Source organism: Camelus ferus, chromosome 3 (assembly GCF_009834535.1).
Source record: "Camelus ferus isolate YT-003-E chromosome 3, BCGSAC_Cfer_1.0, whole genome shotgun sequence".
NCBI classification, from domain to species: domain Eukaryota; kingdom Metazoa; phylum Chordata; class Mammalia; order Artiodactyla; family Camelidae; genus Camelus; species Camelus ferus.
This window is the reverse complement of record NC_045698.1, coordinates 81,978,066-82,430,581: the sequence shown is the minus strand read 5'-3', so window position 1 is coordinate 82,430,581 and position 452,516 is coordinate 81,978,066. Positions and strand designations below refer to the sequence as shown.

General features: G+C 36.7%; 3 protein-coding genes, 1 long non-coding RNA gene and 1 other non-coding gene across 21 annotated transcripts; 2 read left to right on the top strand and 3 right to left on the bottom strand.

Annotated features, from left to right (window-relative positions):
- Positions 1-8,760: 8,760 nt before the first annotated feature.
- TNFAIP8 (TNF alpha induced protein 8) lies at positions 8,761-129,241 on the bottom strand. Of its 5 annotated transcripts, XM_014551768.2 has the most exons (3): positions 46,123-46,138; positions 17,096-17,173; positions 8,761-10,500 (listed from the first exon to the last, which is right to left on the bottom strand). In XM_014551768.2, exon 3 carries the CDS (start codon positions 10,433-10,435, stop codon positions 9,935-9,937), a length of 501 nt encoding a protein of 166 aa, XP_014407254.1. In that variant the 5' UTR covers positions 10,436-10,500; positions 17,096-17,173; positions 46,123-46,138; the 3' UTR covers positions 8,761-9,934. The 5 variants fall into 5 exon arrangements, with proteins under 5 accessions (XP_014407254.1, XP_032332459.1, XP_032332458.1 ...); XM_032476568.1 differs by lacking the exons at positions 17,096-17,173; positions 46,123-46,138 and adding an exon at positions 129,103-129,241; XM_032476567.1 differs by lacking the exons at positions 17,096-17,173; positions 46,123-46,138 and adding an exon at positions 70,977-71,379.
- Positions 129,242-129,484: 243 nt separating this feature from the next.
- LOC116662674 lies at positions 129,485-130,137 on the top strand. Its single transcript, XR_004318659.1, has 2 exons — positions 129,485-129,622; positions 129,758-130,137. It is a non-coding gene; the product is annotated as an uncharacterized LOC116662674 (long non-coding RNA).
- Positions 130,138-136,392: 6,255 nt separating this feature from the next.
- On the bottom strand, positions 136,393-251,128 carry DMXL1 (Dmx like 1). 9 transcript variants are annotated; one of them, XM_032476559.1, is made up of 46 exons: positions 250,992-251,128; positions 236,020-236,145; positions 233,293-233,364; positions 230,172-230,250; positions 225,636-225,768; positions 221,813-221,879; positions 220,528-220,703; positions 216,336-216,525; positions 214,962-215,130; positions 211,335-211,547; positions 209,189-209,418; positions 208,402-209,086; positions 208,158-208,279; positions 205,634-205,723; positions 205,451-205,553; positions 203,084-203,203; positions 202,607-202,822; positions 199,689-201,374; positions 198,329-198,436; positions 196,165-196,334; positions 195,547-195,644; positions 194,386-194,551; positions 193,315-193,576; positions 189,898-190,988; positions 189,227-189,418; positions 186,674-186,750; positions 184,384-184,511; positions 183,625-183,873; positions 183,168-183,281; positions 178,297-178,475; positions 173,686-173,816; positions 171,399-171,484; positions 170,060-170,261; positions 168,915-169,032; positions 165,683-165,745; positions 160,173-160,259; positions 158,435-158,556; positions 157,923-158,064; positions 154,438-154,488; positions 154,120-154,180; positions 151,266-151,393; positions 147,433-147,525; positions 146,596-146,687; positions 145,322-145,374; positions 141,360-141,577; positions 136,393-139,646 (listed from the first exon to the last, which is right to left on the bottom strand). In XM_032476559.1, the coding sequence occupies exons 1-46, from the start codon at positions 251,076-251,078 to the stop codon at positions 139,422-139,424; spliced, it is 9,270 nt and encodes a 3,089-aa protein (XP_032332450.1). In that variant the 5' UTR covers positions 251,079-251,128; the 3' UTR covers positions 136,393-139,421. The 9 variants fall into 9 exon arrangements, with proteins under 9 accessions (XP_032332450.1, XP_032332451.1, XP_032332452.1 ...); XM_032476560.1 differs by lacking the exon at positions 154,438-154,488; XM_032476561.1 differs by lacking the exon at positions 165,683-165,745.
- Positions 231,746-231,852, bottom strand: LOC116662884. The gene has a single exon (XR_004318966.1). It is a non-coding gene; the product is annotated as a U6 spliceosomal RNA (small nuclear RNA).
- A 640-nt stretch (positions 251,129-251,768) lies between the features above and the next one.
- DTWD2 (DTW domain containing 2) lies at positions 251,769-402,073 on the top strand. 5 transcript variants are annotated; one of them, XM_032476556.1, is made up of 8 exons: positions 311,302-312,271; positions 331,941-332,031; positions 335,090-335,184; positions 337,393-337,585; positions 386,938-386,978; positions 387,338-387,414; positions 392,630-392,733; positions 395,705-395,833. In XM_032476556.1, the coding sequence occupies exons 1-7, from the start codon at positions 312,054-312,056 to the stop codon at positions 392,719-392,721; spliced, it is 807 nt and encodes a 268-aa protein (XP_032332447.1). In that variant the 5' UTR covers positions 311,302-312,053; the 3' UTR covers positions 392,722-392,733; positions 395,705-395,833. The 5 variants fall into 5 exon arrangements, 4 of the variants coding, with proteins under 4 accessions (XP_032332448.1, XP_032332447.1, XP_032332449.1 ...); XR_004318658.1 differs by lacking the exon at positions 392,630-392,733 and adding an exon at positions 401,330-401,466 and having other exon boundaries at positions 311,305-312,271; XM_032476558.1 differs by lacking the exons at positions 386,938-386,978; positions 387,338-387,414 and adding an exon at positions 365,014-365,047 and having other exon boundaries at positions 311,305-312,271.
- The last annotated feature ends 50,443 nt before the right edge of the window (positions 402,074-452,516 follow it).

The window sequence follows — 452,516 nt, the reverse complement described above, 5'->3', positions numbered from 1 at the left end:
ACCCCACAGTGGTCTTGCATCCTCATGTTTAACTCCACGACATACCTTGGAGAGTACCCTCATGGTAGTTGCTGCCTAAAATTGGCAGGCAGTCACTCTTAGAAATTGTTCAAGAGAATATTTGATGAACGTTAGGAGTAAGAGAAGCCAGACACCAAAGAGGATATACTGAGTGATTTCATTTATGTGAGGTTCAGAAATAGAGGAAGCTGGTTTCTAGTTCTAGAAGTCAAAATGTTGGATGCCTTGGGTGCTTGGGTGGGAAAACTGGGTGATAGAATTTTTTTTTTTTTTTAACCAGAGTGCTGGTTAACTAGTGTGTTCACCTTGTAGGAAATTTCTAGAAACTGATACTCCAACAATTTTATTGAGAAGAGGAGGAGGAAGTAAAGGAAAAGAGGAGAGAAAGGAATAAAATTAAAAACAAAGAGAAATAAAAATTTAAAACAAAAAAAGTGAACACAATATTAAGAACCTGAAAATATGGTCAATGTCATTAATTAAAATCACAAAGAGCTATCACTACATACCTATTAGATCAACTAACATTAAAAATGGTGATAATACCAAATGCTGATGAGGATGTGGAGAAACTTGGTTCCGTACATTGCTGGCGTGAATGCAAAATGGCATTGCCACTCAGGAAAATGATTTTTGCAGTGTTTATCATATGATTCAAAAATCACACACTTGGGCATTTATCCCAGAGACAGAAAAACCAATTTCATGCAGAAAGCTGTGCACAACTATTCATAGAAGCTCTAGACATAGTAGGAAACATTGCAAACAACCCAAATGTCATTCAATGCGAAAATGGTTGAACAAATTTTAGTATATCCTAGAACGAAATACTATTCAGTAATAAAAAGGAACACGCCCATGGATCTCAAGGACATTTGCTTAGCGAAAAAAAGTCAGTCTCAAATGTCACATACTATATGTTTCTGTTTACGTAACATTCTCAAAATGATAAAACTATAGAGATGGAGAACAGATGACTGTTGCTAGGGATTCGAGCAGGATGGAGTAGGAAGGGGTGTGGGTATAGAGAGGCAAGTAGCAGGAGGGGGTTTCTCTGTGGTGATGGCACAGTTCTGTATCCTGATTATGATCTTGGTGGTTTCACGAGTATGCACAGCGGGTAAAATTACATAGAATGCTACACACACACACACACACACACACATGCACACACACATACAAATGTGGGCAAGAAAAAAATGAACCTCACTTAGTGAAAACTAAACAAGGTCATCATCTAGCACCAATGTTGACTCCCGGCTTTAGAAGTGTACTACACCTATGTAACAGGTCGCCAATGGACCGAACTGGATGAAGGATATAAAGGTCTCTCTGCAGTATTTTTACAACATATTATGAGTCTACAATTATTTTAAAATGAAAACTTTAAAATAAAAAAAAGAGAAGAATCTTCAACCCCATCCAGTTGAGATTAGTCACATACATGCTGGAAAATGCTGCTCCCCTCAGGCAGGGTTGTTACCCTAAAATTCCTATCTTAGTGTCAAGCACTGTCAGGTGAAAACACACAATCCTTGCATGGAAGTACACCTACAAAAATGTTCTCCAATGGAGAGGGAAAAGAGCAACCAAACTACAATTCTTAGACTCACTGGTTTCTCTCTCTTGCATGATTTGTGTAGCAGCTTTCACATTGACTTAGAATTTCAGGTTCTTCTAAAACTGTGATCTTCATACATGTGTAGAAAGATTTTCTTAAATATTATGAGAACCAAACAGAAGAACTGAAGTCAAGCTACTTAGGGAAAACATCTGAATTGAAATCAGTATTGGAAAAAGACTGAAAAGCTTAGGTTGTCTCAAATTCCAAACAGCTTTTATTGACAGTGGCCAGGAAGTCAGAGGTGCTCACCAAGATTTCCTTCTCCCTAAGCTACAAGGAACGGGAGCCAATGTCTTCCCAGGGGGATTGCTTCTTTCTGGGAGAAGAGAGTGTGGAAAATACAACTTTAATCCAGAATAGAGAAGCCATCTTCCTTCTTAGCCTGCTAATTAATAAAAGTCGAACTTTAAGAACATAGTTCAAAACATAGGATAGGTTTCTAAGCCATCACTCATATTTATGTATTATTTACTCTTGGTTGAAATTGCATGGTTAGTCAAGTGATAGATAAACTAACCCTAAAACTTCAAAAGCCTTTTTTTCCCCCTGTAATCAGGAGGAATTTAAAAATCCTGTCATGTTAGCAAGTATCAGCAAGTGTTGTGATTTGTCTAAACAGGACTTTGGACACCAACTCGCTGAATATAATCCGAAGAAAAGGGAAAAATCTTGTCTAGAACCACCGGAAAAGCCACTGGGGCTGAAACAGTCAGGGTGTGAACTTCACACGGGGCTTCATCCTCAGACTGTATTCCTGGGCCAGTTCCATTCCTTTGCCACCAAGAGCACATGCTGTTTGTTAATGTTTCTTCTCCAAGATTCAGGGATTCAGGGTAATGATTAGTGACAAGTGAGCAGACAGAACCAAATGGTGGGCAGGACCCACTGAGAGCTAGGTCAGGGGTGTGGCTAGAAAAAAATGTGGAAGGGCCATCCTCACTGTGCCAGTTCAATCATGTGTTTCCGTGTCTTGGCCTGAGGCCCAGGGGACACAGATATGCCCTGCTGAGATCAAGGATGTGAAACCAGAGTTTATCCAGCTTCACAAACTGGGCAGTAATCTATTTTTGAAAAAATGATATAAAAATTCTTTCCTGTTGCTATTTCTCAGATACTCTCATGACTTAAAGTATTAATTAAACATTAATTACAATGTTACTTAGTTTTCACTTAGATTCTCTCACTAAGTATAGTTTGCAATCTACGTTTTGCTATGGACGCATTTATAATCATTTTTATTTTGAATGAAAAAAAAATATGGCCTGTAAACACTTTTCTTTTACACACACACATGCACACGCCTACTTACCACTGATTTTGAAAAAGAAATCTCCCACTACTTTGAGCTTACTGCTTTTAAACCATGCATTTAACACTCAAAAGACTGAAAATTTTAAAGCCAGAAAGCCTATGTGGGGCTAACAAAGCCTTTCTTATACTCCTCCTCATCCTGGGAATCCCAGTTTAGTAACTTACCTGTGCACTGTCAGTGTCCCCACCAGTCAGTAAACTCCTCAGGTACAGGAGCCAGGTGTTACTGAGTAGTTCCAAGGCGCAGCCCAGGGCTGGGCACGTAGTAGGTATTCAATCACCATTTCATAGATGGAATACGTTAATTTATTAGGTATAGATGGGACTATCATCTTCACTGGACAAGAGTGTTGCTATTAATAGGTTAGCCCACTACTATTTCATTATCTGTATATATACATATAAATGTATATAATATGTATAAATATAAATGTATACCTGTATATATATGTATACACACATATATTTTTTTTTCAGTTTTCAGTTAAAACAAACTGTTCCGTGAAGAACTCCAGACTTCCTAAATGCTTTGTTGTCTCTCTTGGGGTTTTGAGGGGAAAATAATAACGTGGCACCAAATCTCCAAAAACCATGCACCCTAGAATTCGTGCCCTTGGGTAATCCTTCCTATATTAAATCGGAGTTGGGCCTATATGCAATAAAGGAATAACTCTGCAGGCTTGGGATGGTCAAACTTTGTACTTTCCAAAGAAAGGACTGACCCTTGACTAGCTCCTGGGATATAATCTGTAAGACTTGGTATATTCTGTCTGATAAGAGTGCCTTTGTACCTCTAGGGCCTTAAGCCACAACCAGATAATTTATGCTAACTATGTGATTTATGGTAAACACCTGTTTTTATTCACCTGGGACTCTGGACCATGCTGTATCACTTTGACTTCAGGAGGGGACGGAGACTGAGTAACTAAGGTCAGCTACGTGGGCAGCCCATGCTTATGTGACTGCCCTTTAAAAAAACCCTGGACAACAAGGCTCAGGTGAGCCTCCCTGGTTGGCCACACTTTGTACATGTTATCACACATCACTGCCGGGACAATTACGTGTTATCTGTAAAACTCCACTGCAAGAGGACAGCGGGAAGCTTGCACCTGGTTTCTCTTGGACTCTGCTCTATGCTCCTGTTTCCTTTGCTGATTTTAATCTGTATCCTTTCACTGTAGCGAAAATTCACTGTGAGTCTAATAGCTTTTCTGAGTTTTCTCCTTCCAGAGAAGCTTCAAACCCGAAGGCAGTCTGGAGGATCTTGCACACAGCCTATAATTTGCTGTAACCAGTCGAACCAGGAGAAAGTGATGCTGTGCCTCTTCTGGGCATGTGCCTTAAGGAGGCCTGGAAGCTTCTGCTCCTGTGCTTTTGGATACCCTGAGTAAACAGTAAGTAGAGACCGCGGGAAGGTCTAGCCATCCCAAGGGCATAGCTGAATTTCTAGAAGACAACAGTTCCAGCCATCATCTGACTTCAGGACTCCAACAGAGACAACTGCCCAGTTAAGCCCAGTCAACGCACAGAATCATAAGCAATAACCAAATAGTTGTTGATTTAAACCACTACATTTTGGGATGGCTTGTTAGGTAGCAATAGATAACTAAAACCAGCAGGAATGATAAAATAACTGAAGAGATTCAGAATGTAATTGGCTAAGAGATCAGACATAAGGAACTGTCAGACACAGTTACTTGAGCAACGCAACCCAAAACATTATTCTTAAATTGAAAGCAAGAAACATTATTTTTTAAGAGGACTGGGATTTAGTAAAATTCTCTCAGGCTGCAGAAATCTATTATTTTATTTAAGGTTCCAGCCTTATTTTCATAGCTTAGGTAAAGACTACCTCATGTAAGAATAGTCTTCAGGAGGCTTCAAAGCTTTTCATGATTTATTTAATTTTACTCTGAAAATGAGACTATGAGGTCATTGAATTTATCCAAATTTTAGCGATACGGAAGGGAGCTCCCTAGTAGACAAGGAGCTGGAAACACTGGTTTCAGCTGCTCCAGCACACGCCCTCTGTACACTGCTGGGTTCTACCTGGCCATCCTCCAATGAGTCCTCAGGAGGAGAAGATACCAAGCTCTTGACACAGTGTTTGAAAATACTATGGAAAGTTCCCCTTGTGGATTTCACTGCATGTTTCCCAGTGAATATTTCAGCAAGCTAAAAATGTGACTTGTCAGTCATGAGAAGACCAAGTCCGTATGATCAAGGAACAGCAATAATGCTGGAATTTTATCTAATCATCAGCAAGTGCTCTTCGAGGACATTAAATGTCTCATACAAATTTGTAATTTGCTTGGCAAGTATTTATCTGTTAATGAAATGTAACCTTTTAGAAGAGAGCTGACAAGTCGCTTAGGATGGGGTAAGTAGTGGCTCCTGCCGGGCTAAGTAAAGCCACCTTCCAGGAAAACGGAACCCGGATTTCTTATAAAATCCCAGTCATCCCAGATAATGGCGACAATCTAGGTAGGTGAACTCAGAGTTTTCACTTCCATGTCTTGTGTTTATATGTCCCATCAGGCACTTTTAAATGACTTAATCCATCTGGAAGCTTTCAAATGGAATAAAACAAAGTACAGAGAAGCATATTGTTTTGGATCATTCTGTGAATCGAAACACATACTTTAAAAAATCAAATATTCTTTCCTTGTGTTAAGAACAAACCCCAAGTGCCTTATCAGCCACCTTATTTCCAAGAGGCAGAAATACAGTTCTGCGGCTGTTAGCGGAGAAGGCAGAGAATTTCCTCAGCCACCCATGAAGGAAGATGAGAGGTCTTATCCACTGGCTGGCTGCTCTTACAGAGACTGCATGGAAACTTGGTGGACACAGAGCACAATGCTCTAAACTAAGGAACATATCCCAAAGCACAGATGTTTTTCTCTTAACTGTGAACGCTGGCTGACTTGTTCATACCCTTTTTCAGTGCTCAGCAGACAGGACGTCTTTGGAGTGAACTGTCCCCTAGAACTTGGGGCTGATATTCACTGCTAGATGGAAAACACATCGTTGGCTAGACAGACGTGAATCAATATTACACAAAAATGTTTCCATTTTGGGAAATTCCCTGAGATAAAAGTGTCTTTCTGGCTCTGGGCACACGTAAGTAACCATCAGGACACCTAAGTAAAAGAGAAAATGTATTTTCAATGGTTTGCCGTCATAGTGATATGTGCTTATAAACTCCTAATATTTTCCTACTGTTCCATTTTGGAAGTAGAAAGTTAACTCATTTTTCTGTTTAGTGCCTCAGTGACATCATTAGGTGGTTTCTATAAAGACTTTAATTGATTCACAGCAAGGAAAATTATTCCAGAGCTAAGATACAATTTTATCTATCATAAACAGCACAGAGTACTAAAACATGCTTTGAGTTTAACAAATTATATAGAAGCTTTATGCCCACGAATGCAATAGATCAAGTAAAACAGTGATTTTTCAAACACTGCAAAGTTCAGCTAATTTAGATAATGCAAGTTTGGGAATGCAAGATTGGTCTAAAATGTAAAAATGTTATAAATACTATTAACATGCTAATTTTGTTTTCTTAGGATATTTTAATTTCCTAGCAATTAAATAACTTAATTTTTTTACCACAAATATTTCATCATATGGACAGACACTCATCTTTTATTTATTATCTGACAAGGTCGGTATGCTAAATTATAAATTAGCTTAGGTGCTCTCATCCAGTATCTCAAGGATAAATTAAAATTCTCAGTAAAAATCCAGTTGATATGTACAGACCACCAAAAATTCTATTTTAATCCTTTAGTGGGGATGAATCCATCAGAAAATTTAAGCTTTCTGTTTTTTTTTTATTAGCATGGTGAGAGAAAAAGAACTTCCCAGATAATTGGGCATGAAAGATACTTACTGATATGTAAGACTAAAAAAGCATTATTTCTGTACCATTAAAGCTCCTAACACCTGATCTTCTTTTAAACTAATTCTGAGTAGTATATGAAAGGTCTAATAATCAGAAAAGCACCAGACTATTTTTAAACTTACTGGCTCAGAAATTTCCAGCCTCTAAACCTGGAAAATGGAAAGTTTTAAATCGATGCCATACCTTTTATGGGGAACACATGGTGAACTGCTGCTTCTGTCCTGGTTTCGTGCACGTAGAGCATCTTGTGCATCCACGGAAAGACCACGGGGGTGGGGCAGGGGCGCACTGTACCGCAGGGGTCAGCGTTCAAAGTCATCGTTAATTGAGAACACCTTGAATTGAAGTTCCAGGAGGGATAGAAATTTGAGCCATGAGATACTCCCCAATGAGGAGCCATGTTGAAAACTTCCTAAAATGTCTTTGTATAAAACCATATCCAGATCTTTAGAGAATAGGTCAGACCTGTATCATTTAAATAACTTCTCAAATGCCCCTATGTGATAAACCATTTCAGAAACACCCTGCCCACTCTTCTCTGAACCAATGACATTTCTAGATTTGCCTTTATCTATACCACCTTTAAATGAAAATAAAGTTTTATTGATATCCTGGTCTTGACACTTAACAGCTATGTGACCTCAGACAAATTCCTTAATTTCTCTTACCTTAGTTTCCTCATCTGTAAAATGGTGCAGGTTGTGGCAGGGATTAAATGAGTTACTGTGCCTGGCACATAATGTCCACTCTGTGATGTCAGTTGTTAACCTAGTATTACCACTCACCTATCATATATTAACTTATAATGTTTGCAGGGAGGCCATCAGCACAAAATTTTAAAAAAAAATCAATTATAACACGATTCATGATTTTTTCCCCCAAAATGTAAAGACTCAAAATTTTAAAGATTGTTCATAAGACTCCAAAGTGACTATGAACTTGGCTCAGAATTATCTGTCCTAAGCACATTTGGATTTTTTTCCAGCTTTCCACCCCAAATAAATTCATGCACAAGGAGAGTCAGAAATGAACTTGCTAATTAAGACTTTCTTGCTGATCTTTCTGAAGCATCCCTTCCAGGCACAGGGTTGGTAAAGAGATGAATTCCCTCCAGAAGATGATTCTGAGAGATGGCAGCAGACAGACTTCCCTCCTTTGGGAAACTCCTCACTGCCTTCCTGAAATTAAGGGCTGGCTGCTCTCTCTCTCTCCCATGCACATTGACTGCTACCCTGAAGATGCAACTCTATGATCCCAAAGTACCCAGACTGATCTAAATTTACCCCTAGGTCCCTCTCTCTGCTTGGTCCTGTCTACAGCTAGAGATGAGCAAGAAGCACTCACCAACTGCCCAGGCGCCCTGTTTTCTACCCTCCCTCTGTTGAGAGAGATCTGATAAGAGAACAGGATGCAGCCAGTAGCGCCCACAGAACACACTCTCAGGTTTCCCAAGCAAGGGAAGCAGAGATGGTCAAGAAAGGCTGCTAAACTAAATGTACAAGCTATTCAGTAGGCTCTGAAGCTAGAGGAGTCAATTCTGCAGTCACTAGGGTATCGCTGTAACATACAGTTATCGCCTGTTGGCCCTGAAAAGTGAGAACAGTCATGGAGATGGGTTAAAGAACTCAACCCCTGGAAGTTTTAGTTGGAGGACCTTTCCTGGTGAGCTACTATTTTAATGTCATTACTCTGGGAGGCAGGCAATTTCATGGCAAAAGAATACACTAAATCATAGACACAGTGACAATGTAGTATTCGGTGCTGATGGCCAAGGCTGTGATTTCCTAGGTGACAGAGTTGGCCAGCAGGTTTCTATTTCTTCTTTACAAAATAAGCAAATGCTTACTTTATCATTCACACACCAAAAATTATGTTTTAGAAACAACACACAAACTGCTTGGAATGCAAACATTCTTTGGTTTACTCATCAAAGTAGCAATTAACAAAATAGCAAAAGCCTTAGCAGTTAAATAAAAAAGTGACAATCTTTATTTATCTATCAAACCTTATAAAACATTGAAATGCATTAATTTTCATTCTCATGTCCTGTAGCAATATCCTTTCTTCCTTTTGCCCCTCAGCCCCCTAAATTAAGTTATTCTGATGGGCTCATCCCTAAAAAAAAAAAAAAAAAAGGTTTTATCATTCTTAATATCACTTACTTTTTATTGTCCCAACATGGAGAATAAGCTAGATTTCCTCTTTGTCTGTTGCATTTCAAATGGATATGAGAAAATGGAGATTCTATCAGCACATTTTCAAGATAACAGGAAAGTTAAGCCCTCAGCAAGGATTTCAAGGCAATGGTATGCCATTGTCATGTTTTGGCAAGTGATCACGCTTTGAGAAGTATTACTGTTGGTACTGAAAAAGAGGACTCCGTTCCAGAAGCACAGGCTTATATTAGACATGATTCATAATGGCAAATACAGTTGGTTTCTATAAGATTGATTTCAGAGAAGTAGTTTTCTATTTTTCTGAGGGTTCTATATGACTGCCTTAATTCTTGAATGTCTTAATTCTTAATTAAGACAGAATTCTTGAATGTCAATGACAAAATCTTTAACAAAAGAATCCTTAACAAAAGGTAGCTTTGAAAATGGGATTGTTTCAAAAGGAGAAATGACAGTTAAGAGAGAGTTCTTGGCTTTTTAGAAAAGGTACAACATATATATAGTAAGGAGTAAAGGTGAATTCAAACACATAATCCTGTACACGTTAGAAACACCCAATGTGTCGCCAAAACAACTGCCCTAAAAAGATGTCTCAAGGTTTGGAGCCACACGTGTTTTTCTTTATATAACTCAATATTTGCATCATGCAACTATACAAGTTTCCTGTGATCTGTTAACCGTGAGGAAGCTTTTTACCAGAATTTTTGGCAATATGCTCTTCTTCGAATAAAACAAGCCTCACAAAACATTATCATTAATGTCTGACAACTGAATTGGGCAAAGTCTTTCTGAAAGATGGGTAATCTTTAAAAAAGAATTATTCTTTTTTTCCTTCATACATCAGCAGTGCTCCATCTTCAAACAAATCACGAGCAGTCACAATCTCAGCCCACATGCTCATATGTTCTCTTCATCCAACATTTTGTTGATACCATCACACAGTTTTTGTAAGTGGGGTTTGAAATTTCCAAAGGGATTATACAAGGCAGCCAAGAAATCACAATCTGAAAAGTGATCAAAGACGTTATTAACCCGTCCGTGTGACTTGGCAGTGAGGTGACGCTGGATGATCTGGTGCAGCATGTCTCGGCACTCATTTAGCAGCCTGGACAACACGTTCCGGTCAAAGGTGAAATCCACCTGATGGAAACTGACTGCGGTCATAGCAAGTTGGTGCACTTTCTTCTTAAATTTCTCCATGAGTGCGAGCTCGTCTTGGTTAAACTGATTATTCCTGTAAAGAATGGCCAGCTTGATGACTGTTTTGATGAGGTTTTTGATGATCTTCTCTGCCTCCTTCTTGTTTTGGGTGTACTCCTTGGTCACCCGGTAGAGCTCATCCAACACTTCGCTGCTGGTGTCATCGATTAAGGTGGTAGCGATGGATTTGGACACCATTTTACCCAAGATCTTCTTTTGTGCCTGAACAGCCAGGTTTTTGGAATTAAAGACATCTGTGGCCACTAAAAACAAAGGGGAGGGGGAGGATAAAAGATCAGTCAACATCAGCAAGAGAAGCAAATTAAAAATCTGAAATCTGAAGGAGTATTTTCCTTCACATTTTCCCACCATTTAGTTTGCCTCCTACCTGCTGACGTGAGTTTATGTTCTGAAAGGAACTGAAATAATTTTCCTACGTTTTGGGGGATTAAGTTCTCATTTGTGAAATGAACAGGTTGTTGTGAATAATCTTTAAGGTTTTTGGCAATTCAGGTGTTTTATACCTTCTGTTTTGTAGTCAGTGCTTTGTTTAGATGTTAAAGAGTTCTGATTATCAAGATAGTATGTCTCACAAGGTGACAAGTTTTTATGCAATTTTCCCTAGCTTTAATTTTATAAGAAATACATAAGAAATATAAAAACTCCACAACTGTTCTTTGAGCAACAGTAACCAATAACAATTTAAAGAAACACATTTAAATGTAAGAGTGATAAATGACAAAGCCATGATATTGAGTGGAAGAGCCCTGCTTCATAGTTCAGCTGCAAAAAGTCTAATTTCCCAACACATTGGCTAGCACCTACCAGTCTGATCATCCTAACCACTTTGAATTTCAATTCTCCAAGTTGAGTGTTGGAAAGAAATATTCCTTGGAGAGCTTACTGTCACTTGTTATTTCTAATGAATGGCCATTGTGCCCTTTAAATTTTTATACAATATTTGGAGAATTATGTTATTTATAATTTTTATTGAAGTATAATTGGTTAACAGTGTTGTGTTAATTTCTAATGTATAGCATAATGTTTTAGTTATACACATATATATATTCCTTTTCATATTCTTTTTCATTATAGGTGATTACGACATATTGAATATAGTTCCCCGTGCTATACAGGAAAAACCCTGTTGCTGATTTGAGGAAATAGCCCTACGGTATGAACTAATGAAATGTGCTGCATGAACAACATACTTTGAAAAAGCTGATGCTTAGAGTTTAATTTTGGAATCATCATAACTTAATTGGACAGAGGTTTAAGGGACATATAATAAGAGCTGTATGCATTAAATACTAATGAGACATTGTGATGTTCCTAGCTTACAGCCAGTCAGTGCAGATGCTCAGTAAATGTTTATTTCCCAAACCAAGTTTAGCTTTTCTCCAAAATTTTCGCCCACTCTGTGCATGCTGCTCCACCACAACTGTGCTTTCTCCTTCTTCTCCAAGATCCTCAGAGATGTAGATCTCGTGGTCTCTATTTCACCTTTGGGTCCAGGAGCAGCTGTTTTGTCTACATGTGCCAGTGTGTTAGCCTAGGCCTGGGTGTTGGAAAGCATTCAGTAGTGAAAGATGAAAGCTTAAAAATGCAGATATGTAGGAATGAATCATGGCATCAGTGATATTATTAGAAATACTTAGAAAATTATTTCTAGTTTGGACAGGCTAGCTACATTAGAAAACAAAAAGGTAGCCCCTCCCAAATCCAGGCTGGGAGGATATATAAGAAGAGTTCCTCAGTGTGGAACTACCATGCTAGACTTGAAATTTGGAACAAAGTAGCTCATGGTATATATAGTATAGGTAGCTGCCAAGTGGTTCCTAATGACTAGGACACCGTTTACACACAGATGTAAACCCTGAAAGAACACCATGACTGAACTAGAAATAGTGCCTTCACCAATGTCGGTATTTAAACTAGTGAAACATGAACTGAAACTGCAGAAGAAGAACTGAAATATATTTTGAGAAAGAAAAGGAAAGTGAAAAAGCACAAGAAATAGCCAAAAGTGTACAGCTTAATTTGCACTAAAGAATTTATGTCAAAATGAATGGCACACAAGTAGTTAATATTACATATTAAGACCAGGGACCATCTTCCATTACTGAACTTCAGATACAGATCTCTACAAATAATAAACCTAACTTATATAGGAAGGGACACCTGCAAATTTTCAGATACACAGTATATAACAAGGATTTCAGGAATTTATTTTGTATAGAGTTGAAAGGTTATTCTGTTTTACATCTATTAGAATGTGGCAGGGTCTACAAACATCTCATCTGTGATTTACTGCGATGCCTGTTAGATGGCAATATTGTACCTTGTGAAATAACTGAAATCAAAGGGAGAGGGGTTTGAAAGATTCCTCTGTGCTCCTTTTTCCAACGATGGACTTCCAAGTTCATCCTCTTTTAAGCTACTTTTCTTATTAAAACTAAATGTCCCATTTAATTGCAAACATAAGGACAAAATAACTCTGCAGGGCAGTCCTTTAACTTCATGCAAGAGAAAGCCTGCTGTTAACTAAGCAAGATTGTTTTCTGAACCAATTCTGAACCAGGATAGAGAAGCTGATCTCTGAGGCTTTCACATTTGTTTCAGAGGAACTTCAAACCCTGCTCTAGAAACACAGCAGCAGCAGCTTCATACTCTGATTTTATCCTTTGGATTATATCAGCACAGTCATCTTTGGAAACGAGGATGAAGCTCTTTTCTCCCTCTCCACAGGAAAGACATGCTTACAGGAGATTTCTTTCCGAGCAGTAGTGAAGGCTTTTTTCAGAGCCAACTCGGGGATGTGGCTGAGCGTTGCTGGCCAGGACTGTGTGGTCTGTGATCATGAAATATGACAATTTTTTTTGCAAATTAACTGCCTTTAGCCATTCCTGCTCAGACTCATTTGTCAGTTCCACATCCTTCATTAGATGACTTAAAGGCCTGGTGTAGCTCAGAGCTAGTCCTGGACCAAGTTTTTCTCCTTCACTCTATCCTCACCTCTGTGTGATCTCATCCATTCCCATGGCTTCAGATATCACCCATGTGCCTACAGTCCTCCTACAGTCAAAATTTAGCCCTGACCTCCTTTCCAGGCTCATTTTGCAAATACACTCAAGGTTTTTCTTTTCCTTGGCTGTTTTGCAGGCATCTCAAATGTACCATATCCAAAACTGAATCCTTGATTCCCTCCCTCCCCCAAAGCGCTCCTTCTCAAGTCTTTACTATCTTAATTAATAGCATCCTTCCATGCATGTGCCCAAGACAGAGACCGGGGAGTCATCCCACCTCATCCCCTCCATTCTCCAGTCCATCATCTAGTTCTTTCCACTCCACCCTCCAATTCTCTAACATCTATCCACTTCCCTCCATCTCCATGGACAACAGCTTAGTCCACACACCTTTCCAATCACTTTCCACACAGAAGCCAGGGCTTTTAAAAGTGGAAATTAGAAAGTGATGCTTCACTTAAATTCTTCACTAACCGTCACACTTCCCTGTTCCTGAAATCCTCATCATTTGCCTCCATTTTTATTGTCTGTGTTTCCTTAATAGAATCTAAGCACTTTGAGAGCAGTTGTCCATCTGATTCCCCGTGTCGTCCCCTGGGCCTATGAGGGTGCCTGGTACATGGCACGTCTGACAGAAGCAGAAGTCAATTTCCCCCTCTCTTCACTATACTTAAATACTTCTCTGTGAAAACAAGCTGGCCTGCAAAATAAGAGTTCTAAATACCTATGTGGGTGTTTTGTTTGTTTTAAAAGCTACAGAAACACATATTTGTTTTACCTAGTTAAATATGTGGTTTTCTTCCTTTTAAGTGCACCCCAGAGTGTGGCTTCTCTGTCATCAATCAGTTCTTTTACAAAGGAAAGATTTATTATGCACAATGAGAAAACATCAAAGGACAATAATACAAATATTCAGCGTAAAAGCAGGGAACAATGGTTCCGACTTGAGCTACGGTGGAAGATTAAACATAGGCCCACCTCCCCCTCTGCCTGGATCTTTGATGAAACATGTAACCAGAGTTACGCCGGGAAGCAACTAAGATGTATGAATAGGAGACATTCTCAAAGGAGGAAGTCCTGAAACTATTGGCTCACTTGTGTTTGAAAATATGCATGTATGTGTTGACTAATGGACAATGATACCTTATATCAAGCACACACAAAAGTTAGGGAGGGTATAGCTCAGTGGTGGAGTGTGCGCTTACCATCCACAAGGTCCTAGGTTCAATCTCCAGTACCTCCATTTAAAAAAAAATTAAATAAATCTAATTACTCCTTCTCAGCCCCCCAAAAAAGCTTTAAAAAAAGAATGAAATAAAAGTTTAAAAAAATACAAAAAAAAAGGATTACCAGTATGTTAAAACTATTTAAGACTGTTTATAGAAATAGATGTGAATGTTATTTTTCACCTACTTATCTTGCTGCCCCTCCTCTATGTCTAGCTCATTTCTTGACGTAATCAAATAGTCCATTTCAGCAGTGTTTGCTGGAAGGCAAACTGCTATTGAGGGAATCTTGGTTTAAGTATCACCAATTATAAATTTGGAGATAAACACTAAAGTTAAAGATATAATGATCCCTGTATACAACAAAAAAAGGCTTAGAAGTGGGGGGGGGGGACCCAAAATCTTTGCATGACATTAATTAATGAAAAACTATGGTTTTCTGGAGTTAACAAAAATGACCCATAACATTGCTCCAAGAAATTGCTAATATTAGTGAAGTCCCCAAGTTACTTTCTTTACAAACTCACCAGCAAAGACATTAATTTCTTTACCCATCAAATTTGTTATACTTGGAACCTTTAAACAGTGACTATAGGTGCACATATATGTCATTGCTAATTCTTGCCTAGTTACAATTGGATCCAGAGGGCCCAGTGTTAGGAAGGATGGAAAAGAAAACAATTTGGAGAGCACGTCTGGCTGTTGGGGTCTGTTCGTGAAAGTTCATTATACAAATATATAAAACCTTAGCTCTCTTGCAGTTTGAATTACTCCAAATCTAAATGGGGCTTAGCAAAAATACATCTTTGAGGATAAGAAAGCGCCCATAACCAGCTGTCAACATGATCACAAGAAGTCAAATGGCTTAGAGTTGACCTCCCTACCTGGGAATTTGGTAGGGCTCCAGGAGAAAAGCAAAGAATTATTGGGACGGCTGGTGATGTATCTGTGACGCCAGCCTCCACACTCAAAAATCCCAAAGTGGGAAATTCAACAGGATAGGGAAGAAACAACAAACAAAAATAGAGCAAGAAAAAGGGAATGAGAGGAAGGGAGAGGGCCACGGCCAGCAGAGATTCAGATATGAGCGGGGCTGACCCTGGAAGTGTCGGAAGCAATGACGGTGACAGCAAGCTTAAGGCAACTTTACCCCCAGAGAAAAGCCAAGAGCAGGAACCTTAGCCCCCAATCACCCTCAGGTCACACAGATGGAGTCCCCAGCACCAGGAAACAGTCTTGAGAGAATCAGTACATCTGGGGGCCTTAACCTGATACTAAATGCAAATTGTGGTGTGCATGCATTTCTCTGACCCCTGGTGGTTAAAATCCAATGCCATGTCTCAACACAGGGACAAGCTAAGTCATTCATTCCACCCCCGCAGAAGTACATGCTCATCTGAAAAGGCAACATAATAAAGAAGACAAATGTGAGGGAAGATGGTGACTTTGAAAGGAGTGAAGAAAAAAAAAATCACTGGGTGGTTTTCAGTGGAGTTCTAGGAATTGTAAAGCACCCCCTTTGCAGATTTCTCTTATTGTTCTTCACGTAGCTATTTGACAATCTGCAAGTAAATCTGATAGTATTGCAAAAGGCTCTTGTCCATACAGATACAAATACATTTTGCCTAGTGGAGGTACAGCTGCTTCCTCACTTTCTTGTTTGCCTGTGTTGCACTTGAGATTTTCCTTTAAAATAAGAGCTCTTACTGATTCTGCCTTAATTAATGAGTTAAATCAAATCTTTGGCGTGCCCATTTTGTATTTTTATGAGAGACATGAGTTTACCTTCTTTATAAGGTACCCTTGAACACATATTTGATTTTTTTCATCAAAATCATATAAAGTGAAAAAAAAATTGCAGCACATATAACCCTTTGGGGAGAATGAGTACACATTTCCTGCGGCAACCAATTCCCCCAGGGTTCTGGAAAGAAAGTCTTTATTTTGTAGCTAATGGTTTCATGAACTGCTGTACTGCTCGGGGATAACACCAAGACTCAGTTTCCCTGCCTACAAGATGAGAATAAGGATCCTCACCTCTTGGAGTTGTTGCAAAGACAAATGGACATTAGCCATAGAGAAGATTCTCACCCAATGCCTGGCCCAGAACAGCTTTATCCACAGGTTTGTCTAAAGAACTTAACAAACTACACTTCAAATATTTTCTGATGCTCTTGAGTACTGAGCAACATCGGTCAAAATCAATCCACTCCTTCTGGAAGTAATACACAGCCGAGATATGCGAAATGCCAGATGGTTGTGTGAAAACAGACACCTCACATAGTTCAGTTAATGAGTTATAGATCCTTTTCCATGAAGACGTTAGAAAAATACATATTAAAACTTTCTTTATCAGGGAATTTCTCTCTCTTTTTTTTTTAAAGGTGTTGAATCTGTTGTTAGCAAATAGATTCACTACCACAAGGATTCTGACAGGTAGCATAAGTGTACTTTGCCTAGAGAAAACTAACCCATGGAGAACAGAATTGAACAAGAGGACAAACAGTATCAACGTCCACACAAAGCTGTGCAACAGGCAAAAAATGTAAAGGAAAGGGATCAAAAATAAAGCCAAAGTGAAAACCCACCTTGGCCAACAAGATTACCTGATAAAGTCACAGCTTCTCACCCAGAGTTTCCAAAGCTTCCCAGAGAACCAGAGACTCTAAGGCAGGGACTCCTTCCTAGTAGGAACAGCATGGATGGAAACAGAAGTTCAAAGTCAAGAGTCCTGAGTTGGAGACTTGGGTGGTGTTTAACTCCTTCAAACCTGTTTTCTCATCTGCTAAGAGGGATATCATTTCAAGGTGGCATGGCTTTAGTGAGAGTTAATGTGTTACAAATCGGAAAACACCCAGCCACGTGCTGGGCTCGTGACAGACCACAAATGCACGCTGAGTTTTGCTCCCTTATTTAACACACTTGAGATGGAGAAGCAGGGGTTCAAATCCAATATTTGCACACACTGTGTTCTTTCTACCTGTTTCTTCTTATATCTTCCATTTTCCAAATTTGTGGACAAGGGAAATTATGTCCTAAAGAAAACACCATGAAGTCATTCCCTGTGCGATCTCAGGCTGTTTCTGTTGCTTTAATTCTGGAATCTTTTCACCATGATTTTGGGTTCCACTGTCTGTCTTTTAATTCCCATGGCTTAGTTTTGTGATGATTTGGAAGTTGAAAATGAAAATTCCTAAGTTTAAATACCTTTAACTTCATATTAGATTCTATCTCTGCCCCCCGCCCCGCCACCCCCCCATCGTCACCCCCCACCCCGTTTAATTTGCTCTAGGAATCATGTGATGTCTTGATTGCTTCCTGCAAGGCACAAACTCTGACAAGATATCCTTGTGGCCTCTAGGTCCACTAATACCAGGATTGGAAGAAAGCTGGATGGTATTTATATGAAGTGGTATGGTTGGAGCCCACGGAATGTCAGTCTTATAAATATTAGGACAGAGGTTATAGGAATAGAAATGAATTTTGTGGTTACCCAAAGTCAGAGTGAGAGGTTTACAGTTATGAGAATCTACTGGCAGCCACCATATTTTGAACTTTACTATATTATCCCCAGAACTGCGCAGAATATGCATTATCTTATGGAAGCTTCACAACAACTCCAAGAGGGAGGTTATTATTATCCTCATTTACAGACAAGGGAACTGAGGCCCAGAGACATTAAGTCACTTTTCAAGGCCATACCGTCAGTAAGCGGAAGAGATGAGCTTGAACCCAGGTATGTCCAATTTCAAGCTATTCTCTTAAGAATTATGTTAACCGACACAAGCTTAAGAAAAAAAAAGTTCCCTCTTGAAGGTATGGGAAGACATAAAAATATTTAACTAAGTGAAGTGAAATAAGAGAGAAAAAATAGAGATCAGGTCTCCCTGGGGGAAGGAAATGGATTCCATAAGGCAGATCAATCCAGGCAGGCTTGAAAGAGCCTGTATTTCCAGGGAAAACCCTAAGTAGTTTTAAAACATTTTAAAACCATAATTAAAAAAAAAAATGCTTGCATTACTCAAAAGCCCGGATGTAAATACATAAAGTGAAAAGTTTCTCTCAGCTTTGGAGAGAAGGCAGCAAGTGTGAAATAGAAGTCTTTATTTAATTAGGGAGGGAGGTTCTGATTAGAGCAGTCGTATAGAGTTTATCATCCAAATGGGATCCCTTTGAAAAGGGTACTACTAGTAATTACACTATATCAACAAATCCATGACTGTCCCAGCAGGTAAATGTAAGTGGTCACTAAAGACTACTTACGTGCTCAAGACTAAAGAAGAAAGGGTCAAAAGTAGAGTTACCCAAATATTTGGGACCTGAGAAGTTTCTTAGGAACCCCACAAGAGCACTAGCCAGCTTTTATTCCAAATTATGTTAAAAACAAAAACCAAAAACTGAATTCTTCAAGAAATTATATTTAAATAAGTTCAGGAAACGGTGTATATGAAGGTCCCATTTGAGTTGCAAAAAATGTACTAATAATATTAAAGGTCTTGGGCATTAGTGCAGTAAAGGAACCAACTTTAGTTACCAAAGTTTTCCAAACTAACTTCACAGAGGACCCATTAACAAATTCGTAGGATAAGGTCAGTGAAAATAAGTGGCTAACAAATTGACCTGGGTTCTTGCCATCCTTCTGGAGCGGATTCACAGTCGTCTTGTGCAAATAGGAGAGGGCAAGACAGGCAGTCAGGGAAAGCCAGGCAACGTGGTGACTGTGAGTATGAGGTCTAAAGGCACACTGTCTGGGTCAGAAGCCTGGTTCTTCTACCAAGTGCTCGTGTCCCTCAGGCAAATCACCTAACCTCTCTATGCCTCAGTTTCTCCATGCGCAAATGGGGATCCCTGAGGTTTTTATAAGGATTGAATGAGAATAATCCATATTAAGTGCTTAGGTCAGTGCCAGATAGAAAATAACTGGGTCAGTTAATGTGAACTCTTATTACTGTTCTCATTGATATTGTCATCCTTATTACTAAGGTAGATATTGCTGAAGTTCTGCTGGGAAGGGATGATACAGTCTTGTGATCATGACTCGTGAAATAGGAGTGAGGGGTGAAGACAGAACGTTAACCCAAAGATATGAATCATTCAACAAAATTTCTGAGTGCTGGGCACAGAAAACAAACTGTGGTTAGCAGGGGGGAAAGGGAGGGAGGGATAGATTAGGAGTTTGGGACTAACAGGTACACGTTTCTGTGTATAAAATAGGTAAGCAACAAGGATCTCCTGTATAGCACAGGGGACTGTATTTATAATTTCTTGTAATGAGACGGAAAAGAATCTGAATATATATAACTGAATCACTTTACTGTACACCTGAGGCTAACATTCTAAATTGACTACTCTTCAGTAAAAAAAACAAAAAAACAAAAAAAACTTTTGAGTGTTTATAATGTACCAGATACTGTGGTTTCAAAGATAAGTATACTTTCTCTCCAGGAACTTAGTCTAACATGGGGTAGGGGTGAAGGGGAGATGGGGACATGGCTAGGCAGACTGCAAAAAGCAATGGTAGCAAAGAGAGGAAACAATAATTTGGCTGGAAGGGGTGATGAAGGGAAGCTAGGTTTGAGGAAAGGTTTCACAAAAGGAGATTGACCTAAGAGACTGACTTGGAAGTAAAAAAGATTCTGCCTTGCAGAAATAAATGTGACTGCATTCCAGAGCTGACCTATAGAATTCCTACTGGCGAGTTAGGGATTAAGATTCTGCCCAGCAGTGTATCTTTATGTCAGAAACCCCAGGATGCATGGAGGTCCCATGGATTTCAGAAAACCTTTAAACACAAACTATGTATGCAACTTGTTGTCAAGGCCCAGGAACATTCACTACAAAGGGACTCCGTTTCTGAGAAGGAAGGGGCAGGGAGAGGACTGATACAGCGGGTATTTATTTGGGCAGCATCCTCCGTGGCATGGGCCATCTGCATCTGAAGAGTCTGGAGCCTTTGCAGAAATACAGATTGCCAGGCCTACAGAATCAGAATCCTCGGACTGCAGTCTAAGAAGCTGCATTTGTAAGAAGCACCCTGACGGATGGTCCTAAAAGAGACGGAAGCCGGAGCCCCTTTTCTGAGGTGTCCTTCTACAGTGCTGTACTGCACAATTTTCAAGTAGACATACTTTGGCCATGAAGACATGCTGCAAGTAGCCAATGAACAGATGTAACTCCCCCTCCAATGTTGTTTTTCACCAAAAACTAGGTGTGATCTTATGCACAGAATCCAGAGAAAATGTTTACAAAATAGAATTTATTATATTAAAACCTCAAAGAGAATGAAAAGTTAGTCTCTTTAAATGATATGTCATCCAAAATTTTTAACAGGGACTTATCTAGGTCTCATATGGGTTTGAAATTAAATAAAAATGTCCTACGAGGGTTGATACCAAACTGACTTTAGAGAACTATACTTTTTTTTTAATTTTGTTTTTTATTGAAGTGTAGTTGATTTACAATGTTAGTTTCAGGTGTACAGCAAAGCTATTCAGTTATACGTATACATACATACATATTTTTTTCCAGATTCTTTTCCATTATAGGTTATTACAAGAAATTGAATATAGCTCCCTCTGCTATACAGTAAGTCCTTGTTGTTTATCTATTTTATATATTCTTTTTCTTTTTAAATTAAATAAACCCTTCCTTATTTATTATGTTGGATTAGGGTAACTTATGTTTTTTAAAAAGACTTTTCAATTAAGCTGGGTTTATTTCCATATTTTCTTGAGGACATGAAGCCTTTCCACTGTTTATATAATCCAAGCTTCCACCAGTCTGTAGAGGCATATCCTCCAAACAAGTTTCATGATTTTTTACACTTTTCCACCCCCATAATTCTCCCATCTGGCCAGAGGCCCTGGCTCCTGATGAATATTTATATTCACACAGTGCCTAGAAAACCAGTAACAGACTTGAAAATCCAACACACTAGACAGCAGTTTAGTTACTGAATCAGCCCCCAAAACTGGCATCAATGGTCAACACACCCTTTCTGGCCTCCTCAGGCTGCTCCTGGCTGTATAGTAAAATCAGACAACAAAATCACAGTTGACATGTGTGTGGCGCTCTGTTGTTTGCAAAATATTTTCCCTCTAACACTTTCGTATGTTTATGAAAGTTTGTTCTGGTTTGGTTCTCTCATTATTACTTAACCTTGAGGGAACCAGATCCTAGAAGTCGAGGGACTTGTCCAAGGATATTTAATGAGTGGCAGACCTCAGGTACATTGCTGTCAACTACGGTGCATGGCTGCTCTGTAAGAGAAGTGACATTAATAAGAGTGTGTGTGCTATGTGTGAATTTTCTATCAAATGCCATGATGTTGCTAAGCCGGCTGCCTAATCCCACTTCTTACAGTTTATCTGCTCCCGAAGATAAAGCAACTCCTTGAACCAAAAAAGCAGGAGGATGTGGGGAAGGTATAGCTCAAGTGGTAGAGAGCATGCTTAGCATGCACAAGGTCCTGGGTTCAATCCCCAGTACCTCCTCCAAAAAATAAATAACTAAACCTAATTACCTTCTCTACAGAAATTTTTTTTTAAAAAATTAAAAAAAAAAAAAAAGCAGGAGGACAAGTCTTACACATTAGAGGAAAAAAAAAAGCTGAAGAAAAACTATGTGTCTACCGTGCTCCCTTCCTGAAAAAATTCTGCTCAGTCTTTAAGGCTCAGTTTGAATGCCACCTTTTCCAAGAAGTTCTTCCAAATCCAGTGGCAAAGGAATCTCTCCATAGCCAAAGGAGAGAATAAAGCGTTCCTTCTAATGGATTTTCTGCCTTGTGGGAGAGTTAAATTCCTATCTTATCTTACTTGATCATGATCCTTGACAATGGAGGTCCCACTCTACTCATCTCTCTGTTCCTCAAAGTGCAGAACATGTGCCCTCCAGCTACCATGGAGAGAACTCACTCCACTGCTCTCATCTGCTTCAGTGGAACCTATCACTCTCCTATAGCGATTCATGAAGATGTGTCAGGAAATCAATCAGTTTTATGTATTTAGAGCTTAACCAGTGAGTTTACTTGTACTCCATGAACAAAAATATAGTCCTTCCTATGGGATGTAAAATTCTTCATTTTAAAGGAGAGGAATCTATATAAAAGATATGCATTTTTCTTTTTTTGTCTATTATTGCTCTTCTCCCCTGTCCTTTGCCAAAACATACAGAATAACCAGCCACTTTTGTTTGATGAAGTGACCATATTTAGCTAACTCAATCCCTACAGCAAATCTGGAATCTTCCATGCAAATATCCCAAACCCATCTGATTGAGTATTTTCGGAGCAGTAACCTCTTGGCCTTGGCTTGGGCATCTCTCAAATATGCATCTTGGCACAGCCTCCCAACATTCTTGCGAAAACCTCTCCCCAATAACTGTATTAAAAGGTTAAGCTAGTCAAGCTTTTTATAGCCATGTCAAGTCCTCAGAGACTAGATCTTGTTAAAGGTATGCAAATGGTGAGAGGAGATTTGCTGGGCCTTTAAGTGAACTGTCTCCTTCTAAGTATCAAGATACACTGAAGCAAAGAAATCCCAGGATAAAACTCTGAAAAACCCCCAGAGGTTTACAGAAGCTGTGTGCTTACTGCCTACTTTCAGCAGAGCACTTAGATTCTCTGTCAAGTACTTTCTGCTCCTCTTACTGATCTTTTCCCCCTGCTCCAGTGCTCAGGTATCCCACTCTGTTCTACTTAGATCAGGATGCCTTGCAGAGGCCATGACCTGGACACCCCATTGTTGGGCCTCTAGAGTGATGTATTGTTCCAAGAATTAGTGGTCCTTGTTTTTAAAAATTGAAAAAATGTAACCTCAAAATCTGTTTGATTTTGTTTTTCTTTTGAATAATCATAAGATCTGACCAAAATGGGCCCACCTTCCCACACAGCAACAGTGGTCCTGAGGTAAATTGTGGCTGCCACCTTCAGAAGGAGAATACCCTTTCCGGTTTACCACAGGCCCTCCCTGGCCATCTTCACACACTCATGCACAGTGCCCAGGCTCTATAGTCATGTGTGTGGATGGCCCCTTTCTTACAGAAATAAAAGTGACTACATTTTAGAGCCAACCTACAGAACTCCTGCTCTTTAGAAATCAGAAATTCTGCCCAGCAGTGTACCTGTATGTCAGAAACCAAAGGATGTGTGTGAGTCACAGAGATTTTACAAATAATTTAAACCTAAATTATGTGTAGTCAGTGATTGTCTAAGGGTTTGCTGGGGGAAGAGGTAGGAATGTTAAGAAGAATAATAATTTAAGGGGGGAGGGTATAGCTCAAGTGGTAGAGCGCATGCTTAGCATGCACAGGGTCCTGGGGTCAATCCCCAGTACTGCCTCTAAAAACAAACAAACAAACAAACAAACAAATCTAGTTATCCTCCACCCCAAAAAAACAATTTGTGTCCATGACACTTGTTATTTAGTCCCAGGCTTCAGGAAGCTACTTTTGGGCACCAAAATCTCCCCCTTACTTCTACAGAATGTGTTAACTGGGTCACAGAGAGGTGGTGAGTTTGCCAAATTTATAATTTCCAGAGAGAAAGTGGAACTTGGATTTTCCACACGAATTTGGAGCTTGACACAGTAAACAGACTTTCAGCAGAAAAGCCTCCTCCCAGTCAGTCACTCATTCATTCACTCAACACATTTTTTAATGAGCACCTACTGTGTGCCAGGGAAAGTACCTGCTCTCCAGAAGCACAGACGCTAGTAGAGGGAGACCTAAGACACAAACAAACAAACATGCACAAAAAATGTCAAGTTGTGGGGTGGGTAAAGCTTGGTGGTAGAGGCTATGCTTAACATCCTGGATTCAATCCCCAGTACCTCCATTAAGGAAAAAAAAAAAAAGGTCAAGTAGTGGTAGGGGCTAGGGAACACTAGAGGGCATGTTTGTGTTGGGGAGGCGAATGGGGGTGAGAGGAGGTTGTGCTACTTTATTCCGGGCAATTGGGAAAGGCCTTTCTGAACAGGGGATATCTGAGCAGAGATGTGAAGGAAGCAAGGGGGGAACAACTTAGGTGAAATCTTACTCCCCCATAATCCTTCCCAAAGAGCATCTCCTCCTGGAAGTCTTTATCGACTAACCCAGTCAGAAATGTCCTGTCCCATCTTTCACTCTTGTTTCAAACTGCTTTATATCATAACTGTTTGCCTCTATTTTCCTTGAAAGGAAAATCTTTGAGATTGGTTATGATTTATTATTTATTCCTTACCATGATAAATGCTCGATTAACCTTTAAAATGTATCTGCTGGATTAAAAAAAATTTCCAGGTTGTTCTGGGGGGACAGGAAGCCAGGGGAGGAGTGGGAAAGGCATACTGATTTTTTATAAGACATAAGAAGCTATAAATGATTTATATTACTTTAATTAGGTACCACATCTCAAATACGTTACTTAAGTACCATATCTCAAATTTACCTAAGAAATGAATATTGCAATATAATCCTTTGGAAAAAGTTAATTCTAAATGAGCCAATTAGTAACTAAACACAGGCATCAAAAGAAAAAAAAATCATCTCTTGGTAACAGTTGTAACTGGTAAGAACTACTGAATAACCCACACTTTGCACAGATAATTCTGATTTTAGGATAGATGTTGATTTTTTAAGACTAAAAAAGGCATATTTTTTAAGGATAAATTCTTAAGAAACTGGAAATTTAAAAAGGCATACACTACCTTTCTTTGCTAGCTTGTTCAGAAAGAAAAAGTTGAAAATTAAATTAGGATTATAATGTAAAAAATCTTAAATTTCCTATTTCAGTCCTTATTGAAATTGGCTAGCTTAAAATTATATTTAGAATTAAAAATAATAAAGCCCCTAAAATCATAAAGACGAATAGTTTTGTTAAAATAATCATAATCCTTTGATGTTGAGTCATACCTGGTATATTAAACTCATTTTTCAGTTAAAGAAAATAACTAAAAAAGGCCATTATAGTTGATCTCTTTTAAGAACTAAAAAACATTTCCCTAAATACATTAACTTGCTGTCTTGGAGATGGATTACTTCCCTAATGGTAGATATTTGGGTAAAATAAACTTTGGCAAATAAAGTAACTGATCAATTTTACCACTAGTTGCCAAATAACAACAAAATAAATCACTTCTCTAAAACATTTGGCAGGTCCCACCTTTTTGTAGCTTTGTCTTTCCACCCACTCACGCAGTGCTCCAGAATTAAGGTTACCATCCCACCTCCCCACATTTCTATCACCAGTCCTACTTTTAGAGATGGAAGAAGCCATGGAGACCACAGGCGGAAAAAGAGGCCCAGAGGTTAACGCAGGGTCACAATGCAACCTCCATTAACTCCTGGCCACTGGCCACCTGTGGAAAGGTGATTTATGTTGGAATTATCAAAAGTAGCAAAGAGTAATCCTCTGTTTAAAACAGACTTTACAAACTTATGGCTCATAACATGTTTTGGTTGGGCCCCCATAATTTTTTCTCTCTTTGAAATTGGGGTAAAATTCATATCATATAAAAATCACCATCATCACCATTTAAAACGTGTACAACTCGATGACTTTCATTATATTCACCATGGGCAACAGTCACCATTATCTGATTCCAGAACACTTTCATTAACCCCAAAATGGGCCCTCATAATGTTTTATATATTTTTTGAATTAGTAAAAAATTTGTGAAAGTCGGGAGCGTTAACATAAAAAAAAATCACATTTCCTGCTTCTTAAGAAAAATCTGATCTTTTGGTAATATCTGGGGACAGGGGATGCGAGGGGTAAGAAACAGGCCCTGTCTAATTTCCCACCTGGCCACAAGCCACAGGGGCCAGGAAATCTGCCAAGGCATGTGAGTTGGCCACTCCTGCTTTAAAGGAGCAGGGACTCAGAGCCTTCTGAATCACTTAGCAGACTTGGGTGTGACTCCAGCAGTGATTCCAAAGGGCTTGGGTCCTTTGATCCCTTAGCTGGCAATCAAGTTGAGCAAAAAGGTTTCCTGGTTCTCACCTGTGGGCACATCTTTGGGCTTCTGCCACCTTCTAGACTCCTCTTTCCCTCAAAATGCCTTGTATGTTCCACCCCAGGATATTTGCTGAAATCTCTCTTCACCTAAAACGCCATCCTGTATTTACCTGAGCCATAATCTAAACCTTCATCCTTTAAGCACCATTGTCATGACTTGCCCTTGTTTTCTACTTACAATCTGTATTTTATTTCCCTCCGGTTACTTGATGTATTATTAGCAAAAGAGGGGAAGGTATAGTTCAGTGGTAGAGCACATGCTTAGCATGCACAAGATCCTAGGGTTCAATCCTCAGTACCTCCATTAAAAAAACGTAAATAAATAAACCTAGTTACGTACCCCCAACCCCCCCAAAATTTAAAAAATTTAAAAAATAATGAATTTATTTTAAAAGGGAACCATATACACTATGTGAATGAAAGTTGGTACTCCTCCTTGAAATATATCATAATCATAAAAATGATTTAAAAAATTTAAATCATAAACATTATTTCAATGAGAAAAAATACCTAATAGTTTCTAGCCAGATATTGCTGCCTGCCCAAGGCCATGAGGGCCATGTCTACCTACACGATACAAAAGGAGTGAGTCAGTGTGAGTAAGGGGGCAAAGGTCACATAGCCCCAAATACAGGCATTCTCTGAGGATGATACAAAAGATTCCAAGGGAGCTGAAAGGGACTAATCGTCTTGTAAAGTTACTGAAGATGATCTAACCCTGTGCCTGAGGCCTCTTCTAGCCACTTAATGTACCACCACCAATGGTACACGCACCACACTATGGTAAATTCCATCTAGAGCTGCCTGCCAATGCTACTCATCTCAGCAGTGGTGCTTCAGATTTCTCTGCCAGAAGAGCCCTTCCTGAACCTCTCTAGCCCGATGTGACATTCCCCTCTCATGTACTTTCTTATGCACATGTCTGGTTATCTTCCTCCAGACCGAAACCCACCTCCTCAAGCACAGAGACAGGTCTTCCACACCACATATCCCTCTCTGGTGAAAGCTACTGGCACTGACCTACACCTGGTCAGATTCCTGGTGTGTGCCTGTCTTCACATTCCGGGTGAGGAGAGTTTTGAAGCGACTTTCAAAAAAACCTGGTATATGTACAACTGAAACATTAGGCTGCACACCAGAAATTGACACAACATTGTAAACTGACTATACTTCAATTAAAAAAAATTGCAAACCAGCTTATTTTTTTCTTTTGAGAATAAAAAAGGAGTTTATTAGGTTACGCTCCCATAGACAACAGTGGACCACACAGACAAGAGGTGCCTGTGCGAGCCCCAAGGGTTGGTTGTTGGGGTCTTTTATAAGGTCGGGCCATGAGGTACCTGATGGGCTTGTGTACAAGTCTCTCACAAACCAGCTTCTAAATGAACTAAAACATGTTCTAATAGATAAGGTGTCCAATATGGTGAAAGACATAGGGATAAATAACTGCATATCTTTGTTCTTTCTTAAATATGAGGATATTACAAAGCATTGGATACAATTACTACTGGTGTGCTAAGTAAGAGCTATCCTATGTAGGTCAGTGTTTATTTTAAAGAGAAGTAAGTGCACCTAGCAGGCTGGGAAGCGGGGGAAGGTATGGTATATAGGCTTCATATCTGGGGCGGACAAAGGGGCTGAGCACCTTCTGTGATGATTCCCTGTGTCATGTGTGCCCAGGAGGGACCACTTCATACTACCTGGGTCAACTTGGTAAAAAGACAGAGGACAAAGACAGTCCACAAGCAATTAAAAGCAGTATTTACTAATCTCACATTAAATTATCTGTTTTAGGAGACAATTTAAGATGGTCAATTTGTCCTTTTATGGTATCCAGATTAATTTTATTTAAAAAATGGAGGCCTTATAAGATCTGTAGACATGATCCAATGACACTCATTTTTTAAGGCTGGAAATATAATGTTACTGAGTCAAATGATTAGTAAGGTTTATAAACATATCCTTGTTCTTGGGAAATATTCCTGATCATATCTAGTGGTTATTTTATATTGATGAATAACAGAACCTTCAATTAAAACATTGCTTGGATGGAGAAAGACAACCTACATTTTTTTGCAATTTTCTTCAGATGATTTCTAATGTCCTCATTGCTGCAAAAGTAGAAGATATCTTAAGAAATAATGTTGAATTTATCTCTAAGGTGCAAGACAATGTATATTATAAAGATTAAATGCTTAGGAAAAAGATGAATCAAGTCTTTAGAATGTATGATTTGAATTGGTTTCTAAACCTGAAAATTAAATCTACCCTAACTGAACAGTTTCCCCCTTGAACTAATCTCCTGTTAATTGTCAATTCATGTCATTCAGTCCACTCCTGCTTTGGAAAGGATGGTGAGGGGAGATAACAAATTTGCCAGAAAGAAGGGCTTTTCCTCTTACGTTTTCAGCATCCATCTTTGATGCCCTTTGTTGATCTTAGAATGAAGGAAACAGATGCTACTGTGGGACATGAAATGTCATCTCATACAGTATTTTTCAGCTGTCAGCTGTACAGTTAGTCTTTATATAGGCAACAGACAAGTGCTTCTCTGTATCTTTATTTCCCTGAAACATATAAATATACAAATGCCAGAACTCCATCCACATTCCAATGCAGGGCACATTCTATAGCAAATACCCCAAATGACTTCTGCCACATTTTCACCACTGATGAATCAAAGTGAAATCTTGTTTGACGATATCTTACAGCACAAAATAAAACCGCATACCATACTGCCCCCATCGAAATTTAGAAACTATGTTTAAAGGAAAGTTAAGAGACTAGCTATCAAAAGGAATTTAATTCTTAAATAACAAGTATCTGGCACCTATAAGTATTTTTCTTTCATCAAATTGGTATTATCGCAAAACAGAGCAACCTTCAATATAGGCAAAAAAAGAGGAAGTTTCAGAATTCTTGGATTAAGATTCTAGGTTCCAAATGTAGGCCTCAGTGACCTTCCAAGTCTCCAAGGATTTAATGGCATCAAATAAAGCAATGAGGGGGTCAGGAGTTGGGTCATCTTTTTTTGAGCTGACTTGTGGCTCACAACACTGTGATGGAAGATAAAGAATCTGAAATATTTTACTACAGTATTTTTTTTCATCAGTAGGGGTAGCTGAGAAGATGCCTGGAATACTGGCTGGAGGCTGGTATTGGGTCAGTAGAGGTCTTAGTAACAGCTATTCCCTTTGTCTTTGGGCTGAAGGCAAGGTAGTGGCCCCAGCCTAGAAAGGGCCAGCACACAGGCTCTTCTCGTCTTGGAGGTAAGACTTTCTTTTCAGTCACAATTCAGATCATTTTGATCAGTAGCTTGCCTTTATCACTTATTATTTGATAGAAATTCTGAGCATGTATACATATGGTTAAAGAGGGTTGAGGCCTTTCATTTGCGGTCAAAGTCTGATAAAGTCCATTTCTCATCTTTTTGGTCTAAACTTACAAATGAAAGCTGAGACTTTAGTTCTTAAAAGACTTTCCTTGGCCCCAAAGAGTTTTACATCTGGATACACCCACTGTTCCTCTGTCCCCCTATCAAGTAACATCCTCTTCTCTCATCTTTCTCCTAAAATTGCTTTTTATTTTAAACTAGATTTAACTATTGGTAGGCTACTCTGGGCTGAGCCATGTCCCAATGGCTGGAACTCAGGAAGAACTCCACAGATGCACAAGTCCAAAGAACTGAAATGGAGAGATGCTTCTGTGGCAAAACAAACAACAACAAAAACTAGCAGGAAAAAAAAAAGCAGCATTTCAAACACAAGGGTTGCCTAAAACTCTCCCTTTTCCATTGCCCCACAAGATGTGTCAGAAGGGTTCTGATAATAAAGCCTGTCTGACCCAAATTTGAGGACAACTCTTAAGTTTCCATCACTTTTTGACAGAGTAAGAAATCAGTCTCTAACCAAGACATTGAAGCAACAGATGAATGGATAAAAAGATGTGTGTGTGTGTGTGTGTGTGTGTGTGTGTGTATACACATACAATGATATATTACTCAGCCATAAGGAATGAAATAATGTCATTTGCAACAACATGGATGGATCTAGAGATTATCACACTAAGTGAAGTAAGTCAGACAGAGAAAGACAAATATCGTATGATATTGCTTATATGTGGAATCTAAAAAAAAAAAAAAAGTGACACAAATGAATTTATCTACAAAACAGAAAGAGACTCACAGACATAGAAAACAAACTTACGGTTACCAGAGGGGAAAGAAGGGAGGGAGGGATAAATTGGGAGTTCGAGATTGGCTGATACAAACTACTATGTACAGAATAGATAAATAACAAAGTCTGGTTGTGTAACACAGTGAACTATAATCAATGGCTTGTAGTAACTGGTAATGAAAAAGAATATGTATATGTGTGTGTGTGTGTGTGTGTGTGTGTGTTTGTGTGTGTGTGTATATGTATATATATATACACAACTGAATTGCTATGCTGTACACTGGAAACCAATACAACATTGTAAATCAGCTATACTTCAATTTTTTAAACGTTAAAAAAAAACAAAGGGTAGCCTGTTACAGCCTCCATCAGCCTAGACAGGTGTGGTCTGGTTAAAGCCCTCCTGCCGGTCTGTGCCGAGCTTAGGCCTGACCACTGTGATTCAAAACACTGACTAGGAGACTGATTATTACCCCCGTGGCCTCAAAGGAACCAGCAAAAAGAAGGTCCTAACAGGTCTTCTTAAATGCCCCTGGTGTGCACAATACATTCTGAATGTCCATCTTGGTTTAAGCTGACTGCTGGCACCACTGGACAGTACAACCACCTACCCAGCACAATGTCTTCCTGTATCTAAAAAACAGACACCAAGGTCAGATGAAGGATCTTCATGTTGAAACGATCCTTGAATCTCAGGGAAAAATGAGACATTTCAATTCTGCAAGATATTTTACCCTCTGGACCATATGTCTATCCTCACACTTCACTGGTTATCAAGCATTTTCTGTTTGCCTACCATGTGCCCATCAACATGAAAACTAGAAGAGTCTTGCCACAACAAGATTACAAAGGTAGAGAAGGAGTCTTCACAAAAAAAGGAGGGGAGATTAACATTTTAGATCAGGGAATCATTTTATTCAATGAAAGTCTGGCTTGCATAAACAGTTCCCCTTTTCCCCTGAAAACATCTTACTGGAACAGGTATAGGTTATTTGGAACACAGGATTTCTGTATTTTCAAAAGGCTTGATTTTTTAGCAAGTTTTAATCTAAGGCACAGCAGGGACTACTCTACTCTTTCCTGCCTCGGTCTTGAAAACAGAGGAGATAATAAAGGAGACCATCAGGAGGTGCACAGGAGAAGAAACATCGGTTCAGATTCACAGCCACGTTTGGCTCAAGTTGAGTAACCATAACCTTGTTCTTTATAAGTTTATGATTTATTTCTAAATTTGGCAAATGAAGCCCAATTCTCCCAAAGAACCATGACTGACCTCCCCTTAACACAAACTAAAAACATTTGCATGGATTTTGTATTTTATATCATCATACCCTGGCACAGTTTCTTATCTGAAGAATAAATAGAAGCTCAGAGACAAACACTTGTACAGAGTTAAGAGAAATACTTTTGTTGTTGTTGTTGAGCCACTCTCATCTAATAAATGTTGTATCTAATTTAGTATTTCCACAAAAAAAGTATTAAGATTTCTTAAATTCCCAAGACAAAAAAAAAATACTGTTTAGAATAAGAAAGAAAGGAAAGGAAAATTTTTTTAAAGGGAGGGAAATTGACATTACTGAAGGAGACAGCAAGACAACATAACATATGAAGTTATCTTCAAAGTCCTGAAACAACAGTTGTAGGCAGCAAGGTGCCAAAAAACTTTTCAGTATCTGTCAAAATAGTATAAATTCATCCTGAGTTGCTAAGGGATTATCTGACAAAAGAAATCTAAGAATCGCCACAATGATTATAAGTAACTTTTGGGGAAAAAAAAAATGCTGCTTCAAGTTGGCCTTAGATTCAAGAAGACAAGTCACACAGTATATGCAGCTGTCCGGGCACGTCTTTGTGGCTTTCAGTTTGAGCTGCTACACAGGCAGGTGAAGATTATTTCCCCATTACCTACCTCCGAAGGGTGATGATTTAAAGAGAGCTAAAAATAAAAGAGGCAACAAGGAGAGAACACTGGCTCGAATTGATTCTCACGATTATTCAAGTATCCTCTTATTTCATTAAAAACACAAAAAACAAACCACCGACACGATAAAGTAAGTTTCAATCTGTATAACAGAAAATGTCAGGTGAAGTGATGGCCTGGAAAAAGTGAGAAAGCTAAGTGGCTGCTGCGAGTGTCACACTTCTCAGGCGTGTTGAAGTGAGTGACAAAGACCCGTTCTGTCCAGAAATCCCCCACTTTATTTTTAAGCCTGGAAACTGGTTACTCATATCTATACTGAACACTTCCTGTCCAGGGGCAGGATGATGGCAACAAACTGCCAAGTTCAGGAGCTGCCTACGTTCTGTCAATTGAGTCATTCATGGACTAAAGAACGGCATTAAACATTTAAAAAAAAAAAACCTGGCTAACTGACGCTTTAGATGATATACAATGAAAACAGGTTTGACTGTTTCACAGACTGGGGGTAGATGGTGCCAGGAAAACAAAAGACAGGAAACAACAGACAATGTTACTCAATGGTACGGTTTTATGTGATATTCCAGCATGACTACCAAATAGAACAGTTTCTCCACTCCCAGCCCCTGGATGAAATGGTCCAACTGACATTCCACATCTTCACCTACAAAAAGGCCTGAAGATGCAGAAGGTCTCGCTCCAGTAACTAAGCAACAACAGAATCAATTTATTCCTTTTTGCTTTCCATTTGATCTAATTACATTTTAAAAGAAGGGTCGCCTGAGAATTTTAAAGCAACAACAATGCAGAGGACTGAAATGCAGACCAGAAATGTCTTTAGCTACTGGGCTAACACCATCAGGTTACACTGAAAACCCATCTTTGGGAAAGAGAGGAAAACAATTAAGGTCTGTAAGGGTGACCCTTTCTCTGGCAACCCTGAGCGCTATGTCAGGCTTCAGCTAGGCTGCCTCTCCCAGCAGCAATTATAATTCACCTGGTTAACCCTTACACGTTGAAACAGGCCAGCTGCAGGTCCCCTGCGAAGCCGCAGAGGAGCCCCTCCCCGCCCCCGGCCCCGCCCCCGGCCCCGCCCTAAGCACGGGCACTGGCGGGGGGGGGGGGCAGCCCCAGAGCATGCTGGGATGGATGGCAAGGTCGGGGAAGTCGAGTAACCACTTCTGCACCTGTAGGGTTATTGGCTTGAGCATCAACTCAGAGCAACGGTCGAGTGAGCCAAATAATTTATACCAGCTCTGCCCATAAAAACCCTCAGCCTGAAATTCCTCAGTGAGCCTGTTTACCATCAGACTCATTAATGAGTGAACCTCCCAGAAATTTGGTGCCGCTTTGCCTGGGATGGGGGTGACGGCTCTCTACTCCCCCAACAGCCACTCACTAAAAGTCCCACTGGCCTTCCATCAAATGGACGGCACAGTACAGCCGACAGCGTTGAGATGACTCCCAGAGGCTGGCATTCCAGCTTCTCTAATTCATCATCTGCCACTGGCAAGCTTTTTGGGGAAATCATTTTTATAACCCAGTAAGAAAGTCACTTGGAATCCAAGCCAACATAACACAGCCCCTGCTTCAGACTGGCCCCAATTTAGCAGTTGGAAAGGCAGCAGCATTCCTCAACGTCACGTCCTTTTGATGGGCCCCTGCATTCATCCTGCCTGAGAAGAACTGGGGCGCTTCTGTGTTCTCCAGACGCCACTATTTCATGGGCTCCAAGGCTGTATCGTACTTTGGGAGTCCAGCACCCCTTTGTACCTCCTGTTAACTGCAAAATCAAACCAAATACTTGAACTGCCAAAATTTCTTACCCCAGTCACCGTGGTCTCTTGCCTGTTAGTTAGACTGCTGCTCACCTCTCTAGCTTAGCATAAATTACCTTTTTTTTTTTTTTTTCCATTTTAGAGTTATTTCTTTACTCCTCCCTTCCTCTCTCTCCACCAGCCTCCTCCCCTTGGAGGCTCTGCAGCGGGCCTGGAACCCACTCCGGGCCTCCCACCTCCTACTTCTTCCTCATTGTTCCCTTGAAATTTCAAAACCTGCCAAATGGCCACTCCCTCAACTTCCTTCACTAGTTCCCCAGCAGTTCCTCTCCTTCCCCTTCCTTGGCGCTACTGGCCCCTGAATTCCACCTCCTTGGCAACTCTCTGGAGACTCCTTCATTAGAATCTCCTTTCCCTCAAGAACTTGAGTCCAGCCTTCAGACTTGGGATATTGGGAAGGGGTGCGTTTTCATTCCAGCAGCTTCATCACTGACTTAACTCTAATTTTAACCTTCAAAAGGTGAAATGGCTTTACAAGTGCTTTATAATCAAGAGAAAAGTCAGTGCACTGACATTTCATTTTTATCGGATAACTTTATAGAAGGAAAATGTTTCTTGGAGCAGGACCATGCTTTCTGGCTTTTTAGAGGATGGGAAATGAGCACTTCTTAACCAGGTAAATATTGTCGTCAGGCCATGGGCAGGTTCTGTCTTTGTGATTTTGTTTTATTTAACCAGCACCTCCTGGGTGAAACTGTTCAATCACTGACACAAGCAGCATCTCACTGGTTCTCACCTCAGGAGAAATGAAAAATTCCTCAGAATGGCTAAATTACTAGTGTGGCAAATCCTATTTAATATGTATAAGACTAAAGCCCTCAGTTTCCAATTACATATCAAATCTAGGGTATCCCTGGCAGAAGCATCAGTGGTTTTCCAAGACATGTTTCCTGTCACAGCAAAGAAAGGACATAGGAAGACAGGAAGTGAAGGAGGAAGGGAACGGAGAAAAATTCCCTATTTCTCAGACCAGCCAAAGCTTTTCCCCAGTATGAAGAGCTGGATTAAATTTCCTACCTATCTTCACTTCTTACCCTCATGCACAAGGGCTGATTTTCTGCAATGCCACAGGGAGAGGTCAGAGGTGAGGGGGGTGGAGATCAGGAAGGAATCTGCTGGCAACTAGGACTTGGGAGATGTGGGCAAATGGGGATGATGGAAGTCTCCATTCCTCGGGACATTGGACTTGCTCATCCCCTGGGCCCCACATGCCTTCCCCCATCCCCTCAGTTACCCACTAAATACTGATTGAACACTCGTGAGGTGTTCTTAGCAGATGAGCTCTTCAAACTCAGGATCCTAGCTTTTGCTGAGGCCCACAGAGAAGATGGTAAAGCCACCTTCTACAGCACCTCTCCTTAGGCATGGCTGATCACCGCTCCATGGGCTCTCGTCCTCCTGTTCTTGCCTTGGTTTCCTCCTAACCTCTTGAGCGTCTCCATTTCTGTTTTCTTTATTGGTTGCGTCTACCTTTTTCCCTTCTAAAAGAGGGTATTCTCAGAGGCTAAGTCACAGCCCAGACCTCTCCTGTCTCGTCAGTTTTTCCCTCAGAGATCACATAAGGGGAAGCAATTCTCCTCTTCTGGCTGGATATTTACACACTTTTCCACCCAGCTCCTTTACCCAGGCTCAGCTGGTCCTTCAGACCAACCCAGGGCTCTTGTCAGCTCTGTATTCTTAAACCACCACTTTGCCTCTGCCCTATTCCAGCTCAAAACCCCTCAGTTCCTTATAATTGTGTTTCCCCCCTAAATGGTTCTTGGGCATGCCTAAGTGTAATTTCAATGCTTGCATTTTTCTAATGAGGAAACTGAAGTTCAGAGAGACCAAGCAGCAACTGAAGGTTGCACAGACAAACTAGGGGCAAAGTCACGAGTAGAACTGGTCTCTTGATTCCCAGTATCCTCTCTGTTACCCACAGTGTCCCTCTGGGCAGCTTGGCTTCTAGGCTGGCCCCACGTGCTGCTGCAATATGGCCCACCAATGCCCTCCACCCCACAATGCTCCTCTCCTCCTGCCTAAAGGGCCTAGCTGAAGTCCCAGCTAACTCCTCTGCGAAGGCACTCTGCCCATAAAGATTTTGGTGAACATTCTCTCCTCTAGATTCTCAAAGTGTCTGCTGCCTCATCCTCTGAGCTGTACTCATCCTGAGTTCCCCATCAGGTGTTTCGTCCTATGGACGCATACGTGCTGTGTGTGATGCCCTGAACCAGAAGTTCTTGGAGGGCAGGGCCTTCTACACACACCATCTGTTCCCCAGGCCCCACAGAGGAAGTACTAGCTCAGTCAACACTTGCTGCTATGAGTATGCTGGGCCAAGGGAGGGTGGCAGTGACTGAGGGAGAGAGGCTGTGCCTGGAAACAGGAGTCTCCTAGACAGTACATGGCAGGCACAACACCTCAGGTCCCCAGCTCTTCAGCTGAGCTGAGGGGGCCACATGAGAACATATACCTGGGCTAGGTAAGCTGGCATCCAGGATATACGGCATGTCAAACTGGGTATCTGTCAATCAACCCTTACTTGGTACCTGAGGTCTTCAGGCTTCAGGCCTAAAGCGGTCATGATCACTTAGGGCATTCTGCTTAGTGGCCACTTTGCTTCAGGATTTCCTTGGGAGACACTTTGCCCCTAGTTATTTATAAAATTAAATCTCATTTGTCACAACGAAGCTAGAGAGTATATTCCCATGTAAGTCCAAAGACGATGTTCTATACAGAAACACAAAGCTCCACACATCTTTAAACCATGAATACCCTAAAGTACCAGCCTAATAACACAGGATTTGCAGTCTTTTTACAGATACCCAGAGTGGCACTCCCTTAGCCACTGATGGCCCAGCCAGTGGTCACTCAGCAGGCAGTACAGCTCTATGCCTAACTCCTCTTCAAGATTCTTCACCCGTGAGAACAAGATTTAAGATACAGCATGTTCTTTTTCATTATAGGCTATTACCAGGTATTGAATATGGTTCCCTGTGCTATACAGTAGGACATTGTTGTTTATCTATTATTATATATGGTAGTTAGTATCTGCAAATCCTGAACTCCCAATTTATCCTTTCCCACCCCTCTTCACACCCTGGTAACCATAAGTTTGTTTTCTACGTCTGTGAGTCTGTCTCTGCTCTGTAAATACATTCATTTGTGTCCTTTTTGTAGATTCCACATATAAGTGATATCATTTGCTATTTTTCTTTCCTTTCTGGCTTAATTCACTTAGTATGATGATCTCCAGTTCCATCCATGTTGCTGCAAATGGCATTATTTTATTCTTTTTTATGGCTGAGTACTATTCTGTTGTGTATGTGTGTGTGTATAGCAACTTCTTCATCCAGGCATCTGTATATGGACAATTAGTTTGCATATATGTGTGTGTGTGTGTGTGTGTGTGTATGTATAACTGAATCACTATGCTGTACACCAGAAATTAATACAACATTGTAAATCAACTATATTTCAATTTAAAAAAAAAGATACATGATAAATATAATTGACACTACTATATGTTATATATGAGAGTAATGTTAAGAGCATAAAACCTAAGAGCTCTCATCACACACACATTTTTTTCTATTTCTTTAATTTTGTATCTATAAGAGATGATGGATGTTTGCTAAACTTATACACATCACCAAATGGTCATCATGTCAAATCATCATGCTGTACACCTTTAACTTACACGGTGTTGTATGCCAATTATAAAACTGGACGAAAAAAGATTTAAGTGATTGCTCTTTTAGGTATCTTGATCAACAGCGGGATGGGGGTCAGTGGGCTGCAGCCCCTCAGCCACTCCCCGAGAAAGAACGTGTTCTGACTCCCAGCATGCACCAGGCCTGCGGTGCTCCAGGGAAAACCAGGCTGTGGGACAACCATCTATTCCTGCAACTGCATGTCTGGTGTCAGAATGCCACTCCCTTCCCACCCACACACACGCACACCTTCTCCCAAGGAAGAGGGCCCCTGCTCAACCAGCTATTGCACTAATTTTCCTGAATGATGTTCTCAAAGGAATGAAAACAAATGAGCTCACTGTTAAACTGCCTCTCCCTCGGTCTACCACTTTGAAAACCAGGGATCTAAAAGGATCTATTTGCAGAGCTAAATTTTATTTCTTACTCTCCTGACGTACATGTAAGAGAAAGTGAAGTAGGAAATCTCCATGTGTTCAGTCATTCCATTAAGACTTCGTAAATTCCCCAAAAGTGAATGACATCTACATAAACACATGGGATTTTCGGGTTTCCAGGAGATCTGACACCAAAATCCAGGATGCTAAAACCTATGCTTGCAAAATTTCCTGCTGGCAAATAGGCACAAGGCAGGTAGAAAGGGCCTACACATCACCTCCCTGGGCCTGAGTTCCTGATCTCTAAAACGAAGGGGTTAGAGGAAGGGATGTGCCAAGTTGCTTTTAACTCTAAACAATGCTGATTCTACTTGAATTTGTGGAATCATTTTAATTACAAAAGGCTTCTCACTGCAGATCTTTCTTAAATATTACAGATACATATAATGATTTGATTTTTTTTATTTTTAAAAAATTCAGCTTACACCATCTTTTTACCACCATCTACTGAATGAAGAGATGTATACAGCCATGTTCAGCTCATTGTTTCCCAAGTGGTTAGCATCTTTCTTATATGGATGGAAATGTTGACAAATATACGGTTTGTGGCAAATCCAGCCACTGCGTTATTCTGAAATGAAATCACTGGGTCCCGAGACTTTCTCTCACCCCACTGCATTCTCTCTTACCCGCCCACTTTTCGGCTACTTCCTGGATTACCAACAGCCAGAAGCTGGGATTTTAATCATCCATGTGATCCCGGTTGTTCCACGGCATCATAATTCCGGGACAAGAAAGGTGTGATGCTAATTCAGTCTGATGAAAATTTCAGAAGTGAAGAAGAAAAGGCCCCAAGATAATGAAAGCTTACAGAGCTGGGGTGTCAGGTGATGCCAGGTTACCAGTGATGTCCACTGTGGAGGAGACAGAATGGCACAGATCTTGAAATGGATTTTCCAGTTCAGTCCTTGTCAGCACACTGTACTCCAAGGCTAATAACTCCACGAAAGGAAACATCATCACATCAAAGTCTGGTGTTTTACAGCCTAAGCTGCACCTTCTACATTGTGGATGACATCACAGTCAGCCACACAAAGTGCCATGCATTTCCTCAGATCCGAACTACTGCTTCACCTCCTTTCCTCTTCATCCTCTGGGCAAAGCAAGGGCTGGGGAAGGGAGGGAGAGGGGGAGAACACTGGTATGGTAATGCTTAGCAATGAATGCTACTATATAAGCTGTCACAGCACGTGAGGTTAAAACAGTGAGGACACCACCTGGTGTGCAGCTTATACGATACCAGTGGACTTTTCGATGACAGAAATGGATATTAATGTCACCACTATGGAACAACTGAACTTTTCTATGATCAGTACTCTGACAGATACTTATCACACTTTTTCTAGTGTTAGTCTCTACTTTTTGTTTCCCTGAAGAATTACAATTCCTAGGAGGTAGGGTGATGCTGACCACGAAGGTCCCTAGAAGGTTCTACAGGGCTGCCCGCTGGCACAATGTGCTTAGGGGGGCAGTGCTCAGGTACCCCTCTGTCCTGGCAAGTCACTGACCTTAGTCACTTAATTGGCAAGCTGACTGATCAAGATGGGCTTCGGGAACCCCACCAGGAACTGGGGACCCCAACTCTGCTGACTATGTTGAGATGGACTCAACCTGGAGCACAGAGAAACCACTGTGGAAGCACTGAGGAACAGGTCAGACACCTATTAAATGATACTTAAGCCAAGGACGGCTACAACTGAGAGTCCAAATGCCCGTACATATGCCCAGCAAATTAACATATTATCAGGAGATATAGGGACAAATTGAGTGGAACACAGCTGTGCTGAGAATCACTCACATGTGTATAGACACCTGTTAGACTTTAAAGAAACCTGAAACTCAGTGGTCACTACAAAGTCACCCAGTTGTGATAACGTAAGACACATGTAATGGAACCCTGCTTCACATCAGTGACCTGGGGAGTCCACGCTCTCGGTTGCAAGCTGGCCACTGCCTCAGAAAGTGAGGTCCCTCTCCTGTCCCACAGGTACGATGGTCTCCCTTGCTGCAGTGAGCTCCAGGCACCTCCCACTCAGCCCTGCCAGGCTCCTAGATCTCCTGCATCAGGGGTAGAAGGATGCACTCAGGACTCCCTGCCTGTGTGCCTGGGCTCTTCTCTTCCTCCTCGGAGATGCCTGCCTCTTACTCCTGGCTTCTCAAACTGGGGTACAAGTGCCACGGGACCACAGAGGGCATCCTCCTGAATGCCCAGATTACTTGAGAATGGACATTCCAGGAAGTACCACATCAGGGCTGAAAGCACAGGTTCTACAGATAGTCAGCCTCCATTCAAATCTTGATTCTGTCTTTTCTAGTTCTTTGGTTTGAGGCATGGTTTTTAACTTCCCTGAACCTCAGTTTTCCTAATTGCTATGTGGAATTAACACCAAGTGTTACTAGACAAGTATTAAATGAGATAATATACATAATCAGATGCTTAGCACTGTGCCTGGCACAGGGAAGCACTCAATGCATTTCAGTTTCAAAATTGTTTCTTTGATTTTCAAGGCCAAATCATCTGAGATGCTGGCAAGCCACGTCAGGACTTGATCCCAGTGATCAAAGACAAATGCTTGTTTTGCCTCTACCATTACAGTACTTCAGTGGAGAATTTAAGAAATACTAAATAGGTTTGTCCTCCAGGTTTGGAAGGCACTATTTTCTGGAAAAGTGAAGGCTAGAGAATTTCTAAACAGTGCTCTAAAAAGTTTCATCATATCATGTCAACAAACAAACAAACAAACACCTCATAATGAAGTGGAGGCAAAGGAAAGAAAACTAATAGCTGTCATGCATAGAAACATGGTACAACTAAGGGAAGTACACGGTGTCTTGGGAACACAGTGAAAGATCATCCACTCTAAAGTGGGTCCAGTTGGAGATATTACCCACCTGAGGAGGGACAAGAGAGTAATCCCAACAAAGGAAATGACATCTGTTGAGGGAATAAGGAAGTAAATAAACAGGGCAACACTAGGGTTGGATGGACCATTCCGGTGGTGTGGTAGATGTCTGTTGGTGATCCACGTCAGAGGCCCTTTCCTATTTCTCAAGAAACGTTTATTTTGCACGTGGCTGTAGGAGTCAGACCCCTATCTCCCACTCCCAAAGCTAGAACCGGAAGTTCCCTCTCCCATGTGCAGCAGGGGCCAGGTACGCAATCTAGCCCTGACCAATCAGCCTGCTTATTGCCAAGATTTTTGAATGTTGAGGATGATCAAATATTCAGCCACACATGGAGTCTAAGCAGTGACAGAACTGAAAAATACAGAAGAAGCAAAGGCCATGGTGAGGTCCTAACCAGGCAATACTTGGCTGCATTTCCTGATGCATTTTCAGATGCTAATTCTTCCTGTGGCTGTATGAACTACCCCTTATACATTCAGTAAATTTTTCTGCTTATGATAGCAGGAATCAATTCCCATTTCTTGCAGCCAACAACCCTGATGAGAGAGGTGGTTACTGTCATCAGCAGGGTACAAATGCTGAGGGCTTGAACCACAGCAGGGGCAAGGGAGATGCAAAGAAGGAGAAGCCTTCAACAGGTAACAAGGAGGATGAAGGGCCAGGGGTCAGGAGGGGAAGAGGAGCTGAAGATAAAGGAGAGGGCAGGGTCAAGGCCACCTTTTGGATCTGAAGTCTGGAAGCCAAGAAGAGCATAATGATATTCAGTGAGGATACAAAAGGAGGAATAGATTAGTTAAGAGTAGGACATGACAGGCTCAGTGTAGGTGTGTTGAATTTGAGATACCTATATGACCTTCGAGCATGGTGTTTGCCAGGCAGCTGGCTGTACAGGTGACTCTTAGAAAAGCCCAGGCTGGAGGTCTAGGAGATTAGAAAAAAACACTTAGAAAAAGGAAGGGGATATCAGGAGAGTGTAGAGTCATAGGAACTATGGAAGGAGTATAGGATTGCAGGGACACTGGTCTTTCTAGTGTCAAATGCTGCAAAAAAAAAAAAAAAAAAGGAGGGGGTCAAGTAAGTCATGGCATAAATATGAAGGCTAGGTCACTGGTGATTTTAGCACATGGGAAATCACTGATGACTTGGGCAGTTTCAGAGGAGTAGTGGAGATAAAGGCAGACTTCAGTAGGTGAGGGATGATGAAGAATGAGAAAGGAGGAACCATGCAAAACTTAAAAAACAAAACAAAACAGGCTCATTTTAAAGGAGAGATAAATCCCTAAAACTGAGCCAAGTATTGAGGGTTACCACCCCCCAAATGGAGATCATCCATTCGTTTTATAAATATTGAATGATCACCCTTTCTGTGTAGGTCTTGGAGACACAGTGGGGCATAAAACAGATGCAGTCTTGCCCTAAAGAGCTTGTGGTCTGGAGAAGGATGCTAAATAGTGATGAGTCCCAGTGAGGAAAAGATCAGGTGCTCTGAGAGAGGGCAGTAAGGGATCTTAATTTAGGTTGGAGGTTCAGAAAAAGCCTCTCCAAAGAGCTGAGCAGGGAAAAGGGGGTCAGGTGGGGAGAAGGACATTTCAGGTGGGAAGTGCCAACACCCCAAAGTAGGAAGCCTGAGCACAGCTATACAAAGAAGGGAGGGAAAGACGGGGGGCTAAGTGGTGCGGTGAGGCGCACATGGTGGAAAGAGGAACGATGTCTGTTTCACCAGGAGGGTGAGTGTGGGTGAAGGTGAGTCTGTCAGTCTGGAAGCAGGAAGTTGAGGGAGTTGTCTAATGGCTACTATTTCCTTTGTGAAATAGCAGGCTGGGTGAAGCAAGAGAGAACTGGGAGAGGTGGTGGCGGGAAGGGCTATTATGAGCAAGAGAGGAGGAGCTGCGCTCACTCGCAGCTCAACTCTTCCTCGTTTCCAAGTCCTCACAAAGCAAACCCTCCTTAATGATGGCTTCCTCGCTGTCTGGTAGCAAAGCTTCAATAACCAGGACAGAGGAGCCCTGATCCCTTAACGCTTAACACTAGAAAGATCTTCAGACATCTTAAGTGCCATTCATTTTTTTCCTACTTCATAACTAAGTAATTTACTCAACAGGAATCAATTCGATGCCAAAAATATGGCCATCAACCTATCTCCTCAGGAAGCCCCCATCCACTGGAAACTGCTGATGTCTTCCTCTCAATGGCCTTCCCTACTTTCCCTTGCTTTCCTAGCCATGCTACGCCTCGAGAACTTAAATTCATTCAGCTTTTAATAGTGAGGTCTGGGTTCTTTTTCTCTGTTTAATATTCAAGCACAATCACCTATTCATTTGAAAGTAGGCGAAATCACATCGATTCTTTAGGAGGTGGCCAGTGACCGAGGATGGAGGTTCAGCACTCCTGGCACAGAGTCAAGTCCATCCTTAGCTGTGATGGCTTAACAATATCCCCAGTCATTTGCTTCTGCATTCACTCACATACACAAATATGTTGGCCTCCAAGGACTTCTGAATCTGACTTGATATTTTTTTCAGATTCAGCCCCAAACAAAGTATACTAGTCTCTCACTGTGGTTCAGAATAATGACTTAAAAGTATCTTCCCATCACAGCAAATCGGGCATGAAGCACCCGAAGGCAATTTTTCTTGCAATGCAGGCATTGTAAAGAGTTTGTGGTGACCTATCACTAAACGGGATACTTAAGTCCATAAAGAGAGAGAGAGAGAAATCCAAGGAGATGGGATAGGATTAGTAAGGACAGAGAATTAAGATAACTCAATTAGTTAAACAGCATTGCTCTTTTCATAGACATCTGAGTAGCTAAACAGAGGGTTCTAGATCACAGCCAATAACCAGTCTTCCAAGAACTGCCTGGGACACACACACACACATACAAACAGACCCTTGCCCTTTATTTCCTGGCAGAAGCCACCATGATTCCGTTTGTTAATAAAGTATTTATTTATTCTCCCTTAAGAGTTATTCCATATCCTACCCTAACTGCCATCAATTTAAAACTCTAGCATCTCATGTTATTTTAAAAGAAACATTCTGGGCTTTCTGTAAAAAGCACAGGGGCCAGATAATTTGCTGCAGATCTGTAGAACGTAAATGACGGAGGTAAGGTAAGGAATAAGCAGATAATTAATGGGCCTCTTCACACTCCAGTTTTCAGGCTTACCATGGGTGAGCCAGACAAGAGGGAAGCATGTGGGTGCTGCTAGAGAAATGTATCATATGCTTGGGGATACTGTTCTTCCACTTTCTCCCCACTCTCTTTTTTTCAAAAGAAAAAATAAAACCTGCCTGGGAGAAAAATACCAATGTAAGTGCTACTTGTAATTCATACAAAAGTTTACCAGTGGGTTCTCTTAGCCCATTTTCTATTCACCTTTGACCAATTTTGACTCACTGTAAACTGCTGTTTCAAAGGTAGAAAAGAAAAGCCTCCGACAGCACAAAGCCCCATCAGGACCCAGGCTGCAGCAGCAAGGAAACATTAATCCCCCAAGCTCCCCGTCAAGCTCAGAAACAATGCTCCTGGCTGTCATCTTTCATTCACACCCGCCCCATATTTCTATTAAACAAGCCTCTTTTTCATTGACTGCTTCCCTCACACAGCATAAAGTAATCGTCAGCCCACAGAGACTACATTTTGAAACACGTAGTTTTACTTTGGGAGGGAAATCAGTAAAAGAAGAGGACAAGTTTCAAGAGCTCTCCCTGACTGGTATTCACCAAATGGAGAACCAATGGGGCTCCTCTCTGCCCCTCAGGCTCCCAGAACTGCTGTGATTCACTAAAAGTTACCAGTTTCCCCGAGAGGCTCCTTTGAAAAGAAATTTCACAATCTTGAACAGTTTCCTCTCTTACTCTCTAATTTCCCCCAACTATCCCCTCTCCTACCTCAACTTACAAGAGGACTTTTGTATACATAAAGTTTCAGGAAACAAAGCATACAAACACTCACACACAAATAAACTCGAACTAACACGAGCGTATAATTGTGTTTTGGTTGGAGCTTTTCCAGCCCTGTCACTCGTTCTCTGTTAGGAGTAAAAGAAACCCTTTGCTTTGGCAAAGTTAGAAACAGACAAACTCTCCTCAGTTTCAAGCTGCACAAGGCCTCCCTCATATCTCTCAGCCCCCGTAAAGCCCCCAACAAAATGAATTTACTGCTGAAAAGCCAGCAAGAGGAAAAAAAAAACATTCTATTCCCGAAATAAACATCTTTCACTTCTCCCCTTCACTCAGCTTCCCCTTTTAGCCGGAAACACAGGGCATTTCCAATTTCTGAAACCCTTTTCAGAGGACCCTCAACTCTTTAGGATCCCCCAGGGGATCCGGCTTTCGGCTGTCCTGATGTAGGCAGGCAGCGCTCGTCCAAGCACATTTTGCCTTCTTAAGGGTCAAGACTGGGGCCTTTTCGTTTTCAGAGAAATCTAAAAAGCAGCTTCTAGTAGGCTGGCTGAGCTAGGTCTGACTCTTACCTCCCTTCCCTTTGAAGGGCCGCGGGGTGAGAGGGTACAGGGTTCGCACATTCGGCTCTGAGCTGCGAAGGCGCAGGGAAAGCAGACAAAGTACCCAGCGCTCACTTTTAAACTCGCATCTGCTCCCTACTCTGCCCTTCCACCGCCTTCCTCCGCCGAACTTGGCGGGGGCTCCCCGGCAAAATCAAAAGCATACCTTCCTTGGATTCTTCTGCTTCGGAGTGCATTGTGTCAGGGTGACCGGCTGCCGGGGCGACTGCCGCTGACATGTACCCGGGCGAGCTGCAAATTCGCTCAGCAGCCAAAACCCGAACACGATGGAAAATAAAAGGAAGGAAAGCCACTAAAATCAAAACCTCCCCCGGGCGGGAGGGCTGGTTCTGGTGCAGGGATTTTTCAGGGGGAAAGTTCTGCAAGAGTGACGAATCGCGTCTCAGCTGGGCGGCGGGAGTCCGCCCCCCGGGCCGCGCGCCCCAGCCCGTCGCAGGCGAGCTGGCGACCTGGCGACCTGGCGGCGGGGCGCACGCAGGTGGGGCCAACTCCCGGAGGGGCCGGGACGAGGGGCGCGGCGGCCGGGACCCCGACAGGCTACGCCGGGGAAGCAAGTGTGCAGGAAAGAAAGTCCCATCTCAGCGCGCGCTGCTGCTTTACAGAAATCACAAATGCACACGCAGTAGAAGAAATGTTTCTCAATCTTTAGGTTACAGTTTCCGACGCCCATTCAACTTTCCGTGTCTTGGGGTCTTTTACGCCAAACAAACAAACGGATTTTAAAGCGGCTTGGCTGTGTACGTTATTTTCACAGTCAAGTTACGTGGTTATTGGTCCATGTGGCTGGAAGGATCGTCTTCACAAGCCCAAGGGGTGGGGGGCTTTTGAAGAAAGTGGGGAGTGGCCTCGACTCCTTATCTTTGCACGGGAAAAGCAGACAAGGCGGCTTACTCACTAGCACCCGGGCGAGTACTCTTACTCAGAGTCAAACCCTAGCCTGGGAGCACTAACTCCTCTGCAGTTACCCCAAAGGGCCATCCTCAGACAGAGGGGGTGATTCTCTCCTGGGCTACTAGCAACTGCCGGGGATAAATTCCTGCCAAAAAGCCAAAGGAGGGGTCGGGTGGGGAGGTATTCAGGCTTTTGAAACGCGGATAGAATAGAGAGGCTGGGGAGCTTTGAGAACAGTTCTCAATTCTGCCCCCTGGTTGGGTCCGCAGGTTTCTACAACCCGCTGAGAGCAAGACGTCTTAGCTTTGTAAGGCCTTAGTGTTTCTTTCCGAGAAAGGGGAACAAGAGCTGTCACTGATATACCTGCTCATTGAGGTATTTTGCAGAGCGTTAGTTTTATTACCAATGTAAGGCAACAGGTCCTCAAATAACACACCTGAAAGATCCATTAGGAAATTGTGAGAAAAGTTACATTCTTTTAATAAATATATTTTCCAGCTGCTTTCTTTCCCTTCATTTCCCATTTTTATATAGAAAAAGAAGACAGGCTTTATAATAAATTTAGTGAAAAGAATATACAAAGGGTATAGATTTAAAGAGTCTGAATTAAAATTCTGTTCTGCTATTTATTATTTATATGACCTTGAGCAGATTATTTAACTTCTCTGGGCCTCCCTTTCCTCATCTGGAAAATGAGGCTAAAAAAAGTACTATTTACTTCCCAGATTTATGTTTGGTACTAAATAAGGTAATATAAGCAAAAAGTGATTTGAAAACCATAAAGTCCTACACAGATTATCACAAACTATTGCATCATTTAAAAGTAAATTTTTGTAAAAGATACTCTTGGGTTTTATTTCAATGTAGGGTTTGAACAGAAAGAAGTGCTTATGCTATCACAGGCAGTGAAGGTGATGATAAATACTAATATAAGGCCTGGATGTTAAACCACCTCCTACTGCTGAGTGATTCTAACATGCCTAAGACACCAAGCAGAATTTTATCTCAATTTTACTGAAAGGGCAGGATGATAAGAAGAAGATACAGACGGTCAGAGAAGGGAGAAGAGGAGAGACCTCTGGAAAATAGCAGCATTGTGGAGCCTTCCGGGAAACTGACCTCATCACCAAAAGGGTAACAGGCTACACTGTTCTGAAAGTTGCAGTTAACTGTATGGTTCCCTTTGCCACACGTTCTGGGTCGGGTGCTGCTAAGATAAGCATCTTCCCTCTGTAACTTCAGACTTCCCAAGGAGACATGCAGATCATTCTGAACCCAAAGAAATGCTCCCTCACCAGCCAGAAGTGACCTTTCCTGTCTTGTGCAAGGAATCATTCTGGGAGCCCCCATCCCCCACCCCACCACACATAAGCCATCTGTTCCCTGCCCTCCCTCAGGGCAGCCCAGATTTCCACAGATGTCCACCAGGAGTCTGGCAGGATCTCACCAGGGCTGTGAATGACACAAAGATAGCTCCCATTCATCTATAATTGGAGCAAGATGCAACACCTTGTCAAGGTGATGATTATGCAAATTTACACAACCCTAAGTCCCGGCCCCACCAGCCACAGAGAGGACTCACTTTCACCCTCTCTCTTCAGAAAGGGCTCCCACGAGTGATTTATTAAATGTCCTTTTGCAAGTCCAATTTTGTACAAACCACATAAGGTGTGTTAAAATACATGTCCTCAATGTCCGATGTGTTTCCACTCTGGGTTCACAAAAAGGCCTTCAGCCCTGCTCAGGTCAGACAAGGAGAACAACTGCTGAATGAACAGTCCCAGTGCTGCTGTGTCAGCCTCCTAATTCAGTTGAGAGGCATTTTAGCAGCTGGGTTGATCTTTGAACTTTCACTGTGATCCTCATGAAACCTGGCGAGAAACATCTTTTGTATTTAAATGCAGCCCAGCGGTCACCTTGGGGAAGAACATTCTGATTTACCTCTAGAGCAAGGAATGCTCAGTTTATTTTAAAAGACTGTATCACGGCCTCTCTCCATCTTGTCCTACCCTCCCCCTTAAACCACTCTTCTTTAGGATCCAAATTTCCAGGTATTCTACGACCTCTCCATATAAAATGTCTATGTCCTTCTTGGTAGTTCTCCCAACCTGTGTTTTACTGCTTGGAAGCATTTATTTCTTTGTTTTGCGGTTAACTGTTAAATTTATCTAGATCTCCTTAACCACCTAAAAGGAGAAACCAGCTTACTGTGATAGTAAAATAAGGGATTCGTTCAGCATCTGCCTCTAGCTCTTCTGACTTATCAGTTCACTCCTCTGAATTACAACTGTATAATATGTAACATGAGGACATCAGTTAAAATGGTGTATGTATTTTTATGTATTCTATGAAATCATTAGAAAAACTGCCCAGGGCTTGCTTTATTTTTTCTTCATCACTCTGTATAGTAGCCTAAAAAGAGTAGATATTCAATAAATATTCTTGAATAAGAAGGAAAAAAACTTTTATGTGGATAAGGACACTTCTCAGTCACCTGAGTATAACCTCAAAGCCACCTGCCCCAGGAAACTACACTGCCCCATGTCCCCCCTATACCCCTGCAGGATGGTGACAAAGGGCAGCTGATTCTCTGGGGCTTCCCTGGTCTTCTTAACTCCTAGACATATACTAGGTCAGTCACTTCACCTTGATTTTGCTCTGCTTTTGCTCAACAGGGAATTACTTTTTAGCCCAGTAAATATGCTCCAGTACATTATAATGATTTGTTCTCTCCTGTAGGTAGAGCCTGGTCACTTTTTTGTGTTTAAGAAACACTCCAGGGGGGTGGGTATAGCTCAGTGGTAGAGCGCATGCTTAGCATGCATGAGGTCTTGGGTTTGATCCCCAGCACCCACATTAAAAACAAAACAAAACAAAACAAAATACCCCAACACTGCCTGGCTTGGAACATGCTTGGAAGTCACACTGATAATCGCTTATAAACTACCTAATACAAAGTAACAACCAAGTTAGCAACACTTCTCATTTACCAAACTGCATTTAAATACTACGTTGAACGCCTACCCATGTCTAACAGCTGATCTCCCACCTTCTGTGTCAAGATGGGAGGGTTAAAATGCTGGCTAAGATTCTGAAGGTCTGATTCTTTTTCATTCAGTCAGCCATGATCAAATATTTACATGTGTCACATATAAAAGGGTACTGCTCACCTGGAGCTTACTGTCATAATTTTGGTAATTTTGATCACAGACCTAAAGAGTTCAACCTTCCAAGTGACCGTGGTTCTCAGGAAGGTTTATTAATACTGCCTCACGAATGAACTCCATCAGAGAGCAGCAGAAAAATCTTCTCTTAAACTATACCTCAATAAAACTGTTAAAAACAAAAAACCAAAAAACCCCTGGGCTTTGGACCCTTTGTTTACAGTTGTCCAGATGTCTGTTAAGAACAGGGGAGGGTAATAGCTCAGTGGTAGAGTCCATGCTCAGTGTGCATGAAGTCCTGGGTTTAATCCCCAGTACCTCCATTCAAGAGAAGGTGCCATTTATTTAGGAGGTTAAGGTCTCTTCAGTGAAAAAGGTTAAGCATGTCTGTCAATTTGTTACATTATAGACCTACAGCTTCTAGGTCATAAGAACCCATGTCAATGGCCATTTCATAGATATTTTTATTTCTACTCTGCAGACAAGAGGTTATGACATCTTACATATTACATCTATGTACATGTTATTACAATGTACATAGAACATTTTAGGTCAGAAAAAAAAAGTTGTTTACTTGATATACAAAGTGGTTTTCTCAGACTCACAGGCATAGAAAACAAATTTATGGTTACCGGGGGAAAAGGGGTAGGGAGGAATAAATAAAGGGGGTAGGGAGTTCAAGATTTGCAGATACTAACTACTATATGTAAAACATATAAACAACAAGTTTCTACTGCATAGCACAGGGAATTACAGTCAATATCTTGTGGTAATCTATAATGAAAAGAATATGAAAATGAATATATGCATGTATATGTATGACTGAAACACTATGCTGTACATCAGAAATTGACGCAACATGGTAAACTGACTACACTTCAATTATTTTTTTAAGTTTAAAAACAAAAGATACCTGCACACACAAAAAGGAGGCTTTCTTCTATTTGGCTTTGAGGATTTCCTCACCTCTTCCTGTGTTATGACAGCCTTGACAGTCTTTAAAGGCTTCCATGATCTATACGTTAAGTTGGCTTTCAATCCCTCTCCTCACAGGAGGATCTGCGTTCTTGGTCTCACCTTGGTCTCAGGTTTCACATCCTTCTTACCCTCCTCAGACACTCTCTTGCAGAGGTGTGGGGCTAAATGGATGTCTGGCCACAGCCCTTGCCCTGCCCAGGTGAGCTCGCTCTCCTTGCCTTAAGAAAGTTTTATTTAGCAGAAGTGGAGAAAGGACCACTCAGATGACAGTGGAGAACACTTATGTGCCTTCTCAGGATGCCAAGCCCTGTGCCTCAAGTGGCTTTATGCTTATGCATTGCTGGTACTGGGATGAGGTGGGGGGAGTTTTGGGGAGGTAGGGGTTGGAGAATGCTGAGGAGGAGTATGGAGATGGAGGAGGGGAACACTGCCTCCCTGGGCCCTGCCTGGGAATCTGAAGTTTGTTCTGGGTAAATACTCTCCTCAGACTTTTCCCTATGACATTTTCAGTATATCCTACAGGCTTATGAATGCTCTGGGCGTGAGGGGATAATTCCAAGGAAATAGGCAGAAGTGCTGACATCTGGGGTGAGCACACACACGGAGACAACAATACATCTAGGAGACACCTGCTTTCTAGGCTATCGTTGTTTGTTTTTATTTCTCTCCTAAGAAATCTTCCTTGCTAAAAACTTTTAGCAGATGATTGAACACACACACACACACACACACACACACACACACACACAAACACACACACTCAAAATCAGATCTGAAACATAGATAACAAACTTATGGTTACCAAAGGAGAAGGGGAGGGGAAGGGATAAATTGGGAGTTTGGGATTAGCAGATACAGACTACTATATCTAAAATAGATAAACAACAAGGTCCTACTGTATAGCACAGGGAACTATATTCAGTATTTTATAATAACCTGTAATGGAAAATAATCTGAAAAAAATATACATATGTAAACTTGAATCACTATGCTGTATACCAGAAACTAACACAAAATTGTAAATCAACTAGATTTCAATAAAAAAATAATTTTTAAAAAATCAGGTCTGAAAATATTATCTGAAGAATTTATGACCCAGGGTCTTTCTTTTATAATATTTAGCTATGATGCCTAGCATTTATATAGGTTTTGTTCAGACTTCCCAATTAGGTCCCTTGGGTCATCATACTCATTTTACAGGCATGTAATTAAAGAAAGGGAGGTTATACAATTTGCTCAAGGTCACAAAACTAAGGAATAATGTTCTTTAGACTACAGTAAATGCAGACGAGGCCTCCTGCCTCCTATATCCAGACTCTCACTCTATTAAACTACTCATGTAAAATTCAACCCCTTTATTTTGCAGAGGAATAATTTAAAGATTGCTGTACTGGGAGATTCCCAGAGAGTCTGTGCTGGACATCATTCTAGCATAGATCACTCACATTGTTCTGTTCAAATGCTCATATCACAGCCCCAAATTAAAGTTATTCCATTCCTCAGGGGGAGGGTAATAAATAGCTCAGGGGTAGAGTGTATGCTTAGCATGCATGAGGTCCTGGGTTCAATCCCCAGTACCTCATTTAAAAAAAGTGATTCCATTCCTGATATTCAATGCTTTAAACAGTCATAAGTTTCATGCTTATCCATTTATTCAGCTACATGAAACTACAGATCTTTTTTTTTTTTTTCTTAATTAAAAGCCCTGTCAGGACCCTGGCTAAACCACCTTGGATGTGAGGCTGCCAGGAGCCGGGAAAGGAATACCAGACTCAATTTGGGGGACCTGGGACTGATTACCATAAACTGAAGGCACTGCCACATTTACATAAGGATACTTATTTTTCTACTCATTCTTCTCTCATGTTTCTTCTAAAAATGGGCGAGACATTTAGCCTCTCTGAGCATCTGTTTGTTCATCTGTAAAATGGAGATAATGCCACTTATTTCACAAGGTACTAACAATAATGAAATGAGTTGAGAATGTGATGAAGCACTGAAAATTATGAAGTCCCACTCATCATTTTTCTGAATACTTTCACAAATAAGGTAGATTATTTTAGGTTGTGGAACATTTATTTGGAACCCTTAAATGCTGGCCCTATGGATATTCCAGACAGGTGTGGCAATTTAGTGTCTGTGGTCCTATTCTGATGGCCAGCAGGCACATGAGGCACATGAAAAGATGCTCAACATCACTAATTATTAAAGAAATGCAAATCAAAACTACAATGAGGTGTCACCTCATACTAGTTAGAATGGCCATTATTAAAAAGTCTGCAGATAACAAATGCTGGAGAGGCTGTGGAGAAAAGGGAACCCTCCTACACTCCTTGTGGGAATGTAAATTTGTGCAGCCACTATGGAGGACAGTATGGAGGTCCCTTTAAAAACTAAAAATGGACTTATCATATGATCCAGCAATCCCATTCCTGGGCATTTAGCCAGAAAAAAACCTCTGATTTGAAAAGACACATGTACCCCACTGTTCATAGCAGCACTATGTACAATAGCCAAGACATGGAAGCAACCTAAATGTCCATTGACTGATGACTGGATAAAGAAGATGTGGTGTATATATATACAATGGAATACTACTCAGCCATAAAAAAGAATGAAATCATACCATTTGCAACAACATGGATGGACCTAGAGATTATCATATTAAGTGAAGTAAGTCAGACAGAGAAAGAGAAATATATGATATCACTTATATGTGGAATCTAAAATTTTATTTATAAACCAGAAACATTCATGGACACAGATAACTATGGTTACCAAAGGGGAAATGGTTGGGGAGGGATAAATGAGGAGTTTGATATTAACTGATACACACTACCATGTATAAAATAGATCAACAATAAGATCCTACTGTGCAGCACAGGGAACTATATTCAATTTCTTGCAATAAGCTCTAATGGAAAAGAGTCTGAAAATATATATGTATGTATGTATATATATATGTTATATATGTTATATATATATATAACTAATTTAATTGGTCTGCTGTACACCTGAAACTAACATCGTAAATCAACTACATTTCAATAAAAAATAAAAATTTTTTAAAAGTGTGTGGTTCAGTGGTGGAAAGTGAAAATAAAGGGGCTGAACCTCACTGTGCCTAGGATATTGGGATCACCATGGGATAACCTGAGAGAGGGCACAGAGGGGATTCAACAGGAAGAAGAGAGGCAGGGCTGAGAGAGGGCCCAGAAGGCAGTGCCACACCTGACCTGTGCATCCCTGGCTCACCTTCACAAAAGCAGCAAGTGGAAAAAGTGATCAATAATTATAGTCACAGAAACTCAGGCTTGGAGTTAACCTTAGAGGCTGTTTGCTCTAATCCTCTGCTTGGCTGTGAATCCATCTCCTAGACATCACAGGCAGCAAGCATTCATCTGGGATCTCCTTGGTTACCTCTGTTAACAGAGACTCACTCCTTTAAGAGACAGCCCCAATTCCTCTCTAATCATTAGAAAGTTCCTCCTCATAATGAACTGAAATTCAAGTTTAAGGACAGTAGTATTCAAACCATTTCCACTCCAACCACTGACTTTACTCCTTACAGCAAGGAAATAATTTGGGGAAGAGATAAACAGATTTTTAAACTGAATTCTCTTTTTCAACCTAGTGGAGACCCCCTCATATTGGCTTAGCAATTGCAGTTGAATGCAATGTGAGACAGTTATGCAATTTTCAGGGCCAGCCAGACATCTGCTATTGATTATCATGAAGAATTCAGAAGCAAGCAGCTTGGCTTGAGGCAGCAGCAGCAACAATCTCTTTCTCTTCCATGTATTCACTCTAAGGGGGGAGAAAACGATGCCAAGACAGGTGGGGTAATGGTCCTACTTGGTGGCATCTGAGCAGTTAAGAGCTTCATTCGAGTTTCTGAACAAAATTTGAAATCCACAAGAAAAGAGAAGCAGTGCTCCGTAGGTGGAATTTGGACCACAGACTCCTGGTCAGAGATCTATTTGAAAGTCTAACCCACTCCAAGCTGTCATAATTGGATTTTAACACTAGGTTTCTGACATGGGTAGAATCTCTATTAAGTTAATATCTGTGCCAACTAGTCACTGTTTAAGAGGCAGAAAAGGCTGGGGGCGGAGGGGCAAAGCTACAGGGCTAGACAGACTTTCCTCGGCTGAAGGCAGCCAAGGCTGAAACTCAGCCGACAAACTCAGCAGGTGGTGAAAATGTGAACCAAAGCAGAACTTATCCAAACAGGATTGCAGGGGGGAAGAGAAGGTAGTTTTGCAGGTAGAACTGAACGGCACAGAGAAGAAGTTTTTCCACTTGAACAGGTCAGGTTACAAAACTTAAGTTATTCAACTTCTCCTTAAATAGAAACTAGAGAAATATGTAATAGTTATGATGCACCAAGTTGTAAACATCACCAAAATGAAAGTATTTTCTGGGAAACTGGTAATATGAACAATAAGCCTGCCTACCTACCTAAAAAAAAGGTCATATTAAGTCCATTCATTTCCTAGTAGAAACAGAAGAAAGCTAAAAATCACTAACATTCTTAATCTGAAAACTATTTCAACAGAATTTCTACAACTGAATTCAGCAAAGTCCCATTATATGCCATTTAAGTTTCTCAATTTCAGTTATGCACCATCAGCCCACAACAGACAGAGAGAAATAACCTAAATGGTGCTCAGCCACCATGAAAGGATTTTATGCTGTGAACAGGAGACAGAGCTGGGACTTTGCTGGTCCCTCCCTGACTCTTGTCTCTGCCCTGCCCCTCACACTGAGCATCTTGTGCACTGATGGCGAGTGTTGTGGTTAAGGTTATGCATTTTTTCATATAAAAGTGCCTCTAAAAACAAGGCAACTATTCCATCTGGTCACAAAGAAACAGGAGCCTACTCCAGTGCTAGAGGAAAACACACAGTAAGTCCTATCCTTACTGGAAGATGGTCTGTTATTCTTCAGTCTGGTAACTTCCTAAAAGATTCTCAAAAATAACATTGACACCATATAATTTTTACTTTACACATGACTCTTCTGTACTCTTAACCAAATCAGTACCATAGATTCTCATATGATAGAGTGATGTGGCCAGAGTTGCTGAAAGAGACTCACGATTTTAGCCCTGAGATCCCTTAATTTCGTGCCATGGTGACTGACAGCATTACAGCAAACTCACAAGGGTGTTGCAGGATATTTTAAATTTTTAAAGAAGACATAGCATTTTTCAACATCTCTCAGACACTGCTTGAACCACTAGTTCAAGCTAGTTCACAGTGTAACATGAGATTGTGCTAGATTTCTTTTGGTTACATCATTTCTTTGCAAAGCTAGGTTGCTGGCAGTTGCTGTACTAAAAAGCAAATATTATGTGAAAAGTAATATGAAACAGGAAATTAGGGTAGTGGGATCCAATCTGACTTCAGGGCTTAAGAAGTTGTGAGGTGGCCACTGATCAATTTATTACCTCACAGCTTCAAATTCACCCTTCATTACCTGCTCTGAAAAAATAAAGAAGGGACTTTGCTTATTTTTACTTCTGCTCGCTGGTACAATTCTAAGCTTTGTCAGTGGAGTGCCATGGAGAGACATTATAGGATGAAGAACTTCTGCTTCCTGGTTCTGGGGTGCTCTTGCTGCAAACTGCTGCAGGCATACGTGGCTTCTCCAGCCTCCAGCTCCTGCAACGCAGGCACCTTCTTCAGCAACTGGCTCCTGCTGTACGTGTTGGTACAGCCACCAGCACCTTCTGCTGGCCTCCCCCTGCAGCAGTTTTGTATCAGAGAGCTTCCAGTGAGAAGCCTCCCCACGAACAGATTTCCTCAGCATCCTAGAGGGTGAGTTTCCAGCGAGTTCTACCAGCAGAGCACCACTGTGACTTCTCTGCCATCCCAGGAGCCATGGCCAGCCATTCCCTCTCCAACAAAGTCTGGAGTAGAAGAGAGGAGGGAAGCTTGCATTTGGTGGCCTCTCTCAAACCCAGGGAGAGTAGCTGTTCTTTATATTTGCCATTCCTCTGTTCTTTAGAATTCTCATTACTTCCTAACAGGCAGCCGTCATCAAAGCTAATATTTCTTTTAAAATATTTTTTCTTTCTAGTACTATTTTTAATTATGGTAAAATGCACATCACATAAAATTTACCATCTTAATCATTTTTAAGTATACAATTTAGTAGTTTTAAATACACAAACACTCGTGTGCAACCCTCACCACCATCCATCTTCAGAACACTTTTCATCAGAACTAACAAACTGAAACTCTATACTCATTAAACACTACCTTCCCATTTTCCCCTCCCCTTGGCCCCTGGCAACCACCATTCAACATTTGTCTCTAAATTTGACTACTCTAGGTACCTCGTGTACATGGAATTACACAGCATTTGCCTTTTTTGTGACTGGTTTACTTCACTTAGCATAATGTCCTCAAGGTTCACCCATGTTGGAGCGTGTCAGAATTTCTTTCCTTTTTAAAGCTGAGTGATATTCCATCGCATGTACAGACCACATTTTGTTTGCCCATTCATCCATCAATGGATGCTTTAGTTGCTTCTACCTTTTGGCTATTGTGAATAATTCTGCTATTAAACCTGGGTATACAAATATATGTTCAAGTCCCTGCTTTCAATTCTTTTGGGTAGGTACCCAGAAGTGGATCACTAGGTCAGATGGTGATTCTATTTTTAAGCTTTTAGGAGCTGCCATACAGTTTTGCCAGATGACACTTCTTTATATTAAACTTTCCCATTCATATAATCCTGGGGTTCGTCTCCTGCCTGAGACATGCAGGGCCCAAAAGATGTACACATTCCATTGGTAAGTAACGGGTGAAGGATGAAATAAAAATGTTATTCTTTAACCTTTCAGTTTATGTGTCTTATTTTTTCACATGGCTACTAAGTTATTAGTACATAAATACTTAGACCTAAGCTCTTAATAAAGGAAATTGTTATGTATTTCCTGTTTCCTAGATATGACATGAAAAATTATTGAGACCCAGTTTGGGGAGGTATAGCTCAGTGGTAGAGTGTACGCCTAGCATGCATGCAGTCCTGGGTTCAATCCCCAGTACATCCGTTAAAACAAACAAACAAACAAACAAACAAACAAACAAACAAACTTAATTACCTCCCCCCCGCCCCCCAAAACAACACACACACACAAAATTTTTTAAATTACTGAGACACTAAGGGCTCCATAAGTGAAGATGTCAGGAACCTTTGCTCCAGCCCACGTTCCCAGCTGCCATTAGGAACTGTCTCCTTGGATGGTTCCTCAGTCTCATCTTGTCTAGGAGTAAGTCCCACAGACAAAATGTTTCCTGGGTAGGCCTTTTTTCCCTCCATCCCCACAGCTGTTAGTCAAACTATCATTTGTAGCTGGATTCTCTAATAGATTTAAGCTGATTTCCCTTAAAGGAGAGCATGGGTTGAAAATTCAAATGCTCACTGAGGCTAGAAATACGATAATTCATACCTGTCACAACTACTGGCTGTCTCAGTCCCTGCACCCACAAAGATGGCAGAGATGAGCAGGCTGGGGGCCAGGTGCACAGGACGCAGCTGGACCACTGACGTCTCTCTCCCAAAGAAAGCATCGGCAAAGCAAATGAGTGTGAATGACGCTGCTAGTGGAAAAATCATGTCCCCGCCCCCAACACACACACAAGTGGATATGAATGATTTGAAAAGTAAATAATCATTCAGAAATGCTGACACTTGTTTTCATTAACTGGAAATTACTGGAAATAGATCTTATGACACATCATAATATCTTGTGCAGTCACACTGTGGGAGCAGGGCTGCAAGTCTTTTTTTTTTTTTTCTGCTATGTTACCTCCTTTTTTTTTTTTAACCCCAAAGCTTAGCTTGGGTCTCAACTCCTCCCTAAAGCCTACCAAAGCCCACAGTGAACTAAACATCCACTGTGAATTTCTACCATACTTAATTAAAGTTGTTACTCTTGATGTTAGCTGTCTTCTGCGGCAAATTTGTAAACTATTTGAAATGCAAGATTGTATCTTGTATTTTTTTCCTCCTTTCTAGACAGGGGAACACACTGTATGCTTTGAAGGCAGTATATAACTAATAAAATAATCATCCAATCATTTCATAATATTGAATTATGACACATATACAAGGATAATCTTAATTTCCCCTTACCCAAAAAGTACATTACAAGAAACTCTGTACAAAAATTATCTGTTATCTTCAAAGACAGAAAACAAGAAAAGAAAATTTGCATTGCATTTGGAGAGCTGAGGCTGGTAATCTGCAACAATCCAAAACTCTATCAGATAAAGAACGGAGAAGAAAATAATTCTGACAGCTGCAAACCTTCTGTTTAACAACAAGCAGAGAATGGATGCACTTCCTTCTAACATCCTCATAAACAGAGTGCTGAGCAAATGCAAACAGCCCCAGAAGAAGTCACTGGAGTCTTGGCTTCAACTAATGGACTGTACTTATCTTTACAGCGGCAACCTCACCAACCCCCTACCAAACCCACCACAGTTGTCCTAGGTGCCCTTAATAAGATGGATTGAACAAAATTCCATTTCAGATGGTGGAATTCCCAGGGCCAGCAAGGTACCAGCAGCAGCTGCCCACTTGATTTTTATTTTTTGGGTGGGGGAGCTAATTAGGTTTATTTATTTTATTTTTTAATGGAGGTCCTGGGGATTGAACCCAGGACCTCATGCATGCTAAGCATGCACACTGCCCTTGAGCTATACCCACCCCCCAGCAGCTGCACACTTTAAAAAAGCAGCAGCCTCACCTCTTTCAGAGTGGGAATGTTGTTTCCTTTCAGTTAAGAACTAGCATCCGGTACTGGGCCACCTGAATATATATACTAATAAATCCCAGATGAGAATTCCAGACACCTCTTTACTCAAGGCATGAACTTCTCTCAGGAGATAAACATTCTATTAAGCAAATCTCCTAGGAGCCAGCTTTCCCTCAGAGGCTGTTTGCGTTTACAATAGGCTGCATTTTCTAAGGCCAATTTGGGATCCATCGTTGTACAATATGTAATTAATTTTGTCATCTGTTTTCTTAATGGATGAAATTAACAGGTGAATGTAAAAAGGTAGCATCCTAGTTGTACCAAATACCCTGTTATCTGGACCAGAGGATGGAAGAGGTATCCCACTTGGCCATAGTACCAAATTCTGAACCAGCCACCCAGTTTAGAAACAAACAATTTATATGTTTAAATGAAGCTATGCTTAACATCACCAGCAGTAATAAGTATAATTTGTCCAGCACCTACTATGTGCTAGGTATTCTGCTCTGCACATGACAGAACATCTCTCACCTCTTACTATGCGTCAGCAAGCTGGTATTGTCTAGCTCTTGAAGTGCTTCTGCATACACTGCCACTGACCCTCAGAATAAGCCTGTAAGGAAAAGATCTTACTGGCTCCCTTTGCTTCTGATGAGGACACAGATCCTCTGAGAAATTAAGTGGCTGGCCCAATGTCACTTAGCTAGGACTGAATGTGAACTGAGACCAGAATGCGGGTCCTCTGACATCATTCTGTGCTACTTCTCTCTTGGCTGTGGTGTGTCTGAACGAGCAGAGCACAGATAATTTTACTGCAACGCAAACAGGCCACATGCTGCAAAAGAAGAGGGACAGGGAGCAGCCAGAACGGCCAGACAGCAAAGCTGACCTGGAGGCTCGAGCCTGGCTGACTTGGAAGAAGAGGGAGCCAGACATGAACAGAAAAGGGGAAGTCTGGCGGAGGAACAGGTGTGGCAAGGGGGGAGGTGGGTCTGCCTCACACGTCTGAGTCTGAAGTCTGAGGGAGACCACCACTGTGGGGATGTGCTCGAGCTGCTTCTGCTCCTACAGACCTCACAGGCTTTGATGAAAATATTTCCAACAGATTGCATTTCTCTTCACCAAACAAAAGGGGCACACGTTTTTGTTTTTGTTTTTGTTTTTTTTAACAAAGTAGACTACTGCTGTTGATCACATTATTCTGTAATATAGATAGGAACCTACATTTGCTCACTAAACCCTGCCTGATAAAGTTGTCCTTTTTCATTGTCTTTACATCTAGTCAACAATTCCTACCCAATTTCTTTTTCTTAAGACTGATTTATTTATTCGTTTTCACATCCTTCATATACTTTTTTTGTTTGCTTGTTCTGGAGCTTTTTTGGGGGCGGTAATTAGGTTTATTTATTTATTTTAACAGAGGTGCTGGGGATTGAACTCAGGACCTCGTGCATGCTAAGCATGTGTTCTACCACTGAGATATACCGTCCCCTATTTCTAACCAATTTCAAGAGACAAGAAGAAGCATGTGATCGACATACCACATTCTTCTTCATGGCTCTAGGAAGCCTGCCCAATACACAGATCTATAGAACAGATGTACTGCTCTTAATACACGGCAGTAATGTTTTCAAAAGGGAGAGGAGAGACAATGGGTTCTGAAATCAGTAAAGTGAAATTGCATATAGTTAAAATTATCTTGAAAATTTCTTAACTTGCCTGGAAAGTACTGTACCGTCTACACAATACTTATTAGTTCCTCTAACTCTTAGTCTATGTTTGTCTGCATTTGCCAATCAGATATTCAGTTCCTCCTCCATGATGATGACAGAATAGTCTCCTGAATGATGTGCATCCCATTCTGCTGGTGGTCAGAACCCTTAAAACTCACGCATTCCACTGTTTCCATCAACATGTGGCCACTACTTGTTCAACGTAAGCAATGCAGAGGGTTACTGCCCGGTCATGAGTGGCTGAATGGGAATGGTCAGGATTTCCTGACACCTGTCTTCTTCTTCAGGGTCAGATGTTACTATTTATTGACAGCCTGTAACAATCCCTCTACATCTCTACTTGGAGGTACAAGGGACCCAGGGAGAACCAAAGGTTGAAGGAGGAAGTCAGAGGCTCATCCTCTGCTCCAGAGGAAGCTGTAGAAGTCACTGTTCAGATGTCAACTTCATCTATGTAGTTCTTCATTTTGCAAACATTTCCTGAGTATCTATCATGTACAAGTGTAAGGCAAATGGTGTAGATCAAACAGTCATGGTACCTGCTCTCATAGAGCTATAGTACAGGCGGGAGGGGGAAGGACACTAGTGAAAATATAGTATGATAAGTGCAATAGCACAAAAGTGTGGGGTTCTGTGAAGGCCCCAAGGGTAAATATCTAAACCAGACCTGGGGGAGAGAGTTATCAAGGAAGGCTTCCTGAAAGAAGTGCTGCCTAAGCTAAGACTTGAGGGTCAAGGGATTAGTCAAGGAAGGGCAGGTGAGAGAGAAAAGAAGGAAGAATTGTTCCAAGTAGAGTTAGCACCATGTGTAATGGTCCAGAGGGGAAGAATAACTGGTGAGAAAGGAAGGCTAAAGAAGAAGCCAATGGATATGATAATGAGCTGGCCATGAGGGATCTTTGAGAAAGATGATTCAGTAACAGGACTAGACACAGGAGCCCAATTGCAAGGGGTTGCAGAATAAGCTGGTGTTACAGTAGTAGAGAAAGGACTGGTGGACTATTCACTTATGCAAGCGCGCTGAAAGGAATAAATTGGGAGAGTACTCTGAGGAGAAAGCATGATCAAAAGAACACATTTTTAGCACAGCAGGATTGAGTGGCTTGGCTGAAGGAATATTTAAATTCCCACAGCTCTCTCACTGGTCAACACAAAACACAGGGAAACTGGGTGCCATCTATCACACACAAAAACACATTTGCAAGAATTCTGTATGTTCTTTGACACAAGTTTCAGTCATGCAAATGAAAAAGAATGAAGTTAACACCCCCTCCAAGCTTCATGGCTGGTGCTGGTCTGGCAGGTCTTACCTGAAGCAAAGCAACACAAGGTGTTATCTGTGAGGCGCCTGGGAGGCTCCCAAGCCTGAAATTATCCTCTTAGCACTACAGGAAATGCTCTCATTAGAGAGACAGTACTTTCAGCTAAACATTGCCTTATTTTCTGTTCTACCATCAGATTCTTTTCAAAATACAAGCGTCCCTTGGAGGAAAGGCCTATGGATGACTAAGATCTAAGAGTAGATGAATTCACTGATTTCTTGTTGCTTCCTAGGGCATCCCAGGTGGAAGCAGGAATGCAGAAGTTAAGAGTATGGGAGGGTGGAGGGCTGGAGGGGTGGGGAAGGAGTAAACGCCAGTTTATCCCACTCCCAATCCACCCTGCTCACTGACCCCAAGCCTGCCCAGCACCAGGAAAAGCCAAAGAAGAGTAAATAAACCCAGCAGACAGCTTGCCAGGCAGGTGTGTGAGTCTCAAATGCTTGGGGTTCTTTATCTTCAGTGATGTAAATTCTTCTAATGATGTAAAATACTCAGTACTGTATAGAATGAGATTTCCATCTTCGTTTCTCTAAGTGGATCAGCCTCCAAAGGACACGGAACCAAAGAAATAATTTTTTTTTAATTGAAGCATAGTTGATTTACAATGTTGTGTTAGATTCTGATATACAGCATAGTTATTCAGTTATAATACATACATACGTTCTTTTTCATTATAGGTTATTACAAGTTATTGAATATAGTTCCCTGTGCCATACAGTAGGACCTTATTGTTTATTCCATGTATAATAGTGTGTATCTGCTAATCCCAAATTCCCAATTTATCCCTCCCCAACTCCTTCCCCTTTGGTAACCATAAATTTGTTTTCTATGCCTGTTTTGTACTTAAGCTCATTTGTGTCATTTTTTTTGGTTCCACATATAAGTGATATCATATGATATTTGTCTTTCTCTGTCTGACTTACTTCATTTAATCTGATAATCTCTAGATCCATCCATGTTGCTACAAATGGCATTATTTCATTCTTTTTGTGGCTGAGCAGCATTCCATTGTGTGTGTGTGAGTGTGTGTGTGTGTGTACCACCACTTTATCCATTCAACTGTCAGTGGACATAGGTTGCTTCTATGTCTTGGCTATTGTAAATAATGGGGCTAGGAACATTGGGGTTTATGTATCTTCACATATTGGAGGTTTCTCCAGATATATGCCCAGGAGTGGGACTGCCAGATCATATGGTAACTCTATTTTTAGTTTTTTAAGGACTCTCCATACTGTTTTCCATACTGGCTGCACCAAATTATAAGTCCACCAAGAGTGTAGGAGGGTTCCCTTTTCTCCACAGCCTCTCCAGCATTTATCATTTGTAGATTTTTGAATGATGGCCATTCTTACTGGTGTGAGGAGATACCTCATTGTAGTTTTGATTTGCATTTCTCTGATAATTAGTGACATTGAGCATCTTTTCATGTGCCTGTTGGTCATCTGTATGTCTTCATCAAAGAAAAGTCTGTTTAGGTCTCAAAAAATTCATTTTCTTTGAGGACATAATGTCTTTTGAAGTATTTGCAATTTGCAGATAAAGATTTTGGTGGCCCACTTCTACCAATGGCAGCCAGTCCTCTAATCTAAGGTAAAAAGCTAAAATCCATTATAAAAACAAAAATACAGAAGGCTCACATCCAAAAAAGCTGGCATCTCTGAAGCTAAGCAAACATACCAATGATAGCTGAAGTTAGCTGGCTTATAGCCCAAGAATCACAAACTGGCAGCCTTAGGACTGAATCTAGCTCAGAGTCTTCTTGGGCCAGAGAATTTTTATTTTTTCACCTGAACTTCAAACCCTTTAGATGGGAACTAGATGCAAGTTTGCCACAGGCCTCAAGACTTCCAACTGCTCATATAAAGCACTATTTACACATTCATCTTTCTTGCCTGGTTCCTGTAGACATTTGCGCTTAGGACCACTGGTTTATACAGTCTGTTGTTAAAAACAAACAACCTCTCCTACAAGGTAGAGCTCCAGCACTAATGTTTCAGAGCAGAGCACGTGAGGGTTACAGGGTGGTAGGATCACTGAAAACACAATAAACCACAAGGTACAACACAACTTGCAGTCAGAAGCTTAACAAAATGGGAGACCAAAAACACTGGTGGAGCTTGCTGTTCCAGGATAAGCCACGTGATCATGGCTTTGAAACCACTGTTTAACAGGGGCATCTGCCACGAATCACCATTTGATCTCACTGCTCCCACAAGATCCCTGACATCTGGATGTCACAGAACACAAGTCTGGCAGCCAAAATCCAAGCCTGGCTTGGCAAAGGAAGCAACCCCTCTGTTCAGCCGTGCTCATACCGCAGTATCTGTGGTATCCAACTGACAACACTCAGCTTGGAGCAGTTCACACCCGGCGCTCCACCAGTCCAGCCACTTGATGGCTATTTAAGACATTTATCGCACACGATACAGAAACTGGGTCATCACCTGTCTGCCCGTAAGTGTTGGCAAAGAGGCTTTAAGTCCCCACCCCAACCATATCTCAGTTCCATGTGACACTTCCTATCACACTATGCATAGAAGCTAAGAATCAGAAAGCTGGTACTCAAAGGAAGCTTTTGAGGTCCTCTGAATCTCCTCATTCCTCACACTTGTTCACAAATGAGAAGTTAGGTCCAGTAAGCTGTTATAACAAGTCCAAAGTCTCATCACACAAGTGTCTTAAGAGGGACGAGAATGCAGATCTCTGAGATCTCCACTGTGGAGACGTCCTCTCTGCGAGCAGCCCCTTGGGACAGCCTCCGTGTCCTTCTGCAGCCTAGCCCAGTGTTCCTGGATTTGATTTCTGTGACCCACATGGGCAGCCTAGTTCACTCGAGGTCATCACTAAGGTTTAGGTCAACACCCACTGACAACACAGGGATTCCTCCACTGTGCATATATTCCCTCGGGGATGTGGCAGGGAATACTGGCTGGTTGGGAACAAGGCTCAGGAATCTGGAATCCTATACCCCAGCCACAGATTTCATCTACAAAAATAAACTAGCATCTCTTCTAGTCTAATGTACTTATCACAAAGGGGTGTTTTCTTTGTATTACCCTGCCTTTCACTCCACCAAAAGCCCTCTGAATGCCCCAGCCCCTTCCCCTGCCCTAGACAGCCATTCTCCTGGAGGTCCTATCTATAGTAAACTAAACAAAATTCCTTAAGATCAACTGCCCTATTTTGTTTATTTATGTGCAGCTTCAAAGTCTTCACATTCCAGCACAGGCTGGAAGCCCCCTCTCCCACAGGGCCAAGTCTTGTCTGTCTGTCTGATGACAGTGGTAGCTGAGATTAACCCCCTGGGGTTGGGGGGGGATGCTGAGAAACCTTAGAGACACAGACAGGGAGGAAAGCCTGAGAGGTAGGACCCGGTCTCTGAGCGTGCTCCTACACTCCCAGCGTGCTGCTGCCCCACCATCCCTGATGGCCTACATGATGGACTTTCTGTGAGGCCATCCTTGCCCCAGAGGGGTGGGCTGTTGTCTTGATGGGGACTGAAAGGGCAAGACTTGTAAGGAGGAACAAGGAGCAGGGATGGTGTGTGTATAAAAGCTCCAGATCTTAATTTGGAAGCAGGAGCCAGGAGCCAGGTCTGGCCTGCCCCAGGATATCTCCCAGGAACCAAAGGTGTGGTGAGAAGCTCAGGGACACATTCACTGAGGGGTAAGAAGGTGTTAAGTTAGCGGAGAAGGGGCAGATCAACAATGGAAAGCACAGACCTATTCAGGTCAGGCCAGAATTTTGCCTTGGGATGTGCTCAAAGTCCACTTGGGGCTGCTTGTTAAAAACACACAGCACACAGCTAATCGCATTTCTCTACTTCCATGGCAGTCTTAGAGGTGAAACACTGAATTCCAACAGAAGGACCTTCTGAAAGCTGGAGAAATCAGCTAGGTATTTTTTTTTGTTCGTTTTTAAAGATATTTAAATGCTTAAAAATTTTTTTTATAGAGGTGGTGGGGATTGAACCCAGGACTCTACCACTGAGTTATACCTCCACCCACGCTTAGCTACATTTTTAATCAGGCTGTTTTTGGAGGTCTTTAAAGGAGCACTCTCATTCTCTGTCACCCACATGCAGCAAATAGCTGTTCTTAGCTAGAAATGTTTCTTGCCAAGTTTTGTTAAGGCCTGCTTATTGCTCCTAGCAGCACCCACAAAAACACCTGCATCACTGCATTTGCTTTGTTATCTTGAGTTTTCATAATGGAATTTCCTCCAGCAAGTACTCCTTCTCAGGTTCTCACCAAAGCCAGCTCCAAAGAGCTCCCCCAGGAACACACTTACTCTCGTAAAGACCAAGAACCAAAGGACCACAGGGGTCTGTGCCTTCAGGCTCCCAGGGAGACAAAGAACTTCACTGAAAGGATTCCAAAGAATGCAACCCCAATGGTAGTGGGATTTCAGAGCTCATTTACAGACAGACCACACAAATGAACATACGAAACTACCTTGTTTGGCAGAAAAAAGAGAGAGAGAGTGAGAGCGAGTGACAAAGTACTATGCAAACAAATGTAAACGGAAAATAAGGCGATGATGTGAATTTCTCATTACCTATGGTGGCAGCTCTGCTTTAGGAGGAAAGGAAAGAAGGGGCAAGAGAGTCAGGGATGAGTTAGTTTCCCCCACAAGATGGGACGACCTTGTACAAAGACCTCATGTTCTTTTCTCCTCAAGATACAGGCCACGGGTGATTAAAGGAGATGGCTGATGCAGGCACAGTCACTCTCCTCTCTCCTTAGCACTGGTCTCACCCTCATCAGAAAGTGAGATCCCAGGATTTGGCCTGTGTCCAGAGGACAACTGTCATAAGAGCTAAAGGAGATGGAAGGGGAAAAAAGCTGGAACTGGCTCATGGTAAAGCAAGAAGACAAAAAACGTAGGACCAACACTGTCCAAGTTAAGCTGTCTTGGATAATAACCAATTGCTCTCTCCTCACCAGGTAATCCTGTTTTCAAACTCATTTTAAGTAATATGAAATATTCAACCTTACAACTTTCATGGTGAGGTATGGTACTGAGAGCTGTGATCAAACACTTGGGGCTACAGAAATCATTTAACTATATTCCAATTAGCTTAGAAATGAATGTAGGGTAGCTTTACGAGATGGCAGGCTCTTGGGTTTAACCACTGGCAAAACCCAAAGGATCTGTTGCCATACTCAAACAGAGGAAGGCATTTTTGGCAGAAGACTCCTCTGAGACAAGAAGTCTGATCCTTTCTTGCCATGAGGCCTCTCTGGGTGGGGAGGACACACTCGGGAAACAACCAAGATGAACCCTGCTGAAACCGCTGCTGGAGGAGCCCACAGCACATGGCTTCCTCTTGGACCACTGCACTTGGACGTCTGGGCCAGTGTGTGGTTTGCATCCCAGCTGGGCAGGAAGGGGGTGGGCGAGGTGTTAGGAGGCAGATTCCCATCCAGGCTCTGGCACTGAGATGCTGAATAACCATGGACACCTGACTTGATTTCTCTGTCCTAAATTTCATCTGTAAAATGAGATGATTAGACTAGATCAAACAGCTTCTCATCTTGTGCCCCGTGAAAGCCAGATTCATTATAACTGTCCAAAACCTATCCCCTAATCGGACCTCTCACCAAGTCTCCAGCTCATCCTCCATCCTCTTTCTCATCAGCACTGTGGCTGTTTCTGGAACACCATGCCCACTCCCACCTCAGGACCTTGACATCTGCTTGCCCTCTGCCTGGAATGTTCTGACCCAGGACACTCACAGGTGTGGCTTCCTCACATCTTTCAAGTGAGTCTAATATCACATTCTCTGTGAAGATACACATTGCAGATCCCCTCACACACACATACACACACACACAATTTTTATCCTCCTATTCAACTTAAAACAGTTTTTTTTTCCTACTTAGCACTCAATAGTATCACCTGCTGTATATTTTACTTATTTCTTTATTGTCTGTCTCCCCCAGGAGAATGCTCTCCATGGGCAGGGAGTTCTCTCTGCTTTATTCACTGGCATATCCTTGTACCTGGGGGGGTCCCTGACACAGAGGAGGAGTTCAGTAAGTTGTGCGAAATGGATGCATACACTAATGAGTGAAAGGGAGGGCAGGAGTACAGCTCTCTCCCATGTCTTCCAGCTCTGAGGTCTGTGGGCTGCATTGTCTACGGCTGGAGGGCTCCCCTCTGCCACCTCTGTACAGGATGAACTCTATAACCACATGGAACAAGCCCGCCCCGAGACATCTGTGGTGTGCTTTCACTCTGCCGCAGATCCTCTCAGGGCTGCTTCCTTATGCTCCACGCTCTGAGCTGAAGGGCCACATACACCCTACACTCTCAGAAAGATCACAGCCTCCAAATGTGGTCTATGGGGAAATTCTTTATATTGGTACTCAGCTCCATTTTCTAGAGTCAAAATTAATACCATTTGAGGGAGCATCATTACATCCATCTCCTTTCTCTAACATTTCATCTGAAATCCCCAAGGGAAAGAGAAGCGAGCTCTACTGCCAAGAGACCACACTGTTCATCTCACCTGCAGTGAGAAGAGGCGGTGATGCTCCCGGTGCATTTCAGCCGGTTCCGCTAGGTGGCAACGTGGTCTGGGTATGCTCATATCCAAGGCTGAAGTTTACCAGCAGCACAGAGAACAGACGCCCCCCAGCCCCCGCCGCAGCACCCCTCCCATTGCCTGCTACACTTATCGCCTTGACCTCTCTTCACTTCCAGCCTGGCTATTTTCAACTAATAATTTACAGTTTGCTCTTGAATGGTTTATGCCTACTCATGAATACATTTAACTTAATCTCTCCAGCCTTGGAAGCTTGATGTATGCTTCTTTCTGCCAAAGCACATTATTTACACCCACCTCCCCGTAGAACTCTACCCCAAACTCACTTCTCCCACAAAACTCCCACAACCAAGCCTGGCTCTGATCCCAACTGTATATACACCATGATACACAGTCACAGACACGTAGCCATTTTTATATATCATACAGACTGTGCCTATATACAAACAGAAAGAAAGTTGACAGAGAATCACATGCACAGCTCTGGTCATCTGGTAGGCAAATGTACGTTTTATATAAATGATGTGCAGGTAACCACATACCATACAACAGAGGCCGTCACAGTGCTACAAAACAGCACTGGCTGCCAGGGGTTCAACCCATGGGCCAAGAAACTACATATATTAACACTCACCTATGTTTTCTAATTTCAAGTTCCTTTCTAGCATTCCATTTAAGGTCCCAAAAGTCTTGTCAGCATAAAAATTTTAGATAAACCTCAACAAATACTATCTACAGACTTGAGCAAAAGTGTTAAATACAAATATAACTTTATGGGCTATTTATTGTTTTTTAATTTTGGGGGGAGATAACTAGGTTTGTTTGTTTATTTAATCGAGGTACTGGGGATTGAACCCACGACCTTGGGCATGCTAAGTGGGCACTCTACCACTGAGCTACACCCTCCCCTCCTTTAAAGGCTATTTTAAATGCTTTCTTTATTTCAATCCTTGAAAACTTTTCCATTTTACCTTAAAAATAAAATTGTCTACTTGTAGAAGCATTAAGTAAGGCTGAAAACAAGCCTAAGGTGTATTTTAAAAGCACAAAAGCCCTTAAGTATGGGGTCAAATTGCTTACTGGCTGTTACGAGAAATGGTAGAGGCGATGTTCTGACAAGCATTTACGTGATGGGAGAATAGAAATAAACACCCTGGCTTTGCAAGTCTCCACGAGGTGTTACCGCCATTACCAGACCACTGGGAACCAGAGATGTCTGAGAGTTAATGAGCACAAAGAAATTCTAAGAAGGAAAAAGCAAGCAAAAAAGTTATCAATCATTTCAGAGCCCCCTTTCTGAAACATCTCAATCCTTCGTTTACTAATGAAACTGTTTACACGCAACCTTCAGATGCCATTTTTTTCCACCCACAGTACTCCAACCTCTCTCAGCTGAACACGCGTTCTCCACACTGAGAGTCACAGCAAAGGAAAAGCAGTGATTTATGGAACACAACCACTTTAAAGCCGTGACCAACGGTTATTTCCCTGTAGACAGTGACACCATGGTGCTTAGTCATCTCAACATTCCACCAGATTCCGACAAAGCTGTTACAACCAAGTGAGTCTCAGGGTAATTTTAACTCACCTAGTTTCAGCATTTTCCCCCGTGTCAATCAGTTTCACCGTCTTGGAAGAGTCACACGGACCAGAGGAACATACACAGCCTCCCTGTTGATGTTGTATCCTATGTCATCCACATCGCCGCCAGGGAGAGTCAGCCCTCCCCGAGAATAATTCAAAAGAATCTGTGCCGTCCTTTCGAAAAATCAGCCATAAGCTCACCAAACAAACGCACAGACGACACTGGTCAACAGCAGTCACTTTAAAAGTTGTCTTGCTTGTTATTCTGGGAGCTGGGTTTCGTCACCTATAGTGGAACGCATTATGTAGCCTTTAATTGTGAATCCAGAGAGGTCTCCACGTCCACAGTGGGGACGGACTGGTTGCTGCCTGCACTTGAACTACAGCCGCACAGAAACACAGGGATTACCTGTGATAGGTGAACAGGAGGTATTTTCAAAATCAAACAGAAACAGGAAGTCTAATGTTTCAACATGCTAGAAAAGAGTAACAGATACTTCAAAAAAAAAAAAAAAAAAAAGGGAGCAGCCCTAATCACAGATGCCTGAATAAAATTAAAAAAAAAATTTACACACACATAACTCATTCCTACCTGGCCAGTATAAACATGAATGTCTATTAATAGTAAGTATTGCTTAAAGGTGTTCTTGTTCTCAGGAGAATAAGAGAACAAAGTTTGGGCAACATTGCTACTTAAAATCATTATTCTTTTGCTTTTGAAGAGAATGTAAGGTTTTTATAGAGAATGGACACGTGACTACATCCAGGCACACTCAATACACACGTGTACATACATAGAGATACATGCATACATCCACTCTCAGTCTTTTTAGAAGCTTATTTATTTGCCTGGGGATTTGACAGTTGTCACCACCCACAAATCTTTCCCTTATCCATCTCCACCAGGCAAGGTTCTGCCAGTCCCACAGAGCCCACTGTAAGTGCACCACCTCAGTGAATCCTCTTCCAGAGGATCCCAATCAGGTGTTGGCATCTCAGCCTCTTCTTTTAACCCCCACAGCAAATGATTGAGCCTCCTTGGTAGCACTTTCTGAGTACCTGTCACAGTTGTCCTTATGTTATCTTTGGTGGCCTATCTAGCTTATCCCCGACTATGTGGTAAGTTTCTCGACTTCATTTTTATCTTCTGTAACAGTAACACTGCATTGCGCCTACTAGGTACTCAGCAAAAAAGATACCACGTGGAATGCAATGGACAAATGCTCTGGAATCTGCTAGTCCTGATTCAAATTCAGGCCACGCTGCCAGAATTTTGTAGACTTGGTTTTGTAGACTTTGCTTTGTAGACTTGCAAGTTACTTCACCTCTCTGAACAATTCTGTTCTATCAGAGGAGAAGAGCATCACCTACCTTATAGAAATGCCATCAAGATGTAGAGAACCATGGGAAGCAAATAACATACTGCCTGATGCCTAGCAAGCACTTGAATAGCAATAAGTATTGTTGACCTGAATTAAAATCAAATGCTTACTACTAATTTAGGTAAGTGGCTGAAAGAAATACCAAATAAATACCAACTGACAAATATATCACACATTTCTTATTTTCTTTAGTCTACATGATCATGCGAGTAACTCAGAGAGGTTTCATGTCTATACCTTAGCAACCATCCTTTTGTGTTCCATTGTGTTATCTCCTCAAATTCTTTTTTTCAAAACATTTTTTATTTATTTATAATCATTTTACAATGTTGTGTCAAATTCCAGTGTAGAGCAGAATTTTTCAGTTACACATGAACATATATATATTCATTGTCACATTTTTTTCTCTGTGAGCTACTGTAAGATCTTCTATATATTTCCCTGCGCTATACAGTATAATCTTGTTTATCTATTCTACAGTTTTGAAATTCCACTCTATCCCTTCCCACCCTCCGTCCCCTTGGCAACCACAAGTTTGTATTCTATGTCTATGAGTCTATTTCTGTTTTGTATTTATGCTTTGTTTGTGTTTTTTTTTTTTTAGATTCCACGTGTAAGCGATCTCATATGGTATTTTTCTTTCTCTTTCTGGCTTACTTCACTTAGAATGACTTCTCCAGGAGCATCCGTGTTGCTGCAAATGGCATTGTTGTTGGTTTTTATGGCTGAGTAGTATTCCCTTGTATAAATATACCACATCTTCTTTATCCAGTCACCTGTTGATGGACATTTAGGCTGTTTCCACGTCTTGGCTATTGTAAATAGTGCTGCTATGAACATTGGGGTGCAGGTGTCATCCTGAAGTAGGGTTCCTTCTGGATATATGCCCAGGAGCAGGATTCCTGGGTCATGTGGTAAGTCTATTCCTAGTCTTTTGAGGAATCTCCACACTGTTTTCCACAGTGGCTGCAACCAAACTGCTCTCCTCAAATTCTGACTGACCTCTTGATGCTATGACAACTTCATCAGGGACTAACAGTCAACGAAAATGCCAAGAGAAAACTCCTCCCAGAAGTGCAGGATTCGAAATCATACAGATTTCCCAAACCCTGATGCAGTGGCAATTCCAAGGAGAAGTAATAAAATGTAAAGAGCAGAAATGCTCAGAGATAGAGTCACAGACATAGAAAACAAGCTTGTTTACCAGGGGGGAAAGGAGGAGATGGGGAGGGAAAAATTGGGAGTTCAGGACTTGCAGATACTACCATATATAAAATAGGAAAACAACAAGGTCCAACTATATAGCATAGGGACCTATATTCAAAACCACGTAATGGCCTATAATGAAGAAAATATGAAAAGGAATATATATATGAAATATATATATGAAAAGGAATTGTATATTCCTTTAAACATATAGTATACACATTATGTATGTATATAGTGTATACACGAATATATGTGAATATATTATACATATATATGTATAAATGAATCACTATGCTGTACACCAGAAATTAACACATTATAAATCAACTATACATCAATAAAAAAATTTTTTTTAAAGAGCAGAAATGCTATATCTCAACAGAGGAACTGGTCTCTCACATTTTATTAAAATGTGGCCTTGGGGGCAGCTGCATGGGTAGGTGGCCACCAGTAACCACTCTGTTCACTCCTGCAGAGAGAGGATGAAGCAGCAAAGGGAAGCTGTGGGAAGGGAAGGCAGGAGGAAGAGTTTACAGCACCACATAAAAACACCTGCCAGCGTGGCAGCACAGCCCTCACACGTGCTCCAGGCATAATCAGGGAGGCAGCGATCCGGCCCTGACACCAGGCAAGGGCAGTGAAGGCTGCAAGTGTTAAAGACTCATGTATCAGCTGGGCACCTCCACACCCAGGAGGACCAATCCTGATTCTGGAGAGGGCACTCCACCAACGGGAGAATAAAGAGGAACATGTCCGGATGGGCTACAAATCAGGCAGGAGGTCATTTCCTCAGACATTCCCCCCCCCTTACTTGAGATAAGAATGCCCAGGTCTTACGTGGTCAGAACTCTCCAAAGTTTGCCATTTAAAGCAGTCCCTGCAGCTGTCATTTTAAATTCTGCTCATCTTGAACTTCATTTGGGAAGAAGGAAGAATCACAGACAGAGGCTAAAGATTCGGGAGAGTGGGGAGCAGTCAAAATTAACAGTAGAGCCTTACATAACAATGTATCTAACTTGTTTTAGTTCCTTTTATAAATAGGAATACAGCTCTCTCATGCTTCCCTAGGATTCGCAATTAGGACATTCTCAGCAGATTTATGGATCAACACTTCTGACGGCTGCCCAGTGCAGATGCATCACCCGTGCTTTGAAGCAGGGAGAGAGGAGGCAGCTGGGATTTCTAGTCCTGGAAACCCCATGTGATGGCCCAGTGGTCGAGGAATATGTCCAGAGCTCACTTTATTAAGGCGACTGGTGCTCAGGACTGCACATAGCTCTCTCTCTGGTGAGCTCAGCTCTGCAGCTGAAGCAAGATACCGTTCAGCATGCCAGCACCCCCGGCCCCCTGCCCCTGGGAGTGCAACTGGCACTGCTGGTGACGGAGGCACTTGGAGCTTCATGGTGACACTAAATAAGCCATCGTTAGGAAAGTCGGGGTGCATCTTATCTGGTATTTCCTCTCCATCTCTCTGTCCCCACATGACGGCGGCTCTTAGAAAACCAGAGCCTCCTCCTGAGCATACATGCTTTCCACGTTTATCTACGCATCTCAAGCCAGGCACTATCACATCAGTCATTTCACTGTCCCCACACCCAGGGAGAGTGGGTGGCAATTTCCGAAGAAGTTAAGGAGCATATTCAACAGGGCCCGGCAAGACAGGGCAGGGCTGAGAAGAGAAGCCGCGAGATCGAAGCCATGGGGCCCAGGACAAACTCCAGAACACGTGCTCTCCCTCTGGCCTAGTTTCATTGACTGCTTATTACATCCCCCAAGAAAAACGAAATTTCCTCTACAGCCTCCCACAGCCTTATCTGCAGCACATTTAACAAAACCACCAAAAGGATAACGCAATTCACGACTGCATGAAAATGTGTGCCTTCATTTGTTTATTTCAACTAACTCTACAGGCTGGGGACAGAACAGGAAATGTCTGCAGAGCACCTCGATCTTTGCTCTTTGGCCTTCTCAAGGTGCTCCCGAGTCTCTAGGGCATGAGTCAGGGCTGCCAAGAGCAGTGCTGCTTTCTTTCTGCTTAATCTTCCCGTCCCCTCATCAGCCACCTCCAGATCCTCCTCTTTGGCCTTCTCCCAGCCACCTCAATGCTTTCAGTGGCCTCCCTAAAACCAGAGCCCCAAACAAAGCCTCCTTCTTGATTCAACTTGCTTCTCTCTGTCCTTCAGCTCTTCTTCATGGAGGAGGGAGTGATTGGCAAAACACAAAGAAAGGCAGACTAAGGGGGATTATTCTAGGAGACTCAGTGCCTGAGGTTAGTAAGTTGCCCCAGAAGCATCTCCCAGGTGGAATCAGAGAGACAGCGACAGTCAGACTCGCCCTCTCTCCACAAGAGACCCTGTGCCAGCAGAGGAGCGCGTGGTTCATGTCTGGGCGAGGGTGGGGATATCCCACAGGCTGAGTACCCGCTAGAAGCCGAGCAGGGTGCGTGATGACTTCCCTAAGTTCACTCAGTCCTCATCGAAACTCTGGGAGGTGGGCACCATCATCCCCAGGTGGCAGGCGAGGAAACCGAGCTCTGTAAGTTTAACACACCTGCTCAGTGTAGTGCCAAAATATGAAGGTATCTCTTATTCCAAACCTGTTGGCTTTTATCTCTCTCTTTTAAAAAAATTTTTATTTTATTTTATTAATGGAGGTACGGGGGGATTGGACCCAGGACCTTGTGCATGCTAAGCACGTGCTCCACCATTGAGCTCTACCCTCCTCTCTGGCTTTTTTCCCCTTCATATCCTATCACAAAAGTGTCCTTGGTTCACCAGACAGTAAGCACAAACAGGGGAATGTCTGGAAAATAAAAAGAACACCTGGCCACCCACCTTTCAAGGTCAGGCAGAGCAGGGAGTTCAGCTCAGTGAACAGGAGCTGCTGGGGGCTGAGGGGAGAGAGCTCAAGTCCATCAGTCACGCTGACTGCCATTCACAGCCTCCCGCTAGGTGGGCTGCATAAAAGCAGGAAGGACAGACTTTTCTATCACATAGTGTTTCTATTTTTGAAGTATACATTTTATAACATGTTACTCAGAAGCAAATAAACAAAAAAATGAATAACTAACTAAATAACCGGGAGCTGGTTAGCAGCACAGCTGTGGCAAGTGCCAGAGGCTAGGACTCCAGAATGAGCATTTATGTCTGTCTTCCTATGATGCAGGCTCAAATCTCTCCTCACGCTTGCACCACCACTGAAAACACTAAATCAGCCTTAACAAAGCAAAGAAACACTGAGCGCTTATTGCAACAAATACGCTGGCACTTGAAGGTGGTTTCACGTTCTGCAGAGCTGAATATAAACAGAAGTCCTGACATTTTATAGCATTCTTCCATCGCAAACTTTCGTGTAAAACTGAACATGATCCCTTGTAATAAAATACTAACCTGATTAAACTCTAAATTTGCCAAGAAAAACGCTCCAATTGTAGAGTAAATTTCTCTATAAATCTCTAGAATTTCTAGTTAATGCGCAACATATGACATTTCCCAAGTCAAATTCCTCATCCTGCCTCCGTTGCCAAACCTGATCATTTTCCTCTCTGTTGTAACCTCTCTGGATCCGATCATCACCCTGTTACCCGGTCATCACTGATTCCTCTCTTGGTTTGGATGGTCTCTCATTCACCAAGGTCTGCTGTCTTTCCATCTGTGCCTCTCCCATTCTCATTTGGATTTAATTTGATTAAACCCTTCACTCTCAAGGTAACAGCAGGTGTTTCCCTGAGAAGACAACTTTCAGAGAAGGACATGAAAGCCTGCCCTCCATTCCCCTTTAGGGTACAGAGAGCTGTCATTATGTAGTTATATCCATGTGGCTATTTTGAAACTTAAATAAAAAAAAAGGGTTTCAGAAACATTTTAATTTAGAGAGCTATCAGAAATTACAGCATGTACTGAGTAAAGTTGCTCTTTGACTTTTGCCCCCAGGAAACACTGACATCAGTTTTGACCACTTGCAGGGGAAGGATAATGTGTCACCAAGTCATATGTGGACCCAGAGCCCCCACACTCAGGCACCCAACAATCAGCATTTGTCTTCTGCTCCATCCTCCTCAGTCTAACAACTGAACAAATTTACTGAATGACAAGCTGACATCAGACAAGTTTCTCCCACTTGGTGACCGAGGAGCAGATGTTGCCAGCAAACCTACCTCTCATCCCCTGGAGAGATGTCCGAGCCCCATTTTCCCTTCCCACTAAGCAGTCCTGCTCCTAAAGACGATGAGGGGCCCCAGGAGCCCGGAGTGTCATATTCTGTGGTATATTTCTATCTTCCCTCCTCCATCCTCTTGTCACCCAAAGCCTTTCAGGATGAAGGAGGGCATGTGAGCAAGTTTAATCTAGAAAATGCTCACAAGTACATCACAGGGATGGGCTGAAACTAAACTCCTATGCTCCCTTACCCACAACAGCTTCTTTTCTTGGGCTCCATATCTCACCTTCCCCTCAGCCATTCAGACTTGAACATCAGTGTCCTTCTGGACCTCATTTGCCCTGCCAGCCGCCGGCTCTCACGTTTCCCCACCTCCGGGCGCGTCTGCCACCTTGCCCTCATCCCAGCCCCTTTGCCCAGCCTACGTCAGGCGTGTCTGCAGGCCTGAACGTCCTGCTCCTTTCACTCAGTTGCCCTCATGGCACATCTTCCTAAAGCACAGCTCCATCGCCATCACATCACCATCTGTGCCTAGAACAGAGTTTAACAAGTGCTTCCACATCCCGGCTTTAGCATGCCACTCTCCAACGAGGAAGGCATGATGCATCCCAGCTGCTAGTGGACCAGAGTCCGTGCTGTCAGCACAGGACTTAGGGTGGTCCTCGCCATGCTTAGCACTGGGCTACTTCTGGGCCTCTGCTCACCCGCATTCCTTGGACTCCAGGGTCCTTTCCACCATCATCAGCTACAAAATACAAGCAGTCTCCCAAGGCTCTGCTCCCATGAGGCCTGTCATGACGCCTGCAGCCAGATGCCAGCTCCTACTCCATCTTCCTCTGCAACTTGGAAGCTTCCTTACAACACTGAGTCTGTTTTGCTCCAAGGGATGGCTAATGCTAAATGCATCTCATCATCCCATTACACGGCACCTTCCTAGGTAACAGGGAGATTTCTTCATTCATTCAACAAAGGCAGCCTGCACTTATCTAGTACCTACTGCATGCCAGGTGCTGACTGAGGCGTTGGGTACGTGATGGGAAATGATACACAAGTGGACTGATACTCAGTGGGAGAAAGATATGGCAGCCGATTAAACACCTGAGTAGCTAAGGACAGGCTGTGAGAGGTGCTGGGATGGGAATGAGCAGGGCCTTGTGATGAGACTGCTCTGGCAGAGAGGGCATCGGAGGTGTATGCCAAAAGCCAGAAAAAGAGCGGAATGAGCAACGGGAAGAGCGGGTGTTCCAGCCTGAGACAGGACAAGTAGGGCCGCCCCAGGGAGAGGAGCGGAAAGGGGGCTGGTGTGGCCGCAGAGCAGGGAGCCCAGGGAAAAGCAGCTGGGAGGCAGGCGAAGGGCAGAATAGGTAGGGCCACACAGGGCTCAGTGATAAGCTTACATGCTGGGAATGGAAAACAGGACCAGTGGCTGGAAGGCAAAGTAGCAATAAAGATCAAAACCTTAAAACTCCTCATACCCTTTGAACCACTTCCAGTAACACATCCAATGAAACAGAGACAAGTGTGGACAGCTGCTAAGTGCAAGGGAGTCGTGCGGCGTCATGACAATGGTGAAGTCCGGAAACAGCTCAACTACCCAAATGGGGGATTTGTTAAGCGAATTACAACACATCTATAAAATGACATGTAATATCGTCTTTAAAAACGATTTTGTAGAGTAATTAATAACATGAGAACTCTTCACAAAGGCTACAAAGCAGTATGTAAAAGTAAAAAATCATATTAAGTACTACATAATTTTTGTAAAGAAAAACTTACAGGCATTCAGAAAAATGTTTTTCCTTTTTTTTAAATTAATTAATTATTTTAAAAAATTGATGTATAGTGAATTTTTAATGTTGTGTTAATTTCTGGTGTACAGCACAGTGATTCAGTTATATATATATATAAAGAATAAAATATATATATATAAAAGAATATATATATATTCTTTTCACATTCTTTTTCATTATAGGCTATTACAAGGTATTGAATATAGTTCCCTGTGCTGTACAGTAGGACCTTGTTGTTTATTTTATACATAGTAGTCAGTATCTGTAAATCCCAAAATCCCAATTTATCCCGCCCCACAAAATGTTTTTTTCTGAGTGCTGAAATTAAGGAGTAACTTTTGTTTTTTTCATCTTTTACTTTTCTGTTAAATTGTAGTTGATCAATATACTACAGCACCGTGTGATGCTTTCATAAAGGGGAAAACAAGGTTTTTAAAAAGCTGTGAGTAACAAGAAGGTACAGCAGGGGAGACAGCCTGCGAGATCACAGAAATAAAAGAGGCTGCTGATGGGGAGCTGGCCAGGGCAGTCTTCTATCTTTTTAGAAACTTCAGAGCAAACAGAAAAACAAACCAAAAAACTCCCTAGAACTCCCGGGCAGGAAGTGTGTCACTCCTTTCTTGTTGATCCCTCTGACTCAGCACTGACTGTCAGGCCCCTCGGATCCTCCTTGTGGAGAAGTGAGAGGTAGGAGTTCTGAGCGGATGGAGACTTAGAGACCTCACCCAGGAGCTCCCAGCCCTGGGGCTGAAGTTTGAGAAGCCAACCTGGATCTTCCAAAGAAGAAGCTTTTCATCATTCCTCTTTAGATTCATTACAACTGAGACACAACACTCTCACTCCTATTATTACAGGTTAAACATGATTACATTTTTGTCTGTTTCTCTTAAACAAGATTTACTGTGCAAGATCCAAACACACTGTGGTGTGCGAGCCTTCTTCCCAAACAGGTTTGAAAATTTAATAAACAGTTCAGACAAGTCGCAACAAGTCCCGGTATTCTGATCTTGGCTTATGCATACCCAAGTTGAAAAGGTGAAAAAGTTCCAAGGCCCATTCAGCCAGCGTGCCTCCTCACTGGCCACTGGGTCACCCAAGTGGTTTGGTTCCTACGTCCTATTTGGCAGCCTCGTAGGCTCAGCACTCAAGGGCCACTCGGAGAACACAGACAGAAAGTGATTTGCTAGAAGAATCTCACTTCTTTTCTTTCTATTTTTAATAATCCCCTGGAAGTAACAGAGCTGAGGGAAACATATATGTAGGGCTATACAAGAAAACAGAATTTTTTGACTCTGGAAGAACCTTAAAAATTTTAAGACAAATTAAATCAGAATTTGAGGACCTTGACAATGACAATCCTGGGCTTCTGCCTTCCCACATTCATTCAACAGATATTTACTGAAGCCTTACTGTGCCCCAGGGGAGCCCCTAGAGTAAATAATAAACAAGGGGGCCACAAGGCATGGAGGATGTACTGGGGAGGTGGGATGGGGTGTGGAGGGAAGGGAGGCAGATACTTCCAAGATATTCTAACAGGGACACAGCCAATTTGAGAACAGATTATTAAGGATCTTAACAAGCCCTGTTAAAAATTTAGACTTCATCAAAAACTCTAATAAGGCATCTTAAGCAGATGATGACATATTAAGGTGGATATTTTACAAAGACCAACAGCAGCACAGGACGCCAGACTGGTATGGAGGTAGGAGCAGGCATGTCACCTGACCTTGAAAGAATTCAGGTAAGAGATGATGGTGGTGACCTGGTCTTAGTGGGTGGCAGTAGGCTATGACAAGGAGAGTACAGATTCTACAGCTATCTAATGGGACAACTGACAATATCAGCAATTGACTGAGATATCAGAAGATGCCTTCTGGGTTTCTGGATGGTCAATTGGATCATTTATTAGGGGGAAAACTTGAAGAGAAGGTAAATTCAGCTTACTTCACATTGAGTTTGAGTTGCCTGTGAGATATCCAAGTACTGATGAAAACACTTCAGAGCTGTACATACAAGTCTCAGTTAGGCTTGAAATACAAATATGGAAGTTGTTACCATGCAGAGAATCTGAAAAGCCCTAGGAATGGATGCGGTCACCAACAGAGAGGGCAGAACAGGAAGAGCAGAGAACCCAGACAACACCCTCAGAAATACCAGCATTTAAGGGATGGACAAAGAGGAAGGAGCCTGCAGAGGAGACGGAGCAGGGACAGAGAGAGAAGGAAGAAGGAAATCCGGAGGGTAGATTGTCAAGGAAAAGCCTGCATAGAGAAAACTGGAGCTGTAGGGACTTGTGCTGAGCAGTCAAGGAGAGGACTGAATGGTGGCTGTCCACCCACCATTAAAATGCCAGGCGCTGCTCTACCTCTTCCCCACCCGTCGATATTTTTAGAATCATCTTGAGCAGGCAGGGGCCAAATGGGAGGCAGCAGAAGAGAGAAGGTTCTGAGATAAACCTGGCAGTAGATCCTGGCCATAGCCAGCACGGTCTGCTCAGGGGCTGGAAAATGGGCCAAGGGCAACAGAAGTGACCAAATACAAGGTTACACAAGTGGCACTCCGTTGTTCAGTCCCAAGTATTTATTGGTCATCTACTGGGTATGGGCACTGTTTACAGTGCTGAGGGCAGAGCATTGACAGAAGTTCTGGTAAAACAGCCAGAAAAACAGGATGTCAAGCAGAGATAAATGCTGTGGAAAGAAAATAATCAACCAGAAGAAAGATATAGAGTGATGGAGAGAGAGCAGCATTTTGGGTGGGCCTTCTCCTGGGGTGAGAGCTGAGCAAAACCTGAGAAGGGTGAGGGAGAGAGCCAAGGAACAAGCTGAGGGGAAGGGCCTTCCAGGCAGAGGGAAGGGTGGGTGCAAAGGCTCTGAGGTCGGATCAAGCTCGGAAAGTTTGAGGAACCAGCAAGGCAGTGTGGTCCAATGTGAAGTTGGAGAGTTGGGCCAGGGCCTCGTCAAGGGAGCATTGTAGCTCATGGTAAGAAGTGTAGACTTGATCGATTATGACAGGAAGGCACAGAAGGGATGAGAGCAAGGGAATGACATGGTCTGATGGGTTTTCTAAGACCACCCTGATGACATGAGAAGTGGCTGAGTGGGACAGGCAAGGGCTCAGTGGGAGTTAGGAGGCTACTGAGGCCACTGAGATGAGACATGGTGGTAGGCGGAGAAGTGGTGAGATGGGGGATATACATATTTGGAAGAGAAATAGATAGGACTTGCTGTTGGATTAGCTGTGGGATGCTGCAGGGCTATGCTTTTAGCCTGAGAGCTAAGTATACAAATGTGTTGACAGAGAAGGACAAACCCAGGGGAGGAGTTGGTTTGGGGAGAGGAGAGAGGGGTGGAATCAAGATGTCTATTCCTAGAGGAACTTTAATGAAAGAGGCAAGAGAATAATCAAGTCTGGAATTCAGAAGAGATGTGTGACAGACTTGACTTTGGGAGTCATTAGCTAGTTTTTGGAATCTATTCTGTGGGACTAAATGAAATCACCTGGATTCTCCATCCTGGCCACGTGATAGTGCAGGTAACAGGAACAAAGACAAACAAGCAAAACCAAAATTTAAAATCTGATGCCCAGGAGTCCTCCCCACCCGGAGACTGAATTAATCAGACTTGAGTGAGACCAGCCCCTCCCCCACTTTTCCCAGCAGCCCAAGCCAGGTAAAGAACCACTGTCCAGAGGGTGTGGAGAATGCAGAGGCCCTTGGAAGGAGGCATTAAGGTGGAAGGAGGAAAGGTGGGCGTGATGCCCTGGAAGCCAAGTCAATAAAGTGTTTTAGGAGGAGGGAGGGATAAACGATGCGGAATCCTGCTGATGCTGATGGGATGAGGATGGAGAAGTGGTCATGAGGTTCGTAAAAATAGAAGTCTCTGGTGACCCTGACAGGAACGGTTTTGGAGGAGTGGAGGGGTGAGGAGGGCTAAGAGAAAGGGAGATCGCATGCAGAGATTCCTCCTTGGGAAAGTTCCACCGGAACTGAGAACAAAGGAGTAGGGTGAGAGCTGGAAGACTACATTGGATTGAGGAATTTTTTTTCCACTTGTTTTTTTTTTTTTTTCCCTCTGAGTCTCAACGTGCTGACATTTTTGGCACGAGTGCATTCTTCTTTGCATTATTTGCTTTCATTTGCTTTTTAGGATGGGTGATTAAAAAGCATGAGTGATGAGGATGTCCCCACACAGAGAAAGAAAATGATGTCGTAGAAGAGGGGGTATAGTTGCAGGAGGATTTGCAGAAGTTGGAGAGACAAAGCCATCACGGACCCTGAACTAATGAAGATGAAATTCCCCTTCAAATGACAGGGGTCCTCCTTTCTCATTACTCAAAGGCGGTAATGTGTCCTAAAAAGATCACAGGATGGCTAGACTGGAATGGAACTTAAAGAACATCTAGTCCAATGTCCACTCTAAGTCCCCTGCTAGAATCCCGTGTCCCATCCCATTCATGGTCCTGACAACCTCCGATAGAAGGAAATCTCGACACCTCTTCGCTCCATTCATTCCTCCTCCTCTCCTCTTCACTACTCCATGGTTCAAGATCTCTTTAGACACCCCTTGAACGAAGCCAGAGTCTGTTTTCCTGTATTTCAATCCACCAGCCCTGGCTCCCTGCTGTCAGAATACACAGAACATGCATAATCCCTCTTTTATGTCTTTCAAACATTCGAAAACTATTAACTCTTGCCCCATCCTGTTACTCCCCTACTCCCCAAACTAAATCAGTTCTTTTTACATGTCTTGACAAACAGTTCCCCATTCCCGGAAATATCTAGACAGGGGCCACCAACCAACCCAGTTGTTCTTTAATGTAGGTGTAGACAAACAATGCAATAAAAGTTACACCAATACGTATACAAATAGCCACAATAACCCTGGTTTCCAAGAACTAGAATAGCTCAGGGCAATTTCTACTTCAAGGTTTGGGCTTGATCTATTTCAATCCCCTAAGCACTAATTTACTTCTTCTCCTCCCCATCCGTCCCCCAACCCCAGCAGAGAATAGCCCCCACTCTCCCCAACACACACACCGACCATGTATGCACACTCAGACTCATTTACTATTTTAAAAATTTAATTTTATTTTAGAATTTATTTATTTATTTAAATTAAAGAGTCTGCAATGTTGTGTTAATTTCTGGTGTACAGCATAGTGATTCAGTTATATATATATATAAAGAATAAAATATATATATATTTATATATTCTTTTCACATTCTTTTTCATTATAGGCTATTACAAGGTATTGAATATAGTTCCCTGTGCTATACAGTAGGACTTTGCTGTTTATCTATTTTATATATAGTAGCTAGCATCTGCAAATTCCAAACTCCCAATTTATCCCTCCACCCCTCCCCCATTTCCCCTAACCTCATAACCACAAATTTGTTTTCTATGTCTGTGAGTCTGTTTCTGTTTTGTAAATAAGTTCATTTGTCTCATTTTTTAGATTGCACATATAAGTGATATCATATGGTATTTTTCTTTCTCCTGGCTTACTTCACTTAGCATGATGATCTCAGCTATGTACTATTAAGAACACCTGTTATTAAGCATACCTTGTAATGGTTCTTATGGCAATCAGGTTTTTAGTAAATTCTACACCATAAATTTGGATTGATTTTCTGCAAACTTCATTTAACAAAACTCCAAAGTCAAAAGAAAAACCTAAATGGTTATATATCCGAAGGAAACTTTAAAAAATGCAATTGTACATCACTTTAAAAGCACAGCTATGAAGAAAACAGGCTTAGATTAAAATTAAAGTATCCTGTGGATTATGGAGTCACCGCCACAACCTGATGAAGAAACAGGATATGTTATTCCAACACAGAAGTTTGGAGATTCACGCCAAATATTACATGAGCTGTTATTTTTCTAAGTCTTAATTTAAAACATTCCAACCACTAGGTGTAAAAGGGACTCAGCACACAAGAGTGTTGGCATAGTACCTCAAATCACACTAAACTAGACTCAAACAGTTTTAAAGCCATTACAGTAATTAATGCAAAATGCACATAGTAGGCCCTGAAATATTTACTGAATGAATAAACTGCATTACATTGGAGCCAAAGGGTTCCCGCCATCCCCCCAAAAAGGAAAGAGAAAACTGAAACACTGTTATAGACATAACCCCAGATTCATATACATGAATTTAATTCTAGTACAAAAGGTTGATGTAGAGCATTATAGGTACTGCTTAAAATCTCCTGAAATCTCTTTAAAGGGAGAAATTTTTTTTAAAAGTTGGCATTCAACCACTTGCATAAGGATCAATGAATTCAGAGCAACTTCAAGAGCTTTAACTATCCACTTTACAGGTTTTTGGAAACACCAACAGTTTTGAATATTTTCAATATAGTATTATTTATATCTAACATTAAAATTCACCACCTCAACCAAACACTTTAAATTTGACAAGTGTAACCAGAAAACTTATTTGTGGCAAGTATCTTTTATGTATGTCACACTCTGGAAAACTGGGTGTCTGCAGAGGGGGATAAAGTTCATAAGATTGATTATACAGTATAATAAATAGAGGTTAAAGAACGTGCTATAAAAGTGTTCTTGAATGTCTCAACATTAAAGAAAACTAAACTGCCCTAAAATGAAAAATGCCTTTCCTGGACTCCTCTTATCCAATCAAAAGGAAAGAAGAGAAAGAAACGCTATAGCACATTAAATCAGATTTCTTCTAGCCCATGAAAAATCACTTTCACATGGTTCACTCCCTAATTAAAAAAAAACTTTACATAAAAAAAAAAACTTAAAAACTTACTTACTAATCATTTATCTTGGCTAATTTCTATGGGTTTAATTTTCCTAACTTTGGTCTTCTTCCAAGCCATTCAAATGTAATAAACTTAGGGAACCACAGGAAGAAAGCCTGTGCAAAAATCAGAAACAGCTACAAGCGCAGGCCAGGACCACATCATTAGACCCCCCACAACGGCAGGCATGGAAGACTCAAGGGGCAGAGGCGTTTGCTAAACCACTTCCCTCCCCTCCTCTTGCTAGGAGGCCAAAAATACAAACTTCCACACGCTATGATTTCCTCACCATGGGCAGGTATTGCTCTGGTATTTCATTTCTTAAGCCTGATCATTCTAGGGCACCGTGTCTCAGCCTCAGTGCTACTGACATTTTGAGCCTGGTGATTGTACTTTATGGTGGAGTTGTCCTGTGCATAGGAGGTTGCTCAGCTGCATCTCCGGTTTCTACCTAGTACATGTCAGTAGCGCACTCCTCCCCTAATTGTGACAACCAAAAGTGTCTCCAGACATTGCCAAATGTCCCCTGGTTGGGGGGACAGGGGGCAAAATTGCTCCTGGTTAAGCCATTGTTCTAGAGCACTGGTTCTTGGCTACACATGAGAAGCACCTGAGGAATTCTGAAAAATACTGATTCTAAGTCTCATCTCTTAGAGATTCTGATTTAATCCGTTTGGGCTAGGTGCTGGGCATCTGGATTTTTAGAAGCCATGAGATTGTAAAATATATAGCCAAGTGTGAGAATCTCTGCCCTAGAGTGTATCAATGATAGCAAGGAAGTCACTGAACCAATTTAAAGGAACACAAAAATGCACCATATTCCCCCAAATGAGAGTATTCTTATCTTGGTATTAGAATCTACATTTTTACAGTAAACAGAAAAAAGTAGAGGAAACGGAAAAAGGTTAACTGTAGTTCTGATCTGCAAACTTCTTTTTCCCTTTCGGTTGGACAGAAACTAGAGCATATTGATTTGAATCTTAACATTGCATCTTAAAATACTCCACAGTGTGGGTAATTTAGAAACCAAGCTTCACAGAGAGCAAAAACAGAACTATGTCCTCACAGGGTGAAAATGCCCACTTTACAATGAAGAAAACGTTGGAGCTGCCATCTCTCTAATGGGCGCCACTAAACTGGCCTTGGATGCTGAGTTCATTAAAAATAATAAACAAACAAGCCAACAATCTGTGGGCTGGAAAGGCACCCAAAGAACCCACATGGGAACTGAAGTCAAGCTCTTTCTGCGGGTTCATCCTTGCAGTAGGTGACACTACCAGGGACCTACCTGGAGCTGACAGCGAAGTCTGGTTCCTGTACAAAAGCTCCATGGCCACAAACAGCCCAAATTCTTCCCTCCTCCCCTTACACCTCAGCGTCCTCTACCAGCCTCAGTGTGTTCAACAACTCTGGGATTAGTTCCAATTTGTGCAGAGAATGACATGGCACCACCCCCGAGGGCACTGCTCCCCTAAGTGCTTGGTCTCTGGCTGTGGCTTTCCTATCAACCATGTGCCAACCTATGGGTTGTAACAGATTGATGGCTGTTCTTGAATTAGGAAAGAAGCAAGTAGACACATGCATACAGACATGACAGTGATTCCTCTCCCAGTTTGGGAAGAATCTAATGGGCAACTTGCTTTACAACGTGTACATTACTTTGCTACCAGCTGTACGTGTATTATCTCCCTGGCTCCTGACAGGACTGTAAAGGACATGCTATTACTGTCCCCATTTGGTAGACAAGGGTTTTTGAAGCTTATGCAGTTTAAGAAACTTATCCAAGGCAAAGCCAGGACTTGGACTCATTTCTCTCTGGCACCAAAGCCCTTGCTCTTAACCACCAAAAAATGCTGCCTCCCCTGATTCTCCAAAAAGAACCCAAACTTGAACTCTACCTACTACAAATGTTTCAAGTTTTCATTGATTTGGGTTAGAAATGCTGGGTTAGGAGAAAATTTCCCAGATACAGAGAAGATGTGTGATATTCAGTTTTGTTCCAGACTCCATCGACAGAACCACAAGGCACTGTGCATGTCTTTGAACTTGCCTTAAGTTAATCCTGGCATTCAGCTTTGACTTCTGACACTCACCATGCTTTACTGATTCTTCTTTCAAGTCTCTCCCTAGCACTTCTATTGTCCTGGTTAAGGCTCTTTCATTTCTCATTCTTGGATTTGCAAGTGCCTCTGAGCTGGCTCAGTCCAGCTCACATAACTGCAAACCACCTTGCTTACAGATGTCAAATCTTCTTTCAATGTCACTTTCAAATTGTCCCTCTTCTGGTAAAAATTCTGCAATAGTTCCTCTTTCTGATGGCCCCAACTCTCCTGCACAGCTCTTAAGGCTCCTACCATCCAGTATTCTCCTTACTATTTTCCACTATGAATCTCAGAGCTCTAGTCTGACCAGCTTCCACTCTCTCCCAGAAATACTCTCTTCTCTGCTCACAGCAACCTCTGTGACCTGGCACTGAGAGTCCCATCCTCCATGTTTGAATTGAGTTCCTCACTTTGAATCCTTAATTGCATTCATTTATTCATTTATATATGTTAAATATATGTATATGTAAAATTATGTTATATACATGTTAAAAATAAGTCTAAGCAAAACTACCCTACTGAGACACTCTCATCTTTGGATCTGGGGTGCTCTCCTCCTCCACCCCAAATTTACTAAGCAGTGCCAGGCATTGTTTTAGGTGCTAGAGATAGACCAGTGAATACAAAAGATAAAGTTTCCTGTATTCCTGGCAGTCTTTCTTCTTCAGATTTCCACAGGTTTTTTTTTTTTAAATTGAGAACATTTAATAAAGATATTTTTAAAGAATCAACACAATGTAGTAATTCAGTCATAAAGGACAGTCAATGTGCTTACACATATTCAAGAAATCAATCATCTAAGTTACAAATTATCATAGTTCATTTGTGTTCTTCTTCTTAGATTCCACATAAAAGCAATATCATATAGCATTTTTATTTCTCTTTCTGGCCTACTTCACTTAGAATGATATTTACATGCAAAAAAAAATGAAACTGGACCCCTTTCTGACACCACTCATAAAAATGAACTCAAAAGACTTAAATGAAAGACTTGAAACTTTAAAACTCCTAGGGGAAAAAAAAATGTGGAGAAAAAGCTACTTGACACTTGTCTTGGTAATGACTTCATGGATACGATACTGAAAGTGCAAGCAACAAAAGTAAAAATAAACAAGTGGGACTACATCAAACTAGAAAGCTTCTGCACAGCAAAAGAAATGATCAACAAAATGAAAAGGCAATCTATGGAACAGGAGAAAATATTTGCAAGCCACATATCTGATAAGGGGTTGATATCCCAATATATATAAAAGAAACTCACACAACTTAATAGAAAAAATTGCCTTATTAAAAAGTGGTCAAAGGACCTGAATAGACATATTTCCAAAGAAGATATTTAAATGGCCAACAGGTACATGAAAAGGCGTTCAACATCACCAATCATCAGGAAACTGCAAATCAAACCACAATGAGAGATCACCTCATAACTGTCAGAATGGCTGTTATCAAAAGGACAACGATGTGGAGAAAAGGGAAGTGTTGCACACTGCTGATGGAAATGTAAATTGGTGCAGCCACTATAGAAAACAGTATAAACGTTCCTCAAAAAATTAAAAATAGAACTACCATATGATGCAGCAATTCCACTTCTGGGTTATATCCAAAGGAAATGAAATTATCTTGAAGAGATATTTGCACCCCCATGGTCATTGTAGCATTATCTCCAATAGTCAACCCAAGTGTCCCACGATGAACAAATGGATAAAGAAAATATGATATATATATCCTTCCTTCCCTCCACCACAGAGAGTTTTCCTGGAATCCTTATTACATATACATAAGAATATCATTCAGCTGTAAAAAAAAAGAAGGAAATCCTGTCATGTAGGACAATGTGGATGGAACTTGAGGATATTAAGCTAATAAAATAAGTCAGAGAAAGACAAATATCGTATGATGTCACTTATGCACAGAATCAAAAAACCTCAAACTCAGAAACAGCTGATTGGTGGTTGCCAGAGATTGGGGGAGGAGGGAATAGGTGAAAGTAGTCAAGGGTATAAATCCCCAGTTATAAGAAGAATAAATCATGGGGATGTAATATATAGCATGGTGACTAAATTTAACAATATTGTATTGCGTACGTCAGAGTAGCTAAGAGAGTAGGTCTCAAAATTTCTCACCACATGAAAAAAATTGTAACTATGTGAGGTGATAGATGTGTTAACTAAGCTTATTGGGGCAATCATTTTGCAATATATACACATGTAAAGTCACTTCAAGGATTCAAGCCATAGAATCCTTCCCAATCTTTCCCCAGTTAGAATCACTGATAACATTTGTTCTTTCCTTCCCAAGGTTTTTTTCCAGCTTTATTGATATATAATTGATATATACCACTGAATTAGGTAGAGATGTACAACATAGCGATTTTATATCTGTGTAGACTAATAAATGATTACCACAATAAGGTTATTTAAAACATCCATCACCACACATAGGTTTTTTTTTTTTTTTTTTTACAGTGGGAACTTCTTAAATCTACTCTCTTAGCAACTGTCAAACATACAATACAGGATTGTTAACTACAGTTATCACGTTGTACTTTACATCCCCAGAACTATTCATCTTACTAGTGGAGTTTCCTTTGACTACCTTCACCCACTTCCCCCACCTCCCTCTTCTAAAATTTAAATGCCAAATAAGTATGCCTACTCCTTGTCCCACCGACTTCTGTCTTACCTAAACAAGATCATATTACATATATATATATATCTATATCTATATCTATATCTATATATATATAAAACACACACATTAGTTTGGAATTTAATAATATATTGTGAGCATCCTTCAAAGTCAACATATAGCTTTTTTTCTTTCTGTCATGGCTCAATACTCGTCCACCACGTGGTAGTACCACAACTAAGTTAACCTGAGTTAAACTAGGTTTGCTTAAATTTGATGATCATTTAGGCTGTTTCCAACTCTCTTCTGCTACATATAATATTGCAGCAGCTATCCTAAGAATACATCTGAGCCTAACACATTTGTGCATGTGTCCAATTATTACCTAAGAATGAATTTCTAGAAGTGAAACCGCAGGGTGAGAGGTATATGTGTTTTAAATTTTGATGCTTATGGCCAGACTGCTCCCTAGAAAGTCACCAAGTTGCAATCTTATCAATAGTGTTTGAGATTGAGAATGCCCCTGTTTGCCCACTTTCCCTCCCACCCTAGGCCTTATCAGACTGCCTATCAGAGAAGTGAGAAGTAACATCCGAAAGCACACAGATCGAGTACTGCTCTGCATAACCCAGCATTTCTCTCTTGATAAACATAATGTGCGGGTTCCCACTGAAAATGTTCTAGATAAGAATTCCATTCACACTGATTCTGAGTTACAATTACAAGGTTATCAGCTAATGCTATTTTCAGTAGTCCAGATTATGACGCTAAATACTATTCTGCAAAAGCACAACAAAAAGAGCCCAGAAAGAAAAGAAAGAAAGAAAGAAATACAAAGGATGCAGAATAAAGAATTCAAAGAGGGGAAGGAGTGGTCTTTTAAAGATAAGATGGAAACTGGATGAAGAAATACTTTGCAAGGTGGAAGCCAGTTCTGAACTTTGCAATCACCCTGAGGAAATAACAGATGTAACACTCTGCTGAACCTCAAAGGGACCACAGGTCTGTAAATACTTTTATGCCTTGCTTAAAACCCAAACTCCACAAATCTGAGCTTTGTTCTTCCTTCCTCAGTAAACGCTCACAAGGTCCCTTCAGCAGCATTTCTTACTAATTTTACTCCATTTTTGCTGATCACCTTATTTTCCAATCTATTGCTACAAAAGGGTTCATGCATTAGGCTCATGTTCATTTTACCTTTCAGAATTCATGTTGCCATTTCCCCCTTTTGTTCTCTATAAAATGAACACCAAACAAAGCTAGGAATATTTAAGTATTTGGAGTATGATGTTTTTGGATCTTGGAGAAAAGAAACGGGGAAGGAAAATGAGAAGGAAGGGAAAGGTGAACCCCTGCTGTCAGAACATTTTCAAATCAGCTTTAAGACTAGGCTTTGCCCAGACCTGATTTGGTTCTCTGCCCTCTCCAAGCTTTCTAAGATCTTCCTTCCCTCTGCCTTAGAGAGTTCTCCAGGAATCCTATAGGGGGCGCTGCCTTGGCCTACAGTCTTGGGCCTTTCTCAGTAGAGCATCCTCAGCTGGGGCTACCGTCCTGGGGAAGGTTCCATTTCTGGGAGTGAGCACCGGGCTCCCTCCCGTCTGGGCCCTCCCAGGACAGCCCCACTGCCTTTTCCGTCTTCGCCCAGTGCCCACCAGAGACAGTGCCAGCTCCAGTGCCCGCGACGGCATCTTGGAGAGGGGGCACAGAGGAGTGACGTCTATTTCCCAACCTCCGCAAAAGCATCTGAGTTCTGACAGATACACGTAGCCTCCGTGCAGTTAGTGATTTCTGTTCCTCTGAAATCCATCTCCTTGGGGAAGAAAACCTCTCTCCCCAAAAGAAACCAGAGATGGAGGGAGAAAAGGAAAAGAACTTGCTGAAAACCTATTATGTGCTAGATGTTTGATTCAGGTCATCCCAGTTACACCTCACACCATCCTGTGTACCTGGTTTTACTTCCTCCCACTTTCTGGGGGAAAACAGTAACTTAAAAGAAGTGAAGTAGTGGGGTAGTAGTGTATGGCTCAGAGGCAGAGTGTGTGCTTAGCATGCACGAGGTCCGAGGTTCAACCCTCAGTACCTCCATAAAAAATAAATAAATAAACCTAATTACCTCCCTGCTCAAAAAAAAAAAAAAAAAAAAGTGAAGTAACTTGACTGGCCAGGCCTCATACCCGGGAAGCCTTAGAGCTGAAATTCAGGTAATGGTCTACCCAAGGTTTCTTGGGCCCACACAGAACTCTCCAGTCAAGCCTGAGAACAGAACTGTCCAAGCTGAGGCCCACATCCTCTGACTGGGCTTGGGGGCACTGTGTCTTTTGCGGGAGGTTCACTTCAAATGCCCCAACTTGGTCTCCTTTGCTCCTCCCACAGTCTGAACACTGACGCTTCAATCTGGTGTAGAACTACCCACCCTTGCTCTTGCCCTATTTCCTCTACTGTTATCCCTTCATTAGTCTGAGAAGCCATCTTGTTAAACTGTTATTTAGACACCTGTTGAAAGGGAATCACTTTTGGAGAGCGTGCTGGAGCGACCCACGGCTGTCCTGTCACCAAGCCCCCCCTCTAAAGCTTTCATCAGATGCTCAGAGGGACCCATAACCAAAAAAAAAAAAAAAAAAAAAGGTTGAAAACTAGTGAGAAGCACCTCCACAAAGTCTTTCCTCCTGGAAGAAATAAAAACAAAATGTGCGTCTAAATAGACCTCTAAGGGTGTCGCAAGAATGTCCATTCAGTGATACAGGGTCACCCACAGAGAAGCGGCCACACTTCATCTTGGTTCAATGAAATTATTATTTGCCACCCAGGGTGAGAAAGTAGAATACTAATGCATATTACAGAGGCTTTGAATACAGAGGAAGGAAGCTGTGGTTTAAGTACAGGAAGAAACTGCAGAAGAGGTCTTTGATCTCTGTATTTCACAAAAAGCAACTGAAAATGTAAGTAACTGTCTCCTACAATATCAGTTGACAGTTACCAAGAAACGGTTTTAACAATTCTATTACACACATGCACAACTGCTTTTGCTTTTTAACCAGGTGAAGGATAGATAGCTGGTAAGAAAAAAAGTCAACTTCTATGGGACATGGGCACACCAACTCAGATACCCCGCCAGTGCACAATGGGAGCAGTCTTAGGGAGGACCCAAAACGCAAAGTCAGCCAAGAATATTTATTAAGTGCCAACTGTTTAAGACATACTCCCAAGGCCACCCCTGATATAATGGAAGACTTTCGGTGCCGAGACAGGAGAGTGCAGCCTGTGTGATGTATTGCACACCAGCTGGGAAACTAAAAAATTAAGGCGGAGGAAGAGTGGTGGGGAGAAAAATACAGATTTCAAACCTAATTAAACAGAAAGTGAGAAACAGGTGTGAGGGGCCAGTCTTGGCAACGCCAGGCCCCTGGGAAATGACGCAGATTACCCTAGAAGAGTTCGCAGGTAGAAGATTGCGGGAAGTCACCAGGGCAGGAGGGAGTACCGTCCTTGGCACCAAAGCTAACACTTCATGACTCAAGTGTGCTTTGGAGCTTGGTGATATTCACTTAATAATATTCTTTTACTATCAATTATCAATTCGGCAAGATGCACAAAACACCACATGTTGAGTCAGAAGGTTCCTCCTCTGTAAGTTAAGGAGTTTGGAATCAGCTTCTAAATACTGTACTTCTAAGTGAAATAGCATTAGTATTTCTCAAGGTGCTGCTTGTGACTTGATTTTCCTTGAAAAGGGGCTCTTTTGTAAATGAAAGTTTATTTTTAAATTACATGTGCAGACTGCAAAGGAGAGCAGTAACTGCTGATAAACACAGTGCAGCGGTAAAGTTCTGCCTTGTTCCAAGACTGACTCAGTGGCAAAATAATTACAACTGTATTTTCATAATTAAATCAGAATAAGAATCATTGACAAATACGTCTTGAAGAGCATCTACGTACAGACACATACACTTACTAGAATACACCGTATTTTGATTCCATGGATTGTCAGGCACACAATTTAGTAGCAGGAGTTTTAGGGGAAGGACTACATTACAATGCATCCCCAATTAGAACTGTTAAAAACTGAAAAACAGGCATCTCAGAATCCAAAGACTATGGTATGAATGGATAAATATGGATGCTTCACTAGATGTGTCTATTTATCTTTCCAGAAATTTTCTCAACAAGAGACCCTGAGCAGAAGCTACTCATTTGTGTGTGTAACTCCTCCCTAACACTGAAAACACAGAAGCTAGTAAAAGAATTTTATGAAAGTTGCATGAAAAAAATGTATTTTGGGCATACCTTTTGACCCAACAATTCTACTTCTTCTAGGAAAATACCTTATAAATATAATTGTTTGAATACAGTGACATATAAACAAGGATATTTACTATAGAATTAACTGAAATACAAAAACCTATATCCCACTGTATGATACCACTTAAATATGGAATCTAAAAAACTACAACAAACTAGTGAATTAAAAAAAGAAAAAAGCAGCAGACTCACAGATATAGAGAACAAGCTAGTGGTTACCAGCAAGGAGAGGGAGGGGAGAAGGGTGATATAGAGGCAGGGAGAAAAAGGATTATTATGGGATTATATGAAATCATGTGTTTGAAACTTTTGAAAACTATAAAACACTACAGAATTTAAAGAATCTTTCATTCACCTAAAAAACAAATCGATAAAAAATAACAAAAAATCTATATTCCTATAAAAACCTATAAAACCATGAATGTTCAACAATAAGGGAATTCTTAAATCATGTTATATTCATGGATTTGGAATATGGAATACATATTTGAATATAGATTTGGAATGTGGAACACCATGAACTAAAAAGAACGAAGTAGATCTCTCTGCTAATATGGACTGATGTTTGAGATACTAAATATGTGTGAGAGAAAGAAAACAAAAAAGATCTAATTTCTAAGAGTAACATTCTATATTTCATTGACTGTAAAATGCACATTTCTTCATATCTTAACATCTGGGAAATTAGTGTACAATCAGTGGCATCTCAGAGTCCATGAAATACAGTAGTATGATCCTATTTGTGTTTACGTATAATATATATGCTTGAATAGGCACAGAAATTTTCTGGAAAGTTACTTCTAATTGTAACATAGGGGAAGGAAAAGATGCTTTAAAATGTTTTATTTTACTTTGTCCTATATTCTTTAAGGGTTGAGGTGTTTCCCTGAACACATATTACTTTCAAATAAAAACAAAACAAGCCGCATGTAAGTCGTTCCAGGTTCCTAAAATGTACTGGCTTGGACAAACAATAGGACAGACCACCCCTTTTGGGAAAACAACCCCCATGAGATTTTTTTATTTTACAGACAAAAAACAAGCAAGGATGAAAGAAGGGGGAAGATTGCTGATGGATCTTGAGCACCTGGCAGTGTCTGCTTCCTTTCTGTTTCCTGATCATTCAGGAAAGTCTTGCCGAAAGCTGTAGCTTGGTCTTCATGCTAGGGGTGGAGGGGGTGGGAATTCAGAGGAAGTTCTGTCCTCCGGGAAGACGGAGCAGCAAAGCAGAGCAAGTGTTCTTCTCTGAGGGAGAAAGGGGGAGGTGGGAGACGGTGTCTGGCCAAGGCCAACCACACCAGCAGAGGATGGCCGCCTCAAGGACAAGGGCCAGGTCCTTAGCACAAGTAAGCTGGGGCCCAGAAGATGAAGCTTCAGGGCAGTGTTTCTCACCTGGTGGTCCTCCACCCTTGGAATTAGCGGGGTGGGGGTCTGGGTGGGGAAGGTGTGTTGTTAAAATGCAGATCCCCTGGCCTACCCAGGTCTAAGGCAAAGGAATTTCCAGCAGCAGTGGCCTGAGCTATCATGATTTGACTATTTGCATCTGTCGCATAAGGTGGGTAACCGTTATAATATGTAAAAACAGAGGTAACAAGGGGAAGGAAGGTGGGAAGGGATAGACTGGGAGTTCAAAATTTGTAGATGACTATAACTCAATAAAAAAAAGTTAAAAAAAAAAAACCAGAGGTAACAGAGTTCAACAAATTTTTCCCAAATGACTTTCAAAATTAGAATTGTTACTACTCCTCAAACAGGAAGGACCTAAATCTTCTGAGATTAAGACCTTTATATTTTAATAGTTGTAAACTGAAGCAAATGCTTGGAAATTTCATCTCCTCCTTGAGAGAAAGTATACCCCTCCCTCAATGTATTTAATTAAGAAAATGGCCTCTGGAAAAATAAGTTTATTTTTGAGGGGAGGAACTCCTAAAATGACTAGCAAGAAGGTGTTTTAAACACCGTATATTTTTCCAGCTCTTCCATTTTTTCTGCAAATCAGCTGATTTAAGTTCTGCTCATAGGGTGAGCCTACACCTGGGAGCTCACAGCACCAAAATTTACACTTCAAATGCCTCTTCCTCTGCTGTTTCAGTTTGGAGTTTAAAGATTTCAGTTTACCTCACTTCTCTCTCTAAGCAATGTGGCATTATTTTCCTCTTTATGTCATGATAGAAGGCACAGTACATTGACTTACTTATAAATGATTTAATTATATGTCCTCTTTCTTTTTTTTAATTGAAGTATAGTTGGTTTACAATGTTGTGTTAATTTCTGGTGTATAGCATAGTGATTCAGTTTTATCTATCTATCTGTATTCCTTTTCATATTCTTTTTCATTATAGGTGATTACAATGTATTGAATGCAGTTCCCTATGCTATACAGTAAGGCCTTGCTGTTTATCTATTTTATATGTAGTAGTGTGGATCTGCAAATCTCAAACTCCCAAGTTATCCCTCTAACCCTCCCCTTTCCCCCCTGGTAACCACAATTTTGTTCTCTATGTCCATGAATCTGTTTCTGTTTTGTAAATAAGTTCATCTGTGTCTTTTTTTAGATTCCACATTAAAGTGATATCATATGTTAATTGTCTTTTTCTTTCTGGCTTACTTCACTTAGAATAACAATCTCTAGGTTCATCCATGTTGCTGCAAACAGCATTATTTTATTCTTTTTTATGACTGAGTAGTATTCTATTATACATATATGTGTGTGTATGTATATATACCCCACAATATATTAGACCATTATATATATTTTTTGTGTGTGTATGTGTGTGTGTGTATGTATGTATACACTTTATGCAGTCATCTGTAGATGGTCTTTGTCTTCTTTCAAAGATAATTTTCATTCACTGCTCCTTTGGGACTTTTCTGTTCTGGTGCAGTGCAGCTTCAAACACAGGGTTAGAACTTTGGAAAATGTATCACTTAAATCAATTTGTATTAAACAAAGATGTACTGATTTGCTTCCTCATGCATCCAAAAGGGAAACCTGTGCTATAAGATTTACACAGAAGATAATTGAAAATAATTTCTAAAAGGATACTATTAGTTTACTGAAAGGAAGTTATTCCCTGAAAAAAAAAAACAGGGGTAGTTACGCTACTATCATCTGACAGAAGTGAGTTCATGTAATCACGGTCTTTGATTTTACAACATCTCCAATAAGATCATAAGGGCGATGACTGTGCATCATATTCAGATAAGGGTTCTGAGGTGCAGGTCTGTGGATGCACCATGAATCATCACAGTAGGGAAAGGGTTCAGGTCCCCTATGGGTCATGGAGGGCCACAAGTTTCCAAAAAGCCATCACTGTCTTCAGCAGCAGTCACCACTCTGCCCTCTCCCCACAAGCTCTTTTCCCTAGGCAACTCCATCTGTGTTTAAATGAGAAGACAATGAGGATTCTCCTTCCTCGTCAAGGTGATTAGTAGGAATCACATCAACAACGGACAACCAACGGTGTGGAAGTAGTCAAGTTAAACAGAAGATGTTTAAATGCCAATCTGGTGTATTTCTTGTTTCAGATCAACTGGCCTCTGTAAGCTCCCGGGGCATCACTGCATTCACTATTCATCCATTCCCCTAAACACAGCATGCCCACTGTGTTCCCTAACTAGGGAGCCAGTCCCTATAGACAGGCAAGGGTACAGTGGTTCAGCCTGTGGTGCCAGCGTACCTGGGATCAAATCCTAATTCTACCAACAGAAGCAGCAAGACCTTGGGTGAGTGGTACAATGTCCTGTGACTCAGTTTACTCATCCTTAAAATAATAGCATCTACTGTAAAGTATTGCTATGAGGATTAAATGAGTCAATACAAATTAAACCCTCAGAAAAGTGCTGAGTATTTAGTAACTGCTCAATAAATGCTATTATAATTATTGTTGTGGGGGAGGCAGGCCAATAGACCCACGACTACGGTACAGTGTAGCCAATTCTGTGATGGAGGCCCTGGGGGAATCCGGAAGGGCAGCATCTAATTTATATGGGGGCAACAGGGGTGTAGAGGGGAGAAGGGCACACGTGGGAACATCTCAAAGCAGGAGTCCAGAGCAATCAGGCGGTTAGGCAATCAAAGCAGAAGGAACAATATGCGTAATAGTTTAGATCAACTCACTGTAAGAAACGGTTCAGAACGGCTGAAGTAGAGAGTGCCTTTGGAAAAGCGGAAGGAAATGAGGCCAGAAAGTTGGACTAGAACCAGATAATGAGGCCTTTAATATGTCAAGTGAAGGAGTTTGAACTCAGCCTGAAAGCAGGGGGAGCAATTTTGAGAATTTGAAGCTTGGGACCAACAGGGTGGGATTCTTGTCTTAGAAACAGCCTTTGGGGACTGGTTGGGCATAGCTCAGTGGTAGAGCACATGCTTAGCATGCATGAGGTCCTGGGTTCAATCCCCAGCACCTCTGTTTAAAAAAAAAGAAAGAAAGAGCCCTTATGAGGAAGACCCATGGAACACAGTGTCTCCATTTATACTCAGAGAACAAAGGGCAGAAAGGGTGAGAAAATTTCCAATCAGACTGGTTGAAATGTTGACAGCTGGAAACCACTTACCTGGTAAATTTACTTAAGTGAATTATTTCACCCCTGAACAATGGTGGGAAACTATTGCACAAGGTGATAGAAACTAACTGTTGTTTTATACTTACTTCTTACCACGGGGTTCACTTACACAATGGGACAGGTGAGAACTCAGGGGAAGGTGACCATCTCATGAGTGCAGGTGCCACTGCTGGGGAGAGGCCTGCCTTTCCTCGCATCGGTTCCTGTTCTGCCCTTGGTTACTCTTTGTCCTGCCTGGAACTTCTACTTCAATTCAACCTATTTTTCCTTTCTGTTTTATTTGCTGAAGCAAGCATTCACCCCTCCTGTTTTCTAGGCCACTATACATCTGCTTGGATTTACTTCTCCTACTCTCACCCACGGATGGCGGGAGAGAAAGCCCTGTCTTCCACCCTCTGAGATTCAAGTCAAGACAAATGGTTGTACTGACCTTCAAGAGGCACAGGTCCATCTACCTGGGCCCATCCCAGAGCACACAGTGTTGCTCACCCTGTACAGGGCAGCAGAGAGCAGAAGGAGAAGGAAGGAGAAGTATGTTCGGCGTAACACGTTGTCAGTAGCAAAACATTAACTGGGACCCAATCCTCTGGCTTTCGAACCCTGAGTATTTTCTACCAGGCAACACACACTTTAAACAAAACACAAGGCTCATTAAAGTGAGCATACTCTTTATGACCTCATTGGCGTGGGTAATGGAAAACCAAGAAGTTATCTCTAAATGAATTGGAATGTTTATTCTGGCTGCAAAGCTATTCCCCTCAAGGAATCCACCCGGAAACCAGGCCCCAGTTCCCCAATTTCTCCAATTTTTGTGGTTTCTTCTCTGGAGGGCTGGAGGGCACAGGAGTCTTTCTAGAAGAGAAGCAGAATAGGATACAGCAGGCATGACAGGTGGGTCTTCCCAAGCAAAAGTTTTAAAACATAATACAACCAAATGAATGAAGGTAAAAATTATCATTTTAATGGCTCAAAGTATAACAACTTACAGTATCAAATCTCTAACTAAAGTGGGAAATCCCAAGCAGGAAGTCTCTCTCCTTCCATGCTGATGCGAAATCAGGGCAGGGAGAAAGGCCAGGGGTATTTCACTTTTCTCCTTTTGTCCTCAGCACATGATGGGAAAGTTACTTTGCTTTGCTGTTTTAAGTTTTCATTTGTTTTTGCAGGTGAACCCTCTTAGATCATACGCTTCAAGTGTTAATTAAGAATGGAAATTACTGCACTGATCCAGCCAGCCCTGATGAAAAGATGATGGTCAGGTGAGCAACACCCTCCATATGAGCTCATAAAATGTCCACTAAAAGACGATGAGAAAAGGGAGGGGCGACACCATGGAAAACCAGATGCTCTCCCTCTCAATACAGGTGAATAGTTTGACAGTTCTGCAGAACCAATTCTCAAGAGAAATATAAGTTATTTTCAGCCCACCCTTCTGAAAGAAAGATGAATTTTTATTTTTAATACAGCAACTAGCAAGAAACATACTAGAAGCAGAGTAGAAAAAAAAACTATTCAAGGTTCTTTAGAAATTATTTTCTCTCATAAAATAATGCTCATGTTTCTAGACTATCTCCCTTGGAATATAACCATTTTGAGGTTATCACTCGTGAAAGTTCAGGGATCTACCAGCCCATAAAATACCAGTAAGCAGTTAGAGGAAAGCTATAGCTTAGAACCAAGTGACCTGAACATACAACAGGTGGTTTGAAGGTCAAGCTCAATGTTCTGGCCAGTCTGACCCCAAATAGGCCACCACATTTGGTCCTATCATTCAAAATGTCTAGTGAGTGAAAAACCCTTCCTTTCTCTTATTTGCTAAAAGATGGGGACTAAAAAGCAACTAAAAATATTTCAGAGCTTGATGGGACCTCAGAAATTATGTGACCTAAGTGGTCTTTTTTCCTGAAGATAAACTGAAAAATTCCTAGGAACATCCATCTCACTCCTCTCCAGTTCCTGGACTCTCATTTCCCCACACCTTCCCCAACCCAAAACAGTCGGATGAGACGTCAGAGTGGGGAAGAGGGCACAGTGGGAATATTCCTAGGATCCTGGCTGACACTTGGATTATTTTACCCTAAGGGATAGGGCTGTACTTCTGGTACATTATGAATATGTGTCTTGATACTTCCAGGCCAGTTCCCATTTCTTTTCCCCATAAAGATGATTTGTTTAAAATCCTTAAAAAGTGTAAATTAGATTTCTGTGGAAAAGTTAGTTCTACCAACATTCCCCCAGTACCAGACACAGAAGTGGGTGATAAGACCCAAAGATGGGACTACATGGTCTCCATCCTGAAGGAGCTGGGGTACACGAATAACTGACAAAAATCACATTCAATTGTGGAAAGTGTCATGAAGAGCCAAAGAAGGGAGCGGCTGCTGCTGCTGAGGGAGGATCAGAGAAGGCATCCCATAGGAGACGACGTTTCAGTGGGGCTCTGAAAGCTGAAAGATCTCCCAGCAGAGAAGGGGGGCCCGGGAATGACAGACCAGTCCACGGAGGGGTATGAACTGTGACATATTCCAGCTGGCACGAGCATAGCGTGCCCCAATGGGGAATGGTGGGAGGGAGGAGAGAAAGAGGATGACACAAGACACGGGATCTCTGAACACCAAAAGAAGGAGTCCAGACACTAATCTGCAGGCAGTGTGGCGCCACTGATGGTTTTTATGCCTGGAAGTAACACAACTGGGTGACAAGTCCAAGAATGGACTGGAAGCTGGGAGACAGGTGAGAAGACATACTAATCACGCTAAGAAATGGGGATCTGAATTCTGAATTCTAGACGACTGTCTCCACCTTCAGATCAAAGCTTGGGGCCCATCTGTAATGCTTTTAGCATTAGCAGCCCCAAACCTGCCTTGCAGATGGTCACTGTCGTAAATGGCATCCACACCTAGGGTTCCTCTCCCTGGAAGAATGCCTGCCCCTTTCCATCTACCTCATGTGGATTCCATAAAGGGAGTACATCACATAAGTTAATCTGAGGTTTGTGGAAGAAAGGCCTCAGACAGAAAATATGTTCCAATACAACCAGGAGAGTGCAGTTGATAAGAACACAGCCCAGCATGGTCCCAGCACTAACATTTACCAGCTGCTTGACCTCAGGCAAATTACTCAGCCTCTCTGGCCTCAACTTCCTTATGATAAAATAGTTAAAAAAAAAAAAAAAGCCAAAAAAACTACCTTCTTTGGAATGGTGGTATGAGGTTTGAGTACAAGTATACAGTAAGCAAGGAAAATAATACTCGTTCTTTTTTTGTTTGTTTTGCGGGGAGGTAATCAGGTTTATTGATCAATTGTTATTTTTTTATTTAACTGGAGGTACTGGGGATGGAACCCAAGACCTCGTGCATGCTAAGCATACATTCTACCACTGAGCTAAACCCTTCCCCCAATACTCATTCTTATACCCACTTTTGACAATACACAGCATCTAAAATGGAATATTGTCTCTATGTTTCAAGCATAAAAAAATCTAGCTATTCACAACTATTACAAATGACATGGTTTTAGATGGTCTGCTTTCTAAGTCTGAGGGTTCCCGATAAAGCTGTAAAGCTTACTTTAACTCTCTCCTCTTTAAAATATATAACATTTGCTTGAACAGAATATGCTGATCAAAATTGAACCCTCTTTCTGATGCTATGATCACTGATTTTTTCCCAAGTACCTGATGAAGTAGAAGGATGAGCTAACTGCACTAAAGGTGACTTAATATACTGTGGATTTACTGTCAGTGGGGGTTAAATTATATCCCAAGAGTATCTAGAATGTTTCCCACTATAACACATAAAATATATGTTGCAAGTGTTATCTGACATCCACACAATAAAAGGTTTGTGATTGCGTTTTTTCTTTATCCTTTTAAACTTTTTTATGACGTAAAATTTCAAACACACAGAAGTAGAAAGAAGAATGTAATGAGCCCTCACTGTCCATCACCCACCTTCAACAATAATCGACCTATTGTCAATCTTGTTTCACTTACACCTCTCCATCCCTTACCCCTTGGTGGTTACCTCTTGTTTTTTACAGCTTTATTGGGGGTACAATTTATAATTGTAATTATACAATGCAGTGATTTTGGGTAAATTTAGAGTTCTACAACCATTATTATAAGTCAATTTTAGAACATTTCACCCTCCCACAAAAAGTATCTATTTGCCTTTAATCCCCATTCTCACTTCAGCTTCAGGCAACCATTAATTTACTTTCTGTCTTTACACATGTGCCTTTCCTGGACACTGCATATAAAGAGAATTTTGCATCTGGTTTCTTGCTCTTAGCAAAGTGTTTTTAAGGTTCATCCATGTTATAGCAGATATAGTACCTTCTTTTATTGCTGAATAGTATTCCGTTGTATAAATATATCACATTTTGTTATCCATTCACCAACTAATGGATATTGAAGCTGTTTCCAGTTTGGGGCTCTTATGCATAGTGCTTTTATGAAGATTATAATAGAAATATTCATGTGAGCATGTATTCTCATGTCTCTTCAGCAGACACCTAGAGGTGGAGTTGCTGGGGTTTTATTGCCTTCTACTGAACAGAATCACAAAATATTAGAGTCTGAATGGACCTTAAACCTCATATGTGCCAACGTTTTATTTAACAAAAGAGGAAATAACTGATTTGTTTATATTCACAGTTCACTGGTGACAGAGACAGGATTTAAACTCAGAACTTCCCATCCTTTCTTTTTTTTTTTCTTTTTTAGTGAGTTTCATTATTCCCGTGAGAAATACCCCTCCTGGAGCCCTCTTCCCTCTGCCCGCTTCTGGCCTGGTTTTTCTCTCTGTTCCAGAGCTGCAATTGAGGAATTTCTCTCCTGAATCAACGTAGGACACTCTTTCACCTCTTGTCGACTTGCACATCCCCCCTCCCATCCCAAGGCCCTCAACCTCACCTCCAGGGAACCTGGGAACTCATTTCTGAGCCCTCCTGGGATTCTGTGAGCACATCAGTTGCTTCTGGTCCTCTCCCCTCACCCTCCTGCAGGCATTTTACTCTTGACCCTTTCTCTCTGCAAACTCATTTGCCATCACTTCATCTGCTTTTTCTCTTCAAGTCCTGTGTGGTTTAGGGTTAGAGACTTCTCCAAGGTTTCTGAGAATATAATGTGCAAAGAATATGCTTGATCTTTTGCCTTTTGAGTTGTTTGGGGGATTTTCAGGAGAAGAAAGCAAAATTGTCTTTGGTAGCTTGAAACCAGAAGTCTCCAACTTTCACGAGATGATGGTGAAATACTTGATAAATGAACAATGGGGACAAGGGAAATTTCCTTCAAACTAAGAAATGGAGAAGGAGATAAAACCTTGCCTGAAACTCCAAACAAGAGTTTTATTCCATCTATATCTTAAATGTGCACAAAAAAGGCTGCCCTTCACTATTAAAAGATGCAAGCAGCCCTGACTTCACTCTGTGGCTGGTCATTACTCCATTTGCCTAATTTAGGCAAAATAAGAACTCTGTTTGAAGCTGAAAATAATCCACGGGCTTTTAAAAATAAAATTATTACCACAAGTTTCCTATAAATATGTCGGAATGCCAAATGTCAAGCACACAGAACTGACTTTGAACACTTTTTTTAAACTGACATAAGTCAGATCAACTACAGTTGCTCTCTTTTTTATGCAGGTCAGGCCGGAAACAGTGGCTGTACTGTCATATTGTAATAATTGGCTGCTATTATCCAATCGGTCAGCAAATATTTATTAGGCACCCAGGGCAGTACGCACAGCAGGGGAAATGGATATGGATAAAGATACAGCCATTATGATGCTTGCAATCTACTTGTGATAGGACAAAAACATGCAAAGTTAAACAGTATAAAATACTATGTGATCAAGGGCAAGGGCAGAATTTTAGAAATGAGAGAGTTGAATAAGACCGAGGGAAAAAGAAAGGGAGGTAAGGACACCAAAACCCTAAGGCTGAACTATGCCAATGATCATGTCACTCACCTGCTCAAAAACGTCCAGTGGGCTCATCAGTAAGAAACAAAGAACAACCAAACTTACCAGTCTGGCCTTCAAGACCTCATCGGCCCTGCCCCTTTCACCTTGCCGAGTTCTGCTCCAGCCAAATGTTCCTCGAACACAGCAGGACCTGTCGCTGTCCAACCCCGGCTCCTGACGCCCCATCCTTCAACACCCCCTCCCTCAATCTCAGCCCCTGAAAATCCATCAGTTGTACATTCCACCTCCTTCCTGGAGGCACCCCAATACTGCTTTCTCATTACTACACAAGATCTTTGCCTCTTGAGGTAGCCAGTCTCCACAGTGCCCCCCTGTGATTCTCACTTTCTGGCATTCACAGTCTCTGCCCACACTGAATATGACGACCTGTATAACCAATAGGATATTGTGGAAGTGATGCTGTGTGACTTCCAAGGCTTGATCATAATAGACGTTCGAGGCTTCCACTTTGTGCCTTCTTGGATCATTCACTCTAGGGCAAGTCGTCCACCCTGGTCTCAAGGACACTTCTATAAATCTACAGGGGGGTGGGGTGGGGGTTATGGCTCAGTGGTAGAGCATGCACTTGGTATGCACCAGGTCCTGGGTTTAATCCCCAGTACTTCTGTTAAGGGGGAAAAATAATATATATATTTTAAAAACCTACAGAGAGGACTACATAGTGAGGAACTGAAGCCTCCTGCTCAGAACCAGCATCCATTTGCCAGTTATGTAAGTGAACCATTTTGGAATAGGATCCTCAGAAAAAATCCAGAAGAAGCCCCAGAAAAACCTCCAGATATTTGCAACTTCCTGTCTTTAACTTCAGGACAGAACTCAAGTCACCTAGATAAGCTTCTCCCAAATTCCTGACACAGAAATTATGTGTAATAATACATGCTTCTTATTGTTTTTAGCTGCTAAGTTTTAGGGCAATTGTTAAGCAGCAGTAGATAACTAATACACCTCTCTGATGTAGTACGCATTGCATTCCAATTATTTGTAGCCTAACCTTAGAACTTTTCCTTAGAATTAGACTAACATTTCCCAGAGGGAAGGGACCTTCTTTGTCATTTTTCAGTTATCTGTATGCTTTAGTAAGACATTTAGCAATCATTAGTTGATTGAATGATAAAAGAACAGAGAAATCAAACGAAGAAACTGTTGATGAAGTTGTGCCTTGGGCTGACTTCATACTGGTTTTGGATGATTCTGTCTTTTTTTTTTTGTACTTTAAGGACTTGGTAGTGTGAAAGTAGTAACAGCTGGTGGTCTAGATTCTGAACCAGCCCTGGCTTTTAGGAAACACAGCCAGAAATACAGACAGACCTTGTCTCACCTCTACCTGAGGACTTGTCTTGCACCGTGACATTCCTAACTTTTCCCAGAGCAAGGCCAGCTTCCCAGTGTCACAGGAGATACAAAGGCAGTGGGGTGTGGCAGGGCAGGAGTCAGGGACGAGGATGGGGGAGGAGACCGGCAATAATAAATAGCAACCACGTAACAGGTTTGCTGTTGGTCAGCCATGTCCAAACAGCCTAAACCTGGTAGAAGCCCCAGTGACTGGAGGTATTTTATAGGTGTCTGATTGAGAAGATTTCTTCTGAATTCTCTAATATTTTAGAGAGTGTTTCAGTCCAGTGCAGGTCCTCTCCAGAGTTCAGACTAAGCTATGGTCTAACAGAGTCCTCATAGGTCTTCTTAGGATTCACTGTAGCTGGTTTGGCGACTAGGAAGACTGAATACCTCTCTTTAAGCCATAAATGAAAGCAGAGGAAAAAAATACCAGAATTAATCTTTTGTGGGTTCTTTTATAGACCAAACCATAGATAGATACCACACAAGGATGCAGTCACCCCTTTGGGAAACACAAAGAAATTCAAGCATCATCCCCCAGGCTAAATTACAGGAGGTGATACACAATAAGTAGAGTGAAGCAAGATACACATCTTCCTTGACTTACGATGGGGTTACAGTCCTGATAAACCCATCATAAGTTGAAAATATCGTAAGTCGAAAATGCATTTAATAATCAACGTGTGGAACATCATAGCTTAGCCTAGCCTGCCTTAAACGTGCTCAGAACTCTTATGTTAGCCTACAGTTGGACAAAATCATCTAACATAAAGCCTTCTGTATAACTAAGTATTGAATATCTCATGTAATTTATGGAGTACTGTACTGAAAGTGAAAAGCAGAATGGCTGTGTGGATACAGCATGGTTTTAAGTGCTTCGGTAGTTCCCTTTGTGACTGTGGCTGCCTCGGAGCTGCAGCTCACTGCCCATCATTACAAGAGAGTGTGCACCATTGGTCACTAGCCCAGAAAAAAGAGCAAAATTCAAAATTCGAACTACAGTTTCTACAGAATGTACATTGTTTTCTCACCATTGGAGAGTCAAAAAACCATTAAGTCAAGCCATCGTAAATCAGGGGCCATCTGTAATTATAAAATACACTAATTCCTACCAGGTGAGCTGGCCCAGAAGGTAAATTTACCTTAAATTGACATTTATATTAATGACTCTGACAGATGACAGAAACAGCAAAATAATTAAGAACCTCTATGTAGGAGAGCTACAAAATCACATTAGAAGACAGTTGGTTCCCATTGTAAAAAGGACTGAATGTGGCTTTAAATCAACAAAGGGAGTACAAATCTAGTCAATTTAGCCTAGGGCCAAAGCAAGATTAGTTCCAAGAATGAGTATACAGTGCTGGTTAGAATTCTGGGCAGTTTAATTTTAAATGCTTCTCTCTCAATTTGGAGACTATATCCACAGACCTCAAAGAGATTCTGGTATTTAGCCTAATGATTTCCATATGTTAAACACACCTCACTGCCTATAGGCACCAGTCAGATTACTTTCTTCTGAAAAAGGAGGCTAGACTTTGATTCTTCTCTGTCAAATTATTGCCTTCTATTAGCATGGGAGACCTGAACTTCTTTAGCAAACAACTTGAGGCTAGTTGTACAAACCCGCTGATAAGGGAAGGCTGATTTCCAGCTGTTCCCAACACGCCTTTGTAAATAAAGAGCCAGCAAAACTCTGTCTAATCTCGTAAAGATGTATATTTAAGAAAACACTTTAAAGTGGCTCATGATCTTAATCTCATTTCCCATGCTGCAAACCTAAATCAAATCATTCCTTAAAATTTTTGCTCCATACATCTCAGCAGTCTCAGGATAAGATCATGTCTTTTAAAAACAGACAATGCAGACATTCCCTCAGGCTACATCTTTGCTTTCTAGTCTCCATTTCTTGCTCAAGAAAGGCATCGTCTTCACTCTAATTGTTTCATTGAGAAATAGAATCAAAATGTCCATAAAAACATAGGAAAGTCTGTGGGAAGTAATGTTAAGAGAAAAGCAGAATATTAAACCGTGTATATGCTCTAGTCACAGCTACAATATATAACTATGGATAAGAAGGGAAAGAAATATGAAAAATGAAACAAGCTGTTTTCTCACGTATCTAAAATATTACTATTTTTTTTTCTTTCTGATTTCTTTTTCTTCTGCTGGGAGCTCTTAATAGTGGGCATAGTTTGTTTGCTTCTTTAAATTATCAGGATAAGATCTCACCTTGACAGACAAGATTTTAGGAGCCAGCTACTCACATCAAGGGTGGTGACTGCCTGGACCACCCTAAAGAGATGACTGCCTAACTCTTCCTGAACATTCTTCAGGGATAGCAATTCCACAATTCCAAGTTTAATCCCTGCGAGGGGAGAGAAGCTCTGTCTAACCTGCTAATAGTAGTGGATTTCAAGAAATGTCCTCGTTTTTAGTTTCAAACTAAAATAATCCTTTAAATGTAAGTAAAAATAATATATGGGTGAATCATAAAAATGAAGCCATTTTTTCCTACATATTTGCTGAGAACACAGGCACACAGATGAGTTCTACAGATGCACAAAACTTGGGTACTGCTCTCAGAAAGGTTATCTAGTGGGGCACACGCAGCTGCAAACTCAGGGGCAGTGGCAGAAGTGACAATGTAATCAATAGACAGGGAGACCAGAATGAGCTACTCAGATTCTTAAGAGGAAGAGATTACTTTTGGACTTTTTTTTTCCTGGTAAAGAACAGAACTAGGAAAAATTGCATGGAGGAAGCACATTAGAGCTGGATCCTGAAGGGCAGTCTAATTCCGTCCAGGAAAGAGAAGCCACGGGCATGGAGGGAAGGGAGACATAGTGCTAAAGGCAAAAGCCCGGAAGAGTGGGTTGCGTTCCGGAACTATGCACAGTTTAGGAATGGGAACCAAAGGAAATATGCAAAAGAGTACAGAGTATCAGACCTGGCCCGGAACATGGAGAGGAGGGCGAGGCAAGTGAGCAAATATTGTCCTTTGGGGCCTGGGCAAGGGGCCTTGCACTTGCTGTTCTATTTAATCCCCACCGTTGTTTTATAAGTGAGAAGACTGACACTCCGAGAAGTCACACAGTTTCCAAAACACACGCCCTTTGCTGGCACAACCCTGCACTAGCACGGCGCCCGGTGCCCAGCTGGTCCTCCACAAACGCTGCCGGATGCACGTGTAACCCACCTGCAGGCCTCCCCGTGGCAGTGCCACCATATGGCTCTTCTGCACTGGGTTTTGATAGCCATTGGGAGCAACTGAAAATTGGGAGTTAGAGGATGCAGTTACCTGAGAGCCATGTGTTAAGATGAGGACAGTAGAGGCTGGGGAGGTGACGGGGAAACTACAGTGTTTACAGGCAGCATCTTGCTCTGCTCAGTGTGCGCTATATATACAGATTTTTCTAAGGAAGTATTAGAATGCCTCAAAGGCTCAACTGAAATCTAAATTCTCTCCTTTATCAAACGTATTTTTATTATGAAATTTAAGCACAATAGAAGATAAAAATGAAAAGTTAAACTCCTTTCCCTGCTTCAAACCGAGAGTTCCACTATTAATAGTATATTGTTCATTCTTCTTAAGAAAAAAAAGCTTATGCACTCATAAACATATAATATGCCTTTTTTCTAAACATAATGAGATCGTTATTTTGCTTTTTGACTTAATCTGTCTTGGAGATCTTTCCCTATCAGTGCACACAGACCAACCTTGTTCTAAAGATGCATAATGTTTCATGTCACGGAAGTATCGTAATATATATGTAAGCTGCGGATGCATAATCAGGTTGTTTAGAGTTTTCATTGTGTTTATTCTTAAAAACAACACTGTAATGCAATCTTTTTGTCCCAAACTGAATTCACTTATGGTCACTCGTATCAGCTTCTTGGATAGTCACAGATGCACTTTCTGGTGTAAGACATAATTTAGCAAATTTCCTTGTGTGTTAGTATAGTTAGCAGTCACTTATCTTAGCAATGAAGGGGAACACAAAGATAACCTAAAAATAAATTTACTCACAGGAATATCTCACTCTGTAGCCCTGGAGCCTCCTGGAAAGACTCAGGGTCAGTGTTCTGGCTTCCCACCCTGGGCTCCTCGTATAGAATTCCTCATTCCACACTGGGGCAGGATGGCATTCCTTCCAGAGGAATCCAGGGCTCTGCCCTTCTTGCTCTACCACTGGCTTCAGCCTCCCTTGGTTTCCATGCTTAAAATGTCAATAAAAGTGCAGACTGTAACAATCAGAATCGTAGAATTTCTGAACTGAAAGGGATTAGAGATTATCTAGTCTACACTTTACATTTCTTAGAGGTAGCAGTTATGACCCAGAGGGCTGAATATCTCCACAAAGTCACCCAGCCTGTTGCTGTTCAGCACCCCCTCTGCATATCTATTCCAGAGCTTTTTCCATTACATGGTACCAAGCAACATCTGTATCCTTTGCTTAATTATTTCAGAAAGATCATGTAAGCAAAATATGTCTATAATATCCCCTGGTCGGAAATCATGATACAAAAACCAAAAAACAAAAAAAAAGACCATTCTGAGAGGATATGTAGAGATAGCATAGGTAGTAAGAAATTTTTTAAAACCTTACTTTAGATCATTTTAACTTCTTTTTTTAATTGAAGTCTAGTCAGTTTACAATGTTATGTCAATTTCTGGTGTAAAGCATGATGTTTCAGTCATACATGTGCATACATATATTCTTTTTCATTGTAGGTTACTACAAGATATTGAATATAGTTCCCTGTGCTATACATAAGAAGCTTGTTGTTTATCTAGTTTAGATACAGTAGTTAGTATCTGCAAATCTCAAACTCCCAATTTATCCCTTCCCTCCCACTTCATCCCTAGTAACCAAAAGTTTGATTTCAATGTCTGTGAGTCTGTTTCTGTTTTGTAAGTTCATTTGTGTCATTTTAACTTATTTCTCCACCAAATTCACTACCAGAATGTCTAGCAAGTGTTAAAACTGACATATTTACACTTCACCTCCCTTTTCCTGTCCCTTGTGGAGGTGTTAACAAGTGAGTGCTGGTAACCCTGCTGACTTGTTATTAGCAAGACACGCAGCTCGCAAGTTGTCTGCAGTCCAAACCTGGGACTACTCCAGGCGGTGAGACTCCGGAGCCATATTTCTGTTACTCCCCGCTCTTCCTCCTATTCATGCTGCTTAGTCTAAATCAGGAATCTTGAAGAGCTCTCAGAAAAGTCTGCTCAAGATCTAAACATAAACATCACAGGGTTGCCAGTTGCACCCCCCAGATCCTGGAGGCCAGCTCTGTTACTGACCCTCAGGAAGACCTGCAAACTGCCTCTGAAGCCCATGTTTCTGCAGGAGGAAGTACTGCAATATGTTTAAGAACCAAAGGGTGTGAATATCAGCTTTGCTTCTGACCAGGGGTAAGTACTTCAACTCTCATGGTCTCAGTTTCCTCATCTTTAAGATGGGAACAGTAACGAGAGAACCTAGGATCCAGCGATGTCTATGAAGAGCCAGTACAATGCCTGGAACACAGTAAGTGCTCAATAAATACTGAACTTCTACCACCACACCTGGCTTACACAGGAGCCAACCAGGGGCAAAAGGCAAAAACACAGACAGCTGGGAGTAGGAAAAGAAGAAAAAGTCTTCAGTATGATTTCTGCAGAGTTAACAAAAGCAGAATAGAAAATGGTTACATTTTTACACGAGTCCATATTTGTCTATGGAGAGTCCTAGGAGCAAGTAAGTATTCCCAGGGCTGTTTCAACTGAAACTTGAGACGTGACACCTAGGCTGGGACAGCCACTATGGAAAACAGTATAGAAGCTCCTCAAATAATTAAATATAGAATTACCATGGGATCCAGTAATTCCACTTCTGGGTATTTATCTGCAGAAAATGAAAACACTAATTAAAAAAGATATGTGCACCTGTATGTTCAATGTGGCGTTATTTACAATAGCCAAGGCACATCCATCGATGGATGAATGGATAAAGAAGATGTGGGGTGTGTATGTGCGTGTATATATATATTATAATTAATGTTATGTATAATATTAATATACGTTACATATGTAAAATATATATGTAGTATTATACAAATATAATGGAATACTACTCAGTCATTAAAAGAATGCAGTCTTGCCATTTGTGACAACATGAATGGACCTTGAGGGCATTATGCTAAGTGAAATAAGTCAGACAAAGAAAGACAAATACTATATGATTTTACTCATATGCGGAATCTAAAAAACAAAACAAATGAACAAACAAAACTAAATTAAACTCATAGATACCCAGAACAGAATGGCCATTGCCAGAGGGAAGGAAGGTTGCGGGGTGTGTAAAACGGATAAAGAGGGGTAGAGGGTCAAGAGGTACAAACTTCCAGCTGTAAAATAAGTAAGTCACAGGGATGTAATGTACAGCATATAGTCAATAATATTATAGTATATATTTGAAAGTTGCCAAGAGGTAAATCTTAACATTACTCATCATAAGAAAAAAAATTTTTTATAACTTTGTATGGTGACAGCTGGTAACTAGACCTATTGTAGGGATAATTTTGCAGTGTATACAAATATCAAATCATTATGTTGTACACCTGAAACTAATACACTGGTATGAGCCAAATGTACCTCCAAAAAACCCAACCCAAACCAAAACCAAAACACTAGATCTTGGAAAAAACTCACTAGGGTGGGTCAGGCTGAGGAGTTCCCTCTTAGGGGCCCAGGCCCAGGAGTAGAAAGCCAGGCTACACAGTTCCTCACATCAGGGGCCTGACCAAGAACAGAAAACTCGGGCAACCAGAGCAATTTCTCATGTTGAGGGTGGCTTTTCTATATCAGTGAGTCTCTGTTACCAGCAACATTTGCCCGGTGAGGTCAAGGCTGTGGGGTTTCACTTTCCTTCATACCTGAAATAAGAGATTACCTCAGAATTCACATCCATTGGGGAAGAGCCACTATCCCATCACTTCTGTATTACTTTCATCATCGCTTTTGCGGGTGAACTTCTGTAAAAGTCAGGTATCACGATGGTTTTTCGTTTTTTAATTATATGGCAATGATATACTCAAGAAGAAGAAAGAAAAAAAAGATCTGCACCGCCCAGAGGCCAGGACCTAAAAAGGACAGTCAGGGCAGGGACATCACAGGACTATAGAGCAGGCCAGGCCTAAAATCAGGCAGCCCAAGGTCATGTCCATATGACCATTACTCTAAGAAGTATGGTATCAGAGGTCAAAGGTCACAAACTCAATTGATAAATGAAATATGTGACTGACTGGATAACACAGCAGCAAGTAGCAGAGGCTTTGGCCAAACTGGCATGCATAACCAACCAACTGGCATTTAAATTTTGAAAACTAAATACAGTGTGTATGTTGAGCAAATTACACCAGGGATCAGACCTGAGTGAGGGCTCCCATTCTGATGTCCTGCTGTGGGTTCTGGTGGCCAAGAAGTGAGCAGCGAAAAAGTCAGCCAAGAAAGGGCAGGCGGCAGCGCCAGCACCCTCAGAGAAGGGAGGGTCTGGGCCCACCATGCCAGGGGCCTGGGCCATTACACCCACAATGAGAAGGCAAAGGACCCACCTCCGGGAGGGCAAGCAGGCACCGGGACCACGGGAGCATTCGCTGTGGAGCCGACACTCAGTGAGCCGGGGGTTCCTAGTGCGCTCGTCTTGGAAAAGCAGCATCACGAGAACATGGTCTGACAACCAGACGCCGTGAGTACAGGCACAGGCCAGGACCCACGGGGGCCACCCACACACCTCCTGCTCAGGGCAGAGCCTCCCCACCCAGCCCGCCAAGTCTGAGGCGAAGCCGCACCTGATAGGAGGAAAAGAGTCAAAGGGGAGGGGCAGCTCCTAACAGGCTAAAGGAAAGGGAAAAACCACATCCTTTCACTGCATCTGTTGCATAAACAAGTATGTATTTAGTGCTAACTGTGCACCTTCCAAGGTACAGCTGAGGTTACAAAGATTTAAAAAACTATAGTTACTGAGAGCAGGTGGCTTACTCTAGGTTAACAGGAGGGAGAGACTATTTGGCACCGGGGTTAGCCAAGTTTCAAACTTGGATTTGGTAACATACCATCTCACTAATCATTTTACTGGAATGCTAGGTAGACAGTATATTGAAGGAAAAAGATGTAGAGTTGATGCTCTCAAAAGTGACCTAGAAAGGGAAAGAAAATGAGGTCATCATCATCATCAGACTTTTGACAACACACTTTGTCAGAAGAAAATGAAGTAATATATTTAAGATTCTTGAGGAAAGAAAATGTGAGCCAAGTGTGTTATATCCAGCAAAACTGACCTTTAATATAAAGGTCACAGTGTTTTATCAAGAAATTAGGGGAAAAAAAAGAAATTGGGGAATACTATTCCCAAGAGCACTTCCTAAGGAATCCACGAGACAAATGGCTTCAGTCAAAATGTGTAGGGACAATAAGCATGACATACATAGTTGCCTGCAGAAATCAGACTAGATGAATATGAAAAGGGAGGTATTTTAGTATATAATGGCTACATGATCTGACAATGCAGATACAGAACAACCAGAAGAAAAAAAAGTGGGGAATAATGAGTATGGCATAAGCCAAAGAAAGTATTTTTACTGTTTTCATTAATCAGAGCTGATTACTGGAAGACTGCTTATGTGTAACACAGGACAATCAAATAGGTAACTAAAAGATATTCTATCTCCCTTGTGGCTAAAAAGCCAAGATCCTAAGCATGGAAGGAAGGAAATACAAATGTAATATAGAAGAGGTTAAACAAAAACCCCGTACCCTTGAACTTCACTTGGAAGTATCAATATGATCTTACAAAGTGTTGTATCTTTGTATGTGTATATATGTTTGTATGTGTGTGTGCGTGTATTTTCTCAGCTCTTACCAATGAAAAGGCCTAGAAACAACAACCATTCCACTGAATGAGCATCCCTAGTGCTGGATTATGGTCCTGAAATATCATTCTTACTAAAAGGAACGAGGGATTCTTGAGGAATGGCTGATTCCAGGTCTAGGCAGAAAATGTACAAGAAAAGCCTGGATCACCATGACACACCAGATAACACGGAAGCTAAGGTCATGGCAGAAGGACCCAGGAGCCAGCTTGAAGAAGCCCCCACTGGTCAAAGATGGGACAATCCGAGTCTTATTAAATATATTGAATTCCATCATAACAATAAAGAAAACGTCCTAAGTGGTCCCCTTTTGAGAATGACAGGAAACCATTTCTCAAAAACTGGGTAAGTCAAAGGAAAGAACTGAGCATTCATCTTGTTTTTCCTACGTGACCTATACCACTGTGTAATCAAATAACAGAAGGAAGGGAAGTCTATCTTTATCAAACTATTCCAGCTAATAAGTAAAAGCAAAATGGTAGAATTAGAATATCACTATTCTGCAATCCCCAATGAATTAATACATCTAGACATTGAGGGTCAACATCTTCTAAAGGCAAAAAAAGAGTAGAAAAAACAGATGTTGTGTGCCTCTCAGTGAAAGAATATAACAGCACTGTAATCTTGCCAGAGGGATCAAACCTGAGTCTGATCAAGGCTCTGGACCTAGACACAGGAAATAGAGTGCAAGAGAATAAGCTGAAGTGCACGATGAGGGTGCATCTCTCTTGTCATCAAGACTGTGGGAAACTCTGCAGATCAAACTGCTCAAATCCTCCAACAACAGAAACATCATTCTTTTAAATAAGAGAGGATGTTAAGGAAATATGTAGATTAAAAGAGACAAGTTTTTTTTGTTTTGTTTTGTTTTTTAATTGGCAACAGTAAACTACAGTGTGTCAGGCTGCTCAGCTGGGTGATAAAACCATAAAGAGATGTAAGGAAGTTATTACTATAAAAGGTAGGATGGCATTTACTTTTGGAAGGACAAAGGAGAAAGTGAATAGGACAGGGAGGGTAGCTGGTAAAGTTCTATTTCTTGATGTGAGTGATGGCTGTATGAGTGTTTGCCTTATAATCATTAACTAAGGTGTACCTCTGTTTTATGTGGGGGCTTTTTTTGTTACTTGCATTTTATTTTGCAATAAAAAGTGATAAGAAAATCTAACATTTTCTCATACTGTATAAAAAAAAAACTCAAAATGGATTTAAAGATCTAAATGTAAGACTAGAAACCATAAAACGCCTAGAACAAAACATAGGTATTCATTGATGTAAATCATAGCAATATCTTTTTGGATCTGTCTCTTAAGGCAAAGGAATCAATATACCCACTCCTGGTTATATTTCCAAAGAACCTGAAAACATGAATTCAAAAAGACACATGCACCCTATTGTTCATTTCAGCATTATTTACATTAGCCATGATATGGAAGAAACCTAAGTGTCCATCGACAGACCAAATGGATAAAAAAGTGGATAATATAAGTGGAATGGATAATATGATGGAATATTACTCAGCCATAACAACATCTGAACAACATGGATGGAACTGGAAGGTATTATGCTTAGTGAAATAAGGCAGACAGAGAAAGACAAATGCTATATGTTATCATTTATATGTGAAATCTAAAAAATAAACATATGTATATAACTAAATAGACACAGACTCACAGATACAGAGAAAAAACTAGTGGTTACCAGTGTGAAGAGGGAAGTAGGGAGGGGCAAGATAGGGGTAAGGGATGAAGAGGTACAAACTACTATATACAAAATAAATAAGATACAAAGATCTATTCAAAGCACAGGAAATATAGCCAATATTTCATAATACCTTTAAATGGAATATAATCGATAAAAATATTGAATCACTATGTTGTACATCTGAAACTAATATATAAATCAACTATACTTCAATTAAAGAAAAAGCAATAAAGTAACATTTTCTTTTTTTTTTTAAGTTAAAAAAAGAAAATCTAGGTGTGTCAGCACAAGAGTCAACTGATGGGAAAGCCAGCCAGTCAGAGAGAAGGGCAAGGGACCAGCAGCCAGTCAGCTGGGAGCCATTGTTTGATGAAGGACTTCTGTGTCAATGTTCTGCTCATGTTGATGATAAATGATTTCATCCACAGTGCTTTAATGAAAATTGGCCTTATAGCACTTCAAACTATTTTTTAATAATTTATTACTTTATTTATATGAGAAATCTAAAAAATAATAACAATAATCATAGGAACACAAATGAACTAATTATTTATATGATGATTGACTTCTTCAATATGTGTAAGCACATTTGACTGTCCTTTATGATTGGATTACTGCATTCTGTTGATTCTTATTTTGTAGTTGGCTTTATTCCCTTGATAACTATGTAAGTGTAGTTCATATGTGTAAACTAAAAAAAAGTGCAGTATACTGTATATATGTATTGATATGCAATATAACGTGTATGTGCAGTCGAACTGTAACAATTCTACCTAATAAAACTGAAAAAGGGAAAAAGAAAAAACCAAAACTTACAGCAAATGACATACTCCAGAATATCTCAAAGGCACTCCCAACTCAAAATGACATCTTGGATGCCTAAGTGGGATTGCCAAGAGCTGCAGGGTGTTGAGTTCTCACAGACATAAGATGAATGAATCACTTGACTCAAAGTTGTACCATTCAGCATACGAACCTAGGGCAGCTTCAAGTTCCCAGAATCAGACAAGAAACCTAAACTCTTTACTCCCCTAGTCGGCTCCAGGTCAAAGTTATTAGCAATAGTAGATTTAAAAAAAACAAACAAAGCAATTTTCCCCAAACATTAAGCATCCTAAAGTCTACGTGAACTGCCACACCCAAGATGTCGTTACAGCTTTGGCAACGTGGGTTCACGACTAAGAGAAGAAACACAGGCTCCCAAGGTCTGTACTGAGCTGTGTGGATAGGATCTTGGAGCAGTGGCTCCACTGCATTCATTCCCAGCATCAGAGTCACAAGAAACACACAGCCCTGCATCCACCGTGGCCAGCTCCCAGTGCCTAAGCACTCTGCAGGGCGCAATCTGCACAATGACCACCCAGAAGTTGTCTCAGCTGTTGTAAAATTGTCCTCACACGAAGAATCTACAACCTGAGGACAAATTTGCCATCACTCAGATTGGCACTCTGCTGTACAAACCAATAATGAAAGACCTATTCCTCTGGGTCATTAAAATTGCCCGACTTCTCCCCAGTATGAAATAGGAGATAAAGGTTATCTTCTCAGTTTGGGAAGTGCAGCTCCATTGATCTTAAACTTCCACAGCCTTACTTTGAAATGTGAATTACCTGAACTAAACGTAGGATTTGGGGTACAATCTGCAGATGGCAGCAGTCCGAGAATGACAGACCCTAAGTGCCGGGATGTGGCACTGTAGAGGAGACTGTCCTGGCTTGTTGAAGGTCACCAAGTGAGTGTCAGCTGGGCACACGCTCATGGTTCATTTTTCAACTATTAAAAACAAAATTTTGAGTATATCTCCACTGTAAGATGTGAAGAATAAAATAGGACATAAACTATAAATGGGGCATACGCATACTACCATGGGACACACAACCACGAAGGAGACTCCGACTGGCTGGAGAAGTAACAGCCTTTGACAGCTCACAGACAATGAGGGAGTTGGTAGCAGTTTACTGAAGAGTAATACCCTGTGGCAGTTCAGAGCACAAGCATGAGAGGCAGCTGGGCTGCCGGGCGTGACTCCCAGCTCGGCCAGGCATCTGTGGCAGGTTATTTAACCTCCCCAAACCTCAATTTCTCATCTGCAAGTGCAGTTTAACAATAATACCTTTCTGGGTAGGGGAGGGATAAATTAAAAATTTATCAGATACACACTACTATATATAAAATAAACAACAAGGACCTACTATATAGCACAGGGAGCCATATTCAATTTCTTATAATAACCTATAACAGAAAAGAATCTGAAAAAAAAAGTATGTATATACATAGCTGAATAGCTTTGTTGTACAGTTTAAACTAACACTGTAAATCAATTACACTTCAATAAACAACAAAATAAAATAAAAAAAAAAACCCAGTAATACATTTCTCACAGATCTGTTACAAAGATGAAATGGGATATGGTGTATTAAGCACTTAGCACAGTGCCCGGCCCATCATAAGCACCCAAAAATGTTTGCCATGATTACTGTTATTGGGGTGGTAAACATTTGCAGAAACAGAAAGAACTCTCTATCTGATGAGCATCTTCTGGATTTCAATGCAGCATGCTGTTCCCCAAACTAAGAGAGGCAATTTTTATTATCCCACAAACCTTCACATTAAAAAGTCACTTCTAGTAGTAATTATGTGCCTGTGTGTGATTTTCAACACCTTCCACATCTTGGCTTTGGTTTCTCCCAACCACTAATCTTGGGTGGTTTATTTTAACACCAATAAAACCTGGGATTATTATTATCAGTAAGAGTGTTGGCCTTATCTAGCCTAGACAGCTAGGGCATGGGAGCCTGGGGCTGGGGCAGATGCTATTTGTCTGCCCAGGAATCATGCCCCTCTCTGTCCTTTTTTTTTTTTTATCTGTCCTTCCTATTGGTACAGACAGCCTCCCACAGTAGAAGCTGTCCCTCAAAGTCCATGACTTACTCTCACAGCTTCCCTGGCAGCTGTGACTCAGTTCTGGACAATGAGGCCTTAGGAGGCTTCAAGAAGATTTGATCGTCTGATGAAAAGAGATGGACACCACAAGAGGACAGATTCATCACCACACACTGTGCCTACCTCCCCCGACACCCACAGGCACTTTCTGCCACTGAAGGAATTTGGAGAAGCCTGTGATACCCATTCCCTGAAGAAGCTATTTTCTGTCTATGAGGCAGGTGGCAAGTCTGCAGAAAAAAGGTAACGTGCTGAGGATGGAAGAGCAGAAGGATGGAAAGAACCTGGCCCCTGATGATACTGTTTGAGCCACTGACTCAACTCTGGGCTGGACCAATCCCAGACTACCCTTCACCTAAGATAATGTAATGTCTTTACTGTTCAAACCACTGTTAATTGGGCTTTCTCTTACCTGCAGCCTAAAGCATCCTAACTGTTACAGTCCGAATAATGTCCCTTCAGAATTCCTATGTTGATGCCCTTACCCTAGTCCCTCAAAATGGGACTGTATTTTGATATATGGTCTTTAAAAAGGTGATTCAACAGCTATGAGGCTTTTAGGGTGGGCCCTAATGCAATCTGACTGGTGTCCTTATAAGAAGAGGAGATTTGGGTACACAGACACCAGGGGCATATGTACAAAAGAAACTGAGAGAATTTGTTGCCAGCAGCTCTGAACTACAGGTAATAGTAAAGCAAGTTCTTCAGGGTGAAGGACAAAAAAAAATACCTGATGGAAGCTTGGGTCTACACTAAAGAATGCAGACCTTCAAACAAGTGGATAAATACGAAATATGAAAAAAACTTTGTCATGTTTCCATTTCTTTAAAAGATCATTTCAGTTAAAACTATTAACCATCATTTCTGAGGATATATATATATGTGGAAGTAAATCATATGACAGTTACGTAAAGGGTATTATTTGTGACTCCCTTTACAAAAGTGATTGTTATAGACAGAATTCTACCCCCTCCCCTCAAATTCATATCTTGAAGCCCTAACCCTCAATGTGACTGGAGATAGGGCCTTTGAAGAGGAAACCAAGGTTCAATAAGGTCATAAGGGTGGGGCCCTAATCCAATAAGACTGCTGTCCTTCTGAAAAGAGAGGAGAGAGTCAGCAGAAGCGAGTGCACAGAGAAAAGACCATGTGAGGACACCAGGAAAATGTGTTCATTTGCAAACTTCTGAGAGAGGCCTCAGGAGAAGCCACACCTGCTGACACCTTGACCTTGGCCTTCCAGCCTCCAGAGCTGTGAGGAACTAATTTCTACGGTTTAAGTCACCCAGTCTGTGGTATTTTGTTACGGCAGCCCCAGCAAATTGTTATGGTGAAAAAGTATTCCATTTGTTATCATGAATGTACAAATATTAGGGCAGCCATAAAAGGGAAGGGAACTTACAAAAGAGTGACAGATGAGTAAAATGTGGGGTGGAGGTGCTTGTAGTCCAGGTATGCACCAGGAAGACTGTGGTGATTAATCCTCTGCCCCGTGGTCCCTCTCCACGTCACTGCCCCACCTCCTCTATCAGCCCCTTTCCCCATCTGTGAGGCTGGAAGGTGCCTGGTGTGCTGGACTCTGGGGCAGCAAACCTGGAGGGTGGCTGGCTGGAGAGGAAGGCTGAGGCATGCCTCAAATCAGTCCACGTTCATACTTGTTGATCCCTGGTCAAATATTTAAACCTAGAGGGAAAATATAGTGGTTCGACTGCAGTCAGTGGCAAGCATCAACAGTAGCGGACCGTTACTATTCATAGTTTTCCTGGCCCCTATTACAATGATAAACTGCAAACTGACCAGAATTCAGAAATAGGAAAGAAACTCTCGAGTTGTGGCACAACTCAAAATGCAAAAAAAAGCCAAAGAAGGAAGAGGAGGAGGAGAAAGAAGAGGAAGTGGATGGGGGCGGAGGAAGTTACAGCCAGAAGGCATCAAAGAAAAAAAATTCTGTTCTCCATTTTCCCACTGCCCACCATTACAAGGGGAGAGGGGCACTCAGAACAGGACAGATTCCTGGAGGTGCCAGGACTCAGGACAGGGGAGTAGACCCGGGCAAGGGAAAATGGACCACTTGGCAACCCAAGGGTCTTGGGCCTGGGGCTCCTCCCAACATGTGCCACTCCTGGAAGAAGGACTCACATCCCTTGTTAGTGATCTACAAAGTGACACGAGGTGTCATGAAGGCACACTCAAGGGTGAGGTCAGCACTGCCAGGGTCTGGAAATCCAGTCTGTCAACGAATGAACACTGAGCTGACTCCCCAGCGTCTCTACTTCATGGCTTTCAATTCCTGGATTTATTTATGCAATGCCACTATTGGTTTTGGTCGTTTTTTGTTCTGGTTGCAGGTTAACATTTTTTTAACCCAGTGAGGACCGGATCTACTTGAAAAACCACTTTGTTATTTCTTAGGATGGGTACACAGGTGTTCATTTTTTGCATGTTCACTTTTATCTTCTTTAACTTTAAAGCCACTCTATACTTCCAAGAGATTTGCTCTTTCCACTACCAAAAACCAAAACCAAACCAAAAAAACAAACAAACAAACAAACCACTCAACAACAACAACAAAAACCCTAGAGATATCTGCTGCCTCAATAATCTTACAGAACAAGACCTTAAAACTGGTCTCGCAGGCTAGGGGTTTTCAGTTTGCCATGCATCAGTCACGGGGGTGGGGCTTTTAGAAATGCAGCTCCCAGACCCGGCCTTTGTGATGCTGGAGTAGGTGGAGCCCAGGATTCTGCACCGTTTGTGTGAGGATTCCCAGGTGATGCTAACTTGCAGTCACGTAGGGAGCTACGGCCCCAGATGAGCCCTAAAATACAGCAGCACGCTGGACACGTTCAAAGTTCCATTTAGCAGATTACCTCTGTGGCTGCCCAGATAATCATACTCTAAAACCAGCCCACCTGGGGACCCAGGGCTGGGACACCCTGCTTCCTCAAGAAGTTCCTTATCCACACAGAGTCTCTCACCTCAGCAGCCGTTCCTTCCGGAACTCTCAGTGGTTCCAGGCCACAGAGGCAAAGGAGCAAAACAGCTGAGCATGTATAGAACACAGAGGCCATCGCCAGGGTGCTCGGAGACGGCTGAGCTCATCAGGTACACTCTGTGAATCACTGGGGGACCTGCCTCTGCTCCAAGGCGGGAGGAATTCCATCATGAAGTCTAGACTGCTCTGCCCTTCGAGGGCGGTGATAGTATTGAATCAAACACCAGCCATTTCCTGGAAAACTACCTCATCTTTTTAAAGATAGAAGAAAGGGGGTGGGGAGGAGTTATTTCCTGATCACAGAGGGGTGGAATCAGGTATTGAATTTATTTCTAAAAGGTCTGAGTCATCAAAGATTGTTTTGAACTTTGCAATCTTTTGCCAACATGGTGCCTGCAGTTTTTCTTAGAAGCCAGTGGCATTTCTGCAGAATTCCCTCTTGTTGCATCTACATGTGTGTGAGAGCCTGAACACAGCTCAGGAGCCCGATACGGGAAAGGTACTTAGGGCTCTGCAAGCACACACCACAACCTCTCGCACTTTGGTGGACAGTCATAATATAAGGAACTCATTTTTTGAAATAAATAAAGTAATAGTCGGGAGTGGAGAAGGCTTGAACTGAACGAACTGGGTTTGAAGCAAGAAGAGTCAGGCTTAGAGAAGGTACTGGCTGGGTGGGCTGTTTCTTCCTTTCAAAGTGTCCTGTGTGGCCTGGAGAGGGCTGTGTCCCCAGAAGAGCTTGCCCCAGTGGACAACCCTGAAGATGGCGCCCCTGCCCTCTGCCTCCCGGAACTCTCACAACTTCCCCTGAGGACATGCCAGCCCCAGTCCCTTTGCAACACCAAGGGCAGCTGAGACATATGCTCCTGTCTGGCTTGGACAACCTGGTTTCATCCACGACCTGTTTTAAACAAGGGCCTCCCTAGATGAAAGGCCAACCTACAGCTCGCAGTTGAACTGTAACAGGTCTTTTCAAAGCTTCCCTTCTGCACAGGGAGACTGAACGCATTGGCTCTTTCTGTTCAGACACATAAAACCCAGGTGCCCTGCTCTGGTTCATTTCTCTCTGTGGCAGCAGCAAGATTTCCCTATTTAATCACGTGACCCTGCAGCTGCGAATCATTGAAATGGTGCTATATTCACCCCGTTCCTCTGGGCTTCTCTGGCATCATTAGAGGCAAAAAAGAAAGTTCGTGCTAAAAGCACGTGTGGTACAAGTTACCTCTCTCCCTTTCTACTCCACAACAGCCCAGTACAAATGCCATCCTCCTGAAACGAGATCGATTTGGCCAATCCAACAAAGTCTACTGCTCACTTCTGCACAGTGGACAAGAGAAGAGGAACAGCCTGGTTTAATCCATTCAACAGTCCTATGATATAAATACTAGCCCCCCTTTTTAGGTAAAGAAATAGGCTCAGAGAGCTTAAGTAGATTGTCCAAAGTCACACAGCCCACGGTGGTTGAGATATGAACAGCTGATTTCAGCAGAGTCATGTGAACCGACGATTTCTTGAGTAAACTAAAACTCTTCTTTATTCGCAATGTTTAAGGAAACTACGACAAGTGGAATTTTGAACTTAATTCCACTCTCTGTTACTAAAGAAACATACCCCAATTTGTTTATAAGTCGGCTTGGGTTGCTCCAGTGAAGGTCCATTCCTGTGACCTCTCACCCTTTTTTTTTTCTTTTTGGTAGGGAAGATTGCTGCATGCCTAGTTAGCTCCCAGTCACCTCAAGTGAAGTATCATCATGTTGATCTATAACCCCTCTCATTCTACATAAAAAAGCACAACCCTAAGAAAACAAACATGTTGACACCCATCCAGCTTTGCAACTGGCTCTGAATCTTTGCTGCCTTGGTTGTGAACCATAAATATTTGCTTCTTGAGAAAAAGCAACTGGTCTCTAAAAAGGTGGGTGTATGTTATTTGAATATTCCAGAGCCTGTGACATTTTCAACAAGTTTCTCAGGTAACTTCTAGGCTCGATGTGAAAGGCCGGGAAAACAAAATCCTATGGAATCGGGTGTATTGCAGTTAGACCACGGGTTCTTAGAAACTGACATTAGAAGAAAGGTGTTTCTTACTATTGAAAAATAAAAATATTTTGAAAATAGTTCTTCCACCAACCTAAGGAAGTGTCTTTACTTTCCTTTGGAAAACTCAGAAGAACTATGAAGCCATCTTGGCCACTGTCAACTCACTTTCAGGGACCTGTTCTTACCAATAAACATGTTTGTGCAAGTCACCAGTCCTCTTGGATCCCAGGCCTTCGTGCGAACATAAGAGGGTTGCACAGTGCCACACACGCAGTAAGAGCTCAATAAATGCCTGCTTCATGAATGAATGGTGCCCCTGCAAACTGGACTGAGGGGCTGTGCTCCAAACCTGTATACCTTATATAACAGCCAACGTTGCAGTCTAAGACTTATGGGTCAGACGGTTTCTAAGGTACTGCTTGTCCTCACATTCTAGAATTATCTAACCCCTACTTGTAGTTCATTTCCTTCTCTTTAGGCCAAAATGTAGAATGCAAACTGATGTTCACTGGATCCTATCTGAGCTCGTTTACATTGTGCAACAAGGTTCACTGATTTTTTTTTTTAACCCTCAACAAATCACCCATTTTTAGCTACTGGGAAACCCCACTGGTGGACAAAAGTGTAGAAACTGCAGTTGGCTTAGACCCCAGGGCCAAAGTCATCAAAACCAGAGACTGGAGAGCAGGAAGTAAACTGTTACAGGGAAACATGAAGGTTGGGGTGTTAAAAGCTCCTTTTTGGTGTTGGCTGAGTTCTTACTGTGTGCATTTGGTATTAAATGCAGGATGTGGGCAGTATGAGGAGAGGAGAGGTGATAAAAGTTAATCTGGCACCACATGGTGCCTTCCCTTAACTTCTGTGTCAGAGCTGATTCTCTGTGAATGCCAAATTGAAGCAAACTGTCCCCTTTTGATCCAGGTTGGCCCCTGTGCATGTCCCTGTTGTCCAAGTCATTATCCAAGCAGATAAGGATTAATTGGATTAATTAACGCTGAGGCTTTTCTAGTGCCTGACACCATGGTGGCCTCATCTTCAAGGATCAGCTATTTGAAGTTCCTCAAGCTACAAACCACCTAGAAACCAGCCCAGCTACCCCTACCTCAGCATTTCCTAATGAGTACTGTTTCTATGCAATCATTTCTCTTCACACACCCTTTCCTCGAATTTCAACAGAATGAAGAATTGCAGAGAACGGACCTCATAAAACCCTCTGTTACTGGCCCTGGCAGTGTGCACGTTCACCCTCTGTTTCTGTCGTTCCTTTGGGATCCCAGAACAGCCTGTCCTCGCAATATTCACTACACAGATGAAGACTATTTCTAGCAATACTGTCAGAAACAGAAAATTAAGAGACAACAAAGATAAGCAGATTTTCCAGCTCACACCACCCCTGTCTCATTAAACTTAAACACATTAGAACACAAGGCACAATAAAGTCACCCTTAAAGAAAAAAATTTAAAGGACCATCTGTGCAGGATCACTGCACTTTGTGGAGAAACTTCTTATAATCAATAATTTATTAATGATTCTTAAGTTAGCAGATAATCTTGACAGACATAAGGGCCCATAAGGCCTACGTTAAGGCAAATAGCTAAGACTGTGCATTCAATATCTAAAGTAGTCATATTTTACAGGGAGGCAGATGGTAGTCCACTTCCCTAAAACTTTATTTACTCAAATTACCCGTAAAAACTCAAAAGGTGAGCAAGGGATGGGGAGGCAAGTAATGTGTACAGAGGGGAACAGGCATCCCCCCTTAGCCCCAAAACTACAAAAAAGCCAATTATGTTACCAGCTAGAATATTAATAATAATTTGCTGACTTAACTCTCCATGACAGATCTAATTAGAAGGTGGCAATCAATGTTTCCAGGTGTTTAATTAAGTGTGATAATTATTTCATTCCTTAAAGACAGATGTAGTCATATTTCAAAGCATAATGTTTCCTTAGTTAAAACACTGTGGAAACACTTTTGTGTAACACAGGATTCAAACCAGGATAAAAATATCTGCTGTGATAAGCAGCACTTAACGTGAATTTATCAGCTCTAACTTTCATACGCCAGGGCACAAAGGCAACTTAAAGGCTCTGATTATTTCCTTTAGCCACATAGTTCTGTTTCCCTTACACTTCAATGAATCATTTCTACTCCACATGCCATTCCCCTACCAGCATCTCTAAAATGAATTCTTATCAAGAAAGTGTGGGGCATCTTATGGGTATCTCGACTTTCACAGCAAGAACACAGCAAGAATCAACTGAGATACAGAAGAATTCAGAGACTGCTATAATTGTGTGGGACTTCAGCAACCAGGGAATCATTTTATAGATGGATTAAAGTACGGCTATCAATTGAATCTGTTTTTAGCACAGAAATAGACCCAATATTGAGATAGTATTGGCTTCTCAATAAAAACAGTTTATGGAAGGATGGAATTATCAGTCTTAACGCAAGCATTTTGTTGTTTACACACTGAGTTCTCAACTACTGTCTCCGTCCTCCCATGGTTCCCTTGGGGTACTGCTCTTCCTCCCTAGTACTGTGTTTTGGGAAACCAGGTGGCCTTATAAATATCGTGTCACTGAATCAATAAACATCTTTCAGGCGCCCAAGCCCAGTTGGTCAGCCCGGTCTTGAACGTGCCTATCAGCCGCCCTGGGTCCGAGGGCGCTCATGAAATGTTTTTGCATCAGGTGCTGAGGGCTTGAGGGTCACACACGCGCGCATAAGGACACGGCGGCGGGCGGGGGGGACGGGGACACACACACACACACACACAATTTTCTTCCTCAAAGGAAGTCTCCACAGAATGATCTCAAGGCAAAACTCTAGCCCCTGCCCGTTTTACAATGCAGGGTTGGATTACAATCTCAGGCCAGCATCTCGGTCTGCAATCTGGGGCATTCTGATAACCCGGGCAGTTCCTTTCCACAGCAGGAGCTGGTACCAAGAGGGCGTGACACAAAGCGGGGGCCGCGACTGCAGAAGAAATGAAGGAATAGCGACGGGGCTTAGGGCAGGAGGTGGAAGTTAGGGGGTCAACCAGAGTCCGTAAAGGCTCCTAACTCGAGGTCTCAGATTGTCGCTGCGACGCAGGAACTGAGTAAAAACTCCGGGGAGTTTCCGGAGCTGTGCGCGCCTGCACACGCACACACACACTCGTTCACACCCACTCACACTCACTCCAGAAACTCTCGGTGAGAGGAAAGCGCGCCCCCGGGAGCAGCCCGCAGCCCAGCGGCCCGGGAAGCCCCGAGAGGGTGTGTGCGGGACCGGCGCGCCCGGGAGGCACTTACTCTGAAGAGGGGGCGCGGCGGCGCCGGGACGCTGAGAGGCGAGCTGGGCGGTCTGACGGCGCGGAGCTCCCTGGCCGCTTGAACGCTCGCGGGCTCCCGCTGACTGATCAGCAGAGCGCGGGCCACAGACGGCGGGAGAAAAGAAGTCAGGGGCGGGGCAAAAGGAGACAGGGGCGGGGCTAGGGACTGGAGGCGGGGCGTGAGGGGAGGAGGGGCGGCTGGGCTAGGAGGAGGGTCTAGGGGGCCAGGGCGGAGCGAGGAGGAGAAGCCTAGCAGCTGGGACCATCCGCGGCCCGGGAGTGACCAGTGCTCGGGAGAAAGCGGAAAGGGGCTGGGCGGCAGCCCGGGAGCTGAACTCAAGCTGCAAGGCAAGACCTTTGGGCGCCAAGAGCCTGGGAAGACGTTACCTTTGGGGTCTCTCAGTTTCTTCAGTTGTGAAAATGAGATACCAACCTCGTAGTATGTTTAGACGGTTAAATGAGCTCATGCACGTTTGCCCCGTGCCCGGTGCACGTAACAAGTACGCATGAATGTTATCATCTGTTGCCATTGTTATGGTTATCATCATCACATCATCATCATCATCACCATCATATCCGTATAAGGCCCGTAAATGTCGCCTGCTCTTAACTTTTTTGTTTTGTTTTGTTTTCAGCCTCTACTGGCCTCAAGTCTACCCGGCGATGTCTGACGCGCTCCTGATTCCCAATTTTCATTCGCGGGGATGCAGGGCTTTCTCGCAGAGTTCAATGCTCATTGGCTCCTGAGAAGCCAGGTCTGAGCCATCCCTTCAGATTTCAGGGACTGACCCTGCCCATACAGCGGAAGGCTGGCTTTTCATCGGAATGCGGCTGAAGTCTTGGCCTTCCTTCTGGTGGTGAGGAGCCCTGGCCCGGGGTAGCCATTCTCAAGGGCGAAGGAGCTGGACCTTTGACAGAGTATGTTCATATAGTAGGTTCATCCTCCATTGTGAACCTACCATATTGCTGGCTCTGTGCAGACGGCTGGGAATATTAATACATTAGCAAAGCTTAATGTGTCACGGTCACTGTATAATCCTCACAACAACCTATAAATGTAGATCTTATAGCTACCTTAGTTTTACGAAGGGAAAGGGAGGCATAGGGAAATAAAATAGCCTGCCCAAAGTTACAAACTTAGGAAGTGGCAGAGTCTTGTTGGAAGACCGGGAAGTTAACACTTGATAGGTGAAATAGACAAATATCACAACACATTTGGGTTTAATGCTCCAAATAGGAATATACAGAAGGTTTAGATGTTTGGGACACTGTCCTGTGGTTGTAGCTATAGAGAGGGGAGGGTTAGGAAGGTCTTTCTGAAGGATGTGATGTCTGAACGCAATTTGGAAGAAAGAATGGGAGCTTCACAAGCAGCTACAGGTGGAGAAAGGACACAGAAAACATTTTTCAAGCATTAAGGTTTGGGGAGGAAGTGGAGATTGTGATAAAGCCAAAACAATAGAAAAGAACCAAACCTAAGTGTTTTCTAACTATAGGAGCTAAAGAACATTAACTTGACCCTTGGTGAGTAGAAAGGCAGAAGGATTTGAACCGTGGAAGACATGTCAAATACTGTTGTAGAAAGGTTAATCTGAACACAGCATAGAGAATACCAGAGCCAGGAAATTTACTTATGGATTTAGTGATATATGACAGGTTGGGATACAGTGGTAGCCAGAATAATAACTCCAGGAAAGATGTCCACTCTCACATCCCCAGAACCTGTGAATATGTTACCTGACATGGCAAAAAGGGATTTGGCAGATGTGATTAAGATTAAAGACAATGAGATGGGGAGATTATCTTGGATTATTCCCGTGGAACTGATCTAATCATGATTCCCATAAAGTGGAAGAACAGTGAGTCAGAGATTCATAGTATGAGAAGGACTTGACCTGGGTCAGGAGCCAAGGAATGTGGGTGGCCTTTAAAAGCTTGGAATAGACTTCAGCCAACAAAAAAGGAATGTGAATCTCAGTTTTACAACTACAAGGAAATGGATCTTTCCTAAGAGCCTCCAGAAAGGAACTCAGCTCTACTGACATCTTGATTTTTTTCTTCTTGAGACCCATACTGGACTTCTGACATGTAGAACTGTGAAATGGTAAATGTGTGTTGTTTTAAACCCCTAAATTGTTGTTAATTTGTTGTGGCAATAATAGGAAATAATTACAGACGCTGAATGCCTAAACTAAGTGGATGGAAAGAAGATGGATTCAGGACTTACACAGACCCTGGAGATTGATCGAATGTGGGGGCTAAGGGAAGGAGAATCATCCAGGTTGACTGGTTTGGCAGGTTCAGTCTTTGGTGGTGCCATCCAGTGGAGGGAGGGACAAAGGCAGGTCCTTCCTTTCTAAATACTTTGAGTTTGCAGGGATGGAACTAAATTAGAATTAAAAAGGTTTGTACACTCCCAGGCTTCCCCTACCCCTCAAAATCATTAGAAATGATCCCTGAATGCCCATGAGCAGTAGTATCTGTCATCAGCAACTGAGAGTCTTAGCTCTGTGTAAGCTGGATGACTTTGGACAAAGCACAGAGCCCTAATGAGACTTGGCTTCTTCTACTGTCTGAGATAGAAGGAGGAGCCCCATCTCTGTGACTGCTGGGAGAGTCAGCCAGGATGTCATGATGTCTGTAAACTTAACCCCAGTAATTTTTACCATTGCTTCATCAGCCTCCTTGTCTCAAGCTGCACTCTGGAGTACAATCCCCAGAGCTGCTTCTACCTTCAAAGATAAAGATTTTATAATCTTTATCTTCATCATTCCATACCCCTACTACAGCCTCTCATCCTTGGTCCTCACACTCTTCCTTTACCTCATGTAGACTTGCATTTCTCCTACTTGGCTTCCTTTTCTATCCAGCCCAACCCCAAGAACCAACACTTTGGTCACTCACTGTTAGTGCCTCCTATTGCTTTACTCCATCATTCTTTTCCTTGTACTTACCTGGCAAATCTTTCTAGCCATCCACATTATTCATATGGGCTACTTAAGAAGAACCAAAAAGTGTGAAACCCGATGCTCTGCATAGTCATGATTTCTGATCTCAGCTAAATCCTCATGCAACCTGGATTTCCTCTTGCATCATGGATGGAAAGGGAAAGGGGGTTCAATCTTTATCCCTTTCCTTGAGACATCTTTTGCACCCCATCCCTCCTGCTCTTGAAATACAATCTTACCTCCTATTTCAGAGAACATATATAGATCATCAGTAGAGAAATTCCTTGACTTCCTGCCCAAGCTGCCAAAAATGCCATTTACATCCATACTCACCTTTACTTCCTTTGCTTTTATCCCAGTGGATCAGAACAAACCTATTTACCAGTTCTCTGAGTCCCCCAGGAGCCCTCCCATCTAATTACAGAGGCTGCATCCCATTAAATAGTTCCTCTCTTTTATCCTCAACCTCTCAATTTCTATACTTTCCCCACAGAACATTAAAAAACGCTAAAATGTTAAAATAAAATAAAATCTAAAAATCTCCATGGGTCCTACCACTTTCTCTCACCACAACCCACTTTACTGGGCCATCTAGACCTGAGTGACCACAGGAGCTGATAGTAGAAACAATGCAGAGTGACCTCAGTGCTTACTCTAGGAGGCCTGGGAAGGGGCCTCTACAATCCCAGGCAACTTGCATCGCTGTCATCAAAGAACAACCAATCTTTCTTCTCTTTGATAAAGACATAGGACTCCACCTTATTTCATAGTGTGGTAATATTTAGGAATTAACAGATAATTAACTCTCCTATCTTACTTGGGCCAAAAGATACTTGGATCAGCTCATTTTCAAACTAGAACCTGCATATTTCCAATTTGGGTTTGTAAAAAACATACCAGAATCTCAGAAGCTCCTAATAACTAGTCCATTATTCAGTGGCTAATTATATTTTTAAATAATTGCACCTATATCTGGATTAATGAACCTTCTCAGACAAACCTCCCACAAAGAAAATCCCAAACCCAATAAATCACATGAAGTGAAGATAGCTGTAACTACAGCTGCATGTCAAAAATACCTCTGTGCATACCTTCTATTTTTACTTCTGCCCAGCTGAAGGTATAGGGAGTAACTTTAGACAGTTGTAAAGTTGTTAAAAGGAAAAAAAAACCTTCTGACTCAGTTTTCTCTTGTACTCTTCTTTTGCTTCAAGCTTCTGCTCTGCTTACTCAGGCCCAGCCTCCTCTTTTTGAAGTCTAAGGAGATAACTACGTGGCACTGTGAAACGTGCAATAAAAATGTATGCACAAATACTCTGGGAGGAGAGTGGAAGTGGCTCACATTCCCTGGGAGAATGGAGGTTTCACAGAGGAGGTTTCATCCAACCAAGTCGAAAAGGACGAACTCAAGTTTGCCAGGCAGAGAGAAGGGCACTCCAGGCAGCGTGAAGAGAGAGAAGAAAGATACGGCCTAACATTTCCTAGCAGGCCAAAAGCACTGAAGTGAGGATGTGCTCCTTAAACACAGTCCACAGAAATATCTATGTGGCCTCTGTGCTTTAACTACATTTTCATGGGAGTATATCAGTGAATAAGCCTGATTCAAAACATGGCTATAACTTCATCATCCTCCAAGATCACTGTCTACTGCGTCAAATCTCTTTCCAGTCCTATTTCTTTTTCAGAGAATTATCATAATGTAATCGTGTGCTTAAAGGAAAAATATAAGAATGGTAAGGAGTATGTTTGCCCTAATAGAACTCAAGGTGCAGATTGGGTAAGGTAGGAGAACTGTTTGATGTCATGCAAACTAGAAAGCTGGCGACAGAACAAAAATCAAGATTTTGGGATCAGTGATATTTTTCTATTACTTCCACAGAAGTAATCACTAGTGATTATAACCTGCATCATACAGCATTCTTTACTCTTTATTCATAATTACTTACCTACTATGGTAAGTTACTAAAACACACCACTTCCTAAGAAAGCTTGCTAGAACTGTTGCCTGCATCAAAAGGTAACGTCATCCACAATCTTAGTTTGATCAGCCACCCTCTATATGAAAACAAGTTCTCTGCATATTTCCAGATTTTCATCCCTTAAGCCATTCCTGTATAGAAAATATGGTGCTGCCCCTAGCTAGGGCCCTTATTTTTCTGTGACTGCACCTCTGGATTCATCTATGTGGGTTCTTCCTCACCTGAACTATTTTCTCCTTTTTGACCATCTCCAATCTCACTTGAGCCTATCTCAAATTCTACAAAGGCCATTTTTGTTTTGTCTTTGGCTGTGCAATTCTGCCCTTTCTCTATACATATGGTCTAAATTCCTGGCTCTACTAACACAGTTCTCTTCTGTATTTACACCCATGAAATGCTAGTCCTTATTGGCAATGCTTTATTGATTTTGAACGACTCCCACCTTAATCCTGGAGTATTCGAAGCACAACACCCTCACCTGGTGGGCTCTGACTCCTACACTGTCCTCCTTCAGTAACTTCATTTCTTTCCAATTATCAATCTTCAGTGTAAAGCATTGGTGTGCTATTTACTTCCATGTATGAATTCTTTCTCTGCATGTGTACATGCGTCTGGTCACCTATCTCCCTCTGTATAAACATGGCCACGTGTATTTTTTAAAAATTTATTCAACATTGTGGTAGATTACAAAGAGTCTCAGAGTAAAGATACAGTCAAGGTTATGGTTGCAAATCCTTTTGTTAAGATCTCAGGTTTTAGGGTGTGACGTGTCTTAGTGTCTTTTCACGAAATACTAAGATTTCTAATAATCTTAAGGTGATAATACTACAGCAGCCTCACAGGGGGCCCAAGGTAGAGAAGAGCCCTTCTGAGAAATAAAATATGGGTGTGACTTTTGTCTAATGAATGAATTACTATATACAAGAAACCCACAATGTTTTAAAAAGCAATTTCACTAGACTGAACCATAAGGGACAGGACTTGTATAAAATGTAAAGAGGCCCTTGAACCCTCAAACTTCTCTGGCCAGGAATGAAGCTGAGAACACTACAGTTAAAAACATGGTCCACTTTTATGGAAAAATAGGAACTGAGAGGTAGAAAAAAGCAGCCCAGAGGGTGGAGCCAAGAGTCCTGCAGAATTACTTGCAGGGAACAGGGTTACTCAAGGAACTGGAGACATGCACCCAGCTAAATTCCAGAATCTCTACAGACCACGGACTGCCATGTGGCTTATTTTCTCTTTTAGAATGGGAGATATCTATCCTACCTCTGTCCCACCACTGTATGTTTCATGGGTGGGAGGCACATAACTAGCCTCATTTGTTCATGGATCTTTAGACTGAGGAGTACTACACTTAAGAAAGCTCATTTGAGGAGCCATGTATACACCTGAACCTGACTTAGATGATGGAATCCTGGGGTCAAGCCTAACCGTCATGCAGTAATAGGATGAAATAACTGGACTTCTTGGGAGGGAGACAGGGAGTATTTTGCATGTGGGAGGAATATAGGTTTTAGAACTTTTTAAACACATATCCTGGGCTGACACACTGTACTGCTTAGGTTCTGCGACGTAAGTCAGATGTATACATTGAATAGACAATCAACTGTACAGGAGTAAGGCGTTTCCACCATGGAAAGAAATGGATTGTCACACCGGATCATTTCTATCACCCATCTATATTCGCAGTGTGAGAACATTAACAAAATTTTCTTGTGCCGGGGAGCCTTGTGAAATAGTGCCATTAGCTCCCTGAATTATAGGCCACATACAGGAGAAAACAAAGTAAGAAGAAAGGAAAAGAAAGTCATGAAAAACTTAAAACAGATATAGCTTCAAGAATAACTGAAGCAAAAGCAATACAGGTTTCTGACTGACAGGTACATTTCAATAACCCATGTTTAACTTTTTCCAAATACTCTTAAGGGTAACATCTTAACCTTTCCACCTAAGTAACAGCAAGTATCAAAAATATCTCAATAATTCAAAGATGACATAAGACCACTTCACGCAACACAGCAGGTCTCAGTCATATGTCCTATTTGGAATAAAAATTCAGCTTTTCTTCTCCAACGCACACAACTATTTCTGGTATCACATTTAAATGAGTTTAGAATGAAGTACCACCTCCTTCTTCCCTTCTCCCATGTTAAAGTTTTGTGTGTTTTCTTCCATTCGTATTTCTATGTCTCTACATAATATACTAAAACTAAAGATTAAAAAAACCTGCAACAATATGGGATATAACGCCTTTTACTTGAAAATTTTTTTCACCAGCCTCTTTTCAGATCAACGGATACAAATCTAATATTCTTTTAGGGTTGACAGAACAGTCCACTGTATGGATGTACCACAATTTATTCCACCATCTACATACTAATTAACATTTAGATTTCTATTTTTCTTGCTCTACTAGATGTCTCAATAAACATCTGTAAACTTAGTATTTTTGTACATAGGTGTTTTTACCATAAAGGATACTCTCAAAAAATTATGTGAAAATTATGTTTTCAATCTTAATATGTCTAGGTAACTTTGTAATTTTGTTCTGCCAGCAATGTTTCACAGTGCCTACTTCCTTGCATTGTCGCCAAACTGCTATCACTGTTTTCACTTCATACTAATTTAATGAACAGTAGTATTACATTGTTGCTTTAAAAAAAAAGCAATTGTCTGATTTCTCCATTATTTATCACTTTAAAATCTCTTTGTATTAGGGACAGTAATACTTTTCCTGTTTTTTTGACTATGGCCCCCTGCAATATGACATTTAAATTTTTTGTTCAGTAAAATATGTCTCTCTGGGTTTCCAACACTGTTATAAAAAGATCATCACCACTCTTAAGGTTGTATAAGGATTTTCTTTAAGTAGGTGTATCTCTGTATTGGGTTCCAATTGTTGAGACCAGTTTGAGAAATTCTGCAACGGTTTTTAAAACTTTTTTTTAAAAGAAATGAATTGGAGCGAGACAAAGAGAGCATGAAAGGAGAATTGAATTGACTGTCCTATGATTCTACATTAAGAAAAATTCTCCATTTTAGAAAATGAGACTTGCAATGTTGTGAATTCCTCCATCATTACAAAGCCTCATTCTCAGAAAGCACAACATTTTAAAAATGTATTTTGATGTATTCATTCCATTAGTGTGGATGAAATTTTACATATATGTACATCATTTTATACTTAAACATATATTCCAACTATTTTTATTCTCACCTTTTTTGAATAATGCTTACCCATTAAATAAGAAATATTCTAGAAAAGGAAGAACAGGGTATCTGGGAAAGTTATGCAGTCCTTTCCACATTAACCAAATACAAATACAGAAATTCTCCAATTTAAAATGTCACACATACTTCAAGTCAACTGAAGTGGCAGAAATATTACTTAAAAATGCTAAAAAAGTCACAGCATGATTGTTTATTTAAAATATTATGACTCTGGATGTAAATACATATGGGCTTACATAATTTATTATTCATATAAACCCTCAATTAAAATGCTTAATTCTTCACCTATAATGCCATTTTCCTAATAAGCATAATAGTAAATTTTCTATCTCACTGAAAGTGTTCAAAGCCTTCTGAATCTTGAATCTTGATTTGTGAAGAAATTAATGAAAAATAACTTAAGCTTAACTACATCAAACAATAGTACTGTTTGCAATGCTGTCACAGATTTCTCCATGGCAAAATAGTCACATATTGTTATTGCACAATTATAGGTACAGGTTATCATGTGCACATAAACTTTCTACATAATGACAATGTCTTCACTGCAACTTGCTCAACACATTTAAAATTATGAATACAATTTACAAAATCTTTTAACAATATACTTTTAAGATAAAAGTATCCTGAGGATATTACAAAACTCATTTTACCAGCCCTTCATTTCTCTGCTTCATTTGACTCTTTAATTTCCAAAATAATAGCTGTCCATATTTTCTTACATAAAAATGTTCTATTAATGTTCCTATTAACAAAATATATTTAAGCTAATAGTATATAATTGTCCCTTAAACACTTAGTCCCATCTGCCTCCAGTCTCCTTGGTTAAAATCAAGTATTATCAAGTTTTCTATAATTCTGAGTCAGAAAAGGTAGAGCACAAAACAGACAGAAGTAGGGTTAGCACACTTAAGTTAAAAGCATTGTGCATTTTTAATATTTTGGTCATATTTTATAATAAAATAATATATTTTGGCAAAAATAATAAAATATAAGGTTTAGTTTATTTTCTATTAATGGTAGATCCAGCAGGTATTTTACATTTGTAAATACTATCTATTTAATTTGACTGTTTTCACATTTGTGTCTAAAAACACTGCTATAAGGTTTTCAGGACTTTGAGACTAAAAGCACCTAAAAGACAAGAAATAAAATAACATTTAAGTAAAATATCTGGTGCTCAAAAATCCTTTGACAAATTTATAAACTTACTTTTAAGTGCTGCATATATGCCAACAAAGAATCACTGTTGCCTGCTAAGACTTATTTGACTCAATGTAATCTTTAAAATAATAATCTTGGAAGTGTTCCTGAAGTTTATTTGAAACTTAGAATGAGAATTCAAAAATTAAAAAAAAAAGGGAAAAAAAAAAGTTACGAAAAAAGTTGTTATTCTGGTGGCAGTAGTTGTTATGGCACAAAAACAAACGCAAAAACAAGTAGTTTTCTCTTACACACACACACACACACACATATATATATATACACACACACACAAACTAAATTCAAATAAGATGTGTAAGATATATTACATATATACACAAAACCACACACACACAATTTGGGCTCCAGAGGGGAAATGATGAAAACTTTACGTAACGAACTATTTGGCTCATTTATCACAAAAGTCCCAATGACAGTCTTAATGGACATGTTCATTATTTTTTTGACTCTTACCCAAATATCAATCTATCATTAATTAAGAGAGGAGTCTGAGATGTTTAAGTTTGAAAAAGGAAGTGAGAGTGTGGTGACTTAAGTGATGACTAATGTGCAACTGCCTTTACATAGAGGGTATTTTTACTGTGAAACAAACTCATGCAGAGATATCTGCAGAAGAATTTATCAATAACAGAAAACAAAACTACTTTAACACTATGATATACTCACTATAACATACTATAAATATGTATTATTATAGCATTACTTACACATTCTACTTTAGGCAATATAGTCTAATTCTGAATGACCTTGTTAATTTTTAAGGCATCAGTGCATCAAGGGCAAAGCTCCATAAAATAAATATAAAAACAAGAAAGCATTAGCTTATTTGTGACAAGGAGAGTAATCACTGTACATCGTATGTGTTGGCCACTTCATGGAATAGGGAATAAGTTACACATCTTATTGTCAAAATGCTACAGCATAAATTTCACATCATTTTTCAACACTTCATTTAATGGGCTAAACTGATCCGGCAGTATTCTCATTTTCATTGTTCCATCAGCTCCACATGAAAAAATGTGATTTGCTGGCCCTGTCTCAATTTGCATCACTCCAGTTCCAATATTTCTGAAAATGGACTGCCGAGCATGTTCATTAATAAAAGTGTGGAGAAGACTAAAGGTAGAGAGACTCCAAATCTGAAAGATATCAAGAGCAAAATAAAAATTAGGGTTAAAAATCCTTAAAAATGTTCAAATTTTAAACCTTAAAAATCCAAACAAAAGATTTAGGCATGTCTTCCTGTACAAATAAGGAATTTCTAAGGCAAAGATGGAGAAAAATCCATGTAGGCCTATAGTCATCACATTTTGATTCTGTAGAGGGTGTTATAATTTTCCAAATCTCTTTGATATCATTACATTCTTCAAAATCAATGCAGCAAAAAAGGAAGGTATTTAAAACCCTTCATTGGAGATGAGAAAACTTTAGGAACAAGGAAGTAAAGTATACAATCCTACAGAAACTTGTAATATTATAGGGACTACAATCAAGATTTCCTATCTCTCAGCAAAATTTTTGCTATGCAGTTGTACAGTGGGGTAATCCTTTCTCCATAATATATAGTACCCACCAGGGGATCAGAACCATTGGAAAGAGGAAATACTAAACACCTAGAGGTCTTCAGACCAGGAAAAGCCATATTCCAGCGGCAAGATAAAGTTAATTATCATAACTTCCTGATGTTTTGAGATCACAGATTAAAAAAATCTTTCTTTTCCCTAAGAAATTTATTAATTCATAATTCAATAGATATGAATATTAAATTTTAAATTCTGAATACTACCTGGTATACTATCAAATCTTTTAACTTCATTAAATAATAAACCTCAGGATCAGGATACAAACTAATCTAAAGAACTAATCTAAAACATAGGATGACTTATTCTAAACTGAGGGCAGTTCAAATAAGAAACTATCTTCCAACTGAAAAAAAAGAAGAATTCTGTATGGAAGTTGGTGCATATATTTGATTTTAAGAAAGGCCTTTTCAAAATTCTACAATTCTAGTTAATTTTTTTCTGGCTGAGAATTATGAAAACAACATGCCAGTTCTAAAATAGTCCAACTTATTTGTACCAAGTAGTATCACTAGCACTTCATGGATTCTAAAAAAACTAGACTCCTCCAGTGGGTTGCTGGCCATTAGAATAATTTACGGACAAGTCTTATGACTTGCAGATCTTCCCAAATGTGACCAGAGACCTCTCCATCAAAGCCACTATGTCTGTGTTCTAAAAATGCACATTCCTGAGTCTAGGACTTACAATTGAGTATTTTGGGGATGAGACCTAGCAACAGTATTTCTGGGGTGGGATGCATTTTTCATAAGATGCTTAATATTTTCAACAAGCTGCTTAACATTCAAACTTCTAGATTTGAAACAGAGTAGAGTTTGAGAAGGAGCCTTATAGGCAAGGCTTATCCAGGTACACTCAGAATTCTTGAATCAAGCACTGAGTGGTTGGATGCTAACACAATGAACGACAAAATAGGGAGAAATTTGGGATAAGGGAAAATGACAGTATATTTCATAGCACTTGAAACTGAAGAATTCATAACTATGAACATGCAGTCAAGACTAATTCTAATGTCTGAAATATGTTTATATCCATGGAAAATTCAATTCTTTTGTATGCATTAATTAACCATATTTGAAAACAATAAAAAATACAATTTTCAAGTTAAGTATTATTTCATTCATTTTATTAAACAGCAATTAACATTGTTGACCATACAGGGGTTAATATTTCTATTATTTAAATAAACTGGTGTCATCAAAATGATTAAAGACCTAAGATTTCTGAAGATTTCTTTTTGTTTTGTAGAGATTGTGGCATTACTGTATTTACCTTTATGTTGCCTTCGGCAGATCCTGTAACAAAATACTCTTCAGTTGGATCAATAGCAATGGCTTTAACAGGAGAATCATGGCTCTGGAAAAGCTGCCTCTGTTGTCGTTGCCGAAGGTCAAATACACATGTAAAGCCTTTTCTGCCACCTGATATTAGCACCTGATGTTTTGGAGCATATGCTAAAACAGTGGCTCCACTATCATGGCAAGTAAAAGCTGAATAATAGAGGGAAAAAAACGTAGAATTTATTTACGAGTATACGAAAGAGACTTTTGGCATTTGGCCAAAGTGGAATGATGAATTAGATTTAGTCTCCTGCCTAAAACAGTTAAAATATCAAATGATATACAGGAAACAATGGTTTGAGACACTGGATATTAGGCAATGAAGAGTCATCTCTGAGAAATGGGAAACAAGATGGGTGAGTTACATAACTGCCCCAGCTCACTGTGTACAGAGTGTTTTCTACCCATGGCGTAATAAAGGGCAACCCAAATTGACCTGGTTTCTTGTTCCCACCAACCATAGTGGAAAAAAAAAACAACCCTGTAATTCATAAGGCATTCTAGAGTATTCAGGAGGGTAATGCCTCAACAGTAGGGCAAAATTAGCCCTATACCAAAGGCAGCTTTGGTTATGTTTAACATAGGGCCCCCAAATCTGTGTCCAAGTAACTTAGTCCCAGAGCAAAGCTCAAAAATATTTACACAATACAAAATAATCAGCCCCTAACATGGTAAAAAATTCACAATGCCTGGCATCTAATGAAACATTACTAGGCATGCAAAGAAGCAGGAAAGTACAACCCAAAAGGAGAAGAAAATCCATCAATTGAAACTAACCCAGAAATGACAAAGATGATAGAAGTAGTAAATAAGGAAATTAAAAGTCATTATAAGTGTATTTCCAATATTCAAGATGCTGGATGAAAGACTGAGCATGTTAAGCAGAGAGATGAAAAATATTTTTTAAAAGGACCCAAATCTTTAAAAGTCTAGGGATTCAAAACTATAATGTTCAAATGAAAAAATACTGGATGGGATTAAAAGTAGATTAACTATTGCAAAAAAAAAAAAATCAGTGAAGCTGAACATAGCAATATAAATATCAGAAATATAAGAATATAATTAATATTTTTCTTAAAGTTTAGCCTAACAAATTTTAGGGAAAAAATTGTTTTTAGGTCAAAGACAATATGGTATAATGATAAAGAGGGAAGATGTGGGAGTCAGATCGCCAGAGTTTAAATCCTGATTTCTGTGTGGGTTTAAATGTATACTTTAGGTGAATTATTTAACCTAAGTCTTAGTTTTATCATTTGTAAAAGAGGAAATAATACCACCTGCCTAACATGTATGTGTTAAGATGAAATTAATTAATACATTTAAAGTCTGTGCAATACCTGGCATATACTAAAGTACACAATAAAATTTAGTTATTATTTTAAGACTCTAAATAAAACTAATTATAGAGAAGAGTTTTTTCTTTTTTTAATTTTCCAGCACTTGAGATATAATTTACATAGAGTAAAAGGCAGAAATTCTAATTGTACACCCTTGATGGGCTTTGACAAAGGAATACATCTGTGGAACCAACACTCGGCTCAAGACACAGAATGTTTTCATCCTTGAAAGTTTCCTCATGCCTCTCCCAACAAAGGCAATCACTATTCTGATTTCTATCCAATTAGTTTCACCTATCTTGAGCCTCACAAAAATGGACTTTTATAGTATATACTTTTTTGTGCCTGGCTTCTTTTTCTTTAACATAACGTTCATCCATGTTGTCCCATGTATCAGTAGGTCATGCTTTTTAATTTTGACTAGTATTCTATTACATACATATGCCACATTTTCCTGTTGGATGTTTGTGTTGTTTCCAGTTTTGGGCTATTATAAATAAAGGCTGCTAAGAACATTCCTATACCAGTCAACATGTGGACATGTGTTTCCATTTTTCTTGGGTATATATGTAAAAATACATACTACTGGGTTATGCTAGATGCATGTTTAACTTAATTAAAAATTGCCAGTTTTTCAAGGCAGTTATACTATTTTATATTTCTGTCAGCAAATCATGAGGATTCCAGTTTCTCCATAGCCTCACCAACACCTGGTATCCTAGAATCTTTAATTTTGACCATTTCAGTGTTCAGAGTAGTATGATGAATTGTGGTGAATTTAGTTTGCATTTCCCTGATGACTACTGATGATGAGCATCTTTTTATATGCTTAATTGCTATTCAGATATTGAGAAAAATGGTAATTTAAAAAAATCTTAAATATATTATTTCTTTCATGGATCATGCTTTTGGTATTGTCTCTAAATCTCATTGCCAAAGCCAAGGTCACCTACATTTTCTTCTATACTTCCTTCTAGAAGTTTAACAGTTTTGTTTTCACACAAAGGTCTATGATTCATTTTGAGTAAACTTGTGAAAGGCGTGAGGTTGTACCTACATTCATTATTCCACATATCAGCACCCAACTGTTATACAGCACTTTTTGTTCAAAAGACTATCTGTCTCCATTGAATTATCTTTGTGTCATTATTAACGATCAGTCTACTATTTATGTGTGGGTCTACTTCTGGGTTCTGTATTCTGTCCCATGATCTGTGTCTATTCTTAAGCCAATACCACAATGGTCTGATTACCGTAGCCTTATTTTAAGTCCTGAAATCAGGTAGTGTGAGTACCAATTCTGTTCTTCAGTATGTAGTATTCTAGGTCTGTTGTCTCTCTACACAAACTTTAGAACCAGTTTGTTGATGAACATAAAACAGCTTGGAGTTTTAATTAGCACTGCACTGAATCTATAAAGTTGGTAAGAAATGACATCCTAACAGTATCAAGTCTTACCATCTGGGGACATGGAATATCTTCCCATTTATTTAGATCTTTGATTTCTTTTACCTTTGTTTGTAGTTTTCACCAACAGATGCTATACATATTTAGATTTATGCCTCAATATTTCATTATTTTGGGTGCTATTTTAAAAGGTAATTTTTCAAAAATTCCTAACTCCAATGGTTCATTGTTGGTATAAATGAAAGCAACTAATTTTAATGTATTGATCTGGTATCCTGCAACTTTGCTATACCTGCATATTAGTCCCAGCAGGTTTTTTTTTTTTTCTGTATTCTTCAGGATATTCTACACAATCATGTCATCTGTGAATGAAGATAGTTTTATTTCTTCCCTTCCAGTCTATTTACTTTTTATTTCCTTTTCTTGTTTTATTGCATTAGTTAGAACTTCTAGAGTGCAAGGCTGAATAAGAGTGGTAAGAGGGCATATAATACAATGCATTAGCTGTTATTTACAATGATGATCTGTGGCTATAAGATCCAAAGAAAAGACAAATGATTTTTGTATTATCTATGTTCTACTGTCCTTCATTAAAGTACAGTGAAGAGTTAATTATGTATATTGCACTTTTCTACTTTCAAACTCTGCCAACTATGGCCAAAATAAACCTCACAGGCTAATAAATATGTGTCATTAAAAACAGATTTATTTTAAAATCATTTTTACTTTATAAATTTCTGATTTATAAAATCCTTTCAGAGAATGAAAAATACCACATGATATCACCTACATGTGGCATCAAAAAAAATGACACAAATGAACTTGTTTACAAAACAGAAAGAGACTCACAGACATAGAAAACAAACTTATGGTTACCAGGGTGGGAAGGGATAAACTGAGAGTTCGGGATTTGCACTAACTACTATATATAAAACAGATAAACAATAAAGTTCTACTGTATATCACAGGGAATATTCAATAACTTGTAGTGGCCTATAATGAAAAATAATATGAAAAGCAATATATATATGTATGTATATGTATAACTGAACCACAATGCTGTACACCAGAAATTAATAATACTGTAAACTGACTATACTTCAATAAAAAAATTAATTAAAAAAAGAAATAAAATGCATTCAAAACTTACCATGTACTAAACTATTGGCAGGTGCTACAAGAGTGTCCCACAAACATATGTTTCTGAGGGAAAAAAACAGATTACTTCTTAAGTGACACAATAGAATGAAAATCAGTATGTCTCACATTATATAATCATAAAGGGATCAATACAAGATGAAGATATTACACTCATTAACATATACACACCCAATATAGGAGCACCTAAGTATATAAAGCAAATACTAACAGACATAAAGGGAGAAGTTGATAATAGTATAATAATAGTAGGGGACTTTAACACCCCACTGACATTAATGGACAGATCACCCAGAGAGAAAGTCAATACACCAGAAATAAACCCAAGGACCTATGGTCTTTTAACGTATAGCAAAGGAGGCAAGAATACACAATGGAGAAAAGACAGTCTATTCAACAAGTGGTGGTGGGAAAACTGGACACATGTAAAATAATGAGATTAGAACACCACATACAAAATAAACTCAAAATGGTTTAAATATATCTTTGCTGAGCTTTTACATTTCTCTTGAGGCCTCCCTTTGCACTCAAAATGGGAATTTTAGGAATATCGAGTTTTCAGCCCATTATTCCTAGAAATTCTTACATATATTTGTGCCCTCTTTGTAACTCACAGAAAGGAATAGAAGCTGCTTCTATTCATGGCAGAAAAAAGTTTTCTTTGTGCTCAAGAAAATCCAGTTGCTCAGCAACTTCAGAAGGCCTTGACCTCAGAACTTAGCTGTATGAGGGAAGTCAAAAGTGTGTGTGGACATGGAGGCAAGAGAAGACATTTTCTTACGGATTTAAGCTTTCTTGGGAGACAGGGATGAGCTGCCACTTACTAGCTATTATACAACTAATATGTCTTCCTGAGTTTCTTGTTTTCTTACTGTGAAACAGTTATCGCTATAATAAAGCTATGGTGAGGACTAACTAAATGGCATGGCTAATAAACAGTAATCTTCTTTTTGGCCTCAAGCTTTCTAACACATAGGAAATAATATGGAGAAAATCTCTACCAACAATCAAATTCTCTTCTACTAAAGCAAAGTCTTAACATTAGAACATTAAAAATCCAGGAATGGATTTTGTTTTTAATGTCACCAGAATTTCCTTAGCTTTACAATGAGAACACTAAAAATGCTCTAAGAAACAAGTCTTTGTAATGAAAATATTTAAAGGCATAATTATGGAAATATTATTGAGATGTAAGGACATCAAGCAATCAAAAGATAAAGCTTAGCTAAACATACACAGACTTCAATTTCAGCTATAGTCTCTTACCTATTGTCAGTCGAAAGACCAGCTGTAGCTATCAGAGAGGAGGAACTAACGAAGACAAAATCATTGGCTGTTTTGTTGTGACACTGCCAAGTCTGTAATGGTTATAAACAACAAACGTTATTGTTGTCACTAACAATTTTATAAGCAGATAGATGCATTAATCAAGAAGTGATTATGTAATCTGTCGCTTACTTAAATTTTTTAGGTTTGCTTCTGCACCCCCAAACTTTAGAAAAGTTGGAAGAGTAATAGAATTCTCACAAACTTTTATCCAGATTCACCAACTTTTATCATTTTGCCACATTTGTTTTGCCTCTCCTTCTCTTTCAGACACACACACACACATTTTCCTAAATCATTTCAATAAGCTGCATATATCATGACTCTTTTGAGTCCCTCTGCTTCTGTTTAACCAGAAGTTCAAAGGGAAACAAAAGGAGGTTAATTTCAAATATTTTTCTTAAAATATTTGTGAAAATTTTTGTATTAGAAGATAAAAACTAGAATTTTAGGTTATCTCAGACTAAACTATTTACTTTCAGAAATATTTAAACTTTTAAATAATTTTTCAAATGTGAATAAAGACATATTACTAACAGTCAACAAATTAGAAAAGTTACTAGTTAATTTTCCAGTTCCCAGAGACTAAGGATTTTTATATCTCATAGAGTAATTTTCACATAATACAAGAACAGGAGCTTACAGTAAAGTGATAGAATACATAGGACTACAGAGACTTTATATTTTGGCTTTGCTATTTCTTGTCTCAAGTACATATTCTTGGTTTCCTTAAAATAAAAATTCAAAAAATTTTAAAGGTAGGAATTCTTGGCTTACCAGGTACGGCTTAGGCATACTTCCAGTAACTGGACAACATTTCCAGTTTGTCTGATACAAACTTAAATATCCATCAGCATCAACTATTCCAAACTTAGAGAAAAAAAATATTTAAAAGCATTTTAATGCAAATACAAAAGCACATATTTACCCTTATCCTTACTGTGAATCTCATATTTTAACTCTTAAACATTTGACTGATAAATTGTTTGACTTTTCACTTCACCTATGTACGGATCTAGTCCATAAAAACACTAAGTTAGTGCTTCAAAGAATTCCAGGGTGAATATAAAGCAAACTAACATCAGACACCCATTTTATTATGCTAATCAACAACATAGTCTGTATATCTCTATAAGTAATTCCAAAAATAGGAAACTGGATTTACACATTAAGCCATGTGACAAAGTCTTAGTACATATAAGATAAAAAGCTATTTATTCTGAAAAAGACAAATAAGGACTTCGAGAGATACATAATAAGGAAAACAGGTAAACAAGAGTAGAAGGCAAAATGAAACAAAGATTATCACAGTGAAAGAATCCCACTTATGGGAACTCTGTATTTTCTGTCAATTCTGCTGTAAACCTGAAACTGCTCTAAAAAAATAAAGTCTACTGGAAAAAAAAAAAAAAGAATCCCACTATGTATGGGAACTCAGAGCAGTATGATTGGGAAAATGGCAAAATAATGCAATAAGGGAGTATATAATACATAAAATAAAACAAATGTCTAATTTGGATGCCTGCCTTTTCCCATCTATAGATATAATAACTATTAGGAGTTTGCTGTGTTTCCTTTCAGATTTGTTCTTTGAACATTCAAAATTCATACATACAAGTTTTTTTTAAAAAAATTAGGATAATAATATACAGTTCTACAAATACATTTTTTACTTTTTTAGCCATTGTCCCACACTGGTACATAAAATCCACCTCATTCTTGTGCTATGTAGTACTACACTGTATTGTATTGTAACTTCTTAAAGCTTTTCCCTATAGAATTTCCAATTTTCCCTACTATAAAAAGTCCTGCTTTGAACATTCTTACATATGTACCTCTGAGTATTTATGTAGGACAGACATCTAGAAAAGGGAAAGCTTTGTCAAAGGGCGTAATTTAAAATTGGTAGATGAAGTCAAAATTAAACCCTAAGTGGCAATATTAACTTACACACCCATTTTTTCTTATAGTCAACAATGTATACTACTAGAATTTTAAGTATTTATTAACTTACAGAAAAAAAGGCTCATTTTAATGTGCATTTCGTCAGTTATTAGGGAGTTATTGGTCATGTATAGTGCTTTTTTTTTGGTAAACTGATTATTCATATTCTTTGTCTTATTCTCTATTAAGTCGTCTTTCAAAAAAATTGAATGATAGAGCAAACAGTAGGAATACTGACCCTTTGTTTACTGTATTTGTTATAAATATTTTTCCAGGGTTTATCCTTTTTGTGGTTTCTCCTATGTTTTTTGGAGTAGGTCTAGGTACATTCCTTAGACAGAGTGTTTGGAATGTGCTAGGTCTTTGCATACTTAAAAATGTGTTTACTTTGCCACCAAATCTGAATGACAGTTTGACCCCATTCCTTATTCAACAGAATTTCATGAATATTGTTCCACAGTCTCTGTGTAAACTCTATTTATGAGTAGGTCAGTAGGCCATTAGTTTTAAATGGGGGGCCTGGAGAGGTTGTAAGTAATCATTTTTAACCCTACTTCATCCTAGAAAGCTCTCTTTATCTTTCAATTAAAAAAATCAAATAATCAGGATGTGTCTAGGCATGTGTTGTTTCTCAATACTTTTGCCTAGTACCTGGTAGTCCCTTTCTTTCTTAAAATTCCATTTTCTGCTTTGGGGAAATTTTTATTATTCCTTTTAATGTAATGTTTCTCTTCCATCACTTTTTTCTTCCTCTGAAACATCTTTTAAATGCCTTTTATGAATTTTCCTGGATCTAGTCTCAATGTACTTTTGGGGTTAATTTCCTAATGTGTAGTTCCCAATCAAAAACTTGATTTTCAAATATTTCCATTTTGCTATTCAGCCCTTGTAATCAGTAGTTCCCCTCCTCACACGATTTTTGGGAATCATGTGTTGTTAATTTCCAAAAATTCTTTACTGTTCTGCTGCCTTTGTTTCATAGCATCCTGATCTTGTTTTACAAAGGAGGATCTTCCTGAATCCAATGAATTATTCCTCACAGGTCTTTTTTCTGCTAAATGCCCCCTTTAGGCTCTTAGCTTTTCTGATGTTCAATGACTTCTGACAAAATGATCAGTATTACTGTGATAGAATATGGGTTATCTGTTCCATTTATTCTAGTAGGCTTCCCTACTAAGGGAGATAGTTGTGCTATTTGGCTCCATTGTGGCTATGGTGAATTAACAGTAAGTTGACTGCCAGTCCAAAGATACTTGGGCAGGCAATAAAGAAAAGTTTGTTGTTAAAATAGCCCATATGGAAGGTTACAGTGAGTGTTAAATCTGTAAAATAATTCCAATTGTAGAAAGACCTGAATGTCACACTAAAGAATTTGGGCTTTTACATACAATAAGGAAGCTGAGGGTTCTTGAAAAGAACAATATTATCTCATCTATAGTATAGTTATATAATTATGCTATTTGTTACATAACTTTGTTGGCAACATGAAGGAAGCATTAGAGAGAGAAGCATTGAAGTATAGAGATTAGTTAGGAGCAATATAATACTGACAAAGTGGGAAAACATTAGCACGTAAATGATACTGATAGGTTATATATCTGAAATCATAGTAGAGTTCTAAAGGCTTCTAGATGAAATCCATTTAATTTCCCAATAAGAAGCAAAGAATTTTTCTAATTGGTATCAGGAAATTATTCGCTCTCGATTTTGCTTCATAACTACAGGAAAAATTATCACTGACTTCTGTGAAATGGCAACAGTAATCTGATAAACATGGTGGGCAAAAAGGTTGCAGCACACCATGACACAAGTAATATGTGAGGAGGGTGGAACATCTGGAGGTTGAGGGTAAAGGAAAGGCAAGATGTACCATCAGCTAAGGCCTAAAGAGCAGGCTGATTTCCCCTTTAATAGTTGTTTTAAGTGCCAGTGAGATAGCAGGGGCAGAAAAAGGCAGTTTGAGGAATGGAGGATTATGGGAAATGAAGACAATAAGAGCAGGGTTGGCAAACTTTCCTAAAAGGCCCATACAGTAAATATTTTAGGTTTGCCACTATAAAGTCTTTGTTCTCCTGAACTCTGTTATTGTAGTGGGAAAATATCATAGAAAGCAAATAATGAATGGGTTAGCTGTGTTCCAATAAAACTTTATTTACAAAACAGGTGGCAAGGCCATAGTTTGTAATGCCCAGTCCCAGTGCAGTGCTTCTCAAAACTTTAATGTGTACAGATCACAAGAGTAACTGAACAAAATACAGATGATGATTTGACAGATCTGGAGTAGAGTCAATAATCTACATTTCTAATAAGCTCCCAGATAGTACTTACTACTTGGTATTTGACCATACTTTGAGTATAGGTTCCAAGATAAAGAAAGCAGAAGTATTTAATAAAAAATGTGTAATATAAGGTAGTGCTATAACCATTTGGTCCTTAAGCATCATTTAGGAGAATTTTAATGGACATACATTCACTGACTTTCCAGGAAGAACCAAGTGAATTTAAGTTTTCTTTGAGATAAATTTTTTAAAAAGGAATTCATAAGGATGGATTAATACTTCACCATTAGCTCATTGAGCTGCTTTCTTTAGAAATCCAAATGAGTAACATTTATAAACCTCCAATAAAAGCAAACCATTTTCTCTATGCACATTTTTATGTACTACCTTATTTCCCTGATAGTTAAATCTCATTCTTGTAACTCTTGAATTGCCACCAGATCGGAAACAGGTTATTTGTTGAGAATGGCCCCATTCAAACATTCTGACACTTCCATCTTGAGCTCCTGTCAGATCTGCATTATGAGGGAAAAAACTTCAAATTTATTTCAGGAGTCTTTGACAAATTTATTTTTTAATCCAATGAGAAAATCTTCATGGAAGAAATACCTAAGAAATGAATCATAGTCAATTTAAATGAATTTACCTTCATAAGAAATTCCCCTTGAATACTCTTAATCCTAAAAACAGATAATTATATGATCTTTTTTTCATCTGAATGAGAATATATCCTTCCACAAAATAAAAGAAGCAATTAAATCAGACCACTATAAACTTTATTTCCTATTGAAATTATCTCAATTATGTTCTAATAAGCCTTTAGTAAATAAACTTTTATGATAAAGACTTAAATTCTTGGGATTACTTAACTTTGTACAGTGACAGATGGTTAACTAGACTTATCATGGTAATCATTTTGTAATGTATAAAAATATTGAATCACTACAGCTGAGACTAACACAATATTTTAAGTCAACTGTATTTTTTTTTAAAATTGGGGATTACTAACAGTCAATTCTTATCAATCATATTATTAATGTTTAAAAATTTATGCATTCTTCTCTGAAAAAAAGATTTTGGAAGGTCTGGAAAGTCATGCTAAAAAAATCATTTCTAATGGTTATTATGATTGACCTGGTATCTCTAATATATGTTATCTGTTTGCTTTGAAATGTTTTAATGCTGGGCTGGGATGGAATCTTGGGTAGAATTTCTTGAGACTAGGGATGTTAACTCTATCCCCTCTCCCGTATAATCTTCCTCAGCTTAATCAAAAAAAATTAGACTAGATGAATTTTAAAACCACTCAAATTTTTCTATTATTTATGGTTTTATTTAATTTATTTGAAAAAAATCCCTACTAGAAGCTTACATGTAAAATGATAGGCTCTCTTAAGAGAATATTTAGTTTATAAACTAAAATTTTAAAAAACAAAGGTTTCTGTAATCAGGCTGTCTGAGCAAATATCCCTCATTAGTATCTGAAAAGAGTTACATCATATAAGTAAAGAGTTAAATGCAATCTTAAAAATCTTAATATGTTCATTATTTTTTGTAAAGTGGGGCTTTCCTTTTAAGACTTACATTTCTATTTTAATACAATCAAACCAGTAGATTAACTTCTAAAAAATTTCTCTGGAGTAGAAATCCAAAAGTATTTGTTTATAATGACTGAGATTTAAAAAAAAGAAACAAAAAAATCTACTCCAAAGGAAGAAAGCAACTATTTTAAGCTATCTGTAATTCAGAATAAAATTTTTAAAATTTGTTTCAAAACACTTCTAGTACATAAAAAGAGCCTGCTATTGAACTAAATTAGTATCTGTGGGACTTGTTCACGACACGAAAAAAATACTGTAAAAAAATTTCCGTGATTAATTTAATAAGCATTTAATTTTTCAAGCTCTTTATCTGCCAGTTATGGTAGTTCTCTGATTGCAGAAAGTACTTACCCCAAGACAGAAGTGATGTGATGTTACCCAATAATTTTGAAAATAAGTCCTTAATTGTCTTTGAGGCCAGGGATCATTTAAACTAGTCACCTGTCATGACACATGATTTGGGGCTGAGAAAAATAAAGTCCCTTCAATATTTCAGGAAACTTCTAAACCCTACTGCATAAAGTATAGATTTTAAGTAATGCCAAATTTTCTTGCAGTGGGTGTAATAATATTTGAGCTTTGTATATAAAACACCTTTGACTCCTTACTCTATACGCTTCATGACTGTTTCTGGTTCTCACTTTACATTAGACTTGCAGACCGAAAACATATACTTCTAGTGTTGAATAAATTTAGTGTAGGGAAAAGAAACTATAAGGTTCTCCTGAGCCCTTTAACTGGACATTGGTATACAACTTTGATAATATATGCTTACAGCACCTATGATAATTAGGTAGAAAGGATCATTGGTTTTGTCATTCATATTTTATCAGAATATCTCTCATAAAAAATGTGGTACCTATAGGTTATTAAATTGGAGGGACATAAATATCTTTTTAATCCACATGCATTGTTTTCACTATTTTTGTTACTGTATTATGTTATTATAAGATAAAGGACACAAAGTAAAAATTGTATTAAAAAAACCTGAAATACTCACATGCCAATATGAATACTGATTCCAACCCACCAGTTAATTTTAAAGTTGTGTCTATTATTTTGTCTCTGCTTCAACACTTCCAATAAATTCCCCATTAATTAAGCTCTTTGTTAAAGGAAGAAAAACTTTTGAGATTCCTAGGAAGATTAACTGAAAATAAATATATCCTGCCTTAGAATCTAAGAACTTACTAAAAACCATTTCCTATACTTACTATTAGTGTATCTGATAAAAAGAGAAATTGACAAAATATCAATAAAATACAAACTGATTATGATGAGGCTATAAATGACCAAGATATGGTTCTGGTCTATTTTAAAAAGAGATAAGAGTGATCCTATTATTAAAGCAATAATTATCAACTATAATTTAACATTGTGTAAAAAGTCCAGAAATGTTCAAAAATATAATGTGCCAACTTAGAAACATGCAGTCAAAATGTTATAAATTTACACATTAAGTTAGCCTTCTCTATTAATTCAGGAAAATTACTTTTCCTATTTTCACCCAATTTTGAAATAATTTTATTTGCTAGAAAACGTTCTCCACAAAACATAAAGTAAGTGCTGACTATCTTTCAATTGAAACTAAAAGTTCCCTTTAAATTCCTTAAAATAATGGTTAATTATTATCAACTTACAGTAAGGAAGAGTTGGATGAGAAGTCATTCTTCTGACATTATTAATAGCTTTCTTAATCATCTGTTAACACATAAAAATCATTCTTTTATAGTTACAATAAAAAGTAGTATTAAAAATTTAAACTGTGACAAGAAATTCAAGTAACATTTATTTATATGTGATTCCATAACATAACTAACATAATGGGTGCTAAAAATACTAAACATAGTAACAAATAAAATTAAATAACTCAGCTCTCTTACATATTATTGTACATAAATTTTCTGGGTCACTGGCTAGGATCTAAGAACAAATTCACCTCAAGAATTTAGTCTTACCTCCTTTCTTGCCAATTCCTTTCTGATCCCATTAAATTTATTGGAATAATCCTGAATAGTATAAGGTTAAAAAGACAGGCAGAGCATGTGAAAAAAAAGAGGTAAACAGAAGATTGTATAAATTTTTAATTGATAGTTTGGAACTATTTATTTACCCATTTTTAAATCATGCTTAAATCATTTAAGTAGCCTGTCAAGTAAGGGTAAAATAAACACGTGAAATTAAAGGGATAATTTTAATTTATAGACCATTTCCTATTTATACACTATAACTACAGGTATAGGTTATCCTAAGATTGTAGCACCAGTCTCATGTACTTTTTTTGTTGTTATTATTCTTTTGGATTTTAAATTGTTCGATTAGCCCAAGGTTGTAGGTAAAGTGGAGATTTCGTAGGGAAGGATAGGACTAGGCCAGAACTGCTGAGGGACAGAAACAATTAAATAAACATATGGAAGCAGGTATACTCCAAAACAGCAGAAACTGGTCACAACCTGTATTCCTTTTCATTAGTATTCACAATTTAATAACATAATAGGATTAAGAAAATATTTGATCAAATTCTCCACACAAAAAACGAAAATCTGCTGAATGTTACTTTTGTTTAGTAAACTCCATGTTTAACTCTCATGCTCCTTTTAATTAAAAAAAAAGCCTAACGATTCCTGTTCTTTCTTTTATCACTTTTTTTCTGATTAAAGTATCAAAGGAAAATAATGAGTAAAAAAATAAAGAGGATAAATACATTTCTGAAAGCATATGTAGAATATTATAAGGGAAAGAAATCATTAATGATTTTATTAGATCCATATAAAAAGGAATCACTTTATTATGTTGGTGTCTTTTTCCTGAGGATGGAGTAGGGTAATCTGAATGTTTGTGTTTACAAATCACAATGACCCCAACTAAAAAGATGTCCTTCTAAGATTTACATACGAAGAAATTTCAATCCTAAGAGGAATGACAACAGTGAATTTCCATATTGTAATACTCTGGAGAATAAACAAATATTTTCTGAGCACCTACTAAATGTTAAACACCATTGTAGTTAGAGATCATCAGTGTATAAGACAGGCATAATGTAATCTCTCAAAAAGCTTACATTGCAGAGGGTATAAAAAAGACAACCAAATAATGAAGAGATAATTTCAAAACTGGTAAAAGCTGTAAGGATGATAAAAATGGGATAATAAGATGATAAAATGTGACTAGTGGTAGGGTATGAAGGAGCAGATACTTTTCCTAGGTAAGCAAGGGAACTCTCTGGGAATTTGAATTGAGGTCTGAATGGTAAACACAGAGCATTTTAACATGCTGATCACCCACCGTAGATCAGGTGTGTTTCTTGTGGGGCCCAAATTCACACTTCACTGCAGTATGATGGACTAACAATATATGTGCTTACAATTGATTTGTTTGTTTTTCCGGTATAATTGGAATTGTTTTATAAAACAATTTATTTTCAATTTTCAGCCTCTTTACACTGCTATTTCTTCTTGGAATGTCATTATTCTGCACGGAATAAATTCAGAATAAATTCTGCATAACTGGGATGAAGGAAAGCATCACCCATATCTGGATGATGAGGCCCCTGAGGAAACTCAACTGTCACCAGATTTGGATGACAAGGCGATCAATGTGTTAAGCAGAAAACAAGGCTAAGGCTCTGACATGGCAATAAACTTGATGTATTCAAGTAACAGAAAGAAGACAACTGTGATGAGAGCAAAGAGAATCAGGTGTGAAAAAAGGGAGACACTGCAGCAGGAGCTAGAAGTGGTAAATCACACAGGACCTTGGAGGCCATGTTAAAGACTTGTTTTAAAGTTATACTGTGAAATCTGAAAGTTTTAAGCTGGGGAGTAATAACCTGAATGGTGCCTTAGAAAAGAGAAACTGGCTGATGTATACAAAACAGAAGGAACAGTGTAGAAGCAGAGAGACCAGAAAGAAAGTTGCTATAGGAAGTACTGTACTGTATTTTCTGAAAATGGAGTTTGAAAAAGTCATTATTATTATTTTTCTTATATTTTGTTATATTCTCTTTAAGTTCTCCTTTAAAGGATAATAATATCAGTAGGTTTTACAAGTGAATTTTAATGTATCTGTCCATTGGGAAAAAAATTAAATATTAATGACCAACTCTTTTCATTTGAATAATTACTAGATGGCTTTTCAATTTCTTCAATTTAATACTTAAAATATTCCTACCCGAAATCGCTGAGTGAAGGGGAATGGAGGGCTTTAACATAAGCACTACCACAAATTTGAGACAGTGACCTGAGTTAAATTCCTTGACCTTTCTGGATCTCAAGCTTCAACTAAAGAATGGTAAGTAGCAGTAATTATTACAGCTACAACAGATATCTCAAACAATAATACGGTTATATGAGCGATAAAGGAACTGCATTAAATATAAACTACTACCAGGTATTATTAAAGATGACTGAACCTTTATTTAATTAATTACCCCTATTAACTGGTAAAAAAATTTTTTTTTTTGTTTTTTTGGCCAAGGAAGGAATTCTACAGGACCTAGGAAACCGGAAAGGAAAAAAAAATCAAAACAAACAAAAAACCATACACCTAGAAAGCCACTGAAAGAATTGCTGAGGCTGGGTTTCTTTGATTCTGTGTATCAATTCCTATACCCTACGTGTCAACAAAGGAATCTCAAGATATAAACATGGATCAAATCATAGGTAGTCAGGGCTCAAGAGGATCCTCCATTACTATAGAAAAATTCTGTTTCAGTTCACCTGCATATTATATTTTGCTTAAACTTAAAAAAATTTGTATCATTTTTATTTGTTCAAAAAAAGAACAGTATATTTGTCTCAGCATTAAAAAGCCATATTCAATATAGGCACAGATGTTAGTGATAACCATTTAAAAATATTATCTAGCCTAGGGGTAGGCAAACCTTTTATGAAAGGACCAGATAATAAATGTTCTGGACTTAATGGGTATATGGTCTGATACTCAATCCTACCAGTGTAGTGTGAAAGCATTCATAAATAAAATACTAAAAAATGACTGTGGCCATGTACCAATAAAATTTTATTTACAGACAGTGAAATTTGAATTTCATATAATTTTCATATGTCACAAAATATTATTGTTCTTTTGATATTTTTTTCAATGGCTGAAAAATATAAACAGCATTCTTAGCATGTTGTCCACATAAAAACAGGTGGCAGGCAGGATCTGACCCATAGACTAGTGTGCTGAGGCCTGATTTGGACCAGTAAGTTCCAAATTATTATTTGATACAGCTCTTTGTATTTTAAATTTTATTTTATTTTATTTAAAATAATTTTATCCTTTTCAAATGAAAACATACTGTTCTTCATAATCAAAATTTACAATTTCCAGCAAGTATGATTTACTAAAAAAGTTAGGAATTAAAAAAAGTTTATATCATTCTTTATCAAGTTAGAGGGAAACAGGACATTTATACACAAATATTTTAATTTTTACATACCACAGATGCTCCTCTGCCAGTCTGTGTGCTACCAAGCCATGGCATGTTAATTGGAGTACCAGGATTGCTATGTGTATATGGGGTTGTACCTTGCACAGCTGTTAAATCATCACGAGCATGTATAACCAAGAAATCTTCTGACCTACAAAGGAATGCCAGCCAGAATGAAAGCAACTCATCAGCTGTTTATTTCTTCTCTTATACCTGGAAGCTCTAACACATGACTGTATTTCCCTTTAAAATTAATTTTCTTCAGCTCTTCACTACTAATTTGTAAACAATTATTTCATACATGAACCATTTCAGATCCTTTCACTTATTTTCTTCTAAACCTCAACTCCTTTCTTTAAAACTCCTGTCACCCCTTCTTTACTCTTTAGCATTATCAGCTTCTACTTTGCTTATAATCTAGAAATATTCCTTTAAAAAAATCATTTGAAAATTATAGTTCTGTGGGTATCATCATTCCTACTGAATGTCATTGAATAAAAACCAAGTATTACAAACAGTACCCTTTGGTTTCCATTTCTATATCATCATCTACCCAAGTATAGATCTGTGTGGCCAGAATTCCAGAAACATCCAGTTCTTGAACATCATGACTCGAAGCAATTGCTATGCAGTTTCTATTTGCCTGAAAAATAAATCATACAGTTATCTTAAAATAAAAAAGCATAATATGTATATGGGCTACTTTTGAAAATGGAGACTACAATAGTGTCTCCACAAATGATAACTTTTAAGGTACAAAATACATAACTAGTCTCACAAATCAGTATTTTAAATTAATTTTAAAAATTAAACTGAGTGAAATAATCATCAGCTTGAGCTTGGAGAGATGTTTATGTTCTAAGAACTCAAGAGTATCCAAAAGAAAGCCAGTTATAAGTGAAATGCATGTGCAGCTTTATTTCTTCTTCCAGCATTGTCTCTCTAGTGTACTAAAATGGTACAATCTCCCTAAAGTTTGCACAGCTCAGACATGTAGAAGGAGATGTTGAGGAAGACAGGAGCCCTGGAAAGCACAGAAAAATGAGGGAGATAAGGAACACCAAACTAAAGAAATAATTTATTAGCAAAAATGTGAAAAAATTAAATGACACACTCTTATACAGTCAATAGCAATCTTTGTATATATGGGCCACTGTTCATTACTAGTTACTTATACACACCCAAATAAAAGAAAAAACCCAGTTTGTTTTATTGCAGAGAATGTTTAGAATAATATTTTCTTCAGGGGAAGGAAGGTACTTGTTGGGTGTAGATAATAATTTTGTATTTCACATGTATATATCATATTTATATCTATTACATCATGAGAACTGCCTGGCTAAGGGCTAATTTCAGCCTCGACTACCTTGTATCTATAGTATTCAAGAGTGTCTATAAGGAAAATGAGACAAAGAACACAGGGAAAGATGAGGCCAGAATGACAAAGGAACTATCTAGGAGAAATCAAAGAAAAGATAGACACAGCAAAGGAAGATAAAGAACCAACTGGTGAAATGATTATTAAATGGGTAATGCCATAGGATATGTATATAAATTTTATTTTTAAATTATTTTAAGAATAGGAATAAGTGAAAAAAATGTGTACACACACACACACACACACATACATATCCTTTAAGTTAATGGAAATAAAAGGAAACGAGTAACTAGAAGTCACCGTACATTTTGCACTAAGGCAACAAGGGGAAAATAAGTAAGACAAATTTTAACCTTGGACCACTGTACCTAAGGCTATCTCTTCTGTGAGTAGCTTAGAGACTCTTCTAAGAATGCTGAGTAGAAAGCTAAAGAATACTAGTTGGGCAGGTATTGTAGCTGGAAGTCAAAGAGGGAGAATGTCTGTGAGTCATATATAAGCTTAATTTTGACCTATATTAAGAATCAAAAAAAAAAAAAGAATCAGATTCAACATATTCATATAAGGAAAACAGAAAACATTTTCTTTGGATTACTGTTACAATGTGTTGTAAAAATTCTAAAGGCTACCAAATACATAAAAACTCGATACTTCTCTCTGTGTAGTAATGAAAGATTTTATCTGCTATATATACAAAATCAAATAACTTAAATTATCAATCAATATAATCATTTTATTTTAAAAGATTATTCAGATTACAAACTGAGTAGAAAGTAGCTTTAGGAAAGGGAAATACTGATACTGAATAAACTGATAGAACAGGAGACATTCTCCAACTATGAATACTTAATCAAAGAAAAGAAAAATGTCTATGTACTTACTTTATTAACAGCAAAGGCAGTAATGATGTCAGATTCTTTATGAATAATTCTTGCTTTACCTCCAGGATATCCCAAATCTGCTTCTATCTAAATGAAGGGAAAGAAAATATAAAAATAATTGATTTTAGTAATAGAAAAAATTAGTATATGCCAGTCTTTCATTTAACAATGGCATAAACTAAGAAACTTCTTAGATATTTCAAATCCAAGGGTAACATTTTACATGCTAATTATTTCTAAAACAAACAAAATTTGGCAAGAGGAATTTAAAATTTTCTAACTTGCTTTTTCATATATAAAGATTGATATACAACTTCATTAACTGCTTATGTTCTTAAGCTGCAATGAGTTAACTGCAAGACGTTCTAATGATTAAAGTAAGTTTACCATGTTTCTTGGCATTATAATCCCTTGATAATATTTTATAAATATTAAAAGATCAGAAGGTAAATGTTCTAGGTTTTGCAGACCATAAAGGGTCATGTTGCATATTCTTTTTTTTTTTAACAAACTTTTAAAAATATAAAGACCATTCTTAGCTCGTGGCCTATAGAAGAACAAGTCACATACAGCCAGCTGAATGAATTTTACTGACTCCTGGTCTATAATAACTTTTAATTTATAGAAGAAACCTGAAACCCTGAAAGGCACAGTAATTTGCCCAAGTCAGTAATCATTTTAATAACTGAATAAACCACAGTTCAATGTATCTTAGATGAGGGAAATATATTTGATCTTTTGCTTACCCCTTTAACTCAGGTGTATACACCTTTCAACTCAGAAGAGAGTACTGTATAAAATCAACATTTATTAAAATAAACAGAGGTAAAATGAAGAGACAGTTGTTAAGAGTTAGAGATGTTACTTAATGTAGGACATTATTTCATTTTATTTTATTTCCTTAACCTCAATCTCTAAAATACATTACTATAAAATGTTTCACAACTTACTGTGAAGTGCAAAAGTTGCTAATTTGAAATTAGAAAATAAATTTACTTCGTGTAAAATTTGTATAAAAATATCAGTAATCCCCATCCACTGTTTGACCACAGAATTGAGGAGGGTTAGCAGTATTTTTAAAAATGGCAACTAAGGTGACTGTTCATTTGCAAAGGTGAAAGAGGCTTATAATACAGCCAAACAGAAATAACCATATGCAAACTAAACTCATAGTCACTAGATGCAAGAATGTCAAATATATGCTAACCCAAAATGCAACTTGATTACAAACATAAAAGAATTTCACTGTTCATATCAGCATTTTGGTTGATTTGAGGGTCAAATTCTTTTCTAAAGAAAGTCTTAGCTCTGGCTGAGACCTACCATGCAGAAAGAATGTCTAAGTCAAATTGTGTAATTTTATGGCAAAAAGCCAATTTAACCACCTATCTGCCTGGTATCTAAAGTATACTAAGTGTCCACTACTGGGTTCTGAAGACGTTGGAAATAGAGACAAATGGTATTTCTATGGAATAGAGGAATATGCTATTTGCTGGTAAAGAATGGGTGGGTGGATAGGGGAAACATAACAGTTTCCCTGGCAGCACTTCTTCAAACTTTACAGTCATGGGGAGGAAAGCTGCAGGCATGGACTTCAAAAAAGCTTCTTCAATGCAGGAATATCTTCCTGTCCTCTTATTTTCTAGATTTTCTAAAATACTGTTTCTTAATACTGTGATCCCAAGATAACCTGCATGAGAATCAGTTAAAGGCGGTGGGAGAGGAGGAATGGAGTCTAGCATCAAGAGTTTACACATATTAAAAAAAATGCAAACATCTCATAGCTTGAATGAAAACTATGGAAAGTTAAAAAAAGTTTATGCATATTTAATTTTGAGAATAACTGTACGTGATAGGAGGTGAGATGGGAGAAGCAGGCAGGGTTCAGTTTGTACAGGGCCTTAAAAGCCATAGTAAATAGCTCAGATTTTATTTTAAGGCTAATAAAACTACTGGAGGGTTCTGACAACTCTGGATGTTGTGGACCAAAACATAAAGGGTACAAGAATGGCTACCAGGAAACTAGTTAAGAAGCTACTACAGTAGCTAAAGTGAGAGGCAGCTGGGGATTTGATTAGGGTAGCAGGAATGGTGGTTGTGATTAAGTGGCTAGAATTATGATGAATTTCTGTAACAGCTGAAACTGTAGTATGAGTACAAGAAAGGAAGCAAGGATGACTCCTGGTTTTCAGATCTGTCTCAATAAATGGTGTGAGACAAAAATGAAGGAAAGAGTGGGTTTAGGTTTAGATGAGGGGAAGACAGAAAATTCTGTTTTGGCATTCAGAGGGAGGTGACTATTAGATTATATATGCAAATATGGAGTTCAAAAAGTGAGTGAGGCTAAGGAGATTTAAGAATTATCAGCCTATGGATGATATTTAAGCCATAAGATAATCCAAAGAGAAAGTAAAGATAGGAAGAGAAAAGGTTAGAGAACTAAGTCCTGGAGCACTCAACATTTCAAGGGTGGGAAAAAAAGACTGGCCAATTCAGGAGTGGGTAAGAGAAATAGTGACACTGAATAAACTGACAGGAGACATTCTCCAACTATGAATACTTAATAATCAAAGACAATGTTATGGGAACCAAATGAAGCATGAGTTCCAAAAAGGTAGCTAGAGTCAACACTAACAAAGGATACTGAGAAGGTGAATTAAAAAAAGGCGGAATTGATTGCTGAAGTTAGCACAGTCATACACTGGAACAATTTCAGTGGAGTGGGCTGGAGATAATACCTAACTAGATTAGGGAAATGTGTGACATCTGGTGAATAGGGAGGGAAGTCCCTCAGAGACATAGAAAACAAACTTCTAGTTACCAGGGGTGGGAGGGGGTGGGAAGGGGTAAATTATTGGGAGTTTGAGATTTGCAGATACTAATATATATATAAAATAGATGAACAATAGGTTTATACTATACAGCACAGGGAACTACATTCAATACCTTGTAGTAACCTATGGTGAAGAAGAATATGAGAACAAATGTATGTTCCTATGTGACTGAAGTATTGTGCTGTACACCGGAAATTGACAAAACATTGTAAACTGACTGTACTTCAATAAAAATATGTTTTTTAAAAAGTGCATGAATGATAAATGCTGGAAAGGGTGTGAAGAAATGGGAACACTCCTACATTGTTGGTGGGAATGCAGTTTGGTGCAGCTGTTATGGAAAATAGTATGGAGATTCCTTAAAAGACTAAAACCAAACTTAACCATACGATCCAGCTCCAGCAATCCCATCCCTTGGCACATATCTAGAGGGAACCTTAATTCAAAAAGATACATGCACCTCGATGTTCACAGAAGCAATATTTACAATAGCCAAGACATAGAAACAACCTAAATGTCCATCAATAGATGACTGGATGAAGAAGTTATGGTATATTTATACAATGGAATACTACTCAGTCATAAAAAATAATAAAATAATGCCATTTGCAGCAACATGGATGGAACTGAAGATTGTCATTCTAAGTGAAGTAAGCCAGAAAGAGAAAAAAAATACCATATGATATCACTTATATGTAGAATCTAAAAAAAAAAGACAAATGAACTTATTTGCAAAACAGAAAGAGACTCACAGACATAGAGAACAAACTTGTGGTTATCAGAGAAAGAGGAGAGGTGGGAGGGTATAAATTGGGAGTTCAAGATTTGCAGATACTAATATATATAAAACAGATAAACAACAAGTTCATACTGTATAGTGCAGGGAACTATATTCAGTATCTTGTAGTAACTTATGGTAAAAAAAAGAACATGAAAACAGATACATGTATGTTCATATATGACTGAAGCATTGTGATGAACACCAGAAATTGACACAACATTGTAAACTGACTATACTCCAATTAAAAAAATATATATACATGTATATATACACAAAAAAAAAGTTAACCATACACCTACAATATGATCCAGCCATTCCATTCCTAGGCATCTATCTACACAAGAGAAATGAAAGCAAATGACTACACAAAGAAATCTGTGCGTGAATATGATAATTAGTCTTACTTGAAATACCCTCAAAATGGAAAAACCTCAAGTGTTCATCAATAGGTAAATGGACAAACAAACTATGGTATAGCTGTATGACTGAATATATCTTAGCAATAAAAAGAAATGACCTACTGAAATACACAATATGGAGAAATCTCAAAATAATTATGCTAAGAGCAAGGACACCGGGAAAAAAAGACATACTGTATAATTCCATTTACATAAAATTCTTGAAATGCAAACTAGTCAATAATGTCAGGAAGCAGACTGGTAGATGCCTGAAGAGGAAGAGGGCAAAGGTAGGAAGGGGTTAAAGTTTTGGGGGTGATGGATACATTCATTGTTTCATTGTGGTGATGGCTTCACCAGTTTACACATTCGCCAAAAGTGACGAAACTCTATACTTTAATAAACATATGCAGTTACTTTAAGTCAGGTATATCAAATAAAGATGCTTAAAATGTAGCAGAAAGCTTGGAAAATTCTGGCCAAAAATAGTTATGATGTTAACCAAAAAGAATGATTGTCTTTTGATATAGTTTGATGACTACAGAAATATATTCTAATTATTAACATCTCATAAATAGTGTCAAAAAGAAGTCTTAGGATAAGAATTCCTGATAATGTACAGACTGCAGTATTTAATGATTACACAGGAAAAGAACATTGTTAACCAATTGAAAACATGAATTACATTGTCTCAAAACTTCCAAAGGCTATTAGAAATTTCCAAAGTATGGGCTGCCTATATTTATTTTGCCAAAATTATAGTTATAATATACACTTGATATCAAATCAGCCTTTTTTTTTTATTAATTGCATAGAATCCTTTGGGAAAGAAAAAGAAGTGGGAATTAGCAGCTTTAAAAAATATTTTGAGTAATTTTCCTCCTAAAAATTACTCTTTCGAGATTGTCTTAAAATCAGAATATGAAACACATGAGTTAAAGATCAACCTAATATAACTTATATTTGAATGTGTGATCACAGAACATTGGGAGTTATTCATGATTGTACAAATTCTCATCCTTTTTGTTCTTGTTCTCAAGTACTTCGAGAATACCTGTATGCACCAGGCAATGTGTAATCTGCTATTGGTACCACAGTAAAATAAATGCTACATCTGATATATTTTTAAGAAATTAGTATCAGAGGAGAGAATTTTAACTTCAAAAGTGATAGTTGCAAAAAAACAGATTACAATAGTATGCTTCTGTAATACCTATTGTAATTACACTTGATTAAGAACTTTAGTTTTATTTACCCAGAAAAATCTGTAGCCAAAACAAGATACATTCAACTCCCTTTAAAATTGCATTCTCTTAATAACAAAAGAGAAACAATTCTTATGATTGCAATATTTAAGTTGTTAAAAAAAGAATAATTTGAAGAAACAGTAATTTAATCACATTGGAAACAAAGTCCAGATCAAAGCTGAAATGCAAACACTTACTTTTTCTTGTTAAAGAATGCAATTTCTAATTTCAGTTGAATGATATTTTGTACCTTATTGATGTTTGGCTCCTCCATCATAGAATTTTTGATGGTTTCACAGCTGTCGTCTAATGACTTCATCAAGAAAGAATAACCACATGACAAAGAGTAAAGATGAGATGTAACATGCAAAACACTGGGGATATTCTTTAAAATTTTATTTTTAATCAGATTTACTAGAAAAGAACACTGGACTGAGTTACTATTTTTTAAAATTTCAAATATCTTAAAAGAAGCATGTGTGGGATACATGATTAGGGGTTAGGGAAAACTTACTTCCTCAGAACTCATTTAACCATCACTATAACTTTTATTCTATTTCCTAAGAAATTTTTACTAAATTCACCCATTTCAAATATTTACTTTAAAACAAGACTGAACCCAAAATACTTTATATTACAAAGTTCAGAGCTACTGGTGCCAGAGTACTAGCAACTGAAAATTAAAGTCAAATTGTTCTCTTACAACTACATCTGTCTCTATTATGGTACCGTATTCCTCAAGGAAAACCTCCTGATTAGAAAATTTTGATTTTTAGGTTTCTAATTCTCTTCTCTTGATTTAGCCAGAAATAGGCAATAAAGTGCTTAGAGGAACATATCCTCCTTAAAAGGGGATATTAGTATTTGTTAAAGAAAGAGCTGGTTTAAGGCTTTTAGTTCTCAGAAAATGAAAGAAAACAGAAAACAGAACTGGGCATAAAGATGACAGCTGCAAAGCATGTTTTTGTTGGGAATGGTTCAGCTATAGTCCACTTGTTTCCAAGTAAGTAAAAATAGGGACGAATTTCTATTTTAAAAATGCTTGTGCCAGCAAACTACATTACGCAGGAAAATAAAAGATCTGAGGATACACCAGAACTTTAATGTCAGATGAAGAAAGTTTCATTTCCAAACACATAAAGGAATAAAGAAACAGGAGCACTCCCAAAATACTCTCCATCGTCTCCACTCAAAATAGAGGGCCTGTCGCTTATCTATTTCCTAACCGTCTGAAAAGTCACAGTGACTTGAACTCAACTAAGTATAATTATCATTTATAAAACAGAGAGGTGAAAGGTAATTTTGTTAATACCAAAAATAGGCTAGACAACTTTCTAGTAAAGATGAAATAATTTTGTATCAACTCTATAATGTTTAAAAAATTCCATCTATTCTATGTTTCATGGTGTAAAATTTTTCTTTTCATATCCTCTTTATCAAAATGTCACTAACTTTAAGAGTACCACCATCAAGAGTAAAACAAAAAAGCAGTAACAATAAATTTCTAGTAACTACCATTAGTGATGCCAGGTTTTAAATAAGTTAAATTTGCTTATCAAAGTATTACAAAGTGCATCATATTCATTTTGGAGATTAAAAAAACTGTAATTAGAGAAAATATTTAGTTTACTGACAGCTATAAATCTCTTAGTCCAACATTCATATTCATGCTTTTGATTAAAATAATTACAAAATAAAAATAACTAAAATTTTCCTCAGATAGCATGAAACTCCTAAGAAAACTAAAAATAAAACAGAGGAATTTAAAAGGTAAAGTTGTACTCATTGATCTGCTATCCTTTCCTTACTCATGCTGGCTTGATTATACTCTTCTATTCCCTTAATGATTTTATTTTGTAATTCAACTAGGCAATCTAATAGTACAATAGATTTTTGTTTTGTTTTGGGAACAACTCCATTTCCCAAATGTACTAAATATATCAGCATTAGAGAAATGTTTTTATTTTCACAACTACATTAATCAAATATGGCAATGTTTTTAAAAAAATGGTTTTGTACTTGACATTATTTTGCCAAACATGCATGTTCATGTTACAAGGTAACATTAACGAAGCCAAAGAAACGAGCACAGTGAGCATGCTTTTCATACAGAACAATACAGCAGTGGTTTATATACCATTATCAGAATGCCCTGATTTGTAATAAATTATTTTTTGGCAAAGATATATTTAAAAAAAGAAATATTGCCTCACCAGCAAACATATCCTAATTAGTCTGACACTTATCTAGCACATTCATTTTAAATTTTATTTATCCAAAAATTTTCTTGAGCTGTTTTAATGGTAATTCATATGCTAAATATTTAAGATATATCTCAAATAAAGTTAAACAGAAATACATTAATTTGTATTGTATCTAACTGCATCTACTGTATGCCTAGATTTCAATGTTACACTAGGTACCCCTGTGAAAAGTCTTCTAAGTTAGCAAAACACTATATATTTTACTTCCTGGCTTGGCTAATTCAAATACATTTACATAATCAAGCCAAAAGTAAATAACAGCACATGCAGTTGCCTCTCATAATTAGTTCTTAAACCCAGAGACAATGAAATACAGGTAATTTTCCTTTTTCACTAAGGTTAGACGACATCTTGCCTTTTGATAACTTGTCTATTAAGAAGCCATTCTATTTCCTTATTTTTCCAACTGAAATATCTTTCTTTTTCCCTCTCACTTCAAAAACTGAGCAAAAAGCTTGCTTTCAGATTAGTCCAGTTCTTCTCAAAATGTGATTCACAGAACAGCTGCCAGTCTTGAACTCTACTGATCCATGAGAAGATCAGGAACTAACTACATTAAGTTTATATGTTTTAATAGCAAAACTATTTCAAAAAAGAAAGCAATATGTCAATTTACGTTCTGGTGCAAGTTCCTCATATCATCAAACTAGAACTGATTAGTACCACTGAACTTAATGAGAAACATAATCTTTATGATGATAACATCAAGTTACAAATCAACTATTACAGTATAATTATAAATTAATTTGAATTTATAAAATTTCACTAAGAAGCAAAATCAACATAATAAAACATATATTTGAAATATTTTCAGTATACAAATCTAGTTTCAATTAAACTTCCTTTTTTTTTCTATTAAACTTCTAAGATAAACTTTATCACATGAAAATAAAGGGAAATTTTTTTTTGACTCTTAAAATGGTAATCATGACAACTCAAAACATAGGAAAAAGGATACAGAATCTTAAGTCAAAGAGTATCTTTGTGGGGAAAAAAAGGCCCCCAATACATCTGAATAAGTTACTTTCATTTAAATTGGTTAGGAAAATAATGACCCTATCCTTTTCAATCACTTTTCTATGCATTAACTGCATAATATATGTTTATGACATAAAAAAAGTTTTTTAAAAGTCTGTAAAATGTAACTTTTTCTTTACAGTTACAAAATACAAATGAATTCAATAATAAAATAATAAACAAGTTTTAATTTATACAGACCTCATTTAGACACCTTTTCTTTGTGAATATATTTCTAATAAAGGTTTCTTGAATTTCTTCCTGTTTCACCAAGTACTGCCAGAGTCTCTTCACAGACAGTGCCAGATGGTGTTTTGATCTATAGAGAGACAGTATATTTATACACTCCAGAGATTTCTGCTTAACCCGACTACCATTTCCTTGGTGCTATTAAGAATGCTTATAATAATAAATTAACTAGAATCAGACCACATCATCTAGGGCAGCAATCAGCAAACTTTTTCTTAAAGGTTCAGACAGTAAATATTTTAGGCTTTGTGGACCATATGGTCTCCCTTACAACTACTTAACGTTGCCACTGAAGTGGGAAAGCAGCCATCGGAAGTAGTAAAATAAATGGGCGTGGCGTGGCTGTGATCCAGTAAAACTTTATTTACAATGCAGAAAAACAGGGGTGGATTATTTGGTCCCATGGGTTACAGTTTGCTGATTCCTAACCTAAGACCACAAAATCTAACAAAGAGGCACACTTCCTAGAAGAGGTTAAGAAGCACAGCTACTCAAAGTGTTGTGAACACATACTGGACCATGAAGTCCATTACTGATGCACAATCAGGTAAGGGCTTCTGAAAGAATGTAAGTCAATCATGTCACTAAGCCATTAAGTACACTGTTTAGCTCAGTTAACATTTTTTGTAGTAAGACTTCCTTAATGAAGCAAGCACTGAACTGATTTACCTTTTTGTGCACATGCTTTATCTCCTCACATGCTAACTGACTATTCTGAATAGCTCTGCTAAAACGTAAATGTCAGTAAACACTGCGCCATAGCTCAAATCCAGCCTCCCTTTCATATTCTAAAATAAAGTTTACTGGATCACAGACATGCCCATTCACTTACTTATTGTCTATGGTTGCTTTCACTGTACACTGGCAGGGTTGAATAGCTGCAACAAGGATTGTAGGGGCAGCAAAGCTTAAAATATTTACTATGTGAATATTTGCAGGAAATGTTTGCTAACATCTACAACACGTACCACACAAAAATACAGATATAAGCCTAGAACAGCAAATTAAACACAGAAGCACTTAAGTAGCTTTTCTTTAAACACCACCTGATTTAGTAAAACTCATACTTAAAAAACAGTATCCATACGAAAACCTACTTGAAAGGAGTGTTTGAAGGTTCCAGCAAAGCTTTGTGGCGGAGAATTGCAGGACCTGCAGACACACTGTCTTCAGAGGTATGACTTGCAATATAGTTTTGAGGTGGACCACCATGGATTTCAAGTCGCCGGAGAAGAACTTGTTCCCAACACTGTAGAGTTTTTAGAACAGCATGACAAAGTGGTGAACTAACTGGAAGCTCTAAAATGAGAAAATAAAATTGACTCATATTTATCTTCTGCAATAAAATGCCATATTCAATGGTAAGAATGACTGAAATAAGATACTAACACACATTTTGGCAGATTAGATGTGGAAGAGAGGTGGGCATAGAAATCCAGAGGATTGAAAGGAAAGATATCATAAATCTGTATAGCATTTTAACATAATTAGGTGGCCTTGGACAACAGGAAAAAAAAAAGGGCAATCTAAGACAAAATTGTACTACTAGAACTTGAAATAATAGTTATGACTTGTGATTTAAATAACTGCTACATCAATTACTGCTTTTGACTTAAACTTTACATAAAAAAAAGTACCTGAATACTGTAAAAATATGTCTGGGAGGAAAATTAATTGTTTTAAACCTTTGTATCAGGCCAATTTTGATATGGCATATAACGACTTATTTTGAAAAATTAAAATACACAAATTGAAAAAAAGTAAAATAATATTACAAAACTCAGCACTTTTCAGTTCTACACTCACATACTCCTGAGTCCTGATTCCACTTTCAACTGTCAGCTATTTCTACCATTTACTTTCGAGAATCTAAGTAACATGCTTATTGCAAAATCATTTTTTTCAATTTTAGAAATGATCTACTGATTTACTACTATGGAATATGAGAGTAAACTTCTCCTCTCTCCATCATTCCAATGTAGTCACATAATAACCTTTGGTTAAATTGGTTATTTTAGTGCCTACCTTGTTGTATATATGTAAATATAGATCACAGCTGAACTGCTTGATATACTATCATGCCCCTTTCTTTCCTGTACAACCTTTTCCTCCCTCAGAGTTAGTAATTACTAAGTTTTGCATTTGTTTAGTTTCCTATGCATCAGCAACTACTAAATTCCCAACACCTTAGCTAGAGCTATAAATACAGTCTCAATACAGTCAATTATATCAGGCTCAGATTCCCTGCTTTCCTGGATGCTGTCCTCCTAACAGCACCTAACAATACGACAGACCCATTCACAGATGGGTGCTTTGGTTAAAAGAACCCTATCTTCTACACCAAGAAGTTACTAAACTTCTTCACTATTTGAAAAAAATACAAAGAAGTAAATCAAAAGCAATTGCGATATTAGTGCATGTTAACATATTTATTACCTGAAAGATCATGACCTGCAAAAGGATAGAAAGTCTTCAAATTGCTGAGTACCAACTGCACCATTGCCAAACGCATCAGTGACCAACTAAAAATAAAGCAACAGTAGGTCTGTTAAAAATTTACTTAGAGATTTAGAAGAGTACACCACTCTTTGTTCCAATAATTCACTATTAAGAATCTACCCTGAAGATGTACCTCCACAAAAACATGTCAGTATTCTCCACAACAACAAAAGAATAGAAACAATCAAATTACCCATCAGGAGAGTAATGGCTGAATAACTACAGTTTTGAATCATGGAATATTACAGTAGCCATAAAAAAAGATCAAACAAGGATCTCTAAATGTTAATATGGAGTTAACTCCAGCAGGTATTAATAAATAAAAACAGGTTATAAACATTACATATAGTATCCTATCCGTTATCCTCTGTGTAAGAAAGAAGGGGAAGTAAGATTTTACACAGACACACACATATTTTTGAAACCAGAAGGATAAACCAGAAACTAGTGTAGAGGGTGTAGAGGAAGACTTGGGTGGAAGAGTTATATGAGACTGTGGATTTTATATTTTCATATATATTCCTTGTTTTGGGGGGTTTTTTTTTGGTTTTCTTTTTTTAGCCAAAAAAAGCTACTTCAGTTTCTTTTGTTTTTTTCCAAGCAAAATATTTATTTCTTAGAGTGCTGGCTTTTTATTAATCTAAATTCTGGTAAAAATACACATGACAAAGTTTACCATCTTAACGATTTGTAAGTGTATAGTTCAGTGGCATTAACTATATTCACACTGTTGTGCAACCATCACCATCATCCATTTCCATAATTTTTTTCATCTTGCAAAACCGAAACTCTATAAACATTGAACAATAACTCCCATTTCGCCTTCTCCTGGACCTGGCAATCCCCATTTTACTTTATATCTCTATGAATCTGACTATAGTAGGTATCTCATGTAAGTGGAATTATGTTAAGTACTTGTCTTTTTGTGACTGGATTAGTTTACTTAGCATAACATCCTCAAGATTCACCCATGGTGTACATGTATCTGAATTTCCATTCTTTTAAATGCTGAATAATAATCTACTCTCTATATACCACATTGTTTATTGCATTTAATCTGTCTGCAGACACTGGGTTGCAATTACCTCATGGCTATTATGAATAATGCAATTATGAACATGGGTGTATTGATACCTATTCAAGGCTGTGCTTTTAATTACTTCTGGGTATATATCCAGAAAGGAAACTGCAAGGTCACATGGTAATTCTATTTTTAATTTGCGAGGAACTGACATACTGTTTTCCATAATGTTTGCACCATTTTACATTCTTATGAATAGTGCATAAGGGTTTCAACTTCTCCACATCCTTGCCAACACTGCTATTTTCTGGGCTTTTTGATAGTAGCCAACCTAATGGGTATGAAGGGATCTCTCACTGTGGTTTCGATTTGCATTTCCTTAATGATTTGTGTTGTGAACATCTTTTCATGTGCTTTTTGGCCATTTGTATATCTTCTTTGGAAAAAATATCTGTTCAAGTCATTTACCCATTTTTTAAATTGCGCTGTTTTGGGTTTTTTGTTGGTGAGTTATACAGTCTGACTCTTGAGCCACGTAAATATTTCATATATTCAAAAAGAAATTGAGGTAAACAGGGGAAAAAAACAAACAGTACACCAGGAAGTAAAAAACTCGATTTCTCTTTTCAATAAAGGAGTACTTCATTTTCCCTAATATAGTTACTGGTTTCTTTTGGAAAATTTATACTTTTCTGTCACACAATTAACATAATCATATTGTAATAAAAATATATACACTTTTCAGATATAAACAACTTGTCAGCAGAGACAAGATAATACACCCTCACTGACGCAGGTAAGGATAATGCAGCACTGAAGTTGAGGGTGAGCATTTTGAACATTTATGATTTTCATACATAGAAGCCATTTTCAAGACAGTAACCATTGACATCTTTGAGTACTAGTGTTCTACTGAAAAGACATTAGATTTTTTTAGGCTAAAACAATGGGGTTTAGGGAGCAAAGGGAAAGAAATGATAAGATAGTAAGATCTGTGAGAATTGAAAAAAAGTATAGACTGTCCATTCATGAATAATCAAAAATAAACTGCGGAATTATTGTCAAATAAGGAACTTAATAATTTCAACTAAAGAAATCTGAATTATAACGTGTTATAATTTACCAAGCTATTAATTTCATGTGTTATTTAAAAAAATACATAGTCAATTTTTAAAAAGAAGCTTAAAATTAAATATTCCATACCTATATGAATTTGAATTAGAGTGCTCTTGGAGATGAAAATCTGAAGCTAAAACATCTTCATCTTCATCATCACTTTCCAGACTCTCCTCTGAATCATATTCTGCTCTACTTTGAGAAGGGGGTAGAAAAGGCTAAAATAAAAAAGTTACAAAATTTATCATCTAACCATCTGATTAAATACATTCAATTATACAGTCTGGTATCAGCAATTTAAGCCATTTTCAGGCACTGCATTCTAAGAAAGCAAAGTAACCAGTATTTGGCTGCTGCTTCTTTAACATTCTATGCCTTCAATGTCACTTTACACAATTCCCTTATTTACTTATCCAATCAAAGGAAAATTTTTAAGTATCCACTATGTGTCAAAAGTATACCCGATATAAGAAATCTTAAGACATATACAGAGTCACTGCCCTCCTTGAACTTTTATTGTAGTGGAAAATAGAACAGGCAAATAATAGAAAACTAAACACAAATAGTATTTAGTTGTGTTATTAAAAAAGTAGTGTTGACAGAAAGGATGGGATTACTGTGAACTGAGATGGGAAATACTGTCAGAAACCAAGTTTTGTGTTAGAGGGCAGAAATTTTACTATTACCCAAGCTTTATCACCTAGATAACAGAATAGGTAGTTTAATATGCAAAAGTCCTATACATTTATGTGTTTTTTTCAAAATATCATTATAAAATTTGTCTAATTAGAAGACTGTCTCTATCAATAATAGATGTGTGTGTGCATGCCAATAAAACATGCACAAGTGTGCATACACACACACACTCACAACAAGCCATTAGAGAAGTTCTAGTTTTCACTCCAGTTAATGGATGACCACTCTCCTGCTTCGATTTTTGACATCATGGTGCTTTATAGGTCCTGCGGTTCAGATTCTTCTAACTTACGGCTTTAAAGCTTTGAATAGATGAACAAGTGCCAAAAATAAATACTCTGCTTTCTTAAAAAAAATAGTGCTGGGATTGAAATATTAAAAAAATTGAGATAAGCTGATTATGAAAGTTCTCTTTGAAAAGTGGCATTTAAGTGAAACATAAAGGGCAAGAAGGAATAAGCAATATAAAAAGAGGGAAGCAAAGCATTTTAGGTAGTAGAAAGAAGATGTAGAAAGGTTTAACATGTGGAAGAGTGTGGTATGAAAAAATTAGTTTGGCTGAAGCATAACGAAGAAAGAGGATAAGTGTTGGGAGAAAGCTGAAGAGAACAGCAGATGATACATTAGGTAGAGTTTTCGTACAACACAGTAAAGAGTGTAACGGAATGCCACTAATGACTTTGAAGTAGAGGACAGGTATTGAGATTTATGCTTTAAGAATATTACGATTACCACTATCTTATGAGAGTCAAATGGCAAGACTAGAAATGGAGACATCAGTAACTAAGGCAGGAACTGGCAATCTGGATACAGGTGTTAATGATGGAGATGGAAAGAAATAACACATTCATGGTGTATTTTGGGGGGAAGCATCGACAGATTTGCTGATCAATTTGGAGAGCAAGGGAAAGAGAAGGAAAAGATGATTTCTGGGTTTCTGGTCTGAGCAACTATAAGGATGAAGATGTCATTTACTAACCTAGAAGGACTTTGGTTGTGAGAGGAGAAGTACTGCAGAAAATAAACATCAAAAAGCCAAATCTTGAAGAAGTTTAAGATTCACACACAGGTCAGGTAGAACAGGAAGGGTGAAAGGAGACTATAAAGGAATAAATAGTAAGGTTAGGGGGAAGAAACGAGAAGACACTGGTATCAAGAGAGTAAGAGAGAAAAGTAATTCAAAAAGGAGGAAATGATCACATGGGTCAAATATTGCTAAGAGGGCAAACAAGATAATGATAGAGAAATTTGTTATATTTGATAATAGGATGCCACCTGGATCTCAACAACAGCAGTTTCAGTGGGTTAGCTGTGTCAGAAGTCATACAATGAGTAAAAATGAAAGGGACCAATGGTAATAGAAGGAAAATGTGTACACCATTTTGAAAAGTTGAATGAGGATGGGAAGCAGAGAAATGGGATAATAGCTGGAAAAAGTTTTGGAGTCAAAAGCAAAATTTGGAATGGGAGACAGTAGGGCACATTTACAGTCTGATGGTAAGGAGCCAACAGAGAGAAAAGAATTGAAGACATACTAAAGAGTAGAGAAGAAAAGCAAGGATGGGATTCAGAATAGCACTGGAGTCTCTGATAGGAAGGACACTTCCTCGATAACAATGGGAGGAAAGAATAAAGTGGGAGCTTCACGACAGAATGATGAAAGAGTTTTGTCTAGTGGTTTTTTTTAATTAAATGACTTACAAGATGAGGTCATCAGTTAAGAGTGAAGATGAAAGAGGAGAGGTGGGAAGTTTGAAAAGAAAACTTACAACTTATAAAATCTTGGGTTCAAGGAAGCCCAATAAGAAACACAGGGAGGACAGAACTGGAAAAGCTGAGTGAGGAGCTTAGTAAGTCCTCTCCCCTAAAAGCAGTGATAAAACTAAGTAAGTTGTTGAAAACAATCATTTATAGATATTGGAAACTGACCAAATGTATACAACGTATAGAGAAGCATTTATTTAAGAAAAATCTACCGAATCAATAAAAGTGAGCATTTGGCATTTTGGCCAGGGGCTACTGCTACCCCCACCCCTGCCCTAAGTGGCCCATTTGTCCTATCAAGGCCAGCATGGCAGTTTGTGAGGACAAAGAACTCTGCTGCCAGACTAGTGAGGGCTGAATTTAATAAGAATTCCATGTCTAGCAGCTTTGTCAAAAACAAAAGAGTTCTAAGTAGCAAACAATTAGGGGAGGCTAACATCTCAACTAGCCTGAGGCTGTGACAGAGACTGGAGCAAGGGCAGACCAGTCGAAATTTAACAAGATCCAGGAACAAGACAACTACAGAAGGCCTTGCTAATCAAGAATCATATACACAGCAAAACTGTGCTTTAAAAAGAAAGATGAAATAAAGATATTCCAATATAAAGTACTCAATAAACATTCATTGAATGAATCAATGACTCTGCAAAAGACAATGTGCAACAAGGTGATATAAATGCCCTTCTTTATCCTGAAGCATGCAGGATACAAAATAAATAAAATACACTGCTTAACAGGCCTCGGGGATTGGTTCATCAGGAAATAGTGAGGTGTCAATTAATATAAGGAAGTAAGTAAGGAGAACATCCAGAAATTCAGGATGTGAGGGATCTGGCTGATCACAGGAGAAGCATAAGAGATACATATATAGGCAGTTCTTGCTTGGCTTGGTAGTGCAGGAATGTAAAAATAATGACACAAGCTGAAACTATGAAGAGCAATCTTAATAATTCATGAAAAAATTACAATTGTTCTGTGACCATTAAAAAAATTTGTCAAAACACTAATAACCTTTACAGTCAGTTATAAATGTACAGGAAAATTCTATAAAGTAAAAATAATAGTATTTAGTACACTGTAACCAAAATATTAGAAACACTGAGAACTAAAGTGTTTTATTTCTATGAAATTTATCAAGAGTACTTTGAATAGTGCTTGCCTTCTTCTAACTTTATAACTCAGAATAGAAAGCAAGCATCTCTTTTAATCCTTAGCAAACTGTCATACTCCCTTTTAAGTTTGTATCAGCTTCCAACTTTTCACGTTTTGTACTTTCAATGTTGTGAAATATTACTCAAAGTTCCTTTAATGTGAAGTTTTTTGTCTATTTCACTATCTTTGGGATATCTTCATCCTCTTGTCACATTTTCCTCATTTATGCTGATAAGGTGTCCTTCACTAGGTTCCTCTGGCTTCACATCTAAAGTCTCTCAAATGACAGCAACGGCAATATTCCCAGTTAGCTTCTTCTTCTATAGCTTTACTTACAGTGGGTTGGAATTTTACTTCCAGTGCTATCACTTTTCATTTTTTGGTTCCCCTTTCATCTTTGTCAGCCAATTCCCTCTTCTGATTAACGAATTTTGCGAAATGTGACTTGGGTATATCACAGGAAATAAGGAGGCAAGACAATGACATGCTCTTCTGTCTGTGTATGAAATGAATACTGAGTAACAGGTACCAAATGACCAATCACGAACAGACTTTGGAAGAACGGTTGTGACTAGTCATTGATCATCCGGTGCCTCTGTTACTTACACAGAGATTTGTAGACCAAAGAGATAGCACGGAAGTTTGTATTTTATGGGGTTAATCATATTTAATATATTGTGGTAACTTCAAATTTTAACTATGTTGTTGAAGTATTGATATTATTTAACTAAAAACTGAAACCTCTGTATATCAGAACAGTGCAGGACTGTGTGGAGTACAGAAAAGGAATTAGAGAATGGATGGTACTTTGACTTCCTTGATTGTTAGTGTTAATCAACCTGTTCTTTCATCTTACTAAGAACTTTGCTTTCTTTAAAATGCAAAAGTCATAATTTTTAAAAGAACTGTATTAAATACTGGTTGAAATACGGCCAAAATATTTTAGGGTATATTTTGTCATAATGCAGCCTGATGAAAAGAAAATTTTCTAAACCAGTGTGGGAAAATATTGGGAAACACCAACAATTATGCTAACTTTAAACATTTTCATTTCTGTTTAAATGATCTGTATAACACTTCTATTACCTTGGCAATGAAATAGTCCCAGATACTGAGCTCAGGTGGGATGAACTTCTCTTTGACTGTCAGTGACTCCTGGCTTACTGGTGGTGAGGAAGAGGCCACTGGGGCAGATTCTCTGCAAGACATTTTTGATGGCCTAAAACGTTTGCTCTGTTTCTCTCCTTCTTCCACTAGTGAAGAAACTAATAAGAATAAAATAAAGTATTAATAAAATAAGTACTATTTACCTGTACTGATTTCACTTATTTTTACATAAGACCTAAGGTTAACTACAAATAAGTATATACACAAAACTGAGATTATTATTATGATAGGTAAGATGGTGTGAGAGAAAAATTACCTTGTATAGCAATCTTTGTTTTTGTCTCAACTTGTCCCTTACTCTCTGAATGTAGTTAACAGGGTATAATATCTGCCTGTAAATGAGTCTGTAATTTAGCTAAGACCCATGACAGAAAATTATCTACATGTTTCTAGTTTTTTTTTTTTTTTAAGAATATCATGGGGGGTTGCGGAAAAAGTATCATGAGATGTCAGCAGTAATTAAAGGCAACAACTCACTTAACAGATTCTTCACTAATCACTTGGCCTTCTATCTACTACAAAACTACATTTTTCACCGCTAATGTAAGAAAAATTTAAACACCATAACTACTTACTAAACCGATTCAGGCCTTTAGAAATGGCTTGAAGACAGAATTTTCTAGTCAATGGAGCAGCAAAGAAGGAGAAAATCCAATCTTTATTGTTTTAACTTCTAAACATTTAACAGTTAGCCAATATTCTCTTAGTATTTTACCTTAGAATATAGAATTACAAATAGAATTACAAATCTGTAATCAACACTAAGCCACAAGATGCAAATCACCAGTAGAGAATCAAGGATCTCCTGGACATAGGCATGATCTAGTAGAAAAGTAAACAACTCCATATTGACACACCAGTATTCTCCTTCAATGGTTCCAGTGAGAATTTACTTACCTTCCAAAGGAATACAAGTATTTGTACTGTAATATGATTTTGTTTTGCTGCTTGAAGCTACTCAGCTTGCATAAACAGCATGCTCATGCATTATATCAAGCTACAGCCAAGCCAAGTTTAACAGAGTAATTATTTCAGAAAAAATGAAATTAACATCAATAAAATTAGTATACTAAGAGATTGCTAAAAAGTGGTATGATTATTACATAATCTTTCAAATGACTTTAAAAGGAACCATCAGATTCAATGTGTAATTTTTTTCTCTGTTCTTATAAGCAATTGATAAACAATAATCATACTTCTAATATCTGTTGCATGCATTTACATACATTCTAAAACTTGAGCACTGGTTTTACCAAATTCTCACTAAGTAAAAAAATTTAGAATACAGAGGTATTTTTTTATCTGTCAAAAACTAATGCTTTAAGATAAATTTATCATTTCATTTTCACATTTCAAATTTATTATTTTACTGTTTTGCCTGTTTTGGTTTTAGATTATTAGAAGGCATGTAACGTGAACATAGATTCTTAGGAAAAAATAAAACTTACAAACAATGCTAAATTCATAGATTTTTACCGAGATTGCTATGTCATAATAAAGCAGAGTTTTCAAAAGCAAAACGTAAGAAAAAGTTTTTTTACAGAGAAAAACACTTGAAAGTACAGTGTGTAAACCCAGACACATGACAAGAAAATAAAAGATCAACCAGACTGCAGGGAAATGTCTAAAATTTCAAACTCAATTGCAGGAGTATAAAACTACTTATCAAAACACTTGTGATGAACAAGGACAATAGGGGGAAAACGGCAAACAGGTTCATAGTACTGAATGTTATATTACGTGAAATGCTACAAGTAGAATGACCTAAGTGACACCTCCCAGCAAACAAGAAATGATGTGTGGCCTGGCATTAGGGTAGACCCCCCTTCTCCTCCTTCAAACTGCAGTTAGACCTGAGACAGCTTTACGCTTAGGTCACGCTGGGGGTATCACGAAGCGCAGGGACACCAACAGAGACTGTACAGCTCTGAGTGCTTGACCATTTGTCTCTGAAAAGAGCTAGTAATAAAATATCAAGAACTGTGCAACTCCTTGGATAAAAACTGACTCTACTGTTCCATTGTTAAGGTAGTGAATGGCCACTTTACTAGTAATAAAAGAAAAAGTCAGTATTAGGGAGAAATAAAAAGGAACACGGGTACAGATAGAGCTTAGGAATTATAAGGGGCATGAAGATGCCAGAAAGTGGGTAAAGAAAAACTAAGGTATGCATGGGAATAACAATTCTTGTAACTGCAAATATTATTATGAAACAATAAAAGTTCTTTAAAGATTTTGTTTCACTTTACCATATGTAATAAAAAGTGAAAGTATGGATTTCTGTTTGCAGAAAAAAAGTAAGTTTTTGAAAACTGCTATTATTTAGCCGATTGTCCACTTTAAAAATTAACCATAGCAACAAAATAATTCAGAACTTCATGAACATACACTCACACTATAGTTTAATTAATTAGAAAAAATAAATCCCTCGTTAACAGGTAATGTGGAAATCACAAGGTAGATTAAAATTAAAAAATAAATTACTAATTTATGTACATTAACAATTTTGTTAAGAATTCTGACCTGCCAAGCTAAAGTCTAATAAAAATCAACTGTCATGTTCCTATATTATAAAACTTAAGTCATATTTAAATTTGTCACTAAAAGTACATTAAGCATACAACATACATGCAGAGAGAAAAATAATTTAGTTCATAAGACCATCACTGCAAGAAAATTAAAATCAGAATTTACATCAGAACAAGGAAAACAAATGGTGACTTTTAAAATCCTCTCAAAGTACCAAGTTTAAGAAAACACTTTTTAAAAGACAGATTTTTAGGGGTTCTAAGCATGTATTTCACCTTCAATATACAATACATTGATACAGAATAAATTGTCAGGAAAATGAAATATTCTAGACTTCTCAGTTTTCATTTGGCCAAATTTAAATACTAGAAATTTTATATATATATATATATAAAAGACTCTTGGCTGAATTCAGATCGACTTTTCTAAAACACACTATTTTACTTCCTTGGTCAACAATGTATACTGAATATTATTGAGTGAAGTTACACTCCCGGGACATCATGATTACGTTCTGCAATAATTCAAACATGCAGGGTTGCTGCTTACTTACAACCTAAAATTTATCAAGCTGCCATGCTGCTGTAGTTGGTGTGCTTTCAGAACAACATAAGAATGCCTTCAAACACTGAGATTTCAGAACTCTGCCTTATAGTGAAAGCCACCCTTGCTTGTCTCCTGTCTTGGTTGATTTTCTATTCTTAGATTTTGTCTCTCCAACTGTCAGTTTATCCACTTCACAGGACTGCTACTCCTAATTACTATTACTACCTTTACTATCTACCATTGCACTTTTCCTTTTTCCTTTGTTTTTCTATTTCTTTCTTTTCTGTCTGCTCTTACACAAACTAGATCAGCTTTAGAAACAGCAGGCCTTTGGATTCATCATTAAATGAATATACTCCTTTTTCCTAGTTAGCAAACTGATGAATCAAATCATTCACGTTTTCTATAAATGCTCCTTTAGTTACATCCATGATTGATTGTATTCAGAAAGGCTCCTGGGTTCTCACAGACAGATGACCACCATATAACCTGGGATGTGCTATATCCAGCCCTACCACTAAGTAAACCACGTTTAAAGTATCCTATATTATTTGACTATCATGTTTCAATCCAAGAGATTAAATGTATAGATGCAGATAATTTTTGTTCACTTTGATTATTTAGGATTTAATAAGTGGTGAGATAGAGTTTATGATATGGTATTTGTAATTATAGCTAAATCTGAGTGGTTAAACGAACAACCTGGACTTTGAGTAAGGTTGTTTATTCACCTGTGCTCAGAAATGCTCCAGGAGTTGTTGAAACTGAGACCTGTTGACTGGTTAGTAAGAATGTATTTTTAATTTTTTATAACTATATAGACATTTGGTATCAAGAATTTATCCCTTTTTAACATTTTACATCAACAAGATCAGAGTCTTAAATCATTTTCTCTTAGAACATACTACAAAATAGGGCAAAATTTACTTATCAATTATTTATTTAAAACTAATTTTAGTAGACTTTATAAATCTTACTCCCTCTTAGACTTTGAAAGTTTTTCTTTAAATGAATTCAAATATCTGAAGTTAAGTATATGTTCCAAGATAAGTGTCTAAGTTAGCTTTTCCTTTTTTTAAATCCATATAAAAAATAAAACACAGGAAATTACTCTTTAAAAATCATAAAGAGGATGTTACACAAATTAAAATATTGTTAAAAATTTGAATACCAAGATTATCACATATGGGTTAATAAATTACAAAAAGAAAACTCAGGCAGAAATCATCATGAAGATGTATAATACATATTGTTTCAACATTAGAGACTTGAGAAAAGAGGATACAATTGTTTAAAATATTTATTTTACATGGTATTATGAACACTTACAAATCTAAAACCCCTAATGGCTGGAATCATAATATGCAGAACATAAAGCAACCTTATTTGAAATGTTTTCCAGTCACTTCAAGTCATAGTCTGATTTATTGTGGTTAGCACTGACATTTCTTTATTTCTACACATTTAAAAATGTTAAAGTCTAAGGAATAGAAAATATCAAAACAAGTAATTTAAAAGCAGAATAAAAAAGCAGAGATGGTTTTCTAAAATGCTAATTGTTCTAAATCAAGAATATGGCTTGATTAACGGAAATTTTTCAATTCTCTGTTATAAAAGCCAAACAAAATAAAACTTGCCCACTGTACCCCAGCCCCTCCAACACAACACAAAGCAAGCTGAACTATAAAAGCCTATTTCTAAAGCTAATATCTTGCCTGCAAGACTGGGAGGGCTATGAGAACTGATGGTTGAAAGAGCTTTGGAAAAGCCCACACATTCCATGGAGAATACCACTACCTGGTGGGGGCTAGGCATAGCAAAGTACCTTCCTGCCAAAGAAAGAAGAGAGAAGCTGTATTTGGGACAGAACAAAAACCAATGTTACAGTATATTTCAAAACAAAAGAAAATTTCAATAGTAAAAGGTTTAAAATTATATTACATAGTTCTAATCACTGGTGCACAAGTATTTTAAAGTTTGAAAATTACACCAGAAATTTTATAGTGCATTTCTACCATGGAACAATTTGTTCATGCTTTGAGAAAATGGTCTATAACAAGAACTTTCTGTGAATAAACTAAAATGTAATTACTTTTAACAAAGTTATCATTCACATGAATAAATAAAACTTCAGCCTAAAAAAAATAAGTAAGTAAAACATTAAAAACTAACCAGGTAAAGCTTTTGAGTGCGTCTGTTCTTTGCTGGGGACATGTGCACCTCCACCAAATACAGCAGACCACATTTTTTCATTTAGAGGATGGGCCACAATCCGAAATAGTTCGTTACTAGAATGTGTTGCCAAGCCATGGATGAAGAGACTAAGATACACTGCTGTGAGAATCTCACAGAGTAAGACTGTAAGCCCTGACTGGGCTTCTTCCCCGGAAGAATTCAGAAGTCGAATTAGAGAAGTTATTCCTAGGAGAAACAACAAATGTAGTTACCATTGACAGTAAACTTAAAAAATTAAAATTTAACCATATTTTCTAATTTTTGAAAAAAACTTTATTGCATCAGGATTAAAACATTTTCTTCTCTAAATTCATAGACAGGTAGCGATTACTGTAGTTAATGCATAAATGCCGAGCTATTTGCTGAATTTAGAGAAACGCTAGAAACCTAATCTGATTCAAATCAGATAGATAAAATTTAGTTGTCACAACAAATGTTTTCTATTACAACAAAAGTAAAATTATAAAAAGTGATATAACAAGACATTTGAGTTATTATAATATGACGATCAAGGAAAAACTAATGTTATGTAACTAGATAATTTATAATGAGTGGTGAATAATGAACTGGTATCAATTCTAATAATACTTAACAATAATGATCACATAGCAAAACCAAACCAAAACTACTTTTTCCTCATCTGATTAAGTTCAATAAGGCTAATAAAAAACTCACACATATATAAATTATTTATACCTGGCCACTGAGCTGGTGATGTATTGGGAGTGATGGCTTCATCTAAGCTTCCTGTTTTCAAAGAATGTCGTCGGGGAAGCAATACTGTCTGATACACCATTCCAGTAAACTGATTTGTTTGAAATGAACTAAGAGAAAAAAAATTAATAATAATAATCTACAATGATAATAAAAACAATATAATAAAACAACAGCAATAATAATAATATATAATGAACTAAAATAATTTTCACATGTAACATTTTCACGTTTTAGATCTAACTTCTAGGGTACCTTAAATACAAAATTTTGTGTATTAGTTATACTGCTTTACATTTAAGTACTGTACTTTACAGTCTAGTACTATAATGCAACAAAGTGTTCTTTAAATTATCTAAATTAAAACAGGTATGAAAGCTTTTAAATATATTTACTAAAAGACACAGAATATGTACAAATGAGAAAATCAAATCATTATTGACCACAAACAGCAAGCTTATATATCACAATTTAAAACAAGGTTATTGAATCAAATATAAAGCCAGTTTAGGTTCAGTGTGATATTTAATGGCTATTCTACCCTACATCATGCTAGGTTACATTAGATACATGCACCAGGTAACCAGGCATTTAATGAAAAACCTGGTTTGTCCTCCTGTGAAATTTATAGTCTGATAGGGAATCAGACACACATAATTTTATCACATTGCTTTTAAAGACAAAAACCTGTGCTCTGATAGCCAAAGAGTAGTATTCACACAATTTGGGAATTCAGGGTAAGCTTCTCTTAGTAAGTGGCTAAAACTAAAATAAACTAAATAAACAGATAAATGAACAAAATAAATTACAGCTTGACATAAACTATGAAATAAATCTGAGAGAAAATGGTATGAAAAATTTGTTAAATCCTGTCAGTAGTTCCTATATAACATGTTAGGTAAATGAATATAATATTTAAATATAGCATATTTATTGGTTTAGATCTGTTCTAACTGTCAAGTCCTATTAGTCACAACATTTTGATGCATATGTAAATGGTTCTCTTGCTTTACTTTCCACTTTCAAGGTGGCAGAGTAACAACAAAAGAATCCCCCCTGCTAAAGTAAATATAAGGAAATAATGAGAAGGATAAAAATAGGTTGATGAAAATAAATTCACATTTAATAACACGAAAGTGAACTTTTGGAGGACTAAGTTAAAGAAAATTAGGATGAAACTACCACGGGATTCCATAACCAGAGTTGTAAGCTGAGGTGACTCATGGGAGAATTCAAACACATAAGATAAATAATCAAAAATCAACACAAAGGAAGGCTGACATGTTAAGAGACAACAAACTCAGAGAAGTGCCTACACCTGAGGAAGCAGACTTAGGAGAACATTAAAGAAAGTGGTTAATACACAGAGAAGTTAAAAAAAAAAAAAACTCAAGAAACAGTAAGTTACAAAAAAAAGTGGCTACTTAATAAAGAGATATTAAAAATGAAAAATAGAATTTCTAAAATATAAACTCAAATAGCTAAATAAAAGATAGGACATTGCTGAAGAATGAATTAGTGTCTGGAAAATGAAGTTAGGATTTATTCTTAAATGAAGCAAAAAGAAATAGAGAAAAGGATCATTTGAGAGGAAAGCTAAAAGGCAAATAAGAGGGACACATACAAGTTCTAATATCTATTTCATAGGGAAGGAAAGAGAAGAGTGAAGATAAAATATTTAAAGAAATAGAGTAAGGGAATTCCAAAGAACTAAAGAAAGACACAATATCCCAGTGTCAAACTATTTTTTAAAAGCCTAGATAAATTATAGTGAATATGAAACCTTAGGATATAAAGAGAAAAATCATAAACATCAAATATCGTGTAAAATTTTTCTCAACTCCAAGTCAGTCACTCCCTTCTCTGTGCATCCTGAGACATTTACTATCTATTATTTTATAGGACGTATCATTTAAGTATTATGTCATGCTACATATCATTAATCAGTTCACATGGTTGTCTCTAATTAGACAGACCTTAAGGAAGGAGACCTTATTCCAGTGTGTATCACAATACCTAACACTAGGCAGTGAAAAATAAAAGGCTGCTAAATAAAGTTATATTGTGAAGAGTTTACTTGAGATGCATTTGCCATTAAGACATAAGGTAAAATTTCAAAGATGGAAACAAAAAAGATTCAATACCTCAGCCATATGCTTTTGCATTATTTAAAGTGGACTGCTGTGTACAGTATTTCTAAATCAAAATCATACAAATTATCAAACCTCATCAGTTACTGCAAACATTCTTAAATTTCATAAAAGATACTTACCTGTAGTTATGACTACCACAAAGGCACTGATAAATACAAGCAGAAAGTGAGGCTGCTAAAGTATGCATTACATATACCTGGGGGAAAAAACAAAAAATTACTTTAAGTATAACTTCATTAAAAATTTAGTTTTCAAGATCCAATATAACCAGCATTTTTAAAAAGATGAAAAAACTATTTCCCCCTTATAAATGTTTCCTTTTTCCCTTAATATTAATTTCTGTCTGGAGAGGCCTTGCTACAAACAAACAAAACCTGAGGCCTCTGGCAGAAATTATAAAACACACAACTGCCACCTAATTTCTATTTCAAGCACAAATGAGAACAGACATTAGCTATTCAGTAGTGCAATGAACCATGCATTAAAAGCAAGCTCCCAAGACTCAACATGCTCCTTCCTCAAGCAAAATATGAAGCCCAGCCTGATGATGACAGTTCACTTATGAACAGATCACTGAAGAATAGGCTTCTGCACATTCAAGTTACTACAGAAAGCAATTTGGAGAGTGGCATTTCAGAGAAAGAGGAAGGTATGAATTACAGCAATTGAAAGGCAAGTATTTGTACTGAGGAAAGACAGGACTCTTAATATGGCATGAGAAGAGAAAAAACAGAAGTAGATCTGAGGATGGAGACACTTAACCTAGGTAAGAAAGTAGACTAGACTATTAAAAGGCCAGGTTCTTGATCTGATTATGAAGAATGATACTCTTACGTGCAGATTAAAATCTAATTGCTATTTTTCCTTCTGTTATGAATAGCCATGTGATATGAATTAAAATCAAAGGTAGCATCATATAAAGGAAGACAGCAAAGGCCTCATATAGGAGACTACAAAAATAATCATAATATTTTCCAGCTTCTCCAATCAAAAGGTGAAGTCTATTTCTCCACTTATTGAATCTGGGCTGACTTGTGACGTGCTTTGTCTAAGAGGACCCAGCAAAAGTGATGTGTGATTACTGAAACTAGTTCTCAAAATGCCTTGCAAATTCCACTCTTGCTCTTTAAATTCCTGGAACCACTATGTGAAATAACCTAGGTGAAATGGTTAATTTTATCTGTTTACTTCATTAGGCCAAGGGTGCCCAGACATTTGGTCAAACATTATTCTGTGTGTGCCTCTTAGGGTGATTTTGGATGAGATTAACATTTGAAATGGTAGACTGAGTAAAGCAGATTGCCCTCCCTAGTGTGAGTGGCCTCATCCAACTGAAGACCTGAGTAGAACAAAAAGGCTGAGTATGAGGGAACTTCTGCCTGGCTGCACTGAGCTGGGACATTGGTCTTTTCCCACTTTTGTACTAGAACTGAAACATTGGCTCTTCTTGGGTCTCAGTCCCGCTGGTGTCTGGACTAGAACTTACACTAATAGCTCTCCTGGTTCTCAGGCGTTTGGACTCAGAGTGGAACTACAGCATCTGTTCTCCTGGGCCTCCAGCTTGCCATCTGAAGATCTTGAGACTTCTCAGCCTCCATAATTAAGTGAGCCAACTGCTTATAATAAGGCTTTTTCTACACAAACACACACCCACACACACACACACCCTATTGGTTCTACTTCTCTAGAGAACCCAGACTAATACCCTAGGGTTGCCTGCTGGTGGATAAGACACACATGACCCAGTCTCCTGTCAGTCCTGCAAACAGTCTGCCAACCACCAGAAATGTAAATAAGGCCATCCTATGTCATCCAGAATCCAGTCTATCTGCCAGCTGACCAAAGACAAGTGAAAGTATCCAGCTATCAGTCGAGCTGACTCAAAAGAGAAGAACTGATGAGCCAATCCGCAGAATCATGAGCAAAATAGATCATGGCTATTTTGAGCTACTTATGTTTCAGGATGGTTCTTTAAGCAGCAAAAGCAGATATACCAGGGGCCTACTTATTATTAAAGTTAAATACAGAATAAAGTTTGGTTAAATGAGCACAATCTGAAGAAAATTAAATTTCTAACTGTATAATATGCAATGTGGGCATTTATACTACTGAGCAGTATAAGAAATAAACTGGCAAAATTAATTTATAAAAGTTAAGGTTATCCAAGAGGGTAAAACTATAGGAGAAGCCACCATTAGACAAGAAGAAAATGGAAATGGTGTGATATCACAGCCGGCTAGGTGGGAGAGAATCAGATGACAGATTATGCAGAGAAAAAAAAAAAAGAGAGATACTTACACACTAGTACTTTTACATGATATTAAGTTTCTGTCTCTAAAACACCACCAAATTTTTCGCTAAGTTTACTGCTAAAGAATTACTCATACATGTGCATACACACTTATTACTCTTACCTTAATGAAGTGGTTAAATAAAACTAAATAAAAATTAAAATTTCAAGTACCCTATTAGGTATAAGTAACATAAGTAAGATGAGCCTGGCCTATAACCAGAAATTTTCTTTGATCAAGATCAATAAAAACCTGTAATGTAACAATCTGAATGTATAGTCTGATGTTTAACATTGTTTATAAAAAGCCTTAACACTTATCTTTTCGTTTTATCATACTTAGTATACAGGAAATTAAATGTCTGAAACCAAGCATACTTACTTTATTGCTCTGGACATCAGGATGGGGTGGTGAATCAAAGTTTATGATGGCGTGTAAAATATCATGTGTTAAATTACTAAGGTGCAATAACGGATTGGCAACTACTGTTTTGGCACTGGCTGTACAAGCAAAGAGAAGAGGTACTGAGGTTTGTTCTGACAGAGGGCTAGAAAATATTGGTTCTGCTGTTTCCTTAAAAACAAAGCAAAAAAAGGATAACTAATTATTTACAGTCACAATCCATTACTTAAGTAATTCAGGGGTCTCTCTGAAAAACTTCAGAACAATTAAAATTGAAAGCATAACAGAAACTTTCACGGGTAGAAGTGACCTGAGGAGGTTAACATTCTACCCATTACAATGAAAAATGATGGGACAATACTCTCTTATCACAAGGAGAAGCTCATTACCTCACAAGGCATTCATGTAAGAATGTTTAATATGAATTAAGCAGTTCACAGGGTCTGATAACAAACTGTCCTTAAACCACAATACATACATAAATCTAGAAATTCGTAATATGAATTTCACACAAAAATTTTGGAGCTTTACTTAAAGGAACCATAATTAAGAAAATCAACAATTTTAATACTTAAAAACTAAAAGATCAATCTCAAAAACTGTTTTTCATATATGCACTATTTTGACTGGTTATCACGTAAGTTACATACCTGCTGAGATTCTTGTAGAAGCAAAATCAATTCCATTCTCACAGATGCAAGACCCCCACCGTGGGACCCATGCAGTATGCAGTAACTAAGAAACATCCTCAAGAGTGACTGATATTTCAAAAGCCACTGTCTTTTTTTCTGAAAATTTTCTCTCAGTTGTTTCACTTTTGTTTGGTGAAGCACATCTTCAGCATCTTCATTTAATCCAAATTCATCTCCATTTTCACCAAATGCAGACTGTAATTCTTCAGGATCTGAACAATAGTCACAAGTCCTCTGAAGAGCGATCACCTCTTTTTCAAGCCAGTGGTACAGCTGGTATCGCAATTTCCCACCATCTATTTCATAACCAGTAGATAAGGTACGGAGTTCTACTGTGAGAATCTTTAAACATGCTCTAAATTTTAACTGAACTGCAATTATATCTTCTGATGGATCTAAAATGTCATTTTCATCTAGTGTGCTGAGAGATTCTGAGTAATTAGAACTTGTTTCATCTATTTTTTTCCCTATTTTTCTCTGTAAAGGCTTTAATTCTTTCATTGAAATAGGGAGATCCTCATTTTCTTCATCATTATCACTGTCCCATTTTAATTCTAAAGAGTCATCTTGAAATACAATACTTGGTTGGCTCCAGTCAAAAGAAAGAGTGGAATTTGACTGCTTCTCTGAGGAACCCTCTGAAGAAGATCCAAAACCATTTAGCAGTGACTGTGACCAATCAATAGCAGAAGACTTATCCTCCTTTGCATCCAATTTTAACGAAGAAGGGGAACACACTTTACTAGTATCCAGAAAACTAGATGTTCTACAAAAGGGTTTCGTTTTCTTGATGACTTTTGGCATCTTGGATAATACTTCCAAAGCCAACATGGGGCAGCCAGCTTTTAAATGAGCACTCGCAGTAGTAAAAAATAATCTTCTTTCACTTAAATTAATTGTTCCTGCCAGTCCACTCTTTCCTGTTAAACTCATGTGCGTGGAAAATGCATCAGATGATCCGAAATGACGTCTCAGCAAAAGAGGATGTGTTCTTAGATAATTGTAGAAATTAAAAACTGCAGGATTACAGGCTGACATCATGACATGATCTGAAAGTAAATTCATTTTATGAGCCAAGAAAAATTCTCCAAGAGTTGTCCTGTAGTCATTTTTCTCTATCATGGCATCTTACCCACCTGGTCTTGAGAGAAAAATTTAAGGCAACACGAATACATAGCATCAAAGAGACAAGAGCACATTTATAATAAAAATGTTCTAACACAGTCAGAAATGCTGATTTCACATCTCTTCAGGTAAAAATCTAAGACATTAAAAAATATCCAGTTACACACTCTTAGTTCTTTTTCTCCTCCTTCCCTGGACACTCCTCAGTCTGCTTTGCAAGATCTTCCTCATCTTTTCTACTTTTAAATGTGGAGTGTCCTAGAGTTCAGTACTTGCCTTCTTTTCTATCTACACTCCCTGAGTGAACTTCTACAGTCCAATGGCTTTAAACACTATCTATATGCTGATAACTTGCACATCTCTATTTCCAGTCTCAACTTCTCCTTGTGAATCTAGAATACTATATCCAAAGGCCTACATTTCCATTTACATGTAAAAATCTCTTGCCTCAATGCCCTTTTTATTTAGTGTGCCCTTGGTCTAAACCACTCTTTACCCAAATATCTGCACTGACTGATAACTCACCCATTTCAATTAAGTCTCATTTTAAAGGTCACCTTATTGAGAAGTCTTCTCTATCTAAAGCAACACTCTCCAAAATCTGCTCCTAGCTTTCCCCATATCATTTATCTACTGCTCAAATTAAAAACCCAGGAGTTAACCTTGACTCTTAATTCCTTCACATTCCATATCCAAACCAGTGCTATCAATCTTAAACCTTAAATCAACCTTAAATTTATATTCCAAATCCAACCACTTCTCTGTCTCCACTCCTACCATCCTGATGCAAGCCACTATTACCTTTTATTTTTTTCTTTTAGAATATAGGTTTAATTGGCTCTAAAAGTATATGATCATGTATGAATCCCAAATCAAAACACATCTTTGACATGAATATGTATAGGTATAAAAAAACTGACTGGAAAAGGCTTTTCTTTTTCCCTTTTCATTATACATAGGCCAGTTGGAAAATCTTCAGCTCCAATGGCTAGGAGACTTAAACAACTGAGTAACATGGCTTTCTCGTAAGTCTCTCCTAATAAAGACACACATTACTTCCTGATTAAATGATGGTACGTAAAAAGCTATGAACTTTTTATTAACCTTTTCCAATTAGTACACCAAATGATATGACACGTACTATACTTGCTAAATATATAATTCAATTCTACCCATGGAAAAATATTTGAAAAGCACAGCCCATCATTTTTATATGAATTTAAATAAAGAATTTCATTTTATATTAGCCTCTTGAAAAGCTTTAGCAAAGAGGGTTTCTAAAACAAAAGGCAGCAGTAGAACTCAAATGGGTACATTAAAAAAAATTCTCTACTTTATTTATCTCATGAACAAGACAGTCAAGAAGTTATTTAGCTTATTCATCACATCAGCTTTCTCTATACTGAATATATTTTTACTATAAAAATTATAATAGAATATTACTCAGCCATAAAAATAATAAAATAATGCCATTTGCAGCAACACGGATGGAACTGGAGAATGTCATTTTAAATTAGGTAAGCCAGAAAAAGAAAGAAAAACACCATATGATACCACTGTATGTGGAATCTAAAAAAATGAGACAAAAGAACTTATTTACAAACCAGAAGCAGACTCACAGATATAGACAACAAACTTAGGGTTATCAGCGGGGAAGAGGATGGGAAGGGGTAAACTGGGAGTTCGAGATTTGCAGACACTAACTAATACATCTATATAACAGATAAACAAGAAGTTTATACTGTATAGCACAGAGAACTATATTCAATATCTTGTAGTAACTTACAGCAAAAAAGAATATGAAAACGAATATATATATGTACATGTATGACTGAAGCATAATGCTGTACACCAGAAACTGACACAACATTGTAAACTGACTATACTTCAATTAAAAAAAAATATATATATATAAACTGATAACAAATGCACTAACTTCCACCTAAGATAAATTGACTTTATATCATTATCTTCTTCAAAACATTTATATTGAAATGTTGATAACATCTATGTTCAATACATCAATTACATAAAAACAGAAAATCCAAAGTCCTTGGTTTTCAAAGGATTTAGTTGCACAAGGAAAAAAGAAAAACCTGTATATATAACTCTGTGTCCCCAACTAAACCATAAATCTTAGATCATGCTTCAATTTGCTTTGTATTATCCCTTGGCACCCAACGGTGTGTTCTGCACCTAGCAAACACTAATAAAACTCCTGATTATTAACATCTTAGAAGTGTAGCTTACCATCATCCTCTCTGATAGGTTGGTTTATTAATGTTTCCAGAGCATTACTATAATCTTCCAAAATCCAATATGCCATACTCCGAAGAAAAGGATCATAATGCATATTTATATTCAATGAATTGAGTTCACTGATAGGAGAATCAATTCCCAAGACTTTTTTACATAAAATAGATTTGTATGTTGCAGATGCATCAAATTCAGACTCATAGAGTCTTGCTATTACAAGAGCCAACTGAATGTCATTCAATTTCTCAAGACATACCTTCAAAACAAGAAATTTTGTTTATAAATAAGCAAGGCTATCTTTTGTTTTAAGGTAAACTCAATAACTAGATGAACACAAAGTTTTATTAATATCTGAAATTAGTGAAAAAGGATAATTGCAAACAAAACAAGCTTCAGCAAATTTACTTGGCAATATTTATGCTAATCTAACAGCTAGTACTAAATATGTATTTGTAAAAAGAATTAGCCTAACAAGGAAATACTGAATAATTCTTAACAGCATCAATTCAGATGACATATTTTGTTGTATTCTTGAACTTTTACTCTTCCCCATCTACCTCAGCAGACTACAATGTTTCCAAATCAAAAAGTTGTTTTGAGTTACCTGCATGAAACTGAGCAAAAGGGTAATTTGAGAAAACTGTTACATTTTAATTTTAAGTGTTAATAATTTTTTAAGGTTTACTGAGAAATAATCAGTTAAAATTTTGCTAAGGTTCATCAACTAACAGAGACAAATACAGGTTCACACATGATAAAAGTGATAGGACAAACTTTTTATTTCTTTAATTTGTTCATAAATATTCTTAAGAGTCAGATCAACAACCTATCTCTACCAACCAACACAAGCTGGTTAATTTTAATTCTGTATAAATATCATTCAAGCTAAAAGACAAAATTTTAAAGTAACTATTAAATATTACCAGTTACTACAGGCATTAAGCCTTGTGTTATCTCCACTATACCTACACTGAAATTAAAAAAAAAAAATTTAGGCTATGGCTTAAAAAGATAAAAGAGCTTAAAAGGATGACAATGCTATTTTTAAAAAAATTCATTCATTACCTCAATTGCATCTCTGAGGCAACCAGCTAAAAGAAAAAATGCTGCAGAGTGTTCAAATCTTTGTTTTCCTAACAAAGAAAAAGCATTCTTTAAAGCTGCTTTACGCCATCTTTCATCCTCAAAATTGTGTCCGAAAAACTGTGTCATCTTGGAATCTTTTTGGGATCTATCAAGAAAAAAGAAAGTATGAAAATTCTGGAACACAATGTTTCTACATCAGACCCAATAAAGCCAGTCACTTAAAAGTTAAGACTCTAAAGAAATATTTACCACTTTATAAACTACTATGTATCTGCTTCTTTTCTGAGCAAAAGGACACTTATGGTAAACATTTGCTTTTCCATATAAATTCCAGAGATTACTGAAAAAATTTATTTCAAACTACAAAGAAAATTGCACTAGCAGCACTGTGAGAAATAATTTTTAAGCCCATGCAAAATATATAATTTATATTAACTTCTGTACTATTTTACCATTAAAACTTAATCAATCACCTTTACCCCAAATGCCCATCTGAAGATGACTTCAATGATCAAAATGCAAGGAATCTGTCCTGATTCAAAACAATCCTAAAATACCTAGTCTCTCAGAAAACTGACTGATACCATGATTTTCCCCCAAAGGTTGCAGTTCATATGGATACACCTACAACTGAACCCAAAATGAATAGTGGAGTATTTATGGTAATCATGTTCACTAAGTCTAGCTGGGAACAAGCAAAAGAGAAAAATTCAAAGTGACCCCAGCTCAATAATGGGGTCAGGGTCCTTAGGAAGAGGGGGTAGTTTGGAGAGAGAGCCTGGTCCACGAGCTCTTGAAAGGGCAGAGAGTAGATGTGTTTTCCAGACTCCACCAATTCATCTTCTTCCCTACTCCAGATAAAAGTTGCTGGTTTAGTTCTTTGTTCCATAGGAACATCATGAGAATTATTGAAATAAGCAAAAAAGTGTTTTGCTGCTCTAATAAACTTAAAAAATCTAATGTAACCTCATGTAACTAATGTAACCAGGTGTCACTAGAAGACATCTGGGCTTCTTCCACATAAAATACAAAAATAACTAAGAATCTACATAAATCACACTTACAAGAACAACAAATTGTTATTTCATACATTTACTCTTTATGAAAGGTTTTTCATTTTGAAGCAGTTTTCTTACCTACCTGTATAATCCCCAAATCACAGCTTTCTTTTTCATTGCAAGGTAAAAAATGGCAGCATCTAAAGGATCATTCTTTTTATAAAAGGCTGCTTTGGCTACCTATAATTAGAAAATTTCAGTCAAAATTTCACAGAAACAGTTTTTAAGTAAACAAATACTTTCCCTCATATGTAAGACTGGGATACATTCTCTATTTAGATGTTCAATAAATTTTTTTAAAAGTGTATGAATGCATGCACTCATATGCAAATTTATTTATTCATTCATTTTATAATTATAAAAATAATCATGGTGGTGGCCTACAAGATTACAGAGAGGTGGAAAGAGGAGTATGCTTTTTATTACAAGCTCTTCTGTACTGTTTTATTTTCCTAAATGTGTACATATATTATTTTGTAAAAACCAGACGTATACTACTAAACAAATATGTCAACTAGCAATTTAAGAACTAGATTCTAAATTTTAAAAAATTATGCTAACATGATATTGTGAAATATAAAGGCTATTTAAAAGCAATTTACTGCTTAAAAAAAAGAATCAGGAGAGAAAATATGGAATATCAATGAAAGAAACATGCAAAATATATTAATTCATTTTTATATCAAAATAAAACACCTACCTTTTCTATGCATTTGCGTAAGATGCGGGTATTCCGGACCCACCATCCCACTCCCATAGCTCTAAGTTCAGACCATGTGGGATCATCTTTCTGCATTGCTGGCAACATGTTCAGCAGTTCTTCTTCTGCTACTGAATGAAATGCCCAGGCAAAATGACTAGTAGACAGGCCTGAAGAAATGTCAAAATAACATTTATAAGAAATATAAACATCATTACATAATGGTAATCAGAAATATGTGTTCCATATTTGCAATAAAATGCCTAAACTTTGTATGAGACACACGGAGTTATAATTAAGTGTTTGGGGTTGGAGGGAATATGGATTATTTTTTTTCTTGCTTCTCCAAACAATGAGATCACATCAGTATTTTCTACAATGAGTATGTATTTTCTGTAATTAAAATATGTATTTTTTTAAGAGATAAGAAAAAATGCTTATGCACAAATGTCACTGTGCTGAGTATTTCCGTTCTCTAGTATGTTTAGTCTCCTATGGTCAACATTTGTTGCATGGAGTTAATTCCATGGAATTAAAAAAGCATCTAGGAGACAGTGTAACTGATGAACAGAACGTAAGAATGCAAAAACTCTGGAATCAGAATCCATAAATTAGGGAGGGAAGGTATAGCTCAGTAGTAGAGTGCATGCTTAGCATGCACAGGTGCTGGGTTCAGTCCCCAGTACCTCCATTAAAATAAATATGCAAATAAAGCTAATAACCCTTCCCCAAACAAAAATTAAAAAGCAAACATTAAATAAATGAATAAAATATTTTTAAAAACTAAAAAAAAAATGCATAAATTAAATTCCAACTCCATCTTAACTATATAACTTTGGGCAAATTATTTTGTCTCTTGATTCCTCAATTTCCTTATTTATAAAATGTGAATTATCATGGCACCTACCTTATTATATTGTTGTGAGGATTAAAAGAAATAATACAGTTGCCAGTATTTGGGATAGTACCCATATTAATAAGATACTTTTATACTTACAATGCATCACTTACATCAGCAAGTCTCTCAACTCACTGGCTCACATATGTGGTGTTTATTGTTCAGTTTCTATTTTGTTTACTTTACATTTTGTTTAGTATTGCTGGATGAAGTAAATGATTAATTATAAGATGTGACTTTGACTTATATGAACATAACAAATTCAGATTTTTAACCTTATAAACAGTGTCAAGGAATCTGAAATGCCCACTACACCCAAGTTTTTGGAAATAAACTAATTAAACAAACAAACATCTATGCTTTGAATGACTGTTATTCTAAATTATTTTTAGATTGCTATTATCTCTCAACCAAGTTTAATCATTTTTCATAAATAAAGAATCTGACTTAGAATTTTAAACTTCCCTTTTCCAAAGCTAAATGCAAAATGAAGGGAAGGAGGAAGCAGAAGGAGAATCAGAGACAGAAAGGAAAACAGAAAACAAGAGACAGAGACCAATGAGCAGAAGCTAACTTGTGGAGTCCCCAATAACACTGTTTAAACCTTCAGATCAGGAAGCCAGCTCTATCTCTTGAACTTGCTGGGCACTGAGCCAATAATAAATATTTTGTTTTGCTTAGGTTACCTTAAATTTAAGTAAAGTATTTCTGTCACTTTGGGAGTCTTGGCTAACAATATAAAAGTATCTGAGATGTTATTAAACTAATATCTGAAATACATGTTAATGTTAAAAGAAGTTTTGGTGGTGAGTGGATTTTTATTTTCTATGTTCTGTACCTTTTTGGAAAACAATTAAAATTAAGTATGTATTATTTTTGTAACAAAAATAATATTCAAATTTTGTGGAAAAATGATTTTAGATAGATGTCAAAAAAAAAAGAAAAATTAATATTAAAAGAAGAAATTAAAGAGAATAAAACAATACTAACTGGCTTTTAATGAATAATGCATTTGAAAACATAACACATAATATCCATTGCCCAAATTCTATTTCTTCACTAGCTCTTTCCATCTAAAAAAAAATTCTAGTATTGTAAACAAAGAAGATGAGGTTAAAATAAACATTTTTAAAATAAATAAAGGAAATTTACAATGTGTCAAATTTGTCATCATTATCATGTCTGGCATAAAACAACCTTAATTTTCTCAAGCCTCTCTTTATCTACTCGCCCAACTTTCTTTTAATAGATTACTACCAGAATCACCTTGGTGAAGCAGTTGAGCTCGATAAGCTGGAAGAGAAGTTGTAAGAAAAGTATGAAGTCGAACAGCCAAAAGAAATTTTAACCCACATTCATCAAGAGTTTCTCCACCTATAAAAAAGAAAAAAATTGTATTTTTATTTGTATTTTATTTTCTTTGTAAGTGTATATTTTTTTACTAGTGAAACACAAATAAATGCTAATAATTCTGGCAAGCAGCATGTTACAGCATCAAATACAATGACAAAGACTGTAAAACTGACAAAAGTTATAGTCTAAATGTTATCTAATATATCTTTTTTCTACACAATTATATATTACAAAAAAGTTGCATAGTTAATGTGAAAAACAACAAAGAGAAGAATGAATTGATTCAGGGTCTTTGACTTTTTAAACAGTATCATTTCCTCTGATATGAATACTTAAATTAAAATGTGACTCATTTTTCAAATAGTTTAAACTTCTCTGTGGTACATGTTACAATACTTTACATAGTCATTCAAGTCATATACCCATTCCAATAATCTGCTAACACTGGAAGAAATGGCTATACGGTGGAGGGCCTGATTTTTACTTAAGGTAATTAAAAACATAAAGCACCTGTAAGACAGTGACATCAAAAATAATGTCTACTAGTAATATTTCATTTCACAATTCATGACCAACTTATTTTTTCTTAAATTTCTGATTTTTATTATTGTTATTTTTTCTTAAATTTACCCCATATTTTCCTTGCAAGCATAGTTCAAAGAGTGCATCCTACTGACCTACATCTGGTGCACAAGGTTGGGCTGTTAATTTCAGATCTTATTCGAAATTTGATGAGAATTCTACAAATCTGTTCATAACTTAGGAGATTAAAAAGAAAAAAATGCTCTTTGAGTGACAAAGAGACCTAATTTTTTTATGCTTGTTTCTGTTATTGTAGGAAGGAGTATACATTAATGCTAACTTTAAAAAAATCCTCAATATTAAAAAAAACAAATTAATAGTGAGTTGTTACAATGTGAGAAAAATAATAAAGGAGAAAGCATATTTTATTTTCAAGTATCTAAAGTAATTACTTATTAAGAATGTTAAATTTTGCTAAACTTAAAACCGAGTAGTTGAATTTTTAACGTAATATTAAGAAGACAAGTAAAAATGACTTGGGATATTGAATCTTTGTGCATTTTCTTAGGTTACTATGATTTATGGGATAAACAGTATATATTCAAGTTAAAACTATTATGAAGGCCATAATGGTTTACAAAAACATTCATGGCTATCATTTTTATAAAAATTAAGATTATTTCCTATGAAAAAAAAAGTAAAAATATTACCATTAGTTTTTCCTCTAATCTTATACCAAATTTAGTATTACCTTGGCTTCTGTCTCTGCTTTCTCCAATATCAGTGCTGGTAGTTGCAACTGTATCCGCTAAAGCCATCAAAGACATCTGCTCCATCCGGCTGAGTCCCGGTAAACTAGAATGAAGTAAGTGGCCAGAAAGAACCTGAGCATGCTCAGGACCAAAGTAAGTTGGACTGTACTGTGAAAGGTCAATAACTCTGGGCTTTGTATTTTCTTCATCTGTCTCTAATACATGACTATCAGTCGTTAAAGCTGAGATCTGAAAAAGCTCATCATAATTTTCTTTTGACAACTTGTTTGAGTTATTTAAGGTACCCTGATTACTAGATTTCTCCAACGATGAGTAACAGCTATCATCATCTGCAGCAAGTAAGGCATATAAGGGAAGTGGAGGGACAGAATCAATTTCTGTGTAATCTGTATTTTCACTCTTGTTGAATGCCTGAGGGTCTCTGGTAGTGCTTCCACTAGCACTGATGGTGAGAGACCTGAGTCGGCGCTCATGATTAGATTCAACTTCATTCAGAGCCACAACTTCCCCAGCAATGCACTTGACAAGATGCGATAAGATGGCCTTTGCTCTCCGAACTTTTCCAAGATCCATGAGTTCTAAAAGCTGCAAAGGATGGTACTGAGGTAAAGTTGGGGAAAGAACATGAGCTGCTTCAAAAAGTCCTGAATCTTCCATATCCATAGAGGGATCTAGTGCAGTTTTCTTTCCACAGATTTTCTGTGCAAGACTAGTCATGGACCGAGTCAGAGTTTTCTTCGGAGGATGTAATCCAGAACTTGATGAGTTACTCTGTTTTATTAAACTTATTATAGATGGAGTGCTCCCATTGTATGAATCTGTTGTAACAGGTTCTTGTTTAGAAGATGGCTGCCACTGGGAATACACATGCATTTCACAGTCCATTCCTACCACCAAGATGCCATCCCGGACCCATGATAAAGAAACAGGAAAAGGTGGAGAGCCTTCTACAGAAGAAACCAAGTCCACACTTCGTAACAGTACAAATTTAGAAAGAGGCACAACTTTAGTACTCTCCCAGAGAGGGAATGCCAGGCTTTCCTTACCAGTATGTTCTTGTACCTTGCCAGACAGGGGTCCATACATAAAAAGTTTTGATCCAATTCCTACAGTCAGAATATGAGAACCATCTTCTCTAGACATCCAGTCTAAGTGAACTAAATGCTTTGTGTTTGATGTGATACTCTCTTTACTGGATAAATATACCTCTTGTTTATTATAAGCCACTAAATTGCTATCAATACTAATGCCAGAATCCAACACTGTATTTAACTCATCTAAATGAATTGTCTGTTCAAGGACCCAACATGAACCTCCTGTAGACTCACATTCGAAAATACTCACATGCATCACAAAGTCCTGAGAAGATCTACTACTAGATGCAGGCTGCTTATACGCTACTGCTAAACGATTTGTGTGTGCACAGCTGACTTCTATAGGCCTACCAGGTACAGTTATACTACTATTGCTCTGCAGTCCATCTTCAATAAGTAATGGCCATTCTTCCCAAATGTACGTAAGATTCATTTCTCTATTCTTTGATGTGGCAGATTCTCCATCTGTTACTCTGCATCTCCAGAATCTTACTTTCTCATCTGAGCATGAAGTTGCCAATAAATAAGGAGCACTGCACATGGGATATATGGAAGAAGAACTCAGATGTCCTAAAATAAGAATAATCCATTAATAAAATGTCAAATTTGGTTAAATATATCTGTTTTCATGTACTAAAGGTTTCAGTCTTTTGTATGGACTAGTGTTAACAACATGACAGTCAGTATTTAGTTTAAGGATCAGTGAGATCAGTAAGAAGATTTTAATGACATCAAAAAGGTATATAAAAAGGACATTATTACAAAAACCTAGAGCTGAAAGAGAACTCTGAGATAATTTACTTCAATTCCTGTACTTTACAGGAACAGCCTCTTTTTAAAATTAGAATTCAGTAGTGAAGATTATACAGCACTAGCTAAGGATAGTTCTTAAAACTGTGTCAATATAAACGTCACTCTTTTTCAAACTTTACCTTTCCTTGCATTGATGCCTCTTTTATTGAAATATTAAAAAAAACCCCAGAATGTAAAAGTTACCAGAACACTGTTACTACCCCAACTCCTGCTAACTTCACCAAAGAGAAAAGATTAAGTACCTGACAGCATGGCAAACTGAAAAGCATTCAAAAGTAATTAGTCAAAAAAATGATAAAGAAGTAGAAAAGATCAAAACCCCACACTTTGACTATGAAAATGAAAGAACTTGAGTGACAAAAAGATGGATTTTGCCTTGGTGTTCTTAATACCCTAGAACAGGGGTTCTTGGATCTTTTGTGTACATTGGAATCACCTGGAAGGCTTGTTAAAAGAAGACTGCTGGGTCCCGTCCTAGAGTCTGTGATTCAGTAAGCCTAGGGTATGGCCTAAGATTTTTATTTCTAACAAGTTCCCAAACAGTGCTGATGCTGCTGGTCTGGGGACCACATTTTGAGAACCACTGCCGTAAGATAAGGATAATAAATATGTATCGGGAGCCACACACTCAGAATCCTTCACAGCACACAGCTCCAGGCAGCCACTACCAGTATTATCAAAACTGGCAAATAAGGTGCAACCCTATTATTACCTCTGCCATGGAAACTTTTACTCTGTCTCCACAAAAGGATAATATAAATTTGTTTTAGAAATCAATATTTAAGACTACAACTGGTTAACAAAAGTCAGAGTAATCTGAAAACATAATGAGAAATTTAAAATTTCAATTTAGAGTACTTAAAAGATATTCTTTCCATTTCTGCTTCTGCGTGGATTTAAAAAGAGGGAGTTGCACCTATTTTTAAATACACAGTAAACACTCATGTATTACAAAGTTTGATTAGCCTCTTTTCACAAAATTTACATACCTGCTGATGGCTTAACACTTATTATCTCAACTCCTTCTGGCAAATCCAACTCTTGGCTATAAACCATTTCTGAAGACAGAGTCAGCTTGCTGGTACTCTGGAGATTTGCTCTGCAAGCCTGATACTTTTGTGAAAAAGGGGACAGGATCTTCTCTGGAGAATAGTGTTCTCCTGGCTGCCAAACTGCTTCAGATATTTTTGTATCTGCCTTTTCATCTATAAAACATAAGAACCAAAAACTGAGAGGGAAATCCCATAAACATTACAATTGCTACATTTTATAACTCAACACTGTCTTACAAAAGATAAATAAGTGAACATATTAATGATTTTTTCAGCAAGAAAATCAGAGAAGTGTTTTTTTAATTAACAGAATAAACCACAATTATTCTCTCTCAAAAAGAACAGCTTTTAAAAATACCTACTGAACAATCTAACCATACATAATTTAAGTTAAAAAAAAAAACAAAAACTCACCCAGTGAGACAGGAATGGACTTTAGATGTAAATTCCACATGTGTAACAGTGAACGATTGTCTTGGGCACTCTCTATCACAATTAGGTAGAATTTTTCAGAAAATCCATTAGATGAGTTGCCTGTTGGTATAAATGATATATTTCACTATTAACGTGAATAAATGTGATAACATTAAATATCCCTAGTTAACCAAAATTTTTAAAAATTCAAAATTCTTACCTAAAGTTCCAAATAAAAAGTGGCATTACAGAATGTAATCAAATTCTTTACCACATGAATTACTTGAAATTTTAACAATTATATTCATGCTACGCTTAAATTTCATGTTTGAATTGACAAGCTTAAAAAAATTAACTAGTCATCGCTATCACATTGTTCACACAGATTAGATCATACCATATGAAGTAGGAAATTTCTGAACAGATATGAACTATGTGATAGACACTTTAACTCAACATATCATGATGAAAATTGTGTTGCCAAACATTCTGAAGTCAGTCAGTCCCTTAATGAAATGACCTATTAATGATGTTTATCTAACATCAAAATTTAAGTTTTTAATATACAATGCATTATTCAAAAATTATTTTCTTAGTCACATAATTTAAGCAGCACACAGGTTGGTCAAAGTAGACTAAAAAAATGAATCTAGCTAAAATATGTCATAAAATCAGTGGCTTATTTTGACTTGAAAAAAAAGAACTTTTAAAATGATAAACTTTAATCCAAGTTTTCTTAATTATAAGCTGGTCTTCATTATGTACAAAATTATGTAAAGAAAAATCACATAGAAATTACATAAATCATAGAACATATAAAAAATCAGAGAGCAACTATTACTAATGTGCAATGATTTTGTACTTTGAAAATTTACAAAGCAAAAACAGTTTTCAAAGGAACATTAGGAAAGAAAGATAACCACAAATATTTTAAAATATATTATGTTAAGAGACTAAATGAAAAGGTAACTTTGGTAATGTGTTCTGGCTGAGTTAGGCATTTAAATTGCAAGAATTAAGAGGAAGGACAGGATAAGGGATTGTAACAAAAGAAAAAAGAACAGAAATCAATCTACTTCTGATAATTTTACTAACAAGAAAGAATGCTCCAATAATGAAAATATCTGTAAAACATTTCTTTTCTTCTTGACATAGAACAAAAGACGAAAACATAACTCCCTGGGTATTTTCTGGGAAACTCTGATAATGAAAATAATAGTTCTGAAGAATAAGTTGATAAGAATTCCCTGAGTATTTGAAGAAAAACTAGAAAAAATACTCTTAAAGAGAAAAAATTAAAAATTGAAGAATCATAGAAAAGGAAATACTGGAATAGATGAAGAGCGTAGCAAAACTCAACCTTAAGCACAGTAAAGTAATTTCTTTAAAAAGTCTTAAAGAGATTTGAATCATTAACAATATGAAATTCTTATTAATATTTTAATATAAAAAGGAAAAATAAACAACATTTTGTTAATATAAACAACTCTATCCTGTACCTGACACCTTTATTTCTCTTTTTTATCATCTTCCCATCATTATATTTAGAAGTTACAAAAGAACTGCAAGTATTTTGGCACAGTTCATGAATTCTCAGGAAAAATGACAGAAAACTAAGAAAGCAGTGGTAAGAAATTAGACATTTAACATAAAAATGCAGAACTCAAAAACGTACTTCTCAAAGGAGAAGAAAAACAGAAAAAAGGCAGAATAAAGAAATGATGTGCAAGAAAAGAAAAATAATCTAGAAAACAGAATGCAGTTATTAATGTAACTTGAGGTTTGATAACTGACTTTTAAAGCAAAAGGCACATACTGCACAGTTCTTTGGTAAGTAAAGTCATTTTGAGTTCAGTTTGGCTCTGTAACTGAAACTGATAACCAACATATTTTTCTTTATTTTGCTCTGTTTTCCTATATGCAAAGTATCAATTAATACCAGGTGAAGGAGTTTAATATAATTTTAAAAATTGTTTAATTATAAAAGTATTAATTAAGACACTTGGCCTTTATAACTTTAAGTTTGAAGCTAATGCTTTAAATTATAGATTTTTAAAAGGTTAGGTGTCCATACTACCTAAATTGTCAGGGCAGGACCCCTCCCATGCAAAGAGTACTCACACATTAATGATAAAGAATATGTCTATTAAGCTTTTTAAAAAAACGTAACTGACAAACCCCTTTAATTTTCTGTTATTTCCTTGTTAAGAATAAAAAGATAATGATATTTATGATAAATGAGATCACATATGTATATAGGAAAAATTTAACCTCAAATAAATAAGAAACATTATATCAACTTATCTTTATTAACTGCTTAACATATTCTACATTTCATTTCACATTACATATAAAATTCTTCCTTACCTTCATCAGATAATAGTCTGCCTTTTCCCAGACTTTTCTTCTCAAGGTTATTCAAAATGAAGTCTTCTTGAAAAACATGAAGCAGCTGTGTTTTTCTGCCTTGCTGAATATAAATAAATACCAACATAAGTTGACATACATATTATTTACCTAATGCTAAGCAGCCAGAAAAATAATACTTACAAGTTTGGTAATGGGATCTAATGCGATGATGCATCCTGGCTGGGCTGTTGACTGTTGACTTACGATGTTAAACACTTCACCAACATATTTCTGTTTTGGGGAAAATAGATAAGTCCTTTATTAAACAATAAATTAAAAAACAATAACAAATGATGTAAAATTTCAAGCATAATAGATAAATGAGTTCAAGTGAGCCTAAATAAGTTCCCACGTCCCTTTCATTATAAACATTCTAGGAATTTACTAGGAAATCACTAGGAAATTACATAGGAATGAATAGAGTTACAGCTCAACTGGTGCAGAGAAAAACAGAAGCAGTGCTTGGTAATTGTTAAGGGGAAAAAAGTATTGTATATTCATAAGTGTGAAAGACAGACTTCAATCTCATGGAAATGTTCTAAGATTCAATGCTTTTTAAGCATTAATTTTGACTAAGACAAACGAAGCTAAAGTTGACATGCTATCTACATATATTGATTTCTTGAGCCATTTATCTTCTGATTCCTCTAGTCAGGGTCACACTGTTAAATTCAATCTTCATCATACTTATCTATCAATAGCATTTGATTCTGTTGATTACTCCCTCCTCTTTGAATTAGTTTTCTTCACTTTGGCTTCCATTATACACCAAGCTCACCCTACTTCTTTTTTTTTTTAAATTGAAGTAGCTTGATTTAAAATGTTATGTTTTACCTCACTTTTAACAATGAAATGCCCCAGAGTTCTATCCTTACATCTTTTCTACTATCCAATCATATCCTTTCCCTCAGTGATTTCATTCAGCTCTATAACTTTATATTCTGAGAACTACTTATCTTATATCTTCAGACCAGGCCTTCGTCTAAACGCAAGAAACCAGCCTACTAGAACTCTTGGTTATCAAACAGGAATTTTAAAATTAACATATTCAAAGCCAGGCTCTTCTTGAATCCTCCAGCTCCTGAAAATATGCTGTTTATACACTCTTCCCATCTCAACTCAAGGCAATTCTATTCTTCCTAGTCTCAGACACAAACCCAAGGAGTCATCATCTTTTCCTCACACAAATCTCATATCCACCCAATCCTGACTATTCTGTTAAAAACACAACAAGATTTGACCAATTCTTATCATCTTGTCATCTGGTAGCTACCACTTGCTACCATTCTCAGTCCCTTTGACTCTTTCCTAGACTACTGTAACAGCTTTCCGAATTGGTCTCTCTGATTCCACTTCTGCTTCCCATATCTAATCTATGTAACACCCAGAGCAATCCTTTCAAAACCTGTCAGATCATATTACTGTCATTCTCTTTATTAGTTTATGTGTTATTAAAAGTAAAAGCCGAAGTTACTACAGTGACCTATGAGGCCATTAATGATCTGGCCAGGCTAACTTTCTGACTTCATCTCTGATTATTCTCCATCTCACTTACTCTGCATGAATCCACAATGGACTCTGTGCAGTTCCTTACATACTAAACATGATCTGGCCTCAGGATCTTTGCACTGGCTGTTCGTCCTCCTGGAATGCTCTTCTCTCTAAACATTCACATCCTTCATCTCCTTCAGGTCTTTACTCAAAGGGTACCACTTCTGTGAGGCTTACCCTGACGAGCACTTTACTTGGCACTCCCTTCTACTTCTGCAACACTGTTTCTCTCCAAAGTATTTACTAATACATTTTTACCTTTTTTCTATATTCCTTCACTAGAATATAAGCTTAGATTTTTGTCTGTTTTGCTCACATCTAAATCCCCAGCACTTAAACCAATTCCTGAAAAATAGAAGGCCCTCAAGAAATACACATTTCTACTGAAACACTTCATATATGTTTTGAAATAAAAATAACTTAAGGAAAAAACAGGATTGGAGTAGACCAATGACACCTATGCAATTCTAATCAGAGCATTACCAAAGACCTTAAATGGTAGTTAAGGAGATAGCTTGACTCTCCTAAATAGGAAGCTCAGTCTGGCTAAAGATTGCCTCAGAGCATATTTTAAACACCAAAACCCAAAGAATGGAAATACTGGCTTGCTGGTGGTGCTGACACAATGCAGATGATGGGTTGCTATTAGTGGGTCACAGGAAAAAGTGCCCTCTGTCATAAGACAAAAGCTTTGCAATGGTGTTGAAAGGACTCTTGCCTATACTGCAACCAAGGTGAAAGCTTTTTTCTTTCCTGGTTAAGATTAAAATTCAACTCCTGATATTGCAGCTTCCCATACCTAGAAAAATCAACATAACTTCCACATTATATTGCCAGTAGTCTCCATTTATCTTTGAGCAAAGAAGTATTACAGAAACACATATGGTAGGACACTAAACTCTACTTTTGGAATGAAAGAAAGATACGGTTTCTTTTTAAAGGAGCTTAGAATCACTGTATGGGTACAATGCAAATGTGAAAAAAAATAACTAAAAAAATTCACATTTTATTACAAATTATATGTCACAATTTTAGAACATGCCCAATAAGTATAAATCAAGTATGTAAAAACATCATGTTATAATATTACTAGTTTTAAAAGCCATTTACTTACAGAAATTTCAGGACTGGAAAGCTCATATAGAAGTTTCTTGGCATCAATAACCGCTTCATATAATCTAAGATATTGTCCATCACTTGCTACAAAGCATGCACTAGGAGAGTTGCAGTATGCACCTAGAAGTATTAAAAATTTTTTGAAATTTAACCCTTAAGGGGTTAATAATGTTAGAAAATATAAATTCCTTTTTCTTTTTTAAGAAAATCTACACTTCCTAAATAAAAATCAGAATACTTACCTAGACAGTAACTGGGTATAAGAGTAGGCAGCCATGCCACATTGGAAAATGCAGAAACATGAAGAGAATTAATCCGGGCAAGCTCAGAAACGCCTCCAGAAAAAGACAACGGCCCGACTGGATCAACTCTCCAAAGAATAAGCTCACTATAAACTGCATTGGGATCCTGAAAGGCCATGTCAGTAGTGCTTTTATTCTGTTGTGCCAAAGAACATCCTTCAGTATTCACAGCATCATAAGGTTCCTTCTGGTTATCAACATCTGGTGTCCTTAATGCATTATGGTGTGACGTTGTTAGCAATAATGGTAATACTGAGTGACAAGCTAAATCATTAAGATGAAAGCGATGACCACAATATCTGGATTTGTGGGAAATACTGAGAACTGTAGAAAAAGCAGATTCTTCAGCAAAACTGACCAGCCATTGATTTAGGGAGCCATCAGCATGCTTTGAAATCATCATAACATTAGGGGTAAAAATACTTAATTTTAAACTATTAGTTGATTTACTGTGACCAGAAGAGATAAGCATTGACGTGGAACGTGTCAGGCTGGAAGGTTTTTGTTTCCCTTGCTGAATAGCCAAGTCAACATTCTTGGTACAGGCATACATCACTATGCTTTTACAGAGAGAATTTGCATCACCTGTGGGGAAAGCTACCGGAATTCTGGAAACAAAGGACACCTAAAATTAAGAAAGCGAGCGTTAGAATCGATGAAATTATATGAAGAGGTTTTACAAAACAAGTTCCAAGAAGTAGCTCTCCAGAGATCATAAAAACAGTACCTGTACTTGACGAAACATACCAGGCTGGTATTCATCCAGCCAATCCACATGCCAAACCAGCAAAGAACCATCCATTGGATGAATACTGAATAGCATGTCTGCATTTTTACTCCATTCAGACAGAAGCAGTTCAATCTGATGATCAACGGCAGCTGATGGTATCAATTTATCACCACCCAATTCCTTCTTTTCATGACTTATTTTCAGATCATCAACACCATCATCCATTTCTATAAGCAAAATGGTCCACAAACCAAGTATATATAATCAAGCTACTACTATAAATTAAGAAATATCTTTATAACTGCATTCAAAATAAAAAACATCAAGTTTTCATATAAACAAGAATGGGATTCCCTCTAAAAAGAACTTTGCTCCAGGAATATAATGCCACTGGAGCTAACTCAGTATCAGAAGGTCTATAGGGCTGAGTCAGTGGATTATTAGCAGAAGGACTAATATTGGACTGGAAAATAGGTAAACTGGTTTCTAAACCCAAATGACCCAGATGTATGACAATTAACAACTCAGAAGAAAGACAAAGTAGTTTTCTGGACCTTGGTTTTGCTCATGTTAAAATTAAGGAGTTGGAAATGGGCTGAATTTTTTAAATATATTATTGGAATGTAATTTGTATTTTCTTCAAAAATGAAATTCATAAAACCTGAGTGTACTACACTAGCTATCCTCTAGGTATAGGCACTTATAATTGTTAAGACATTTTAAGGAAACCATTTTGAAGAAATACATTTATAGTGCCCGATTTCCAGATCTCCTTCAACACATATGTAATTAAAAATAATCTAGTAAGCTAACTTATTAATACAGTTAAATATATGTATCTATATAGTCTTAACTCTGTGTCAAAAATCCCAGCCCCTATTCGTGGTTAGGAATATAGAGTCTTTCTTAAAACAGATTCTCAAAAAATGTTAGGCTGTTTACCAGATTTTAAAAATTAGCCAAAACATACAAATAATTCAGAAGAAGAAAAATAACTCAACAGAAGATTAGGCAAAAAGCATGAAGAGGCAAACCATGGAAGGGCTAAGATATTTCTGTTCAATTTAACTCAAGAAAATGCAAAGTAAAACAAGATGCCATCTTGTCCATATCAACTAGCCAAAAAGTAATATAGTAAAAAAAATTCAGTGTCAGCAAGGATATGAAAAAAGGACATTTGAATATAATTGGAGCATAACCTGGTAAAATGTTTCTGGAGGGCAATTTGGCAGAAGTTATTGAAATTTAAAAATATTTACACTCTCTGCTAATTCCCCATCTAGGAATCTACCTTACAGAAACTGTCACACAAAGATGAAGGCATGTGTCATGGTATCGTTATCACTATGTTGTGAAAAACAATTCAAATCAATTTAAATGTCTATCAACAATGCTCAAGTTTTCTCTTGAGTCTCTTGACTCAAGAGCTGTTTAAAATAATGAGACAGAAAAGTGCCCAATACTGAATTTAAAAAGCAAACTGCAGAACACCATTTTTGTTTAAAAATGAACTCCTATAGTACAACTTTATAAAAAAAAACTCTTTATACATATATTTGTATGAGTATAGAAAAGAATAAATCTGGAAGGACACTCATCAAACTTAACAATATGGAAACTTAATATCTGTCTACTGTTTGAATTCTTTTTTTCTAATAAGCATATACAATCTTGTAACTAATACAAAACTTTTAAAAAACAAAACCATTTTTGATCTCTCTCTCTACCTTACTGAGGCTAAATGCATAGAGGCTGAAGGCCCTACTGTAATTCTTCTCAAACGTTAATATATATACAAATCATCTGGGAACTTCATTAAATTGTAGATTCTTGTTTGTTTAGTAGCTCTAGATGGAGCCTAAGACTGTGCATTCTAACAATGCCAATGCTGCTTGTCCACAGAGAGTCCTAGTGGCCGACAGAAGCTTAAGTATGGAGAATTCTAAGTCCCTATAACAACTGGAAGAATGCCACCTGGAACAGGAACATCTATCTACACTGGAATATGAAATGAGCTAGTCCAAATCTGTATTATGCCACTGCAGTTTTGAAGGTTATTTCTAACAGGAGCTGGTATTACCCTAATATAAAAATCTTTGCTATTTTTAACAAAATTTTCTATTTTTTAACCTTAAAGTTTTACCTTCATCAGATTTTACATCTGTCTGATTAGAGTCTTCTACGCTGGCCTCAGAACACGGCTGTTCAAAACTTTTTTTAAGTTGCTGTAAAAAGACTTCCATGGACAAAGTAAAATGCAACTCTTTATTATTTAGCCAGTGTACCACAAAAGGTCCACTCTTCTCTTCACTTTCACTTAGACTCAGAGATGTAATAGAAGGAAGAAGTGGAATGTCTGTAAAGAACAACAAATAACACAATTAAAATTTCTATCATTCTAGCAACAAAACATCCAGGTATCTTACTTTTATTACTGGGTGCTAAATTTATTTTCAAACCTATTCCATACATTTTATTTAACTTACAAATAATACTCCCAACATAATGGTTCCCATAATTACTATTAATGAAAACAGACTTAAATGGTAAATTTAACGTATTTATTATAAAGATAATATAGATAGATAACTTATCTATACATACACACATATTTTCTTTAATTCTAAAAAAAATTCTCATTAAAAACATGTTTATAATTTGTAGACATGTTAATAGGATAGTCTTCTTAATTTACATACAAACTCTGGTTAGAAACATATTTTAACCTGATCTAACATTAAAAATGCTATTATCATGTTGTCAAAGAACTACTGACATGTTTATCTCAATAGCAACAACCTTCTCCTACTTAATGAACTGACATATTAACTTTTTTAAAGACATACTTATCTAAAAAAGATACTGCTTATTCATTAGCATCAAGATTGAAATTGGAAAGTGTAGAGCCAGCTGACACACTCTGAAGCTGCTTTCAGAAAAACTCCTACTCCTGGGCTCTCCAAGTGCCTGGATTCTATTGACACCTTAACCTCCACTTCCCACTGTAGGACCCTTAGCATACTTGCACTTCTTTTGATGTGTGTTTACCCTAACAAAGCTAAGCCACCCCAAGAAATAGCCCATCTCATAATACCCTAGGTAGACAGGCCTCACATCCTTCCCTTATCAAAGTCATAAATTCTAGTATTCAGAGTAGTCCCTGACAACCATCCAGGTACCTGTGCAGGAATTGGTCATGGAGCCCCCTACTCCTTATGTTCACAGTCCCTTCCTCCCGCCCCCACCCCAGTAAAAGACCCTGCACTGCTCACCCTGGGTGCTCACACAGACACCTCTCATCTGTGTGGCCTGCTGTTGCCTGTAGCAGCATATCTATTACACCTCCCCTTTGTTCTTAAATCCTTGTGGTCTTTGGTCCTTGGTAAATTCTTTTACCACCAGTGCACTGGCCCGCCTGTGACACCCAACAAAAAGTATGAAATTGAGGCTCCCTTCTAATATTCAAGAATGGCAGTCAAGATAAACCAACTCAAATAAAAAACTGTTCCTTGGTATTACTCTTGTATCACTGCAAAATTAAGTATATTGAAGTACAAATTCAGAGTAAACTGTGGAAAATGATAATCCTTAATTAAAAGAGGCAAAGAAAAATTTACCTATCATATTAAATCCAGATCTAGATCATGCTGCTGTCTGCTGAACAGTAAAGGCTAGAATGAATTCAGGGAATGTAAACAATTCTCTCCAGAACAAATCTACTGATTTTTTAAAAGGAAATATAAATAATTTGAATTAATTATTTGTTCAAACACTTTTCTATTGTCGAACACCAATAGAAATATTATTATAGGGGATGAATGGCAAAAATAAAGGATAAAAGAAACTTTTTTCCTGTCCCTTCTATTGGAGGTAGGTTCTAAGAGCTGATGGATACTATCGAATCCAAGAGCTCTCTTTAGAACTATATACTCACTAGTAATAATTACTTGATTATTAGTTATCTATCCCCTGCCTGGTTATATGCTTCACGAGAGCAATGATCACACTGTTTTGATCACCACTGTATCTCCAGTTACTACCACTATCTCCAGTTCCTATACTGGCACAGACTATAAATACTCAATAAAAGCCTCGAGGGGCTGAACTGCCGATTCCACTGTTCCTAGGCGGATACACAACAGTGCCAGGGATTGAGAGAGTGCCTACAAGGAAACTAATAGATAGGATTTTTTGATTTTCAGCTTACAATCAACCCAAAAAAGGTAAGCAATGCCTCCAGCAGATCACAGGCCTAGCTGTTAAACACACAAGAAGGAAGACTTATGCTGACTTTCAGCAGCCACATTCTGGCTAAAAAGAAACTCACATTTCTTCTGTCTCCTGACCTTACTCAAATCATTCGATAAAGTCATTTTTTTATGAGAAATTTCAGTGGAAAGGATTTAAGCACTAGAATTAAGAGGACATAATATTATGAAATCCTCTCCTGTATCTATTTCTACTGATGTGAATAAGTGAAGCCAAATCTGGCTTGGGCCTTAAGTAAGAAACAGAACATCAGAAAGGTGGTTCTAACAGATCTAATTTAGGGAAAGGAATTCTCCACAGGGTCTAATATAGCTCCTAATATTATTATTTTGCTTTGATTTGCTCTACATGTATTAATTGTTCTTAGAAACCTATCAATCTAGGAGAGGTTTTAGAATTTTCCTTACTGGAAGGTAGTCAAGATGACACATTAAAGTGAGAATTCAAGCTTTATTTTTTCCTCAAAATATTGCCCTTTACTTAGCAGAGACTTTAGAAATTATTCCATTAACCTTAGAGTTGCCTCTGGATAATACAAACACTGTCAGTGTTTGATTTTTTGGGAGGACTGTTGTTACCAAATAAAAATACCAGCAAATATTCTTCATTCCTATCACAAGTATCTCTGCACTTTCACTTATCAAAGCATTTCTCACTTTGAATCAACTAACTAATGGATCCTATGTATTGCTATGTTTCCTTGAAGAATGGAGTACTGTAAATTCAGTATGATATATGGAAAAAGGTTATGCTTAATTTATGTTTAAGAATATCTCAAAATATACAAAAGCTCATCAATAGTGGTTATATTCTAGGTTAGGACTAGGGTGAAACAGAGGTGAAATTCTACTTAACACTTTCTGTACAGATGGCATTTATCATATGCGAATTATTGTTTTTAAATTTTTTCCTACTAATACTCTAAGGTTCTACTTCAAATGCACCAACTATGATCACTTGGTTTTTAAACTCACAGAAAATATTTACTAAAATGGTTAAGTACTTAAATCTTCAAATTCATAAATAAATCCAGATGTTCTAAAATTTTCAATCTGTCTCAGAGTACATATTTGACTACAGAGTTAAGTTTCTTAATTCTTCCAGTTAGAACTACTACTATTTCAGCCCTATTTCTGAAATGGCTCCAAAGATCAAATGTGAAACACTCTGGTTTTATTTTAACAATAGTTCAATAAACAAAATACTACTCTGACTTGTTAGCCTTTATGTTAAATATTAGCTCAAATCTCAACTTTTGAATAAACAAATTCAGAATTTCAATGACTTATCAAGATCTAAAATCTCAGACAAGATTATAGTCTTAAAAAGTAAACAAACAAAAACTTCTTTTTGTGTAGTCATTGAGCTAGCTATAATGAAAAATTAGCTTAAAAAAGTTACTTCCAATTTTTTACTTATTGAAAAAGTAAAAGTATAACTTATTTGTCGTAAGATCAGTCTACTCAATTTGAAAACAATTTTCTGAACAGTGCTTTATTACCCGTGGCTGGGTTGATGCTGGCTGCAATGTGAAAGTGGCAAAGTGCATTGGCATGCAGTGGAGTGTTCCTGTGAACGCGATGAGGATCTTGCTGATGTGGCAGGTATCCAGTATGTGCCACAACTGCAAGTGATCTCCTATGACCTTTACGAAAATGTTTGAGATTAACCTGTGTGAAAAAAAACCAAAGTCAAACAATGCAAAACAAAGTAAAACTAATGCCTATATTGTCATAAGCGTATGTACAGGTTACATAATGACTGTTAGACATTACATAGATCCTATTTCATATGAGCTTAAATGTACAAATATCTTGCAGTATTTCTGTACAGCAAGTTTGAAACCTGAAATAAGTTTGGAACTTAAGCTGCCTTACTCTTCTTTTAACCACCACATAATCCTTTAAATTTTTATTTGGTATTTTCTAATAATTAACTTTCTGAACTTAAAAACAGTTTACAATGTGTCTGTGGAAAATGATGTCTCAATGTATACTGTTCTCTGTATAGCTACATTTTACTCCCTATGACCACAAAGCATACATTAGGATGATGTTTCATAGTTTATGAAGCACTTCCACAGAGATCATCTCATTTGACCCATAAGGCCAACAATGCAAGTATTGTTATTCTCATCTTTCATATGATAAAACAGTTTATACAAAACCACAAGGTCACCCAAGAGTGTAACAAGAGTCTTCAGATTACTAGTCAACCATTCTATCAGTTGTTGAGTCTGTATACCTAATTATATTCTGTGCCATAAGAATACTATATAAATTTGAGAAATAGTTGTTTCATAATCACATAACACATTCTAAGATAAATCATTTTAGACCCCTTACCTTCAATATTAAGAAAATAATAAGAATCTGTGTTACTAGTCTATGCCTACTTTCCACATTATAGTAATTAGTAAAATAAGTGTATCAAGTTCTTTGGAAAACTCTTGAAAAATAACAAATGTAGAACAGAATCGGATAAACTATTCTAATCATTCCTGTAATTATGACAGGACAAAACACACCAAGCTTTAAAGAAAGAGAAATAATAAATTAATTTTACAGTCACATCTTTGCATTCTAAGATTTTAATTTACTTTGTTATTTTAGCTAAGTATAATCATCCATTTGCTATCATCAGCTAATCTAAGATTAACTTCATAATTATAGGCAGTTTTATGCTAGACAAAATCCTTAAGAAGCCTTTTTGAACCCAATAAAATTGAAAATTTTCTAATAATTGTTTTCCTAAGACATATATTATTTTTTCATAACTATCCATGACTTTGAATATTAATTAACATGAATATTTCAAAAAAGGCCAAGTACACTTTTAAAACTTGTAGGAAATAACATCTAACAAAAACACTCACATCTAAAGCATTTTGAACTCGTTCCTTACTGGAAGTATTTCTCTTGAAGTTATTTGTTAAATTAATTGTTTCAGTCCAATAGTTGCAGTCACCTCCATAGAGCAAACAATCATTTGGTAAAAATGTCTCTACCCAGAGACGACATACATTATCTTTGCAGCAAGTCAACAGTACATTACATACAGAAGCCCTAAGGAATAAAAACATGTTAGAGGCAAAAATATAAATTTCCTAGAGTATCACATTCTACAATGTTTCTATAGTAATTTAAATGTATACAACTAAGGAATCAATGAGGAAAATGTCAATATACACTTATGCAATGTATTAAATCAAAACCATTACAATTGAGTAGATATTTAATCACAGCAAATACTTGCCAACCTATTTCTTTCCTGCCTAGAACTCAGTAGTTCCTGTTCCAATAATCTAAAATTCTTCTCACATCTAAAGAACAAAAACTGAGATCATGATATAATCCCTCAGTTACCAAAAAAAAACCCTATATCTTCTATTAAAATTTTCTAATTTATTCAGTAGATATTTGAATTATTTTATAATGCTTCATTTTCACTTTCTATAAAGATACAAGCATAATTATCACTAATAAGCTGCAGTAATTATTTAGTACCTTTATTCTCTAACATATGACTAACATATACCAAAAGTAGTCAAGTGCAAGAAGAGAATATTCATGATAAAGTAAGTATTCACCACCTCCTTCCTTCTTGACTTTCAGTGAATTTACTGTCTTGTCACCCCACAAAATAAAAGCAAAACAATTACAAATATGTTAATAAACCTCGTAAGCATAAAGAATCAAAAGCTCAAAAGCTGAAATCCTATCAACAAAGGCTACCTTTCTACTGGATAACTCAGCAAATTTAGAAAAAAAAAAAAGGTTGCAATATCCTAAAACAGACACTTATTCAAAAGTACCTAACTGATTTAAAAAAGAACAATCAGTAGAAGGTTTCCATCAAGTAACTCAGTAAGTTAAAGAAAAAAAATGAAATTAAAATATTCTATAGTAGTCACTTTTTAAAACAAACATATCTACCTGATTTAAAAGAACAACAGTAAAGGGGAAGAAAAGGGAGAACAGCACGTGGTCTCTGTAGCTCTCCTTTAGGTTCCCTCTGTTTTCTCACCTCCCTCCCTCCTTCCCCTCTCCCTCTGCCTCTATGTCTACTCCCCTGCTTTCCTCCCCTTTCCATCCACTCTCTGGGCTTCTCTCACTCTGCCTTCTCCTACAATTTTCTGCTTCTCAGCCTCTTCAAGTCACCTTCCCTTTCCACCTCTCCCTCTTCCTAAGGCCTCTCCTTCTCACCTCTCCAAACCCTCTGTTTCTCCTTCCTTTCCCCATTCTTATGCCTCTCCCTCCTCCTCCTCCTTCTTTCTCTCTCTTTTTTCCTCTGTTTCCCTCTGACCTTTTCCTACCGTCTTTCTCTCTCTTAATTTCTCTCCAGTACATTGACATACACACAGACAGTGGCAATGAGATTAAAAGTAAACAGAAACAGAAGAAAATACATCGAAAAGTAATACGGGAAGTACAAGGTTGACAGTGTCAATTAGTAAATGGTAGAAAGGGAGGGCTTATAGACACCAACAGGGCAAGCCAGAAAGGTCCACAACTCAGAAGCACGGACAGGGCTTCCACTCTGGAGAGTGGGTAGCCCCATGTGACTCTCTTTAGGATACCAAGCCTGACAAACAGTGTAAACAGCTAACAGGTAAAATAAGCAGGGCATGGAAGAAACACCCTGACATATTTGAGATATTTCTCAGACAATACCTCCCTTCCTCACTTCTTCATCAAGGTATGTTATTCTCTCTTGAATAAGCATATCATATTCAGGTATAGCACCTCCCCCCACAAATATATATATATATACAAATGAATGACCTTATAGAGGGCAATCATGTGATGGGTAAGGTCTGTAACACCTGTCCTATCTTGATTTAACAACTGGCTAAAAGGCTAAGATGGTTTTGAAACTAGTTATGTATAACCAATTTTTGGAGGTTTTCGAAGGATATAATCAAACCTTCCAATCTGTCCTATATTCACCAATTTTTAATTTGTAAACAAGTGTATGCTCATTACAAACACTTCTCCATCCTTCTCTCTCATTCCAGCAGACCCATTGCATAAAGTACTACCATTTGGTTGAGCATCTTAATTTTACATGAAAAACAAAGCATCTAAATCACTCAGTGAAAATGCCATATAGAAGGAACAATGGTCTTTGATGGGATCCCATTCTCAAGAGAAAGGGGCAACCTTCCCACTATGTATCTGCAGGCAGCTGGTGAAACAAAAATGAAAACTAAAAAGAACTAAGGAAGGTTATGAGCTGGCTCTTTATGCTGCAGAATTCAGTTGATAAGAGATAAAATGAACATAGGCAGAGGGGGAAAAACTAGTATGCCTAATTTTTACTGTCATCAGGCATTCATAATGGCCTAATTTAAGTTATCTGCCTCTGCCTCCACTGTAATCACTTTCGCCAACGCAAAGTAAACAAGGGTCAGGAGATGTGACTGTCCCGTCTCAAAAGATACAATATTTCATAAGCTTTTTTAGTATTCTGGTGTTCTAACCAGCTGCATATGAAAATACTAGGAGTACTGGAAGAAATTAGCCTTTGAAATGATGTAATCTTCTGATAATTCTATAAGGTTCACAGTTTGTGATGGCAGTTCATTTTATTGGGGTCATTTACAACTTTAAAAGGAGAGGTAATGTATACCATAGCTCATTCTATTCTAAACACATTTATATATATATGGGCAATGGTCTCAGAGGTACTAGAGCAACAGTTCTCAAAGTGAAGCTTGGATGAGGGTGATTTTGCTAACAATATAAAATGTCCACACCACTCTCCCTTAGCCCAAAGACTGGGACACATCCACCAAAAAAAAGGAATTGTCACTGTTCCTGGAGTATCCTGTTCCTATGCTTTGTCAGATTGGAGAGCTAGGGTAGGAAAGTACAGTAACTACCGCACTAGAAAATAGCTCCAAAAAACCTAGGTATAACAATGAAGGATATGTCATTATACACTTGTCCACACCCACAAAATGCACACCAGGAATGAACCATATTGTCAACTATGAACTTTAGGTGATGATAATGTGTTGATGTAAGCATCCACTGTAACAAACGTACCACTCTGGTGGAGGATGTTGATAACGGGGAGGCTGTGCCTGTGTCTGGGCAAGGGTTATATGGGAAATCTCTGTACATTCCCCTCAATTTTGCTGTGAACCTTAAACTGCTTAAAAAAAAAAAAAAAAGGTCTTAAAGTAAAGTAATTTTTCAAAAATCTAGGTATAGTCTGTTGGCTCAGAAGAGCAAAACTAAAGTCGACAAGTGATCCAGTACCATCGATCAGCTTAAAACATCTCAGGTGACAAAATGATAAGGGAAAAACTGTATTGCTCCACGGTATGGACAAACTGAAAATGGCCATGTGGGAACAAAAAGGAATTTCTACCTATACTTGAGTAATATAAGTATACACTTATATAGTATCTCTGTAACTTACCAAGTATAGGCAAAAATTTAATGGGATATCAAGTCTTGCAAGGACAATAGGAAACAAAAGAAGTACTACAGAAACGAAAAGAGGTACTAACAGTGTGTTTGTGCATGCATGCGTAGGTTAAACTAATACCTAGTTCAGGGCATCATAATGTATTAATCCAAACACTTTCCCTCAAAGCTGCTGGGTGCAGTTAAAGAAATATTTGAGCCCTCATGGTAAACTCTGTCAATAAAGCTGTTTTTCTTTCTTTTTTTAATCAAAAAAAAAAAAAAAAAAAGGAAACCAGAGGAGATACACATAGAAGGTAGAAGATAAGGGAGTTAAATGTGAAAAACAGCAATTTGGAGAATGATTAAGAGATTAAAGAATTGGATACCCAACAAAGGGAAGAAAAAGATGCCCTACTCTGTCACTTAAGGACATCTGATCTTGATTATCATTTCGCGTGGCTCTTCTGTTAAGCATCAACCACAGCTGACCCACGGCCAGAGGTTTGCAGGGAAAGAACTATCTAATATTACTTGAATCTTCATAGGCAAAAATCCTATAGCAATGGATTCCCAAAGTAAAAAAAAGAAGTCAAAGTCACAAAGATGACGTTCTCTTAATATATGGGGAAAAAAGACTAATCCACTGACCTAGGCATGTATTTACTTGTTTTACGCCAGGAAAATCCATTTACAGCTCGAGGATGGGCCAGATATACAAAAGAAAAGTCAATTTCTCCTTCGGATTGTTCTGAATTTTTATCTGGAGAAGTAACAGCTGTCCGCCAGTTTTCTACGTTATACCATATCTTTAAAAGACAGTCATCCTAGGGAAAAAAACCCAAAAAACAGAAAAACATAAGATCAGAATTTAAAATATAAAAGTTAAGTCAAATAGCAATAGATTTTCTCCCTAATTAAAGGAACTTAGGGATGTGAGGAGGGGTTGGGCATGGAGGAATTAAAAAGAAAATCTCTGATTCCGATAATTCTCTATTAGCATTCCTTAACTGTACTTTGAGAATTAAAATATACGAATGTGTGTATTTTGCAAGGATTATTTCAAGGAAAATGCTACTGGCCATACAGAATGGAAAAATACAGTTCTTTGGGAAAGACCTAAACATGAAGTTAAGGGTTCATTCTCCCACTTAGCCAACTATCAAGTAAGAAAGCATTGCCACTAGCAGACTTGGAAAGACTGCTACTTCTTGAAATCAAAGAGTAGTTTTTTATATCATGCGAATGTTCAAAGAAAGTGTTGAAAATCTCCTAAAAAAAAAAACTCTCACTGAGGATTTAGGGCATATCTCATAGTCTACAGGTTTTGAGTCCTGGGAACAATAATTTCAGACTATTAGTTATACACAAACTGCTCTGTGAACCAATGATAAAAAATAAAATAATTTCAAGGGAATACATTATTCTGAAATCAACAGGTAATAACAAAGAAAATGGTTACAAATGTCTTTCTAGAAAGTCTGCAAATTCTTCTACTTTAAATACATCCTATTATGGCTGTCAGCTAAAACAGAATATAAAAATTAGCTATAGTTTATTACTGACAGTATACTACATCCAAGACACCGTGTCAGTCACTTTACATATACTGTCTAAACTAATCCTATGATCAATGACCTATGAGGTAGGTATTATCATCTTCAGTTTGCAAATGAGAAAACCAAGGCTCAAAGAAATTAACTACACATCCAAGATCAAAAAGTTGGTGAATGGAAAATTTATACCCAGATCTACCTTTAGTCTCTGCTGTTTCAATTACACCATACTGCCTTTTAACACAATAATATGGAGCCAATTTTTGCTGTATCATATTTTTAACAAAATGTTTCAACTTAAATAATGAAGTCAGTTACTGTTTTTGAAGTTTCAAAATACACCATAAACACAATGTGACAACAGCAATTTCACAAATTACCTTCCCAGCAGTGGCAAAAAATTCTCCATCTGGTGAAAATTTCATTAAATGAACTTGGGAAGCAGTTCTGTAAATTAAACAGACAAGGAATAATTTTCAAGGAAAATTAAATGAGACAATGCAACACTACTTCTGTAAACTAGTCAGCAATTTGCTTCAAGTAATAGAAAATATTGTGATGACACAAGTTTAACACTCACTTTAAAGTATATCTCATAAATTAAAAATGGAAAACATTAAATCAAATATAACAATTATTCTTTATGTAAAAATATTCATGTATAAGAATCATGTAAGGAGTGATCTGTCAGTCTTAAAAGCTTAAGACAGAGAGTCATAGCTCTCAATCCCTTAGAATGTGAGAAAGGTTTCTTTTTTCAATCTCGAAATCTAATTTCTGGAGCCAGAGATACCTATATTCCAACATACATTTTCATAGACAATAAATCAGTATTTTAAAATGAATTCTGCCTTGGTAGCATTTGCATAATTAAAGATTATGTGTGGGTTAAAGCGAGACTTCCAACCATCATGGATGCAGCCTTCCAGGTTCACCAATATATTTAGTGCATAAATGCCTTTTTCCTCCAAGGAGCTTTGGCTCATTTTCCTTCCCTGCCTTCCCTTCTGGCTACCCATATATACTGACCTTAAGACAAGTCTCACTATCACTGCTTTGTTTTTCTTTACCCAAGTTCATGTTTATATAGATTCATCCTAAATTTATTTGTAAAGCGGGCCATAGAGGAATTCTGCCACAATTCATTCCAAATAAAAATAACTTTTTCCGCCAATCTTAAATGTAATAAATACGTTCACAAAAAACATTGATACAAATAGGTGAAAAGAAAAAAATAAAATCACCTACAGCTTCACCAATACCATGACACCCATTCCCAGGCAAAACCACTGTTCACATTTTAATACACAGACTTCCAAACACTCTCTCCACTCTCCCTATCTACTTTCAGAGGGAGGGTGTGGGGAAGAAGGAGATGGAAACTGAGGTTATATTCACAATTTGCTCTGTAATATTTATTTTAAAATATGTCACGAACATTAAGTGGTGCAACGAACATTTTTGCACACACATTTTTATGCATCTGGTTAATCCTAAGCATAGCTTTAAAACAAGTAATTAAAAGTGCCTGGTCTCCATGATTATGACCTTGTTGTCCCTACAATAGCTAAAGTAGTCCTTTAAAAAGAGAATCAGATCACAACAAGATCCCCAACAGCTTCCCAACTCGCTCAAAATAGAAAGTAAAAGCCCCACAATAACCTATAATCTGACTCCTGACTCTGATCATCTCTCTTATCACTCCACCTTATTCACTTTACTCCAGCCACAAGCTAAGCACACTTTCCCCTCAGAATCTTGCACTGGTTCTCTTTTGTCACTTCTCCCAGAGACATGCACACATGGCTTACTCACTCACTTCCTTCAGGTCTATACATAAATGTACCTCTACTCTTCTTCCCCTCCCCCTGCGTCTTCTCTGTCGTACTTACTCGTCTTCATCTAACATGTGTAACCAGTGTTTCAAATGCACCACAAACGGACCGTGATCAAATTCAACTTTTAAATGTATTCCAGTTAGTGTAATCTTCAGGTGAACCTAAAATAAAGCTAGCATAGTTTCTAGCCCCAAGGCTTTGCTGCTTAAATAGCAAACCATCTCAGATAAGTAATTAGCACGTCCAGTCCAAGTTACTACTGTGTAACTCTGATGGTGATTTAACTGAAGATTCTTCCCCTCTCCCAAAGGCATGAAATCCATTTCAAATCCTCAGTTCAACCCAAGTAAGCTCCTTCCTAGACCTGCACAGAAGGCAATATAACACTTCACTGCTCCTCTCTCTCCAACATTATATAAAAGACTCAAAAGCAAAGTCATAGCTCTTTCTAAAGAAATATCTTTGCAAAATCCTGATTTCTTCTCTACACATCAACCCATTTTAATACCCATGATTTAGCTGAGGGGTGCAAAAAATATGGCACCGGCTCCTTTGAAATCTCCTTTGTAAATTCTATATATAGGAGGTCTGCTTTACTCTGACTTTGGTATCTGTCTTATATCCTATTACCACTTCATATAAAACTGACTCAGGAAGAATGCCATTCCTAGCATCCTGTTGTACTGATTTATTGTCTATCTCCCCTTATCTGTTCACTGCTGTGTTCCATGTACTTTTACCACTGTCTGGAACATGATAAGCACTCAGCAAATACTTGCTGAACAAATGAAAGAAACTTGGAATTGATATCTAAAGGGTATAAAAAAATTAAGCCTGCTGATTCATATTTTCAAATTGATCTCTAGAAAGATGGTACCAGTTGTATGCCCTTATTAGCAATATGTAAGGCTACCTTTTCTCCACACTCTTACTAGTAATAGATATCATTCATTCTCTTCTTTCTGGATATTTCACATTTCTTGATTTCGAGTGTGGTCAATCAACTCTTAATATGTTCATTATTCATAGGTACTACTGTTTAAAATTTTCCTCTTCATTGTCCATTTTTGTTTACTTTTGAGACATATGTTTTAGTCTAATTTTTAAGACCTCCTTTTAAAAAAGGCATTAACCCCTAATTGCACATACTTCCCCCCAAGTTTTCAATTCTTCTCCTTATGTTCTTTTTGCTTTACAGAAATTTTTTATTGATACACAAAACTATTTATTTTTTCCTTTTCTTCCCTTTCACTTTCTAGTTTCGGCATCATATTTAATTTTTCCCTAACTCTAAAGCATCACTTCTCATCTAATAGTGATAAAACACAATGATAAATGCTAGCACAATACATAATTTTAAATTTTCTAGTAGTGACATTTCAAAACATAAAAAGAAACAGGTAAAATTAATTATATTTTATTTAATCCAATATATCAAAAATACTATTTCAATGTGTAATCAATTTAAATTTAATAGGATTTTCACATTTTTTCCCTCGTGCAAAATTTTTGAAATCCAGTGTGTATTTTACACTTATAGTATATCTCACTTCAGAAGCCCTATTTCAAGTGCTCAAGTGAAATATGGCTAGTTGCTACCATACCAGACATGATAGTTTTAAAATATGAAAATTTACCTATATTTTCTTATGAAATTTTTTTCATTGTATAATAATGCTTTTTCTTCCTTTGAAATCTATTTTGGTGCCAGGTATGAAGAGTTTCTAATATTTTCTTCCCCAGAGAGCTACCAAGTTTGCCCTACAGATACAAAATGCCACCTTATACACTGAATCTCTATGTATAACTGGGTCTAATCCTGGACTCAAATCTATCTGTTTCTGTATTAACAACAAACTGTTTCACCAGTTATAGTCATTTTACTATACTGTGTATCTTCATTCTTTTCTTCTTTCAGAATTTCCCTGATTTTCCTAAATTTGTCCTTTTAAATAAAGTTTAGAACTATGCTCAAAAGTAGAAATTCCAGCGAGATTTTGGTAAGAATGATGTTCAACACACAGGTTAATTTGGGAAAAATATACTTATCCACAGTAGGAAAACTTCCACTCAAAAGCATGAAAGGTATCTCTGTCTCCTTTTGTATAATTTGGCAAGTTCCTATTTAATTATCTTCATATAGGCCTCACACATTTTTAATGTTTCTTTGTAGTTGTTTTATTCAACAATTTTAAAAAAAGAACATAGGAAATAATGAATCCTCTGTATATAAGGTATGTCACTATTTTCAAAAAGTCAATACTTTTTATATTAGTGTGGTTTTACATAAATGAAAATGCATTTATAATAAAATAAGACCACACAGAACAGGTTCATTAATTTAATCCCCTAAGTAATTGCTTACTTGCAATGCCAAATGCATCTCCAATCCCCAAAGTTAAGATCTGTTTTATCTGGATTTTCATCTTCAGCTGGCTTCTCCAAGTTAGCATTGGACCAGAGTTGCAAACAGCTAGAACCAGTTAAGAGACGATTGCCTAAAAATACATCATTCACCAATTATTATTTCAGTATTTAATTAGTGAGTTAAGTTACATGCTCAGGAGTTTCATATAATACTATAAAGAAAATACAACTTTTTAAAAAGGCCTAATAACAAAAAAGAGATTTGGGGTATGAGGGAGTTAGGCTGTATTTTAACTTTGTTGAAGCAGCTTAGACAAAAAGGGGAAAAGATCTTTTAATCTCTTATTCAAGCAACATTTAATGAGCACCTTCTTTGTAACAGGCACTGTGCTAGGCACTGGCAATACAACAACAAATGAAACACTGTTCTTTTTCATGATGGGTTTACATTCCACTAGAAAAATAATATGAACAGAAGCATGAAAACATGTGAGTTCAAATCTGTTTCAGAGAATGTTTCATAACCTGGTTATGGTTAAGGGGTAAGGTGCATAGTAGACCTGGAAAAAGAAGAGAGGGATAATACTGTGGAGCATTTTTGAAGTTCATAAAGAGTTCAGAGTTTGTTATAGGTAGTTGGGAGTAGTTGGGGGATAGTTTACATAAGTGGATATGTATTCTAAAATAAGGGGTCTCAACTAGGAGGGAGATGTCAACAGATGGATATGAAGAGGTCTACACACCTCCCTCCAATGACATAATATGCAAAAATTAGAGGTAAACTATGTACAATCTTCTTGAGAGATAATCTATAATTTTCATCATGCTTTCAAAAACTCCAGTATACCAAGGGTAAAAAGTCCTTTTTAGAAAATAACTCTCGAGATAGACAGAATTAGGGAAAACATAAGATGCTGGGAAACCTGGTTAAATGATACATACAGATGGGAAATCTTGAGGATCTGAATCAAATATTAAAGTAATAAGGATTTGAAAGCCATTTCAAAAAACAAAAATTTCAAGGCTTGACACCAAGTAAGAAACAGATACAAACAAGAGGTTTCAAGGACAGATTCGAACTTTATGACTTGGGTAATTGAGTAGAAGACTATGCTATCATCTAAATGAAGAAGATAAAGGAAGAGATGCAATTTTGGCCAAAAAGCTGACAATAAATAAGGCATTCACCTTATTTATGGATTTGTGTCTCTCTGGAAAGATGACTTTATTTCAAAAGGAAAGTGGGTCTGTGGCAAAACAAGTCAGTCATTTAATCAGCCATGTGAATTTGATCTAGTTGGGCAACCTGTGAGCCTCAATTTTCTCATCTATGATATTAGAAATGTGCACAGATTTGTTATAAGGATTAGTTATAATAAGTATAATGTGTCTAGCAAAAGCCATGCACTTAGAAGTTCAATAAATAGTAGCATCTAGGTGGAAAGTCTCACAGACGGATAAAAACAGTCCAGAAAGTACTAATGAGACATTCCATTTAAATATGGTTATTATTCCACTGTTTAGCTTACCAACAGACACAAGTTTTCTTCTTCTTCTTTTTTTTTTTTTTTTTAACTGAGATATAACCGACACATAACATTACATTAGTGTCAGGTTACAATATAATGATTCAGTGTTTGTATATAGGGTGAAATGATCACCACAATAAGTTTAGAACACCACATACAATTTTTTTTTTTCTTGTGGTGAGAACTTTTAAGACCTACTCTCTTAGCCAACTTTCAAATACACAATACAGAACTACTGACTATAGTCACCATGCTGTGTATTACATCCCAGGACTTACTTATTTCATAACTGAAATAAATTCACCTATTTCACCAACTCTCCTCCACCCTACTGCCTCTGGCAACCACCAATCTGTTCTCTGTATCTACGAGGTTCAGTTTTGACAAGCTTTCTTTTCTTTAACATAAACTGAGGATGAAATAAAGGTGTCCCATGAAGGATTAAGAAATTAATATAGAATACAAAAACCTTAATCCCAGTTATAAAATGAAACAAAAGTAGGAAACGTCTGGTATAAAACATTGATTAGAACAGAAAGAGCAGAGGTATGGATAGCAAAGTATGGAAAAGAAGCATTAAGTCTAAACAGCAAATTTTATGATTTAAGCAAGATACAATAGTAGGTTTGGAGACAACACCAAGGAACTACTGTCAATTTACTAGTACCACCTGAAAAAATTTCTTTATATCCCAACACCTAGTATATAATAAGTAAATATTCATCAAAACCAAAAGACTAATATTTATCTTAATGTATTTTAAATCTGTTGATAATTACAAAGTTCATTTGCAAAAGTAATAAGTTAATAGCTCCCAAATATTTATTTCATTAATAACTCATTTCTCAACCAAAAGCCAATAAATTTTTAACTCTTCAATTATAAAAAGAAAAATAATAAACTTTTATGTGAATTTTAACTAAATTATGGTAAAAAAGATAATGGTCATGAACTATTGGCAAGTCACTACTAGACATGTTCAAAAAATAAGTAATTATCTTTTAATACTACTCTGTAATGATGATTTTCAAGGAACTTAACATCAATACTATCTTTTGAAGCATTAGTACTTACAGACCACAGGTACAAAAATTCCAAGCAACCACTGTATCATTACTAAAGAAATATCACTCAATTCAAATAATAAATGTTTTTACTAAAGTTATTCATATGAGACTTCAAGTAGCTGTTTGCTTGCCAACTACATTTTTATAGGTAAGTATCTATATAAATACCTTTTTATAGAAAGTTCCAAGTACTTTCATGTATACTGCCACATTTGATCATTAAAAAAAATCTTGTGAAATAGATATTACCTTAATTTACAAGTTAACCATTTTTGATCTGTTATCTGCTTATGATCACAAAACTAGTATTCAAATATGTAAACATTTATTGAGAGCTTAATATATGATGGCCCCTAAAAATAAATTAAAAAACTGAATAAAACAGAATCTCAGCCTTTGTCTACTAAAAGAAAAGTAAACAAATAATTACAATAAATTATAGTGCTATAAGAGAGTAACCATATAATTTATCACCCAAATAGGAACACTTCTGAAAATAGAAGGTGACACTATTAATTATTAATTAATATGAGGACAACAGGCATAAACTGGGACATGAGTCATTCTATCCACTGCAGAATTATAAATAAAGTACTGTACTAAACAGATTTTAAAATCTGAACCCAGGGTAAATTTTCACTCTTTTCACTGTATGCATAAAATACACATGTAGGATACCAAGCTAGCAAGCATCAGTCTCATGAGAAAAAAAACCATTTTAAAACATTGTGTCATTAAAAAAAAAACTAAGATAATCTCTTTCATTCTCTAATTTCCAAAGGTTCTGAATCTTATTCTAAATTAGCATTCTTCTCAGCTATTTCATCTACTATATTAAAATTTAAACTATCCTATCTATCTTAACTGATGACTTCTAGTTGTATGTTCTAAAGATGACTTCTTTCATACATTTAGATTCAAATTTCTAACTACCTATTGAATATCACTATATGATACACAAGCATCTCAAATTCTATATATCCAAATAAAACTTACGTTCCACTATCTCTAACTCCTATATATCACTCTTCTTCTTGTGGTCATAGATATTCCCAAAGTAATCTGAAGTCCAGTTGTCAAGTAATGTCAATTCTACTACCTAAATATATTTCATATCTATGTATTTCTTCCATTAGTCACTTGATATTAATTGAGCACCTACTATAATAAAGTCAATGAAACAAGCTCTTATTTCTCATTCAGACTACTGCGAATGCATACTTTCCAAAGGTAATTATAAATTATAAAGTATTTATCTTCCTGTTCCTCTTGTCTCTGATCATTACTGCCACCAGAAAAATCTGGCAAAACCATAAACCTTAGCTTGTCACTAGACACTTTCAAAAACCTATACTTTTTCTACAACTAAAAAAATTAAATTAAAATTCCTTAGCAAGACTATAAAGATTTTCCATATACTGTAATCTTATCTCCTCATCACCAAACTCACTCCAGCCTCAATAAAGTACTAACCATTATTAGCATATATCTCATGCTTTCTTTGTGTCTTTGCTCACCTGTGGTAGATTGGTAAAAATGGCTATGGGATGGTTTTTTAATGCAGAAATAGATAACTGATACATATACACATTATCTCTTCTTAGTATTCACTTCTTTTTCCCTCCTCAACCTAACCCCACCCTCACTGTTAAAAATCTATCTACTCTCAGGGCAAAGTTTCCTCTTCAATGAAACTGATTCTTCAGAGATAATTAGTGTCTTCTTCCCAAAACAACACATACTCCTACAATAGCAGGACACTCCTACAGTAAATATTTTTCTCATTTCAGTAAGCTCTAAAACAGCACAATCTGTTTTACTTACTTTTGTGTTTCCCACAAGCTCACACAAAGCAGAACTGAATACATGAAAGTAAAAAAAATCAATAGCCTAAACAAGTGTTACTTCATTTCAGTTAAATCTTTCTTATATTCTTACCTGCAGGATCCCAAGTTATATTGTGTGCTATTGAGTCCAGAAAAAATTGGCCACTTTTCTGCCACTGACTATATAATTCCTAAAATTAAAAAAAATTCATTTAGCCAATTATTATTGGCATCTTTTCTCTGTCAAATGTATACACTGACGTTTATTATTTTTAATAACACATGATCTCATATTTAGGCATAATTGACCAGGTAGTCATATTTAAGGAGAATAAAATGTTCAATGCAGTCAAGAAAAATAAGGAGTATGTGATGGAAAAGAATAGTCAGAGAATATCCATTCATAGAGGTCCAAAAGTCAGTCTTTAGCATATTTAAACAACCAATAAATATTTGCCACCTTGGACAACATATGTATTAACCTCAGACTTTAAAAAGTTATAATTATTGCTTTATTATTATAGTTACAAAGGTGTAATTTAAAATATGTCTTTGTCTCTGCTATTTGAGGCTTCTTTCTTTTTTAATGCTTCATCTTCACCTGAGATTATATGGTATATGTGAAAATTCATAGTAAGAGGTGTTAACACTTTCACTGTATTATATAATTTAAGAAATTTAAGTTTTTCATTCCTTAAAGCAATATTTTTCAAACTTTTTGTTTTTACCTGAAAACCAGTAAGAAATACATGTTGCACTGTGACTCAAAACACACACACATACACACATAAATGCAATCTCAGTTTACCCTTACTACGTGTGATACACTCTAACATTTTCTATTCTATTCCATTTTCTTTTAAATTCAAGTTGTAGCCTACTAAGTTGATTTCTCTAATCTCTAATAGATTGAAACTCATAAACACTCTCTTAATGCAGTGGTTCTCATACTTCAGTACGAAAATAGCCTGAGATATTTACTAAAAATTCAAACTGTCAAGATCCATGCCCAAAGGTTCAGGTTGAAAAGGCCAGGATGGGGCATAGGAATCTATACTTTAACATCTCAGGTGATTTTGATACAGGGGGACTGCAGAATATGCTTTTATCAAACACCACCCTACAGCAAAGGCTGTCAGTCACAGCACACATCAGAACTCCCTCTAGAACTAGATGTACAAGTACACAGGCACAACCCATGTATTTAGAATTCTCCAGGGCAGGATCTGGACACACTTATCAAATAGTGATTCTGAAGTGTACCTCTCATGAAGAACCATCATCTTAAAAGTATATTCCAGAGTATGCAAATAATATATTTTTACGAGGATCTGAAGATTCTCTGAAACTGTATCTTGAGATAGAAGTTTTTTTGTATTTCTTTTATTGAAGTCAGTTTACAATGTTGTGTCAATTTCTGGTGTACAGTATAATGCATCAGTCATACATGAAAATACATGTATTTGTTTTCATATTCTTTTTCACCATAAGTTACTACAAGATATTGAATATAGTTCCCTGTGTGAAACTGAAGTTTTTTGCACCTTCCAAGTCTCTGATTTTTCCATTTGATCCAGTTTTCCCCTTAGTCATCAGGCTTTTTTTTTTTTTTTTCACCCTCTCTGCAAAATCAGTGCTGCCTACCAATAAACCAGCCTCTTCTTTTTTTTTTTTTTTTTTTTTTTTTTAAATATGGAACGCTTCACGAATTTGCGTGTCATCCTTGCGCAGGGGCCATGCTAATCTTCTCTGTATTGTTCCAATTTTAGTATATGTGCTGCCGAAGCGAGCACAAACCAGCCTCTTCTTAATAATTTTTTCACACTATTAAACAATTATAATTAGTACAAGAGAAAGTAGGCAAAACCTAAAGTTCTCAATTCTACCATTCTACCCTTATTAATAAAGGCATTTTAAAAAAACATAAAAAACTGATTTTGCAAAAGTCAGAAATTTCATTCAACAAATACTTTTTAAGTATTATTTGAAATAATAGTGTTTTAGCAGAGAAACTATTTAAAAAAATTTGTTTTAAATACTGTCAATTACTAATTCATAAGACTGTAAGAGCCTCCAGTAGTGGATTCATTAGGTAATATATCTACACAAACAGAAATGGGAGAATTATGGATTCTCCTTCTATTAAATTTAACACATTGATCACGATGGCACCCAAATCTGGGTGACAGTTGTGTGTCCTCAGGGGCACCCAATCCACAGTGGGCGATCAACATGTTAAAAATGGATATCAGTTAACCCAGAGAAAATATTTTTTATTAACACAAGGTAGGGGAAAATCAACACAACTGGTTTAACTCTTAGTTCTGTGGCTCAATAGCTGTTTCACTGCTTGAGTCAGTTATTTTCTTTGGGTCTCTGCTGCCTTACTTATAAAAAAGAAATAATAGCTGCCAAACTAAGTCAGAGAGTATTTATAAGATATTAATCAGCTATGTGAAAAAGAAATTAAAAATATTAAAAGATATATGGTAGGTGTATTATTAAAACACTTTAATTCTTTACATTTAACATATTTCCACAGTCTTTGACATCAAGAATGAATAGATATTAACCAATTTTGGAATTGAAAAAAGAGCCTCTTAAGGCTGACATGCTTAGTATCAAACAGCTAAAGAGCAGCAGAGAAAGAAGCCAGCTCTATGACTCCTACTACAGTGATCTTTAGAGCACACCATGCTGATGGTCTTAAACACGGTTAAAAAATCACTAGTTTAATCTTCAGTAGACATGGGTAAAATAACCTGGTCTGTCTGTTATATTTAAGAGCATTTAAACACCCAAGAAATCTACTATATAACCTCAATATTTATAACCTATTCTTTTAAACAACTTTCAGAACTATTTCTGAATTAGTTTCTTTGTAAAGAAAAACATTCGCTGACCTACTAACAATTATATTACATGATATACTAAGTGCAAGAAAATAAGTCCAGGGGGCATGTTAAGACCAAATACTTATTATAAAAAAAAAATGACATATGGAAAAAAAGTAAAGCATCTCAAGACAACTGACCAAGCACAATTTAGTTTAACTCCATTTCAGTGAACGATGTAAACATAGTTTTTATAAGGAAATGGCATTTAACATGTCTTTAATTGTAGTGTATAATTTATACTGATTTATGTGACGATCTAATTTTGTAATCTTAAAAATAGTTATCTTTTAAGACACAAGACATTTCCATTTCTAAAAGAAAAGATAAATTACTGACCAAATTTTTCTTTTGCTTCGGTAGGTTAACTGGTTCAAAAATAGAGATAACATTTCCATAGGATGCAGCAATCTTTTAAAAAGAAAAAAGAAAGAAAATTTATGGATATGTTAACTTGCTTATGAATCAAAAGAGCAAAAGAGATTAACACTGTAACTTGAAATATACCCATCACAAAACTTCTTTCACCAATACTTGAGAATATCAGTTTCAGGGACTACAATATTTAGGTCAGAATCCCTACTGTCACTTGCTATGCTAACTAGTAAGTTAATCTCTCTGAATCTATCTATATTTATAATATATATAATACTATCTTTTTAGTAGTATTTGTAAAACATCTGGTATATAATTATCTATATAAGATGCATATGTAAAAAAAAGAGATACATAGTAAATGTTAATTCTCTTCCTCACATAATAAAATCTATCGATGTATTCTTTGTCAAGTATGGAATTTGACCTGGCTTAAAAATCAGTTTTTAGGTTACCTGTCCTCAAAGATCACAACTCTGTCAGTGAACTGTCAGTATGTTTAACTTTTTTGAATTAAAACTTAGATCTATTCTTTTGTGAACCCTCCAAGGAGTATATGTTTTCAATATTCTATTTTATTTGAGTATCTTTAAAATCTACCATTTAAATTAATGGAGCATAACTCTTCCTGGCTCCGTTTTATAAGGTAGCTACTACTATAGTTTCAGTGAGTCACAAATATCAGAAATCAGATAGATGCATAGATAGAATGAATGAATTAGGGATAAAAATAAGAACATATAATCTAGTAAAGAGGGAGTAAGGAATAAGGATACAACATTTACATGGGAAAAAACTCTCAATGGATATTTTTAAATGTTCTGAGCAATTCTTAGAATGTGGAAATCAACCGCACCGAGTCGGTCTGGGAGTGTTTTGTTTGGGCCTTTAAGTGTGGGTAGGACATCAAAGTGCAGTGAATATTCAATTTTAGAAATAAGGCACAGTATGAACACAAATGTAAAGATTAAAAGAAACAATGTATGTTTGGAGGTGACTGACTATCTGCCCAGCTAGAAGACAGAATAATGCGCATGAGGCCAAAAGGCAGGTGAGAGTCAGGTTACACAGGGTCTCATATTAAGGTGAACAATCTGAACTTTTCTAAGGTAATGGGAAACTAAGAATGTTTTTAAGCAAATGAACAACAAGATAAATGCATATGAATTTTCTCAGAAAAATAAATCTGGTCGTACCACAAAGAAAAAAACAATAATGACAAAATATTGATGACCATGGTGTTAAGAAGTATTTCCTTTTTAAATGTAAACAAAAGTCCCAAGTACCAGGACCCACAAATTTTCTTCTTGATAACTATGGAATCATTTGATTATACTGATATCTGAGAAACAAAGGAAATTTACCCTGTATTAGAATGATTATAAAACCAAATGACCTTTTCATTCTAACCTGGACTGTTATGTAATCTAGCCTATCACAAAAAGATAACTCACACTGGAAATAATTAAAATTAGACTTCCAACATTAATGAGCTCTATATGAATCAAGTGGTGTGAGCAAATTTTTTTATACAAGAACTACAGAGCTAGGAGATCAAACAAACATGAAGAGAAAGGGGAAAAAAAGTCTCAAGGATTTTTAGCATTCTATAATAAAAATCATTTTTGTAGTACAGTAAGGATGAAAGGCATGAACAAAAGAAAGACAGATGAGAAACACTTGTAACTCTATAAAGGGAAGGGACATAGGAATAACAAAAAGAATAGTAGTCCAAAAAATAGGTAAAGACTACAAGAGCTGAAACTCCTTTATCATGAGTATCTTTAAACTAGGTCCCAATAAGTGACTTTTCAGAATGGCAGGTTTATTAAGAATGATTAGACTAAACTTAAAAAAAAAAAAAGATTGGGTCCATTTTGATTTCTCACACAAAACATTCTAGTGGAATCACAAGAATCAAACAATAAACTTAAATATCTTGCTAAAAAATTAAGTTTGCAAAGTTCAGCCCAGTCTAGCTACAACCTAGGCCTGGTCATCTATGCCCATACAGTGCTATGTTAAGCTATCTACACACTATACTGCCTAATAGTTATGATTCTCCCAATTCTGGTACTATATAAAACTGGATTTAACCTAATATAGAATCATATGCCTTGTTTCTTTTGTTGTTGTTAGTGTTTTACTTTCAAGGTAACTTTTTACTTTTCATATGTAAATAGAAGTCCAGATAAAATTTTTCATTTTTCTTATAGACTTAGAATAAATAAAAAATTATAGACTTTAGAAGAGTTTATCTTCATTTTCATACAAAGTTTATCTAGAAGTTACAAGGAGATAACTACATGTTTACAGACAAAGAAGGACTCTAACAGTAACTTGTCTTCAGGAGTTTATTTACAGACTGAAATTTACTGTCATTCTTTCCCTCAATTCAATAAATTTTTAGATAAGTACGTTTTAAACCTATTTTACAGGTAATGAATATTATATTTCTTTATTAACTCATAGATAAAATTATGCTATATTTTAAAATTATACAAGAATAAATTCCTAACAATCTCTAAGATAGATCTGAATCAGGAATTTTGTTCCGCAGAGTACATCTCAGAGAGCCAAAGATATTTGTAGCTACATTGTCCTGGAAACAAAGCAAGTCTCTAATTCAATAGACTATCCTGACAAAAACCATATTCAAAATAAATCTCATATTACCACAAGATTACAAACCTTGCCTTGTTGCATTGAACAATCTACACATCCTACTTGAATATTTCCATGTTTAGCTCCTGGGATTATTTGCAATCTTTCAAAATCACTTCCCAGTATAACAATGTCACATCCAGATGCATAAGCCTAAAAACAAACAAAAAAGAAAAAAATAAAATAAAAATGATCAAATTGTCAAGAAAATATTTATCATATAGAACACTGGCATTAAATATTATGTTTTATCAAATTTTAAATATTCTTTAAAGAAAAAAAACTTTACTATTTGAGAATACTTCCTTTACTGCCAATATACAGTCCCATCAGCAAATTCAGTCAGTCCTATCCGCAAAATATACACCAGTTCCTTTCACTTCTTCCATCTCCACTGAATACTACTGCCCTTATGTAAACTACCATAATCTCTCTCCTGCACTACTGTTTATATTCTGACTCCTTCCATTCTTGCTTCCCTCTAATTCCTTTCCACACAAAGTCAAGAGTGATCTTTTTGTTGTTGTTGTTTTCTGGGGGGAGATAACTTGGTTTATCTATGTTTTTTAATGGATGTACTGGGGATTGAACCCAGGACCTTGTGCATGCTAAGCATTCACTCTACCACTGAGCTATAGCCTCCCTACAAGAGTGATCATTTTAAAATGTTTATTACACCAAGTAATTTTCCCTGCTTAAGTCCCTTCAATTGTTTCCTCATTGTACTTGGAATAAAATCTCAACTCCTTACCAATGTCAATGCCCTAAATGACTGTCTAATTCCCCAAACCCATGTCAAGCTACTCTTTCCTTCCCTCAATTGCCTCCAGCTCCTATACTGCCCTTCTTTCCGTTCTGTGGGCACGTCAATCTTTTTCCGCCTCAAGGTGGTTTATCTTCCTTTGATCTGCCTGGTGTTTGTCAAGCTAGCTTCTTTTCAACATTCAGGTCTCAGATCCTGAATATATTCGTATTCATTAATATTCTCCCCTCATTACTTTCCATCACACCACTGTTTTTCTTCTTCATAATATACATCACAGTTTGTAAGTATCTTGCTTATTATACATTTCCATCACTACAAGTTAAGTTCCAAGACAAAGAGGTAGAGTTCAAGTTTGTCTTTTCTCTGCTCTGAGATCCCAGCAGTTTCTTCCATTTAAGAGTACATGGCTGTCCTCCAAGAATTTACATATATAGACCAGCAATAAATTTGACAATAAAATTTCTATCACAAACTGTTTTCTATCCTGATACGTTCTTAAAATTTTGGTAATTCTTTATTTTCCCATGACATTTGCACATGCACATACACCTTATTTAAGAAAAAAAATAGTATACTTAATATATACTTTATGACCATAATTTCTACCAATTCCAAAATGGTTCTGTACAAGCCACCAAAAAATATTAGAAAAGGGACTTGAAAGACATTACAAATAAATCTGCTCACATTACCAACAAGAAAATAAGACCTAAATAGGCTGACAACTTCTTAGCGACTGAGTGGGCATGAGAACTTTGATCTCTTCATTTTTGATCTAGTACTATTTCCATGGCAGTACAGGGACTTTCCTAGTTACGTATGCTTGCCTGAAATTTTCCTAAGTGGAATTAGGGGAAATCAAGTGGTTCCATTAGTGTCACATACTGGAAAAAACTGGCTCAGTAAACGAAAAATCTCATGATGATCTGCTCACCTATGTAAATATCCACAATACAATCGTAAGGCTTGTCATAAGACTATTAGTAAGAATAAATTTCAAAACTAATTTATTTTAAGAAAAATTTTCATTAACAATAGTCTAAAATAGCTTAATATTTTAGAAACTGATTTTCTCCTTAATATTAAATTTTGATTAAAAAAGTCAATTGTTATTGTTCCCCAAAATACTGTGCTAAATTTGGAATGTTTACAATTTAGATTTCCTTCTCACTAAACAAAATTTTTTCAGTTTCCATTAACCAGAATATATATATAACCAGAATGTTGCACCTAATCTTGAGAATCACAAGGCTAAATTTTCCTGAATTAAGTCTACATTAATCCTGAAGTGCCTCATAAAATTATTGTTTAATACAAGTATTAAAAACTCAGAATTGATAAATGCAAAATTATCTCAGAAATAAATACCTAGCCCTACAGAGAGAAAGACGCTAACTTACAATACAAACAAGCCTTGATCACTGAAAGACTTACACAGCTCTGGATTACCCTTGTTTTTTTGCTGCTGCTGCATTATACTATCACTGTCTGTCATTTGATGTTTTCTTTGTGATAGTACTAGAAGGTACAAAGCTATTTCTCCCCAGTTTTGATAAACTTTAAATAAAATTATTGATATTCATCTGAAATATCTCTCTCATTCAGTCCTCATTTTCTTCTCTAAGAGTTGTAACTAATGGATGACAATAAACTAGTAAATGGGGGAAAAAAAGATATAACCAAAAGATACAACCTTCATGAGCTAACTACCATGCTTGGGGCTTATAAAAAAGATTCCTAGGTTTCCTTGACTATAGAATGTTAATTTTTATAGTTTGATTGTATAATTAAAAATAAAATCCATAGAAGATTCAAACTATATTTCCATTTTGTTCTATTTCTTAATAATTTTCAAGAATGTATAAATATCTCCTTAAAAATCCTGCTATGCATAGAATACTGGTTAACTAAACTATGGTGCATATCCACAATGGAGTATTACATGGCCACAAAAAGGAGAAAGTTATCTATGAACTGACTGGAGTGATTTCTAGGGGATGGTATAAAGTGAAAAAAAGCCAAGTAGGAAAGGGCATATATAGAAGTTTATGCGTGTGTAAACAACAAGGAAAATAAGAAAACACATGTACCTCATTACTACAAAAAGAAATAATGGGAGAAGAAAACTAAGAGAGAATAAAATTATTTACCTACTAAGGGGGAGAGGATGGAGTGGAAGCAAAGAGTAACATTTCCAAGTATAGGTTTTTATATACTTACGACTTTTTAAAATTGAAATATAATTGATCTACAACACTATGTTAGTTTCAGGTGCACAACACTGTATTTCTGTATTTCTATACATTATAAAATGATCATCACAATAAGACTAGTTACCATCTGTCACCATACAAAGGCATTACAGTACTATTGACTATATTCCCCATGCTGTGCATTTCATCCCCATGACTCATTTATTTTGTGACTGAAGTCTTTGTCTTAATTTCCCTCAAGTATCAGCCCCTCTCCATTCCCTCTGGCAACCATGTCTGTCCTCTGTATCTATGAGTCTGTTACTGTTTTGCTATGTTTGTTCACTTGTTTTGTTTTTGAGATTCCACATCTAAGTGAGCTCATATGGTATTTGTCTTTCTCTGACTTCTGTCACTTAGTATAATATCTTCTAGGTCCACACATATTATCACAAATCACAAGACTTCATTCTTTTTTATGACTGAGTAATATTCCTGTGTGTGTGTGTGTGTGTGTGTGTGTGTGTGTGTGTGTGTGTGTGTGTACACATACACATACATCTTCTTTATCCATTCATCTACCAATGGACACTAGCTATGACTTTTGAAACATGTTAACATTATACAAATTCAAAAATTGAATTAAATCATTCACAGTGTGGGGGTGAAACAAAAGAACTGACTGCATTTTAAATAAATATTATATCTACACTGAAAGAAAGAAGGCAGGGAGGAATTAAGTAATTTATGAACACAGATTTTGAGTATACATTTTCAGTTTTAGACAGAAAGAAGGAAAAACCTAGTCCTTCTCCCGTGTTTCTCGTTTACTCTTACATTATTACCACATTCACAATACTTTTGACAACAGACATGTGGGGGTTTTAACCACACAAAGCAATTCTGTGACATTAACTGGGTGTCCCACAATTTAACTCAATTCTGACACTATCAACCTGGAGACAGCATCAGATCCCACAAGTTAAGGGCTCAGTCTTAACTGAGACTGCCCTCTATATTACATGCTAATCACAAGTAGTAGGTCCACAGATTAGCCACACTTCTGTCCGACTTGGCTACAAATGAGAGGTTCCCATGACCTCCCCCACCTTGGATATATTTGCCAAAACAGCTCAGAGAACTCAGGGAAACACTTATGTTTACTGGCTCATTAAAAGATATGATAAAGTATACAGATGAACAGCTTCATAAAGGTCTGGGAGCATCCCAAGTACAGGAGCATCTATCTCCATGGACTGGGTTGTGCACCCTTCCTGTTACCTGGATGTGTTCACCAAAACGGAAGCTCCCCAGACTCTATACTGTTGGGATTTTATAGAGACTTCCTTGTGGAGGTATGATCAACTGTTAACTCCATTTCTAGCTCTTCTCCTCTCTGAATAATGAGGGGTAGGGATGAAAATTCCAAGACTCTAATCATGGCTGCACCTTTCTGATGACCACCCGCTATCGAAGTGCCCATCCAGAGTTGCCTCATCAAAACAAAAGATGCTCCTTGTGCTCTTATGACTTAGGAATTTACAAGGGTTTCAAGAGTCTTGTGTCAGGACCCACATTCAAAGACCAAATATTAGAATAAGAGATGCTCCTATGTTCTTATCACTTAGGAATTTACAAGGGTTTCAGGAACTATGTGCCAGAAATGGGGGACAGAGACCAATACATATATTTTCTATTATTTCACAGGCAGGATGAAGAGAAGAAGTACAAACAAATCCTAAACTCTTCAGTAGGTTTTTTTAAAAATTGTAGTGGTATGGACAATGTAGTTCTGAAACCACTTTAGACACATTATAGGATTGAGCAAATGAGCCAAAGTTCTCACTGTGTAAGAAAGAACAAAGATATGAAATGTGGAAGACACAGCAGAGTCAGGTAAGGTTGGAATGAAATCAGAAATATTGGTATATAAAATCATGCTTTCTAAAATATACATATTTTCTTATGCACATGCAAACATATGTTTGTATATGTGTATGTATGTGCATGCTATATGCACATATGTGTGTATTTGCTAGTTCTGTCCACTGAAAGGGCCAAGAAACAAACACATTCCAGTAGCAATGAGATCACCTAGTATCTTGATCTTGGTTTCTACATTGTCTACTAAAAGAAACCAGGGCTCCTCAAAGAAATGGTTAATTACAGGGCCAGGTAGGGCAGCTACAATGAGAGCCTAAAGCACCTTGTTATGCCAAACAGAAAGGAGGTGCTCTAAAAAAAAAAAAAAAAAGAAAAGAGCAAAGAGAAAAAAATACCAGGAAGAAATCATCATCAGTGGATGCTCAATCCAGAGGGAAATCTTGGTGAGGATCAGGATAATTGCATGGTCTTAAATGTCTTTCACACACTGCTTATTAGTTGTGAAGAGAAAAAACAAAACAGTTACACAGTGGAGAAATGGATAGAACCATAATGGGTCATCAAAATTGACACAGCTAATGATAAATATCATGTGCCTCCAAATGTGATAACCTAGAGAAGGACACAACATCATCCATGCAGAATTTTGGCCAAGAATGCATAACCCTGATCTAATCTAGAGAAAACATCAGACAAATGCAAAATGAGAACAAGTTTGTTTTTTTAAGGGGGAGAGGGAAACTATATTCTTCAAAAATCAATGTCAAAATGAATAAAGAGAAAGGAAAAGAAAAATGACACTGAAGATACATGATAATTAAACGCAATACCTGCCCATGGACTGAACTCTGTACTGGAAGGGGTAAAAATGCTACAGAGAACATTGTTGTATCAACTAGTAAAACTGGAACATGGACAATACATTAAATAAAAGTGGTATGTAAATTTATGAAGTTGATAACTGTACTGTGATTATGTAAGATAATATTCCTACTACCATGAAATACAAACCAAAGTGTTTAAGGGTAAAAAGTTATGATACGTGTAACTTACCCTCAAATGGTTCATGAAAACAAAAATGTAGGCACACACATACATATAAGAGTGTGCACAAATGATACAGAAAATTGGGGTAAATTATTAACAATAGCTAAATCTAGGTAAAGAGAATACAAGTTTTCTTATAATATTTTCATTTTACTTTTTCTAGGTATGAAATTATTTCCAAATATTTTCCATTTAGTAATGAAGACATCTCAAACCTAAATAATTATTTCAAAAGGTTAAAACAAAAAAATGTTGTCACTCATTTGTGCTTTCCTCCTTCACTCACTGTAGTCACCTGAGCCTATTTTTTCTCTTTGGCGGGGTCAAAGGCTAAGTGCTTTTCACTAGTATTCCATTTAATCCTCACAACAAATCGTGTGAGATATTTACTATAATCACCCCATTTTACTGATAAGAAAACTCAAGTTTAGAGGACTGAGTAATCTGGCTCAAATCTCAGAGATAGTGTGAAGCACAACTGAGAGTGACCACCAAGTTATAATAATGAGAAACAACATGCTCTTACTCCTTCTGCTATGCTGCCATACAATGCCTCATAAATAGACACTGATATAAATGTAATAATGGTCCCCTAATTTCTTCCCATAATTAAAAATAACTTCTTTGGATGTGAAGCAACTAGAATTCCCATAACTGCTAATAGGAATGTAAAATAAAATGGTATCACTGCTTTGGAAAGCTAAACACACGCACACTCAACAATCCAGCAATTCTACCTCTAAGAAATGTGTCCATATATACACTAAGAGACATGTACAAGAACATTCATAGCTACTCATAAAAGCTCCAAAGTAGAACCAACTCAAACAAATAATGGAATGTATGAATAAATCATAGTATAATCATACAATGGAATACTATAAAGCAATGGCTCTCAAACTTCCTGGTCTCAGGAATGTTTGGCACTCTTAAGAAAATATTGAAGATAACCACCCTAGCTCCCCCTCCCCAAGAGCTTTAATTTGTGTGGGTTATCACTATCAATATTTACTCTTTCAGAAATTAAAACTGAGAAAATATAGTATACCAATTTATTCAGTAATCAAAACTCCCCAACAAATAAAAGCCCAGGACCAGATGACTTTACCAATGACTTCTACCAAACATTTAAAGAATAATTAACACTAATCCTTCTCAAACTCTCCACAAAACACTTAAGAGGGAATATTCTAAACTCATTTTACAAGGCCAGTAATTACCGATACCAAAGCTACGCAAGGACACTCCAAGAACAGAAAATTACAAAAGCCAAATTCCTTGATGAATATAGATGCAGAAGTCCTCAAAAAATACTAGCAAAATGATTTCAATGACACATTAAAAAGATCACACACCATAATTAAGTGGGATTTATCCCTGGGATGCAAGGATGGCTCCATTAAGGCAAGCCCACAGCTAATATACTGAATGGAAAAAGCTGAAAGCTTTCTTCAATGATCAGGAACAAGACAAGAATGCCCACGCTCTCAACAATTCTATTCAACATAGTATTGGAAGTTCTAGCCAGAGCAATAAGGAAAGAAATAAAAGACACTCATATCAAAAAGGAAGATGTAAAATGGTCTTTGTTTGCAGATGGCAAGATATCACATATAGAAACGCTAAAGACTCCACCAAAAAAACTGTTAAGAACTAATAAATGAAATCAGTAAAGTTGCAGAAAACAAAATCAACATGCAAAAATCAACTGCATTTCTAAACACTAACAACTATTTGAAAAAACAAATTAAGAAAACAATCCTACTTACAACAGCATCAAGAAGAATAAAATACCTAATAAATTTAACAAAGGTGAAAGATCATGTAAATTGAAAATTGTAAGACAATGATTACATAAACTGAAGATGACACAAATAAATGAAATGACAGCTTGTGTTCTTGGACTGGAAGAATTAATATTGTTAAAATGTCCATACTACCCCAAACCATCTATAGATTCCACGTAATCTCTGTCAAAATTCCAGTGGCATTTTTCACAGAAGTAAAAAAAATTCTAAAATTCACATGAAACCACAAAAGACCCTACCCCAAAAAGCCAAAGCAATCTTGAGTAAGAAGAACTAAGCTGAAGCCATCACATTTCCTGATTTCAAACTACATTACAAAGCTGTAATAATCAAAACAGTAAGGTACTGGCATAAAAACAGACACATAGACCAAAGCAACAGAATCATAAGTCCAGACATAACACACACATACAAGGTCAACCAATCTTCAACAAGGGCACCAAGAATATATACTGGGTAAAAGACAGTTTCTTCAATAAATTGATGTTGGGAAAACTGAACATCCACATACAAAAGAATGAAACTGGACCTTTGTCCTTCCTCATACACAAAAGTCAACTAAAAATGATTTAAACACTCAAACATAAGACCTGAAACTACAAAACTCATATAGGAAAACAAAGGGAAAAAGGTCCTTGACATTGGTCTTAGTGATGATTTTTTGGACACCACAAGCACAAGCAACAAAAGCAATAATAAACAAGACTACAGTAAACTCAAAATCCTGCACTGCAAAAGAAACTACCAACAAAATGAAAAGGCAACCAATGAAATGGGAGAAATTATTTACAAACCTATCTGATAAAAAGTTAACATCCAAAATATAAGGAACTCATTTAACTCAAGAGAAAAAACCGAACAATCCAATTAAAAATGTGCAGAGGTCTCAAATAGACATTTTTCCAAAGATGATGTACAAATGACCAGTAAGTACATGAAAAAATGTTCAACATCACTAATCATCAGGGAAACACAAATCAAAATACAATGAGAAAATCACTTCACACCTGTTAGGATGCTATCATCAAAAAGGTAAAAGATAAAATGTTGGTGAAAATGTGGAGAAAAGGGAATCCTTGTGCATTCTTGGTGGGAATGTAAACTAGCATAGCCACTGTGATAAATAGTATGGAGATTCCTCAAAAAAGTAAAAATAGAACTATCATATGATTCACCAATCCAACTTCTAGGATTATATCCAAAGAAGATGAAATCACTGTAAGAGATATCTGCACTCCTATATTCATTTCAGCATTGTTCATAATAGCCAAGATACAGAAACAGCCTAAGTATGCAACAATGAATGAATGGATAAAGAAAATGTATTTTATACACACACACAAAAGATTATTCAATCATAAAAAACAAGAGCATTCTGCTACTTGTGATAAACTTGAGGGCATTATGCTAAATCAGACAGAGAAAGACAAACACTGTACATACGTATTTCACTTATACATGGAATCTAAAGACATCCTACTGATAGAAACAGAGAATAGAATAGTGGTTGCCAGAGGCTAAGAGGGAGGGAAATGGGAGTTGAGGATCAAAGGATACAAGCTTTCAGTTACGAGTTAAGTTACAGTACATGCCTAATGTACAGCATGGTAACAAGTTAACAATATTGTGTTGTATAGCTTAAAGTTGCTATTAGAATAAAGTTTTAATGTTCTTATCATAAAAACAACAAAATAGTAATTATGTGAGGTAAATGATGTGTTAACTAACTTTATTGTGGTAAAAATTTCACTATATATGTATATCAAATCATCACATTATACACCCCAATCTACACAATGTTAATGTCAGTTGTATCTCAATGAAAAAACAAGAGAGATGAATCTGTACACATAATCCAAACTGGGTATCACGCAAAAATCACTTGAAACAGACATATCTTCTAATGAATATCTCTAATAGATTATTAAAATTAATCTAATCTCTAGAGTTTATACAACATGATGAGCTAATAAGCATGGAAGTACACCAAACCAAAACAAACCGTACCAAACAAAACAGGGAAAAGTGGATTTAATTTAAAACAGGCTCTGCACCCAAAGTTCACAGCAGCACTATTTACAATAGCCAAGACATGGAAACAACCCAAATGCCCATCAACAGACAAATTGGTTTAAGAAGATGTATATATATACACACACAATAGAATATTACTTAGCCATGAAATGGAATGAAATATTGCCAATTGTAGCAACATGGATGGGTCTAGACATTACCATACTAAGTGAAGACAGACAAAGATAAATATTTTATGATATCACTTATATGTGGAATCTAAAAAATAATACACATGAATCTATATACAAAACAGAAACAGATTCACAGACATAGAAAACAAATTAATGGTTACCAAATGGAAAAGGGAGAGGGTCAAGAGATAAATCAGGAGTATGAGATTAACAGATACAAAATACTATACATAAAATAGATAAGCAATAAGAATTCACTGTATAACACAGGGAATAATATTCAATGTCTTATAATAACCTATAGTGGAAAATAATGTGAAAAAATACATATATAAAACCTAATCACTTTGTTGTACACCTGAAACTAACACAATATTGTAAATCAAGTATACTTCAATCTCAAAAGTTCAATTACTGTAATTCACATATTAACAAAATGAAGAAGAAAAAAATAAATTAAATGGGCTGTGCATGATTTCAAAATGGTCCACCTGCTACTAAATTCTTAAAGAAAAGTAATCCATCTACTTGATTTTAAATAAAAACCTAGGATGTAATATTACACATAATCTAAACCAAAATCTAAAACTAGATTTTATAGATTCTTCTAAAATAAACTGTTCTCAAAAATTCATTTCTAGGTGCCCTATTATTATCAAAACAGTAGGAAGAGAACTGGTTTATCAAATAAATGGCCATACCACCTGAGCTTCAAAATTAATATACATATATTACAATTGTTACACTAGCTGTTTCTGTCAAAAGATTTGTAGCGAGAATAAACTATTAATTAGCAACGAAAATTAAACTGACAAATGAAAATCCTTTTATTAGGCACATGTAATGTTAGGCTGACTAATTCTGAGAATATACAAGGTACATAGAAAGAACTGAGTTCATATTGTGCTATCAAGCCTATAACTGCAAAATGATTTTTAACTTTAAATTTTGGTAGAAAACCTTCTCAAATATTCTAAATTTCAAAAGTTACCCAGGTTGTAAAAGTCAGCATTCTATTTTGGAAATCCTGCGATTTCTGTTAAAAACTTAAGATTTCCTGTTTTCACTGTTTTGTTTTAACCAACCATATCAGGTATATATATCCCAAAGAACTTCTTCCTGGTATACTTCCTGGTGAAATGCTTTGGTTGGCATGTTATAATTAACAGTATTCTCATTTTTTAAAATGCAGCGTTAAGTATTAGTATTATTTCAATAATCTTAAAGGTGCCTTAATACTATTTAAAACATAATATTTTAAAAATAGGCCAAATATTTAAAAAGAAGTCCAATTTGTACTCATAATGGCATATGAGCACCACAAAAATCATTCTCTTTCTCCAGATGCAAACAGTATTAAGCTTTCCCTTCCTGTATTCTCTCCACCTACAAACATTCACGTGCTTCTCCAAACAAAACAAAACAAAACAAATAGTTAAACAAAAAGTTAAAGGATGCTGACTATTACAGAAAGCTGAGGAAGGAGAATGCTAATTCAGACTCTATTTCTCTACCAACACTCAGATAGCTGCAGTCAGTGTTTTTGACTTCTAACCTGGGACCCCTTGGCTGGGAACACTGAGTTGTCTAATACAATAGGGAGTCCGGAGTTAGTACATATTTGCTATATCTTGTATAGCATAGGTATTTAAATTCCAAACTAGAGACAAGAAGTTCTAAATATTAACACAATCTGTCTCTTGGAAATTATCTCCCTTTCCATTTCATTCAAAACATAATTTCAGCACTAAGTATGGACAATCTATTTTATATTAAAGCACATGTCATGTACAGACATATTAGAAAAATCTAGATTCTAATTAACTATGTCTGTTTTTAACTTATTATTTGTCTTTTACAAATAAAGTATTTTTTATTCTAGAAACAAAAGTTGTCAACAGATCAGGACCAGGTTAGTCATATACTTTCATTGAAAAAAACAGTAAGAAATTAACAAGGAAAAAAGGAGTAAAGGAAGAATTCACATACGTAAAGAAAAAAAGAATTTTCGCTTAGTGTAAATAAAATCTCTCCTGGTTGCTTATCTGATATTTATGGTAAAATGCATAACAACTGACTTTGAAAAAAAATTTTTTTAACTAACTGAAGTATTTTATTTGGACTCAAATCTGAATTATTAAAGATTTTTTTAAAACAGCAATTTTTAAATATACTGCAATAAGGCTTTTTCCACCCATTATTCATTAATTCAACCAGTATTTATCAAGCACTTTTTATGTGCTAAGCATTAGAATAAATTTAACCTTTATAATAATTGATATTTTTAAGGGTTTTACAGGTACTAAGCAATGAATGTAACCCTTTTTCATGTAACAATCCTATGAATTTCTTCGTTAGACCATTTAACAGATGAGAAAAAAAGGAATTCAAAAAAATGTAAAACAACCAGTCCATGGATATATAACTAAAAGGGACTAGGCTGGAAAACAAATTCAGGTAATTATTATTAGGTGACATCAGTCCCTTTAGACTGTTCTAGCCACTCACAATGAAATTGTGGAAGACACACACAAGGCAAGACAAAGTTAATGATACAGTTAAAGTGCAAATAAAGTACTATGAAAGTATAAGAGACATGGTCACTGACTACTAGAAGCTTTCTTAAGAGAAAAGTTAAAGTAGTTTGATGCCAGTTTAAGTACTACAAAATGTTTCCAATACTTAGCTATACTAACTATATTAGTAATTGCATATTTTAAAATCTAGAACCCATGAGAAATAGCTTTCAATTTCATTTCAATTTAAAACCTGTCAGACTGTATTCAGGAAATAGGATCTTATCTCTTGTAATCTTTCAAAACAAGAATAAATAAGTTATCTGCAAACATGCAATGGGAGGAACTATAAACCCAAGTCTGTCTTTAGAGAAGGCATAATGTACCAGGAAAAACAAAATGATTCCTCAAGTGGGCCTGCAAGAGGAAGATTTCATGTTCCTACCTCAAGTAAAACTGGAATTTAGAGTTTTTCTAGTCTGCACAAACTATCTACCATTAATGTTTGCTCTCTTCCTATGAAATAAAAAGAAGCAAAAAACAAAAGAGGTTAAAAGAAAACTCAAGGAGTAAATAATAGATTCTTTTTAGAAAAAAGGATGATTTCAAGAGAGAAAAATTTAAGATGTCCAGTGTCCAGGAGACTGAGGGCCAGAAACTTAGTTTATAATGGAAATGTCAGTGTAATGCTCAAGAGTCAGGGATGGATTAGCTGCAAAGGAAAAAGGTGATTGTTAATAAACTACCACCAAAATTATAGAGAGCTGGGATCTCTTTATACTAAACAATAACAATAACAATTTCTTTTTATTTTTACCGTATTAACTGGACTGCTTCCAGAGATCTGGGAGAAGTCTGTAGTAGGCTTGGTGAGAGATGATTAAAGCCTGGTCTATGGAAATACACTTGAAAATTCAGTAGAAATGAACAACAAGCTACATGGTGGTGTAGGATGATCATATCTTTGGCACATTAACTCACCTCTCCTTTAAAATAACAGAAGCATTCATCAAGATTTTATATACACATAGAAGGATAATCTAGGTGTATAAATAGGCCAACATATCAAAGTTCACCCCACTGCTTAAAGAGATTCCGAAAGCCTTCTTAGAAAAAGCTGTTAGAAACTACACTGGAGGAAGCACTCATATAACTTTAGATGTCAGAGAATGTAATGTTACCATCCTACAATATCCCACTAGAAAAATCTCCTTAGAATGCTCTTTACCACCCACCTGTAAATAGCAACAGCAGTGAGCAATGTTCAACTGCAGGGAGACTACAGTTGCTCACTGAGACCTTCAGAATTCACTCTTCTGAGTACTGAGGCTAGGTTAACATTAGAATTAGAATCTCTAAAACTGCTGTCAAGTGCAAGCTAAAGTGTACATGAGACACTGTATTCGGAAGGTACAAACTATTTGATAATAAAGTACTTGGTTCGCACAGATCTAAAAGTACAATTCAGGCATTAAACACCTACATCAGGTAAAATAATGACTACTAGTTTTTCTATTATTTATTCCGACTGACAAAGGCGACAAAATAGTCAAAAGCAGGTGAGACGAAAACCTGGTAAGCTCTTTATTTTGTTTCACTTATTTACGCACAATTAAGTTTTACTTTTAATCTCAACTAAGAGATAGCTATCAAGTTGTAGCAAAAACCATGAGCACTGTAAATAGATAAAGGGTATTCACTTATGGCTTGAAATTTTTATGAAAACTATAGTTAAAGCAGAGAATTTCACTGTACTGGTAAGTAGCCCGTAGTCTAGGGCCCTCTTCTTTCCAGTATCTTGGGAAAACCAATGAAATTCAAGTCTCTTTAATAAACCTTAACCTGGAATCACCACTACATAGCAAAGAGCAGTTTCACTGAAAAACAGTGGTGCAACTTTTAGTAATTAATCTGAACAATCTAAGATAAATAAGTTTCCCAGAACTACTATACTGTTACATATGGAATTCAAAGAATGGCAGGAGTCAACTCTTAACAAATTTTTTTTTCTTTCCGAAGTTACTAGTCAGTGAATTTGGAAGAAAAATAAATGAAAAGCACTGTTTTCACTATATTTTTACACAGCGCTGCTGGTTGATATAGTAAACAATTATTAACTGTTTTAAGACACCAACTCTTTTTAACTACAGAGATACTTGGCTTTAACTTTGAATAAGAAATGAAACCAATCCCAATTATTCACAAATGTGACAACTAGAGCCTATGGAATGGGGCCCCATGCACATTACACAATTCTTGGATAAACGACTTTGGTAAACCATCCCAGCCCAAGGACGTCAGATCTAAAACTTTAAAAATCCTACAAAACATTCTAACTTCTGAATTCAGGCTCTGTACATTAAGGACATCAATGACCGAAGCGTTACTGCCTCCATGGTTCTCAAACGCCAGGTCCCCGGGCCCTTAAGGGCAGGGACATCCATGGAGGGGAGGGGGGCGTGGGGCCCCCCGTGAGGGCGACGAGGCTTTCTTGGCCTCTGTCCGTCATTCTGGGCCGAGCTCGGCTGACTCAGAGGCGCGGACTCGCCACCGGCGACGCGGAAGCCTCCCTCACTCACCGTGAAGCGCTGGTCGCCAACGCTGCCCACGGAGAAGCAGTGGTCGCCGGGGTTCACAGCCCCGGTCAGCACCTGGTGCAGGTTCATGTCGACGCCTTAGTCCAGCAACCGACGCCGCGTCCGGCTCATGCCCCGGGTCAAGCCGCTTCCCTCCCTCTCTCTCTCTCAGGGGCGGCGGCCACTCTTGGGAGGCGCCAGGCGCCAGAAGCCGGAGCCGCTCCGCTGCGGCCCGCAGCTCATCCCGAGGCCCCACGGGCGAGGCCCGAAGGGGGCGGGCCGGCGAGCGGGCGGAGCGCCGCGCTCGTCCGCGCACCTGTCACAGCCCCCGCGGGCCCAGGTGAAGCTCGGGGTCGACCCAGCGGCCGCGACCCCGGCCCGACTCACCGGCCAGGAAGGCCGCGAGGTCCACAACACTTCCTCCGGGCTCCGGGCGGAGGGCTCCGATCGAGCCCAAGCGGCACAAGCGACAGATGCTCGCCCTCCCCACCTGACCTGGCCCTTCCCGGCTCCGGTGCCTGCCACCCCGACTGGCCTTGACGGCTCACTACGCGTCGCTAGGTCCCTTCGGCCCAAATATCGCGAGATCTCTCGCAGCGATGAGGACTACTGCGGTAAAAGATTCTTTTACCACAGTACAGAGACCGGCAAGTGAAAAACGCCTCTTCGGGGATATGTTGGCCAATCCCGAGCCCCAGTCCACTTAGGGCTCCGCCCACTACTGAGGACAGACCAATCTCTTCGAGGCCTGTGAGCGACGCTGTGCGTTTGAATGTTGAACGTAGGGAGTCTGGTAAAACAAAAAGAGGCTTGAGTGAGGCCAGGGTTGTCAAATTATGCTTTAGGTTTGGCCAGAAAGCTTAAAAGGGAGAAATGAGTTAAAAATGCCGTTGCAGGGTGTCCTCGGTCCTGATGGAGACTACAAGTCCCAACAAGCACCGCTCCCCTCGGCCGCCCGTGAGTACTCCGAGTAAGTGTGGACTTTGAAGCTTCTCTGCCCTCGCGCTGTGTTTACTCTGGCAGCACGCGCGTTTCCAGTCCGCTAAAACAGAAAATTTTGAAAGGCTTAAACACTTGACAAGTACTAAAATGAAACGTTTTCACCTAAGTTTACCATAACGTTCGTTTTGAAGTAGTACTGGTTGTAATAATACACCAGCCGTGCATTGAGCTGCTGTTTTGGAAAAACCTAAGGATTCCAAAATGCTCAGTGTCACAGTTTCCCCTGCGAGATTCAACTTTCTTTGTATTTTGACACAAGTTTTGTATTATTATTGATAAACATCTGCTTATGTTTCCTCTCAAATACGGTAAACCTCTTAGGGACAGACTGTCCTGTATCCCAAGTGTCTAGCGCAGTGACCTTTCTAGCCTAGATGTTGAGTAAATCTTAAATGAGTGAATGCAAATAGGAACTCTCCACTTAAAAAGAGAATTTTTTTTTTAATTTCTAAATTGATTTTGATTTTTATATACTTTTGTTATGGTTAAAAAAAAAAACCTTCACACCAATACTTGGATGGGAAGAGTACTAGCAGTTCTATGTCCTTTGGCTTTCCCTAAGTTTTTTGCGATGTACATTTACTTTGTTTTGCAAATTTAAAAAAGTTACTTAAAAAATAAATTTGTCATCTCCCTTTTTTAATTTAAAAAATGTAAATGAATGCCATTATCTCAGTCTCCTCATAAAAATGAGGTATTTAAAATCTAACTTGTCTTTAAAAAAAACTTTTATTGAAGTCTAACATATTTAGAGTTTAATTTGTCTAATCCAATCTAATTATTAATTTCGATTTTATTTAAGGTGGCTTTAAGTTAGTTTTATATTTTAGATCTTAAATCAAGATACTACATGTTCCGCATAAATTCGGTGTCTAGCCCAAAGTTTAACATGTTTACTCATTCTTTTCTGACCAGCTTTTGGTTTTGAAAGGCATGCGGTATATATAGCAGAATGGAAGAAACTAAGGGACCTAGTAGTTAGGAAATCTGAGATTTACTCCTAATCTCGTATTTGTTGTATGATCTTGGAAAATAACTTTAAGACTGTTTTTCTCATCTGTAAAATTAGCAAGTTTGAGTTAACTATCAACAACATTTTGCTTGGCATTTTTATTCCTAATAAACATCTGTTAGTTTTTATTAAGTTCCTTCATCCTTAAGATAGACTGAGTTTGAATCTTGGCCTAACCACTCATTTAGACAAGTTACTAATCTCTCTGTGCTTTACTTTCCTTATCTATGAAGAAGGGATAGTAGTAGACTTTCTTCATATAATTATCATGAAGATTAAATGAACACATAGAATTCAATAGATGTTAGCTACTATTGTTATCATTATTATTATTATTAAATAAACCTAACCTTTTGACATATTCTTACTTTTTCCAAAGTTTTCCAAATAGTGTCAAACCTTACTTAGTCCAAATCAAAATTTCCAGGAATGTTTGAGCCTGCCACAAATGTTCTGAGGCCATCATGGTCTGTATCCCAAACTGTGAGACTACAGAACAATAGCTAATGAAAAGTGAGAGCATTCTTTTGCCTCTTATTCATCTGAAACACTTCTACTACTTTATTAAACTGCCCATTAAACAACCTATCTTTGATGTACGGCAGATGAACTGTTCAAGTGACACAACTACATGCTTGTAATTTATCTATTTCTTCCTCTACAACTTCAGCCTACTGTCTAGTTTTATACAGTCCTTGAGCTGAAAATGGCTTTTACATTTTTAAATGGTTGAAAAAATCAATTTAAGAAATTATTTTATGATACATAAAAATTATATGAAATTCCCATGTCCATAAGTGAAATTTTTTTGGAACACAGCAATGCATAGTCAATTAGGTATTGTCTGTGGCTGCTTTCACACTACAACTGCAGAGTTGAGTAGTTTCAACAGAAACCATATACCCTGTGATAAAAATTTTTACTATTTGGCCCTTTAGAGAAAAAGTTTGCCAACCCCTAATGTATAGGAAGGATTCTTTACTATTCTATGATCCTTGAAATAGTTTTGCTAAGCAGAATGGTTGTTGCACTGCATGACAATGCAGCTTAATTAGTAAAATGTATAATGTCAATGATTACACAAGCATCTTTAAATACACCCATTGTATCCCTTATTTCCCAGTATTTATCATAGCACAGAGTAGATACTCACTAAAAGTTGAGTGCAAGTATGAATACAGACAGGACTTACTTACATATATATAAAAAGTCCCTGAAGAACTACCCTGGGGAAGTGGCCATAGACAATCTCTTTGCTTTCAAATTCCTTTTCTTCATAGATCACCCCCTCATGTCACTCACCTCCCCTTAACAAGGCTCTTCCAATCCTAAATCCAGTCCTGACTTCTTATGCAACCTGAGCAAACTCTGACCTTGTGGCAAAATTACTAAGATAAGGAAATGGAGGAGATGAAAGTAAATTATACATGTTTGCCTTTCATCCTCCCCTTCTTGTCCCCTTCTGCCCAGAGGCCACAAATCTACCTCCTAACACAAAAAGTCCAGGAGAATTCTTGAATATAATTACTCCCTGAACTGTAATTAAATTTTGTCATTCTGTTCTTTGAATATGGAAAGCCTGGGTGCTTTTTTTTTCCCTTTTGTTTCTTTCATGCTTTTTTTTCCTGTAGTTTCTTTAGTGTTATTCTTCAGCTGTATTACTAAGAAATAAAAGAGGAAGGATGGTTTTAAAAAAGGAAATAAAGTCCTTTTTTTTTAATAAAATTCCATATATTTTGCCTTAATTCTAGCAGCAGAATCTCTTAAAAAACCAAGTACTGTGTTGTTTTAGGGACTAGCAGGCCAAAGAGAAGTTAATGCTCTCTTCAGTGCTAGTCTTAAAGGGAAAGGGGGACTTTATCAGGTGATGACAGTGTAAAGAAAAGCAAACAGGCTAAACCCTAAGATTCTTGGGGGTGGAAAGGAGCATATAGGAAGCCAGCTCAGATGGAGAAGTAGTCATGACTCTTCCTTATTAGTTTATTTCCTGAAATCCTTGTCATTACCTTCCTCCCTGCCACCCTCATCCTAAATTCATCAGTATAAATCCCTACCCTCCCAGGGCCTGTGCCAAGGGAGCCACCAACAGGGGCTTCAGTCCCCACTGCCAACACCCAATAGATGAAGGAGGTTAGAAGTAAAGGGAGTCCCTAGTCCCATAACTAAGGCTAAATCAGAGGGACTGTGTTGCTGAAATTTCACACAAGCATTCTGAACTCCTTATCTCATAAAAATAATGTGAGGGTCTCTGTGCCTCTAAGATATTGACTGCCCCACACCCAGCTAGTTCAATCGGTAGAGTATGAGACTATTAAGATATTGACTGCCCCAGAAACCTGCCTGTGCTGCCAACAGCAATCTTGCTACAGAAAATCCATCAGTAATATTATAGGTTAAATAGATATTTGAGCACTGATTAGGACCCTAACCATCATCTGTAATATTGTTACTATAGAAAAATTAATTCCAATACCTCTAAAATGTGAAGATTGCCATTAAATACTCTTGGTTCACCCTCTTTTCTCAGCTGAAGGTCCTCATAAACATTTAAAGGGAAATTACTTATAAAAGCTACTCTTTATTAAACACCCACTCTACACTGTGATAGGTATTTTGTTCATCTCACTTAAGTTTCAACAACCCTGTGAAGGTAGAATCTCTGTTTTACAAATGAAGAAACCTAAACTCAAAGAAATTAATTAACTAGCCCAAAGTCACATTAGATTTACGGTGTATCACCAACCAAAGATTTGAATTTACATCTCTTGGGCTGCAAAGGCCCTCCTAATGTTCTTCAAAGATGCCTGAATCCCAAAGTGTATGTAGTTAAAGCCTACTACTTACTCTTTACCTGGTAAGGTGAGAAGAGACAGGAGAAATGAATTGACTTATTTGAATTAGGTCTTCAGGGCTTCTCTAGTAGGAAGAACCATTTTCCCAAAACAGTTTTCTCTTCCCCTTTCTCAAGATAGAAGGGAAGCTTACCTCCTTACCTTGACACATGCCCAAACTATAAAAACCAGCCTCTATTAAAAGGTAAAATAAACATCTCCAACCAGAAAACTCTCTGATACGCAGCCATTATAGATATTCACTTGGTTTAAGACAAATACTTCTAGGGATGTTTTGGAACTGCCAATAAGTCGCATACATCTACTGGGGCTTTAGTCAGATTGTGACTCTTAACACCTACTGGAGTTTTCATTAGAGGGAAGCAGAAGTTAAGAGATGGAAAGGAGAGGCCATGTAGAAGATAACAGCAGAGAGTTTTGTTTAGCCAGGAGCAACTTGAGAGAAAAATGGGCCCTGGGATAGAAATGAAGAGAAGTGACTATCCCAGTCAAAATCCCAGCAAGTTATTCTGTGGATACTAACAAATTGATTCTAACTATTTATGGGAGGCAAAAGACCCAGAATAGCCAAAACTACTGAAGGAGAAAAAGTTGAAGGACTGATACTATCCAATTTCAAGACTTACTGTAAAGCTACAGTAATCAAGACAGTGTGGTTTTGGTGAAAGAATAGACAAATAAATAAGTGGAACAGAATAGAGAACGAAGAAAGAGACCCTGATCTATAGTCAAGTGATCTTTTACAAAGGAGCAAAGGCAATATAATGAAGCAAAGATGGTGCTGGAAAAACTGGGCAACCATGTGCAAAAAAATTAATCTAGACACAGACCTTACACCATTCACAAAATCTAACTCAAAATGGATCACAAACCCAAAATTAAAGCACAAAACTCCTAGAAGATAAAATTAAAATTAAAAATCCTGGAAGCTAACATAGGAGAAACCTAGATGACCTTGAGATTGGTGATGACTCCTTAGCTATAATATCAAAGGCATAATTCATGAAAGAAACAATGGATAAGCTGAACTTCATTAAAACAAAAAACTAGTCTTTGAAAGACAATGTCAAGAGAATGTGAAGACAAACCACAGACTGGGAGAAAATATTTGCAAAAGATGCTTCTGATAAAAGATTATTTTCCAAAATACACAAAGAACTCTTAAAATTCAACAGTGAGGTGAGGGGCGGGGAGGTGGGTATAGTTCAGTGGTAGAGTGCATGGTTAGCATGCATGATGTTCTGGGTTCAATCCTAGTACATCTTAAAAAAATAAAATAAGAAAACAAACAACCTGATTGAAAATGGGCCAAAGACTATAACAGATACTTAATCAAAGAACATGTATAGATGCCAAATGAGCATATGGGAAAATGCTCCACATTGTATGTCATTGGGGAAATACAAATTAAAACAACAGTGAAATACTACTACGTATTTATTAGAATGGCCAAAACCTGGAACACTGGCAATACCAAATGCTGATGAGGATGTGAGCAACAGGAATTCTCACCCACTGCTGGTGAGAATGCAAAATGGTACAGTCACATTGGAAGACAGTTTGACAATTTCTTACAAAACTAAATATACTCTTACCATGCAACCCAGCAGTCATGCCTCTCAGAATTTACCCAAAGGAGGTGAAAACTATGTCCACATAAAAACCTGCACATAAATGTTTATAGCAGCTTTATTTACAACTGCCAAGAATTAGAAGTGAACACTATGTCCATCAGTAGATTAATGGGTAAGTAAACTGTGGTACTTCAAGACTATGGAATATTACTTAGTGCTAAAAAGAAATGAGCTCTTCAGCCATGATGAGTTATGGAAGAACCTTAAAAGCATATTGCTAAGTGAAAGAAACCAACGTGAAAATCTACATACTTTATGACTCCAACTAGATGACATTCTGAAAAAAGCAGAACTAAAAAGGTAGTAAAAAGATCAGTGATTGCCCAGGATTGGCAGTAGGGCCAGAGCACAGAGGCTTTTTAAAAGGGTATTAAAAATTCTCTGTATGATACTATCAAGATGGATACATGTCATTTTACTTTTGTCCAAACCTATAGAATGTACCATACCAAGAGTGAACCCTAAGGTAAATTACGAACTTTGGTGATTATGTGTCAAGGGAGGTCCATCGGTTGTCACATATGTACCACCCTGCTTAGGGATATTGATAATGGAGAGGCTGTGCAAGTGTGAGGGCAGGGATATTTGGGAAATCTCTGTTTCTTCCTCTTCATTTTTTTGTGTACCTAAAACTTCTCTAAACAAAGTCCTTAAAAAAAAAAAAAAAAGGAGGAGGACTATGATTTGGTAAATCATCACGGCCTACCACTTCCCACTAGCTGAAAAGATGAGAAGAGGTAGGGAGATAAATTATTGAACAGACATTTGGGGAATGTTCTTCAAGCTTGGGAGAAATTACAAAAGACTGGTATATTTTGAAAGCAAAGAAAAGAGATGGTGTGTGCAGGGGAAATAGAGGGTTTTTTAACCTAGTTAGATTATAAACAAAGCTTAGCAGGAACTGTGCTTGCACTCACTCATGTATGTGTTATGGAATAACTGATGAAGCAGAACACAAAATTTTCCAGCATAAGAAACTGCCAGCCTCTTTTCTGCCTAGGACAACATAGCAAATGCCCTTGAGGCGTCCTGTGTCTAGATGAGAGTCACTTGAGTGGCTCCTTTAATTATGCAATATAAGCTTAGCTTATATATGCTTCTGCATAAAGATGATGGGAGAGTGAAGTTGAGAGACACACTCTGTCCATCAATATCTAACTCTCCATATATATATAAACCAGCAAAATTTTGTCAGTAATGAGCACATTAGGAAAAGAATACAACCTCATGAGATAAGCCAGAAAAAGTGATGTCCACTACACAAGTAGAAGATTCTGCTGAGGCTCAGTCAGTGTGACTCGACTTGCATCTCCCAGAAGCAATCCTAGAATGTTAAAAACAAATCCTTAGAATTTTCACAAATTATCCCCAGAAAGAAGTGGGCTGAGAATGTATCTTTATTTTTTTCCTCTTCTGCCTAGGGCAGTAGACATAGCTGCTTAGTTCATTTTTGATTGAGAGGAAGAGGACACCATGACAACCTCACTTGAACCTTTGGTCCAGTGCTGAGGGATGATGCCCATCCTACCCAATTATGTGAGGCCAAAATCTTCCCCACCTGCTTTTTTCTCCCCTTAAATTGGTTTGAGTTTTAATTCTGTTTCTGTCACTTTGGATCACAAGACTAATAAATGATAACTTACAGTCCAACCAGCATGAAAGTTCCAATTTTCCTGACTCTGGGAAATAATAGCTTGTTGGGTTTTAAAAAATAAAAAATAAAAGTATAGACACCAGGCAGAAAATTAATTCCACAGAAAAACATCTAAGAGAGCTCTGAATGAACAGAAAGAAGCAGAGTTGATAAATGGATGATTTAGTTATTCTGAATTTACCTGCTGATTTTTCCTTCCCATATAGTAGAGGAAAGAAAAAAAAAAAAGAATGCTTTTAAGAGAGAAATTCAGTAAGCAACTTTCTAAAATAAAAAAACAAAACCCTTATTTCTGTAACTGAAATTGCTAGAAATTCAAATGGCAACAATTTCCCTGTGTTCTGGAAGAACACTGCCATATTCTCAGTGCAGAGGCTTGTCATTATAGCTCCTGAATCAAAAGCATCCATAAAGAGAGTGCTCCAGGTTGTAAATAGTGCTTTAATTAAGGCACATCTATCTGAACTAATAATGGATTTTTAGTAACTAGGATCTTTTGCTTTCTGAATCTTAAGAGCTAGAGGTAGATAAAAGAAATGCCTTTTTGCTATACATGAAAAAGTCACTTTCACTGTTATTTCTGGGAAAAAAATCTCACCCTCAAGTTTGTTTTTTTCAGAAATGAAATTAGAAAATCTATAGGATGGTATTTTTATAGGTTTCTAACTTTCTCGTATTGATAATGAAGTTTGGTGTCTAACATGGTAAATTTGTTTGCTTAATATTTGTCCCAGAAAGTTTTTACCCTGGAAAAGAAGGGGGATAAGATTTTGAAAGCTTCTCATAAAAGAGTAGGAATGGAGACAGGCTGCTGATTAACAGTGTTACATGACTGGCATTTTACTAGTGTAGTGAAACTATAGGAGAATATGGCAGGGCAAGCCATTTTGGATAGTTAAGGTTAAGACTGATTTCAGTATTTGAAGTAATCAGAGGACATCCCTGGTAGAAGCTAGTTGGAGAAATGGGATTGGAGCTCAGGAATGGTTACAGAGCTAGTAATACAAAACTGAGAGCTATCCATGAAAACTGTCAAGAGTTGACCCTCAGAAGGGTAGATGGTTTCTAAGGGAGAAAGAGTGAAGAAAGCAAAGAATAGAGAACAAAGAACTGAAGCTTAATCACTATGCAATAGGAGTAATCAGAGTTCAACTCGTCTAATGTAGTCAGGTGATGGGAGAGGCATCAAAGAAATAGAGCAGAAACTTTTTAAGAAGAATGTTGCTTGAAGGGAAAAAAAGTGCTCCTCAGACTGTAAAAATAATCAAAGTCCAATAAGAGAGCATTAGATTTAGGATTTTAGGAGATCATTAGTGATCTTCTAAATACATGATAAGACATGAGGAGGCATCAGCTGGCATTTATAATATCTATAAATTCTCTTTGTCTTTGTACTTATTCATTGTCCTTTTCTCCAGGCGGGTACTGTAAGAGGAAAACTATGAAGAAAATTACAAGGCTCTGAAGAATTAGCCCACTGTGAGGGACTCAATCCTTCAGCCAAGCCTTGTCTCTGACTTGGGCACTGAGAGCTCTTGAATAGATGAAGACAGAATATCTTTTTTTTCTTTCCTTCCTTCCTTTTTCTTTTTCCTTTTTTTTTTTCTTTCCATTATTTCTTTTTAAGATCTTTTTGCTTTAATTTTTGTTTTAAATGTTCCCAATATCTGGAGCTCTGCCAGGGAAAGGTGCTGACTGGAGAATACCTAGTCTACAACAAACAGGAGGGCAATGGTTTCCTAGGCTTCAGTCAGAGAACAAGTCCTTTCTAGCACTGGCTCTGGACCACCGTCCTGAAGTCTAATTAGTTGCTTCTCCGACCTTGATTGCTACCTTGAAAAGAGGCTTTAAAACCTTTTGAGTCTCCCAAGCTTGCCATGCCCTGCTGCCTTATTTAGTCAGCAACCTTGCCCTGCCCAGACCTCTTGCTGTCTGACCACACTGCTTAGCTAACCTCATTTGTGTCACACCCTATGGCCTATGCCTCCTCTTGAAAGGCCCATTTAAGAGCTAGCTCCTTACACAAATGGAAAGGCATTATGAATTCTTGATGGAGTAAAAATCAAGGATATAAGGCATCCAGGGTGGACTTGGAGGGGTTGGACTTGTCAATCCTAAGTGTGGGAATAGAGACTTTTGGCTAGAGAGGATAGAAGTGGGGCAAGAAAGGTTAAACTTGATTGTCTCCATCTTCCCTGCCAAGTAGGATGCAAATCCTTTCAAGGAGGGAATAAGAATTGTATAGTATGTGAATTATGTTTTAATAAATTTGTTTAAAAAAAGAAGTGCATGTAAGAGATGGGATAGGATTAGAAAAGTATTGAGTTTAAAAGTCTTTCATGTTAGCATGGCAGTTCCTAGTTATGGATCCCCTTAATGATGTTTTTATATGGAGGAATAGCAATTGCCTATATGTTCCTCTCTTCCTTTCTTGTTGAGATATTAGAGTGCTCCAAAGGTTTCCACAGAACCTGTTCAATTTCTAGCAGTCATTCCAGGGGAAGAACAAATGGAACATATAACCATATGTTTCCTAATCAACAAATGCAAAGCATGGTGGATATACTAAATATTCTAATGCATAAATAATATTTATACAGTCTGTTTAAGCTGTACATAACAGACTATGCAACCAGTGGTGGTCTAAATAATACAGAAATATAATTGTGTCATAAAATAGTTCCAGGGTGGTGCAGCAACAAAATGGGATTTCCTCTGATGGGCACAAATGGACTATAGCAGCTCCAGATAAATTTGCTCACCAGAAAACATATAGGAAAGCAAGAAGGATGGGGGAGGGAAGAGGCATTCTCCTTACTTTCAACTTTTCTTTTACTGGGGAAGAAAATCTCTCTTGGAAGTTACCCATGGCCAAAAATGCGTCACATTGCAAACACCTAGCTTCAAGGGAGGCTGGGGAAGTGAATAGCTGGCTTTTTAGCCTTAGAGAAAGGAGTAAAATAAAGGAGGGGACTGGAAGTGGCTTCTAGGTAAGGCTCCCAAACTGTCTGTTACATGATTCACCGGGAAAAAGGATAATACAACCAAAAAAATGCTTGCTTGAGGAACTTCCAATATGAGCAGATTTCATTTAAACTAAGGTACAACTCAAAAACTGATAACTAAGATTTGAAAAACAAAAATGGCATGTTTGAGTAGTGAACAAAACTTCCAAAACCAAAACATGAGCATATGAAACTATGTTATGAAAATAAATCTGGTTAAGATAGGTTTGTGTTTTGGATTCCACTCAGTTTGGGAGGACTGCAGATTTCTTATAGTACCAGCTAACTTTTCCTGGAATTCTCCTTTATCACCTTCACAGTAGCTACCTAGGGGACCAAAAGTCCAGATGTTCCATCTCAAGTTTAGTTGAGAGGGGAGACGGTATAGCTCAGTGGTAGAGTGCATGCTTAGTATGCACAAGGTCCTGGGTTCAATCTTCAGTACCTCCATTAAAAAATAGATAAATAAATAAACCTAAATACCTCCTCTTACCCCCACTCACCCCCCAAAAAAAGCAAATCCAGTAAGTTAGTTGAGAGTGTTTCTAACTACTCCTAATCACGGTATTTGTTTTTCTTTCCATTCAATTTTGGATTGGGTCACATTTAACATCTCTATACTTCTCAAAGAGGTTTTAAGTAAAACACTACAAATCCTAAATACTAGAAGATGAAAAAAAGTGCTGATATTTGGAGAAATAAAACCTAGTTCTCAGACCTTGGATCCCTACAAAAGTTGAAAACTCAGAAAAACAACTTTTTCATTCAGACTGCGACCAAGTGACTTCTCAGCTCAAAGAATATCCTTTGAATTGTGGGCAAGGTCTGCCATATCAGTAAACTAAAGATGGTGGGCCATCAAGACATCAGCCACTGCAACCACCTGACTATGTACCCTGAGGGGATTCAGGATGAAGAGAAACAGGATACTGGAGAAAAACAGGATAACAGATAATTACGGTGTATACCAAAGGAATAATTTCAATAAGCCCAGACTCTTCCCATACAAAGTGCTAAATTCATTAACTTGAGATGTCTGGTTTTCTTTAATTAACAGTAATTTTTTATTTTTAAAAAATTTTTTTGTAAAAACTGCTATGTATCTTGGCTCCTTCCTTACCTCTCTGGAACAATCCCTCAGAGCTATCTGAGAGCCTGTCTCTTGGGCTTAAGTCCTCAGTATGTCCACCAAATAAAACATAGTTCTCAACTTTTAGGTTGCACAATTATTTTCCATCAACAGTACCTTTTTTATTATACAAAATGAAACAAGAAACCACACTTAATTTTCACTGTTACTAATAAATGGAGTAATTGTTCATACATTCTAGCTTTAACAACTTTGACTACATTGACCCTTAGATTTTTATTTTTAAAAAAGGAAATACAGAACTGATCAAAAAGAGCACCCTATGCACTGTTACGAGAGTGTATAGTATAGAAAAAAAGTTATTTAGACACATTCAAAACTTAGGCTTCAATTTCTGTGTCTTTTCCACTGTATCACAGCTGACTCCATCTAAGGATAAATAGGAAAAATTATTACCAAACTGATTATAATTAAGAATATACTTTCCAAAGATTGTACACAAAAGACATTAAAGAAGAAAGAAGATTCACAAATAAGAATCTGTGGGGGTCCACTCAGAACCCCAGAGTTGGTATGAAGACTATTTTAAGCTAAAGACCTTTGAGATTCAACAGATGCAGAAAGAAGCTGCCTTGGAGCTTCCCTTATTAAAAGCAGAAACTTTGGGGAAATGAAGTTGCCATAAATTCCCTCTTCTGGCAGCTTTTACTCCCAGGAAGGAAGCCATGAGTAGACCTATCAAAAATCCCCTCTCTGGAGAGATTTATAGATTTGAAGAGGAAGGACCACAGGTACCTGCACAGACAAACATTATCACAAACTTTTTATCTCTCCTTTGTTCTCCTAAAACCCATTTTTCTCCCTTAAAGAAACTTACAACTCTTCCCATAGAAGACTTTTCTCCCCTCTCCTTTTCCCTTATTAAGTCGAATCTATGAACCTCTAACTAACCATGGAATGAGCTAGCTATTTCTTTTGTTCTCTTATGCATACAAGTAAATTTTTTCTTCAGTTTAATTTGCAGGTCCCCAATTACTATACATAAGAAGGTAGAGGAAAAATGTCCTTCCTGTCCAACAAGTATGCCAGTTTCCACAAATGGTACTATTGGCATTTTTGGTGAGCCAGTTCTTTGTTGCATGGGAGTGTCCCATAATTCAGGGCATTAAGTGTTCCTGGCTCCTGCCAGTAGTGCTCCCACGCTCCACTCCTCCCCATCTCACAACGTGTCAACCAGATATAACCTACACGTATCCTCAGTTGGATTGCCAGATAAATTTTAGATTTCACATTCTTATAGAGTAGTTCTTTAAACTAAAAAAATAGTTTATTGTTTCTCTGAAATTCAAATTTAACTGAGCTTCTTATATTTTTTAAAAGACTTATTTTCTTGTAGAGCAATTTTAGGTACACAACAAAATTAAGAGGAAAGTACAGAGATTTCCCATAGACACTTATCCCCTACACAGACATAGCTTCCCCCTTTATTAAAGTCTCCTACTAGAAGGTTACATTTATTACAACTGATGCACCTACATTAACACCTCATTAACAAGAGCATAGTTTACATTACCATTCACTCTTGGTGTTGTACATTTTATGGGTTGGACAAATGTGTAATGACATGTATCGACTATTATGATATCTTCCAGAGCAGTTTCATTGCCCTAAAAATCCTCTGTCGGGAATGGGGTATAGCTCAGTGGTAGAATGCGTGTTGAGCATGCATGAGGTTCTGGGTTCAGTTCCCAGTACCTACATTAATAAAATATATATATATATATATATATATATTTTATTTATTTATATATATATTTTATTTATTTTATATATATATATTTATTATTTTAATTTTCATATATATATATATATGAAAATTAAAATAAATAAATAAATAAACTTTAAAAACCCTCTGTGCTCCAGCTACTTGTATTTTTATACCCTAATTCTTGGAATCCTAACCCAAGGGCTCCCTAAAAAGGTGGTACCACCCCTCATGAGAGCTACCTCCTCTCAGAAAGCCTCGCTAACTTGCTGAACATTCTAGAGTTGAAAATACTGCAATCATCCACTCGTTCAGCAAATATTGGTTTGCAATATTTTAAAGTGTTTACTAGGTATCTTAAGCTTCATTTGATATTGTAAAGCACAAAAATAAATAAGACATAATCCCAAATCTCCAGGGACTATCAAACACTGGATCCCCCAAATCACCTAAACAACCTGAGAGTAAGACAAAGCTGAGTTTATTGTGTGCTAGGGTGGAGAGACTCATGAAAGAGTCTCAGTGATCTCTCAGAGAAGAAAGGGCAAATTTGGGATATTTATTGAGATTTTGAAGTTTGGTTTAAGGCAGGTCTTTTAATTAGAGGAGGGGGGTGTTGATTAGGATTGGGTATGGATCAGTATGTGGATCACATGGATGGTATAGTTTAGAATTACCGGACACAGCAAGGTGAGAATTTGTGCCAAGTTTCAGATTGTAAACTGTTGTTTGTTATCTTTTATTGAGGAGTTAATGGTTCTCCCAGGAAATTCCACCATCTGACATTTTCCTTTAGATCAAATAGTTAATGCTTATTTGCCTTTTCCTGGGAAAATCAATAATTATTGTGGACAGTTATGCTTAGAATTTCAGAGGTACACTCCTGCTTTTCATAGCTGTACAACCAAGACCTCAGAGACCGTGAATTTCTCTGTGATTCTTAGGTGACCTCTGCCAAATGTGGGTGACCTTTTGTTGTGTTCTGAAGATGACTTTAGGCATGAGACTGCTTCTATTTACTGTTTTAGCTCAAAAAGGCCATAAATTTCCCAAAGAGAATTTATAAGTTTTTCAGAGTAAAGTTTATTAGCTAGAACATGATGTATCCTACGGAGATAAATACTGTACTTCTGACAGACTGTAGGCTGTTCAGAACACTGCCAGGCCAGTAACTAAGACACAATCAAGATTCCTAGATAGCACCGGCTTTTTCAGGCAGTGGATTCCCAACTCTTCTGAAATAACAATGTCTTTGAGTAGAATCTGTTCAAGCAGCTCTGGAACGGAGGAAATCTCTTCTTCTGAAACCTAGATGTGAACAGGCCTTTTGTGAGTTAAAATGAACTTCCCAGTGTGATTTGTCTAACAACAGCAGTCACAGCAGCTAAACTAGTAGGAACGTCAGCAACTTGTTCAGGGGACTTCTTTTAAATTTGATATTCCTTCATATTGTGCAGTCTTTGATTCTCACTGGAAGCACACTACAGTTCTCTTTTTAACATCTTATTTTTGAATATTTGTTATTGGAATATACTATAGGTACTTTGTTTAAATAAAATGAATGTGATTTGTTTAAATATAAAATTTACTTTCAATAGTCAATAATATTTAAAACATATTAATGATAAAGTGATTTTTGGAAGGCAGGGTTTCAGAAATTTTTCTTTGTTATCATAGTGGGCTTTTATTTTAAATAAATTTCTGTGATAAATATAATTATGCTTTTATCTAACATTTATATTTTATTTAAAACATTTTTTTAATTTTATTTTTTACTGAAGTGTAGTTGATTTACAATGTTGGTTTCAGGTGTACAGCAAAGCGATCCAGTTATACATGTACTTACATATATATGTATATTTTCAGATTCTTTTCCATTATAGCTTGTTACAGAAATTGAATATAGGGGGGATGGTATAGCTCAAGTGGTAGAATGTATGCTTAACATGCACAAGGTCCTGGGTTCAATCCCCAGTACCTCCATTAAAAAATAATTAAATAAATAAGCCCAATTACCTCCCCCCAAAAAGAGAAATTGAATATAGTTCCCTGTGCTATACAATAGATTCTTATTGTTTATCTATTTTATATATAGTGGTGGAAAACACACCATAGTTCTTTGTGTATAAGTTTACCTCTTATGAAATCCTATCACCTTTTCTGTTGTGTATTTCTGATTATTGTTATAATACTTTAAATCCTGCTACTTTCCTGGAAAACCCATGACTCTACCCTCTGTAAAATCTGTGCCCTGAAGAGATTTATTAGAAATCTCTTTAGAAAATCCTGACTTAACTTTGTTTTTTGATGGGTCATATTTTAAAACTAAAACAGATAAATATCATGTAAAATTTTAAAAATAGGTAAAAATCAAATTCACTTCACCCCTAGAGTACAACTCTTTGCCAGGTGGAAAAGTCTGCACAGATGGCAGAACTCATTGTGCTCCCTAGGACTCGTTAGCTAGATAAGAAAGAGCAATAACATTTACAGGGACGGTAGATATCCTTTGGGGCAGTGCATGAAATTGAAGTGCTCTGGAGACAAGGAGGGTTCAGGAGGAGCTCAATTAAGAATGGCCAACAAAGAATATGAAAACAATTATATGTATGTAGGTATATGACTGAAACATTGTGTTGTACACCAGAAATTGACACATTGTAACTGACAATTAAATAAAATAAATAAATAAATAAATAAATAAATAAATAAATAAATAAATAAATAAATAAGAATGGCCAACAAATTAAAGAATTATGAATTTTTTGTTTCCTGAGGAGGTAGCTATTATCAAAACAGGAACTCATACAAAAGGTTAAAGGAAATGCCCTGGCATTCAACTAAGATCCTAGACTTCATGATACGTCAAAAAAGCTAAATCTTTGGAGAGGTTCCCAGAATCTATTGTAGAATGGCATTAAACAGAGTTTACAGTCTAGCCAAGTGAGAGAAGCATGTAAGGTAGTAAATGCAATAAGGGACATAAGTACTATGACAGAAATAATATGAGGGGCAATATGTAGGGAAGCACAATATGGAGGGAATGGTCAGTTCTTAACAGGGAAGGCGGGTAATAATGCCTCGGGAACAGTGGCTTAGGGAAAGGGATCTTGGAGGTAAGTCTTTGGAAGATGAGGATGAGCAGGGAAGAGGGAATGCTTTCCAGGTAATGTGAGTAGCTCAAGCAAAGGCTACGAAACAGCTTGGCCAATGCAGGACTTGCAAATATTTTGGGTGGCTAGAACAATTAGGTGACGAATAAGACATGGTGAGTTTATTACGGAAAATGTATGTACCTCGATCCGTGCCTCAAATAAAGCAATTTAAAGGAAAGGAATTATTTTGGTAAAAGCATAATTCTTGATTAATAAATAGAGTGCTTTACCTGAAAAGCTTCTGTTTTAACTATTATAAATATATCTTGATCCTGGTAGTCTTACTTATTTTTTAACTGCCCTAAAACTTAGCTTTAAGAAAAGAATTATGCCACATGTTCAATTCTGTTGATACACTTTCTCCTACCATAATCTAGTTGCTGCAAATTTTTGAAACTTCATTCAGGATAAGCATAAATTTGTGCAAATATACCTACTTTTAACCAGATGTTATTCAACTTAAAAAGCAGTCATATTCCAATATCCAACTTTAAAAAGTGATTGTTAGACATGGCCAATATTCTTATACCTGAATAACAAATATACATTTGTGTATGCACCTGTATGTGTGCATATATCTGTATATATGTACCCATAAGTGTCATTTTCTATTTTTGTAGTATCCTTTTACAACCTAAAACCAACATTCCATGCTAGCACATAATAGTTTTCTGATTATTATTATGTAACATTCTTATTAGTAAACATTGTACCTGGTACAAGTATTACAGTAAACCAGCTGAAGCACAGTTCAGTGCCCTTAACCCAGTAGGTTTTTATACATAAGTAATGTAGAACCTAATGGTAGACACAGGAACATGTCATAGCCTTGTTCTCTTTACTTTTTTGGATCTTAAGTTTAGAGAGTTAAGCTAATAATCATACTTCCTTACTCATGGCACACTGCCATCATTTAGGCAACTCTTCCTCCCATCTCTTCACTTTTAAAAAATTTTAGGAATAGTATTTTATACATGTACTCTTATTCCCCAGGATTTAGATGGAAGTAAAGTCCTAGGAGTTAGAGAGACCAGGGGATCCTGATTCTTTGCCACTTACTGAGCATGCAACCTTGAGTAAATTATTTGACCTCTGTGATACTCCATTTTCTCATCTGTAAAATAGGAATAATAATAACCACCTCATAGGGTTGTTGTGACAATTGGAATAGGCACCTAGAGTGCTTAGCACAGTGTATGATACATGGTAAGTGCTCAGTACATTTTTGCTGCTGTTATTAGATTGCCAATTGCAAAAGGGCTTTGATTTTGGACAAAAATCAATCCAGGCTAGACACATCTACCAATATGCTATGTACCTGTAAACAAGTCACTTTGCCAAACTGTTACTCTGTTTTTGAAACTAAGAATGGAAATAACAATGCAATTGTTTGTAAATAAGATTGTGAAAATTTAAAACATTAAATAAATGTGAGTAATTTATGTCACCTCATTTAATCTATAGTTATATTTAATTAATTAATGTTTTGTATTAATAGTGTGCCTTCCACTCAGACATTAATAAGACATTTCAAAGATGAGCAAGCGTAGAGCATTGAACCTGCCCAAGGTTATGGACTCAGTAAGATAAGAGGAGCAGATATTCTGTAACTGTCGGACAATTAGAAAATAAATGTTAAAAATAGAACTGTTAAAATAGAAAAGATTTTCATGTTTATTCCCAAGTAGTAAATAATAAGCCCTCAGTGAACCTTAGCAGCTGCTCTCTTAGGAAATGGGTAGCACTAATGACCAGATCTTGAGTGGGAGGTAATACTGTGGGTCTTTAGGCCACTTGAGTACATATGGCCATTCCTCTCCCTTCTGATGCCTAATTCTAACATAAAGTTTAGCTCTCCAAGAGGATTAGCGGCAAAGGAGGAAAGGTTATGCTATGAAATGATGGAACTCCTGGGTCCCCTAAGTCATTCTGCTTTGACCCTTACTTTTCAAGGCACGAGATTCATTTTTAATTGGCTCACTAGCCTCTTTTAGTTGAAAGGCTGTTCAGAGTAGTGACTTAAAGCCTTTGAGCCAGACTGCCTGTTTTTGAATCATGGCCTGGTGCTCACCAGCAGTGTACACTTAACCCCTGGGGCTTTAGCAGGGGTGTTAAAAATAACACCTACCTCAGACCAGCGCCTAGACCATGCTAAATGTCCACAGTCTACGCTGTATGCCTAACTGGAATATGGTTCACCTAAAAGGTGAACTGGAGGATAAAGCTAGCTTAAATTGAAATAACTTATATGAGCAGTCACCATCAAGACACCAATGTGAATCCCTTCATAGTGACATAAATAATAACACTTGTTTACTCCTCACTGGTGAAACTCTGAAAGTTAGTACAGGCAGGGGATAAGTGTGTGGGCTTTTAAGTCAGTCATGACACTTCCTTTGTGTCCTTGCCTTGATTTCCCCATCTGTAAAACAGTTAAAAATAGTACCTTCTTAAAAATGTGACAATGAATATATGTATGTTCATGTGTAACTCAAAAATTGTGCTCTACACTGGAATTTGACACAACATTGTAAAATGACTATAACTCAATAAAAAAAATTAAAAAAAAATAGTACCTTCTTCACAGAGTTGTGAGGTTTAGATAATGCATGTAAAGTGATTAGCATAGTTTCTGACAAACAGTAAATACTTAACATTATTTATAATAAATGTTAGTGGTGGTTATTGTTATTTTAAATAGAATAACAAGGCAAATAAGCCACTTCTGAGATTCTTAGTTTTAACTATGATTATCACACATTTAAATGTGTTCAGAATGGGGGCTTCTCATTGTAGGTTTAGACGTACATAAACAATTCTAGAAGAACCCTATGCCTGGACCATAGTAGGCACCTGTGTGAATATGTCAGACGAATACCTCTGTGAGTACACTGAGTGTTGTCCTTTCCTCTGTGAACCTCACATTTCAGTCTCCAAGATTTTTCGCTTTGTTTTACCTTACTATTTCTGGTCATTTTAGCTGAGGGAGTTGTTTATGCCAACACTAGGTCCTGAAGTATCTAATCTAATCTTGATCTGAATCTGTTAGAAGCAGCTGAAAGAAGCCATAACCAGTTGGCATTAGCTGAAAAGTATGAAAAGTTTGGGGAAACATTTTTTAAGAGTAATAGCAAAAGAACAGGACATTATTTCCTTGGATTTAAATGCCTTGCATGTGTATTGGAGTTTGGATTACCTTCTTTATGGATTAACTGTGGCAAAATTTTAGTTGGCATATTCCCTCATCCAGTTTACTCTGCTTAAAGCTCATTATTGTGCTTTATAGACTAAAATTAACTTTAATATTAGCTCAAGCAAAATGTAATAAGGAAGATAGACCTTTAGCTCTGCTCTTCCTCAAATGCATTCCAAAGCAAAATAGTAGTTCTACATTATGAGTTGCTCTCAAATATTCAAAACACTGCCATTGATCATTTGAATAGATGAACAATTTTCTAAATTGTAATAATAAAATAACAACATATTTTAGCAGAAAAATACTTGCTTACAATTGCCAAGGGGAAGCAGATTTGAGTGTACCCATTTGTATACTTTCAATAGGTTTATTAAATTCCCTTTCCCTTACCACAGCTCTTAATCCAAATTTTATTTTCATTTGCAATGTTGCATTTGTTGCTGTGGAGACTCATGGCACTAGTGTGGCCAGGTCAGAATATACCAGAATCTGCACCTCTTTGTGTGTTCCTAGCTCTGTTTATGGCATTTTATCATTTACTGGCTATATGTGATTTCTTTGTCTGTATACCTGTCCAAGAGATACCTCTTAGAACTCCTGTGGTCCAGGTAATGTCTTATTGAAAAGAAGGAGGGAAGGAAGCAAGGAAGAAAGGAAGGTAGGAGGGGCTATTAGTATGGAGCTAAAGTCAGAGAAGTTGGGTCTAGGAAAGCACTATTGTCCTAATGCTCTCCCACCTTCTGTATATCACCCTGTTTGTTGACTGCTCTTTTCTGTCTCTGTCCAATTTCTTGATGATTCTAGCTTTAAAGAGAAGTGACTCCAAGATCTTTTCTTTGTTGTCACAAATGGATTCAGTAATTTCAGTAATAATAGTGTCAATTAGAAATATTTTTTATTATAGGATTTAAAATAGGCTACATTGAATAATTCACAGGTCTATCATTTATGGTCTTGTCCAACTTCCTTTCTTCAAAGCTTAATTTATATTTCTGTCAGCCCTGGGATCAGTAAAAGCTTCTGAGATGAAAAAAGAAAAAAAGACAACGTTGCTTTCCCTCTATCCTCGTAACTTACCCTTTTATCTATAAGAGCTAGGAAGTATTAATTTTGAAATCACACTTATTTTTGGCCCTAAAGAGTATATTAATAATGTATGATGACACTTAAAGAAATACAGTTGTTTAAATGGCTTTTGAGAGTACTGCTCTTTGACACCGAAAGACACTTGATTGAATGCATTCTTTACGATTGTAAGATAGCACAGCTCATTAACTTGAGGGTTAGAATGGCATTTACTGTGTATTTTACTGTTTCAAGAATAGGGTTTTTGTAATAGATTATGTTGTCAGTCCAATGTGTCGGGAAACACATTAATCTAATTTTTAAAGTATTGTATTTCCTTCTTTGAACAGATAGTACAGTCATATGGTTTAAAATTTAAAAGGTACAAAAGGGTACATAGTGAAATGTCTCTCTCCTGCCCCTGTCTCCCAGCTCCCTGGTTCCTGGAGGTAAGCACTGTTTGGGGTGCACTTCCAGACATAGTCTCATACTGATTTTTGACACATCGCATTTACTCTAAGCATGTGTTTGACTCAGCCTCTATACATCGAATTCAGTTACTTCCTAAAGGAGTCATTTCTCCCTGCTGGCCATTTGCTATAAATTAATTCACAAAAGCATTCAGTTTAATTAAACTCCCATTTAAATGAATTTGATAGAACGTTGCAGTTGCTGGGGTTAGTTTAAATAATGTTTGAAAGAAAACCAATTGTTACAGAGTTGAGATGGGCCTTTGAAAAAAATAAAGCAGTGTCTTTTCTTGGGTTTGTCAGTTAAGAGGATGACATGTATATTAGGGACTCTTGTCATGTGGGAGAACATCAAGTTAGGCTTCAAATCTAATACCACAGTGCCCTTCTTATCTTTACCTCATGCCGCATGTTTTTAGTAATAAACTTGACCTTAGCCTAACTCCTCTATCCTGTCAACATTTGAGTTCTGTGCCCTTTGAGAGCTGCCCAGAGGGTCTGTCCATGTTTCCCTCACTTCCCTATCCTCCTCTGTTCTGCATCCCATCAGATTTCCCACATATGAACACAGTTACAGCGTCAAGAATTATTTCTAAAGTAATCAGGTTGGATATACCCATGTTTGGGAACAGCATTTCTGTATGAGGCACTCCATTCCATGCAATTTGTTGAACTATATCACCTGCTTTACTATTAATGGGTCATTTGCTTGGATATGGGAATTGGTTCACTAAACAGAAACTTAAGTTAGACAAGTATTTAGTTAAATTGGACTTTTCTTGATGACGCAGGGCTGTCTGAAACTCTACTAGGAGAAATTATTTATGAGGTGATCATGAAGGAAGGTGCATGGTCCCATCCATGAAGGAGTTCTCTATTTGGGGCCCTGGAAGGGTGTTATAATGAAGATATAAGGCAAGGTATTCTCCTCAGGGTACATACTATGAGTCCATGATGAGATTACTTTCTAATGAGGGCTTTTGGGTATTTCCTGGTGTTTTTCCTGCATCACTAGGATTCAACAAGGCCTTGCCTTATACTAAACTATACACACAGTTAGAGCAAGGTCCCAGGGTTTTACTGGTTCTGTCACCAGAAATTTACACTAAGAAATGTGTGTATATATAATATAAATATATACATACATATATATATATATATATCTGAATCACTATGCTGTACACCAGAAATTAACACATTATAAACTGACTATACTTTAATTAAAAAAAATTATACTAACAGGCATGTACTAACTAATAGGAACAGTGCTTTTTTTTTTCAGGTAATGTAGCTAGGCAACCAGGAATTTGATTAGAATCTGCTGTTTGCTTGACACAATAATTCTTGTTGCCCTCAAGGCTTCTACCAACAAGGTTAGAGACTCCTTTGACAATGTCGAGCAGTTCAAGAATTATTGGTTCATCTGTGTTAATATAATTTTTTCCCAGTATGCTTCAGATTAATTTTTCTACTTATTATTCATTTTAAAAACCATACTGCTTTAAATGGATTACCTGAAATATAGTCTCTTACTAGCACAGGCTTGTACATCAGAGATTGAAACAAGCTTACTTGGATCCAACCTATTTTGGGGAATAAGTGAGAACTAATTTTAAAAAGAATTAGAATTGTATACAAAATATTGATATTTATTTCTAGTATATGTTCTCATAAGAAACTTTATCACTAAATTAAGGAGCGGTGAAAACTCTGTGGTCAGTTAATCTTGGTTTATAGTATTCAAAAATTCCATAGTTATGTTTTCTTCTACAAAGTTATTTGTTGAGTTACTCGTAAGTTATTTCAGAAGCTAAGATACTGAGATAGTAATGACAGAATTCACAGAGAGCTATTGACTTGTCTAATGTACTTCCTATATAGGGACAAGAACAGAAAGAACGTGTCTTGGAATAGAATTTAAACTCTAAATGGTTTAGGCTGCTATTTGTCCTGAAGATTAGTTTAAATGCAACAGATATTATACATATATATATATATATATATATATATATATATATATATATATATTTTTTTTTTTTTTTTTTTTTTTAAAGTGAGAAGAGTATCTTTGCATTTCAGTTTATTAGTATCTTTAGGTATTTGAATCCCCAGATTTGGTCTCAAACAACCTACTGTTGAAACTAGTAGGAAAATGGCTTTTATTTTATTTTCTTAGTATGATTTCAGGCAGTTTATGTTTAAATAATTCTCCTGAAAATTATTTTAGGACTGACAGGTAATGACTAAATGGAACAATTCCACCTCTGACTCACGGAGAATCTGGAATAAGTCATTTGAGTCATCTGCTTCTCTCATTTAGGAAATGTCACTATAAATGTACCATTAGGTGCTTGTAAAATGCTTGAATGCACATATAAAAGGTACTAGCAAATTACAAGGTTAGAGAGTCTTATTTTTAAATATAGCTTTGTAAAACTTCAAACAGATGTTTTAGTTTCATTTTCAATCAATTCTGGAATAACGTGCTTATGCAGGGGGAAAAACCTACCTCCCCTCCAAATGAAATATCTAATTAAAAAGTTTTATAGCCTCTCTCTGCTTCTGGTCATTAGGTTAAATAAAATAAATTGAAAGATACAAACATTCAGTACTGGATTTAATTTAAAATTTTTCCTAATTAAGTTTAAAAATCCACACAATATTCAGAGCCTACCATAAATTAAATTAATTAAATCAGTTGCTTATTACACTTTAGTTAAGTAGAATTAAACCTGTCTGCAGACTAAGTTTTTAAGATTAAACAAATGTCAGTCTCCTAATACTATTTCCCTTAAACAAAAAGTACCGTATAGTATATATATAAAGTGCTTCATTAGAATAACTGACAACTTTTTTTATGGTAGACTTTAGTTTTTAGAACAGTTTTAGATTTACAGAAAAATTGAAAAGATAGTTTATAGAATTACCATATATCTCATACCTAGTTTCCCCCTTTTTCAATATCTTACGTTATTATGGTACACTTGCTATAATTAATGATATTGATACATTATTACTAACTAAAGTCTATAGTTTATTCAGATTTCTTAGTTTTACCTAATGCCTTGTTTCTGTCCCAGATCCCATTAAGGTACCACATTACCTTTAGTCGTTATGTCCATAGGTTCCTCTTGGCTGTGACACTTTCCGTGTTACAGTTTTGAGGACTACTGGTTAAGTATGTAAGATGGTCCTCTGTTGGGGTTTGTCTGATTTTTACCTCATGATTAGGCTAGGACTATGAATTTTGGGGAGAAGACCACAGAGTTTGTAAACTGCCATTTTCATCACATCATATTAAGGCTACAGATGTCTACTTGGTTTATCACTGTTGTTGTTGACTTTGATCACTGGGCTGATGTAGTGTTTCTCAGGTTTCTCTGCTGTAAAGTTAATCTTTTCCACACCTCCCCATACTGTACTCTTTGGAAGGAAGTCACTATGCACAGACAACACTTTATGGAGTTCTCATAACTCTCTAAGTCGGGAGTTAATTCTCTCTCCTTCAGGGTAGAGTATCTGTATAAATTATTTGTTAGTTCTTCTGCATGGGAGATTTGTCTCTTCTCCCTCATTTATATCTTTATTCAATCATTTGTTTGTGTTATTATGGACTCATGGATTTTTCCTTTATATGTTGGTTTATAACCCCATACTACTTTATTTGGTGGCTCAACTTGTTCCAGATTTTGCCATTGGGAGTACTTTCAGTTGACTTCTGTATTACTTTGGTACACCCACCATTGTTTGTTGTTTGTTTGTTTGTTTTAGCATTTCCTTACTTTTGTCACTACAAGATGATTCAGTCCATATGGGCATAGCTGACAACTGAAAAAAATATATATTTTAATTTCTTCCTAACTAGGAGAAATGACGATTCTAAAAAACTCTTATTTATCTCCCAAACTGTCAGAGACTTTAAAGATCTATTTTTTCTGCATTTAATATTATAAGAAGTAATCATGAAATTAATACGAATTTAATTTCATTTTTTATAATTTCTGTAATATAGCATTACAATTAAAATATAATTTATAATGATGATTAAGACAAATGAATCAAAGATTTAAATGTATTAGGTATACTTTTAATACTGTTCATTATATTCTAACTTTTTTAATTAATTGTTCAAATGTCATGTATAAAACACTGAAATGTCCAGTCATCACAGATGATTGGAATTTTACCTGAGGAAATTGAATGATTTGTTTATAAGAATGTGGGTAAATCTGAACATTTGTTAAGCTAAAAGGCACATTCATAACTTAGAACCAGATAGCAATATGGCAAGACTGATAGATATTAAATGTTTTAATATAAGCAAAATTATATAGCATAGTACCTGACACATTTGTTTGAACCTTAATATTCAGGCTAAAGAGGGCCAGAGATAAACATAAAGCCTTGTGACACATGCTAGCCTAGAAGTGTTTTATTTCCTCAAGGATACCTAACGTGATTTCAGAAGACTGAGTGTGGCCTGGAAAGGCCTCTTTGATGTTCAGATGTGGATGATTCCTAGAGGCTGCTGGGGCCCTAGGTGACCCTGGATGAAGCCTGAGAGCTCCTGGTAGCAAGACAGTGTAAGAATCCACTGTTTAAGGTTTACTGACTGATAAAAAAAAAAAAATAACAAAATAACGGCTTTCACAACTCTGTGGTGACCATTCATGTCAATTTATGTGTATTGCTAGAGTCACACACTGCTCAGCCTTCTTCTAGGCTGCTCCCTGCAGATGGCCTGCAGAAGCTATGGGATAGCAGTGGCTAGAAGCAAACTAATGAATAGAATGGTTCTGTTCCTAGAAAGGGCAAGGATCACTCCCCCACCAAATTCCTAGTTGATAGGACAGATAGCAACCCGTATGTTATACCAAGTTTTTGCTTTCATAAGGGAAGTTATAGTCTTGCAGATTAAAAAGTAGTTGAATTTAAATTCAGTAAGTGTGAAATCAGTTAACTTCTCCATTATTGTCCTAATTTCTTCATTATCGTCCATTTATCATATGTTGTCCTGTATAATATTCTTTTTCTCCCACATGTTTTTCACAGTTCAAACTATTATGGCTTTTATGCAATTTAAACTTCACAGCAACCCAAGAAGAGAAGCAGAATGAGAAGGGAAGCTATCTTCCTTCATTTTACAGATTAGAAGAGAGACTCAGAGTGGTGAAGTAATTTTCACAGTGAGGTGATTTTAGGTAGTAAGCAGATTAATATTTTAAAAAATGTTTGAATATATAAAAATATAACTAGCTCCTCAAGGTTATGATATAATGGATATTATTATTTTAGGGTAAGATTAAACTAGATATTGAATATGAAAGTCAGTGAATATAAATAAAAATAATAAGTATACAAGAAAAAATGTGAAAATCATGAATGCTTGAAGGCCAATGTTTATTTATTATATATTATTATTATTATAATATTTATTATATATATTATTTATTAAATAACCAATACATCACTGAAGAAATCAAAGAAGAAATTAAAAAATACTTAGAGACAAATGAAAACAAAAACGCAATGATCCAAAACCTCTGGGATACAGCAAAAGAAGTTCTGAGAGGTAAGTTTATAGCAATATAAGCTTCAGGAAACTTGAAAAATCTTAAATAAACAACCTAACCTTACACTTAAAGCAACTAGAGAAAGAAGAACAAACAAAACTCAAAGTTACTAGAAGGAAGTACATAAAGATTACAGCAGAAATAAATGAAATTGAGACTAAAAGAACAATAGAAACGATCAATGAAACTAAAATCTCATTCTTCGAAAAGATAAACAAAATTGATAAACCTTTAGCCAGACTCATCAAGAAGAAAAGGGAGAGGGTCCAAATTAATAAAATCAGAAATAAAAAAGAAGTTACAATTGATACCACAGAAATACAAAAATCATAAGAGACTACCACGAACAGCTATATGCCAACAAAATGGACATTGTAGAAGAAATGGACAATTTATTATAAAGGTACAATCTCCCAAGACTGAACCAAGAAGAAATAGAAAATATGAACAGACTAGTTACCAGTAATGAAATGGAATCAGTAATTAAAAAGCTCCCAACAAACAAAAGTCCAGGACCAGATGGCTTCACAAGGTGAATTCTACTAAACTTTTGGAGAAGACTTAACACCTATCCTTCTGAAACTATTCCAAAAAATTTCAGAGGAAGGAGCACTTCCAAACTCATTTTATGAGGCCACCATCTCCCTAATAGCAAAATCAGACAAAGGTATCACAAAACAAGAAAATTACAGGCCAGTATCACTTATGAATATAGATGCAAAAATCCTCAACAAAATACTAACAAATAGACTCCAACAACACATTAAGAATCATACACCATGATCAAGTGGGATTTATCCCAGGGTCACAAGAATTTTTCAATATCTGCAAATCAATCAGTGTGATATATCACATTAACAAATTGAAGAATAGAAACCATAAGATCAACTCAATAGATGCAGAAAAAGCTTCTGATAAGATTTGACATCCATTTATGATAAAAACTCTCCAGAAAGTGGGCATAGAGGGAACGTACCTCAACAGAGTGAAGGCCATATATGACAAACCCACAGCTAACATCATATTCAGTGGTGAAAAGCTGAAAATATTTCCTGTAAGATCAGGAGCAAGACAAGGATACCCATTCTCACCACTTTTATTCAACATAGTTTTGGAAGTCCTAGCCATAGTAATCAGAGAAGAAAAAGAAACAAAAGGAATCCAAATAGGAAAGAAGAAGTAAAACTGTCACTGTTTGCAGATGACATAATACTATTCATTGGAAATCCTAAAGACACTACCAGAAAACTTCTAGAGCTGATCAAGGAATTCAGTAAAGTTGCAGGATACAAAATTAATATACAGAAATCTGTTGCATTTCTGTACACTAACAATGAAATATCAGGAAAAGAAATTAAGGAAACAATCACATTTACCATTGCATCAAAAAGAATAAAATACCTAGGAATAAACCTACTTATGGAGACAAAGAACCTGTACTCCAAAAATTTACATGACACTGATAAAAGCAATTGAAGACAACATAAACAAATGGAAAGATAATAGTGTGCTCTTGGATTGGAAGAATCAATATTGTTAAAACAGCCATACTACCCAAGGCAGTTTACAGATTCAAAGCAATCCCTATCACATTACCAATATTTTTCACAGAACTGGAATAAAAATTTTTTTTAATTTGTATGGAAACACAAAAGACCCCAAATAGCCAAAACAATCTTGAGAAAGAAGAACAGAGCTGTAGGAATCATGCTCCCTTGCTTCAGACTATACTACAAAGCTACAGAAATCAAAACAGCATGGTACCAGCACAAAAACAGACACATAGATCAATGGAACAAGATAGAAAGTCCAGAAATAAACCCATGCCCTTACAGTCAATTAATCTATGACTAAGAAGGCAAGGATATACAATGGAGAAAAGACAGTTTCTTCAATAAGTGGTGCTGGGAAAACTGGACAGCTACCTGTAAAAGATGAAATTAGAGGATTCTCTAATACCATATACAAAAATAAACTCAAAGTGGTTTAAAGACTTAAATATAAGACCAGATACTCTAAAACTCCTAGAGGAAAACAGAATATTCTTTGACATATAAATTGTGGCAATTTTTTTTTTGAACCAGCTTCTAGACAAATGGAAATAAAAGCAAAAAATAAACAATGGGACTTAATTAAACTTAAATGCTCTTGCACAGGAAAGAGAAACTATAAACAAAATGAAACCAAGCTATAGAATGGGAGAAAATATTTGCAAATGACATGGCCGACAAGGGACTAATTTCCAAAATATACAAACAGCTCATACAGCTTGATATCAAAAAAAAAAAAAAAAAAAAAAAACCCAATCAAAAAATGAGCAGAAGACCTAAATGGATATTTCTCCAAATAGGGCATCCAGATGTCCAACAGTCACATGAAAAGATGCTCAATATTGCTAATTATTAGAGAAATGCAGTCAAAACTGCAATGAGATATCACACTGGTCAGAATGGCCATCATCAAGAATTCTACAAATAATAAATTCTGGAGAGGGTGTAGAGGAAAATGACCCCTCCTACACTGTTGGTGGGAATGTAAACTAGTGTAGCCACTATGAAGGACAGTACAGAAGTTCCTTAAAAAACTGAAAATAGACTTACCCTATGACTCAGCAATTCCACTCCTGGGCATACATCTGGAGAAAACTCTAATTCAAAAAGATACATGCCTGCCAATGTTCATAGCAGTACTATTTACAATAGCTAAGATGTGGAAACAAACTAAATGTCCATAGACAGTTGACTGGATAAAGAAGATGTGGTATATATAGAAAAAGGAATATTACTCAGCCATAAAAGGGATGAAATAATGCCATTTGCAGCAACATGGATGGACCTAGAGGTTATCATATTAAGCGAAGTAAATCAGACAAAGACAAATATCATATATATAGAGAGAGAATCTAAAAAAAATGATATAAATCTTATTTACAAACCAAAAATGGACTCACAGACATAGAAAACAAACCATGGTTACCAAAGGGGAAACGGTGGGAGAGGGGTAAATTAGGAGTTTGGGATTAAAAGATACACATCACTGTATACAAAATAAATAAATAAGAAGGTCCTACTGTATAGCACATGCAACTATATTCAATTTCTTGTAATAACATGTAATGGAAAAGAATCTGAAAAAAAATGTTTGTGTTTGTATAACTGAATCTCTTTGCTGTACACCTGAAACTAACATTGTAAATCAACTACATTTCAGTAAAAATAAAACAATTGGCCATAAAAAATATTGAGTACTGAAATGGGTGGAATATGAATGTGAAAGAAATCATGAATGTGAATGACTAAAGTTTGGGAAAAACTAAACTATACTCTTCCTAGATCCTAAAAGACATTCTAAAAGAAATAAGGTCATTACTAAAGGAAATCAAGCAAGAGACCAAAAGAATGAAGAAAGAAAGAAAGAATAATAAAAAGTAATTTTTAAAGAGTAGATTAAATTTTAGAATGATTAAAATAGCCTGCATTTGCCTGACCAGATAAGTTGTGTGTGTTATATAATAACAGTAAACATTTAAAAAGTAAAATATGTTCTATAAATGCTGAAGATTTAAAAATATTTTATCTCTTGTGGAATTTCTGTTAATTTTAATTATAGTAATAATTAGCATTTCTCTTTACACTTTAATATAACTAAATAAAATGTCATGAGGAAGCATCAACTAGCCAAATTTAATGCTCCTAAAAGAAGTAAGCGATTGTTTTTCCTCAGGCAAGGGAAATTGACTTCTGATTTAGGCAGTAAAAAGCTTCAGGTAAGTAGAATTAACAAATACAGATTTTGATTTTCTTAAATGGAAAGGCAATAAGATGTCCCACAAAGTGCACTGGGCCAAGAATTACAAGTCCTGGGGTTTAGTCTTAGTTTGTGACTTTAGGCAAATGATCTTTTAAAGAAAATCTTTACCTAATAAAGAAGATTAAGATTTCTAGGAGTCACTTTAGTTCTAATGCTCTCTGAGTGAAAAATTCATCCTTGCCAATTTCCCACTATATGAAGCAAGGTTCTTTTTTAAATGGTGGATTTGGGTGTCAATCCTATTTGATTCCTGAGGGCATATTAGAATGGGGGCCTCTCCCCAGCAGTTCTCTTGTGTAGGCCCCACATCCTTTGGGGATATTTTCTTTACCTTGTGTTTAAAAGGGAAGGAGGTATGAAAGATATTTTCCTGCTCTTTCCAGATTCACCTTTTTTTTTTAAGTTTCTTATGTTATCTTTTGTAGCAATAATCTTGAAAACTATGTGAATATCCAATTTTATCTCATACTTCTCTGTCCAGAGCTCCAGTTCACCTTTAACATCTCCAGCCAAGATTAACTAAATTAACTAAATATCTGTAATTAATTACAATGCAAACAACATTTATGAAGTATATTTTTATTCAGACTTTACTTGGACTATTGGCACTTCTTTCTATACTCATTTACTAACCCATAGTCTCTCATCTCTGTTTATATTTTCCTATTAGCCCTGATTTACCCACCTCAGTGGCTAAAAAGAAACCAAAAGTTGCTCTCTGTTTTTTTTTCCCTCTTTCTTTTAATATCACAGCAGCAACTCCCAACTTGTGACACAGCTGTTGGGGCTCATGAGAGCCAAGGTTCCTAAAACACACAACTCTACCCCTTAATCAGCCTATATTACCAGTAACATTTCTGAAGGCATGGGCAGATCCAGATTTTATGGGACGTGAAGATTTTACACTTCCGTAGGACTTTTTAAAAAGAAGAGACAAAATTAGATTCATTTCTAAGAAGAGGCCAATGCAAATGAGAAGCACTGAAGCTTAAACTTTATTAGCTTCAGGGTTAAATTTGTCACTGCCAAGGAAATTCATACACACACACACACACACACACACACACACACACACACACACATATGTGTGTGTGTATAAAATACGTGTGTGTGTGTGTGTGTGTGTATGTGTATAAAACCAAAAACAGCACAGCCACAGGAACACTATGTCTATCTGGGATTTTGTCTCCTCTCTCCAATGTAGGATCTAGTGAGTTTAGCTGGATGATCTAAATGATCAAACTGGAATCTCGGGTTTCATATCTTATATAATGTGAAATCTGGAGCAATGAAATGTGCTAGAATGCAAAAGAGCAAGACAGAGAACCTAAATCTGAGCAGTCCTGAATTACTAACCTAGACACTTCCCTGGGTAAGGATCAAGCCTGCTTCACCTGTTTCTCAGAATAGAGGAGACCCAGAGAGAGATTACTCTTGTAAGTTCTACTTAGCTTTGAAAGCATATTCCTAATATCTAGATCATCTATCCTTCTACTGGTCAGGGGTTCAGGCAGGAGCCCTTCCTGCGTGACAGAGCCATGCAGCAGAGCAAAGAAGGAAGCTGTCTAGGTGGCAAAAGGACCTGAGGGCTGCCTGACACAAACACTCCTGCCTTCCTCATCTCCAGGCTTTAAAGTAATTCTTCCGTTTATCCATCAATACCCATCTGACATTTAGAACCTACTGATATTTATTTTACTGAAGTATTTGGATTGTTTGCTCTGAATTGTCAAGAGGTTTTATTTGTCTGCTATTTATGTAGCATTATTTTCAAGAACTAAAAAAGTCACCCTAATAAAGAGACTAGAGAAGTTTGCTTATAAAAATACTTAAGGATTGTGAACTAGAACTATAGCTCTGTCTCTCTCTCATTGGGTCATAATTTCTACTTACTCCTGTGTTTCTGCTTATTATCTGCCTGGTGGCTAAGTTCTCCTTCCAGTTTCTACTTCCTTTTAACTTCTGATTGCACGTGACTTGGACTTGTTACAGTTCTATGCTGGGTGTGGAATTACAGCAGTGAGTAAGACAGCCCTGACCCCTCATAAGACTCACCATATGGCAGGGAGTAGACAAACAGAGAAATAAAGAGAGGGACAGAGAAAGAGAGACAGAGGTAGAGAGAGGATATGCTATGAAACAAACATAGAAGACCCAGTGAGAGCATACTTGAGGGCAGTGTAACATAAACCATGGATCGTGAACCATGAATGGGTCATGAAACCAATCTAATGGCTTAAGACCAGTATCAAAGACCAAAGACCAAAGACCAAAATATCAAAGTAAATCACACATAGGAAGGCAAGTATTATTTTGTAAATTTTTTGTTTCAGTTTATATTGTCAGTGAATAAACTGACAAAATCCAGATCCTTGGGTAGTATGCTTTTTAGGAAGATAGATAATAGGATAAATTAGTAAGATATAAAATATATTAGAATGTGAAGAAACTGAAAAACAAAAGGCAAGGAGGAGTATATAAAATGTCAGGGGTATGGGTTGAAATTTTAGAAACAGTGACTAAAGAAGACTTCTGTGGAAAGGTGCCTTCTGGGTAAAGACCTCAAAGAACTGAGGGAGTAAGTCATATGGATATTTGGAGGAGGAATAATCCAGGCAGGAAGAATAGCCAATGCAAAGGCCCTGATTATGCCTGGCCTGTTTGAGTCTGAAGGAAAGCAAGATCATGGTGAGTAAAGGGGAATGAATGGGAGACAGCAGGCGATGAGGAAAAGAGGGCCAGTGGGGTTCTGGATAATGTAAGGCCTTGTAGTTTGTTATAGGGCATTTAGTTTTGACTCTGAGTGAGGTGGGAAGTCATTGGATGATGCTGAGTGTCAGAGTAACATGATCTGACTTATGTTTTAATAGGATCTCTCTGGCTGCTAGATTGAGAATAGTTTTAAGGGAAGCAAAGACAGAAGCAGTAATACCAGAACGTAAGCTCCATCAGGGCTCTTTGATTTTGGTTCTAGAGTGAAATTGCCTAATGCAGGCTTAAAAGACACAAAGATAGACATGACCAAGATAGTGGTTCTAGGAATAATGTTGGAAGAAGAGGTATAAAGAGGCCAGCACTAACCCTTCACTACAGCCCCAGTAGACAAGGTACAGTTCTCTCTCCCTTTGAACATGCTGTTCCCTCTGCTTGAAATACAAAGCTTAAAAAAGTCACTCATCTGTTCTCTCACAGTACTCTGTGTATACCTCTAGCGTAATACTTTTATTCCTTATTATAATTATCTATTTACTTTGTCATGATATAATAAACTTTTCAACAGCAAGGAGAATGAACGAATGAATGAATATGTTAGTTCAAATTTATTTACATTTATTTTACACTAGCATCCATTTAATCACTCATACCATAATTTATTGAGTATCTATGCCAACATATGAGGCACAGCTATACTGACCATAAGAACAGACAGGTCCTTCTACTTCACCCATGAATAGACCCTGAACCATTACAGCTAAGACAGGAGCTCTTACAATGTCTCATGTTAATGTACTTTTAGAGAAAAGGATTCTTTTAAGTCTCCAAGAGAAGGGGAAAAACAGAGGAAAGCAAAAATAATATGACCAGTAGTGATAAAGAGTTATCCTACACCTAAAATTCTTAAGACAACTTGGCCATCAGACTTGATCATAGTGGTCCCTCTGATGTACCACATAGGCAGACTTGCAGGGGAGAGTTAGGGACATGGTAAACATTTTTGTCACTGGCCTCCAGTGTGACACACTCCTTTAAGGACAAGGGTATTTTTTTTTTTCAGTGTTCTGCAGAATTGGCACAATAATAAACACCTGGCACCTTATTTCATTTCTTGCTCTTTTTCCCATAGTAATGAAACAGTCAGCCCTAACATTTTTAAGTCTAGAAGAGTCTTAAGATAGGACTATTTCCTACATAAAAAAAAACAGAGAAAAGCATACAGGGTTCTCTCAATTGTTTTGTTACCTTCTTACCTTTGATTTTATTTTTCAAATATTTTTCACCTGTTAGAAAGAAGGTGTGTAAGAAAGAAGGTATTACCTGATGTTCAGCACATTACGTAGTATACAGGAGATCAAAAACAAAACAAAACAAAACCAACACCAGCTGCATGACCCAGGCTGTCCTTTGTAGGCATGTACAATGTATTCATTTCAATGATATCATTAAAGGCTCAGGCTATTTCAATTTTTCTCTGTCATCTTTGGCATGTTGGTTCTTGCTCTGAGGCATTTCTCCTTATGATCAGAAGGTGATGATATGTCATCAAGTTGAAGAAGAGGAGTCATTTTCTTCCATGGGGCTGTTATTATCATCCAGGAGAAACTATTGCTGGATGCCGCTAGTAGGTTTCCTGTCATGTCTCATTGGCCAAAATTGCATCACATGCCCATGCCTAAGTCAGTTGCTGGCAAAGAGAATGGAATGACAATAATTGGCACCAATCAAGATCACTGGGGTTGGGGAGAGGTCTAGCCTGCCTTAAATTACAAGGCTACCCTAGACCTGAGGGAGCGGGAGTTCTCTTAGCAAGGGACAAATCTGAGGCGTGGGCTATAAAGTGTGATAGATTCAGAGAAAGATGACCTAGGGAAACAGTAGGATCTGCTACACAAGTCTATGGCAGAGCAGAACAAGACAAACTCAAAAAACACAGCGACCTGGGCTATTTAATGGAAGGACACACGCATCATTCACTTGAGAGATTCATTATTCGACTGTCTGGGATGGCAAACAGGGCATGGACTTAGAGGTCAGACATCCCAGGTCACTTAGCAGTGACTTAACAGTAGTGAAATTAATTTCTCTGCAATTCAACTTCCTCCTTTGTAAGATAAAGATAACAGTGCCTGCTTCTAAGCTCTGTAATGAGGATTAAATCTTATGATGGACATAAATTGCCTATAACACTATAGGCATTTGAGTGTATGTATCTTTCCCCCTTTATGGATATTATAATAATTCATAGTGATGATTCCAAGTCATCAATAAAATGTTAAACTTTATTCTGTATCTTCTGCTTGAAAGCAGGTATTTGATATGTCTTGGAAATATTTTTGTCAGATCTGATTAAAATAAGATTCCAAATTCATAAAATATAAAAACTTATTTATCCAGATGTCCAGAATGGCTCAATAATAGTAACTGCCAATGTTTGAGAACTTACTAGTCCTATGTATGTCATATACCTTTTCTGATTTAAATTTTTTTTAAATTTATTTTTTAATATATTTTCATTGAAGTATAGTCAGTGTACAATGTTGTGTCAATTTCTGGTATACAGCACAATGCCTCAGTCATAAAGGAACAGACATATATTCATTTTCATATTCTTTTTCACCATAAGTTACTAGAAGATATTGAATGCAGTTTCCTGTGCTATCTCATTTTTTTAAAACTGGGGGTGGGGGCATGCTGTGGCATCAGTGGATAAAGGTTAGGGAGGCTGCTAGACATCCTATAATGCACAGAACAGCTCCACATGACAAAATGTCTAAAAACTTACAATAATGCTGTGAGTTAGGTATTATTATTCTTATTTTATAAATAAGGAAATTGACTGTCCAGCAGTTGAGAAGCCCAAGAGCACATAGGTTATAAGCAGAGTACTTGGTTTTATCTGACTCTAAAGATCATGCTGTTTCAATTATAATGCTTTGTCTGAATAGGGTGAGAGAATCTCAGTGAAGGAATTATTAAAGAGTCGTAAGATCCATTTACAATGCCTACAAAAGATAAAAGTACTTCAGAATAAATCATTTTATTTATTTTTTATAAATACTTATTTTTATAAATATTTTTATAAACTGAATACCATCAGTTACAATGTGTCAATTTCTGGTGTACAATACAATGTGCCAGTCATGTATATACATACATGAGAATAAATCATTTTAAAATGTTGTCTAACTCCTTTAAGAAGGGGAAAAGCTATTGAAAGCTATTCAAGAAGATTTAAATAAATTAAACCAAATGAAACAGACAATGTTCTTGGATAGTTAGTATAATGTATTGTTTGAGAATAATCAATTCTGCACTAAAAGAAAAGAAAACCAATGAGATCAATGAAACTCTTTGGATGTGTTAAGTATAGATAAGAAATTAGTATGTCGTGTACATGTGTATTAAACAGAAAGGGATAGAAGGACCAAGAGTACTTAGTACTCATGAGCTGCTAAATACCTAAACATTCTTGATATACTAAATATGCAAGAGGTACTTAATATTTAGGATACACCATACATAGTATGTGAAAGTACTCAGTATTCGTGAAGACTGAATTCAACCTCCATTCGTTTTTTGGTACCCATTCTGGCCCTATGTGTCCTCTGCCCAATAAACACAAATAAAACTCAAGATTGCTCAACAGGTTAATTCAAAAGCTATTGCTGTGACCACACGTACTTGCCCCTGAGTCTCTCCAATAGAGCAATTATGTATCATTGGTCCTCGGCACTTTCTGTCTGGGCTGCTTTGCTCAAACCTCAGTGCTGGGCTTTGTAACCACACCATCAGTAAGGAAGGCCCATGAGGAAGGGAGGGAATCAGAACCAGGCACTGTGGTCTTTCTGCCCAGCTTGGATGCTATCCTAAGTGTGTTAACTTACCCCTCTCTTTCTCCTGTTTCTCACTGTGTGTCAAAGTGGTTTAATAAACCATGTGATCTGAGCATTATAATTTAGCATTGAGTCTTTCTATTCTATAATGTCTAGGATAGCTTGCTGAGTGGTATACTTGGAGGCTTCCATTGCATCAAGGTAATTTCCCACATGGCCAGAAGATTCAACATACTGAAAAAGTCAAAAGAGTCAATGACATTTCAATCAGAACCTCAGTATAACCTTTCTTGTAACTGACAAGCTGATTCTAACATGTATATAATATAGAAGAGCAAGGTCCAATATCAGCCAAGACATTCCTGAGGAAGAAAGGGAAAAAAAGAGAAGTAGGTTGTGGTGGAAGGACTTGCCCTATCACATAATAAGATTTATTATGAAGCTGCAATTATTAAGACCATGTAGTTTGTGCTAATAAAGGGGCTTCAATAACCAGTGGTGACACTTTGAGGGGAAAAGTGACAGGACCTTTGGGTATCAGCAAGGGCGGATTACATGGGCTCGATCAGCTGAAGCAGTAGTGCAGAAAAATGATGGCTACTGTTGTGCATATAAGAAAACACAGTAGTCCACAGAGTGCAAAGAAGTCACTCTCTGAGAACCTCAGAACAATCTGGGAACACCTTGAGGAGCTGGCGTTCTTGCAAAGTGTTAAGAGCCAAAGTCAGAGGATAAGGATGAAACCACATAGACCATGGAGGTGTTTACGTTTTAAGTGTTTTAAAAGGCCCTTTGCTATAAGGAAGATGTTTTACATGTTAATTCTTTAATATGCTACTATAAGTTGAATTATATTCCTCCCAAAAGATGTTGAAATCTTAACCCCTAGTATCTGTGAACGTGATTTTATTTGGAAACAGGGTCTTTGCAGATGATCAAGTTAAGATGAAGTCATTAGGGTGACCCCTAATCCATTACGATTGTGGCCTTATAGAAAGGGGAAATTTGGACACGGAGACAGAGACACAGAGAATGCCAGGTGAGGATTGGAGTTATGCTTCCACAATCCAAAGAGCCACAGGAAGCTCAGAGAGAGGTCTGGAACAGATCTTTCCCTAGAGCTTTTAGAGGGAGCTTGGCCCTGCCAAAGATCTTTCCCTAGTGCTTTTTTTTTTTTTTCTGTGTAATTCAAAATATTTATTTTCCACTATATCACACCACTTTTGATTTAAAAGACTGAACTAAATGCACACATTTGTGAACAGAGGGGAAAACAAAGAAATGGTGGATGACTCCCAGATTTCTGACCTGTAAAAAGAGTAATGCTCAGTCTGCTACAGAAAATGGGTGCCAAGGGAAAGAACAAGTTAGTTTCTGTTCCCTAGTACTTTTAGAGGGAGTGCGGCCCTGCCAACGCTTCGATCTCAGACTTCTAGCTCCAGGACTGAGATAATAAATCCTGTGTTTGAGGCACTCAGTTTGTGGTACTTTGTTATGGCAGCCCTAGGAAACTGATACGTGTCCCAAGCAAGACTTTCTTGTTTTTGGACAGTGCTTTGGGATACAGACTCCGAGACAAAGATTTGCACTCAAGAGTTTCATTAGGAATGCTCTTTGGAAAAACGCTGGAGCAGGATTGGGCAGTGGGAAAAGGTAAACTACAAGGTGGTTGCAACAGAGGCCTCCTACAGAATTTATGGGAAACTGGGCCTGGGATGGTTCTTCTCAGGTGTGCTAAACTGAGTTTGGGGCCTGGACTTTTGTATCCCCATATGGACAGGTCACTGGAAGCTCTTCAACCCTGGGAAGGGCATCTAACCTTGGACAAGACAGGTCTGTTTAGCTGAGAACAATTCCCAGTGGGGAGGTCATCTGTGAGCCACCACTAGATCACACACCTGGTAGTTGGGGGAATGAGTGCCTTGGTCCTGAAGGGGAGATCTGGGTGGTGCACCAAAGTATCTACTGCACTATTTGATCATTTTTTTGTTACCAAGATAAAAAATCTCAAACCACATATGCATATTCATAAACATAATACTTTTAAGTTTACCTTTAGTACTTAAAATAAATTGAGGTAGTGAACTATTCTTAGAGTAAACTAGTATGATATTTATAAAGCCTAGTAGGCCTTGTTATATGGCCCAAGGGAAATAAGTTTTCAGTTTGTGTACGAAAAGGGGAAGTCACTTAAGTCATAGCGGTATAAATTGAGGTGAGGTTGCTGCAGGTGCTGGCCAGTTGAAAGCATTATGGAAGGGGGAAGGGAGATGGTGCATAGAAACAGTAGAGAGATCTGAAGAGATCTGGGCAGAGTGCCAGGAAAAAAAAGAAAGTTAATTTTTCTTTGTTTGTTTTTTGATTTTAATTAATGGATTGGAAATACTCTTTACTAAAAATGGTATAGAGTGTTTGCTGTGCCTTCTGAGATGGCCCGCACTCTGTCTATGGAGTGTGTATCTACTTTTACTTTAAACTAAATACCTCCATACCTCTTGGTCTCTCTCCCTCTCACCTTCCTGAGATGGCCCACATTCTGCCTATGGAGTGTTACTATTCTAAGCCATTTTCCCATCTCAGTGAGACAGACCACACTCTCTGTGAAGTGTGTATCTCTCTAAATAAATTTGCTTTTACTTAAAAAAAAAAAAAAGTGAGACTGGAGCTATTTAGAAGTTGGAGAGAAGGCTCTGGGAATGGTCAGGGAAGTCTTTACAGAGGAGGTTGAACTTAAACTGAACTTTGGAGGATGGCCAGAATTTCCACAGGCCAAAGGTGTTTGTTTCAGATGGTTTTCAGGAAACTGGGATGGGTTTTGAGAATCACTTTGAACGTAGGTGAGAATATTTTAAAGATCTCGCTTTTGCTATCCTTTCACTTTAAATCTTCCTTGTGTATTTGAATCTAAGTGTATCTCCTGTAGTTATCATATAACTGGATCTTATTTTTTTAAATCCAGTTTGACAATCTCTACCTTTGCTTAGATTGCATAATTCGTTCATATTTAATGTCATTAATGATATAATTGGATTTATATTTGTTATTTTATTTTTTGTTTTCTGTGTCTCAAGTTCTTTGTTCCTCTATTTCTCCTTTTATTTCATTAAGTGAATATTCTCTAATACAGCATTTTAATTTCACTAATGATTTTTTCCACTATTTTTATTTTTATTTACTTGGTGGTTTCTCTAGAGCTTACCATATACAGCTTTTTTTTAATTGAAGTATAGTTGATGTACAACATTGTGTTAGTTTTGCACAGCAAAGTGATTCAGTTTTATAGATATATACACTCACACTCTTTTTCATATTTTTTATTATAGTTTATTATAAGATATTGAATATAGTTCCCTGTGCTATACAGTAGAAGCTTGTTGTTTATCTATTTTATACATAGTAATTTGTATCACCTAATTCCAAACTCCTAATTTATATCTCCGCCCTCCCCACCTTTCCCCTTTGGTAACCATAAGATTGTTTCATAAGTCTATGAGTCTTTTTCTCTTTTGTAAATAAGTTCATTTGTATCATATTTTAGATTCTACATATAAATGATATCATATGATATTGGTTTTTCTCTGTCTGAATTACTTGACTTAGTATGATAAACTCTAGGTCCATCCATGTTGCTGCGAATACCATACATGTCTTAACTTATCAGCATCAGCTTCAGATTTATACTAACTTAATTTCAGTGAGATATAGAAACATTACTCTCTATAGATTTATTCAATTTCCCCCATTTTTGTGATATTATTGTTATACATATTTCATCTATACATCTATAAATTTAAAAAAGCACAATAATACATTGTTATAATTATTACTTCTTTAGGAACTGATGTACAAGGAAAAGAAGTGTTCCCAAATTTCAGGTTCATTTTCTGGTGTTCTGTCTTAGCCTGCATCTTGACCCAGTAATTCTTCATTCACTTGTTAGCTTGCAGATGCTCGTGAGCAGATGTTTTATACTTGTGAGGTGTAGTTGTCTTCAGTGAAAAGACCCACTTGAATTGTTTTATCTGTCATTGTGAATCAGATGACCCCACTCTGTTTTTTTAAACAAAGGATCAAATCTTTTACTTAATGCTACTCCTCTTACTACTACAACCCCCTTATTTATCAGATATTGAGTTTGCATACTTAGTCTCATGTTTATTTTATAAAAATGAAAAAGAGCTTATTTTATGGCAAATGTTATCCTGCTTTCTTGAACTGATTAAGGGAAAAGTGAGTTCCTAGGCAACTTCCTTATTAAATAAATAATGCAAAATATATCCAGTTTATAGCAGAGAAGAGTTCTAGATGTATATCGCCCAAAAAGGAAGGGAAATCTCTTTCCCTCCATGTTTCTTCTTTGGGAATTTCTCACATTGTTTCAGGTCACTACTGCGTGTGTTAGCTCCGTCAGATATGGGTTCTTTTGTTAAAAGTATGCAGGCAACTTGTAGACAAAATCTCAGTCTCCCACTAGATATGCTATCACTCTGTGTGTGGGTGTACATGTACACATGGGTGTTGTATATTCTTTCTGAAATTATGAGTTTCTACTAATACTGATAGTTCCAATGAAATGTCACATGATCTTTCTCATCTTCCTTATTTCATATTTATATCTCCTTTTTCCCTCAGGGAGAGTTCTGGCTCTCTGTGGTAAGACTCAATAGCAATTTCTACCTATCTGCCAGAGTTATCTGATAGGATTGAGTTTCAGTTGCCCACAGCTGTAATCTGCTTAATAAAGGCCAACTATTCTGTCATTCTTTTTTCCTTTCCCTGTCTCACTTCCCCATTCCTCCTCTACTGGTGCTTCTGAGATTTACCTCCCAACTAAACTACCTGCACTCAAATCTTTCTTTCAGGATATACTTTGGAGAACTCAGTCTAAGTCACACTCCACCCACCTATGTGCTGACCCCAGTACGGAAAAATGGTCTTGTAAAAACTACCAATATACGAGTTCAAAGCACAACATTACACTAACAATATAGTAAGCAGTATATAGAAATTAAAACACAGTACAAATTCATTAAGAAAAATTTTACTTTCTCATATTTATCTTTATATTTAAACACTCTGTTCTTCCTTTTTATCATAAAATAGAATTTTATTAATATTAGGTTTATTTACGAGTTAACTTACTGGCTAAAGGAAAGGGGGGAAGGAAGGAAGCAAAGAATGAAGAATGAAGGAAATAAAAAATAAGAATAGGAAGGAAGGAAATTTTAAAAATAAATCTATCTACAGGGCAAATGTTTCTATCTTTAAATGACCTTCGTGAATCATGTCCATTAGCCATATGTCATTTGACCCACAGATCCATTCCTCCAAGGGACAAATGTAGGAGTAAATGAACACTGAAGCTTCATTTAAAAAAATTTTTTAAGTTAAAGTACAGTTGATGTGCAATGTTATATAAGTTACAGGTGTACAATATAGTGCTGTACAATTTTTAAAGATTATACTCCATTTATAGTTATTATAAAATATTGGCTCTATTCTCTGTGTTGTATCATATATCCTTGTAGCTTATTTATACAGAATAGTTTGTACTTCTTAATCTCCTATGCCTGTTGCCTCCCGCCTCACCCCTCTCCCCATTGGTAACCACTAATTTGTTCTCTGAAGCTCTGATTTTGATCTCAGGCAAAAAGAAAGATATATCACATCATTAAATGAGCTACGTTTTTAAAAAAGTTTGATTTTAAAAAAGCCTCTTATTTTTTGCCTGTCATCTCTGGTTTCAGTTTTAGAAAAGAAAGGCATAAACACAGGGGCATTCTCAGATCAGTACCAGCTTAATAAGAACAAATTTCACATGATAAAACATCTCTCAACCTTTTAGAGAACAAAGAATAATGTAGGTCTTTAAGTTTACTGTAGAGATAAAATGAAAACATAATAGAGAAAACTATAAACTCAGTATAAGGAGATCTGTATTTAAAATGAATTATAGTTAAAAAATCAATCGGAAATTTTTAAAAAATCATGGAGTGGTTAGTTATTCACAAAAACATTCACAACAGAGCTCATTACGTATAGTCTACTTCATTTTACTAACAAAAATGATATTATAAGTTAGTGGGAAAGATCCAAATCTCTTAAAGTAGAAATGTCTTTTGATCTTCCGTGTTTGTACAGAAAATGATATCATAATTTCTTTTTGTAGCCTTTTTGATAAAGAACAGAGAGTTCAGTTATTTATGAAGCTATCCTTTAATTCAACCAATGAGTTTAATGGAAATAGTTTCCTATGACCTCCTTTGTCAGGCAGTGAGGTACCCTTTCTCTCCCAGTTAGAGACGTCTTCTTCCTCAAGTCCTTAGCTGTGTCTGGGATTTATGAGTGATTCCATCAGTTGGAAACAAGATGCTGACATTTACCCACTTGACTATCACCTGCCATTTGAACATCTGAAATCCCAGTAACTCACGTGAAGCAATTCTGAGCTTGCCATAGCCACCGGGTTTGCCTGTTGTTTTTACTCAACAAGGGTTAGTTGTCCAACTTCTGCCTGGGTTCTAAAAACAAAAGACCATGATTCAGGTCTTTGCTCTGCCACTACACTTTTGTGAATGAGTGAAGAGAAATTGGATTGTGCAGTAAATAACCCTGGATGTTCTCTCTGGGTTGTCTGGATGAACTAGATGGGGCAGTTCATGTATTTATACTCCACCTTTTTGTTTTGTGCCCCTGTGGCCTTGGAAGATAAAGCCAATTTTGTAACTCAAAAGTCCATGCCCTCTTCATGACACCACGACTCTCTCAATGGTGATTTATTTTAACTGATGCAGCAAACATGTACAGGGGTGTGCTAAAAAGCAAAATTCGACTGAGTAAGTTTGAAGATCTAATTGGCTTTATTAGGCCACTTATGAACTGGGCAGCATCCCAGCTAGCAGCTAGAAGGGAGCTTGGAGAGGTTGTATAGATGGCGAGGAGCTATTAGCAAAAGAAAAGAAAGGATTATTTTTCAGTCAAGACATCTTTTGCAAGGAGAAGGAAAAGGCAAGAGTCTTATCATACAGAATGCCTTTTCCCTTGGGAGGTCGGGGGATAAAGAGAACCCACGTGGCAGATTACTTCACTGGTGTTGACCAGAAAATTCCAGACCTGTTGATTAAGTTTACATTTCTAGTGAAGGTTGAAACTGCAATTAGGTTAGGTATTAAATCTAGGTTTGGTATCACGGGTTTGGTATCACAAGTGATGCCATTTGGAGCCTGTGGTTTTTCTCTTTAAGAAGAGTTAACCCAATAGTGTCTTGGGTATGGGTTGAAAAAATACATAAATTTAACTTCCAAAACAATCCTGTGAGATAAGTATTGTTTTTTCCTTTTTCATAGATATGAAAACTAAAGGTTGAAGAAGTAAAATATCACACCAAAAGCCAGCTGCTTTTGCAAGCATCAGCAGTATCACTAGGTGTACTTCTGCCTTGGGCAGAATGGTCCCTCATTCTCTGTGCATCTTGCAAAGAGGTGAGTTAGGTAGGGCTAGGGTGTAGCTGGGTGCATCACAAGACTGTGCTTCGAGAAGGGGATCCCACCCCCTGTTGCTCTCCCTTTTATAGGCCAAGATGAGAGTGGACTTATAAGCAAGGGACACAGAGTCTGGGCTTGGGCATTAAATGGTCTGAGTGTAGGTGCCAGCTGTGAACACTAGCTGTTAGCTCCTGTGGGAAGCTGGTTCGTGGTGCATTCTTCCCAAGAGGGGAGAAAGGAAACCACTGGTGCCACAAGAAGTTCTTTCAGACGCAGCCCCTTCCATCAGTAAGGGAAGAGTGGTTCCCTGTCCCATTTAATACTCACACCCTCTTTTAAGTTCAGAGAGTTGAGGAAGTATTAAATGAGATGATGTGTATAAAAGGATTGAGCAGACTTGGTACCTAGTTGAGAGCTTTCATTTTCATGCATATCTGGGCTGTTCTTTGCTTCCTTATTCTGGTGAGTTTCTTTTTAGTTTTTTTCAGAGTGTATCTGTAATTTGGAGGGATGTAGTGAACAAGTCAGTCATTCCAGAGTAGCATTCAAATACCACCCCTTCCATCTCCCACTTCCTCAGCATCTAAGTTAGTGTTGTCATTTCACACAATAGACTTGCTCAATCAAGGGAGCCAGAAATACTAGGAGAAATTGAGACTTGGAATTAGACATTCTGCTGAGGTAATGGGTAAATAGAACCCGGCTGAGACGATGACAAGAGCTCTGTTAGGTTGTTGGAGGGGCTCTCTCTCTAGAGGTCTAACTCAAATGACTTCAAGTCCTGGGCAGATAAGCAAATTAATAGAGGCAGGTGTAAAACAATAGAGACTGCCAGAGACTGTGGCAAACTAGAGAACACATTTTTGGTCTAAAGTCATTCATCTGTTAAAATTTCAAATATTGATAATGCCAGACCAAAGGTTAGTGGGCCAAATTTGCCCTGTGGGGCCATCAGTTTGTAACTTCCCCAAGACCTAACAGAACTTAATCTCTAGGGAATGCAACAACAGATAATAGTGGTGAGGCAGAAGAGTTGTCACCTTTGGGAAGGCTCAACCAGATGTGAAAGAGGTGACCTGAGAGTGATGTTATGGCAAGCAGTATGAGGGCAGTAAGCCAGAAGTTAATAGGTTCCAGAAATGAAAGTGGCAAGAGGCAGGCTCAGTCAGAGTCTCCAAGCCCTCTGTGAGCAGAGGGAACAAAACAGAATTCCCGTCCAGGAAGGCCTAGGGTCTGAAGATGGTGATCATCACTGAGAATCAGAACTAGGATGCCAGAAATGGCAAAACCGGGTATTGCTGAATCACTTGCATTTTGAACTAGTAATCCTTAAATCCCTTAAAAGTGTTTTTATGGCTTCTTAAAAATTGATTTTTGAAACTGCTTATTATAGTGAATTTAGAAAATACAGAAAAGCATAATAGAAAAGAACTTTTGAACTCTCCTACTGAAGGGAACAGCACTGTTTCCAAAACAGGAGGCCAGGCAGGAAATTGAGAGCTTCTACCTCTGAGAAGAGGACCTGAGGATATGACGGCAGGAAACTGGGATAAGAGCTATAAATGAGCCGCCTAGGCTTCATAAATTATCTACAGCAGGACTGATTTCAGACTATTACAGATTATTGATCATGATTTTTGGTTTGAAACTGTTGTAGTTAAGAACCAGAATATAAAACCTAGCTCTTGAATAGTTAGCTCTTCAGTATCCATAAAATAATTTAATTTTTTTTAGGAGTTGTGAATTCTCAGGATGTCAACTATCATACTTTCACTAAAATGCATGTTCTAAATTCCTTTTTGGAGATAATGGACTATTTTGGATAATATACACTACTGATGTTTCACATCATTGGATTATATTGTCTTAAGAGTAATTTTGGTTTCACTAAACGCATGTATAGAAGAGTGTAAATCTTTTTTGGTCTTCAACTACTGGCCTGTTTTATATGATAGTTTTGTGTCACTATACATGCTTTCAGTATAGGAGTACTTCCAGGGTAACAAGTCGTCAAGACTACAACTATGTTCCTTAGGCCAAAATTAATTGTTGTCAGCTGGTATGTTACCATATTGAATTCTAATTCTTGAGTTTGTATTCAAAAGATATGATTTGAATGTAAGACTGATTTTGTACAAAAAAAGATATTTTAGAAGAGAAACATGATACTTAAAAGAGAAAATTTTAACTTGTGATTCTCTGGGCTAGTCTTAAACTGCACTGACATTTCTTCTAAAATTAAAAAAAACTCATCCATGTAATGGTATTTTCACTGACTAGGGGCTTTGTGTATAACATGTCTCAAAATATAAAATGTAAGATTTCCCATCTGTGACTGCCACGAGTCCACTCAAGCATTGTAACATCTGATATGCTAACATTATTTGTATATTTAGTTTTTCTTTAAACTTCCTCTTTTTTTGGCATTAGCCACATCTGCTTCAGCAGTTTTGTGATTTTTAAACTTCCTTCTGCAAAACCGTTTTAAAATCATGAATTAACTCTTTGAAACTTGAAAAAAAAAAGTAGTAAAGGTGGTAAGAAATTGAATTATAAACATTCTGAAGAGAATTTATGCCTGGCATATTTTGTTCATAGGTTTTAGCTCAAGGTGTTTATGTAGTAGAAATGATCTACAGTGGTAAACATCTCTAGCTGAATCATCAGCGAATGTTTAATGGATTAGTTAAGAAACAGCACCTCAGGAAATACAAATTCTAATCTTAGATCTTTCTGATGTAATTTCATGGTGTCAAGGCATTCATTTCACTCCAAGTTATCTCTATTTTGTATTTTGTAAAATTGGGTAAATTATTAACAAATATCCACTTAACAGTGTAGAAAAAAATTAAAGTTTTATGGTTATCACAGAAAGAGAAACAGCCCCAGAGTTAGAAGATCTGGCTTTTAAGCATAGTCTTGCCACTTGAAATAGCCATTTTAATTTAGACAAGCCACTTCATTTTTAGACGCAGTCATTTTCCCTTATCTGTCAAATAGAGATAAAAGTATATTATTTACCTTGTAAGGCTGTGAGGAAGAACAAAATGAAATAATGTTGGTAAAGAGACTTTATAAAGTGCTATATATATGTAAATTATAATTTCAGAAATAACACCAGGGCTTTGCTAGTACCATCTGCTTTAGCATGAAATTCAGTATAATGCCACTCTATTAGAAACTGTTCAGAGAGGTATGGCAGTGGCAAAGCTATATCGTGTTCATCTTTGCAGGAATTCTGAGGTTGGTATTATAATGAAATTCAAAAGATATTTATTTTAGAATTATGTTTCTATTAAATATATGTGTATGTGCTATTTTAATGATTTACATTTGTTTTGAGAAATAACAGACTTTCCCCTGCTTACATGTTCTCCATTCCTTTGACTACCAGTCCTGCCCCCATGAACAATGAACTAAAAACAGATATAGAAGCACCAATGGTCACCCTCATGTTCCAGACCTCTTGAAAGTCTATAATACAATCAAAGGGATTTGAAAAGATCTACGCAGCTAGCTGTAGTTAAAGCTACATATAGCACAATGATGGCTTGTTTTATTTGCTGCCCCTTCTGAATCAGGCAGACGTGTGATATTTCAAGGGAATAGTAGAAATCTTTGACTTTTTTTTTAAAGTCAAAAGTGCATTTAATAACATGATAAATATAATTAACACTGCTGTATGTTGTATATGGAAGTTGTTAAGAAAGTAAATCCTAAGAAAAAATTTTTTCTTCTTCATCACAAGAAAAAAAAATATTTCTTTAATTTTCTATCTATATGAGATGATGAATGTTCACTAAACTTACCATGTTAATCATTTCATGATGTAAGTCAAATCATTAGGCTGTATACGTTGAACTTACACAGTGCTATATGTCAATTATATCTCAATAAAACTGGAAGGAAAAAAGCACATTTAATATATTCATCCCTGTTTTCTCCCTAGTATTCCAGATTCTTATAGCCAGCTGTATACTTGATATCTCTACATTAATTTCAGTATTGGTAAGTGAAACACTGCATAGACAAAACAGAATACTTGACACCTGTCTCCCCCAAACACATTTATCACCTGTCTTCCCTAACTCAATGATCTCAATTGATGACACCATTATCACTCAGTTACTTCAATCAGTAATCCCCTAAATGTTTGCTGGGCCACACAGAGACAACGGGACACAGAGAGGAATTTTGTGTGTGTGTGTGTGTGTGTGCACGTGCTTTCTAAGATATTGAAGTATTTTAATTTTTTAAGTTGAGGTATGTTGACTTATAATATTATATAAGTTTCAGGTGTACAACATAGTGATTCACAATTTTTAAAGATTATAATCCGTTTGTAGTTATTACAAAATATTGGCTATATTTTTTCCTGTGTTGTACAATATATTGTAGCTTTTTAATTTTATACATAGTAGTTTGTACCTCATAATTCTCTGCCCTTATCTTCCTCCTCTCCCCTTCCATTTCCTCACTGATAACCACTAGTTTGTTTTCTATATCTGTGAGTCTGTTTCTTTTTTGATATATTCACTTTTTAAAAAATTTTTTAGATTCCATATATAAGTGATATCATACAGTATTTGTCTTTCTGTGGCTTATTTTACTAAGCATAATACATTACCTCCAAGTGCATCTATGTTGTTGCAAATGGCAAAATTTTTTATGGCTGAGTAGTATTCCATTGTTTATATATACATCTTCTTTATTCATTCATCTGTTGATGGACACTTAGGTTGCTTCCTCATTTTGACTATTGTTAATTATTCTGCTATGAGCACTGGAGTGCATACATCTTTTAGAATTGATGTTTTCATTTTCTTTTCTTTGTATATATACTCAGGAGTAGAACTGCTGGATCAAATGGTAGTTCTATTTTTAGTTTATTGAGCAAACTCCATACTGTTTCCTACAAGGACTGCACCAATTTACATTCCCACCAAGAGTGTACAGGGGTTCCCTTTTCTCTCTGCATCTTTGCCAACATTTGTTATTTGTGGTCTTTTTGGTAATAGCACAGAGGTGAATTTCAATAAGCAGACTTTGCTAGTTTCCTTCCTGTCTACATACCTAATTCATACTATGGTTATCTACGGTGTGGCTCCTTTCCTGGAACAGGTCCTCTACATTCTTTAGGCAGTTAGGGGGAAGGTCAAATTTTCTTCCTGAGTCTTTTGGGCCTTCATTGTTTTCAGCTTGGAAATAATCAACATGCTAAAATAGAAATTTTTTGTGGCAAATTTTGTTCTCCTGCAGTGCCTTTAAGAAAAGACACGAATGGAAGTAGGGACTTGGCCCTGTCTACCACTGCCTTGCTGTCAGATCTTTCATTAGTAACAAAATGTCTGGTCCTCAGCTTTCTTAGCTGTAAAATAAATAGGTTATAGGCGATTATCTCTGAGAAATCCAGTGGTTCTAGAATTGCATAATTCTATGATATGATTTCTGCTTCTGTATTTTCACCTCAGGATGAGTTCTAGCACCATTTTGAAGCTCCTTGTTAATGGATGGGCTCACTACATCAAAGACAGGGTGATAAGAGGCACAGTTCTTGAGCTCCATGTCCTCACAGGTTACTAAAGGAGCTCACGTACAGGGTTTCTGCTTTGGGCAAAGCAGATGAGCAACACCCATTCCCTCTCTGCTCAAGAATTTCGGCTGTATATGGTGACTATGGAACTTCAACTTTGAAAACTGAAAGTCACTCAATAATTGCATTTGCAACATATTCCCTCAAGGATATTTAAGGATGAAGAGCAAAATATAACTGCCAGGATTCTTACAAGCAAAATTCCTATTTCCCTCTATACTTTAATTCAGAACACAGAGTGATTTAAAGGAGAGCTAGGGTGAGGGAATATGATTTTTAGATATTTGCTCAAACGAGGAATTGCCAACAGATATGTTAGATTAAGATGCCCTGGGACACAAAGCTATCAGGAGGAAGGCGTTATTCCTCAAGAAATTTCAAGGTTGAGACTTTGTCTGTCATCTTTCCAGGCAATTGCAGAAGTAAAAAAAACATTTAATATAGCTCTTTGTCTGTCAGCAGGGGAGGGAGGTAGGAAGAGAAGGATGAGATGGTTCTTCTTACTGGTAATAAAAATGGTCTGGGATGATACTGAGTCAATCTAGAGTGATATTAAAAATATTTAATAATCAATACCACATAGTGCCCAACTGTACAATCAGAATGGATGCAAACAGCAGGGCTGGATCAGGGTCCTAGAACAGGGTCCTACTGTGCCAAGTTTAACTCTTTGGTTGCTTGATCAAGAGTAGGGAAAGTTGGGCTCCAGGTAGCAGATATTGTAAACCAGCATTTTAAGAATGGATATGACTATATGTACACACATTGGCTGGTGATCAGGTCTGCACTCAATGGTTCCAAATATAACTCCTCCAAATCTATCCTTCCTCTATGTCAATAATACTTACAAGTTAAAGGCAAATGACCCTTCTTTATGGCTGAGAAGGTAGTGGTAAGATTTTATTAGGTGTTTTACAATTTCATTATGTTGGTTGGTTTGGCATGCAAATGTTTATGTAACTATATAAACATTTTTCCTTTATGATTTTGTTGCATTGCTTTTTTGTTTATAAAGACCTTCCTCAAACAGATATTAGCTAAATATTAAGCTATATTTCTCTGAGTTTATTGAAGATACGATTTTAAAATTCAACTATTTATTTGCTACTTGTTTTATTATAGTTGGCTTAGTTGTGTCTTTTGGCTGGACACCCACCAAATGGGAAACCCAGTTTTCAGATACAGGAATATTGCTAAATAATGGTGATATTAATCTGGCTTTAAGTTTGACATTGTTGGCAATGCTTCTTTATCATCTTTAAAGTTCAACATAGGCAGATACCAGCTGTATCCTTCTACCTCCAGTTCACTAAAAAATTTTTGATGTGAATTGTTCTATTTAAAACATGGCCGTTTATTTTCTCTATAATGCATTTTTTAGCATTTATTAAGATTATCATACGAATTTTCTTATTGGACCTACTACACAATGAATTTTATATGGAGATTTCCTAGTATGAAATAAGTCTCCAATTTCCCTGATAAAATCTGCTTGATTGTAGTTGAAGATTCAATTAATTACTGCTAAAGACAGTTGGCTAACATTTTACTTACATTTTTGTTATATTCATAAATATGAATGGTCTTTTCTTGTGTACTATTTTTGTCAAGTTTTTGGTATCAGCATTTTGCTAGCTGCATAAAACAAACTGAATAGTTTTCCTGTTTTTCAATACCAATTTTAATCACAAAAACAATTCAGTCTTTGAATGTTTGAAATTATGCAGTTGTAGACTCATTTGAGCCTGGAGTATAGTGGAGGCATTTCTTTAGTAACTTTTTCATGATATTTGTCTATTCAGAGCATACATTTTTCTCTTGTCAAAATTTGAAATTAAAATTTCCAGAAAATCAGCAGGAGTGCCAGTGGTCTTGATAGATTGAGTTAATAGAAAGTACTGGATTTGAAAGTAGCCCAGTACCTTCTCAGTTCATCTTTGTACCCAATATATTTGACTTCTTGAACTACTTACATCTATTTAGTACTTTGTATAAGGAGATGGACAAATAACTTAGCATTGGACATGTTTGTTAATCATTCCAATTTATAAATTTTCTAACAGTTACTATGTGATGTTGCCCTAGTTACTTCACCTCTTTATGCTTCAGTTTCTTTCACTGTAAAGTGGAGATAATCATAATGTTCACCTCATAGGATTGTTGCTAAGGTTTTATGAGATGGCATGTAAAGTGCTTATTAGTATAGTGACTAACAAATTTTAAAATTTTTAATAAATGTGCTTTTTTCTAAGATTAAACTATTAATGAACTATTAATGAAATCATATTTTTCTAGACTAACTAAACTATTATATCTGCCAAGTTCTTGGTAGATGTTTAGACATTCTAGTTTTAATCATTCTGCATCATATTTTTTCTGTTTGATTTTAACATTTACTTGTTGCCTCATCTCAACATCCAACAGAATTTAGGACTAAAAAAAGAACAAAACACAAGGGAAAGGACAGTGACAGTAGTGTTGGGGCACAGGGCAGGCTAGAAGGACATGCAAAAAGGACACTTTGACCCTCAAAGCAGAAAATAAGCCTCTCATATGAAAGATGCATTCCTCACATCTGGAGGAAGAAGGACATTCTTATCACCAGAAATAGGAAATTCAGGGTAGAGAAGCCTATATAAATAAATCTTGTTACTTTAATTTACTACCCCAAGCCCAAACTATTTAGATTCTGCACTAATTAAGCACCCAAAGCCTGTTTCTTTATCCTGTCAATTCCTCACAAATGTATTGATTCTTCTTCTAACAAGTATAAAAGCTGCCTGCTTTGGCCACTTCCCAGGTCTCACTTCAATGAGATCTCCATATAGATTAATTAAAATTAATTGTTTTTCTTCTGTTGACCCATCTTGTGTCTTTTGTTATTAGTCCAGTCACAAGAACCCAGGAAGGGTAGAGGAAATTTCTTGCTCCCCAACAATAGTAACAAATTCCTGTCATGGTGAAAATGTTCCCTCAAATAGGACTTTAGTACATTAAACAACAACAATAAAACTAAAACAAACAAACAAACAAACAAAAAAACCCAAACCAAAAAACTATATCAGCTAACAAAAGCAAAGATTGACAATTCTAAAAGATGGAGGAGAAAAATCTTCATTACATTCTTTTCTTAATGAGAAAAATAACTATTTTAGGTAAATTGCAATGGTTCTTATCTTTGGTGCTCATCTGGACTACCCAGAGAGTTACAGATTCTGCTTCATTAGGTTTGAGGCAGAAACTTGGGCTTTATCAAAAAGTGATGAATATTCCAAAGAGAATTCTAATCACCCCTGCCTAGGAGGAAGAGATTTCCCTGTACCTTCTAGGTGCCTCTGGTTGGTCTAGGAACTAAACTGACATGAGGAGATTAACAGGAGAAAAATCAAACAAAAGTTTAATAACATATATACATGGGAGAGATTCATGATTGAGTAACTTCCCAAAATGGCTAAACCCCTCACCTTAAGTACCAGTTTCAGCTAAAAACGTTGGAGGATATTGGAGGCAGTGCTTTGGGATTTCAAATGGGAGGAAGGCAATTGACTTTGAGGTAGAAAAGCAGATGTTTGGTAAACAAATGTTTGGTGGGCTATGCAGAGCCAATGGGACATAGGAGTGTTAACAAACAGACTTTGCTGGGTTCTTCCCTGTCTACCACCCCTAGTTCATACTGTAGTCATCTATGGTGATAGCTCGCTTCCTGGAACAAGTCCTGTATCTACATTCTTTCAGGCAGGGGAAAGGTCAAAGTTTCTTCTTGAGTCTTTTGGGCCTTTATCTTTGTCTGTTTGTTTGTTTTAATTTGAAATAATCTGCATGTTAAAGAGACATTTTAGGGTAGAAAATTATTTTCCTACCCTAATAAATATCCAAGTTAATTAAACCTAAACTTTTTAGAAAACATGAAAGCAAAACTGCACAGGTAGGAAATAGGTAAATTAGAGTAGATCCCTGAAGAAATTCAGGCAGAAAAACAAGGACATTTTTATATAGAGTTGTGTCAGGAAAATTAAAGAAAAAGACTAGCATTATACCAATGTTATAACTAATGAAGACATGGTGCAGGTGATCTGGGAGAGAAGCTGGTTTAAAGACATGAATCTGTGAATGAAGGCCTTGCCCTGAGGAAAGGAGTCTCAACCCCTTCACTGGAGTCAGAGGGAGCATCATAGGGTCCAGCGACTTGGGCTCAGGCAGAGGCAATCACCCCTGTCATCAGCAGGGTCACATAGAACAATTTATGTCAAAATAATCGTGACAGATGTACTTAGGAACCTGCATTAAATATAAGAATCACTAGACTCACTACTAATTCATATAAAAAAGATCCAAAATACATTCTTAAGGAAAGGCAATCAAAGGAAATCGAGGAGTGGAATGAATAGAAACCATCTTCTACTTTATATTACTTGATATTAATCATACCTTTTAATACTCTTATATCTAGTTGTTAATGTTCCAAATTCTTTCTAAATATGTGATTTACATGGCCCTTGTGCAGATCATTGGTAAGATACAGGAAAAATACACTTACAGAGACCTCTAATTCTAGCACCTTGATGTGAGTATCAGTAATACTTTTGGTATACATATTTCCTCTTCCTTTTTCATGTGAAGTCTGTGTGAACTGCATCCGTGAATTTAGATGTACAAATATGGAAGGCAAGATTTGGCCCTCAAGACCTGCACCCCCGGTGTTATGCCTGTGACTGTTACTTTACACTCACTCTGCATAGCAAAAGGGCATTAAGGTTGCAGATGGAATGAGGTTGTTAATCAGATGACTTTAAAACAGGGAGATTATCCTGGTTTATCTGGGTGGAAATGGAAATGGAAAAGGAAGGTCAGAGAGATGTGACTATGGAAGAAGAGGCATGAAATCCTGAAAGAGATTCAAAACCGGCCATTACTGGCTTTGAAGATAGAGAAAGGGGTCATGAACCAGCATGAGTTCAGAACATGCCACCCCCCACATATATGCCTTTTTGGCATATCAACTCTTTTCAGTTTAAGGTACGTGAAAAACAGCAAATACAAGATAACCACTCTGACCTTACTTTTTTTTTTCAAAGGCAGGAGGTGAAATTCCTATATGAAAGATACCCTACCTATTCCAGAAGGAAGGTACATTCTAATCATCAAGGACAGGAAGTTGAGATCAAGAGAATGTTATACAAACAGACCTTGTTAAAATAAGTGTTATCTTCCTTTAGCTTGCCCGCAGAGTTGAGTCACTTCTCCACAACTGCCTCTTTGTTCAGCCTCATATAAAAACAAGTCGGTTGCACAATATCTTTGGATCTTTATTCCTTATGAAGGTTCCCATGTGACAAAAACACTTGTATTATACAGTAAATTTGTATTCTTTTCTACTATTTTCTCCTTTTGATCTGTCTTATGTCAATTTAATTCTCAGGCCCATCCAAAAATAACCTGTTGGGGAAGTGGGTATTTCTCCCTCTACCTTTCTTGAATTTTTGTGACTGGACTAATAATAAAATTGATACAAGACAGATTAACAGAAGAAAAAGAAAGAATTTTAATTCATGTGCATGGAGGTCCCACAGAAATGGAACATAAGAAGTGGCCAAAGTGGGCAGTTTTTATACTTCTGTAAAAGAAAAATACTGCAAACCATATTGGTAAACAAAGAATGCTGAAGCCATCAAGTCATCAGCCACTGCTGCCACCCCCCAGTGAAGACAAGCCTGCAGCCCGGCCTCTGCAGCCACTTACAATGGTGTACTCTGAGGGGACTCAAAATAATAAAGGACAAGATACTGGCCCTAGATAGCTAGATGCTTGTCAAAGGAATGAATTCAATGAGCCCAAATGTTTGCTTCCTCCCGTACATAGAAAAGCACTAAATTCTTTAAGTTGAGATGTCTGGTTTTCTTTAGATAACAAGTAATCTTTTACTGTTCTGACTACCTGGTCTTTGCTGTAAAGCTCCTATATATCCTAGCTCCTCCCCTATCTCTTCAGAGCAGTCCCTCAGAGTGATCTGAGAGGCTGTCATCCCGGCTCAAGTCCTTCTGACAAATGAAACAACTGTCAACTTTTAGGCTGTGAATTTATTTTAGTCCACACTTCTTAGATGAAGAAACAATACATGTGTGAGGAACTGACAGGACAAAGAAACTTAGATTTGGGATGCCCAATTAGTGAATAATTTAAATAGAGTTTGGGCTTGGGGTAGTAAATTAAAGAAGTAACAAGGTTTGTTTATATAGGCTTGTAGGTCTGAATTCTTAATCTTTGGTGGTAAGGGTGTCCTACTACCTTCAGATGCAAAGAGTGTAGCTTTCACATGAGAGATATGTATTCTACTTCCAGGAAGAAAGAAAGAAGGGTTGGGGTATCCCTCTTTCTTTCTTTCTCTCTTTCTATCTCCCTTTCTTTCTTTCTCTCATTTTCTTACTTTCTTTCTCTCATTTTCTTTCTCTTTCTTTCTTTCTTTCTTCTTCTTTCTCTCTCTCTTCTTTCTCTCTTTCTCTCTCTCCCTCCCTCCTTCTCCTCCCTCCTCCTCCCTCCCTCTTTCTTTCTCTCATTGTCTTTCTTTTCCTTTCTTTCTCTTTCTCTCTTTCTTTCTCTCTTTCTCTCTCTCTTTCTTTCTCTCTTCTCTCTCTCACTCCTTCCCTCTCCCTCCCTCTCCCTCCTCCTCTTTCTTTCTTTCTTCCTTTCCTTCTTTCTTTCTTTCTCTTTCTTTCTTACAAAGAGACTTTATTCTTTCACAGTGCTGGAGGTGGGAAGTCTAAGATCCAGATGTCAGCATGGAAGGTTCCTTCTGAGGCTGTGAGACTGTTTCAGACTCTCTCTGGGCTTCTGGTGCCTGCTGGTAACCCTGGGTATTCCTTGGCTCCTAGAAGTATCACTTCCATCTCTGCCTTCATCCTTACATGGCATTCTTTGTATGTATGTGCTGGGTCCAAATTTCCCAGTTCTGTAGGTCTGAAGTCCAAAATGGGTCTCACTGGACTAAAATCAAGGTGTCAGCAGGGTCAAGCTCCTTCTGGAGGGATATATCTATATATAAGCTAGGTCAACAACAAGTTTCTTCTGTGTAGGACAGGGAACTATATTCAATATCTTATAGTAACCTATAGTGACAAAGAATATGAAAATGAATATATGTATGCATATTTATGACTGAAGCATTATGCTGTATACCAGAAATTGACACAATTATACTTTAATTAAGAAAAATGAATGATGAAAAATTACAAATGAATGATAAATTCAAATTTATCTTAGTACATACAGTTTTGAAAACTTAAGCTTGGAACACTGTGCCTTGGATATAGCAATAAATATAATTTGCAAAGTAAAAAAGAAAAAGAAAAAAACTGAATTCTTCCAACAACCTGAATGATGAGCAAGGAAATGGATTCTCTCTTAGAGCCTTCAAAGGAATGCAGACTGCCACCACCTGGATTTTACCCCTATGAGATATTGTCAGATTTGTGACATACAGAACTGTAAGATAATAAATATGTATTCTTTTAAACCACTAAATTTGTGATAATTCATTACAGCAGCAATAGGAAACTAATACAGCAAGGAATATTTTATTTTTATTTCATTTAAATCAAAGTTTATCCAGTACTGAATCCTTATTCTGCTGGGCTGGCAGGGCATTCAATCCCAGACATTACTGAGGCCCTTTTCCCTACATGCAAGGTCCCAAGGATCTTACCATGGGCCAAAATATAAGTGAGGCCCTCAGACCTGTCAACCACTTGCTACCAATGAGATGCCATTTCCCCTGCTTTCCTGGTCCTATGTATTCTGATGGCAGCAGCAGGATCTTCACAAAGCCAGGAAACCTGGGGTCTAGGGTTCATCCCCTCTAGGCAAACAGGAAGTCATCCCCTCATTCCTCCAATCTGGATGTTGCATCATTACCTGTGAGCACTGTGAGGGTGGGGTTTCGGTTACCCTTTGTCCCCTTCCCAGTTAAGGACATCTTTCCTTTAACAGTCTTAAGTTTTTGCTTTTACTCCAAGGACACTTACTCATCTTATCACTAACACACATGTGCACACATCAGGCCGAATACTGAGGTTATCTCTAACCAGTTTTTACCTCTCAAACTCCCCTGAGGCAAAGAAGCATAATATTCTGCTTACTAGGAGTTGGGAGATAAATAAAATATAAATTAACATGTCAGTAGATTATTTTGCAACATTGATGCACTAGTAAGTGGACTGTATCCCTTAAAGGAACTTTTGCTCAACTTCTTGGTGCCTTGGTATTTCTCAGAGGTTTAGTTTGATACCAGGGTTTGTCCCAGCTGGTGAGCTCACATAAAGTAGCAGCTGGCAGGGTAGATGATATATTTCCTTAGGCTTCTCAAGGTCAGGGCTCATAAACCTGGATACTGGGTGAATTTCTTGCTTTCTAGAGGGGAAAATGACTCTCTTTTCTCCCAAGTCCGGCTGTATTCCTCCTACTTGGGAGTTTTCTTTGGTTCTGGTCAACCTCTGGGAGAATGGGCTATAGAGAAGCAAGGATGGAGCAAGGGAACCTTTATGTGCCTATGGTAATATTCTAGACAAGAGATGACAGGGGCTTGAATCAGGGCAGAAGTAGTAGGAGAGATAAATGGTTCGATTTTGAACACTTTGATGGGCAGAGCCAGTGATCTGATGTGTGGTGTTAAAGGAGAAAGCCAAATATGTGTCGGTTTGTCAGGACTCCTCTGCCCTCACGTACCTCATAGCTGGGAGTCTGGAGGCACTTTAAATGCCTTAAGAGAACATTTCACATCTAGCAACTTGAGAGTTATGAGTTGATTAATGAGAATTTAATTTTGGTAGTTAAAGAGTTGGTTCTCTAACCTAAATCAGCAGTCATATTTCTTTATTTTCTGATTCATCTCCCTTTCTACAGTCTCTAGGATTTCATTACCTCCGAATTCCAAACGGCATTAAGTTCCAGTTGTTTCTCCCACCCTACATCCATCACTAGGCAAGTTTTCAGCCTTTTTTAAATCCTCCCTTAGAGTACTCCAAAATAAATGATGGGTGCTATTTCCAGAGAAAAATAATGCAGTATAGTTGAAAACAGTAGCCCTGTATTCTACACACAAGATTGATTTGAAGATGACTAAAAACCTAATTGTGAAATAAACCCTTTAAGAAATACAATACTGCTGTATTACTGTTAGTGATAAATCTACTTTTATATTTAATTCTTCATAGCTCTAGAATCAAGATAATTATGATTGCAAAACAACTAACTGGTGAAAACTTTTTTTGTTTAAAATGTTTAATGTTGGTAGAAGTAACAAAGTGTGAAAACGTAAAAAGAATCAGCACCTGTTTAGGGCAAGTAATATTTCCACTTTCTGAAGTGGATTTCATTTTGGCTTTTGAAAAACGGCGGGCTATATTGCTGTTTTCTAGAGCTGTAAAACCTTGGGCAAGGTAGTTATGTTTCTGCTGCTTTTTTTTTCTTTCTTTCTTTCTTTTCTTCATCCATGAAATCTCACCTCTCTTACTGCCTCTTGCTTAGAGGCCTCGCGAACAGCTTAAAAACCTCACTTAAACAAATTCTTAGTGTCTAGTGTAAAACAGAATGCTCGATAACGTGATGACGACTAGAAATACCAAGAAGTACAAGACACAAGACACATTCCCATGAAACGGACCAGCAGTGAGCCTGATTTTCAGTCGGTACAACCTCTCCTTTGTCGGCCTGAAACCATCAAGCACATCCGCTGCTGCAGGTGCTGTGCGCGCTCCCAGCTAACTCTTAACCAGGCCTGCTACGGCGGAATACGGACAGAACTCCATTTTATTTTCACACTAAAGGGGTGAAATTAAGGAAGGCACTTTCAGGTTCGCTATCTATCTGAGGTGTTCTCATAGGAGACTCCTTCACCTGCCCCAGAAACGCCTTCCTAATCTCACCTGCTCCCCAGGATAACCCACACATGCCTTCCTGGTTCTGGGTGAACAGGACACCCCACAACAAAGCGCTCCCTCCTCCGCTGTGGGGCGGGACCTCGGCCCTGGGTGTCGGAGATCCGCCCCCCGTACGCGGCGTGCGTGCGTGCGTGGCGCGCCGCGCGGGCCTGTTTCTCCAGCGTGTGGCGCCCCCCGGCGGCAGCGGGGCCTCAATGTGACAGCCGGACCTGAGCGCCCGCCATGGAGCCGCAGAAAGAGGCGCGAACGTCCACGGACCCCGTTGGGCGGGCGCCTGGGGCCTCGAGGTCTCAGAGGCCCGACGAAGAGGAGCGGCAGGGGGGCGGCGCACCGCCGGCGGCAGCTGCCGTGGACGCGGAGGCGGACGGCGCCAGTGCGGACGGGCTGTGGGAACTACCAGTGGAGCCGGCGGAGCGGAGGCCCGAGTGCAGCCGCTGCAGGTGACTGCCGGGCGGGGGCGGGGACTGAGGCGGGCGAGGGACTTGGTGAGGGTGCTGCAGCGCCCCCTGCCGGGGAGGAGGCTGCTGCGGCTCCGGCCCGGGGAGCGCCGGCTGTGGCATGTCAGCGCTGGGGGGTGTCAGGGTCCGCTGGTTGAGCTTGAACACTGAGAAATACCTGTCACAGCTTTTTAGTAAGAAGCCATTTATCCAGGTTCAGGGTTATTTAGTCTTACTTTCTGCAAGACACTGAGCTGGTCGTGGGAGCCAACATAAGTTCCGCCGTCAAGAAACTTGAGCGCCTGATAGAGGAAATAAGGCGTAATGACAATAATATTTGTAACAGTAAACAAACGAACAAACTAACAAAAATTGGATTAGAGAAGAGAGACAATCAAGGTGGCTATTACTGTAGTTAAATTGTGTTCGAAATTCTGAATTCACCTAGAAGTATTTATTGAACGCCTGCTGTGTGCCAGGCACTGTGCTAGGTTCCTTGGAACTAAGGCGTGGATAAAACAGACGTTGTCTCGGTGCTCGCTGGGGAGCATACAGTCTAATGAGACAACTTATTAACTAACATTAACATCATTTGCCTGATCCAACTTTTAAGTACTTTTCAGGATTACCTCATGGTGTGGGTGTACTTCAGGATTGTGGGGATTGCTTTCCCTGCTTGTTTGAATCTCTTACTATACAAATGTGCTATTATTTTGAGGACCATTTCTCTTGGTTACTAAAGGCCTGCATCTATCACCTGTCTCTCTGTTGCCCTTCCCACCTTTAACTGTTAGATTGTCTCCACTTCCTCACCTGGGAATCAATCTGTAATTTGTCCTCAGATCCTAGGTGCTCTGAAATGGCTGTCACTAAAGTCACCATTAACCTTAATGAGGTAAAATCTAGTGGATCCTTTTCTATTTACTTTTTACTGGACCTCTTGGCGGATTTCTGCAGTTGAAATTCTCACTCCTTGAAACTCTTTTTGGTCTATTTGACTTCTCTGTCCTAGTCTTCTTTGCCTGTTCTGTCAAAACTCTTAATGTTGGGCTTCCTCAAGGTCTTGGTTCTGGATCCTCTTCTCTTTGAACCTCATACATTTCCCACAGATGATTGTACCAATTTTCATGGGTAAGGTATTACCTCTACCTCAATATCTCTAGCTCAGACCTTTCTCCTGAGCACCAGATTTGTGCCTTCATTTAATCATTGTTTAATGAGTGCTTTGCTAATTACTGGTAATACGGTGGAGTCTTTGTCCCCACAATGTCCAATTATTGGATACAGATAATAAACCAGTTAACAGGCCACCAAGTATGTAATTAAAGGTTTAAAAATCACCAGCAATGAAGGAAAGTAATGGGATGTTGTGATAGAAAATAGGATGATGTCAGGAGAGGATTTCTGAAGAGATAGCATTTATATTGACATCTGAAAGATGAGAAGGATCCAGTTAAGAGAAAAGCATTCTAGGAAGGGGAACAGAAGGACAGACTGGTTGAATGTCTTTACTGTTTGAGTACTTGGAGTATTCTACCTTGGCCATTTTGACCTTTTCCCAGGGCTGGAATGTAGGGTCTTCGAGAAAGGGGTCTTAAGTGTAAGGATTTTTTAAAAAATATTTTCTGAATGTACTCTGTGTAGTACGCACTCAGTAGACCTTTGAGGACAATGAGTAATTTGTGTCAAGAGAGACGATGTATTGGAACAGAAGGGGTGTGTGAATATAATTTATTTAAATAAGTTGTCTAAAGTTGTTAGGAAATAACACTAAAAATGCTATGAAGGGGTCTCAACAGGATGCTGAAAGGAAGGTGTTTCAAATATAAATCCAGAGCCAATTATGCTAGCTTTAACATGTAGTTTTTAGTCTACTGAGAGCTACTAATTATAATAGTTCAAAAATTAGTCTTCTGTATTTAGCAGAGATTTGCATTTTTTTTTGATCTGCTCCTCTCCACCCCTTTAATAGACTTTATTTTTTAGAGCAGTTTTAGATTCACAGCAAAATTGAGCAAAGGTACAGAGATTTTCCTATATGCCCTCTGCCCCCACACATGCATAGCTTTCCCATATGAACATTCTCCACCAGAGTGGTACATTTGTTACGGCTGATGAACTCCATTGACACATTATTATCGCTCAAAGTCCATAGTTTACATTAGGATTCATTCTTGGTGTTGTATGTATTTTGAGTTTGGACAAGTTTGTGATAACATATATCCACCAGTATAGTGTCATACAGACACTGCCCTAAAAATTTTCTTTGCTCTCCCTTTTCATCCCTCCCTATTCCCTAGCCTGATTTGCTTAAAAATTTTTTTAAATTACTTGATGGATTTAGCTTGTTTTCAATTCCGTTTAGTTAATACTTTAGAATTATAATTTATTCTGACATTTCTGCACTTTGTTTTTTCTACTGACATTTTCTGCCTATTAAAGGCTCTTCTCTCTTTTGGCATATTATACATTTTATTTGCTTTACTTGGTTAGAATACAGTTGTAGAAATATGGAGAATATTTAGGTGTTATCAATAAAATATAAACTAATTCATAGCTCTTTTATTTTATTGCATTAGGCTGTTCAGGTTTTAACTGGGTGCCTGAATGAACTTCTTTACATTTATGTTTATAATAGTTTTTAAAATTAAAATGCATTCTTAGATTTGAGTGATTAGTAAATTACAATTATTTGACCATTTACTTAAAACAGTATTTATTTCTCTAATCGCATTGCTATAATTGTCACAGCCTAAGTAGTAGTAGAAACTGGTTCTGTTTAGGAAGTAGAAACTCAATTTAACTTCTCAGCAGAATCTTGCTTGTTAAAAGTACAACTTATCTTAAACATGAATGGAGTATTCTTTAAAAGATCCAAAACCAATTTGTTATTGCAAGATACATATTTTATTTTTAAAAAAGGGTGTTCCTATTAAAAGGAACAGCATGTTCCAGAGTACACTATACAGAGTATAGTGTATTTGGAGATCTGGGCAGAAAGGAAGGAATGGTGAGATGAGGCTGCAGGGATTCATGATGGTTGCACTGGGAAGGGCCAAATAAACTGTGTTGGGGAGACTGAGCCTAATGCACTGGAACCCAACAAACCAGCCACTGAAGTATTTTAATATTTGAATGGAGGTGACAGTTTGACTTCTATAGGTGACTTTTAGCTGTCATATTTTATACTCTATTTCATTAAGAAAAAAGCAAACTGAGTGGTGATACAGTGGTAAAAAAAACCTGACTGGGAGGAGTTTCCAGTAAAGGGCTTCATTCCAGTAAAGGTGTTAGACATCTTAATTACACTTTTATATCTTCTGTGGATATTCCTGTCTGAGGACAAGAGTCAGAAACCACTTGCAAATCATTGGTTTTAAATAATGGCATAATGTCTAAATACAGAGTATTTTTTACTCTGTCTAAGGGGGGAAGACAGCAGGGAGAGCATGGACACAGTCTGACACAAATAGGCTCTGAGACAGATTTTTCTGTCTCCAGTGCTTTCTATCAAAAGTAGAGAGTTGTAAGGATTATGATAAACCACATCAATATATTTAGTGCCCATTTATTAAGCACTGATCATCCACAGGTTACCCACCAGGCCTAGGTGTTTTATGTATGGTATTTTATTTGTTTCTCATAACAGCTTTCTGGAGTTGATGATACTGTTAGCTTTTAAACAATGAGGAGGTAGAGGTAACAGTCAGGTGGCAGAGTTGGGTCTCCAGTGCCAGTCCACTTGGCTGCCAAGCTCTTGCAAGGGCTTGACTTTGCCCTGTGCTCCACGCCTCCTGAAGAAGCCTTAAGATTTTGTTTGCAGAGTGGATATAGTCACCACTTGAAGTGGAGTCACTGAAGCTACAGGAGTAGCTCTGATTTTCATGCTTTTTAAGCTAAAGTAAGTTTAATTCAAGTTTAGTAACAAGATGCCTGAGCTTTAGTATTCTCTTACTCTTTTTTTTAACAAAAATTGAGATACAATTGGTGTACAGTATTGTATAAGTTTAAGATATATAGCCTGTTGATTTGATATATTTATATATTGCAGTATGATTATCACTGGTAGTGATTAGCTATTGTCACCTAATTTTCTTTTTTTATGCTGAAATTTAAGACGTAATCTCTTAGCACGTTTGAAGTATATAAAACAGTAATGTTGAGTATAATCACAATGCCATGCAAAAGATCTCCAGTATTTATTCATCTTCTAGTTCCAAGTTTGTACCTTTTAGCTGACATCTAGCTCCTTTATTCCATGTCTAAACCTTTTCCTTATTCTTTAGACTTGAATTTTCTGGATAAAAAGAGTGATGGGGATAAAATCATGAGAAAAGTGAAGCAGGGAAGGCTGCAGGTGTTTAAGAAAAATACAGGAGCCACAGACTGGCAGCCCCCAGATGTTTTGTTTAAAACTATATTTTTACCAGTTTTAAAATTGGTGGCTAATAGTGAAAAAGCAAGATATTTTATATCAAAATCCAGATTTCTCACTTCTGTGAGAATGGGAAGATCTAGCAATTTGGGAGCCATCTTCCTGAACAATAGCTGGCTAAGCTGAGTTTTAGCTATGCCTTTAGTTTGGGTGTCATTTGTCCAGATCACCATTGCTCCCAGTCATTCCTGTTGAAGTCATCTATGATTAACTCATTTGCTTTTTGATTCTGGGTCTCCTGTATGTCATTGTGGGCTGGTCTGCTTGAGCAGCAGGGTAAATCAGCCTTCAGGTTTGGTAGGTAAAAGTGGAAAATGGTCATTTCCAAGGCAATTAGTTTACAATAATTAAGATTGCTGAATTGGTATCAACACTTAGAAAACAAACTGTTTTGGTAAATTTAAACTACATTGTTGATGATAATTTGTGGTGTAAAATTTAGGTAATCTGCAAATTTAATTCTTTGTGTGTATCAAAAGTATTGTATTCCTAAGAAAATTATTGTTAATTTGTTCTTTCTTGTTAATGTAGGAAATATGTTTATTCTTTGAACTAGTTCATTCCTAATATATGTGGGAAGCTAACTGATTTACAAATTACTGTGCAAGCTAACCATATGTTCAAAGCTGAGCAAAAATGATATATCTCAAGAGGGAATTTTTTTCTTAAATCTTAATTAAGTCTCTAAAGAGGAATGACTAGTTAAAAAAAAAAAAAAACACATGAGAGCTTTCTAAATGTTTGATTTATTTTCCCCAAGAAAAATAAGAATGTATCATTACACTCACATAGATGTTTTCTTCAGAGAACATCAAAGCACATTAATTTTTAAGTACATTTACATTTGCCTCAAATTAATAATTCATAGTTCTGTTAGTGCTTATGTAGTGAGAGAATATATTCCGAAGTAGTCTAGTATAAGATTTTTTTTTCACTTATTTTTAAAAATGTGTAATGTATTTTACTTTTTTCTTCCAGTGTTATTGGTGTAATTGGTATAATACAGCACTGATAGATTTAAGGTGTACACTGATCATTTGACTTACATATATCATGAAATGATTACCATAATAAGTTTAGTGAACATCTGTCATCTCATACAGATACAAAATAAAAGAAAAAGAAAAAATTTCCTTCTGATGAGAGCTCTTAGGATTTACTTTATTAACAACTTTCATGTATACCGTCAGCAGCGTTAATTATATTAATTATGTTGCATGTTACATCTTTGATACTTATTTATCTTATCACTAGAAGTTTGTACCTTTTGATCACCTTCATCCAGTTCCCCTTCCCATCACTCCTCACCTCTGGTAACCATACATCTGATCTTTTCTGTAAGTTTATTTGTTTTTTGAAGTATAGTTGACCTACAACACTATGTTAGTTCCTGCTGCACAGCATAGTGGTTGGATATTTCTGTATGTTAGAAAATGATCATGACATTAAGTCTAGTTACCATGGTCACTATACAGAGATATTACATAATTGTTGACTATATTCTTTACACTGTATGTTTCATACATGTAACACATTTATTTTGTAACTAGAAGTTTGTACCTCTTAGTTTCCCTCACATTTTTCACTCATCCTTCCAGCCCCCTCCCCTCTGGCAACCACTTGATTTTTCTCTATATCTAAATAAATTTGGCATTATTTAAAAAGATTTTACAGGTTACAAAGTGCTTTTTTACTTGTATGTTTTTATTTAATTCATAAAACAACTTTGTGATTTAGTTATTCCCTTTTATGGAGTCTGTTTTTCCATTTTTAGAAGTATAGTTGATTTGCAAAGTTGTGTTAATTTAAAGTATTCAACAAAGTGATTCAGTTATACATACATATGTATAATCTATTCTTTTTCAGATACTTTTGCATTATCAGTTATTACAAGATATTGAATATAGTTCTCTGTGCTGTGGAGTAGGTCCTTGTTTATCTATTTTATATATGTGTGTGTGTATGCTAATCTCAAGCTCCCAATTTATGCCTCCCTCTCCTTTCTCCTTGGTAACTATAAGTTTGTTTTCTATGTCTATGAGTCTATTTCTGTTTTGTAAATAAGTTCATTTGTATCATTTTTTTTTAGATTCCACATATAAATGATATATGATATTTGTGTTTGTCTGACTTACTTCACTTAGAATGATGATCTCTAGGTCCATCTATGTTGCTGCAAATGGTATTATTTCATTCTTTTTTGTGGCTGTGTAATAGTCCATTGTATACATATACACCATATCTTCTTTATCCAGTCATTTATCAATGGACATTTAGGTTGCTTCCATATCTTGGCTATTGTAAATAGTGCTGCTATGAACATTGAGGTGCTTTTTAATTTTTTTAAATGAAATATAGTTGATTTACAATGTTGAGTTATCCTTTTATAGATTCTTAAGGTCAGGTGAGTAGTCAGAGGCAGAACTGCTTTAGCTTTCATAGTTTTAATACTACATCACAGAATAATGAATTATACTGAAATGAACAATATGATTGCTGTTGTTTTCCAATTACACATAATGAATACTTCCAGTGAGGTGTTCCTTTGCCTTCTTCTAATCTGTAGATTCTTTTTCTTTGTCCATGGTTATTTTAGCAGTTTTAATTATTATCTTTTCTAAGGTCCAGCTTTTCTCTTCTGAATCCTTTATCTGCCTCTGATCACTTCTCATTTCTCTTCGTGACTCTTCACATTTCAGTCAGAAGGATGAATTTGAAGGTATTATTGACTAATAGAAGTTTTTTTCTCTGCTGAGTTTTTTGTTTGCTTGTTTTTTGTTTTTATTCTTTTGGAAGTCTAGTGGGAAGGTTGTGGGAAAAAGGAGAGCAGTGATGTAAATAGAAGAAGTGTTCTGGGATTACTCAAGGGAAAAAATGAAAAAGTGTGGAATGAGTCTCTTAACCTTGCAAAGGGCTAGAGGGATAGACCTGATAGAAATGTGTCTGATCTCACAGGGTTGACCCCTAAGAATAAATAAAAATAAGAATTAAAGAAAAAACCCAAAAAACTGAACAGACATACCAGTGGCTGCACGCTATAAGAGGCAGAGTGTCCACAGTTTAAGTCCAGACAAGTTTCCAAACCACCACAAAAGTTAAATAGAATCCAGAGTTTCTACACTATATTATCCAAAATGTTTACTTTTCAACCAAAGCTTACTAGACCTGCAAAGAAACAGAAAAGTATGACTCATATGCATGGAGAATAGCAGCCAATAGAAACTGACTTTGAGTGGATCCAGATTTTAAATTTAGTAGAAAAAGACTTCAAAGCAACTTCTATAAATAGGTTCAAAGAATTATAGGAAAATATAATGACAGTGAATTAAAAGAGACTCTCAATAGAGAGATAGAAATTATTTTTAAAAGTCTATGCAGTGGAGGATATAGCTCAAGTGGTAGAGCACATGTTTAGCATGCATGAGGTCCTGGGTTCTATCCCCAGTACCTCCTCCAAAAATAAATAAATAAGTATACCTAATTACTTAGCCCCACCAAAAAAAAAAAAAAAAAGAAATCTATGCAAACTGTCGATCTGGGTTCATCAGTCATAATGAATGTACCTCTCTGACGGGATATTGATAATGGGGTAGGCTATGCATGTGTCGGGGCTGAAAGTATATGGGAAACCTCTGTACCTTTCCTTCAATTTCACTGTGAATCTAAAAAAAAAAGTCTTAAAAAAAAAGAGATGTTTGTGTAAATGTGCTACTTGGCAGGCCAATTAAAAAATTGTGATAACATATACATAACATAGTATTTATCATTTAACCATTCATAAGTGTGCAACTCGGTGGCATTAAATATATTCACAATGTTGCATAACCCTCTATATTGTCTGTACCCCAAATGCCTCATCATCCCCAACGTAAACTCTGTATCCATTAAATAATATATTCTCATCCCCTCCTCCCTCTATTCCCTGGTAACCTGTATTCTACTTTGTTTCTGTGAATTTACCTCTTCTAGATGTTTCAAATAATCATATAATATTTGTCCTTCTCTGTCTGACATTTCACTAAAAATAATGCTTTCAAGGTCCATCCATGGTATAGCATACATCAGAATTTTATTTTTATAGCCAAATTGTATGAATATGCCAATTTTATTGATCTGTTATCAGTTCTTTTGTTGATGGATGCTTGGTTTGTTTTTACCTTTTGGCTCCTGTGAATAGTGCTACTATGAACAGTGATATACAAACATCTATTCTAGTTCTTTTAATTCTTTTGGATATATACCTAGGAATGGAGTGGAATTGCTGGGTCATATGGTAGTTCTGAGTTTAACTTTTTGGGGAATCATCCAACTGTTTTTCATAGCAGCTGTAACAATTTTACATTCCCATCAGCTATGCATAAGGTTTCCAATTTCCACAAAAGTGGCAGTACACAGTTACCTGAGTAGTTAACAAACAAAGTGTATGCATCACCCTTAATGTACTTGAAATTGAATCTTTAATGCAAACCCTCAAACAGAAGAAATCACTGGAAAAAATGCAGCAATTACCATTGCTCTAGCAGAACATGGATTCGTTTTTGTATTTTTATTGAGGTTTATTTTACATATAACCTTATATTAGTTTCAGGTGTACAACATAATGATTTGATATTTATGTACATTGCAAAATGATCAGCACAGAAAGTTTAGTTAACGTCTGTCACCTCACATAATTACAGAAAAGCTTTTTTTCTCGTGATGAGAACTTTTAAGATCTACTCTCTTAGCAGCTTCCAAATAAGCAGTTTATTTTATCACCGAGAGTTTGCACCTTCTGACTCCCTTTATCCATTTCTCTCACTCCCTAACAAATCATGAATTCTTTGAGAATCTAATATGTACAAATTTTACAGTGGCAGTGATGACTCCATTAACATCATCATTATTTTATTTTGGAGTGGAGGATTTGGAATTTAGTTACTGAATGATTTAATTTTAGGCTAAAAATAATTTTAGACTTAAAAGTTGTAAAAATAGTACTGAGAGTTCCTATATTCCTTTTACGCAATAACCACATATAGTCTTTGTACATGATCATAGTACTATCTTAAACTGTAAAGGGTCTGAAGATTTTATCTTATTCGTAAGAGAAGTTAACCTGCCACAGGTTTCATGGATACTAGCAAAAGATGTGAGATACTTGGGTCAAAGACAAAGGACTTTTCTACTGATGGCACAGCACCTAGTATGAGCTTCATGTTTGTGGTGCTTCTCCTTGCTCTCCCATCCAACCCCAGGTCTTACAGGAGTTTACAGAGAGGCCTAGGTGGATGCTGTGCACCCAGGGGATTTGCGTTATGGCTGAAGAACCCTGAGTTTAGGGTTTCTGAACCTTGCCTCCTGGAGAGATAATGGTGAGATAAACTATTTAAAAATGTCTTGCTAGTTTTGATGGGGTTCTACTGTTAATATTTATTATTTTTGAGGCATAATATATACTTACAGTGAGATTTATGATAGTAAGTTACTGATAGTACTTCATAGTTCAAATAATCTTTATAATTTCTACTTTTTAAAGTTATTGTCAGATCTAATTAGATTTGTTAACTCTTATGAAGAGTTTGAAGTAGGAGTAAGAAATAGCTCAGTCAGTTGTTGGTTTTTTTTTTAAATTATTGAAGTATAGTTAGTTTACAGTGTTGTGTTACTTTCGGGTGTACAGCATCGTGATTCAGTCATATATAGATATACACACACTCATCCTTTTTTGTATCTATTTTCCATTGCAAGATACTGAATATAGTTCCCTGTGCTATACCATAGGACCTAGTTACCTATTTTATGTAAAGTAGTTTGTATTTGCTAATCCCCACTCCTAATTTATCCCTCCCTGTTGTTTGTGATTGTGTAATTAGAATTTCTTCAGTATAGGTTCTTTGTGGGTGTATGTAGTTTCTTTGTGGGTCCTGCTGTTAACACTTCACGTTATGGAACTCCTTTTCTGTTAGGATCCCATGTATCCTGACACATTACCATGTGGTATACCATCCCATGGGGAGGGCGTGTTATTCTATATACTAAATATTAGTAATACTTAATTATAAAGAAAAGTGATAATATTATCTTTTTACAACCCATTGGGATATTTTACTTAAGCACTTTGGAGACTACTGCTCTAGGCATGTCCTCTGGGGCAAAGGTCTGTGAAAGTCTTATCTAAAGATATTTATTCTCTTTATAGAGGAGTTACTTCCTCTCCTGTAACTGTGATTTTTTTCCCCCCTAAGCCTATTGTTCCTCTACTCCTGAAGGCATTTATAAAATCAAATAACGTGATGACAAAAAGTTTTGGGGAGGTTATGAGAATATTATTATTTACACTTGAAGCAGTGAGACATGGTTGAGATTACTTCTCTTTATGATGAAAGTTTGTTATGTTGGTAATGAAAACTATTTCTTCTTTCCTTGGTCATACTGAATATAGCTTCAGAAATGTAAAACCTAGTTTATTTTACAGGTTCTTTGTTTCTTTAAAGTGACAGTAGAGGGCACTGTGGTATTCAGTTTTTCAAAGACTTAAAATTAGAAAGTTGTTGCCATTTCTATGTCTAATGCTGTGTATTTATTCAACTGATCTATTGAAATGCTCTGAAGCTCTTTGTTCTTTGCTTTCTTACTCTGTGGGACTATAAAATTTTTGTTGAGTATTGAGAAGTTTGAGGTACGTTATCCTTCTGGGTCCTACATTTGCTTTTGTTTAGGGGGTTAAAGAAATTATTTTAAAAATAGTAATTCTTGTGAATCTGTTCACTAATTTTTAAAGTTTGCCTGTGTGTGAGATTCTGTTGATTAAAATAGTGCTATGAGAAAAATAGCTTTCAGTGAATATTATGTTAGAAATTTAAATAAACTTTTAAATATTAATTAAACTTTTGAAAGATGTTTTTGTGGGCCTTAGCATCTCTAGTTATATGTCAGATGTAATTTTATTTGCCTACAGGCTGTCAGAGATAGCATACCCAGAGTGACAGATTACCCCTGTATTATAGAATTCACTTTGGAAACCAGTCAGTTGTAGTCTGACAGGAAGCCTGCATATTTATTCCTACAACCTTAATGAGAAAAGAAGTAAAGCTTATTTCATAAATTTCTTCAGGGAAATTATTTGAAAATTCCATTTATATTTTAAGAATATAATTAATGTTAATAGGGTTGTATACATTTTAAAGAAGATAAAATCCAACAATAGAAAACAGTATTTATAATACATTTGCGATGCTTTGTAAATGTAAAGGAGGAAAAAAATCTCAGCTCTTACTTTAGTCATTCTGTTACAAATTAATTGAAACTAGTAGTCATTAATTAGAGCATTTTTATTGCATTTGCCTGTGATTTAGTAGTTATTCCCCAGAACTTTCTTGGTGCCTTATTACCAGTTCATGAAGGAGGAAATTGAAAACCTCTGACATACTCAAGATCACATAGCAAGACAATGATTTTGTCAGCGACGTATCTTAATAGTTACTTCTCAAACTTATACCTAGTCTACCAGTTGATATTTCTTCAGATATTAATTTTATTCCTTAGATACATATAAATTCTAGTAGTAGCTTGATTTTTATTTTAAGATGAATGTTCATTATTTATAAATAAATATAAAGAGCAAACAATAAATTTTGATGTGTAGTTATCTGGTATTTTTTTTTCCTGTCATCCATCATAGTTCATAGGAAGCGAGGAACTTTTAAAAAATTCTTTCTGGTACAACAAGAACAAATAAGTTGTATGAAGGCAGAAATCTTTTTCTATTTTTATTGCCCTAAGTACTTAATGTCTGGGATATAGTTCGGTATACAGAAAATGTTGAAAAATAAAAATCTGCTGAATTTATAAATTATTTAATTCATTATTGACTTGAAATATTTAAACTTTCAAGGATTCAGTTTGGATGTAGAGATTTTTTTTCCTTTTTTCTTTCTTTCCTTCCTTATTTCCTTCCTTTTTTTAATGGAGGTACTGAGGATTGAACCCAGGACTTCGTGTGTGCATGCTAAGTACGCACTCTACCCACGGAGCTATACCCACCCTCCCCAAATGTAGGGAATTCTTTTTCTTTGTTCTTCTATTTTTATTTAATTTTTTAACTTATTTTTTTATTCAATTTTTTTTTTTAACTAAAAAACAACAAAAACACTCAACCATTTCTCCCACTTCCACCCCCTGCCTCTGGCAGCCACCCATCGTTTCTCTGTATCTACGAGCTTAGGTTTTGCTTTTTTGTTTTTTTAAAGATTGCACATATAAAAGATCATACGGCATTTTTGCCTGACTTATTTCACTTAGCATAATGTCCTTGGGATCCATCCATGTTGTTGCAAATGGCAAGATTTCATTCTTTTTTTTTAATGGCTGAATTATATTTAATTGTAAATTTAACACAATTTCTTTATCTACTCATCCATTGATGGACATTTAGCTTATTTCCATATCTTGGCTGTTGTAAATAATGCTGCATTGAACATGGGAGTGTAGATATCTTTTCAAGTTAATGTTTTCATATTCTTCATATGAATACCTGGAAGGGAAGTTGCTGGATCATATAGTAGTTCTGTTTTTAATTTTTTGAGGAATCGTCATACTGTTTTTCATAGTGGCTGCACCAATTTACAATCCCACCGATAAAGTAGGAGAGTTATTTTTTCTCCATACCCTCTCCTGCATTTATTATTTCTATTCTTTTTGACAGTAACCATTCTGACAGGTGTGGGGTGATATCTCATTGTGGTTTTGGTTTGTATTTCCCCAGTGATTAATAATCTAGAGCATCTTTTCGTGTACCTATTTGCCATCTGTATGTCTTCTTAGGAAAATGTCTATTTGGATCTTATGCCCATTTTCAGTTGGATTGTTTTGTTGTTGTAATTGTTACTGAGTTTTATGAGTTTAAAAAAATGTATTTTGGATATTAGCCCTTATGAGATAGATGATTTGCAGTTTTTTTCCCTATTCTGTAGTTTGTCATTTCGTTGATAGTTTCCTTTGCTCTGCAGAAGCTTTTTAATTTGATGTAATCCCACAAGTTTATTTCTGCTTTTGCTTTTAGTGTCAGATTCAAAACATCATTGGTCAGACCTGAGGCAAGGAGAGGACTGCCTATATTTTCTTCTAGGAGTTTTATGGTTTCCAGCTGTACATTCAAGTGTTTAATCCATTTTGAGTTGATTTTTGTGTATGGTGTAAGATAGTGGTTCAGTTTAATTCATTTGTATGTAGCTGTCCAGTTTTCCTAACACTGTTTATTAAAGAAACTATTCCTTCCCCATTGTGTATTCTTGGCTCCTTTGTTGTAAATTAATTGACTATATATGTTCATGGGTTTATTTCTAGGCTCTGTATCCTTTTCCACTGATCTGTGTTTTTATGCTAATACAATACTGTTTTAAATACTAGAGCTTTGTTAGTATAGTTTGAAATCAGGGAGCATGATGCCTCTAGCTTTATTCTTCTTTCTCAACATTGCTTTGGCTATTTAGGGTCTTCAGCGGTTCCATACAAATTTTAGGGATTTTTGTCCTACTCCTGTGAAAAATGTCATTGGAATTTTGATGGGGATTGCATTGAATCTGTAGATTGCTTTGGGTAGTATGCACATTTTAACAATGTTGATTTTTACAATCCGTGAGTATGGAATATCTTTCCATTTATTTGCGTGTTCTTCATTTTCTTTCATTACTGTCTTGTAGTTTTCAATATACAGGTCTTTCACGTTTTTGGTTAAGTTTATTACTAGGTATTTTGTTCTTTTGGAAAAATATTTTAAAATGAGGAGAGTAATTACTCTGCACTTATCCACTTAAGAGATTGTTTAACATTTGGATAGCTAGTCACCAGTGTAGTACATGCAGACAATTGCAGAGGAGGAAAATATGAGAAAAATTGCTGTTAATAATAAATAAGCACCAATTCTTACTGTAAAGTAACTTGCTAAATATAAAGTAGATCAATTGAAATGTGAAATATTTTAAAGGACTATAGTTTTATTAGCTTGAGGTAGTTGTAATTAGAATTAGGTTAATAATAGGAACTTGCTTTAAAATAAATAGGTAATGATGTTTTATGAGCATGTTAAATCATAAGCCAAAACAATTAGTTTTAGCTTAAATCACAGTCACAGAGTTTATACGTAAAGTGCCTAGCTGTTTTTTTCTTTTTAGTAAATATTTTCTTCAGTGTTTGTCTCCTTTTGTTATTGCTTACCAGAAAGATCACAAATAGTAATAAAAGATCTGAATTTCATTTATAATACAAACTAATTGCTTATGTACTAAAGAGGAAGTGAAGGAGAGATCAGTATTTGTTAAGTAAGAAAATGAAGGGATAGGGTAAGAAATTGTGTAGGAGGAGAAAGACATTTCAAGGTGGAGGTAAAAGGGAATGCAAAAGTATTCCTTCATGTATTCAACGGTATTTATTGATAACTTACTATGCTAGGTACTGGAATATAAAAGTGGAAAAAGGAGTCCAAGTCCTTGCCCTTAGGTAGCTTACATTGTAGGGAGGGAAGCCCAACTGAAGATAACATAATGCCAAATTGTAGTAAAATGCCTCTTTCTTACTGATTAAGTTGAAAAATTTTTTCCATTCTATATTTACATTTTTTTAAAAAAGCAGCTTTCTTAAGATACTGTTCACATGCCATGACATTCATCCTATTAGAGTGTATAGTTTAGCAGAATTTTGTTATATTAGCTGATTTGTGCAAACACCACCAATATCATAATGATTTTAGCAGGTTCTCTTTGAGTGTCTCTTTTCAACCTCTTTCTCTCAAGCTGCCTTTTTCTCTCGGCGTTGCTTCTTACCCATTAGGTTTCATCATTATCAGCTGATTGTTCTATCATTTTGACACAGTGCCCTGGAGCAGTGCCCTTGCTCAGCAGTCTGATCCAATTAAATTTGGGAAGGGGTAGTTTTTGAGGCCACTTACGGAGATTTGTTCTGACCGTAGGTGTGCTTTTAGGTCTCTTTCCCTGGTGCTTTCTGCTGAACTAACTGGCCTATGGTTTAGCTTGTTGCCCTTAATTAAGAAAGAGTTATTATTTTTGAGAGCATCCTTATCTTAGGCTTGAACTTCCTCACACTCCATTTCAAATAAAGTCAGTTACTTTGGGAACCGCAGACCTCTTTTCTTAAAGTCTTCCTCTCCAGGGCAAACTATTTGAGCCACTGTTCTGGACACCAGGCTGAGCAGTAGCCTCTGGTTTGCTGCTTCTGGTGTGGAACTTCTGTCCTAGAAGTGATCTAGAGTGAGAATGTTAGAGCAGGCAGATAGCTAAATATGAGCAGAGAAAGGGGGACACAGACCAAATGGCAGGAATTGGGCAGAAAGGAGGGGCACAAGCCAGATGCAGGAAACTTACATATGTACCAGGGGTCCCTGGGCAGAGAAAGAAGAGCAGGAATCTTTGGGCTGATAAGGGGCCACATCTTTTGGCCTGGAGACCAACAAAGAAAGGTCAGAAAAGGCAGGAATTTCCAGTGTCCGAATGTAACCTTTTGCTCATTATGCCCTCATTTCAATAAAAAATAACCTTACAGGTCAGAAGTACCTATCATGCACTGACGCCATGACACTTCTGATCCAGACTAAATAAGGACAAAAATCTCTCCTCCCTTTGGGAAGGTGGAGTTGGGATGATAATCAGGAAATACAACCCCAAGCCCTTCCCTCCTCAATGACTATTCCACCTATTCATTTTTACAGATTATGTAACTAACTTGCCAAAGAAACTCAGGGCAGCCGCTCACCTGAGCCTATCTGCTCTCCCCTTGAGAATGTACTATTCATCCTTTAATAAATCCTCACTTTACTTTTTTAACCTCTAAGTCTTGTCTCTGAATTCTTTCTGGAACGGGACAAGAACCTGGAACACCGGTTGGATCCACCGGCAACATCTTTGGTGAGCCAGCCAGGAGACTGGAGATTTGGTAAGCCAAGGCCTGTCACCTCCCTTGTGCTTGAGAAACACTAACTCTTTCCCTCTCTATTACTCTCTTATCATCTGTCACTTATTTTGGACCTACTGCCACAAAAATATAGACAAAAATTGAGCATGTAAAAGCTTATAGGGTGCTGGCCACTAAAAAGGTCTCTCCTGTGAGGGGTGAGGGGATCACGGATTGGACTAAAGAGAATAGTCCTGTCTGCCCACGACAAAACAATTTCCACACTGCATTCTCTAGGTGCACAGTTAAGAGCATAGCATTGCCCCCTCCCCGAGGCTAACCTTGTCTCCTCTCCCTGCCTCTATCTTGCTGCACTTTCCTGTCTTACTCTGTGAAAGGAATGGAGGAAGGAGGAAGTTGGCCATTTCCTGCGCTTTGACTTTTGTGTCTAGCCTTGGGACTGTCATGGCTCCTGTGGGCACTTTCCAAACCTTGCCGCCAGGTTTTTTATTTCTCATTGTTACATATGCACAGGGCTTGTTAAAGAAAGTTCCCAGCAACTTTCACAGGCAGCCGCTTACCTGAGCCTGCCCACTCTTCCCCCTATCCATCCTTTAATAAATCCTCACTTTACTTTTTTTAACTACTACGTCTTGTCTCTGAATTCTTTCTGGGATGGGACAAGAACCTGGAACATTGGTTGGATCCACCAGCAACATCTTTGGCTAGCTTTTTTAACCTTTAAGTCTTGTCTCTGAATTCTTTCTGGGATGGGACAAGAACCTGGAACACCAATTGGATTCACTGGCAACAAGAGCTGTTGGGGTCCTAGCATTCTCAGCCTACTGCACTGTGATACAGCTTCTGTGTTTTAGGTGGAGGCTAGGTGGAAGAGGGGAGCCTCTGCCCTCTTGGCCACACTCACCAGGAATTTATTTTCTTCCATTAGGAGCTGGAGAGGATGAGAAATACTGACGGGTCTACCTTTATCTATGATATACAATAAGCCTTGATTGAAAGCTGAGAGGAAGCTCTGTTCTCTTGCCACACTTACCTGGAGTGGAGTTTCTGTCAACATCTACTGGGGCAAGATAGTAAATGAGTTATGGCTGAAATGCCATGGACTATCCCAATACCAAGTTTTCATAGATTTTCTTGAGTAATTTTCTTAATGTGCCCTTAGGACAATCTCCAGAGACTTCAAATGGTTGTTTTTTAAAATACTGTTGTCAGTTTTGTTTCACTGGAGAGTGGGTCTCTGAAGCAACTTTCCCTGTTATCCTGGAAGTGAAACTCTCCACACTGCTTAATTCTAAATCTTCCTAAAATTCAAACATGCCTTCCCAGTAAAGAAGGTAAATGTTTTCTTGTTTCTATTTTTTCATGAACAGAGGTTTTGGTCAGACATGAAACACAGAGCTATTAATATCCAGAGCAGATCTTTACAATATCCTGTCATACTAAGGACTTGTATAATTACTATATATATATATATATGTCATGAGCTAAAGATGTTATTTATATGTTTGTTTTTCTAGTTTTCTGCTACCCACAGAAATCTGTACCTTTCACTCAGCTTGCTTACTTGATTAGATTTTGCAGTTCTTTGGCTCTACTAATACGTGGATGTTTCCTGCATAGGACATTTGACATTTTTTGCATTTTTCGTATTCTTAGAATCATATAGTTTACAAATGTATAAGTTGATATCCAATTAAATTCTGATTTTTAAAAAGTGGCTTCACCTGATCTTAAATTACATTTTATAGAAGGTTTTACTGAAATTTGATTATGTATATGCAAGAGTTTCATATAAAAAAGTGAGAAACTTAAAATTTCAGAATTTGAGTGTACCTCATCCTCTTCATCCTTCTGCTGAATGGGAAGTTCCTTCTAATTGCAGCCCTTGATCTTTTTGCCAGTGTACCTGGTTCCATCAGTCACCTCTCCTGTGTTTATTTGTGTATGCTCTTCTTGTGACCACTGAAAGACTCCTTCCATTCCTTTAAATCTGCTCATATTCCTGAGAAGGAATCCATTGTAGGGCCATAATGACACAGAGCCATTTCAGATGTCTTTGGAAAGCGACTGTATTGCTTTTCCTTGGGTTAATCCTCCACTCTGGGTTCGGTAGTAGAGAGGGGGGTGGGGTCATGTGGTACGATATGTTTCTACCTCTGCCTAAGATATTATCTAGATAATTTCTTCAGCAGGAGCATAGGTTTGACAGTTTCCTGCAGAGTGAGGTGGTAGATAAAATCGAACCAATTTACTCATACTCTGTGTTTTATTAATATAACTATTTCTTACCTCAGGCTGTACTAACCCAACATTAGTAAAACTGAGGAAAGAGCTTATAGTGATCAATTTTGTAGTGGTAAGTATGCTGTTGGTAATTTCTTTTAATGTAGCATTCTCTTGTATCCTATTGTAGTGGCTTGTAATTTCTGCCTGTAATAGTGATCTATTGTGAAAATTTACTTCATGATATACTGTATCTGACTTCTTGATGAATTTCATAGCTAAACGCACATATTAAATAAAGGATTTAATTGTAAAATTTCCATATGTATTGCTTCCATATCTTTGGAAGGACACACAAGAAAATAATCCCTGGTTGCCTCTAGGGAAGAGAATGCCCTAGGCTGGAGGTCTGAGATAGGAAGTATACCCTTTTATTCCTTCTGAATGTTGTGATGAGTGTAAGTGTTACTAAAACAATAATAAAGCACTAAGAAGTAAGTAAAACAAAAACAACAAAGTAAACAGTAACATAAGGGAAAATAAATGGATGTGGCAGGGGCTCTGTGCATATAATTCGAGCCAAAGATACTTTGGTGGCCTCTATTTGGGTTTCTTCTCACAATTGGTGAGCTCTCCATGTTGACTGATGGCTAAGTTTGATGAGAACTTTCTTCTATGTGGTAATTATATTCTAGTATTTTACCATTATTTTGTTCCCTCCGATGTCAGATGATTTAAGAGATTTGCCAGGTTTCTCTTTGACATGAGATTTGTTCTTGATTTGGAGTGTAACTTAATACAAGTCTTGCTTCATGAATAAAAAGACCATGGTGGTGACTTACTAATATTCTTCCACTAAAGACAATTAAGGCAAGATTTTTTGAGGTATTTTAATCTGTATAGATGGTAAAAAATTTACTTGCGTCTTTTTCAAATTTTGATGCCAAAAATCTGATTGATTAAATCAATTCTTGGTATCATTTTAAAAGATTTCAGCTTTAGCAAGTCTCTTTATATAATGAAGCGGGATTATGTTCACATTTTAGGTTATTGTTATATAACTGTGTCTTAAACATACAGGTTTTCATATTTCTTTCTGCCTTTTAGCCGGCCTCAGAAAGTGTGTTTGTGTCCATTTCTACCAGTGCATCCTCTACACGTCTCTACGCACTTATACATAGTTCAGCATCCAGCAGAGGTGAGTAAGATGTTGTAAAATACACACTTACAAATAGAATATTAGTACACAAGAGGAAGTATACAGATGAACATACCCATCCCTCTCAGATCTTCAGTGTTTCTGAAAACAGATTGATGTCAAAAATAGTTTCTTTTATATATTATATGATAAAATAGTATCATATGCTTTATAGACAGATAAAAACTGTATGATTTCATAAAATGATGTTATTTTATAAAACTGTTATTGAATAGTATATAGAAATTTAGAACTCCAACAATTTTGTATAAAGAAAAATTAGATTTTATGAGCCAAGAGCTAAGAAAATCATTGCTTTTAAAATTTTGATGGTAGCTCATATTCCTTGATGTCTTTTCTTGTTAAGGTAGAGGTCATTCTCAGCATTTTAGTGTCATAAAATGAATGTATAAAATAAATTTTTTATTTCTTTAAGTGAATAGAACAACTATATATTTTATTTGTATATATAAAATAAACATATGTAGAAATATGCATATATGTTGCATATAAAGACTTTTTAGTTAATACTTTCCTATATTGGTGAGCATTATGTATGTGCTGGTGTGTATGTGTGTTTGTGACTCTTGATTAACCACAGTAATGAAGAGGGGAGGGAAGGAGATCATAGATAACTACAAATTATAATCAGTACAAAACTAGTTCATGTATGGAACAAAATGGGTTTAGTGTAAACTGAAGTTAAAACTCTTCCAGGCTTTTGAAGGAGGAGTAATTATCTCAAAAATAACAAAAAATTTTACAAGGAAGAAATATAATGTTAAACTGCTTGACCTTTTGTGAACAATGTATATGTAGCCATAGTGATGTAAATACTGTTTATTGATTTATCTAAAAATATTAGCAGATGTGAGGGTAAGAAGTGATGTAAGAAAGCTGAATTTTCATTTATTATGACAGGCTATAGTTAAAAAATGCTGCAATTAAGAGTAAGGCTCAGGAGTTTTAATCCTTAATAACTCTGTAAACTCTGTAACCCTGAGCAAGATAATTAACCTCTCTGCTTCAATTTTGCCGTTCGTGAAATGGTCACAATAAAAAAAGTATACTTTGTTACTGGTGTATTATGAACAGTAAATGAATATATATATATATATATATAAAATGCACTTAGAATTATGTACATTAAAGTTAGCTATTATGGTCGTGTTAAATGGTAGTTTGTAGGTAATATCTATAATTGATAAGGAATAGTAAGACATATGTAGAAATATGGGTGCAACTACTGGAAGAAATTGCAGGAAGAGTTAAAGTGATTGCCCCTGGGGAGGAGTATTGGGGCGTGTACCTGGGAACATTATAAATCTTTTGGCATTATTTAATTTGACATATTTACAGGTGTTACTCTGAAAAAAGTTTGGAAAAGTGATTTAATTATGTGTCAAAGTTTCATAGTGATGGTAAGGAGGGAAGAAAAGAGTATGAGACACTGGAAAATGTGCTAAAACTCCCCTCTCACCTGTCTGGTGCCAGTCCCATTCATCATAGGAACTGCTCCAAACTGCTATTTTCAGGCTCCCTCAGGACGCCAGCCTGCTACATGTTCTTTTTAGTTAAAATACAAGCAACTTCTGACTCTCCTATTTCCTTTTTGAACTTTTTATTAAGCAAACCAATTTAACTACTCTCAGCATCTTTAAATTCACCTTTTGCATGTTATTTTAATCAATACTTCAGAGACCCAGAGGTGAGAGAGGTAAACACAGAAATGTCTCTGAGGGTGTATGTATGTATGTGTTTGGTTGTTGAATACTGTTACTACAATAATTATTTGTTTCTGTTGTAAACATAAATAATATAATTATAAATTTATTTTACTTTCATAAATTCATATATAATTTTACTATTGTGTATATTGATTTATTAAATAACTTTGATATTTTAAAGGAAAGTAATATTTGATATTCCTTAAGTACATTGTCATTTTTCTACTGACACAAAAACAGTCAAATTATTCCCTGTGAAGATATATCTATATATATATATGCAGGATTATATAAATTGGTAGATATAACATTGGGGCTGTATGTAGGTAAACTGATTAGAAAGGGCCTCTGTCACTTATTGGATGAAACATGACATTCCCAGTTGGGCCAGTGGAGAAGCGCCAGACAGTGACTGAGCACTGCAGACCAAAATAACCAAGAAAGTATGACGCTGAGGCAGAACAGCTAATCACTTGACTCTCCTAGGATTAAGGAAGGAGCTCTTTTGACAACCAGAAAAGGGAGGTTTTAGTGTTGGAAGCTAGAATATTGAAAAAGCCACTGATGATAGTTAATGTAATTTACAGAAATGGTCATCAGCTTTCTCCACTCTGAAGTTATTAATTTTTCTCTTTGCATACTCTGTTCTTTGGAAGTAAGGGCATAAATCCAGATGACACTCAAGTAGGAGGGAGACATTAAGCTCTGCCTCTTTGAGTGGGTAGAGTTTATATTAACTTGGGCTTCTGTAAGGAAGACTTGTCTCTTCTCTCCCATTTATTTATTTATTCAATTATTTATTTGTATCAGTCTTTATTTGCACTTTAGGTTATAATTCAAATACTATGTTAATTATTTTGTTGCTCACATTGTTCCATTGCATGCTCTTTAAGATTGGCTTCTTTGTCCCTTTGATATGCCTCCCCCTTTTTTTAGCACTTCCTTGCTTTCTGGGCATAAATATCTATGCAGTTATCTTCAAGTGGACATACTACAAAATGTAATTACTAGTGAAATAAAAATATGTCAGTAAATGATTCAATTTAGTTAAACATAAATTTATATTTTTATAATCTTATCCGTTATTTAAATTAATGTTACCTTATTTGGTCAGTAAGTGTGTGAACACTCCAGACTAGAATAAAAATATGTTCTTGTGTTATATTAAATACTGATAAATCAGAGAAACTATAGTTCTTTTTGTTAAACTGTGGTCTCTAGTAAAAGACTTGTGAAAATTATACATAATGTTTTGAATCAAGTGTTCATCAAAAAAGTTTTAAAAGTGTGTCTAAGTAAAGTCTACATTATAATTAATTTTTTAATTATAGGAAAGCAAGGTATTGCGGACAGTTCCTCTACTAGCAGCATGTCTCCCCCAAGACAAGTGTAAAGTCAAGATTGGTCGTCGCTTTACTGAAGAAAGGTAAATTAACTTTTAAGGCAATTTAAACTAATACTTTTTTTGCACAGATTTTTGAAAATTTTCTCCTCCATGTTATCCATTAGACTTAGAACATGATACATAGAAAGTGGTAAAAAAATTTGATTTCTGCCTCTCCTTCAAAATAATATAAGACAAACAAAACATGAACGAGAGCACTCCCCTCCCCAACACAGACAAAAATGGAATAAACAAATTATAGCATTATCTAAATTCCATTCTAAAATATGTTAAGCCTAAAAGGCATGTATATTTACTGTTTATTTCATTTTTATTTTTATTTCAAGATGTTAGGGTACATGTGTTAGATTTAGTTCATTTTTTTCTTTCTTTTTTTTTTTTTTTTACAATTATATACGATATACATTTATATAAATAAAGACATACGTATCCATTTCTAGCCCATTAAATCTTTCCTAAGGTACAGCGACTGGAGCTATATTTAGCATTCTAGTTATAGGCTTGTCATATTTTTAAAAAATGATAGAATACCTTTTTTGTCATGTTTAAAATACTCTTTTTGATAAGGCTCAGTATGTGAAGCAGCTTGTTAGTTGACATCTTCACAGATAGTTCTATAATATTCTTGAATCTTATTTCACAGTGTATTACAGAATTATAATTATATGTTATAAATATATAACTTACTATATGTATATTAAAACTTTTCTACAGGTCTTTTCTTATGTTTGAAGCATATTTGTTGCTTTTCTGCCTATTCACTGTCTTCACAAATTGTTTTGAGCCTATCTACACAGTTAATACATATTTTTAGGTGAAAAATTTAATTTCTCTTGAAAATATGGAGATTTCTTTTTCAGTTCATTTATCAAAATGCTAAGTAAGACTAGTCCCAGTGCTAAGCCCAAGGAATTGGCCAAACTTTTCCCTTCCTTTATTATTTTACCTTTATATTATAAAAATAACGTGTTAGAACTTTATAAAATCATTTTTCCCCTTCTCTGAAACTATTGGTTAGGCATTCTTTTCTCATACAGAGTTTTCTTTTGCACAATTTGCATTGCCTTGCCCCTAGAGGTGAGCTTTGCTCTGGGCTTGTGCTGCTGTTGAGAATTTTGCCATTTTATTGGGAGTGGAAGCACCAGCCAGAGCTCTTCACATGGCGAGCAGTCACATAATTTACACTGTGACCCTTGTTTCACACAGAGGCTCTTTATAATGGTAGTTACTCTATGATTCTTGGATAGATGTGGATCTATCCAAGATCTGCCAACTTGGATCTTGGTTATTTTGTTGCAAAAGTGGTGAGCATCTTTGGTGGTAGAGTGGATGCTATCTGGGTCCTCTCTGACTTTCGGCTATCTAACCCCCCTCCACAAATGTGCCTGGGGATGAGAAACCTGACGCTTTTCTAAATAGCCTACCCCATTTTGAGCTCATTATATTAAGTTCAGTTTTTTTTTGATGGTGCCTAATATAGTGCTTACTCGGTAAATTACTATTCACTGATGAATTTTAAACTAAAGCTGATCAATATTATTGATTTAATATTAATCTGGTAATTGATTAATTTATGTTTTTGTTAGAGTACGTGGTGTAACCATGGGGGGACAATTAAGAGACTTACTACTTTTTGTATCCTTTGTAAATGGAATTTAAAAATACTTATTTTCAGTTTTTTGCTATTAGTACATAAGAAAACAATTGGGTTTTATATTAACCCTGTATACTATGACTTTCTAAATTTATTTGTTATTTGTAGAAATTGTCTTATAGATTCCCCAGAACTTTCTATGTAAGTAGCATTATTATCTGCAAATAGAGTCATTTATACTTACTCCTTTCTGATATTTATGCCTTTTATTTATTTTTCTTGCCTTATTGCAGTAACTGGGAACCTTCAGTAAAATGTGTATTATGAATGGTAAAAGCCAGTATCTTTACCTTGATCCCAATCTCAAGAACCATTGTTAAAAGATGATATTGACTGTATGTTTTTGCAGATGCCATTTGTTAGTTTGAAGACGATAAGATTCATTGCCTTTAATTGATCCTTTAACTTGTCTCCTTCCCCTTCACTATTGTACGTTGCTTGTAGACAGAGGCTATCCTGTTTATTTCTACATCTCCAGTGCCAGAATGCTTTGACATGTATTTTTGAATGAAGTTCAGTAAGAATTATAACCTCCCCCTCATAGGCTAATAAAGATTCTCGTTTTAAACTTTTAGAGATCCTGAACTTTCAACTGTTTGTCGGAAGTCTGATACATTAATATTATATCCAGGGGCTGAAGCTGCTAATTTGGAAGAATTTATATTAGATTCTCCTGTTTATCCTTCCACAATCATCATCATTGATGGTACATGGAGCCAGGCTAAGGACATTTTCTATAAGAATTCCTTGTTCCGACTGCCTAAACAGGTAAGCTAGTGTTTCAACATAGAATAAATATAAATGCATAATTATGTATGTGGTATATATTTTCTGTGAGGGGATATACATACATTTTTATATATGAATTTAATGGAATTTGTATATATGAATGTATGTACATAGGTATGCCTGTGTGTGTGTTTTATATATACGTACAGAATTTCAAATTTGTCCTTCTTTCTCAATTCTTGCCATCAAACTTTACCATAGTTTAGGCATTTAGCTATATTAAAAGTCCTTCAAACATTTAAACAGAGCAGTCTAAGGATTATTATTTCTATGTGTCTTATTGTTTTTGTTAAGAAGTATTATGTTTAAACATTTTTTTGATAGCTAAATTACTTTGTTCTTATTAGGAATGGCTAAATTTTTATGAAATACTTTTTTTGTCACTCGTGATTGTAATCATATGGTTTATCCTTCAATTTTTTGACATAATTGATGATGATACTTTAACTATCGTCGAACTATTCTTTTTCAATTAGAATGAACTCTACTTGGTCATATTATACTATGTTTTTGATACATTGCTGAAACTTATATTTTATTTAATGGCAGCATTGAATTTTTATATATGTATTTGTACTTTTATTATAATATTTGGGTACGAAGATAATGTTAACTTCTCCAAATAAATGGGAGAGATTTTATTATTTTTTCTATGGCATGGACTAGTTTAAATAATAGTGGACTCCCCTGCTCCTTAAAAATTACATGGAACTCATTGGTGAAACCACCTGATCCAGGTCTCTTTGAACGTGATATTTTTTAAATCCTTCTTTTAGGCTGTTCTATTAAAATTGTTCAAGCTTCCTATGTCCATTTGGTTCAGTTTTTAATAGCTTATCTTTTCTAGGGAATTATTCCGTAACCAATTAACAAATGAGTTGCCATATACCTATATATTAAGTACTTGCTTCCTTTTTTTCCCTAATCATACACGCATACCCATAAACACTTTTTTTCCTATGAACAGACTCAAAAGGGTTTTTCTATTTATTGAGCTTTTAGAAGTATTAACCTTTAGATTGTTTTAATGGCTATTAAACTTTTTCTTATTTCTTTTAATTTGAGCTTTTACCTTGATCAATTTATTTCACCATTTTCAGCTAATTTTTTTCTGATTTTGTAAGATTTGTGCTAAGAGTACTGTTTCTTTATTAAGATTACTGAGTTTCTTCTTTAATGATAAAGGGAAAGAAGCCTGAAATATTATAATGGTCATTGTATCCTATAGTTTTAGATTGATATGTTTTTGTAGCTATAGCATAGATATAATTTGTGATTTGCTTTGATTTCTTTCTACCCATGGGTAATCAATGAGTTTTTAATTCTCAAATTTTATAATATTTTTGGTCACTTTTTTGTTTTTCTTTCTTAATTTTTGGATTGTATTAAAAGAACATTGCTTACAGTGTTTTGATTAATTTTATGATTTCTGTGAGGGTGAGTACATGGAAGATTTTTATGTGTGTTCTGTGAATATAAAAAATTCACCTTTTCTATTTCGTGATGAAAGTGTTTACATTTTTTTAAAGTTTGTTATTTGCAGTTTTTCACTATACTTTTATTTTTGCCACATTTGGGCTTTTTTTTTTTTTACTCAGAAAGGTATATGAAAAGTTTCTATTTGTGTATTTTTAATTAAGTTATCTCTACATTTTCAACAGTTTTTGTGTTATATATTTATCTACTTTGTTGTTGTTGGGTTTATACAAGCTGTGCATTTAGTGAAAAATACCTGTGAAACTCTGATTCTGAGATTTTAATCTCAATTCTTTGTAGTTTTTGTTCCTTTTGACTAAAATGTAGACATGGTTTTTAGATGAGACTCAAATATGCAGAACCGTTCTAAAATATAGCTAACACGTTGTATGCTTTGAATGGGCCAGTCCCATTTCCAAGTCGTTTACATATAAGAACTTGTTCAATCTTTCCCCAAATCCCACAAGGTAAATATTATTATTATATTAGTTAACAGCTGAGGAAATGGAAGCTCAGAGATGTTAAATAGTTTGCTTTAGATCACATAACTCTTTCCTAGCAGAGCTGAGATTTAAACCTATCAACTTTAAAGCCAAAGCCTATGGTTTTAGCCAAAGAAGGATATTGCTCCTATAAAGGAAAACTTCCACCCAAGGCTATTATATTTACATATAATAGCTTCTGTATGTTTATCCAACTTCTTAAGTAATTCCTGTGTTCCACAAGAACTAACTCATAAAAGGCATGGGTACTGTTAGATTGTGATGCATTCTAGGTAAAATTTTATGTTTACATTACATTTAGATATTTCTTAATGTACAAAACAGTTTCAATGAGAGGGTTATCTCTGTAAAACATCTGTGCAAATATTTGAATTAGTTTTCTTTTTTGCATGGATATGCCATATCTGCGTCTCTAATCTTACATTTTGTGGTAACTACTACATGACTACCACAGAAATGAAGTACATAGTCACATTAAAAAGATTAAAAGCTATTTTAAAGGTAAAAATTCACCAAAATTCTTTTTCTCTTCAAATTGAGTAGTACTTACAGAAATAGGTAAATTAAGTAACTGTCCTAGTCCTACTATGTCACACAGTTCTATTATCTTTTCATCTTATTTTTCCAAACTGGAAGCAAATATAGGTAGATATATACTAAACCTTTAAATGGGTACCTCACAACCATAAGATAAAAGAAAATGCTTAAACAAGACATCAGATAGATTTGACATGGGGGAAAATATTACCAGAATGAAAAGGCAAATGGCTTTTGGGAATAGTATGAATGGATGAAGGCTTCATAAGCTTGGAGTTCTTAGACATGAGAAATAAGTTAAAAGTGAAAATCTCAAAAAAATGGGTCATAGATATAAAAATAAAGTTCAAAAAAAATCAAGTTCAAAGAGTAGAAAATAAATGTATTTCTAATAATCATCAATTACCCTACTAATAATATGACAACACAATACTAAGTTCAGCATAAACTTTACTGTTAAAATAACTTCAAACTTACAGAAAAGTTTCAAGAATAATACAAAGGTCTTTCAAATACCCTCCGCTGTTAAGTATGTGCCATATATGCTTCATAATTCTCTCTCTCTCTCTGTATGATTATGTTTTTCTGAACCTTTTGAGAGTAAGGAATAGATATCCAAATTTTACTTTTTGAAATTTGAAATTTGCTAGCTCTAGCCCAGAAAAATTATCTTTTCCTAAATACTTTTCTTGCTTACAATAAAAAAAATAGTAATTTAAAACAAAATACAATTTATAAAAACTCAGGTATATCTTGAGATAGTTTCATCTTAATATACTTGGGAAATATAGATCACTTTAGAAACTATAATATGCATGTCTTTTTAGAGTGTCATACAATATCCAGCCCAAATATGTAAGTATGGCTTAGTTAGACAAGATATGTTTCTAAAAGTTGCTGAAAAGAACCAATGAAATCTGTATATTTTCTCTGACTAAAATGTATATGTAAATATATATTTTGTATATAAATTTTACCTTATATATAATATGTAAATATGTGTATATAAATGTATACTTATATATAAATGTATACAAATACTTTGTATATAAACATTCAAAAAGAAATAGGTAAGTTGGATTGAAAAAGGAATTGATTTTTAAAGGTACCTGTACACATATCTTTAGACATCTGTACAATTATAAAGTGATATTGAGAGTTGCAGTGACTTTATAGTAAGTTCTGAACTACCTTCTGTAATGCTTAAAAGTTTGCTTTTTTTTTAATGTCTTCCAATTCTTGAAAAATTTTTTATTTATATGTGATGATTTTTAGTTAGTAACTCTGTTCCTTAGCTTTTCTGGAAAAAACAATTTTTTATTACATAGTAGACTTTCCTAGGGGCCCTGCTTTAATATAATACGTGGATACAAATAAGTTGCAAGCAGTATGTCTCTTTCATGAGTAATGACAGAAATCCAGCTCCAAACTAAACAAAAGGAAGTATTTGGTAATGTTACTGAGAAACTCAGAATATGTAGGAATGGCTTCAGATTTGGCTGAATCATGTTCTGAAGCAGCTCTATTATTGTGTGTTTCTGATTTTCTCTTATTGTGAATGGACTTTTTCTCTTCCACTGGAAGATGTCTGTGGGAAGCAGCAGACATCTTCCTCCTGGCTTTATTTATTTTAATAGAAAGATGATTTTTTCTTCCCAGAGTCGAATCTTGAGTGGCTTTTTCATTGGGGTTGGTGTACATGGTGGTAGCTTTATTGACAAAGGAAAACTTGGATAATTTCTTGTCTAAGTTTCCCAAATCAAAAATATTGTAGTTTAAGTTAATTAAGTTTTATTTCTAAGTGTAATTTATTTGTCATTTTTTTTTACCACCCCCTCAATACACATACACCCACATACCTGCATTTTGCATAAGTTTGTCTTAGCTATTGTTTTTAGTTTAGTTGATCCATTTAGTTTCTGTAGCGGTATAAAGTTTTTGCTTCAAATGAGAGGAAAAAGTGAGAGAAAGAAAACAGAAATCAGAATTAACATCCAAAGTATTGATTTTTTTCCCCAAATAAACTAGCAACCATATGTGAACTTCATACTTACCTAACTGAGGAATGAAAGGATTGTAATGCAAACCTGTTAATTTGGCCTTCTTTTAATCTGGATTTCTAATATATTTAGATCACTTGGCAATGAATGAATCTCTTCCCTCAGAAGAATTTTACGCAGGAGACTTTTAACATTTGCTAGGAATAAGTCCAAGGTGAATATAGAAACGTTTGTAGAGGCTCCTGTCTTTCTTCATTAACTTATTTTCAGTGAGTGTTTGCATATCCTTGCTTTACTGCCTTTAAAACTTTCACTAAAGCTTGATTTCTCTCTTGATAAGCAGACCCCTGTTGGGCACACTCATTGTCTAAGACATTTTCATAAAACCTTTTTCTTGTGTCTACAAAGAGTTGTTAAGGACTGGTTTATGTTACATCTAGTCTGTTGCCAAATTCAAATTCATCGTTATCCTTAACATTTTTTTTAATTGAGGTATAATTAGCACATAACATTATATTAGTTTCAGATGTATAACATGATTCTATATTTGTATATATTGCAAAGTGATCTCTACAATAAGTCTAGTTAATACCAATCCCCATATATAGTTACAAATTCTTTTTTCTTGTGATATGAACTTTTAAGATATACTCTCTTAGCAACTTTCAAATGTACAACACGGTAGTATTAACTATCGTTATCATGCTGTATATTACATTGCCATGACTTATTTTGTAATTGAATTTGGTACCTTTTGACCACCTTCACCCAGTTTGCCTACCCCTCAACCCCCATCTCTGGCAACCACCAATCTGTTTCCTGTATCTACAAGCTCAGGGTTTTTTTGATTTCACATATAAATGAGATTATACAGTATTTGTCTTTCTCTATTTGACTTATTTCACTTAGCATAATGCCCTGAAGATGCATCCAAGATGTCACAAATAGTAGGCTCTCCTTTTTATGGTGTAATAAGATTCCATTATATATACATACATCACATTTTCTTTATCCATTGATGGACACTTGGGTTGTTTCCATATCTTGGCTGTTGTAAATAATGCTACAATGAACTTGGGAGTGCAGATATCTTTTTGAGTTAGTGTTTTCATTTTCTTCAGATTATCCTTTTAGTTTTATCCAAAATTCCAGTTTTCTTTATTTCTACTACCAGCATTGGGAGTTGGCTTACATTTTAATGCCCTTTTCCCTGTCAAGAGAAGCAAAAAAAATTTTTTTTTTTTACTTCAGGGTTAAATATGTAAAAGATTCTGGAGGACTGGGGAACAATCATTGTTATTAAGATGTAGATTCTGAATAGCCTGTTCTACTCATTGTTTGTTAATGACTTCCGTACTTTGCCTTCCAGTACACATGCTTTCAATTAGTGCTGCGGCAAAATAACTATTTTGTGTCGTGAAACTTCTGTGTCCTTGGGGCATAGTCAGAGCAGTTAGGTGTTAAATGCAGAATGCCACAGGTTTACTGTGTCAGTGATTAACTTCTTTGACTTTTGTGTAGTATTCATAATTTTTTTGGCAGAAGGTATCCATACCTTGTGTGTCTTTCTGGCTCATGTGTTGGGGTGTTGTGCATTCACAGGCTGTAATGCTGATCTTCAAGGTTGTAAAAAGCATTATATTTACATAGAGAACTTGCGTTAACTTGCTTTTATTGGATGTATGATTCTAAGTGATAGAACATGAAATGATAGGAACTATGATCTTACTATATGGAAAAAGATAATGTAAGGAAAGTTATCAGAGATCTCAGTGTGGAATCCCTTGCCTCCCTACTTCCATTGGTTCTTTACTGAGTTCTTAACTGTGAACTCACTTCTTTTACTGGAAGAAATCCTCAGATCCCTTGGCAGATAATCATATAATTTTTGAACTGAAAAGAATTTGAAAGAATAATAAATTCTCAGCATTTCAGAAGTGAGAAAGTTAAAGGCCAGAAATAAGTGACTCTTCTAAATTAGCAGCCAGATGAGAAGAGAACTAGGAGTATAATCTGGTTCTCCAGCTTTCTAGTTCAGCGTATAATGCTCTCCCTAGAATATGCTAATTAAAATTTGAATTTAATTTGTCTTAAAATTAACCTAAACTTCTGATTTTAAGTCACAGATCATTTGGTCTAACTTAGTTCCTTAAATTTAAGGCAGTTTTTTCCTCAAGTGTAGTAAGTCACGTAGAGGTAAACAGTAGTAAGAGTGTGAAAGAATGCGTTCTGCCTTCCTTCTCACTGTGGTTCATGGAGCAGCCAGCTGCACTGGCATCACTTGGTAGTTTGTTAGAAATGCAGAATATCAGGTTCTACCTTAGAACTACTGAGAATCTTCATTTTAACAGGATACATGGGTAGTTCTTTTGCAGATTAAAGTTTGAGAAGCAGTACGGTACTAGATATTTTTAAATTGAGATATAATTCATAATCTTAAAATTTACCCCTTTAAAGTGTACAGTTCAGTGGGTTTTAGTTACATACGAAATTGTACAACTATCACCACTATCTTATTCCACAATAGTTTCATATTCTGGAGCTTTATGCTTCCCAAAACCTTTGTACCCATTAGCAGTCATTTTACGCCTTCCTCCATTCCCAAGTCCAGGCAGGGACTCATCTATTTTTTTGTCTCTGTACATTTGCTTATTCTAGACATTTCTTATTAATGAAATTGTGCGATATGTAGTCTTTTCTGTCTGGCTTCTTTGATTTAGCTTGGATGTTTCAGAGTTCATCCATGTTGTAACATATATTAGTACTTCATTCTTTTTTTGTGACTGAACAATATACCATTATGTGTACATACAACATTTTGTTTATTATCCATTCATTGATAGATACTTGGTTTGTTTCTACTTTTTGGCTGTTATGAATAATGCTGTTATAAATATTCATGTACAAGTTTTGTGTGAATACGTGTTCTGAGTTCTTTTGGGCATATACCTAAGAGTGGATTTGTTGAGTCATCTAGTAACTCTATGTTTAACTTTTTGAGGAATTTCCACACTATTTTCCAAAGCAGCTACACTGTTTTACATTTCCTCTACCCATGTATGAGTGATTCAGTTTCTCCATATCATAGCCAACACTAGTTATGTCCTTTTTTATTTTTTTTAAATTGTGGCCACCATGGTTAGTATGAAGTGTATCTCATTGTGGTTTTTATTTGTGTTCCGTAGTACTTTATGATGTTGAGCATCTTTTTATATGCTTATCAGTTATTTGTATAAGTTCTTTGGAGAAATATCTTTCAGATCCTTTGCTGCTTTTTAAATGTAGTTTTTTTTTATTGTTGAGTTGTGAATGTTATTTATATATTTTGTAATATAGCCTCTTGGCAGATTTATGACTTGTAAATATTTTCTTTTATTCTGTAGTGTGTCTTTTTACTTTCTTGATTGTGCTGTTTGATCCAAAAAAGCTTTTAATTTTGATGAATTTCAATCTATGTACCTATGTATCTATGTATCTATATAACTATCCATGTATCTGTGTATCTATCTATCTGTCTGTCTACCTATCTATCTAGATTTCTTGACTACTCCATGTTTTAACACTCAGAGGAAAAAAAGTAAGGAGTGAAATATTGAAAGTTCTCAGTGTAAAGTCAAAGGAAAGTTCAGATTTGGGAGAAGTGCTTTATATTCCCTTAGTACCAAATGTTGGAAATATTTTCAGAAGTCAAAAAGCTGTCACTATATTCTTTATAATTTAATTTTCCAAACACCCTGATCATGATTATTATGTCTCAGTTACTTTTCTAAATACAAATATTAACTCATTTAATTATCATAACAATTTCAGAAGGTAGGTGTTATTAAGATTTCTGTTTTGTGGAAGCAGAAACTGAGACAGAGATGCTCAGTAACTTGCCCCAGGTGACATAGCTAGTATGTGGTGGAACTACTAAAGAGGCCTAACGTATATTTTTTAAGTTTTTATATAAAATATGTTGTTATTAAGAAGTTGAAAGACTAATTCCTAATTTAATCACAGAGAAGGGTGGAGAAGATATTGTGTGAGAGCATGTTGAGAATGGGTTAGGGTTGGTTTGGAAAATTACACTGCAATTTGAGTAACCATCTAATGTTATGCTAGTATTTTTTGGGAGTGTTTTATCTTTGGGGATTCACTGACTAGACTTCATTTTTGTTATTTAATTTATTTATCTTTAATAGAAGTACTGAGGATTGAACCCAGGACCTCCTGCATGCTAAGCACATGCTCTACCATTGAGTTATACCTCCACCCCCTTTTTTGTTATTTTAAATTAGACTTGACTGATAACTTTTACATGTATTTTATGTACCTTTCTTATGAAAGATTAGAAATAGTTTCACAAACTTTCCCATAGCTAGATGGTTATTATCATCTAAGATGATGACAATGCCTGGTATGGACAGTTTTTAAACTTTTAGCCATTTTAGTAGCTGCGAAGGGATATCTCATTTGGCTTTAATTTGCATTTACCTAATGATTAATGATGCTGAGCATCTTTTCATGTGCTTAATTGCCATCCATATATCTTCTTTGGTTAAGTATACATCAAATGTTTTGCCCATTTTTATGTTTGCCTCTTTGTTTTCTTATTGATGAGTCTGAGAATTCTTTTTACATTCTGAATACAAGCCCTTTCAAATCACTTGTGTGGTTTGCAGATGTTTTCTCCTAGTCTATTGCTTGCCTTTTATTCCTATCAGCAGTTTTTTTGAAAGTGCAGAATTTCTTAATTTTGATGAAGTCCAATTAATCCAATTTTAAATTAATACACACAGATTTTAAGATAAAGAATCTACCAGATAAGTCAACTTATTTTACTTTTATGCATGAAGGTGGAAAGAAATAAAGTTTCAAAATTTTTATGGTTAACAAAACTATATTTCAAATATTTATATCTTCAAAATACAAACAGAAGTTACAAGATTCTTCCCAGGGCATTCACTTGCCAAACAAGACAACCAATTAAAAAACCAGATTTTTTTAGATACAGGTTAGAGTCACAGGAAATACAAAACTCCTTTGAAACTACATGACTTGAGAGATTCCTTTGTTACAAGTAAAGATTTTTAAGGATGGTTTTATCATAGACAGTAGAACAGGCTGATTACAGTTGTAACTTCACACACAGCCTCTGTACTAGACTTTTGTTCTGTATGTTACCAGGACAGCCCCTCTGACTCAGAATGTTCTGCCCTCTACAGCTGTAGGAGAAAGAGCCTGAGCATCTCTTATTTTTCTGAGATTCCTTTCACTAGCAATTGCTAATTAGGAGGGCCTGTCTTCTCAAAGAAGGAATCCCATTAGTTACTAGCTTCTTGAAGAAAACTGCAAGGCCGAGAAACTTAAAATTTACAATGTGAAATAAGAAAGAGAAAATTTATTTTAATAAATGTGGGTAATGAATGTTTTGTTTTTAAAAGATACTGATATAAATGTGTATATACATAAATACATAACACGTATCTGTACACTCAGGTATAAATAACATACACTTACATACACACACACATATATATATTTTAAAAAAAGCAACCTCTGTTAACAACTGCACTATATATATATATATAGTGCAGTTGTTAACAGAGGTTGCTTTTTTTAAAAAACGTTAAATACAGTTATTTCACTTTCCTTATCAAATATGCTGTGGAAATTTTGTGCAAAAAATGTTAGAGAAACTTCTTGTTCTGAGTTCTTACTCTGCTGTACTCTTTTTTGCTTCTTCCAGTTTTATTGAGATACAGTTGACATGTCGCACTGTATAAGTTTAAGGTGTACGGCATAATAATTTGATTTACATACGTAATGAAATGAATACCACACCAAGTTCAATGAACATCTGTTATCTTGTATAGACACAAAATAAAAGAAATAGAAAATAAATTTTATTTTTTTGTGGTGAGCACTATAATCTTCTCTCATAATAATTTTAAAACATTTAAATGGCCTCAGCATAGTGTTGAAGTGCCATTTAGTGTTCCTAAGCACAAGAAGGCTAGGGTGTGCTTTATGGAGAAAATATGTGCACTAGGTAAGCTTCATTTAGGCCTGGGTTACATAGTGCTGTTTGCCAAAGAGTCAGTGTTAATGAATCAATAATATATATTAAATAAGGTATCTGTAAACAAAAACACACATAAAACAAGGTTATGTACTGATTGACCAAACCAAAAATGTTGTGACCAGAGGCTGAAGGGAACCAGATCTTGTATTCCCTCAAGAGCAATAACTCAATATTTGCTAATTCCATTTTTACAGCAACTTAATAAAACCTAACTATTACAAATAACAAGAATCAATTGCATATAAACTTCTCACTGAAGTTTAAGTTATATAGAAGTTGGTCCAAATCATAAGTGTCCAACTCTGTGAATCTTCACAAAGTGAACATACCTGTAGCCAGTACCCAGATCAAGAAAGAGAATATAAGCAGAATACAGAAACCTCCCATTTCCCTTTCCTGTCATTATGCCCTCCCATCCCCACAAAAGAAACTAACCTTTATCTTGACTCTAAAAGCATAGTTTTGCCAGTTTTAAGCTTTATATAAATGGAATCATATTTGTACTTTTTTATGTCTGGCTTCTTTCATCAACATTAAGTGTATGAAGTTCATTCATGTTGTTGCTTTGTACTTTAGTTTTTATCATTGTAGAGCATTCCATTGAATATACCACAATTAATTCATTCTATTGTTGATGAGAATTGGAAGTATTATAAATAGTGTTGTGAAGGAAAAGCCGGGCTGGGCTAACAAGCTAACTCACAAATCTAAGTGTAATAAGTGTCAGATTACTGATCTGAGTTCTGCTGGGCTAACTCATAAATCTAAGTTAATTAGTGCCGTGTTGGATTGCGGATTCCCTGTTCATGTTTTTTTGCTAGCCAGCTGAATTTTCAAAGAGACATATCTGGCCTTGAAATGTTGTTTTGCTGCCTCCCTGCTTCTACTTTTGTGATAATGATGCTGCTAAAGCTGTTCCATGCCTATTGGCCGAGTAACCCAAGCTTGTAATTAACCCTGTGAAACCTCATGCACATGTCTTGGAGGTGCTCAGAGCTTCGGAGCAGAAGCCCCTCTGAGCCCGCCGGCGTAATACATCTGAGTACTCCAACCCTCTGAGTGGTGCTTGTTTCTTGGCTGCCCTGTCATTTCCATAACAGTGTTAATATGAACAATCTTATACTTGTCAGCCTAGTGTTTTTATTTTTAAAAACATTTCCACTTAAATTACATGAAATGCAAATATGAAAAGTTACTTATTGTCATATGAACATCTCTAAATCAATAACTGTAAGCTAAAAATGTTGTGAAACTTTATTTAAGTTTAGCATACAAGGTATTACTTGTGAAGATAATGAGGGCAAAGTTGTGCCGATGAACTGATTAAAGGATAGCTTTGTTTGCAGAATAAAAAACTTTTATCCATCCAGAAACTGTAATCATAATCCTGACACATAAATAAGATAAAGTATTTTGTTTTAAGTTGGACTGGGTAAAAGAGTTAATAGAGTAAATAAAAACCAATGATGGAAGAACTACCCAGAAGTTCATTTCCTGCTGTAATTACTAACAGAGGGTTCTCAAAATCATTATCACTACCCAAGTATTCATGTGTTCACATATATTTTACATTCTCTCAGGATATATCTTTATTATAGAATATCATATGCAAATATAATGAGATTTATAATTACTTATAATAAAGAATGTTAAAACTTCTAGTAATAATCATTTGTATTTCTTTATAAATTGCCTCTAAGATATATTTTGTCTAAGATACTTTGCCTATAATTTTTGGTAGCCACAATATAATCAATACCATATGATATCCCTTTAAATTACAAAATTCAAAACATTGGGAAAAAAGGGAGAGGATTCCAAATGCATGCAAGTGCATATGCTACATCATAAGTATGCTTGACAATCTGACATTGTCAAATGTTAAATTATGTTAAAAAACATAATAAAAGTAAAGAAGCAGCATTAAAACAATAAAATGTGGGGAAGACCAGACACTATAGTTTCATGATCCTGATCAGTTCCGTTTTTAGCAATTTAATTCTTACTGAGAATCAAATTAAAATAGAGACTTGATTGCCTCTCATGATCCCTTCTCTAAAGTTTACTGTCTTGCCTAGGTCATACCTTTCATGTAAGTGAAGAAAATGCTATATATAGGTATACAGTATATTGAGCTATACCTTGTGAATTTAAAGAAAGGAGATATGTAGTTTCTAGTTAAATATTACAGTGGGCTGCAGGTTGTGTCTGAGACTTGTGAGCATAAATTAGAGAAGTTCTTTCAGTGTGTCATTATTATCCATAAAGTAGATTATGAACTCGGATCAAGAGATCAAAATGACTTGTTTAGGGATATTTGTCTTAAACCCAAGCTAAACACAAAATTAAATCTGATGGTTCACTGTAATCTTAAGTTCTTCTTAATGAATCATACTTAGTTCTTTTTTATCTATATTTTGGGTAATTTACCATTAAATATTCTAATAATGTGTCTATATGATCACATAACAATTCCTTTCCCACCTTATGCCATGTAGATACAGACACCACTGTATCTAGGGATCCTCTAAGAAACAAAATAACTTATGAAAATACAATTACTTAAGTTGATAAAGTATGGAATAGTGGAGAGCTGCAAATATGCTACTTGAAATATCATTTATTGAATGTTCAAAGACAAAAAGGAAAAAACTGTATCCTTTGCCACAAATAACAAATATTGGCAAGGATGTGGAGAAGAGGGAACCCTTGTACTCTCTTTGTGGGAATGTAAATTGGTGCAACTACTGTGGAAAAAAGTATGGAGGTTCTTCAAAAACTAGAAGTAGAACTACCATATGATCTAGCAGTTCTACTCCTGGATGTACATCTGAAGAAAACAAAAACACTAATTTGAGAAAATGCATGCACCCCAGTGTTTGTAGCAGCAATATTTACAATAGCCAAGTTATGGAAGCAAACTAAGTGTCCATCAGGAGGTGAATGGATAAGGAAGATGCCTGTGTGTATATGTATATGTGTGTATATATATATGCAGTGAAATTCTACTTAGTCATAAAAAAGAATGAAATTCTGTCTGGAGGACCTGGAGGGTATTATACTTAGTGAAATAAGTCAGAGAGAGAAAGACAAATAATGTATGTTATCACTTATATGTGAAATCTAAAAAATAAAATAGTGAATATAACAGAAAAGAAACAGACTCACAGATAAAGAGAACAAGCTAGTGGTTACCACGGGGAGAAGGAAGCGGGGAGCGACAAGATAGGCATAGGGGATTAAGAGGTCCAAACTACTGTGTATAAAATTGAAAGCTATAACTGTACAGCACAGGGAATATGGCCAATATTTTATAATAACTACAAATGGAGTATAATCTTTAAAAATGGTGAGTCACTATGTTGTACACCAGAAACTTATATAGTATTTTAAGTCAACTGTACCTCAATAAACTTTTTAAGAATGTCCTTTCTGTTGAATAGTACTTAAAGCATAGCAGAGACTCAATAAATATTTATAGGATGAAGGAAATATAAAGTATATCTGTGGGAATATATAACTACACTTACAAAGCATGTGAATATATGACAACTATAATCCATTTATACTTTAAAATACATTGTAAACTGGTAAAAGTACCCAGATTTCTGTAAACCGAAGAATTACATTTTCAGGTGGGACTGAATATTTACGGTTAACTTTATAGTTATGTCTGAACACTTGTAACTTTTCTTCAATATAATTATCTCTGTGGATCTTATTCATACTTAGCAAATCTGTTTTTAAAGTGTTTCTAATCAATACAGAGGATAAAAACAAGAATTAAATTTTTTCCAATCACAATCACCTCTACAGATACTAACTACTATATATAAAACATGTAAACAACAAGGTCCTACTGTACAGAATAGGGAACTATATTCATTACCTTGTAACAACCTATTATGAGAAAGAATATGAAAATACGTTTATAGGTATAACTGAATCACTATGCTGTACACCAGAAATTAACATAATGTTATAAAAATGATTATACTTCAGTTTTTAAAAAAGGAGGAGAAAAAGCCCTAATCATCTCTGTAAACATCTATTTGGAATAAGTATGCCTGTTACTTTATATGATCCACATATTATTCACAGTAGACTTAATACTTACTGGAACTCATAAGTCTATAATAATTTTTGATATGTCTTTGTTTTTAACTTGGTCATTAAAATTATCTTAAGTATTATTATAGTGAAAACAATACATCCTGAAACTCTACTTTTTTCACCAAAAATTTTGTTATTAATGTTCACTATCCTAAATGATACCAACTTAAGTCAGTATTCTACCAACATAGTGACGATAACATTGCCTAAAAACTTTTTCTGGGAAACAAATGAGATAAATTTTAAATAGTTTTGAGAACTATAAATTGCCACATGGTTAGTAAGAACTGTCAGTGTGTTTTCATAAATATGAAGAATGTCAATAGTATTTCTTCTTTTAAAAAGAAAAAGACAGAAATTATGAGAGAAATGGACATCGTACACCATATTAAATAAGAAGAAATAAGCACCCTCTTTCATAGAATTCTGCTTGTTTTGCTTGAATTTTTTAAAACATTAGTTATAAACTATGATCTAGTGGGAATGCTGACCAATGTTAAAGGATTTCAGTTCCACAAAGTAAAAACTCAGTAATACTTGAGACTGACTTCAGAGTACTTTGAGAATGCAAGTATGATCTGGTTCTCTGAAGACTATCATAATTTCAGTGAGGGGAGTGTTTTAGGACCTCCACTCCAGCTCTCTAGCATTCTAAAGCAGATTCCTATCACCCCTATACATTCTTTAAAAGTTGAGTATTATAAATACTATGTAAGTCATTATGAAGATGAAATCCCATTAAAAATAAAATTGAATTCCCCAGAAATATAAAAAAAGTTATCATGTACCGAAAAAAAGGAAAGAACAAAAATCTCTACCATCTTTATCATCACCATACTCTTGTTTATTAATGTATATTTGAAATTCAGTCAAATAAAATGGAAGAATTAAGGATAAATAATATTTTGCCTAAAATATAACATTTTATTACATAATTTTACCTGAATATTAGTATGAAATTATGTCACAAAGGATAAATAATAAAAATCTCTATGTCCTTATTTAGAATTATAACCAGTAGTTTCAGTGCACATCATTAGTGTCTATATTAAATTTATACTTTTAGCAAGACAAGGTGATTAAATTAAAACAATATATGAAACAATAATCAGATACCAGTTTATACCATCACATTGACAAAAATTAAAATAATAATGCAATATCCAGGATTGTTGAGTGTATGGGATCACAGATGCTTTCATAGACTGTTAGTGGAGACTGATCTGGCAGTGTCTTTCAAGATATAAAATGTACATCCCTTTTGACCCGAAGTTCACTTCTAGGAATCTAATAAAAATTTTCCCAAGTTCAAAGATATCCACTAAAATATAGGAATGACACCCTAAATGTCCAATGAAAGGGATGGTTAAAAGAATTATAATACTTATGCACTGTACTGACATAGAAACGGATCCACAAAAAAGAAAAAAGAGGGAAAAAAAGCAAGTTCCAGAGTAATTCAGTCAGCTGACATTAAGGGTTCTGCCTGTTTTTAGAGAAAATTCCTTAGACATAATGGGGTACATAAAGAGACAGTGAATGAAAGACATACCTAAATCTCTTCTGAATTTGGAAGTAGTAGCAAGTTGAGGGACAAAAGCCAAGAAAATAGGGGACAACAGAAGAAATGCAAAAAGAGAGAGAGAGAATATGGCAAAAGACAAGACCTGGGAGCATGTGAAGAAACAACAGGATTATTAAAAATTCAATTTTAAATAGTTCACCTTGTTACAATCCTTCCCCTGCCCCGCGACTTCATCTGCCCAGACATTCATTAGTCTGCTATGTACAGATGAATGCTTTGTGCGAGTGGTGTCGGATAAATTGTGGGAAAGGGGCTGCATTCCACATCTGGATAGAGAGGAAGCCGAGAAGAAGGAACATCCACAGGAGGTAAGAGTACAGCAGAATTAGGAGGTATGAACTTTCAGCTGCAGGATAAATGAGTCTCAGTTATGAAATGTACAGCATGGGGAATATAGTCAATAATTATGTAATATCTTTGTATGGTGACATATTGTAATTAGACTTACCATGGTGATCAGTTTGAAATGTATAGAAAAAAATCACTATGTTGTGTAACAAGAACTAACATAGTGTTGTGGTCAGTTACACTACTTCAAAAACAAACAAACATACAAACAAACTCATAGAAAAAGAGGTTAGATTGTGGTTACCAGAGGCGAAGGAGTAGGGGAAGGGGGAGTTGGAGGAAGGTGGTCTAAAGGTACAAACTTCTAGTTATAAGATAAATAAGTACTAGGAAGGTAATGTACAGCACAATGACTATAGCCAAGGCTAACACTGCTGTGTGATATATAGGAAGGTTAAGAGAGTAAATAAATCCTAAGCGTTCTTATCACAAGGAGAAAATTCTTTTTGTTCTTTCTTTTCTCCTTTCTTTCCCTTTTATTGTATCTATATGAGAACATGAATATCAGCTGAACCTGTTGTGGTAATTGTTTCACAGTGTATGTAAATCAAATCACGTTGTATACCTTAAACTTACACAGTAAGGTGTGTCAGTTATTTCTCAGTGAAGCTGAGAAGTTTATCTTCTGATTCTTTACTGATCAGGAATTGACTGTAGCATTGCACATTAATTTGTTTTTACCCAGTATCAGCTAACTGTTAAATTACTACTTTTCAAATGGCATAATGTATATTCTTCAGAATAAATTCTTACCGAGGTCAACTTTTAGGAGACTTCACATGTACCTGTATAAAAGACTAAGAGTTAATTTTCAAATAATAATTTTACTCTGAGTTTATTTGCAATGATGCACATTTGGGGGGGGGTTAATTAGGTTTATTTATTAGTTTTTAGAGGAGGTACTGGGGATTGAACCCAGGACCTTGTGTATGCTTAGCTCTACCACTTGAGCTATACCCTCCCCCCAAATGATGCACATTTTTAAAAAAGGATTATTTAGTGCATTTTGTTTTACACATTGATTCTTTTAAACTACTTTTAATTTAGTTTTTTTTCACAGGAACAGAAGCTATGCCATTTTAGGTCTGTCTGGCCATGACTTGTATAGCCTAATGTACTGTATTTGACAGTAAGGTGTGGCTGCTGTTCCAGTTAACTGTTGCTACATATGCAGGGGCAATTAACGTGGCAGGTTAGAGACTGCTATCCTTAGAACATTCTTGGGAGAATGGCCAGTGGCATCTGAGAATGTAAATGGTAAACAGTTTCCAACACAGATATAAAACTTTCCCTAAATGATAAGAGTAGCTCGTTCTGCTTAACTGTACAAACAATGTGATATATAATGAACACCTGCTTTTTTCTGAGTCTGAAATTTGGTATGTGCTAGGCAGAGAGTATCTGTGACTAACTTCCAATAAAGACCTTGGATACCATGTCTCTGATGAGTTTTCCTAGTAGGCAACACTTCACGCAGGTTGTCACAGTTTAATGCTGGTGGATTTAAGTGCATCCTATTTGACCTAACTGGGAGAGGACTCTTGGAAGCTTGAGGCTGATTTCCTCTGGGTGTGTGTCTTTTCCCTTTGGTGATTTTGCTTTGTTCTCTTTCACTGTAATAAATCTTTGTCATACGTTCAACTCAGTGCTGAGTTCTGTGAATCCTAGTGAATCACTGGACTTGTGGGTGGTCTTGGGAACCTGTGACAAACTGCCTAACAAAATGCGGCAAAACTTAGCATCTTAAAACAACCATATTATTGTATCTCACAATTTTGTTGGTCAATAATTCAGTTTGACTTGTTGATAGAGGTCACTTAGTGGTGTTCATCTAATAGTTGGTCTGGACTGGCGGATCCAAGAGCTTTATCCTTATATCTGGCACTTTGGCAGCAATGGATGGAAGGCTGTGCTCAGCTGGGACTGTTGACTGGAATGCATCCGTGTGGTGTCTTCTGTATTAGAGCCCTGAAATGCCAATTAAGAAATCAACCTACCCTGAATAGACAGATAATTCACTTACTTATCTTATACTTCTGAAATACTTATATTTTTATTCTTAGCAGAAATAATTGGAGTTCTGAATTCCTTTTATTATCACATATTTTGTAATATGTGATTATTAGTTCCTTTTATTTTCCCCAACTGCCTTGCCTTTACACGTTAAGGAATTTCTTTTTGTTTAGCTAAATAATTGTGTTCGTGTTATCCATACCCTATGTGATTTTATTAATGAGTAACATCTTCTCTTGCCTTGTATTTCTAAGAAGAGAATGTTTTTATTATATCCTCTTTAGAGAGTGACTATTCTAGTTGTTTTTATCTTAAACATTTCCATATTCACTTTTTCATTTGAAAATGAAAAATATGACCTGTATGCAAATGATAGGCTGAGATGCATTGTAACTTTTTTTCTCCAGAAGAACTATGGAGGCATGAATTCCCTTTGCAGAAAATATTATCACTTTTTATGACTAGAAATGATTCTTAATATGGAAAAATTTTGAACCTGTGATTAGCAATGTTTCTTTACTCACTGGTTTGTAGTTCCTTGACAGCCCTTGGATTCTTTTTTAATGAATATGATGAAGAATTCTTGAATCTTCTCAGTGACTTTTATATATTTTAGCTCATAGTTTGATAGCTTCACATTTGAGTTCCATCAGAACTCATGAATGAATGTTATTCAGTTCTAATTTATTTGTATTCAACAATCATGTTTATAAAAACAACACTGTAAACTGACTGTACTTCATTAAAAAATCATGTTTATTTTTTGGTATTAACTGTAAATGATATCTCTATTGGATACTATTAAGCATTAGAAAATAATTTCAGCATGCATTATTTAATTTCATTCTTTGAGCAAATTGTAAGATAGTTTGAATAAGTATTATTTTTAATTGAATCATAATGTTTTATAGTAGTGGTTAATTTGGTATTCTCTATATGTCAAGGATTATAATATTTCATATTTGTGAATATTACATGGCTCTCATTTTAAGAAGCTCTCTCTCTTCATAACTTGCTCCAGTATATATTTACAGTAATATTGTTTCTGTTGTTTAGGTTCAAATAAAAACAGTCTGCTGTAAATTAGAATAATAGACTTAGAAGGGATCTCAAATCTCTGGGTACCAGAGATACAAGAGGTTTTTTATTATCCTCCTTGTGCTTATCTGTATTTTGAAATTTTTCTGCTTTGAGCAGGAAAGAGGAAATAAATTTTTAGGAATTTAGGAATAGAAGGAAATATTTTCCTTCAAAGAGGAAAATAAAAATTTCCTGATACCTTGTCATCCATAAATAATCATAGTTAGCATTTTGGTCATTTTCTTTCTTCTGCATTTTCCTGTGGATTTGAGGAAGTATTATTAAAAATCCCATGTCACAGATGAGAAACCTGCGTCTCAGGGTAGCTTTAGTTATATAGTTCTGGAAGAACTTGAATGAGAATAGAGATCTAATCATTCCAAATCCCAGTGCTCATGAGCACCCGTTCGGTTTTAGTGGCACCATGCTACCATCCATAGTCCTGGTGTTTGGAGTTTTGCGTTGCTGTTGTTAATCTTGATCAAGGCAGGTAGGACAACATTATGCACTCCACTTGTGTCAGGATTTGGAAATTTGATGTTTGGAGCTCGATATTTGGGTACTTGAGATGAACCCTGAACACTTGGTCACAGTGAGCCTCCCTTCTGCTTTGCTGCACTTAGATTGCTCAGTTAGATGACTGAATTTCAGCCTTGACTTCTGATTTATCATTCCATTTCCCCCAGTAGGACTGAACTCTGCCTTAAATCCCCATCTAGGAAGAATTAAAACATTCTTGCTCTTAGAAATTGGACCACAAAAGCCCCACCTGCTGACTGGAATCTTGTTCCAAAGATGGGATCATGGTGGTAACACCCACCAGACTCTTCTCACCTTGTCTCACTCACTAGTTGGAGGGCTTTTAGCTATTTAACTACCATTTCAGTGCCATTAAAGACACGGTAATTTTTACTGTTGCTCATCCTCTTTGGGCAGCAGTGTAGACATATCCACTTTCTTCCTTTTACTCATCAGCATATATTGAAATTGAAGCTGTAGTAAGGACTTTCAGGTTTTTTTCCATCAGGGTACACTATTTCCTTAGCATAATCCTAAACTATTAATTAGGTGTTTTCAAGTATGTCTTCTGTACTATTCCCATTAAAACGAAGTTGAAAATTCAGAATCTCTTTAAAGAAATAATTTCCAATCTGAAGTTTATGGGGGGTGGTTAGAGCTTGAAGTATACATACGTGAGTCATTTCCAGTTAAGTGGCAAGTGAAACCAGGCTGTGGATGATACTATCTCGAATGAGAATATAAAGTAAAAAAGAGTATTTAAGATTGGACCTTGAGGAACTTGAATATTTAATGACCAGGGGAGAAGATTGAAACCACAAAGGAGACAGAGAATGTGTAACCAGATAAGTAGAAGGAAAACTAAGGGAGTCTGGTGTCTTGGGAACAAAGGAGGAAGAGTGTTAGAGAGTTGATTGCTCCTGCGAGATCAATTAGGATGAGGACTGAGAAGTATCCATTCGTTTTAGTGACATGATGACCCTTGTTTATTTTAGTAAGAGTGTTACAGTGCAGTGATGGGATAGAAACCAGGCAGTGAGGCTTAAGGGGCAAGTAGAGGTGAAGAAATTAATCCAGTAAGCATAGAAAATTATCTTAAGTAGTTTGGGAAGAAAAGAAGTGAGATAGAAACTGGATGGAATTGTGAGGTTAGTGGAGGGTGTTTTATTTATTATTATATGTTTCAAATAGGAGAGACTTAAGTATAATTAAAAACCAGTAGGAATTAGTTGAGAGGGACAGGTCAAGTGTTTCATAGAAAGGATGATTGATAGTATGTTTCTGAGGAAGTAATAAGGCTGAATAAAGCTGTTTTGAACAAACTTTTACAAGGCCTTTTGTGTTGCCTGCTTTCATTTCTCTTCAGTAAATACCTATGAGTCGAATTTCTGTGTCTTTTGTTTAACTTTATAAGAAGTGGCCAAATAGTTATCCAAAGTGGTTATACCATTTTACTTCCTCATCAGTATTGTGTGAGAGTTTCAGCTGTTCCACATTCTTGCCAACACTTGTTAGTGTTTTCAGTTTTCAGCTAATCTAAAGGCAGAGTAGTGGTATCTCATTGTGGGTTTGATTTGCATTTTCCTGATAATGATGGTTGAACATGTTTGCATGTTTTTATTTGTTGGTCGTATTTCTTATTGAGTGAAGTGTCCTTTCCTATTTTGGGGGAGGACTTTTTATTATTTTATCTATTTATTTATTACTATTTTATTATTGAGTTGCAGGAGTTTTAAATATATTCTGCAGAGTAGTCCTTTCTCAGACATATGTATTGGAAATATTTTGTCCTGATCTCTATTTTGCCTTTGCATTTCTTAGTGTTGATTTTGAAGAGCAGAAGCTTTTAATTTTAATCAAATCCAGTTTATCAGTCGTTTTCTTAAAAATGGTTTTTGTTTTTGTGCTTTGTATACTCAGCAATCTTCCTCTACTCATAGGTCATGAAGTTTTTCTTCTACTTTTTCTTTTAGAAGTTATGTATTTTTATTTGAGTGATATATTTTGAGCTTTTTTATGATTTGAGTTTTGTGTGTGGTGTGAAGAAAGAGTAACATTTATATTTTTAAAAAATATGGCTGTGTTAGTTGTTTCAGTACCATTGTGGGTAAGATTTGTCATTCCTCTGTTGAGTCATTTCTCTGATTCATTTTTTGAAAAAATGCCTTGACCACATATGGGTGAGTCTGTCTCTGTTCCATTTATGTGTGTGTCTATCTTTAACATCAACACCATACTGCCTTGATTATTGTATCTTTGTAATAAGTCTTGAAATCAGGTAGTATAAGGCATCCAACTCTATTCTTTTCTTTCCTGTTTTATAAAAATTGTTTTGGATTTCCTTTGCATTTCTGCATACATTTTGGAATCTATTTTTTATTTTCTAGCAAAAATCTGCTGAGTTTGGACTGGGATTGTATCGAATCCCAAGTGAGAATGGGTAGAAAAATGAAATGGCCTTTTCCAATCAAATTCGCATTTGAGAAAGCTCACTCATCTGACAGAGTGCTAGAGTGCATTAAAAGAGAGTAGGATTGGAGACCGAACATTTCTAGTCCAGGTGATAAATGATGAAGACTAGAAGAAAGGCACTGGTGGTAGGCTGTAAAGAAGTATATACTTTTGAAACCTATATCAGTTTTCTGTTGCTGCCATAACAAACGACCATGAACTTAGTGGCTTACAACAACACAAATTTATTATTTTACAGTTCTGAAGGTTAGAAATGTGGTACAGTTCCTGGACTAAAATTAAGTTACTGATCTACTATGTTTCTTTCTCCTGTGTTGCTTTCTGGAGGACCTTGGGGAGAATCTGTTTCCTGCTTGTTTGGGTTGTTGGAAGGATTCCATTCCTTGTGCTTGAACATCTGAGATCCCTGATCTTTGCTGGCTCTCAGCTGAAGGCTGTCCCTGGCTTCTGGAGGCTGTCCACATTCCTTGATTATGGTCTTCTTCATTCATTTTCAGAGCCAGCGATAGTGGGTTGAGACTTTCTCATGCATCCTTTTTTTTTTTTCCATCAGTCTTATGTCTCTGACTCAGCTGAGAAAGTTTCTCTGATTTTAGGGGTTCATGTGATTATATTGGGCTTACTCATAATTCAGGATATATATAATATATTTCAGGATAGTCTTCCCATCTAAGATCTCAAGAGAACTTAACCACATCTACAAAAATTAAAACGATATAAAAAGTATACTCAGAGAAGTCTCACTCTTTTTCATATCTCTTCTTCCTCATTTCTCTATGGATAATCACTTTGACTAGCCTCTTGTTTATTCTCTCAATATAGCACTTTGTAGGAAGCAAGCAGGTACATACATAAATATATGTCTCATTTCCACTTTTTATACACAAAAATATCGTACTAGACATATTCCTTTGCATGTTTTTAAACTTAACACCATTATCCTAGAAATCACTCCATTATCAGTTTGTAGAGATCTTCCTTATTCTTTTTTTTCATAGTTTCTGTATTCCTAATATCCTTTAAGTAGATGAACTAAAGTTTATTCAACCAGTTTCCATAGAAAGTCATTTGGATTGTTTCCAGTATTAGTGCTGACAAATAATGCTGCATTAAATAATGTTGTATATATGTTGTTTCATATTTGTGGAGGTGCTTCTTCAGGGTAAATTCCTCAAAGTGGGATTGGTAGATTAGAGGATAAATACTTACGTAGTTTCATAAATACTATCAAATTCCCTTCCATCCATTTTCTACCATTTTGCATACCTATCAGTCTCAGAGTGCCTGTTTCCCAACAGCCTTCTCAACAGATGTGTTGTCAAGATTTAGAATTTTTTTGTCAATTGGATAGGTGAGAAATGGTATCTCTTTGTAGTTTTTAAAAATTGACTTTGAGGTATAATTTATATGAAATAAAATGAATTTGTTTAAAATGTACAGTTGATGATTTTTAACAAATACATATTAATGTAACCATCACAACAATCAAGGAATAAGACATTTCCATCAGACCTTAAAGGCCCCTTGTCGTTTTTGCACTCACTTTTTCCATCCTTCACCCCAGTCCCAGACAATCACTGATATGATTTCTGTCACAGTAGATTAAATTCCTACCCCCCTTTTGGGAATTTTACATAAATAGAATGATATGGTATGTTCTGTTTTGTGTCTCATGTCTTTTACTTAGTAAAATGCTCTTTAGAATCATCCATATTAGCATGTGGATAAGTAGTTTATTCATTTTTTTTGCCCAGTGGTACTTCATTGTATGGGTAGTTGTTTATCTATTTACTTGTCGACAGATATTTGGATTCTTTCCAGTCATAAGTATTATAAATAAAACTCCTGTGAAAATTCTTATACAGATTTTTGTACGAACACGTATTTTCATTTCTCTTGGGTAGATACCTGGGAATGAAATTGCTGCTAAGTGTATTGTTTTACATTGTAGGAAATTTTCAAAGTTTTTTCTAAATATGTATCATTTTACATTCCCACCAGTAGTGTAATAGAGATCCAATTGCTTTGCATCCTCTGTAACATTTGGTGTAGCCTATCTTTTTCATTTTAGCCACTTTAATGGATTACTGATGTCACCTCACTATGGGTTTAGTTTGGCGACTGACCATTTATGTGTCTTCCTCTTATTGGGTTATCTTTTTATTACTGAGTTGTGAATATTCTGGATATCAGTACATTGTCAGATATATGCAGTGTTAATATTCTCTTCCATTTTGTAGTTTACTTTTTCATTTTCTAAATAATATTTTTCACAGCTCAGAAGTTTATAATTTTGATAAAGTTCAATTTATTTTTTTTCTTTTATGGTTCATGTTTTGTATGCCCTAAGAAGTTGTTACCTACCTCCAAATCACAAAAAAATTTTTTATGCTTTCTTCTAGATTGTTTTGCTTTTATGATGGTCAGTTTTGAGTTAGTTTTGGTGTAAGGGTTGAGGGTTTTTAAATTTTTTTAATGTGACTATCCACCATCTGTTGAAAAATTATAATTTTTTTCATTGAATTACTTTAGCATCTTAAAAAATCAATTGAACATGTATGAGTGGGTCAATTTCTGGATGCCATATTCAGTTCTGTTGATCTGTGTTTTCCTATCATACTGTACTGAATATTGTAGCTTTCTTTATAGGTCACCTTGAAGTCTGGTATTGTGAGGTCATGCTTTGTTCTTTTTAAAAACTGATTTAGCTAATTCTCAATCATTTGCATTTTTATGTATGTTTTAGAATCCTCTTGTCTGTTTCTAACAAAATGCCTGCTGTCATTTTGATTTGGATTGCATTAAATCTTTATATCAATGTCGAGGGAACTGACATCTTAACAAAATTGAGTCTGCCAGTCTATGAACATGCACAAGGTATATCTTTCTATTAATTTTTCTTCCTTAATTTGTTTTAGCAAATTTGTGGCTTTCAGTATTTAGGTCTTGTGCATATTTTGTTAAATCTATCTCTAAATATTTCATCTTTTTTGATGCTATTATAATAATACTGTGTTTCCTTGATTTAATCTTCTGTTTGTTGTAATATATTGGAATACAATTTATTTTTGTGTATTGGCCTTATTTTCCAGAGACCTTGTTAAATTTACTTATTATTTACAGTAAGTTTTTAATAGTTTTCTAAGGTTTTTAAAAACTTACATGATCACATATAAGTCACTGTTAGATAGTGAGATGGTAAAAAAAATGATTTTGTTGTGGAAATTGTGTTAGAAAATTATGAGAAAAATACTAAAAAAAGATATTTTTTATAAAAAATGTAAGATTTTAACTTAAGCCACCATACAGTTGCTCATAGGATAAAAGACCTTTCCCTTAGTATCAAAGATCAGTTGATTGAAAATTTGAAAGCTTGCAGGTAATTTTATTTAGCTTTAGATGAGTCATATGATTAATGAGACAGTCTACTTAATACTTTTGGTAAAAAAATACTTTGGGTAAGTTCAAATGTAGGAAGAAAGGTTGTGCATTTATAACCTAAAAAAACTGAACTCAGGGCATAGATATATTTTGAATCTTTCCAATCTGTCAAAGAATTTCAGCCAAATATGAAAAAATTAGTTGTCATATGGATAGCTTATGGATAGTGTACCATAGTAGGTAAAAAATTCAAATTTATTGGAATTTTCAAGTAAGAAGTGATATTTTCTTTATTGTTTCATTTCATCATGTGATATGCATTGAAAATATTTGGTTTTCTGAAGCAATCTCTCTAAAAAGTGTCATGGATACAGTTGTTAAAAATAATTCTGTGTATTTATACAAATGCAATGAATTATCACTGGCTTGTGGAACTATTGAAAAAAATAGAAGAAAATGAATTTAATCATCTTGTGTTTTCTGCCAGTGCTTGCAGTGGCATAGTAGAAGAGTTTTACAAGGAATTTTCTGTACTGTTAATGCCAAGTCACTGTGTGTCAAAGTTCAACAGCCAAAAACAAACAAAAATGGCATTGTGATTTGAATTTTTTCCACCAGTGTCATAGTTTATATGAAGTAGGTAAGTTTGAGGCTCAAGGAAAGGAAAACTGTAATTAAAAAATGAAGAATGCTTTGTTGATTTCATTAAATTTTAAGTTACTTTTCAATTTATGCAGTATCACTCTGAATTTGACATTAATAAAACTGAGCTGACACAAGATTTAGTGAATTTACTCACTAGACAGTCATAATTTTTAAACATATGCTTTTGTTTCTGAGTTAAAGCAGTGATTTTTAAAAGCTGAAGCAATTTTGTCAATGTATATGAATATACCAAAGGAATGTGTTTATGTGCTACATGAATGTGTTATTGGAAAACTTTGAAGTGTGTTTGGAACAACTTATGTGAACTACTTTTTAAACTCTATTTGATAAAAATATAAATACAGATGAAAAATTTACAATTAAAATTAGCCTCCTAATTAAGACGTTTTATATATATAAAGTGTACGATAAATTTCAAGGACATTTTAATAACTTTTATAGCAGTTACATGTTAAAATAATATTTTGGATCTTTTTAGTTAAATAAAATATATTATTAAATAAATTTCACCTTTTTCTTTTTACTTTTAAAAATGCGGCTGTAAGAAAATTTAATATTACACATGTAGGTTGCAATATATTTTTATTAGATAGCACTAAGCTAGATTATTTTATTGTCTTGCATAAAATTTTGTGTGTGTTTTCTAGATTCTTGAGGTTGAGACATTTGAGACAAGAGCAGGTTGGTCTTCATTCAGTCACTAGTAATTTCTTCGTTATCCTGGTCACTTCACTGACTCTGTTATGAAGTTTATAATGCATTTTATTTATTAAATATTAATGCCTTGACCCAATGGGTCTTACGAGGGTACTTTAATGTGTGAAAGCATCTACTAATGTGAAATGAATTTGTGTTCGTATGTGTTCTAGTGAGCCATATTATGATACTGATGCTGTTTAAGTCTCTGATTGCTTGCATTCTTTCAGAGGAGTACATTATTCAGAGATGTTTTGCATAGGCGCAATTTAGGGTAGGCTGTGACTGCCAGTGGATGCACTGTAGACTTTCTTGCAACAGCTGTCACAGTTGGCACAGGTAATGCATGAGAAGCACTGCATTAAATTGGCCCATTGGAGACAATTAATTCAGAGTAAGAAGAGCTGTTTGCATAGCAGGCATGCTTGGCATAGTTTGGCAGCTGGTATGATTATGTGCCTCAATTACAGGCATGGTGGGTAAAACTGCCTCTGTTTAATGGAATGATATGGATCATGTAGTTGTAACAGATGGCCAAAAAATACTTGACCTTCTAATACCTTGCCATACTAATAATGAAAATAAATTTTTTAAAGAGATCAGGAGAGTTTTTTTTATAGATTTGGAAAACAGTCTGAATACAAATGGAAAAATTTAGCCAAATTTAGTTAAAAGAAAGAAGACATATTAAAAAATCTCTTTTATTACATCTAGAGGTTACTAATGAAATCTCATTATTGATAAAATTGTTATATAAATATGTAAGAACTTCATCCTGCAGAAATTTTACATTTATTAGCCCTCCACATATTTTTGTTCTGTTTTTTCACCCGCTTAATAATGTACTATATACATTTTAAAAAAACCCTTTCTGCCTATACATTTATTTGATGTCTGAATTAAAGAAATTCATGTAATTGGGGCACAAAATTTGTGAAGTTGATATTTTGGGGTGACTTGCTGCAATTTATATCCTAAGGTTTGCCTTCTGTCTAGAAAGTAAAGCCCACCAGTTTTAAAGATACATAGAAATTTAAAGAACTTAATTCAAGATCTAAGAACTTTAGCATTTATAAAATATGAATTACTGCAGTGTGTGTACAAGACTGTCTGCTTAGAACTTTACTGTACCTAGTATAATGGAATGTGTAGGACAGGCCTCCTGGTGTAGTGTTTATGAGCCCAGGCCCTGATGTCAGACTCCCTGGCTCCACCACTTGCTTGCTGTTTGACATGGCAGGTTACCTCTGCTCTTAGATTCTTCATTTGGAAAATAGAAATAATAATAGCATTTACTTAGTATATGGTTATGTCATTTAATGAGATAATATATGTAAAACGTTTAGCATGGCTCCTAGCTTATAGTGAGTACCTACTAAGTATTATTTATTGATAATGTATATAATGTCATTTAATTACTTTTGTTGGATAATTGGTGATTGTCTACTTCAATTACTTTTTCTTAGTAGTTTGTACTTTGTATCATATTACAAAATAGTAACAGAATGCATATATTTCTGAAGTTAGACGGTCTTGAGTTTCAATAGAAAGCTGAGTAAAGTTCTTGTTCTTTCCTGAAAAGTTGTATTTTTTAAGACAGACATTTTAGTCTCAGAAAGCAATGACTTAATCAGTTTCTTGCATCTCAATAATTAAATAATTGTTGAAAAGAGTATAGTTATCATTCTTTTCTTGGAATTTAATTTTTTATATAAGTAATATATTGGGGGGAGGATTTTGCTCAGTGGTAGAGTGCATGCTTAGCATGCATGAGGTTCTGGGTTCAATCCCAGTACCTCCATTAAAATATATATATATATATGTATATATTTTTTAAAGAAGAAGAAAAAAGTAATATATTCACATGGCTAAAAATTCAAAAGATATGAAGGAGTATACAGTAAAAAGTCTTTCTCTTACCTGTATACCTCATGTATCAATTTCTCCTTCCCAGAGGTAACCAATATATTAATACTCTTGTGTATTTTTCCAGATTATTTTATTTATATGCAATCAGATGTGTACATATATCCCCACTTTCCTAGATATGTGGTAGCTATCAGCTGCTCTGCTCCTTGCCTTTATTCATTTAGCAGTGTATTTTAGGACCTGTCTGTATCTGTATGTAAAAAGCTTCCTTATTCATTTAGCTTTATTCATTTATCCCATGTATGGATGTACTGTAATTTATTGCTTGATGTTAAATTATTCCTCCTTTGTCATTTGTTTTTCCTGTTCATTTTTCTCCTTAATTTTCTGGAAACAGCTTTATGGATCCTGTCCTGGCTTCCTTTTTTTTTTTTTTTCCTTTCTTTGTTTGCTCATTTTTATTTGAAGCCTGTTAATGGAGGAGGTAACTGTGAGAGAAACACCAGAACCCTGGGAGGAATTTTCCTTATTATCTTAGGTTTGTCTAAGATTTCATCCAAAGTACCATCTATAAAAGAGCAAATTGTCTTGGACTTTCATCAAAATGAAAAACTTCTGCTCCTCAAAAGCCACTCTTAAGAGAATGAAAAGCCACAGACCGAGAGAAAATATTTGCTAAGAATAAATTGGAGAAAAATCTTGTATTCAGGATATATAAAGAACTTTCAAAACTCAGTAAGAAAACAAACATCTTATTGAAAAATGAGCTAAAGCTTTGGACGCTTTACCAAGAATAGATGAATGGCAGATATGCACATGAACAGATGCTTAACATAGTTAGTTATTAGAAAAATGCAAATAAAACCATAGTGAGATATTATTACACACCTATTAGAATGGCTAAAATTAAAAATACTGTTCACACCATGTATTGACAAAACTATAGAGTAACTGAAACAATCATACACTCCTTGTGGCAATGTAAAGTGATACAGTCACTCTAGACAATAGTTTGTCAGTTTCTTAAAAAAATTAAACATATGCCTAACATATGATCTAGCCATCCCACTCCTGAGTATTTACCCAAGAGAAGTGAACATGTCCATAGAAAAACTTCTGCATGAATGTTCATAGCTCTATTCGTAATAGCTCCAAGCTAGGAACAGCCCAAATGTCTATCCACAGGTGCATGAATAAGCAAAGTATGGTTCCATATAATGGAACAGTAAAAAGCAGTGAGCTACTGATAACATACTGTAACACAGATGAATCTGAAATATGCTGAGTGAAAGAAGCCAGATAAATATGAGTACATACTGTGAGATTCCACTTATATAAAATTCTTGGAAATTCACATTAATGTATACTATCATAAAGGAGATCATTGCTTGGCTGGTTGGTACGGGGTGGGGGAAGAGGAAGGGATGAGAAGAGATTACAGAGGCTCCCGATGGTGATGGTTATGTTCATTATCTTGGTTGTGATGATGGTTTCACAGATACATAACTATATACATACATATGTCAAAGCTGATATTATCATATTGCATATTTTAAATATGTGCAATTTATTATGTTAATTTTACCTTAATAAAGTACTCAAACAATAATTAAGTGAGACAGACAAAAAGTTCACATATCTAAAGTGACCAGCGGGTACAGTCTGAGACCTCACAGTTCTTGCCAGGGTATGTACTAGCTGCAGATGATAATGTCAAATAAGTAAGAGTCTCATTAAAATGTTTAGAAGTTCAGCCATCCCTCTTTGGGCCCAATCTTTTATATGCAGAAGGCTAGAGCAGTGTATTAATCTGGATATGTGCAGGGAACCATCTCTTGTGGGTGTGTGTACTCCATCTGTCTCATCGTTAAACAGTATTTACTGTGATAGTACAGATCTGTATACTTGGATGTGAACACAGTCTTAATTGATCCCCCTTACCCTTCCCAGACAACCAAAACCTGGTCCAAGCACATGACTGAATTTAGTGCCAGTTATCCAGAACAAGAGTTAAATTATTTGGAAATCTTTGTGAATCATTCTAATAGGTCCTTGAATCAACTTTTTTAAGGTCCATCCCTGTATTTCATATTCTCAGAGAAACTTTTAGAAAATTCAATGTTGTTATCACAAAATTTAAGTCAAAAGACAGCCTAGGAGTTAAGTAAGGGGCAAATCTAAGATCTAAAACTGAATCTAAAGCCTTCATTCTTTCCACCATCCCATCAGGCCACTCAAACCAGAGAAATGTTTGCTAATAACAGCCATTTCAAATAAGTTTTCCCTGATTTCTTCTTTTTGGAAGAACATCTGGAATAGATCAACACTTTTAAAAAACAGATAAGCCCTATATTTTTCCTATTGTTAATTTGGATTTTTAAATTAATATTAATTTCTTACCTGAATTTCCCACTGGAAATCAAAGGATTATATTTTCTTATTGATATTATGCTCAAAAATTCAATTCTAATATTCTATTTAAAAAATCCTTACCTAGCTTTTAAAAATTAAACCTTTCTTAAAAATGAAGTTTGGTTGATTTATAATATTAATTTCAGGTATACAGTGTAATGATTCAATATTTTTATAGATTATACTCCATTTAAAGTTATTATAGGCCCCTCTCTCTCTCTTCCTCTTCAGAGACAGCCCACATTATGTCTATGGAATGTGTACCTACTTTTAATCTGAGCACCCAACCCCCACAACTTATGGCCTTTCTCTTGCCTTTAATGTATCTCTCTGAATAAATCTACCTTTACTAAAAAAAAAATAAATAAAGTTATTATAAAACAATGGCTAAATCTCCCTGTGCTCTGCTGTACAACATATCCTTGTTGCTTATCTATTTTATACACAGTAGTTTATCTCTCTTAACGTCATACTCTGTCTTGCCTCCCCACCACTGGGATCCAGTTTGTTCTCTCTGTGAGCCTGTTTCTTTTTTGTTATATCCATTCATTTTTATTTTTATATACTACATATAAGTGATATCATACAGTATTTGTCTTTCTCTGTGTGACTTGTTTCACTAAGCATAATACCCTCTAGGTCCATCCACATTGTTGCAAATGGCAGAATTTCATTCTTTTTAGTGGCTGAGTAATAGTCCATTGCATGTATATACCATATCTTCTTTATCTTTTCATCTGTTGATGGACACTTAGGTTGCTTCCATGTCTTGGCTATTGTAAATAATGCTGCTATGTGAACATTGGGGTGCATGTATCTTTTTGAATTAGTGTTTTTATTTTCTTTGTTATATACTCAGGAATGGAATTACTGGATCATATTATAGTTCTATTTTTAGTTTTTTGAGGAATCTCCATACTGTTTTCCACAGTGGCTGCACCAGCTAACCTTCCCACCAAGAGTGTACAGAGGTTCCCTTTTCTCTACATCCTCCCCACATTTGTTATTTGTAGACTTTTTAATGATAGCCATCCTGAAAAGTGTAAAGTGATGTCTCATTGTGGTTTTTATTTACATTTCTCTAATGATTAGCAGTGTTGAGCAGTTTTTCGTGTGCTTGTTAGCCATCTATATATCTTCTTTGGAAAAATGTCTGCTCAGGTCTTCTGCCCACTTTTTAATCAGGTTGTCTTTTTGTTTGTTTGTTTGTTTTGATACTGAGTTGTATGAGCTATTTATTTTTGGCTATAAAGCCCTTCTCTGTCATATCATTTGCAAATGTTTTCTACCATTCAGTAGGTTGTCTTTTCATTTTGTTGATGGTTTCCTTTGCATAAAGGCTTTTAAGTTTAATTTTGTCCCCTTCTTAAAATTATTTTTGCTTTTGTTTCCTTTACCTTAGGAGACAGATCCAAAAAAAAATTTGATTTATGTCAGAAAATGTTCTGCCTGTGTTTTCTTCTAGAATTTTTATGGTTTGTGATGTTAAATTTAGGTCTTTCATCCTTTTTGAGTGTATTTTTATATATGGTATGAGGAAGTGTTCTAATCTCATTTTTTAACATGTAGCTTATTGAAGAGACTGTCTTTTCTCCATTGTGTATTCTTGCCTCCTTTGTCCTAGATTAATTGACCATAGGTAAGTGGGTTAAATTAAACCTTTTATTTTGGAATAATTGTACATTCATGCAGTTGTAAGAAATACTATAGAGAAACATTTAGCTTTTTAAATAAGCCTTATAATTTCAATATATTAGCTGAAATAATATTGGATAGATACAGAACTCGTAGTATATGGCATCATCTCTCTCCAGTAGCCCTCTGAATTCTGTATCCACTAAAAAATAGATTATTTGTGGTTCCCAGCATGAATTCTCTCACCTCTTGATTTTACATGACATTTCCTGTGTCTAGAAGTCCCATCCCACATACGTTCCTCTAATTAACTTACATAGTTGGTCCTGTAGGTCCAACTTTCAACTTTCTTTCCTCTAATTGCCTTCCTTGAGATGCCTCTTCAAGGCTAGGCTTTTCTTCCAGGTATTTGCACAGCACCCACAACCTACTCCTGTCACAGGGACTTACTACATGCTATAATCATTGCCTGTTTACTTGCCTGTGTTTCTATAGACTATGTGATAATTAAGAGAGAGACTGTCTCTTGTTCATCCTTGTATCCCCAGTGACTGTTAACTATTTGAAGAGAAGTATTCTACTTATTTTCTCTAGTGTCCAGAGCAGTGCTTGTTACATAAGGAGCTCAGTAAAGGCTAGAGGACGGATGAGAAATTATGGGGGAGAGATGAATAGACAATGATGTTTTAGTTGAATAATAATTCCACAGTCTATAAGAAAGTAAAACAGGAACCAGACTGTATAGTGGTTGCTGTGTGATTATGGCTTATTAGGAAAGCCTTAGTTTTTAAAAAGTTATTTTCACTGCCCAGAGAAATGTGTTAGAGGATATTTGAAGAGATACTTTTTGTAAAAGGAAAAAACTATGCATATGGTTTTTTGAAAGTTTCAGTTGACTGGAGTAGAGGTTGGTGGTGAAATATTTTCAGAAAACAAGTTCTTTTGGTTGGGTAAAGTAACAGAGTGCCTATACTAAAATAAATTTAAATATTTGGTGAACTTTTTATATAAGTATACTAATAACTTAGTTCAGCTTTAGTTACACCAAGCTCATGTGAATACAAACTGTTTTCTATTGTCATTAATTTCTGAAGATAGGTAGGAGATTAATAATATGGTGCATAATTAACATCTCTAGATGTCATATTAAGTAAAACAACATAATATTTTATTTTATTTCTTGAAATAGCCAAAAAGGATGTAGAATTTAATATTCTCCAGGTTCTGTGGGTGACTTTTTGAAAGGCATACAAAAAGAACTTCATGTAATCTATGTATATAAATGCACAAATTTGTTAGTAAGGTGAGAACTGTACATTTCTCTAAAATGTCAGTGCTTCTGGAAAAATTTTATTAAGAATATTCTAGATATGGTTAAACTGAGATGGGAAATGTTCATCATACTCTCCATGTTTCTCTTTGCCTATTCCTTTTTCGTTTGGTAACTGCCAAGTTGTATCTGCAGAAGAAGAGACTGTATAAATTTACCAAAATCTGATGTTTAATCTAGAACTGTACTGTTCTGTCGCTTCTACTCATTAGGTACAAAACTATAAATATTTGCCACACTCATAGCACCACCATTTTCAAGTGTCATTTTTGTTAGCTGTTTATTTTCTGTTTCTTTCCTATGAAAAGATTGTAAAGTAATTTTATCCTCTAAGGTCAGTAGTGTTTGATTTTCCCTCATACTTTGAAAGAAATATTGAGGTTCTAGAAAAATACGAGTTTCAAATAATGCTGGTAGTCATTAGAAGGAAATGGTGTTTTTAATTGTTAATACTTTTATAAACCATGCTATTTCTTAGGTATATGAACTTTTAAATCTCATTTTTTCAAATGAGCAAGAAAATATTAGATTATGGTATTTAGAGTCATAGGAATCTATGTTGATGTTTAGGGGAGGTTAATAGCTCTGTGGTATAGCTGTGCTTAGCATGCAGAAGGTCCTGGTTTCAATCCCCAGTACCTCCGTTTAAAAAAAAAAAATTGGTATTTAGACCTTCACTGTTTACTTTTTCTGTATGAATCTAAACATATGAGAAATACAAGGTACTGTTCTTGTTAAATGTTTTGTTGAAGAAATAGGTGTATATTTTCCAAAATAGGTATATATTAGAATGCATTCAAAATATATGTAACATTAAAACTGAGAATTCTGTTGCACCACCGTTTTCTAAAAAAGTTACTAGTCAGTTAATATGATCAAATCATTTACATGTAATGTTTTGCTGATAGCATCAGAGCTCTAAGGTGATTGAAATGAGTTTCAACACACTTCAGTAAGACATATGAAAATCCTAAGGAGCAAACTTGTCTTAGTTGTTGAGGAAAATCCCGAAGCAAAATATGTACTTAAATTAGGGAGTTTAAGGTCTTGATGCATACAAAGTTTGAAGGCACTTTGGTACTTGATATTTGCCAGTAGTGTGAGTTTGTAGAGGTCTCAAAGCCTAACAGATATATGAAAATTGAGATAATACGGGAATGGAAAAAAACTATTTTTAAAAAGGAAATGAAGAAAAATAATAACAGTTTAGTTGTATCCAGAACCTAATGGAAAAACCCATTCCACTTGAAAATTAAGCAGTTTAATTAAGAGATTTTGAAACATTCCAAAGAAAATCCTATTACCACTTGACTATGTTGAGTGTTTTTGAGTTTATTAATTTTTAAAACAGATTGTTTCTGAAGTTCGGGAATCTCAAATTCTGTTTATTGTAAGATATTCTAATTTTAGAGATGTTGAGATATGGGGAGACAATGTGTGTCTAAGAATCAGTGAAATACAAAGTTATTGTTTACAAGCAGAAAAAGATAAAAGAACTAGTCTAAAGTTGTAAAAAGTGGTTTACGGTCTAGATATGAATCGAGTTCTAGTCTGGCTTCAGAATTCTTTCTCCTTTTAAGAGAACTCTGGGGCAACATGAAGTGCACTAATATTTGCACTATAGGGGCCCCAGAAAGAGAATAGAGAGAGAAGGAACCGGAGAAAATTTTTGAAGAGATTATGACAAAAACTTCCCCAACTTGGGAAAGGAAACAGTCACCCAAGTCCAGGAAGTGTAGAGAGTACCACACAGGATCAACCCAAAGAGGAGCACACCAAGGCACATAGTCATCAAATTGACAACAATTAAGGGTAAGGAGAAAATATTAAAATTAGTAAGAGAAAAGCAACAAATAACGTACAGGGGAACTCCCATAAGGTTATCAGCTGATTTTTCAGCAGAAACTCTACAGGCCAGAAGGGAGTGGGGAGATATATTTAAAGTGATGAAAGGGAAAAACCTACAACCTATCCAGCAAGACTCTCATTCAGATTTGATGAAGAAATCAAAAGCTTCACAGATAAACAAAAGCTAAAAGAATTCAGCACCACAAAACCAGCTTTACAACAGATGCTAAAGGAACTTCTTTAGTCATCAAACCATAAGAAAAGAGAACAAAAAGAAGAAAGAGCAAAAAAAAAAAAAAAAAAAAAAAAAAAGACCTACAAAAGATTACTTTGGCAGTTTGGGGTCTTTTATGGTTCCATATAAATTTTGGAATTGTTTGTTCTAGTTCTGTGAAAAATACTGAGTACTTTGACAGGAGTTGCATGGATCTGTAGATTGCTTTTGGTAGTACAGCTGTTTTGATAATGTTGACTCTTCCAATCCAAGAGCATGGTGTTGACTCTTCCAATCTTTCTGTTTCTTTGTGTCATCTTCAGTTTCCTTCATCAGTGTTTTACAGTTTTTAGGGTATAAGTAACCTCCTTGGTTAAGTTTATTTCTAGGTATTTTGTTGTTTTTGATGCAATGGAAATGTTTATGCCAGTTATAAAATTCTGATTTTTGAAGTGGGGAAAAAAAAGTGAATGAAGGGCTGCAAAAGGCAAAATATCCTTCTCTCTTATGGTGGATTGTATTCTATTACATATATATGCTGCATCTTCCTTATCCATTCATCTATTGATGTGCACTTATGATGCTTCTATATCTTGGCAGTTTTAGATAGGGTTGCTGTTAATAGTGAGGTGTATGTATCTTTTTAGATTAATCCTTATTTTGTGGTTGACTTTATTCCTTTGATAACTATGTGGGTTTAAAACGCTAAAGCTCTAAATGTTCTTGGAAACAATGAACAGTACATATGTGTAAGTTTAAAAAATATGTGCAGTATATTGTATATATGTATTTACACACAATACATCGTATATGTGCAGTCGAATTGTAACAATCCTACCTAATAAAACTGAAAAAGAAGAAATAAAAAAAGAATTCTTTCTCTTAACCACTAAAATGTAGTGTCTCACCTACAGATGTCTTTGTATGTCAGTACATAAGATATACACCGCTCCCCCCAAAACCCCCAAAATCCTACTTCATGGCATTCCATTCAATAGATGTATTGTAGTTTAACTTTTTCCCTGTTGCTGTATATTTAGTTTGTATCCAACTCTTTGCTATTATATAAATAGTGCTACATTCAACATCCTAGTAGGTATGTATACATGTGTGTTTATCTCTGGTGGATAACTGGAAATAAAATGGCTGAGTCGAGGAGTATTCATGTTTTAAATTTGATAGAAACTATAAAGTTGCCATATCAGCTTTGACCATTGTGAGCTCGTTCACATTGATTCCTGTGTCCTTCCAACATGCCTTAGCCTTTCTCCCCACCCACCTCTCTAAGTACGTCCTTACCCTGTGTCACTACAAGGTACTCCAGGCTCATCTTCTGTTTTCCCTGCCTCAGTCATAAAATTTTCCAGCTCAGCCATTTTCGAAGAATCCCTGGTTCCTTTTGTTGACAAATTGTATTTAGAAACCAAGGTATGCTTGCTGCTACTGGGATGTCACTTTTATGGGCCCTCTCAGTTGACAGCCCTAGAAAATGTGTCTACATGTACACACATCTCTAATTATTTCTGTGTCTAGCTATTTTGTATCTGCATTTATATTAAAGCAGATGAGTTTATATTGATGTCTCCAACTCTGATCCAATACCACAGGGTTCATTCTAGACTTTCTGCATTGCTTATTTGTAAATTCTTTCTCTGACCTTGAGGAACCTGACTTCCATTATCTGCATTTTATCTATTCAACCTGAGTATGCATGTAAACTAGTTTCAGAATTTTTAACTTCTGTCCACATAAGAAACACTTACCAACTAGACTAATCTGTTTACGTACAGTTCTTTTTGTCTTTATCCTAACAGAATCAAGTTAAAACACCATTTTCCAAAGTTACCTAGGTCAGCTCTATTTTTCTTTCATCGACAGAGAGATTATTTTATATCACTTTTAATCACTGATTAATAGTCTAGGGCTGCATAAAATAATGATATATTGCATGATAACCTGAAATACTGGCAGAAAAATATATAAGGAATTTTTTGTAGCTTTTATTTCAGATAATACTTAAACAAAGATCATGATAAAAAGATTTCCAGGGAATATGGATATTTATTTTGTTTCTCCAAGTAGTCATCTTGAAAATGGAATTTTATCATACTTACCATCTTTAATTCATTTAAAAGTCCTAGTAAAACCAATTAGTCTGAAAGATATTATCAATTGTAATAATTATTTTTTCTAAAATAGGAAAACAGTGTTATTAGGTAAAATTATTATTTCCTAGATTTATAGAATTTTAAGGATCTGTTCTGTTTGTTTATTTACTTACTCATTTCACTTTGTTTAATCTTAGCTCTCCTATCACGAATGAAGGACTATTATTGCTAAAGACTAAGGATAAGGAAAATGACTTAGGAGAATAATGAAGAAAAACAATGTTCTGTTTGTACATATTTTTACTTAATGGCAATCATTTCATAATCCAGCTTGGGAATTTTGTTTAGCTTCTTGTTCTATAGTTTTGAACATCTAGTTCTGCTAAAGGTTTATTAAAAAGTGAGTCAAATGTAAATGAGTCACAGTAGTTATTTCACCAATCTCTTAACCAAAATCAAACTAATTTTTTTTACTTTATATATTTCTGTTCATGCAAAGTGGTCTTTTCGACAGCAAATAAACATTTGCACATGAAATATAAACCCTGGTATATCATTGAATATCAGTGTGGGAAGCAGGTCTACCTTTTACTTGTTTAGCACTTTTACTTAAAAATTCTATTACTGTCATGTTAAATCGGTTTTAAGCAAATCTCCTTGCTCAAGTTCAGCTTAATATTTACTGAATGGTTGTTCAGGGGCCAGATTCCTTGTCCTTTTCTTATTTTTAATAGAATCTCCCGTAATAGAGACAGGAAACATTTGGAGCCGAGCAGTATTTCATGATTGAAAGCACTTCAGGAGAACTGGGCTATTGTATAAAAATTTTCTTCACATAACTATCACTAAGTATCTGAGTACAGAAACTGTGTCTCTATTTGCTGTCTTCTTCATAAATCTTAGGCACTTTTCTGTCAATTATTGAGATCCTATTCCAGGGTACCTTCCTTAGTGGTGAGGAAAAAGAAATAGAAGGATTTAGAAGGTAAAGCTCCTGCCTGCCCTGGGAGGGGAGTGTGTGACTGGTTAATTTGTCTGCTTGTTTGCTTGCATATGATTTATAAAGCAGAATTTTGTTCATCATCTTTTATGTGCCAGGCCCTTTGTTAGGCACCGTAAACACAAAGATGAGGAAAAAGCAAAGATTCTTTTCTCTAGTTGCTCGGTTGCATTGGAGGAGACAAATGCATACATATAATTACAGTACAGTGCTCCAAGAACATGATAGTAGGTATTTTGGGAGAAGAGAAATACCATGTGTCCTGGCAGGGGAAATTACGAAATGTTTTCTGTAAGAGAGATGTTACCCACCTAAGAGTTTGTTGAGAGTCACTCAGAAAGAGCCTCAAAGAGAAGAAGGGACACTTCTATCATGGGGAAGGTGGGAGCTGAGTCTCAGAGAAGAGAAGAAAAACATCATGTATGTAAAGAACTATAGGAAGATCACAGTCCTTAGAAAATAGGATGCAACTAGTAAAATGGCAAGAAAAGACACAAGAGAGTAAGTTAGGGCCTAGATTGGGGAATGCTGTCCTTAGTATTAATGCCTGGCATTGTATAATGGAAAGATCCTTTCCATTTTTTAATTGTGTTAAGTTTCATGACATAATGTTTATCACTGTAACCATTTTTTTGTTAATTAGAGTATAGTGATTCAGTTGTACATACATCTATCTATCTGTCTATCTATCTATTCTTTTTCAGATTCTTTTCTATTACAGGTTATTACAAGATATCAAATACAGTTCCCTGTGCTGTACAGAAGATCCTTGTTTATCTGTTTAGTATACAGTAGCATGTATCTGTTAATCCCAAATTCCTAATTTATCTCTCCCCACCTTTCCCTTTTGGTAACCATAAGTTTGTTTTCTATGTCTGTGAGTCTATTTCTGTTTTGTAAATAAGTTCATCTCTGCTACTTTATTAAATTCCACATATAAGTAATACCATACAGTATTTGTCTTTCTCTGACCTAATTCACTTATTATGATAATCTCTAGGTCTATCCATGTTGCTGCAAATGGCATTATTTAGTTCTTTGTTAATGGCTGAGTCATGTTCCATTGTATAAATATACCACATCTTCTTTATCCATTCATCTGTGAATGGACATTTAGGTTGCTTCCATGTTTTGGCTATTGTAAATAGTGCTACTATGAACATTGCGGTGAATGTATCTTTTTGAATTAGAGTTTTCTTTGGATATATGCCCAGGAGTAGGATTGCTGGATCATATGGTAAGTCTATTTCTAGTTTTTTAAAGAACTTCCATACTGTTTTCCATAGTTTTACATTCCCACCAAGAGTGTATAAGCTTCCCTTTTTCCATACCCTCTCCAGCATTTATTATTTGTAGACTTTTTGATGATGACCATTCTTACTAGTGTGAGGTGATGCTTTATTGTAATTTTGATTTGCATTTCTCTAATAACTAGTGATGTGGAGCATCTTTTCGTGTGCTTGTTGGCCATCAGTATGTCTTCTTTGGAAAAATGTTTATTTAAGTCTTCTGCCCATTTTTTGATTGGGTTGGTTTTTTTTGTTTGTTTTTGTTTTTTTTTTTTTTTTGATATTGAGCTGAATGAGCTGTTCATATATTTTAGAAATTAATTCCTTGTTGGTTGTATCATTTGCAAATATTTTCTCCCATTTAGTAGGTTGTCTTTTCATTGTGTTTCCTTTGATGTGCAAAAGCTTTTAAGTTGCCTTTGCTATGCAAAAGCTTTTAAGTTAGGTCCTATTTGTTTATTTTTGCTTTTGTTTCCATTACTTTAGGAGACGGACTCCCAAAAATATTGCTGCAATTTATGTCACAGAATGTCCTGTGTGTGTTTTCCTTTAGGAGTTTTATAGAACCCAGTCATAACATTTAGGTCTTTAAACCATTTTGAGTTTATTTTTATATATGGTGTTAGAGACTGTTCTAATTTCATTCTTTTACATGTAGCTGTCCAGTTTTTCCAGCAGTGTATATTGAAGAGACTGTCTTTTCTTGATTGTATATTCTTGCCTCCTTTGTAGTAGATTTATTGACCATTAGTGTGTGGGTTTATTTCTGGGCTGGATTCTCTATCTTGTTTCATTGATCTTTGTGTCTGTTTTTGTGCCAGTATCATACTTTGTGGATTGCTGTAGCTTTGTAGTATAGTTTGAAGTCGGGGAGCATAATTCCTCCAGCTTTCCTTTCCTAAGATTGTTTTGACTATTCAGGGTCTTTTGTGTTTCCATTCAACTTTATAATTTTTATTCCAGTTCTGTGAAAAATGTCATTGGTAATTTGATAGGGATTGCATTGAATCTGTATATTGCCTTGGGTAGTATGGTCATTTTTAAAGGATTGATCCTTCTAATCCAAGAATATGGTATATCTTTCCATCTGTTGGTATGGTCTTCACTTTCTTACATCAGTATCTTATAGTTTTCATAGTGCAGGTCTTTGCCTCCTTAGGTAGGCTTATTCCTAGGTATACTATTCTTTTTGATGTGATTATACATGGGATTGCTTCCTTAATTTCTCTTTATGATATTTTGTTGTTAGCGTATAGACATGCAGCACATTTCTGTACATTAAATTTTGTATCCTACAACTTCACTGAATTCACTGATGAGCTCTAGTAGTTTTCTGGTGGTTCCTTTAGGATTTTCTCTGTGTAGTATCATAACTACAAACAGTAACCGTTTTTCTTCTTTCTTTCCAGATTGTATTTCTTTTATTTCCTTTTCTTCTTTGATTGCTGTGGCTAAGGCTTCCAAAACTATGTAGAACTGAAGTAGTGAGAGTCGGCATCCTCGTCTTATCCCTGATGTTAGAGGGAAAGCTTTCAGGTTTTCACCGTTGAGTATGATGTTAGCTGTGGGTTTGTCACATGTGGTCTTTATTATGTTGAGGTATGTTCTTTTTCTGTACCTGCTTTCTGGAGAGTTGTTTTGTTTTTTTTTTTTTTTATCATAAATGGATGTTGAATTTTATCAAAAGCTTTTTCTGCATCTATTGAGGTGATCATAAGGTTTTTATTCTTCAATTTGTTAATGTAGTATGTCACATTGATTGATTTGCCGATTTTTAAAAATTTTTGCACCACTGGAATAAATCTCACTTGATCATGGTATATGAACTTTTGGAGGGATTGTTAAATTCTACCATTGTAACCATTTTTAAATAATTTTTTAATGGAGATACTAGTGATTGAACCCAGGACCTTGTACATGCCAAGCATATGCTCTGTCACTGAGATATACCCACCCCCCCACCCACTATAACCATTTAAAACTGTATATTTTTCAAGTGTTCAAGCATCTTATTTTAGATGGCAGACGATCTCATTTTGAAATATACAAAGCTGTGTGATTGCCTTAAGACCAAAAATCCCTTTTGCCATATGAAGGTTTATACAGTGTATCAGTTATACATAGCCACAATAATTCTCTGTAACAACCAACCCCAATAATCTTAGTAGCACATAATCTTAGTAGTAGTAAAAGTTTATTGCTCACAACATCAGCTGGGTGTTGGCTCTGCTGTTCTTGGCTGGGCTTACTCTTATAACTGGCTTAGACAGGCTCTTGGATAGGTCATTGACATGATTCAGCTCTATTTTGCTTCTGATTCTCCTGTAGACTATCCCAGGCATATTCTCATGATGATGGCAGATGTGTAGGAAGAAGCAAGCAAGGATAATTGTGCAAACACTTTTCAAGTACTTGATCTAGAGCTGCTTATTCCCTACTTTAGAGAAACGACCCTTCTGTGTACTCTGCTCAGTACCCTGTGAATCATGAGGTTTTCCTGTCTGGCTGGTAGGAACAGGCCCATACTTAGCCCTGTGTGTCTGCCAGGTACCATTAGCACTGTTCTTTTTAGGTAAGTTTAGTGTCTGGCATTCCTTAAACACAGTATGAAAAGCAGTAATGGTAAAGTAAAAGGTTGATAAATTATACTTCATTAAAATTAAAAACTTCAAGTCATTAAAAGATATTAGGATAGTGAAAATGCAATTTAAAACTAGAAGATATTTGCAATACATAATATAAAAATAGTATAAATCAATAAAAAAGAGGCAGAGAGCCCAGTGTTATAAAAATGGGGGTACACATATACACACAGGTTATACTTAAGTTAAAAAAAAAAGCTTACGCACACATGAATAGGAAAAGTCATTCACCTAGTTAGTGACAGTGTGGACACTACTGTTGAGGTCTCTTAAATTTTAAAAAACTTTTATTTTACTTGCAGCTTTAGTCATCTTTCTGGCTTTTAAAATTATAAGTTGCACAACATAGATGTGCAAGTTTGAACATTATCAGCATTGATAATATTATTAACTCTACATTTGTAAAACATTTTAGTTTACAGAGTGATTTATCATACTCATATTTATTTGGTCTTTCTCATAACACTACCAAAGCACAGCAGATGTTATAGAAAACTGAGGCTTACAGAAGTTATGTGGCTTGGCCAGAGTCATAAAGATGTCTTTGGTGAACCTAGGATTAGAATTTTTATCTTCTCATGCTCAGTCTAATGCTTTTTACACTTTACATGGATGTCTTTCCAAAAACATTCATAAACCTCTTATGTTCAAGATCATGTCAGATTCTTAGGACTTTAAGAGATACAAGTCAGCCCACTTTCAATGATGTAACAGGTGAGTAGTAAACCAGCAATAGAATGTACTTAACGAGGATTCCTTCAGTGTCCTAGGCTGGGGTCCAGAATGCGGTCACACACAGTAATGATCACTTTGTTTCACATGTTCCTGCTCCTGCCTAATAGAGTCTGACCATGGTCACCAGCAGATCTTACGCCATTGCTGGTTGCTGAAAATCCTCAAATGGTGTCCACTGTGAGCTCCACAAACACTCTCATCAGCTTTCCAGAATTATTTCCTCCTTACAGCTCTGAAGTTCTGTTTTTGGACCAAGCTGGTGCCTATTTTCTTTCCTTTTGGATAGATTATTTTTTTCCTTCAGAGATGTCTAAGCTTCTTATATACATATATTTCTGTTGGGACCTTTAAAGATATCCCATTTAAGATCCACATTTAAGATGTGCATCCACATACCTTCTTTTGTAAAACGGGTTCAACATACGCAAATCAATCAATGTGATTCATCACATCAACAAGAGAAAGGACAAAAACCACATGATCATCTCAATAGATGGCAGAAAAAGCATTTGATAAAATTCAACACCCATTTATGATAAAAACTCTCACCAAAGTGGGTATAGAGGGAACATATCTCAACATCATAAAAGCTATATATGACAAACCTACGGCCAGCATAGTACTCAACGGTGAAAAACTCAAAAGCTTCCCGCTGTGAAACGGATAATAAAAATCTCTCCTCATCCTCATTGGAATGAAGGTGGAGGATATAGGAAAGCTCTGTAAACTGATGAATTAAGTAGATGAAAGGAAAAATATAAAATATCCACAATGAGAAACCATTTTATATCCACCAAATAGGTGAACATTTAGGAATTCTGATGATATCAAATGTTGGAGATGAAATGAAACAAATGGAACTCTTATTCACTGCTGAAGAGTGTATAAAATATAACTACTTTGGAACACAATTTGCCATTATTTCATGAGGAAAGCATAACCCAGACTTTGATATCAGTTTTACTCCTAGGTATATACTCTGATGAAACTGCTGTACTTCTATATTAGGACACAGGAGTTTTTATTAGTTTATTTATAATAGCACATAACTCTAAACAACTCAAATGTTTCCATGAATACATACAGTGTGGCAAATTCACATACAGGAATACTGTAAGACAGAAATCAAAATGAATGAACTGCGGCTATAGGAGTAAATATGGCTGGATGAGTCCCTCAAATAAAATGTTCTTAAAAAGACATCACAGAATATATACCTTTTTTTATAAAGTTCATATAGGCAAAATTAAGCAATGTCTGAAAGTAAGAGGATTATAAAAAATTAGTGATTATCTTAGAAGAGGTCAAGTTTATCAGGGAGAGCTCTTACTATTTTACTAGGGACATTCTTTTCTTTCTTTTTAGTTGCATTATAGTTGATTTACAGTATTATGTAAATTTTAGGTGTACATCATAGTGGTTCACAATTTTTAAAGGTCATATTCCATTTGTAGTTATCATAAAATATTGGCTCTATTCCCTGTGCTCTTTGTTTATATATCCTTGTAGCTTATTTATTTTGTACTTCTTGATCCCAACCCATTTCTTGCCCATCTTTCTTTCCCTCTCCCAGCTGATAACCTCTAGTTTGTTCTCTTTATCTGTAAGTCTGTTTCTTTTCTTTCTTTCTTTTTTTGCTATATTCACTATTTTGTTTCACTTTGTAGATTCCACGTATAAATGATATCTTATGTTATTTGTCTCCCTTTGTCTGATTTATTTCACTAAGCATAATACCCTCTGAGTCCATCCATGTTGCAAATGACAAAATTTCATTCTTTTCTGTGGCTGACTGGTATTCTGTTGTATATATATATACCACATCTTCTTTATCCATTCATCTGTTGATATACCCTTAGTTTACTTCCATATCTTGACCTTTGTAAATAATGCTGCTATGAGCATTGGAGTACATGTATCTTTTCAAATTACTGTTTTTATTTTCTTTGGATATATACCCAGGACTGGAATTGCTGGGTCATATGATATTTCTATTTTTAGTTTTATGGGGAACCTCCATACTGTTTTCCACAATGTCTGCAAAGGACTTTCTTAAGTGAAATTAGATGTATGGGTCAGTAGGAGGGTAGTAGCTCAGAGCGCATGTTTAGCATGCACAAGGTCCTAGGTTCAATCCCCAGTACCTTCATTAAAAAAAAAGAGAGAGATGTATTAGTGAATCTATCTACCTATCTGAATTTCTCTGAGTGTGTGGAGCATATTGGGAGGGGTATCGTAAGAGTGTTAATCATTTTGGTTATATTCTATTTCTTAAATAGTTATTAAAAGATTCAGGAATGCCAGTTTTAGTTGTACTTTATAACTAAAATACTACATATTTCTTTTGTAGATATTAAAAATTTTATAATTATGTATTAAAAATTAAGGTGTTGGACAAATAAATACCATATGGTAAGTAGTCATTGTTTCTGAGTGGTGACATTACAGGCACTCTCACTTTTTATTATTGTGCATTCCTAAATCTTGTAGGTCTTTTATAATTGACATGCAATTTTTATATCTGGAAAAGACATAGATGAATATAGATAGTGGAAGCACAAATGCAAAGTTTTTTAAAAAAATATTTTGCTAAGAAAGATGGTAACCTTGAGTTATATGCTATTCTATTTAGCTTTCATGTCAGACTTAATACTAATAATATTTGTTTTTGAAAATCACCAAACCCAGTATTTACTCTTATTTGAGACTTTCAGATAAGCACCTTTATCTTTCATCAGAATTTTGATAAGTGAAAATTTGAGTCAACGTTTTCTACATTGGTTTAAAATATATCTAAAATTAACACTAAAGATGATATTTGAGTGATCAAAAGACAACTATTACATTAGTACAGATATAATACTTAAGTATCCACCCATATGCAATATTATTAAATGATTCCAAAGCCATTCACTTTAAGTAAAAGTTTGGTTTGTAAGTTAACAAATATCCTCTCTGTCTGCATGACACTCCATCTTTTTTAGAATTTCTTTTAGAACTTATAACTAACGTAAATATGTTATTATGAGAAGTTAGGGTAAAAGATTATAAACATTTTATTTTTAAGGAACAAAATAGAAATGTAGTTACTGAAAAAGTGTCTCCATGATTTTTTGAAAATCTTTTTAAAAATTCCAACTTTATATAGAATGCTAAATGTCTTAGGAACAAATGGTATAATATCATTGATCATGAAACACTGGCTTCCCATGGTATCAGGTTTATACATATTTTGGAGTTGACAATTTAGAAGCTTTGGTATCTCGATTTTTTTTTTGGTAGAAAAATTATGCATGTATGTACATATGTATATAAGTGATTAGACAAATATAATAGTTGTAGAGAAGGTTTTTGTGACATCTGCTTTCCTTATATGATTATGATGCAGGAAAACAGATGTGGGGCATGAGAAGGGCTATGTGCCAGGTCTCGGTTGAGCCCCTGGGACGTGCCCTGCCAAGTGTGGGTCCTTGGCTTTGCACAGGAAAGAATTCAAGAGCGAGCCACAGTTGAGTGAAGGTAGATTTATTCAGAGAGATACATTGAAAGGCAAGAGAAAGGCCACAAGGTGTGGGGGTTGGGTGCTCAGATTAAAAGTAGGTACACACTCCATAGACAGAATGTGGGCCATCTCCGAAGAGGGAGAGAGAGGGGGCGGCAGCAAGGCGCCATGTTGCTGGTTTCTATGGGCTTAGTGGCTTCATGTGCTAATAAGTGAAAGGACCAGTCTCAGGGGAAGGGGCTGGGATTCCCACGAAGTTGGCCATTTCCCACTCTTTGACCTTTTGTGGCTAGCCTTGGGACTGCCATGGTGCCTGTGGGCGTGTTATTCACCATGTTAATATATTACAATGGGCGTATAATGAAGCTCAAGATCTACTAGAAGTTAAATCTCTCATCATCCTGAGCCTCAAAGCCTACTGAGGGTTGAATCTTCCACCATTTGATGTTAATTGCTGTAGCATTCCTTGAATGGCTGTGCCATGCCCCCTTCCTGTCTCAATTATACAATTAAAAAATTGCATGACATTTATTCCCTCAAGAATTTTTTCTCCAAATGAGTGCTCTAAAAATGTCACTTTGGATTACAGCATAGTGTTTGGAAAAGATAACTTATTTATGTTCTTGATGTAGATTTCAATAACATGCTGAGTTTTGCTGTAGTTGAATTTTTTCTCTATCTCAAAAGAAATTGTTAGAAGTATTTAGATGTAAGGTTTTCAGATTTTACATTATGAAAACAATGTTAGAATTGCATGGAATAAAAGACAATAATCCTTTTAACATTCCTAGAAGAGGATTTGATATGCAAAATATGTTTTTAAAAAATTAAACAATTCGTATTTGCTTCATAAAGTCTAATTGCTTTTTATGGGTTTCTCAGCTTAAATGGGGTTGTATTCCTTCTATGATATGAACAATTGGCTGATTATCTAGTTATTATAGGATTTGTGTGATGTCAGTGGGCTCTTCTTGCTTTATAAACTTACTAAAGTCCCTCAAAAGAGATAAATTATGACTAATAATATTTGCTTCCCAATTTTTTCTATATAGAAGTTAATAATTGGCTAAAGTAATTGTGAGCTTCATAAGTTTAAATTCAGACACAAATCCCTAACCTCTTTATACATTTCCTTTCTTCACTTCTCATTTCCATATCTTCTTTGGTAAGTTACAAAAAACCCATAAATTTAAGTATTAACTGCTGAGTTTGAACTTATAGCTATAGTTGTTTATCTTCTAATGACTATGATCAGCATTCACTGATTCAACCAATGTTTATTAAACACCAGCTACTGTGTTGGACACTGCTGCTGACACTAGAAGACAGCAGGTAAGTAAAATAGTCCATGTCTCAATGAAGTTAACCTTGTGTGAAAATAGTCACTTAGTTAAGTATAGAATTGCAAATTAAAGCAAATTCTGTGAATGGACTATAGGGGGTGCTTTAAAATGGCGATTTGATTGAAGTTGGGGATTCATGAAAACCTCTTTAGCAGTTGAGAATTGAAAGATAAGGAGTAGTTAACCAGGCAAAGAGAAAGGTAAATGCATTTTTTTACTTAGTCTGGCTTTGTAGTGAGGGAGGTGGGGAGAGAGTGTTGTTGGTGAAAGGGGTAGTTTTATAGACCATATGAAGGATTTTGCTTAGTAACAAGTTAAGGATTTTAATCTGAGTAATAATGTGACCAGTTTGTTTTCAGAGAGTCATTTGGCTGAGACATACAGAATGATTTATGAGAAGACTGAAGTAGAAGCGAGTTGTCCAGGTAGGCACTTGCAGAGACTCAGGTTAGAAAGGATGTTGATGTGAAATTGAAGACTGTTATTGTTGAAGAGAATGTTACTTAAAAATGAAAGTCATGCTAATAGTTACAAAGATTTTGTATGTTTGTGTCTCTGTCTTAGACTGTTGACCGTGTCTAGTAGAAAAAGCACTAATTAATACAGATAAGTGGAATTAAGCTCTAGATATTGCCAATAAATGAAACATACACAAATAGCTTTTATATAGATTAAGGAAGTGGTAGGAATCTTAATAATGTAATAGTAAGCTAAACTACAGGAGACGCTCTCATTAAGCAGATGGTGGAAAAGAACTTAACAATAAACCACAATTTGTTAGATATTATATATCATCATAGTGATGCCTTTATTGTAATTAATGCTTTTCACAAAGAAGTGTGTAATTAACATGCCAATGTTTTGATTAACTAATAGAATTTTCATTTAAATCACTTGAAAAGATGAATGATAAGTTTTGGGGAAATCCAGTTTTAATTTGAAATCAAAATCTTTTCCTACTGAATAGAAAAGAAGTGCCTATAATTTGATAAGAATTCTTCACCTTGTATTCTTTTCCCATATTATTTTTACTCTTCATTGAGTTATCAGTGTTTCATCACTTTTGAGTGGTAATTTTTCAGCCTTTTATGTGTCACTAAAAACTAAATGACTTGTCAAATTCGGTATTTGACATTTACGCACATATATTTCGTGCTATAAAATGCACATATGCACATGTATTTTATACTGTATTTCTGGGGGAACATATTATATCATTAATGGCTCTTACACAGGATTTATGTTATCTAAATTGTGTTTGAATGGATTCATTTAAGAAACATCAATTCACTTTTTGAATTTGTCTAAATTTCTTAAATAGTCTAAGAAAATAATTAACAGATGTGATGATATCATGCTTTATGATTTCAATCTATACTACAAAGCTTATAGTAATCAAAACAGTATGATACTGGCACAAAAACATACCCATAGATCAATGGAACAGAATAAACAGCCCAAGAATAAACTCACACTTACACAGTCAGTTAGTCTACAACAAAGGAGCCAAGATTACAGAATGAGGAAGAAACAGTCTTGTTAATAAGTGGTGTTGGGAAAACTGAACAACCACATATCAAAGAATGGAACTAATTCACTATCTTATACCATATACAAAAAATAAACTCAAATGGACTAAAGTCTTAAATGTAGTACTTGAAACTGTAAAACTCCTAAAAGAAAACATAGGCAGTATGCTCTTTGACATTGGTCTCAAAAACATTTTTTTTTTTGGATCTGTCTCCTCAGACAAGGACAGCAAAAGCAAAAGTAGACAAGTGGGACTACATCAAACTGAAAATCTTTTTGCACAGTGAAGGAAACCATCAACCAAATGGAAAGGCACTTTCTGAATGGGAGAAGATATTTTCAAATGATGAGTTCAATAAGGGGTTATTATCCAAAATATATAAAAACCTCATAAAATTCAATATCAAAAAACCCCAAACGATTCAATTTAAAAATGGGCAGAGGACATAAATAGACACTTTTTCAAAGAAGACATACAGATGGCTAACAGGCACACGAAAAGATGCTCAACATCACTAATCTTTATGGAAATGCAGTCAAAACCACAATGAGGTATCACCTCACACCTCTCAGAATGGCTGTGATAAAAAAAGACAAGAATAACAAGTGATGGCGAGAATATGAAGAAAAGGGAACCATAGTACAGTTTTGGTGGGAAGGTACATTGGTACAGACACTATGGAAGTCAATATGGAGCTTCCTCACAAACTAAAAACAGAACTGCTAAATGGCTCAGTAGTTTCTCTTTTGGATGTTTAACTGAGGACAACAGAAGCACTAATTCAAAGAGATACATGCATACCAATGTTCATTGCAGCTTTATTTACAATAGCCAAGATATGGAAGCAACCTAATTGTCCATGAATAGATGAATGAATAAAGAATTTGTGGTATGTATACAGAATGGAATATTACTCAGCTATTAAAAAACAAAATCTTGCAATATATGACAATATGGATAGACCTAGAGGGTATTATGCTAAGTGAAATAAGTCAAAGACCAGTACTATGTGGAATCTAAAAAATAAAACAAACATAACAAAATAGAGACAGACTCATAGATGTGGAGAACTAACTGGTGGTTGCCTGAGGAGAAGTGGGTGAGCAGATGGGTGAAATAGGTGAAGGGAATTAAGAGGTACAAGCTTACAGCTATGAAATAAGTTATGGAGATGTAATGTACAACACAGGGGATGTTATCAGTAATATTGTAATAATTTTGTATGGTGATGGATGGCAACTAGACTTATCCTGGTGATTATTTTGTAAGGTATAAAGATACCGAATTACCATGATATACCCCTGAAAGTAATATAACATTGCAAGTTAATTATACTTCAATTAAAAATGTTGTGATACTCTGCAACTCATAATTTCTTATTGTTTAGGTATCCTGTACTTTGTATTCTTGAAAGGAACAAAGCAACCTATTGTTAACCAACTCATTTTTTTATATCTGCCACTTTTACTGTCATAAGATCAATTAAACATTGCAGATAAGTTACACAAGTGCAGAGGTAGAGGAAGATGTGAAAATACATTGAAAACATTAGGTGGAGAAAATAGTCATGCTGAGTCATACAAGAAATGAAAAAATTTTATTTTAAAAGTATTTTCAAAAATTGTTACAAATTCTTGGTCTATCTCTTCCATTACATAGTGTTTGGGAATATTTTAAAGAAATATCAAAGATTTAGATACAAGATTCAATACCTTGGGGGATTATTGTACATTTTAATAATCAAATTATATACTTAAAGGATGAAAGGGTAAGGTACTGATATTTTCCTTATCTATATAGATGATGTCTTTAATGAAAATTTTTCTGCCCTTTTTTTTTTCTCCACAGGATTCTGTTAGGAATATTTTACTTACCTGGCAAAGTAACTTGTTCTTCTGTAATTCAGTGAAATTCTCTTCTGGTTCTTTCTCCTGTTTCTAAGACTGCTTTTTCTCTGCCTAGTCCATAGCTTTTCTTCTTCCATTCTGCAAAAGCTGACATTCTTCTGGCTCTGTCCTAAGTTTCATCTTACCTTACACTCTTTGCCAGGCTACTCATCTGGCTTTATTGCAGTAAAGCTGACTTGTTTCACACTTATTCATTAGATTGTGAAGAAAGCATTGTGAATCATCGCTAGCACTATCCTCATTACTATCAGTAGCATCAGTACGACCCTCAGCAGTATCTTTGCCTATATTGAGTGCTTACTGTACAGCAGACATTGCTGAGCACTTCATATACATTAGCTCCTTAAAGCACAATCATTTCATAAGCTATTTTTTTGTTTGTTTGTTTTAGGCTCTGAGAGTTCAAGAATCTTGTTTGAGATCATACCTCTATTATGTAGAGTTAAATTTTGGTATGTCTAACTTCCCTTCTCATGCTTTAGGTACTGTGCTTTTCTGCCTCCTAATTCAAGCACACTGTTTTAATTCAAGGTAGTAGAAGGGATAGGCATTTTTAATAAAATAAAAAGACATACAATTTAACTCAGAGTAAATTTTAAAATGACAAAGGACCTTGGGAAGTAATTGTATAATATGTGCTTTATTTCACGCCTAGGCTAATTTATGGTTAATTTCCCAGTAGCTGTTTCTGAAGCCATGACAGCTTTTGAAATGAATAGAAATGATAATTTGTTCAATGAAATTTATCTTTGGTGAAAAAATGTTTTACTAGCTAGAAATTATAAAATTAGTTATTACTTAGATGAGACTAGTAAGTCAGTTTTTAATATCCTAAATCAGTTTTTTGTTCTAAGTGTATAATAAAGGGTATAAATTGATGTAAGCCCAATATGAACAAATGCATACATGTAGATGTGCTAAGTTGGAGAATTTAAATTTTAGGGGATATTACAAAAGTTAGTTTCTTTAGTACTGTTCAACAGAGACTCCATTAAATATTGCTGGAATAAATAGAAACTATGGGAGCAGAAAGTAATGCCAAGATTTGTAATCTCTAGTGACTTCCTACTTTCTGGCTTGTTTAGTGATGTAATGTTTTGTTAATTTATTAAAATCACTCTGAAATTATTGTAGCCAATAATCTTAAGAAATTTTTGCTTTCATGTCTTTATTAAATATTTTTTTATTTGAGAGGAAGCTTAGAAACTCAGAAAAGACCTTGTTTCTATTTAATTATGAAAAGTTATTATATTTCAGTATTATTTTAAACTTTAGATTAACTCTGTCAATCTTAACTTTTTTGAAAAATAATTGTGCCTTAGAATAAGGAGATAGACTATTTGACTTACAAAGATTACTTCCAATTCTGTGATCTCATGAATGTATGTGTTTTTTATTTTCCTTCTGTAGATATTTCCATACCCATAGTTCTCAGTGACTTCAGCTATGCTGTGGACTACTTGGAGTTATGTGAAAAACAATGATAGAGTAAAGATTTTTATTAATAGGAAAAACTACTAGTCAAGATATTTGGCTAAATATGTCTCTCCACAGAATTTTAATTTTGTATCATTATTTAAAGTTACTCAAATTAGAAATTTGTAGTGTTTAATTTTTAGGCCCCGAATTGTTTATTGATGTTTTTTATATCAGAGTTTTTGTATGTTAGAGAAGCAATGTATAACTTTATTTCTCATTTTAATGTGTAAGAAAGTTCTAAATTTTAAACCTAATGTATTGTACAAGTTTTTTGGTAATTTTGGAAATGTGCTTTACCATAGAAACTGTATTATGAAATGAAGTTTCTCAGGTCAACTGAGAAAAAAAAGAGAGTTTGTGATTTGCAGATACTAACTAATATTTATAAAATAGATAAACAGCAAGGTCCTACTATATAGCACAGGGAACCATATTCAGTACCATCTAATAGCCTATAATGAAAAAGAATATGAAAAGGAATGTATCTCTGTCTCTATCTATCTGTCTATCTATCTATCTATCTATCTATCTATTTATCTATCTATATCTATCTATTTCTGAATCACTATGCTGTACACTAGAAATTAACACAATATTGTAAACTAATAATAAATAAATATCACATATGAGAAAAGTAACTTAAACAATAATGTGCTTTGGAAGTAGCATTAATATTATAATTTTATCTGTAACTAATGCCCCCTTTAATCTTACTTTTGTCAGATTTTCTGAGTTTCAACGTTAATCCTGAGATCTTTACTTTCTGTAAAAACTTTGCATACTTCATAGTTTGGCAAGGCTGGAGCAAGACGTAGATACTGATATTTGTGAGTAACTTTCTTACTTGTGTAAGGGAAGACCCCTCCCCCTATAGCATTGGTTTTTTTTTAACTGTGTTCATAAGGCTCCTAAAATTCTTTAGGAATGCCTCAGCTTTACTTTTCAGCAGAACAGCTTTGTGTTCATTTGTTTTATATGTTGGCATTAGCCTAAGGGTTCATCCATTTAATTATTAGCTTGGTTATGAAGAGCTCAGGCTCTCAAATAGACTTTAGAAATTGACTTATCTGCTTTACCATGATTGATTTTGGAACCTTGAGTAAGTTACTTCACCCCTCTGTACTTTGTCTTCCTCATTTGTAAAACAGAGATAACAACAGTACCTACTTTACAGGGTCTTTGTGAGAATTAGATGAGATAATACATGTACATTTCCTAGAATAGCGCTTAGTATCCAATAAGTACATGAAACTTTGTATGTAAGTGGCCAAGTGTTTGTTAGAACTGGCAACTGTCTGATGTCAAAGCTGGACTCTTACCACTGTTAGATAATAGTGTTGAACTAAACTGAGGAAATGGAAGGAGTGAAGTGGATTGAGGGATTGGGGCTAGAAGAAGAGGTTTAGTACCTCTATTTAGTACCTCAAGGACAGTTTATAAGCTCAGATAATCAGTCTTGCTTGTGAAAGATCATAGAAGAAAGACTGCTTCAGAAAGAGGGTTTTTATGTGTGTCCTCCATTGGTCAGGACTTCAGGATGTTAGTAAAAAGTTTATTTCAGCCTGTTCCATACTAGGGTTGTTTCAGAAAGCCTGCAGAATAGATTGATTTTCCTGGATACCTTTAAGGAAGCTGATCAAGTGATTAGAAAATCTTGTGACTTTCTAATACTAATACTATGCTAATAATATGGTAGATCTTAGTTATATGTTCTCTTTTAATATATCCAGTTAGTGGATAATTTTCAGAGAGACAATTTGTGAAGGATATTTTAGTCTTTTAACAGACAATAAATTTCAAATTCTGTTTTCATACAGCCATGTGAACCATAGTAAGAAATAAAACTCCCCTCCCCTGAAATAACAAATTTCTTTTAAAAATCAAATTAATTCCAGTAAACTAAATCCATTGTGAATTTTGCATGTTTCCTCAAGATTTTGTTTTAATCAGATGCCTGATATAAATTCCTCCAGTGATAACTTGGAATTGAATATTGAAAGCAGTAGTTGACTGTACTTTGTTATGCTAGTTGACCTGATGATACATCAAAGCTGTTAGTAATTATAGTTAATCAACATTATGAATTATTCTTACAGTTATTTAATCATAGGCTTTCTTTTATGATTGTACATGTTTCTCAACCATCTTCTTCCACTGCTTTCCTTCCCTGCATCTATTTTTTTACTTTTTCCATTGGTAGAAATGCAGAGTAATTTTAATATGATCATATCTACAACATTATTAGTCAAATATACTTTAAAAATGTATTCCAAAATCACATACATTCTATAGTGAATCTTTTATGATGCCCACTTTGCTTTCCTTCCTCTCTTCCTCCCCTTCATCCCCTCATCTCTTTGAGGAAAGAAAGGAAATAAGTTGCAGAGGAGAATTCTTTGAACAAAAAGCAATCAGAGTAAAAGAACCATATTTCTCATAACACATCCTTAAATGTGATTTCTGATCAGAGTATGGGTTAGGAATATGGCTTTATGAATGTAAGATTACTTGAGTTTCATTTAATTAAAGTAGGAAGCAAAGGGCAAAAATGCTGACATTCAATTTTCTGTTGCCTTTCTCATGTCTCACACTGTCTCAGCTAAAATATCTCAGTGAAGAAAAGTATCTGTAATATGCTACTTTTTAATCTAAAAGAGGATATATATATCTATATATATATACACACACAAACACACACGTGTGTGTGTGTTTGTATGTGTATCTCTGTGTTAGTATACTCTCACACCCACACGGACACACACTTTTCAGTTTATAATAAGAAATAATAGAGGAATAAACTGTAAAGGAAAAGCTGGACTGGTCTAACAAGATAACTCACAGGTCTAGGAATGTGAAGGAGAGGCTGGGCTGGACTAACAAGATAACTCACAAGTCTAAGTATTGGAATACTGATATGAGTTCTGCTAGACTAACTTGTAAATCTATATAGGTTAATTAGTGTTGGTTTGCTGTTCATGTTTTTTTGCTAGCCAGCTGGGTTTTCAAATGTACATATCTGGGTTTGGAATGTTGGTTTGCTGCCTCCCCACCTCCACTTTTGTGATGATAATGCTGCTTAAGCTGTTCCATGCCTATTGGCCTAATACCCCAAGCTTGTACTTTACCCTGTAAAACCTCATGCGCATGTCTTGGAGGTGCTCAGAGCTTCAGAGCAGAAGCCCCTCTGAGCCCGCCTGCGTAATACATCTGAGTACTCCAACCCTCCAAGTGGTGCTTGTTTCTTGACTGGCCTGTCGTTTCCGTAACAAAACCATAAAATAAAAAAACCCTATAGTCAATTCTCCAAAGTGAATTAATCACTTCACTCCCACTCCAATTTATGAGACTTTCGTTTGCTCCATATCCTCCCCATTTGGTGGTGTTAGTCTTTTTTATTTTAATTGTTCTAATGAGTGAGGTGTTTTCACAGTGTGATTTTAATTTGCATTAACTCATGTTGGGTCCTGTTACATGCACCTATTTGCTATTTGTATATCCTCTTTTATGAAGCGTCTATTCACTCTTTGCCCAATGGGAGGGGGTTACTAGTCTTTTTATTTCTTTTTGGTAGGAATTCATACATATGTTGAATGTATTTTCTTAGATACATGTGTGACTATCTTCTTGCTTCTATTTAACAAAATAGTAACGAAAAGATATTATGTGTAGTAGATATTGATACATTTAATATTTATAAACTGGCAATTTGGGAAGGAAGTTATAGTAATTACTATTTAAAACAGACCTTATAGTTTTAAACTTCAAAATTATATTCTATTATTCTGTTTTTGCTTTCAGGTGCAGTTAAAAACTAGCATTTCTAGTCAGTATGTAATTCGGACACAACCAACTAATACGTGCCTTTCTACTCTGGAGTGTGCAGCTATTGCTCTTTCTATCTTGGAGAAAAATAATTACATACAAGAGGTATGTCTTTGGAAAGCTATGTAGTTTTTGAAAGTAGGAGTTTAGTTAGATTTTATCTAGAAAACTTAAAAATACAAGACTTGTTAAATTTGTAGCTCAAGTGACAAGTAGACTATATCTGTGATAGAAACTTGTTGTACTTTTATAACCTTCCTTTCCCCTCTGGTGTTTTTCTATTAGTTTAGCATTCCAGATTGCATTATTTAAATATTCATTCTAAGCTGCGCAAACAACATTTGTAATATGCTAAATTGTTTTTAAGTAGCACATTAAATACAGTGTTTTTGGCTAGTTCTTTCTTTCAATATTCTGTATTTCTGTTTCAGTATTTGTGTTCTCTTGTACTCGAATTTTTTCTTTTTAATTAAAAGAACATTTTAAAGCAACTTTTTTCCCCCCATTGGTGCTTTTATTTGAGGAGGTATACCAACTTCCTGTTTATCTTATTAACCTTGCTTAAAGTATAAAAAGATATAATTCTTTTGAGAAAAAAACCTGCCGAATATGAAAAGGTTGTAACCTGCAATCATCATTTTATTTAATTTCCATGAAAGCCTGATGATTTCATATATAATTCATAATCATTAGTAAATAATAGTGTTTCGGTGAACTTACTAACATCTCAATCTTTTGGAACATATAAGAAACTTTACACTTACGGCAGGAGAAAAAATAGCAAAATAAAACTTAAATTGTTAGCCTTTTTTAATCACTGAAAAATTTTGATGAATGCAATTCAAGAAGAAAAGTCAGAGGATAATGAGCATAATTAGATGGAGTCTTATAGCTTCCTCCTCTAAAACACATACATACACACACACACAGAGGAGGTACTCTTTCCTGCCTTCTTTCTCTCTCTCTCATTTTACACCGTGGTTTCTACTATAAAAGTGTGCCAGATAAAAGCTCAGTTCAAGTAACTGGGTTAGTTACCAAGAAAATGAACAAAAGACCTCCAGAGCAAGGAGAGTTAAAGAATGCCAGAAGCAGCACTGAATTGCCTTCTTCCTCTCTCCTCCCCTGAACCATGGAATGTGTCAGAGTTGGAGACTTTCTGCTTTTGAAAGAAGAAGGCTTTCATGAGTAGGCTTTTTTTCGTTGTTTATTTTGAGTATCTGTGTGAATAGACTTTGTTTTGGGTCTAGGCAATTTCTCTTTCTCTATTCTCTCTCCCTTGAGCGAAAAAAAATTCTTGAGGGATTCTAAATCCCTCCTGCAGATGACCAGGGAGTGTTCTTACCTACTCCCATGGACCGTACCATCAACACAGCACTTAACACACCCCAATACTTGTCTTTCTGTTTTGTTTATTCACCATCATCTTTGTGTGTTGTTGAGCAGAAAACACTATTTTTAGGCATCTTAAAGGAAAGATGAAACCCAGTGCTATTGCTTAAGCTTGCTTTCTGTATAGTCTCTGTATTTTCCTTTCTGTTGGAAAATCTAGGATCAGCTAACATCAGACATAGGACTCATTGAAAGTTCAAATCTTAAGGGAAAAATATAATTTTATTTGGCTATAGAGTTAAATTTTCTCTCCTCCTTTTGGGTTATGAAAAGAACCTCCTATGTACTTATATTTCTTATTCCCACAGTTGGAGTTGGATCTTTACTGCAGTCCTAAACAGAAGCGTTAGTGTTGCTAATGGTGGTGCTTTAATAGTAGTAGTTGTAGTATATTAGGGCTAGGGTTTGGGATAGGGTTTTTACCACTATTACGAATGCTGCTACTGCTCCCCTCTTTCCAGTTTTATAAGATATATTATTCTGGTATTAATGTACTGTCACAGCAGGAAACTTAGCTTATGTGTTTAGTATAATATCTAACAACAGGCAAAGTTTAAGGTACAGAAGGGTGTCAGGACCTACCATTTCTTCAGCTTTTGTTATTATTTTCTGTAGATCAAGTTGAACATAAAATCCCAAAGCAATAGTGAGGTCCTAGAGTTCTCATTCTGGTTTGCATTGGTCACCAGGAGTAGTCATAGTATAATGGCCAGCAGTAGAAAAAGGATGTTTTACAATCAAATGTGTGATTCGGGGGGTGCTGATAAGATGATCGGCAGGAGCATGGGCATTAGAAAAGCATTTAATGAAATATCCCAAGTTGCTGATGATTACACCTGGCAAACAGTTAGCTTTCTTAGTGGGGGAACCCCAAGTCCCGCCTATTTAAATCTAGCTACAATAAAAAAATTAGTATATTCCTCTGAGAAACACAATTAGCATCTGCTCTGAAGTAGGTGTTTTCTCTCTTTCCTGGGGAGGGGAGCTTTGACATGCCTTTTTTCCCCGAGAACCTTTCATTGGGAGCATCCTAATGAAGCCTTATGTTGGTAGGGAATGATGGTGGTAGATAGTAGTAATATTTCAGCTGGCTTCATCCTGTAGAGGTAGGGCTCCTCAAAATAAGGAACTTGTCATAGAATAGCCTTCTTAGTCTGTTGATTCTTTCTTATCTTTTATTTTTGAATAGTTTTTCAAACACTTGGAAATAGCTTGATACAAGCTTTGAAGCAGGTTTGAATTAAAATTTCATCACTTATCATCATCAGTTTTTGCCAGTGGGCAATTCATGTAATCTCTTTGTGTTTGTTTTCTTATCTGTAAAACCAAAAAAGTAGTCACCTCGTAATATTATTGTGAGACTCGAATGGGATAATGTGTTTAGTTGCCTGACACAAGGCACTCAGGAAGGTTTCATCCCTCTGCCCTTCCTTGCCTCTCTGATTCTTGCCTATAGAATGACAGAAAATTGAAATGAAAGTTGGTGATTTTCATTCTGCTATTATAATATTTACCAGAGTTTTTCATACCTTAGAAGCCTTGAGCTTGGAATCTTTTTTTTTTATTATTATAGAACCTTTTCCACTTATGAAGGTTTGCCTTATGAACTTTTATAATTAGATGTGGCAAAGCTCTATGCCATAATCTAAATGCCTTAGCTCTACTCATCACTACTAGTTGGTAGTAACTGTCTTTTGAAACTATCACTTTGCACTTGCAGACAAAAGGATTTACAGAACACTGATTTTCCCCCAAATAAACTTTTAGAAACTAACTGATTTTGCAAGTAGACCATATTCTTTGTTCTTCTGAACCAGTACACCTTTGATATAGCTTCACATTGCCTCAGATATGATTTATTAATGTATAGAGAAACATTATCATTTATTATCAATCAACTGATGTGCTGAATGCTTTAAATGTATCTTAGTGCACCATAATAATAACTTTATATAGTAGACATTATATTCCTCATTTTACAGATGAAGAAAATGAGGCAGATCGAGGTTGTATAACTTATCTGGAAACACATAGCTAGTAAGTGATTGCATTAGTCACTTAAAACTCCAAAATCAGAGTGGCATAAGCCAACAGAGGTTTATTCCTCTTTCACAATGTCTGTCCTGTGGAGTTACCAGGGGGAAGCTCTGCTAATTATATTCACTTAGGGATCCAGGCTTGTGAACATACCATCTAGGCACATCATTCTATTTTTTATCAAGGAAAGAATAAGGGGACGTGATGAATCATACACCAGAGGTGACACACATTATTCAAGCTCACATTTCATTAACCAAGTCAAGTTATATGGCCATGCCTAACTTCAGAGAGGGCTAGAAAATGTCAGTCTGATCATGTACCATGAAAGAGGACTGGTGTATCTGTAAACAACCCTAGTGACTACCATAGAGATGGAGTGGGGATCTAATCCAGGTCTGTCTCCAAAATTCATCCTCTTGCTTCCAAAAATTGACAGAATCTTATCTTCAGGAGGTGAAAGTTGGAGGTCTATAACCATAGGAAGACTTATATTCTTCTATCTATGAAGAATCTAATTAATGTCATAAAATAGCCATAGAACCTTTAATTGTTTCAATCTGTATATGGTCCTAGGTAAGTTTCCTAGCTATGATGTTTCAGAATCCAATCACTTCCCTATGTTAACCCTTCAAAGTAACATATAGTCATTTTTATATTTCTTCTCTTGCTTGAAGAATTGAAGGTACTGAAAGAAAGTATGAGAACACACTAAGGGACTTTCTACAACACTGTCAGAGCCTTTCCAAGATGTTTGTCTCTTTCTTATTGGTGTGTATCAGTTAGGAGTTAGAATGGGTTGCAGAGCCCTTACTGCAGTGATTGAACCATATAGGGGTTTCTTTTTTCTGCAAATAAGAAATGCTGAAGTGAGCATTCTGAGGCTAGGGATGCAGCTGAACAGGACATCAGGGACCCAGATTTCTTCTGTCTTTCTGTCCATCATTGTATGCATTTGGCTTTAATCTACATGTTTATTGCCCTGTAGTCACATAATGGTTGTCTTACGTCTAACAATCACATTCCAGGCAAAGAAGAAAAGGCAAAAGCCTGTACCTGCTAGGTCTGTTTGCTTTAAAGAATGTCTGTGGAAGCCCGACCCAAGGACTTCCGCTTACATCTTGTTGGATAAACTGTGTCTGTCGTTAATCAGTGTAATATTATTAGCTGGAGACATTGCCACCTTGAATAAAATTTTGGTTTTTTTAATAAGGAAGAAAAGAATGGATATGGAGAAGTAGTTATTAGTGATGGCCACAATTTTTGTAAGAGTTCATTATTCATTTAACCTGCTAAGCCATTTGGTACCACTTCTTTGGTGTATGTGAGAGAATACATTTTCACCTTGACATTGTCAAATTTTTGTAGTTAAATCTTTTTCCTTTTATTATTTTTTTGAAATCTGCATAATCAAGTTTTTGCTGCTGTTATTTAAAAGATTAAGATCAGTGGCCTCAGGCCCAAGGAAAGAATCTGACTCAAATATGTTTAAAACACTGGCTTACTGGGTTTTCCCCCCGATTTTTGAATTTGATTAACTTTGAGAAGGACATATGCTCCGGTTATCTTACCGCCTCTACCATTTTCTGTTATCTTATGGGTTCACATGTTCATGTTACATGTTTGGCCCTATAATATTTGAATTTAGGCAGGTATGTATTAGTTAGAATTATTTCAAATGCACCAAAAGCTAGATATCTAAGTTGTATGTAGGCCATGGACTAGTGTGAGAGAATTAGTAAACTGACTCATTGCTGCCATCATCTAATTGTTACCAAGTAGCAGGAAGCTTGTATTAGTCTACGACTAAAACGAACTAATTTATACCTAAACGTCTCTTTTATTCTGCTTGTTACAGATTGGTTATTATAATGGCAACAGTTTTTGTAGTATTTGAATATATTAGTATATAAAACTAAATTTAGACTGTCACCTATATGGAAAACTATTATTTGTGTCTTCTTACTGGAATTCTTTAGTGATGTGTACGGTATGAATTTAAAGAAATTATTCATTTAGAAGTTATCATGTATTTATTAGAGAATTTATTGCTTTTCATAGTTGAAAGCTAATGATAATAAAACATTATAATTCCTATTTCTGAAGGAAAAATTTAGATAGAATATCATGATATGTCACAATTTTTTTAGTATCTTTTTTTTATTTTAACAGACTTTGCTTCGCCCTCTTCAAGCTTTATGCTCTTTCCAGCTTCAGCATGGTGCCCAAATTCGCCTCAGCAAGGAACACCTTCTGAAAAATGGATTATATCCTAAGCCCATGCCAAAGAACAAGCGCAAACTCAGGAAAATGGAACTGTTAATGAATAGTGTTAAAATCTAGTACAATTGTTCTCATGGTGCTAGTTACGAAGTTTCAGCTGAAAATATCAAGTAAACTTTTTATACAGTTTAAGTCTGTGGGTTTTTGTCTAAAGGATGGGAGTTACATAATAAACTTACCCAGAAGAAAGAAGTAATCCAAATAGCCATAAAAGCAAACAAACAAAATTCCCTGACTTGATAAATAGCGAGATTTCATACTGTATTTGTTTTTAAAATGTGCCTCTAATACATTTTTTCAAATCAGTAACTTGAAATGTTACTAGTTGTTGAGCTGAGTTAGAAGTTCTTGTTTATAAAATGAAATGGAAGGAAGTTGGTGTGCCTGATGGGGACAGTAATGTTTCCATTAATGTTTATAAATAATTAGACCTATACTAGAGGATATCCACATCAGGTTGCAATCTTTACGTGAACTTTATAGTTTGAAATAAGTAACAAAAGAAAGTAATAATCAAGTAATTTAGATTGAATATGTTTATTTCATAAGTATTCTTTAGGGACTAAACTTGAACTCAACTAAAGTGATTTAAGTGTGTTATTAATTGCCCTAATTTTTAAAATTAAAGTATAATTGACATTATTTTCAAGTGTGCAACATAATGATTTGATATTTATATACATTGGAAAATGATCACTATAGTAAGTCTAGTTAACATCTGTCACAATACATAGTCACAACAATTTGTGTGTGTGTGTGAGATGAGAACTTTTGAGATTTATTCCCTTAACAACTTTAAAATATGCAGTATAGTATTGCTAACTATAGTCACCATGCTATACATTACATCTCCATGACTTACTTATTTTAAAACTAGAACCTTTTGACCCTCTTCACCCATTTCACTTCCACCCTCACTTCCACCCTTGCCTCTGGCAAACATCCGTCTGTTCTTATCTAAAAGCTTGCCTGTAAGTTTGGTTTTTTTTCCCTTTCCCAGATTCCACATATACATGACATCATATGATATTTGTCTTTCTCTGTCTGACTTATTTCACTTAGCATAATACCCTCAAGATCCATCCATATTGTTGCAAATGGCAAAATTTCATTATTTTCATGGCTGAATAATATTCCTTTATGTGTGTGTTTATGTATGTGTATCACATTTTCTTTATCCATTCATCCATTGATGGACACTTGATTGTTTCCATATCTTGGTTGTTGTAAATAATGCTGCAGAGAACATGGAGGTGCAGGTATCTTTTCGAGTTACTGTTTTCTTTGGATAAATACCCAGAAGTGGAATCACAGGATCATATTGTAGTTCTATTTTAATTTTTGAGGAGCCTCCTTACTGTTTTCCATAGTGGCTGCCCAATTTATGTCCCCACCAAAAGTGCACAAGTGTTCTGTTTTCCTACATCCTCACTAGAACTTATTTGTTGTCTTTTTGACAGCCATTCTGACAGGTGTGAGGTGGTAACTCATTGTAGTTTTGGCTGCACTACTCTGATGATTGGTGCTGTTGAGCATCTTCTCATGTACGTGTTGGCCATCTATGTTTTCTCTGGAAAAATGTTAGATTCTCTGCCCATTTTTAAATTGGACTGTTTATTTATTTATTTATTTTTTGATGTTTAATTGCAATAATACTTTATATATTTTGGATATAAATCACTTATTAGATACATGATTTGCAGATATTTTCTCCCATTAAATAATATGCTTTTTCATTTTATTAATGGTTTCTTTTGCTGTGCAGAAGCTCTTCAGTTTGACGTAGTCCCACTTGTTTATTGTTACTTTCATTGCCTGCCTTTGGTTTTGGTGTCACATTCACAAAATCATCACCAAGAACTGTGTCATGGAGCTTATCGCCTATGTTTTCTTCTAGGAAGTTTTATGGTTTCAGGTATTGCATTTTAAGTCTTTAATCCATTTTGAGTTGATTTTTGTGTATGGTGTAAGACAGTGTTCCAGTTTCCTTCTTTTGCGTGTGGCTTTATGTGGTGCTTAGTTTTCCCAACATCATTTATAGAAGAGACTGTCTTTTCACCATTGAATATTTCTGCTTCCTTTGATAGATTAATTGACCATATAAATGTTGTTTTATTTCTAGACTCTCTATTTTGTTTTGTTGATCTATGTGTCTGTTTTTGTGCCACTGCCACACTGTTTTTAATTACTATAGTTTTGTAATATAGTTTGAAACCACGGGGCAGGATACCTCTAGCTTTGTTCTTCTTTCTCAAGATTGCATTGTCTATTCAGGGTCTCTATTGGTTTCATACACATTTTAGGATTGTTGTTGTTCTTCTGTGAAAAATGCCATTGGAATTTTGATAGGTATGACATTGAATCTGTAGGTTGCCTTGGATAGAGTCCTAATTTTTAAAGAGGTGCATGTAATTTTGAAATAGCACACATTTTTATTTGTACTTAGGTTGGATAAATTTAGACTTTTTAGTATTCATTGAACAAGTTTGACTGTGATAAACTAGTTATATTGAAGTCTTCATATGGAAATAACTGTAGAATATAAGATAATTGTAATTTCAAGAACATATTTAAATCTTTTTAGTGGGCAAAAACTTTCAATTTGAGAGAATAAATTTTTTCCTACCCTCTTGGGAAAATATTTATGGAGATTTTATATAGAATAAGAGGCATATATTGTAGTATATATTTATAGCTAACTCAAATCGACCCTGCAGTTATGTACACATTTTGGCAAGAAGAAAAGACTTTGTTTTTTTCTTTATTTATGACTTCTAGAGTTTCCCATATCTAGTCTTAAGTTGTAAGGAAAAACTACATATTTGATTTAGAAGCAATATATATGTGTGTGTGTGATATGTGAGCATACACCAATAGCTATTTCTGATCATTTTCTTCCTTATTTATTTATTGTCAGCATGGATTAGATCCTTATTAAAAGCTTTAATGCTAGTCATAATTAGAATGCAAATGAGTGGTTTGGGGAAGCGATGCAGAAAATATTTTAAAATATTGAAAGTTAGACTTCTATTGTTTACTCTTTTGGGGATTTAAAAACAAGTTAGCTTACTTGTGGTCTGAAACATCTAATATCAAATGATTAAGTATAATAGAAAAGAAATAGTATATAATAATGTATAATGTTTCTTAACAAATGGGTTAAATAATGTTGCAGTAAATTTTTTCTTGTTAGAATTAAATTTCATAAGTTTCCTTTATTTATTGTTAGTGCTTTTTTTTGAAAAAGAAAATTCCTACATAAGACACCATTTCTTTTTTCTTTTTTTTATTTAGTTATAGTTCGTTTTATAATGTTGCATAAGACACCATTTAAGTTTTCAAATTTTACTTCAATGTTTGTGTATTTTTTAAGAATAGTTGCTACTATATTTTAAATACATCATTTGGGGGTATTTTTTGAATCCTTAAGAAAGCTTAAAATTTAGTGTTTTTGGAAATGTATAACATTTTTTTAAAGAAAGTATATTGTAGTTTTCCAAATTACTTTATTGACCTCTTAAATTATTTTACTAATTAAAAAAAATTTTACTGACATTGTAACAAGATGGTTCCATTTAATTTTTTCTAGTATATGGAGGTTTTTTAGTCACTTGCTCTCATTAAGCAGTTTTAAATTCATTTTAAAAACTATTATTATTAATATTTTTAGTTAGTAAAATTTTTCAAAGTGTGTAGTATTATGTGAGGATTTAACTTACTCTGGCTTTTAAAAGTTGTTACTTTTTTTTATTATATTAGTGGGCTTTTAAACTCAGGTGCTTTGTATTTGGTTGATTTGCCTGGACTAGTTCCAGGTTTTATGGATTTGTAGCTGGTAGTAGGCTTTACATGTATATTGTACAGTTTGAAGTGGGGTAGATTGTTTTGTGAATTGCTATTTAAACCATGTAACTCAGAGGAAAGTATTCCTGTGTACACAAAGTGACCGTGTGTTTAGTCGGCCTAATTGTGGTGGGTTAAAAATGACTGTGTAATGAATGATGTCATTTTGAGAGTTTTGTGCACATGTGAGTATAAAGGGTTGAGAACTACAGTATATGAAACAAGTCATAGCAGTTTTCGCCAGCTTAGATTGCAAGATTTCTTAGGTGGGACATGAGAGTTATGTTAAGAAAAGTTATTTTCTCCCACTTTAAGACCCCAAACCCAGTTTTCTTTAGCTGTGACCATCACAATGTTAGGGTCTTTCCCACAAAATTTTGGAAAAGCAAGCTCCTCACCACCACCATTGTTAGTAAATTATGTGGAAGTGCCCTTCTATATAGCTTCCTCAGTTTCTTCATCACATATTCCCATTTACTGCCTTAAATTGGCTGTTTAAAAATGTGGTCGTGTTATTAGAGAATCCTTTCCATTGAATGATGCTAAATTTGGGGGAGGTAAATTGTTGATCTTGGATACAACTTCATTGGTATGGAAGTAAATTACTGATGCTCTAACTAAAAAATTAGTTTTGACTTAATGAACTCAAAGTTTTATATAACTGGACTTTTACTATGTAGATTTATTCCTTAAAAATAGGCATGAGTAGATATTTTTATAGGTAACTAATAACTGTTTTAGATACAGTGAAACTATGCATCTGTGTTCCAAAACATAGCATAAATCACTACCTCTTAATTTGTTCAAATGTTATTTATTGGATTTGCTAGTGTATTCTCCCTCTTTTCTCTTTTTCCAGCTTTACTGAGGTATCTTACAATTGTAAGATATTTAAAGTGTACAACATGATGATTTGATCTACATATACATTGTGAAGGGTTTGTTTCTTCCCCATCAAGTTAATTAACACATCCATCACTTCACATATTTACCTTTTTTTTGGTGATAAAATTAAAGTTCTACCCTCTTAGCAAATTTCATTTATACAGTTCAATGTGAATAAGCTGTAGTCACCACGCTCTTCCTCCATTCTTTTCACATTTCTTTCTTCTTCCTAGGCTCCTGCTCTCTCTCTTTTATCACCCTCATTGTCCACTTTCCTTTTCTACTATCCTTATCCTGTGTACTGGTTTTTAAAAAACTTTTTACACATTATTTGCGTATTCTTGCATATTTTTCTTTATAAAAGATCCTGTAGTGGTCTTAGTAGATTATAATTTTATATTTAAAATTTGTGCAAGAAATCAGCCAGCACTCCATGACTGACCGTATGCTGATGACTTGGCTCCCTTAGTCTATTAAAAAAGACCTATTAAAGAAACAAGCAATTGTTGTTAGTCTTTAATAACTATTCATTTGAACTAAGAACATAAGAATTATATTTTTAAAGAAACTTTTTAGTGTAAGGAGTTAAAACTGAAGTAGTTATCTTTTGAGTAAGAAATTATGATTTACTGTTCTTGTTATTTAAAAGTATATTAAGGAATTAAAACTTTTTAAAAGTATAATCTGCCTCAGAATTACTTTCATCACAGGTGTACTCTTCACTGATTTTGCATACTAAAAGCATTTACCCATTTCTGTCTCCAAATATGCTGTTTATAAGGTGAAAAATCTCTTATTACATTTTTTGTATATATATGTGATTCTATGGAAAACATAGTTTATATGAAAAAGGCAATAATTTATAATATGAAAGAATCATCATTTTACAAATATAATTATATTTTGGGGGGCTTCATTAAATACTTTTATTTCTAAAATTGCTTCTTTCTTCATAGAATCAACTGAAGAAATATTTTTAAAAGTACGTGAAAAACCTTGATTCTGGATCTAAAATGTAAGCTTGCCTTTTTACATCTCTGAATTATCTACAATTATAGAAATGAAACCAATGTTTTAACATCATATTTTAATACTTACTTTTTAGTAACTCTCAGAACTCTTGCAAATTCAAATTCTGTATGGTAGACAATGACATATATTTTCACCAATGACATATATAGTCTTCTATAAAAGAAAAATATTCGTTTAGTGAATAAGGTAAAAGTAAAAATTAGTAGAGAAAATATGTATCTTTCAGGCATAATATATGAACAAATTGGCTATTCTCTTAATTATAAAGTGTTCACTCAGTAGGTTAAAGTTGGAAAAATAGATTATGATGTCACTTTGATTTTTAATTTGTGCTAATTGATTTCATTACTTTTAAGAGTACTGGTCTTCATTTTAGCTTACAGTTTGTTATAGTAATAGTTTTTAAGGGAGAGGGTGTAGCTCAAGTGGTAGAGCACATGCTTAGCATGCAGGAGGTCCTGGGTTCAATCCCCAGTACCTCCTCCAAAAAATAAATAAACCTAACTACTTCCCCCCTCAAAAAAAAAATTTGTTATAGTAATAGTTTTTAATTAGAACTAACCATTGGTCATTTATAATACCTAATATTCAGTAAATTATTAATACAATGTTTAACAATTTCCATTTTAAAAGGCAGTTAAATTATTAATGACTTAATAGTTATTCTGTATAATGCTTTTACTATTTTTTGTTGATAGTTTATTTGGATTATTTTGTTTTATTTTGTGGTGATTCTCAGTAACATTATGAAAGTATCATAAATACTTAATTTGAAATATATGAACTATTGCTAGTATTTATCATCAGAGAACAAAGTCTGTTAGGTAATATATCTCTACATGCATCTACCATTATTTTGGATAATTGGACATAATGATGTTAGTAAAGTGAAATAGGCTTAGGTTTTAGTATATAGTAAAAGTATCTGTAAGATATGTCTTTTATGTCTTATTAGTGGATAGATCTTGATTTACTTAGTGTTTCTCATTAATCAGTCCAATAAAAATTTATTTAGTAGATATTTTTATTTTGCTCTTAGTGTATGTCACTATTTTAGGTACTAGAGAATCCCTGTGCCACGAAGTTGAAGTTCTGCTGGCTGGAGACAGAAGTAATAAAATAATTTCAGGTGTTGATAAGTGCTATGGAAAAGGGTCCCATAGTGGAGTGTGATGAGACTTCAGTCACAGTATTTGGGAAAAGCCTTGCTGGAAGAGGTGACTCTTCAGTTCTGTGCTGAAATGACGAGAAGGATGCAACACATAGATAATCTTAAGGGGTTTCCCAGAAAAATAGTAGTTCAGAGTGATCAAAGGACAGGTTTGTTTTTTTTTAAGAGATACATGATATTAAGGATAGGTACCTGGATAGATTGGTAGACTTGATTGAAGAAGAAATATGAAATACTTTTTATCTGGTTGCTTTTTTTCAGTGAAGAAAGTGGTAAAGTTATCAACTGAGTATGAAGGGGGATATTGAGATGTGTATATGGAGAGAGAGGACTTGAAGTATTTATTTGGAGAGAGGATTGACCTGAGGAGGAAGTAGGATTGTTTGGCATTGTTGTGTGTCTCTTTCAGATATTTGAGTATAGATTTGAAGTAGATCTGGTCAGCATGGTCACATGAATTGTGTATGTGTGTGTGCTCCACATTCTGTTGTGGTGCATAGTCTTAGAGTAACCAGATGATTGGATTGGGATGTTGTTAGATGAGCGCAAGAGAAGGAGAGAGGGTAAGGGAGTTGGGGGTACTGTGTTACAATGCTAGACATAGAATCTAGGCTGGATAAGGAGAGAAGAAGGACATCTGGACCATGGAGAGTGAAAAATTGGTATGGTCATTGATTGAAGATCTTAATGAGGTCAGAGAATTATTGGAATGGGTGTTCTAGATAAATAAGCTGGAAGGTAAGGGTCAGAGAACAGGAAGTTTGAAATTGAGATTTCAGAGATGGTACATTTATTACTGACAACAATTTCCAGGGTGTGACCTTAGAAATGATGCTAATGTTTGGTAGAGGACTAGATGTTTAGAGCTAGGTAAAGAATCAAGAGGCTGTGGAATTGGATGGATAACTTTTGGAATGTGGAAGTCCCCAAGTATAATAAAAGTAGTGGTGGAAAGTAGGTGCTGAATTCATCCATGAGTGATTGGAAGTGACTGGAAGGTAATAGATAATGTCAACAAGGAGGGTAAGGGGTAATAAAGTCTGGCAAAGCATTTCAAAGGTGCTAGAGGTTTATAATGAAGAAGGAGGGGAGAGCAAGTGAGTTTAATAGAAAGCGACAAAGACCATCAAAGAGAACTACTCTGCCTCCTGACTTTGAGATATGAAGAGTGTGAGAGGAGACACCTGCCCTTGAGAGGGCCACAGGGGAAGCAATGTCCCAAGGGAACAGCAAATTGCAGTTATGGTAAGGGAAACATTCAGAGTATAGGAGAGCTTACTGATAATTAGGTTGAGCATCTAATTTATTATATAAATGAGGACACTTTTATCTATTAGATGTGATATGGAAGAGCAGTAAAGTGATACAGTAATGTGCAAATGGTAATACACCCTATTGATGACTGACCATGAATTTTAAAAGTTGCCGTGGAAAGATTTGTACATTGTGGGTGTTTCTTCCACACCTGCAAGCAATTAACTCAGTTCTCTGAAGACACTGACCTAATGTCCCACAAATTTAACTCAATTCTAATACTACCTGGGGATAGCAGCAGATCTCACAGGTTATAGGCTTGGTCTTACAAGACATTCCCCTCCACTTCACATGCCAGTCTCAAGTCCAGGTTGTCACCCGTGCCTTCTGACCAACTAGATAGATGCAGATTAGTAGTTCTGATGACCCTCTCCTTGTAATTGATTAATTTGCTAGAGAGACTCACAGAACTTGGAGAAATATTTTACTTACTAGATTACAAGTTTATTATAAAAGAATATAGCTCAAGAACAGCCAGATGGAAGTGATGCATAGGGCAAGATATGTGGGAAGAGGCTTGAAACTTCCATGCCCTTTCTTGGCTCGTCGCTCTCCCTGAATCACCTTGTATTCACCAGACTGGAAGCTCTCTGAAGCCTGTCCTTTTGGATTTTTATAAAGGCCTAAGTACATAGGTATGATTGATTAAATCAATGCCCATTGGCTATTGATTAAGCCTCCTGCCCCTCTTCTCTTCATGGAGTTATGACCTCCAGAATCATCCATGTTGTTGCAAATGGCAGAACTTCCTTCTTCATTGTGACTGAATAATGTTCCATTACACACACACACACACACACACACACACACACACATGCATTTTCTTTATCCATTCATCCATTGAAGGACATTTAGGTTATTTCCATATGTTAGCTTTTGTGAATAATCCTGCAGTAACATGGGGGGACTGAAACTTCCAACCCTCTAATCATGTGGTTGGTTCTTCTGCCACCAGCCCCCATCCTAGGTGTTTTCGAAAAGTCACCTCATTAACATTACTACAGGTGTGGTTGAAAGGGATTTTTTATGAAAGTCAAGACATCTTTATTGTTCTTATCACTTAGGAAATTCCAAGGGTTTTAGGAGCTCTGTGCCAGAAATGGGGAAGAAGACAAAATATGTATTTTTTGTTATAAATCACAATATCACAAATTGTAAGGATGGGAAGAGTAGAAAATGGAATGTATTGGAGAAGCCTAGTGGTGAGTCTATAGGATGGTAGATAATCTAGGAAGTTTGCATTTCTGATGGAGTTGAGTTGACTGGACATGTAAGGTATTATGGGATTCATCCTGAAGTCAAGACATGCAGTCAATCTTTAAATCCTAAGGATGACTTTTTAACTTCATAGAGGATTAATTGACAAATATAATTGTTTATGTTTGAAGTGCACAATGTGATGATTTGATACATATATACATTGTAAAATGATTACCAAGATTAAGATAATTAACATATCCATCACCTCACATAGCTAACATAGGTGACTTGTGTGTGTGTGTATAGGGTGAGAATGCTTAAGATCTAAAATACAATATAGTGACTTGATATTTGTATTTATTGCAAAACGATCACAACAGTAAGTCTACTTAACATGTCACCATACATAGTTATAATTTTTTTTGCTTGTTATGAAAACTTTTAAGATTTACTTTCTTAGCAACTTTCAGATATACAAGTATTTCTAACTATAGTCACCATGCTATATATTAGATCCTCAGAACTTATTCTTATAACTGAAAATTTGTGTCCATAGCCCACCATTCTATTCTGTTTCAATTAAATCAGCTTTTTTTTTTTTTTTTTTTTTTTTTTTAGATTCCATGTATAAGTGCTACCATTTAGTATTTGTGTTTCTCCTTCTGGCTTATTTTACTTTGCATAATACCCTCTAGATACAGCCACATTGTTGCAAATAGCAGGATTCCCTTTTTTTTTTTTTTTAATGGCTGAATAATACTCAATTGTGTATGTATGTGTATGTGTAAATATATATTTTATTTTATCTGTTCATCCACTGAAGGGCATTTAGGTTGATTTCATATCTTGGCTATTGTGAATAATGCTGCAGCAACATGGGGCTGCAGATTTTTCTTAAAGATTCTGGTTTCAATTCCTTCAGATACATACTCAGAAGTGGGATTGCTGGATCATATGGTAGTTCTATTTTTTTATGTTTTTGAAGAAGCACCATACTGTTTTCCATAGTGGCTGTACCATTTTACATTCCCACCTGCAGTGTATAAGGATTCTCTTTTCTCAACATTCTTGACAACGTTTGTTGTCTCTTGTCTTCTTGGTAATAGCTATTCTAACGTATGGGGTGATATCTCACTGTGATTTGACTTTAATTTCCCTGATGACTAGTGGTGATTAGTGAAGTAAGATCCAACTGTACATTTTAAAGAAGCACCAGAAACTTTAAATATAAAGACAAGGTTAAACATGAAAGGATGGAAAGAAATACACTATGCAGACCTTGACTTTTTTTCATTTTCTAATCCATTTTATTTATTATTCATTCAACATATATGTTTAACACCAGTAGGTGTCAGGCACTGTCTTAAGTATGATGATGTATGTAAAAAATCTAGCTATTAGGATTTTCCATTATTTTGAAGTTTAGATAGGAAAATTTGAAAGTAGTAAGACATGTTCACATAAATGTTTGTTCCTAAAAAAATCTTGTTCTTAAAAGAAAAAAGACAACTTGCCCAACCTGGCTGTCTAGTTAATTATCTTTTTGTAGTTATTGAAGGGCTAAAGAAAAAAATAGTACTTTTAATCACAGTGGTAGGCATCAGTAGTCTAAAGTAAATCCTTTAATCCTGTCTGGATCTTTATAAGGAAGGATATAACAACAGTCATATTTTATGTATACTTGTTTGGTTAAAATATTCGTCTCAATCCTCGTGATCTAGTCATTAATTCTTTAATTTATTACTTACAAAACCATGTCACATCTACTTCCTTTTTGAATGGGGAACAGAATCTGATTTTTCCCCTTGAACCCAGGATGTTATTTTCAACATGTGGTGAATCAATGTCAGAAATGAATAAAAGCTTCATTAGATGTTTCTTATAAAGAAAATTAATTTTCTTTTCTTAACCTACTTCACTTTATTATCATCAGAACATAGTTCAGAAAGAGGATTTTAATATATGTTGACAGGGCCTTCCTGCAGAGAGGTTGTTCCAGTTGACTTGCTGATTTCTACAGGAAAATGCCTTGCCTCGTGCATAATTCAGGTAAGACAGCAGCGAGGGATTGGACTGGTCAACGATTTCAGTGAGGAAATCATGTTGAAACCAAAATATTCCATGTAAAATGTATGATATTCTTAATGCTCATAGTTAATATTTAATAAATACAGTCCTGAAGGATAGTCTTTGAAATGCAAGTTCAGCTACCTGACTGGTATTTCTGTATGCCACAATTAGAGCTGTCAAAACAATCTCTTTTAAAATAGATCCAGAAAGAGCTTGAGTGCTTGTTGTCTGGAGTTGTACCAGCATTACTTGATGTGAATACAGAGTTTCCCCAAAAGGTGAGGCTGGAAAAATACTTAATGGTTATAAGTACAGCACTACCCATAACATACACCAAAGGCTAATGGTGAAATCTTTTTCTTTAATTACTTAGGCATTTCTGAATAAGCAGGCATAGCCAAACAAACAAACAAAAAATCAGTGAAGAAACATGTAGGTAAACATTTCTGAAATTAACTATAGAACAAAGAGGTCTCAAATATATTATTATAATATGGAAAAGAAAAATAGGGCGATGTATGAAGGATCCTAAAATAATTGTTTGTTAATGACATCTATGTCTTATCACAGATCTGCTTTTTTTTTTACCGTCTCAGGACTGCATAGGGTACATGAAATAAGGTAAGAAGTGGCTCATCAATCTTTTATCCTTTATCTCTTTGTTTCTACAAAACATTTTTGATCAAAATCTGAAAATCTGAGTCTCCTAATTCACAAATAAAACTCTCATTATACATACATTGCCAGGTATCCACCAGTCAGCCATTCAGAACTGCATTATTTTACAAGATACAGTTCTTGCACTGACTTTTTGCTCCTCTTTCAACTTATTAGCCCACATGTTAAAAAAATAATAGGGAAAAGTTGTCTCTCTTTTTATTCTTAGAGTGACTTAGACTGATGTTATCGTAAGTCAGGTTCCTGGTTGTCAGGTTTTAAAATTCTGATAGAAATTCTGCAACAGATTCTGTGGCAGCATCTCAAATGTGATATCATTGGTGGATCTTCCCACTCCTTTTTTAAGTAGAAAATGAATGGTAAAGTCTATATCATAATATCAAGTATTCCGCCCTGAAATTGTCTGATTTGCTCTAAAGTCAGGAAAAGCAAAGAGAAACATTGATCCCTATAATATGTGGAATTTAAAAACGTTTCTGCTGCCTTTTGAAGGAAAGGCTCAATTTGTTGTTTAAGGGTTTTATGCTTAAAGCATTACTGGTCACTCCCCATTATCCCCCCCTTAACTTTGCACTGTGACTATCACCAGCTGAGTGCTGAAGATGAGCCAGCTGTGGTTGGTTATGGCATTAGAGTGTGGAGAGTCAACTGGACCCAAGGAGAACTGGTAGAGAGAAACTGCCAGGACTAGCTGAAGAAGAGCCCTTAAGGGCACTTGGCAGTCACCTTAGCAGTTACACCACACGGAGGAGACTTTGTGGAGACTCGAGCAGGCTGGCTCATGATGAACTTCACTGTGCAGAAAGAGTGCTCTGGATCATGTAGATGCTACCCAGGATCCCTGACATCCTGTGATATGTATCAGGATTGTCTTTGTAAATGTGGGGTTTTCTTTACTGTATCTCTGGAGCTCCTGACTAAAAACAATCTTTTCAGCAAATGGTGTTGGGAAAGCTGGACAGCTGCACGTAAATCAATGAACTTAGAGTACTCCTTCACACCATACACACGAAAAAACTCAAAATGACTTAAAGACTTAAACATAAGACAAGATACCAGAAACCTCTTAGAAGAAAACATAGACAAAACATTATCTGACATAAATCTAAACAATGTCCTGCTAGGTCAGTTTACCAGGCAATAGAAATAAAAGCAAAAATAAATAATTAAACCTATTTAAATAAACAACTAAACCTGGGAACTAATTAAACGTATAAGCTTTTGCACAGCAAAGGAAACCATAAAGAAAACAAAATAATGACCTACGGAATGGGAGAAAATATTTGCAAAAGATGAGACTGACAAGGGCTTAATTTCCAGAATATACAAACAGCTCATACAAGTTAATAAGAAAAAAGCAAACAGCCCAATCCAAAAATGGGCAGAAGACCTAAACAAGCAATTCTCCAATGAAGACATACAACTGGCCAATAAGCACATGAAAAAATGCTCAATACCACTAATTATCAGAGAAATGCAAATCAAAACTACAATGAGGTATCACCTCATGTTAGTCAGAATGGCCATCATTCAAAAGTCTACAAACAATATATGCTGGAGAGGGTGTGAAGAAAAGGGAACCCTCCTATACTCTTGGTGGGAATGAAGTTTATGCAGCCATAAAAGAGTATAGGAGATTCCTCAAAAAACTAAAAGTAGACTTACCATATGATCCAGTAATCCCACTCCTGGGCGTATATCCATATATTCAGAAAGACACATACACCTCAATGTTCATAGCAACACAATTTACAGTGGCCGAGACATGGAAACAACCTAAATGTCTGTTGACAGATAACTGGATAAAGAAGTTGTGGCATATTTATACAATGGAATACTACTCAGCCATAAAAAAGAAGAAAATGCCATTTTCAGCAACATGGATGGACCTGGAGATTATCATTCTAAGTATAGTAAGCTGGAAAGAAAAATACCATATGATATCACTTATATGTGAAATATAAAAAAAAAAAGACAAATGAGCTTATTTACAAAACAAAAATAGACTCACAGACATAGAAAACAAACTTATGGTTACTGGAGGGGAAGAAGGTGGCAAAGGATAAATTGGGAGTTCAAGATTTGCAGATACTAACTAATATATATAAAATAAACAAGTTTATACTGTATAGCACAGGGAACTATATTCAATATCTTATAGTAACCTATAATGAAAAAGAATAAGAAAACAAATATATGTATGTATATTTATGAGTTAACTATTATGCTGTGCACCAGAAATTGATACAACGTTGTAAACTGACTATTCTTCAATAAAAACAAACAAAAATAAACAGATGTGTTCTCTCAAAAGGGCCAAACTCACATGACTAAGAAAGAAAAAACAGATGTTCACTGGTCTACCAAGAACCTCTTATACTGGAGGTAGCAGAAAGAGATGAGGGGCATAAAGGTAGTTCAGTGGAGGAAGAGTTCAAGCTCCCTAAATGCTGCACCAGTACCATCAGTTCTGAGAATATTAAGCCCCTCCCTGGGTCACATAGATTCTTTATGAAATATTCATGGTAGAAGATTTGTATAAAATTACTAAAGTAATTTATTTAAAAATATACCTGCCTGTATACATCCCAAGGAGCACTGTTCCCATCAGAACAGTCAGGTCAGGGTGTTACACACATATTCCACAATATTTTAGAAATCTTTCTGGGACTGCATCCAGAACACAGATCAATTTTCTTTCATATTCTTAAAGGTAAGAAAATTATCTCCTGATAGTTGATTAGATTTTTAAAGTATTCAAATATTTAACTCAGAATAGGACAGTGGAAATCAACCAAATTTTACTGTGAAGATATGGTGAAGAAATTATAGTTTGTTTCTTTTGAGTTGAAAAGAAAACCCAAATGCTTCACCATTTCTAAACATCAAGCCTAATTGCCTGTGTAGCATGAAGTCTTCATAAAGGATTCCACTGATTTGAAAGAAAAAGTCAACATTTACATTACTTTTGAATCAGGCACTTAGACATTGCAAGGCTTCAGAATATTGGGGATTTCTTCTGATTTGTTTAATTGCTGACTATTTCCTGTAGTATTAAATTTTTTTGTAAAAAATCATCTTTTTTTTTGCTCGAAGTCTACAACAATATAATTGCTAAATTGTTTTCATGTTAATTTTATTTCACAATTATCTTTCCTTTCATCTAAAATTGACTCCTCAATAATCCAATCTATCTTAATGTCCTGAGTCTTACCTTTTCAACATTTTCATGTTGAAAGTTTCATGGATCTTGTAGGTAATTAGACAACTTACCACTTCATGTGTAATTGTGGATATCTTTTCTTCTTACTTTAAAACTTCTGAAGGGCCCAAACAGCTCTACCTTAACAAGACTTCATCTTATAAACTTTAAACAGATCAAAAAATCTTACAAGAAAAACTTATGTTTTGATCATTATTATCACCAGTCCCCTTTATGCTGACCTGAATACAGCAGGAACATATAAGAGCAGTATCAAGCCTTTACTAACTGAACTTGGCTGATCTTGAAGATGTAGCTGCAAGTTGTAATGCTGCAGCATTCTCTGCTTTGATCAGTCTTCTTTTCTATAACAAAAACAATTAACTTCCCATTGTTGGTTGTGAATCCCAGCTTGCTTTTACTCTCTGGACCCTGTTCTGTTACTGATTACTAGAAGTTCTGACCAAGGGGAGTTGCCAGTAAATGCTTTTGTGGCTGGATTTTTGTCCTGTCTAACCCCCCACCACCACCCGCCGCCCCGTTTTTACTTTCAACCCCAAGGAGTTGGGCTTGACCATATTTAAACCTCAGAGACTCTCCTTTCAGCCTTCTCACCTGAAACCTAGACCTGGCTTTCTCCCTAAAACCTCATCTAGGTCCACTTAAAGGCCTGGAAAGAGTGGAAGAGTGGACAGCACACTCTGGCCTGTAAGAGCATCTACTGGAGAAAACCTAGAGTGAGGAGAAGCCGCAGGTGAATTGAATTCCTCATTGCCCTTCGCCGTCTGGAGCAGAGCACAGAAATATGACAGCACTGAATGGGGTTTCTGAGCAAGGGGCCCAGTCCATGGAATGTAAGACTTCGAAGATGAATTATTGGGAGATGTATCAGCCCTTCCCCTGGCATAATCAGGAGCTGGGATCCAAGCCCTCGACTTACAGCTGTATAACATGGTAGAATCTTGACCTCCGGCATTACACTATCCCCTCAGTATTTTATACAGATTTTTGCTTAATCTTCTCTTTGTGGAAGACTAATCACCTTTCTGTGGAGCCTCCCTCCATTCTCAGTCTAGTTCACCTTTACCTCTCACACACTGAGGTGAAGAGAGCAGAGGTGGCCTTGGTCCAGTTCTAATCATGACTTCGTGTTCCTCTTACCAAAGTGCCCAGTCGTTAATCCTAAGAAGGTGGTCAGTGGGGTGTCGTTCTGCAGTGCTGGTGTCTATTTTGTCAGAGACTCGTTCAGGAGAGTTGCTCCCTGATGGTAGAGTTGGAGAGGCTGTGATGACGAACAGTTTATTTTAGACATACAAATATGACAGACTGGTGGCCCATGAACTAACGTGTTTTCTACAATCTGCACACTTTAATTTTTAAAAAGTTACTAGCATTTCACATTGGGAATCTCACTTAAAAATTCAGATTTCTGGCTTCTTTCAAAAAAAATTAAAAGATTTTGCCTCCTTGAGCTTGTATTCCTTCACAGCAACAGTCAAGAAGGTCGGGTTTGCCTGCCCCCTTTGGACACGTGTTCTTCAGTTTCCACCTTCCCTGGCCCAGCAGTCACTTGTGTCGCTTGCCTGGCTCCTGTGGTCATTTGAGGCTGCCCCTTTTGTTTTAGAATCCCTCTGTGGGTAGAGCTGCTGATACATTGCTCTCACCATGACTGTCTAACCTAAAGGTACAAAAATGGGGCAGATTAACAGTCATAAGAATATCGTTTCTAAGATTTTTTTCATTTCTTTTTTCTGTGGACATGGAAACTTGCTAGAAGTATTAGTATAAGTTTTTGGTGGAAAACAATCATCTTTCAATATGAACTGAGTTGCTTGTTCAAAATCTTTGTTCCTTGGGGCGGAGGCAGGGTTAGTGAGCACATAGCCTGCTGCTTCTGTCTGCACTTGGAACACTTTACACAATTTTGATTCCAACTGGAGTTCTTGAGGGAAAGTTTCATTGTATAGGAATAATGAGAAAATCACTTTGAAGGAATAATGTCTGTCTGGAACAGACACAAAGGAATGGGTAGTAATCAACTTAAGAATAAACAAACTCTTTAAAAGTTCATTGGTTATATCGTAACAGACAACAGCAGGAGACAGCAGGTTAGTGGAGCCCTATGAGGCGCTGGATCTAACTGATCTCAGAGGCTGTTCACCTTCCATTGTTCTTTACACCTTCCTAGAATGCTTATCCCTGGGGGGAGCAGGGGATATTGAAGATGCATGCCAGGGACTAAATCCAAAGAGGCTATGTTTCTGTTGCTTCCCTGGAAATCTAAAGAGTTCTTATGTGAGATCTTGATGCTTTGTTTTATTTTTATTTTTATTTTTATTTTTACTCTTAGGTTGAGATAAAGTGTTAAAAGCATATGTTATTGGAGTGAGCATCTGAAGAAGTATTCTAATTTTGGTAGATGAATGTAAAACTGTTGAGGTGGCTAGCTTTTCTGGAGAGCATCAAAAGTAGGATGGGTGTGGAGCAGAAAATGGGGGCCATAGAGAGAAAGAGAAGAGGGGAGAATGTGCATGTGTTTGTAGTGTGTAGGATTTTATAATTTCAGGGAAGAATTTAGACTGAACTGGAAATAAGTCAGGGCATCTGTGAGAGTTGAAATGCCAAAGGCTTCTCTTGCCTACTTTTCTACACATCTGCTCTCCTGGCTGCTACTAACATTTGCATTTTTTTGAGTCTTCTAAGGCATTTTAATGTTGCGTAATTGATCAATAAGTAAGAATCACTCAAAAGATGGGGTAAATTACAGTTTCATTGACTTTTTAAAAAATTGTTTATCTGAATGTGAAGAGGCATCTAAAGAGGCAAATGGGGCAAAGTGGCTAGCAGATTACAGATGGTTCATTTCCAAGTCCAGTTATTTCAGTGTTGACCAAAGTCTGCAAACACTGCATGGAATTACCCATCCCCTTTCTATTTTCAACTGATAGCAAACCAAACAAAAATTGCATTACATTTTGGAATCATCAGTTGCCTTTCATGATGAAATCAAAGATATATGATTTGAGCTTTTAATATACAAATTTTATTTATGAAAAGTTAAATGATTATATTTCTGCAAAACCCTCCCATTTATAACCTGAAGATATAAAATATCTTTATTATTTATTATTCAGTTATTTAGTTAATCAAAAACAATCTCATACAATACCACATTAATGGTAAACAGTGTAATATGCGTCAGCCTGATCTGTGTATTTTTATACTAAACATTAAGGGAGGAATTTGCACATTTACAAACTAATCTTTAAATTGTTGTTAATCTAAATGTGGGTGCTTGGAAGGAAAAAAAATGTAAGACAGAAAATCTCACAGATAATCACCTTAATGAAAACCTGAAACCTGAGGGAAAAAACCATCTTATGTTCTGGTAAAAAAAAAAAAAGCTTCTGAAGCCCTATAAACTGATGCAGAATTCATCATGGTTATGAACCCATATTCAATTATAGGGACCCATTTCTTTAAGCCACCTTCTAGTGTAATGATATAGTCTTATTAACTCTTGAATGCTATATCGCCACACAATAAATATTAAGTTAATGACGGGAAGAATGAATGATTTCTTTAGATGCTAAGATTCTGGTTTAGTGTGATGCTAGCTGACAATTCAGAGAAATCTAAAATTTAAGCATATTATTGGATGCCCAAAACTCTGACTTGCTTAGATAACTTACAAATACATATAGTTAAATTAAAAAGGCAATTTATTTATTTAAAAAGTTTTTTTTAATAGAGGTACTGGGGATTGAACCCAGGGCCTCACACATGCTAAGCAAGCCCTCTGCCACTGAGCTGTACCCTCCCCGCAAAAGACAATTTAAAATCCCTCTGAAAGCCTGATTCTTGAAGGGAGTCCTAATTTCCTTTTAGAAGGAAAGAAGACTTTGAGGAAATGACTCTGCACTAAACTTGCCCACTTAGTATTTTTATTTGGGTGAAATCAGATTAATATAAGCATCAAAGAAAGGTTCTGAAAGAATGGGGTAAGACTAGAGGGAACAGGAGGAAATCATAATTCCTTCTCCCTGATCGACTACATGTGGAAGGGAGGAAGCACCAATTTTGCTGTTTGCTCTGTTTGTAATAGGGGTCTTATGGTTGCTTTATGTCAAATGGCAGGTCTTTCCTAACTCTGGTTTCTGGAGCTTCCTTCTCTGCACGTACTCATCTTGGTGTTACTGCTCATGGGTGGTGTGGAGTGCCCTGAAGCAGGGCTCAGGAACTGCTGCTCCAGGGCCACTTCAGGCCCCCTGCTTGCTTTTGTAAGGTCCTGGAATTGAGCATGGCTTTTACATTTTTAAACAGTTGGAAAAAAAATCAAAAGAGGAGTAATATTTAGTAACATGTCAAAATTGTGTAAAATCCAAATTTTAGTGCCCACAACTACATTTTTATTGGCATATAGCCACATTCATTAATTTACATATTGTCTGTGGCTACTGTCACACTATAGCCGTCGAGATGGGTACTTGCAATAGAGACTGTGGTCAGTTAAGCCTGAAATGTTAACTACCTGGCCCTTTACAGAAGTTTGCCAAACCCTGCTCTTAAAGCACAGAATTTAGGAAGGACACCCTGATGTGCTTTGTCAGGAGCTGGGCATCAGTGACATAAAATCACTTGTGGCCATTGTAAAAAGGCAGATTCCTGGGTCCTGGTGCTGTGCTTTCTACTAAACAGAAATCCACGGAGCCATGCAGACTATGGAGTCTGCGTTTGTAACTGGTGTCCCTCCAGGTGTTTTTTCCTACCACTGTGGAGCCAGAATCTTTGCTTTGTACGGGGAAAGGGAACTGGGTCTCTGGATGCCTAGAACTGACTCAGTCTAGGTAGACTACCTGGTTTTTCCTGAATTGTCTCTTACGGGTTTTCTGAGGTAGGCTAGAGCATTCTCTCTGATTTCTACATTTTTCTGTGACCCCTTCTCACTTGCAGAGCTCCTAGGAAGTCTTGCAATTGAAATAAGATCTTATTTATCTTTGTGTATAAAATGGTGATCTCCAAAGTGGATTGTGCATACTCACAGAGTCTGTAATCCTCTCACTTCTGGGAAAAAAAAAATTAGAATTATTAGTTCTCTTCTGTAACTTGATTGAAATACATGTACAAAGCTCAAAAACTTTTAAAAATTATAGCAGAAAAACAGTGTTTCCCACTTACACTCATTGCCACACTCATTCCTCTTCCCCGAAGGCTATTTCCTTTGCCACTTACCTTTGTATTTCTAAATAGTACACCCGTACTACTATTTCTTGATTTTGCTGTTGGGAGACATCACCTGTTGACTTCTGTTACAAAAGATGAGGAATTTGTTCTCCTATAGGCTGCTTACTCATACGCTTGCCTTACTGACATGTCTAAGTATGATTATATAAAAACTTTAATATAATATTCAGTGTTTACATTATTATGGCAATGGATTGATTGCTTTCTGGGTCTGCTTCATAGCTATTGTCCTTTAACTTTTCTTCACCATCCTGGAATTCCCTTTTCCTCTTTTGTTTGTTGATTTCTTACTTAGTTGTCTCAGGTTTTCCTTTTTCTTGCCTTTCTCCCTCATTTTGCTGGATCCCATTCTCCAGTGGTTTCCTGATGGAAGGCATGTGGGAGATAAGCTTTTCAAGATTTGAAATGCCTTGATTGATAGTTTTGATGATGATAGTATTGGAGTTTAGAAATATTTTTTTCTCCATAAGGCATTATTTCCTTTACTTTCAAGGAAACTTTGAAAGTTGCTATCAAGAAGTCCAATGTCATGTTGATTCCTGATGCTTTGTTTTTCTCAGGAAACTCTGATACATCTTCCCTTTTTTCTCTCCAGTGGTCTGAAATTTCAGGATTATATGATTTACTATAGGTCTTTCTTCATTTATTGTGCAGAGTACTGGGTGGTTCCTTTTAGTCTAGCTTCTCATATACTTTCTCTTTTTGAAAAGTTTTTCTTGTATTATTTTTATTTTAGTTCCCTCTTTTTCTCTATTCTCTCCTTCTAGAACTCCTATTCATTACATACAGGAACTTCTTTATTGATTTTAATTTTCTTGTTTCTGTCCTGTTTTCCATCTCTTTATTTTTCAGTTCTACTTTCTGTTATAGTTTGTCCGTCTTATCTCCCAGTTCTTATTGAACTAGTTTTGGTTAACATTTTTATTTCCAAGAGGTTTTCCTTTTTCTCTGAATTTTTTTTATTATAACACATTATTCTCATTTCATGGCTATGATATCTTCTCTTTGAGCTCTGATTATTGTTTGTTTTTGCAGTTGTTTTAACATGTGCTCTATTTCTTCTGAGTTTTTTTTTCCTTTATTAGTTTTGACCTCTGTTTTTCATGTCAGAGGCCTTTCTCAAATTTCTAGTGATCTTTGGCTCTTTGTTCATATTAAAAAATGAAACACTAAAGAGCTTAATGGAATTTCTGTGTGTACAATTGAGGCATATCTGTTGGGAGCTTCATATTAAGGTAAAAAGGCAATGAGCTGGTTCTTTCACTTTGGAATAACCAAAGAGTGTAGCTATTTATTTGGAAGCTGTGTTTCCTCAGAGGAATCTCTAGTCTCACACATGGATGGAGTAAACTTGATTTTTAGTATTCCAGTAGTTGAGTAAAAGAAGAGGGGCTGGAGGTTGCACCTTTCTGTGTGGAGAATTTAACTTGTCATTTTCAGTACAGTCCCTCACTTAGCCATGCAGGGCTTTCTAGAAAGTAAACATACTGTCTTCCGCCAGAATGTATAGGTTGCGGTGAGATGTGGGGGAGTCATTCAGCTACGTATAGTGGACGTGGGACCTTCCAACCAATCCTCGGGTTCCAACCAAGACTTATACACAGTGTCTCTAGTCTCTAAGTCTTTCTCAAAGTCTGTGTTGTGAGTTGATCTTTCTGGTCACTTTATTTCTCCCAGTCTCCTATCACCGCCCCATTACTTACAAGATTTTAGTTTTCTGTCATCTCTGAATCCTTTACCGTCATTGTGAGGTTGGGAAGAAGGCAGTGATACATGTGTATGTATAATTTACTAATTTAGTGGGTGATAGAGAACTCTATTTTTCTAAACAATCTAATTAAAAATTGATGTATGTGATACTAATTTAATAGTAAAGAAACACGTGTGTAATTTATACATATATATTTGAAGGTGTGTTCAAAAATATTTACTGATGGAGGTATTGGATAAAACACATTTACAAACTACTTATGTTGAAGATATATAGTTAAATATTTGAAAAATATTTGTATGTAAAGATAGAAGTTGAACTGAGAATTCTTTAAATCAGAAATACTAAAAATTTTGCAAGATGAAAACATAACAAAGTTCAGTTATATAGCTTTCTATGCACACAAAAGCAAATGTACTAAGTCACATGGCTTTCCAGAAGGTAGCATTGGGTGTAAATTTCAAGAATCATATTTAGCCCCAATTTATGGGAGAATTTTATAATTTGAACTATTCAAAAATGAAATTTGTTGCTTTGAGATTTTATTTTTACTTTAATAATCTGTTTTTCCTCCTTTTCTTTCATCATGCACATTTACGTCCAGTTTCTAGAGATACTGTACATGAGGTTTCAGTTTAGTGTAATTTACTAGACTAGAAAAGTTCTGAACTCCCTCCAAAGTCTAATATTCTATGATTTGAAATCAGATTTATAGTTGTAAAACACCATGCTAGGGTCAGTTTTGAATAAGCAAAACAGAATTCAGAATAATATATGTGTATAATATATTTTGTAGTTATAACTTCATCATTGCTATTTATGGCTAAAGATTTGTCTTACTGGCATGACTTACAGAAAGTGTTCCTCAGTAAGGCTTACGCAGAGCTCCTTGACACTTTGAAAGAAAGGGCTTGTCTCAGTGGGAAAGACTTCCATCCATGTCACTGGGCTATCTTTCATGTGGAACGAAAGTAATTAGATGTCTGGCTTTAGCACTGTGGTATTAAGTCTTATCTTGAGGACACCTAAGGTTTATGTAATACCCAGGCATCAGTCAATTAGACCGAGAGAAAAAAAAACAAGTCAATTTTATGAGTCTGCATGAGTCAGGCATTTGATTATCCTGAGAAAACAGGGGTCTGGCTCCTTTCACTGAAGCTTTCCTTGTGCAATCGATTAACTGCTGACTCTTGTTCTGTTGACCCCCACTAATTTTGTTGCATGGTCTGTCATTCCTTATCTGAAGTGAGTGGGAGGCTCCTCTGTAAATATCAACAACTGATGGGGTTAAGGGAGGCTCCGTCTGTTTTGGGATGGCTCTTCGTAGTATGTGTCTGTGTGGAGAGCCATTCCTAAACTTGCAGCCTAACTCATTTTCTAAGACCAGATTAGGAGTTATAGCTCTCTTTTTTACACGTAAAACAATTGTTGGACAACCAAAACCTGGGTAGATACTTACATATTAGAATTCCATTTTGTCTTGACTTTATTATTTTTTTCACATCATATTCTTACTAATATAAAATTCGGCCTTTTAGTGGAAGTGGAGTTTAGAGACTCAATAAATAAATTAACTTTTGCCAGCTAAGGATTAGCTGGTACTACTTCACTTTTACTTTCAGTTTCTTTGTATCAAAAATTTTGGTGACTTGTTTAAAAGAACAACTTTGGACTGAATCCTTTAATTAGTATAGACAATTACTAAAATCATCTAATGCTGCTGGCTCCATGTTGTTCATTGGGTATCATTTGGGTCTCTATTCCCCAAATCATCTGAAATTTCAGAATATCAGATTGCTGTAATAATTTCAAGAAAAATATCTAAAATCTAGTTGAATTATGTAAGTCACATATTAGACATAGAAGAAGGAATTCACTGGAATAAACTTATTGCTGAGTGAGCTCTCCAGAGTGGGATATGATCCATCACTGCTGAATACTTCTCCCCAACTTGAGACCTTATCACCTTAAGGTCAAACTGAAATGTGACATTTATAAACCATGATGCATTTTAGATCCAAGTAAACTGGGCATTCTAGAAAGGCAAGATAGTGTAGGCTTAAGAGTATAGGCTCACTTCTATTTTGACCGTCTCAAATTATATTTGTAAAATGGAGACACTAAGGATTTATTTAGTTCTCATCTGAGCCTGAAGAACTTCATCTTTTGCTTCTCTCCAACATCTACCTGTACTCTTACTGGATAAAGTCATGTGCAGGTTCCTGAGCGTCATGTTTTATTTCTCATGTTTACAGCATCATTATTTCCTCTGTCCATTAGAATCTTTTTCTTCTTATTCTGAATGGTTATTTTTCAAGACAAAGTTCATGGTTTTTTTTTTTTTTTCCCTTGTGAAATCTCTGAATAACCAAAGTAAGGTAGAGAACGCCTTCCTTTGTGCCACTGCCTATCAAGTATTAGAGCCTTTGTCACACTGTGTAGTTTTTTTTTTTTATTAACATTCAAGTCTCTCTTTTAGGACTGTGCACTCCAAGTGCTCTATAAATGTTGAATGAATGCTATTTATCATGCCTAGAATGTGTTGTATCAGTTATCAATTGCTGCATAAATCCCTAGATTTATGGATGAGAGCAACACTGATTTGTCTGCACAGTTTTTCTGTTGGTCTCTCTCGAGCTCACTCATGTAGCTATAGTCAGCTGACAGCTTGGCTGGGGATAGAGGATCGCATATGGCCTTACTCATGTGTCTGTTGCCTCAGTTGGAATAGTGGGGATGACTGATCCTCTCTCTCTTTGTTATCTTTCATCTGGGCAGCTTCACATGGTGAGCAAGTCCTAATGAGCAGGTGCTTATAAAGCCTCTGTGATGTCGTATTTGCTGATATTCCCTTGATCAAAGCAGGTCATGTGGCTGAGCTCAGAATCAGTGTAGGAAAGAACTATACAAAGGCCTGGATGCCAGGTCACATGGTTCATTGGAGGTCATTAATATAATAATCCAGGATATGCACTTACCTCCAGTGTCTAACTGTTAAAGAAATTTTGTTCAAAACTCCCTTTGATTATTTTTCTCCTCTAAAAATCCTTCCAAGCTCCCCCATCCCCCCACCCCAGAGCTTTTCATACATTTTTCTGTTGCACATAGTCTCACTTATCTCGCCTGGGAGCAGCAGTGAGGGATTCATCCAGAACTTGGAGACTATATTCATTTACACTTCACCTTGTTTCAGAAAAATTTAAGGCATCAACTTGGAAATAGAGGACATAGGATTACCTTGTAAACTTTAACTGTGTAACATATAAGATTTAATATATATTGTTTCCCAGGTCAAGTCAGTCCTTACTGAAAGTATTAGTATATCTAAAGGAAATATATTGTTTTTCAAGTTTCAATTTTGAAAAGATAAAAGCAAAAAGGCCCCAGTACTCTGTGCTAGGAAGGGTTCAAGGATAAGGGCACTCTCGCATGCTGTGGGATTGAAATTGCAATTGCTCTGTAAAGCTGTTTGGCAGTCTGTATTGAAACCTTAAAAAGTTCATACTGAGTCAAGCCCAGTGATTCCACTTCTAGAAAATCATTCTGAGGGAATAATCAGACACAATTTTGGGCAAAGATGTTTATCAATGCATTATTTATGCAGAGAAAAGGGAAAAACCCATAGTGGGAAATGGTGACATTATGGAACAGTCCTGTAATGGAATATTATGCAATCGATAAGAAGTGGTCTCTAGGAAGAAATTGTTATGACTTTGGAAGTTGCTCACAATGTAAAATGTAAGTGATTCAAAGATATATAGAGGATTAATTCGATTCTATAAACTCTGTGCATGTAGGTGTGTATGAGTGTGTGTGTGTGTGTTCAGTTATTACAAATGTATTAACCCACTCTGTTTGGCGCTAGAGCTTATTGGAAAGAAGAGAGACATGTTCACTTCCCTCACTCTGGTTACAGATTAGTGAGGTAAATAGATGCTGAATGGCGTTAACACTGCTGGGGTGATTGTCATTTTACACTGGAAATGGAAAGACCAAGAAGAAAAAGGAGCAAGCAAACGAGTTCGTTGGTTTGAAAAGACTCAGTGAGTTTTGAAGGGGTTAAATATATTTTGGGAGGGGGATTGTAGCTGTGAAGCATTGAGAGAATAAATCAAATTAAGTAAAAGGTTTTTTAAGAATTTCTGCTAAATATATTCCTACTTTGTCTTTTTCTCTTTTTGCAAGGGACTATTGTGAATATTTAAGTTACTTTTCAATTATTTTAGATGCTGAGCTGAAATATCTTTGGTTATGACACCATACTGACTTGAAACATTCCAGAGCCCCCAGCTTACCATGGGGTATATATGTATGTGCATACATATGTGTGTTTATCACATATTATGCAAATATAATAAAGATTAGGGGGAAATACATGCCAAAATATAGGAGGTGATTACAGGTAATTTTAATTTTATTCTCAATTTTTCTGCAGTCAGAAAAGTATGTACATACATTAAAGATAGATATATTTAAAAAAATTTAGTTAATGAGGAAGTAGGTTGATCAGCAGAGAAAGCATACCATTGCCTTGGGCCAGAGGTAGGGTTACTGTCATCTTGACTTCAGGTATTTTCAGCAGGTCTCATGAGTGTGGAGATGGATTCCTCATGGTGTCATAGCCTGAAGTCATCAAACGTGTGTTGCATTCAAATGATTTCCTTAGTTTTGATTCTACAATTATCTAAACATTCTTCTGAGTGTAACCGAGGTTGAGAGTGTGTAGGTAGATCTGCTTCAGAAGCAGAATGAGCACGCTGTGTCATCACAAGCCCTCTGTCCATAATCCTCAGGACAATGCAAGTTTCACTGTAAACTAGTTATGCGTTAGTGTTGGTAAGAAGTGTAGTTAGAATTAGTATCCCGGGTACGCCTTAGTGTTAGTAAGCTCAGTTAATATAAATTAATGTAGAGACAGATTCATGCTCACTGCACTAACAAAATCAGATTTCTGAGCTCTCCAGAGATCAGCCCAGACCATGTACATGGAAATTTCCAAAGTAAGTCCATCCTGAGAAGCTTCTTGGCAATTAGCCATGTGACCTGTTCTGTTAACACTTTCACCTGTATATGTGTTCTTTTTCTGTAATATTCTACATTATTTATTTAAACTTTATAGAACCTTGTCAATTTTTTTTTCTTACTAGTATTTCTTTTTCATTTTTGTGTGTACTTAGCACCTAGCACAGTACTTGACATAAAGTATGTATTTAACTAATATTTACTGAATGAAAACAAATATATTAATTGAGGTTAATTACCAGACGTATTCAGCCATATATAAAATATAAACAGACAAATATAGGTAGATTTTTGAACATCTACTCTAATGGATTTTTTTATACCTCACTTTACATATGTTAACCCAATAATCAAATAACTGTATTTATAAACTATGATTCCGCCTTCTCATCCCCTGTATAATTCTCTTTGTGAGCATTGTTGCACTGTTACTAGATGTGGATGAGACTTAAGGATGTGTTAGGCCGTCAGTGCTGCCACTCTTCTGTTTTGACGTAGCATCACTTCTAAGAAATGACTGGGTGAATATAATCCAGTGTGGCTCGGGTAAGAAATTAGTCTGCCTGTAGATGAAGCTCTAGTCTGTTCCAGTGATGTTTTCTTTTGTTGTTTTACAAGTCTACTCTTCTGTGAAAAGTCTGCAAAGTGAACGCACTGAGGGTTCGAGAATGAGGAGAGCATTGGCATTTTTGCTTCTTCTCCATAAAACAGATTGAAACAGGGGGCAGAAAGGTAAATACCTGTGACCTCCTTTCAGTAGGCCTGTGCTGAAGTCATTTGGAATGAAATGAGGCCTGCCGTGAAGGGTCCTCTGGGGGGCCCCTCAGGTTTCCCCCCCTTCCAATAGGGTTTTGGTTTTACTCTCAGTAACTCCTTTGTGCTCTCAGAAGGAAAACAGCTAACGAGCTTAGATGTGAACAATGGGCTCCACATATATCGTGCAGATTTCTCAAATTTCATTTGCACAGAGCTGCTGAATGACATTTCCCCAGCTCCAACTACTGTCCGTACCTCTGGGGAATGTGGGCAGAGTGGCAAGGTCAGCCTCACAATGAGGAGGTTTTCTTGGTTTCAATAGGCACTTTATGCCCATTCAAAAAAAAAAAAAAAACACTTTGAAGGCTTTCTCCATCTCAGGGCCTGTGAACACTGCTGTGAAGAGAGAAGGAGCTGGCCTGGGCTGAGCCGTGGGGAATTAGGCTAACCTTGCTGAGGGATCCCAGAACCAGCTCAGAGGCTGATGCGAGGTGACTTGGGTTTGAAGCTGACAACCTAATAGGTGGTCTGCTTAAAGAAACCCTTTGTGCTAGACTCACATTGGGGAATGCAAGACACATCTAAAATACATTTGACTGTTTTACTGAGAGGCAGGTTTTCTTTCTTTTTTCTTTTTCCCCACTTGTTCTGGATTGAGGCCCTGATTCCCTTTAAAACTATTTCTGTATATTTTACACACAACTTAGTGTTACATAGACCCAATATAATAATTATCTTTGAGAATAATCCCTAAGAATATTATTTGAAATGTCTACCATTTCAAACCCACAGTTTTCAGTCATTGCAATTTTCAGGGAAAGTTTTTATTCTGGAGGAAGTGTTTCATAGTAGATTTCAGTGAAAAAAAAGTTAAAGAAATTCTAAGGAAAAAAAAAAACTTGTAGTGAGAAGGAATTTAATGAAAATTAGATGAGAAAAAAATAATCCTGATATTGGGATTATAAAAAGGCAAGAAGAAATATTCCATTGTTGTTCAATTATAGCTGCAAAAGGTGGGAGGCCTGTGATTAGGAAGAATTTGTAGTTCCTGAGGTTTAGCATAAGAAGAAAACAGGATCTAGAGAAAAGGGGAAAGGTACTAACTGATGCACTGTTGTATTGGCTCTGTAAACATACATTTCCATAGGGTAGCATCTAGTTGATATGAAATCATTACAGCCAGTGATTTTAGTGGTTATTAACAGAAAACTAACACAAATAAGCAAAAGGGAAATGTAATGGCTGTCGAAAGTGAAAGGTTTAAGTAAGGGCTGTTTGATGAAGATGCCCAAGTCGTGTCACCAGGACTCCGCTCCTCTCCACCTCTCCGTTCCTGCTTCCTCCGGAGTGTCTTCCCTCCATGGGCCTTGCTGCACCTGTTCCAGCCTCAGAGCTTCACTACCTCTGCCCCTTTCCCAGGTGATTCTGTAAAGCCTCTGGGGTTCACTCTGAACTGACTTAGCTCACAAGCCCACCCCTAAACCATGGATGGAATACAGGCAAATACTGTGCACTAGTTGACTTAGGCCTGGGTCACTGACTTCTCCTGGGGCCTGAGGAGCCCTGAACAGCTCCATGGATTGAAAGACAGCATGGGATAAGTCCTCAAATGAATATTAGGGGCCTAAGAAGTTGCAATGGAAGCTGGAAAGGCAATGATAAATGTCTACCACGTGTACCAAGATGTATCTTATTTAAAAACATGTAATTTTCTTGTCTTCTTCAATAGTGTACTTAAAAAAGAAATAATCTGTAAAAGCTCCACCTGGGTGAATAAAATTGACTTTTTAGTGCTTGATAATTTTCAAATTTCTGTGCTGACTTGTGTTAGGCTAATCATATAACATTCTCTTCATACAGGTTTTCTAAAAATCTTTACTGAGAAGGAGTGAACTAAGTAGGAATTTATATTCTTTTTGTCCTGTCCCTTCCCTATGTCAGTCCTGGGAATCCCGGTGGACCCCTCACAGGTTGTGCTCCATGGACTAGTGTGTCTTTTGGGATGCAGCCCCCTGGATGGGGTGGAATGAGCTCTTTTCAGATGGATTGTAGATTACTCCCTATGGGAATAATACCTGTGGGAGTGTCACTAAGTCAGGGTCAGATCTAGGCAGGTGAATTGGAATGAGAAGACCCTCATCCAGCGGCCCCAGCCAGGAGCCTCCAGGCTCTCACATTCCACCTCTTTCCTTTGGAAGCAAGGGGCTGTCTCAGATAGGTCAGCTTGGTGAATCTCTACTCTGTTCTCTCAAGGATCTTTTTGTATCATGTTATTTCTACAACAAATCCTCTGCCTTTCTTCATGTTTGTGGAAAGATCCTTGAGTCCCATTCACGTCTGAATAACTTATGTAACATATTAACCCTTTCCACATTTTTTTTTCTAGCAGTGACACCTTACCAGTGATTAATTGCCTCTCGTCAGTCTAAGACTTAATTCAGTGGCTGTTAATCTTTATTGACTCTGCTGTGTCTAGGGATGCATTTGCTCTGCCTAGGCATGCATTTAAGATACTAAATAAGTTCAGTTATTAGAAGGACACCACTATAGGGTGCAGATAATAAAGGTTGTGAAGCTTAGTTGAAGGTAAGTATTTCTAAAATCATTTAATCCCATGCTGTCTTTTCTTATTAACTTTGTCTTAATTGTAAACGTTGACATTTCACTGTCCTCAAGGGTTTTGGGACAACTAGAGCTCTCATTGGGCAGATGATCCCATGTCGTTAAGCTTTCTTAGCCTGGGTATTTCTCTGTTTCTGACAGCTGTCACTTCCTAGAACTATCGGCCTATCTGCTTTTAGGAGACCACTGGGTCTTATTTTCTAAGATAAGAACTGAGTTGGCTCCTACGTAATTCAGATGCCCGTGTTTAATACACTGACTTTGGAACATTTAGCTTGGCTTACTGGGTGTTTCCCCACTCCCTCTTCTTTTCTAGTACTTTCTGGGTTCTGGTTATGAGGAAAAAGGTAGGGAGAAATTGGGTCTTTGCATTTTGCTGAAGACAAATGTCTATTTTTTACTTTGAAGGACCTGAGATAAAACCATCTAATCTTATCAACTTCATGCTTTATGAATGAAACAATGGTTTTCTTTCAGCTATTCTGTTAATAATAATATTTTCAAATGATTGAAGAAGCTCACTGAGTGAATATATATTCATTTTGTTGTTGGCAAAAAAGTGTGAAATAAAGCAGCAATAGGTGGGCTTGGCCCCCAGCTGAACCGTGACGTGGATGAGGTTTGCCTCAGGGCCCCTCACACATCCCCTCTGTTGCCCTTCTCCAGTTTCCAGGGCCTCATTCTCCAACCTCTTTGCTTCCGGGTATGCAGGGCTCTCAGGCCGCCCTGCAGTCAGGGCTCCTCCCTACTCTGCCGGCCAAGGCCCTCAAGCCCCAGGCAGTGCATCATGGCCTCGTTTTGTGTTCCAACCAGACATCTAAACTCAGTAAGGCAGATGCCTGATCTTGCAGTCTGGATCCCAGCTAGCTCCCACTATTGGAAATGAGTGCCCCTCCTGGAACCAAGTCTCAATAAGGTCTTAATACCCTATAATGCTTCATTTATTTCTCCTAAGGTTACTGACATTTTGATAAGAAATTCTTAAGGACCATTTATACTTAAGGTAAAGGAATATCTGTCCTCAAGTGGAATTTCAGGCAAGCCTATGGTCCAGTTGGTCTAGGAAGGGGGCAGCTTTGTACATCAGACGAATCCCCTTCTTTCCGGGCTTCCTTCACATTTGTTCCTTCAGTAGGTTTTCTCGGAAATACCCCCTTATGCCCTGGCTGGCAGGAGATTGCTTTCCAGCTGTGTTCCTGCCAGGTCCACATCCAGGTTTGGCCCATTTGCAATCGTCCCCACCAGTTCTTGCAAGGATCTCCCTTGGATATAGGATTCAGTCCTCCTGTCATCTCCGCCCCACTTGACCATTCTGAAGCCACATTCCCTCTGCTTTGTGATAGAACCCTGTTGTCTTCCACCTGAAATTGCTCCAGAAATGCCATGTCTATAGTATGAACTTAGTTTGTGAATATTAACACCTCCCTGGGGCTGTTGATTCTTCTCCGAGTTTTCCCGGCTTTTCTACCTCCTTCTCTCTAGCTCTGGCTCTGGCTCCCACTGTCCTGCATTGTGCACCCTGCCCTGTGGATACTGTTGCCAACAGTTGAGTTAGAATACCAAGCATGGTAAGTGCATGTGGATGTCACAAAGCACTTTGCAGTAAAGGAAGATTCATGATTTGAACCTTGGTTGCCTTGCAGAGTGTACTTATTCCGCTTTATCACAGAATGCACACCCCTTCCCCCCTTTACTCCGCGTCTTCCTTTTTCTAAGATAAAACATTTCATCCCTCCTAGGATAGGATTACCAGATTCTTCGTCATTCTGACTGTTTTCTTACAGGAAAACCCACTTTGTCAATGTCTCACTGATGAAAGTTTGGTGTCCAAAAAGGAACAAAATATAGGCAGCTTGAGAGTTCACATAAGTGTTTTATCATCCAGCCCACATTTCTCCATCTTGTCTACAAAGATACCATGGGAGATTTTATAAAAATGCCTTGCTGAAATCCTTGCATGGATTAACCATGTCAAAAAGGAAATTGGGTTATTTGATATAAAACATACACACAAACACACAAGCACACGTGGGACAACATTTACACATTACAACTTAAATGATGTGCAAAAAAAAAAAAAGTATTCTCAATTTTCTGTAAGTGATCTCATCTTGTCCTCAATCCCACATTCCATTTGGGAGCAGGAAAAATCAATCTAAAACTTACCAGTTCTTGGTGTCCTGGTAACAGAGTCTCTTCTGTTTCTACATAGTCTCTGTTAGGTTAGCTCAGTGTCTTTTGGATAAATTTTCATTCAAATTCACAATTCAGACTTCTTATGAGAAAGGAATGTTTCTCTCCTTTTGAAGACTTGCCCCTCTGCTTCCTGCTCCTTAGGGAGCTCTATGGGTGTCAGTGACGGGGGCTTCCAGGAAATCAGCATAGGGTAATCAGTCCTTGTCTGGGTCTTTGTGCAGTCTTTGGGGTCTTCTCTCATCACTGTGGATATGTTCCTTATCTCTTGATCATTGACTGTCCCGCTGGCATCTGCTGATGGAGTCTGTGGCAGGGCTCAGTGTAAAACATCCACCTGCTATAAATTGTATCCAATGTTTCTCATCCTGAAGGGTCCAGGCAAAAAGTGCAGGAGACAGAAAAGTTGACAGTGAGAGGATGACTGTGTGAGGCGTTGACTTGGCAAGAATTGGGATAGCTACTGTGGCTCAGGCTGCAGGAAGAGCTGTTGCTAAAGCCAGCCCTGGACCTCCTAGTCCATTTCAGCTGGGAGTTTGGGGGTCTGGAGTGAGTTGAACATAGGATGCTTCTGCAAATCTGTGATCTCAGTGTGGAAATCTGTGTTTTAGGTCTTCAGTTTTAGAAATGTGAGGATTTCAATTCAAATGCTCATGTGCAGTCTTTATTTGTGAGAACAAACCAACTGCTGTCATCATGGAAGCAGGGGGGTCAGAGCGGACAGAGCACAGACCAGGTTTATTCCTACTGATTCCCTATTGACCTTGGAAACGTTACTGAACTTTTCTGAACCTCAGTCTCATCCTCTGTACAATAGGGGTAATAAAAGCCTATATGATTAAAGAAAAACAGTATTCATCAATAAATGGCAGCTATAATTGTAAATCATAACAGTGTCTTCTAAGCACAAACACTGTTTTTCTAACATTCCGAGGAGAGAACAGCTTGCTGCGTTTATCATTGGTTGGCTTCATTGAGTGTGACATTTCCCCCCAATGCAACCATTTTTCTTTGAGACAAATGCCTTTCTCCCTCAGAGGGATGTGTTTCTCCCTCTTCCTGACAGAGCCCAGAGGATCCCTATGAACATCCTTCCACCCCTCCACCCCCACCCCGGGGACCCTGGGCCACACTGGCCCTGTATCACTGCCATCATTTCTCTGCCCAGGGAGGAGTGGTGGAAACTCCCTTTGTGACCTGTTGACATCAATTCTGAGGATATACAAGATGTACTGAGAAAAGACCTCTAATAGTTTTTACTTTTCAGGAGGCCAAATGTTTTTCAAATCAAAAGCAAAAGGATTTAACGTGGGCAGGCCAGGCCCACATCTTTGTCAAGCAAGAGACAACGAAACTCTCACTGTCTTCCCAGACCCTCGTGTATTTCCCACTGGGCCTCACCTCCCTGTCATGCTTTAAGCCTTTCCTTCCTGATCGTCCTTCTCGAAACCTCTCAGCCCAGTCCTGCTCTGTTCTATATCCAGAGACTGATAGGGATGAAGGCAGGCAAAGCAGAGAGATCCTATGAGAGAAGTGCAAGCTAGTCTTTTGGTTGTGCAGGTGGGCGTTTGCCAGCAGGTTCTGCGTATTTCCTCTACTTATTTACCTAATCTAATTTCTGCAGCAAGCGTTACAAAACACAAGGGCAACTACTTTTCCCATCAGTATTTGACACCTAAAATGCTCTCATGGGAAGCATGGCAGCCTGGGTGAAGAAGCCTTGTCCCAAACCTCAGAGTTCCTCTCCTCTTTATCAGGGGAAAGTGGCTCTGAATAGTGACGCACGTCTCATTTTCTCCAATGACTGCCCTTTGTCTGGCTATCTTTGGAGTGTGGGAGGAGCTGCAAGTGATTGGAAACTCAGCAGTACAGTCATATATCTAGTGCTGACAGGGAATTCTCCAGCTCTTGGAGCCAAGAAGTGGAGTTCGATGTGACCCTGGTCTTTCCAGTATGGTTAAGCTGGCCTCAAAGAAGCATTTGCAGTATTAAAAGTCAGTTAAAAGGCACCTTGGTCTGGGACCTCTGTAATCTGTAAAGATCTCTAGAGATCTCTGCAGATTGGATCTCTTTTTCTAGGAGTCCATGATTCTACGATACACTTTGTTTTCTGGCTTGGGAAAAATGAGGCCAACCTGAGTCGGGTTATGCAGTAGAATCAGGTGACCAGAAGGTGGCACTGGTAGTATTTGTAAGGTTGCCACTGCGGCACATTAGGTAACTGATGCAGCACTTGCTTCCCTCCAGCCAGCTAAAAGTGACACAGCCGTGTTTTGTTAACACCATGTTACACAGAGCTTTTTTTTTTTGTGGATATCTGCTTTTACCCAAACCATTGCAGCCTACTTTCCTGTCTTGTTAGGAGTGTTACTTACAATGAATTCAAAGACCGGAAGGTTTTGTTTGTTGAAGTTTGCTCTATGTATTTGTGATGCTTTTTAGTCTTTGAAGCTTTGACAAAAATAACCCCCAGTTCTCTGGGAAATAAGAGAAACCGTTTGTTTAGCAACTGTTCTCCCACTTTGGAAATGTTCCAGAGGTCTAGATGCAAGGTTGTTATTGTCTGTCCTGTCAAGCTCTTTGCTATCAAGGCTTTTAATATTCTTTGTGTGAGTTTAATGTAAAAAGGCACCAAGTTAGTGCTGCCTTTACATGACTAATAGACTGCCTCGTGAATAAGTAACTGTCTATATATTTTTAATAGGAAAAGAACTTACTTAAAAGGAACTCGAAAGCCACCAAGAAACTTGGGAGAAACTCAGCAAGAAGCCTCCCTGACTGTTCTCCTTTGTTTAGCAGAGGAAGGTTTTTCAGAGAAACTAGTTGGCAGCAGTCCTTGTAATGGCAACATAGAAAGCTGTCCTTTTATCTGTTTGCTCCGAGCATTCTGGAACAAGGAGCTGCCAGTTATGACAGGAACTACAGCAGAAGTTGCAAATTTTTGTAAGGATCCAAACATTAAATATTTTAGGTTTTGTGGGCCGTTAGGTCCCGTTGCAGCTGCTCCACTCTGCCAGTGGAGCTTGAAAGCAGCCGTAGAGAATATGTAATTGAGTGGACATGGCTTTGTTCCAATAAAACTTTATTTACAAAAACAGATGGCAGGCTGGATTTGACAGATGATGTTCGCCAATGAGCCGTAGTTTGCAGACCCTGAACTCGGGGAAGGCAGACTTAACTTTTCCTTCTCTGTTGTGGACGTTTCCTTTCTGAGCCTCTTGTTTTGCTCAGGTGGTAGCTGAGGGTTGTCCAGATGTGTTTGGCCTTGTCCCCTTGGATTTCCCACTAGTACAGGAACCACAGGGAAAGAGCATGTTCTGTTTCTGTGGCCAATGCGAGTAGAATAAATCTCCTCCTCGGTTCTCTGAGGGTTGTATTGGGTCAAGTGGATTCAGCATAATTGTCTGGTGGCATCATACTTGGCCAGCAGTCATCCTTTAGAGTAGGAGCTGGCACAGGACAGCCTGTTGGCCAAATCTGCCCTCCACCTGTTTTGGTAAATAAAGTTTTATTGGAACATAGCCACACTCTTTTGCTTATACATCATCCATTGCTGCTTTTGCTTTAAAATGACAGTTTGCTTTAAAAAAAAAAAAAAAAGCAGTTGCTATGGGGACTTATTTACAGAGCTCAAGACATTAATTATCTGGCCCTCTAAGGAAAAAGTTTGCTGACCTTTGCTCTAGAATAGTGCTTTTTAGACTGTGCTGAAGGACTAGTTTTTCTTTCATTTTTAAAAATTCATCCTGATGACATTGTCATCTGCTGCCTGTGACTGGTAGCAGCTTGTGGACATGCAACTCACCACACAGGTGCTGAAACCCCACACGGGTTCATTCCTTTTGAAGGACATGAGTCCGCTGCTCATGTCCTTGGATGCAGCCTCATGTCAATGTCAATGTCAAATGATTATGTGAGTTTTAAATGCTTACATCCAATTTCTATACTTACCTAGCAGTGGGCTGGGGACAGGCAGGGTGCAGAGCAGCAGCATGGTTCTAGGGCAGCCCTGCTCAGAGTGCATCAACTGTCAGCTTCACTGGAATATCTGGTTAAGATGTAGATTCTGATTCATCCAGTAAATCTAGGGTAGAGCTTGTCATTCAGAATTTCCAACAAACTGGTGTTGATGGTACTGGCTCATGGACTGTTCTTTGAGAGGCACTGTTCTAGTGGTATTTCTAAAGCAGTCAAATTAGACATCAAATATTGCCTCAACTCACATAATGGCGCTGATTTCATTTGACTGATGAGGGCTGTTATTTAGAGAAATGAAGCAATTTTCGTTGGCATCCCAGAATGAAATGCCCATTGCCATTAACCAAGGGTTGCCTAAGAAATGTAGACACCCTTTTCCTACCTTATACATAATATTTTAACCTGGAAATCAGCTTCCTTAGTGCTGACACCAGCCTTGCTTGAAACCAAGTAGTAGTGGTATTGATTACAGCCTATGAAACATGCATGGAATGTAACAGAAATGCAAATTGCTCTTAACCTCCCTCCCAATCCTACTTCCTTCATTTCCTTCTTCCTCTCATGTTATTTATTATGTGTTACGTGGAGAGTCTCCAGATCTTCATTTGGACCCACTAGAAATTGGGAAAGAACATATCAAGCAGGAAATAGAATTCTTTTTACATTCTTGTAACGTTAATGTGCGAAAAATATACTTAAAGAGATCAGGCGGATGCCTTTTGGGGGCATTTGGGGGCACTGTTGCAGCCACATATGCCACTCTTCAGGTTTGTATTGGGATTTCCGTCACTGGGGTTGAATTTTGCCCCTTAACTGCCCTCCTTTAGCCGCTGTTTATCAGGAGCTTTTTGTATAGTTCAGCTATTGCTTATCAGTTTAAACAATCTGGGCCTCTGAGAAGAGGAAAAGAGACTAATAAGGGAAGTTTAACTTCCCAGGTTGCTTACCATGAAAAGTTTATTTGGGAGATGAATCTCCTTTTAAAATATTCACTCCATGTAGTACATTAAAAATGCTGATGATGTTTGCTCATCAGTTCTACACCGTTGCTTTGTTTTTGTATGTATACTATTGCTACATAGTTTTCCTTTTTCAGAAATGTATTCATTGGAGATAATTTATAATGCATCAAAGCTAAGTTGTAGCCATGTTCTCTTCTGAGATGAATGCCAGCCTGGGGCAAAGTCATTTGTACCAAATTGTTTATTAGGCTCTCTATTCTTACAGTACCTTGGCCTCTCCTTACTTTGCCAGATATAATGTCAAAACCATGATAACTTGTGGTGATAATTTGGCCAACGTTGGAGTAATGTCACAATGGTATTTGAAATGAGGGATTCCAAACTATAGACGAAGCACAACTGTGGTGTTTGTGATGCTTTGTGTGTTGAACAAGTTACCTAAGGTAGTAAGGATCAAAATATAACATCCTTGTAGCTTGAAATCAGAACATTTCATCCTTGGAAAATCCAAAAAACTGTCAAGATAGAATGGATTTCCATAGGTTAAATCTTAAATTAACCATCAAGAGGAAAAAGAAGACACTCACAACTCTACAAGGCAATTTTTTTTTTCCTTCTCAGCCATGGGATGTGGTCATCCGTCTTTCTGTATGCTCTTGTCACCAGCCCAGGGCCATCTACCCACTCCTCCTACATGCATTTCAGCCTGTTCTTGTCTCTCCTGCCACTCCTCTAGTTCAGGTGCTTTCATCATCTTGTGTCTTGACCTCCAGCATAGCTCTTAAGTGATCCAACTACCTAAAGTCTTACTTCTCTTAGGTCCTTTTACCATCTGTCTGGAACTCAGAGCCCAAATGTCATTCTTTTTCTGAGACTTTTCATCACCAAAGGGATGACATTTCTTCCCTCTGCATGCTCTATCAGACAGCCATCATCAGGCTCCCATGTGTCTCCATTCCCACCTCCCACCACTCCCTGCGCTGCCGTTAAAGCTTTAGTAGTATGGAACTATGTGTCGTTTTCAGAAATGCCATGCTGTTTCACATTTTGAGCCTTTGGCCATGGTTTCCTATCTGCCTATAAGAATCTATCCCAGTGGCTTTCAGCCAGAGGTGATTTTGTCCTGCAGAGAGAGAGTTGGCAATGTCTGGAGACATTTTTGGTTGTCATAACTAGGGGAGGGAGGCTGCTGTCATCTAGTGGGGAGAGACTGGGGATGCATGAACAGCCTCCCACAACAAAGAATTATCTGTCCAGAATGTCAGTGATGCCAAGGTTGAGAAACCTTCCTCTCCTCTGCGTTTTTGGGAGGATAATTTCTGTGCTCCAGTTATGAATGTAGGACTTTCTCTCCCCTGGCAAACTGTCCTTGATCCCTCCTCTCTCAGTCTTGGTGAAGTGCTCCTCCACTGTGTTATGAGTGTTCCCTATGTATATACCTCTACTATCATGGCACATATTATTATAATTATAATTTTACTTTATTTCATTTTTAATAGAAGTAGTACAGATGCAAAAAAGAGGCTTCCAGGTTGTCCCAGAACGATGGCTAAATCTCACTTTCTTGGTTTAGAGCAAAGCCAACAGGTGGTTCAGCTACCTCCCCTGAGACTTAAGATAGAGACAAATTCAGAAACCAGCTCAACACCAACCACCCTCCCTCCAGACAGTCAACACAAGGAGAAGACAGGTTATCCCCTGACTCATTTCTGAGGAGGAGATGCTGCTTTTCCCAAGGCCAAGTGGAGGTCGCAGAAGAATTTCTGTTTTTTTTTTAAAGGAAACCTACAAAAAGGGCAACTGTTATTTTTACTGCTTTTTTTTTTTTTTTTTTTTTTGGATGTCTGCTTTGCCAGAGAATTGGGGACAATCAGATGGGAGGAATGAGCTTTTACCAGTGGATCAGGTTGGAGCTGCCATCTGTCCATACCAGCCACCCAGAGAGCTTAAATAATGAGCAAGAACAGTGGTTATCACCAACCTCAGGCAGGACTGTGACCTGGCCCAGTCAGGGGGATTTCTTGTTCTTTTCCTGCTGCCTCAGCCCCACCCTGACAGGGAAGGAAGCAACAGTGGGTAAAGGAGGGGGAGAGAAGGGATGTGAAATCAGACCATGCAGCCCACTCATCCATTTCAGGCCAGCCGACTCAAAGCTGTGGCCTATGCTTGGGGTCGGGGTGGGGGAAGAGAGACATGATTTAAATCAAATATAACACTGATGTTTTAAAAGTAAAAAGGACAGAGTCTTAGAAAATGAAATGATACTGTTTGTTATAAGTCAGAATGTCTGAAAATTTATGGAAGTGGGTCAAGATGATATTAAGGAAGGCGTTACTTATATAAGACATCTAGGAATAGTTACTGGCAAAAAGATCAGGTTTGCATCTTAATGAGTTGACTTTCCTCAATAAGCCATGTGTATATATCTCCATGATAAAGATTCCAAACAGTACAGAAAGAGATGTATGTAATAATGACATAATCTATTTTTCAACTCAACATTGAGGGTCCTTGGTACCTTCATTCTTCTTAGAGGCCATTCTTCACTACAAATGTGTGGATCATGAAGTTTGGAACATCTTGGGTGCCTTCTGCCTTGTGGGGGACTCTTGTTTCAGAGAGCCTCCTGCAAGCCTGGGGAGTGAGGTGACAGAGGGCCAGCACCAATGCTGATTCTCCATTTGTGCCCAGAAGGAAAGGGACAGAGCCAACTGGCCTGTCCCAGCCCGTGTCCCAGGAGCTTCCACCAGGACCACATGATGCACTCTAATGTCAATATATAAAACTGTTTTTGAAGGGTTGATTATTCTGAGACCGATTTTATAATTCCATACATTCTAGTTGTATGTTCCAGTTAACTCAAAAGTCACCTTGTACTCCCCAAGGGAAGGCATTTCAAACTTACAGCCTGTATATCCTGTGTCCACCCCTGACTGGCTTCATACTCTACCCTGCACGTGCGTGTGCTCACACATGCACGCACACGCACACATGCACACACACACGCACACACCCACACACATTCTCGTGCAACCTCATCTTTGGCTTTCTTGGTCTAGCAGGACAACTCAACTCCTTTCCAAGGGGTATTCCTCTCCCTGGGTTCTTTTTGGCTTTTCACAATGTGGGAAGTGTCTTAGACTGTGTCCTCCTGAGCTTCATTCGCCCTTCTTCTCTGCCCTTCACACAGGCTCTGGAGGAAAACAGGCTGTGTCCTCCCACCTATGTGGGACCGGTGACTGTCCTCATGGTGTGACTGGGCGCTGGGAGAGCAGAAGCCACGCTGCTGCCTTTATTGGGTCACCTTTGAAAGGAGCACAGCTTTCAAAATCAGGAATTAATTTTCCCAGAGACAACGTAGTCATGTCCAACTCCAAGGAAGCACATTTCCCTGTTGGCACAACTCTGGCTTTGCCCTCCAGGGATAATACACAGTCCATGATGGTGCTGCAGTGCATTTGCATCTTCCCATCTGCCCAGGCCTGAGAGTAATCCACAGGGGAAAACCCACACACTGGCTTTTCCTGCTCTCTTGCTCGGAGAACAGTGCTGTTACCAGTTGGTTTATTTTGAGTCATTCTACCTCTGATAGAAGAATGGAAGGAGAGAGTCTCTATTCCTTCTCCTTTTGTAGTTAAACATACATGACATCAAGCTAACCATCTTAACTGTTTTTACATGCACAGGTCAGTGGCATTAAATATATCATACTGTTATGAAGGCACCATCACTATCCATTTCTAGAATTTATTTTATCATTCCAAATCTAATTCCTTTTATTGCATCTATTACCCTGGACCACAAGCCTCTTGAAGACTGATAACATGACTTACTTACTTTTGAATTTCCACTGCCTTTTGTATAGTGGACACTTAATACACTTATTAAACTGCATTTGCATTCAGCAGAAGGAAACAGAAAAGAAGGCTGTTACGTTATTACCCATGGAAATGAAAGGAAGCCTCTGGTACAGTTAGTAATGTTTGCCTCTCTTATTGATGCCTCCCATTCCGGTCCCAGGAAATAATGTAAATAGATTTTTTCATATATAAGCTGTTATGTCCTTTATGATGTCCTGCCAGCTTCTAATTATAGGACATCCAGGAATTTCCCATAAATTGATAAAGCTGTTTCTATGTGTTTCTAAATCTTTTCATATAACAAAAACAAAAATGAAACAACCCAGGGAATAATTAACAACTAAATTTGTCCTTGTTCATCCCCGTGAATTCTTCTATGGGTCCAATTCTTTTCAAATGAACAAGAATTCCATTTGACCTAATGTTTTTATTGCTTAACGTGAAGGAACCACTTTTTTAAATGGTTTGGTCAAATGTGTCTGAAATGTAAGTTTGAAAAGAAGGGCTCAGTCCAATCAGTGTCCTCCTCTTGAAAGATAACCTCAAGGAATTCAGTAAGTATTTGTATGTGATTCGTTAAAGTTCCGAGGCTGGAAAGAAGTCCAGCAAATTAGTAAGACTGGATGTTGAAGAATTTTTCTGATGGGAGCAAGATGATCAGAGGGTTCTTATAGTCCTGGCTTAAAATAAATAGTTGTAAATGAAAAGTGAAAAGATGCAAAGCAGACAAGTAAAGGGAGGGATGTTGTGATTGCTAAATGGAGATATGTGCAAAAAAGTACCTCTTCCTGATAAATTTAAACAGGTAGATGGAGGGCAGAACAAAGCTGCCTTTAGTGTTTTGAAACAAAATTGCTCTGAGTACTACTGTGGTATATATTTCCTGTGATTTTGGATGTTAGAAAAGATGAGAGAAAATATTGTCATTGATCCTAGGAAAGGATTCTCAACTGGACTGTTCTGGGGGGCAGGCTGTATCTTTCTTCTTCCTCATAAGAGGAGTCATTATTACCTGTTGGTCACTCTTTTGAGAACCACTATTATATCTAGGAATTTCTCCTAGTTGTCAGATGTATAGGAAAAAGAAAAGGAGCACCATTTGGCTATAAGAATCACACTGTTCGAGTCAGAAGATAATAATAATCACATACGATGCTTGCTTAGGAATGTCTTAACATTTGCCCTTGAGTACCTCCATTGTATCTTGTTCTAAATTATAGCTATGTTAGGGAAAAATCTGTAATTTTGTGTGTTTACATGAGAAATTTAATTAAGTTCAATTTTTGCCGTATTGGTTACAGTAACTGCTGCTGCAACAAACAAGCTACAGCGTTTCAGTTGGATAACACCGTGACTTTTATTGGTCGATGGGCAGAAGGCTTTCCTCCCTGTGGTAATCTGGGGACCCAGACTTATCCCATTTTGTGGCTCTACTGTCTTCTAGGGTCTCAAAGTCCTTTACATGAGGCCAATGGAAGGAGGAAGACTATAAGGAGAATACACCCATTTCTCTTTCTCTTTCTTTCTTTCTTTCTTTCTTTCTTTCTTTCTTTCTTTCTTTCTTTCTTTCTTTCTTTCTTTCTTTCTTTCTTTCTTTCTAGTGGATTTAGGTTTCAAGTATATAGCAACACACTCATTCCTTATCTAAATTGTTATTAAATAACACAGTTGTGATCTTTCACTTTATAAAATAAAGGATAATATAAATAGTTAGATTTGTTTGGCATTCTCCAAGTTTTAACTAACCCCAAACTACTATCATAGTTCTTTTATTTACCAAACTTGGGACAAAAAAATCCTGACAAACTTAAAGAGAAGTTTAGCCTTCTTAAGTTAACTATGTACAGCTGACCCTTGAACAGTACAAGGATTGGGGCACTGACTCTCATGCACAATTGAAAATTCCATATAACTTTAAAGTTGGCCCTCCATCCCCATGGTTCTGCATTCAAGAATTCAACCAACCACGGATTGTTAATACTGTAGTAAAGTATTTAGTGAAAGAAATCTGCATCTAAGTGGACTTATGAAGTTCAAACCTGAGTTGTGCAGGGGTCAACTGTACAAGTAGAGTGTGTTAGCATGTGTTTCAGTGCTGGTGTACCATTCAAGTTAAAGAAGTTCAGGAACAGAGACGGGAAAAATACCTGTCTATAAATTGCTGTGTTTGTAGGTTTCAAGGGCTTTGTCCATCAGAATCACTCATAATATACTTTATCATACCAATGAAAAGGCCCTGGAGTTTGTCACTGTCCTCACTATTCATGATATGCTCTTATTCCCAGAGTAATCACAGATCAAATCCTTAAAAATTTATTTTGTAGCAGACCTCAATAAAGGATTCCATTCTCCTCCATGCTTTTATTGTAGTTAGTACAATAAATTGACCAAACCATTTAGTCTTATCATCCACAGGTGTTTCCCCTTCTTCCTTATATTCCCATAAGGCCCTCTGCTATAAACTGAAGATCAGAAATTAAGGCTCCTGGAAGGAACAGCAAAAGAACTGATAGCAGATTCATTTGGCTATTGATAATATAGGGACTAAATTAATGGGTGCTGGTGTGGTATATGGATTCTGTATCATACAAAAGGGGTTCATTTATGAGTATGTGACTGAGTCAGGATTTCTAGGATGATTTAGTTCCTGTAGTAGAAGCCAGTGTGAAGTGGGTGGTTCTGCCCGAGACCATCAGAACAAGATAACACAGGTGCTTTATCACTGGACGGGCCCAAACAACTCTTCTCTAATTATTACCTCCACTTTACAGCTGAGGATCCTGGGGCTCAGAAAGGGTCAGGAACTTGCAAAAGTCATTCCTTACTGAGCGGCAGAACTAAGGAGCAGAGGACTTCAGTTTGTCTGGTGCGATTTTTTTTTTCTCTTTGCTTTTTAATTGCCAACAAGCCCAGAAGGAGCAAAGACTGACGGATGATTTCTGAGGGGCTGGAAGGAGCTTTGTTGGAGGGGAACACTTTAGCATCCAGAAGCTGGTTTGAAGGTTCCTGAAAACTACCTCACGATTGAGACCTGAACTGCAGGCAGAGAAGACCTGGCCAAGCTTTGTCTTTCTGTGTCGCCGGTGCTGAGAGTCTGAAACAGTTTAGAGAATGGGCTTCTCTCACCGCTGCCTGGATGCTTTTAAGGGCCAGTAGGCTAGTCTGACTCTCTTTCACGTGAGTTCTTTGGTTCTGCCTTTTGAATACAAAGGAAGGTATGATTGTCTCATGATAATGCAAATAAGACGTCCTCAGAAGAAATACCAGCAAGGACAGTATCTAAATCTTTTTGATGCTGGAGAAGATGGCAAACAATAGCGACATCAAGAGCAACAACAATAACAACAATGAATGCTTGTAAATTGCTTGCTACATGCCAGGTACGGTCTGAGCATCTCCTATATATTAACCCATTGAACTCCCATTACTATCTGAGGTAAAGCATGACTAGGAGCTTTCGTGAGGTGACAGGGGCAGAGAAAGATTAAATGCAGATCTGAGTCTGGTATCAACCATTATTCCATCTTGATTCTCTTTTAGACATTTTTAAATCAAAGGCAAAGAAAGCACTGATTTTTAGTGAAGCACAGTGAAATTAACTTCTGCCATGTAGGAAGCTTAAGTTTAAAGTACTTTTTTTCCTAAAAGTGATTGCTGTATGTTGACTATAATTTTAAATATATCCTCTAGCTTTTATAATAGTAACAAACTACTTTCAAGAAACAAAAATGTTTTATTTCCTCTAAATTTATCATTTTATAAATTTACTTTGAATTATAGTTTTTCTTGCTCAGTTTTTAAAGGAAATTAGTAAAAATATTCTAGTTTTATGGAAAATGTTAAACCAATAAGTAGGTAAATATTTTTTCCTTTTCTAAAAAACGCTAGATTTACTGTCTCTCAGAGTAGAAACTCAGCTAGGTTTTATATTCCTTGTTTCCATAGGAATTGTCAGCAAACATTGCTATATCACACTTACATATCTGTTTCTGTAATAATCATTATGTACGTATTTTTTGGTTTTTTAGTTTTTTGTTTTGTTTTGTTTTTTTAACATTTTTTATTGATTTATAATCATTTTACAATGTGTCAAATTCCAGTGTTCAGCACAATTTTTCAGTCATTCGTGGACATATACACACTCATTGTCACATTTTTTTCTCTGTGAGTTATCATAACATTTTGTGTATATTTCCCTGTGCTATACAGTGTAATCTTGTTTATCTATTCTACAATTTTGAAATCCCAGGTTATCCCTTCCCACCCTCCACCCCCCGGTAACCACAAGTCTGTATTCTCTGTCTGTGAGTCTATTTCTGTCCTGTATTTACGCTTTGTTTTTGTTTTTTAGATTCCACATATGAGCGATCTCATATGGTATTTTTCTTTCTCTTTCTGGCTTACTTCACTTAGAATGACATTCTCCAGGAGCATCCATGTTGCTGCAAATGGCATTATGTTGTCGGTTTTTATGGCTGAGTAGTATTCCATTGTATAAATATACCACACCTTCTTTATCCAGTCACCTGTTGATGGACATTTAGGCTGTTTCCATGTTTTGGCTATTGTAAATAGTGCTGCTATGAACATTGGGGTGCAGGTGTCATCCTGAAGTAGATTTCCTTCTGGATACAAGCCCAGGAGTGGGATTCCTGGGTCATATGGTAAGTCTCTTCCTAGTCTTTTGAGGAATCTCCACACTGTTTTCCATAGTGGCTGCACCAAACTGCATTCCCACCAGCAGTGTAGGAGGGTTCCCCTTTCTCCACAGCCTCTCCAGCATTTGTCATTTGTGGCTTTTTGAATGACGGCCATTCTGACTGGTGTGAGGTGATACCTCATTGTAGTTTTGATTTGCATTTCTCTGATAATTAGTGATATTGAGCATTTTTTTCATGTGCTTTTTGATCATTTGTATGTCTTCCTTGGAGAATTGCTTGTTTAGGTCTTCTGCCCATTTTTGGATTGGGTTGTTTATTTTTTTCTTATTGAGTCGTATGAGCTGCTTATATATTCTGGAGATCAAGCCTTTGTCGGTTTCACTTGCAAAAATTTTCTCCCATTCCGTAGGTTTTCTTCTTGTTTTACTTCTGGTTTCCTTTGCTGTGCAGAAGCTTGTAAGTTTCATTAGGTCCCATTTGTTTATTCTTGCTTTTATTTCTTCTAGGAGAAAATTTTTGAGATGTACGTCAGATAATGTTTTGCCTATGTTTTCCTCTAGGAGGTTTATTGTATCTTGTCTTATGTTTAAGTCTTTAATCCATTTTGAGTTGATTTTTGTATATGGTGTAAGGGAGTGTTCTAGCTTCATTGTTTTACATGCTGCTGTCCAGTTTTCCCAACACCATTTGCTGAAGAGACTGTCTTTATTCCATTGTATATTCTTGCCTCCTTTGTCAAAGATGAGTTGACCAAAAGTTTGTGGGTTCATTTCTGGGCTCTCTATTCTGTTCCATTGGTCTATATGTCTGTTTTGGTACCAATACCATGCTGTCTTGATGACTGTAGCTCTATAGTATTGTCTGAAGTCTGGGAGAGTTATTCCTCCAGCCTCTTTCTTTCTCTTCAGTAATGCTTTGGCAATTCTAGGTCTTTGATGGTTCCATATGAATTTTATTATGATTTGTTCTAGTTCTGTGAAATATGTCCTGGGTAATTGGATAGGGATTGCATTAAATCTGTAGATTGCCTTGGGCAGTGTGACCATTTTAACAGTATTGATTCTTCCAATCCAAGAGCATGGAATATCTTTCCATTTTTAAAAGTCTTCTTTAATTTCCTTCATCAATGGTTTATAGTTTTCTGTGTATAATTCTTTCACCTCCTTGGTTAGATTTATTCCCAGATATTTTATTACTTTGGGTGCTATTTTAAAGGGAATTGTTTCTTTACTTTCTTCTTCTGTTGATTTATCATTAGTGTAAAGAAATGCAACTGATTTTTGAACGTTAATTTTGTAACCTGCTACCTTGCTGAATTCTTCAATCAGCTCTCGTAGCTTTTGTGTGGACCTTTTAGGGTTTTCTATATATAGTAACATGTCATCAGCATATAATGACACTTTTACCTCTTCTTTTCAAATTTGGATCCCTTTTATTTCTTTCTCTTGCCTGACTGCTGTGGCTAGGACTTTCAGGACTATGTTGAATAGGAGTGGTGATAATGGGCATCCTTGTCTTGTCCCAGATTTTAGTGGGAAGCTTTTGAGTTTTTCACCGTTGAGTACTATGCTGGCTGTAGGTTTGTCATATATAGCTTTTATGATGTTGAGATATGTTCCCTCTATACCCACTTGGGCGAGAGTTTTTATCATAAATGGATGTTGAATTTTATCAAATGCTTTTTCTGCCATCTATTGAGATGATCATGTGGTTTTTTTCCTTTCTCTTGTTGATGTGATGTATTATATTGATTGATTTGCGTATGTTGAACCAGCCCTGTGTCCCTGGGATGAACCCCATGGTCATGATGTATAATCTTTTTTATGTGTTGTTGGATTCTATTTGCTAAAATTTTGGTGAGGATTTTGGCGTCTATGTTCATCAGTGATATTGGCCTATAATTCTCTTTTTTTGTAGTGTCTTTGCCTGGTTTTGGTATCAGGGTGATGGTGGCTTCATAGAATGAGTTTGGGAGTATTCCCTCCTTTTCAATCGTCTGGAAGAGTTTGAGAAGGACTGGTATGAGTTCTTCTTTGTATGTTTGGTAGAATTCCCCGGTGAAGCCGTCCGGTCCTGGACTTTTATTTGTAGGGAGGTTTTTAATTGCTATTTCTATTTCCTTTCTAGTGATCGGATTGTTCAAGTGTTCATATCCTTCTTGATTCAGTTTTGGTGGACAGTATGTTTCCAGAAACTTGTCCATCTCCTCTAGGTTATCCAGTTTGGTTCCATATAGTTTTTCATAATATTCTCGTATGATATTCTGTATTTCTATTTTGTTTGTTGTCATTTCTCCATTTTCCTTTCTTATTTTGCTAATTTGTGCTCTCTCTTTTTTCTTCTTTGTGAGTTTGGCCAGAGGTTTGTCGATTTTATTTACTTTTTGAAAAAACCAGCTTTTGGTTTGGTTGATTTTTTCTATGGTCTTGTTAATCTCTATTGTATTTAATTCCCCTCTAATCTTTATTATTTCCTTCCTTCTGCTGCTTTTTTTTTTTTTATTGAAGTGTAGTTGTTTTACAATGCTAGTTTCAGGTGTACAGCAAAGTGATTCAGTTATACATATACATACAGATATATTTTCTCTTTTCAGATTCTTTTCCATTACATGTTATTATAAGAAATTGAATATAGTTCCCTGTGGTATCCAGTAGGTCCTTTTTTTCCTACATAAAAAAAATTTTTTTACATTGAAGTGTAGTCAATTACAGTATTCTGATTTCTGGTGTACAGAATAATGTCCCAGTCATATATATACATACATAAATATATATATTTATATATATATCATATATATTTGTTTTCATATTCTTTTTCACTAAAGGTTATTACAAGATATTGAATATAGTTCCCTGTGCTATACAGAATAAATTTGCTTTTTATCTATTTTTATATATAGCGGCTAACATTTGCAAATCTCAAACTCCCACATATATCCCTTCCAACTCCCTTTCCTCTGGTAACCATAAGATTATTTACTATGTCTGCAAGTCTGTTTCTGTTTTGTAGATGAGTTCATTAGTGTCCTCTTTTTTTAGATTCCACATATGAGTGATACCATATGGTATTTTTCTTTCTCTTTCTGGTTTACTTCCCTTGGAATGATGATCTCCAGGTCCATCCATGTTGCTGCAAGTGGCATTGTTTTATTGTTTTTATGGCTGAGTAGTATTCCATTGTATAAATGTACCACAACTTCTTTATCCAGTCATCTGTTGCTGGATATTTAGGTTGCTTCCTTGTCTTGGCTATTATAAACAGTGCTGCTATGAACACTTGTGTGCATGTATCTTTTCAAATTTGAATTCCCTCTGGATATATGCCCAGGAGTGGGATTGCTGGATCATATGGTAAGTCTATGTTTAGTTTTCTGAGGAATTTCCATACTGTTTTCCATAATGGCTGCACCAAAATACATTCCCATCAGCAGTGTAGGAGGGTTCCCTTTTCTCCACACCCTCTCCAGCATTTATCGTTTGTGGAGTTTTGAATGATGGCCATTCTGACTGGTGTGAGGTGATACCTTATTGTAGTTTTGATTTGCATTTCTCTGATAATTAGTGATATTGAGCATTTTTCATATGCCTGTTGGTCATTTGTATGTCTTCATTGGAGAATTGATTGTTTAGGTCTTCTGCCCATTTTTGGATTGGGTTTTTTTTATTATTATTATTAAGTTGTATGAGGTGTTTATATATTCTGGAAATTAAATCTTTGTCAGTTGCATCATTTGTAAATATTTTCTCCCATTCTGTAGGTTCTCATTTTGTTTTACTTATGGTTTCCTTTGCTGTGCAAAAGCTTGTAAGTTTAATTAGGTCCCATTTGTTAATTTTTCCTTTTATTTCTATTGCCTGGGTAGACTGCCCTAGGAGACCATTGCTAAAATTTATGTCAGAGAATGTTTTGCCTGTGTTTTTTTCTAGGAGGTATTTATCGTGTCTTGTCTTATATTTAAGTCTGTAAGCTATTTTGAGTTTATTTTTGTGTATGGTGTGAAGGAATGTTCTTACTTCATTGATTTACATGATGCTGTCCTGTTTTCCCAACACCACTTGCTGAAGAGACTGTCTTTTCTCCATTGTATGTTCTTGCCTCCTTTGTCAAAGATTAATTGACCGTAGGTCTGTGGGTTTATTTTTGGGCTGTCTATTCTGTTCCATTGATCCATATGTTTTTATGACAACACCATGCTGTTTTGATTACTGTAGCTCTGTAGTATTGTCTGAAGTCTGGGAGGATTATTCCTCCAGCTTTGATCTTTTACTTCAATGTTGCTTTGGCAATTCTTGGTCTTTTGTGAGTCCATATAAATTTTAGGATTTTTGTTCTAGTTCTTTGAAAAATGTCATGGGTAATTTGATAGAAATCACATTAAATCTGTAGATTGCCTTGGGCAGTATGGCCATTTTAACAATATTCATTCTTCCAATCCAAGAACATGGGATATCTTTCCATTTCTATAAGTCATCTTTAATTTCCTGTATCAATGTTTTGTAGTTCTCCATGTGTAAGTCTTTCACCTTCTTGGTCAGATTTATTCCTAAGTATTTTATTGTTGTGGGATGTGATTTTAAAAGAGATTGTTTCTTTACTTTCTTTTCCTGCTAATTCATTGTTAGTGTAAAGAAATGCAACTGATTTCTCTATGTTACTCTTGTATCCTGCTAAC

Bases quoted from the DNA above. Each gene is read 5' to 3' on its own strand.
- TNFAIP8 (XM_006176021.3), bottom strand. From the start codon at position 46,195: ATGTCAGCGGCAGTCGCCCCGGCAGCCGGTCACCCTGACACAATGCAC. The intron at 10,501-46,122 runs GTATGCTTTTGA...CTTTGTTTTTAG, and splicing joins AGCAGAAGAATCCAAGGAAG to TGGCCACAGATGTCTTTAAT.
- DMXL1 (XM_032476559.1), bottom strand. From the start codon at position 251,078: ATGAACCTGCACCAGGTGCTGACCGGGGCTGTGAACCCCGGCGACCAC. The intron at 221,880-225,635 runs GTAAGCAATTAC...TTTAATTTACAG, and splicing joins AGATGCATTTGGCATTGCAA to AACTGCTTCCCAAGTTCATT. The intron at 178,476-183,167 runs GCAAGATATTAG...TATTCTTATTAG, and splicing joins TAGCCCTCCCAGTCTTGCAG to TTTCTTCACTAGTGGAAGAA.
- DTWD2 (XM_032476555.1), top strand. From the start codon at position 312,054: ATGGAGCCGCAGAAAGAGGCGCGAACGTCCACGGACCCCGTTGGGCGG. The intron at 337,586-395,704 runs GTAAGCTAGTGT...TTTTGCTTTCAG, and splicing joins TGTTCCGACTGCCTAAACAG to GTGCAGTTAAAAACTAGCAT. The intron at 395,834-401,329 runs GTATGTCTTTGG...TTATTTTAACAG, and splicing joins AAAATAATTACATACAAGAG to ACTTTGCTTCGCCCTCTTCA.